The sequence below is a fragment of the Chiloscyllium punctatum genome, chromosome 11, assembly GCF_047496795.1.
Source record: "Chiloscyllium punctatum isolate Juve2018m chromosome 11, sChiPun1.3, whole genome shotgun sequence".
NCBI classification, from domain to species: Eukaryota; Metazoa; Chordata; class Chondrichthyes; order Orectolobiformes; family Hemiscylliidae; genus Chiloscyllium; species Chiloscyllium punctatum.
Window position 1 is genome coordinate 78,085,998 of NC_092749.1, and position 576,716 is coordinate 78,662,713.

General features: G+C 42.8%; 3 protein-coding genes across 6 annotated transcripts; 2 read left to right on the top strand and 1 right to left on the bottom strand.

Moving 5' to 3' along the window:
- Positions 1–64,147: 64,147 nt before the first annotated feature.
- On the top strand, positions 64,148–147,019 carry LOC140482605 (dynein light chain Tctex-type 1-like). Its single transcript, XM_072580124.1, has 5 exons — positions 64,148–64,261; positions 95,578–95,619; positions 95,705–95,828; positions 141,964–142,041; positions 146,696–147,019. The coding sequence occupies exons 1-5, from the start codon at positions 64,235–64,237 to the stop codon at positions 146,764–146,766; spliced, it is 342 nt and encodes a 113-aa protein (XP_072436225.1). The 5' UTR covers positions 64,148–64,234; the 3' UTR covers positions 146,767–147,019.
- Positions 147,020–199,073: 52,054 nt separating this feature from the next.
- tmem181 (transmembrane protein 181) lies at positions 199,074–452,868 on the bottom strand. 4 transcript variants are annotated; one of them, XM_072581087.1, is made up of 17 exons: positions 452,482–452,868; positions 370,950–371,053; positions 332,596–332,657; positions 331,035–331,125; positions 302,697–302,818; positions 288,990–289,112; positions 282,825–282,905; positions 263,871–263,970; positions 262,621–262,751; positions 248,801–248,892; positions 245,268–245,325; positions 227,853–227,955; positions 226,885–226,936; positions 219,881–219,963; positions 218,918–219,007; positions 204,078–204,144; positions 199,074–202,160 (listed from the first exon to the last, which is right to left on the bottom strand). In XM_072581087.1, exons 1-17 carry the CDS (start codon positions 452,607–452,609, stop codon positions 202,082–202,084), a joined length of 1,566 nt encoding a protein of 521 aa, XP_072437188.1. In that variant the 5' UTR covers positions 452,610–452,868; the 3' UTR covers positions 199,074–202,081. The 4 variants fall into 4 exon arrangements, with proteins under 4 accessions (XP_072437188.1, XP_072437187.1, XP_072437190.1 ...); XM_072581086.1 differs by having other exon boundaries at positions 331,035–331,128; positions 452,482–452,864; XM_072581089.1 differs by lacking the exon at positions 452,482–452,868 and adding an exon at positions 410,172–410,305 and having other exon boundaries at positions 331,035–331,128.
- Positions 452,869–478,433: 25,565 nt separating this feature from the next.
- Positions 478,434–536,912, top strand: tcp1 (t-complex 1). The gene is made up of 12 exons (XM_072581090.1): positions 478,434–478,593; positions 480,437–480,522; positions 485,195–485,323; positions 486,145–486,242; positions 489,360–489,470; positions 490,441–490,622; positions 505,436–505,562; positions 519,494–519,669; positions 525,547–525,670; positions 532,769–532,961; positions 533,429–533,592; positions 536,438–536,912. The coding sequence occupies exons 1-12, from the start codon at positions 478,458–478,460 to the stop codon at positions 536,652–536,654; spliced, it is 1,743 nt and encodes a 580-aa protein (XP_072437191.1). The 5' UTR covers positions 478,434–478,457; the 3' UTR covers positions 536,655–536,912.
- The last annotated feature ends 39,804 nt before the right edge of the window (positions 536,913–576,716 follow it).

Genomic DNA, 576,716 nt, shown 5'->3' on the forward strand with positions numbered 1-576,716 from the left:
AAGGGCATTCAATCCATTGAGTCCATTCTAAATATCAGACGGCAATTTAGTTGGTCTCACAATACCAGTTCATTCCCAGTAGCCCTGCAATTTTTCTCTTCCTCTTGGAAGTTATAATTGAATCTGCCAGTCCTCCAAGGCTGACATTCCTGTCACTGCATGCCAGATACTGAACCCTCAGGAACCCCACTCTATACTTTCCTCAAGTTTTAAAGCTTACTATTCACCATTTCTCTTTATTTCTTGTCATTCAAAACAATTTTGTATTTATATTACCACTGTCCCTTTGATCCCATGAGTTCAACTTTGCTGGCAAACTTATTATGATGTACTATCAACATCTTTTGGAGGTCCATATTGCTCGCAACAACAGAAATACCCTTATCAACACTCTTTAATACTTCATCAAAAAGCAAATAAAAATGGTTAAATGTAATTTGGTCTTAATAAATTCAGACTGGCTTTCCTTAATTAGTCTGGACTTGTCCAAATGACCATTAAATTTTTGTGTTAGTTTATTGTTTCTAAAATGTTCCCCACTACCCAAACTGGTGTGTAGTTCCTCAGTGTATCCATACACACTATTTTGTTTTGAGCAAAAATGAAACATTTACAATTTGACAGCCCTCTGACTGCTGCACTAAATGAAGAATGGAAGACCATGCCAATATCTCTGCAATTTCTATATTCCTCTATGAGCACCTCCAGATGGGTTCATCCAGACTTTGTCAACTTTAAATCAGCACTTTAATTTTTCATCATGATATCAAGTTTTACTGCAATCAGTACCTCAGCCATCTCTTCATATTATGTGACAGTAGCAGCAACGTTTTCATTTATAAAAGACAGGCAAAGTATTCTAAGTAGAGCAAACACAACTGGAGAGACAAAACTCAGGCTCGGTAACTGCTTTGCAAAACATTCGTGCTCTGTCTACAAAAATGGCTCTGAACTTCCTGTTGCCGGCCACTTCAACACACCACATGTTCCCTGGCTGACATCTATGTCTCAGGCTTGCTGTAGTGCTGCAGTGGAGCTCACCACGAACTGGAAGAAATGCATCCCATTTCATATTTGGAGACCCAAATTTAGGGCCTAAGCACTTCTCGTATATCCATACCCCAAACCCTCACACACCAAGCCTTGTCATCACATGGTGTGCTACCACATTTATCAGCCACTAATGATCCCCATTAGTAGCTATTGATTCTCCCAGGCTGACCTTTACCCATTCCTTTGTTTACCTAGTTGTTTTCTCTCTCTCTCTCTGTCTCTCTCTGGGCTCCAACCCCATCTGTTGCTTAATCATGCACCCACCCTCATTGCATCTTCAGCATATATATATATTTCCTTACTAAAATCAGATCTGAAAAAGGGTCACTAGACTGAAAACATGCATTTTGCTTTCTCTCCACAGATGTTGCCTGATATGCTGAGTTTTTCCAGCAATTTCTAGGGGGGATTCTGATTTCCAGCAACTGCAGTTCTTTGGTTTCCTTTGTTCAAAATGTCATAGTTTTGCACATTCAATATTTTGCTATACAATTGAGAACTGTAATAAAATCTGCAATAAATATGTAACTTATTTCTAATACCCAGCTTAACATGTGGTAAACTTGGATTACTGTGATAAAAGGCCTCACTGCTCAGATGCAGATGCAATCAAGACCAATCCACAGATTTCTCAGTAACCCCCCAGACACTACTGGCACAGTCTGTTTGATCACTCTTCTTTCCAAGTTCGCCGGACTCCAAAAACTGCACCCCAGTACTAACTTGCTAACATAGCTTTTTATCACTGGCTAAATTCACCGATTCAAAAACTGCCCAGCTTTTCTCTGATCTCTAGTCTTGCTCAATTATATCAAGAAAATACTGTTTGGAACTTTTTACTAGTTACTCACAACAATCTAATTGGGAACGCCACTACTTCCACATAATTGGGTTCACTATTAATGGGTTTTGATAAACTGTGACATCAACTGACAAAGTTTCGGGATAATCGAAATTATTTTGGTCGATGGATTTCCAGGGCCAATCTGACATCTCACTACTTGGGAATGGTGCACCTCAACTTTAGTTCAGCTCCAAAATCACACATCTTAAAATCTTGAGTAGATAGCACTTGGAGCTAATATATGTTTTCGCATCAGGCCATGCATGAAGTGTGTTTTAACAGTTCAGGGCAGCTCCTACCAGACATGGTCCAACAGCACAAAGGTGGGAAAGTATAAGAACACCAGTACCCATCAGCTTGATAAAATCAGGGCATTCCATTGGTTGACGCACGACAATATAATAAACGATGTCTTACAGCTTCTGGCCTCTCCATAAATCATAGAACGGTGACAGCATAGGAGGTGGAGGAGGAGGTGAGGACTGAAGATGCTGGAAATCAGAATCAAAATGTGTAGCGCTGGAAAAGCACAGGATGTCAGGCAGCATTCAAGGAGCAAGGGAATCAATATTTCAGGCATAAACCCTCCATCAGGAATGTGGAGGGGCAAGGGGGCTGACAGACAAATAACAGGGGGTGGTGGGGCTGGGGGGAAGGTAGCTGGGAAGGCAATAGGTAGATGCAGGTGGGGGTGATGGTGATAGGTTAAGAGTGGAGAGTGGAGCAGATAGGTGGAAGGGAAGATGGACAGGTAGGACAGTTCAAAGAGGGTGGTGTCGAGATAGAGGGTTGGATCTGGGAGAGGGGAGATGAGGAAACAGGTGAAATTGATGTTGATGCCATTGGTTGGAGGGTCACAGGCCAATTTGGCCATCAAGTCTGTGCTGACTCTGAAAGACCTATTCACAAAATGAATAATAATCTAATCTTTTTTGAATTACTTGATTCGACTGACTTGCACTATATTTTTAGGCAGTAGACTTCAAACTCTAACATGATGTCTGAGAAAGTTTTTCTTACGTTACCACTGTTTCTTTTGTCAACTACCTTAAAAGGTACCCTCAGAATCTTGATGCTTCCATCAATGGAGCAGTTTCTATCTATTCTACCAGGATTTTGAGCACCCTCATCAATTTGCTCTCAACTTTCCCTTCTCCAAGGTACACAGTGTCAACTATCTGCTCCACTCTCCACTCTTAACCTATCACTATCACCCCCCACCTGCATCTACCTATTGCCTTCCCAGCTACCTTCCCCCCAGCCCCACCACCCCCTGTTATTTATCTGTCAGCCACCTTGCCCCTCCACATTCCTGATAGAGGGTTTATGCCTGAAATGTTGATTCTTTAATCTATTTACATGATTAAAGATCCCCATCTCTGAAATCACTCTTGTGAATCTTTTCTGTACTTTCTACAGTGTCTTCACACTCTTCCAGATCTGGAAGCAATGTTCCATTTATGGCAAAGCAGTATTCCACACATATTTAATACAGCCTCCTTGTTTTTATACTCAATGCCCCAATTGATGAAGCCTTGAGGCCAAATGCTTTATTAACCTTTCTCTCAACCTGCTACCTTTATTCACATATACACCTCTGTCCTCTGCTCCTGCATCCTCTAGAATTGTGCCCTTTATCTGCCTGCATTCTTCCTACCATGAATCACTTCACACGCTTATGGATGCCCAAGGACCAGCCTGCCATCAACATATCAACAACTAGTTGTGTTCGATTGATCAGGGTGATTGAGCCCTGATCGATCTGTTGGTGGACTTTGAAGAGTCTCCCAAAAGGGCGTGACGACTTCTAAGTATAAGCATCGTTGTAACACCACCCTCAGAAGTGGTAACTCGAGAGCAACCACATGAAGGGAAGGTACCCCTGAGACCAGCAGGAGAAAAATGCCAGACGATCACTGCCATGTGGGTCAAAGCCAAGATCTAATGTGTTATATGATCATGCAGAGTTAAGTTAAAGCACAAGACAGTTGATTAGATTTGTAGTATAAAGTGTGAGTTAGTATTGTATTTTATTATTACAATATTAATTGTATTAAATAAATAAATGCCATTTAAGAATTGACTCACAGTTTCTTTGCTAGATATAAGAGTTAATGCACACTGTGTGGCAGGTTCAACACCTTCATTGGTCAGTGCACTGAATATAGGAGTTGGGTGTCATGTTGTGGCTGTACAGGATATGATATAGAGATGCCAATGTTGGACTGGAGTGGAGAAGTCAGAAGTCACACAACATCAGATTATAGTCCAATAGGTTTATTTAAAATCACGAGCATTCAGAGCACAGCTGATGAAGGATCAGCGCTGCAAAAGCTTGTGATTTTAAATAACAAATTTGGACTATAACCTTTGGTGCTGTGTGACTGCTGATTTTGTAGAGGACACTTTCAGAATACTGTGATCAATTCTGGTCTCCCTGCTATAGGAACGATGTGTTAAACTTGAAAAGGTTTGGAAAAGATTTACAAAGATGTTGCCAGGATTGGAGAGCTATAGGGAGAGGCTGAATAGGCTGGGGCTTTTTCCTCCTGGAGCACTAAAGGCTGAGTGGTGGTTTATAGAAGTTTATAAAATCATGAGGGGCATGAATAGGGTCAGTAGCCAAGGTCTTTCTCCCTGTGTAGGGGAGGCCAAAGAGGGCACAATTTTAAAGTGAGAGGGGAAAGATTTAAATTGGACCTGAGGGGCAACTTGTTCATGCAGAGAGTGGTGGAGGCAGGTACAATTATAACAGTTTAAAGACATCTGAATGGGTACATGAAAATGAAGGGCTAGAAGGATGCTGGTAAGTGGGACTGGATCAGTTTAGGATATCTGGTCAGCATGGATCTGGAATTGGAAGGAAGGGTCTGTTTCTGAGCTGTACAACTCAAAGAGACTTAAGGTGCATACTCTATCCCCATTTGCATGTGTCCTATTTTCCAGAAAGTGGAATAATGAAACACAAATGAGACAAATTCAATTGCACATTTAGAGCTGGAGACCACCCAAATTCCCACATAAAACAAGTGCCAAAGCAATTTACATGTTAGATGAGCTAACTGGCATTTCTGAACAAAAGCACATCAAATATTGAAGGTGCCAACAGCTCTAGGAGGTATTTGTTAGTCTTTACTGATCAAAACCTATCAAATATGGGTTATTCATTTCTAGACGTGGTCCTTTTAGATTAGATTAGATTACTTACAGTGTGGAAACAGGCCCTTCGGCCCAACAAGTCCACACCGCCCCGCCGAAGCGTAACCCACCCATACCCCTACATCTACATTTACCCCTTACCTAACACTACGGGCAATTTAGTATGGCCAATTCACCTGACCTGCACATCTTTGGACTGTGGGAGGAAACCGGAGCACCCGGAGGAAACCCACGCAGACACGGGGAGAACGTGCAAACTCCACACAGTCAGTCGCCTGAGGCGGGAATTGAACCCGGGTCTCAGGCGCTGTGAGGCAGCAGTGCTAACCACTGTGCCACCGTGCCGCCCACTCTCGACAATATAAATTAACCGAAACCTTTTCATTATATAAAGTGCACAGCCATACTGCAATCAACATGAATAAACTTCATGAGTCCTGAGAGATTGTTTTGAAGGATATTCATGCTTGGTAAACATTTGCCCAAATCTTTGTTTCCAGAATAGAGAGGTGATGAACCTCAGGAAGTGTGCATCAGCATTGTGCAGAACTCTTGATGCATATTTATACATGAATAATAGCAGAGAAAGTTTAAATATCTAATGGGCTGATTCTCTGCTTCCAAAGCATTTCTGCAAACACCTTGAGAAAGGTGATGCTGAGCTGCCTTCTTAAATGGCTGGAGTTAAGAAATCAGTAAGAATCCCTACAGTGCAGAAAGAGGCCATTGGGCCTATCAAGTCCTTTCCCACCACCCAAAGACGTTCCCAACCAAATCCAAAGCCCCCATCCTATCCCCGCAACCCCACATTTGTCATGGCTAATCCACCTTACCAGGACATCCCTGCACAACGTGGGGCAATTTAACACAGCCAATCCACCGAACCTGCTTATCTTCAAGCTGTGCAAGGAAACCAAAGTACCTGGCAAAAACCCACACAGACAAGCGCAGAATGTGCAAATTCCACATAGTCACCCAAATCTGGAACCAAGGTCCCTGATCCGGAGAGGCAGTCGTGTTATCCATTGAGCCACCACGCTGCCCCTGTCCATGATACCAAATGTTGCCGAAAAAGGAGTTCACAGTTTGACCCAGTAGCAATAAAGGAAGAGCAGTATAGTTCCAAATCAGGATGGCATATGGCTTGCAGGGGAGCTTGAAGGTTGTGTACTTAACTGCATCTGCTGCTTTTGTTTTTCTAGGCAATTCAGATTGTGTGTTCATAAGGGCTGCCAAAAGAGCTTTGATAAGCAGTGCAATTTGTAGGTTCTACACACTGTAGCCACTTTGTGTAAGTGATGAGGAGTAAGTGTTGAAGGTGGAAGATGGGATCTTAATCAGCTGCCTTGACCCGAATGTTGTTGAGATTTTTGACTGCCATTGGAGATGCACCCATCAAAGTGATGGAGAGTACTTGATCACACTCTTGTGACTTGTAGATGAAGGACAGGCTCTGATGAGACAGCTGAATCACTCAACAATGAACATGCTCTCATATGGTCAATAATGGAAGAAAGATCATTGACGAAGGAGCTGAATATGCTGGACCTAGAACACTACCCTGAGAAACTACCCAGACAGAGGGGTAGGGTTTCCTTATTAATAAGAAATGCAATTAAATTAATAGTAAGAAACAAAATAGGAGCAGATGGTATAGAATCCATGTGGGTAGCATTGAGGAACCGCAAACGTAAAAAAGCCGTAGTTAGAGTTATGTACAAGCCTCCAAACAGTAGTCAGGAGCTGGATCAGGAAATAGAAAAGATGGCAATAGGAAAGACAAAGTTACAGTGAGCTTGGGGCATTTCAATATTCATGTGGGCTGGGAAAATCAGTTTGGTAGTGGATTGCAAGAAAAGGAATTTGTGGAATGTCATCGAGCTGCTTTTTGGAGCAGCTAGTGGCAGGGCCCACTAGGGAGCAGGCAGTACTGGATTTAGCGCTGTGTAACAAGGCAGGCTTGATAAGGGAGCTTAAGGTGAAAGCACCCTGACGAGGCAGTAATCATAATATGATTGAATTTACTCTGTAAATTGAGAGGGAGAAGATAGGATCAGAGGTAACTGTATTATAGCAGAACAAACACAACTACAGAGGCATATTAAGGAGCTGGATAGAATTGACTGGGAGAGGAGCTTAGCAGGAAAGACAGTGGGACAGCAATGGCAGGAGTTTCTGGGAGAATTCAGGAAGCTTCATCCTGAGGTAAAAGACACATGGTACAGGGAGGATGAGACAACCATGGCTGACTAGGGAAGTCAAGGTTAGCATGAAAGCAAAACAGAAAGAAGATGATTTGGCAAAGGAGAGTGGAAAATCAGAGGATTAGTAAGCTTCCAAAGACCAACTGAAGGCAACAAAAAAAGAAATAACGATGGAGAAGATTGAATATGAGGGTAAGCTAACCAGTCAAATAAAGGAAGACTGTAAGAGTTCCTTTAGATATATTAAGGGCAAAAGAGAGTCAAATGTGGACATTGTACCACTGGAAAATGATGCTGAAGAGGTAGAGGTGGGGAATAAGGAAATGGCTGAGGAACTGAATAGTTACTTCGTGTCAGTTTCACAGTGAAAAACATGAGTAATATCCTAAAAATTCAAGAGAGTGAGAGCTGAATATGGTGGTCATCATCAAGGAGAAGGTGCTAGAAAAACTGAATGGCCTGAAGGATCATTTGGACTACACCTCAATGTTCTAAGGGCCGAAAACGATATTGGAGATGTTAGTGGTGATCTTTCCAGAAAAACTGGACTCAGGGATGGTCGCAGAGGACTGGAAAATTGCTAACGTGACACCCCTGTTTAAAAGGGAAGTAAAGCAAAAGATGGAAAATTACAGATCGATTCATCTAAAGTTTGTAGTCGGTAAGATCCTAGAATCCATTGTGAAGGATGAGATTTCTGAATACTTGGAAGTGTATGGTAAAATAGGGCAAACCATCATTTGCCATGGTGGTTTCATGAAACGGAGGTGATATTTGACAAATCTGCTAGAATTCTTTGAGAAAGTAATGAGCAGGTTAACCAAGGGGAGCCAATGGATGTTATCTACCTGGACTTTAAGAAGGCCTTTAACAAGGTGGTACAGAGGTGGCTGATGAGTAAGATAAGGACCCATCGTGTCAGAGGCAAGGAGCTAGCATGGATAGAATCTTGGCTGTCTGACAGAAAACATAGAGTGGGGATAAAAGGGTCTTTCTCACGATGGCAGCCGATGACAAGTGGTGTTGCACAAGGCTCTGTGTTGGGACCACAACTTTTCACTTTATACATTAATGATCTAGATGAATGAACTAGCATTCTGGCTAAGTTTGCAGACGATACAAACATAGGTAGAAGGATAGGTAGCATTGAGCTGGCAGGGAGGCTACAGAAAGTTTTTGACAGATTAGGAGAGTGGGCAAAGAAGTGGTGGATAGAGTATAACGTGGGAAAGTGTGAGGAAGAATAGAGGCATGGACTATTTTCTAAATGGGAAGTAAACTCAGAAGTCTCAAGGCAACTTGCAGATTGAGTCAGTCATTAGGAAGGCAAATGCAATGATGTCATTTATTTTGAGAGGACTTGAATATAAAAATAAGGATGTACTTTTGAGGCTCTATAAAGCTCTGATCAGACCACACTTGGAGTATCGTGTGCAGTTTTGGTACACATATCTCAGGAAGGATGTACAGGGTCAGGAGTATGTTCAGAGGAGGTTCACAAGAATGGTCGCAGGAATGGAAAACTTAACATATGAGGAATGTTTGAGGACTCTGGGTCTATATTCAATGGAATTTAGAAGGATGAGAGGGGATCTAATAGAAACTTATAGAATACTGAATGATCTGGACAGAGTGGATGTTGGGAAGTTGTTTCCATTCGTAGGAGAGACAAGGACCCAAGACCGCAGGCCAAAAGTAAAGCAAAGCTCCTTTAGAACAGAGATAAGGAAAATCTTCATTAGCCAGTGAGTGGTGAATTTGTGGAATTCATTGCCACGTAGGACTGTGGAGGCCAGATCATTGAACATATTTAAGACAGTGATAGATAAGTTCTTAATTGCCAAGGAGATCAAAGGTCACGGGGAGAAAGTGGGAAAATGAGGTTGAAAAATCTATCAGTCATGATCAAATGGTGGAGCAGACTCAATGGGCTGAATGCACTAATTTTTCCTTCTATGTCTTATGGTTTTCCACAGTTCAAGTCCCCCTGCTCCAGAGGTGTGTAACAACATCCCTGAACAGGTTGATTAGAAAATATCTACCCGATAAAACTGTTAGAGAAATACCCTGCAAAAGACATGATTTCCCACTACTAATCAAAAACATTTTGTGCTCGACGTGACTTTTCAAGTTGTGGAGAGGTTTCCCCCCTCGTCTGCACTCAGCCCCTTGATACCTCACTCAGTGATATGCTGCCTTGATATCAAGTCTCCCTCACCTCATCTTTTTTCAATTCATTCACGGGATGTGAGCATCGCTGGCTAGACCAGCATTTATTGCCCATCCTTGATTGGCTAGAGGAGGGCAATCAAGTACGTTACCGTACCAGATTCTTTTAATGTCAATTGACAATGGTTACATGGTAGCCATTAGGCCAGGTCTTTATTCCAGAATTGCTTTTTACTGAATTCAAATTTTACCATTTGCCATGGTGGAATTCAAGTCCCGGAACTTAGCCTGGGATTCTGGATTGGCAGTCCACTACATTGCCCCAACTTTGGAATTCAGCTGCTTTGTCTATGATTGGATCAAGGCTGCAATGAGATCAGGAGTTGAGTCAGAACCCAACGACTGCCAATGAGCAGTTTACTGCTAAGTACTTCCATCACTTTCTTTCATCACTTCCCTGATAAGTTGAAAGTCATTCAATGTGGCAATAATTGACTGAATTTAATTTGTGCTGCTTACTTTGCAATCAGAGCAAACCCAGGCAATTTTCCACATTTCCCAATAGATGCTGGTGTTGCAGCTGTATTAACACCAGAACATTACTAGGATCCACTCCCTTTGCAGTTCCAGTATCCAGTTGCTTCAATGTTTCTTAATACCATGTGGAGTGAACCAAGTTGCCCATGACTAGCATCTGTGATGCTAGGGACCTCAGGAGGAAACTTGGGCTCAATAATAATAAGAAATAGGTGGTGTAAACCTTTCATCTCCAATTATTGCCTCAAGCTCGCGACACCTTCAACAAGATCATGGATTATCGTTCAATATTCCCCCGCTAGTGTAAACATCTTCTCAACAGCTAAGAGAATGGGACAACTACAGATGCTGAAGAGTCTGAGTCAAAAAGTGTGGTGCTGGAAAAGCACAGCAGGTCAGGCAGCACTCAAAAGCAGGAGAGTTGATGTTTTGGGCATAAGCCCTTTATTAGAATCTTGCATATTTCAAAACGATCATTCCTCATTGTCCTAAACTGTGATGAATAAAGACCTAACCCTGTTTAGCTGTTCTTGATAAGTCAACCCCAGGAATCAGCCCAGTGAATCTTTTTTGAACCACTTCCAATGTCAATACATCCTTTCTTAAATACAGTGATGCAAAACTATATAAAATATTCCTTACCAACATCCTATGCAGTTGTAACAAGATTCTTCTAGTTTAAAACTCTGATCCCCACGTAATGAAGGTCAAAATTCCATTTACATCCTTAATTACTTGCTGCACCTGCATGCTAATGTTGTGTTTCATGCACAAGAACATCAAGATCCCTCTGAACTGTACTTTTTGGTCTCTCTCTCTCTCTACTTAAATAATAGTCTGCCTTCCTACTAAGGTGCATGACCTTACACTTTCTTTCTTTAAATGCCATCTGCCACGTTTTTGCCCACACATTCAGCTTATCGATATCCACTTGCAGGTTCCTCATGCCCTTATCACAACATGTCCTTTCACCTTTTTCATACAAGTATTTAGCAATTATTTACTCAGTTAATAGATACTAAATACCTGAGTAAATAATTAACTACTGTCTGATAAACTGACAATACCCCCAGTCAGACCAGACTACACCTTAAACAGGTTTTGGACTGGGGACAAATGCGAGCAGTCGGCGGCTTGCAAGCTCAACCAGACAGGTGAAAGCCCCTGCATTGATCTACTGCAGGCCCTTCATAAAAAGACAATAATGTTTAACTACATTTCTTTTTTTTTCCAATCTATTCTATGAATATGATAGATAATGTAGCTTTTATTTCTTTATTCCTATATTTTGTCTAACATTTGTACCTAGATGCTTTGTACTTAAAATGACACGGTATGAGGCAACATTGTAAAGTTTTCTCTTCTGTGCTTGAGTACACATGACAATAAAAGTCACTCCCAGTGATAATAAACCCAATTCTAATTCTATTCTTATAAGGAGATTGTTCAATTTATCAAATATATGTCAGAACATGTAACATTAAACAGTGCAGCAGGGGAACAGGCTATTTGGCCTGGCCCGTCAATACTAACTATGATGCTATTCTAAATCAATCCTATCTGCCTGCACATGGTCTGTATCTCTCTATTCTCTGCCTGTTCATGTGCCTCTTAAACTTTGCTATTGTATCAGTTTCTACCATCGCCCATGGCACATTCCAGGCACCTACTCCCTCTGTGTAAAAAAGCTTTCCTCACACATTTCCTTTAAACATTCCCCTTCTCACCTTAAACCTATGTCCCCTAGTATATGACATTTCCACTCTGGGAAAGAGACCCTGACAATACACCTTATCAATGCATCTTATAGTTTTATAGTCTCCGCGTTTGTCCACCCTCTTCTTACAGCTGAAGCACATCAATCCAGGCAATGTCCTGGTAAATCCCTTCTACACCTTCTACACCTTCTCAAAAGCCTCCACATCCTTTGTGGTGTGGCAACCAGAATAGCGCACAGTACTCCAAATGTAACCTGAACAAAATCTTATACAAGTGCAGTATGACTTGTCAACATTTATACTCAATGATGAAGGGAAGAATGCCATATGCCTTCCTTTACTTGTGTTACCACTTTCAGGAAGCTATGGACTCGAACCTAAAGATCCCTCTATATATCAACGCTCCTAAGAGTCTGGCTATCTACAGTCTATTTGCCTTTTACATCCTCCTCCTCCAACTTCCAAAATGCATCACCTCACACTTGTCCAGATTACACTGTCTGCACAGAAATCTAGTCAGCCCGAATCACCCCTTTTTGTCTCAAAACTCTAAGTGTTTGCTTCAGGAGCCTTCCAGCCGGGGTGCTTAGTCTGACAACTAAAATAAGGAGTGTGGAGCTGGAAAAAGCACAGCAAGTCATGCAGCATCAGAGGAGCAGGGCAGTCGATGCTTCAGGGCAGAACATTTCATCAGGACAGATAAAAAGTTCCAGGCTGAAACATTGACTCCTCTGCTCCTCTGATACTGCTTGACCTGCTGTGTTTTTTCCACCTCCATACTCCATCATGAGTTTCTGCTGCCATGCAGAATAAAAAATTACTGTGTAAATTTAAGAAGCTGTCATTAGACAGAATTTTGTCAGGCGAGCAGGGAATAGTTACAAATTGTGCGCAGTCCTCACTATCTCTAAGTAAAATAGGGATATAACCAACAGCTTCTGTTGCATCTCCATGTCAACAAAGGCCCAATCAATCAGCATTCTCTTCCCTTGCTATGTGTATTAGTGTCCCTTTATCCAAATCTCATCCTTGCATCCTATTGCTGATGAGTGCAACATGAAAAACTTTGACTTGTCTCCCTTCAACAATGTCCAAGTTCTGTACTACCAAGCAACCTTTTAAGTACACATGTTCCATCAACAGTCCAATTTGGAAAGTCTTGCAAATGCTGATGTTGCATAGTTTATAAATACTAAATGTAGATTTAATATGTTTGCTATTTTTGCAGATATGTCTTTAACACAAACATATGGTACTAAGCAGCTGTGCAAAAACAATGTAGCATAAGCAGATGAAGCAATTTGTCAATTAGAATTTCTACCCTGCGAAGTCCAGATTTCAGTCACATTATATTGAGCATGTGTTTTAATTGCATAGTTTATTAATTTTCTGGGTGTAAGTGTGAAAGAGGCAGCAAAAAGAACACTTGTGAGCAATATCCTGTTCAAACTTTCAGAATGCATTGAGCAAACTCTTACTATCTTTAAAATGTTTAGGTGTTGGGACTAATTCCTGACTCCACTATTGTCAGATGGTGTCATTATCTTCTTTAACCAATTGAGGGGTTCCCACAATGTTTCCTATCCAATTAAGAACAGGCAGCCAAATCAAACAGCCCACAGGACTGAAAACCCCATGAACAGAGGTGAGCACTGCTGACACAGGTAGAGGGCCACAAGTACAGCTCAAAACAGAGAGACATTCTGAAGCATGGCATAAGATTCAAAATGAGTAATCCCACAGCTATCAGGGCCTTCACAGCACCTTCAAATGGTTGCCAGTGATTGTGAGGTTCTCATCCAAATAGCTCTGCAACTGACAAAAATGAGAAATCAATAGTCCTTCGATCTGCTCCTAAGAGACTGCCTCCAGGTCTCTAGCAGCAATTACGTAGAGGCCGAGCATATTCTGGAAATGGTCCCAGTCTGACTTAAAGCCTCAATTGCACTAATTGGCTGTTTCCTTCTGTGGAGTAAGCTTACTGAGGCAGGGACATACTGAGAACAGATCTGTGCACAAATTGTAATTATTCCCTGCTCGCCTGACAAAACTCTGTCCAATGGCAGCTTTTTAACTTTACACAATAATTTTTTATTCTACATGGCAGTAGAAATAATGGATGAAATTTTAATTTTATAGCTCCACACACAGTACATGCTTAGTAACAGGCCAAAAGCAGTTTATAATTGGACTGGGTTTTGCCTCGGCTTTCTAACACAAAAGGCTTAAGCATTTCATTTCCATGTTTCCCAAACAATTACAAAAGATGGGTAAATGTTGTGCTGTATCTGTCAAAGGAAGAGTTTACACTGGAAAAGATGCCAGTAGAGGTTAGAATGGCTAAATTTTCAACAACCACAATAATGAAAAGGGGACATGGGATGTTTGTATCCAAGTCTGACTCAGATACTGAAATGAGATGGTATTTCTCACTTACTTTCATACCAAGCAGGTTTGGATGGAAGTGGCTGAGGAAATTAATTGCAGTAGAATGGGGTGCAGGCAGCCTAAATATAGTGCATAGGAGGTTACAGAACTTCAGGACAGTGCAGAGGAATAGCTTAGCACTTTCAGAACAATTCCTCAGATTCTAACTTTCCCAGCATTTTCTGAACAGACCTCCTCTGACAACCTGGAAATTCCAGTCATCCTTCCTCAAGGCACTTCCACAAACCCTCACCTTAGCAATGGTACATCTTCTCACATAGACTGGGCAGATGATGTAAAGTTGACAGCACAGTTGTCTATAGTCAACAGGAACTTGCCCTGGGAATCCTCAATATTGACACTGGATGTCTATGAAGTCTCATGGCATCAGACCAAACATAGACAAAGAACCTCTGCTCATTATCAACTGCTGCTCATCCTCAGCCAAGAAATCAGTATTTCTCCACATTGGGCACCACTCTGGAGAAGCACTTGACAGTCACAATGGCACATGGTATCCTCTGTGTGTGCACCTTCAACATCCATTACCAAGAGTGGCTCCATAACACCATTATTGACTAAGCTGTTACAGTGCTAAAGGACATGGGGGCGGCAATGACTTATTCGAATGTCACTGGGCTAACAACATAGGACACGAGGCCAATGTTCTAGGGATATCGGTTGAACCCAAGATTGACAGATTTAAAAATTTATACTCAGTGAAATCTGGAATAATGAACTGGCCTAATGGCAACCATTATCCATTGTCATAAAAACTCATATAGTTTACTAATATCCTTTAGGGAAGGAAATCTGTCATCCTGACCTGGTCTAATCTACAAGTAATGTTAGACCCAAAGCACTGTGGATGAGTCTTAACTACCCTCTGGGCAATAAATTGCTGGATTTGCCAATGAGACTCAGATCGTACAAATGAGTATTTTTAAAAAATATCTGTTAGACTGGATCTGTAGCAGTTAGTGAGAAAGAGGAGCAATCTGATAGGTCGAAGACTGCAGGAAGGAGGTGCACCAAACAAACCTAGAACTCATGGGTCAATCCAGTGAAGATACAGTACAAGACAACCTCTATGCCAAATAGCAGAACCAGCGATCCAATAAATAGTTAGCAATGCCACAACCATATCCAAGCTCTACAAGTCCTGCCACATCCATAGTGAAAGGTGGCAGACAATCAAATAACTAATAGGAGGATGTTCCATAAATATCCTTATCTGCAATGATAATGGACCCCAGTACATCAGTGCAAAACTCAAGATTTGAGACTTTTGCAATCATCTTCAGCCAGAAGTTGGATAACCCATCTCAACCCATCTGAAGCCCTCATCATTACAGATACCAGTCTTCTGCAATTCAATTAATTCCATGTCACATCAAAATAATAGGTGGAGTTGTTGAATACAACAGAGACTATGGGACCTATCAACATTCAATCAATAGTACTGAAGACTTATGCTCTAAAACTAACCATGCCTCTAACCAAGCTGCTCCAGCTACAATAGATCTACCCAAAGATGTGGATCTCCTGTCCAAAAACTAGAACAAATCTAATGTGGCCGACTGCCATTTAACTGAGTATTCCAACAAGGCAAACTGATGGAAGGGGTTATCAACAGCGCAGTCAAGGGACACTTGCCCAATAGTAACATGTTCACAGCTACTCAATTTGGGTGCTGCAAGGGACACTCATTTCCTGACCTCATTACAGCCCTGACCCAATCATGGGCAAAAGAAACAAACTCCAAAGTTCAGCAAAGAATGGCTATCTTGATATCATGACAGCATTTGACAGAGTATTGCATCAATGATCCTTCTCAAAACTGAAGTCAATGAATCAGGGGGAAGATTCTCCACTGGTTGGAGTCATACTCAGCACAAAAGGAAGATGTCTGTAGTTGCTCAGTCTTAGGACATTAGTGCAGGAGTTTCTTAGGGTAGTGTCCTAGGTCCAACTATTTAGTTGTTTCATCAATAACCTTCCCTCAATCGCAAGATCAGAAATGGGGTTATTCATGAACGTACAACATTCAGCACATTCACCATTCCTAAGATACTCAAGCAACCTGTGTCCGTACACTTAACATATGAGGAACATTTGAGGACTCTGGGATGATACGTGATGGAGTTTAGAAGGATGAGGGAGGATCTGATTGAAACTTACAGAATACTGAACAGTCTGGTCGAAGTGGACATTGGGAAGATGTTTCCATTGGGAGGAGAGACAAGGACCTGAGAGCACAGCCAAGAGAAAAGTGTAGACTCTTTAGAATGGAGATAAGGAAAAATTTCTTTAGCCAGAGAGTGGTGAATCTGTGGAATTCATTGCCATAGAGGGCTGTGGAGGCCAGGTCATTGAGTATATTTAGGAGAAAGATAGATAAGTTCTTGACTGCCAAAGGGATCAAAGATCATGGGGAGAAAGTGAGAAAACAGGTTGATCAAATGGCAGGGCAGACTTGATGGGCTGAATGGCCTAATTTCTGCTCCTATGGTCTTATGCAGCAAGACTTGGACAATAGCTTGGCTTGGGATGTCAAGTGGTAAGGAACATTTGTTCTATACAAGTATCACACATTCACCACCTCCAACAAGAGAGTCTAACCATCTTCCCTTGACATTCAATGGCATCATTAACACTGAATTCTACTTTTTATGCCTATCATTATCATGGGAGTTACCACTGACTGAAACATAATTCAACCAGCTATATAAATACAGTGGCTACAAGAGGAGGTCAGAAAGTAGGAATTCGGCAGCAAGTAGTACATCTCCTGTCTCCCCAGTGCCTGTCCACCATCTAAAAAATCACAAGTCAGGATAGTACTGAAATTGTCTCTATCAGCTTGGATGGGTGAAACTCTAACAATTCTCAAGAAACCTATACCAATCAGGACAAAGCAGTCCAATTGATTTGTAACCCATCCACTTAGTCCTCTCACAACTGAGACATAGTGGCAGTTTGTACCATCCACAAGATGCATTGCAGAAACTTACTCAAGCTTGTTTGACAGCATCTTCTAAATATGTACCCTCTCCCACCTAGAATGACAAGGGTATGGGAATGCATGGGAACAAATGTATAGAAACTTCACAACCTGCAAGTTCCCCTCCAAACTAAATACCCTCCTGCCTTGGAACTGTATTGCTGCTCCTTACCAGGAACATCCCCATCCCATGAAGAAATGAAACAAAAAAATCTGCCAACTCCACTCAGTGTAGTCTTCATGTGATTCCAGTTGAACTCTGAATGCTCTCATAGCAACTATGCAATTAGTCATGAAAATAACTGTTAATATTCACACAGCAAGAATAAATTTTAGACAGCACAACCACAATTGGTTCAAACTTCTGTGTTGGAAAGGATTCAATAATGGCAACACCCTATGTTGATAATGATCACGCCTTATGCAAAACCGAGGGCAAAGGAGAGGGGCGTTCAGAAGGGGAGAGAAAGAAACCATTTTAAATTAATGGTTTTTAAAACTCTCAGACCACGTAATTACAGTATTTAAGGAGGATACATTTCCCTGTTTGTCAGAATATCAAAATATTTATCTGATGATTTGGTAAAATAGGCTAAATGCAATGTTATAATAAAAATTTAGGACATTTAATGCATCCTATGCTTTTTTCCCCATACTCCAAGAGAACAAAAACATTTTCTTTAAAAAGTGAAAAACTTATCAAAATTATCACCAAGCATCAAATAAACCAGTTTATGAGTTACTCTTGAAACAATCCAGTCTCCTACAGACTATTCATCAATTTGGGAATCAAATAGAATTGGCATTTGTTTCCAAACTGAACATATTACTTTTCTCCCATCCTTTTGGATGCTACATAGGTAAAACCAGCTCTTATTTCACAATGGCCTAGAAACCTCTGTAAACAATATGTATGAAGCACTCAGTGTTCTCAGGCTGAAAGTTATTATAGAAACATACAATGGTTACAGAACAGCACTTAAGTTTACCTGTTGCATGATACCTAGTTCTGTTCCAAGATTCCGTTTCACAAGTAATCTTGTTACAACTACATTTTTTTTTTAAAATGGCACAAAACTCAAAAAACTCACAAGAAGAACAAAACAGCTATGTGGTTACCCATCACTTTGAACTGCTCAACTATTTCTTGGCTTCCGTTTGCATTTAGGTACTCACTGAATTTTTATAACCACAGGCCACAGCACCAATATTGTGATGCTAGAAAACTACACTGAAAGCTGCAAGCAAGATAAAAATAAACCATCAACAGCTCTTAAATTCAATATGCAGAAGGCAATTCTTTGAGGGTCACCCCTATGTGAGAATAGTTAATATTCTAACATGCGTGTGAATTGACAACGCCCAATTGTTCAGTTAAAGGCAACACTTCTTTAAAGAGTATGTCTATTAATTAACAAATGCAATTCTATAAAAACATGACTGAAACTGCATGATCTCTGCACTGAAATTATATTATATATTTTCTACATTAAGTCTAATCAAAATATTAAAACTTGCATTTGTGTGACTGGCAGCAGTAACCTGGAGCTTAAGTTTAATTTTAATTTACAATTTGAAATAAAATGGGGGCATCCTCCTGAAGCCTCAAAATTAGTCATCATAAAAACTGATGGCAGAGACCAAGAAGCAGCATTTTTCACATAGAAAAGCAACGTGAAGCTAGGGTTTAGTAAACAGACATTCAAGCCAAGATGCAAAGGAAATTATCAAAAAATGCAATCAAAGAGGATGAGATTAAGTGCTGATCTCTTGGCTGCTTGCAGAAAGGCTTTGTGTTTTCTGTGTGTTTGTGCGAGAGAGAGAGAGAGACTATAATTTAAATTAGATTAGATTACATTACAGTGTGGAAACAGGCCCTTCGGCCCAACAAGTCCACGCCGACACACAACCCACCCATACCCCTAATCAAACACTACGGGCAATTTAGCATAGCCAATTCACCTGACCTGCACATCTTTGGATTGTGGGAGGAAACCGGAGCAAACCCATGCAGACACGGGGAGAACGTGCAAACTCCACTCAGTCGCCTGAGGCAGGAATTGAACCTGGGTCTCTGGCGCTGTGAGGCAGCAGTGCTAACCATTGTGCCACCGTGCCACCCAATTTAACCATCGTAATCATAATTGGTTTGTATACATAATTGTTTGTTGGTGGTTAAATGTTTGTGTTTGTTTCCCCAGAGCTCAAGATCCTGGGGTGTTTTGATTTTATTTTGCCCTGTAAGAATTGAAGATAGTTATTTTTAACAGGTTTTACAAAGAACTGCTAGTGATTAGTGCATTCTGCAGATGCAGTCTTTAGAATGGTTTAGGCAGAACGAATGAGAATAGATTGTTTTTGTTAATTAGTTGAAACTAAGGAAGTTAGGGATTGTTAGATTGGTAAGGGACGATTGCAAGTTGTATAGTTGGGGAATTTTTATTGTAGGTGCTACTAGACTTGTATGGCATTAGGGACTGAATTGTGAGACCAGATATAATAGATTAGCTGGACTGAAATATATGTCAGGATGTATAAGGGGACTGCAGTTGGAATTTTGGTTAAGGAATTTCCAGTAATAAAACATGATTCCTAAAAACTTTCTGAAAAATGGGAAAGAAGAACTAAGGGTTTATTAACTAAGTGGCCGAAAGAGGGTACATTTGATATAAATAGGTGCGGTGAAGTGGAAGGGTTGTTTAAGGATTACAGACCTAAGGATAAATCAAAAAAGAGAATATTGAAGAGGGAATAGGAATTAAAAAAATTATGGCTGTTTGGAATTGTAGGGGAGGATTGAGAAAACTTTTCAGGGGGTTGCCAGAGAGCAGAACAAGCAACTTTTGGAAACAAAGACTTTGGAAGAGAAAATCTCCACGTGCTCGGTACAGAACAAAAAGCCCTCCAGTATGGGGGTCCAGCGGGGGTCTACATCTGTATATCTCAGGTTGGAAGACTTGGGGTAATTGCCCCCCACCCCCACTCCATTTAGATGAAGAGAATGTAACACACTGTCCTGTAATAAGGGGGACAATAGAGATAGAGGGGGAATTAGATTTGGATGAAACTTACCCAGAACAGAATGTGTTAAAAATAAAACAAGAGGCAGGACAGGTGAGGTGGCAAACAGAATTAGAACCTTTACAACTAGAAAAAGAGAGATTGCAAGTGAAATTCAGACATTATGCCTGTTAAGAGAACAGAGAAACTGTGAGGCACATCTAAGTTATTCCAGGAATGTTGTGCAGAGATAGGGAGAGAGTGATGGGGGTGGGGAGCAGAGGAGGCAGTAATACAGGCAGGGTGGTATGAGGAAATACAAGTTGATGAAGGAGTGACGGTTTGAAAGCTAGTGTGCTTCCAATTAAACTTGTTGGACTATAACGTGTGATTTTCAAGTTAGGTTAGAATTGGTATCTGATGAGGAATCACAATGTAGCAATTTTATTAAGGGAAAGAAGCTCCCACAAGGGGCGATGCTGCCATTGTTTATAAAAGGAGGGAGACAGCCAAATACCTTCCTTGGGGAACCCAGGATCTGGAAAGGCTGAGAAATGTGTTGTCCAGTTTACATGATGGGAAAGTGGATTAGAGCCTTTGAAGATGAAACCACAGGACAGTTGTTAGCTGTGGCGGACTTGAAGGCACTGCTAATACAGGTGGTGGGACTCCCAAAATTAAGAGACTGAGCTCAACTGAAGAATGTTGCGGAAAATCTGATGCTTGATGGTACTGGGTTTGATCGAGTAAGACAAAGGGTATGGCAGGCCCTTAGATTGTAACCTGCCTAAGATTGATCCCAAAGCCTTGAGAGGGGATTCTCTGGGAGATACTGAAAACCCAGCAGACTACTTGGAAAACCAGTTAAAAAGGTGGAGGCTTGAAACAAAGCAAGATGTGGAATGTAGTCAACTGTGAACTGCAATGTTCTGGACTGCTACTGTTGAGGCAATGCCCCTCAAGTCAAATCTAAGCTAGAGGAGGTAGTGGGTCTAACGTCCGTGGCCTGCCAGGAATTCAGAGGTCATGTAGTCCATTCAGTCGTAAGATACCAGAAAGACAAAAAGAAGCTGGCTGAACAGCAGGAGAAGGTGGCAAAGACAGTTGACACAAATGCAACTAGGGGAACTTAAAAAGTCAGAGAGAGAGAAATCTGAGCTGCTGTTATCAGAAACTACAGGGTTGATTGGTACTAATGAAATGAAATGCAAGGCATGTTGATCCAGGAAGAACCCTCTCCCGTCACCTGGCAAGGGACGGACAACCCCATGCTGAGGACGGCACGGTGGCTCAGTGGTTAGCACTGTTGCCTCACAGCAGCAGGGGCCTGGGTTCAATTCCAACCTTGGGCAACTGTCTGTGTGGAGTTTGCATATTCTCCCCATGTCTGCGTGGGTTTCCTCCGGGTGCTCTTGGTTTCCTCCCACAGTCCAAAAATGTGCAGGTTAGGTGAATTGGCCACACTAAATTGCCCATAGTGTTCAGGGATGTGTAGGCTAGGGGTAAATATAGGGAAGGGGAATAGGTCTGGGTGGGTTACTCTTCGGAGGGTTGGTGTGGACTTGTTGGGCCGAAGGGCCTGTTTCCACACTCTAGGGAATCTAATCTAATCTAATCTCATAACTGTTTATGGATGAACTTACAATGCCAAGGGCAATGTATAATTAACTAACAGCCTAGACAAAACTGGGGTCTCCAAGGACAGGGAAAAAGAGGTGGGGGATACAGGGTAGGGTGAGAAGTCAGATTCAGAGAGATCAGGAGAAGTGTTTGAGGGTGTAATCGATGAGGCCATTTGAAGAGAGATTGCCTATATTGGCCCCGGCCCTTCTGGCTCCAGGGAAAACCTATGAGTCAGGCATGTCTGGCTGTCCCACCACAACTCCCTACTGGCCCGATGGGGCCTGAAAATCATATAGGGTATGTCAGGGTTGCCCAGAGAACCGAAGTGGGAAGGGGCTATACCCTACGATGACATGGGAGGTTGAACAGCAACCTATTTTAAAGGTTAGCGTAGGAGGTCGGTCGACACCTATGATGATAGATACTGGAGTTACATATGCTTGCGCCCAACCGCAGTATACCTCCCACCTTCCCATGCCCGGTAAATTTATTAAGACTGTAGGGTTCTCGGGTAGACCGTGGTTGACAAGGTTTACAGCTCCAGTAAGTTTACAAATGGATAGTAAAGTAGTCATTTTGCCTTTATTAGTCTCTAAGGGGACACCAATTAATTTGCTAGGTAGGGATGTTTTATTGAAGTTAGAATTAGAATTGGAATGTACTCACAAGTGTAGACAGAGTGAATTCTCAGTTGGTGTTGCAAGGTGCCAGGGAGGCCAATGCATATTGGATAGGCAACATAGATGGTTATATTTGGGAAAAATGGAGGAAAGGTGCCTTAGTTTTACTGCCTTTGGCTGAGCCACCCTAATCTGAGCCACATTGTACAGTGATTTTTGACTAGACTCTGCATGAAGTCTTAGGGAAGTGGTGGCACTGCGAGTTTGTCACCCCACAGCATTTACAGAGTATAGCTATAGCATTAAGGAAGTGAAGGGGCTTCTGGAAGGGCAATGGGGCTCCCATACAACAATATCAGCAGATTGTCGAGTTGACAACCACATTGATGATGCCTGCAGCATTAGCTATTATATACTGTCAGGTGCACAAGATTTGGTGGTCAAGGGTAATCAGGCAGCAGATGAAGTGGCTGGGTTGGCTTCTGGCTGTGCTTCAGCTGTCATTGCGCCCCAGGTGTGTTTAGATCTGGATCCAACCATTGCAATGGTGAGGCGATCTTAGTTAGCAGGTGTTGTGGGAACAAAGGCGGGCCAAGTGTAACCAGGAAGGCCTGTGGAGCACAGAGGAAGGCTTGTGGGTGGCACCTACCCCTTTGTTGACCATCCTTATCTCAGAGGCACATGGGTTGGAACGAGGCGAAGTACTGAGGAAGATAATGAGGGATGGATTTTGGTCACCTTACTTGCAGGATTTGGTGGTTTACATATTATCGCAATGTGATGTTTGTGCTCGACTAATGTCAGAAAGAGGATAGCGACCCCTATAGGGCATATACCTGCACCTGAGGAGCCATTTAGGCATTTGGTGGTCAACTATGTGGATATGATAAGGACGGTGAGAATGCAGTGATATATGTTGGTGGTCATTGACAGGTTTAGTAGATAGGTCGCAAACCCATCAAGAGATTCAGGGGCAAGCTTTGTTATGAAGTTTTTAACAATTCAAGTTATTCCAAGGTTTGGCATACCATCTGAGATCAATTCGGATACTGGGTCAGCCTTTATCCAGAAGGTGGTTAAGTTGGTGCAGCAGACTTTGTGGATTAAGCAGTGGTTTGGCTGTGCATATCATCCCCAGTCACAGGGTATGGTGGAATGGATTAGTCCTTTGGAAGCTGAATTGAATATAATTTATGCAAGTACCTATTGTACCTGGATCAATGTGCTGCCGCTGGCATTAATGGGCTACCATGTGCAGACTAACCACATAACTAACTTGGCACCACATGAAATGCTCCTGCCAGACTCAGACTCCTGCCAGTGCCTGAGTGAAGGGGTCCATTTGACATGCCTAGCTTAGAACGATTGAAACTTGAACTTAGGCAGTACATGCAACAGCTAACTATGATTCATGCCCGAAACGTCGATTTCAAAGCTCCTTGGATGCTGCTTGAACTGCTGTGCTCTTCCAGCACCACTAATCCAGAATCTGGTTTCCAGCATCTGCAGTCATTGTTTTTACAACTATGATTCATTAGTCTATCCACACACAGGAAATACTGAGGGAGCCAGTGTCTGGTGACTGGAAGGCCTACTGAACCTGGGGATCAAGTGTATGTATGGCTTTTCCAGAGGAAGTGGAACAAGCCGAGGGGAGAGGGTCCGTTTACAGTAACCAGGGCATCACCTACTGCTGTTACAATGGTGGGTCGATCTGCGTGATATCATCTTAATCACTGTACAAGGGTGCTCCCACAGGCACAGACTAACTCCGGGATTGAGGTATGTGAAGCCTGAGAAGGGTCGCAATGGTTGAAAGGGCGTGTTGGGGCCCATTACTCCTTTACGTGGCCTTGAGTAGTCGGTGAGTGAGGCTTGTGGGGATGCTGGTGCTTCCGAGGCCATCAGTGATGCATTCGTGGAAGGAGACCTTTCTCCTGCCTGTGTTGCTTGGTCCTCTTCCCCAGTCCTGAACCTTTCTGCTCCTATGCTGACTTGGGGTCCATCGATTTGGCGGACCTGGCGGATCTTGCTTGGTACTGCCAATGCCTTATTACAATCAACTTTGCACGACCCTAAACAGGGGTATGTCCCTGATCCAGCACTACACGTTGTTGGTATAGGTTAGCCAAGGCGTTTCCCCAGTGTGTTCAAGGTCCAATGCGATTGCCGTGGGCTAGGAGTTGCTTATCCCTGCCAATGGTGTTGGCAAGACTGCTGAGTAGATTAGTTATATTTATTACAATCAGCAGGGATTTATTAATTACTCTGATGATCCCCTCGCCGTGTTGGGTGAGCAACTGGATGCAACTGGTCGGACGGCGTGGCAGACTCAGCAGGCCTTGGGCTGGTTGTTGGCTGAGAAAGGTGGGGTTTGTGTGTTGTTTGGGGAGTATCGCTGTACCTTTATTCCCAATAACACTAGCCAAGAGGAATCTTTTACTCAGGGAATAGGTAAGCTACAGACTTGACAAAGGAGCTTGAGAAGAACATAGGATATGGCCATCAGGTTTTTGCCTGGTTGGATGGTGTTTTAGGTAAACTGGGGGCTTGGTTCACTAAGATTGTGATTGTTGCGGGTTTTGCATTGCTTGTTGTTGCCTTTATCATTTGCTGTGCTCTTCCTCTTGTTCAGTCTTTTTTAGTGTGGCTTGCTGTGCAACAATTCCCTGTTGTTTCAGTGGACTCTGGCCCAGCAACATCTTCCACTGCGGGTTGGCCGCTCGGCTTCAATGATCTGATATCTGCTGTGGTGATGAAGCCGTGTTCGAATGGAGATGCCTGACTTGCATGTGTGACATGCGTGTTTGGATTGTGCAGGATCTTTGGATCTTTTTTCCTGTTCCTGTTATTGTGGGATGGGTTTTTGGCCTGTGGCTCCAGGTGCGGAGGGAGAACCCTTTGAGGTTTGGACCCTAGAAATTGTTAAGGCCCCTTATGGGGCTCTGTCGATCGATTTGGCCTTTGTGCGTCCTGCCTTCTTGTATTCTTTCTCTGTATAACACCTGTTGGTCTCAAAGGGGAGCATATATGGAAGTTATTATGGCAGTAATGTAGTTAACTTAATGTTGTAATGTATGCCCAGGATCATGTTACAGGGCTTCAGTAAAAGATAATGGTAATGCATTGTGATAGGTTAGTGAAGTCACTGGGAGATGAGGTAATGCTGAAGATGATGTTTTAATGTGATAGGTTAAGTGTGGTGGAGGGAACCAGTGCGGCAGACAATGATTAGTTTAGGAAGACATAGCAAGCCAGCATGGTTGGCTACGCTAATATTATCCGATAAGCGCGGGACCAACAAATTGTATAAACTGGAGAAGAACAAAGAAATTGTGGGCAGTCAGGGAAGACATTTTTCTGGCTACCACAGCTTTGATTTTGCAAGATTAAAATTTAATTTCATGACGGATTTTCTGTGTCTCCTGGTGATATTTTATAGAACATTGAGTAATTCTTCCACAACAACCTATGCCTCTCAATTTTATACAGCTCAATTACAGCATCCCTACAGTGTGGAAGCAGGCCATTCAGCCCATTGAGTCCACACCGATTCTCACAAAGCACAAAGCATCCCACCTAGATCCACCACTATCCTATCCCTGTAACCCTGCCAAATCCACCTAATGTATAATGTGGAGGTGCCAGTGTTGGACTGGGGCGGACAAAGTAAGAAGTGACATGCAGCGCTCCCAAATGTTATGATTTCAAATAAACCTGTTGGACTATAACCAGGTGTCATGTGACTTATGGCTTTGACAGTCCTCTATGCTTTCTGCTACTCCACCAATCTTTGTGTCATCTGCAAGCTTGCTGATCATACCAACAGTGCCCTCTTCCAGATCATTTATGTATATCACAAACAACAGTGGCCCCAGCACTGATCCCTGTGGAACACCATTGATCACCTTTCTCCCTTCAACTACTACTCTCTGTCTCCTGTTGCTCAACCAGTTCTTTATCCACCTAGCTAGAACACCCTGCCCACCATGTGACTTCACTTTCTCTATCAGTTTACCATGGGGAATCTTATCAAACACCTTACTAAAGTCCATTTTATGATATCTACAGCCCTTCTTTCACCTATCAACTTGGTCACTTCCTCAAAGAACTCTATTAAGTTGGTAAGGCATGATCTCCCCCGTTTAAAACCATGTTGCCTAACACTGTTAAGCCCATTCTTTTCCAAATATAAATAGATTTTATTCCTCAGTACCTTCTCCAGCAACTTTCCCACCACTGACGTCAGGCTCACTGGTCTGGAATTACTGGAATATCCCTACTACCCTTCTTGTACAAGGGGACAACAAGAGCAACACTCCAGTCCTCTGGCACCTCACCTGTGTTTAAGGATGCTACAAAGATATCTGTCAAGGCCCCAGCTATTTCCTCTCTCGCCTCCCTCAGCAACCTGGGATAGATTCCATCTGGTCCTGGTGATTTTCCCACCTTAATAACCTCTAGCCTACCCAATACATCTTCCCTACTTATGTCAACGTGATCCAGAGTAATCAAACTTCTATTTCTAATCTCAACATTCATCATGTCCCTCTCCTCAGTGAACACTGATGCAAAGTAGTCATTCAAAATCTCACCCATTCTCTCAGGTTCAACACACAGCCTTCCTTTAGTGGACCAATCCTTTCCCTAGTTACCCGCTTGCTTCTTATATAAGAATAAAAGGTATTCAGTATGTCAATAGTGACGACGAGGGAAGGGGCCATATTGGACCTGGTGTTGGGGAATGAGTCAGGCCAGGTGGTAGAACTTGTGGTGGGAAATTTCTTTGGGAACAATGACCACAATTCTGTAAGTTTTTAGTTCTAGCACAAACTCCCTTCTCTTAAATTATATGCCTCAGCTAATGAAGGCAAATATCATGTATTTTATCCTATGCATTAACCACTTTATCTACCTGTCTCACTACCTTAAGGGTGGTGGAGGATAATCCTTCCTGCTGTTTAACATAGTGGTCAATTCGGCATTGCACTTCAAAATGGCAACACTCCATCTAATTAGTGTTACACTCCAGTTTACATCATGATTTCACTACCTGTGATGACACTGGTGAACATTAAGCAGATATGTGCAAAACCTTTTCAAAGATGTGGTTCAGAGCACTTCCAACCAGAAGTGGGTACACAGGATACTTCAAAGGTCTCATAGGATTCAAAATCTGGGGCTAAAAAGTCTTACTATACCTCTCAAGGACTTTGAAGGAGAAGAAAGAGGGTGCAAGGAATTAAGAGAGGTGGTGTTCAAAGGTGGAGAAAGTACCAAATGAAGGCATTGGTGAGAAGCAACCGAGGAAGATTCTGGGAGAAGTCACTTCAGTCATGACTGTGAAGTGGATCATGGAAATAAGCTTAGCTGCTAAGGAATCAAGTTTGTACACTGAGTGTGTAATACCTGATACTTTTTTGTAGTTTTATCTGCTAGAAACAGAGAGTGGGATTGAGAGATGTGAGTTTGGTGACTAGGTGTGATCAGTTCCTGGATTGTTGGCTGTAGTTCATAATGTTAATTTAGTTGATCAGGTTCAAAATGGCGGAGAACACAGCCCATGGAGTGGTCCTCATACAATGTGTGGGAAATCAGGGATACTTCCAGTGTCAAGGCTGACTATATATGCAAGAAGTATGTTCATCTGCAACTTCTGATTTGCCACATAGAGTGCCTGGAGCTGTGAATGGACTCAGTATGGTGCATCCACGAAAGCTGAGTGTCATGGATAGCATGTTTAGTGAGCTGGACACACCAATAAGGAAATCAGGAGGGCGAAAAGGGGTCACGAGATAGCTTTGGATTAGAAGGTTAAGGTGAATCCAAAGAGATTTTTAAGTATATTAAAGGGAAATGAACTAGAGAGAGAATAGGACCCCTCAAGGACCAAAGTGGACATGTATGTGTGGAACCGCAGGAGATGGGTGAGGTCCTCAATGAATATTTCTCTATTGTGTTTACCATGGAGAAAACCATGAAGACTTGGGAACTTGGGGAAGTTAGTGGTGATATCTTAGGAACAGTGGTGTTGGATATATTAGAATGTATGAAGGTGGTTAAATCTCCTGGTCCGGAACACATATATCCAAGAACACTGGAAGAGGCTAGAGAAGACTCAATGAGGTCCTGAAATAGCGAAAGGTCACGAATAAGGAGTCGCAAGAAGGGCTGCAAAGAGAAACCTGGGAACTATAGACCAGTAAGCTTAACATCTGTAGTGTTAAGCTTACATGAGAGGATTTTGAGGGATGAGATAAAAATGCATTTGGAAAGACAGGTTTGATTTGGAGTAGTCAGCATGTGTGTGGGAAATCATGCCTCACAAATTTGTTCAAGTTCTTTGATGAATACGTTTAGAGTGAGAGGGGAAAAATTTAAAAGGGATCTAAGGGGCAACATTTTCAAGAGGAGAGTGGTGTGTGTATGGAATGAGCAGCTAAAGGAAGTGGTGGAGGCTGGTACAATTACACTATTTAAAAGGCATTTGGATAGGTATATGAGTAAGAAGGGTTTAGAGGGATATGGGCCAAATGCTGGCAAGTGGGACTAGATTAAAAAGCACACAACACCAGGTTATAGTCCAACAGGTTTAATTGGAAGCACTAGCTTTCAGAGCGCTGCTAAAGCTAGTGCTTCCAATTAAACCTGTTGGACTATAACCTGGTGTCATGTGATTTTTAACTTTGCACACCCCAGTCCAACACTATATCGGGACTAGATTAGTTTAGGATATCTGGTCGGCATGGATGAGTTGGACCAAAGGGTCTGCTTCCATGTTGTACATCTCTATGACTCAAAGTGACCAAGAAGGTTGTTGAGTGTAGGGCGGTAGACATAGATTATATGGATTTCAGTAAGGTCTTTGATAAAGTTCCACATAGTAGCTTGCTCTGGAAGGTCAGAATCCAGGTGGACCTGGTAAATTGGATACACAATTGGCTTGATGGTAGAAGCAGAGGGTAATAGTGGAAGGATGCTTGTCGGACTGGAAGCCTGTGACCAGTGGTGTACCTCAGGAGTCGGCTCTGGGCCCATTGCTGTTTGTTTTCTACATCAATGATTTGGATGAGAGTGTACAAGACATGATTAGTAAGTTTGCAGATGACACTAAACTAGGTGGTATTGTGGTCAGTGAGGAAGATTATCAGAAATTGCAATAGGACCTTGATCAACTGGGGAAGTGGGCCAAGAAATGGCAAATGGTGCTGAATACAGGTAAGTGAGAGGTATTGAGTTTTGGAAAGTCAAACCAAGGTAGGAGTTTCATGGTGAACGTAAGACCTTAAGGAATGTAGTGGAACAGAGGGACCTTGAGGTTTAGGTGCACAGTTCTCTGAAAGTGGAGTTACAGGTAGATAAGGCAGTGAAGAAGGCCTTTGGCACACTGGCCTTTACTTTTTGTGCAACAGGGAATCGACCAGCTCCAATGGAGTAGTGAACAGGATTAAGTGAAATAGGAGCAGAACGTGGTGATTCGGTCCTGAAATTTCTCCACAGAGGTCAGTATCCTGTTACCAAGCCACCCTTTATTTACACATGGAAAATCCTTGTCACTGATCCAGCTTCCTCACAGTCAGCTCTCAGAGTGAACAGAACCTCTGACACTCCTGTTTTTTTTAAACCTCTTGTTTATTTTTATCTTTCCTGTTTTTTTTTCCAACACTGCTGTCTAATTGTGGTAGTGCTTATTTTTCTCCAGCACCCATTTTGTGTGTGTGCAGGTGTGAGATATAGTGAAAGACACAAGGTGCACAAATCTTTATTCAATTTCCACCACCAGGAAGAAAAGAAACACCCAAGTGGCCACACACTGGCCTTTATCAGTCAGGAAGTTATGGTGCATTTGTACAGGATGATGACGAGGCCGCAATTGGAGTGTTGTGTTCAGTTTCGGTCACCTTGCTATAGGAAGGATGTTTTTAAACTGGAAAGAGTGCAGAAGACATTTACAAGAATATTGCCAGGACTCAAGGGGCTGAGTTAAAGAAATAGGTTGGACAAGCAAGGACTTTATTCTTTAGAATGGAATAGATGGAGGGGTTGATTTTATATAAGTATATAAGATCATGAGAAGCATGAAGTGGGTGAATGCGCTCAGTCTTTTTCCCAGGGTTAGAGAATCAAGGACTAGATAGCATCAGCCTAAGGTGAGGGGGAAAGAATAAAAGAGAACCGGACAAGCAATTTTGTTACACAGACAGTGGTACATATATGCAATGAGCTGCAAGTGGAAGTGGGTGAGATGAGTACATTAACAATATTTAAAAGGCATTTCAACAAATACATGAATAGTAAAGGTTTAGAAGGATATGGGCCAAGTGCACAGAAAAGGGTTAGACTCGATCAACATTTTGGTCGGCGTGACTGATTTGGGCAGAAATGCCTATCTCTGTGCTGTGAACATAGGAGGTATAGTTAGTTAATTTGCAGATGACACCAAAATTGGAGGTTTAGTGGACAGCGAGAAGGTTATCTCAGAGTACAATGGGATCTTGATCAGATGGGCCAATGGGCTGAGGAGTGACAAATGGAGGTTAATTTAGATAAAGGCAAGATGCTGCACTTTGGAAAAGCAAATCAGAGCAGGGCTTATACACTTAATGATAAGGTCTTAGAGAGTGTTACTGAACAAACAGACCTTGGAGTGCACATTCATAGTTCCTTGGAAGTAGAATTGCAGGTAGATAGGATAGTGAAAAAGACATTTGGTATGCTTTCCTTTATTGGTCAGAGCATTGAGCATAGGAGTTGGAAGTCATGTTGTAGCAGTACAGGACATTGTGTGCAATTCCGGTCTCCTTTCTATTGGTAGTATGTTCTGAAACTTGAAAGGGTTCAGAAAAGATTTACAAGGATGTTGCCAGGGTTGGAGGAGTGTCAGAGGCTGAAGGAAACTATCCTTGTTGTGGCTGGGGGGAGCAGTTCGACAGCTGTGATGTGGGAAATGGAGGAGATGCAATTGAGGACATTGTGGATAACAGGGGAGGGGAAATTACAGTCCTGGAAGTAGGAGGATATCTGGGATATTCTGAATGGAATCACTTATCCTGGGAGCAGATACAACAGAGGTGGAGGAATTGGGATTAAGGAGTCACTTTTTTTTACAAGGTAGCTGTGGGAGTCGGTGGGTTTGAAGTAGATGTCAATGTTAAGTCAGTCGCCGGAGACGGAGAGGTCCAGGAAGGGAAGGGAGGTGTCAGAGATGGTCCATATGAATTTGAAGTCAGGGGGGATGGTGCTGGTGTAGTAGATGAACTGTTCAAGCTCCTTGTGGGAGCACAAGGCTGCACCAATACAGTCATTCATGTAGTGGAGGAAAAAGTGAGGGATGGTGTTGAGAGATCGAGACGGTTAATGTTGCGACAGCAGTTGGAGAAGAAGAACAGTTGTTGCAAGTGATGAATAAATATGTCCCTCTGAGACAGGCAAGAAGTGGTAAGATAAAGGAACCTTGGATGACGAGAGCGGTGGAGCTTCTCGTCAAAAGGAAAAAGGTAGCTTACATAAGATGGAGGAAGCTAGGGTCAAGGTCAGCTCTACAGGATTACAGGCAAGCGAGGAAGGAGCTTAAAAATGGTCTGAGGAGAGCCAGGAGGGGGCACGAGAAAGGCTTGGCAGAACGGATTAGGAAGAACACAAAGGCATTTTACACTTATGTGGGGAATAAGAGAATGGTCAAAGAAAGAGCAGGGCCGATCAGGGAAAGCATAGGGAATTTGTGTGTGGAGTCTGAGGAGGTAGGGGAAGCCCTAAATGAGTTTTTTGCTTCTGTCTTTACGAAAGAAATTAACTTTGTAGTGAATGAAACCTTTGAAGAGCAGGTGTGCATGCTGAAATGGATAGAGATAGAGGAAGCTGATGTGCTGAAAATTTTGTCAAACATTAAGATTGACAAGTCGCCAGGCCCGGATCAGATTTGTCCTCGGCTGCTTTGGGAAACGAGAATTGCAATTGCTTTGCCACTTGCGAAGATCTTTTCATCCTCGCTCTCCACTGGAGTCGTCCCTGAGGACTGGAGAGAGGCAAATGTAATTCCTCTCTTCAAGAAAGGAAATAGGGAAATCCCCAGTAATTACACACCAGTCAGTCTCACATCTGTCGTCTGCAAGGTGTTAGAAAGGATTCTGAGGGATAGGATTTATGACCATCTGGAAGAGCATGGCTTGATTAAATGCAGTCAACACGGCTTTGAGAGGGGCAGGTCATGCCTCACAAACCTTATCGAGTTCTTTGAGGATGTGACTAGAAACGTTGATGAGGGTCGAGCTGTGGATGTGGTGCATATGGACTTCAGCAAGGCATTTGATAAGGTTCCCCATGGTAGGCTCATTCAGAAGGTCAGGAGGAATGGGATTCAGGGGAACATAGCTGTCTGGATGCAGAATTGGCTGGCCAACAAAAGACAGCGAGTGGTAGTAGAAGGAAAATATTCTGCCTGGAAGTCTGTGGTGAGTGGTGTTCCACAGGGCTCTGTCCTTGGGCCTCTATTGTTTGTAATTTTTATTAATGACTTGGATGAGGGGATTGAAGGATGGGTCAGCAAGTTTGCAAATGACACAAAGGTTGGAGGTATCGTTGACAGTATAGAGGCCTGTTGCAGGCTGCAGCAGGACATTGACAGGATGCAGAGATGGGCTGAGAGGTGGCAGCTGGAGTTCAACCTGGATAAATGTGAGGTGATGCATTTTGGAAGGTCGAATTTGAAAGCTGAGTACAGGATTAGGGATAGGATTCTTGGCAGTGTGGAGGAACAGAGGGATCTTGGGGTGCAGGTACATAGATCCCTTAAAATGGCCATGCAAGTGGACAGGGTTGTTAAAAAAGCATATGGTGTTTTGGCTTTCATTAACAGGGGTATTGAGTTTAAGAGTCATGAGATCTTGTTGCAGCTCTATAAAACTTTGGTTAGACCGCACTTGGAATACTGTGTCCAGTTCTGGGTTGCCCTATTATAAGAAAGATGTGGATGCTTTGGAGAGGGTTCAGAGGAGGTTTACCAGGATGCTGCCTGACTGGAGGGCTTATCTTATGAGGAGAGATTGACTGAGCTCGGACTTTTTTCATTGGAGAAAAGGAGGAGGAGAGGGGACCTAAGTGAGGTATACAAGATAATGAGAGGCATAGATAGAGTCGATAGCCAGAGACTATTTCCCAGGACAGAAATGACTAACATGAGGGGTCATAGTTTTAAGCTGGTTGGAGGAAAGTATAGAGGGGATGTCAGAGGCAGGTCCTTTGTACAGAGTTGAGAGAGCATGGAATGCGTTGCCAGCAGCAGTTGTGGAAGCAGGGTCATTGGGGACATTTAAGAGACTCCTGGACATGCATATGGTCACAGAACTTTGAGGGTGCAGACATGAGGATCAGTGGTCAGCACAATATCATGGGCTGAAGGGCCTGTTCAGTGCTGTACTGTTCTATGTTCTATGTTCTAAGTCAAGGAAAGGTAGGAAGCCAGCATGTGGTGTCCAAGAAGATGGAGTTTGTTGGAGGCGAGAGAAGTGTGGGTGGGAGTCATGAAAGAAAAAGTGGCACGGAGGCGGAGTTGACGGAAAAAGAGTTCAACGTTGCACCGCGGAAAGAATTCATTGACACATAGATACGATGGAATGAAGATGAGTCCTTTGCTGAGGTCTGACCATTTGACCTCATTGAGGGGGAGGTCTGGGGTTATAGTAAACACCCGTCTGGGCTTAAGGCTGAGGCTGAGTAGGGAGCTGGAGTTAGGAGTGGGTTGAAGACTGTCTCTGGAGTGAGAGTATGTGAGAGAGAGGTCATGTGATTAATGGCGATGTCAGCAGTCACACAACAAGCAGCATCCATGGAGGCAAAGTGGTTGACAGCCTCAGTGGAAGTGACATTGGTGGCGTTCGCGGTGACGGAATTGATATGATCGGTGCCACCTGTGGGGGCGGAAGTGATGTTGTTGACTGCGTTTGCAGAAGCAGCAAGGTCGGAGACATTGGCGGCATGTTCAGCTGTGGCTATGGGAGAGGTATGGTTGGCACAGACCGTGGAAGCGTTCCCTCATTAGGTTCACACTTCCCACCAAACCCCCTCTCCACACCTAGAACATTTCTCTGTTGCCGTCTGAAGTGCAAAACCTGCGCCTACACCTCTCCCCTCACCTGTGACCAAGGCCCCCAAGGGTCATTCCAAATCCAGCAGAGATTTACTCGCAAATCCTCAAACCTCATTTACTGTATCTGGTGAACCCGGTGTGGACTCCTCAATATCGGAGAGATTGAGCACAAACTCGTGCAAGGGTTCAGGAAATATCTCTGGTCTGTACACACCAAACAACGCAACCTTCCCGAAGTCATCCATTTCTGGCTGAGAGCAAGAATCCAGCATAGTATACTGTTACCATGGTGCCAAGATCAAGGATATCTGAGTAGGCACAGGATATTTTGAGAAGAGAGGGTGAGAGGCCAGAGGCTGTGATCCATACTGATGCTAATGATATCGGCAGAAAGAGATGAGGTCCTGCAAAGATAGTTCAAGGAATTAGGTAGAAAGTTGAAATGCAGGAGCTCTCAGATTCTAATCTCAGGATTACCTCTTGTGCCACATGCTAATGAGACTCAGAATAGGAAGACAGCAAAGTTTAAATATGTGACTAAATTGCTGGTTTAAGAGGGAGGGCTTCAGGTATGAAGATCATTGGGATGTCTTCTGGGACAAGTGGACTGTAAAAGCTGAATGGGTTGCACCGAAAGAGTAAGATTTGTTAGTGAAACCTTGGAGGGTTTAAATTAGTATTTAGGGGTGGTGTGGGAGGATTGGAGGATTCTAGAGTATTAGGTCAGCAGGTAAAATGACCAAGGAGGAGTCAGAGACTGAGGCCAATAAAGGTAAGAGAAAGAACAGATAGGAATAGATTACTGAACATGGCAGGGCTGGCAATCTTAAGTGTATTTGTTTTAATGCAAGGAAAATGCCAGGTAAGGCAGATAAACATCGAACTTGGATTAATATATACAACTATGATGTTGTAGGTATTACAGAACTTGATTGAGAGAGGGTCAAGATTGGAAGCATAACATTCCAGAGTTTAGATGTTTCAGTCGGGATAGAAAGGGATGTAAAAGATGTGGGATAGTTGCATTACCAATAAGGGAGAATATCACAGCAATCCCCCAAGCAAGAACACCTTGGAGGGTTCATCCAGCGAAGCCTTATAGATCGAGGTCAGGAACAGGAAGGTTGCAAGCACTTTGACGGAATGATATTATAGGCTTCCCAACAGCCAACTGGAGATAGAAGAATAGATATGTGAACAGACTATGGAAAAATCTGAAAATAAGGGGCTTGATGTGGTGGGTGATTTTAACTTGCCCTCTGTTGACTGGAACTCACTTAGTGCCAGGGGCTTGGATTAGGGGGAGTTTATTAGGTTTTGAAATATGTAAATAGTCCAACTACGGAAGAGGCTGAATTAGACCTGGTATTGGTGAATGAGTCTGGCCAGGTGATCAAGTTTCAGTAGGGGAGCATTTTGGAAGCAGTGACCCTAATTCTGTAATTTTCAAGTTACTTATGGAAGGGGAACAGTAGACCTCGGGTGAAAGTATTAAATTGGGGAAGGCTAATTACCACAATATGAGACAGGAACTAGGGAATGTAGATTGGGAGCAGCTGTTTAAGGGTAAATCCAAATCTGTCATGTTGGAATCTTTTAAAGGACAGTTGATTCGGGTTCAGGACCAGCATGTCCCTGTGAAAACGAAAGACAAAGTTGACAAGATTCAGGAACTTTGGACAAGAGAAATTGAGAGTGTAGTCAAAAAGAAAAAGGAGGCATACGTAAGATTTAGAAAAGTTAAGACAGAAACAGACCTCAAAGAATATAAAGATGGCAGGAGAGAACTTAAACAATGAATTAGGAGGGCTCAAAGGGGTCATAAAATGATTTGGCAAAGATAAAGGAAATAGACTCTCGGGAGCAAGAATGTAGATAGTTAAAGGGTACGTCCACTCAAGACAAAGGAGGGAATTTATATGTGGCACTGGAGCAAGGTCCTTAATGAATACTTTGCATCAGTATTCACAAAAGAGAACTGTTGAATGGTGAGTCGTGGAAGCCTTATATTGATATTCTAGGGCTTGTCAATATTAAAAAGCTGGTGGTGTAGGGTGTTTTAAGGTAGACAGTCTCCGGGACCTGATGGGATTTATCCCAGAATGTTGTGTGAGGCAGGTGAGGAAATTGCCTGTGCCTTGTATAAAATCTTTATTTCCTCCTTAGCCACAGGAGATATAGGGGTGGACTGTACCTGGCCAGAAATAGAATGGCCCATGTTTGTTAATACAAAATGGCTGATAAGTGGAAAGCAGAATTAAACAGCAGAATTTAAAACTAAATGGTGGACAGAAACAAAGCAAAACAGTCTGCTCATACACACAGTAAAACATAAGATACCATAGAACAAACCATTCCAAGGACAATAAAAAGGATCCAACCTGTACCTTAAATTGGCAGATATAAAAACAGAACACATTTTTGCCCTAATCTGGAACATACAGTCATACTGACAATAGCTGCACCACATCTTCAGACTTCCAATAAACTTTGCAACAAATTAAAACCTTCGTATCTTCAGTATTTGATCAAACTATGTTCTGCAAACTCTCAGCTTAACATTTCAGATGTCCATGGAATTTTCTACTTCTTTCCACTCAGCAATACACCAACTCATGTAACTCAGATCAATATATGCAGGGGAATTTCACAGGTCAGCTTCACATCCATATTCTGCTCCTGGCCACTATGTCAAAGCATAAAAACTGCTTGCAATCCCTCCCCAGATGCAAAGGACTGCTCTTGACTGAGAAAAACCATACGCAGACACTACAAAGTCAGCAGGTTTGGAGGTAGCACGGTGGTTCAGTGGTTAGCACTGCTACCTTTGAGCGCCCAGCTACCGAGTTTAAATTCACCCTCAGTCTGTGTGGTGTTTGCACATTCACCCCATGTCTGCCTGGGTTTCTTCTGGGTGATCTGGTTTCCTCCGACAGTGCAATAATGTGCAGGTTAGGTGGATTGGCCATGCTAAATTGCCTCATAGTGTCCAGGGATGTGGGTTAGTCTTAGAGAAATGCAGGGTTACAGGGGTGGGTCTGCTCTTTGGAGGGTTGATGTGGACTCAATGCGGTCAAGTGGCCTGCTTCCACTCTGTAGTGATTCAATGGAACAAACAAACAATCTATCTCCTCCTTAAATTTACTCAATGTCTCAGTATACACCACGCACACTCCAGGTAGTGGATTCCATAGATTCATGATGCTTTGACAGAGTAAATGCTAAATTGTCAAATGTAAGAATCAAAGAAAGTAAATGTAAATCAAAGGTAATTTTTTTCACAAGGAACCTACTTTCAAGTTACAAGCTGAATTGTTTAGGGAAGGTTGCGCCTTTTCCACATTAACAATGACTTGAATGAAGGAATAGAAAGCACTATAGTCAATTTTGAATATGACACCAAAACACTGGGAAAGTAAGTTATAATGAAGAAATAAGAAATTTTCAAATGGATATGAATAGATAGAGTGAATGGACCAAAATTTAGCAGGTGAAGTTTAATGTGGACAAGTATGACGTTATACAAACCGATAGACTAAGTGGAGAGAAACTTCAGAGTGCTTCAATGTCCTCATGCATGAATCACAGGACATTAGTATGCAGATACAGCAGGTAAGAAGGAAGGCAGATGGAAATTTGGCATTTATTGCTAAAGGAATAGGGTAATAAAGTAGAGAAGTGTTGCTGCAATTGTGAGAGACATTAGAGAGATTGCACCTGGAGTACTGCCTACAATTTTAGTCCTTAGTTGTATAGAACACAGTTGACGAGATTTATTCCAGAGATGAGGAGTTTTTCTTATGAAGAGAAATTGAGCAGTTCAAGTCTGTATGTTCTAGAAGAGTGAGAGTATATCTAATTGAGGTATATGAGGTGTAAAAGGAATAGAATGAGGTCATTGGGTATAAGGATAAGGTATAAGGTCAATGAGGATAAGGGGTAGCAGATTTAAAATAGTGATAAGGAGAAATTACTTTTCTCAAAGGGAACCTGTGGAATTCACTACCCAGAATGTGTGATAATGCTTGGACGTTGAGTAAATTTAAGGAGGAAATCAACATTTTTAATTAGTTACGAGATGAAGGATTATGGAGAGCAGACAGGAAAAGGGAGCTGAGGCAAAGATGAAATCAACTATGATCGAATTGAATGGCAGAGTAAGTTCTGGGGCTGAATTGCCTACTCCTGCTCCTAGTTCTCATATTCTAAGAATGCTTAAAATGACCAGCTTAAATTGACATGGATAGGTAGGGAAAGGTCACGGTGAAAAATTGGGCGTTTTCTGAGTTCTTGTCCTTAACTGCAAAAAGCAGCATCAGAAAACATTTCATAGAAACTTAGGACAATGAAGTAGAAATAGAATATAGAACATTACAGCACAGTACAGGCTTTTTGGCCCTCTATGTTGTGCCGACTTTAGAACCAATCTAAAGCCCATCTAACCTACACTATTCCATTCTCATCCATACGCCTATCCAAATGGGATGGCACAGTGGCTCAGTGGTTAGCACTGCTGCCTCACAGCATCAGGGTTTGATTCCAGCCTTGGGTGTGTGGAGTTTGCACATTCTCCATGTGTCTGCTTGGGTTTCTTCCAGCTGCTCCGGTTTCCTCCCTTAGTCCAAAAGATGTGCGGGTCAGGTGAATTGGCCATGCTAAATTGCCCATAGTGTTAGGTACATTAGTCAGAGGGAAATGAGTCTGAGTGGGTTACTCTTTGGAGGGTCAGTATGGACTTGTTGGGTTGAAGGGCCTGTTTCCACACTGTAGGGAATCTAATCTAAATGCCCTTGAAATAGGTGAGTCTACTACTGCTGCAGACACTGCGTTCCATGCCCCTACTACTCTCTGAGTAAAGAAACTACCTCTGACATCTGTCCTATATCTATCACGTGATATAAATATTGATATTGGAAAGGTATGGGATTCTTCTGGCAGTCGAGAAGAATGTTAGTACATTTGCATTCATTCTGTAAGATTTTCCCTGAATGTCTGTAAAGTGATCAGGAGAATCCATTTATCTTGTGAATTGTAATTTGTAAAGGTTTTCTTTTGTGGACTGGTTTTAAGCTGCAAACCAATGATGCTGCTATAACCTACAAATAATTCAATCATATCTGAAATCTGTATTTCAAGAAATGAGTCAGTCTTAAATTATCTATTGTACAGTGGAATTGAACGCTACAGGTGATGGTCTTTGTCCATCTGGTAAAATCCACTAAACATGATGGCTAGGATTTTGGGGTCTTTCAACTCCTGCACTTTAATTCTGAAACCAATTATCAAGGGAAATAAAGCACAACACATTCCTGCCATCAATCAACTTTTCCAGGACAGCCTGAGAATTTCCTCACTTAAGCGACCAAGACCCCAAATAGGAAAGATTTTGCTGCCACCTGAGGAATGTGTTCAATGGAGGCGACCCAGGCTGCAAATTGTTGGGTGGGACTGCGTACAGGGAACTGTATATTCTTGGCTAAAATGATCCACTCGGGGGTATTTGCCCATTGCTCCAATTGTCTCTGACCTTCGACTGTTTGATTTTTTTTGTGTACATTTTTCAACATCTTAACGGCACCCTACTTTGACACACCCTTGCATTCTTCAATCTCCAAATAGGGTTGTTGAGTCTTTTTGCCACCATCCCTTTCCTGTGCAGGTTTGGCAGAGAAATTTCGTGCCATTCTTAACTGGATAGTGAACTTGTAGATGGCCAATTGGTTGCCTCTGGGAAACGTATTGTTGCAGCAGTCTTGCGACATTTAACTCAAAGATCTGAACTTCGTGGAAAATTAATCCACATTATTCAGTTTGATATTAATAAATTCTTCAAGCATAATCATTATTTGCTCCTTCAAGTAGATTAGTTTACTGCAGTTTTAAAAACATAATTGGTAATGATGAACAAAATACAGAAAAATAACATAATCTGATACATTTCCTCTCTAAATTTAATAACCTATTAACTTTTGTGGGACTGTTTTAATTTAGATTACGTGGGTTTTCCAAAGATTCTTCTGGATCTGGATGTAGGTTTGCTTGCTGAGCTGGAAGGTTCGTTTTCAGACATTTCATCACCATACTAGGTAACATTTTCAGTGAGCCTCCAAATGAAGCACTGGTAGTATAGCCCCCATGGTTTTCCAACTGGAACTCTATCAACAAACACATTGACTTTGATCTCAATTACCACCCTCTGAGAAAAAGAACAGGAAATGACATCACCATATGAAATGATGTCACCACAGGAAATGACATCATCAACCCTAGGAAACTCAAACATATAAGTAGAACATGGGCCACACCACCAGTGCTTCCTTTGGAGGCTCACTGAAGATGTTACTTATTATGGTGATGAAATGACTGAAAACAAACCTTCCAGCTCAGCGAGCAAACCTACATCAAGAACCTCAATCTGAGCTACAAATCTTCTTAAAATTCTTCTGGATCCTCACCAAACTATGATTTCTATTCTTAAGTGGTTTGATATCATATTTTAACCCAGGAATTGCCACCATTTAAGTAAAGGGTAAAAAAAAATGCTGTCATGCTCATACTTGCTAACAAGTAATGTTATCAGATGGAGAAAAAAAAATCACACTCTCCTAAAGGCCCTTTGTATTTTCCCCAATCAGAGTCGAGGACTGCAGTGCAATGCTTCTGCTTGCCTCTTGGGTCAACCCGTAATGAAATGTATCGCCTGCACCTTCAAATAAATAAATTAGCAAAATAATGACATATTTACAATGGGAAGAAAAGCAATTATGACAGTAAATGGAAATAAGTACATTGGAAATCATTCAATAAATAATTAGCAAAGACCGACAAGGCTTACACTTTACTCACAAAGCCAGATAGCTATAAAATATTCTGCTTTCCTTGGAGAGTATCCTGCTCCTGTATCTACTGACGAACATTAACTCAAGGCTATCATGGCAAAAATACCTATAAAGTTTCAACAAAGTATGTGTCATAAAATGTAAAATTACCCTATTGTTTATCAATGTTCATCTTTGAAAGTGAGGGATAAGACAACTACTCACGAACAGGATGTATATCGGGTTCCTGCGCCATATATTACAGTGTAGAATCACAGCATTGACCCCATACACAAGGGTTACTTTGCTCTGTGTATTCTGGGTAAGAGCCCCCAGCCGCACCATAACTATGCAATTTATTCTACAATGTAGTTTTGGTGTTTATTTTTACAAGTATCTTTAATAAAGAAAATTTTCAATATGATACTCATAAAATTTCTTCTGTCAACTATATTATATTACAATTAAGAAACATCCCTGAAGGCTCCATTTTTTTCTCGGTGTGTATATCACTTGGCATGTTTTTAAGTCCCAACATTTACTTAATTATATTTCAAGAACATTGAATTTAAAATGTTTGACACCTGTTACAATGCATTTAATATTTCATCTAAAAACCACATTTTGCATTTATATAGCAGCTTTAACATAGAAAAACAGCCTGAAGTGACAGAGACATAGTTTACAAAGGAGGCAAACTAAAGGAAAAGTTATTTAAAAGGAATAGCCAAAAGTATGGTCAAAGGGATTTAAACAGGGACTTTAAGAGAGAAATGGATACAGAGGAGTTTAATGAGCTATTTCAGGAGCTCTGCACTGCGGAAGGGATAACTGTGAAGAGAGGAAATCGGCAAAACAGACCAGAGTCAGATCATTCGAGAAATCCGACTGCAAAGGAATGACAATCACAGAAGATGTTCTGCTCTAAAATGTAGGCATAAGACAATTCCAACTTGAGTCGTAGATTTGCCGGTGTTGGACTAGGGTGTACAAAGTTCACCTGATGAAGGAGTGGCGCTCCGAAAGCTAGTGTGCTTCCAATTAAACCTGTTGGACTATAACCTGGTGTTGTGTGATTTTTAACTAGAGTCATAGAGGTTTACAGCATGGACACAAGCCCTTTGGCCCAATTTGTCTACACCACCCAGAATACAGTCCAGTTTTCACAACTAATCTAGTCCCATCTGGCTCCATTTGGTCCATATCCCTCCATACCCATCCCAACCAAGAATCTGAAATGACAACACTCTCTGTGTGAAAAAAATGACCTTCTGGACTCTTTCGTATCTCTCCAGTCTCACCTTAAACCTATTGCGCCTAGTTTTAGACTTTACCTACTATGGAGAAAAGCTGTTTATCTTCTCAATGCCTGTCATGATTATATATACCTCTATGAGGTATATATCAATCTCCTCCACTCCAAGGAAAATAGTCCCAGCCTATCCAGTTTCTCCTTATAACTTCCAGGTCCAGGTCCAGGCACTCTTTCTACTTTAATAATATCCTTTATACATAAGAGTGAACAGAACTGATATTAAGAACAAATATTCTTCTTTATTAAAAGCATTACTTATCCTTTGACAAATGAGATAGGGATAATATTCCGCCAAACACATTCTATTTTTACATTTTTGACAACACTACGGAATATAGTTGAGGATATAATGCCAATCAAATTCAGCGACAAAGGGGAATCCCCCATGTCAATGATATTCCCACAAGTTATGTTTCTGAGAAAACAAGGTAGTAGTTGTGATTGAAAAATGGGAGCGCTGTAGATTTCTGAAATATTGGGATTGTCGGTGGAGAAGGTGGAATATGTACAAGCAGATGGATTGCATTTGAACTGACTAGGATCATCACCCTTGAGGGGCAGTTTACTATTGGGATGGGTTTAAACTAACTTGACTGGAAGATGGAATCCAAAGAGAAGGGTCAGCATGGGGAGATAAATGGCCAGAATTTGAAGACAGAGAAGGGGAATCAAGAAGGCATAGAAATTACAGTTCAATTAAAATATAAGCAAGTTTGGCAAAGTTGGAAGGTATTTGTGACAAATATGATAGATAAAAATGAGATGTTGCATCTTGGAAAGGCAAATCAGCACAGGTCTTAAACACTTAATGGCAAGGTCCTGGGGAGTATTGCTGAACAAAGAGACCTTGAAAGTGGAGTCACAGACAGTGAAGAAGATGTTTGGTATGCTTGCTTTTGTTGATCAGTGTGTTGGGACGTCATGTCTTAGCTTTATAGGATATTGTTAGGCAGTTGGAATACTGTGTACAATTGTGGTCTCCCTGCTACAGAAAGGATGTTGTGAAAGTTGAAAGGATCCAAAAAGATTTACAAGGATGTTGCCAGGCTTGGAGGGTTTGAGCTAGAGGGAAAGGCTGAATACACTGGGGCTATTTTCCCTACAGCATAAGAGGCTGAGGGGTGAAATTATATAGGTTTTTTAAATCATGAGGGGCATGGATAATGTGAATAGGCAAGATCTTCTCCCTAGGGTGGGGGAGTCCAAAACTAGATGACACAGCACGATGGCTCAGTGGTTAGCACTGCTGCCTCATAGGGACCCAGGTTCAATTCCAGCCTCTGGCAACTGTCCGTGTGGAATTTGCATATTCTCCCTGTGACTGTGTGGGTTTCCTCCCACCGTCCAATGATGTGTAGGTTAGGTGGATTTGACATGCAAAATTACCCATAGTGTCCACAGGTGTACAAGCTAGGGGCATTAGTCATGGGAAATGCAGGGATAGGATCAGGGGATGGGTTTAGGAGAGATGCTCCTCAGAGGGTCAATGTGGACTCGCGCTGAATGGCCTGCTTCCACACTGTAGGGATTCTGTGATCTTGAAGGCACTAGTTTAAGGTGAGAGGAGAAGGATTTAAAAGGGACCTAAGGGGCAATGTTTGCACACAAAGGGTGATACTTGTAGGGAATGAGCTGCCAGTGGAAATGGTGGAGGCTGGTACAATTACACCATTTAAAAGGCTTTTGCATGGGTATACGAATAGGACAGGTTAAGAGGGATATGGGCCAAATGCTGGCAATTGGGAATTCATCTTTTTAGGATGTCTGGTCGGCATGGACAAGTTGGACTAAAGGTTCTGTTTCTATGCTGTATATCTCTATGACTCTACGACTACAAGAAAGGAAGCAATTCTGGACTTAACTTTAGATAGCAAAGCTGGAAAAGTGGCTGAACTATCAATGTGGGACAATGTTACAGACAGAGATCATAGCTCCGTTCAAGATTTTCATGGAAAAGGACAAGAATGGATCTAAAATCAAAGTTCTAAACTGAGGGAAGGCTGACTTTAATAAGATCGACTATCACCTGATGAAGGAGCGTCGCTCCGAAAGCTAGTGTGCTTCCAATTAAACCTGTTGGACTATAACCTGGTGTTGTGTGAATTTTAACTCTAATAAAATCAAGTATGATTTGGATTGAGCCAATACCATTAAGTGTATTGTGTCAGAACAGTGAGACACATTCAAGAAAGAAACATGGAGAGTATAAGGCCAACGTGTTCCAATAAAGACAATCACATCCTGTGAACCTTAGATATCAAGGGATGTACAATATTGGATAAAAAGAAAAAGGGAAACCGATGGTAGATGATGGCTCAAAACAGCAGGACACCCTGAGGAGTACAGAACATGCAAGGGGAAACTTAAGAAGAAAATCAGTAAATCAGGAGAACATAATAGGGGCATGAAAGAATAATGATAAGTAAAATAAGGGAAAGATCTAAATACATTAGGGATAAAAGTCCAAAGATGTGCAGGTCAGCTAAATTGGCCATGCTAAATTGTCCATAGTGTTAGGTGCATTAGTCAGAGGGAAATGGGTCTGGGTGGGTTGCGCTTTGGAGGGTCGGTGTGGACTGGTTGGACCAAAGGGCCTGTTACCACCCTGTAGGGAATCTAATCAAAAGCAAAACTAAGAAAAAGTAGGTTCCATTAAGAACAATGGTGGTAATTTGTGCATGGAGCCAGAGGACAAAGGTAAGATTCTAAATGAACAATTGAAAGCAATTCTAAGGGACAGAATTAATCTGCACTTGGATAGCCAGTGATTATTCAAGAACAGTCAGCATCATTTTGTTAACAGGCAGTCACACTTAATGGACTTGATTAAAATTTTTCAGAGGTAAGCAGGTTGGTAAAGATGGCAATGCATTCAATTTGGTCTACTTGGACTTCAGTAAGATTTTGATGAAGTTCTGCATGGAAGACTGATAGCAAAGGTAAGAGCCCATGGGATCCAAGGAAGTTTGGCAAATTGGTTACAGAATTGACTGGGTAGCAGAAAGTAGATGGTGATGCTCGAGAGGTGTTTTGTAACTGGAAGCCTAGCATGCTGCAGGGATAAGTATTGGGGTCCTTGCTGTTTATGGTATATATAAACAATTTAGACTTGAATACATGAGGGTTTGTCAGTACATTTGCGGATGACACCAAAATTGGTGGGCTGGTAAATACTAGCCTTACTACAGGAGGATAAGATGGGCCGGGCAGATGGGCTAATCAGTGGCAAATGAATTCAATTCTGATAAGTGCAAGGTGATGCATGAAAACATTATTTAGGCTACAACTAGAGTACTGCTCTTGAATCTTCCATTATAGGAAGGATGTAATCGCACATGCAGAGAAGATTTACCATGATGTTGCCTGGACTGAAGACGTATGCTGTTCAGATAAGAGAGAATGGCAAAACTGGGGTTGTTTTCCTTATATGAAACTATTCTCCTTGGAAGGTTCAATGATCGGGCCATAGATTTAAGGTAAGGGGCTGGAGGTTTAGAGGGTATGTGAGAAAATACGTTTTCACCCAGAAGGTAGGAATCTGGAACACACTTGACTGATCTTCCTGGGTTATGTTGAGCACATGCCAGGTATTGCTAAGTGTTTTGCTATGTCTCTTTCTGTTCCATGCCATCACTAGCACTATCACTAGTCTATCTTCCCCAACATAGTTTCCCTCCATGGTGTGCATTTCCAAGGTGCATTTTCATTAGATCATGCTGAATGCAGCATAGTGATGCAACCCTTTCTGCTTTTCAACAAATGCCAATGACACCATTTACTGACCCTTGTTCTTCCCACTGTCTTTACTCATCCTCTTTCATATCCTGGTGCAAATCTACTATACTTATTCCCCCTAGCCCAATTGCTACTGCTACAACCTGATGCTCAAGGCCTATTGTAGCTACTTTCTTAGCTGCCTCATCTGTCCATTGATTACCCTATTGAATAGGTTCAGTTTTCTTCTGACGTCCTTTAACCTTTACCACTGCTGCTACTAGTGGTAGTCTAGCAGTTTCTATTAATTCCTTACTTACTATCTCATGTTGTCTATGCCACCCTTTTGAAGCGATGTACCCCCATAGCTCCATGCTACTGTGTAATCACGTACTATCCCAAAGGCAGATCTACTGCCTGTATAAATGTTAGATTAGAGTGGTGCTGGAAAAGCACAGCAGGTCAGGCAGCATCCGAGAAACAGGTAAATTGACGTTTCAGGCAAAAGCCCTTCATCAGGAATGTATAAATGTTAGCCCTTCTCTCTTCTGTGACACATATGGCTTTCTTTAGTGCCACTAGTTCTACTACCTGGGGTTGAAATGTTTCCTATTTTCCATTGCTTTCTACCTTTCTTGTTCACATTTGTTCAACCGCCACTACACGGATTTCTGCTCATGTACACATGGAACCCCATCTATAAAGTCATTTTTAAAAATTAATTTGTGGGACTTGGGCGTCACTGGCTGGCCAACATTGATAGCTCATCTCTATTTGCCTTGGAGGAGTTGGTGGTGACTGCCTTTTTAAATCACTGCAGTTCACTTGTTGTGGATTGACCCACAATGCTGGTACAGCGGGAATTCCAGGATTTTCAACCAACAACTATGAAGGACGGCGAAATATTCCCAAGTCAGGGTTGTGAATGGCTTGGAGTGGAACTTGCAGATGGTGGTGTTCCCAAGTACCTGCTGCCCTTGTTCTTCTCGATGGAAGTGGTCATGGGTTTGGAAGCTGCTGTCTAAGGACCTTTGGTGAATTTCTGTAGTGCATCTTGTAGATAGCACACACTGCTGCTACTGAGCACTGGTGGTGGAGGAGGTATTGAATGTTTGTAGATGTGGTGCCAATCAAACAGATTACTTTGTCCTGGATGGTATCAAGCTTCTTGAGTGTTTTGGAGTTGCAGCAAATCAGGCAAGTGGGGAGTATTCCATCACACTCCTGGCCTGTGCCTTGCAGATGGTGGATAGACTTTGGGGTATCAGGAGGTGAGTTACTTGCCGCAATATCCCTAGCCTCTGACCTGCTCTTGTCACCAGCATGTTTATGTGGTGAGTTCAGTTGAGTTTCTGGTCAATGGTAACCCCAAAGATGTTGACAGTGGGGGATTCAGTGGTGGTAATACCGTTGAATGTCAAGGGCTGGTGGTTAGAGTGCCTCTTATTGGTGATGGTCATTGTCTGGCATTTATGTGGCGCGAATGTTACTTGCCACTAATTGGCCCAAGTCTGGATATTGTCCAGATCTTGTTTCATTTGAACACAGACTGCTTCAGTATCTGAGGAGTCACGAATGGTGTGCTGAAAGCTGTGCAATCATCGGTGAACATTTCCACTTCTGACCTTATGACAGAGGGAAGGTCATTGATGAAGCAGTTGAAGTTTTTTTGGCCTAGGACACTATTCTGATGGACTCCTGCAGAGATGTCCTGCAGCTGAGATGACTGACCCTCCACAACCACAACCATCTTCCTTTGTGCCAGGTATGACTCTAACCAGTGGAGTGTTTGCCCCCTCTCCTACCCATTGATCCCAGTTTTGCCAAGGCTCCTTGATGCCATACTTGGTCAAATGTGGTCTTGACATCAAGGGCTGTCACTCTCCCCTCACCTCTGGAATTTAGCTCTTTTGTCCATGTTTGATCCAAGGCTGCAAGGAGATCAGGAGCTGAGTGACCCTGGTGAAACCCAAACTGGGTGTCACTGAGCAGGTGCTGTTTAGTAGCACTGTTGATAACCACCTCCATCACTTTACTGGTAATGGAGAGTAGACTGATTGGGCGATAATTGGCCAGTTTGAACTTGTCCTGCTTTTTGTGTACAGGACATACCTGTCAATTGAAATGTCTAATAAAGGTCTAATAATGTCTAATAATTCCACATTGTCTAGTAGATGCCAGTGTTGCAACTGTACTGGAAGAGTTTGGCTAGGGGAGCAGCAAGTTCTAGAGCACACGTCTTCAGTACTATTGCCGGAATGTTATCAGGGCCCATTACTTTTGCAATATCAAATGCCTCCAGCTGTTTCTTGATATCACTTGGAGTGAATTGAATTGGCTGGAGACTGGTATCTGTGGCTGGGGGTCACTGGAGAGGCCAAGATGCATCAGCCTTATCTTTTGCACTGATGTGCTGGCTTCCTCCATCATTGAGGATGGGGATATTTGTGGAGCCTCCTCCTTCAATGAGTTGTTTAATTGTCCACCACCATTCACAACTGGATGTGGAAGGACTGCAGAGCTTATCCATTGGCTATGGTATCACTTAGCTCTATCTATCACTTGCTGTTTAGCATGCAAGTAGCCCTTTTGATAGCTTCACCAGGTTGACACCTCATTTTTAGGTATGCCTGATGCTGCTCCTGGCATGCCCTCCTACACTCTCCACTGAACCAGGGTTGATGCCCTCGCTTGATGGTAATGGTCGAGCGGGGGGTATGCCAGCCCATGAGGTTGCAGATTGTGTTGGAGTACAGTTCTGCTGTTGTTGATAGCCCATAGCATCTCATGGATGCCCAGTCTTGAGTTGCCAGATCGGTTCAAAGTCTGGCACTAGCCGCCATATATTGGTAAGAAGGACTTTTCACGGTCAACAGGAATGTTGGTGTTTTTGCCTTTGTCTTTTCAGATTCCAAGATCAATGCCAAGTGGTCCATCCATTTTCATTTCTTTGTTGTGACTTTCTAGCAATTGATACAACTGAGTGGTTCACTAGGCCATTTCATAGGGCAGTTGAGAGTCAACCACATTGCTGTGGCTCTAGAGTCACATGTAGGCCAAACCAGATAAGGATGTCTGATATCCTTCCCTAAAGGATATTAGTGAACTAGATGAGTTTTTTCAACAATTGACAATGGTTTCATGGTCATCAGTCTGCTCCTAGTTCCAGATTTTCTTAATTGAATTCGAATTCCACCATCTGCCATGGCAGGATTCGAACCCAGGTCTCCAAAACATTATGCTGGGTTTCTGGATTAATAGTCGAGTGATAATAGCACTAGAGCATTGCCTCCCCTTGCCTATCCACTTCCTCAATTCATTTTGTTTAATGTTCTTGGAGATTCCCCCTCTAATTCCTGCAACCATGCTAATCCCCCTCTGATAGAATGCCATCTAATAGGTAACCTTATCATCATGGAATATAATATTGATTTGTCCTTTGGTCACAGTGTTGCCTCTCATGTTGTTTTGCTTTGTTGCTCAACACAGCTATTTTATAATAATGACGTAATCACTAAAAACTGTTTCTTTTAAGAGGGTCAAGTATATTTATCTTACCACCCTGTGGCTAATTAAAGTGTACGGTTTTGTTAAATGGACCATTCCGAGAATACTTCTTTCATCCTCTTATACATCTATAACTGGTGAGGGATTATTAACCTTTCACTTTGCTTTGGTCTAAGTTGTTCTCCTATCCTAGACACAGTTATAGTTTTCAACATTGCTGACAAGTCCAAATCTGTAATCAAGACAGATACTCCTGTAACATACTACACTCCTGGCCCCCTAACAGCACATCAACAAACATATGGGTGTCTCCTATCCTGAGTGATCAGAGAGCCAGTCTCTACCAAGTTGCTGGGTCCCATCTGCTCTTAGAAACATCTATTCTGATCAACTATTGGGTGTAAGCTTTTGTCTCTCCTTCTCCTTTCTTTCTCCCACCGTCCAGTGGTCATTATGTCCATGGCCACATTTGTACAGTGGTTCCCTGCCTGTTCATCCATCAAAGTCTGACAATCCTTTGCAAGGTATCCAAAATGATAACATACCTTTCGGAAACTTACAGCTGCCGGACTTAACTTCAAGTTTGCGGATTTCTATATAATTTCCACTTCACAACCAGCCCATTCTGAAATTCTTCTGATAGTCTAGCCTGAACACTTCTTTCATCATTTTGAGGAATATTTCATAATTTCCTGACCTGGAGAATTGGACTTTTTCTTCCCTTTCCTTATAATGGTAAAACATAGATTGTAAAACAGTATCGCACAGGAACCAGCCATTCAACCCATGATATTGTGTCGAAGATGACGCCAAATTAATCCCTTCTGCCTGCCCTTGGTCCATATCCCTCTATTTCTTACATATTCATATGCTTATCTGAAAGTCCTTTAAATGCTGCTATCATATCTGCCTCCACCATCACCTTGAGCAGCGTGTTCCAGACTCCTATCATGCTCTGTGTAAAAAACTTGCCCCTCACATCTCCTGGAACTTTACCCCTATCACCTTAAATGCATGCCCCCTATTATTAGACATTTCACCTCTGGGAGGAGAAAGATCCTGACCATCATCCTTATCTATGCATCTCATAATTTTTTGACTATCAAGTCTCTCCTCAGTCTCCACTACTCCAGAGAAAACAACTTGAGGTTTGCGAACCTCTCCTTATAGCTTATACCCGCTAATCCAGACAGCATCCTGGTAAACCTCTTCTGCCCTCTCTCCAAAGCCTCCACAAACTTGGTGTAATGTGGCAACCAGCTATGAACGCAATACTCTGAATCAAAGACTTATAAAGCTGCCATTATTAGACAAATGAATGGACTATCTAACTTCAAATAATATTGATCTTGTTAATGTTGATCTTGCTTCGCACGCCTTCTGTACCATGTAACCTGTATGCCTCACTCTGTCTAAGCACCTGATGATCTGTACGTCATCGCTTACTATGATCTGCCTGTATTGCTTGCAAACAAATCTCTTCACAGTACTTAGGTATGCATGACTATGATAAATCAAATCAAATATAATGTCACATTAAACATGACATCCCGACTCTTGTACTCAGTTCCTCAATCAATAAAGGCAACTATGCCATACCACCCTATCAACTTGCGCAGCCACTTTCAGGGAGCTATGGATTTGAACCCAAAGATCTCTCTGTATATTAATGCTTTTCAGGGTCCTGTCATTAATTGTATACTTTTCCTTAACATTTAATCTCCCAAAATACAACACCTCCCCTGGATTAAATTCCATCTGCCATTTCTTCGCCCATATCTGCAATTGATCTATATCCCACTGTATCCTTTGATAACCATCTACACTACCTACACATCGACAAGTCTGTGTGTCATCTACAAACTTACTAATTCATCCATCTATATTTTCATTTAAGTCATACATATTCATATATATGCATACAGTCACAACCTCCAGCCAGAAAAACACCCTTCTACCACTACCTTCTATGGGCAAGCCAATTCTGAAACCAAGTGGTCAAATCACTGTAGATCCCATACATCTTAATCTTCTGGATAAGCCTACCATAAAGGACATTATATTAATGACCCGGGGTACTGTGTGACAATTATGTGGCTTTCAAGAGGTTATTTTGTCCTGTTTTATTTTAAGTGAGGTGGTGAGGCAGAGGTGATGAGGTATCTCTAAGAAAGTAAACAACTTGTGATGCCTTAGGGTTTTATTTGAAGTTGGGACACTGGTTGTGGCCAGCTCTTACAGACCAGGCTTTCTAGTTGTCTTTGTTTTTAGTTTTAGATTTAAGCAGAAGTTACTGGGGTCTCAAAAGAAGCTTCAATGAATGTCTCGTGCAGCTACTCTCTCTGAGTTTTCCCTTGATGCTTTTTCCTCCTGGATTAGAGAACTGCATATGAGAATCAGTGTTTGAATTTGCCTTTCTGCCAAGAGGTGTGTTTATGGGATGTTACTAAATTGGAATGGTTAAATAGTAATAGTTGTTGTATCTATTATTCTGTTAAGTTTTCTAATAGTGCTAAGTTATTCTAAATTCCTCTTTCTTTCATTTGTAGTTAAAGTATTGTTTAACTAAGAAACAAAAAGAGAAGTTGCTGGAAAAGCTCAGCAGGTCTGGTAGCATCTGTGAAGAGAATCAAAGTTAATGACCCTTCCTCAGAACTGATGATACCTAGGAATTGCCAGTTTATATTGCAGACGATAGGGTGGGGGAGGGTGTAGGGAATTAACGATAAGTAGGAATAGAGCCCAAAGACAAAGAAGAACAGCTGGACAGACAAAGGAGTTGATAACCATCTGGCTGAGAGGATGAATAGATAATAATCGAGACTGTTAGTGGCTAACAATAGGTAATGTGTGTGAGAAACAAAGCTCACACACTTCAATAATTTCAGTCCGAGACAAGATCTGAATCAGTAGTGTCATTTATTTCACACTTGCAAGTGGGTGTGATGTCCAGTGCCTATAAGGCAGAGGACATACACATCCCAAATTCAATTCATACACAATATTTATATAATTTGGTTTCTTTTGTTTTACGTTGCTCCTCCCCTGTTTACATCTTCCACTTCCCTAAGACCGGCACTTCTGTTTATCTCTTGCCTTATCCAGCCTTGTCTGTGACAAAATGCTTATTTCTGCCCTCACAAGGCCGTTTGACCTCATCCCACTGTAGGTCATTGTTGGGCATATTCTTTCTTCATCATTATCTACCCCCTTCATCTGTGCCTTTCCCGAGGCCGTTCTGATCCCTATGACCCTTTTAATTGGGGTTTGTGCCTCTGTCTCTGTAAAAGTGGGAAACAGATGTTTATACCTACTGTTTGTACAGGCGTATCAAGCTTAACTTCATCCCCTCACAACATCTTATCTATTTGCCCGTAATATCTACCATTGTTTTGTAGTCACGTTTCATTCTGGCATACAATTTTAGCTCATACAAAAACAATTATATATTTCCTCCACATCGCTTCCATTCTTGTTGACTCAGCTCTTGTCCAAAACAATTACACACTGGTGTGAGTTCATTTACTTTGTAAAATGGAATTGCAGAATTGCAGAAGTAACGTTACTTTACCTATATCCCACATGTGTAATGGCTGACTACAGATCATTCTCCTATAACATGTATTTGTCAACATGATTTGGCTGTAACGCGATTGGTGAATTGGGGAACTTTTTTTTATATGTGCAATCCCATTGGCTATTATGCGATTTACTCTCCGGTTACGTTAAGGTCAAGCAAAAGACGTTGGATGACGGGGCAATTTTTTTCTGACCTTGTCGTTGAAGTTTTCGAGAATGGTTTTAGAAATTATTGCAGGAGAAAATATTTGGATTTCAAGATTCTCTTCATTTTGGGCAATGCACCAAGCTTTCTAAAAACAGCAAAGTGCTATTTCTACCTCCAAACACAACTTCTCTCATTCAACCCATGGACTAGCGTGCAATAGCAGCTTTTAAAACTTATTATTTAAGGCACACATTCAGGAAGCAGAGGGGAATAATGAGAACAGCATTCTCCAATTTCGGAAGAGCTTTAACACTAAGAATGCTACTAACCACATTGTGGAGGCCTGAGGTGATGTCACTAAGGACTGCTTGCATGTAGTTTGGCAGAAGCTTCTCCAAGGTTTTCTTCATGATTTTAAAGGTGTAAAAAGGTGTACAATTGGCACATTGGCTCTGTGCTAGCGCTGCTGCCTCACAGCACCAGGGACCTGGGTTCGATTCCAACCTTGGGCGACTGTCTTTGTGGAGTTTGCACATTCTCCCTATGTCTGTGTGGGTTTCCTCCAGGTGCTCCGGTTTCCTCCCACAATCCAAAGATTAGGTGAATTAACCATGCTAAATTGCCTATGGTGTTAAGCGCATTAGGCAGGGGTAAATGTAGGGGAATGGGTCTGGGTAGGTTACTTCTCTGAGGGTCAGTGTGGACTTGTTGGGCTGAAGGGCCTGTTTCCACACTGTAGGGAATCTAACCTAATCTAAAGAATTGTCAGGGGACTTTCCAACTATCAAGAACACTGTCGCTCTTGCAAAGCAAGTTGGACTTGAAGAAATGGAAACTGATCTAAAACAACTTGTTGCTGTGGGGGAAATTGAAGCTCGAGCTGAAGACGATGAAGTCCAGGATGCAGCACCACGAGAACATTCCATTTCTCTTTTGTCTTCTATCCTGAGGGAAGTTCAGAAGCAGTTGCAGCTCTTAGAAGGCAATGACTACAATGCAGAATGCAGCAGGAGAGCAGTTTGTGGCATAAAGTCTTATCTGGCGCCCTATGAACAGCTTCTTCATGAAAGAAGAACGATGGCAAAGCAGCAAAAACTAGATGCCTTTTTTTATGCCAACCCCCAAGAAACAATTTGCAGACAATGAACCACAGCCATACATTCTGGACTAAATATTTTCTTTTGTTGTAAAACTGCACCTTAAAGTAATGACCCTCAGTCCTTGTCGTAATACTGTACTGTAACTCAGCAAATTCAGAAACCCTTTAAAGTGTTAAATTTATTGTATTATTTCAATTAAATATATGATTTCAACATTTACTTAGACTGCGCTATCATTTGTGTTAGGCTAACTGTTATTCCTCTAGCTTATCTCTCCACGCTTCAGGCTCACTGCCTTTATTCCTGATGAAGGGCTTTTGCCCGAAACATCGATTTCGAAGCTATTTGGATGCTGCCTGAACTGCTGTGCTCTTCCAGCACCACTAATCCAGTAACTGTTATTTTTGTTTCAATTTTTACTGATATTTTAGGTGGTTTGCCCCTAACTCTTTTTTCCACAGGCCCCATTGCACAATTTTCTATAACACAAGATCACACAAGAACGCAACTACCGCATTATAGCAGAACAGACCGCATCTTATAGTATGGCCCGGCATGTGTGGTGGGGGTCTGGGACAAGGCAGAGATTAGGTCCAAAAATTATTAAACTCAATATTGAGTCCAGAGGGCTGCAGGATCCCCAAATGGAAATGATGTGTTGTTCTTCCAGTTTATACTGAGCTTCACTAGAGCATTGCAGCAAGCCTGAGGCAGAGATGATGGTGAGGGAACAGAATGGTGTGTTAAAGTCGCAGGCAATTAAAAGCTCAGGGTCATTTTTGCGGGCAGAATTTAGATGTTCTGTGAAGTGGTCACCCAGTCTGCGTAGAGGCGACCACATTATGAACAACGAATGCAATAGACTAGATTGTGAGAAGTGCAGATAAAGTCTGCTTCACCTGGAAAGTATGTTTGGGCTCTTGGATACTGGGGAAGTGGGAGGTAAATGGGCAGGTGCTACACCTTTGGTGGTTGCATTGCAAGGTGCCATGGAGCTGTGGGAGGGAGTTGGAAGTGAAAGAAGAGTGAATCAGCATGTCCTGGAAGGAACAGTCCCTGCAGAAGGCAAACAAGAGAGGGGAGCAGAATTTGTGTCTGGTGGTGGTATCTCGCTGGAGGTGGTGGAAATGGCAGCTGATGATCTTCTGGATGAGGATGCTGATGGGATGGTAGGTAAGGCCAAGGGGAACCCTGTCAGTGTAGCAGGAGGGAAGAGAGGGCATGAGGGCAGAAGCACTGGAGATGGGCCAGATGCAGTTGAGGGCCTTATTGACAATGGTGCTGAAGAATCCTTGATTGAAGAGGTGGTCATTTCGGAGGCTCCCTTGACAAAAGTTGACCTCATCAAAACATTTGTGATGGAGGCGGAGGAACTGGGAGAATGACATGGAGTCTTTAAAAGAAACAGGGTGCAAGGGTGCATAGTCCAGAATTTGCTGTGGGAGACAGTGGGTTTATAGTGAATATTAGTGGTCAGTTTATTCCCAGAAATGGAAACAGAGATGTCAAGGAAGGGAAGGGAGGAGTCGGAGATAGACTAGGTGAAAGTGCGGGTGGGGTGAAAATTGGAAGTGCAACCAATGAACTTTTCCAATTCCAAACAAGAAAGGAAAGTAGCACCAATTATATTATCAATATACTGGAGAAGGAGGTAGCCAGAATAGGACTAGAACAAGGAATGTACCCCATGGAGAGATAGGCATAACTGGAGCCTCGGCAAAAGTGAGGACTGCAGATGCTGAAACCAGAGTTTTGATCAGAGTGTTGCTGGAAAAGCACAGCAGGTCAAGTAGCATCCTAGGAGCAGGAAAATCAATGTTTCGGGTCCTGATGAAGGGCTTTTGCTCGAAAAGTTGATTTTCCTGCTCCTCGGATGCTGCCTGACCTACTGTGCTTTTCCAACACCATTCTGAAATAACATGGGTGCCCATGGCTACCCTTCTGATCTGAAGAGAACAAGTGGAGTTAAACGAGTAGTTGTTGAGGGTAAGAATGAACTTGGCCAAGTGGAACATGGTGGCGGTGGATGGGGACAGTTTAGACCTTTGCTGCAGGAAGAAGTGGAGAGCCCTAAAGGAATAACAGAATAATAGTATAGCTTCCATTCAGGATGGTATGTGACTTTGAGGAGAACTTGCAGGTGGTCTTGTTCCTTCTATGCATTTGCTGTCTTTGTCCTTCTAAGAAGTAGAGGTCATGGGCTTGGAAGGTGCTATTATAATCATCGTTTTCATGCATCTGATTTACTTGCTTACTGGCTAGTACTCATTTTACACTAGTATTGAGACATGGTTTATTTTCATTGAAATACAAGATATATACATTCAATCCTATGAAACCTGTCAGTCCCTCTAACTTCCCAAGTAACCTTACAGTTCTTACTTGACTATGTTCTCACACACATATAAAATCTGCTTTACAAACGTGATATGGTAAAGACATTTTTACTACCTGGTTATAGCTGGCTGAACAGAGGTTGAAGCTGTTCTTCTCACATCCAAGGTTCCTGCGTCTTATGCCGACTATTTGAGTAAGATTTTATGGGTGCCAGCCAATTGTAATTGGGGCAGCACAGTAACTCAATGGTTAGCATTGCTACCAAGGAGTGCCACGAACCTGGATTCAATTCCACCCTCGTGTGACTGCCTGTGTGGAGTTTGCACATTCTCTCCGTGGCTGCATGGGTTTCCTCCGGGTGGTCCGGTTTACTTCCAGTCCACAGATGTGCAACTTAGGTGGATTGGCCATGCAATATTGCCCATAGCGTTCATGGATTAGAACATAGAACAATACAGCACAATACATGTTGTGCTAATCATTTGTCCTACTCTAAGATCTAACTAACCTGCATATCATTTATTTACTATCATCCATGTGCCTACCCAAGAGTCACTTAAATGTCCTTAATGCATCTATCCTTAAGAACCTATCTCTGACATCTCCCCTAAACCTTCCTCCAATCACCTTAAAATTATGCCCTTTCATGACAGCCATTTTCGCCCTGGAAAAAGGTCGCTTGCTATCCACTCTATATTTGCCTCTCATCAGCTTGTACACCTCTATCAAATCATCTCTCACCCTTCTTCGTTCCAATGAGAAAAGCCCGAGCTCCCTCAACCTTTCTTCATAGTCCAGGTAGAATCCTTGTAAATCTCCTCTGCACCTTCTCTAAAGCTTTCACATCCTTCCAGTAGTGACATGGCCAGAAATGAACACATTAATCCAAGTGTAGTCTAACCAGGGCTTTACAGAGCTGCAGCATATCCTCGCAGCTCTTAAACTCAATTCCCCTGCTAAAGAAAGCCAACCCACCATATGCCGTCTCAACTACCTTATCAACTAGGCAGGCAATTTTGAGGGATCTATGGATATGGACCCCAAGATCCTTCTGTTCCTCCACACTGCTAAGAATCCTGCCTTTAACCCTGTAATCTGTATTCAAATTCAACATTCCAAGATGAATCACTTCACACTTTTCCAGTTTGAACTCTATCTGCCAGTTCTCAGCCCAGCATGTGCATCCTATCAATGTCCTGTTGCAACCTATAACAGCCCTCCACACTATGCACAACTCCACCAACCTTTGTGTCATTGGCAAACTTACTAACACACTCCCTCATTCATCCAAGTCACTTATAAAAATCACGAAGAGCAGAGGTCCCAGAACAGATGCCTATGGAACACCACTGGTCACTGAGCTCCAGGCTGAATACTTTCAATGTACTACCACCCTCTGTCTTCCATGGGCTAGCCAATCCGGTATCCAAACAGCAAACTTTCTGTATCCCATGCCTCCTTACGTTCTGAATGGGCTCACAATGGGGAACCTTACCAAAAGCCTTGCTAAAATCCATATACACCGCATCCATTGCTCTACCTTCATCAATATGCTTTATCTCATTCTCAAAGAATTCAATAAGGTTTGTGAGGTCTTAATGGCCCCTTACAAAGCCATGCTGACTATCTCAAATCAATCTATGCTTTTCTAAATATTCATAAATCCTGTCTCTTAGAATCCTCTACAATAATTTGCCCACCACTAACATAGAATGGACTGGTCTGTATTTCCCAGGTTTATGCCTATTCCCTTTCTTGAACAAGTGAACAACATTGCCACCCTCCAACCATCTGGTACTACTCCAATGTGAGGACACAAAGATCATTGTCAAAGGTGCAGCAATCTCTTCTGTTGCTTGTCCTAGTAACCTTGGGTAGATCCTCTCTGGCCCAGGTGACTTACTATCCTCATGTTTTTCAAAATTTCCAGATCATCCTCTTTCTCAACCTGAACGTATCAGCCAGTTTCATACTGTCCTCACAAACAACAAGGTCCCTCTCACTATTGAACAATTAAGCAAACTATTCATTAAGGACCTCCCCTACCTCCTCTGACCCCAGGCACAAGTTCCCTCCACTATTCCTCATTGGCCGAACCCTCACTTTGGCCATTCTCTTGTTGCTGACCTAAAATGCCTTGGGGCTTTCCTTAATCTTATGTGCCAAGGCTTTTTCATGCCCCCTTCTAGCTCTTCTGTGTCCACTCTTCAGTTCCCTCTTGGCTATCTTGTAATTGTCTAAAGGATTGACTGATCCTTGCCTCCTCAATCTTAAGAAAGCTTCCTTCTTCTTCTTGACTAGATTATTAGATTCCCTACAGTGTGGAAACAGGCCCTTTGGCCCAACGAGTCCACACCGATTCCCCCCCCCCCCCCCCCCCCGAAGAGTAACACCCAGACCCATTTCTCTCCAGCTAATGCACCTAACGCTATGAGCAATTTAGCATGGCCAATTCACGTGGCCCGCACATCTTTGGACTGTGGGAGGAAACCGGAACACCCGGAGGAAACCCATGCAGACACGGGGACAATCTGCAAACTCCACACAGATAGTCACCCAAGGCTGGAATTGAACGTGGAACCCTGGTGCTGTGAGGCAGCAGTGCTAACCACTGAGTCATTGTGCCGCCCCATGTTCAATGTCTCTTGACATCCAAGGTTCCTTCACCCTCCTTGCCTCAGTAGGACAAACCTATCCAGCGCTCGCAGCATGTGCTCCCATGTATTGTTATGTCCCTGCACTAGTTTCCGTGCAGTCTCTGAGCATCCGATTCAAAGCCTCCAGTATACCATGGACTATGGCTGGTAAGCAATGTGAAATGTCTGCTTATGTTGAACAGGGTCATCACATTACCTGTGCCATTATATGACTTCCCCAATCTGACTATTGAGAGATAACATCCTCATTCATTTGAACAGAATCTCTGTTATTGTCTTAGTGGTGTTAGATCATATAGAGAATGCTTCCACCCATTCAGTAAATACATTTATTATGGTTAGGATTCTTCTTTAGCAGGTAGAGGGGGTCTGCTATAGTCTATCCCAAGGCTCCTCTCCTGAATAAGTGTGACCTAACTCTCCCTTAATATGCTGTGGTTCAGGATTGTTTTGGGTGCAGTTCAGTTTGCGACATAGTGCTCCACATCCTTTTCCCAGTCTCACTACCACATCCAAGTAATAAACCTTTCCTTAGTTTGTGTTACCTCAGGTGGCCATACAAATCATGACATGCCTGCAACAGAACGTTCCTGTCTTTCCTAACCACCACATCTTTTCCCTGTTTTAGGATCACCCTCTGTTCTATTCGGATCTCATCATTCCACTTTTCCATCCTGGGGCTACTGGCCATCCTTTTTTTCCTTTAATTCAGGATCCTTATTCTGTGATGTCCTTAAATGTTCTGTAGGCTTAGCATTTCAACCTTGGCTATCTCTTCTGTCTGACTGTACCTTGTACCATGTCATCCCAGTACACACTCCTTCCCTAGCCAGTTTATTTTCTGGGTGGCAGTCATATAGTGGGCTTTAACTTTCCCTACAATGTATTCACCACCTATGACTACTTTGAATATGCAGTGTAACAATGGAGTGAAGGAGAGCGATTTACCTTTGGCTGATGTCTTTCCCTGGGCTTCCCAGATTCGAAGGAATTCCTTGAGGCTGCTGCAGGCATCCTGCTGTCTGATCACTGGCTTTTTCCCACAAACCCCTGGTTGTTCTGACTCAAAGGCTATGACTGCCAATTCTGGTCTTTCCGTCACCATATTTGTGGGTAATTTGATTGCCCAGTCTTTCACAGCCCCTTTGAGTTCTGCAAATGAACACCAAACCCTGTACATCATTGGCCCTCTATTACCTATGAAGAACCAACAATAAAAATTTTTGGAACTTCCCCTGCTAACCCCGCCAATATCACTCACCCCTTTCAATTTTCACTTCAAAGGGCTCATTAGGATTCTTGGTACTGAAACTGAATATTCATGAGGCTGACTGTCAAATAGCAGGTTAGCCGCTAACCATGACCTTTGGAAGTAAATGGTAGTGAGTCCATTTCCCTGAAGAGCAGAGTCTAGCAGACAATCCGACTTTATGCAACCATTGAGGAGGAGTCATATGAATGTGTGTTTGGTGAGAAGACACAACAGACTCAAACCCAGTATGTCCTCTAAAGTCCCATGTTTTGAGGTCCCCAGAAGAGCTGATCTGACACTACAGTCACAGGCTAACAATATAAATGTATCTTCCTCTTCATCATCCAGTTCCTGTTCCAGGCAGACCTGAAGCATTTGGTAGAAACATTTTTCTATTGCATCACCCGGTTTAAAAAATGATCGATCATGTCCCTCAATTGACTCACATTAAAAGGCGTGCTGTACCACTGAGATCCGAAGCAATGTTTCCCATTTCCTCTGTTTTGGATCTAATGATAGCTAGTTCATCGGCAAGGTATCAGGGACAGTGCATTTTTTCAGGGGGCATGGACAAGTCATTCGATTCATAAAGTCCAGTGGCTTGCACCCCTATCCGTGACTCATCTCTGGCCAGTTTGTCTCATTTGTTGCCCATCCCTAATTACCCTTGAGAAAATGATAATAAGCAACTTCTTGGACCACCAATCATTCATGTGAACTTGGTATAGTCACAATGTTGCTTGGAAAAGAGTTCCAGATCTTGATCCAGTGATAGTAAAAGAGTGGCAGAATAGTAATATAGCTTCAAATCAGGATTGTGTAGCTTTGAGGGGTTTTATGGGTGGTGGTGTTCCCATACATCTGCTGTCCTTGTCCTTCTAGAAGATGCAAGTCATGAGTTTGGAAGGTGCAACTTTGGTGAATTCCTGCAGAATACCCTCGCAGCTCTTGAACTCAATCTCCCTGCTAATGAAAGCCAACACACCATTCGCCTTTTCAAGAACCCTATCAACTTAAGCGATCTATGGATGCAGACCCCAAGATCCCTCTGTTCCTCCACATTGCCAAGAATCCTGCCTTTAACCCTGTAATCTGCATTTAAGTTCAGCCTTCAAAATGAATCACTAACCCACCTTTCCACTTCCTCATCCAAGTTACTTATAAAAATCACAAAGAGCAGAGGTCCCAGAACAGATCCCTGCAGAACAGTAGTGGTCACCAAGCTCCAGGCTGAATACTTTCCATCTACTACCACCCCCTGTTTTCTACGGGCTGGCCAGTTCTGTATCCAGACAGCCAATTTTCCCTGTCTCCCATGCCTCATTATTTTCTGAATGAGCCTATCATGGGGAACCTTACCAAAAGTGTTGCTTATATCCATAGACACCACATCCACTGCTCTACATTCATCAATATGTTTTGTCTCATCCTCAGAGAATTCAATAAGGCTTGTGAGGCATGATCTACCCCTCACAAAGCCATGCTTACTATCTCTAATCAAGCTATGCTTTTTCAAATAATCATAAATCCTGTCTCTCAGAATCCTCTACAATAATTTGCCAACACCGACTGACTGGTTTGTAATTCCCAGAGTTATTCCTAGTCCCTTTCTTGATGAATCACTGCTTCTCCAAATGCACCTTCATTCTGTCTTTCAGAATTCCTTTCAATAGTTTCTTCACTACTGAGGTCAGACTGATTTGCCTAGAATTTCCTTGTTTATCCCTTGCTGCCTTCTTGAATAACCGTACTGGCAGTCTTCCAGTGCCTCTTGATTAATCACTGTCAGAAAGGAATTGAAACTTTTTGCAAGCACCCTGCTAATTACTACCTTACCTCACTTAACAGATATCTTTCACCTGGCCCCAGAAATGGATCTACTTTTAAACCTGCCAAATCAGTTAGAATCTTCTAGTTAGGCTAATTTTTAAAAATTGTATCACAGACCTTCTCCCCAATTTCTATACCCATATCATTGTGCTCCATACACAAATTACTGCTATTGTCGTAATGAATCCTACCATTTCCCTTGTTATCCTTTAATGCATTTGTAAAGCAATTTAGGATTTTCCTTTATCCAGTATCCCGTCTTCTTTTAACTCTCCTTTTTGAATTCCATTCTGCACATTCAATACACCTTTTGGGCTACTGCTGTTCTGAGCCCTCAGTGTCTGCATAAGCCTCCCTGTATCTCCTAATCCAATGCTGTACATTGCTCAATATGGCCATTGGTCATGGTACACATCAGCATGAACCATATGAAAGGAATGAAGTCCTACAGGTGAGTATAGGGAGTTAGGACAAAAAAAGAGTAGGGCCTCAAAGGTAGTACTCTCAGGGATACCACAGTGTCACATGCTAACGGATCTCGATATGACAGGATACATCAAATTAAAATATGGCTGAAGAAATACTGCAGAGGAAGGGATGCAGATTCCTGGGATCGGTTCTGGTCACATCTGGGTAGGATTGGGGCCAATGCCGTCATGGCATGGTTTGTTTGTGCTAGAATAGGGACCTGATGAGGGAGACAGAGAAAGGGTAAACAAGGATAGAGACGAAAGATAGAAAATCAAGAAGCTAAAGTAGAAGGCAAAAAAAAGGTGAAAAACGAGTGGGGCCTTAATACAAAGTAACAAGGAAAACAGGACAAAAGTATTGAAGCTTAATGCATGGAGCATTCCCAATAAGGTATTAAATCAACAGCACAAATAGATATACATGTTTTTTATATCATTGAAAATAAAGGGACATGTTTGAGGATGACCAATGATGGGGACTGAACACCCAGGGATGTTCAACATATAGGAAGAACAAATAAAAGAAAGGAGATGGGTTAACATCGTTAGTAAAGGACAGAAGCAATGTAATTGTGAGAAATGTCATAGGCTCAGAAAGTCTTGGTGGAGATGAGAAATACCAAGGGGCAGTAAATGTTGATGGGGATTGTCTACAGATTAAGTGGAGATTAGGGGAGGCATGAAACAGGACATTAAAGACATATGCAATCTCACTACAACCTGTTCAGCCACCTTCAATGACATAAACTCAAACACCTTCCAGGTCCCACTGCTCCCACATCCCGTTTGAAATCGTACTCTGTACTTAATAATTTCCTGATTATTTTCCAGTTTGAAACTGCTAAGCATTTGCAGCCTTTTGTCTTTTCCTCCTACAACAGCTATGAACAGAAATTTGCTTTGCATAGTTAAAAATGTGTGACATAATTGCAATCGTGCGATTGATAGAAGTAACAAATGCACCATACAGTGACCTCCAAGGCCACGCACAAACCTACCGCGAGCTCCAACATTACATAACCTCGTGCACGGATATCACGCGCGCGTGCAAAACCGTTAGAAAAATGGACGAATATCAGAGCGGAGAGGAGGTGAGTGACAACTGGAGTTAAAAATAATGTGAGTCATCTGGGCTCGGTATTCAGAAACTGGTAGACGACTTGTCTGGTCACAGGCTATTTACTGTGTAAAGGAAATGAAGGCCGTTCGATATTTGATTGTTTCTGAGCGACGTTAAAAGTCACAACATCAGGAAGGGAAGCGGGGCCAACCAGACAACAGCAGTTAGAGAAAGGTGGTGATGGGGTTCGTGGGATGGGAAGAAGGGAAATATAGAGGTGAAGGTTTGTGGGCATCGTGGGATTGGTGATGGTGGGTTGGAGGTGCGGTTGCAGTTGGAGGGATGGGGGTTGTAGGATTGTAGGTGAATGATTGGGGATTTGTAGTATTGGGAAATAGTGAGGTGGAAGCGATTGAGTTGTGGCATTGATGGGAGGTTTGTGTGAGAAAGGGTTGCAAGATTGAGGAGGACAAGGGGAGGGTTTGAGGGATTGGGAAATGGAGGTGGAATTGCAGAGTTGGTGTGGAAATCAGGTTGTGGGATTGAGGGTGAGAGATGGGGCAGGTTGTAAATTTGCGGAAGGAAGATTCCTGGGGTCTTAGACCTGCAGCATTAAAAAACCTTTGCCCCATTGCTTCCACACCTGTCAAAAATAACCATCTAACTAATGATCCCATTTCTCAGCACAAATCCTCTGTGCCTTGGTATCAGAAGTGCATATCTGGTTGATTGTTTGTTTGCTGAGCTGGTGGGTTTGTTTTCAGACATTTTGTCACCATACGAGATAACATCATCAGTGAGCCTCTGGTGAAGCGTTGGTGTTCTGTCCCACTTGTTGTTTATGTGTTGTGGTGGGGGGTATCATTTCCGGTTCTGTTTCTGATAGATTTGGACCCTATTTACCAACCTATGTGTTTGTTACTGGAGTTCCAGGTTGAATGCCACACCTCGAGGAATTTCTGTGTCTTTGTTTGGCCTATCCCAGGATGGATGTATTGTCCCAGTCGAACTGGTGTCCTTCTTAATCTGTGTGTATGGATACCAGTGACAATTCTGGATATAGGTTTGCTCACTGAGCAGGAAGGTTCATTTTCAGACGTTTTGTCACCATAGAACATAGAACAATACAGCGCAGAACAGGCCCTTCGGCCTTCTGTGAACTATTCTCAGCTCATCCCCCTACACTATCCCAAAATCATCCATGTGCTTATCTAAGGATTGTTTAAATCTCCCTAATGTGGCTGAATTGACTACCTTAGCAGGTAGGGAATTCCACACCCTTACGACTCTCTGCGTAAAGAACTTGCCTCTGACATCTGTTTTAAATCTATCACCCCTCAATTTGTAGTTATGCCCTCTCGTACAAGCTGACATCATCATCCTAGGAAAACGTCTTTCTCTGTCTACCCTGTCTAATCCTCTGATCATCTTGTATGTCTCTATCAAATCCCCCCTTAGCCGTCTTCTTTCCAATGAGAACAGACCCAAGTCTCTCAGTCTTTCCTCATAAGACCTTCCAGACCAGGCAACAATCTGGTAAATCTGCTCTGCACCTTTTCCAATGCTTCCACATCCTTACTGTAATGGGGCAACCAGAACTGTACACAATATTCCAAGTGTGGCTGCAACAGCGTTTTGTATAGTTGCAGCATGATATTGCGGTTCCGGAACTCAATTCCCCTACCTGACACATCATATGCCTTCTTAACAGCACTATCCACCTGGGTGGCAACATTCAGGGATCTGTGCACATAGACTCCAAGATCCCTCTGCACATCCACACTAACAAGAATCTTTCCATTGACATGTTATTCTTCCCAAAGTGCATCACCTCACATTTAGCTGCATTGAACTCCATTTGCCACCACTCAGCCTAATTCTGCAGTTTATCCAAGTCCCCCGCAACTTGTAATGTTCTTCCAAACTGTCCACTATTCCACCAACTTTAGTGTTGTCTGCAAATTTACTAATCCATCCACCTATGCCTGCGTCTAAGTCATTTTTGAAAATGATAAACAGCAGTGATCCCAAAACAGATACTTGTGGCACACCACTAGTAACTGGACTCCAGACTGGATATTTTCCATCAACCACTACTCGCTGCCTTCTTCCAGAAAGCCAGTTTCTAATCCAAACTGCTAAATCACCCTCAAATCCATGCCTCTGTATTTTTTCCATGAGCCTACCATGTGGAACCTTATCAAAGGCTTTACTGAAGTCCAAGTATACCACGTCAACTGCCCCACCCTCATCTACATGCTTGGTCACCTTCTCAAAAAATTTAATGAGGTTTGTGAGACACGACCTGCTCTTGACGAAACCATGTTGACTATCTGAAATCAAATTGTTGCTTGCTAGATGATTATAAATCTTATCTCTCATAATCCTTTCCAAAACCTTTCCTACAACAGAAGTAAGGCTCACTGGTCTATAATTATCTGGGTCATCTCTGCTGCCCTTCTTGAACAAGGGCACAACATTTGCAATCCTCCAGTCCTTAGGTACTTAACCTGTAGACAATGAAGACTCAAATATCAAAGTTAAAGGCTATCTCCTCCCTAGTTTCCCAGAGAATCCTCGGATATAACCCATCCAGCCCAAGGGACTTGTCTACTTTCACTCCTATAATTAACCTCAACCCTTTCTAGTCTAATATCTCGTACCTCATTCTTCTCCTCTACAACATTCTCCTTTTCCTGAGTGAACACCGATGGGAAATGTTCATTTAGCACCTCTCTGATCTCTACAGGGTCCACACTCAACTTCCCACTTCTGTCTTTGACTGGTCCTATTCCTACCCTAAGCATCCTTTTATTCCTCACGTACCTATAGAAAGCTTTAGGGTTCTCTTTCATTCTATTTGCTAAAGACTGCTCATGTCCTCTCTTTGCTCTTCTTAACTCTCTCTTTAAATCCTTCCTAGCTGATCTGTAACTCTCTATTGCCTTATCTGTACCATCTTGCCTCATCAACACATAAGCCTCTTTCTTCTTCTTAATGAGAGATGCAATTACTGTAGTAAACCAGTTTTTAATGAAAGATCTAAACCCTGGAACCTGCAACATTCATTCCTCACCCTGCTCTATTCATGTCTTCGAAATGGCCACAACAGTATCCTTATTTCGGATACTTTTGGCATTATCATTCTAGGTAACATTTTCAGTGAGCCTCCGGTTGAAGCACTGGTGGTATAGCCCGCTTTCTATTAATATGTTTGGGTTTCCTTGGAGCGGTGATGTCATTTCCTGTGGTGATGGGGTTTCCTATACTGATGTCATTTCCTGTTCATTTCCTCAGGGGGTGGTAAATGGGATCCAAGTCAATGTGTTTGTTGATAGAGTTCCGTTTGGAATGCCATGCCTCTAGGAATTCTTGTGTGCGTCTCTGCTTGGCTTGTCCTAGGATGGATGTGTTGTCTCAGTCAAAGTGGTGACCTTCCCCATCCATATATAAGGATGCTAGTGAGAGTGGGTCATGTCTTTTTGTGGCTAGTTGATGTTCATGTATCCTGGTGGCTAATTTTCTGCCTGCTTTTCCAATGTAGTGTTTGTTACAGTTCTTGCAAGGTATTTTGTAGATGACATTAGTTTTGCTTGTTGTCTGTATGGGATCTTACAAGTTTATTAGCTGCTGTTTTAGTGTGTTGGTAAGTTTGTGGGCTACCGTGATGCCAAGGGTTTGAGTAGTCTGGCAGTAATTTTCGAGATGTTTTTGATGTAGGCAAGAGTGGCTAGGGTTTCAGGACATGTTTTGTCTGCTTGTTTGGGTTTGTTGCTGAGAAATTGGCTGACTGTGTTCATTGGGTACCTGTTTTTTTTAATACACTGGATAGGTGATTTGCCTCTGCTGTTTATGATATTTGATCATGTCTTTTGATGTACAAAAAGGTGGTGCTGGAAAGCGCAGCAGGTCAGATAACATCCGAGGAGCAGAAGAGTCAACATTTTGAGCATAAACCCTTCATACCTGAAACATCGACTCTCCTGCTCCTCAGATGCTTTTTCAGCACCACCTTTCTTGACTCTTGACATCTCCAGCATCCGTGGTTCTCACTTTCTCCATGTGTTTTGGTGGCTAGTTGGTGCTCATGTATCTTGGTGGCTAGTTTCCTCCTGGTTTGTTCAGTGTAATGTTTGTTGCAGTTCTTGCAGGGTATTTTGTATATAACATTTGTTCTACTAGCTGTGGGTACGGATCCTTTAAAGACATCAGTATAGAGGAACCTAGACTATCTGGCATTCGATTATCCGAACTTTGGATTATCCGAACAAGATCACAGGGTTAAACTTGGTTAAACTGTTTTCTGGCATTCGATTTTCTGAGCATTCAATTATCCAAACACAATACAGAGGAACCTCGATTATCCAAATACCAATTATCCTAAAATCGGATTATCTGAAGGAGATTGAGGTCCAGATGGAAACGTTACATCAAAGATATGTTTCCAACAGTGATCAAACAGGCACCGTCTCCAAATGACTGTCTGCCCGCCCTCTCTCTCTCCCCACACTGTCCCTGGAGTTCTACACAGAGGTGTACCCTAAACCCACGTAATCTCTCCAACATTGTTCTGTACAGGGTAAAGGTAGAATCTGTCAAAAAGGTGTGTGTGTGTGTGTGTATATGCATATGAAGACTTACCCCACACAGGCAGCAGCAGCAGTCTTGTTGGTATCCAGTCTGGCTGCCCCAGTAATACCAGTAATATCACACTCGCAGGTATTAATCCAAGCCCTAAATTCATCAGTTAGTTCATTTGTGTGTTTGCTTTTCCAATGTACTGTGTTCTGTTCAGGGGCAGGTATGTACAGGGTTGGGTGGCAGGAGGCAATGTTGGACTGGGTTGGGGGTGGGGTACAGTGTTGGATGGGCTTAGGTGGCGGTGTTGGATGGGCTTGGGGGGGGGGGGGATGGTGTTGGGGCAGGGGGCACTGTTGGGGTGGGAGGTGATGTTGCGGGCGGGAGGCAGTGTTGGACTGGGTTGGGGGCGGGAGGCAGTGTTGGACGGGCTTGGGGGGGTGCGGGTGGTGTTGGGGGCGAGGGGCAGTATTGGACAGGGTTGGTGGCGGGGCATCATGCACTGTGCTGCTGCCTTGTCTCCTGAACGGGGAGCAGACCTTAAAAACTCCAAGCCCCAGAGGAAAGGCATTTAATCAATTAACCGAATAATCAATTATCCAAACGAAATAGTGCCCACCCAGCGCGTTTGGCTAATCGAGATTCCCCTGTATTCCCCACGCATATTGTTCGGATAATCGAGGTTCCTCTGTAGTTGTTTTAGTGTGGCAGTAGGCTTGTGGGCTAGCATGATGCCCGGGGCTGGAGTAGTCGGGTGCTCATCCCTGAAATGTCTTTGGTGTGACTAGGGTTTCTGGGCATGTTGTGTCTTCCTGTTTAGCTCAAACAAGCCATCAGCATTTAACAACAGCAGACGAGGACAAAGAAAAGATTGGCCCTTCAAGGAAAACTATCCAAGCTCTCACACAGCTATAATAAGGACAATTCAGAGACTTGGATAAAGAACCTGTCTGACCAAACACTCTCAGACACTGAAAAAGCTGTCCTAGTATAAGGGATGAACTACAACCACAGGGACATGGACAAAAAGGGCTTCCTAGCAGCACTGGAAACCACCCTAAAAGACAATGGATTTACAGAAGAAACCCAGCAAACTATCAGATAGACGGTAGCACCAACACTAAGTAGGAAGAAAGAAGGGAACACCCTCAACACGCCTGAAAGCCCTGGAAGAACTCAGAAAAGACTCAGAAATGTTGTAATCCTACCTGCGGACAAAGCGTGCACGACAGTTATCCTGAACAGAACACAGTACATTGGAAAAGCAAGCACACTAATGAACTAACTGATGAATTTAGGGCTTGGATTAATACCTGCAAGTGTGATATTACTGGTATTATTGAGACTTGGTTGAGGGAAGGGCATGATTGGCAACTAAATGTCCCAGGATATCGATGCATTGACGGTCAAAGAGGATATCACAGCTGTGCTGAAGGAGGGCACTACGGAGGATTCGAGCAGTGAGGCAACATGGTCAGAGCTCAGAAATAGGAAGGGTGCGGTAACAATGTTGGGGCTGTACTATAGGCCTGTAGCAAGCATGAAATAGAGGCATAAATATGTAAACAGATAATGAAAAGATGTAGGAGCAACAGGATGGTGGTGATAGGAGTTTTTAATTTTCCCAACATTGACTAGGATTCACTTAGTGTTGGAGGTCCAGATGGAGAAAAATTTGGAAGGAATATCCAGGAGGATTTCCTAGAGCAGTATACCAACTATACCAAAATTCGGCTGGAGATGTGGAATGTAGATTGGGGGCAGCTGTTTGAAGGTAAGTCCACATTTGATATGTGGGAGGTTTTTAAATACAGGTTGATTAGAATGCAGGAAAGACATGTTCCTGTGAAAATGAAGGATAGAAATGGCAAGATTAGGGAACCATTCAAAATTTGGGAGAAGATTTGTAGCTCGGGTGCTCGTTGTTGTGGTTCTGTTCGCCGAGCTGGGAATTTGTCTTGCAAACGTTTCGTCCCCTGTCTAGGTGACATCCTCAGTGCTTGGGAGCCTCCTGTGAAGCGCTTCTGTGCTGTTTCCTCCGGCATTTATAGTGGCCTGTCTCTGCCGCTTCCGGTTGTCAGTTCGAGCTGTCCGCTGTAGTGGCCGGTATACCAATATATATAAGGAAGCTCCCAAGCACTGAGGATGTCACCTAGACAGGGGACGAAACGTTTGCAAGACAAATTCCCAGCTCTGCGAACAGAACCACAACAATTAGGGAACTATGAATGACAGATGAAATTGTGAGACTAGCTTAGAGGAAAAAAGGAAGCATACAGGCCTAGGTGACTGAAGACAGGTAAAGCCTTGGAAAAAGATCAGGAAATAGGACCAATTTGAAACAAGGAATTAAGAGGGCTAAAAGGGGTCATGAGATCTTTAGTGACCAGGATTAAAGAAAATCCCAAAGCCTTTTATTCATATATAAGGAGCAAGAGGGTAATTAGGGAAAGAGTAAAGTAGGAAAGTTATGCATGGAGTCAGAGGAAAATGGGTGAGATTCTTTACAAGTACTTTGCATCGGTATTCACTGAGGAGAGAGACATGACAGATGTTTGAGGTTCGGGACAGATGTTTGATTACTATAGGTCAAGTTGGCATAAGGAGGGAGGAAGTGTTGGGTATTCTAAAAGGCAATAAGGTGGACAAGTTCCCCAGGTCCAGGTGGGATCTATCCCAGGTTACTGAGGGAAGCAAGAGAGGAAATAGCTGGGGCCTTAATAGATATCTTTGTAGCATCCTTGAACACAGATGAGGTCCCAAGAACTGGAGAATTGTTAATATTGTCCCCTTGTTTGAGAAAGGTAGTAGGGAATAATCCAAGTAATTATAGGCCAGTGAGCCTGACGTCAGTGGTAGGAAGCTGCTGGAGAAGGTACTGATGGATAGGATATATTCCCATTTGGAAGAAAATGGGCTTATCAGTGATAGGCAGCATGGTTTTGTGCAAGGAAGGTCACGTCTTACCAACTTAATAAAATTCTTTGAGAAAGTGACAAAGTTGATTGATGAGGGAAGGACTGTAGATGTCATATACGCGACGTCAATAAGGCATTTGATAAGGTTCCCTATGGTAGGCTGATTGAGAAGGTGAAGTCGCATGGGGTCCAGGGTGTACTAGCTAGATGGATAAAGAACTGGCTGGACAACAGGAGGCAAAGAGTAGTATTGGAAGGGAGTTTCTCAAAATGGAGACCTGTGACCAGTGGTGTTCCAAAGAGATCCGTGCTGGGACCATTGTTGTTTGTGGTATACATAAATGATTTAGAGGAAGGAATAGGTGGTCTGATTAGTAAGTTTGCCGATGACACTATGATTGATGGAGTGAAGGGGATTGCCAGAGAATACAGCAGACTATAGATAGTTTGAAGGGTTGGGCGAAAAAAATGACAGGTGGAGTTCAATCTGGGCAAATGCAAGATGATGCATTTTGGAAGATCCAGTTCAAGAAAGAACTATACAGTAAATGAAAAAGTCCTGGGGAAAATTGATATACAGAGAGATGGGTGTTCAGATCCATTGTTCCCTGAAGGTGGCAACGCAGGTCAATAGAGTGGTCAAGAAGGCGTATGGCATGCTTTCTTTCATTGGATGGAGTATTGAGTACAAGAGTTGGCAGGTCATATTACAATTGTGTAAGACTTTGGTTTGGCCTCATTTGGAATACTGCATACAGTTTTGGTTGCTACGTTATGAAAAGGATGTGGATGCTTTGGAGAGGGTGCAGAGGAGGTTCACCAGGATGTTGCATTGTATGGAGCGTGCTAGCTATGAGGAGAGGTTGAGTAGATTAGGATTGTTTTCATTAGAAAGATGGAAGTTGATGTGGGATCTGATTGAGGTCTGCAAAATCATGAAAGGTGTAGACAGGGTGGATAGCAAGAAACTTTTTCCCAAAGTAGGGGACTCAATTGCTAGGGGTCACAAGTTCAAAGTGAGAGGGGAAAAGTTTAATGGAGATGGCATGAAAAGTTCTTTACACATCGGGTGGTGGGTGCCTGGAATGCATTGCCAGTGGAGGTGGTAGAGGCAGGCACAATAGCGTAATTTAAGAGGTATCTAGACAGATACATGATTGGACAGGGTGCAAAGGGATACAGACCCTTAGAAAATAGGCAACAGGTTTAGATGGAAGATTTGGTTTGGTGCAGGCTTGGAGGGCCGAAGGGCCTGTTCCTGTGTTGTAGTTTTCTTTGTTGTTTGTTCTCTTTGATACCAGCATCTACCAACCAGTGGTAATGGAGCCGACTCCATATCTAGAAAACCACATCACAGCTTCCTTAAGGAAATTACACAAGACCAATCTCCAAAGAATGAAACAAAAAGGGTCTAACCATTCGTATGGATTGCCAAAGGTACACATGCAAGGGATCCCCCTCAGACCCATAGTTACACTTCCAGGCACACCGACATACAGGCTAGCAAAGAAACTTTAATGTAAACCAAACACCTGCTAGAAGACTCAACCCACTCCATCCACTCTACCCAGGAATTCCTTAACATCAATCAAAGACCTCAAGATAGAGGATGACAAGGTCATGGTCTCCTTCGATGTGATGGCCCCATTCACATCAATAAACATTACCCTAACCAAAGAAACATTGGTCTCACTGCTAGACAAGCTAGGGATACAAACACCTGACAATGCCAACTCCAAAAGCAATGACAGCATCCTTAAACTACTAGACCTGTGCCTCACAATCACTTCACCTTCAAACAACAAAATATACATACAACTCAACCGGATGTCAATGGGATTACCAATATCAAGACTTTTCGCAGAAGCAGTTATGCACAAGTTAGAAGGAACAGGCCTTCCCACTTTCTAGCCTAAACTTTGGGTCAGCTATGTTGATGACACCTTCATCATCATGAAATGCAACAAACTAGAAGAAACCTACAAATACATGAACAACACCCTTTCCGGTGTAAAGTTCACCAAAGAGGAAGCGAATGATAGCTGACGCCTCTTCTTGGACGTCACAGTAGAATGAAAAGCCAATGGAGAACTGTAGACCAGCATTTACAGGAAAGCCACACACACTGACCAGATACTCATCTACACAAACAACCATCCCAACACCCCAAATGGAGCTGCTTCAGGACAATACTTAAATGAGCCACAATGGACTGCAGCACCCCAGAACTATGAGAAGCTGAGGAGAAACACCTATACAATGTATTCAGGAGCAATAGTTACCCGATAAGCACAGTCCACTGATTGCTGCACAATAGACCTAAACAGGAAGACATAACATGCCCAGAGACTTAGACACTCTACCAGAAATGAGCATCAGACTACTCCAGCCCCTGGGCATCACGGTAGCCCACAAACATATTACTATACTAAAACAACTGCTGATGAATTTAAAGGACCCCATACCCACAGCCAGCAGAACAAAGATAATATACATAAAATACCCTGCAAGGACTGCAACAAACATTACATTGGACAAACCAGCAGGAAACTAGCCACCAGAATACAGGAGCACCAACTAATCACCAAAAAACATGATCAACTATCACTGGTATCGATACACACAGATGAAAACAGACACCAGTTCGATTAGGCCAACAAATTCTTAGAGGCATGGCATTCAAAGCAGAACTCCATTAACTAACACATAGATTTGGACCCCATTTGCCAACCTCTGAAACAGAACCGGAAATGATACCACCCACCACAACAGACACATAAATAGCAAGCAGGACAGAACACCAATGCTTCACCAGAGGCTTACTGATAATGTTACCTGGCATGATGACAAAACATCTGAAAACAAACCCACCAACTCAATGAGCAAACCGACAACCTGTTCTCCAAAATCTCAATTGCACTTCTCAATTAACTTCACGATGTTCTGGTGGTTTCTGCTATTATCCCTATACATAGTGAATTCTAGGAACCCCCCCCACACTCTGGGTGAAAAAAGTTTTCTTCACATCTCCCCTAAACCTTCTGCTCCGACCTTACATCTATGCCCTCTTCGCATATTGCTCTATCAAAGTTCCTTCCTGTTTACCCTATGTATAGCCTTTATAAATTCATATGTCTCAATCATGCCCTCTTGCAATCTCCTCTGCTGTAAGGAAACCAATCTCAGTCTGTCCTATCTCTGTTCCTACTTGAAACATTCCAGGCAGGCAACATTCTGGTAACTCTCTGAAGAGGAATTTTGTGGATTGCTCGATTTGGGAGATAGGGATGTTGCAAGGTGTGTGAGGGGGCAACAATAGGGTATTTAGGATTGTTGAGGAGATGAGGGTATTGTGTGAATGAGTGGGCACAATTGAGGTTGTGGGCGCAGAGATTGTTGGGGATTACAGAATTGGGGTATAGAGTTGGGGGAAGATTGTGGGATTGGAGGCAGTGGCGGGGATATTGGGAGGGTGATGAATGTTGCAGGATTAGTTGGGGAGATGAGTTGTATTGCAACATTGGGAACAGGAGACGTGGGGAGACAAGGGGATTGCAGGGATGGGGGAGGTTGGGGTTTAACAGGACTGTGGGAAGAATTGAGATTGAGAGATTAGGGTGCAAATGGATGTGGGGATTGGGAAGGAGATATGAAGGAGATTGGGGCGGCACGGTGGTTAGCACTGCTGCCTCACAGCGCCAGAGACCCGGGTTCAATTCCCACCTCAGGCGACTGACTGTGTGGAGTTTGCACATTCTCCCCGTGTCTGCGTGGGTTTCCTCCGGGTGCTCCAGTTTCCTCCCACAGTCCAAAGATGTGCAGGTCTGGTGAACTGGCCATGCTAAATTGCCCGTAGTGTTAGGTAAGGGGTAAATGTATGGGTAGGTTGTGCTTCGGTGGGGCGGTGTGGACTTGTTGGGCTGAAGGGCCTGTTTCCACACTGTAGGTAATCTAATCTAATCATGATTGCAGAATTGGGAGGGTTTACAGGAGTGGGAGAAGGTGATGGGGGACTTGTAAGTAAGTCATTATTTTAATGAATGGTGAAGCAAGCTCGAGGAGCCTATTGACATTAGGAAGGTGTGCCATGGAGGAAAGAGTTTCTAAGGATGAAGGGATTTGTTGGGGAGGAAGGAATCAGGTGATGAGGGTATTTTTGGGGAGAAAGGTGGATTATGAAGGTGAGGGGATTCTGAGGAGTGGGGTAGAGAATTGTTGTGGGAAGGTATTGGGAGATTTATAGATGGAGACTTGGGGAGGTTGGAGCAGGGCATTGGGATGAACAGTTGGGTGAGGGAAAAAGCAGGAGTAGAGGGGCAAGGGAGAGTTATGGGACTAGAATTAAGGATGTGTGTTGGGGGGAAGATGGCAAAGGAGAATTAAGGGAGGGTAAGGGAGCAGAGGGAAGGGAGTTTGGGTTGGATTGGTGTCAGGAGTGGGAGGGAGATTTGGGAGACTGTGCAGGAGGAAAGGATATTTGGGGGAGTTTAGTTGGTGTGTTGAGGAGGGAGTGTAGGGTAGGGAGAGTTGTCTAGGGTAAGGGGAGGGAGATTTGTGTTGAGTGAGATATTAATAAGTTAACTGAGCATGCAAAAGTTCACAAATAGTGTCTAATTTGAGAAAATGTTCATTTAGGAAAGAGTAATGAGGAACACAGTATTAGGTAAATGGAGAAAAACTGCAAAAGGTGTAATACAAAGTTACTTGGGAGTACTTGTGCATTAAATGCAAAAAGGTAGCACATAGGTGAAGCAGATAATCAGGAAGCTAATGGAATGTTGGCCCTTCATTCAAGAGAGTTAGAGTATCGTAGAATCCCTACAGTGTGGAAACAGGCCATTTGGCCCATCAAGTCACACCAACTCTTCAAAAAGCATTTCACCCAGACCCACTCCCCTGTAACCCTGCATTTCCTGGGCTAATCCATCTAGCCTGCACATCCCTGGACAGTATGGGCAATTTAACATGACCAATCTATCTAGACCATGGGAGGAAAACTAGAGGAAACCTGCACAGATGTGGGGAGAATTGTGCAAAAACAGTCAGTCACTCAAGGGTGAAGTGGAACCTGGTCCCTGGTGCTGTGAGACACAGTGCTAACCAGGAAGAGTGGGTAACTCTTTTTGTAACTATATAGGTGCTGGTGAGACTACGTCTGGAGTACTGTGAGCAGTTTTGGTCTCCTTATTTAAGGAAAAATATTCAAAGAAGGTTCACTAGAATGTCACTTGTATTAAGGGATTGTCTATTAAGCAGGTTGGGATTTTACTCAGTGAAGTTTAGAAGAATAAGAGTTGAGCTCTTTGAAACATGTAAAATTCTTAAGAGGCTTAACAGAATAAATACTGAGAGGATGTTTCCCATTGTGGGTGAGTCTCGGACCAGAGACCTCAGAATAAAGAGGCGCCTATTGAAAACTAAGACAAGGAAGCATTTCTTATGAGGTATGAGAATCTTTGGAACTCCTTGCAGAGAGAGCTGGAGGTCAGAGTACTTGTGAGGTTTTAAGGCTGAGGTAAATAGATTCTTAATCAATACAGGAATTAAGGGTTATGATAAAAGTGGGCATGGGGAATACTGGTTCAGTCATGATCTTATTGAATGGTGAAGCAGTCTCAAGGACATACTTCCTTCCTAATTCTTATTATCCTGATTCATTTACTAACTGCTGTGTGCCCTGACTCCACGGTCGAATCTGTTTTTTGGTCCCTTAATGTCCCTATCCTGATTTCTTTTCAACCTTTTTACTAAATTTATGACGGTGGAAGATCTTTCTGATTTCCTGTCTGAACTCTGAATATATTTAGCACAGTTCCCATCTGTGTTATCCACATGACACCTGTCATAAGAATACATTTTCTTCATATTAATGTCTATTTCTTTCCTCATCTGGGAGCTGAGATTTGTGTGTCCTACCTTCCCAAGTGTAAATATTATCTGCACATAAATTCTCTCCTTTTAAAGAATCTATTGCCATATGTCCTGCCAACCTTTTGTACCAATTAACCCCAGTTAATTATTTTCACTCTGGATTGTTATCTATCCTTCCTCATAACCTACCTAAATGTTTACTGTGGCCTGAACATTCTCCTGACACTTGATTCACTTCATCTCCAAGAACCAGGTGCAATATAGCGCTTCCTTTCATATTGGACTGGAAACATACAGCTGTGGAATATTTTCCTAAACGTGTTCTAGGACTTCTTTCCCTTCGCTGTCCTTTACACTAATTATCCAAATGCAAGCTGTTCATCACTATCCTTACTCTATAGCCAAAAGTTTAAGAGCAGTTAACTGTATGAAATATTGGTCAGGCAACAACTAGAGTATTGTGTTGTTATGAAGGGGAAGTCAAACCCCTCTGATAATAAAAACTGAAATGCCCAGAGAAGCTCACCTCACCTCACAATCTATTAAAGGAAATGTGAAACTAACCTGTCTCTCACCCCTAATCTGTTATAAAGGAGTGGTTAAATGAAATAAATCCCTGATACTCATTTTATAAGCCACAAGTAACTACTTATTTATTAACCCTAATAGTTAACAATACTAACAAACTGAATAATTCCCCCTAACCACTAAGTATTCCCTAACTGAACAAAATTCTACTGGGATACTATTCCAATAGACACAAGTCCCACTTATATAAATCCAAGTAATAAGAAAACTAAATTAAACTTAGACTCTTAAGAAAAAAAAAGAACCATCATTATGGTTCCTTTTTTCTCTAAATCTTAACACCACCATCATCTCAAGATACATAGGTCAGTAATCTAAAGTTACACATTTCATATTAATTCTGCATATATATTACCTATAAAATATTGAACCCTTCCAGTTCTATATTATCTACAAATTTTCTTTTAATCCCGTGATTACGCATCTGCAATAACATTTTTATGAAATGCAACATGTACACTTTGTAAATTAAATGCTTCTAACATAAAACTCCAACAAAATAGTCTCATATTCTTGTCCTTAAATCTTTACAAAAAGGTCAGAGGGTTGTGGTCAGTATATACAACCATCTCTAGTATATTGTTCATAACATAAGCCTTAAAATGTTGTAAAACTACTACCAAACACAATAATTCTTTTTCAATGGTAGAATATTTTCTTTGATGGATATTGAGGTTTTTTTTGAAAAATAACCAATTTGACCTTTCAATTCTAAATCACCCTCCTGCATCAACATAGCTCCAACACGATTGCAACTTCAAAGGATTTCAAGAAATGTAGTATAGCTGAAGCTGGTATGGTGGTTAACATGGCTTTTAAATTCTCAAATGCCTCTGGCATTGTTCTATCCACTGAAATTTTGTGTTTTTTTTAGCAAATGCGTCAGCAGTGCCACTGCACTACTAAAGTTTGGAACGAAGTTCTGGTCAAATCTGCTCAGTCTCAAAAATCTTTTTGTTCGAGGATGGCCTTGGAAATTCCTCGATGGCCTTCGTCTTCACATTCCTCAGAGTCATCCTTTCATGTCCAATGTTGTGTCCCAAGAACGCCACTTCTGCCTTCGTAAATTCAGTTTTTGCTAAATTTATAACCACATTTACCTTATGTAATCTTTCAAAGAGCTCTGCCAAATGCACCATGTGATCTTTCCATGAATGGTTAAAGATTATTAAGTCATCCATATAGATGGCACAATCTTGCCACAACTCTGTTCATAAATCTTTCAAATGTGGCTGGTATGTTCTTCATTCCAAAGGGCATTACTTAAATTGATAATAGCCCATTTGGGGTTACAAATGCAGAAACTTTGTTTGCTCTCTCCAACAAAGAGTAACCACAAGATACATCCAACTTTGTGATGTAAGTGGCTTGTCCAACCTTTTCTACACAGTCCTCCAGTCTTGGAATTGGGTATGAGTCGAATTTGGTTACGGCATTGATCTTCTAATAATCAATACAGATTTGTTTGAGTACCATCAGGTTTGGGAATCAACATGATCAGCGAACTCTACTCGCTTTGACCCGGCTCAGTGATATCTTGTAGAGTCATAGAGTCCTACAGCACGGAGGTATGCCCTTCTGCCCAAACTGGTCCATGCCAACCAAAATGCTAACCCCATTTCCTTGTACTTGGCCCATATCCTTCGAAATCTTTCTATTCCATGTATTTTATTTTTAGCACAGCAGAGGCCCTTTGGCCCTTGATGTTGTGCCGATCTTTTATCCTACTCGAAGATCAAACTAACCTACATACTCTACATTTTACTATCATCCATGTGGCTATCCAAGAGCCGCATAAATGTCCCTATGTATCTGACTGTACTACCACTACTGACAGTGCATTCCATGCACCCACCACTCTTTGTGGAAAGAACCTACATCTGACATCTCCCCTAAACCTCGTTCCAATCACCTTAAAACTGTGCCCCTTCATGATAGCCATTTCAGCTTTAGGAAAAAATCTCTGGCTATCCACTCTATGCCTCTCTTCATCTTGTTCACCTCTATTAAGTCATTATTTGTTTAATGCCTTTTAAATGGTGTTAATGTACCCTCCTGAATCACTTCCACTGCATCTCATTCCATATCATCTAGAAAAGAAAAATTATATTAGGGATAGTCAGCACGATTTTGTGAAGGTTAGGTCATGCCTCACAAATTCAGTTTTTGCTAAGTTCTTTGAGAAGGTGACCAAACAGGTAGATGAGAGTAAACCGGTTGATGTAATGTATATGGATTTCAGCAAAGCGTTTGATAAGGTTCCCCACAGTAGGCTATTGTACAAAATGTGGAGGAATGGGATTGTGGGAGATATAGCAGTTTGGATCAGTAATTGGCTTGCTGAAAGAAGACAGAGGGTGGTGGTTGATGGGAAATGTTCATCCTGGAGTCCAGTTACTAGTGGTGTACAGCAAGGGTCGGTGTTGGGTCCACTGCTGTTCGTCATTTTTATAAAGGACCTGGATGAGGGCGTAGAAGGGTGGGTTAGTAAATTCGCAGACGACAGTAAGGTCGGTAGAGTTGTGGATAGTGACGAAGGATGTTGAAGGTTACAGAGAGACATAGATAAACTGCAGAGCTGGGCTGAGAGGTGGCAAATGGAGTTTAATGCGGACAAGTGTGAGGTGATTCACTTTGGCCGGAGTAACCGGAATGCAAAGTACTGGGCTAATGGTAAGATTCTTGGTAGTGTAGATGAGCAGAGAGATCTCGGTGTCCATGTACACAGATCCTTGAAAGTTGCCACCCAGGTTGACAGGGTTGTTAAGAAGGCGTACATTGTTTTAGCTTTTATTAATAGAGGGATCGAGTTCCGGAACCATGAGGTTATGCTACAGCTGTACAAAACTCTGGTGCGGCTGCACTTGGAGTATTGTGTACTATTCTGGTCACCATATTATAAGAACGATGTGGAAGCTTTAGAAAGGGTGCAGAGGAGATTTACTAGGATGTTGCCTGGTATGGAGGGGAGATCTTACGAGGAAAGGCTGAGGCTGTTTTCGTTAGAGAGAAGAAGTTTGAGAGGTGACTTAATAGAGACATATAAGATAACCGGACGGTTAGATAGGGTGGACAGGGAGAGCCTTTTTCCAAGTATGGTGACAGCGAGCACGAGGGGGCATAGCTTTAAATTGAGAGGTGATAGATATAGGATAGATGTCAGAGGTAGTTTCTTTACTCGGAGAGTAGTAAGGGAATGGAATGCTTTGCCTGCAACGGTCGTAGATTCACCAACTTTAAGTGCATTCAAGTCGTTATTGGACAAACATATGGACGTACCTGGAATATTTAAGGTTAGATGGGCTTCAGATTGGTATGATGTATGTCCTCATATTGCTGCAACAAGCCTTTAAATTCATTTCTCTGATCCTGAGACAGAGAACTCACTAACCTATCCCATTTTTGAAGGGCTTCCTCATTATTTAATTTATTATGAGGCGCATTAAAGTCCAAATCATCTGGATTTGATTCCTCACTCTGAGGTGCAGGAACTAATAATACCTGTTTCTCCAGTTCCCTGTCCCTGTCATAGTAAGTTTTCAGTATACTCAAATAATATACCTGATGAATTTTTTTCTGATCTGCATCTTTATCAGATCATCAACCTGACTTAACTTCTTCTCAATCTGATAGGTACCACTAAACTTTGCTTTGAAGGGATCTCCTACCACTGATAACAGCACTGATACTTTATTCCCATGGGTAAACATACAAATTTTAGAATTCTCATATGCTTCTTGTTTTATGAGATAATGTGCCACCTTCAGATATTGTCTAGCTAATTCACCTACTCTATTTAATCTTTCTCTCACCTCATACATAATCCAATTTTGAGATCTCTGATTTCAGACCTATCAACTTTGTTTTAATTAATTTTAAAAGCCCTCTTACTTCACGCCCAAATATCAACTCAAATGGAGTAAACTGAGTCAATTCATTTCAATATGTTTCAGTGGTTAACACTGCTGCCTCACAGAAAATCAGATAGAGTAACTGTCATTGAGAGAGACCTTGAACAATGAAACACTCTTGTTCAAAGGTACCTTTTCATAGGAAACATATTTGCAGTAAAAGAAAGAGGACAACCCAGGGAGAACCTCAGTCAGAAGAAGACAGACACAAAGATGACAGCTGCTGTATGAATTTGAAATTAAGTTGATGTAATTTTACTAAGTGTTTTATTGGAACAGTATATTATTATAGAGCTGGAGGCAGATAATAAGCAGTTAAGAGAAGGGGGGGCTTAGAGTTGTGAATAGTTGTTGTTTAATGTTCACTTTTAGTGTTAAAAAATAAATTAGATTTTATTTTCTTTAAATAGTGGAATTTGGAAGTTCTCTGTCACCCATATTTTAACAGATTACCAGGCGAGGTGAACTTTTCTAGGTGTTTGATTTAATTAGCATTAGTGTTCGCCACTGTGTCATCCCAAGGGGTACCTTTATCTCAATCAGTTGGGTAATTCTGGCAATAAGGCCATAGCGTGGTATCTGGGGTCTGATGCCACTTTTCCAATCCTCCCTGGGATTCAGAATTTGATTTAAAGTGTTGCATGCTTAAACTATCTGTAACCTCCTTAAATAGTTTGTCAGTAAGGTTGGACCCTTGGTCTGACTGAATCTCCTTGGTAGTGCATAATGGGTAAAGAAAGCAAACAATTTATCCACTACCTTTTTTGCATTGTCATTCCGTAATGGAATTGCCCCTGCAAATCTGGTAGATACATTCAATGTGGTTAGAAATTCTGGTTCCCACTTTTGGTTTAGAGAGGGGACCTACACAATCAATCATAATCTGTGTGAAGGATTCTTTAAATGCAGGAATTGGCATCAAAGGTTTTATTATTCCCTGTGGCTTTTTACCATTTGACATGAATGACAATACGACAAAATTCAACTACATCCTTATGTAATCCAGGCCAATAAAAATGCTTTTGTATCTTAGCCTGAGTCTTCCTTACTCCAAGATGATCTACAGGTAGTTCATTTGCTACTCGCAAAACTTTGTCTGTATGTCAACACAATCTGGTGCACATCCGCCCATTTCTCCTCTGTACTAACTTGCCACTTTAGGATTCTGTCCTTACGATAATAACGTTCTGGAATATGTTCTGATTTCTTTTCCGAATAGGTTTTATGATATAAATCTTTTATTGTCTCTTTCTGTTGTAACTCCATTAATCTTTCAGAATTAAACACCTCTGACTGGTCCTTAACCTGTTCAGACTTTTCCTTTACCATTTCATCAAACAGGGTGTCAGCTAACTGGACCTCAACTCCTTCGTCTTTCTGTTTTTTTTTACTTATTGCTTTAAGCTATGACTGTGGGATCTTGTTACCATGTATTCTAGAAAAATTCCAGGGTATTTTTCTTTTAGCTCCTCAGTTCCCCAGTTTGCCTTTGGCTTCTCCACTACAAGGGACATCTCCTTGATCCTGCTAGATTGTTTCCAAGAACAAACTGTATTCCTGGAATAGACACTCTTTCAATCACTCCCATTGTTACTTCCTCAGTCCTAATTTGACTTTCTAGCGTTATCTTACACGGGGAACACTTAATCTCTCCCAATGTATTCCACAAATTAACACTCTCTCAGATAATACTTCAGAAGGAGTGCAAATGCTTTCACCTCTTACTGTTAGAAACTGACCAGCTCTGCTATCTCTCAATATTTTAATTTCTTTACCTTCTCTTGTGTTCTTCTTGAGTAAATCTTGCCCACAGAGCTGAGGGCTTTGTCGAGATTGAACACCATCCTACTATCCAGCCTGTGACTAGGCCATTCAGTTTCCTGCAGTTACTCAACTTCTTATATTGGAAATTCTGGGCAGCATCAAGGTAGATAAGACCCCAGGGCTGGACCAGATATATCCAAGGTTAGTATGAGAAACAGGGAATGAGATTGCTTTGCCTCTGGCAATAATTGTTTCATCTCTCCACGGGGGTCATACCGGATGATTGGAGGGAGGCGAATGTTGTTCCACTGTTCAAGAAAAGGAAGACAAATTTCTGGGAATTACAGACCAGTCAGTCTTGCGTCTGTTGTAAGTAAGGTACTGGAAATGATTCTGAGAGATGAGATTTATGACTATTTGTAAAGGCATAGTTTGATTAAAGATATTCAGCAAGGCTTTGTGAGGGGCAGGTCATGCCTCACAAGCCTTATTGAGGTCTTTGAGGATATGACGAAACAAGTTGATGAAGGTCGAGCAGTGGATGTGGTGTATGTGGATTTCAATAAGGCATTTGTTAATGTTTCCCACGGTAGGCTCATTCAGGATACAGGGAAATTTTGGCAGTCTGGGTGCAGAATTGGCTGTCCAAAAGATGACAGCAAGTGGTAAGGGATGGAAAGTATTCAGCCTAGAGGTGACTGTGGTGTCCTGCAGGGATCTGTTCTTGGGCCTCAGCTCTTTGTAGTTTTTATAAATTACTTGGATGAAGAATTGGAAAGGTGGGATAGTAAGTTTGTCAATGACACGAAGGTTGATGGAGTTGTGGACAATGGAGGGTTGTTGTAGGTTGCAATGGGACATTGACAAGATGCAGAGCTGGGCTGAGAACTGGCAGATAGAGTTCAACCTGGATAAAGGCAAAGTGATACATTTTGGAAGGTCGAATTTGAATGCTGAATACAGGATTAAAGGCAGGATTCTTGGCAGTGTGGAGGAACAGACGGATCTTGGGGTTCACGTGCATAGATCCCTCAAAGTTGCCACCCAAGTTGATAGGGTTGTTAAGAAGGCGTATGGTATTTTAGCTTTCATTAACAAGGCGATTGAGTTTAAGAGCCACGAGATTTTGCTGCAGCTCTATAAAACCATACTTGGAGTATTGTGTCCAGTTCTGGTCACCTCATTATAGGAATGTATACATGCTTTAGAGAGGATGCAGAGATTTACCAGGATGCTGCGTGGAGTGGAGGGAATATCTTATGAAGAGATGTTGAGTGAGCGAGGGCTTTTCACACTGAAGAGAAGAAGGAAGAGAGGTGACTTGATAGAGGTGTACAAAGTAATATAGAATATAGAACAATACAGTGCAGAACAGGCCATTCAGCCCTCGATGTTGCACCGACCTGCGAACTAATCTAATCCCACCCCCCTACACTATCCCACCATTATCCGTATGCTTATCCAAGGACTGTTTAAATGCCCCTAAAGTGGCTGAGTTAGCTACATTGGCAGGCAGGGCATTGCACACCTTTACCACTCTCTCAGTAAAGAACCTGCCTCTGACATCTGTCTTAACCCTTCAATTTGTAGCTATGCCCCCTCATACAAGCAGACATCATCATCCTAGGAAAAAGACTCTCACTGTCCACCTTATCTAATCCTCTGACCATCTTGTATTTCTCTATCAAATCCCCTCTTAGCCCTCTTCTCTCCAATGAGAACATACTCAAGTCCCTCAGCCTTTCCTCATAAGATCTTTCTCCAGACCAGGCAGCATCCTGGTAAACTCCCCTGCACCTTTTCCAATGCTTCCACATCCTTCCTGTAATGGGGTGACCAGAACTTTACACAATATTCCAAGTGTGGCTACACTAGCACTTTGTATAGTTGCAGTCTGACATCACGGCTCCAGAATTCAATCCCTCTACCAATAAAACCTAACACACCGTATGCCTTCTTAACAGCACTATCAACCCGGGTGGCAACTTTCAGGGATCTATGTACAAGATCTCTCTGCACATCCATACTACCAAGAATCTTTCCATTGACCCAGTACTCTGCCTTCCTGTTATTCTTCCCAAAGTGAATCACCTCCCATTTAGCTGCATTGAACTCCATTTGCCACCTTTGAGCCCAATTCTGCAGTTTATCCAAGTCCTCCTGCAACCTGCAAAATTTTTCCACACTGTCCACCACTCCACCAACTTTAGTATCATCTGCAAACTTACTAACCCATCCATCTATGCGTGTGTCCAAGTTGCTTATAAAAATGATAAACAGCAATTGTCCCAAAACATATCCTTGTGGCACACCACTCATAACCTCTATAATAGGCTGAATATTTTCCATTAACCACCACTCGCTGCCTTCTTACAGAAAGCCAGTTTCTAATTCAAACAGCTAAATCACCTTCAATCCCATGCCTCTGCACTTTCTCCAACAGCCTACCATGCCGAACCGTATCAAAGGCTTTACTGAGGTCCATGTACACCACGTCAACTGCCCTATCCTCATCCACACACTTGGTCACCTTCTCAAAAACCTCAATGAGGTTTGTGAGATATGACCTGCCCTTGACAAATCCATGTTGACTATTTCCAATCAAGTTGTTGCTTGCTAGATGATTATAAATCCTATCTCTCACAATCCTTTCCAAAACTTTTCCTACAACAGACATAAGGCTCACGGGTCTATAATTACCTGGGTCATCTCTACTTCCCTTCTTGAACAAGAGCACAAAATTTGCAATCCTCCAGTCCTCTGGTACTAAACCTGTAGACAATGATGACCCAAAGATCAAGGCCAAAAGCTCGCTATCTCCTCCCTAGCTTCCCAGAAAATTCTCAGAAAAATCCCATCCAGCCCAGGGGACATATCTACTTTCATTCCTTCTAGAATTGATAACACCTCCTCCTTACTAACCTCAATCCTTTCAAGTCTAATAGTCCGCATCTCAGTCTTCTCTACAATATTCTCCTTTTCCTGAGTGAAAATAAATGAGAAATATTCATTTAGCACCTCCCCAATCTCCACAGGATCCCCATACAACTTCCTACTTCTGTCTTTGACTGGCCCTATTCCTACGCTAGTCATCCTTTTATTCCTCACATATCTATAGAAAACTTTAGGGTTGTTCTTTATTATACCTGCTAAAAACTGCTCATGTCCCCTCCTTGCTCTTCTTAACTCTCTTTTAATCCTTCCTCGCTAATTTGTAACTCTCCATTGTCTCATCTGAACCATCTTGCCTCAACGTCACATGAGCTTCCCTCTTCCGCTTAACAAGAGATGCAATTTCTTTAGTAAACCACGGTTCCTTACCTTATCACTTCCTCCCTGCCTGACAGGGACATACCTATCAAAGACACGCGATATCTGATCCTTAGACCAATTCTAAATTTTGATTGTCCCTATCCCCTGCATTTTGCTCCCCCATTCTATGTCTCCTAAGTCTTACATAATTGCATTATAATTGCCCTTCCCCCATCTATAACTCTTGCCCTGTGGCATGTACCTATCCCTTTCCATCGCTAAACTAAACAAAACTGAATTATTGTCACTCTCTCCAAAGTGTTCACCTGTCACTAAATCAAACACCTGGCCTGGTCCATTACTAAGCACCAGATCCAGTGTGGCCTCCCCTCTTGTCAGCCCTTCGACATGCTGTGTCAGGAAACCCTCCTGTACACATTCGACAAAAACTGATCAATCTGACGTAGTAGAGTTATAGCATTTTTAGTGAATGTTGGGGAAGATAAAGTCCCCAATAATGACCACCCTGTTTCTTTCACTCCTGCTCCGATTCAATTTTCCAATCCTCTCCTCCACATCCCTGGAACTTTGCAGATGCCTATAAAATATTCCCAGAAGTGTGATCTCTCCTCTCCTGTTTCTAACCTCAGCCCATACCACCTCAGTAAACGAGTCCTTGTCAAAAGTTCTTTCAGCCACTGTTATACTATCCTTGACTAACAAAGCCACACCTCCTCCTCTTTTACCACCTTCCCTGATCTTAATGAAAGATTGAAACCCTGGAGCCTGCAACATCCATTCCTGACCATGTCTCCAAAATGGCCACAACATCGAAGTCCCAGGTACCTATCCATGCTGCAAGCTCACCTACCTTATTCTGGATACTCTTGGCATTGAAGTAGACACACTTCAAACCAGCTTGCTGTTTGCCAGCACACTCCTGTGACTGAATGATCGAATTGTTCTGTCCACCAAAAGTTTGTGTTCTTCTTCAGCAAATCGGTTAACGGTGCCACTGCACTGCTGAAGTTTGGAACAAACTTCCAATAGAACCCATTTAGTCCTAAGAATCGAAGCACCTCATTTTTCAAGGTTGGTTATGGAACTTCATTGATGGCCTTTGTCTTTGCCTTCCATGGGGTCAACCTTCCATGACTGATGTTATATCCCAAGAAAGATTTACAAGGATGTTGCCAGGGTTGGAGGATCTGAGCTACAGGGAGAGGCTGAATAGGCTGGGGCTGTTTTCCCTGGAGCATCGGAGGTTATGAGGGGCATATATAGGATAAATAGACAAAGTCTTTTCCCTAGGGTCAGGGAGTCCAGAACTAGAGGGCATAGGTTTAGGGTGAGAGGGGAAAGATATAAAAGAGATCTAAGGAGCAACCCTTTCACGCAGAGGGTGGTGCATATATGGAATGAGCTGCCAGAGGAAGTGGTGGAGGCTGGTACAATTGCAACATTTAAGAGGCATCTGGATGGGTATATGAATAGGAAGGGTTCGGAGGGATATGGGCCGGGTGCTGGCAGGTGGGACTAGATTGGGTTGGGATATCTGGTCGGCATAGACGGGTTGGACTGAAGGGTCTGTTTCCATGCTGTACATCTCTATGAGAATAGATAGCCAGAGGCTTTTCCTCGGGGCAGAACTGGCTGTCACAAGGGGGCATAATTTTAAAGTGATTAGAGGAAGGTATAGGGGAGGGCCTAAAGGGCCTGTACTGTGCTGTATTGTTCTATGTTCTTTTGGAACTTTCTTTGCTAACTCATCTAATCCCACTGGTTTAGCCTTTTTACCATATCCTTTTTCCCAGTGCCTTTCTTAAACTACCATTACTGTGACTTGTGTGTCATACCTTATTGCAGTGAAAACATCTTTTTTTCACATGGTAAACTGTTACCAATACGATCTATTTTTTACTTCTCTTTGAAGGATCTCCCTTTTAGCCAATTTCTACCTCTCATGGAATCAACTTGCTGTCAGAGCTAAATTTCGATTTATGCAGTAAAGCGTATTCATCCGCCATCTCTGCAGCTATTCTTGATATTTGAATTTTCTGCTATGAGTTCTTATCATCTCTGGAAGTGAGTTTTTGAACACCTCCAGCAGAATAACCTCTGTATAATTCTCATGCCTTCTCTATCTTTAATGCTGTCACCCATTTATCGAAGTTGTTATGTTTGATTCTTTAAAACTCAATAGAAGTCTGACCTGGTTCCTCCTTTATGTTTCTGAACTGTTGTCTGTATGATTCTGATACCAATTCATAAGCACTCAACATAGTTTGTTTGACATCTTCATTATCTCTTGATACTCATTTGACAGCGCTGCAAACGCCTCACTAACCCTACCTACTAACTTGGTCTGAATTAACATTGCCCACATAGTCTGGCCAATTCATCTGCCTGGCCCATTTCTCAAAGGAAACGAAAAAGGCTTCTACATCTTTTTCATCAAATTTTGATAATGATTTGACATATTTCTGTTTATCCCAATCAGGTCTTTGGCTACAGTGGCTCTGCTCATCATCACTCTTCTGCTCACTAAACATATCTTCTACCTTCATTTCCATCCTTTTATGTCGGCTATCCTGTTTAATTTGTAACTTGAAGTTCAAATGCTGTCTTTTTCTTTTAGTCTTTTATCTGCTTACAACTGTAATTCAAAATGTTTCTGTTCCCTTTTTTCCTCTTCTGCCTGGGCCCTTCTTTCCTTTTCCTAACTCCAAATGTCTAATTTTCAATTTAATTTTTTCTAACTCCACTGCACATGACTGTTTCTGTGGTAAAACTAAATGCTTGCTTAACTCAGTTACAATTTCAGCTCTCTTCTTATCCCTAGTTAAACCTAATTCTAACCTATTTGCTATGTCTAAAAGTATATCCTTCCTCTCTTGGCAAATTTGGGAAGCGTCTTCAAACCCCAGAACTTATTTAGCAATGTTAAGAGCCATTTCCCTACTTTTGATTTAACCAATCACAAGTAACCAAAATAAAACACATTTTTCTCACCTAATCTTTACATTACAACCCCAGTTTTCTTAATACTTGGATTTATGTAAGTGGGACTTGTGTTTATTGGAGTAGCACACCAGTAGAATTTTGTTCAGTTAGGAATAGTTAGTGGTTCGAGAAAAATTGTTCAGTTTGTTAGTAGTTCTGTTAATTTGTTCACTGTTAGGGTTAAATAAATTGTTACTTGTTGCTTATAAAGGATGTTGCTTATCAGGATTTCTTTCATTTATAACAGATAGGGGGTGAGAAGCAGGTTATACCAATTTTCATACTTCCTTTAACAGCTTATGAGGTGGCACGATGGCACAGTGGTTAGCACTGCTGCCTCACAATGCCAGAGACCCGGGTTCAATTTCCGCCTCAGGCAACTGTCTGTGTGGAGTTTGCACATTCTCCCCGTGTCTGCGTGGGTTTCCTCTGGGTGCTCCGGTTTCCTCCCACAGTCCAAAGATGTGCAGCTTAGGTGAATTGGCCATACTAAAATTGCCCATAGTTAGATGAAGGGGTTAATGTAGGGGAATGGGTCTGGGAGAGTTGATCTTCGGAGGGTCAGTGTGGACATGTTGGGCTGAAGGGCCTGTTTCCACATTGTAAGTAATCAAATCTTAAAAAACCATCAGATTTAAATTTGATTGGTTTTCAGTTTCTAAGTGCTTGGTTTAAATTAATAGGTTGATTTCAAGGTAGCTGCCAAAACATCAAAACAAGCCTAAAGCTTCCAATCACACAGGCAATTGATATATGTTTCAATTTTAGAACTGTCTGTATATTTTCAGTTCCTTACAGACACATTTTCTATATAAATCTCCAAGCATTGAAATGCTCTCTACCTCTTAAAGGAGCCATACACTCTTCCCCACCCACCCTCCCTGCCCCTCCACCATTTTTACAACCAAGTTCAAGCTTCCTGCCTTCCAGTTCATGAGTACTCTACACGACTTTATAATAGTGTGCAGTTCTGGAATCCACATTATAGAAGGGTTGTAACAGTCCTGGAGAGATTCCAGAGAAGATTTACCAGGATGATGCCTGGGCTAGTGGATTTCACTTCTGAAGAGAGATTGGATAGATTGTAGTTGTTTTCCTCAGAGAATACTAGATTGAGAGGGACATGATTGAGATTTGCAAAATTATGAGGAGCATAGCTAGAGCAGACAGGAAGAAACCTTTCCCTTTGATAGAGGAATCAGTGTCTAGGGGGTATAAATTTAAGGTAAAGGGAAAAAGATTTAAAGGAGATAGCAGAATGACCTGTATGTTCTATGACGTTGATGCGAAATCGCTATAAGGTGATTGACAAATTGGAGATACTGTTCCTAAAGTGTGAACTTTTAAAGCATGTATTGGTTATTATATGTTTCTGGCCTCAACAGTTTGAATGGTGCTACTTATAATACAGGATTGCATGAGAACAGAACTACCATGTTATACCAGAACTGACTGTTGAACAGTACAACATAGGAATGGGCCCTTTGGCCCACGATGTTGTGTCAAACATGATGCCAAAGTAAACTAATTATTTCTGCCTGCCTTTTGTCCATATTCCCCCCATTCCTCGCATATTCATGTACTTATCTAAAAGTCGCTGAAATGCCATCACCATCCCTGACAGCGCATTCCAGACTCCTACCACTCACTGTTAAAGATCCTGCCCCTCATATCTCCTTTGAACATTCCCCTTCTCACCTTAAATGCATATCCTATAGTATTAGACATTTTGACTCTGGGAAAAAAAGTTGACAGTCAGAATCGATCTGTGCATCTCACAATTTTATAGACATCTATCAAGTCACCCCTCAGCCTCTGCTGCTCCAGAGAAAACAACTTGAATTTTTCTCCTTATAGCTCATATCCTCTAATCCAGACAGCAATCTAGTAAACGTCTTCTGCACTCTCTCCAAAGCATGCCCATCTTTCACCTTCAATTCTGCAGTCTCCCCATAATTAACGCTCAATCCTGCAACCTGATTTCGGCATCAATTCTGCAACACCCCCTCCATTTCCCACAGCCTCTATGTCCTCTTCAATCCTGTAACCCATCTCTCCTCACTGATTCCACGAACCCTCCCCATCAATCCCACAACAACTCCATTGCCCCACAATCCCACAAACCCACTAAATCCATTCCAATCCCACAATCACAAGCCCCCATCTTTTACCCCACCTGACATTTTTTTTTCTGGAATGAGAAACTTTGGTTATACAGCTTGGTGAAGTTGTGACATTTTTCCTTGGAGAAGAAAAAGTCAAGAGGAGATTTGATTAACATATTCAATATCCTGAAGGGTCTAAAAAGTAGACAGGAGTAAAACCTTTTGCTCAGATGTAGGAATGATGTGGAGGTGCTGTTGTTGGTCTGTGGTGGACAAAGTTAAAAATCTCACAATACCAGGTTATAGTCCAACAGGTTATTTGGAAGTACAAGTACACAAAACTTTATCCAAAATGCTCAGGACCAGCTAGTTTTTGAAATTCAGAATTTTTCAAATTTCAGAATAGGTGGCATTTTGATGGTGAAATTTAAAAGCGACTTAGCAAACAGCAGACTCACTGTGAGTACTGCGGGCCCTGAGATAGAATTGAGGCCTGCCAGTGCTGGGCCATTGCCACCCCCTGACGTGGTATCTGAGTGACACGCATCGAGTGGGTGTGGAGTTGGGTTAACTGTTTGCATGCCACACAAGCTTGTTAATGAGATAAAAACTTCACAAAATCCTTTGGATTTTGGAACTTTTCAGATTTCGGAATTTCAGATAAAGGGTTGTCTACCTGTACTAGTTTTCAGAGTGCTGCTCCTTCATCGGGTAACTAGTGGGGCATATATTAAAATGATATATTGAGCAAATCTAGATTGCTGTTAAGTCTTTCATCATTTCGAATGGTTTGCAGGTTTTGGTTATACATTTATGAACCAAAACCTGCAACCCATCCTAAAAGATGAAAAATTTAATAGCAATCTAGGTTTGTTCAATATATCATTTGAATTGCATGACATTGTGATTTTACTTTAAATTCTGTGTCTTATGAACCTACCCCACTAGTTATTTGATGGAGGAGCAGCACTGTGACAGCTAGTATTTTTAAATAAACCTATTGGACTATAACCTGGTGTTGTGTGATTTTTAGTAGATGTAGGGATCAAGAGCAAGAGAGCACAGATTTAAGGAAATTGACCAAAAAAAAGATATATGAGGAAAATCTTCTTCTGACGGTAATTACGATGCATTACTTGAGCGTGTGATGAAAGCACACTTAATTGCATCATTCAAGAAAGAATTGGATTATTATCTGAAATTGAAGTATTTGCAGGGTTACAAGGAGGCAGAGAAATGGTACTGGGTGACACTTTTTATGTGTGCAAGCATGATGGTTTAAATTGCCTGCAGTTTTGTTAATAACTATAACATGATTAACCAAAACCAAGCGTTGATGTATAGAGGATCTTGTGATTCCTGTAAGTAGCCATGCAGATAAATAGAGTGGTAAAGAAGACATATGAAATGCTTGCCTTTATTGAGTACAAGAGTCAGGATGTCACATTGCAGCTTTATAAGACTTTGGTTAGGGTACACTTAAGGGTATTGCATGCAATTCAAGTCATCACATTACAGGAAGCGGCTTTGGAGAGGGTGCAGAAGAGTACCAGGATGCTGCCTGGATTAGAGGGTATGAGCTATAAGGAAAGGCTAGAAAAACTCAAGTTGTTTTCTCTGGAGCAGCGGGGACCAAAGGAAGACTTGTTAGAAGTCTCTAAAATTATGAGATACATAGTTGGGATTGACAATCAGAATCTTTTTCCTTGAGAGTTGAAATGTCTGATACCAGGGGGCATTCATTTAAAGTAAGGGAGGAAAGTTCAAAGGAGATGTGAAGGGCAAGTTTTTTACATAGATAGTGGTAGGACTCTGGAATGTGCTGCCAGAGGTGATGATGGAGGCTGATTCCACAAGAGCGTTTAAGGACATTTAGATAAGTGTTTGAATATGCAAGGAATAGAGCGATATGGACCAAGGGCAGGCAGAAGGGATTAGTTTAATTTGGCATCATGTTCAGCACAACAGTCTGTGCCAAAGGACCTGTTCCTATTCTGTGTTCAAAGAATTGTATTTATTTCTGCTGGATAGAGAAGGCTTGGAAATGTTACATAAGATTTTCAAATTAATAATGAACCAGGACAGTGCCCTAACATGTATCTTCAGGTTTTATCGTGTTGTCTGAAAATCCAGAATTACAATCACTATGATGTAACTATTCTATCAGCCCATCAAGTCAGTGCCAAACTCTGTAGGAGCCATTTAGCTGGTACCAGGCCTAGATTTAGCTAGGCCAGTTAGAAATCATTGATTTTTGCAATTACTCTGGAATCAAACGTAGGACATTGTGGTTAAACATGGCAGATTTCCTTTTGCGAGGGCATTTGTGTACTTGGGTGCTTACTACAGTTTGGTCATTAGTCTGCAACCATCTTTTTATTCCAAGATTTTTTTTAAACTGTGTCTAAATTCCCCAGTGGCTGTGGATTTTGGATACTCAGGCCCAGCCGGCTGTGGTTATTAATCAGGGTTGAACAATATGCTCAGAAACTAGAAAATACTATGTCATAGTTTATAATTTTTTTTGCATCATGGATGATTGTCAGTTGCAAGCCTTGACTATACAGTGTTATGAAGTTGAAGGTGTGTACTGTACCTTTAAGAGAGAGTGAATGCTGTTCTGAACTGAGAGCTTACAAACACCTGTGTATGTGACAAGATGACAGTCCCAGATTGTACTGGAAAATTGAAAATATATAACATTTGGCTGTGAAACGGATACCTGAGTTTTGTTGGCTAATGGACAACAGTTTGAATTTAACCAGTCAGTTTAAATTATGCTGCAGGACACTAAATCCCAATCAAGTTTGAATTTATTGTTTTGCCACCATCAAGACAGAAACGCAGGGAGAGCTAACATCTTGCTCTCCAAGAAATTAGGAAGCATTCTATCAAAGGTACCTTTTCATATGAAACATACTCGCAGTAAAAAGAAAGAAGATGGCCCAGGGAGACCCTTAGCCAGAAGAGGGAAGACAGGAGAAGACAGCGGCTATGTGGTTTTGGAATTAAGTTGATGTAATTTTAATAAGTCTTATTGGAACAGCATTTTCTTATAGAATTGGAGGCAGATAATAAGCAATTAAAAGAAAGAGGGGCTTAGAATTGTGAATAGTTATTTAATGTTCACTTATAGAGTTAAATGAAGGAGGTTAATTTCTTTAAATAGTGGAATTTGTGAGTTCTCTGTCATTCATATTTTAACAGATTATGAGGTGAGATAAACTTTTCTGGGTGATTGGTTTAATTAACAGAGGGGTTCATCTCCGTGACATAACAATAGTGAGTAGATTTTTTAAGTAAGAGCATTTTAGAAAGATATTAAGTCTAAAACTAACCTTTTTCTTTCCTCTTGAGACTGCCTTTATTGTCGACGAAATTAGTGGCATTATTAAAGAGGTAAGATGTTATTGAGAATAATTCAGTTCTATCTAAATTTTTAACACTTAGCTGTGCAAACTTATCAGTTTTCTATTACTTGCAGTCAATAGAGGCTGCAATTGGTGGAAATGCATATCAGCCTAGCAGAGTTAGTCAGTGGACAACAAGTGTGGTGGAACTGTGTCTGAGTCAACTCACTAAGCTGGGAAAACCCTTCAAGTATATTGGTAAGTGTTCAGAATAATTGGATGACTCAATGAGACAGAAGTATACTTTGCCATCGTATTTAGTACTTGTGACCCTAGTATAAAGTTGCACTAGCTCTGCAAATGTCTTGCCTTTGTGTTGCTTAATTGCTATGTTATCAATAAGGACTTGTTGACTCTTTGTAGCAGTTTGGGAAGACAGTAAAGAGAGTATGAGAAGACAGTATTAGCTGACATGACATAAATCAGTGAATTGTCTTTCGACATTTAAATAGTGTATGTGGTTAAAAAAAGAGGAAGGCTGATTAGAGAAGGCTGGTTAGTGCCATAAATGTTTAATCAGCAAGCAACCCATATTAGGATTACTTTTGACCAATGGCTTTGGATAATTACTGACGTCATAGTGAAAACACTCCACAGTTTAAACAAGAGAAGTATGTGTCTAAGACTCCTAATTTGAATTTGCATGAGAGCAGAGCTGGTGAAAGTGAACTGTCAATTTTGGTTAAGGGATAGGTCATTAGAGATGAATCAACAACCATTTATGGGGATATTCCAGAACGCACGGAATAGGTGCATTCCACCAATAGTCATAGTCATAGTCATTGAGTGATACATGGAAACAGACCCTTTGGGTCCATATTGACCATAATCCCAAACAAACTAGTCCCTTCTGCCTGCACTTGGTCCACATCCCTCCAAATATTTCTTATTCATGTACTTATCTAAATTTCTTTAAACTTTTTATCTGTATCCACATCCACCACTTCCTCTGGGAGTTCATTCCACACGTGAACCACTCTCTGCGCAAAATAATTGCCCCTCATTATCTTTTGAAATATTTCTCCTCTCCTGTTAAAAATATGTCCCTGGTTTTAAAATCCCCCACCCTAGGCAAAAGACACCTGTCATTCATCTTATCTATGCCCTTCATGACTTTGTAAACATCTATAAGGTCACCTCTCAGTCCAGTGAAAAAAGTCCCAGACTATCCAGCCCCTCCTTATAACTCAAGCCTTCCACTTTTGGCAACATCCTGGTAAATCTTTTCTGAAGCCTCTCCTTCCTATAATGGGCAACCAGAATTAGACACCGAAGAGGCCTCTTCTCAGTATTCCAAATGTTGTCTAAAGCTGCAGGGCAGTTAGCTTGACTTCTGTCATAGGGAAAATTTTAGAAGCTATTATTAGAGACTATTATTTAAAAAAATACAGAGTATTGATAAATTCAAAGCAAACATGTGGATCAACATGGTTTTGTCAAAGGTAAATCATATTTAACTTTAAAAGTAACTTGCGATGAAGATAAAGGGGAACCAGTGATTGTTTTGTACACAAACATAGGTAACAAAGTAAGGTGGACATAAGGAACCTACAAAGGGACATAGGTTAAGTGAGTGGGCAAAGATCTGCCGAGTGGAATGTAATGTGGGAAAATATGAAATTGTCCGTTTTGACAGAAAGAATAAAAAAAAAGCATATCACCTAAGTAGTAAGAGATTACAGAGCTCTGAACTACAGGAGATCTGGGTGTCCCAGTGCAGGTACAGCAAGTAATCAGGTAAGTTATGCTTCACTTAAAGAGACCAGAGCTGAGCAGGAGCAAACCGAGAGCAGCCTGAGAAAGTTAGAAAATATAAAAATTTACCTTGTGGATTTGGGGCCTACACTTCGGGACCAAAGCTGAGTGGGAACAAACGGAGAGCAGTCTGGGAATGTAAGTGTTTCTGATTCGGTAGAAGTTTTGACTGGGGCGAAACTGAAAAGTGACATCATGGGAGGGCTATGATTTGATTGATTAAAAAAAGGGGGTCTGCTAAATTTGAATTTGTATTAAATTGAATCTTGTTAATTTCTTGGTTACAACTTACATAAGCAGAGATACAAAAACGGTTAAAAAATTTTTTAAAATTCAAAACTAATGAAATAAAATAAGGATGGAGGGGTCAGGTGATGTGTTGTTTCTGCATGATGTGGGAGCTGGTCAACCCCATTGTGGTTCGCAGTGACCACTTTTGTCGTAGATGTTGGTTGCTGAAAGAAGTCCGGCTCAGAGTTGATGAGTTAGGGTCTGACCTTCAAACCTCGCAACACATTAGAAAGGGGGAGAGTTATCTGGATGCTGTGTTTCAGGAGACAGTCACACCCCTTAGACTAACTAACTCAAATTCAGCCAGTGGTCAGGGACAGGAGGCTGTGAGTGAGGCAGGGAGAGGGATCCAGGAGGTAGATTTGCAGAAACGTCAGCCCGTGTCCTTGTCCAACAGGTTCAAGAATTTTGTTCCCTGTATGGATGGGAATGGAGACTGCAGGGAGGATGAGCCGACTGACAGTAGCACCATGGTGCAGGGATGGTTCAAGCACCATGGTTCAAGTCGAGAGAGAGCAGAGAAATGTTGTAATTGGGTCAGTATAGTTAGAGGCTGTTCTCTGTGACCAGAATGAAGAGTCCCGAAGGTTGTGTTGCCTGCCTGGTGCTCACGTTCGAGATATCTCACCTGGGCTACAGAGGAACTTGGGGTGGGAGGGTGAAGATTCAGTAGTCGTGATCCATGTAGGTATACCAACGACAGAGATAAAACTAGAGCCGAGGGCAGTATGAACAGCTAAGGGAATATGAGCAGCTAGGCAGAACCAATAAGGTAATACTCTCTGGATTACTACCTGAGCCATGAGCTAATTGGCACAGGGTCAATAAGATTGAACAGGTAAGTGCATGGCTGAAAGATTGGTTTGGGAGAAATAGGTTTGAAATGGGACACTGGCACCGGTGAGGAAGAAGGGACTTCTTCCAATGGGACGGACTTCATCTGAACCATGCTGGGATCAGAGTCCTAGTGAATCGCATAACGAGGGCTGTAGACTGGGCTTTAAATTAAGTATAGAGGGAGGGCTCATTAATTGGGGAAATTAGAAAACCCGAATTGAAGGAGGAAGTAAGAGTGCAGAACTCAGGAGAGGTTATTAAAATCTCCAGCACAGACACAAATATGAAAGAGTGTGCAAACTTCAAGCATATTGGATGAATGAATGACAATGATTAGATTCCCTACAGTGTGGAAACAGGCTCTTTTGGCTCAACAAATCCACCTCCGAAGAATAACCCATCCCCCTCTGACAAATGCATCTAACACTATGGGCAATTTAGCATGGCCAGTTCACCTGACCGCATCTTTGGACTGTGGGAGGAAACTGGAGCACCCAGAGGAAACCTACACAGACATGGGGAGAATGTGCAAACTCAATACAGACAGTCACCCGAGGCTAGAATCGAACCTGGGACCCTGGTGCTGGGAGGCAGCAGTGCTAACCACTGAGCCACTGTGCTGCTGAAGAAGGATAGTTAATACAGGACTGAAGGTATTATATCTGGAAGCAAGCAGTATCAGGAATAAGGTAAGTGAGTTTGTAGGGTAGTTCAAAATTGGCAGCTATGATGTAGGGGGCATCACTGAGATGTGGCTGCAAGGGGATCCAGATTGGGAGCTGAATATAGAACGTGGAACATGGAACATTAAGGTGCAGTACACGCCATTCGGCCCTTGATATTGCGCCAACCTATGAAACAAATCTGAAGCCCATCCAACTACACTATTCCATTATCATTCATATGTTTATCCAATGACCATTTAATGCTATAAAGTTGGGGATTTTTCTGCTACTGTTGCAGGCAAGGCATTCCACGCCTTTGAATACTCAAGGGTATACATCCTATCAAAAAGATAGGCAGGTGGACATAGAAGGTGGAGTTGCCTTATTTAAATTAAATAAATAGTAAGAAACAAAGTAGGGTCAGATGGTGTAGAATCTGTGTGGGTACAATTAAGGAAAAGCCGAGGTAAAAACACCATAGTTGGAGTTATGTGCAGGCCTCCAAAAAGTAGTCAGGAGCTACGGCACCAGAAATGAAGGGGGGAGAATAGGAGAGCATTAGTGATAGGAGATTCAATGGTCATGAATGAGACTTTTGGACGGTATGTTGCCTCTCAGGTGCCAGGGTCAGGGATGTCTCAGACCAAGTCTACAAGATTCTTAAGGGGGTGGGTAAGCGAGCAGCCAGAAGTCGTGGTACATATCGGTACCAGTGACATAAGGGATGAGGACCTCAAAAGTGAATATAGGAAGTTAGTTTGGAAGCTAGAAGGCAGGACGAGCAAAGTAGTAATCTCAGGGTTGCTACTGGTGCCACGGGTTGGTGAGACTATGAACAGAGAGCGAATGCAGCTGAACACATGGCTGCAGAGCTGGTGTAGAAGTTCAAATAAGTAGATCATTAGGATACCTTCTGGGGAAAGTGGGACCTGTACAAGGAGGACAGGTTGCACCTGAACTGGAGTGGTACCAATATCCTGGGCAGGAAGTTTGCTAGAGCTCTTTCGGAATGTTTAAACTAGTTTGGCAGGGGGATGGAAACCATAGCTACGGATCAGAGGATGGGGTAGCTAGTAAACAGACAGATACAATAAGCAGACAGTCTGTGAGGAAGGATAGACAGTCAATAGGGCAAAGTTGCAGTCAGTGTGATGGGTTGAAGTGTGTTTATTTTGACGCAGGAAGTGTCAGGAATAACGGTGATGTACTTGGAGTATCGATCAGTACTTGGAACTACAGTGGTGTGGCCATTATGGAGACTTGGATATTACTAGGGTTGTTGGATGTTCCAAGGCTTACAGGTTTCAAAAGGAATAGGAAGGGAGGTAAAAGAGGCTGCAGAAACGCATGTTGTTAAGAAGGGTTTGTCTGCTGAGTCAGTATAGGTGGAAATTAGAAACAGGGAAGGAGCAGTCACTTTATTGGGAGTTTTCTATAGATGCCTCAGTAGCAAAGTGCCACAGAGGAGCAGATTGGGAGGCAGATTTTGGAAAGGTATAGAAGTAACAGGGTTGTCATAGTGTCATGGTTATCATGGGTGACTTCAACTTCCCTCATACTGATTGGAACCTCCTTAGTGGAAATAGTTTGGATGGAACGGATTTTGTCAGGTGCGTCCAGGAAGGATTCCTGACTCAATATGTACATAGACTGAGTAGAGGGGAGGCCAAAGTGGATTTGGTGCATAGCAACGAACTACGTCAATTGTCAGATCTCTTGGTGAGAGAGCATTTTGGTGATAGTGATCACAATTCCCTGATGGTCACCTGAAGATCTGAGGCCAAATGTCCTTAGCAGTCTGACTCAAGATTGGATATAGACAGACTCTAACCTCACACTTTTAATGCATTGTCCAAGCTGAGATATCGGATTTTTTTGTAAAACCTTAGTTATCTTGAGAATGTGACTTAAAAGAAGTTTAAGTATTAATGAACTCAAATCTGCAATCCATTCTAAAAGATGAAAGACTTAACAGCAATCTAGGTTTGTTCAATATATCATTTCAGTTGCATGACTCTAATCTTTTGCTAAAAATTCTGTGTAATATGATCTTGCTCCACAGCTAAGTGATGAAGGAGCAGCGCTCCGAAAGCTATTGCTTCCAAATAAACCTTTTGGATTATAACCTGGTGTTGTGTGATTTTTAACTAGAAAAGGCAAAGTTACAGTGATCATGGAGGATTTCAATATGTGGGTGGACTGGGAAAATCAGGTTGGTTGTGGATTGCAAGAAAAAAGGAATTTGTGAAATGTCTACAAATGGCTTTTTAAAGCAGCTTGTGGTGGAGCCTACGAGGGATAGGCAATAACTGGATTAGTGTTGTGCAGTGAGGCAGACTTAATAAGGGAGCTTAAGGTGAAGGAACCCTTAGGAGGCAGTGATCATAATATGATTGAATTAACTCTGCAATTTGAGACGGCGAAGATAGAATCAGAGGTAACAGTATTACAGCTGAATAAAGGCAGCTACTGAAACATGAAGCTTAGCAGAAAAGACAGTGGAACAGCAATGGCAGTTTTTCGAAGTAATTCAAGAAACACAGCAAAGATGCACCTCACTGAGAAAGAAGAATGGTACAGGGAGGATGAGGCAACCATGGCTGATTAGGGAAGTCAGGGATAGCGGAAAAGCAAAAGAGAAAGCATAAAATGTGGCAAGGACAGTGGTAAACCAGAGGATTAGGAAGCTTCCAAAGACCAACAGAAAGCAACAGTAATGAAATAAGGAGGGAGAAGATGTAACATGCGGGTAAGCTAGCCAGTAATATAAAGGAAGACTGTAAAAGTTTCTTTAGGTATGTAAAGGGCAAAAGAGAGGCAAAAGTGGACATTGGACCGCTGGAAAATGACGCTGAAGAGGTAGTAGTGGGGAACAAGGAAATGGTTGAGGAACTGAATAATTATTTTGTGTCAGTCTTCACGGTAGAAGATGTGTAATATCCCAAAAGTTGAAGAGAGTGAGAGCTGAGAATGGTGGCTATCATTGAGGAGAAAATGCTAGAAAAACTGAATGGCCTAAAGGTGGATAAATCAGCTGGACCAGATGGACTACACTCCAGAGTTGTCAGAGAGATAGCTGAAAAGATAGTGGAGGTGTTAGTGGTGATCTTTCAGGAATCACTAGAATGAGGTAGAATCCCAGAGGTCTGGAAAATCACTAATGTGACACCTCTGTTTAAAAAGGAAGTGAGCCAAAGAGGGAAAATTACAGACTGATTAGCCTCACCTCAGTCATGGGTAAGATCCTGGAATCCATCGTGGAAGATGAGATTTCTGAATACTTGGAAGTGTATGGTAAAGTAGGGCAAAGTCAGTATAGTTTCATCAAGGGGAGGTGATGCCTGATAAATCTGCTGGAATTCTTTGAGGACGTAACGAGCAGGTTAGACAAAGGAGAGCTAATGGATGTTATCCACTTGGACTTCAAGAATGCCATTGACAAGGTGCCCCTCAGGAGGCTGCTGAGTAAGATAAGGGCCCCTGGTGTCAAAAGCAAGGTGCTAGCAAGGACAGAAGCTTAGCTGTCTGACAGAAAGCAGAGAGTTCGGATAAAAGAGTCCTTCTCAGCTAGGTAGCCGGTGACAAATGGTATTTCACAAAGCTCAGTGTTGGGACCACAACTTTCCACTTTATACATTAATGATCTAGATGAAGTAACTGAGGGTATTCTGGCTAAGTTTGCAGATGATATAAAGATAGATAAAGGGATTGGTAGTATTGAGGAGGTGGGGAAGCTGCAGATGAATTTAGATAGATTAGGAGACTGGGCAAAGAAGTGGCAGATGGAGTACAATATGAGAAAGTGTGAGGTCATGCACTTTGGTGGGAAGCATAGAGGCATGAACTTTTTTTTAAGTAGGGAGAAAATTTAGAAGCTTGAAATGTAAAGAGACTTGGAAGTTCTAGTCCAGGATTCTCTCAAGATAAACTTGCAGGTTGAGTCAGTAGTTAGGAAGGCAAATACAGCAATGGCCTTTATTTTGAGAGGACTTGAATATAAAAGCAGGGATGTACATTTGAGGCCCTATAAAGCTCTGATCAGACCACATTCGGAGTATTGTGCACAGTTTGGGCCCCACATCTCAGGAAGGATGTACTGGCCCTAGAGCATGTTCAGAGGAAGTTCACAAGAATGGTCCCAGGAATGAAAAGATTAACAAATGAGAGATGATTGAGGACTCTCTGTTTATACTTGATGAAGTTTAGAAGCATGAGGTGGAACCTAATTGAAACATACAGAATACTGAATGGCCTGGACAGAGTAGATATTGGGAAGATGTTTCCATTGGTAGGAGAGGCAAGGATACTCTAAGGCTATGGTCTCCAGAGAAGGAAAGACCTTTCAGAATGTATTTAAGGAGGAACATTTCAGCCAGAGTGGTGATTCTATGGAATTCATTGCCACAGGAGACTGTGAAGGCAAGGACATAGAATATATTTAAGATGAAAATAGATAAGTTCTTGAATATCAAGCAGATCAAGGGTTCTGGGGAGAAAGTGGAAGAATGGGTTTGAGAAACTTACGAACCAAGCTTGAATGGCAGAGCAGACTTGATGAGATGAATGGACTAATTTCTGCTATTTCTTATGGTCTTAAGAGTTGAGTAGTTGCACTTCAATTGTACGGTGTGTTGGTAAGATCGTATCTGAAGTACTGTACTCAGTACTGGTTATGGAAGGCTGTTAATGCTTTGGTAGCAGTTCAAAGAAGGCAGTGCAAAACATTGGCTTTGCTTTCTCTCCACAGATACTGCCAGATCGGCTGAGTTTCTCCTGCTGTTTCTGTTTTTGTTTACCAATGGAATATTTGGAATGTGCGGAATGCCTTATTAAGGAATGCTAGATAGGCTAGACCTGTATCCTCTGGAGGTGACTTAATTGAATTGTCTAAAATTCTGGGGAGACTTGAACGGGTGAATGTTAAAAGCATGTTTCCTCTTGTAGGAGAATCAGGAGCTATTTTTAAAATAAGATGTTGCCCATTTAAGTCAAAGATGAGAAACTTTTTTTCTCTGAAGGTTGTTGCAAAACTTCTAAATATTTTTAAAGCAAAATAGATAGAATCTTGATTACAAAGGAGCTGTAAGGTTATTAGGGGTATGCAGCAATGTAGAGTTAAGATAAAATCTTAACTGTGATCTTATTGAATGGTGGAGCAGAATCGAAGGGCCCCTGTGCCATGCTTGTTTCTTGTTCATATTGTAATGATGCTGCTCCTTTAATAAGGTAAGTTGGGGGGATCTAAGATGGCGACGATCTGAGAAGATCACACTGCAGAGCTTCGCATCGACGGTCATTTAATCCACCCAGCCCAGGTCATCAGGATTTCTTGGGGCGTTGGAAAGATTGTGGAGCCCCAAGAAACATTTAAAAATTGACTTACCTGTATTTTCAGCTGTCCAGAAATGCCTAAAAAGGGAGGAGGCACATCTGAAGCCGGGCCTGCAGCTCAGCCTGCAGCAACCTCAGAGCCGATTACTCTCCAGGACCTGGTGAACCAGCTCTCGAAATCTCGCGAGATGTTGGGGAAACAGATTGAAGAGAAGCTGGCTCCAGTCTCTCTCATGCCGCATAAGCATGAGCAGCAGCTGGGAGACCTGGAGAAGAGGACGGATAAGGTGGAGCACAGGGTCACAGTGGTGGAAGCTGATGCCAGTTCATTCAAGGAAGAGATCCAAGCCCTGAAGACGCAGGTTCGTAATTTGCGTAACCAAGTGGATGATCTTGAAAACAGGGGCAGGAGAAAAAACATTCGGATCATCGGCCTGCCTGAGGGTAAGGAAGGTGAGTGGCCTGTGGAATTTGTTGAAGATTGGCTTCCGAAATTCCTTGACTTGGAGACTGGCATGAGAGGATTGAAGATAGGGCTCACCGGGTCGCAGCACGGATGTCGGGTCTGGGTCAAAGCCCTCGTCCTTTCCTGGTGCAGTTCCATCATTACCGGGATAAGGAGAGAGTCATGGAGGCCTCCAGACTCCAGGGGAAGGATCCAAAGGCCCTAATTTACAAGGGGTCTAAGATCATGTTTTTTCAGGACTTTTCAGCGGCGGTGATCCAGAAACGAAAATCATATGATGGTGTCAAGAGAAGATTGAAGGAGCTTGGGATTCAGTACTCCCTGAGATATCTGGCAGTGCTTCAGATCACCTTAGATGGATCCATGCATCTCTTTGACACATCGGAAATGGCAAGAGACTTTGTGGACAAACTAACCTAATTTAAACAATTGTAGTATGTATAAATATTGTTGCTTGGGTATACATTTATCATTCTGTAAAAGAAATGGAGGAAATCCAGTTGGAGCTTTGTTTTTCCCCTTTTTTTCCCTCTATTGATAATAATTTGGTTCAAACTATGGCGGTGGTTAAGATGTACATTTTAAATTTCTAATTTAGTACATACCAAGGGATGGGTGGGGTATTTATTCCCCTTTTTCTTAATAAAAGAATGTTTTTTTATTCATATTGATATTCTATGGGGTGTTTATTCTTTTTAGCTTGTGCTTGCGATGCGGCTCTAGCTAGGAGAAGTGAAGGTGTTGAGATGGTTAGATGCCTATTTATGGGCAGTTCGGGATGGGTAGTTTCCCCCTCCGGGCGGGGGGATGGGAGTCGTATTGGCACTTTATCTGTTGGTTTGTTTTCTGGTTTTTGTTGTTTTTTAATTTTTAATAATGTTTGTTAAATGTAGTGGTTTTAATTTATGTAGTTTTTATATTTGGTGGACCATGCAACACTAAGGCTCAGCAATTTGTGGTTCGGGTTCCTCCTCTCTGGAATTTAAATGGAATTGCAGAAGATTATGGCTAATGATTTGATTAAATGGTGTACATGGAATATCAAGGGAAGTCACTCACCAATTAAGAGGAAGAAGGTACTCTTGAGTCTTAGAAAGGAGAAGATGGATATTGCTTTGTTACAGGAGACGTATTTGGACGACAAGGAGCATCTGAAATTACAGCAGAATGGCTTCGACTGAGTTTTTATTTCATCATTTAATATCAGAAATAGGGGAGTGGCTATATTGGTATGGAAAAATCTCTCATTTAAATTGTTGGAATGTGTTAAAGACACATACGGGAGGTTTGTAATTCTTAAAGCCTTGATAAATGGGGAAGAATATAGCATTTTAAATGTTTATTGTCCCCCAGCTCATCCTCTTAAATTCTTGGTAGATGCTTTTTCTAAACTGATAAGTCTCAAGTCTCGGCACATAGGGGGAGATTTTAGCTACCTCATGGACCCCGCAGTAGACAGGTTGCCTAAAGGTCCCTCGATACGCTCTGCACAGACTAAACAGTTATTGGGTCTGTTTGGGGAATTATGGGTGGTGGACATCTGGAGGTGTCTCCACCGTACAGGTAGAGATTTCACGTTTTTCTCCAATCCACACAGATGTCACACGAGGATTGATTTTTTTCTGACCCCTGCGGTAGTCCTGGATATGGTGGCATCCTGTACGATTGGTAATATTGCCATCTCTGATCATGCTCCAGTGCACCTCATGATTAAAATTAAGGATATTACAGTGGATTCAAGGTACTGGCAAATGGACCCCTTTATTCTCATGGACAGCAAGTTTGTGGAGTATTTCTCTAGGGAATTTTGGGCATTCCTAGACATCAGCATAGGCTCGGTTGATAGCTCATCTGTTCTCTGGGAAATTGCCAAAGCTTATGCCAGAGGGTTAGTTATTTCATATTCCACAAGTAGGAAGCGGTAGAAGGGTGAGCAGCAACGTCTCCTTGAAGCACGGTTGAAGGCAGCCAAGAAAGCCTATTTTGACAGACCCTTGTTGGTCAAACTACAGAGGATTACGGCACTGCGGTCTACACTAAATTCCTTGCTCACTCAGACGGCAAAGAAGGAGTTGGCTTTTGCAAAGCAAAGGTTATACGAGCATGGTGACAAGCCAGGCAAATACTTAGCATGTCTTGCCAGAAAGAGAAGTGCCTCACAAACCCTTACAGTGATTAGGGAAGGGTCTGGGAACCTAACATGTGATTCTAAAAAGATTAATGTGGCGTTCCAGCAATTCTACTCTAAGTTATATCAGTCTGAGAATTGTGAGGAGGGGCAGGTCAAAATGGAATCCTTTTTTAGAGATCTGAAGTTCCCGGGTGTGACTCCCGAACAACAGTCCTTTCTCAATGCCCTGTTATCAGAGCAAGAAGTGCAGGAAGCTGTGAGGCAGCTTCAGAGTGGAAAGGCGCCCGGTCCTGATGGACTTCCCAGTGAATTCTATAAGGAATTTATAAGTATACTGTCAGGCCCGATGCTGAATATGTTTAATGATTCATACAGTCATGTTTGTCTCTCACCATCTCTGAGAGAGGCTAATATTTCACTTATCCTTAAAAGGGGAGGATCCGGAAGACTGTGCTTCATATAGGCCCATCTCGCTCTTAAATGTGGACTGTAAGATCCTCTCTAAGGCTCTTGCGTTAAGGCTGGAGACTGTGTTTGTTATCCTCTATTATTAAAGAGGATCAGACGGGCTTCATAAAGGGTCGCAGATCCTCCAATAACGTTAGGAGGCTGCTAAATGTAATTTAAGTATGCCAATAGCAGGCAATACAGGGATTGGTGATTTCTTTAAATGCAGAGAAGGCATTTGACTGAGTTGAGTGGCTGTACCTTTTCTATACTCTAGACTGGTTTGGTCTGGGAGAGGTTTCCTTAAGATGGATAAAGGTTCTCTACAGTGTACCTCTCACTGCGGTCATTACCAACGGGGTATGATCAAGCAATTTTAATATTTCTTGGGGCAGCCGGCAGGGCTGTCCCCTTTCACCATTACTTTTTATATTGGTGATTGAACCGTTGGCAGAGGCCATTCGTAGGGATCTCAATATATCAGCTCCAGAAGTGGGGTCAAAATTACATAAGATCTCGCTGTATGCAGATGATGTTCTAATTTTCTTGACAAATCCAGCAGTCTCATACAATGCATTCACGCGTTTGGCGCTTTTTCAGGGTATAAGATTAATTTTGCTAAATCAGAGGCTATGCCTATGGGTGGTCTTAAGAAAGAGTTGGCTCTTGAGAGTGACTATATATTCCCATTTAAGTGGTCACAGGGGGGTTTTGTGTATTTGGGCATATTCATTACTCCAGTTCTGGATTGGCTATTCAAAGCCAATTTTACTCAATTATTTGAAAAAATTAAATAAGATCTCCAAAGATGGGAGGCACTTCCAGTCTCATGGTTGGGTCAGATAGCGCTTATTAAGATGAACATTCTCCTTCGTTTGCTATACCCTATACGGATGCTCCCCTGATTTTCAATAAACAAACACTCAGGAGACTGAACAGTTGGTTCAGCTCCTTTATCTGGCACCGTAAATGGCCCCTCATTAAATTAGCCAAACTGCAGTTGCCTCACAGATTGGGGGGAGTAGACCTTCCGGACATTAAAAATGACCAATTAAGCTCACTTTTGACCTAAGTAAGTGATTGGGCTTGTGGGGACGCTCTTTCAATACGGCCAGATATCGAAGTCTCCCAGGCAAGGTGCCCCCTTACCAGTTTGCTGTTTTTGGACAAAGTGAGCACAGTTAGGGAATATTGCCATAACCCAATAGTCATCAATACTGTTAAAGCATGGATGGCAATTCGGCAGAGGGAAGGTAATATTAGCAAAACATCTTTGTTTACACCTTTAGAGGGTATGTCGAGTTTTCAACCAGTTTGATAGATTCAGGATTTAAATGTTGGGCAGCTAGGGAGGATCCAGTATCTTGCATGGGTGATTTATTTGAGGGAGATGTAATGATGTCCTTCGATCAGTTAGTACGGAAGTACAAGTTACCTATTAGAGACCTCTTTTGCTTTTTTCAAGTTAGGGATTTTATTCAAAAAAAGACCCCACTTTTGACTGATCCCTACAAATCTGACATAAAGGGGTACTAAGGGCTAAGAGTACACTCTCTGTCAGTACTCTATATCACCAATTGGGGGGCACCACCTCAGATGAGTCTGATCGACTCTGCAAGACGTGGGAGAGAGAGCCGGGTGCTGAAGTTTCTGCAGAGGCATGGGAGGATATTTGGGAGAATGCAAGGAAGATATCAATTTGTAATAGGACCCATGCTTTACAGTTGAAGATTCTCCACAGGGTCCTCTGAGCCCCAGACCATTTGTCAAAATTTAAACCAGGGGTATCTTCAGCTTGTCCCTAGTGCAAGGTCTCTACGGGTACTCTTACCCATTGTCTTTGGTCTTGTGACAGGCTTCAAACATATTGGAACGCTGTGGTGGGTGCAATGGAGAGGATTTTAGGTGTAGGGGTGGAGAAGGACCCTATTTTGCTCCTTTTGGGCCTACCCATTGTATTCCCTGCAGACTCGCATAAGAAAAAACGTTTCAATATTCTTACATTCTGTGCAAGGAAGAATATCTTGTTAGGTTGGATATCAGAAAACCCCCCAGGCCTGTCGGGTTGGCGGAAGATTGTTATGGAGCATATTCTTCTGGATTTTTTCACAGATATGGTACACCACAAAACTGAGAATTTTTACAAGACTTGGCAACCCTTTTTGAAATACCTGGACACAGATTTATCTGCTACACTAATAAGGGCTTTCATATAGCCGTAACGATTGTGTTTCATGAGTCCAGTATCCAGGGAGGAGGAACTGTGAATATATGAGTGTTTTGTTTGGCTGGGATGAGTTATTACTATTTATTTGTTTGTTGTTAGGTATTTATTTAGTTAGTTAAATAGCTAGTTTAGGTTTTTTTAAAATTCTATACTTCTCTATATATGTTTATACATTCGTATAGGAGGGTTGGTTGGGGAATTTTTTTTATTATTTGAGTTTAGTTTTGTACTATTTTTGTACTGTTTTGAATTGCATTGTTTTGTATTTGTAATATATTTAAAAATCTATTTTTCCTTAATAAAAATATATTAAAAAAAGGTATGTTGTCCTTGGCTTTTTTTTCCCAGAGAGGTCGTAAAAGATACAGACTTCGCAAAGTCTAAGTTTGAAGAGTTTTAGGGCCAGTTTGATTATAGCAAACAGATACTGCCTCGGTAAGAGGCTTTTTTGTTTTAAAAAAAATTAATCCATTGAAAGAGGAGTGGCCAGCTCTTCAAGCTCAGCTTTTCTCTGGTTTGATATGGTTTTGGCAGTCTGGTTACTCACTGAAAGTAGTAGAGTTTGAGGATGCTGGTCCAAGAAACAGTGACCTGGAAGAGGGTGTTTTCTCTCTATCCCTCTCACTCTCCTGTAAGACCCTGTGTTTGACGTTACCTTTTGTGCCAAGAGATGTTTACAGTGATTGTCACAAGTATTTGGAATAGCATCACTAAATTGGTATAATCTGTTGGGTTTTAGAATAAGTTATTCAGTATTCTGATCTCTTTTATTTATGTTTCAGTTGGTAATCTTGTTTATTCAGTTGCATCTCTCCTGGAATACCTACTGTATATCTACTTAAAACAACATACAAAGTTAGGGTTGGGCTACTTTCTTGAAATATTTTGAGGGGGTCTGGCCTGGTCCATGGCAATATATTATGTAAGTAGGCAGAAGGCATGGCTGAATTCGTTAACTTTGCATCTGTTGTTACCAAAGAAAGAAATACTGAAGGAATCATAGGGTTGTAGAGATGTACAACACGGAAACAGACCCTTCAGTCCAACTCGTCCATGTTGACCAGATATCCTAACCCAATCTAGTCCCATCTGCCAGCTCCCGGCCCATATCCCTCCAAAGCCTTCATGTTCATTTACCCATCCAGATGCCTTAAATGTTGCAATTGTATGAGCCTCCGCTGCTTCCTCTGGCAGCCCATTGACTCATGCGCCAACCACTGTTTGAAAAATTTGCCCCTTAGGTCTCTTATTATTTCCTCTCTCATCCTAAACCTACACCCTCTAGCTCCGGATTCCCCCACTCCAGGAAAAAGACCTTGTCTATTTACCCTGTCCATGCCCCTCATGATTTTATAAACCTTTATAAATTCAGCCCTCAGCTTCCGATGACCCAGGGAAAACAGCCTCAGCCTATTCAACCTCTCCCTATAACTAAAACTTCCAACCCTGGCAACATTCTTGTAAATCTTTTCTGAACCCTTTCAAGTTTCAAAACATCCTTCCAGTAGGAAGGAGACCAGAATTGCATGCAATATTCCAAAAGTGGCCTACCCAATGTTCTGTACAGCCACAACATGACCTCCCAACTCCTGTACTCAATAGTCTGACCAATAAAGGAAAGCATACCAAACACCTTCTTCACTATCCTATTTACCTGTGACTCTACTTTCAAAGAGCTATGAACCTGCACTCTGAGGTCTGTTTGTTTAGCAGCACTCCCTAGGATCTTACCAATAAGTGTATAAGTCTTGTTCTGATTTGCTTTCCCAAAATGCAGCACCTTATTATTTATCTAACTTAAACTCTATCTGCCACCCCTTAGCCCATTGGCCCATTTGGTCAAGATCCCATTGTAATCCAAGGTAACCTTCGCTGTCCACTACACCTCCAATTTTGGTGTCATTTGCAAACTTACTAACTGTACATCTTATGCTCATATCCAAATCATTTATATAAATGACAAAAGATAGTGGATCCATCACCGATCTTTGTGGCACTCCACTGGTCACAGGCCTCCAGTCTGAAAAACAACCTTCCACAACCACCCTCTTGTCTTCTATCTTTGAGCCCAGCTCTGTGTCCAGATAGCTAGTTCTCCCTCTATTCCATGAGATCGGTAATGGAGACTTCGGTGGGGTAAAAAAATGAGTGTAAGAAAACAAAAAAATAATTTAAGGCAGGCTAAGCATAAGATTTGCTGTAACTGGTTGAGGTATATCCAAGAGTCAGGACAGAAGTAAAGGTGGAAATTGTTTTGTCACTGGTCAAAATATTCCAATCCTCCTCAGATACAGGAATGCTGCCAGAGTAATGCTGAATTGCAAATTTGAAAAACAGAATGTAAGGTTAAACCTAGCAGTTACATTCTTCTTTATCTTGATGATATGAAGTTTTTAGAATTGATAGCCTTGAACAAATTTAACAGTAACTTGCATAAAGATGAATGAATTTAGGAGAGCCAGGACAGATTTATTAAGTGTAAACCACTTTTAACTAATTTGATTGGAGATTTTTAATGAATGGATGGTGAATGTTGAGAGTAAAGGTTGAGACCTACCTCAGCTTTGCATTTTATGGTCTTAAGATTGGTGTGGACTGCACGAGCATCCAAAAGACCTTTGATAAACTGCCACATAACAAGTTTGCCAGTAAAGTTAAAGCCTATGAAATAAGAGACAAGGCTGCTTGGATGAAAAGCTAGCAAATGACAGGAAACAGAATAATAAAGATAGATTGATAGAGATTCATGGCACAAGAAAGGAGCCTTTAGTCAATCTCTTCTGCACCAGACTAAAACAGCCACCTAACTCTTCCAATTCCAGCACTTGGCCACAGACCTTATGTACACTGGCATCACAAGTGAATATCTAAATATTACTTGGTGTCACAGTGAATAAGGTTGTGTTTTGGATTGGGAGGTGTTGGCTGCTTGAGAAAAATCAGCTTAGTTGGCATTTGTATGGCAGGGGTGTGCTGCGGGTCAGTGTCATGTGAAGCAGACTTGGGGCTTGGCAGCAGGAAATATGTAGCAAGTTGCTGCTGGCCAAGCGGTTTAAATCAGGAAATGTTATTACAGATGAAGAGTCAGTTAGGAAATTCACTTCTAAACTATTTAACATTTTAATTAATTGATTAAAATGGAGAATGCTGGGCAGGTGATGTGTTGCTCCTGTAATTTGTGGAGCTAATGGGTGCCAGTGCAATTCACACTGACTACATCTGCAGAAACGTTTGGCTGCTTGAGGAATGTCTGCTCAGAGTTGTTGAACCTGAGTCCAAGCTGCGAAAAGTCCATTACTTCATGCACTGGGAGAATTACCTGGACTCTGTTTCAGAAGATAGTTACAAACCTTAGGTTAATTGTATGAAATTTGGTCCGTGAACAGGAGTGAGGCTAGTGTTGGGATCCAGAATTTAGATTTGGAGCTACATTGACCAGTGTCCTTGTTCAATAGGTACAAGGCTCATATTCCCAGTGTAGACAAGGGCAGAGACTAAATGTAGTTCGAGTGAACTGATCAAAGCACTATGGTAGTGCCATTGAACTGGATGGAGAAAAGAGAAATATTGTAGTAGTAATAGAGTCAAGGAACATAGAAGTAGAAGTTCGGTCCATCATATCTGTGACCAATCTATTAATGCTCATTCCACTTCCCGGCATTTGGCCCATAGCCTTGAGTGTTATGGCATTTTAAGTGCTCATCCAAGTACTTAGAGTCAATGAGTCATAGCGTTATAAAGCACAGAAACAGACCCTTCAGTCCAACTCATCCATGCCAACCAGACGTCCCAATCTGACCTAGTTCCATTTGCCAGCATTTGGCCTATGTTCCTCTAAACTCTTCGTATTTGTATACCCATCCAGATGCCTTTTAAATGTGGCAATTGTATCCACCTCCACTACTACCTGTGGCAGCTCATTCCACACTTGCACTACCCTGTGCGTTAAAAAGGTACCCCTCAGGTCCTTTTGCAATCTTTCCTCTTTCACCTTAAACTGATGTCCTCTAGTTTTGGACTTCCCAACCTTAGGAAAAAGACCTTGGCTATTCACCCTATCTATGCCCCTGATGATTTTATAAACCTCTATAAGGTCACCCCTCAGCCTCCAAAGTTCCATGGAAAACAGCTCTAGCCTACTCAGCCTCTACCTATAGCTCAAATCGTCCAGTCTTGGCAACATCCTAGTAAATCTTTTCTGCACCCTCTCAAGTTTAACAACATCCTTCCTTTGAAAGGGTGACCAGAATTGTATGCAGTATTCTAAAAGTGGCATCACCAATATCCTGTATAGCCACAACATGACGTCCCAACTCGAATATTCAATGTTATGACCAATATGATCAAGCATGCTAAGCGCCTTCTTTACCACTCTGTGTATTTGCAACTCCAATTTCAAGGAATTATGCACTTGCACCCCTAAGCCTCTGTTTGGCAATACTCCCCAAGACCTACTCTATAAGTACTACCTTGGTTCACCTTACCAAAGGTAACACTTTTGCATTTATCTAAATTCCACTACATCTGCCACTTATTGGCCCATTGGCCCATCTGATCAATGTCCCATTGTACTCTTGAGATAATCTTCACTGATCACTACACCATCTATTTGGTGTCACCAGCAAACTTAGTAACTGTACCTCCTATATTCACATCCAAATCAGTTATATAAAATGATGAAAAGTAGGACACCCAGCACTGATCCTGTGACACACCAGTGGTCACAGGCCTCAAGTCAGAAAAACAACACTTCACCACCACTCTCTGTCTTGTACCTTCAAGCCAAGTTTGAATCTAGTTGACTAGCTCTGCTTGGATTCCATGCTAGGAGAAAGTGAGGACTGCAGATGCCAGAGATCATAGTCAAAAAGTGTGGCACTGGAAAACCCAGCAAGTCAGGCAGCATCCGAGGAACAGAAGAGTCGACATTTCAGACAGAAGCCCTTCATTAGGAATGAGATTCCTGATGAAGGGCTTATGCCCACAACATTGACTCTTCTGCTCCTCGATGCTGCCTGATCTGTTGTGCTTTGCCAGCACCACATTTTTCGTCTCTGGATTCCATACTGACCAGTGTGCCATGCGGAACCTTGTTAAACACTTTGCTGAAGTCCATACAGACACTATGCCTTCATCAATCTTCTTTGTCACCTCTTCAAAAGCTCACTCAAGTTAGTGAGACAAAATTTCCATTGTTACGACACAGAGGTTGAACCCCTCTGGTAATAAGAACCAAACACCCAATCACCTCACCTTGTAATTTGTTAAAAGTGAAAGTGAAAGCGAACTCCTAATTTCCACTATTAAAGAAAAATAATTTATTTTTCTAATTCTAAAAGTGAACACAAAATAACACTGTTAACAAATACTATCTGACCTCAACTGTATAAAAATGCTGCTCTGATAACACAATTACTAAACATTACATTAACTTAATTTCTCAAAGTCCATACAGATGGTCTTCTTTTCTCCCTTCAGCCTGTCTTCCTCTTCTCCCTGACTCTGCTGTCTTCTCCCTGGGTTGCCTTCCTTTTTTCTGCTTTTACAGGAAGAAGTACCTTTTGTCAGATGGTGCCTTCTGAAATTTCTTTGAGAGCAAGATGTTAGATGGGCTGTCAGCTCTCTGGCTGTGCTGTTCAGTGGTAATTGCTTTGACCAATTTTCAAAAATGTCCTGGTTTTATACCCACCAACATCATTCACTGTCATTGGTCCAATAAATTCAAACCCAGTTGGGTTTTAGTATTATCAACATAATTTAAATTCATTGGTTAAATTTTAATTATTATCAAAACAGCAACCAAAACTGTCCAGCATTTTTTATACCTAAAATGCTCAATCTCAGGCAACATCCAGTGAATCTCCTGTGCACCCTTTCCAGTTCAATCACATCCATCTTGTAGTGCGATGATCAGCACTGCACACAGCACTACTGCTGTGTTTTGTGCAGCTTTACCATAAGCTCCATAGTCTTTTAATCTATGCCATTGCTGATATTAGCAAATGTCAATAGATGTAAAGCTGGAAAAGCACAGCTGGTCAAACAGTATCCAAGGAGCAACGTTTCAAGTCGAAACCCTTCCTCGGCGTCCTGATGAACGGTTTAGGCCTCAACCATTGACTTGCCTGCTTTTTGGACCTGCTGTGTTCTTCCAGCTTCATATCTGTTGACTCTGGCTTCCAGCATCTGCAGTCCTTACTGTCTCCAAGTCACCGATACTGGCAAATATTGCACCTGCCATCTCACTATTAACCTGTCCTACTATCTTCAAGGATCTGTGGAGAAGCACATCAAGATTCCTCTGTTCCTCTGAGCTATCCAGTGTCCTGCTATTCATTGACTACTCCCTTGTCTTGTTATTTCTTCATACTTTTCCAAGTTCATAGAATTATGCAGTCGAGAAGAGGTCTATTGAACCATTAAGTCTGTACTGCCAAAAATGCATTACTTCCCACACTATTCCCATATTCACGCAGTGTGCCCGTAGCCTTGAAAGTTCTAACACTTCATCTGTGCATCCGATTACTTTTAGAGATGGTGAGGCATGCAGTGCAATCCTCTACCACCCTCTGGGTGAAAGTTGTTTTTCCTCACATCCCCACTTAGCTTGACTTTCACTTTAAAAATGTGGTGCTGGAAAAGCACAGAAGGTCAGGTAGCATCTGAGGAGCAGGGGAGTCGACATTTTCGGCATAAGCTTCTCATCACATTCCTGATGAAAGGCTTATGCCCAAAACATCAATTCTTCTACTCCTCTGATATTGCCTGACCTGCTGTATTTTTCCAGCGCTCCACTTTTCAACTCTGACTCTGCAGCATCTGCAGTCCTCACTTTCTCCTCTTCAACTAAGGGGAATAGTAGCTTACTATCCACCCTGTTCACGCCTCTCATAATTATACACCTCCACAGGTCTTCTCTCAACTTCTCTGCTCCAAAGAAAAGAACCTGAGCTCATCCAGCCTCTCTTCATAGGTGAACTACTCCAGCCCAGGCAACATCTTGGTGAATCTCCTCTGCACCCCCTCTGATGCAATCATGTCCTTTCTATACTGTGGTGAGGAGAAGCTGAAAATGTGTTGCTGGAAAAGCGCAGCAGGTTTCGGGCATGACATCGATTCTCCTGCTCCTTGGATGCTGCCTGACCTGCTGCACTTTTCCAGCAACACATTTTCAGCTCTGATCTCCAACATCTGCAGTCCTCACTTTCTCCTGTGGTGAGGAGATGACCAGGCAGCATGGTGGCTCAGTAATTAGCACTGCTGCATTACAAGACCAGGGACCTGGGTTCAGTTCCATCTTCAGGCAACCACCTGTGTGGAGTTTGCACATTTTCCCTGTGTCTGCTTGGGTTTCCCCCAAGTGCTCTGGTTTCCTCCCACAGTCCAAAGACGTGCAAATTAGGTGGATTGACCATGCTAAATTGCACATAGTGTTCAGGGATGTGTAGATCATGTGTGTTAACCATAAGAAATGTAGGGTGACAAGGAAAGAGTAGGGGAATGGCTCTGGATGGGTAGGTGTGGACCTGCTGGGCCGAATGAGCTGTTTCCATATTATACGGATTTTATAGAAACGACTCCTACAGTGGCCGAACCAAATTTCTGTATCACTCCATCACAACTCTACTCTTACAATCCATGCCTTGACTGATAAAGACAAATGTCCCATCTGCCTTCTTAGCTTTCTTATTTTTTTCTTCTGCCACTTTCACAGATCTATGGACAACCGTCCCTTGATCTCAGTGCTCCTGTGAGCATCTCAGTCCTCCCATTCATTGAGTACCCTCTTACAGTCATAGAGTCCTACAGTACAGAGACAGGCCCTTCACCCCAAACTGGTTCATGCCAACCCGCTTTGGCGGGTCGGTGTGGACTTGTTGGGCTGAAGGGCCTGTTTCCACACTGTAGGGAATCTAATCTAAAATCTAAAAAAGAGTAAAACTTTATTGTAAAAGAATTGGGGCTTTTTCAGGCAGTATGCTACATAAACAAAATAGTAGAGCATGCCAAGAGATCAAATTTTGTGGGCGGCACGGTGGCACAGTGGTGAGCACTGCTGCCTCACAGCGCCTGAGACCCGGGTTCCATTCCCGCCTCAGGCGACTGACTGTGTGGAGTTTGCACATTCTCCCCGTGTCTGCGTGGGTTTCCTCCGGGTGCTCCGGTTTCCTCCCACAGTCCTAAAGATGTGCAGGCCAGGTGAATTGGCCATGCTAAATTGCCCATAGTGTTAGGTAGGGGTAAATGTAGATGTCGGGGTATGGGTGGGTTACGCTTCGGTGGGGCGGTGTGGACTTGTTGGGCCGAAGTGCCTGTTTCCACACTGTAAGTAATCTAATCTAATCTAATCAAAAAATATCCATCCAAAATAACTCCATTTCCCTGTACTTGGCCTGTATCCTTCTAAACTTTCCACACATTTGTCCAAATGCATTTTAAATGTTGTCAATGTATCCAACTCAACCACTTCCATTGTAGCTCATTCCATATAGGTACCAACCTCTGTGTAAAAAAGGTTGTCCCTCAGGTAATTTATTCTTTCCCCTCTAACCTTAAGTTGATGACCTCCAGTTCTCGATTTCCCAATCCTGATAAAAAAAGACAGTGCATTCACCCTATCCATGCCTCTCATGGTCTGATAAACTTCTCTAAGATCTCCCCCTCAGTCTCCTAAAGAACAGTCCTGGCTTGTCCAACTTCTCAGTTGCTTGAGTCCTGGCAACATCCTTGTAAATTTCTTCTTTTCTCTTATATTTTTACTTCATCACTTATTAATGCCATCTACCAGTGATTCACCCATCTGACCAACACATCTTCCTGTAATCTGAGGCCTTCTTGATCACTATCAAGCACATGGCAAATATTTGAGTATTACTTGTTTATCACCCCTCCACATTTTCATCTATATATATACATAACAGCAATAAAGGACCCAGCACTGAATTCTGTAGTTTACCAGTGGACTCCAAGCTCCAGTCACACAAACAACCTTCTGCTATCACAAAGCCAGTTTTGGATCCAACTTCCTAAGGTACCCTGGAGCCCATGTGCGTTTGCCTTCTTTAGAAGTTTTCCATGAAGGGCCCTGTCAAATGCTTTGCTGTCAAAGGCTTTGCCGAAACCCACATGAACTATATCAACTCACAATGCTGATCTACACACCTGGTCACCTGCTCTCAAAATTCTACCACATTGCTCGGCAAGACCTCCCTCTGACAAAGCCATGCTATCCCTAATCAATCCTTTGCTTCTATAAATGGAGATTAGTTCTCAGAATTATCTCTAATAGTTTCCCTACTATTGAGACTAGTGGTGGAGCATTGTAACAAGGAGGCTGGAGGCCCTCCTTAAGTACCCTCCCTCTTTTCCTTTCCATGCCCCCCACCCCCACTCAGGTTGTCTTCCCGTCTGATTCCTGCCTGGATCTCAGACCCTCCCCCTTCTCTACCAAAAGCTGAAGTGGCATACTGCATGCTTATGCAGGGACAGCAAACAGAGCCACATTAAAAAGTTGAATCACCTAGGTTCATAATTTCAGGATTACTACTGAGCAACATGCAAATTGATGTAGCGTAAATGTGTGGGAGAGATAGCTTCCCAGTCATGGAACCCTGGCATTGGAAAAGGTTTCCTTTGAACCATGCTGGGACAAGTATCCTGGTGAATCTTAGAACAAGGCCTGTGGAGATAACTAGAAATAGGGCTTTAAACTAAATACTGATGGGAAGATTCAATTGAAGTGATGTTTTGAAAAAATCAAAAAGAGATGAGAAAGCAGAGGTGCAGGGCAGTAAAGAGGGAAATGATGATGTGTGGAGAGGAGAAGGCAGAAAATATCTGCAGAAAAGTGCAGCAGAAATCAGAACCCGAACAAGTAATAATGGTAAAAATGCAAGGCTTAAGGCTCTCTATCTGAATGCTCACAAAAGAAATTTGTAACAAGGTAGATGAGTTGACAACACAAGTAGAAAAAAGAGAATAAATAGAATGGGAACTCAATATTCAATGGGATTTGCATTCTGGAATAAATGAGCTAAAAGGAAAACAAGGTGTGGAAGTGTTAATGTCGTGACAAGTAATGATATATGTACAATGGATCATGCTATGGTATCAGTTTGGGTGGAAGTAAAGAAAAGCAAGGGAAAGAAGTCATGGATGGGAGTCAACTATAGACCCAACAAGTTATAGAATCCCTACAGTGCAGAAAGAGACCATTCTGCTCATCAAGTCTGCATCAATTCTCTGAAGAGCATCCCGCTTTATCCCTATATTTACCCTGGCTAAACTACCTAGCCTACACAGGCCTGGGCACTGCATGGCAATTCAGCATGGCCAATCCATTGACCTGCATATCTTGGGACTGGGGAGGAAATTGGAGCATCCAGCAGAAACCTATGCAGACATGAGGACAGCCTGCAAACTCCAGACAGAGTTACCCAAGTCTGTAAACTATCCTTAGCTCTGTGAGGCAGCATTGCTGACCACTGTGCCGCCAGTTGTCTTGCTATAGTTTAACTCAGACAATGAGGGAGGCATGAAAGAAGGGCACTAAAATTGTCTTGAGTGATTTAAATCTGTGTATTGACTGGACATATCAAATGGGCAAGAGTAAAATGGAAGATGAATTTGTGGAGTGATTCAAGGATGGTTTCTTGAGCAGTATATTGATGAACCCACTTGGAAATAGAAACAAAAACAGAAATTGCTGGAGAAATTCAGCAGGTCTGGCAGCATTTGTAGAGTGAAAACAGAGCTCAGACACATCTGTTATTAATATTATATATTAAGAAGGCGAGTAAAGTTTATAATTATAAACATAGTGCAGAAGTTCCATACCTCTAAGCAAGAAGGCCGGAGTTCAAATCCCACCTGCTTCAGTATGTAATAACATCTCTGAGTAGGTTGATTAGGGATAAAAAAAGGAAGCACAGTTTTAAAAAGAACTGGAGTCAAATGGAGCTTTGGTTGACGACAAGGAACTAATTGGTCTGTGGACGAGTAACTAGTTGTTGATTACAAAGATCTGCCTACCAATGATTATGTAGTTGGCTCCCAGATAGCTAAACATCTTTGGGGGAGGGGTGGTTTTGGCAGAAACCATTGAACCTGTGGAGGAGAAGGAGCTGTGTTTTTGCTCTACAGTTAAAACTGTCTCATGCCTGAAGTTTAGTTCCCTCTCGCAGTTGCTATAAGATGTGATTTTTAATTGATAAGTCAAAGTTCTTTTGTAAGCCTGATCCAGCTATCCCATGCCCCCTGAAAAACAGCAAGAGTATCAGGAGGAGCAGATTAAGAAGTAGTGTTCAGGTCAGCATAAACATCATCTCGGCAAATTCTGTGGTCAGGGGTCACTGAACTGTTTTCCTAGTTTTTTTCCTCCACCCATAATACCATGTTTCTTTCCTGTCAGTGTTTGTATGTGTGTGTAGTGGAAGAGTTTATAAAGGGATTTAGAGTTTTAACTGGCAGAGTTTATGTTGCCAATTCATAATTATTTATTTGTAGCTAGAATCTGTTTGTAATAAGTAGTTATTCTTGTTTAGTACATTTTTTCTGACAACCTACATCTGAAAGACTGGTAAATTAGGGAATTCTGCATACTGTTTAAATATTGAACTTTTGTTATGATTCAAGCAGTAACAGGCTTTTATTTCCAAGTAGTTCAGAGTGTGGTGCTGGAACAGCACAGCCAGTCAGGCAGGATCCGAGGAGCAGGAAAATCGACACTTCGGGCATAAGCCCTTTATCAAGAATGAGGCTTATGGGCTGGTGGCCGAAAGATAAATACGAAAGAGTGGGTCTGGGAGGAAGGTAGCTGAGAATGCCATAGGGAGATGAAACTGGGGGGGGGAAGGTGATAAGTCGGAGAGGAGGGTGGAGCAGATAGGTTGGAAAGGCGATGGATAGGTCAAGAGGGTAGTGCTGAGTTTGAGGCTTGGGACTGGGATAATGTGGGGAGAGGGCAACTGAGGAAACTAGTGAAATCCACATTAATCAATGTAGAGGAGATCACATCAGGTACAACGGATGCAGTAGATGACGCTGGTGGAGGTGCAGGTAAATTTCTGTCGGATGTGGAAGGATCCTTTGGGGCCTTGGACAAAGGTGAGGGGGAGGCGTGTGTGCAGATTTTGCACTTCCTGCAGTGGCAGAGGAAGGTACTGGAAGTGGTGTGTGGATCTGATGAGGGAGACGCGGAAAGAATGGTCTCTACGGAGCGCTGATAGAGGTGGGAAGGGAAATCTATCCCTCTGCATCTGCAGTGTTCACTTTCTCCCAGTTTTATTCCCAAGTATCCAAGTGAAATAGAGTACCATAAAAGACAAACTTTTTCCTCCATTTAGGTTAGTTACATATGAACACATGTAATATATGTATGTGCACAGGATTCTTGGAAATTCATGTATTCTTTTATTTCTTGCTCTCCAGGGCTTGGTAGCATCACGTGGCTGTTGATAGTTGAGCTTTTAAATCAGTCTTTTTCAAGTGGTTGGACTGTCCCAAATCTTCCTTAATTTTGCTCTGTTTGCTCCCTTTGCTAAGCATAATGGCGTCTCTCATCTTAAGAAACTCTGTAGGTTGAGCTTATTATCTAATAGATCCTCTAGCTCCATACTAGTACAATGCTTTTGTAATTTTTCTTGAAGTAACAACTTGAAAATCTATAATTTCATAAAATGGCTGCTCATTGTCATTTTTGGTGCATCCTTTTCCCTTCTACCTTTTCTTCAAAGAAAAGTGAAAAATTTACAGTATTTTTGTGTGGGTCTCTGAATGGTTTTACATTATTAAAGTTTGGCTTACTGGCTAATCTAAACTTCAGTCCCCTCTGGAGCTTGTAAATAAAGACAACGGGTCGCCCAACAAATCCTGTGAACACTGGATATCAAGAGAAATACAGAATTGGCTAAAGAGACAGCAGAAAAGATACAGCAGAAGCTCTCAGGAGTACAGATTGTGCAAGGGGAAACTTAAAAAGGAAATTAGGAGAGTAAAAAGGGCGCATGAAAGAATAATGACAAATAAAGAAAATTCTAAAGGAAAAGATTCAGCATTGGAGATCAAGATGTCGAATCAGTCTGGGTAAAAATAAGAAATAGGAAGGGGAACAAGACCCTGGTAGGAATAATCTATAGGTTCCCAAACAATAATCCCACAGTAGGATACAGTAAACTCGGAAATACTGGAGGCCTGTAAGGAAGGTACAGCATAATCATGGATAATTTTAATATGCATGAAGACTGGATTAATCAAATTTGTAAGGGTAGTCTCAAGGGAGAGTTAATTGTGTGTATTAGGGAGCAGTATGTTGGGAACCAACCAAGGAGTACACTGTTTGGTACTTTGTAATGAGCTGAGATTAATTAATGCTCACATAGTAAAGGATCCTCTAGCGAAGAGTTCTTAGCATACTAGAATTTCAAGTTCAGTTTGAGGGTAGAAACTGAAGTAAGACACTCGTGTTCTGGAGGCAAAGGTTAAATTATATAGGCATGAGAATGTTGAAGAAATGTTCAGTCAGACGATAGCATTCTTTTTACACACACACATTATTACTTGCAGTGCAAGGGACTCATCCTTAAAGGGTCAAAGGTTGCCCTTGCCCAGAGTGTCTGCCTTTTGGGGTTGCAATCATATTTTTATACTTAAATTTGCATCAGTCATGTATCGTTTTCTTCTTATTGACAAATTACATATTGATTTTCAAGCCTTAGTAACATAATAGACCAATCACATTTCACTTTGGTAACACCTCACTTAAGATGAGGACATTTGTCTTAGAATCACGCCGCAACAGTTCAATTTGGTTTACAACTTCCTCTTTGCTTAAACTGCAGCAAGTTGTGGTTTGCTACATGTCTACTTGCTCAACACCTATCCTTTACATGGAACAAATTGTGGTCAGTGCTACTCACACATATCTTGTTTTGAACTTGACTGTCTTGTTTGAATTGTCTTTGTTTTATTTTAACCCTTTCCACAAGGTCAGATCTGGCCATAGTAGGTTGGGCAGGAAGACTAAAAGTTGTACAGCTGATTAGCAGTGGCAGATTCTAAGGAGATATTAAATTGTTCCTAACAAAAATATTTTCCAGAAAGAAAGAAAGATTGTAGGAGGGTCCAAAGATATCCATGGAGAAGCAAAGGAAAAAAGATAATTTAAAGACAACAACTAAAGCATAGGATATTTACAAAGTCGAGTAGTAGGCTGAAAGATTAGGAACATTTTAAAGATCAACAAAAGGTTACCGAAAAAGCCATGAAATGATCAAAGGTAAATAATGAGAAAAAACTCGCGCAGATTATAAAAATGGATATCAAAAGCTTCTATAAGTTTATAAAAGGGAAGAGGGTGAGATTGGGGAGTTAACACTGGGGAACACATATGGTGGAGTCACTCAGTCAATACTTTGCTTCAGTTTTCATGGTGAAGGATGCTAGTAAATCCCAACAGCTGATGCAGAGACCAGATAAGGGTAGGAACTTAGAAAAATCTTCATCATTGGAAGCTAAAGTACTGAACAAACAATTTGGATTGAAGGCAGATAAGTCCGATGGCCTACATCCCAGGATCTTCAAGAAAGTGGCAGCAAAGATAGTCATTCTATTGCTTCCAAAATTCCCTGGATGCAGGAAAGATTCCACTGGAGCGGAATATGCAAATATAACGCCTTTTCAAAAAGGAAGGGAGGCAGTAAGTAGGAAACTGTAGACCAGTTTGTTTAATGTTGTTTTGGAAATTTGTTAGAATCCATTATTAATGAAGGCCTCCTGGTTCAGAGAAATTAACACTACCACTGCACCACAGCAATGATCCTGGGGAATACATTTATTTTTACTTTTTCTTTTTTATACTCAGAAGTCACACACTAAGTAACTACCCACCAACAAAATCACCATGAGGTCTTTAATGTATTTTTAAAGCTAGTAACCACCACCAGTAAAAACACCCATATAGCCAATTCTAACATGCAAAGCTTGTTAAGGGCAATATAAACTAACAAACGTGAGGGGGAGGTATGTAGAGAGGGGTAAGACCTAAATCAAAATTAGGTTGGAGGGGGAAATAAAGCATTGTACCCTCACTGTGTCCACCTCTCTCCAGAGACATTGATGGACACAATGTACTCCCTCTCCAAAGACACCCAGACAAAAGTATTACTTTGGAAGGGGCAGCAGACATTTGCAGAGATTACCCCACCACAATCCACTTCCTGGACCTATTTATAGACTGCCTGGCCAGGTTCAGAAACAGATCCACAAGGAAGTCCACCAATCTGCCTTCACACCTCTGCAACAAATGCACATAGGACAGGAGCATAGAAGTCAAAATGCAATGAAAAATACAAAAATGACTAAAAATGATATGCAATTGCCCACAATCGATACCTACATGGTCCACAGGCTCCTCAGTGCAGCAAAATAAACACTTGAACTGCTGCAATCTGCGGTCATAATCAACCTCAGCCTCTGCTGGGAGTCCCTGCTCCCTCTCAGCATGCCAGGGCATGTCCAGGCACCGAATGAAGGAATCAAAGAAGATGATGCGCAACGCACATCCGCACCAAGTAAATTAAACACAGGCATTTCAGATTGTGTGCTGTGGGTTGCTGAGGGATGTTCAGGAATCTGGTGGCAATTGTTACCTGTTCAGATGGGGTTTTTTGTTCTCAAGAAGATGAAAGTCAGCAGAGTTATTCTGTACAGGTAGTTCTCCTGTAGCACACGTTTATTAAACACATTTTGGCTATAACACAATTAGTGAATTGCAGGCTTTTTTTAATAAAGCAAACTCCCATCACTGTTACGCAATTTCATCCCTGGTACTTACCTAACAGCAAAGGGCAGCCTACAGATCCTCTATCTGTGAAATGTAAGTTCAGTGTGTTCAGCTAAAATGGAAATGCAATCAGCTCTGCAAGCCTTGAAACGTAGCTTAAAATTGGGAATTGTAGTCTATATTTAGAAGGAACTTTATTTCAAACCTGGTGGAGAATCTTGAGGACTGGAATTCTGTGTCGGCATCATGTTGTCAGTCAGCTTGCGCGCTTTCTGGTGGAGAGCTTCATGAAAGGTATGGTGCTGTAGTCAGTGATGTTAGTATTAAAATGTTAAATTTACTGTATTATTTCATTAAAATATATGATTTAAAGATTTACTTAGACTGTGCTATCGTTTGAGTTAGGGGCTAACTACTATTTTTGTTTTGATTTTTACTGATATTATTGGCGGTTTGCCCCAACCCTGTTTTTCCCATAGGCCCTATTACTTATATTACGTGATTTTCTATAACACAGTGTCACACTCAGATGCAACTACCGCGTTATAGAAGAACTACATATATTTAGTCCTTCACACTTTCATCTATCAACATACTTATGAATATTACATACTTCTGGAGCAGGTGGGACTTGAACCTGGGCTGCCCTAGCCCACAGGCAGGGAATCTATCACTACATCACAGGAACACCCCAGTCAACCACTTTTATTTTTTCTAATTTATCTTATTTTTCTACTCAAGCTGTTCAGAAATGTTATTACACATCTCTGGAGCAGGTGGGACCTGAACCTGGGTTACCTAGTCCAGAGCTAAGAAGGCCCCTGGGAAAATGATTTATACTTCTTTTCCCCAATCACCCGGGGCAAAACCATTTACTCTTTTATAATCAATTGATAACACCTTGTGGATAACTGCCAATATGGAACCTTAAAAGAAGAGCTCCTAATGGATCTCATTGCTATGCAATTGTTTTTGCTGGTGGTGGTTAATAGTTTTTTAAAAAAATGAAAAAACGCATTTGATTATGGGAAGTTGTGTGTGATAATACTTCTGGGTAGAAGTGGAAAAAAGAGCAAAGAAAGAGTTAGTGATTTTGATGATAAGAAAGTTGCTCAGTTTTGCATGATTCCGCTTCTTAGTGCAAAATATATGGTTTCCCCTGATATGACTGTTATGGCACAGTGGTACTGTTCATTTCATAGAACCCCTACAGTGTGGACACAGGCCATTTGGCTTAACAAGTCCAACCAATTTTCCGAAGATTATCCCACCCAGACCCAATCCCCTATTCTATTACCTACATTTCACTGATGCAGGAGGTCTGAGTTCAAGTCCCAACTACACGATAGGTATGTAATGACATATTTGAACAGGTCAACTAGAAAGTATCCATATCTCTGCTTGTATATGCAAATGTGAGGGATTAGATACAGAACAACTCTGCCAACTCATTTTCTTCAGAATAAAAGAACCCACCTGAACAGGTAACATTGGCCCTACGTTCCTGAATCTTGTCCAGAGCCCGCACCCCATAATCTGAAAAGCGTCACGGGAATGCCATGTTTCCTTCTGTCTGACACTGAAGTGCTTTTTGTGTGGGCTGCACATCATCTGCTTTGACTCCTCGATCAGTCGCCTGGACATAGAATCCCTACTCTACCCATCAAGTCTGCACTGACCCTCTGAAGGGCGTCCCATCCTGTAAACCAGCATAGGGGTTTTTGATCATGGTGGCACAGTGGTTAGCACTGCTGTCTCACAGCACCAGAGACCCGGGTTCAATTCCCGCCTCAGGTAACTGCCTGTGTGGAGTTTGCGCATTCTCCCCGTGTCTGCTTGGGTTTCCTCCAGGTGCTCCTCCCACAGTCTGAAAATGTGCAGGCTAGATGAATTGGCCATGCTAAATTGCCCATAGTGTTAGGTGAAGGGGTAAATGTAGGGTAGGTTGCTCTTCGGAGGGACGGAGTGGACTTGTTGGGCTGAAGGGCCTGTTTCCACACTGTAAGTAATCAAAACTAATCTAACCTCCCCCAACCTGCACACTACAGGCAATTTTTACGTAGAGCATAGAAACGTAGCACAGAACAGGCCCTTCAGCCCATGATATCGTGCCATGGATTATTCCTAATCTAAAGTAAAATAACCTAACCTACTCACCTCTCAATTCACTGCTATTCATGTGCATGTCCAGCAGTCGCTTAAATATCCGTAATGACTCTGCTTCCACCACCACCGCTAGCAACGCATTCCATGCATTCACAACTCTCTGTGTAAAGAACTTATCTCTGATGTCTCCTCAATACCTTCCTTCTAATATCTTAAAACTATGACCCCTCATGCCAGTCAGTCCTGCCCTGGGGAAAAGTCTCTGGCTATTGACTCTATCCATGCCTCTCATTACCTTGAATACCTTGATCAGATCACCTCTCTTCCTTCATCTCTCCAGAGAGAAATGTCTGAGCTTAGTTAACCTTTCTTTGTAAGACAAGCCCTCCAGTCCAGGCAGCATCCTGGTAAACCTTCTTTGCACCCTCTCCAAAGCCTCTATATTTTTCCTATAATAGGGCGACCAGAACTGGACACAATATTCCAAGTGTGGTCTTACCAGGGTCTTGCAGAGCTGCAGCAAAACCTTAATGAGAGCCAAAACACCATATGCTTTCTTAAAATATCCACTTGGGTGGCAACTTTGAGGGATTTGCCATCTGCCATTTCTCAGCCCAGCTCTGCATCCTGTCTCTGTCACACTGCAGCCAGCAATAGCCCTCGATACTATCAATGGCACCTCCAACCTTTGTGTCATTGGCAAATTTACTAATCCACCCCTCAACCTCCTCATCCAAGTCATTTATAAAAACTACAAAGAGCAGAGGCCCAAGAATAGAGCCAAGCGGGAGACCACTCACCACTGACCTCCAGGCAGAATACTTTCCATCACAAGCATCACAACGCCTTCTGTCAGCCAACCAATTCTGAATCCAGACAGCCAAATTTCCCTGTATCCGATATCTCCTGACTTTAAGAATGAGTCTACCATGAGGAGCCTTATCAAATGCCTTCTGACGTCCAGATACACCACATCCACTGCTCGACCTTTATCGACCTGTCTCGTCACTTGCTCAAAGAACTTAATAAGATTTGTGAGGCATGACCTGCCCCTCACAAAGCCATGCTGACTGCCTTTAATCACACTATGCTTTTCCAAATAGTCATAATTCTTTCCAATAATTCAGAATTCCATAATTCAGAATTCTTTCCAAAACCTTGCTGACCACAGAAGTAAGACTGACTGGTCTATAATTGCCAGGGATTTCCCTATTCCCCTTCTTGAAAAGAGGAACAACATCTGACTCCCTCCAATCCTCCAGTATGACTCCCGTGGAGAGTGAGGAAGCAAAGATCTTCGCCAGTGGCTTAGCAACTTCCTTTCTTGTTTCCCAGAGCATTCTAGGATAAATCTGGTCTGGCCCTGGGGACTTAGCTCTCTTAATGTTTTCCAAAATTTCTAGCACGTCAACTTCATCAGTCTTGGTCTGTTCAAGCCTGTTTCCCAGCTCCTCAAAGTTGTCATCCAGAACAAGGTACCTTTCCTTCGTGAAAACTGAAGAAAAAATTCATTTAGAGCTTCCCCTATCTGCTTAGACTCCATGTACAAGTTCCCTATGCTATCCGTGACCAGCCCTACCTTCTCCCTGATCATTCTCTTATTCCTCATGTACGAGTAAAATGCCTTTAGGTTCTCTCTAATCCTTCCTGCCAAGTTTTTTTTCATGCCCCCTCGTGCCTCTCCTCAGTCCATTTCTGAGCTCCTTTCTAGTAAGTCTGTAATCCTCTAAAGCTCTGCTAGACCCTTGCTTCCTCCACCTTACATAAGCTGCCTTCTTCCTTTTGATGAGAAGCTCCTCTGTTCTCATCATCCAAGGTTCCTTAATCATTACCCCTTCTTGCCTGTCTCAGAGGAACAAATTTGTGCATCACTTGCAACAATTGCTTCTTAAACAGTCTTCACATGTCTGTTGTGCCCTTTCTGTGGAACAATTGCTCCCAGTCTGTACTTGCCAACTCCTGTTCTGATAGCATCATAATTTCCTTTTCCCCCAATCAAATATCTTCCTTTGGTAACTGCTCCTTTCCCCCTCCAAGGCTAAGGTAAATGTGAGGAAGTTGTGGTCACTATCACCAAAGTGTTCTCCCACAGCGAGATCTGACATCTGTGCTGGGTCATTGCCAAGCACCAAATCCAAAATGGCTTCTCCCCTCATTGGCCTGTCTACATACTGAGTAAGGAAACGCTTCTGAACACGCCTGACAAAAACGGCTCCATCCAAACCATCTGCACTAAAGAGGTGCCAGTCAATATTGGGAAAGTTAAAAAGTCACCCATAACAACAACCCTGCTACATTTCCATTTTGCCATGGCCATTTAGCCATTTAGCATGACCAATCCACCTAACCTGTGCATCTTTGGACTATATGAAGAAACCAGAGCACCTGTCAGAAACCCAGGCAGACAGACACAGGGAGAATATGCAAGCTCCACACAATCACCCAAGGCTGGAATTGCATCCAAGTCCCTGGTGCTGTGAGGCAGCAGTGTTACCATTTAGCTGCCATGCCACCCTGCCAATGCATTTTGCATCACTGTTAATAGGCTTTGAACATTAATTATTCAGTTGGAAATTTGCTGATTTACTGGTGGTTAATAAATGGGAAAAAATACCATCAGTGATTTAAGTGATGGAGAAGAAAGAAGTTCAGTTGTGAGAGAGCATTTCAGGATACAAAACAGTAAAGAAAAAATGGTTTCCTCTGGTGATGTTCTTGTGGTGCAGTAGACCTTTAGGTCAAGACTATTTCCTGCTCCTCAGAAAAAGAAAATTGTTGGGGCTATCTGAAGGAGGAGTTTGGAAAGTCTACCCAGAGCCTGGGTAGAGCCCAGAGCGGATCCAGGAAAGAAAGGAGCCTAGAACCTAAGGGCTGAAAAGTGGAAATAGGGACCTGTGTTCCTGTTGCATATAACCTTGGCATTCCTATTGGATGTCGGGTTGATTCTACTGCCTTGGCCACAGTTAGAATTACCTGGGGCCTCTGAAGACTTTTGAGTGGGTGCTACCTGGGGTTGCTGTCTTTTCTGGGATATTTTCCTTTTGCTTATTAGGAAGTGGGCATGGCTTTTAGCATAATGGTAACCCTAGCATTACTGCCAGCAATAGGCTCAGTCATACTTTTTAACTGCTTTTGCTTTGGTCCTGTGGTCCTGTCACCCTTCAGGCTCTTCAAGGGTCGAGAGTTGAAGAGCTATAGTCATACAGGAATGAGCATTGTGGTCTGTACCAAGGTAATGCCAGCCTGACAGCGATTGTTACAGACTCAAATGGACAGGAAGGCCATTTATTTCTGAGCGGTTGTTGCGCCTGGCTGTCAAGAAGGAGCTCACTGTGGCAGGACTTATTTGACATAGAAACTTTAGAGATTGACGCATAGTGCTGGTCATTTATGCCCCATTGCTGGTGAGCTGCTCCTGTTCCATTTGTGTTAGGTAGGGAAGATGAGGTCGGGGTAATGCTGATCCTGCTCGGCCAGGAAGAAAATTGTCTGCAGCGTGTAATCTCTTTCTGATGCCAGGTCTTCTTTAGCCTGGCTCATGAGGAGCTGACTGAGGGGCCTTCACTGTGCTCAATGAGTAAGGAAATGGGGTATGTTAGAAAGAATTGTCCCATCTCTAAGGTCGCCAAAGTCACACCCGTGCCAACTCTAACCCCACCCTCTCTGGAAACACTTGAGACCCAGTAAGAAGGGTCTGTGCTGGAGGTTGCTATTGTCTCTAGCAGTTCACTCTTATGTGGTCAGTGAGCTTGTCCCTGAAAGCAACAAAGGTGCAAGATGAAACATTTGGAGGTTTCCCCTCCAAGGATGCATCCCTTCACATCCTGGAGCCTGTTGCATTACCTCCAATGCCTCCTACCCCCAAGCAATAGTGCCCTTGTGGCTGAGTATATGTTGACAAGGCACAGTGATCCTGAACCCAAGTGTGGAGATTCATTGACCAGCCCCCACTCCAGCCTTTCTTCAGCTCGGCACAGGGACCTCAACTGGAGGCTAGAGACTATATTGGCAGTCTTCCCCAGACTTGTCACTCTCCCAGCCATTTGTGTGTTTGCTGAAAAGCACGGGGAGAGGCGCAATGAACCAAAAGAGAATGATGGTGACATGAGACAGAAGGCCTCATTATGATGAGGAAGAGGTGCGACTTGCTGCAAGAGAAGAACTTCATCATTTCACAACCTCCTCCCACCCAATCATAAAGCTCTGGTATTGGAATGTGTCGAATCAAGTGCCTCAGGAGATTGTGGTGAGTTCTCCCACTACTTTATTTTTACCCATCCCTTACTGGATCACTGGGAGGTTGTGGGGACGGTGATGTGGGTCTCAGTCTTGGGGTGGATATTTTCCCCGAGGTGCCAGGTGACTTGATATCAATAGGCCAACAGGACCCTGAGTCCTTGCCACATGATGTCTGAAACCCCTCCCCATTGGAGTCCACCAAAGAAGCCCTTGCCTGCAATTTTGGGGTGGTGACACTGGGGGAGTTAAGCTAGCAGGTGACTTTCAACGACATCTACCCCCTCCCTCATGGTGGGTGAAGGGTCCGTGTTCCTGAGCGACCACCCAGACGAGAATGAGGGCTTGGTTGTGAGTGCTGCGCCTGCTGTAGAGTCCATCTTCAGTGAGGTTATGCATTTCCTTGTGTCCCCCTCCAATCTTCCCCATATCTTACCTCAGTAACTCCAGGAATTTTCACAAAAATGTCTCAGTTGTCAGGATAGTATCCAGCTGGTTTTCAACTGCTGGAAAAGTTTTGAGATGGTCTTCTTTGTTCCATCTGGACAGCTTGGACTGCCCCCAGAATGGCCTGAAACAACCAGCAGTAGCTTGAAACATTCCTCAGTAAGCTCTTAAGAGAGGCACAAACTCTGTGTACCCTTCCTCCTTCTACTCACTGAGGGTGATTGTGAAGTTTGTATAGTGTTGCTGGTAGGAAGACAATCCTAGCCAGTGTCAACATCAACGGCAGCAGGGAACAACAACTTCTCAGTCCTTCGTGAAGTATGTGGTATCTTCCAGAGTGTCCAGATCAGGTCTACATGAGTCAGCTCGCCTCCAATTCTAGCAGGTGGCCATTGGTTAGCCCATTTTGTATGTGGAGGTGGGGGTCATGGATTTTCAATTGCACCTTTGAAGAGCTGAACCATGGTAGTGCCCAGACTGGTCTGGCATTGAGTGGAGGTTAAGGGACTTGGTCAAATCATTCAATCTGGTGGACTTCTGAAATCTCCATACTGCTTTACTTTGTGAGGCCTGGGGTCTGAGCATCGAGAGTCAACAGCCTTACATGGGAGTATGTCTCCTGAACTTCTGCAGCCCTGTGTGCAACAGATTCCATGCACAGATCACCACTTGGCGTGGACACAGCTCACCCCATTCCACATCTGGCTGGGTTCTGCATTTTGGCACTTCAACAGCCAATGGCTGAAGGGTGGCCAGTTCCATGGCAATTCCATCAGTTCTGGGCCAGCTGGAGAAGGAATCTGGGGTGGGAGTTTCCCTCCTTGAGTCTAAGGGCAAGACTCACATCCTCATATCCTACCAGGAATACTCAAGAGGTTAAGAAGCAGGAGTCCAAGGTCAAGGAGTTTGAGAAGGAGGTATTCGAACTGGAGTCATGTCTCGGTCAGCCCGACATGGACCTGTAGAGGGAAGACAAAGACGGGCAAGCTATGGGACATTCCAACTCATCGGGTCCTGAGGTGCATATGTGAGTTCATGAATCTGGTTCCTCGAAGACGTGGTCTGCGGCTGTCCCTTCTCACTGGAAAGAAGGCGGGGAGCCCATCAGCAGCTCTTTCTACTGCTGGTGATGATAGTTCCCTCATCTCCGATCCAGTGGGCATCAAGGATCAAACCTTGGCCTGTTACTTGACTCTGTTTTCTCTGGATCCATCTTTCAATGATGCTGGCAGAGTTCTGTGAAAGGACCTGCTGCAGGATGGCCAAGGGACACCATTTTGCTTGATGCTCCCATCATTGGTGCCCTCACCCGGCTCTTTAGGGCTAGGTCCCCAGGGTGCTGGATTGACTATGAGTTCTCCAGTGTGTTCTGTGATTTCCTGGAGAATGACTACATTGAACTGCTGCCCTTTAGTGAAGTTGGTTGCTGCTGCCCCTTGATCAGGTGGAAGTATTCAATGGGATGGATCCCAAGTAACTACTCTGAATTCTGCGAACATTTGGGTTCAGGTTGGCCACCACTTCTGTCACCACTGAGGAGTGTCTGATTAAAGATTAGATTAGATTACTTACAGTGTGGAAACGGGCCCTTTGGTCCAATAAGTCCACACTGACCCTCCAAAGAGCAACCCACCCAGACCCATTCCCCTACATTTACCCCTTCACCTAACACTACGGGCAATTTAGCATAACTAATTCAACTAACCTGCACATCTTCCTCCCACAGTCCAAAGATGTGCAGGGCAGGTGAATTGGCCATGCTAAATTGCACGTAGTGTTAGGTAAGGGGCAAATGTAGGGGTATGAGTGGGTTGCGCTTCGGCGGGGCGGTGTGGACTTGTTGGGCCGAAGGGCCTGTTTCCACACTGTGAGTAATCTAATCTAATCTAATCTTTGGATTGTGGGAGGGAACCGGAGCACCCGGAGGAAACCCACACAGACACAGGGAGAATGTGCAAACTCCACACAGACAGTTGCCCGAGGCGAGAATTGAACCCAGGTGTCTGGCACTGTGAGGCAGCAGTGCTAACCACTGTGCCACCGTGCCACCCAAAACTTAATGGGTTACTGATGGCATCCCTTTACTTTGCGAGAGGTGTCCATCAGATTTGCCCCTTATCTGGCTAGCTTTTTTGCCTTTGCGCAGAGCCTTGCCTGTACCTCTTGTGGAGAAGGTTGTCAGGATTGATGCTGCATAGAGTGGGAACAGGGTTGATTCTTTCGTCTTAAGCCAACAACGTGTTCCTCCTGTTCACTGACTCTGCTGACCTGGGGAGAATTTACGAGTAGCAGAAAGTGTACTGAGCCACATCTGTCAGGACCCTTCTCCTTGATCTGGGGCTCTGTGTTAGCCTAACTGAGGAATCCAGACCAGTGAATTGGCAGGAACTGGAGGCCAAAGTCTCCATTTACCTAAGTACAGCACAGGACAGGACTACGGTGAGTACTATGTTACAGGGGCTAAGCGCTGGTCATAAACCAGCTTCTGTGTGGTCGTACTGTCTGGCCCTTTGATGCCGCCCCGATTTTGTTATTTCTTCTGGGACAAGATGATGAACTGAGTTGTTACAGAGGTTCTGAGTCTCCATGTTAGGAGAGCATTCAGTTGCTGATATGCCTCTGCACCGAGGTAGCAACTTTTTTTGTCTTCAGACCCTGTAGCAATATGTTTTTGTTGAGCCTACTCCCAGATGGTGAGCCTTGGCGATGTGTTTGTTAAGCCAAGTGCTCAATTATGACAGGCAGCTCCAGTTCATAGACCATGAGGGTCTTTAGGGATACCTTAGATCCCAGTCTTTTACCAGGATCTGTTCGTTGTCTAGTACTTAGTCAACCCATGTCAGTCTTCCCACCATCAGGAATAGTGGTTATCATCAAAGACCGGCTGCACAGGAATCTGCACCTCCATCATTGCAGGTTTGAGTGGTTAGTGGAGTGGAGGGCCATCGTTGTTAGCGATGTGCTGAGTGGCAGAGGTCTGCCTGGATGTTGCCACAAGAATTGGTAAATAGGGTGGTAGTGGATCGAATGGAATCCCTACAGTGTGGGAACAGACCATCTTAGTCCAGCAAATCCACATTGACTTTCCAGAGTATTCCACCTGGATCCATTCCCCTATTACTCTACATTTTCCCTGACTAATGCACCTAGCCTCGCATCCCTGAATACTATGGGCAATTTATCCTGGTCAATTCACCTAACTTGCACATCTTTGGGACTGTGGAAGAAAACCAGAGCACCCGGAGGAAACCCAAGCAGACACTGGGACAATGTGCAAACTCCACATAGACAGTCGCCCAAGGTTGGAATTAGATTAGATTACTTACAGTGTGGAAACAGGCCCTTCGGCCCAATAAGTCCACACTGACCCTCCGAAGAGCAAACCACCCAGACCCATTCCCCTACATTTACCCCTTCACCTAACACTACGGGCAACTTAGCATGGCCAATTCACCTAACCTGCACATTTTTGGACTGTGGGAGGAAACCGGGGCACCTGGAGGAAACCAACGCAGACACTGGGAGAATGTGCAAACTCCACACAGTTGCCTGAGACAGGAATTGAACCCAGGTCTCTGGCGCTGAGACGCAGCAGTGCTAACCACTGTGCCACCATGCAACCCCCAACCACTGAGCCATCATGCCACCCTACCCAGCTCATAGCCAGTGCCATCTGTTGCTTGAAAAAGGTGGTACTCAGACCCAACATTGTATCACAGTTGAAGTATTCTCAGGGAGGTGGTGGGATCTCATCTGCCCCTACCCCTGCTCAGACGGAATTTCACATTGGCCCTGCGTTCCTGCACCTGCCTCAGGGGCTCATGCCTCACAATCTGAAATATTTCATGGGAATGCTGTATGTGTCCTTCCACCTGGCACAGAAGTGTTTTTTGTATGGCTGCTCCTTCATCCGCCACCCAGATGCACCATAGTGTACTTTCTGAAACCTTGAAAATCTGGCTCCCGTTCCAAGTGAATTGAAGTCATGAAGATTTGTCTCCTTATGCACGTAATCTATCAATATTCTTCGAGTAAATGTATACTTAATTCTTCCACCACAGGGCTGAGAGACTTCAGTTACAAGGATAAATTGATAAATCAGGCTGTTGTTCTTCGAGAAAGTTGAGTTATTTACAATCACGGGCAGTGCAGTTTGCATGAGAGAAACATGTTCCCATTGTCAGAATTTTAAACTTCCTATGGACAGTTATCGAATGTCTGGAACCCTCCAATCAAGTTTCCAACTCCTAATTTAGAATTGGAGACTTCAAAGGGTTCCAGTTTATTGACCTGAATTGTTACTTTATAAAGTTTGGAGGGATTAAAACTTGAATCCCTTGCCCCACAGGTCGCCCTTCCTGTAACTCTCCCTCTACTTGAATGAACCTTTCTCCATCCTCTGAACCGAAACCCTCCCCCAATGCCTATTGTCATCCACTTACCTGCTTGCTGGATTCCTCATCCAACTTACATACTTTCTCTTATAGCTTATCAAAGAGGCGTTAGCCCTTTAAATCCAAGAATATGGCTGTTGCTGTTTTTTTTAAAACAAAAGCACGGTTTGGCCTCTAGATTAAATTACTTACAGTGTGGAAACAGGCCCTTTGGCCCAACAAGTCCACACCGACACGCCAAAGTGCAACCCACCCAGACCCATTCCCCTACATTCACCCCTTCACCTAACACTACGGGCAATTTAGCATGGCCAACTCAGCTAACCTGCACATTTTTGGACTGTGGGAGGAAACCGGAGCAAACCCACACAGACACAGGGAGAATGTGCAAACTCCACACAGTCAGTCACCTGAGGCGGGAATTGAACCTGGACTCTGACGCTGTGAGGCAGCAGTGCTAACCACTGTGCCACCGTGCCACCCATCTAGTGCTGATTCTGCATTTTTGAAGCAGCTGGAAAATGAGATTAAGGCCAGAAGCACGTAGCTCAATGCAGTTTAGGTAAAAGAAAAAATATACTGGCGTGACAGACGAATTGCCATTTCTCAGAAGATTCAGCCTGCTGTTCATCCTATCCATACTGCTGCTCCCGCTTCAACTGGATAATCAAATCCACTATTAGAGTCATAGAGATGTATAGCATGGAAGCAGACCATTCGATCCAACCCATCCATGCCGACCAGATATCCCAACCCAATCTAGTTCCACCTGCCAGCACCCGACCCATATCCCTCCAAACCCTTCCTATTCATATACCCATCCAAATGCCTCTTAAGTGTTGCAATTGTACCAGCCTCCACCACGTTCTCTGGCAGCTCATTCCATATGCGTACCACCCTCTACGTGAAAAAATTGCCCCTTAGGTCTCTTTTATATCTTTCCCCTCTTACCCTAAACCTATGCCCTCTAGTTCTAGACTCCCCAACCCCAGGGAAAAGACTTTGTCTATTTACTCTATCTGTGCTCCTCATAATTTTGTAAACCTCTATAAGGTCACCCCTCAGCCTCCGACGCTTCAGAGAAAACAGCTTCAGCTTGTTCAGCCTCTCCCTGTAGCTCAGATCCTCCAACCCTGGCAACATCCTTATAAATCTTTTCTGAACCCTTTCAAGTTTCACAACATCTTTCCGATAGGAAGGAGACCAGAATTGCACACAATATTCCAACAGTGGCCTAATCAAATTCCAGTACAGCCGCAACATGACCTCCCAACTCCTGTACTCAATACTCTGACCAATAAAGGAAAGCATACCAAATGCCTTCTTCACTATCCTATCTATCTGCGACTCCACTTTCAAGGAGCTATGAACCTGCACTCCATGGTCTCTTTGTTCAACAACACACCCTAATACCTTACCATAAAGTGTATAAGTCCTGCTAAGATTTGCTTTCCCAAAATGCAGCACCTCGCATTTATCTGAATTAAACTCCATCTGCCACTTCTCAGCCCATTGGCCCATTTAGTCCTGTTGTAATCTGATGTAACCCTCTTCACTGTCCACCACACCTGCAATTTTGGTGTTATCTGCAAACTTACTAACTGTACCTCTTATGATCGCATCCAAATCATTTATGTAAATTACAAAAAGTAGAGGACCCAGCACCGATCCTTGTGGCACTCCACTGGTCACAGGCCTCCAGTCTGAAAAACAATCCTCCACCACCACCCTCTGTCTTCTACCTTTGAGCCAGTTCTGTATCCAAATGGCTAGTTCTCCCTGTATTCCACGAGATCTAACCTTGCTAACCAGTCTCCCATGGGGACCCTTGTCGAATGCCTTACTGAAGTCCCTATAGATCACATCCACTGCTCTGCCCTCATCAATCTTCTTTGTTACTTCTTCAAAAAACTCAATCAAGTTTGTGAGACATGATTTCCCATGCACAAAGCCATGTTGACTATCCCAAATCAGTCCTTGTCTTTCCAAATACATGTACATCCTGTCCCTCAGGATTTCCTCCAACAACTTGCCCACCACCAAGACCGGTATATAGTTCCCTGATTTGTCTTTACCACCCTTCTTAAACAGTGGCACCACGTTTGCCAACCTGCAGTCTTCCGGCACCTCACCTGTGACTATCAATGATACAAATATCTCAGCAAGAGGCCCAGCAATCACTTCTGTAGCTTCCCATAGAGTTCTCGGGTACACCTGATCAGGTCCTGGGGATTTATCCACCTTTAACCGTTTCAAGACATCCAGCATTTCCTCCTCTGTAATCTGGACATTTTGCAAGATATCACCATCTATTTTCCTACAGTCTATATCTTCCATATCGTTTTCCACGGTAAATACTGATGCAAACTTTTTTTCATTTAGTATCTCCCTCATTTTCTGTGGCTCCACACAAAGGCTGCCTTGCTGATCTTTGAGGGGCCCATCTTCTCTCCCTAGTTACACTTTTGTCCTTAATATATTTGAAAAAACCCTTTGGATTCTCCTTAATTCTATTTGCCAAAGCTAACTCATGTCCCCGTTTTGCCCTCCTGATTTCCCTCTTAAGTATCTTTCTTTATACTCTTCTAAGGATTCACTCAATCTATCTGGTCTGTATCTGACACATGCTTCCTTCTTTTTCTTAACCAAACCCTCAATATCTTTAGTCATCCAGCATTCCCTATACCTACCAGCCTTCCCTCTCACCCTGGAGGAGAAAGTGAGGACTGCAGATGCTGGAGATCAGAGCTGAAAATGTGTTGCTGGAAAAGCGCAGCAGGTCAGGCAGCATCCAAGGAACAGGAGAATCGATGTTTCGGGCATAAGCCCTTCTTCAGGAATGAATCATTCCTGAAGAAGGGCTTATGCCCGAAACTATGATCCTCCTGTTCCTTGGATGCTGCCTGACCTGCTGTGCTTTTCCAGCAACACATTTTCAGCTTCCCTTTCACCCTAACAGGAATATACTTTCTCTGGATTCTCGTTATCTCATTTCTGAAGGCTTCCCATTTTCCAGCTGTCCCTTTACCTGCGAACATCTGCCTCCAATCAGCTTTCAAAAGTTCTGGCCTAATACCGTCAAAATTGGCCTTTCTCCAATTTAGGAATTCAACTTTTAAATCTGGTCTATCCTTTTCCATCACTATTTTAAAACGAATAGAATTATGGCCGCTGGCCCCAAAGTGCTCCCCCACTGACACCTCAGTCACCTGCCCTGCCTTATTTCCCAAGAGTAGGTCAAGTTTTGCACCTTCTCTAGTAGGTACATCCACATACTGAATCAGAAAATTGTCTTGTACATACTAAAGAAATTCCTCTCTATCTAAACCTTAACACTATGGCAATCCCAGTTGTTGTTTTGGAAAGTTAAAATTCCCTACCGTAACTACCGTATTATTCTTACAGATAGCTGAGATCTCCTTACAAGTTTGTTTCTCAATTTTCCTCTGACTATTGGGGGGTCTATAATACAATCCCAATAAGGTGATCATCCCTTTCTTGTTTCTCAGTTCAACCCAAATAACTTCCTTGGATGTATTTCCGGGAATATCCTCCCTCAGCACAGCTGTAATACTATCCCTTATCAAAAATGCCAATCCCCCTCCTCTCTTGCCTCCCTTTCTATCCTTCCTGTAGCATTTGTATCTTGAAACATTAAGCCGCCAGTCCTGCCCATCCCTGAGCCATGTTTCCGTAATTGCTATGATATCACAGTCCCATGTTCCTAACCATGCCCTGAGTTCATCTGCCTTCCCTGTTAGGCCCCTTGCATTGAAATAAATGCAGTTTAATTTGTTAGTCCTACCTTGCCCCTGCCTGCCCTGACTGTTTGATCACTTCTGTTCTCAGCTGTACCCGTCTCAGATCGATCTCTTTCCTCAGTATCTCCCTGGCTCCCATCTCCCTGGCTCCCGACCAGTTCTAGCAAATTTTCCTGCTAGTATATTAGTCCCCTTCCAATTTAGGTGCAATCCGTCCTTCTTGTAAAGGTCACTTCTACCCCAAAAGAGATTCCAATGATCCAAAAATGCGAATCCTTCTCCCATACACCAGCTCCTCAGCCATGCATTCATCTGCTCTATCCTCCTATTCCTGCCTTCACTAGTTCGTAGCACTGGGAGTAATCCAGATATTACTACCCTTGAGGACCTCCTTTTTAAATTTCTGCCTAACTTTCTGTAATCTCCCTTCAGAGTCTCAACCTTTTCCCTTTCAATGTAGTTGGTTCCAATGTGGACAATTATCTCCTGCTGGCCCCTCTCCCCCGTGAGAACATTCTGCACCATCTCTGAGACATCCTTGATCCTGGCACCAGGGAAACAACACACCATTCTGCTTTTTCTGTGCTGGCTACAGAAACGTCTGTCTATACCTCTAACTACAGAATCCCCTAACACAATTGATCTCTTAGAAGCTGACGTTGCATTAGAGCCAGTCTCAATACCAGAAACTTGGCTGTTCGTGCTACATTCCCCTGAGAATCCATCAACCCCTACATTTTCCAAAACAGCATACCTGTTAGAAATGGGTATATCCACAAAAGACTCCTGCCCTAGGTGCTGACCTTTTTCTCCCTTCCTGGAGTTAACCCATCTATGTAACTGTATCTGACTCTTTCCCCCCTTCCTACAACTACCGTCCATCACATACTGTTGCTGTTGCAAATTCCTCATCGCTTCTAACTGTCTCTCCAGCCGATCCACTCGATATGATAAGATTCGCATCCAACAGCATTTTTGGCAGATATAATCTGCAGTAACCCTTAAACTCTCTTTAAACTCCCACATCTGACAAGAAGTACATATCACTGCAAAGATCATTTTTGCTCCTTCACAGTCTACAGACCCAGAAAATAACATCGTCTTATTCCTCTACAAACCCTGCCCCAGGTTAAATTAATAGCTATGGCTTATATTTTAAGTTTAATCAAGAGACTTATCTCCAAAAACATATAATCAAGAAAGAATCCACTATACTCACTACTGCAGCCTTTCTCTTGGACAGACTTAAAACAGCTTCTTTAACAATTTTAATTTGATTGCTTGCAATTATGTTGTTTTGTCATTTTTTTTATCGAACCTGTTGGAAAGATGTTAAATTGCAACCATAAAATAGTGCATTAATTGCTAAATATTGTGGTGTCCGAGATCTTTCCCAAATGTGAACAATGTTTTTAACATTTTGGATGTTAACCCAACTTAATTTGTATTTTCCTTCAGTGACCTCTGTAATAATGCAAAAGAATGGTGCTGGTTTGCACACAGCTAGTTCCTGTTACTGGGATAATAATGCTGACGGTGAGTATTATCTGAGTAAATCTAGATAAATAGAATCTTCTGTTTACCTCGTATACATTTTTGGAACATAATGATTTTGTTATAGTGCTTTGAAGTGTTTCAACACAACATGCTGTGTAAATGAAATTACTGAGTATTTCCACCTTTCTTCTATTCCTTTTCGCATCCAACATTGATTTGTCACAAAGTGAGCGAGTTGAACTGTATTTGAAATTCAGCATCTAGTTCATAGAAATAGAAGGGGAAAACAATTTGGCCCTCAAGCCTGCTCCACCATTCAAGAAAATTTGGCCAGTGCCTGTTTGGAATGGGAGACCATTTATTATAAAACAATGCTAATGGTTGTTTATCCCATGAAGGCAGCTTCCTCTCAGCACCAACCTTGAATCAAGTCCCCTCAGAATCTTCTGTGTTTGAATCATATCACAAATTTTTCTTCTAAACTACAGTTATTATTGACCCGACCTCAACTTTTCCACATAAAACCTTTGTCCCATAAACAGCATTCCAGCTAAACTGTGCATCTCAGTGGTCTTGTGGATGGTGATCGGCATGCTAGAATCATAGAATCCTGACAGTGTGGAAGCAGATTAGGCCCATTGTGTCTACACCAACCCTCTGCAAAGCATCCCAGCTGGACCTCATTCCCTCCTATCCTATCCCCTGTAACATTGCATTTCCATTTAACCTATACATCCCTGGCCAACTATGGGCAATTTAGCATTACCAATCCACCTAACCCTCACAATCTTTGGATTGTGGGAGGAAATCCACGCAGACATGGGGAGAATCTGCAAATTCCACACAGATTATCATTAACCTTTGAGCCACCGTGGCTCAATTTTAAATGCAGAAATTACTGCTACACACAGACCCTTGGATGTCTGCACAGCAGAAAAAAAATTGGGGGGAACATGACCCAGGAATTAACCTAATGAATCTTCTCTAAAATGCAGTTGGAAAACAAATAAAGAGAACAAAACTGTATTCCATGCTTTCAGTGTGGTCTCACTAATAGCAGTCGAGAATGTGGTGCTGAAAAAGCACAGCAGGTCAGGTTGAAGGGCTTTTGCCTGAAACATCGATTCTGATGCTCCTTGGATGCTGCCTGATCTGCTGTGCTTTTCCAGCACCACACTCTTGACTCTGATTTCCAGCATCTGCAGCCCTCACTTTCTCCTCACGAATAGCCATTGCAAGACTACATTACTTTTATATTCCTTGATTGGATTTTTAAAATAAGTAACAAAGAGGATTGATGAGGGTAGAGAGGTAGACGTGATCTATATGGACTTCAGTAAGGCGTTCGACAAGGTTCCCCATGGGAAACTGGTTAACAAGGAATATAGGAATATAGGGAAAACTAACCATTTGGAGACAGAACTGGCTCAAAGGTAGAAGACAAGGTGCTGGTGGAGGGTTGTTTTTCAGACTGGAGGCCTATACCACCAAGGCTCGGTGCTGGGTCCACTAATTTTCATCATTTATATAATTGATTTTAATGTGAGCGTAAGAGGTATAGTTAGTAAGTTTGCAAATGACACTAAAATTGGAGGTGTAGTGGACAGCGAAGAAGGTTATCTCAGATTACAAGAGGATCTTGATCAGATGGGGCCAATAAGCTGAGATGTGGCAGATAGAGTTTGATTTAGATAAATGTGAGGTGCTGCATTTTGGGAAGGCGAATCTTAGCAAGACTTATATACTTAATGGTAAGGTCCTAGGGCGTGTTGCTGAACAAAGAGACCTAGAAGTGCAGGTTCATAGCTCCTTGAAAATAGAGTCGCAGGCAGATAGAATAAAGAAGGCGGCATTTAGTATGCTTTCCTTTATTGGTCAGAGTATTGAATACAGGGGTTGGGAGGTCCTGTTGCAGTTATACAGGATATTATTTAGGCCACTGTTGGAATATTGCATGCAATTCTGGTCTCCCTCCTATCGGAAAGATGTTGTGAAACTTGAAAGGGTTCAGAAAAGATTTGCAAGGATGTTGCCAGGGTTGGAGGGTTTGAGGTATAGGGAGAGGTTGAATAGGCTGAAGCTGTTTTCCCTGGAGCGTCACAGGCTGAGGTTTACAAAATCATGAGAGGCATAGATAGGATAAAATAGACAAAGTCTCTTCCCTCGGGTGGGGGAGTCCAGAACTAGAGGGCATAGGTTTCAGGTGAGAGGGGAAAGATATAAAAGAGACCTAAAGGGCAACGTTTTCTCACAGAGGGTGATACATATATGGAATGAGCTGCCAGAGGAAGTGGTGGAGGCTAGTACAATTGCAACATTTAAGAGGCATTTGGATAGGTATATGAATACGAAGTGTTTGGAGGGATATGGGCCAGGTGCTGGCAGGTGCGACTAGTTTAGGTGGGGATATCTGGTCAACATGGATGGGTTGGATTGAAGGGTCTGTTTCAGTGCTGTATGTGTCTGTGACTCAATAACTCTCCTTTCCCATAAAGGGCAAAATATAATTTGCATTCCTAATTATTCACTATTACAGCATTTTTGTTTATTCAAACGCAAGAACATCCTTCGTCTTGCAGCATTTTGTAGTCTCTCTCCACTGAATTAATATTTTGTTTTTCTGTTCTTTCAGAAGTGGGCAATCTCATTTTCTCAAATACTCCATCTGCCTAGTATTTACCCATTCACTTAACCTAACTATATTCTTTTACAGGTTCTGTGTCCTGCACATAACTTGTACAATCAATAAATTTGTCTTCCATCCACTCTGTTCTATTATCCAAACATCTCCTAGAGACTTTATTACTTTATTTTATCTCTTGGAGAATCCTAACTTCTTTCCATCTCCCTCTGCCCTGAAATCCCATGTTGACCTAAATAGTTCTTGTGCCGATCAGATTGATCTTCCTTCTCCCAATACTTTCACTTGTTTATAGGAGACACTAGTTCATACTTATAAGGATTTATAATTAAAATAACAGCTACAGCAATGAATGAGGGAAAATAAACTGGCTATTTTCAAGCTTGTGATGCTTTTTAATATGGAGCAGAAACATAGCTCTTTCAATTCCAAAGGTCTGATTTACTTTACCAAGATATTCATGATTCCCAAGCTATTCTGCTACCAGGGAATCAATCGGATAATTGTTGGCAGACAGAAGTCCTTTGTCATCAATGATGAAGGGCTTTTGACTGAAACATCGATTTTCCTGCTCCTCGGATGCTGCCTAACCTGTTGTGCTTTTCCAGCACCACTCTAATCTTGACTCTAATCTCCAGCATCTGCAGTACCCACCTCCGCCCTTTGTTATCAGTAACTGGTCACTTACCCATAGATCAATCAGTTACTTGCTGAACAAATCCAGTCCTTTAGTTCCAATTCGTCTGTAACGAAAACAAGCAAACCTCCTACCCCACCTGCAGCTATGTAAGCAACATTTAAATGAGTGTCGGGTAACTTGATTTTCTTCAACAACCTTTGTATTTTGAAATCATTTCAGTCCACGCAATCAAAAACACAGAAAAAATTAAAAGATAACATTTTTACACTAGTGCAACCGCATCTGTTGTCATTTTATTCCCTTTCATTTCTATTTGGCCCATTAATTCATGAGTCTTGTTATGAATATTGCACACATTTAGATAAAGAATTTTGTCTTGTGTTTCTTTTCAGTATAGCATCTAACTCCTCATAGCCCATTAGTAAAATCTGTTTCTTAGTTCTGCCTATGCCCTTGAAACCTATTGTGTACTGTTGCCTCTAAGCAGCGCAGCCACTCTGAGCATCCATGCCAAAGCCATTCTGGTTTCAAAAGTTACGACCACACATGCATCTTAGATGTCTTCGCAGGGGAAAAATAGTTCAGAGAGATCATACCCACGTAGATCATGAATTTTTTTACCTCTCCTGTGCAAGTTCCTGACAATGCTTTACAGATATGTTCAAATCCCTGTAAATACACAGGGAAATGTGTATTTGATAAAATCTAGAATTAAAAAAGCTATTCTAATTGTCGATTGTTGACACATTTGGTTCACTAATCTACTCTAGGGAAGAAAATCCTATGTCCTTAACTGTTTTGGCATTCATGTGCCTTCAGATCCACAGAAACATGACTGACCTTCAACTGCCCTCAGAAATGGCCTGAAGAGTTAATCACTTAAAGGGCAACAAATGCTGGCATTGCCAGCAATCCCCACGCAATGAATAAAAATAGCTAGATTCTCTGTTTATTATGTGTCTGTGAGCATCAGTACACACATACATCTGTTTTGTATGAAAACTACGAAATAGCTTTGGTATATCTAATGTATGATTATATGTTATGCTGTTTATTGATCCTTAACATATTTAATAATTAAAATATGAAATGTAGTTGCAGTAGGTTGGAAGAGTTCACTACTCAAGGTGCTTATAAGATGAGAGTCTGACTTAATGCCAGTTGCTTGAATGTAGAATTGCAATGAAAATGGAGTAAGAGCAAATCTAGGATTACCTTGTGGTTAGATCATTGCACGTGCAAGTGCTAAATCAAGACAGGCTCCTTTCTGCAATTGCTGCATGGTGTATTTAGAGAAAAACAAAAATTCTTGTCAAATTTGTAGTGTATTGACTAGTTCTACTTTAAATTGCTTCTACTTGTATGATCCTTGCAATAAAAGAATTTTCACCTCCTCTCTTACTTGTTTTTAGGAAGCTGCACTGTGAGATGGGAGAATAAGACGATGTTTTGTATAGTCAGCGTCTTTGGGCTAGGCATCTGAAACCTAGAATGCTACCAGACCTCTTCCTCAAACTTGTATATGTGAAACACTACTATGGCACAATATCTTCAGCAAACTGAACTACAGTTAGTATATGTTCCTTTACTGTACAGTGCAGTATCTCAGTTCAATGTTTTGTTTTGGTGCAGTTTGATGTGGCATTGGTTTAAACTATACTGCTAAAAAAACATAAATACAATGTACAACATTGTTTTATTGTTGGAATTTTTAAATAAATGCGAAATGTCCAATTTACACTTGTTTTTCATTATTCAAGATTTGATATACTTGGACTAGAATCACTGAAAGAAAATGACTCTAAATTTGCATCAGTCCAGTTTCCAGCACTTGGCCCATGGGTTATTACATTTCAAGTGCTCGTCCAAGTACTTTTTTAAGATTATGAGGATTCCCGCCTCAATCATCCTCCCAAACAATTCATTCCAGATTTTCACCACCCTCTGAATGAAATTTTCTCAAATCCCCTCTAAACATCCTTTCACCTTTAAAATTGACTCTTCAACTAAGGAGAGAAGCTTCCTATTCACTCTGTCCATGCCTCTTGTAATCTTATACATCTCATCATAGAAAACAGAGTCGAAGAGTGTGGTGCTGGAAAAGCACAGCCAGTCAGGCAGCATCCGAGGAGCAGGAGAGTTGGGCACAAGCCCTTCACCAGGAATGAAGATTCTGGGCCAAAGGGACTGAGATAATAAATGGGAGGAGGCGGGGCTGGTGGCGGGTAGCTGGGAATATGATAGGTAAGTAAAGGTGGGGGTGAAAGTGATAGATCAGAGAGGAGGGTGGAGCAGATAGATGGGAAGGAAGATGGATAGTTAGGACTATTCAAGAGGATGGTGCCGAGTTAGAAGGTTGGGACAGGGATAAGGTTGGGAGAGGGGAATTGGGAACCTGGTGAAATCTACATTGATCCCGTGTGGTTCAAGGTCCCAAGGCAGAAGATGAAGCGTTCTTTCTCCAGATGTCGGGTGGTTAGGATTTGGCGATGGAGGATGTCCAGGACCTCTTGTCCTTGGCGGAGTGGGACGAAGAGTTAAAGTATTTAGCCACAGGGCAGTATGGCTGCTTAGTGCGGGTGCCCCAGAGATTTTCTCTGAAATGATTGGCGTCCTGTCTCCCCAATGTAGAGGAGACCACATCAGGTGCAATGGATGCAGTAGATGATGTGTGTGGAAGAACAGGTAAATTTCTGACATGCTTTGGGCCAAAGAGGCTGAAAAGCTTTGGGGCTTTTTCCCAGCTGCCTTCCCCCCCCAGCCCCACCCCCTCCCATTTATCTCGCAGCCTCCTTGGCCCACAAGTCTCATTCCTGATGAAGGGCTTATGCCCGAAACATCAACTCTCCTGCTCCTCTGATACTGCCTGACTGGCTGTGCTTTTCCAGCACCACACTCTTCGACTCTGATCTCCAGCATCTTCAGTCCTCACTTTCTCTGTAGAAAACAACCTGAGCTTTTCCACTCCCTCTTCATTGCTAAAAATTGCTCCATCCCTGATTACAGATCAGTAAGTTTGCAAGTTGATTAGTGCATTTGCAGATGACACAAAAATTGGTGGAATTGTGGATAGTGAGGAAGGTTATCAAAGGATACTGCACACCTACACCATAGAGTCAAAGAGTCATAGAGATGTACAGCATGGAAACAGACTCTTCGGTCCAACCCGTCCATGCCGACCAGATATCCTAACCCAATCGAGTCCCACCTGCCAGCACCCGGCCCATATCCCTCCAAACCCTTCCTATTCATACACCCATCCAAATGTCTTTTAAATGTTGCAATTGTACTAGTCTCCACCACTTCCTCTGGCAGCTCATTCCATACACACACCACCCTCTGTGTGAAAAAGTTGCCCTTCAGGTCTCTTTTATATCTTTCCCCTCTCACCCTAAATCTATGCCCTCTAGTTCTGGACTCCCCCACCTCAGGGAGAAGACTTTGTCTATTTATTCTATTCATGCCCCTCAGGATTTTATAAACCTCTATAACGTAACCCCTCAGTCTCCAACGCACCATGGAAATCAGCTCCAGCTTGTTCAGCCTCTCCCTTTTGCTCAACTTCTCCAACCCTGGCAACATTCTTGCAAATCTTTTCTGAACCCTTTCAATTTTCACAACATCATTCCAATAGAAAGGAGACCAGAATTGCATGCAATATTCCAACAGTGGCCTAACCAATGTCTTGTACAGCCACAACATGACCTCCCAACTCCTGTACTCAATACTCTGACTAATAAAGGAAAGCATACCAAACGCCTTCTTCATTATCCTATCTACCTATGACTCCACTTTCAAGGAACTATGAACCTGCACTCCAAGGTATCTTTGTTCGGCAACACTCCCTAGGACCTCACCATTAAGTGTATAAGTCTTGTTAAGATTCGCCTTCCCAAAATGCAGCACCTCACATTTATCTAAATTAAACTCTATCTGCCACTTCTCAGCCCATTGGCCAATCTGATCAAGATCCATTTGTAATCTGAAGTAACTTTCTTCTCTGTCCACTGCACCTCTAATATTGGTCCAAAATCTGCAAAATTATACCTCTTATGATCACATCCAACTCAGTTATATAAATGACAAAAAGAAGTGACACAGCACTGATCCTTGTGGCACTCCATTGGTCAGGCCTCCAGTCTGAAAAACAACCCTCCACCACCACCTTCTGTCTTCTACCTTTGAGCCAGTTCTGTATCTTGGACCCTCCCTGCTGTACGACTAAACCAATCATAGTGGTACTGTTCGAGCTGTTGATGTTGCTTTTCCCTGAGCTTGACAACAATGGAAAAATCAGGCCGATTTAAACAAAAACTTGATAAAGGGTATAAGAATGGCAAAGAGTCACACAGCATGGAAACAGACCATTCGGTCCAACCAGTCCATGCCAAGCATAATTCCAAACTAAACTAGTCCCACCTCCTGCTCCTGGCCCATATTCCTCTAAACCTTTCTTGTTCATGAACTTATCCAAACATCTTTTAAACCCACATCCACCACTTCCTCAGGAAGTTCATTCCATATGAGAACCACCCTCTGTGTAAAAAAAAATCCCTCACGTCTTTCTTAAATCTCTCTCTTCAGACCTTAAAAATGTGCCCCCTAATCTTGAAATCCCATCCTAGAGAAAAGACAATGACCATTAACTCTATCTATACTCATTATTTTGTGAACTTCCATAAGGTTGTCTCTTAACCTCCTAAACTCCAGTGGAAAAATGTCCCAGCCTATCCAGCCTCCCTTTACAACTTAAACCTTCCATTCCTGGCAACATCCTGGTAAAGATCTTCTGAACCCTCTCCAGCTTAATAATATCCTTCCTATAACTGGGCAACCAGAACTGGACAAAGTATTCCAGAAGAACTCTCACCAATATCCTGTACAACTTCAACGTGACTTCTCCAGGGTCCTACTATTAATTGTATAAACCCTACCCTTGTTTGTTGTACCAAAATGCAATACCTGACACTTATCCAGATTGCGTTTGTTTTGCCCATTGACCCTTATGATCAAGATCCTTAGTTATCTTAGAAAAACTTCTTCACTGTCTACTATTCCTCCAATTTTGGTGTAATCCACAAACTTACTAAACATGCTTCTATATTCTTATCCAAATCATTTATGCAAATGACAAACAAAAGGGAGAATGAATCCCTACAGAATTCTGCTGGTGACAGGCCTCCAGTTTGAAAAGCAATCCTCCACCACCACTCTCTGTCTCCTGCCATTAAGCCAATAGTGTATCCAATTGGACCCTGAATCCCTTGTGAATGGTGATGAAGACTTAGGAGGGAAGCAGGATGTAAGTGGCAGACTTTTATTCAAGCAATAACTGGATAATGCAGGGAAAGGGCCAAAGGATCTTCCCCGAATCTGGCCTTGATGTGAGAACACAATTATTCCCTTAAATTTTGGCTCAGATTGGAAGAGGGATCAATGACACACTCTGATTTTTACAATGAAATACAGCATTTTTGTATACATTGTGTTACAATAATCACATATAGTGTGGTCACTATGTCCTTCCCTCTTATTCCATACACCCAATCCTGTGAGACACCTAATCAATGATGGACATTCCTATGGACAGTCCCAGGTTCCTATGATCTCATTCTAAACTTACTGGTTATCTTCCTGCTGGTCTGTTCCTTATCTCTAAGGACTGCTTAAATTCTGTTTTTCATGAATTCTCCATTGTCCCAATAAACACAAAAGACAATTGGTTTTAACTAGCTGCTATAAGATGTGAATTTCTGTTATAAAGTTAGAAATGTGCAGCTTGTTTAGGAAGCACTTGCTGTGAGCGCTGGATAGGTTTATCCAGCTGAGATAATAAAGGGGTGGTAGAGTGAAGGAACCTTGGGTGACAAGAGATGTGGAACACCTAGTCAAGAGGAAGAAGGGAGCTTACTTAAGGTTGAGGTAGCAAGGATCAGATAGGGCTTTAGAAGGTTACAAGGTAGCCAGGAAGGAACTAAAGAATGGACTTAGAAGAGCTTTAAGGGAGGTGATAAAGGTTTAGCAGCTAGGATTAAAGAAAACCCCAAGGTGTTCTATACTTATGTGGCCAGAGAATGGCCAGTGTGGGGTGATGGTGGGAGGTGGGGGTGTGGGGGGGGGGGGGCAGCACTGATCAGGGATGGTAGGTGGAACTTGTGCCTAGAGTCAGAGGAGATGAGGGAGGTCCCAAATGAATACTTCAGTATTCACTAATGAGAGGGACTTTGCCATTTGTGAGGACAGCATGAAACAGGTAGATATGCTCAAACAGGTTGATATTAAGGAGGAGGATGTGCTGGAAATTTTGAAAAATATACGTATAGATACATGCCCTGGGCCAGACAGGAAATACCCAAGGTAATTATGGGAAGTGAGGGAAGAGACTGCTGCATCTTTGGCAATGATCTTTGCATCTTCACTGTCCACTAGAGTCATGCCAGCTGATTGGAGGCTGTCAAGAGTTATTCCCTTGTTCAAGAAAGGGAATAGGGATAACCCTGGAAATTACAGACCGGTCAGTCTTATGTTAGTGGTGAGCAAATTATTGTAGAGGATTCTGAGAGATAGGATTTATGATTATTTGGAAAAGCATAGCTTGATTAGAGATAGTCAGCATGGTTTTATGAAGGGCAGGTTATACCTCACAAGCCTTATTAAATTCTTTGAGGATGTGACAAAGCACATTGATGAAGGTAGAGCAGTGGATGTGGTGTATATGGATCTTACTTTGGCTTTTGCTAAGGTTCCCCATGACTGGCTCATTCAGAAAGTAAAAAGGCATGGGATACAGGGAAATTTGACTGTCTGGATATAGAATTGGTTGGCCCATAGGTGGTAGTAGATGGAAAGTATTTAGCCTGGAGCTCGATGACCACTAGTGTTCTGCAGGAATCTGTTATGGGACCTCTGTGATTTTTATAAATGACTTGGATATGGAGGTGAAAGGGTGGGTTAGTAAGTTTGCTGATGGCATGAAGGTCAGTGGATTTGTGGATAGTGTGGAGGGCTGTTGTAGATTGCAATGAGACATTTACAGGATGCAGAGCTGGGCTTAGAAGTGGCAGATGGAGTTCAACCTGGAAAAGTGTGAAGTGTTCCATTTTGGAAGGTCAAATTTGAAAGCAGTTTACAGGGTAAAAGGCAGGATTCTTGGCAGTGTGGAGGAACAGGGCCTATGTCTATAGATCCCTCAAAATTTCCACCCATGTTGATATGGTTGTTAAGAAGACATATGATGTGTTGACTTTCATTAGCTGGGTGGGGGGGGATTGAGTTTAAGAGCCGTGAAGTTATGCTGCAGCTCTACAGAACCCTGGTTAGACCACACTTGGAATATTGTGTTTAATTCTGGTTGCCTCATTGTAGGAAGTATGTGGAAGCTTTAGAGAGGGTGCAGAGGAGAATTACTGGGATGTTGCCTTGACTGGAGGGCATGTCTTATGAAGAAAGGTTTCTCATTGGAGCAAAGAACATTGAGAGGTGACTTGATAGAGGTGTATAAGATCATGAGAGTCAATCATCAAGACACTTTTTTTTCCCCAGAGCAGAAATGGCTATCCCAAAGGGGCAGAATTTTAAGGTGATTGGAGATAGGTTCAGGGGAGATGTCAGAGGTTAATTCTTTACACAGTGTGGTGGGTGCGTGGAATACTCTGCCAGCAGTGGTAGTGGAGTCAGATACGTTAGGAACACATAAGTGACTCTTGGATAGGCACATGGATGATAGTAAATTGAAGGGTATGTACATTAGTTTGAGCAGGATGAAAGGTCAACACAGCATCAAGGGCCAAAGTGCCTGTACTGTTCGATGTTCTATGTTAAACTGCTTTTCACAGAGACTAGTGAATCTATGGAATTCTGTGCCCAAGGAAGCAATAGTGGCAGCTTCATGAAATATATTCAAGACACAATTTGATGGGTTTTTGCATGGTAAGGGTATTAAGGGTGATGGGGATAATGCAAGAAGGACAAGCTGAGATCAGTCATGATCTTAATGAATTGCAGAGTAGATTTGATGGGCCAATTGGTCTACTCTGCTTCTATCACTATAAAGCTATGAAACTATGAAGAATCTATATCCTAATATTGTGAATAACTTCAAAGAAACTACCAATTACTATAAAATACCTTTTGCTGTTGTTTTCACACCTACTTGGTGAATTAGGTTGGCTGGTTCATGGGCTGAGATTTACACCCTTTGTTCTCACTGTTGCTGGTCAGTTATTGAGATAACATCCTCTTATAAATGAGTCTGGAATCAATCATTTGTCTGTCATTAAGCATCTTCTTATAAAACTGTCTTAGATGGTTGCTCACAATGCACCTTGCTGGACTTGGAGTGGTCCTGTTCAAAGGTACCATTATGTTCCACTATTTATCCTGTTTATCTCTCATCGACTGTTTTGTGTTTTAATGCTGGAGCATGCTGACTCAGTTTATCTAAACCTTGGCATCCACTTGTGTCTTTCATTCATGGGCTGAACTTACAGATCCCCCCTGTGGCCCTAGGCCAGATTATGGCTGTAGGGACATTATTCATGAACAGTTCAAATCAGAGTTCATGAGTAGCTTTCTTTTAGCGATGTTGATGATCCTCCTTCCGTCATTTGATGAGCTGGTTATTTTCTTTCATCAATCCACCAATAGTCTGTTGGCTTGGTGGTGCATGGTAGAGAATCCTTCTTTGTTCATAGCCTTTCCGCAGTCATCATCTTCGTTGTTCTGGTGATGAAACACTTGAAGGAGCCATAAAGAAGATAATACAGATAACAATAAAAATTTGCTATTCCTTGGGCAAGGGATGCCCCCAGGGATCCCAGCCATCCCATTGCCCATCTCCACAGAGTCAATAATGGGATTGTTTGAGTTGCATTTATTTTCTGATGCGGTCGGCCAAATCAGTAATTTCCTCCACGTTATTGAGGATGTATTCACAGCACTCCTTTTCGATGAGTGCACTTGTACCGTCCTTCTCAGCTAATATCAATATAGAACATAGAACATTACAGCGCTATACAGGCTCTTTGACCCTCGATGTTGCACCACCTGTGGAACCAATCTGAAGCCCATCTATCCTACACGCTTTCATTTTCATCCATATGCCCACACACAGCCTCCAACCTCATAGTCCAGGAACCCTGCACCACCTGGATCTACTTCCTACCTAAAATTAACAAACCTGAGTGCCCTGGTTGACCCATCATCTCATCCTGCTTCTGTCTCACCGAACTCATCTCTGTATGCCTTGAAACTATCCTGTCCCTCTTGGTCCAGGAACTCCCCACCTATGTCTGCAACACAACCCAAGCTCTCCACCTACTCCAAGACTTCCGTTTCCTGGCACCCAATGCCTCATCTTCACCATGGACATCTGTGGACCATACACATCCATTCGCCATGATGAAGGCCTTCAAGGCCCCTGTTTCATCTTCTCATGACTGGTTCTCACTCAAAAATTTCTCTTTTGTAACCTCCTACATCCTCCAGACCAAAAGGGCACCCACATGGGCCACAGCTATGCCTGCTTCTTTGTCGGGTATGTGGAACAGTCCACCTTCCACAGATGGCAAAAATCTCCACCTTTTCCTCCAATACATTGATGACTCTATCGGCACCACCTTGTGAACCCATGAGCAAGTTGAACAGTTCATCAACTTCACAAACACCTTCCAACTCGAGTTCAAGTTCACCTTTGACATCTCCCTCCCCTTCCTGGACCTCTCTATCTCTATTTCTGGCAATCGACTTAACATGGACATCCACTACAAACCTACCAACTCCTGCAACTACCTGGACTACACCTCCTCCCACCCTGCCACCTATAAAAATGCTATCCCTTTTTCCCAATTCCTCCGCCTCTGTCACATCTGCCCCCAGGAGGAGCAATTTCACTATAGAACATCCCAGATGGCTTCCTTATTCAAAGACTGCAATTTTCCCTCCCACGTGGTCGACAATGTCTTCCAGTATCTCCTCTACTTCCTGCATCTCTGCCTTGAACCCCACCCCTCCAATCGCAACAAGAAGAGAATATCTCTGCAACACATGCACCAAGCAACCCCACTTGGTTGAACACTTTAACTCCCCCTCCCACTCCACCAATGACATGCAAATTCTAGGCCTCCTCTACCGCCAAACCCTAACCACTCAACGTCTGGAGGAAGAACACCTCATCTTCCGCCTTGGGACCCTCCAAGCACAAAGAATCAATGTAGATTTCATTAATTTCCTCATTTCCCCTCCCCCACCTTATCCTAAGTCCAACCTTCCAACATGACACCGCCCTGTTGAACTGTCCTACCTGTCCATCTTCTAGCCCACCTATCCACTCCACCCTCCTCTCCAGCCAATCACCCCCATCTTCATCTACTTATCGCATTCCCAGCTACCTTACCCCCAGCCCCAACCCCTTCCATTTATCTCTCAGTCCCCTTGGGCCTCAAGCCTCAGTCCTGGTGAAAAGCTCATGCTCAAAACATCTACTCTCCTGCTGCTTGGTTGTTGCCTGAGCAGCTGTGCTTTTCCAGCACCACATTCTTCAAAGCTAAACAGTCTGCAGTGTTCATAAGTAAGAAAGAGACAGAGGAAAACTGACTCTCTACAAGTTCACTGAACCTTGTAGAAGGGTTAGCTCTGTGGTCTGGTTTGAATGCACCTTTGTTTGCTGGTTGCTAAATGTCATCTTGTACAATTTGTGTTTTTGTTCCCCAGAGCTCAGGATGGTTTGAAATTAGTTTGCATTATGGTGATTTAAAAAGTGGTGTGTCTGTGTAAACATCTATGGTTAATGTAATGGCTGCTTAACAAAATAAGAGTGGTTATGCAAAGCAGAGATCTGCAACGAAACGTTGATTTAAAACGTTAGTTCATAAAGCTGGTAAAAACTTGCCTGTTAGAATAGGTTCTGTGTTGTGTTTGGGCTTTGGTAAATTTTAATTTCAGAATTCATTTGGAATTTCATTTTCTGGCCAGAATGGATTTTCAAACACTGTTTTTATAGATTTTTTTATTAAACTTTTATTTCTTTACAAAAACCATAAAAAATGGAAGATAAATTACAACACCAGCAAACATTGTTACATTTATATAGAATAATGAGAAAAAAAAGAAAAAACCCACAACAGCAATAACAGTACACCCAAAACACAACTACACCCATGTGCAAAACAGACAAATCAATACAGGTAGTTATTGAACAAAAGAATAAGCAAAACAGCTCAGCACAACAAAACATTAGCTCTCAACCTCCGAGAACACTAAATATTGCACATAAAATATTTGGAATTCTTCCTTCAAGGACATCAAACACACTAAATCAGAAGGCCATGGCTACACGAAAGCCCAAGTTAAAATCACTCTGCATCCAAGTAGTCCAGAAAGGGCTGCCATATCCTATAAAAATTTTCCGTTTTCTGATGCACCATATTTGTGAAAATGTCCAGAGGGATATGTTCCATAATAAGCCTATACCAACCCTGCAGATCCAGGGAGGTTTCAGAAACCCAACACATTAAAATATTTTTCATTGCGTAGAAAATGAGGATATTAAAAGGTATTTTTCCCATGAGCATCCAAACAGGGTATACTGGATAGGCCCAGGAGGACAGCGATAGCGTCCATATTAACCTCAGCCCTCTAGACCCTCACTATAATCCCTGCGATAGAACTCCAATACATATGGAGCCTGTGGCAGGACTATAAACAATGAGTGAGAGTACCGATGTTTATCTTATACTTCGGACAAAAGGTGGATGCTCCCATCTTAAACTTTGAGAGATGGTCTGGGACCAGATGGACCCGATGCAAAATACTCAGTTGTATGGCATGGGTCCTATGACAAATCAATATTTTTCTCACATTCTCGCAAATATTCCGCCATGCATCCATAGAAATATCAACACCTAATTCCCTCTCCCAAACCCCACAAAGCTGCTCAATGTCTTCCCCAGCATATGATAAAGCATTCTAATAGAGAGAGTACTTTTAGTATAAAAGGTTAGACCTACTTTAGAGAAGAGGGTACTTTATACTAAGCCCTTCCTGAAAAAGGGCTTATGCCCGAAACGTCGATTCTCCTGTTCCTCGGATACTGCCTGGCCTACTGTGTTTTTCCAGCACCACATTTTTCAACTCTGGTCTCCAGCATCTGCTGTCCTCACTTTCTCCTACAGAGGTTAGTCAAGAGTGTGGTCCCTTTGTGAATAAAATCTCTGACCTGAAAAAAGCTGAAAATATCTTTTGGTGACTAGACCATACTTACAAATTATTTGGTTAAAGGACATAATGATTTCTCTTTCAAATAAATCACCCTACCAGGAGATTCCCCTGGGAGAAAGTGAGGGCTGCAGATGCTGGAGATCAGAGTCAAGAATGTGGTGCTGGAAAAGCACAGCAGGTCAGATAGCATCTGAGAAACAGGAGAATTGATATTTCAGGCATAAGACCTTTATCAGGAATGAGGATTCTCCTGCTCCTTGGATGCTGCCTGACCTGCTGTGCTTTTCCAGCACCACACTCAGGAGATTCCCCAGGATATTGGAAATGCTTCCCATTGCTGAAAATCTTGCTTAATCCCGTCAAGCAAGTGAGCAAAATTGGCCTTATCAAAGACAGGAGTAATATAGATGCCTAAATAAGAAAAAAACCTGTGACCATTTGAAGGGGAATCATAGTTCACCCTCCACCTCAGATATTCTCCGAAGAACACCCCCCCACCCCCCCCTTATGGAACGCCTCCGATTTTGAGACATTAATCTCATAGCCTAAAAAGGAGCCAAATGAATTGATGCATTGTATAAGATGGGATGCCGAAACCTGTGGATTCGACAGAAAAACCAGAACTTCATCTGCAAATAATGAGATCTTATGCGACTTGGATCCTACTTTCAGGTCAGCTATATTAGGATCCCTACGGATCACCTCTGCCAGCAGCCTCAATCACCAATGTGAAAAGTAATGGCGAAAGGGGACAGCCTTGTTGACTGCCCCTACAAATATCAAAATTACTAGACCTTACACCATTGGTAAGAACTGTCGCCAGGGTATCAGCATAGAGGACCCTCACCCACTTAGTTAAAAACCTCCCCCAATCCAAATTGCCCAAAGACCCAATCAAATGCTTTTTCTGCATATAAGGAGACCATTAATTCCTAAATTGAATGCTGCTAACAAGCTTAAATCATATTCAGCAACCTCCTAACGTTACTAGACGATCTATGGCCTTTTATAAAACCAGTCCCAAACAATGGAAGGCAGCACAGTTTCTAATCTTATCTTCTAATCTTCTAAATTTTAAAATCAGAGTTCAGAAGTGCCTATAAGAGGCACATTCATCTGGTGTCTTCCCCTTCTTAAAATGAGAGAAATATTAGCCTCTTTCAAGGATGGTGGGAGACAATCATGGCTGAATGAGTCATTATACATGTCCAGCATTGGTCCCAACACGATACTCTTAAATTCCTTATAAAACTCACTGGGGAGACTGTCAGGACCAGGTGCCTTCCCACCCTGCATCTGTCTGACACCCTCCTGTATCACCTGTATTGTTAAAGGGCATTAAGAAAAGACACTTGCTCAGGAGTGACACTTGGAACATCCAGGTTCTTAAAGAAAGGCTCCACCTTAGCCCATCCATCCTCAACGCTCAGACTGCTATAGCTCATTGATCTTTTTAGAGTCACAAGTGACCATCCCATTCCCAACCCTGATTGAGGTAATGGACTGGGGGGTATTCTTTCTCATAGCAAGTTACACTAGATATTTGTCTGGCTTGTCACCATGTTCAAACAGTTGTTGTTTCGCAAAGGATAGCCCTTTCCTTGTCATCTGTGTGAGCACGTAGTTCAGGGTGGACTGAAGAGCCATAACTCGCTGCAATTTAACCAATGATGCTTATCAAAATATGCCTTCTCTGCAGTCTTTAACTATGCCTCAAGCAGGCGTTGTTGCTCCCCCTTCTGTTGTTTCTGACTAGCAGAGTAAGAAATGATTATCCCACGGCATAAGCCTTAGCTGGCTCCCAAAATATGGACGGGTTACTAGCTGTGTCCAAATTGATGGATAAAAATACCTTGAATTCACGAAGAAATTTTTAAAGAAATTTCTATCCCTAAGAAAAAAGGGATCCATTTGCCAATGTCGAGAGCTTACCACACTGCCCTTAACCTCAGTCTCTAAATAGACTGCAGCATGATCCGAAATAGTGATATTTCCAATGACACAGGATGTTACCAAATCCAAAGATAATGCAGGGCCTGGGAAGAGATCAATCCTGGTATGACATTTTTGTGCATTAGAAAAGAACATGAAGTCCCTGCCCATGGGATGGGAACACTTGCAAACATCCACCACTCCCAATTCTGCACTTAAGTCCACCAGCTGTTTAGACTGTGGAGAACGTGTTGTAGGGCATCTAGGCATTCTATCCACCGCGGGGTTCATAAGGCAATTAGAGATCCCCCCTATAATAAGCTGCCGTAATGCAAGAGCCATCAGTTTAGAGAATGCGTCTATCAGAAATGTAAGAGGGTGTGCCAGGAACAATACACATTCAGGATACTAAGCTCTTCTCCATGTATTGATACCTTAAGAATGACAAACCGCCCCCATACTCATCTTTAATCTATTCTAGCAACTTAAATGGAAGATTCTTCCTGATGAATATGGCTACTCCCCTGCTCCTAGTATTAAAGGAAGAGAAATATCCCTGATCAAACCCAACCTGCTGCAATTTCAAATGTTTTTTTTATCATTGAGATGAGTCTTTTGCAAAAGGGCGATGTCCACCCTCTCCTTTCAGAGACTGGAAAGCACCTTTCCCTTTTTAATTGGTGAATGGATCCCTCTAACATTCTAGGTACACCATTTGAGGACAGAATTAGCCATGGCCCTCTATAACATAATTCAATCACCAAAAAGGAAGAATCCGACTTACCAGCTGCTGAGCATAGACAAAAGAAAATCCCAAAACCTAAATAAAAACTAAAACTATTACATCTAACATCCTAATAACTACAGCTACAAAAAACCCACCAAGTTAAATCAAATACAAAACACTTAACATTGGGTTCTACCCCCTGCCCACAGGGAGCACTGACATGATCTCAAAAGTACCTTCATGCCTCCTTCCAGCTTGAGTCGTATCCCAGACTCAAGCCAAGAAGAAGAGAAAGAAAATTATCCTAAGATGGAAATTAAAAGTAAACACTCTACCCACCTCCAAATATACATTACAACTTATTAATATAAAAAAAGGGGTTCAGCAACCTCCTAGCAACATGGAAGAGAGGAAAAGTAATAATAAAAAACACTATTGCCCATGTCCTTTCAGTTATCTGATCTATCTTATCATGTCCAAAAAGTTTTTTTTTACTTTTCTGGGCAATCAAAAGAACGTGTAGACACAATTTACATAAAGCAAAGCAAAGTACCTTAGGGAATACTGGGTGCCAAGGTCACTCAGTCTTCTCTTGGCTTCATCAAAGGCCTTCCTTTTCCAAATTACAGCTGTACAGAAGTCCTGGAAGAACATAATCTTTGAACCCTTGCAGATTAAAGCCTGCGGATCTTTTCCTTTTCTTCTGGAGGCTTCCATAACTTTAACTTTATCTCTATAGCTGTGGAGTCACACTAGGACGGCGCGAGAATGCTGTTCTGAGCCGTGCCTGCATATAGCAACTCTATGGGCCCTATCAACTCTTACCCGGTCAGATACAGCCTCCAGGCCCATAAATCAAAGCAGCCAGCTTTCAAAGAAGCTTGCTGGCTGGTCACCTTCTTCTCCCTCTGGCAGTCCCATAAAGCAGACGTTCTTCCTTCTGTGTCTGTTGTCGAGGTCATTGATCTGCTTCAGTAAGGTTTCTCCAGCATTTGAGTATTTTCCTTTGCTGAATCAATCTCAGTTTCCGAAGCCACGGTCCTCCTTACCAATTTTTCTGTTCTCCAACCTTGGCCTTCCGGCTGATCCTCGTGCTTCTGGAGCATCGCCGAGATTGGGTCCAGTCTAGTGAGGAACTCCTCTTTGATTGATGTCTCGATCATCTCTTGCTGCTTTGCAAACACCACAGCCAGGGCCTGGTAGGGAAACGACTCAGAGGGATTAACGAAGGAAGCTACAGCTGCAGCCATGGAGGTGTCCAACTTCACAGGTGAATGTCCCACAGACCTTTAGTCATGCTTTTTTGATAAAACAAACTTTACAAAAAAAATTATGTAGGATATCTAGGTTCAAAAACTCTTTAAAGATCAAATTATCATAGAAATGACTTAAGTGGGAAGGCGAGAGTGCTGCTTTGCCTGAAACGAGATGCAGAGCTCAGCAAAGCAGACTCCTTAGATCACCGCCATCTTGGATCCCCCCCAATACTGTTTTAACACATGAGTGAATCTTTAACTCTGGATGATAAAATTTGCTGATTGCAAAGGTACTTTGATGTGAAATAGTACAAATAATAAGAAATTTGGAATCTTGGAAATGCAATTTTCTTTGAACAAAATTCTGGTGGTAAAATCTGAGAAAGCTGATAGAAGAATTAGGAAAAGCAAAGTTAGCAAAGGTGGTTTTTTTCTTAATGTGTGATATTTATTTTCTTGCAGGAGGAGAAGCAACGGATGATGTAATTATGTGCAAGAGTTTATACCCCATCCCCTTTTTGAATCTGTAATAGATCAATGCTAATTAACCCATTCTGCATTAAATGGGATGGATTTATATTTTCTTTAGAAAGTTTGAGTCCATGTATGATGTTATCTTACTGCTACTGGGTGAAGTAATCTGTGGATAGAGAATTCGAGAACTAAAAAAAAACAAATTAAGAAAGTACTTAATTGGGCTATGAAGGCAGAAAATAACCAAGGGAGTATTTAGAGTATAGCAGCAGTTATTACAGGGGAGTGTGTTTTGTGTGCAATAAAGATAGCATTTCACCAATAATTGTATTGTAACACCATTAAGTTTGGGAACTGAGGAAAAAGAGCACTGTTGCTCCTTCGGAGGAGGCAGGCATGGAGAGGAACCAAGACAGAATCAGGGAAATCCCCATGCAGTTGCAAGTGGCAACAGATAGTAATGCAAGGCAGACAAGCATTCCACCAGAAAGGAAATTTGAAAATAAAATTACTATTAAAGGAGTAAGAGAAGTTTTAGGATCATTTTACAATTGCAGGAACTTTGTAAATGTTACAGCAAACTAGCTGGACCCCCTGCAATACCTGTCCAAACGGCACAGGAGATGGGGGGAGGTTGTCAATGGTTGAGTCAGAGAAGACTGAATGGGAACCTGAGCAGGAGACAGCTTGTGCCAAGATCAGACACACACTGGCCTCTTCATCAGCACTAGGACTCTCCTTCACCTCTTTTGCAGTGAAAGCAATGGTAATCAATCTTCGAGCGTGTTACAGAGACACGGGGCAAGCTCCGGCCTGTGGAATACTAGTCAGGTAAAATGGATCTGGTCATGATGGGACAACAGTCATGTTTTCAAGCCATCCAACATGTGGCCTGGGCGCTAACCTCATCCTCTCCCTTGGCAAAACTAGGGAAGGTGATATTACACTCCACACATAATATACTCCAGCTCTTGGAAGCTGCCAAACTGAGAGGTTTTACTGACAGTCAGCAAGCCAAATGGGAAGCCACACTGTTACCAGGGGATCAGCATAGGGAAGTTGTGCTGGTGGCAGAAAGGAATAGAAGGAGACATAACCGAATTTTGCCAGAGGTGCACTGCATGTGCACAGACAGAACCAGGGAATTAAAAATGAGCCAACAGCCTCACCCACGGAGTCCATGAGAACACATTCAAATTAACTTCATAAGACAACGCCTACAAAGTTAGAATAATAAATTCTGTCTGGTCATGGCGGACCAATTTTCCAGGTGGGTAGAAACTTTCCCCACAGAGGACGGTATCGCAACCTTTGTGGCAAAAGTATTGGCAACTGAAATAATACCCAGGTGAGGGGGTTTCCCTACAACCAGACTCAGACTAGGGCCTGAAGGAAACATGTAAACTCTTGGGAATAACACAAAAGATGTGATGTTATCTTACTGCTACTGGGTGAAGTAATACCTACTGCCCACATGGATTGAGTATGGTAGAGAGAATCAATAGAATGCTGAAAAGGCAGAGTAGAGTTAAATGGACCAGTCATTCTAATAGCCTAGAGGGCCATGCCCTCAAAGGATACTGCACGAACACCCTTTGAGCTCATGACAGCAATGACAACCCCCCAGGACCTAATCATGGGGGGAGCAGAACTAACAGTAAGGGAGTGGTCTAGGATTACTTGGAATCCCTCTGTACACATTTACACATACTTCATGGACAGGCACGCAACCAGCAGCAACAAGGACTGAGTCTGAGGCAAGCCCAGGACAACAAGAACTGCCAGAGCCAGAATTAATGGTCCTGGTGAAAATAGTCCCAAGCAAGAAAGCGTTGTTCCCTAGATGAGATACACTTATTAACAAGTAACAGGTGCGCACTTATTAATGAAAATGGAATTGGTAAATGGCACCATCCTACCTAGCTATGAGTAGATAGGGCTTAATAGTATAACAATCCAGCCTGCTAGTCTGGTATACTGTCTCTCTCTCTCTCTCATTTCTCCCTTTTGCAGGTTTTAAGGGGGCCCCACCTGTGATCACCAACAAGGAGCAGGAATAGAATCCTTGACCCCAGGACAGCAGCTGGAATAGATCAACATTGCATGTAAATATGCGATGTGTTTGCGTAGTGGAGTCTGTGATTAAGAATATTGTGAAAATTAGCATTAATATGAAAACATTAATCCTCTATGGGCTTCTCTTAATTTTGATCCCATCAGAGGCTGATAGGCAAATGGAGAGGAGTGCGAACACGTTTTTATACATGTCATGGCGTTCCATGGCCCTATAACTATCTGAGTAAAGAACGCATTGCTTGCAACAGTAGTAGACTCGCCAATGTTAAGGGCATTAAAATGGTCATTGGATAGGGAGAGCTCCTGAGGTGATGAGGTTGTGGATGGTCTGGGAGATGATGGTTTGGTGATGGGAGGTGAGTAATGGTTGAGGGGGCAGTAGGAGGAGGTGTCCACAGGTTGGCGCCTGTCTTCGGCAGTGTAGAGGTCGTTGCGCTAAACTACCACTGCGAATCCCCCTTGTCTGCCGGTTTGATGGGGAGGTTGGGGTTGGAGTGGAGGGCTGAGCATGGTGAGTGTGAGAGATTGGAGTGGAGGGCTAAGCATGGTGAGTGTGAGAGATTGGAGTGGGGGAGGGGTGTAGACAGGTTGCGGCAGGTGAAAATGAAGAGATCTTGGGCGGGTAATAGACCAACACAGGGTCTCCAGGTGGATGGGGTGTGCTGGAGGCAGGAGAAGGGGTCTGCAGATTGGGAATGGTGGTGGACCGCAGGAGTCCTAATGATAAAAGCAAGCACAGAAGCAGAGGTGGCCCAAGAAAAGTTCAATGTCACAAAGCATATCGAATTCATTGATCCGGGAGCATAGGGGAATGAAGATGAGGCCTTACTGGGATCTGATTGTTCATCCTCAGTGAGGGAGATGTCTGTGGGGATGGTAAAAACTCGACAGAACTGGGAGTTAGGACCTGGTGCAGAGCTAGGAATGGAGGCAAAGACTATCATTGGAATAGGTGTGGTTATGGGATCGTAGATGACATCAGCAATGGAAGTGACCTCATCCGGGGGGAGACAGGGGGGTGGAAGTGGTGCCTTCAGTAACATAACGCGTGGCATAGGCAATGTCATTGGCAGTGTTTCATAAGTGATGTCAGTAGGGGCAGAATTGGCTGAGGCAACAATGGGGATGGACATGACATTTAGCGTGACGTAAATGATGTGTCATTGGCAGTGTTCAGGTGAGTGATGTTGTTGGGGCAGAAGTGGCTGTGGCTGCGACAATTGCGGGGGCGCAAGAGACATGCCAGGTAGGCATCGCTTTGGTTTCAGCAGCAAAGAATCTTGCTGTGATGGCAGTGGATCTTGTGGTGGTCACAGAAGTGGTTGATTTCCCAGCCATCATGGAGGCAGTGGTCTTGGTGCTGATGGCTGCAGTCTGTTGGGCAGCGAGGACAAAAGTGACGTCATTGTTCAGCTTGGTGGTGGTTGCTGTAACAGCTGCATGGCAAATGGCTTCTGAGAGGTTCCAGAGGCTGTGAGAAGGTTCTAGAATGGTGGAGGAATTCCGTGTTTGGAGTTAAGCACATGAAAGTTTGACGTACTTACATTCCTTGATGGCTGACTTTGTGGAGAAAATGTTTTTGCTGAGTGTATGAATTCTTCTAAGGATGAAGAACAGGTCCTAAAGCAGGTCTGGGAGAGTGTGGGCTCTAAGCTAGAGTGGGCCTGACTGTAGGGAGTGTCAGTGGTAGTGCATGGCTGAGAGTGTGGTCTCTCACACTCTGGCAATGACATGCAAGTCCTAGGCCTCCTCCTCCACCAAACCCTAACCTCCCGATGCTTGGAGGAAGAATGCCTCATCTTCTGACTTGAGACGCTCCAACCACACAGGATCAATGTGGATTTCACTCACTTCCTCATTTCCCCTCCCAACACCTTATGTCAGATAGAACATAGAACTTTACAGCGCTGTACAGGCCCTTTGGCCCTCGAGGTTGCGCCAACCTGTGGAACCAATCTGAAGCCCATCTAACCTACACTAGTCCATATGCCTATCTAATGACTATTTAAATGCCCTTATATGTCTCAATGCAGTTGCCTCTCAACCTTCTTCCCTCTAACAAAAATAGCCTCGAGTCCCCCAGCCTTTCCTCACAAGACCTTCCCTCCATACCAGGAACATCCTAGTAATTCTCCTCTGAACCCTTTCCAAAGCTTCTACATCCTTCCTATAATATGGTGACCAGAACTGTATGCAATACTCCAAATGTGGCTGCACCAGAATTTTATTTTACAGCTGCAGCATGACCTCATGGCTCCGAGACTCAATCCCTCTACCAATAACAACACCGTATGCCTTCTTAATCACCATATAAATCTGGGTGGCAACTTCCAGAGATCTATGTAAGTGGACACTGAGATCTCTGCTCATTCACACTACCAAGAATCCTACCATTAGCACAGTATTCTACATTCCTGTTACTCCTTCCAAAGTGAATCACCTCACTTTTCCACAATAAGCTCCATTTGCCACCTCTCAGCCCAACTCCGCAGCTTATCTATGTCTCTCTGTAACCTAAAACATCCTTACAATTCTGCCAACTTTAGTGTCATCCAAAAATTTACTAACCCATCATTCTAGACCCTCGTCCACGTCATTTATATAAATGACAAAAGTGGATCCAAAACAGATCTGTGCAGTACCCCACTAGTAACTGAGCTCCAGGATGAATATTTCCTATCAACCACCATCCCCTCTCTTCTTTCAGCTAGCCAATTTCTGATCCAAACCGCTAAATCACCCTCAATCCCATGCCTCAGTATTTTGTGTAATAGCCTACCTTACCAAATGCCTTACTGAAATCAATGTACACTATATCAACCACTTTACCCTCATTTGGTCACCTTCTCAAAGAACTCAATAAGGTTTGAGAGGCATGACTTGCCCATCACAAAACTGTGTCAACTATCCCAAATCAACTTATTTCTCTCGAGATGATTATAAATTCTATCTCTTATAACCCTTTCCAACACTTTACCCACAACCAAAGTAAGGCTCACTGGTCTATAATTACCAGGGTTGTCTCTACTCCCCTTCTTGAACAAGGGAACAACATTTGCTGTCTTCAGTCTTCTGGCACAATTCCTGTAGACAATGACAACATAAAGATCAAAGCCAAAGGTTTGGTAATCTCCTCCCTGACTTACAACCTTCTAATTCGGCATTGTTTTCTTAAACTATCCTACCTGTCCATCTTCCTTTTCACCTATTTGCTCCAACCTCCTCCCCAGCCTATCACTTTTACCCCCACCTTCATCTACCTATCGCATTCCCAGCAACCTGCTCCCCCCCAGCCCACCTCTTCCCATTTATCTCTCAGCCCCCTCAGGCCACAAGCCTCATTCCTAATGAAGGCCTTATGCTTGAAACATCAATTCTCCTGCTCCTCAGATGCTGCCTGACCGGCTGTGCTTTTCCAGCACCATACTCTTCGACTCTGATCTCCAGCATCTCCAGTCCTCACTTTCTCCTAGCCTGTTTAGCTTGGCCTGTGTCCTTTTCTTAAAGTACTGTCTGCAGAATGGATCATCTGGACTCCAGTGGGTTTTACCGGTCTTTTTCTGCCATTCTCTTGGATTCATTCCCAACTGTGTCTGCTGCTCCTATTTATTGTCATTTTTTCCTTCAAGGATCTTTAACCGCATATTCTCATCTGCCTTTCCTACCGAGGTCCTCTGCTTCGCCCCTTATTTCATGCTGGAGACTCCACTGGTCTCCACTTCTTCATGTGCCTTGAACTCCAATTAAAAAGTTCATTTGTTTCTGGCTTACAGAAATCTACATAAGCGCCGCACTAAGTAAAAGGTGATAATAAACATACTCCCCCAAATCCTGGCCCAAGTTATGCAACTTCAAGCAAAGCACCCTGCTCGCAGCAGGGGGGCAGGCAGGATACAGGCAAGTGGCAGACTTTTACTCAAGCAGAAGCCAGTTAATGCAGGGAGAGGGCCAAAGGATCTGACCAAATCTGGCCTTGACATGAGAACACAATTATTCCATTAATCTTTGGCTCAGATCAGAAGACAGCTCAATGGTACACTCTGACTTTTAAAGTAAAATACAGCATTTTAATACATTTTGTGTTACAATAATCAGTGTAGTCACTATGTCCATCCCTCTTATTCCATACACCCAATCCTGTGAGACACCTAATCAATGATGAACATTCCAATGAACAGCCCCAGATTCCTATGATCTCATGGTATTTAACAGACAGTGTAATAGCCAAGCCTTGGGATCTTTCTACACATCCTGTTAATTAACATTCTAAAGTTACTGGATTATACCCCTTCTGGTCTGTCCTAGACTTGCTAATCTCTAAGGACTGCTTCAATTATATATATAAACAGTTATACAGTTACTTCTACTGTTAGTGCTTTAGAACATAGAACATAGAACATAGAACATAGAACAATACAGCACAGAACAGGCCCTTCGGCCCACGATGTTGTGCCGAATTTCTAACCTAGATTAAGCACCCATCCATGTACCTATCCAAATGCCGCTTAAAGGTCACCAATGATTCTGACTCTACCACTCCCACGGGCAGCGCATTCCATGCCCCCACCACTCTCTGGGTAAAGAACCCACCCCTGACATCTCTCCTATACCTTCCACCCTTCACCTTAAATTTATGTCCCCTTGTAACACTCTGTTGTACCCGGGGGAAAAGTTTCTGACTGTCTACTCTATCTATTCCCCTGATTATCTTATAAACCTCTATCAAGTCACCCCTCATCCTTCGCCGTTCCAACGAGAAAAGGCCGAGAACTCTCAACCTATCCTCATACGACCTACTCTCCATTCCAGGCAACATCCTGGTAAATCTTCTCTGCACCCTCTCCAAAGCTTCCACATCTTTCCTAAAGTGAGGCGACCAGAACTGCACACAGTACTCCAACTGTGGCCTAACCAAAGTCCTGTACAGCTGCAACATCACTTCACGACTCTTGAATTCAATCCCTCTGCTAATGAACGATAATACTCCATAGGCCTTCTTACAAACTCTATCCACCTGAGTGGCAACCTTCAAAGATCTATGTACATAGACCCCAAGATCCCTCTGTTCCTCCACCTGACTAAGAACCCTACCATTAACCCTATATTCCGCATTCTTATTTGTTCTTCCAAAATGGACAACCTCACACTTGGCAGGGTTGAACTCCATCTGCCACTCCTCAGCCCAGCTCTGCATCATATCTAAGTCCCTCTGCAGCCGACAACAGCCCTCCTCACTGTCCACAACTCCACCTATCTTCGTATCATCTGCAAATTTACTGACCCACCCTTCGACTCCCTCATCTAAGTCATTAATAAAAATTACAAACAGCAGAGGACCCAGAACTGATCCCTGCGGAACTCCACTTGTAACTGGGCTCCAGGCTGAATATTTACCATCTACCACCACTCTCTGCCTTCGACCGGTTAGCCAGTTTTCTATCCAATTGGCCAAATTTCCCTCTATCCCATGCCTCCTGACTTTCCGCATAAGCCTACCATGGGGAACCTTATCAAATGCCTTACTAAAATCCATGTACACTACATCTACTGCTCTACCCTCATCCACATGCTTGGTCACCTCCTCGAAGAATTCAATAAGACTTGTAAGGCAAGACCTACCCTTCACAAATCCGTGCTGGCTGTCCCTAATCAAGCACTGTCTTACCAGATACTCGTAAATCCTATCCCTCAGTACCCTTTCCATTACTTTGCCTACCACAGAAGTAAGACTAACTGGCCTGTAATTCCCGGGGTTATCCCTATTCCCTTTTTTGAACAGGGGCACAACATTCGCTACTCTCCAGTCCCCTGGTACCACCCCCGTTGCCAGTGAAGACGAGAAGATCATTGCCAACGGTACTGCAATTTCCTCTCTTGCTTCCCACATAATCCTCGGATATATCCCATCAGGCCCGGGGGAATTGTCTATCCTCAAGTTGTTCAAAATGTCCAACACATCTTCCTTCCTAACAGGTATCTCTTCTAGCTTATCAGTCCGTTTCACACTCTCCTCTTCAACAATATGGTCCCTCTCGTTCGTAAATACTGAAGAGAAGTACTTGTTCAAGACCTCTCCTATCTCTTCCGACTCAATACACAGTCTCCCACTACTGTCTTTGATCGGACCTACCCTCGTTCTCGTCATTCTCAGGCATCTCACATACGCATAGAATGCCTTGGGGTTATCCTTGATCCTATCCGCCAAGGATTTTTCATGCCCTCTCTTAGCTCTCCTAATCCCTTTCTTCAGGTCCCTTCTGGCTATCCTGTATCCCTCCACTGCTCTGTCTGAACCCTGTTTCCTCAACCTTATGTAAGCCTCCTTCTTCCTCTTTACTAGACATTCAACCTCCCTCGTCAACCAAGGCTCCCTCACACGACCATTTCTTTCCTGCCTGATAGGTACATACATATCAAGGACACGTCGTATCTGCTCCTTGAAAAAGTTCCACATTTCCACCACATCCTTCCCTGACAGCCTATGCTCCCAACGTATGCTCCTCAAATCCTGTCTTACCGCATCGTAATTTCCCTTCCCCCAATTGTAAAATCTTCCTTATTGTGCGCACCTATCTCTCTCCATAACCAAGGTGAAAGTCACAGAATTGTGGTCACCATCACCAAAATATTCACCCACTAACAAGCCCACCACTTGTCCCGGTTCATTACCAAGTACCAAATCCAATATGGCCTCCCCTCTGGTTGGACAATCTACATACTGCGTTAGAAAAGCTTCCTGGACACACTGCACAAACACTGCCCCATCCAATCTACTTGATCTAAAGAGCTTCCAATCAATATTTGGGAAGTTGAAGTCGCCCATGACTACGACCCTGTGGCTTCTGCACCTTTCCAAAATCTGTTTCCCAATCTGTTTCTCTGTTTCTTTGTGATTAATCTATTTTGTTCAGGCGTACAGGGCATCTTTTAGAGCTAGGGGAAAGCATTTCCTGAGACTAATTAACTTTCACATCTATGTTTAAATGTTTTTCCCCTAATGCTTCTATTATACTTTAGTCATATGTTTAGATTAGATTACTTATTGGGGAAACAGGCCCTTCAGCCCAACAAGTCCACACTGACCCGCCAAAGTGCAACCCACCCAGACCCATTCCCCTACATTAACCCCTTCATCTAACACTTTGGGCAATTTAGCATGGCCAATTCACCTAACCTGCACATTTTTGGATTGTGGGAGAAAACCGGAGCACCCGGAGGAAACCCACACAGACAGGGGGAAAATGTGCAAACTCCACACAGACAGTCACCTGAGGCAGGAATTGAACCTGGATCTCTGAGGCAGCAGTACTAACCAATGGGCCACCGTGCCGCCCCAAGTATCTATACTTATGTTGAAATCTAGGTCTATGCTTATCTGAAGAATCTTTAACAAGAATCTATTTCTTTATATTGTGATTAACTTCAAAGAAACAACCAATTATTACAAAATAACTTTAGCTGTTGTTTTCACAGCTGTTTGATGAGTTAAGTTGGCTGGTTCATGGGCTGAGATCGATATCCTTTTGTTCACCTAGTAGGACAACATACTCTCATTAATGAGGGTGGAATCAATTACTTTTCTATCCTTAGGTATCTTCTATGTCTCAGATGGTTGCCTGCAAAGCCCCTTGCTGGACTTGGAGTGGTCCTGTTCAAAGGTACCATTATGTTACACCTAAATGTTAGAGCAGACTGTTTATTCTGAGGGACATGGATAGGATAAATAGACATGGTCTTTTCCCTGGGGTGGGTGAGTCCAGAACTAGAGGGCATAGGTTTAGGGTGAGAGGGGAAAGATATAAAAGGGACAAATGTTTCACACAGAGTGGTTTTGTGTTTTGTGTTTTAGTGTTGGAGCAGGCTGTTTCAGTCGATCTAACTGTAAGCCATTCGTGTCTTTCAAACAGGGGCCACCTTACGGAGAAGGGCATGGATGGTGATCAGATTAAGACGGTTATGTTGATATTCTGGGACATGTCAATATAAAGATGAGGGTGGTTTTGGACATTTTGAAAAACATTCAGGTAGGTAAGTCCCCAGAACATGGTGGATCTATCATGGGATCCTGATTAAGGCAAGGGAAGAGATTTTTTTGGGCCATAAGAGAGATCTCTGTATCTTCTTCAGCCACAGGCAAAGGCCCAGAAGACTGGAGAACAGCCAACATTCCTTTGTTTAAGAAGGGAAACAGGGAAATAATCCAGGAAATTGTGGCTAGTGTGCCTAACATCAGTGAGAAGGAAATGGTTGGAGAAGATTTGTAGGGATAGGATTTAACTCACATTTGGATAGGAATGGACTTAACATGGTATTTTGCAGGTCAATCTTATCTCAAAATTGATTCGGTGTTTTGAGGAAGTGATGAAGACGGTTAATGAGGGAAAAACAACAAATGCTGTCCATATGGATTTTACAAAAGCATTTGACAAGGTCCATCATCATAGGTTGGTCCAGAAATTAAGTCATAAGGAATCCACTGAGTTTGTAAGTTGGATGCAAAATTGGCTTGGCCGTGGAGTAGTTGTGGAGGGGTGTTTTTCTGACTGGAGGTTTTTGATCATTGGTAGCTAATTGATCTCTGGCAGCTAATTCCATACATACACCACTCTGAGAAACACTTGTCCCTTGGGTCCCTTTTATATCTTTCCCCTCTCACCCTAAACCTATGCCCTCTAGTTCTGGACTCACCCACCCCAGGGAAAAGACTATGTCTATTTATCCTATCCATGCCACTCATGATTTTATAAACCTCTATAAGGTCATCCCTCAGCCTCTGACGCTCCAGGGAAAACAGTCCCAGCCTATTCAGCTTCTCCCAATAGCTCATATCGTCCAACCTTGACAACATCCTTGTAAATCATTTCTGAACCCTTTCACAACATCCTTCCAATAGGAAGGAGACCAGAATTGGGCATCCGTACCAGGTGCCCGAAGATCAGGAGCGTGGGATTGAAGTGCAACCAAAAGGGGAGGTTTTTGAGAAAAATCAAAAAGGGAGTGCAAACGCCCACACCCGATATACACGTGGTCCACAGACTCCACAGAACAAGCAGTTGGGCTGGGAGTCCGTGAACCACTGCAATATGCGGTTGTAGTTGACCGTTGCGTGCAGCATCCTCTGCCCCAGATCCCCGAGAGAAAGGAGGAGGACTCCCGTATAGAGAGCTCTCCACTGGGGATCTCCACCGCCCGGTGGCAAATGGGCACGCCAAGGCGTGTCCAGGCGGTGGATGAGGGAGAAGAGGTGGACGGTGTGCAGCAGCAGTCTATACAGGGCCCTCCTTTTTACGTCCTTAAAAAAGGGACAAAATGAAAATTCCGGAGGCGGCTCAGGTTGTGGGGCACGGGCTCCCGCAAGAAGTACAGGATCTTGGGGCCAATGTGAAATTCCGTCCGGGCCGGGGTGAGCGCGGACGGGATCCCACTGCACACCTGAGCGTCCTCCAACTGGTGCACTACGTCAGGTGCGAGCACCGCCATTTTAAGGCGTCGGATGGCGGTGGCCACATACCAGATGTCTACCGCTGCCCTGCTCACCATGTCCTACGGCAGCGTCCAGCCCAGGCCCCCGGCACCCAGCACATCCCTGACTCTGGTCGCCCTCGCCGCCACGGCCCTCCCCTCCGACAGCCACTCGAACCCGCGAGTACGGAGGTGCGGATTCCTGAGCAACGGTTCCCTGACGACAGCCGCTACTCCAGCCGGAGGGTAGGCGCGACGCGATTCGACCATGTTCCAGTGATCAGGTCCTGGTAAAAGACCGGCAGCGTCTTGAGGGCGACCTCCAAACCGTCACGGTCAACGAACAAGAGCTGCGTGTCGTAGTTGAGGTTACGTACCTGGCGGAAAAAATACGTCGCCAGGGCGCACCACCTAGGAGGAGGCTCGACGTAAAGGTATCGTCGCAAGGTCTGAAGGCGGAACGTCGCGACCTGGGTGCGGACGCACACCAGCGACTGACCGCCCTCCTCAATAGGGAGACTCAGAACCTGCGCGGCGACCCAGTGCATCTTTTTGTCCCAGAAGAAGTCGACCAACGTTCTCTGGATGTCAGCGACAAAGCCAGGAGGAGGGACCAAAGTGACCAGCCGGTACCACAGCATGGCGGCCACCAGCTGGTTTATGACCAGCACTCGACTCCTGTAAGATAGCACTCGGAGCAGTCCTGTCCAGCGGCCTAGGCGAGCCGAGACTTTGGCCTCCAGATCCTGCCAGTTGGCCGGCCAGGATTCCTCAGCCGGGCTGAGGTAGACCCCCAGGTAGAGGAGATGGGTGGTACTCCAGCTGAACCCCCGTAACTCCTCCGGCAGAGAGTCCACCCGCCACGGACCGACCAGTAGTCCGGAACATTTGACCCAGTTGATCCTGGCGGAAGAAGCTGCCAAGTACACGGCCTGACACACGTGCATCCTCCCCAGGTCAGCCGGGTCGGTGAAAGTGAGGAGCACGTTGTCGGCGTAGGCCGAGAGGACCACCCCCATGCCCGCGCCGCGCAGAACCAGCCCCGACAACCTCCTCCGCAAGAGGTGCAGGAAAGGCTCCACGCAGAGGGAATACAGCTGGCCGGACAGGGGGCAGCCTTGACGCACTCCTCTCCCGAAGCGAAGGGACTCCGTCAGGGACCCGTTAACTTTAACCAGACACTCTGCGGCGGCGTACAAAAGTCGGATCCGGGCGACGAACTGTGTCCTGAACCCGAGTGTGTTCCTGGAGGAGGAGGGAGGTGAGAGGTGGGGCAGGTCGTGGGCTAGTCGTAGGGGAAGGGGATAGGGTGGTCTTCCCATGGGCGGGCCTGGCATGTTGTGTCTTCCTGAGTGCCTTCCGGCCGCTGGACACTCATCACCCCCCCCCCCCCCCCCCCCCCAACCCCGCCAGAGGCTGAGGCATTGGAAGCCTCTGGCTCAGTCCCCGCTACCGGGACTTGTGGTGTTGACTTCGGGGGAGGGGAATGGGTGCAGCAGCACCACCCTCAGCTGTTGGTGTAGGCTGGGCAGCCTTCTAAGTGGGGCAGTTTTTTCTAATGTGCCCCACCTCGCGGCACAGGTGGCACCGCACACCGTCCAGAAGACGCGGTAGGCCGTACCCTCTGAGGAGGGTAAAGGAGCCCTCGGTGACCTCCTCCCAGGCCAGGCAAATAAATACCTGGCATTGGAAGGAGTATACGTGCTGGAGGGCAGGGTCCTTGAGACCGAGCAGAAGCAGTTGGACACCCGACTGGATCTCCCCCAAGGTGTTGAGGTGAGGAAGAAGGAGCTCACTGGCAATGAAGGGCGGGACGTTGGAGATCATGACCCTCTGGGCCGTGACCTCCAAACGGTCGACGGGCAAATGTGTCCCACCCACAGTGAGCCCCCTCTCCACGGCCAGGTGGACCGCCTGCTCGGTCTTCAGGAAAAAGACGGCTTTCCCATACATCCTGGATGCAGCGACGATGGCCAGTGGGCCAACCACACTAGTCATGGCCTTGCTGCAGGCCTCGATGGTCATGTTGGGGTGGGGATAGGCCTTGACCCTCAGGCATTTAGTCAGGGGCCTGAAGGGGGTCGGGGTTGCAGCCGAGGTTGGAGCAGCCGCCCCTAAGGCAGCACCCCGGCGGAGGTGCAGCTGGGCCCTGCAAGTTTGGGACTCACCATACTGTGCTGCTGAATGTCGGTAGGCCCAGGAACCAGCTGTGTTGTTGTGTCCAATTGAGGCCTCAGGCAGTGTCAGCAGCAGGTGGAGGCAGGCCTCAGGTTGCAGGGAGGGGCCCAAGGCGTGTCCCAGGCAGCAGCAGTGGAGGTCCTGGGGAAGGGCCCAAGGCAAGTCCCAGGCAGCACCAAATCAAATCCCAGGCAGCGGTGGTGGAGGCAGACCTCAGGCAACAGCAGCGATGTAGGTAGGCCTCAGGCAAGTCCCAGGCAGGCCCTTGGTCACAGTGTTGGGGAGGGTCACCAAGGCAAGTCCCAGGCAGCCCCAAAATGTAGTCCCAGGCAGCAGCAGTGGAAGTGGGCCTCTTACAGCAGCGGTGGAGGTCTTGGGAGGGGCCCAATGTGAGTCCTAGGCAGCAGCAGTGAGGCAGGCCCCAAGCAGTAGCAACTGAGGCAGGTCAGGGTGGGGTCCCTGAGACCAGCAGTGGGAGTGGGTCCCAGGTCAGCAGCAACACTCCCTTGACCTGGGTGAGGCCCAGGCTGCAGCTCCAAAAGCCCGGCCCAGAACTCAAAGCTCTCCCCTCCTTCTGCCTCTGTCTCCTCCCCCTTCTGCCTCTGCCTCCTCCTCCTTCCTCTTCTCCCTCCTCTTCATCTTCTTCCTTCCTTTCTCTGAGCTCTCTGGATGTGGGGCAGCTGGTCCTGGGACAGTCCCCTTCAAGGAGGAGAGTCCTTGCACACACACTGGTCCAGCTCCCTCAAGAGCCAGCTCTGAGTAACGGGATAACTGACACTCCTGTTTATTTTTTCCCCCTCTTTCCCCTTAACTGCGGTAGTGCTTATTTCTCCTCCAGCATCCACGTTGTGTGTGCAGGTGTGAGACACAGTGAAAGACGCAAGGTGCATGAATCTTTATTCAATTTCCACCCCCAGGAAGAACCTCCTGTTTTTTCTTTTTTCTCTTCTTCTTTTTCTCTTTTTTTTTGTTTTAACCTCCACACCACCGCCTAACTGTGGTAATGCTTATTTCTCCCCCCCCAGCACCCATGGTGTGTGTGTGCGGAGGTGTGAGACACAAGGTGCACGAATCTTTATTCAATTTCCACCCCCAGGAAGAACCTCCTGTTTATTTTTTTTTCCCATGTTGTGTGTGAGCAGTTGTGAGACACAGTGAAAGACACAAAGTGCACGAATCTTTATTCAATTTCCACCACCAGGAAGATATGAAAACACCCAAGTGGCCTCACACAACGCCAGGGTGTCGGTGGACACCGCGTGCTCCTTCTCCAAGGACACCTGGGCTCCCAAGATGGATTATAAATGCATCAGTGTTGTCTTTTGATTTAATGTGCTAGGCTCCTCTGTCATTGCTGGTGAAGGGAATGGATTTGGGATGGGGTCAATTACAACAACCTTTCCTCCTCCTCCTCCTGTTAATTGTTTTTTTTTCTTTTCTCTTCTTTTTTTTTAAATTTAACCCCCATACTACCGCCTAACTGCGGTAATACTTATTTCTCCTCCCCCAGCACCCATGGTGTGTGTGTGCGGAGGTGTGAGACACAAGGTGCACGAATCTTTATTCAATTTCCACCCCCAGGAAGAACCTCCTGTTTATTTTCTTTTTTTCTTCTTTTTTCTCTTTTTCTTTTTTGTGTGCAGATGTGAGACACAGTGAAAGACACAAAGTGCACAAATCTTTATTCAATTTCCACCACCAGGAAGATATGAAAAATACCCGCGTGGCCAGTGACAAGCACTGCCCTTCAAACCACAGGGCAATGCTGTGTGAGCAAAACAGTGAAGGGGAGGGTAGGGACTAAATCAAAATAGAATTGGAGGGAGAAATGATGCACTCCACTCCCTGCGGCGCCCACCGCTCCCTGAACGACTCCAGGGTGTTGGTGGACACCGCGTGCTCCTTCTCCAAGGACACCCGGGCTCTAACGTAACCGCGGAAGAGGGGCAGGCAGTCGGCCCTAACGACCCCCTCCACGGCCCGCTGCCTGGACCTGTTGATGGCCAGTTTGGCCAGGCCCAGGAGCAGACCCACGAGGAGGTCCTCGGACCTGCCCTCCCTCCTCCGTACCGGGTGCCCGAAGATCAGGAGCGTGGGACTGAAGTGCAGCCAGAAACAGAGGAGAAGGTTTTTGAGGAAATCAAAAAGGGAGTGCAAACGCCCACACCCAATATATACACGGTCCACGGACTCCACAGCGCCACAGAACAAGCAGTTGGGCTGGGAGTCCGTGAACCACCGCAATCTGCGGTTGCAGGGGACTGCTGCATGCAGCATCCTCCACCCCAGATCCCCGAGAGAAAGGGGGAGGACTCCCGCGTAGAGAGCCCTCCACTGGGGATCTCCACCGCCCGGTGGCAAATGGGCACGCCAAGGCATGTCTGGATGGTGGATGAGGGAGAAGAGGTGGACGGTGTGCAGCAGCAGTCGATACAGGGCCTTCCTTTTTATATCCCTGAAAGGGACAAAATTAAACTTCCGGAGGCGGCTCAGGTTGTGGGGCACAGGCTCCCGCGGGAAGTACGGGACCTTGGGACCAATGTGAAATTCCGTCCGGGCCGGGGTGAGCGCGACGGGATCCCACCGCACACCTGAGCGTCCTCCAACTGGTGCACTACGTCGGGTCCGAGCACCGCCATTTTAAGGCATCGGATGGCGGCGGCCACGTACCGGACGTCTACCGCTGCCCTGCTCGCTATGTCCTGCGGCAGCATCCAGCCCAGGCCCCCGGCACCCAGCACGTCCCCGACCCTGGTCGCCCTCGCCGCCACGGCCCTCCCCTCCGACAGCCACTCGAACCCGCGAGTACGGAGGTGCGGATTCCTGAGCAACGGCTCCCTGACGACAGCCGCTACTCCAGCCGGAGGGTAGGCGCGACGCGATTCGACCATGTTCCAGACAGTGATCAGGTCCTGGTAAAAGACAGGCAGCACCTTGAGGGAGACCTCCAAACTGTCACGGTCGACGAACAGGAGCTGCGTGTCGTAGTTGAGGTTACGCACCTGGCGGAAAAAATACGTCGCCAGGGCGCACCACCTAGGAGGAGGCTCGACATAAAGGTATCGCCGCAAGGTCTGAAGGCGGAACGTCGCGACCTGGGTGCGGACGCACACCAGCGACTGACCGCCCTCCTCGATAGGGAGACTCAGAACCTGCGCGGCGACCCAGTGCATCTTTTTGTCCCAGAAGAAGTCGACCAACGTTCTCTGGATGTCAGCGACAAAGCCAGGAGGAGGGACCAAAGTGACCAGCCGGTACCACAGCATGGCGGCCACCAGCTGGTTTATGACCAGCACTCGACTCCTGTAAGATAGCACTCGGAGCAGTCCTGTCCAGCGGCCTAGGCGAGCCGAGACTTTGGCCTCCAGATCCTGCCAGTTGGCCGGCCAGGATTCCTCAGCCGGACTGAGGTAGACCCCCAGGCAGAGGAGATGGGTGGTACTCCAGCTGAACCCCCGTAACTCCTCCGGCAGAGAGTCCACCCGCCACGGACCGACCAGTAGTCCGGAACACTTGGCCCAGTTGATCCTGGCGGAAGACGCCGCCGAGTACACGGCCTGGCACTCGCGCATCCTCCCCAGGTCAGCCGGGTCGGTGAAAGTGAGGAGCACGTTGTCGGCGTAGGCCGAGAGGACCACCCCCGTGCCCGCGCCGCGCAGAACCAGCCCCGACAACCTCCTCCGCAAGAGGTGCAGGAAAGGCTCCACGCACAGGGAATACAGCTGGCCGGACAGGGGGCAGCCTTGACGCACTCCTCTCCCGAAGCGAAGGGGCGCCGTCAGGGACCCGTTAACTTTAACCAGACACTCTGCGGCGGCGTACAAAAGTCGGATCCGGGTGACGAACCGCGTCCCGAACCCGAACGCCCGCAGAGTCCCGAGCAGGTACTCGTGATCGACCCTGTCGAACGCCTTCTCCTGGTCGAGAGATACGAAAGTCGGAGGAGTTGTAGACAGTGAGGAAGGATATGGCAGGTTACAGCGGGATATAGAGAAGCTGCAGAGCTGGGCAGAAAGGTGGCAAATGGAGTTCAATGTAGCTAAGTGTGAAGTGATTCACTTTGGTAAGAGTAATAAAAAGATGGATTACTGGGCTAATGGTAGACTACTTGGTAGTGTGGAAGAGCAGAGGGATCTTGGTGTCCATGTACCCAGATCTCTGAAAGTTGCCACCCAGGTAAATAGTGCAGTGAAGAAGGCATATGGCGTACTGGCTTTTATTGGTAGAGGAATTGAGTTCCGGAGTCCTGAGGTCATGCTGCAGTTGTATAAGACTCTGGTGCGGCCGCATCTGGAATATTGTGTGCAGTTTTGGTCGCCATACTATAGGAAGGATGTGGAGGCACTGGAACGGGTGCAGAGGAAGTTTACCAGGATGTTGCCTGGTATGGTAGGAAAATCCTATGAGGAAAGGCTGAGGCACTTGGGGTTGTTTTCTTTGGAGAAAAGAAGGTTTAGGGGTGATTTGATAGAGGTGTACAAGATGATTAGGGGGTTAGATCGGGTTGACAGTGAGAACCTTTTTCCACGTATGGAGTCAGCTATTACAAGGGGGCATAGCTTTAAATTAAGGGGGGGTAGATATAGGACTGATGTTAGGGGTAGGTTCTTCACTCAGCGAGTCGTAAGTTCATGGAATGCCCTGCCAGTAGCAGTAGTGGACTCTCCCTCTTTATGGGTATTTAAGCGGGCATTGGATAGGTATATGGAGGATAGTGGGTTAGTGTAGGTTAGGTGGGCTTTGATCGGCGCAACATCGAGGGCTGAAGGGCCTGTACTGCGCTGTATTCTTCTATGTTCTATGTTCTAAGGCGCTCGGCAGACCAGCCCGTCGACAGAAATGGATCAGGTCCCGGACCAGGTGGACGTTGTCGTGTATCCTCCGGCCCGGGACCGTGTAGGACTGGTCCGGGTGAATCATGTGGGCCAGCACGGAAGCAAGGCAAGAAGACAACACCCTGGCGAAGATTTTGTAATCCGTGCTGAGGAGGGAGACCGGACGCCAGTTCTTCAAAGAACGAAGGTCCCCCTTCTTCGGCAGCAGGACGATGACCGCCCTGCGCCAAGAAAGGGGCAGCTGTCCGGCATTTAGACACTCCCCCAGGACCTGTGCGTAGTCGTTCCCCAGGACGTCCCAGAATGCCCTGAAGAACTCCACAGTCAGCCCGTCCAGCCCCGGGGTTTTGCCCCTCGAGAGCCGGTCGAGGGCGCCGGTCAGCTCCTCTAAAGTGACGGGAGCGTCGAGCCTTCCGGCGTCCTCCGGGCTGAGCTGCGGCAGGTCCTCCCACAGAACTCTGCGAGCGTCCTCGCTGGACGGATCCGGAGAGAACAGAGCCGTGTAATAGTTTCGGACGTGGGCCCTGACGCCCTCCGGATCCGAGACGAGGGACCCGTCGTCGGCCAGCAGCACAAGGAGCTGCTGACGGGTGCCACGCCTTTTTTCCAGCGAGTAGAAGAAGGGGGAGCCGCGGTCCAGGTCCTGCAGGAGCTGGATCCGCGACCTCACGTACGCGCCCCGAGCCCCGACGAGCTGCAGGTCCCGGAGCGCGGCCTTCTTCTCTTCGTACACCCCGCGCAGGGCCGGGTCCGCGTCGGGCTGACCGAGGCGTGACTCCAGGTCGAGCATCTCCCTCTCCAACTCCCCGATCCTGGATTTCCGCCTCTTGGACGACCCCCTCGCGTACTCCTGACAGAAGACGCGGACGTGAGCCTTGCCCACGTCCCACCATAGCCTCAGGGAGGGGAAGCTTCCCCGCTTCCTTCTCCAGCCGGCCCAGAAACGACGAAACGAGTCCCGGAACCGCTCGTCCTCCAGCAGCAGGTTGTTAAAGTGCCAGTACGCGGAGCCGAGCCTGGCGCCGAACGGAAGGAGTTCCGCCCACACCAGGTGATGGTCCGTGCACGACACCTGCCGCGTGGAGGCCTTCGGAAAACAGGAGGCGTACGCCCGCGAAACGTACAGGCGGTCGATTCTGGACGCTCCGACCCCAGGCCTCACGAAGGTGAAGGCGATGGAGTCGGGATGGAGAGTCCGCCAGACGCCCACCAGGTCGAAGGACTTGACCAAGTCCCCCAACCTCTTCCCCGACGCACAGCCAGTGCGGGCACCGCCGTGGTCCCTGCCCTCGAGGACGCAGTTAAAATTTCCCCCGAGGACGACGCACTGGTTCTCGTCGATGGAAGCCAGATGAGCGGACAGTTCTTGAAAGAAGCTCTCGTGCCTAGGCCCGGCCAGGGGAGCGTATACGTTCACCAAGTGAAGCACCGCGCCCCCCAGCCGAACCGTCAGGTGAAGCAAACGGCCTGGCACCGGCTCCCTGACCCCCAAGATCTCCGGCTGAAAATGCGGGGCCAACAGGATAGCCACCCCGCCAGATCTGCGGGTGAGGTGACTCATGTAGACCCCCCCTCGCCACTCCAGGAGCCAGGTGGCTTCGTCTCCCGGGGTAGTGTGGGTTTCTTGCAGGAAGCACACCGCATACCTCCCGTCCCGAAGGACCGAGAGGGTCTGGAATCTGCGCTGTGACTCCCTGCTGCCGTTGATGTTGAGGCTGGCTATAGTCGTCTCCATGTCGGAAGCGTTGTGCTACCACCACCAGTACAGTTAAAAAACAAGTACAATTACTGGGAGGACGAGGGAGGGGCACAGGAGTCCCTCGCCCTCACCAGGAGTGCCCCCAGGAAGTTCCTGACTCGCTTTCGCTCATTGACGTCGAGCCCAGGCGCCTGGCGAGCAGCGTGGGCCGACCAATAAACTTTTTCATAAGAGCTCCAGTGGTCGAGAGCCAGTTGGGCTCTATCCCGGCGACCTCGAGTTTCCTCGACAAATTCCCGGAGTTCCTCGAGGGGGATGAGGGGGAGATCGGCGGGGGGCACCTGGGACTCAAAAACGTCACTGCAGACGGAGTCCACGTCGTCCCCGGTGTCCGCCACCGATCCCGAACCCTCCTCCGGGAGGTCGCCCTCGGTCGCCGACCCCTCCCCCACCGAGAGGATGGGGGCTGGTCCGGCGCCGCCAACCGGCCTTGAACCCCCGGCGACCCCACCCCCAGGGTCACCGGCGGTACCTTCCTCGGCGCACCCCGTCCCGGAACGCCCCGAGTTCGGGTCGTCGGGCGGCGGAGGCTCGGGGCCCTGCTCTCCTCCCGACACCGGGACGCCTGGCTCCTCGGGGAAAAGGTCATCCCCCAGGAAAAGATCGTCCCCCAGGGCCAAGGCCCCCGGAAAAACAGTCTGGGAGGCAGGAGCAGGGATAACACCTACCTCCCCTCCGCCGCTCGGCGACCCGGTAAAGGGTCCTTTGTTGTTGTTGTCGTCGTCGTCGTCGTCGTCGTCGTCGTCCAGGTCAGGCCGCGGTGCGGGATCGTTGGAGGGTCCCGTGGGCCCGTCACCTGGAGAGGGGCAGCGCCGCCGGCGCGCTGCAGGACTGTCTCTCCCCTCCAAGGGCCAGCCCCTCTTCCCCAGAGAGACAGGGGGGGATTTATGGGCCTCTTCCTCCCCGCCCGCCTTGGTGGTCATGGGGCCTGAAGCCCCTCCCCCCAGCCTTTCCCGGAATACGATTGGCTGGGGGAAGGCAGGGGGTGTGGCCAGGGTGGGGAGGGTCAGCCGTGTCACTTCCTGCCCCGCCCCTGGTTTATCAGGTGATGGCTGGCGGGGCAGGGGCCCAGTTCCCTCTCCGGGGCCCGGAGACACGGTGGCTGCGGGAGATTGGGCAGCAGTGGTCCCCCCCAGGTTAGTGCCAGGGTGTGGCTGGGCTGGGCGGGGCGGGGCGGGGCTCGGGCTCGGGCTCGGGCTCCCCCGGGCCAGGTGTTGCAGTGCCCGGGGCGGGCGTCGCAGCCCCAGGGGTTTCTCCATCGGGGCGGGGGGTAGATGTGGGGTCAGGGTCGGGTACGGGTTCGGGGGTTTGGGGGTCAGGGTCCCCGCGCCGGGGCGACGATGGCACGGCCGCAAGGGCATTGTCGTGCCGGGGCGGGGCAGGTCGTGGGCTGGGTGTCGGGGATGGGGATAGGGTGGTCTCCCCATGGGCGGGCCTGACGCGTCGCGCCTTCCTGAGCGCCTTCCGGCCGGCTGGACGCTCACCCCCCTCCCTGCCGGAGGCTGGAGGATCGGAAGCCTCCAGCTCAGGCTCCGGTGCGGGGCCTGTGGTGTTGACTTTGGGGGAGGGGGAGTGGGTGCGGCGGCACCACCGTCAGCCGTTGGTGAGGGCTGAGCGGCCTTCTGGGTGAGGCAGTTTTTTCTAATGTGCCCCACCTCGCGGCACAGGTGGCACCGCACTCCGTCTGCCGTCCAGAAGGCGCGGTAGGCCGCGCCCTCGTGGAGGAGGGTAAAGGAGCCCTCCGTGACCTCCTCCCGGGCCAGGCAAATAAACACCTGGCGACGGAAGGAGTAGATGTGCCGGAGGGCGGGGTCCTTTAGACCGAGCAGGAGCGGTTGGATCCCTGACCGGATCTCCCCCAAGGTGGTGAGATGGGGGAGAAGGAGCTCACTGGTAATGAAGGGCGGGATGTTGGAGATCACGACCCTCTGGGCCGTAACCTCCAGAGGATCGACGGGCAAATGTGTCCCGCCCACAGTGAGCCCCCTCTCCACGGCCAGGTGGACCGCCTGCTCGGTCCTCAGGAAAAATACGGCCTTCCCGTACATCCGGGCCGCAGCGACCATGGCCAGTGGGCCGACCACACTAGCCATGGCCTTGCTGCAGGCCTCGATGCTCATATTGGGGTGGGGATAGGCCTTGACCCCCAGGCGTTTTGTGAGGTGCCTGAAGGGGGTGTGGTTTGCAGTCGGGGCTGGGCCAGCCGAGCCTAAGGCAGCAGCTACCCCGGCGTAGGTGCGGCTGGGCCCCGCGACCTTCGGGCTCGCCATCCTCAGCTGCTGGTGGTGGTGTCGGGCCTCTGGCAGCAGCAGTGGTGGAGGTTGCAGGGAGAGTCCCAGGCAGCGACGGTGGAGACCTGCCTCAGGTGACAACAGCGGTGGAGGCAGGCCTCAGGCGAGTCCCAGGTAGGCCCTCGGTCGCAGCGGTGTGGGGCAGACCTGTTGGGGAGGGTCCCCAAGGCAAGTCCCAGGCAGCCCCAAAATTGAGTCCCAGGCAGCAGATGTAGAGGCAGGCCTCAGGCAACAGCAGTGGTGGAAGGCAGGCCTCCGGCAAGTCCCAGGCAGTTCCTCCAGTCACAGCAGTGAGGGGCAGGCCTGTTGGGGAGGGTCCCCAAGGAAAGTCCCAGGCAGCCCCAAAACCGAGCCCAAGGCAGCAGTGGTGGAGGTGGGCCTCAGGCAACAGCAGCAGCAGTGGTGGTGGTGGAGGTCCTGGGGAGGGGCCCCAAGGCGAGTCCCAGGCAGCGAAGGCGGAGGCAGGCCTCGGGCGGCAGCAGCAGTAGAGGCAGGCCTCTCCTCAGGTAACAGCAGCAACAGCAGTGGTGGAGGTCCTAGGGAGGGGCCCCAAGGCAAGCCCCAGGCAGCAGCAGGGAGGCAGGCCCCAAGCAGCAACAGGAACAGTCCTTGCACATACAGAGTCTCAGTCACAGAAATGGTCCAATCTCTCCAGAAGGGAAGGAAAGGAAAGGAAACACTCAAGTGGCCAGTCACAACTCCAGGGTGTCGGTGGACACCGCATGCTCCTTCTCCAAGGACACCTGGGCTCCCAAGATGGATTATAAATGCATCAGTGTTGTCTTTTGATTTAATGTGCTAGGCTCCTCTGTCATTGCTGGTGAAGGGAATGGATTTGGGATGGGGTCAATTACAACAACCTTTCCTCCTCCTCCTCCTGTTAATTGTTTTTTTTTCTTTTCTCTTCTTTTTTTTAAATTTAACCCCCACACTACCGCCTAACTGCGGTAATACTTATTTCTCCCCCCCCAGCACCCATGGTGTGTGTGTGCGGAGGTGTGAGACACAAGGTGCACGAATCTTTATTCAATTTCCACCCCCAGGAAGAACCTCCTGTTTATTTATTTTTTTTCGTAAATCTCCTGTTAATTTTTTTTTTCTTTTATTTTTTTTTAATATTTAACCCCCACACTACCGCCTAAGTGCGGTAGTGCTTATTTTTATTCCCCAGCACCCATAGTGTGTGTGTGTGCAGGTGTGAGACACAGTGAAAAGACACAAAGTGCACGAATCTTTATTCAATTTCCACCCCCAGGAAGAACCTCCTGTTTATCTCTGATAACCAGGGGTGCCTAATTGGCCAAGGATCTCATAATCAATGAGAGTCACCTGGCCCTTGTTCCAATCGCTACATCCCCTGCAACCCACCCCCATCTCTCCAAGTCCTGGGATGTAGGCCTGTTTTTCTTGTAGCATTTCCTGGGACATTTCCTGGAGGTCTGGTTCCTCCAGATTCAAATTCAGTTGGTGTGTACTAGACCGAAGCCCATCTTTTGCACCTGGAGTCCTCCGGAGAGTTTCCTCCTCTTCAAGTGGTAATGGTATCAAGGCTGCATTCAACTCAGATTCTGAGATTTCTTTGATGCTAGATGGAAGGAGAGAATCCATTTGCAAAGTGGCAGCTTTCATGCAATCCACACGTTTGTTCAAGACCACCTCACCGACCTGAACTTTGTATATCACATGACCTGACCTCACCTTGTACACATGCAGGGCCTTTTCCACGGCTGTGTCAGCACTATACTTAATCCCTTGTTGTAAACAGTCTCTCTTGCTGATGTTCCTGCTGCTGTTTCACCTCCCCCTCCCCTCAGGTGCTGGCATGTCAGGTTCAACATGGTGCTCATTTTCCTCATTCAACAACACTGCTGGACCCATCCCTGTGATTACGTTAAGGGTGGTCCTATAATCAAATAAGAATCAGGATAGTTTGGTTTCAAATTAAGCTGTCGACTGCTTTTTCAGCCTGTTAGACCATTGGATGATGGATGGTATGGAGCTGTGTGAACATGTCAGATACCATTCGACTTTAGAAAATATTTAAAATCCTTGCTGGTACACGTATCTCATTGTCCTGACCAATACTTCTGGGAATTCATGATTCGCAAATGATGCCTGTAGCTTTTCAATCGTCCTCTTTGAGTGTGTCAAATAAACTCTACGCACGTCCAAACACTTTGACTGGATGTTTGCAATGAACAAGAACATAGGTGATGTGTTAATAAGTCCAGGCTTTATCTGATGGCTCAGTGCTGCTGCCTCTGGTTCAATCCCATCCTCTGACAATTGTGTGGAGTTTGTACATTATCTCTGTGTCAGCGTGGATTTCCTCCAGGTGCTCCAGTTTAGATCAAGTGACTTGGCCTGCAAAATTTCTCCATGGTGTCCAGGGATGTGCAGGCGAGGTGGATTAGCCATGGGAATGCAGGGCTATATGACTAGTAGGGGGTTGGGGTGGGGGTGTGGGAGGAGTGGTGGTGGGACTGAATGGGATGTTCTTTGGAGGGCTGGTGTGGACTCAATAAGGCAAATGGCCTGCTTACACACTAGGGCCTCAACACCTGGCTTTGGGAGGGCTATGGGGACAGGTGCTGCTTCTAGCAATTGGTAGCAATTTCTGTCCTTGACACGATGGGCACTGCCCTACTAACACAGCTGTATCAGCATCTAATGCCGGCCATCAGACATAACTTATTGACAATATTTCCATTTTGGAAACTACTGGATGACCTTGGTGGAGATCGGCCAGTATCTGGCAGTGACTTCCACGCAGGACACTCAATCTTGTTCCCAGTAGTAATGTGCCATCCTCTACGGTGATCTGGTCTTGCCTGGTCCAGGAATTTTTCAATTCTGGTTGTAATTATGGCCCTTTTGTTTTCCCCATCACCCCAGGCATTTTAGTTTTGCCTGAACTTTTTTAAAATCTATAATTAGATATTGTCAGCAGTGACCAGTAGTGTCTCCAGAAAGTTTAAAACTAGAATGGACTCTTCTAGGGAGACACCACCGGTAGTGTCTTTGCCAATGGTTGGAACTTAAGACATCCACATTTGCCACTTGGCCTCCTGGACAGTGTTCCAGCCTATGGTTGCATGCACTGAGAATTAGGGCCTGCCACTGAATTTCAATTTGGCACGGCCTTGTCGTCTTTTTTAGTAGGGTTTATGGTCCATTACAGGTAGACAATTCTTTATCCAACATTCTGAAATCCAAAAAGCTCCAAAGTCCGAAGGTTTTTTTTGTGAAGTTTTTTCTCATTAACAAGTTTGTTTGGCGTGCTAACAGTTAACCCAAGTTCACACCCACTCAATGCGTGTCACTCAGATGTGACGTGAGGGAGCGTGGCCCAGCACTGGCAGGCCTCAATTTTCTCTCAAAGCCCATTTTACTGAGGGAGTCTGCTCCTCCAGTAAGAGTTTTAAAAAATTTTACCATCACAAACTGTCACATATTCTGAAATTCAAAAAATTCTGACTTCCAAAACACAGCTGGTCTCAAGCATTTGGGATAAATGATTGCGTACCTATTCTATTAAGAATTTATATCTGTAAAGGTTTTGGTAGAACTTCCTTACACATGACAAACCTTCCTCTTTATCTGTGAGTATTTACGTTTAGCATCAGCCAAAGTCCAGGAAACACACACTATCAGGCATTCCTCCCTGTTGGGCCATTGGTGAGCCAGCACTATCCTGATACCGTACAGGGAGGCATCGCATTTCTTACATGGATCCTAGTGGACCAAAACGTTAGATAATAGCTACTTTTTAACTTCCCTAAAAGCTACTTCTTGGCTATTGACCATTTATAAGGTTACATATGAATTCCCTGTAATAATTCACCAACCCAAGGAAAGACCTAAGCTCCGGTACAGATGTGGAAGCCAAGGCAGCTTTGATTGCCCTCACTTCGTCTTCAGGTGTAACCTGGTCTTGTTAACTCTGTAGCCCAAGTAGGTCATTTGGGGTACCTGGAACATTTTCTCCTTCTAAGGCATATGCCCATCTGGGAGAAATATTTAAGTGCTATGTCCAAGTTCTCCAAGTGTTCTTTATTGTTTCTCCCATTACTAGCACATCATTCAGATAAATGACAACCTGAGGTAGACCTTGTAAAAGGTTCTCCATTATCTGCTGAAAAGGGTGCGGATTGACTATAAGTGAAATGGTAGTCTTGTATATTGGTACATAGCCTTATGAATATTAATTGTGGCATACGTCTGGGACTCCTCATCCAACCGCAATTGCAGGTATGTGTGGCTCATGTCCAGCTTCATGAAGGGTAGCCACCCCACCAGTTTTACATACAAGTTCTGTGTACAAGGGACTGGGTCTTTATTCAGTTGCAAGAAGCAATTCAATCTTTCCTTAAAATTCCCACAAAGGGAAACCTACATGTCAGGTTTCACAATTGGTACGACCTCTGGTGCTGTTCGCAAACTGTACTGGTTTGATCATTACTTCACTTTCCAGCTTCATGATTTCTGCCTCTACTTTTGTACATAAGGCAAATGGCACTGGCAGACCTTGCAGAAGCGCAGAATTACTTCCTAGTCAACACGTAGAGTTAAAGAGATATACAGCATAGAAACAGACCCTTCGGTCCAACCCATCCAGATATCTTAGTTCCATTAATAATCCCAACACGTTCCTGAAAAACATCCATGTATTTAAGATGCCACTGTTTCAGAAGGGTAGTAAGGACAAGCCAAGGAACTTTAGACCAGTGAGCCTGACGCCTGTGGTGGGCAAGTTGTTGGAAGGAAGCCTGAGGGACATGATGTACATGTATTTCGAAAGACAAGGACTGATTAGGGATAGTCAGCATAGCTTTGTGCAAAAGAAATCATGTCTCTCAAACTTGATTGAGTTTTTTGAAGTAACAAATAGAATTGATTAGGGCAGAGCGGTAGATGTGATCTATATGGACTTCAGTAAGGCGTTCGACAAGGTTCCCCATGGGAGACTGGTTAGATCTCACGGAATACAGGGAGAACTAGCCATTTGGATACAGAACTGACTCAAAGGTAGAAGACAGAGGGTGGTTGTGCAGGGTTGTTTTTCAGACTGGAGGCTTATGACCAGTGGAGTGCCACAATGATCGGTGCTGGGTCCACTACTTTTCATCATTTTATAAATGATTTGGATGTGAGCATAAGAGGTATAGTTAGTAAGTTTGCAGATGACACAAACATTGGAGGTGCAGTGGACAGCAAAGAAGGTTACCTCAGGTTACGACGGGATCTTGATCAGATGGGCCAATTGGCTGAGAAGTGGCAGATGGAGTTTCAGATAAGTGCAAGGAAATTTTGGAAAAGCTAATCTTAGCAGGATGTATACACTTAATGGTAAGGTCCTAGGGAGTGTTGCTGGACAAAGAGACCTTGGAGTGCAGGTTCATAGCTCCTTGAAAGTGGAGTCGCAGGTAGTTAGGATAGTGAAGAAGGTGTTTAGTATGCTTTCCTTTATTGGTCAGAGTATTGAGTACAGGAATTGGGAGGTCATGTTGTGGCTGTGCAGGACATTAGTTAGGCCAAGGTTGGAATATTGTGTGCAATTCTGGTCTCCTTCCTATCAGAAGGATGTTGTGAAACTTGAAAGGGTTCAGAAAAGATTTACAAGGATGTTGCCAAGGTTGGAGGATTTGAGCTGTAAGGGAGATGTTGAATAAACTAGGTCTGTTTTCCCTGGAGTGTCGGAGGCTTATAGAAGTTTATAAAATCATGAGGGGTATGGATAGGATAAATAGACAAAGTCTCTTCCCTGGGGTGGGGGTGTCCAGCACTAGAGGGCATAGGTTTAGGGTGAGACGGGAAAGATATAAAAGAGACCTAAGGGGCAACCTTTTCACGCAGAGGGTGGTACATGTATGGAATGAGCTGCTAGAGGAAGTGGTGGAGGCTAGTACGATTGCAACATTTAAAAGGCATCTGGATGGTATATGAATTGAAAGGATTTGGAGGGATATGGGCCGGATACTGGCAGGTGAGACAAGATTGGGTTGGGATATCTGGTTGGCATGGATGAGTTGGACTGAAGGGTCTGTTCCATGTTGTACATCTCTATGACTCTATAATTAGGACTTCACTCAGGCAGCCATTTTCTAATCAAAAAATGTTGAGCCAATCAAGGTGAATCTTTCTCAATCAATGGCACCTAATCCAGCTTGGGCCAGAACCTTTTACCATAATCGGTGGTAACTGCACCAACTGTTTCTCATAGAAGACCAGAACACATCATACCTTTAATTTGTAATGATTCACCAGTATATGTTCTCAGTGTGATCTTATGCAAACTTAAAGGCTGGAGTGAAGAACAAATCTTGTTAAAGACTGCTTCTGCCACCAATGATACAGCTGCGCCAGTACTGACCTCTATTATAACTGGGTGACCATTTAACCAGACATTTATTTCGACTGGTTCTGATTTGGATATTACTAAGCAATTTAACTGTTGCAAGCCGTATGTAAATGGGTTTTCCAGGGTGTGCACTTTCCTATGAGTTCTCGTACTCAAGTCAGGCCTGGTGGGACACCTTTGCTATCTTGAGTCCTCACACCAGCAGCAACTACCATGGCATGCTGGCCCAGATCCTGAAGAACATTTTAGCCATTTGGCCAAGGCTCGGCTTTGTTCTGGGGTTTTGCCGTAGACTGATCTATGGTGTCTCTGCTCAGGAAATGTCCTGCTTGATCCCACACAATTGCCTACACTCAAGTGGTGTTGCCCAAGCTAAGTTGAACATGTGAGGGTGTCCACTTCCATTGGGATATTCTATAATTCATGAGCTCCACTTGCCACATTTTCTCATACCAAATCCAATTGTAGTGCCAAGTTGAAGTCCAGTTGGGCTTCAGTTAGTGCATGGCTTTGTATGGTTACATTACTAATCCCACATACCAAATGGTCTCTCAGCATCTCATTCAGGGTTAATCAAAATCACATGCCCCTGCCGGTCATCTTAAACTCATTCTTCTGATGCTTGAACTGCCAAGTAAAACAGACAGCATTTCAGAATTATAGGAGGCTTGGGGTCATAACATCATAGAATCCCTATAGTGTGGAAACAGGCCCTTCAGCCTAACAAGTCCACACTGACCCTCCAAAAGGTATCCCACCCAAAACCATTCCCCAACCTTATTAGTCTACGGTCACCCCTGACTAATCTACACACCCTGAACACTATGGGCAATTTAGCCTGGCTAATTCACCTAACCTGCACATCTTTGGATTGTGGGAGGAAACTGGAGATTACGGAGGAAAGCCACGCAGACGTGGGGAGAACGTGCAAACTCCACACAGTCGCCTGAGGCTGGAATCGAACCCAGGTTCCAGGCACTGTGAGGCAGCTGTGCTAACCACTGTGCCATCATACTGCCCATTCTTAACGAAATCAGTCAACTCTTGAAAGGTTTAAATATCTGGTGCCTCAAGGAAAGTTTGGCTCCTAATAACCAAAAATGTTATGGGTCCACAAGCAGTCAGAATTACTCATTACTTTTCATTTGCTCCAATGTCATTTGCCAAGAAAAAAAGTTTCCACAAACTGGTCCCAGACTTCGACAGCAGGATCAGATGAGTCAAACTTCCCAAAGAAAGGCATAATGCCAGAAATGCGTATCCCAAGTTGAAAAACGACTATTGAGAGAATTTTCTTCTGGAGTGTACTGTTTTCTCTCGTCACCACTGAAATAACTGCAAGAAAGCAGGTATCTTGTCACCAAGTCATCTTTTATTTATGTGTGCACAGTGCACGGACTCTGACTAGCTTGCTCACAGTTCCTAAAGTGAGGAAAATTTCAGAATCTCCTGTACACATCAGCCAGGAAATTGGAGTTGAATGTGTGGGGCTGGAAAAGGACAGCAGGTCAGGCAGCATCCAAGGAGCAGGAGAATCAATGTTTCAGGCATCAGTCCTTCATCACGGATAAGGCTTGTGGACCTGGGGGCTGAGAGATAAATGAGAGGGTGGGGGGGGGGTCAGGGTGAAGGTAGCTGAGAATGTGTTAGATGAAGGTGGGGGAGGTGATAGGTAGGAGTGGAGAATAGAGCAGATAGATGGGAAAGGTGATGGACAGGTAAGGAGGGTGGTGCCGAGTTGGAGGCTTGGGATTGGGATAAGGTGGTGGGAGGGGAAATGAGGAAACTGATCCTGCATGGTTGCAGGGTCCCAAGGTGGAATATGAGATGTTCTTCCTCCAGGCATCAGGTGGTAAAGGTTTGACGATAGAGGAGGCCCAGAACCTGCAAGTCCTTGGTGGAATGGGAGGGGGTGTTGAAGTGTTCAGCCATAGGGCGGTAAGTTTGATTGGTGTGGGTCTCTCAAATGCTCTCTGAAACAATCCTCAAGTTGACACAGAGGACACCAATTTGGGTGCAACGGATATAGTAGATGACATTGTACAGGTAAATTTCTGTTGATATGGAAGGATCTTTTGGGGCCTTGGACAGAGGTGAGAGGGGAGGTGTGGGTGCAGGTGTTGCACCTCCTGCAGTGGCAGGGGAAAGTGCTGGAACTGGGGTGTGGGCTGGTGGGGGGCCTGGATCTGATGAGGGAGTATACATCTCCCCCGTCATCTCCGTCCAAGACCCCAAAGGATCCTTCCACATCCCTCAAATTTACCTGTACCACCAACAATGCCATCTATTGTATTTGTTGCATCCTACCTACCACCTTCTCAGCTACCTTCCCCCAACCCCATCCCCCTTCCATTCATCTCTCAGCGTCCCCGCTCCACAATCTTAATTTCTGATGAAAGGCTTATGCCCAAAATGTCGATTCTCTTGCTTCTTGGATGCTGCCTGACCTGCTGTGCTTTTCCAGCACCACACTTTCAACTCTGGTTTCCAGCATCTGCAGTCCTCACTTTCTCCTCAGGGTTCCCTAGGTTAACAACCCCAATCAAGGATCCCATAGACAATGAGATCCATCTGATCCTCATTCCAATCACACTCACCTTTTTGGTTCATAACAAAGTGGGTGGCACGGTGGCACAGTGGTTAGCACTGCTGCCTCACAGCGCCAGTAAGACCTGGGTTCAATTCCCACCTCAGGCGACTGACTGTGTGGAGTTTGCACATTCTCCCCGTGTCTGCGTGGGTTTCCTCTGGGTGCTCCGGTTTCCTCCCACAGTCCAAAGATGTGCAGGCCAGGTGAATTGGCCATGCTAAATTGCCCAGAGTGTTAAGTTAGGGGTAGGTGTAGGTGTAGGTGTATGGGTGGGTTGCGCTTCGGCGGGGCGGTGTGGACTTGTTGGGCCGAAGAGCATGTTTCCACACTGTAAGTAATCTAATCTAAAAAGGTCTTTTTACAGAATAAATCGAAGCTCAGGAGTAGAGGTCCAGTACAAAAGACATCATGGGAAAACTATGTTTATTGATCGGTAATTGCTATTAATTTGATTATTATGGTTGCTTTCAGGTTGAAGGTAAATAGGGAAAATATTTCAGATTACAGAAGGAAATTTTTAAAAATCAAGAATAAGTAACTAAAATAGAGTTGCAGGGTCAGACGAGGGAGCTACAACCATTGTAGGTTGTAGTAACCACATCTTGAGGTAAGTGCTGATTGCTTGAGGAACTCTGGCTCAGAGTTAATGAGCTAGAGTCTGAGCTTTCAACACTGAAGCATCAAGAAGGGGGAGTTTGTTTTCTTCATATGCTACTGTACATAGCCAAACTGCTTTTATGGCTGTGTATTTTTTTGCGGATAAACTATGTTTTTTAAATTAAAAAAGTGTTACCTGGATGTTGTGTCACACTCTTTAGGTTAATTACCTCAAATTCAATTAGTAGTCAGAGACAGGAGGATATGAGTACAAGTTAGACAGGTCGAGCCATCCAGGAGGTAGCGCTAAAGCAGTGGCAGCCCTTGAGCTTGTTGAGCAGGTTTGATATTCTTGTCCCCTAAGTGGGAGAGAGCAGGCACTGTAGGAAGGACCATAACACCGTGGTATAGGGAGCCATTTAAGAGGGGGTGAGGGGGTCGTATTGAGGATATTATAATCAGGGGTATAGATTGAGAATCCCGAAGGCTAGGTTGCCCATCTGTTGCCCAAGTTCATAATATCTCATCTGGACACAGAGGATCTTGGAGTGGGAGGAGAAAGATCCAGTTTTTGTGGTCCACATGGGATGACAGTATAGGTAGAAAAAGAAAAGCTCTGCTAAAAGAATATGAACAGCTAGGGGCTAAATTAAAAAGCATAAGTAGAAAGGTAATAAGCTCCGGATTATTACCTGAGCTATGAACTAATTGGCACAAGGGCAACAAGATTAAAGAGATAAACACGTGGATCAAAGCTTGGCGTGGAAGAATGGGTTCAATTTCATGGGACATTGGCACCAGTACTGGTGCCAGACAGAGTTGTTCCATTGAGACGGGGTCCTCATGCTGGGACCTGAGTCCTGGCAAATCACATAATTAGCAATATGGATAGGCCTTCAAACTAAATAGTGGAAATGGGTTCAGCTGCACGGAAAACTATGGAAAAAATTAAAAGGGGTGAAGGACTCAGCAGAGGTTACTAACATTTCCAGAACAAGTAATAGGACAGAGTTTGGAAAAGCTTAGTATTCTAACTTTAGACATAACAGATAAGGGGGCAACTATGCAAATATCAATGCAGGAGTGAACGTATTAAACTTAAATGCACGCAGTATATGAAACAAGGTAAATGAGCTTTTGAACAGTTTGAAATTTGCACGTACAATGTTGTGGGTATCACAGATGTGGCTGCAAGCAAATCATGGCTGGTAACTATCGAAGGATACGTGACCTACTGAAAGGATGGGCAGCGGGGTCAGGATTGCCTTGTTATTAAGAAATAGAATTAAATTGAGAGCAAAAAGTGATATGGAGTCAGAAGGTGTGGCATCCACATGGGTACAGTCGAGGAATTGCAAAGGAGAAAACACCCTAATGGGAGTCATGTAATAGCCTCTGAGCCAATAGTCAGGCTGTGGGGTAGAAAATAATTCAGGAAATAGAAAAGGCATGCAAGACAGACAACATTACAATAATCAGTGGGGACTTCAATATGCAGTTGGACTGGGAAAAATCAGGTTGTTAGCCAATCTCAAGAAAAGAAGTTTGTGGAATGCCTATGGGAATTTTTTTTTAAGCAGCTCATATTATAGCCCACTAGGGAACAGATAATTCTGGATTTGTGATGTGTAGCAAGGCAGGCTTGATTTGAGAGCCAAGTGTGTGAATGAACCCCTAGGGAGTGGTGACCATAATATGATAGAATTCACCCTGCATTTTGAGGGAGAGAAGCTAGAATCAGATGTAACAGTACAAAGGAACCTCTATTATCTGAAGTACACGAGTGGTGAGTATTTTGCTCAGTTAATCGAATTCTGGATAATTCAATGCTGGATAACATAGTTTAGTTGGGACATTGCAATCTTGCCAGATAATCCGATATTCGGATAATTGAGGTTCCTCTAAATTACAGAGGGGAAAGTGAGGACTGCAGATGCTGGAGATCAGAGCTGAAAATGTGTTGCTGGAAAAGCACAGCAGGTCAGGCAGCATCCAAGGAGCAGGAGAATCGACGTTTTGAGCATGAGCCCTTCTTCAGGAGAAGGGCTTATGCCCGAAACGTCGATTCTCCTGCTCCTTTGATGCTGCCTGACCTGCTGCGCTTTTCCAGCAACACATTTTCAGCTCCTCTAAATTACAATTGAGCAAAGGAAACTACAAAGACATGAGTCACGAGCTGGTCAGAGGTGATTAGAAGGGAGCCAGAGAGTAGCAATGACTGAAGTTTCTGGGGGTAATTCTGGGGGTACAGCAGAAATCCATTCCAATGAAGAAACATACTCCAGTGAGAATGAGGAAGGGAGTCAGGGACAGCATAAAAGCTAAAGAAAAAAGAATTACCATGTGGTGAAGATTAGTGAGAAGTCTTTAAAAACCAGCAAATGATAACTAAAAATGCAATAATGGGGAGAAAGAGGAAATACGAGGGTAAGCTGGCTAGGAATAAAGAATAAATTTGCAAGTTTTTTTAAAGATATCAAATGGAAAGAGAAAGGCAAGAGTGGACATTGGACTGTAAGGAAAATGGAACTAGAGAACAAAGAAATGGTGGAGGAACTGAGCGGGTACTTTGCATCAGTTTTCACAGCGGAAGACACCAGTAGCATACTGGGAGACTCCAAGAGAATCAGGGACAGAGCTGAGTATAGTGGCCATCACTAAGAAGGTGCTGAGGAGGCTAAAATGTCTGGAGGTGGATAAATTACCCAGACCAGATGGACTCCACCCTAGAGTTCTGAAGGAGACAACTTAGTAGGTTGTAGAGACATTGGTGATGATCTTTCCAAAAATCACTGGAGGCAGAGTGGGTCTTAGCAGACTGGAAAATGGCTAATGTACCACACTTGTTTAATAAGGGAGGGGAGCAGAAGACATAAAAATATAGGTCAGTTTGCCTGACTTCAGTTGTTGCTAAGATATTAAGAATCCATTATTAAGGATGAGATTATACAGCATCCTCAGCACAGCTTCATCAAGGAGAGGTCATGCCTGACACATGTTGGAATTCTTTGAGGAGATAATGAGCAAGTTAGACAAAGAAGAGTCGATGGGCATCTATTTGGATTTCCAGAAGACCTTTGGCAAGGTGCTGCACAAAAGGTTCTAAATAAGATAACAGTCCATGGTGTTAGGGCAAGTTACTGGCCTGGTTAGAGGAATGACTGACTAGCAGAAGTATAGGGGCCTTTTTCAGGATGGCATCCACATGCGACCACAACTATTCATGTTATACATTAATGATGTGAACAAAGGAATTGAGAGTTTGCAAATTACACAAAGATAGGTAGAAAGGCAGGTAATGTTGAGGAGGTGGGGAAGCTGCAGAAGGACTTGGACAGGTTAGGAGATTGGACAAAGAAGTGGCAAATGGAATACAAGGGGAAAGAAGTGTAAAGTTATTGCACTTTGGTAGAAAGAATAGCGGTGTAAACTATTTTCGAAATGGACACTTTGAAAGAGACTTAAGAGTCCAACTTCAGAATTCTTTTCAGGTTAACATGAAGGTTCAGTATGCAGTTAGGAAGGCAAATGTAATGCCCGCATTAATTTTGAGAGGGCTAGAATACAAGGGTAGAAATGTGGTGCTGAGGCATTTTGAATGTTGTGAGCAGTTTTGGGCCTTGTATCTAAGGAAGGATTCTGCTGGTTTTGGAGATAGTGCAGTGGAGCTAAGAATAATTTTGAGAATAAAGGCTGGTCATATGAGGAACAATTAAGATCTGTGGGTCTGTAGTGGAGTATAGAAGGATATCTCATTCAACAGAACAGAGGCCTTGATAGAGCAGACATGCAAATGATGTTTCCAATAGTAGGAGAGACTGGACCCATAGGAACAACCTCAGTGGGAAGGGACAACTCTTTAGAAATGCAAGGAGGAATTTCTTCAGCCAGAGGGAGTGTGAATCTCTCACTTGGAGGCCAAGTCTTTGAGTTTATTTAAGATAGAGATAGATAGGTCCTTGACTAGTAAGATGATGAATGGTTACAGGGAGAAGGCAACAGAATGGCGCTGAGAAACATATCAGCCATGATAAAATGATGGAGCCTATTCCATGAGCCGTATGGCCCAACTCGTCTCCTACATCTTAAGTCTGTGCTAACACTGATACCATTCTAAACTAATCCCAGCTGCCTGCACATGCTCCTTTTCTCTCTATTCTCCGCATGTTCATGATTCTATCTAAATGCCCCCTTGAACACTGACTAGATTAGACTCCCTACAGTGTGGAAACATTTAGCCCAACACATCAATCCTTTGAAAGCAACCCATCCATTTCCCTCTGACTAATGCACCAAACACTATGGGTAATTTAGCACAGCCAATTAACCTGACCGATATTGGACTGTGGGAAGAAATCAGAGCATCCAGAGGAAACCCACGCAGACACAAGGAGAATGTGCAAACTCTACACAGTCGCCCAAGGCTGGAATCAAACCTTTCTTGACATTTGTTAATGTAATTGGGATGTGTGAGTGATAAAGCTTTCAAAGCCTGGCAATAATTAAAATTGGGCCAGTGTCTCAGTAAAACTGGAGGCAGGCATTTCTGCTTGCCTCAGCTGCAACTTTGAGACTACCTCTGGAGGCACAGAGCCACACTTCATCTCACCTCAATATGAAAATACGGTGGGGGCCTTTTTCAAGATTCAGAGCTGCTGCATTGGGAAGCTTCCCAATTCAACATTTCTGTTTTCTCCATAAAAATACAATCCAACCTTTCAGGTCAATTACTTGCTATGATGTCTAGTTCATGATGAACGGATATTGACTAGAAAAGTTAATGCTGTTTCTGTTCAGATACCGTCAGATCTGCTATTTCCAGCATTTTCGATCACATTTACAGATTTCCCATATTTTAGTTTTGTATTTCTGCTCATTTTTGCTGTTTTAAATGATTTGCTACATTGGCATTAAATCTGTATCTCTAGTTCCAAAGTACTTTATTGATTATGAAATGTTTCTGGATGCCTTAAAGAAAGAAAAGCTACTGTGTAAACAGTTTTGTTTTCCTTAGGATATAGCCAAGAAACATGAAATTTATGCTATTTACATTTTATTTGCCATCATTCTTGTACTTTGTAAACTAAGACCAAACTTTGGAGGTCTCAATTCAACACATTGGAATGCCATGACAATACTATTTTTAAAAATATTATTTCTGCTTGTAAACTGATAAGGAAATACACCAGCAAATTTTTTAATTTCCATCAAAAGCAAATAGTAAATTTAGAATAGATTTAATCAGTAAGGACAAAACAACAATTACATTAAAACAGAGATTGGAGGACAGGAAAACAAATGGGGGAAGAGAATAAAAGTATTCACAATTACATTTTCCATATTTAAATTAGTAATACATTAGTGATAATGGAACTAATATTGCAGTGAAATACTTCTTAAAGTTTGACTAATATCAATTAGTGCATCAAAATGAAAGTGTCAGCCATCCCAGACATTCCAAGACATAGTTCAAAGTTACTAAAATGGTGTAATGGAGGTTCATTTTTACTTGTCACAGTACCTGCTCCAAAACAATAACTCGCTGCAAAGATGTGATCAGAGCAAATGAACTCCTACAATACTTATAAATATCAGCTCTCAAACAACAGCACTGGTAATTCTTATTTAACAGAAGTACAATGTACAACCTTATATTAAAAGCAGCATTAAATAAAAAAAGACCGAAATTCTAAACTTCATTAATATTTTTGAAAAGTAAATCACAGAATTTTTTTTATACTTGAATCTGCTTTTTGTGTTGATGTTAGCAGGGACAGGAACTACAGCCCCTTCCATTGGTCAATTTATTTTCTTAATAACATCTTGAATTTTAAAAATGTAAAAGTAATCTAGCTCACAAAGCAGCATTTTGTTTGTCTCAGAAGCATCCGACCTTAACGATGATTAGATCTGTAAATTTCTCCCTACATACAAACAAGTTAACACCACATTCATGACAAAATACGTGTTCACAAGCTCATTCAAGAAGGGCTGCAAAGAAAAACCTGGAACTGTAGACCAGTAAGCCTAACAATTGTGGTGGGTAAGTTACTTGAGCAGATTCTGAGGGATAAGATGTTTGATTAGGAACAGCCAGCATATCTTTGTGCATGGGAGATCACATCTCACAAATTTATTTGAGTTCTTTGATGAAGTGACAGAAAGGTTGATGAGGGCAAGGCAGTAGACATAGTCTATATGGATTTCAGTAAGGCCTTTGAAAAGGTTCCACATGGTAGGCCGCTCTGAAAGATTAGATTGCATGGAATTCAAGGGAGCTGACCAGTTGGATACACAATTGACTTGATTTTAGGAAGCAGAGGGTAATACTGGAAGGATGCTTGTCAGACTGGAGGCCTGTACTAGTGGAGTGCCTCAGGGGTCGGTGCTGGACCCATTGCTATTTGTCATCTATACCAATGATTTGGATGAGAATGTACAAGACACGATTAGTAAGTTTGCCGATGACACTAAAATAGGTGGTATCATGGACAGTGAGGAAACTTATCAAAAATGGCAGGAGGTCATTGATCAGCTGGAGAAGTGGATTGAGAAATGGAAAATGGATTTTAATATAGATAAGTTTGAAAAGTCAAATCAAGATGGTAGTTTCATGGTGAATGTTAGAAGCCTTAAGGAGTGCAGTGGAACAGATGGACCTTAGAGTTCAGGTGAACAGTTTTCTGAAAGTGGAGTCACAGGTAGACAGGGAAATGAAGAAGGCTTTTAGCACACTGGCCTTTATCAGTCAGGGAATTGAGTATAAAAGTTGGAAAGTTACATTGCAATTGTACAGGACGTTGGTGAGGCCACACTTGGAGTACAATGTTCAATTTTGGTCACCTTGCTAATAGGAAGGATGTTATTAAACTGGAAAGAGCGCAGAAGAAATTTACAATGATGTTGCCAGGACTCAATGTTCTGAGTTATAGGGAAAGGTTGAACAAGCTAGGACTTTATTCTTTACAGCGTAGGAGACTGAGCAGGGAGGATCTTACAGAAGTGAACAAAATCATGAGAGGCATGGGTAGAGTGAATACACTTTTTCTCAGGGTTGGGGAATCGAGGATTAGAGGGCATCAGTTTAAGGTTAGAGATTAAAGAGTGAAAGGAAACCTGAGGAGCGACTCTTTTTTAAACAGAGGGCGGTACGTATATGGAATGAGCTGCCAGTGGAAGTTGTTGAGGCAGGTACTTTAATAACATTTAAAAGGCATTTGGATAAACATATGGATAGCAAAGGTTTAGAGGATATGGGTCAAAAGTGTGGTGCTGGAAAAGCACATCAGGTCAGGCAGTATTCAAGGAGCAGCAGAATCGATGTTTCAGACATAAGCTTTTCATCAGGAATGTGGGGGGCGGTCAACGGGGCTTAGAGATAAATAAGAGGGTGGGGCTGGGGGAAGATAGCTGGAAAGGCGATAGGTGGATGAAGGTGGAGGCTGATAGATTGGACCTCACCTTCATCAACCTATTGCCTTTCTGGCTACCTTCCTCACAGCCCCACCTCCATCCTCCTATTTATCTCTCAGCCCCCTTCCATCTGCTGTGCTTTTCCAGTGCCATACTTTTCGACTCTGATCTCCAACATCTGCAATCCTCACTTTTCCCTCAGAAAGATATAGGCCAAGTGCAGGGAAGTGGGGTGAGAGTAGATGGACATTATGGTTAGCATGGACCAGTTTGGGCCAAAGGGCCTGTCTCCATGCTGTCAGGCTCTATGACCAAGCTCAACAGGTTATTGAAGAAAAAACTATTTATAATTCTTTTCCCTTTGGAAGAAAAAAACCCTAATCATCCACATACATGTCTGCTCCTTTGCTCACATGATATTGAATAAGGATAGACCAGCTAGATGAGGTGCTTGGAGAATGAAAATGTAAGTCTTTACTTGTGAAGTCACAATAAGGTGACTTTAATTGCAAAATTCAGCTAAGTAAGTAGATGGCAGCATGAAAAATTGAAGAAAACTCGAGTCCACCCATTTTCAGGATTCAGTAAGTGTATACATTCTTGCTAACAATTAGTCCTTTGAAGGCATACTTCAGTCACTGTCTGACTCATCCTTGTATTTCGATTTACTGACACGGCCATTTTGTAGAGGCATTTCTTCATAATCACTCCTAACATGGAAAAGTTCAAAATTACTGAAGAAAAACGTCAATTTTCAAAAAAACTGGTTCAAGTGATCAAGATCATGTTAAAAGTGTTTTACTTGCATCATTTACATTTTCTTTTATTCATTCACAGGTGGTATACCCCATTGGGAAGACCAGCATTTTTGCTTATCAGCCCTTGAGAAGATCATGCTGAGCTGCCTCTTAACCACAATTAAAAGCTTGCTAGCCCATTTAATATGCAGTTTATTGTCAATTACAGAGCTGCAGGCTCTGGAGTCACAAACTGTCCAGACCTGATGAGCATGGCACAGTTCTTTCCTCAAAATGATTTTAGTAAACCAGATGATTTTTTTAAAAACAAAGTTCATATTTCCATAGTCACTTGTACAGATGATCTTGTTTTATTCCATATTTATTTAACTTTAAATTTAAAGTTTCCCAACTTTCATGGTAGGATTTAAATTTGTGTTTCCAGATCATTATTCATACCTGAAAAGCCCTGTGAAATATCTATAAAATATGTTGTTACATTATGGCTCAAACATACTGGATAAGAATCTTTTAGCTGCATATCTCACATCATAAACTAATAAGATTTTAACATATCCAAACTAAACTGAAGCAAACAAGAGCTTCAATGTGTGCAACTTAAGACAAGTAAGATCATACAATCTTCCAGTGGAGAGCTATGTATTGATGTGACTAATCAGTGTTCCAGCCAATGTTTTGATTTGATGGTTTGACAAACTGATCTGTGCAGCATGCTCTTCAGTTACTTGCTTTACTATCTCGCCTCCCATATGATGTTGAAAGTGAGAAGTGCTAATTTGTAAACCAATTTCAAGTTTTGTTTCATATATGGGTTTAAAGTGGACGTAGGTTATAGGCAGCAACTCATCCAAAGAACACAACTGGTCTCATGCAGGTTCATACATTAGCAAGCCAGCTTTTGCCCTATTGTGGTGAGATTCCAGTCTTCCTGTTAGCTTGACTAGTTTGTTTAAGCCACCTACTTTGCAAAAGAGACATCTTATGGTTACATCTGCAGATCTATCCCAATAATTGCTTTCCTGATCATAATTATTCTTGATCGATCCAGTTTAATATTAATTTAATATTGGATAAATGATCAAGCTAGCATTGTTGCCTTGCACTTTAGTTTTAAGTTACGTTCTGCTCTTGGGAATTTTAGAATTTTCTGTTTTACAATTCTACAACTGTATTTTTATTTGCAGATGCTTGGCATTTCATGTGAAGAATACCAGTCTGTAATTACAAGTCCAGCACTTGTAATCCTTATTGAACCTGAAATGAATTATCAATCAGCAGAGGCCTGCAATACTGTGGGCCTATCTAGCTAATCTAGATCCTAAGTGTTTTGTAGGGAGCAAACAATACTCCCTTCTGTGGTATGTTCCAAATGTAGGTATATCCCACTTTCCAAAAGCTGCAAAACTGTTACTGAATATAACAAAGTGACTCATGTAGCTTTTACATCAATATGAACCCAAAATTTCTGTCTAAATATGCACCAGACATAGTAGTGATACAAATTAGAAATTGGGCATTTATCCTTTTTATCTTCTAATCAATGCCTTTCGTATTTTTGAGTGATGCGGAGGTACAAAATTATTCTCTAATGTACAGGCTGGCCCTCTGTTTAAGGTCCAAAGACAAGCTGATCAACATCAAATTTGTGCAAACTTTCCCTCACAAGCATTGCATAACTTTCATTTTTATGTTTGGAAAGGTCAAACAAGAAATGAATAATCGTCCGAGCTGTACTCCACACACTTCCACAATTAAAAATTTACATTCCTAAAAGAACCAATTTCCTTTGGAAAACAAACACAAATGAATGATGTGTCAACAGTGGAAAACTGTGAATAAAGAAAGCTATGATTTAAACACTTAACTCACCCATAAATCACATCATCATCAGAATCATTCAGCATGGAAAAGGCTGGGTTATCCTTTAGCTGGGATTCTAAGGAGAGGGAACATTATTAAAATAAGTTCCTTTGCAAAGACAGATCTGAAAAGTATTTCAATGTAGAGATGTTACCATTTACAACATATACTTGGTACATTTTCCTCTGCATTAAGGATATGAAATTTCTTCATAATCTTTTGCCATGTCATTCCAACCAGGGATGAACAGTTTTCTTAATCTATATTTTTGCATTAATTTTTCAAATAGACTCTTGCTGGATTTCAAATGGATCAAATACAGAATAGAAAAGGTGGCTGCTTCTAGAAATTTCTAGGAATTACCAGGTCAACACATAACTCATCACCTCTTTGGAATGTCACATCTCTCACCGTCAGTTCTTCTATAACGTGATAGCTGCATTCTTGTGCGAGCCCGCGTTATACAAAATCATGCTTTTGCAAAAGCGCTTACAGTATTGGTGCTGGAATCGCATTACAGTCACACATTTTAAAAGTTCTTGCTTTAGAAACAGCGTTCCCAATTCATCAATTGTGTTACAGCAAACATGTTATAACGGAACAACCTATACTGCAATAAAACACACACAAAAGAGCAACAAATAATGTGTCTATCCCCAGTCAATTCTGAACAAAGGACACAATTGAAATTATATGGCTCAAATAGTGTTAATACCCCCACAGCTATGTCAAACAACAAACAATAGTTTCGATGAGAGACTTCAAAATCACATTAGGAGAAAGTGGGAACTGCTGATGCTGGAGATCCGAGCTTAAAAATGTGTTGCTGGAAAAGTGCAGCATCAAAGGAACAGGAGAATCGACGTTTCGGGCATAAGCCAATTTCCTGAAGAAGGGCTTATGCCCAAAACGTCGATTCTCTTGTTCCTTTGATGCTGCCTGGCCTGCTGCGCTTTTCCAGCAACACATTTTTCAGATCAAAATCACATTGTCAAGTTCATAGAGTCATAGAGCACAGAGACAAGTCCTTTGGCCCAAACGATCCATGCCAACCAAAATGTCCATTAAAGCTAACCACATTTCCCTGCACTTGGCCCATATCCTTCTAAATCTTTCCTATCCATTTATTTGTCCAAATGCCTTTAAATGTTGTTAATATACCCACCTCAACCACTTCTGCTGGCAGCTGATCCCATATCCCTCAGTGTAAGAAAGTTGCCCCTCAGGTTCCCATCTATTCTCTCCCTTCTAACCTTAAACTGATGCCCTCAAGTCCTCGATTTCCCAAACCTGGGAAGAACCCTCAAAGATCAGCAAGGAGACCTTTGTGTGGAGCCGTAGAAAATGGGGAGATACTAAATGAGTATTTTGCAACAGTTTTTACTGTGGAAAAGGACATGGACAATATAGACTGTAGGAAAATAGATGTTCACATCTTGCAAAATGTCCAGATTACAGAGGAGGAAGTGCTGGATGTCTTGAAACGAGTAAAGGTGGATAAATCCCCAGGACCTGATCAGGTGTATCCGAGAACTCTGTGGGAAGCTACAGAAGTGATTGCTGGGCCTCTTGCTGAGATATTTGTATCATCGATAGTCACAGGTGAGGTGTCAGAAGACTGGAGGTTGGCAAAAGTGGTGCCGCTGTTTAAGAAGGGTGGTAAGGATAAGCCAGGGAACTGCAGACCAGTGAGCCTAACGTGGATGGCGGGCAAGTTGTTGGAGGGAATCCTGAGGGACAGGATGTACATGTATTTGGAGAGGCAAGGACTGATTAGGGATAGTCAACATGGATTTGTGCATGGGAAATCATGTCTCACAAACTTGATTTTTTGAAGAAGTAACAAAGAGGATTGATGAGGGCAGAGCAGTAGATGTGATCTATATGGACTTCAGTAAGGCATTCGACAAGGCTCCCTATAGGAGACTGATTAGCAAGGTCAGATCTCATGGAATACAGGAAGAACTAGCCATTTGGATACAGAACTGGCTCAAAGGTAGAAGACAGAGGGTGGTGGCGGAGAGTTGTTTTTCAGACTGGAGGCCTGTGACCAGTGGAGTGCCACAATGATTGGCGCTGGGTCCTCTACGTTTTGTCATTTACATAAATGATTTGGGTGCGAACATAAGAGGTACAAGTTAGTAAGTTTGCAGATGACACCAAATTTGGAGGTGTGGTGGACAGCGAAGAGGGTTACCGCAGATTACAACAGGATTTGGACCAGATGGGCCAACGGCCTGAGAAGTGGCAGATGGAGTTTAATTCAGATAAATGCGAGGTGCTGCATTTTGGGAAAACAAATCTTAGCAGAACTTATACACTTAATGGTAAGGTCCTAGGAAGTGTTGCTGAACAAAAAGACCTTGGAGTGCAGGTTCATAGGTCCTTGAAAGTGGAGTCGCAGGCAGATAGTGAAGCGGCGTTTGGTATGCTTTCCTTTATTAGTCAGAGTGTTGAGTACAGGAGTTGGGAGGTCATGTTGCAGCTGTATGGGACATTGGTTACGTCACTGTTGGAATATTGCGTGCAATCCTGGTCTCTTTCCTATCGGAAAGATGTTGTGAAACTTGAAAGGGTTCAGAAAAGATTTACAAGGATGTTGCCAGGGTTGGAGGACTTGAGCGATATGGAGAGGCTGAACAGGCTGGGGCTGTTTTCCCTGCAGCGAGGGGCATGGATAGGGTAAATAGGCAAAGTCATTTCCCTGGGGTTGGGGAGTCCAGACATAGGTTTAGGGTGAGAGGGGAAAGATATAAAAGAAACCTAAGGGGCAACTTTTTCACGCAGAGGGTGATACGTGTATGGAATGAGCTGCCAGAGGACGTGGTGGAGGCTAGTACAATTGCAACATTTACAAGGCTACTAGATAGGTATATGAGTAGGAAGGGTTTGGAGGGATATGGGCCAGGTGCTGGTAGGTGGGACTAGATTGGTTTGGGATATCTGGTCGGCATGGACGGGTTGGACCGAAGGCTCTGTTTCCATGCTGTACATCTCTATGACTCTAAAACTGAGTGCATTCACCGTAACCATCTTATACACTTCTATAAGACCCAACCCCACCCCTCAGTCTCCTATGCTGTAAAGAATAAAATCCTAGCTTGTCCAACCTCTCCCTATAACTCAGATTGTTAAGTCCTGGCAATATCCTTGTAAATATCTTCTGCGCTCTTTCCAGTTTAATCCTTCCGATAGCAAGGTGACCAAAACTGAACACAATACCCCAAGTACGACCTCACTAACATCCTGTACAACTGCAATATAAATTTCCCAACTTGTATACTCAATGCCCTGACTGATGAAGGCCAGAGCCTCTTTTACTGCCCTATCCACCTGCAACTCCATTTTCAGAGAACTGTGCACCTGAACTCCTTCTGTCCCACTGCACTCCTTAAGGTCGTACCATTCACCATGAAACTCCTACCTTGGTTTGATTTTCGAAAATGCAAAACCTCACAGTTATTGTTAAATTGTCTCATCCAGGAACCCTGCCATCTGCCTTTGAATAGCTTTAATTATACAACTCTGAACACTTTTTTTTCTTAACTTCAGAGCAGATACAAAGCAGCTCCAGACTCAGCTAAAGTCCATCTCTAGTCTTTCAACTGCATCAAACCTCCTACATAAAGGGAATTCTGCCAAAACATTTAAAGGATCCACATACCTTACTCCCACTCCCGCCAATGTAATTGTAGCTACAGCCTATCATGCTTTTCTCTGCTTTCTTCCATGTGCTTGTATCTGATACAAACATTAATTCCCTGGGTATGAATGTTAAATGAATCATTCTTTTGTTTCAACCCTTAAAGAATGTTTGTTGTGTGTCATTTAACAATGGGATTTCATAGACAAAGGATTTGGGGAATATACAATTTGTTTTGAAATGGAGGATTTTTTTGAAAAATTAGAAATGGTCTGTTATGGATGTAAGGCAACCACAAAATAATTCAATTCACCTCTCCCTCGCAGCCATGTTGCAGCATGAAAATAAGACATTCTCATAATGAACAAAATTTTCCTCCAAATGGGAAAAAAGGTCAGGTCTCTGAAACATAGCCTTGATAATCATACTGTATGCTTTGCAAAATTATTTTCTGTAAAATTAAAACATACTAGATGTCATTTACATCACAGCTTGTAGAATCATAGAGATGTACAGCACAGAAACAGACCCTTCAGTCCAAATCATTTATGCCGATCATTGGCTGGAGGTGGGTATTGAGTTAGTGCTCAATGGAGACTTCACCTCCAGTGGGTAACGTTTACTGAGGAAGAATGGGGGAAAAGGGAAAGATCAGGCTGAAGAGCGAAATCAAGACTGGGGAAGTAACAGTGGGAGTGACTGACAGAGTGCCAGTTCCAGGAATACTGTTTGTTCTTGGGAATAATTAGGCAGGATCCAAGGTGTGAGTGGCACCCCTTGTTGAGAACCAAAGGAAGACCAGGGAACTGAGGAGTTAAAAGAAATATACCTGGAACTTTTCAAGACTGTGCAGTGACAAGATCCCCCTATCATAAGCAATAGCAAGAAGCAAAACTAAAGGAATTGAGGTTCGATGAGTCTGGACAGAGGGTCAAGCAGAAGTGGTTTAGTCATGAAAGGCTAATGAACTTACAACAGAAAGATGATGCAATGAAAGATATATATAGGTGCATACTCAGAAAAGGAAGCAGATGTATTCCTGAGGTTTATTCTCTTAAAGATAGAATTCTAAGACGGAAATGGAGACCACAGCAGGTTAGTGCAGAGGAGAAACTGGGCAGAAATGCACCTGATTTTGTTGCGGGAGCATGCAGACAGCAAATGTTACAGGTAGTTCATGAATTACCTGTAGGAGGTCACCTCAGTGTATGGAAGACTCAGACTAAGGTACAAAAGCATTTCTATTGGCCTGGACAGCACAAGGTTGTGGTTAAATTTTACCGTACATGTCATTTGTGCCAAATGGTAGGTAACCCACAGGCCGTAATAAAACCAGCATTTTTGTTGCCAATTCCCACATTCGAAGAACCTTTCATGCAGGTTATGATTGATTGTGTAGGTCTCCTCCAAAAACTAAAAATGAGAACCAGTGCTTGCTAACTATAATGGATGTGTCTGTCAGATTTCCAGAGGCAATTCCATTATGGAGTATTAAGGCAAAAAAGGTGGTGGAGATCTTAGTAGCTTTCTTCATGCAGTATGGGCTATCCAGAGAGATTCAGCCATACCAAGCGTCTCATTGTACTGCGAGGCTGTTTAAGGAAGTCATGGATAGTTTAGGCATACAGCAATTTAATATCAAGTGTGTACCAGCTGAATCCCAGGGAGCTTTGGAAAGGTGACATTAGGCCCCTGAAGACAACGTTAACAGCGTACCGTCAGGATTACCTGAATGATTGGGATAAAGGCATCTCATTTGTATTATTTGCCATTAAAAATGGCCCGAATGAATCAACTCGGTTTACTCTTTTTGAGTTAATATTCTGACATGAAGTGAGAGGGCCTTTGAAACTAATTAAAGAGAAATTGACAGGACCGAAGTCTGAGATCTCACACTTGGATTATGTATTTGAGGTGAGGGAGAGACTAAATTGGGTAGGTGAGTTAGCTAAACAGCACTAGAAGAGGACACAGCATAGAATAAAGCAGGTGGCAGCTAGAAACTCTTGTGTGGGGATGACATATCAGTGTGGTTACCAGTGGTAGGAGATCAGTTTAAATCCAGGTTTAGTGTATCAAATTGAGAAAAAGTTGAGTCAGCTAAACTATCTGGTAAAGATGCCAGATAGAAAAAAAAAAGAGGTATTGAGTATGTTATGTGAATATGTTAAAACCTTACTATCATAGAGAAAGGGAACCGGACAAACAGGTGTTAGTTACTGCCCTGCAGAGTGAGGAATCAAATCCAGATGTCATGGAGTGACATGTGCCTCAAAATTCATTAAGTAATTAGGAAGTCCTTGAAGAGTAAGATAGGTTAGTGAACTATCTGTCTCAGGAGCAAAGAATCCAGTTGAAAGGTTTGTTGCAGCAGTATGACGACATATGGAGGAATAAGATGGGGAGGACTAATACTATTGTGCGTGAGGTGGAAGTAGGGAATGCTGTTCTGATAAGACAACACCCCGACAGGCATAATTTTGTCAAAGCCACACAGGTCCAGAAAAAAAAAGTGCATGCAATGCTCAGCAAAGATATCAATGAACTGAGTCAGAGTGAAGTGGAGTTTGCCAATCAGGTTAGTTCCCAAACCTGATGAGACTCAAAAGTTTTGTGGGGACTATTGGAAGGTCAACGCCATAACAAAATTGGACATATACCCAATACCAAAATTGGAGGACTGTATAAAGGAAGTTAGACAAGCCAATTATGTCACAAAGTTGGACTTACTGCGGGGTTATTGGCAGGGACCTTTATCAGAGAAAGCAAAAGACATTTCTACATTTGTAACCCCAAATAGCTTATGTCAATTCAAAGTGGTGCCCTTTGGAATGAAGAATGCACCAGCCACATTCCAAAGACTCATGAACAGAGTTGTGGCCGGATTAACAAATTGTGCAATTTATCTGGATGGTATAGTGGCCTTTAGCAACTCACGGAAAGATCACATGGTACAGTTCGCAGAGGTCTTTGAACAATTTTGAGAAGTAAATTTAGTCATGAACTTAAAGAAAACAGAATTTGTGAAGGGAGAGGTGACGTTCTTGAGACATAACATTGGTTATGGAAGGTTGATCCCAAGGAATGCCATGACAAAGGTCATCAAGGAATTTCCATGAACATCCTCAAAGAGGTACTTCAATTTTTAGCACTAAGCAAATTCTACCGGACGTTAATTCCAAACTTCAGCAGTTTTATGGCACTGCTAACAGATTTACTAAGGAAGAACACAAACTCTCAGTGGACAATAAAACTCCAGGAGGCATTTGAGAATTTAAAAGCAGTATTAACTACTGCACCAGTTTCAGCTACACCAAATTTTTGAAAGGCTGGTCTGGCCCAAATGTGACTCTTATCTGCCTCTGGGGGCAATTAGGGATGGACAATAAATGCTAGCCAAGCCAGAGATGCAACAAAAGAGAGTGTTCTGAGGAAGAGTCACTCGACCTGAAATGTTAACTCTGATTTCTCTCCACAGATGCTGCCATACTTGCTGAGCTTTTCCAGCAATTTCTATTTTTGACTTAAAAAGAAGTTAAACCCGCATATAACACTAGTTTGGCCTCAATTGAAATATTGAGCTCAGTTCAAGGCACTCAACTTTAGTAAAGATTCAAAGGTCTTATGGTGCATATAAGATTCATAAAATGATTCCAAGGATGAGAATTTTTAATTATAAAGATAAATTGGAGAATTTGTGACTGTGATTGAGAACCAGAGGGTAGAGAGCATAAGGCAGCAGAACCAATTGCAACATGAGGAAAGAATTTTTCATGTAGTAAGTATGCACTGCCTGAGTGTGTCATGAAGGAAGGTTGAATCTAGGTATTCAAGAGTGAATTGAATTATTATCTGAAGATGAAAAGCTTCAAGAAGTGACAGTGACAAGCAGGGAAGTGGCAGTAGATGAATTGCTCGTTCAGTTGATATATGAAAGCTGAATGGCCTCTGTGCTGAAGCCATTTATGACTCTATGAAGCAGCTACTTTAAGATAAATTAGTGTTTGACCAGTTGGTGACACACAAGGAAAAGGTAGGGCTCAGAAGCTATCTTCCTGTACTAGAAATGTGAGACTCAAATCTAGACTCCTGAATATCAAGGAGCCCACAGGATACAAAAAAGCATGGACAAAATATTAGAAGTAGGCATGTTTATTGATTATCAGGATGATTTGACCATTCCCATGTGTACCATAACACTCAATGACACTAACATTTATGTCACACAAGTGCAAAGCAACGATCAGATACAATAAGGAAGACTTAACCATCTTCCCTTGACATTTGATGGCATTATCATAATAGAATCCTGCATCTTCTACATTCTGAAGATTAGCGTTGACAGGAAACAGAACTGGACAATCCATTTAAAAACTATGACTACATGGATATGTTAGAGACGGGGAATTCTATGGAGTGTACCTGGCCTGTTGACTCCCCAAAACTGGCTACCATTTCTAAGGCATAAGTCAGGAGCATGATGGCTACATTTCAATTGCCCTGATGAATGCAGCTTCAGTAACACTCAACATCACTCAAGGAGCTTAACACTTCCGAGACAAATCATCTTGTTTGATTTGCACCCTATCTTCCACTGGTATATAGAGAACAGTGTGTACAATCTACAAGATGCAGTACTGCAACTTACCTAGGCTTCTTCAACAGTACTTTCCAAATCTGCAAACCATGCCACCCAGAAGAACAAATGTATGGACAAATAGAAACAGCATTACTTGCAAGTTCACTTCCAAATTTTCTCACCTTCCTGACTTGAAATTCATTTCAATCCTCACAACACAGTCAGTAGGTAAAAATCCTGAAGCTTGCAAACAGATGTATCTATACCAATTCAAAAAGTTTGCTCACCACCATCTTCTCATAGGCAACTGGACTTGAGGTAACAAATGTTAGTCTTGCCAGTGATGGTCACATCTTGAACATTTTTTTAAAATCACTGATATGGATTTAAATGTAATGTTATGACACGGTGGTGAACCCTTCTGTTAATTAAACCAAACACCCAGAAAAGCTCACTTTGCTTTGTAATCTGTTAAAATATGAGTGACAGAGAACTCCCAAATTCCACTATTTAAAGAAAATAATATCAATTTATTCTTTAACTAAGCAAGTGAACATTAAACAACAACTATTCACAACGGTAACCTCCCATTTCTCTTAACTGCTTATTACCTGCCTCCAACTCTACATCATAAACAACTTGGATAAACTGCAGAATTGGGCTGAGAGGTGGCAAATAGAATTCAATGCAGCTAAATATGAGGTGATGCACTTTGGGAAGAATAACAGGAAGGCAGAGTACTGGGTCAATGGAAAGATTCTTGGTAGTATGGATGTGTAGAGGGATCTTGGAGTCCATGTACATAGATCCCTGAAAGTTGCCACCCAGGTGGATAGTGCTGTTAAGCTGGCATACGGTGTGTTAGGTTTCATTCGTAGAGGGATCGAGCTCTGGAGCTGCAATATCATGCTGCAACTATACAAAATGCTGGTGTCCTGTTGCTCAGCCAGTTCTTTATCTACCTAGCTAGAACACTCTGCACTTTCTCCATTAGTTTACCATGGGGAACCTTATCAAATGCCTTACTAAGGTCCATGTATATGACATCAACAGCCCTACCTTCATCTATCAACTTGGTCACTTCCTCAAAGAATTCTTTGAGGAAGGTTTAGGGTGAGATGGGAAAGATGTATTTGGATAGGCAAGGACAGATTAGGGATAGCCAGCCTGACTTTGTGCGTGGGAAGTCATATCTCAGGAATTTGATTGAGTTTTTTTGAAAAAGTTACCAAGAGGATTGATGAGGGCAGAGTAGTGGACGTGATCTATATGGACTTCGGTAAAGCATTCGACAAGGGAGTCCAGTACTAGAGGGCATAGGTTTAGGGTGAGAGGGAAAAGATATAAAAGGGACCTAAGGGGCAATAGTTTCATGCAGAGAGTTGTGCATGTATGGAATGAGCTACCAGAAGTAGTGGTGGAGATTGGTACAATTGCAGCATTTAAAAGGCATTTGGATGGGTATATGAATAGGAAGGGTTTAGAGGAATATGGGCCATGTGCTAGCAAATGGGACTAGATTAGGTTAGGATATCTGGTCAGTGTGGACAAGTCGGACTGAAGGGTCTGTTTCCCTGCTGAACAGATCTATGATTCTATGACCCTATTTAAAAGGGACCTTGGGGCAACTTTTTTTCACGCAGAGGGTGATGCATAGAATTAGCTGCCTGAGGAAGTGGTGGAGGCTGGTGCAATTATAACATTTAAAAGGCATCTAGCTGGGTAAATGAATAGGAAGGGTTTAGAAGGATTTGAGCCAAATGCTGGCAAATAGGACTTGATTAATTTAGGATACCTGGTCGGCCTGGCCAAGTTGGACTAAAGGGTCTGTTTCTGTGGTGTAAAATTCAATGATTTTATGAAACGGAATTACTGCACCTGAATTCCATGGATTAATCTAGATGGAAAGATTGCACAATATTGTTTTGTATTCCTCAAAATTTAAAAGGTAAAGGTTTGATATGAGCAAAGACTACGACATTAATAGACGCTGATCAGGTAAGTAGAAATTATTTATGCTGATTGAAGTGTCTAGGATTAGAAAATCAAAGTCAGGAGTAAAAACATACACAGGTTGATTGGAGTTTGCAACTCTTTTTGCAAATGAGTTAATGCTACATCAGTTTACATAAGACTGATAGATTTTTGTATGAAAGGAAATAGGGAGTAAGGTCATAGATCAACAGTGACCTTAAAGAGTGACAGACAGGCTTGAGAAGTTAAAAGATCTACCACAAGGCCATCACCTTCATATGTGAGGACATTAATATTTGGATCCATTTCTGAGCAAACCAGAAACCTATGAGTGGTAACACTTATGGAATAGATGCTGGATGGCAACAATTCTGCTAGCAGTCGAGTGTGGGCTTCATGCAATGTTCTCAATAGATCACTCAGTTCGTACAGGTTGACTGAAGAAGTTGAGTGGGGAAACTGAAAACCAATATTTTCTGGTGCAACTTTAGATCAAAATTAGAGCTCAAGGAAAAACCCAAGTACAGTATTAGCTTGGTACTGCTATTGTCAGTGTAGAGCCAGTGCTATGTTTATGAATGAATCCTGAAGTACAGTTTCAGAGGGCCAGGGGAACTTAGAGGGAGGAAAGGATCCACCAGAATAGGAGTAGTTGTTGACGTAGTTGATGACAGAATGGCTAGAGAGGACTTTTTAAGCCTAAATCAGCAAAAGTGAAAAATGATAAACCCTTGTGAAGTTTAATGGGATTTGATAACCCACTGCAGGGGAATTGCTGAGAAATCTGTGGGATCTGTCTTAATTAAATTTGCAATTTCTTTCCCCATTCTATCACATTAATTCTGGGTGTTAGAATACAAATTGTACATGGTGTTATTGTTCTAACATTGTATACAAAGTTTATTGTCTGTTAAAAACAATGGAATATTGTGGCTTTATTCTCCTCCGATCTTACACTTTGTCTACTTTGAGGAAAAAGGTTACTGGTCTCAAGCCAGTTAATAACAATATAACAGTCAGGTCCAGGATTATTACACATAAAGCTTCCTTCTGTATTTTATGCCCCTTTTTGATAAACTGCAAACTGTCACATGCATTTATTAACTGTTCGAGCAACCTGTCATACATTGATTTATGTACAAATATTCCAATGTCCCTCTGCTTTGGCAGCCCCTAAAGAATTGCATTCTTTATTTTGTAAGATATTTATATATTCTTTTTAACCAAAATGAATTTTACTCTTCTCTGCATTAAATTTCATCTGCTATATATCTGTCCATTCAACCCACCTTTTGAAGATCAACACTATCTGCCTCACAGTTTACAATACTTGTGGTGCCATTTCCGTCCTTCTTTAAGCCATGTTTCTGTAATGGATTGATACCATTCTTAGAAGTGTCTACCTGTGTCTTCACGTCTTCTGCCGCATACACTTCAATATGACAAGTTTAGTGAATGCAATTAATCATCACCAAATGCTTTTGCTGTCTATCTCCTTTGTTTTCAAGATTTACTTATTTTCACTTACAACTTTCCAGCTTTGCCCATCTCTGACTCAATCTATGCTTATTCTCATACCTTTAACAAGCGAGGTCAAAATCTCCCCAACAACAATAGCAAACCTCCATGCAATAATATTGGTTCTCGCCCTCATGACATTCAATCCCTCTGGCTCCTACAGTTACCACTTCTCCAAATGCCTATCCTAATGGCCGAAATGTTAAGCCTCCCTCATGAAAAAATCTTTCCAGCCATTCAATCATACACTATCACCCTAAATCTTTAATTACAAGTATGTGACACCAAGTATTTTGAGGTCCTAAAAATTAATTCCTTTCCAATCACACTGAAGCTGCCGAAAGGGCATCATCCCTCTTTGCACCAATGTAATTCTTAGGACTGGTATAACAATGACCTCTGGCTGCTACCTCCTCAATTGCTCAGTAGTCCTGGCATCAAAGAGACAGCATTCAATTTTGGAATCACATCTGAGAAACATCTGATTGTTCCCTTAATTACTGCATCACCTCTCACTGTTTACTTTGAGAGCTTCCTCCTTAGTCAAGTACACCTGAGTCACCAATGGAATTGGCTCTAGTTGTTCTCCAAAGACAGCCCTTCCCAGAACTGAATATTTATCAGGTGGTCATCCTCTCTGCCTCTACATTCTTAAGCTAAGAGGAGAGGAGTTAGGTGACCACCTCCTGAAATACATGGATAACTCTTAAATGTTCTGCACTGACACCAGCTGCAGCTCAAGCTCCTCTAGCTGATAATACTTCTGATGCACTGGTTTGTCTAGGACACTAAAATAAGCTGGAGCTCTCCCATAGCATATGAGGTGCATTCAACAAAATTGAAATGTTCGGTCATGAGTCTTTTTGGTAGGCTACTATCTAAAATTTTTAAAAAATGAATTGCTGATTTGTTGCTGATCAGAACCGAATGAAATCTCCCCAGCTACTGACCAATCTATTTTCTTCCATTTTCTGATGTAAACTTAGGTGCTTTTTTATTAGAGTAGATTACTTTACAGTGTGGAAACAGGCCCTTCGGCCCAACAAGTCCACACCGCCGAAGCGCAACCCACCCATACCCTCACATTTACCCCTTACCTAATACTATGAACAATTTAGAATGGCCAATTCACCTAACCTGCACATTTTTGGACTGTGGGAGGAAACTGGAGCACCCGGAGGAAACCCACGCAGACACGGGGAGAATGTGCAAACTCCACACTGTCAGTGGCCTGAGGCGGGAATTGAACCCAGGTCTCTGGCACTGTGAGGCAGCAGTGCTAACCACTGTGCTACCATGCCGCCCGATAAATCCCTCTCCCTAACAATGACATACAGATAACTTCAAGGTCACTGATTGAGGCCTATTCTCAATAACTCATTACTTTAATTCTCTGCCACACTGCTGCTCCAACACCAATTTTTCTCAGGACGATACTTTTTTACCCCTTGGCTCTTTGATTCAGATCACCGTCTGTCTGAATCTCTCCTTCGTTAAACTGTATGTACTTATACCATTCACTATTTTAAAAAGGAAGTAAAGAGAAAACAAAATTAAAACTGATTAGCCTGGCATTTGTAATGGGGTACATGCTGGAGACTACAGCAAAGTATTTAATAGCACATCATCTGGAAATCAGTGACAGGATTAAATTTACAAAATGGAAATCATGCTTGACAATTCTATGGAATTTTGATAGGATATAATTAGTAGAGTTGCTGCTCAGTTTACTTGGACTTTCAAAAGGCTTTCAGTAAGATTCCATGTAAGAGATTAAAATAAATGGGATTGGAATAATGTACTGACATGAACAGAAAACTGATTGACAAATAGGAAAGAAAGAGTGGGAACAAATGGTTTTTTTTCTGCGGGTTGGCAGAATACTACATGGATCAGTGTTATGATCCCAGTTACTCATGATATATATATATTATATATATATAAAAAAAATTAAATGAGGGAACAAAATATAATATCTCTAAGTTTGCAGATGACTCAAAGCTGGGTAGGAGAGTATACTATGAGCAAGATGCCGAGATGCTTCAGTGTGATTTGGATAAGTTGAGTGAGATGGCAAATGCATGACAGATAAAGTTATAATGGGGATAAATGTGAAACTATCCAATTTGATAGCAAAAACATTATAATTGAATGGTGATAGATTGGGAAAGGAGGAGGTGCAAGAAGACCTGGATGTTCATGTACAGCAGTTGCTGAAAGTAAGTGTGCAGGTGCAGCATGTGGTAAAGGTGGCAAATGGCATGTTGGCTTTTATCATGAGAGGATTCAAATATAGGAGCAGGGATATATTGCTGCAATTGTACAGGACGAAACCAGATCTGGAGTACTGTGTGCATAGGAAGGATGTTCTTGCTAACTAAGTGTGCAAAGTGTATCAGACTGATTCCCAGGGTAGCAGTACTAATGTAATGAAGCCTGGATTTGTTAGGAATATATTCATTGGCGTTTAGAAGAATGAGGGGAGATCCCATGGAGTCTTATAAAATTCTAATAGACCTAGACAAGATAAACACAGGAAGAATGTTCCCAATGACTGGGGAATCCAGACATTGGGATCAGTTTAAGAATACAAGGTAGGGCATTTGGGACTGAGATGAGGAGAGGTTTCTCCACCCAGAGATTGGTGAGCTGTGGAATTCCCTGCCACAGAAAATGGCCAAAACATTGAATTTTCTCAAGAATGAGATTGATATAGTTCTTAGGACTAAAGGAATCAAAGGGTATGGTGAAAAAGCAGGAATAAGTTATTGAGTTGGATTATCAGCCAGGAGCATATTGAATGGTTGAACAGCCTTAAAGGGCCAAAATGGCCAACTCCTGCTCCTATTTTCTATGTTTCTATTCCTAATAAAAATCTATTTTCAGTCTTAAAAATTTGAAGCACTAACAGTTATTTTTTAAAACAGAAGTTAACCACTCTCAAAAGGTAACCTCAAAAAGGTTTCACAAACATTTTATTCATCTGTTAATTATAACTGAAAGACAACTATTTGTTTTTGTTTTATTTGGACATAACCTATAATTATAGTTTGAAAAGTATCACATCTATCGGAATCCTTATTGAAAGGCTAGCCAAAAAACAAGATAACACAGACTTCATAAAATTTCACGTACCGTACACAGCAGTCTTCGAGGGGGAATAGACGTACGCTAGTGTGTACAGGTAGTAGTTCAGCAGCCCATAGAAAGATAAAAATTCAGCTGGTAGGCTTAGTAAAGGAAATGGACCACAAACACTAAAGAGCTTTTATTAATATTACAGTTCTATGTATCAAACACTCCATGACAGTAAACCATTGCCTTATGTCAAATTTTCTGTATTGAGCCAATTTTAAACAAAATGAAAATTCATACATGCATCAAGAAATGCAACAATGCTGACTTAATTGGCCTTTCTCCAATCCTCCTAAACATGGTGAGAGGGCAGTCGAATTTATGTGCAAATACACCCCAACTATAATTCTATAAAGGTCCATTCACTGAGGTTATCTTATAGATAGTTAACGATTGTCCAAATCTATCAGAATGGCCATCATCACCACCACACTGCTTCTTCCTCAGCTGACTCATTTTTCGGATTACACTGCAAGGATGTTCAATAGGATTTCTTCTTTTTGTCCAATTAATGTCAATTAATTGATTGCTATTTAATCTGGGGACTCCAAAGGTAGGGGTCAGGATTCCATCTGGGTCAGCAAGTTGAAATTTTGGCGCTGCAATCTAATGCAGAATTGGACGCTATGAAGTTCTAGACACTTGGTGTAAATCCTTCCCACCCCACATCTTTCATAGGTCTTTGCTCCCATATATATTCTCTCTCCCATTTTCACAGAGAGTCAAAATAATTTTTAAGCCTCAAAATGGGGTGCAGTGCAATAAAATTTCAAAAACAATGATCTAATCCCATTCTACTTACTCCCTCTAAATGGAATTTCTAATAAATTACATGTTAAAGTAATACGGACTTAGCATCTTATACAGCAAGTACCAGCTAGTGTTACATCACAATCTAAATTTTGCATGCAGCCTAAGCACTAGCCATCATTAGAAATCAAGTTGAAGCACACTAAAGGATATAATTCTGGTAATGAGTTGAAAGCTCAGCAACAAAATTATCTTGCAGGACCTTTGCTCCAAATCTCAGATATAATATTATAATGCTGAAAAAGAATACTTTTAGTAAGTCACAAAGATGACTATCAAGAGGAGAAAATGTTATAATTGCAAATGAAGTATAGCTGCAAAAATCTTAAGCCATTAATAAGACTTGAGATTTTTGCAGTTATATCTCATATTCAAGGTACCACTTAAAACAAACTGGAATTGGAACATTTTCTTTCTTTCATTGGCATAATAGCCACAGCAGCAAAGAACTGAAGGAATACAAGTCATCATCAGAAGGAGCATCGGGAAAGCTCAACCAGTAGGGGAACTGAAGTGATTAATGAGACCATCAGTATAGATACCTAACTATCAGCTTCAATTCAGCAAAAAGACAGAAGGCAGCAAAACAGGGACCCAGCATTTTAGCTTCAATATAGCAGCAAGACAGGAGGCACAGTTTAAGTTACAGCTTCAGGGGAATGATGATTGGAAAAATGAAATCAAACAGTTACATCGCTAGAAGTGGTTTGTTACTAAAAGGGTCTATTTTTTGGGAGAACAGATTAACTGAGAAGCAACAGGAGTAAATGAAAATTAAGGCCAAAAAATAAAGTAATAAAGGTAAGCAAAGCAGGGTTAAGGAAGTAGTTACTTGATATTAGTAAAATAAGTTTAAGGCTAAGTAAGTTTAGGTTTATGCCGTGAAAGCACAGGCAGTCAAGTGGAATGTGTGACTTGTAATATGTGGGATATCGGAGGCCCCTACAGTCCCAGATGAGCATATATATAGCAAGTGTTTTCAGCTGCAGAAACTTGAGTTCTGGGTTTCAGAGTTTGATCAATGACTGGAGACAGTGTGGCACATCTGCAAAGCAGAGTGTTCCATGAATAGCACATTCAGACATGTAATCACACTGCAGTTTAAAACCCTAGGGAAAGTAAGTGACTGTGGAGCAGTTCAACAGAAACAGACAGGTAGTGCAGGAGCCCTGGCCTGGCAACCTGCTCTTAAATTGGTTTTCCATTGTGGAAGCTGATAAGGGCACAAGTTCCTCAGGGTAGAGCAGTCAGAGCCATGTTTGTGGCACCATAACTGGCTTGATTTACAGGAAGAGAGGAAGAAGAAGAAGAAGAAGAAGAAAGGAGGAGCAATAATGATAGGATCATGAAGATTGTGGGGATCAGACATAGATTTCTATTGCCATTATTGTGACTCCAGGATGGCACTTTGCCTCCCTGGTGCCAGGGTCAAGAATGCGACAGAATGGCCACAAGACATTCTTCTGGGAAGGACAAACAACCAGAGGTCATCGCTTTATATTGGTACCAATGACTTTGGGAAGATAGAGGATGTGGTATTGCAATCATAGTTTTGGGAGCTAAGTAGAAAAGTAGCAAGCAGTACCTCGAATGTAGTAATCTCCACATTATTTAGGAATGGCACAGTGGTTCAGTAGCTAGCACTGCTGCCTCGAAGAGCCAGGGACCTGGATTCAATTCCAGCCTCGAATGGCTATCTGTGTGGAGTTTGCACATTTGCCCTGTGTCTGTGTGGGTTTCCTCCAGGTGCTCCAGTTTCCTCCCGTACAAAGGTGTGCAGATTAGGTGGATTAGCCATGCTAAATTGCCCATTGTGTTCAGGGATATAATGGTTATGTGGAATGGCCATGGTGGCTGCAGGAATAGGGTAGGGGGATAGATGTTTCTCAGAGTTGGTGTGGACTTGTCGAGCTGAATGGCCTGTTTCCACAGTGTGGTGGCTCAGTGGTTAGCACTGCTGCCTCACAGCACCAGGGACCCAGGTTCGATTTCAGCCTCGGGCGACTATCTGTGTGGAGTTTGCACATTCTCCCCGTGTCTGTGTGGGCTTCCTCCGGTTGCTCCAGTTTCCTCCCACAGTCCAAAGATGTGCAGGTCAGGTGAATTGGCCATGCTAAATTTCCCATAGTATTAGATGCATCAGTCAGACAGAATGGTTCTGGGTGGGTTACTCTTCGGAGGGTCAGCGTGGACTTGTTGGGCCGAAGGGCCTGTTTCCACACTGTAGGAAATCTAAAAACTCTATTCCCAAGTGAGTACACATATGAGGCAGGCGAGAGAGTACTGCTGAAAGGATGGTTCGGGAGGGAAGAGGGGATGCACCAGGACAGAACCAGTACTGAGTTCCTTGAGAGACATTTTCTTAGTGCTATTAGGAAAGCTTGGCAGGGGGTGAGAACCAAGGGAGAATAGTATAGAGAAAGACCACAGTTCACAAAATACGTAAGAGGTTCTCGTGTAAACTATAGTAAGTTAGTAGATAAAGTCAGAGTGAGGAATCAGGGTTACTGTGCATGCATGTAAATGCATAAGTATAGAAAATAAAACTGGGGAATTTAAGGAATGGATTGCTATGTGGAAATATGATTTTGTGGTGATAGCAGAGACCTGGCTCGAGGGGAAAGGCAAGACAGAATGTTAAATATTCCTGGGTACAACATATTCCAAAAAGATAGATAAGGAAGGAAAGGAAAAGGGGAAACATTATTGGTTATAGAGTGCATTGCAGTGCTGGAGAAAAACAGAATGTCTCAGAGGGTGCTGACATAGAGTTAACTTGGCTGGAAGTAAGGAAAACAAAGGTACAATTGCATTGCTAAGGGTAGTCTATAAACCACCAAATAGTGGAAAGGATATAGAAGACCAGTTCTGCAGGGAAGTAATGGAGAGATGCCAACATTGTAGAGTAGTTATAACGGGAGCTCTCAATTACCAAAATGTAGACTGGGATACTTGTAGTGAATGGCGCAACAAGGGGCAAGAGTTCCTGGATTGCATGAAGAAGAGTGTCCTACATCAGTATGTTTCCATTTCAAGAAAGGATGCACTGTTTTGTGGAAATGAGATAGGCAAAATGGATCAAGTGTCTTGATTAGATTAGATTAGATTAGATTACTTAGTGTGGAAACAGGCCCTTCGGCCCAACAAGTCCACACCGATCCTCTGAAGAGCAACTCACCCAGACCCATTCCCCTACATTTACCACGGGCAATTTAGCATTGCCAATTCACCTAACCTGCACATTTTTGGACTGTGGGAGGAAACCGAAGCACCAGGGTGAAAACCCACGCAGACATGAGGAGAGTGTGCAAACACCACACAGACCGAGGTGGGAATTGAACCCGGGTCTATGGAGCTGTGAGGCAGCAGTACTAAACACTGTGCCCATGTACAACCAGTGACATTATTTGGGTGGAACTCAGAAATAAGAAAGAGACGATCACCTCATTGGGACTGTACTACAGATCCCCCAATATTTAGAAGGAAATTGAGAAGCAAATTTGTAAGGAGATCTCAGTTATCTATAACAACACTAGGGTTATAATGGTAGGGGATTTTAACTTTCCGAACATAAACTAGGACTGGGAGTGTTAAGGCCTTGGATGGAGAGGAATTTGTTAAATGTGTATAAGAAAATTTTCTGATTCAGTATGTGGATGTACCTACTAGAGGAGCGAAATTTGACCTCTTGAGAAATAAGGTAGGGCAAGTGACTGAGGTGTCAGTGGGGGAATGATCATAATTCTACTAGTTTTTTTAAATAGTAATGGAAAAGGATAGACCTGGCCTCCTACTTCAAAGACTGCAATTTCCCCTCTCATATGGTCGAAGATGCTCTCCAACACATTTCCTCCACTTCCCGCATCTCTGCCCTTGAATCCCACCCTTCCAATTAAGGATAGAACCTCTTCTCCCCCCCAACCCACCCAGGTCCTTACCTTCTACCCCACCAACCTCCAGATACATTTGCACCACCTACAAACAGACCCCATCACCAGGGATATATTTTTCTCCCCACCCCTATTTGCATTCTGGAGAGACCATTCCCGTCACGACTTCCTTGTTCAGTCCACACAGCCACCAACCCACCCTCCACTTCTGGCACCTTCCCCTGCCACTACTAGAAGTGCAAACCCTGCGCCCACACCTCCCCTCTCACCTCCGTCCAAGGCCTCAAAGGATCCTTCCACATCCACAGTTTCTTCATTTCCCCTCCACTCACCTTATCTCAGATCCAACCTTCCAACTCGGCACTGCCCTCTTGAACTGCCCTACCTGTCATTCTTCCTTCCCACCTATCCACTCCACCCTTCCTTCCGACCTATCAATTTCAGCCCCACCTTCATCTACCTAACATTTTCCCAGCTACCTTCCCCCAGCCCCTCCCCCTCCCATTTATCTCTCAGCCCCCTTGGGCCACCTGTCATTCCTGATGAAGGGATTATGCTCGAGACATCGACTCTCCTGCTCCTCGGATGCTGCCTGACCAGCTGTTCTTTTCCAGGACCACTCTCTTCGACTCTGATCTCCAGAATCTGCAGTCCTCAATTCTTCTAGAGTGAAAAGCAATGCTGGTAGGTGCAGGGAATGCTGGATGACCAGAGAAATTGAGGTTTTAGTCAAGAATAATGAGGAAGCATATGTCAGATATAGATAACAGGAATCGAGTTTAAGGACAGTACACTTAACAGGGAAATCAGGAGGGCAAAAAGGGGACTTGAGGTACCTTTGGCAAATAGGGTTAAGGAGAATCCAAAGGGATTCTTCAAATACATTAAGGACATCAAGGAAACTCGGCAGAGAATAGGGCCCCTTAAAGATCAGCAAATCTTTATGTACAACCTCAGGATATGGGGGAGACACTAAAGGAGTGACTGAAAAACAAGACTAGTTAGCACAGAGGTGTGTGCTACCTTTCTGTGAACTACCAGGTAGAATGCAATGGGGGAAACAGATCTTGGTCACATCAAGGATGATTGGAAGACCGCTGTTGTAACCCCATTGTTCAAGAAAGGATCAAGACAAAAGATGGAAAATTATAGGTCAATTAGCCTAACCTCGGTTGTTGGTAAAATTGTAGAATCCATCGTTAAGGATGAGGTTTCTAAATTCTTGGAAGAGCAGGGTCGGATTAGAACAAGGCAACATGGATTTAGTAAGGGGAGGTCATGCCTGACAAACCTGTTAGAATTCTTTGAAGAGGTGACAAGTAGGTTAGACCAGGGAAACCCAGTGGATGTGGTCTATCTAGACTTCCAAAAGGCCTTTGATAAGGTGCCACACGGTAGGCTGCTGAGTAAGGTGAGGGCCCATGGTGTTCGAGGTCAGCTACTGGCATGGATTGAGGATTGGCTGTCTGACAGAAGGCAGAGTGTTGGGATAAGAGGTTCTTTTTCAGAATGGCAGCCGGTGACAAGCGGTGTCCCACAGGGTTCAGTGTTGGGGCCACAGCTGTTCACGTTATATACTAATGATCTGGATGAAGGGACTGGGGGCATTCTAGCGAAGTTTGCCGGTGATACAAAGATAGGTGGACAGGCAGGTAGTACTGAGGAAGTGGGGAGGCTGCAGAAGGATCGAGACAGTTTGGGAGAGTGGTCCAAGAAATGGCTGATGGAAGTTCAATATGAGCAAATGCGAGGTCTTGCACTTTGGAAAAAAGAATACAAGCATGGACTACTTTCTAAACGGTGAGAAAATTCATAAAGCCAAAGTACAAAGGGATCTGAGAGTGCTAGTCAAGGATTCTCCAAAGATAAACATGCAGGTTGAATCCGTGATTAAGAAAGCGAATGCAATGTTGTCATTTATCTCAAGAGGGTTGGAATATAAAAGCAGCAATGTGCTACAGAGACTTTATAAAGCTCTGGTTAGGCCCCATTTGGAGTCCTGTGTCCAGTTTTGGGCCCCACATCTCAGGAGGAACATACTGGCACTGGAGCATGTCCAGCAGAGATTCACACGGATGATCCCTGGAATGGTAAGTTTAACATATGAGGAACGGCTAAGGATCCTGGGATTGTACTCAATGTAATTTAGAAGGTTAAGGGGAGATCTAATAGAAATTTACAAGATAATACATGGCTTGGAAAGGGTGGACGCTAAGAAATTGTTTCCGTTAGGCGGGGAGACTAGGACCTGTGGGAACAGCCTTAAAATTAGAGGGGGTCAATTCAGAACAGAAATGCGGAGACATTTCTTCAGCCAGAGAGTGGTGGGCCTGTGGAATTCATTGCCGCGGAGTGCAGTGGAGGCCGGGACGCTAAATGTCTTCAAGGCAGAGATTGATAAATTCTTGATGTCACAAGGAATTAAGGGCTAGGGGGAGAATGCAGGTAAGTGGAGTTGAAATGCCCATCAGCCATGATTAAATGGCGGAGTGGACTCGATAGGCCGAATGGCCTTACTTCCACTCCTATGTCTTATGGTCTTATCAACAAATCCTTTGATGCTAAGTAATCTTTACCCTAGAAATCATACCAATTGGCTGACAATTGAGGAAGTCATTGAAACTGAGAGAAATACCTTTCAATAGTCACTCAACATTACAACTTCGTGAAATGGGTGTCAGTGAGCCCATTGGAAGCTGGGAATGACTGTTGTTGTAATCCTATCCATTTTTTCTATAGCTAACTTCGAACATTTATTTTTCTAAAAAGAAATTATCAGATAAAAGTGGGATTCTGTATAAGATTTATGATTCAATTAGCACCCTCCAACCTACTGAGAAATCAACCTTAGACACTCTTTACAGATCACTAAAACTTCAGCAAGTATAAGAAAACTTCAAAAGCACACTTCTTTAGTTTATGATTCAAGTAGTGGTGTTGTAGTTGCTTCATGCATTTTGGGTATGTTCAGCAGTGCAAGGGTGTAGGTCAGTGCACACAATTTTAAAATGGCACTGGTGGCATGAATTCAGTGTTGCACATTGGTGTCATAACCTGTATCATCCACATGCTGCTGGCAGTTATCAACTGTGCATGCACAAGCCCCTTAAAGATAGCTTCCAATGCATTTGTGGCACATCTCGAACTGTATCGTCAAGTATTTGCAGAACTCCCGAAAACTGGCCATTTCATAAATTATAAATGCTACATTGGATTATTATTTAACTGAAATATCAGCTTATTTCCCAGTAGCCCAGATCTGTTTACCTGATTACCAACACAATAAATGTTAGCCCAGTCAAAAATTTCAGTCGGAGATCTGAAACAAAAAACATACATGCAGAGGTCAGTCATTCATTTTGAAATATAGAGAATTGGGATTTGTGCTTTATTAAAACAAAACCTTATAAAAGAAGATTCAATGAAACAAGCAGTATGAACACAAGTCATAAAGCTTCAAAGAAATTTTTTTTATTATTGTAGTTAACCTAAAACGTATTGAAGCTATGTTTGAAATGATTTCTACAAGCTTATACTAAACACCATGCTTTAAGCCAAGTTTTCATGGGAATGGTCTCAGGGCTCACAAAAGTTGTCTTTAAATTATCCATCTCTCTCAAATTCACCCACCAGTCAACAGGTTCCTTAACTAAAGTATGCTGTGTCCTTATTGTACAAATACTTTTTAATCCCCTTCCCACCAACAAAGCTAAAGTTCAGCCTCCAACGTGACAAACTCCTGATAGTAGAGGATTTCAACACCCAACTCTCACTCCAGTGTAATTTGTGGAAAAAAACGTACAAGAGGAGGATTTTCTGTAGAATTTGGAGTTAATATTCAGCAACAAAGAGTACTGTGGTGAACAAAAACAGTACGAATTACAGTCGCCTGTAGTGGACAAAGTAAAATGAAGGACCTAAATGGTGAAAAGTTTCTTCCATTAAAATGTTAAAAAAAGAACATGAAGACGCTCAACAAATGGAAGGAAACACAAACTAATTTCTGCCTCAGTGTTGTCCAAATAACATTTACTGATTATGTCCCATGCAGGACTAGGATGTTAAATGAGGAACACAATGTAAATTTAGTTTAAAAATAAGTCTATAGGTATATGCAAATTATTTGGAAAATGGATGTGGTGCACCTTTAACAAAGATGCAACAGAACACCCTACACCATTTTAGATGAATACAAGTTACATCTGAAGTTTCATGCCTCAATAAATTCCACTTACCAAAGTATGGCATGTTTTTCAGTTCAGAACAGGCCCTTACAATCAGGAAGACAAGGTATAATATATACACGGAACCCACTATCAGGAAGAAAACTTTCATTCCCTACAAAACAATAGCAAAAATAAATTGAAAAAGAAAGACACTTCATTCACATAACAAGATATATTGATATTGTTTAATTAGAATCCTTGAATCCTAAAAGATCTACCCACACAAACAACTTGCATTCATACATACTTGACCATCACAAAGTTGAAAAGCACTTCATAACCAACTAACTTCTAATTTAGTCATTTTTGTTAATTAATCAACGTCAGCTATTTTACACACACAAAGAACCATAAACTTGAAGGGAACAACTAGTTGAGCTATCTTTGGTGTAACAGGAAAGAGAATACTCGCAATGTAGTTCTCTAGGTTCTGTATGAAATATAAGTCAAGATCAAGTAGGGAACTTAGGTGGAATTTTATACCAATTCAGCCAAGCTGGCAGGAAACAGACAGTGCATGCAAAGCTGTAGATCAGTTTCCAACATGACACAAGAGTTGGTACAGGAGACAGATTTAGATTCCTGGACCATTTATGGGGAAGGTAGAACCTGTACAAGCAGGGCAGTCTGTACGTGAACCAGAAAGGGACCAACATTCTTGCGCATGGGATAGCTAGTACTGTTGGGACAAATTTAAATTAGTTTGACAGTGGGAAGGGGACAAAAAGGAACCAAGGTAGATGGAGTAGGAGACTTAAACAAAGCTAGATGGCCTCTACTTTAATGTAGGAATAGTATAGGCAAGACAGATGAGTCAAGAGCGTAGATTGACACATTAAATTGTGATGTTCTTGGCATTACAAAGAAGTGGTTGAGGCCTGGCAGCTCAGCATTCTGAGATAGAGGGTCATAAAGCAGGACAGGAGGGGTATAAAAGCATTTTTAATCAACTATTTGTTGACAGCAGTAAGGAGGAACAATACAGAGTCATAGAGATGTACAGCATGGAAACAGACCCTTTGGTCCAACCCGTCCATGCCGACCAGATATCCCAACCCAATCTAGTCCCACCTGCCAGCACCCAACCCATATCCCTCCAAACGCTTCCTATTCATATACCAATCCAAATGCCTCTTAAATGTTGCAATTGTACCAGCCTCCACCACTTACTCTGGCAGCTCATTCCATATACGTACCACTCTCTGTGTGAAAAAGTTGCCCCTTAAGACTCTTTTGTATCTTTCCCCTCTCGCCCTAAACCTATGTCCTCTAGTTCAGACTCTCCAACCCCAGGGAAAAGACTTTGTCTATTTACCCTATCCATGCCCCTCATAATTTTGTAAACCTCTGTAAGGTCACCCTTCAGCCTCTGATGCTCGAGGGAAAACAAGCCCCAGCCTCTTCAGCCTCTCCCCATAGCTCAAATCCACCAACCCTGGCAACATCCTTGTAAATCTTTTCTGAACCCTTTCAAGTTTCACAATATCTTTCTGATAGGAAGGAGACCAGAATTGCATATAATATTCCAAAAGTGGCCTAACCAATGTCCTGTACAGACACAACATTACTATCCAACTCCTGTACTCAATACTCTGACCAACAAAAGAAAGCATACCAAACAACTTCACTATCCTATCTACTTGCAACTCCACTTTCAAGGAGCTATGAACCTGCACTCCAAGGTCTCTTTGTTCAGCAATACTCCCTAGGACCTTACCATTAAGTGTATAAGTCCTGCTAAGATTTGCTTTCTCAAAATGCAGCACCTCATATTTATCTGAATTTAAATTCCATCTGCCACTTCTCGGCCCATTTTCCCATCTGATTAAGATCCTGTTATAATCTGAGGTATCCCTCTTCGCTGTCCACGACACCTCCAATTTTGGTGTCATCTGCAAACTTACTAGCTGTACCACTTATGCTCGCATCCAAATCATTTATGTAAATGACAAAAAGTAGAGGACCGACCACTGATCCTTGTGGCACTCCACTGGTCACAGGCCTCTAGTTCTCCCTGTATTCCATGAGATCTAACCTTGCTAACCAGTTTCCCATGGGGAATCTTGTCAAACGCCTTACTGAAGTCCATAAGATCTCATCTACCGCTCTGCCCTCATCAATCATCTTTGTTACTTCTTCAAAAAACTCAAATCAAGTTTGTAAGGCATGATATCCCACACACAAAGCCATGTTGACTATCTCTAATTAGTCCTTGCCTTTCCAAATAAATGCACATCCTGTCCCAAGGGATTCCCTCCACTAACTTGCCCACCACCGTTGTCTGGCTCAACCATCTATAGTTCCCTGGCTTGTCCTTACCACCTTTCTTAAAAAGTGGCACCTCATTAGCCAACCTCCAATCTTCCAGCACCTCACCTGTGACTATCGATGATACAAATATCTCAACAAGAGGCCCAGCAATCACTCCTCTAGCTTCCCACAGTGTTCTAGGGTACACCTGATCAGGTCCTGGTGATTTATCCACCTTTTTGCGTTTCAAAACATCCAGCGCCTCCTCCTCTGTAATCTGGACATTTTGCAAGGTATCATCATCTATTTCCCCACAGTCTATACCTTCCATGTCTTTTCCACAGTAAATACTGATGCAAAATACTCACTTAGTACCTCCCCCATTTTTCTCCGGCTCCACACAAAGGCCTCCTTGCTGAACTTTGAGCGGCCCTATTCTCTCCCTAGTTACCCTTTTGTCCTTAATGTATTTGTAAAAACCCTTTGGATTCTCCTTAATTCTATTTGCCAAAGCTATCTCATGTCCCCTATTTGCCCTCCTGGGTTCCCTCTTAAGTATACTCCTACTGCCTTTATACTCTAAGGATTCACTCAATCTATCCTGTCTATACCTTACATATGCTTCATGCTTATCTTAATCAAGCTCTCAATTTCTTTAGTCATCCAGCCTTCCCTATACCTACCAGCCTTTCCTTTCACCCTACTTTCTCTGGATTCTCGTTATCTCATTTCTGAAGGCTTCCTATTTTCCAACTGTCCAAGCTGCAGATGTTAACGTTAGGTGGGGGAACTGATAGTCTTGAGGCAGCAGGGAGACTACAGAAGCACTTGGACTTGCTTGGAGAAGGTGTTTCACCTGCCATTTGCCCAATGTGGGAAAGTGAGAGGTTATGTACTTTGATTAAAAAATAAGGTGTAGGCTATTTTCTAAATGGGTAAAGGCTTTGGAAATCTGAATCGCAAAGAGACTTAGGAGACCGAATTCAGGATTCTCTTAATGTGAATCTGCAGGTTCAGTTAGCAGTTAGGAAGGCAAATAGATTTTGAGGGGGCTGGAATACAAGATCAGGGACGCACTGCTGAGGATGTGCAAGGCTCTAGTCAGACCGCATTTGGAACACTGTGAGCAGTACTGAGCTCCGTATGTAAGGATGGATATGCTGGTCCTGAACGTACTCCAGAAGAAGCTCACATAAATGATCCCAGGTGTGAAAGGTTTGCCATATGAGGAACGGTTCATGAATCTGGGTCTATTACTCCATGGAGTCTAGAAGGACAAGGAGGGATCTCAATGAAACTTACAGAACACAGAGAGGTCTGGATAGAGTGGACATGGAGTAGATGTTTCCAGGAGTCGGAGAGATGAAGGCCCAAGAGCCTCAGAGTGACGGGATGACTTTTTAGAATGGAGATGAGAAGGAATTTTTTCAGCTAGAGGGTGGGTAATCTGTGGAACTCATTGCCACAGAAGGCTGTGGATGCCAAATCATTAAGTATATTTAAGACAGAGATAGATAGGTTCTTGATGAGTAAGAGTTCTTGATGAGTATGGAGAAAAGGCAGGAAAATGGGGTTGAGAAACATATCAGCCATGAACGACTGGTAAAGCAGACTCAATAGGTCAAAAGAGGAGAAAGTGAGGACTACAGATGCTGGAGATCAGAGGTGAAAATGTGTTGCTGGAAAAGCACAGCAGGTCAGGCAGCATCCAAGGAACAGGAGAATCGACATTTCAGGCACAAGCCCTTCTTCAGGAATGAGGAAAGTGTGTCCAGCAGGCTAAGATAAAAGGTAGGGAGGAGGGACTTGGGGGAGGGGCTTTGGAAATGCGATAGGTGGAAGGAGGTCAAGGTGAGGGTGATAGGCCAGAGTGGGGTGGGGGCGGAGAGGTCAGGAAGAAGATTGCAGGTTAGGAAGGCGGTGCTGAGTTCGAGGGATTTGACTGAGACAAGGTGGGGGAAGGGGAAATGAGGTAACTGGAGAAATCTGAGTTCATCCCTTGTGGTTGGAGGGTTCCTAGGCGGAAGATGAGGCACTCTTCGTCCAACCGTCGTGTTGCTATGGTCTGGCGATGGAGGAGTCCAAGGACCTGCACGTCCTTGGTGGAGTGGGAGGGGGAGTTGAAGTGTTGAGCTACGGGGTGGTTGGGTTGGTTGGTCCGTGTCTTCCAGAGGTGTTCTTGAAACGTTCCGCAAGTAGGCGGCCTGTCTCCCCAATATAGAGGAGGCCACATCGGGTGCAGCGGATGCAATAGATGATGTGTGTGGAGGTGCAGGTGAATTTGTGGCGGATATGGAAGTATCCCTTGGGCCTTGGAGGGAAGTAAGGGGGGAGGTGTGGGCGCAAGTTTTGCATTTCTTGCGGTTGCAGGGGAAGGTGCCGGGAGTGGAGGTTGGGTTGGTGGGGGGTGTGGACCTGACGAGGGAGTCATGGAGGGAGTGGTCTTTTCGGAACGCTGATAGGGGAGGGAAGGGAAATATATCCCTGGTGGTGGGGTCCGTTTGGAGGTGGCGGAAATGACGGCGGATGATACGCTGTCCATGGAGGTTGGTGGGGTGGTAGGTGAGGTGGGGTTCTGTCCTGGTGGCGGTTGGAGGGGCGGTGCTCAAGGGCGGAGGAGCAGGAAGTGGAAGAGATGCGGTGGAGGGCATCGCCGACCACGTCTGGGGGGAAATTGCGGTCCTTGAAGGAGGAGAGGAGATGACCTGGGGTGTGCAGTGAGAGAGGGACTTCCTGGGGTGTGCAGTGAGAGAGGTCAATAGGTCAAAAGGTCTAATTCTGTTCCTGTATCTTATGGTCTAATTCATTGAAGTGTGTAAAACAATAATGTGGTAATTATGTTAGGGATTTCAACTTTCCTAGCATTAACTGGGATTGTCATAGTGTAATAATTGTAGTGCAGTAGTTTAGAGAGGCAGATTTATTGAGATGTATTCAGGAAAGCTTTTTATATCTAACAAGGGATGTTGCGGTGATAGAAGAAAGCAATTAGGAGAGCAAAGAGGGGTCATGAGAAAACACTGCAGGTAAGATTAGGGAGAATATCAAGAGCTTCTCTTAGTACATCACGAGGAAGAGGATAACAAGAGAAAGAAAAAGAGAAGGGACCATCAGGGACTGAAGGGGCAATCTCTGCAAGGTGCCGAGGACATTGGAAGGGTGTTAAATAAGCACTTCACATCTGTCTTCACTTTGGAGGATGACATAGGTCCAGAACTCCAGAAGAGTTTCCTGAAGTAGCTGAGCAGCTACCTCTATGATTTAATTTAAACCACAGATGGAAAGTGAGAAGATAAAATCCAATACCAGGATCCTGTCCTTAAACAAAGGAGATTACAACAGGGTGAGGGAGGAGTTGGCTAAAGTAGACTGAAAGCAAATACTTTATGGTGGGACAGTTGACGAGCAGTAGAGGACTTTCAAAGCAATTTTTCAAAGTGTTCAGCAGAAGTTTATACCAGTGAAAAGAAAGGACTGTAGTAAAAGGGTTAATCAGCCATGTATGTCCAAGGAAATAAAAGACGCTATCAAATTGAAAGACAAAGCATACAAAGTGGCAAAGACTAGTGGTAAACTAGAAGATCGGGAAAACTTTAAAGATCAACAGAAAGCCACAAAAAAAAAGCTACAAAGAAAAGTAGGCTAGATTATAACAGTAAACTAGATCAGAATATAAAGACAGATTGCAAAGGTTTTTACAAATATCAGGGCTCATAGTGGAAGCAATAATGCAGTGAATTGAACAAACTGCCCTCCCATTTATCCAACCCAAATGTTGGGTCTGCTACGTAGATGACACCTTTGTCGTCTCAAAATGGAACAAATTAGAGGAAACATACAACACCATCAGCAATATCCTGACAGGCATATTTATAAAAGAGGAGGAAATGACATCATACTCCCATTCCTAGACGTGACCGTTGAATGTACAGTTAACGGAGAGCTTCAAACCAGTGTCTACAGAAAAACAAGAAACACGGAACAAATACTCAACTTCAAAAGCAATCATCCCAACACCCGACAACAGAACTGCATCAAGACATTATTTCAATGAGCTACATCACACTGTAGCACCCAAAAACTACAAAAAGCAGCAGAAAAATATCCAAACAACATTTTCAAGAGTTACAAACCCAAACAAGAAGACACAATGCAACCAAAGACTATAGCCACATTACCGTACATCAAAGACAGATCAAAAATGACTTCCAGACTACTCAAACCCCTTGACATGATAGCCCACAAACCTACCAACACATAAACAGGGACCAATGAACCTAAAGAATACATTAGATACTACCAGCAAAACTAATGTCATTTACAAGATACCATGCAAGATGAATATTTTGCATCAGTATTTACTGTGGAAAAGGATATGGAAGATAGAGACTGAAGGGAAATAGATGGTGACATCTTGCAAAATGTCCAGATTACAGAGGAGGAAGTGCTGGATGTCTTGAAACAGTTAAAAGTGGATAAATCCCCAGGAACTGATCAGATGTACCCAAGAACTCTGTGGGAAGCTAGAGAAGTGATTGCTGGGCCTCTTGCTGAGATATTTGTATCATCGATAGTCACAGGTGAGATGCCGGAAGACTGGAGGTTGGCAAACGTGGTGACACTGTTTAAGGGCGGTAAAGACAAGCCAAGGAACTATAGACCGGTGAGCCTGACCTCAGTGGTGGGCAGGTTGTTGGAGGGAATCCTGAGGGACATGTACATATATTTGGAAAGGCAAGGACTGAATCAGGATAGTCAACATGGCTTTGTGCATGGGAAATCATGTCTCACAAACTTGTTTGAGTTTTTTGAAGAAGTAACAAAGAAGCAACAGGGCAGAGCAGTGGATGTGATCTATATGGACTTCAGTAAGGCGTTCAACAAGTTTCCCAATGGGAGACTGATTAGCAAGGTTAGATCTCATGGAATACAGGGAGAACTAGCCATTTGGATACAGAACTGGCTCAAAGGTAGAAGACAGAGGGTGGTGGTGGAGGGTTGTTTTTCAGACTGGAGGCCTGTGACCAGTGGTGTGCCACACGGATCGGTGCTGGGTCCTCTACTTTTTGTCATTTACATAAATGATTTGGATGCGAGCATAACAGGTGCAGTTAGTAAGTTTGCAGATGACACCAAAATTGGAGGTGTAGTGGACAGCGAAGAGGGTTACCTCAGATTACTACGGGATCTGGACCAGATGGGCCAATGGGCTGAGAAGTTGCAGATGGAGTTAAATTCAGATAAATGAGAGGTGCTGCATTTTGGGAAAGCAAATCTTAGCAGGACTTATATGCTTAATGGTAAGGTCCTAGGGAGTGTTGCTGAACAAACAGACCTTGGAGTGCAGGTTCATAGCTCCTTGAAAGTGGAGTCGCAGGTAGATAGGATAGTGAAGGCAGCATTCGGTATGCCTTCCTTTATTAGTCAGAGTACTGAGTACAGGAGTTGGGAGGTCATGTTGCAGCTGTACAGGACATTGGTTAGGCCACTGTTGGAATATTGCATTCAATTCTGGTCTCCTTCCTATCGAAAAGATGTTGTGAAACCTGAAAGGGTTCAGAAAAGATTTACAAGGATGTTGCCAGGGTTGGAGGATCTGAGCTACAGGGAGAGGCTGATCAGGCTGGGGCTGTTTTCCTGGAGCGTCGGATACTGAGGGGTGACCTTAGAGAGGTTTACAAAATTATGAGGGGCATGGATAGGATAAATAGACAAAGTCTTTTCCCTGGGGTTGGAGAGTCTGAACTAGAGGACATAGGTTTAGGGCGAGAGGGGAAAGATATAAAAGAGACTTAAGGGGCAACATTTTCACACAGAGAGTGGTACGCATATGGAATGAGCTGCCAGAGGAAGTGGTGGAGGCTGGTACAATTGCAACATTTAAGAGGCATTTGGATTGGTATATGAATAGGAAGCGTTTGGAGGGATATGGGCTGGGTGCTGGCAGGTGGGACTAGATTGGGTTGGGATATCTGGTCGGCATGGACGGGTTGGACCGAAGGGTCTATTTCCATGCTGTACATCTCTATGACTCTATAACAAACTAGCAGGAAGCCTGCCACCAGGATACATGAACGCCAGCTGGCCACCAAAAGACACGATCCACTATCACTAGTTTCTATACGTACAGACAAAGAAGGACACCACTTTGACTGGGACAACACACACAACCTAGGAGAGGCAAAACAAAGACATGCACGAGAATTCTTAGAGGCATGGCATTCTAACCAGAACTCCATCAATAAACACATTGATTTATATCCTATTTACCTTCCCTTGAAAAAAGGTACCATTACCCACCTTAAGAAACCAAGACCTATAAATAGAGGGGTGGTTCACCGGAGACTCTCACTGGTGATTTTACATTGTATGGCAACGAACCATCTGAAAACAAACCTTCAAGCTCAGCGAGCTAACTTACATACTTGGTTTCTACAAACATATGAAATGAAAAAGAGTGGCTAAGGTAAACATTGGTCCTTTAGAGGATGAGAAAGGGGATTTAATAATGGGAGCCAAGGAAATAGATGAAGTACTGAACAGGTATTTTCTGTCAGTCTTCACAGTGGAGGTCATGAATAACATGCCAGTAATTGATAATAAGGAGACTACGGTAGGTGAGGACCTAGAAACGATGATTATCACAAAGAAATTTACAATCACACAACACCAGGTTAGAGTCCTACAGGTTTATTTCGAAGCACTTGCCTTTGAAACACTGTTCCTTCATCAGGTGGTTGAAGGAGATGCACATTGAAAGCTAGTCTTTCCAAATAAACCTGTTGGACTATAACCTGGTATTGTGAGATTTTTAACTTTGTCCACCCCAGTCCAACACCGGTACTTCTAAATCATATCACAATTAAAGGTAGTGTTGGGCAAGCTAATGGAGCTAAAGATAGACAAGTCCACTGGCCCTGATGAAATGCATCCCAGGATACTAAAACAGACGGTGGGAGAAACAGCAAACGCACTCACGGTAATTTTACAAAATTTGCTGGACTCAGGCAGTTCCAACAGTGTGGAAAACAGCAAATGTAACACTAATTTTTAAAAAAAAGGAGAGACAGTTAGCCTAACTTCTATAGTGGGAAATATGCTTGAATCTATCAAGGAAGAAATAGCAAGACATCTAGACAAAAATCAGGAGAAAGTGAGGACTGCAGATGCTGGAGAGTTGAAAAGTGCTGTGGTGGAAAAACACAGCAAGTCAGTCAGCCTATGAAGAGCAGGAGAATTGACTTCTTGGGCTTAAGCCGTCCATCAGCAAACTGGGAGAGGGAGGAAGGGAAGGGGGCTGAGAGATAAATAGGAAGCTGGGGATGGGGCTCGGGGCAAGGTAGCTGGGAAAACAATAAGTAGATGCGAGGGCACGTGATAGTGATAAATCAGAGGGGAGGGTGGAGTAGCTAGGTGGGAATGAAGATGGTCAGGTGGGATAGTTCACGAAGGCAGTGTCGAATTGGAGGGCTGGGATTTGGGATAAGGTGGGGGAGAGAAAATGAGGAAACTGATGAAACTGACATTGATGCCCTGATGTTGGAGGGTCCCAAGGCAGATGATGAGGCGTTCTTCCTCCAAGCATCGGCTAGCTTGGATTTGGCAGTGGAGGTGGCTCAGGACTTGCATGCCCTTGGTTGAGTGGGAGGGTGAGTTGAAGTGGTCAGCCACAGAGCAGTAGGGTTGTTTGGTGCATGTCTCTCAGAGATGTTCCCTGGGATGTTCAGCGAGTTGGCGTCCTGTCTCCCCAATGTAAAGGAGACCACATCGAGAGCAATGGACACTGTAGGTGAGGTGTTTGGAGGTGCAGGAAAATCTCTGCTGGATGTGGAAGGATCCTTTAGGGCCTTGGATGGAGGTGGGAGGGGCGGGGGACAAAGAGTTTGAATGCAGGTTTTAACACCACTTGCAGCAGCAAAGGATGGTGCCAGGAGTGGAGGGTGGTTTGGTGAGGGAGCATGGACCTAAAGAGGGAATCGCGGAGGGAATGGTCTCTGCGGAATGCCGCTAGGAGTGGGGAGGGAAATATATCTCTGGTGATGGGGTCTGATTGGAGCTGGTGGAAATGGCAGAGGATAATGCACTGTATCTGTAGATTGGTGGAGTGAAAGGTGAGAACCAATGGGGTGGGGTGGGGGGTCTATCCTTGTTCTGGTTGGATGGATGGGGTTCAAGAGTGGAGGTGCAAGAAATGGACGAGGTGTGCTGCAGGGCATTGTTGATCACATACAAGGGGCAATTACAGTCCTTGAAATAGGAGGCCATCTGAGATGTCCTGGAGTGGAATTGCTCCTCCTGGGAGCAGATACAGTGGAGCCGGAGGAATTGGGAATAAGGGATAGCATTTTTACAAGAGGGGACGCTGGGAGGAGATATAGTCCAGGTAGCTATGGGAGTTTGAAGTAGATGTCTCTTCTGAGTTGGTTGGTGGAGATGGAGAGGACCAGGAAGGAGAGTGAGAAGTCAGAGATCGTCCAGGTAAACCTGAGGTCAGGGTGGAAGGTATTCGTGAAGTTGATGAACTGTTAAAGCTCCTCATGAGTGTGCAAGGTGGCGCCGATATAGTCATTGATGAGGCAAAGAAAAAGGCGTAAAAATTGCGTCAGTGTAACTGCGGAAGATGGACTGATCCATGTATCTGACAAGAGGCAGACATAGCTGGGGCGCATGCAGGTGCCCATGGCTACCCCTTTGGCCTGGAGGAAGTGGGACAATTCGAAGGAGAAATTGTTGAGGATGAGGACCAGTTAGGTCAGTGGGAGAGGAAGAAACTGAGAGCTTGGAGGCCTTCGCCATGGTAGATGGATGTGTACAGAGACTGGATGTCCATGTTAAAGATGAGGTGTGGGGGTAGTGGTGGTGGGGGTTATGGGTGAAGGGAAACAAAAGTCATGGAGTAGGTGGAGGCCATAAGTCGTGTCTGAATGTATAAGGGGAGTTCCTGAATCGAGAGGAAAAGTACTATGTCAACGTATGAGGTAATAAGGTTTGCTGGAGCAGGAGAGGCAGAGATGATGGTTCAACCAGGGTAGTCAGGTTCGTGAATGTCCCGGATGGCCAACTATTTCAAGGACCGCAATTTCCCTCCCACGTGGTCAACCATACCCTCCAGCGCATCTCTACTTCCTGCATCTCCGCACATGAACCCCATCGCTCCAACCACAATAACCCCACTGGTCCTCACTTTCCACGCTACTCATCTCCAGATACAGTGTATTGTCCTCCACCATTTCTGCCATTTACAATCAGGCCCCACCACCAGAGATATATTTCCCTCCCCACCCCGATCAGAATTCCGCAGATACCATCTCCACCACGACTTCCTTATTAGGTCCATGCTCCCCCACCAACCCACCCTTCACTCCTGCTACCTTCCCCTTCCACCACAACAGGTATAAAACTTGTGCCCACACCTCCCCTCTCACCTCCATCCTAGGGCCCAGAGGATCCTTCCACATCCAGCAGAGATTTTCCTGCACATCCAAAAATCTCATCTATGTGTCCGTTGCTCCCGATGTGGTCTCCTCTTCACTGAGGAGACAGGAAGCCAACTCGTGGGACGTTTTAGAGAACAATCCTAGGTCACGTGCACCAAACAACCTCACTGCCCTGTGGCTGACCACTTCAATTATCCCTCCCACTCAGCCAAGGACATGCAAGTCCCTGGCCTCCTCCACCGCTAAATCCTCACCACCCGACACCTGGAGGAAGAATGCCTCATCTTCTGCCTTGGGACCCTCCAACCATACGGAATCAACATTGATTTCACCAGTTTCCTTATCTCCTCTCCCCACTCCTTATCCCCAACTCGGCATCACCCTCTTGAACTGCCCCACTTGTCCATCTTCCTTCCCATCTATCCACTCCACCCTTTGCTCCGACCTACCACCATCACACCCCCTCACTTGCATTTCCCTATCGCCTTCTAAGCTACCTTCCCTGGGCTCACACCCCCTCCCTGTTTATCTCTCAGATCCCTTACCTCCCCACATCCCTGATGAAGGACATATGCCCAAAACGTCAACTCTCCTGCCCTTTGGGTGTTGCCTGACCTGCTGACATTGGGGAGACTGGACGCCTCCTCGCAGAGCCTTTAGGGAACATCTCTGGGACACCCGCACCAATCAATCACACCGCCCTCCCCCTCCCACTCAGCCGAGGACATGGAGGTCCTGGGCCTCCTTCACCGCCGCTCCCTCACCACTCGACGCCTGAAGGAAGAACGCCTCATCTTCCTTAGAACTTAGAACATTACAGCGCAGTACAGGCCCTTCGGCCCTTGATGTTGCGCCGACCTGTCATACCAATCTGAAACCCACCTAACCTATACTATTCCATGTACGTCCATATGTTTGTCCAATGACGACTTAAATGTACTTAAAATTGGCGAATCTACTACCGTTGTAGGCAAAGTATTCCATACCTTTACTACTCTCTGAGTAAAGAAACTTCCTCTGACATCTGTCCTATATCTATCACTCCTCGTACTCACCGTCACCATACTTGGAAAAAGGCTCTCCCTGTCCACTCTATCTAACCCTCTGATTATCTTGCACGTCTCTATTAAGTCACCTCTCAACCTTCTTCTCTCCAACGAAAACAGCCTCAAGTCCCTCAGCCTTTCCTCGTAAGACCTCCCCTCCATACCAGGCAACAGCCTAGTAAATCTCCTCTGCACCCTTTCTAAAGCTTCCACTTCCTTCTTATAATGCGGTGACCAGAACTGTACACAATACTCCAAGTGCGGCCACACTAGAGTTTTGTACAGCTGTAGCATAATCTCATGGTTCCGGAACTCGATCCCTCTATTAATAAAAGCTAAAACACTGTATTGCCTTCTTAACAACCCTGTCAACCTGGATGGCAACTTTCAAGGATCTGTGTACCTGGACACCGAGATCTCTCTGCTCATCTACACTACCAAGAATCTTACCATTAGCCCAGTACTTTGCATTCCGGTTACTCCGGCCAAAGTGAATCACCTCACACTTGTCCGCATTAAACTCCATTTGCCACCTCCCAGCCCAGCTCTGCAGTTTATCTATGTCTCTCTGTAACCTACAACATCTTTCATCATTATCCACAACTCCACCAACCTTAGTGTCGTCTGCGAATTTACTAACCCACCCTTCTACACCCTCATCAAGGTCGCTTCTAAAAATGACGAGCAGCAGTGGACCCAACACCGACCCTTGCTGTACACCACCAGTAACTGGACTCTAGGATGAACATTTCCCATCAACCACCACTTTCTTATTTCAGCAAGCCAATTACTGATCCAAACTGCTATATCTCCCACAATCCCATTCCTCCGCATTTTGTACGATAAGGGGAACCTTATCGAACACCTTGCTGAAATCCATATACATTACATCAACCGGTTTACTCTCATCTACCTATACGGTCACCTTCTCAAAGAACTCAATAAGGTTTGTGAGGCATGACCTACCCTTCACAAAACCGTGTTGACTATCCCTAATCAAATTCTTTTCTAGACGATTATAAATCCTATCTCTTATAACCTTTTCCATCACTTTACCAACAACTGAAGTAAGGCTCACTGGTCTATAATTACCAGGATTGTCTTGACTCCCCTTCTTGAACAGGAGAACCACATTTGCTATCCTCCAGTCTTCTGGCGCTATTCCTGTAGACAATGACGATTTAAAGATCAATGCCAAAGGCTCAGCAATCTCCTCCCTGGCTTCCCAGAGGATCCTAGGATAAATCCCATCCGGCCCAGGGGACTTATCTATTTTCACAGTCTGCAGGATTTCTAATACCTCTTCCTTGTGAACCTCAATCACACCTAGTCTAGTAGCCTGTATCTCAGTAATCTCCTCGACAACATTCTTGTTTTCTCAAGTGAATACTGTTGAAAAATATTCAACAGTAAAAAAAAAATTAGTGCTTCCCCTATCTCCTCCGACTCCACACACAACTTCCCACTACTATCCTTGATTGGCCCTAATCTTACTCCTGTCATTCTATAGAAAGCCTTAAATACCTATGAACAGTAAAAGAATTAAGGGTTCTGTTGAGAGGGTGGGTAAGTGGAGCTGAGGCCATGAAAATACCAGCCATGATATTATTGAATGGCAGTGTGGGCTCAAAGGGCCAGGTGGCCAACTCTTGCTCCTGGTTCTTCTGTAAGAAGGATTGAGAGGTTCTTGAGAAGTTTGACACAGGGAGTGCGTCACAGGGAGTCACAACAGGTATTGGAGATTTTGGTGGGCTTAAATCCTCTGGGCTGGATGAGTTATATCCCAGGCTGCTGTGCGTGGCCAGGGAGGTAACCAGAGGGGCTCTGACCCAAATTTTTCATTCGCCTCCGGCCACAGGGGAGGTGCCAGAGGTATAGATGACAGCTAACATACTTTCACTTTTCAAGCAGGGTTGTAGAGATAAACCAGGGAGCTACAGGCCAACAAGTCGCACATCAGTGGTAGAGAAACTATCAGAGAAAATTCTGAAGGAAAGAATTTACCTCCATTTGGAGGGGTAAGGTTTGATCAAAGATAGTCAGCATGCTTTGTCAGGGTGAGGTCATGCCTAACAAATGTGATTCAATTCTTTGAGAAGGTGACCAAGTGCGCAAATAAACGTATTACAGTAGATATAGTTTTTATGGACTTCAACAAAACATTTGATAAAGTCCCAATGGGAGATGGATAAAGAAGGTAAAAGCTCATGGGATCCAGGGTAAGATGCCAAATTATTTCCAAAATTTGTTTAGTGGTAAGAGACAGAGAGTAGTAGCAGAAAGCTGTTTGAGAGAATGGAAGCCAGCGGTGTACCACAAAGATCAATGTTGATAAATGATATAGAAGTAAATGTTGGGGAGTTACGCAAGTTTACAGATAATGCGAAGACAGGCCGGGTTGTTAACAATGACAAAGAAGGTCTTGTGTTACAGGAAGATAGACTCAGATTGTTCAGATGGGCAGATCTGTAATAGATGGAATTTAACTCCAATGAGTGTGAGGTAATGCATTATGCAAGTAGTAACAAGACAAGAGGATACTCAATAAATAATAGATCACTAAAAAGTTCAGAGGAAGAGAGGGATCTTGGGTTGCTTGTCCACAGATCGCTCAGGTTAATAGGTAGTTAAGGTGACATATGGGATTCTTTAGCAGTCGTTGCAAAAATTAAAAGAATGGGAACGGTCCGTTGGAGTTGTATAGCACTTTGGTTAGGCCACAAATGGAGTAGTGTGTGCAGTTCTGGTCACTGCACTATAGGAAGGATGTGATTACACTGGAGGGGATGCAGAGGAGATTCTCCAGATGTTGCCTGGGATGGATCAGTTTAGGTATGGAAAGAGATTGATAAGCTGGAGTTGTTTCCTTTGGTGTAGAAAAGGGTAAGAAGGGATCTGAGTAAAGTGCAGAAGATTTGAGGGCACGGAGAGGGTGGATAGAAAACAGCAGTTCCCTTTAGTTGAAGGGTCAATAACAAAGGGCAAAATATTAAGGTGAAAGGCAGAAAGTTTAGAACATAGAACAATACAGCGTAGGACAGGCCCTTCGGCCTTCAATGTTGTGCCAACCTGTGAACTATTCTAAGCTCATCCCCCTACACTATCCCATCATCATCCATGTGCTTATCCAAGGATTGTTTAAATCTTCCTAATGCTGCTGAGTTAACTACATTGGCAGGTAGGGCATTCCACACACTTCCCGTTCTCGGGTCAAGAACCTGCCACTATCATCTATCTTAAAGCTATCACCTCTCAATTTGCAGTTTTGCCCCCTCATGCAAGTTGACGTAATCATCCACGAAAAAAGACTTTTACTGTCAACCCTATCTGATCCTCTGATCATCTTGTAGGTCTCTACCAAATCCCCTCCTAGCCTTTTTATTTCCAATGAGAACAGACCCAAGTCTCTCAGCCTTTCCTCATAAGAGTTTCCAACCAGACCAGGTAACATCCTGGTAAATCTCCTCTGCACCTTTTTCAATGCTTCCTGTAATAGTGCAACCAGAACTGTACACGATACTAAAGGGATTATAAGGGATTTGAGGATCTTTTCCCACCTAGAGGGTGGTGCGAATCTGGAATGAACTTCACTGGAGTGATGTGGGAAACTTCATGACCTTTGAAAAGTACTTGGATGAGCACTTGAAATGTCATAAGGCTATGGGCCAGGTTCTGAAAAGTGGGACTAAAGCAGATTTAGAGTAGGTTTTTTTAATTCGTGATGATTCAATGGGCTTACTACTGTACTGTATGATTCTATGATGCAAAACCGGTCTTCTATTGATAGTTGACAAAAGCAGTTCACTGGCACTAAAAGTTTAGCCCAAACAGCTATGGGCCAGCTTTGTGATATCAATGCCATTCTGCAAAGACTAAAACAGATGTTATACAACATCATATCTACAGAATATAATCACATTCATGTATGAAAGTTTCATCATATGAAATTAGATTAGATTAGATTAGATTACTTACAGTGTGGAAACAGGCCCTTCGGCCCAACAAGTCCACACCGACCCGCCGAAGCGCAACCCACCCATTCCCCTACATTTACCCTTTTACCTAACACTACGGGCAATTTAGCATGGCCAATTCACCTAACCTGCACATCTTTGGACTGTGGGAGGAAACCAACGCAGACACGGGGAGAATGTGCAAACTCCACACAGTCAGTCACCTGAGTCGGGAATTGAACCCAGGTCTCTGGCGCTGTGAGGCAGCAGTGCTAACCACTGTGCCACCGTGCGAGCCCAGGAAATATAGATTGAAAATGAAAATTTGATAAAATTCCAACTTTAGCAGCTTGAAATTAGCCTTTTTTATTCCCAAATAGTGCTCAGACAATTTCTTGTCAACATTTAGAGACTGCAAGTGTGGAGACACTGATCAATGGACATTTCCATTGCATCATTCCCAGATAATTGAAAAATGCGACTGCAGGACCCAAGTTCATCAGTTTGTAAACCGATGTGCCTTTAATTCTGCCCTGGCAAACTCAACCTAAAATTACAAAAGCAATTTTAATACATCTAGTGAACAGGTAGGTTTTAAATTGTATTACTCAATATAAAACTTACTAACATTTATTATTATAAAGTATACTCTGTGATAGTCACAATGTATTATAATTATATTACTATAATGTGATCAGCATTACATTTCTGAGCTTTTAAGAACTGAGAATGTGTCACCTGGAAGTTGCTTGTGTCCACTCTGTACTGATATGATGGGTCGTGTAATTCGTTAACTCTGAAAAAGGAGAATTTAAAATAAGCGAAAAAAGCTGAAAGTAGGAAATGAAAATGAACCAAAAAATCTTTAAGGAGGCCAGCATCTCGAAAGAGAAAAGATGAGTCTAATAACTTGGATATATAAATTCCATCAACATTCTGATGTTGATTATTTCAAAAGAAATAGGGTTAATTATAATTGCTAACATCCTGCACTTGAAGATTGCATTGTACACTGAGGCACTTCTGAAATAAAATTACTTGATTTTTTGTCGTCCATTAATCTTCCATTTTCCAATATAGAGTGTGGATAGGATCCTTTATTATGCAACAAAGGATATGTACCTCAAAGGCCAGCAGTCTTAAAATAAACAAATATTTATATGAATCCATGCTGTAACAATTAATCTCACAACACTATTTTATACCTGTAGGAATAGGATGAAGCATTTTCACATCTGTTGATTTTGCACATGTCTAAGAGGAATAGGATGAATACGAAGACAGGTTAATGTGTGTATGTAAACAGAAGCTTCAGTGATTAAAGTATATGAACATTGAATGATGACATTTAATAGCCATATGGGAACATGATGCAGAAGCAACAATGGAAAAAAGGTTTAAAAATTATGGCAAGTGGGCATTTCATATTCACAGCTACAAACTCTTCAGAACTGATACGAAAAGAAATAGGGAACTAGACAGGCAGTATTGATTACAGAAGGTTTTGCAATGTTGGAAGGAGAGAACATCCTTCGAGAGCAAGGACATGAGCCATTTGTTAGAATCAAGAAGTAAAAATGATTTGATCCTGCTACTAGGGGAGTATTCTACAAGTTTTTAAATAGTGTGAGTAAGCAAAAGAGAAGCAAATTTCTTAATAAATTGGTGAATTGTTTTATGAGGCGAGACTAAGGAATCTGGGCCTGTAGCCTCTAGAGTCACAGAGTCCTATAGCATGGAAACAGGCCCTTTGGTCCATGCCAACCAAAATATCCATTCATGCTAACCCCATTTGGCTCATATCCTTCTAATCCTTTCCTATCCATGTATTTGTCCAAATGCCCTTTAAACGATGTTAATGTATCTGCATCAACCATTTCTGCTGGCAGTTCATTCCATATGTGTATCACCCTCTTTGTAAAAAAAAGGTTGCCCCTCAGGTTCCCTTTTATTCTCTTCCTTCTAATGATGCCCTCTAGTCCTTGATTCCCCAACCCTGGGAAGAAAGACTGAATGCTTTCACCCTATCCATGTCTGCCATGACCTTACACACCTCTATAAGGTTCCCCCCTCAGTCTCCTACACTCCAAAGAAAATAGTCCTAGCTTGTCCAACCTCTCCCTCTAACTCAGCCCATTGAGTCCATGCAACATTTTGTAAATGTCTTCTGCACTCTTTCTAGTTTAATAACCCTTCCTATAGCAAGATGACCAAAACTAAACACAATACTCCGAGTGCAGTCTCACCAACGTCCTGTATAACTGCAACATTATTTCCCAACCTTTATACTCAATGCCCTGACTGATGAAGGCCAATGTGCCAAAGACCTTCTTTACTGCCCTGTCTACCTGTGACTCCACTGTCAGAGAACTGTGAACGTGAACTCCAAGATCCCCAAGTTTCACTCCACTCCCCTACCATTCACCATAAAAATCATACCTTGATTTGACTTTCCAAAATGCAAAACTTCACATTTGTCTATTAACTCCATTTGTCATTTCTCAGCTGACTTCCCCAGTTGATCAAGGTCCTACGCCAATTTCTGATTATCTTCCCTACTGTCCACAGTCTGATTATCTTCCCAACTGTCATCTGCAAACTTACTAATCATGCCTGGTACGTTCTCATCCAAATCATTGATATAGATAATAAACAAAAATGGGCCCAACACCAACCCAAGGCACACCATTAATGTCCAACAGACATCCTTCCAACCATTATCCTCTCCTTCCTACCATCAACCGATTTTGTATCCAATTTCCCAGCTCACCCTGGATTCCATGTGATCTAACCTTCCATAGCAGCTTACCATGTGGCATAATGAGCCTTGAGTAATCTCACTGAAACTTAGAAAATTCTTGACATGTGATGGGTGGAAATAGATAGGATGTTTTTCTCTGCTGATGACTCCAGAACCAGGAGACATAATCTCAAAATAAGACTGTGATGAAGAGCAATGTCTTCACTCAGAGGCTGGTGAAGCTTTGAAATTCCCTACCTCAGAGGCTGTAAGAAGTTCAATCATTGGGATATCTGCATAGAATGTGTATTTACATACCAGAAATGAAAGACGTTTGTTCAGCTTCTGGCACCCAAAATTCAAGACAAGCTTGAGTCAATGTAGAGTAATAGGGTAGGATGAATAGGTTTGGGTGGGATACTCTTCGGAGTGTTGGTGTGGACTTGTTGGACCGAAGGGCCTGTATCCACACTGTAGGCATTCTATTCAAGTATTCATCAGTGTTGCTGTAAGCTGATGATGCTACACTAGCATTCCATGCCTTCAATGATAAATGGAAAGACTTTCATGCCTACCGACTTGCATGCCTATAAAGAGTTTACTTGACCATCAGAATCAGAAAGTAGGAGAAAGTGAAGACTGCAGAGGCTGGAGAGTCAGAGTCGAAAAGTGTGGCACTGGGAAAAGCACAGCAGGTCAGGCAGCAGGAGAGTAAATGTTTTGTGCATAAGCCCATCACCAGGAACGTTGGGGGGGCTGAGAGATAAATAGGGTTTAGGGATAGGGCTAGGGCTGGTAAGGTAACTGAAATTAGGCAGATGCAGGTGGCAGCTGATTGTGATAGGTCGATGGGGAGGGTGGCGTGGACAGGTAGGAAGGAAGACAGAAAGATAGGTCAGGTCAAGAGGGCAGAACTGAGTTGGAGAGTTGGATTTGGGATGAGGCGGTGGGTGGGGAGATTTGTAAACTGAAGTCAATGTTGACGCTGTGTGGTTGTCAGATCCTGAGGTGGAAGATGAGGTTTTGATTTGGTGGTGGAGGGGGGCCAGGATTTGCATATCTGTGGAGGAGTGTGATAAGGAGTTGAAGTGGTTGGCCACAAGGCAGTGGGGTTGTTTGGTGCGTGCGGACTAGAGGTGTTCCCTGAACTGCACCTACCTTTCCGCCTCAGTCCCAGCTACCGTCACCCTAGCCCTAGCCCTAGCCCTAGCCCCAGCCCCAGCCCCAGCCCCAGCCCCAGCCCCAGCCCCTTATTTATCCATCAAAATCAGACAGACAAGTGTCATGGTCTCGGTTATTGCCATATCATATCTATCAGATTGACAATGTGATGCAGGCAGTCATTTTATGGCTTCATATTTCTATGCTCTATAATTATTGGCTATCATTCACTTAATGGTGATAGCACCATAAGCACTGCAGAGTTCAAACTATGTAAGCTGTGTAAAACCAAGATCATGTAACACCCTTAATTTGCCAATTAACTTCAGTTTGTTTCAGGGTCCTAAAGAAAAACGTAGCTGCTACTTACGTCTGCCAAATCCCAAGCGTCACTGCAGCCAACCAAAGGAGACCAACAATAAACAGTTTAGGCAAATAGAAAGTCATGAACTTTCTCTCTCCCTGAAAAAGAAATTAAAGAAGTACACAATTAGACTTTTAGAACATAGAACATAGAACAATACAGCACAGAACAGGCCCTTCGGCCCACGATGTTGTGCCGAACTTCTAACCTAGATTAAGCACCCATCCATGTACCTATCCAAATGCCGCTTAAAGGTCGCCAATGATTCTGACTCTACCACTCCCACCGGCAGCGCATTCCATGCCCCCACTACTCTCTGGGTAAAGAACCCACCCCTGACATCTCCCCTATACCTTCCACCCTTCACCTTAAATTTATGTCCCCTTGTAACACTCTGTTGTACCCGGGGAAAAAGTTTTGACTGTCTACTCTATCTATTCCTCTGATCATCTTATAAACCTCTATCAAGTCACCCCTCATCCTTCGCCGTTCCAACGAGAAAAGGCCGAGAACTCTCAACCTATCCTCGTACGACCTACTCTCCATTCCAGGCAACATCCTGGTAAATCTTCTCTGCACCCTCTCCAAAGCTTCCACATCTTTCCTAAAGTGAGGCGACCAGAACTGCACACAGTACTCCAACTGTGGCCTAACCAAAGTCCTGTACAGCTGCAACATCACTTCACGACTCTTGAATTCAATCCCTCTGCTAATGAACGATAATACTCCATAGGCCTTCTTACAAACTCTATCCACCTGAGTGGCAACCTTCAAAGATCTATGTACATAGACCCCAAGATCCCTCTGTTCCTCCACCTGACTAAGAACCCTACCATTAACCCTGTATTCCGCATTCTTATTTGTTCTTCCAAAATGGACAACCTCACACTTGGCAGGGTTGAACTCCATCTGCCACTCCTCAGCCCAGCTCTGCATCATATCTAAGTCCCTCTGCAGCCGACAACAGCCCTCCTCACTGTCCACAACTCCACCTATCTTCGTATCATCTGCAAATTTACTGACCCACCCTTCGACTCCCTCATCTAAGTCATTAATAAAAATTACAAACAGCAGAGGACCCAGAACTGATCCCTGCGGAACTCCACTTGTAACTGGGCTCCAGGCTGAATATTTACCATCTACCACCACTCTCTGCCTTCGACCGGTTAGCCAGTTTTCTATCCAATTGGCCAAATTTCCCTCTATCCCATGCCTCCATTAACATTAAAAGTGACAATCAGAAAGGTACTCCCTACTGGATATTATGATCCTTCCAACTTCATGACATTTTCTGGTTCTGCAACTGCCTCAACATCTCTTTCTTCTCCTAGACTCTTTTCTACTATCATACTTCCTTCCACGTCTCTACTCTCCAGTACTCTATCATCCCAATTCCCTACCCCTGAATACTTCTGCATTTCTCAACCTGTCTGCGCTTTTGCCATTGTCCTAAGTGTTATTCCGTATTAGGGAAGTCGACAACTTCATTTTGTGCCTATGTTGGCATCCTCTCACAGATTCAGGGGGAACCCAGCACTCTTTTCTTATGAAGAAATGCTCCACGCATCTCTACATTCTGTCTAGTATACCCATTGCAAGCTCATCTTGCCAATCGTCTTCTTAATCAATTCACACTTCCCACTGCTAACCCTGTGAATCACAGAATCCCTACAGAGAGGCAGCAGGCCGTTTGGCGCACAGTCCACTCCAACCCTCCAAAGAGGATCCCACCAAAACCCAGCACCCAACCCTATCCCTGTAACCCTGCATTTCCTAACCTACATATCCGTGGATACTATGGGAAATTTAGCATGGCCAATCCATCCAACCTGCCCATCTTTGGGCTGAGGGAGGAAACGGGAGCACTTAGAGGAAACCCACACAGACATGGGTGACTCCATCATCATGTCCTCTCTCCCCTCCCCTCACCCCAATAAGAATGTCTGCTCTGTCAAGTCTGGCAGGTAGCCACACCATTGTTCTGCCATTCCCACATTCCAATCACTTAATCTGAACTATCAACAGCACCAGCACTCTACACCTTACCATCCCCATACACACCCAAATTATAGCAAAATTGCTGTCCCCTCTAACTTCAGCTCTGATGAAAAGTCATCTAGACTTGAAATGTCAGCTTGCTCTCTCTCCATGGATACTGACCTGCTGCGATCACCAGCATTTGTTGTTTTCAGTACAGATTCCAGCATCTGCAGTAATTTGCTCCAAATTTACATTCTTGGTAACTTCAGCCTTTACCTCACTCTTGCTCTATCTCCCTTGAGTTCTGTGCTCTCATATTGTTCTTTCAATTTGCCTGGATTGTAAACTCCCCAGCTCATATTCATATCACCCCTATGATCATCTCATGTCATAGAATCATAAAGACGTACAGCATGGAGATAGACCCTTCTGTCTAATTTGTCCATGCCGACCTTGTCCTAAATTACTCTATAGTCACATTTGGCCCATATCTCATGTTGCGAAGTTGATGCGTAAAATTGTAAAATGGGGAAAGTGTGTGTGGCCCTTTTAAAAGACAATGTGTTTTTATGCTCCGAGATTTCAAAATGCATGTCTGTGGGCAGCAATTGAAGGTGCTAGAATTGAACATTTGTATAAAAAAGTCAGTTAGCAGGCCCATGCAATATTTTTACCAAGACAACAGTCATACACTCAGCTAATTAACTTGAAAAGGCACTTGGAGATTAAGGACCAATTTAATTTAAATCTGATGGTGTTGACAACCTTACACCATCAAGGGTATAAAAATGACAGGCATTTGAAAATCTGGGAGAGTAAACTGCCATCTGTTAAGAGTTAAAAGCCTCAGCTCCTGAGAGAAATTGGCTTTCACTGACATCTACGTGATAGAAAAAGCACAACCTAAATAATCTAAATAACATCAGTACCAAGTAGGTATTTCAGACAGAGAAAAATGACTGAGGAGGCATTTTAATAGAAGGCGACAGCGGAGAAGAGACAGAAAGGTCTGGAAAATGTGTAACAACTTTGAGAGACACAGTTCTATTGTTTTGATATATAAGTGGGACTTGAATTTTGTTCATTCAGGGAATAGTTAGCAGTGAGAGGGGAGTTATTCAGTTCGTTAGTGATTCTGTTGATTTATTCATTGTTGGAGTTAGATAAATAAATTATTACTTTTTGATTATACAGTGAGTGAAAGGATTTCATTTCATTTAACCACTCATAACAGATTGGGGATGAGAGGTGCACTACATCCCTTATCACACTTTTTAAAAACAGATTATGAGGCAAGGTGTGCCTCTCTAGGTATTTCAGTGTTAATTATCAGAGTGAGGTCGGCCTCCTCTTTATAATAGATTTGGGGCTTGGGTCTAGGATCTGGACAGATCCGGGTCTAAAAGTCCCAGCAGATTTAAACAGACTTGGAGACTACTTTCTAGATCTTTAAACAAAGCTTAGATGAAAAGTGGTAAATTTATTTAATTTCAGTTACTTGTGGGTGGTTGTTTAAATCAGACGTGGGGGAAATGGCTCTTAACATTGCTAAAGTTCTGTGCACTGGATTGGTAAGGTAAGTAGTTTTTTTTACTTTTTACTTTTTATTTTTTAATGGTCTCTGTGGGAATTTAGAATAGTGGGAATGGAGTTAGAGCAATTGAATGTTCCTCCTGCAAAATGTAGGAGGCAAGGGTAACCACGAGTGACCCGGCTGACTTTATCTGCCGGAAGTGCACCCTAACCTGCGTTAGGGAACTGGAGCTGGAGCTGGATGAATTTTGGGTCATTCAGGAGGTGGAGGGGTTTATTGAGAGGAGTTACAGGGAGGTAGTCACACCTCAGGTGCAAGAAAAAGGCAGACGGTTAACAATCAGGGGACGGAAATGAAAATCTGGGATGGGGGGAAACGACTTAGCGGGGGTAAGCCATGGGTCTCTGGCACAGTGTCTGTCCCTGTTGCTCAGAAGGGAAGTGGGGAGAGAAGCAGCGCATTAGTCATTGGGGACAGTTGGGGGGGGAACAGATAGGAGATTCTGTGGGAACAGTTGATGTGTCACCACCAAGCTGCCAGGGTTTGTGATGTCTTGGATTGTGTTTTCAGGATCCTTGAGGGAGAGGGGGAGTAGCCCCAAGTTGTGGTCCACATAGGCACTAAGGGCATAGGTAGGAAAAGGGATGGGGATTTCTGGCAGAAATCCAGGAAGCCAGAGTGGAAGCTTAAAGATAGAACAAACAGAGTTGTTATCTCTGATTTGTTGCCTATGCCACGAACTAGCGAGGCTAGGAATAGGGATAGAAAGCAGTTGAACACGTGGCCGCAGGGATGATACAGGACGGATGGTTTCGGAAACCAAGATAATTGGGGCTTATCCTGGGGTAGGTGGGACCTCTATAAACAGGATGGTCTACACCTGATCCAGAGGGGTACCAACATCCTGGGGGCAAACGTTGATAATGCTCTTCAGGAGGGTTTAAACTAATTCAGCAGGGGGATGGGAATCTAAATCGTAGTTCCAATGTACAGCAGTTTGAGAGCAGTGAGGTCAGAAATAAGATTTCAAGGTCACAAAAGGGCACCAGCAAGCAGGAAGATGGTTTGCAGTTCATCAACTTCAATGCTAGGAGCATTTAGAATAAGTTGGATGAACTTGCAGCATGGATTGGTATCTGGGACTTCAATGTTGTGGCCATTTCAGAGACATGGATAGAGCAGGGACAGGAATGGCTGATGCAGGTTTTGGGACCTAGATGTTTCAGTAACAACAGAGAAAATGGTGTGGCTTGGTTAGTCAAGGACAATTTTACGGTGGCAGAAAGGACGTTTGAGGTACGTCTACTCAGGTAGTATGAGCTGAGGTTAGAAACAGGAAAGGACAGGTTGGGAGTTTTGTATAGGCCTCTGAATAGTTACAGAGATGGTAGTTGTTATGGGGGACTTTAACTTTCCAAACATTGATGGGAATACTGTTTTATAGAGTACTTTAGATGGGTTCATTTTTGTCCAATGTGTGCAGGAGGGTTTCCTAACACAGTATGTAGGCAAGCCAGCAAGGGACAAGGCCACATTGGATTTAGTACTGAGTAATTGGTGTTAGATTTGGAGGTAGATGAGCACTTTGGTGATAGTAACCACAATTCGGTTATGTTTATTTTAGCACTGGAAAGGGATAGGTATACACCGCAAGGCAAGAGTTATTGCTGGTGGAAAGGCAATTATGATGCAATTGGGCAAGATTTAGGATGCACACGAGGGGGAAGGAAATTGCAGGTGATGGGCACAATTGAAATGTGGAGCTTATTCAAGGAACAGCTACTGCATGTCCTTTATTAAGTATGTACCTGTCAGGCAGGAAAGAAGAGGTCGAGCAAAGGAGCCATGGTTTACTAAAGAAGTTGAATTTCTTGTCAAGATGAAGAAGAAAGCTTATGTTAGGATGAGACATGAAGACTCAGTTAGGCAATTGAGAGTTACAAATTAGCCAGGCAAGACCGAAAGAGAAAGCTAAGAAGAGCCATGAGAAGTCCTTGGCAGATAGGATCAAGGAAAACCCTAAAGCTTTCTACAGGTACGTCAGGAATAAAAGAATGACAAGAGTAAGATTAGGGCCAATCAAGTACAGTAGTGGGAAGTTGTGCGTGGAGAACGAGGAGATAGGAGAAAGAAGGCTAAATGAATATTTTTTGTGAGTATTCACACTTGAAAAATACAATGCTGTCGCGGAAAATACTGAGATACAGACTACTAGACTAAACAGGATTGAGGTTCACAAGGAAGAGGTGTTAGCAATTCTGGAAAGTGCGAAAATACATAAGTCCTCTGGGCCAGATGGGAGTTACTCTTGGATTCTCTGGGAAGCCAGGAAGGAGATTGCAGAGCCTTTGGCTTTGATCTTTATGTCATTGCCTACAGGAATAGTGCCAGAAGAATGGAGAACAGCAAGTGTTGCCCCCTTGCTCAAGAAGGGGAGTAGACACAACCGGGATAATTATAGACAAGCGAGCCTTACTTTGGATGTGGGTAAAGTTAGTAAAGGTTATAAGAGATAGGATTTGTAATCATCTAGAGAGGAATAAGTTGATTAGGAATAGTCAATTTGCAGATGACACTAAGGTCAGTGGAGTTGTGGATAGTGCCGAAGGATTTTGCAGGTTACAAAGGGACACAGATAAATTGCAGAGCTGGGCTGAGAGGTGGTAAATAGAGTTTAGAACATAGAACATTATAGTGCAGTACAGGCCCTTCGGCCCTCGGTGTTACACTGACCTGTGGAACCAATCTGAAGCCCAGCTAACCTATGCTATTCCATTTGCATCCAGATGTCATGGTAAGATTCTTGGTAGTATAGATGAGCAGAGAGATCTCGTTATCCAGGTACACAGATCCCTGAAAGTTGCCACTCAGGTTGATAGGCTTGTTAAGAAGGCATATGGTGTGCTAGCTTTACTTGGTAGAGGGATTAAGTTTGAGAGCTGCAAGGTCATGTTATATCTGTACAAAATTCTGGTGCTGCCACACTTGAAGTATTGTGTGCAGTTCTGGTCGCCACATTATAGGAAATACGTGGAAGGTTTGGAAAGGGTTCAGAGGAGATTTACTAGGAAGTTGCCTGGTATGGAGCAAAGGTCTAATGAGAAAAGGCTGAGGGACTTGATGCTGTTTTCGTTAGAGAGAAGATTGAGAGGTGCCTTTATTGAGACATATAAGATAATCGGAGGATTAGATAAGGTGGACCTTCTTCCTCAGATGGTGTTGGCCAGTACGAGGGGACAAAGTTTTAAATTGAGGGGTGATAGATATAGGACAGATGTTAGAGCAGTTTCTTTACTCACGTCACATAGTAGAGGTGTGGCATGCCCCACCTGTAACAGTAGTAGACTCGCCAACTTTAAGGGTATTTAAATGATCATTGAATAAACATGTGGATGAAAATGGAATAGTGTAGGATAGATGGGCTTCAGATTGGTTCCACAGTCGGTGCAACATCAAGGGCCCAAGGGCCTGTACTGCGCTGGAATGTTCTATGTTATAAAGAGGTCCTAAATTTGCCAAGAAAGTTTAGAATAACAGAAGAAGGAGAAAATTCTGGAACTGGCAGACAGTCTAAAATTGGGTTTAACTAGAGATAATAGGAAAGCTAAAATTGTAACAGAATTCACCAAGCAGTTAGGTATATCAGAGAAACAGTCAAGTGCAGTGGAGTAGAGGGAATTAAATTGCAAATGAGATAATTAGAGTCAGACGATTGAGATAGGAAAAGAAGGAAGCAGAGGAAAAAGTTTAAAAAAGAGAAGAAGGGGAGAAAGAATTTGAACTTCAGAAGTTGGCAATTAGATAGGAAAGTCGATGTAACAGGATGGAGGGGAAGGTATAAGGTAGGTTTAGTGAGGAGGATTAAAAACAAAAACTGCAGCTGCTGGAATCCAAAGTACTCAAACAGGAGGTTGGAAGAACATAGAGCAAGCCAGGCAGCATTCGGGGTTGCACAAGTCAATGGTTCAAGTATAACCCTTCTACAGGATGGAATGAAGGGGTAGAGGGAGCTACAGATAAAGAGGCGGGATGGGATGGGATGGGGTGGGGAGGAGCAGAATGGTGCGGCAGTGATAGATGAACACGGGTAGTGAGTACAATCTGGTTAGTCGATGGTATAAGACAAGGCGTAGGTCCATCTCCTTCTGCCTGGGCAGCCTACAGCCCTGAGTACTTAACATTAAGTTCTCGAATTTCAAATAACCTTCCTAACCATCCCCCGGCTCCCTTTCCAGTCCTTTCTCCTCCCTTCCATTCAACCTACTGACCCTTCTTTCCAGCCACTGACCAGATTCATCCCTCCCATCAACCAACCAGGTCATACCAACTACCTGTGTTCACCTATCACTACCTCACCATTCTGTTGCTCTCCCCACCACACCCTGCAACCCCCTTTATTTGAACCACCCCCTATCCCTAGATCTAGTCCTGAAGAAATTGGCTAAACAAATGAATTGGCTAGAGACAGCATGGGTAATGTTAATTCAGACCAAGTTGGTAGGCAGGGCTAGTGAGGCAAGATTAGAGTGGTGCTGGAAAAGCACAGCAGGTCAACAGCATCTGAGGAGCAGGAAAATCAACCTATTGGGCAAAAACCCTTCATCAGGATTCTTGATGAAGGCTTTTGCCTGAAACATCGATTTTCCTACTCTTTGGATGCTGCCTGACCTGCTGTGCTTTTCCAGCACCACTCTAATCTTGACTCTGATCTCCAGCACCTGCAGTACCCACTTCTTCCTAGGGCTAGTGAGGCATTTGCAGTGCTATTAAAGGAGGTTTCAGAAGAATTCGTAAAAAAGACTATTTTGAATGCCTACGATTGGTACCAGAAGCATATAGACAATAGTTCAGAAGTGTAAGTAAGGAACCAGGTCAGACTTAAATTGAGTTGGAAAGAATTAAACAGAGCAAATTCAATAGATGGAAGAGAGTACTAAAGATAAAGAACACATGAGGCTCTTAGAGATATTGTTCTGGAAGAGTTTAAAAACTCACTTCCATAAGTGAGAAGAACTCATGTTGAGGAACAGAAAGTTCAAACAGCGAGAAGAGCCACAGAGATGGCAGATGTATATGCATTAATGCATAAATCAACATCTAGCTTCCAACAGCAATTTCATTGCATGAGGGATAGAAATTGGGAAAGAGGCAGATTCTTCAATGAGAAATAAAATTTAGATCACATTAGGAACAGCTTTTCACAGGTGAAAGACATCAGATGTTTTCACTGCAATAGAGTGGGACACATGAGGTCACAGTGCTGATAGTTTAAGAAAGGCACTGGGGAAAAGGATGTGCTAAAAGAGGCTAAACCAGTGACATTACTGGTGACTCGTAGGAAATCCTAAGAGAAGTCAAGGAGCTGCAGGAGCGTGCACAGCCTGGATAATAAGAGAGTGCCAAATCTTTACAAAGAATTCACATGTGGGGGTAAGGTTTACTCAGGAAGAATGGGAGAGAAGGTTAAGATGTCAAAATATTGAGAGATAAGGGAGCTATTCAGTCTCTAATACAGAGATGAAAGTATTTGCCCACCTGGGACAATCTACAGGATAAATGGAGAGAGGTTTAGCATTTCTTTGTATAAGATAAGGTTACAAAGTCCAATCAAGACTGGGGAAGTGACATTGGGAGCGATTGAAAGAGTGTCTATTCCAGGAATAGTTTGTTCTTGGAAACAATCTAGCAGGATCAAAGTTGGGAGTGATGCCGCTTGTGGTGGAGAAAATGAAAGAAAGCTAGGGAACTAATAAGAGAAAAATATCCTGGAACTTTTCCAAACTGTGTGGTAACAAAATCCCACAGTTATAAGTTAAAGCAAGAAGGAAAAAAATCGAAGAGAAAGACAAAGGATTTGAGGTCCAGTTAGCTGACACCCTGTTTGAGGAAATGGTAAAGGGAAAACCAAAGCAGGTAGAGGATCAGACAGAAGTGTTTAGTTCTGAAAGATTAATGGAGTTACAGCAAAAAGATGAGACAATAAAAGACTTGTATCATAAAGCTGACACAGCAAAGGAATCAGAGCATATTCCCCAGTATTATCATCTCAAGGATAGAATCCGAAATCAAAAATGGAGACCTCGGCAGGTTAGTACAGAGGAAAAATTGGTGGAAGTGCGCCAGGTTGTGTTACTGGTAGCATACAGACAGGAAGTATTATGGGAGTACATAAATTACCTGTAGGAGGTCAACTAGGAAGTGAGGAAAGCTCAGACGAAGATACAAAAGCATTTCTATTGGCCTGAATTACACAAGGTTATGATTGAATTTTGTCATACCTGTCATAAAGGTCAAGTGGTAGGAAAGCCATAGGCAGTAATAACAGGGAACAGGGACAGGGAATAATAGGACAGGGAACAGGAGAAACAGCTACTAGTTATTGCACCTCAGAGTGAGGAATCAAATCCAGAAGATTTGGATTTTGATATGCCTCAGAGTAAACTGACTAATAGGTATGGGAGAGGATAGTAAGCTGTTTGTTTCAGAATCAGAGAACTGATTTGAAAGGCTTGTTGCAATGATGAAGACATGTGTAGTAATAGAATAGGGAGGACTAATACGTTGATGTAGGGAATGCTGTCCTGATAAGACAACAGCCCTACATGCTTAATCGTCCCAAAACAGTACAGGTACAAAAGAGAGTGGAAGCGATGTTCCAAGAAGACATCATCGAACTGGGTCAAAGCGAGTGCAGCTTGCCAACTGTGTTGGTTCCAAAGCCTGACGGTACTCAACGGTTCTCCGTGGATTTTCGGAAGGTCAATGCCATAACTCCATCGGCCTCATACCCAACTGCACGCTGGAAGACTGTATGGAAAAGGTTGAACAAGCCACTTACATCACCAAATTGGACTTACTGCGTGGTTACTGGCAAGTTTCCTTGTTGAAGACAATGAAAGAATTTTCTGCATTTGTAACCCCAAATGGGCTATATCAATTTAAAGTAATGCCCTTTGGAATGAAGAACATACCAGCCACATTTCAAACACTTTTGTACAGAGTTGTGGCAGGATTAACCAATTGTGCCATTTACACAGATAACTTAGGGACTGGGAATAGACATTCGTAGAAAGATCACATGGTTTGTCTGGCAGAAGTCTTTGAAAAACTGTGGGAGGCAAAACTGGTTATAAATTTAGCAAAAACTGAACTCGTAAAGACAGAAGTGACGTCCTTGGGACACAACATCGTTCATGGGAGGATGACCCCGAGGAACACAAAGATGAAGGCCACTGATAAATTTCCAAGATCATCCTCGAACAAACAGGTGCTTCAATTTTTGGGACTGAGCAGATTCCACTGGAGGTTGGTACCACTGATAGATTTGCTAAAAAAGAACATGAACTTTCAGTGGAGAGAACAATGCCAGGAAGCATTTGAAAATTTAAACACCACACCAGTTTTAGCAACACTAAATTTCTTAAAATCCTTTAAAGTCGCAATTGATGCCAGTGATGTAGGGGTTAATTAACAGCTATGTTAATGCAGGACGATGATGGTGGAATTGAAAGGCAATTGGTTATTTCTCAAAGAAACTCAATATCCACCAGAGAAAATACTCCACCATTGAAAAAGAGTTATTGAGTTTGGCACTGGCCTTACAACATTTTAATGTTTAGGTTATGAACAATATATCAGAGAGGTAGTTTCCGTGGACCACAAGCCTCTCAGCTTTTTGGAAAGATTTAAGGCAAAAATATGAGACTACTTCATTTGAGTCTTACATTACAAGCTTTTAATTTACAGATTGTACATGTTGCGGGTCATAAAAATTGTTATTGCAGATGTACTATCGTGGGTTTAAAAGAAAATGTGTAGATAAGATAGAACTGGAATGGTCAAATGTTATATATGTATGCAGAATTAGTATGAAATACGTAATTTTAGATTACTGACCTATACATCCCATGATAATGGTGCTTTAAAACGAAAAAATAAAGCCATCTTTTCATCATGATGGTTCATTTTTTTCTTAAGGCTTTGTGAAGTTGGTGTGTAAAATTGTAAAATGGGAGAAGTGTGTGTTGTCCCTTTAAAAGATTTAAAAAATAAATGTCTGTGGGCAATTGATGCATGTGCTCAAATTGAAATATTTGTATAAAAAAGCCTTTTCATTAGCAGGTCCAAGCAACATTTTTACTAATGAAAGTTTTAAATTAAGGCAATTGATTTAAAAATGCACCTGCAACTAAGGAACAATTCAATTTAAATCTAATGGTGTTGACAACCTCAGACCAATCCACTTGTAAACAACATTGATAGGTCATCAAGGCTATAAAAAAAGAGGGCATTTGAAAATCAGGGAGCGCAAACTGCCATCTGCTAAGGGTCAAGAGCCCTCAGCTCTCAAAAGAAATTAGCGCTCATAGTTATCCATGTATTAGACAAAGCACATTCTAATTAATCTAAATAATATCAGTATCAACATCATAAAGGCATTTCAGACAGAGGAAAGTGACTGAGAAGGCGTTTTGGACAGAGGAAAACAGAGAAGAGTTTTGGAAGATGTGTAACCTTAACTGCAATTTCAAGAGACTAAATTCTATTGTGTTTATAAGTGAACCTTGTATTTTATTGGAACTGCAGACTATTAGAATTGTGTTTATAAGGGAATAGTTAGTAGCTAGAGGGGAATTGTTTAATTGTCAGTCCTTCTGTTAGTTTGATCATTGTTGGAGTTAGATTAATAAATTGTTACTTTTTGATTATAGAGAGTGGGTGAAAGGATTTCACTTCATTAACCACACCTTTATTACAGATAGGTTACATGCCTTATCACACATTTTATTTTTTAAAAAGATTATGAGGCAAGACGAGGTGAGCCATGGTGTTAGTTATCAGAAGGGGTCGACCTCCCCTTCATAAGACCCTTGAAACCCTTCCTATTTGTGTACCCATCCAAATGCCTTTTAAATATTGTAATTGTACCAACCTCCACCACTTCCTCTGGCAGCTCATTCCATACACACACCACCCTGTAAGTTGTCCCTTAGGTTCCTTTCAAAAACCAAACAAGTTAATCTAGCTTTTGGTCCTCCAGTCATCACAAAATTTTCTAGTTACTGATTTACTCATCCAGACCATTGTCACCAACGTTGATGTCATGGTTTCTGATAAAACCACTACTCTCTCTCATACTAGCAGTTCACCCAGTCATCTCCACTCCCACCATTGATATAATTCAAAAACAGTGTTGCCATGTCAATGCTGACATCACCAAGCCCTACATCACCACCACCATCTTTTTTGACTCCTCCACTGTTGGTATATTATCACAACGATTACGAGATATCCAATACTGGACAACCAAAAGTTTCTTTCAATTAAATATTAGGATGAGTGAATTCAGTTTTTAGTTCCCACTCTAAATTACGTTCCCTAACTACCAACATCAACCCTTTCTCTGGCAACAGCCTGAAATGATGTTGGCATCATATTCCATACAACATGGCCTTCCAACCTCATACGCCTACCATTAGTAAGATTGTCTATCTCCACCTTTGTAGCATTGTCTGATTTTGCTCTTTTGCTGTCGAAATCCTCATTCATGTTTTCATTACCTCTAGACTTGACAAGTGTCTAAAACGTCATTACTGAAGAAATTGAAGATGAATGGGCCTTAGAAACTATCGTGCAGTGATGTTCTGCAATTGAGATGACCGATGTCCAGCAACTGCAACCATCCTCCTTGGTGCTAGGTATAACTCCAATCAGCAGAGAGGGTCCCCATCTACTGATTCCCATCAACTTTAGTTTTATTAGGGTTTCCTGGTACCAGTTCTGAAGAAGGGTCACTGGATCTGAAATATTAATTCTGCTTTCTGTCCATAGATGCTACCAGACCTGCTGAGTTTTTCCAGCAACTTCTGTTTTCGACCATGATACCTCACTTGCTCAAATGCAATCACAACATCAAGAGCAGTTAAGCTTACCTAATCTCTAGAACACAGCTCTTTTGTCCATTTTTGAACCAAGGCTATAATAAGATCAGAAGCTGAGTGGCCCTAGCAGAACCCAGTTGAGGGTCAGTGAGCAGGTTACTGCCAATCAAACATGAATTGATAGCATTGTTGGATCTGATGGATTAGTAATTGGCTGGGTTGAACTTGTCCATTAAAATGTTGTTATATAAGTAAGTTGTTTAGAATAATTGAGGCCCATCTTTGGAGCGGAGAAGGGTAGTGAAGAATAGATGTATTGGGACAACTGGAGTCACAGGGAGATGGCAGGATAGCAGGGAAGGGAAGGAAACCACACTGGGAAAGGGGATATTATTGTTAACAAACAATTTTATTTAATGCAATAGTTTTACCTGCACACGAAATCCATGGTAAACACAGAGCCAAAACAGTAGCAATGCACACAGAAAGATTGCTTGGAATAAGTCATCGAGCATTCCTGGAAACCAGCTGTTTACAAGAAATGAAAGCGGGAAGAATGGATCTAAGAAAGAAATGAAAATAGTTAAAATTGATCAGATAGAATCAATGCATATATACTTTTACATGCTTCTCATGTAAATTAGTTGCCTCGTTTATAAATTTCAGATTTGGTGATTCTTCAGACTACAAACATACCAAACAATTCAATGAGCATTATTCAGAAGTCTCACTCTCACTTCAAACAAAATAAATTTACCTAGAGCTACACACATACAACACAATTCAAACAAAAAGAAACAAACTGCAACTTCAGAATGACATTAGATTGCACTTGTTTGAAGGTTTTTAGATTGCTTACAGTGTGGAAACAGGCCCTTCAGCTCAACAAGTCCACACCGACCCTCCAAAGAACAACCCTACATTTACCCCCTTCACCTAACACTACGGGCAATTTATTAAAGATCCTATTTTTTCCAAGAAATTAAGCACTGCTGATAATTCCTCATCTCCTGATGAGTCTGACTGCAAACTATAGGTAGAAATTCTTGATTTCTTGAACTCTATAGGCACAAGCTTCTGATCTCACACTCAATGTATTGCTTTACTATTGTATGTACAGGCATGAGTGCTTTAATCATGATCAAAATGGCATAATGGCTTTTACGCATTTTTGAGGTAAATCATTGATTAAATAATTTGATGAATGCCCGTCTAACCAAAAGAAAGAATGATTTCCCAGGGAACTTTGACAGAAGGGAGAAGTAAATTAATACCTTCTAATTCTGAAACAACCTGTCACTGTTGCATGTCTTGATCAGGTTGAGTTGAACAAGGACTTTGCTAATAGTGCTCAAGAAAAAAAAATGGAAAGTACAGCTTACCTTCAAAGAATGAAAGAAAACAAATTGCCAAAAACAGAAAGGTCAAAATCAGTTAAATGAAAAAATATTGTTTGAGCTCAGAATAACTTTGTAAAAGCCTCAGAACATCATAAGAATTGATTTGAACTTTAATAAAAGGCAAATGAAGGAAAGGAAACTATAAATCATAGCACCATTGATTCATAAGAAATTTGGCAAAATCAGTGAATATAGCTTAGTTAACCGAAGTTGAAAAGATGTGAAGTTAGAGAAACAACTTTAGTCCCATGCCAAGAAGTATAACTATTGTTTGTGCATACCATTATAAAGCAGTAACAAAGGCAATAAAATGGACATCCATTTCTGTTCAATTGACCAATCTTTCATTGAAAACTTCCTCAAAGAGTGAGCAAACAAGCACTATGGAAACAAAACAAGATTTTTCAAGCATAGAACATTTCAATCGATGTCATCACAAATTTAGAAAGTAAACATCACTTTCACAGAAAACTAAGCTTTTCAAAATTTTAACCTGACACCAATTTATACTTTTGTCAATCTCATTCAGCAACAAATCTCCAGTGGTCTTGTTCACAATTAGCAACAGTATGCATGGATAGGAACATGCAAGGTAGCATGGTGGCTCAGTGTTTAGCACTGCTGCCTTTCCATATATTGGATGACTGTTGGTGTCTGCATAGGCATTCACTGGGTGCTCTGCTTACCTCCCACAGACCAAAGGTATGTAGCTTATGTGGATTGGTCATGCTAAATTGCCCTATGGTGTTCGGGGATATGTAGGTTAGGTGGATTAGCCATACTAAATACAAGGTTACAAAGTTAGGGTAGGGCCCCAATCCAGGTGGGATGCTTTTTGGAGGGTTAGTGCAGATTTGATGGGCCTTTCCACACTGTAGGAATTCGATGACAGTGGTAACCTCAGGCAACTACCAGGAACAGTACAGCACAGAAATACCTTCGGCCTCCAAGTCTGAGGTGACACATGACACCTTTCTAAACATATAAACCTTTTGCCTCTATGGGGCCCACAGCCCTCTATTCTCTCCCCATTCATTTGTCTGACAAGATGCCTTTTTAACATTGCTATTGTATCTGCTTCTGCCATCTCCTCTGGTTATGCTCTTGCACAGAGTAAGTGCTGGGAATGCAACTCATCTCTCACATCTCCTTTAAACTTACCCCCATTTATCTTAACCTATGTCCCCTAGAAATTGACATTTGTACCTTGGGAAAAAGACTGCCTTTCCATTCTATCCTTGCCTCGCATAATCTTGTAAACTTCTAGGATGAGGTTGCCCCTCATCCTCTGACATTCAAGTAAAAACAAGTTTGTCAAACCTCCCCTCACAGCCAATACCATCCAACTCAGGCAACATCCTGGTCAATTTTGTCTGTACCCTCCCCAAAGCCTTTAAATTCTTCTGGTAGCGGATGGAAGAGGACGGAAAGGACCGGGGGGGCAACGGGACAGGGAGGCGGGGGGGGGGGGGGGGGGAAGAGGACGAGGGGAGGACGGGGTAAAGAGGATGGGGGAAGCAACAGGAACAATGAAGAGGAGGAATAATGAGTACGGGGGGAAAAAATTCTTGGTCGTGTAGATGAACAGAGAGATCTCAAGGTCCATGTAAATAGATCCCTGAAAGTTACCACCCAGGTTGATAGGGTTGTTAAGAAGGCAAACCATGTGTTAGCTTTTATTAGAAGAAGGATTGAGTTTCAGAGCCATGAGGTCATGCTGCAGCTGTACAAAATTCTGGTGTAGCAGCACCTGGAATATTGCATACCACATTATAGGAAGATGCAGAAGCTTTGGAAAGGGTTCAGAGAAGATTTACTAAGATACTAGTACGGAGGAAAGGTTGAGGGAATTAAGGCTGTTTTTGTTAGAGAGAAGATGGTTGTGAGGTGACTTAATTGAGACATACAAGATAATCAGAGGGAATAGGGTGGACAGCGAGAGTATTTTTCCTCGGATAGTGATGGGCAGCACAAAGGTGGGTGGGCGGGCGGGTGTAGGATGAAGAGGAGGGGTGGGTGGGTGGGAGGAGGGGTGGGTGGGTGGGTGGGTGGGCGGGTGTAGGATGAAGAGGAGGGGTGGGTGGGTGGGTGGGCGGGTGTAGGATGAAGAGGAGGGGTGGGTGGGGGGGTGGGCGGGTGTAGGATGAAGAGGAGGGGTGGGTGGGGGGGTGGGCGGGTGTAGGATGAAGAGGAGGGGTGGGTGGGGGGGTGGGCGGGTGTAGGATGAAGAGGAGGGGTGGGTGGGTGGGTGTAGGATGAAGAGGAGGGGTGGGTGGGTGGGTGTAGGATGAAGAGGAGGGGTGGGTGGGTGGGTGGGCGGGTGTAGGATGAAGAGGAGGGGTGGGTGGGTGGGCGGGTGTAGGATGAAGAGGAGGGGCGGGTGTAGGATGAAGAGGAGGGGCAGGCGGGTAGACATAGGTTGAAGAGGAGGTGCCGGGCAATGGGTAAGACAAGGGAATGGGGGGTGGAAGATGAGGGTATGGACAGGAAGAAGAGGCAAGGGGGGGAAAGACAAGGGGACAGGGTGACAGGCGTGGAAGATGAGGGAACGGTGTTGAAAGACGAGAGAACGGGGAGTTTATGATATGGGGACTGGGAGTATAAGAGGAGGGGATTGGGGGTGGAAGACAGGGGATGGGGGTTTGGAAGACGAGGGGACAGGGTGGTGGAAGAAGAGGGGATGGGAGGGTACGGGGCTGAAAGAGAGGACGGAGAACAAACTAGAGGAGAGGCGGGGGGTCGGGTGAGAGAAGTCGAGGGGACAGGTGGAAGATGTGGGGGTTGGGTTAGAAGACGAGGGGGTGGTTGGAATGCGAGGCGGCAGTGGAAGAAGAAGAAGGGGGATGGGCGGGAAGGGGAAGGACAAGCGTGCATGGGGATTGGAAGACGAGGGGATGGGGAGGACTAGGAGATGGGGCTGAAAGAAGAGAGGATGGGGAGAACTCGAGGGGACAGGTGGAGGGAAGATGAAAGGACAGGTGGAAGCTGTGGGGGTTGGGTGGGGAAGACGAGGGTGTGGGGCAAAGACGAGGGGGTGGGGGAAAGACGATGTGGAAGGGGAAGATGAGGGGCAGGGGAGGCAAAAGAGGGGATAGGCGGGGGGGAGACAAAGGGATGGGCTTGCGGGGGGAAGACAAGGGGATGGGCAGGAAAGCATGGGGATGGGGTTTAGACAACAGGATGGGGTTAGACATTGGGACGGTGGTAGACTACGGGACGGGGACAAGACGGGAGGGTAAGACGAGGGGACAGGGTTCAAGATGAAGGTTCAGGGTAGCAAGATAAGGGGGAAGAGGGATGTAGGCAGAACACTTTGCTTCACAGAACACTCCGATCTGCCCTCAAAAATGACCCAGCTTCCAGCTGCCTGCTACTTCAACACACCACCCTGTTCCCTGTCCAAAGTCTCTATCTCAGGCTTGCTATAATGCTCCAGTGAAGTTTGGTGGAAGTGGAAGAACACCTCAATTCCCACTTGGGGTCCCTGCAGCTTTCTTGACTCAATATCGAGTTCAACAACTTTAGGCTGAACTATCCTGCGTTGTTGTCCCCAACCCCACACACCAGATATTGTTATTACATTGTCTGCTATTACACACAACCCCTCCCCCCACCCTATCTTCTGCATAAAACCCACATTTTCCTAGCTATCATCAGTTCTGAGGAAGGGTCACTGGACCCAAAACATTAACTCTGCTTTCTCTTCACAGATGAGCTTTTTTCAGCAATTTCTGTTTTCGTTTCCAATTGACATTTCAATTTTTAAGACAGTGCAGGAGACCCAGGAACCTGATCACAAAGCAGTTTTCCATTTTGGAAGCCTTTTTTAAAAAAACACTCATACATCAAGGGTCAAGCTCACATGTACAGGATAGAAAACATAAAGGGAATTCATTAAGTAGGGCAACAGACAGTTGTTTCTGTGGCTGTCAACATGACTCCAGAATGGTGTGTTACCTCCCTAGTACCAGAGTCAAGGATGTTAGACTGGCGATAAGACATTCCTCTTGGGGGGAAGTGAACAACCAAAGATCATTGTCCACTCTGGTACCAATGATTTCAAGAAATAAGGGGGATGTGGTCTTCCAATCAGAATTTAGGGAACTAGTTAAAAATTTAGCAAGTTGGACATCTTGATTGCTCCAGTTCCGTGTTGAAATGAGTACCAAAATTGGAGAAGGTTGGAAGTGTTACAGGAGGGAGCACTTTAAATTCCTGGGACATGTAGACTGGAAAGTATTGCACATGCTGGACGGGTTGCACCAGAACAGACCTGGCACTGAGTTTGTTCTGGAGCATTTTGCTTGTGATTTTTAGAGGGTTTTAGAGGACTAACTTAGCATCAGTATCAGAACTGAGAGAGAACAATAGAGGAGAATGGTGGGGTTTGCAAAATATTTGGAGATGCAGCTGCCATGAGCACAGAAAAAAAGTTAATAGATGATGTCATAGTAGCAGAGAAGGAGTTAATGTGCATTGATGGAAATAAATAAGGTTGGGGAATTACAGGCTCAGATTGCCATCTGAAACTATGATGTTGTGATGATAACAGAGACTGGCTCCAGGAAGGTCCTGGGTATAAGTTATTCAGAAAAGATACAAAAAGAAGGAAATAAGGAATAGCAGCAATATCAGTTAAGGAGCACATTGCAGTGCCAGAGAAAGAGGATGCCTCAAAGTTCAAGAACAACTCATGAGTGGAAAGGGCAGAGAGACACAAATGTACAGAAATAGTATGGAGAAAATGCCAGAGTAGTTAAAATTATAGAGTAGTTAGAATGGGAGACTTGAATCACCCAAATGTAGACTAGGATACTTGTAGTGCAAGAGACAATAATAGGAAGCGTTTCTAGATTGTGTTCAGGAGAGTTTCTGACAATAGCATGCACCCAGTCCAACAAAGAATGCCTTATCCGATCCGGTTCTTGGAAATCAGATTTGCCACCTGGATCAAGCAACAACAGGGGAACATTCAGGAGACAAATGATTACTGTATTATAAAAATTCAAAATGGTGATAGGAAACGAGAGAGACTCACGTTTGGTATGTTGCCTCCCAGGTGCAAGGGTACGTGATGTCTCTGATCGTGTTTTCCGGGTCCTTAAGGGGGAGGGGGAGCAGCCTGAAGTCGTGGTCCATATTGGCACCAATGACATAGGTAGGAGGAGTGCTGAGGATGTTAGACAGGCTTTTAGGGAGCTAGGTTGGAAGCTCAGAGTTAGAACGAACAGAGTTGTTGTCTCTGGTTTGTTACCCGTGCCACGTGATAGAGAGTCGAGGAATAGGGAGAGAGAACTGTTAAATGCGTGGCTACAGGGATGGTGCAGGAGGGAGGGATTTCGGTACTTGGATAACTGGGGTTCTTTCTGGGGAAGGTGGGGCCTCTATAAACAGGATGGTCTGCACCTGAACCTGAGGGGCACCAGTATCCTTGGGGGGAGGTTTGCTAGTGCTCTTGGGGGGGGTTTAAACTAACTCTGCAGGGGCATGGGAACCCAGACTGTAGCTTTAGGGTGCAGGACCTGGACTGTAGGGAGGTTAGGAATATGGCATCAATCTTAAAGGAGGGTGCCTGTAAACAGAAGAGTGGCTTGAAGTGTGTATACTTTAATGCCAAAAGTATACGAAATAAGGTAGGTGAACTCGCAGCGTGGGTTGGTACCTGGGACTTCGATGTTGTGGCTATTACGGAGACGTGGCTAGATCAGGGACAGGATTGGCTGTTGCAGGTTCCAGGGTTTAAATGTTTTAGTAGGGTCAGAGGTGGGGGTAAAAGAGGGGGGGGTGTGGCTTTGCTTGTCAAAGATAGTATTACAGCGGTGGAAAGGAAGATGGACGAAGATTTGCCATCTGAGGTAGTTTGGGTTGAGGTTAGGAATAGAAGAGGTGAGGTCACCCTGTTAGGAGTCTTTTACAGGCCTCCTAATAGTCCTAGAATCGTTGAAGAAAGGATTGCGAAGATGATTCAGGAGAAGAGTGACAGTAATAGGGTGATTGTTATGGGAGACTTTAACTTTCCTGATATTGATTGGGAAAGCTATAGCTCAAGTTCGTTAGTTGGGTCAGTGTTTGTGCAATGTGTGCAGGAGAGTTTCCTGACACAATATGTAGATAAGCCAACAAGAGGTGAGGCCATACTGGATTTGGTTCTGGGTAACGAACCAGGCCAGGTATTAGAACTAGAGGTAGGTGAGCACTTTGGGGACAGTGACCACAATTCGGTGATTTTTACTCTCGTGATGGAGAGGGATAAGTGTGTACTACAGGGAAAGAGTAATAGCTGGGGGCAGGGAAATTATGATGCGTTGAGGCATGACTTAGGATGTGTGGATTGGAAAAGTAGATTCCAAGGCAAGAGCGTAATTGATATGTGGAACTTGTTCAAGGAGCAACTATTGAGTGTCCTTGATAAGTACGTACCTATCAGGCAGGGAGGAAAGGGTCGTGTGAGGGAGCCGTGGTTTAATAAGGAGTTGGAATCCCTTGTTAAATGGAAGAGGGCGGCCTTTGTAAAGATGAGGCGTGAAGGTTCAATAGGGGCGATTGAGAGTTATAAGGTAGCCCGGAAGGACCTGAAGAGAGAGCTAAGAGCAGCAAGGAGGGGACATGAAAGGTCCTTAGTTGGTAGGATTAGGGAAAACCCTAAGGCTTTCTATAGGTATGTTAGGAATAAAAGAATGACTAGGGAAGGAATAGGTCCAATCAAGGATAGTAATGGGAAGTTGCGTGTGGAGGCTGAAGAGATTGGGGAGGCACTGAATGAATACTTTTCGTCAGTATTCACTCAGGAACAGGACATTGTTGTCGATATGAATACTGAGGCACGAATAAGTAGAATGGATGGCTTTGAGATATGTAGAGAAGAGGTGTTGGAAATTCTGGCAAGGGTGAAAATAGATAAGTCCTCTGGGCCTGATGGCATTTATCCTAGGATTCTCTGGGAAGCAAGGGAGGAGATTGCAGAGCCATTGGCCTTGATTTTTGTGTCCTCTTTGTCTACAGGAGTAGTGCCAGAGGACTGGAGGCTAGCAAACGTGGTTCCCTTGTTCAAGAAGGGGAGTAGGGATAATCCTAGTAACTATAGGCCAGTGAGTCTCACTTCTGTTGTGGGCAAAGTCTTAGAGAGAATTGTAAGGGATAGGATTTATGCACATCTGGATAAGAATGATGTGATCAAGGATAGTCAGCATGGTTTTGTGAAGGGCAGGTCGTGCCTCACAAACCTTATTGAATTCTTTGAGAAGGTGACTAAGGAGGTAGATGAGGGGAAAGTGGTAGATGTGGTATATATGGATTTTAGTAAGGCGTTTGATAAGGTCCCCCATGGTAGGCTACTGCAGAAAATACAGAGATATGGCATTGAGGGCGAGTTGGAGGTTTGGATTAGGAATTGGCTGGCTGGAAGAAGACAGAGGGTAGTAGTTGATGGCAAAGGTTCATCTTGGAGTGCCGTCACTAGCGGTGTTCCGCAAGGATCTGTTTTGGGATCATTGCTGTTTGTCATTTTTATAAATGACCTGGAGGATGGGTTAGAAGGTTGGGTGAGCAAGTTTGCGGATGATACGAAAGTCAGAGGAGTTGTAGACAGTGAGGAAGAATATGGCAGGTTACAGCGGGATATAGAGAAGCTGCAGAGCTGGGCAGAAAGGTGGCAAATGGAGTTCAATGTAGCTAAGTGTGAGGTGATTCACTTTGGTAAGAGTAACAAAAAGATGGGGTACTGGGCTAATGGTAGACTACTTGGTAGTGTGGAAGAGCAGAGGGATCTTGGTGTCCATGTACACAGATCTCTGAAAGTTGCCACCCAAGTAAATAGTGCAGTGAAGAAGGCATATGGCGTACTGGCTTTTATTGGTAGAGGAATTGAGTTCCGGAGTCCTGAGGTCATGCTGCAGTTGTATAAGACTCTGGTGCAGCCGCATCTGGAATATTGTGTGCAGTTTTGGTCGCCACACTATAGGAAGGATGTGGAGGCACTGGAACGGGTGCAGAGGAAGTTTACCAGGATGTTGCCTGGTATGGTAGGAAGATCCTATGAGGAAAGGCTGAGGCACTTGGGGTTGTTTTCATTGGAGAAAAGAAGGTTTAGGGGTGACTTGATAGAGGTGTACAAGATGATTAGGGGGTTAGATAGGGTTGACAGTGAGAACCTTTTTCCACGTATGGAGTCAGCTATTACAAGGGGGCATAGCTTTAAATTAAGGGGGGGTAGATATAGGACTGATGTTAGGGGTAGGTTCTTCACTCAGCGAGTCGTAAGTTCATGGAATGCCCTGCCAGTAGCAGTAGTGGACTCTCCCTCTTTATGGGTATTTAAGCGGGCATTGGATAGGTATATGGAGGATAGTGGGTTAGTGTAGGTTAGGTGGGCTTTGATCGACGCAACATCGAGGGCCGAAGGGCCTGTACTGCGCTGTATTCTTCTATGTTCTATGTTTTATGAAATGACATGCAACATTATCCAGAAGAAGAAATTCAATTAGCAGAGATTGACTTCAATGGGATTGACTTGAAACAACAGCCTGGCAGGAACAACAGTAACTGAACAATTGGCTACCTTCAAAGGATGCACGGTGTGAGTACAGTTGAGATACATTTCCTCAAAATTTGAAAAGTAGAACAAAGAAATCCAGAGTTCCCTGGATGACAAAAGGCAGAAAATACCATCAGAAAGAAAATAAATTGTGTTTATGAGAGTTTCAAGTCAGAAAATACATCTAAGAGGCAAGAGGAATATCAAGAGGTGCAAAAGCAAGTAAGAGAAGCAAAGGGGAATTGAGAAAAGACCAGCAGCTTATACAAACGGGCTCATAAAAGTCTTCTATTTGCATATAAATAATAGGCCATAGTATAAAAGTAGTAACAATAGTTACATAAATATTAGGTCGTAGTATATCATGGTAGCTAGTAGCAACGCGGACACAAAATTGGCTGAGTGATAGAAAACAGGAAGTAATGGTTAATGGATATTTTCCAGGCTGGAGGAGTAAAGTTCCCTGGTAGGACTCTTGGTTTCTTAAAAAATATTAATCATCTGGATCTGTGTGTGCAGGGGGAAATTTCAAAATTTGCAGGTGAAACTAAATTTGAAAGAATTGTTAACTGTGAGGAAGACAGCATGGAACTCCAAAAGGACACTCTAGTCGGTCTGGTGGGCAGATAAAACTCTGTGCAGAGAAGTGAGGCAATGTTCACTGGCAGGAAGAACATTCAAAGGTAACATAAAATAGGGGATACAATTCTAAAGAGTGCAGGATATATGTGTGTATATATACAGATCATTGATGGTGGCAGAGCAGGTGGAGAGATCAATTAATAAAATGTACAATGTTCTTGGGCTTATTATTAAGTGCAGAGGGATGGTGTTGAACTTGCATAAGACACTCATTAGACCTCATCTGAAGTATTGTGTACAGTTGCAGACACCATACTATTAAAAGATGTGAACACGTGAAAGAGTGTAGAAGCAATTAAGAATAATGGTTGTAGGAACAAAATGAAGTTAAAAGATAGACTGAAGAAGCTGGAACTGTTCTCTTAGAGAGAAGTAGGCTGACAGAAGATTTGATAGAGGTTTTGAAAAACTACAAGCAGTTCAGATGCAGCAGAGAAGAAGAAGCTGGAACCGAAAGAAAGGATCAAGATTGAGAGAGTACAGATTTAAAATGATGTACAAAAGAAACAAGCATGATGTGAGAAAAAAAGTGAGCACTTAGGGTATGGAAATGTGCTACCTGGAAATATAGTGGTAACAGGTTCAATTGAGACATTCAAGAGGGCATTTGATGACTTTACTTGTTTAGGAATTGAATGCAAGGGCATGAGGAAAAAGCAGGAGAATGATAATAAGTTAAGGATTTGAAGAGCCGATACAGGTACAATGGGCTGAATGGTCTCTTTTAATCTTTGTATTTTGCAACTGACCAGTCCTGTCATTCCATGATTCTGTGAACTATAGGGTACTGGATTTCCAAAAAGATATTTGATAAGGTGTCACTTCAAACGTATTGCATCAAAAGAGCATAAGGTATAGGAAAAAGAGAGTGCAGATGCTGGAGATGAGAGCCGAAAGTGTGGTCAGCAGGTCAGACAACATCAGAGAAGCGGGAGAATTGACGTTTTGGGCATCAGGCCTTCATTTAGAGGGGGTCGGGGGGTGGCAGTTGGAAGGGAGCTGCAATATAAATAGGAGGGGGGTGGGGCTGGGTAGCTAGTAAAGTGAAAGGTTGACGCAGTTGGGGGGTTATGGTGATAGATCAGAGCGGAGGGTGAAGCGGATAGGTGGGAAGGAAAATGGACAGGTAGGACAGTTCAAGAGGGCGGTGCCAAGTTGGAGAGTGGGATCTGAGATAAGGTGGGGGGAGAGTAGATGAGGAAACAGGTGAAATCAACATTAATGCCATATGGTTGGAGGGTCCCAAGGTAGAAGATGAAGTATTCTTCCTCTACTCATCGGGTGACTAGGATTTGGTGGAGGCGGCGGCTCAGGACTTGCATGTCCTTTGCGGAGTGGGAGGGGGAATTGAAGTGGTCGGCTACAGGGCACTCAAGCGCATCTCCTCGACTTCACATACCTCCACCCTTGAACACCACCCCTTCAACAACAATAGAACCCTTGGTCCTCACCTTCCACCCAACCAATCTCTGGACAGTGTATTATCCTCTGCCATTTCAGTTACCTACAATCAGACCTCACCACGAGAGATTTATTTCCTTCCCTACCCGTATCAGCATTCCGCAGAGACCATTCCCTTTGTGATTCCCTCATTAGGTCCACACTCCCCCCCCCTCCAGCACCACCATAAACCCACCCTCCACACCAGACTCCTTCCCTTGCTGCCGCAAAAGGTGTAAAACCTGTGCCCACATCTACCCCTCACCTCCGTTCAAGACCCCAGAGGATCCTATCATATCCAGCAGAGATTTTCCTGCACATCCAACCAGCCCGAGGCCCTATAAATTAACTCTGCACTAATAATATGAACTTCCAGAGGAAGTCTGTTATAGGATTTGTGGAGTTGATCATATTCCCATCACTTGCTAATTTCAACAGAATAAAATTGAACAGCAAGCAATGCCAGATTTATAGTGTAAGAGTAAATGATTTGGAAGCTGCATTTATTTACAATGACCCAACTTTACAACTCTGCCATCATGAATCAAAGCAGGAAGTATGACTTTGCAATAGTTTAAATGCTGAAAGTAAGTGAAGGAAAGAAAGGATACATCTGAAAGAAAAGGGAGAAATCTCAAGAACCGGAAAATGTTAACTATTAGAATTTCAATTTTAAAATATCAATTCACCAGGTGCTTATGAAATATAAAATAAATTATTATTTTATTTCTCAATGCTGATTTGTATTGGAATATAATTGCTCAGAGCTAGTGGCTTTCTTCATATGAGCCAATATAGTAACTTGTTGGCAGGCTGTTATATCATGGATGTCAGGCCATCACAGCCAACCAATATCCTGTTGTCATTGAGAGATCATGGATGTGTACTTCCAGCAATGACCTGCTTAATTATGCTAAAAGCAGAACAACTTCAGAAAAACATGTTACTTTAGTGTAATACTGGAGCCCTCAAGGGAACAGGCAACACTGAACAGGCAACCTGCCAAGTGTGAGGTTGTCCATTTTGGAAGAACAAATAAGAATGCGGAATACAGGGTTAATGGTAGGGTTCTTGGTCAGGTGGAGGAACAGAGGGATCTTGGGGTCTATGTACATAGATCTTTGAAGGTTGCCACTCAGGTGGATAGAGTTTGTAAGAAGGCCTATGGAGTATTATCGTTCATTAGCAGAGGGATTGAATTCAAGAGTCGTGAGGTGATGTTGCAGCTGTACAGGACTTTGGTTAGGCCACATTTGGAGTACTGTGTGCAGTTCTGGTCGCCTCACTTTAGGAAAGATGTGGAAGCTTTGGAGAGGGTGCAGAGAAGATTTACCAGGATGTTGCCTGGAATGGAGAGTAGGTCGTACGAGGATAGGTTGAGAGTTCTCGGCCTTTTCTCGTTGGAACGGCGAAGGATGAGGGGTGACTTGATCGAGGTTTATAAGATGATCAGAGGAATAGATAGAGTAGACAGTCAGAAACTTTTTCCCCGGGTACAACAGAGTGTTACAAGGGGACATAAATTTAAGGTGAAGGGTGGAAGGTATAGGGGAGATGTCAGGGGTGGGTTCTTTACCCAGAGAGTGGTGGGGGCATGGAATGCGCTGCCCGAGGGAGTGGTAGAGTCAGATTCATTGGCGACCTTTAAGCGGCATTTGGATAGGTACATGGATGGGTGCTTAATCTAGGATAGAAGTTCGGCACAACATCGTGGGCCGAAGGGCCTGTTCTGTGCTGTATTGTTCTATGTTCTATGTTCTATGTTCTAGTATTGTGCAATGAGGCACAAGGGAGCTTAAGATAAAGGAACTCTTGGGAGGCAGTGACCATAATATGATTGAATTCACTTTACAATACAGAACTTACTCTACATATGATAGAATCCGAGGTTATGGCATTACAGCTGAATAAAGGCAGCTACAGAGGCATGAGGGAGGAACTGGGTAGAATTGACTGGGAGAGGAGTCTTGCAAGAAAGACAGTGGAACAGCAATGGCAGGAGTTTCTGGGAATAATTCAGGAGAGAAAGCAGAGATTCATCCCGAAGAAAAAGCAGCATGGTACAGGGAGGACAAGGCAACTATGGCTGACTAGGGACGTCAGCGATAGCATAAAAGCAAAACAGAAAGCATATAATGTAGTGAAGGGAAGGGGAACCCAGAGGATTGGGAAGCTCACAAGGACCAATAGAGGGCAACAAAAATAAACAGGAGGGAGAAGATTAAATATGACAGTAAATTAGCCTGTAATAGAAAGAAAGACTGTAAGAGTTTATTTAGATATAGAAAGGGCAAAAGAGGTCAAAAGTGGACATTGAGCTGCTGGAAAATGCTGCAGATATAGTTGGGGAACAAAGAAATGGCTGAGGAACTGAATAGTTACTTTGCATCAGTCTTCATGGTGGAAGACACAAGTATCCCAAAACTTCAAGAGAGTGAGGGGCAGATCTGAGTATTGTGGCCATCACTTAGGAGAAGATGCTAGAAAAACTGAATGGCCTGAAGGTGGATAAATCACTTGGGCCAGATTAGATAATGAAGGCGTTAGTGGTGATCTTTCTGAAACTGCTAGAATCAGGGAGGGTACCAGAGCCCAGAGCTCTGCGGGAAGCTAGGGAAGTGATTGTTGGGCCCTTTGCTGACTATTTGTATCATCGATAGTCACAGGTGAGGTGCTGGAAGCCTAGAGGTTGGCAAACGTGGTGCCACCAGTTACTAAAGGTGGTAAGGAAAACCCAGGGAATTGCAGACTGGTGAGCCTGACATCGGATGTGGTAAAAACAATGACTGCAGATGCTGGAAACCAGATTCTGGATTAGTGGTGCTGAAAGAGCACAGCAGTTCGAAGCTACTTGGATGCTGCCTGAACTGCTGTGCTCTTCCAGCACCACTAATCCTGACATCGGATGTGGGCATGTTACTGGAGGGAATCCTGAGGGACAGGATTTACATGTATTTGGAAAGGCAAGGACAGATAGTCAATATCCATGGCTGTGCATGTGAGAAATCATGTCTCACAAAGATTGAGTTTTCCGAAGAAGTAACAAAGAGGATTGATGAGGACAGAGCAGTAGACGTGATCTATATGGACTTCAGTACGGTGCTTAACAAGCTTCCTCATGGGATACTGGTTAACGAGGTTAGATATCATGTGATACTGGGAGAATTAGCTATTTGGAGACAGAACTGGCTCAAAGGTAGAAGACAGAGGAGGGTGGTGGAGGGTTGCTTTTCAGACTGGAGGCCTGTGACCAGTCACAATGCTGGGTCCTCTGCTTTTTGTCATTTACATAAGTGATTTAGATGTGAACGTAGAAGGTATAGTGAGTAAGTTTGCAGATGACACTAAAAGTGGAGGTGTAGTGGACAGCAAAGGTTTCCTCAGATTATAATGGGATCTTGTACAGATGGGCAAATGGGCTGAGGAGTGGCAGATGGAGTTTAATTTAGATGACTGTGAGGTGTTGCATTTTGGAAAAGCAAATCAGAGCAGGACTTAATGGGTGAGATCCTGGGGAGATTTGCTGAACAAAGAGACCTTGGATTGCAGGTTCATCGTTCCTTGAAAGTAGAGTCGCAGGATAGTGAAGACGGCATTTGGTATGCTTTTCTTTACTGGTCAGAGCATTGAGTATTGGAGTTGGGAGGTCATGTTGTGTCTGTGCAGGATATTGGTTAGGCCACTGTTGGAATATTGTATGCAGTTTTGGTCTCCTTCCTACTGGAAGGATGTTGTGAAACTTGAAAAGGTTCAGAAAAGATTTACAAGGATGTTGCCAGGGTTGGAGGATTTGAGGTACAGGGAGAGGCTAAATAGGCTGGGGCTATGTTCCCTGGAGCATCAGAGGCTGACCGGTGACTTTGGAGAGATTTGTAAAATCATAAGGGGCACAGATACGATAAACAGACAAGGTCTTTTCCCTGGAGTGGGGGAGTCCAGTACCAGAGGGCACAGGTTCATGAAGAGAGGGAAAAAATATAGAAGGGACCTAAGGGGCAACGTTTTCACGCAGAGGGTGGTGCGTGTATGGAATGAGCTGCCACAGGAAATGGAGGAGGCTGGTACCATTGAAAGGCATCTGGATGGGTATCCGAATAGAAAGGGTGTTGAGGGATATGGGCCAACTGCTAGCAAATGTGACTAGATCAGGTTAGGATATCTGGTCGGCATGGACGATTTGGACCAAATGGTCTGCTTCCGTGTTGTACATCTCTGACTCTATGACCTCATCTACTATGTCTATTGCTCTTGATGTGGTCTTCTCTACATTGGGGAGACAGGATGCCAACTCGTGGAACGTTTCAAAGAACATCTCTGAGACACAAGCACCAAACAACTCCACTGCTCTGTGGCCAACGTCTTCAACTCTCCCTCCCAGTACCAGCCTGTCAAGGATATGCAAGTCTTGGCCTCCTCCACCGCCAAATTATAGTCACCTGATGCCTGGAGAAGAACCCCTCAGCTTCTGCCTTGGGACCCTCCAACCACACAGCACCAATGTCAATTTCACCAGTTTCCTCATCTTCCCCCCCACCCACCTCATCCCAGATCTAATCCTCCAACTTTGCACCGCCATCTTGAACCGCCCATCCGTCCATCTTCTTTCCTATCTATCCACTCCACCTTCCACTCTGACATATCACCATCACCTCCCACCTGCACCAGCTACCTTCCTGCCACCCCCACACTCCCCAATTTTTATCTCTTAGCCCCCTGCCCCCAACCCCACATTTCTGATGAAGGGCTTATGCCTGAAACATCCATTCTCCTGCTCCTCGGATGCTGCCTGTCCTGCTGTGCTTTTCCAGCACCACACTTTTTGACACATGGTATAGGGGCCAACATTTTACTATTGGTAAAGGATTGGTTAGTTGATGGGAAACAGAGTCGGCATTAAAGGATATCTTTCCTCGTTGGTAATTTGTAACTAGTGGAATGCCAAGGGGTCAGTGCTGGGACCTCAACTATTTCCAATCCATTCTTCCACTGCATTGGATGAACAGAACAGAAGAAGGGTACTAGATCCGAAGTGTTAACTCTGCTTTTTTTCCATAGAATGATGGAAACAGGCCATTTTGGGCCAACAAAACTACATCAACCCTCCGAAGAGCATCCCACCCAGACCCATTCCCCTACCGTTTCCTTGTAACCTTACCTCTCCCATGGTTAACACACCTAACCTACACATCCCTGAATAGTATGAACAACTTAGCATGGCCAATCCACCAAACCTGTATATCTTTGGACTGTGGGAGGAAACCAGAATACCCAGTGGAAATCCACAGAGACACTGGAAGAACACGCAAACTCCACAGAGAAAGTTGCCCCGGGTGGAATTGAAACCAGGTCCCTCGTGCTACAAGGCAACAGTACTAATGACTAAGCTACTGTGCCACCTTTTGTGCAGATGGCGTTTGCCAGATCTGCAGTGTTTCTCCAGCAATTTCTGTTTTTGTTCCAGATTTCCAGCATCTGCGGTTCTTTGTTTTACTTTAGGTTAGAAAGTAAGTTGTCAAGAGGAGCTGGAGATCCTGTCTTCCTTTTGCAATTAACTGAATGGGCTGAAATCTGACAATTAGAGCATAATGTATGGAAATATTGATTTGTCCATTTTGGAATGAAGAATCAAAAAACAATACACAGCAAACTTTGTTTTAATCAGCACTCTTGATAAATTGGCAAAAACTATATATCGCAAATTCCAGAGGTTTACTGTATTATTGCCATCTCCACGACGTCTGAGTAGTCAGTTGAAGGTGAGGCTGAGAAGGCTCTCTACCAGTAAGTTTTATTTAAGGCAAAGTTGCATTATTATTTAAGTGATTTATGCTTTAAATCAAGTGTAACAGTGATACGTATGCCTCCTGCATTATGCTTTATTACATAGTGTGTTTTTATATATTGATTATGTGGACATCTTGATCAACCGAAATCTTTGATCAATCGATACACGCCTGGTGGCAGTTAACAAAAGGTTTGCTGTACTACATAAATTCATCACAAAGACCTTCCTCTACCATATTCCTAGTTTCTATTACATACCTGCACTTAGCAGGAAAAAAATGTGTAAATTAAGACTCTACTAGTATCACTCTAGCCATGTCACACTAGTAGGCTAAACCTCTCAGAACATCATTGCATGTTACCCAGTTTCATGAACGCCGCAGTTCCCTCCTACCTCAATAAACTTTAGAACATAAAGTGTGACTTACTAACATGAAATGGCAGCATGTTTTATGAATGACCATTCATACTGTTAACTATTTGAAAATCTCTTCTAAAGATAATTCTAAATATTATGTATCCTGTCTTGAAATTTAAAACCAGATTCAGGGGTAAAGAAATCTCAGGATAGCTGCCACCACTGTCAATTCCATCAGTACCGTTCACACAAGCAAATTATTTCTCTCAAGCTCAAAACCATCACAGAATTGTACAGTGTGCACTAAAGGCCATTTGACCTATCAAATGTATACTGGTCATCTGAAGAGACAATTTACACCTCTGTTTTTTTCCCCCATATTCATGCAAATGTCTTCTTTTGCCATAATTATTTCATTCCCTTTTGAAACCCTCAGTTGGTCCTTTATCAACCATACTATTCAGAACTACATTCCAGATCCTAACAACTTGCTCTGAGAGTATGTTTTTCATGATATTACCTTTGTTTTTTTTATTTATTGCATTCCCCTTGCATTTAATGAAAACATTCCATTTGTCTTCTTAATCACTTGTATACTAATTCAATATAATGCATACAAATGGCAGGAGGCGGTTGTATAGTGACAATATCACTGAACTAATAATCCAGGACCCCAGGTGATCTTTGATGAGCTCAAATCCCATCATGGCAGATGGTGAAATTTGAATTCAACAAAAACCTGGAACAAAAAAAACTAGCCAGTGGCAACTGCGTGATCATGTTGGTTGTCATTAAAAATATGTTTCACTGAAGTCCATTAAGGAAAGAAATTTGCCATCCTTACCTGCTCTGGCTGACATGTGACTCCAGCAATATGGTTGACTGTTACTGCCCTCTGGACAATTATGGATGGGTATTTAATGCTGGCCTAACCAGTCATGCCCATATTCAGTGAACAAGTTTTAAAAAACATTAAAATGTGCCTGGAGATCTGGATGCTGTTATATCACAGACTTCTGCAATCTCTATTTAAATAGTGCTCTACTTCTCCTGTCTTCCTGCTGAAGAGAACAATTTGACATTTATGTCAAATTTTAGCCTATGCTCTTAAGTCATCTATATTCCTTTGCAGACACTTTGCAACCTCTTGACAACTTATTTTCTGACCTAGCTTGGTGTCAGATTTAGGTACCATTCATTTGGCACCCCTCATCTAAATAATTGATATAAATTATAAATAGTTGAAAATCTAATATCAAAACCCTCCACATTAGAAAACGTTTGCCAGCCCGAAAAAAAAATCCATTTATCCTGAATCTGTTTCTTGTCAGCTAACCAATCCTTTCTTCAAGCTAATATATTATCCCCTACACCATGTGCTTGTTGTGTGCAGTAACCTTTGATGTGGATCCTTAGCAAATGCCATTCTAAAAATCAAGTACATCATATTTATCGGTCCCCCTCAATAACCGTAGATGTCAGCTTGTTAAAAAACACAAAAGATAGTTAAACACAATTTCCCCTTCATAAACCCTGCCTGATTAAATCATAATTTTCCAAGGGTCCAGCTAAAACTTTAATAATGGATTTGAACATCCTCCCTATGATAGATATTAGGCTAACAGACCTGTGGCTTTCTACATTCTGCCTCCTCCTCTTTTTTTGGATCAGTACTGGTCCCAGAGCCCCAGACAAGACCTATTTGTCTCTCATCAATGTCTGAGCCATACATTCATATCTCTAATTTTATTTACCCTATACAAAGTTGGTCATGGTTCAGGTAATAATGTAGAGATTGATTTCTACTTTTTAGTTTAGCCCCTAGCTGCTTATAATCCAGAGACAGAAGTTCGGCCTGAATCCTATCAATGTCACTGGTGCACACGTGGACCACAGAAATCGATATGGCTCCATAGCGTCCTCCCCAGTTCAGAGAAGATGTCCCAAAATCTGGCACTGGAAAGACGACACAGCTTTCTAAACTCATGATCTCAGCTGCAAAGAACTGTGTCTATTCCAATGACAATACTATCCCTTACAATTATGGCACTCCTATTTATTCCCCCAACTTAAATGGCTTCCTGTACCAAGATGCAACGGTAGCTTGCTCATCCACCTTCCAGTTCCTGCTCTCAACCATGCAACTTGGCATTATGAACCTCAAACCTGTTGTACAATTGCAAAGGCTGAGGATGCTCCAACATACCTTCTTGGTCAGTTTACCTGTCTCCCTGGCCTTGAATAAAAATTGGAAAAGAAATGCAGAACGACCCAAAACTGCCGTTATTACACATCAAACTGTCAATTAGTCCTATAATTAATAATACATCCAATATTCATTAATTAAGCTAATGCCATCAAAAAGTGGAACATACAATTTAAACAGTCTGTACTTCGAAATAAAAGACTCTAAGCATCATCAATCCCACCATCACGACAGAATGTGTCAGCACACTAACTACTCATCATCTTACTTACTGTGACCATGAAGGTGAAAACAACAAAGATAAATCGGAACCAGATTTCCACTTGGGAAAATAAGGCATTATACATCTTCAACTGTTGGACAGAAATTTAACATTGGCATTAGTACAAAAAGGCAGCACCAACACAGATTTTAAACCTGAATTGCTTTAAGTGCTTCAGCTAGACATCAGGTACATTTAGTTGGATAAATAAAAAAGTTGATTTTTAATAGCTTAAACATACTGAATATTTAATACAAGCACAAAACTAAAATCCAATGCAAATGTTAATATTGATGCATCGAATCACAGAATCCCCAGTGTGGAAACAGGCCATTCAGCCCAACAAGTCCACACCAACCGTCTGAAAACATCCCATCCAGACCCACCCCCTTATCCTATACCTATGCATTTCCCGTTTCTAATGCACCTAACCTACACAATTCTGAACAGTGTGGGGAACTTAGCATGGCCAATCCACCTAATGTGCACATCTTTGGACAGTGGGAGGAAACCAGAGCATCCAGCGGAGACCCACGCAGACACAGGGAAAACATGCAAACTTAATATCTGGATTAATCCCGATGCCACAAGCTAGTGAGTGCAGGAATAGGAGGGGAGAGCAGATGAATGCATGGCTAAGATGCTGATGTATGGGAGAAGGATTCACATTTTTGGATCATTGGAATCGCTTCTGGAATAGAAGTGATGCGCACAAGGAGGACAGATTGCACCTAAGTTGGAAGGGGACTAATATACTGACAGGGAGATTTACTAGAGCTGCTTAGGAGGATTTAAACTAGTGAGGGGGGGGACCCAGGGAGATAGCAATGATAGAGATCAATCTGAGACTGGTACAGTTGAGAAAAGAAGTGAGCCAAACAGTCAGGGCAGGCAAGGACAAAGCAGAGAACAAGGTAGGACTGATAAATTAAACTGCATTTATTTCAATGCAAGGGGCCTAACAGGGAAGGCAGATGAGAACGCAAACATCTCAGCAAGGGGCCCAGCAATCACTTCCCTAGCTTCCCACAGAGTTCTAGGGTACATCTGATCAGGTCCTGGGGATTTATCCCCAGAGTTAAGGAGAATCCAAAGGGATTTTACAAATACATTAAGGACGAGGGAGAGAATAGGGCCCCTCAAAAATCAGCAAGGTAGCCTTTGTGTGGAGCTGCAGGAGATGGGGGAGACATTATACAAGTATTTTGCATCAGTATTTACTGTGGAAAAGGCCAAGGAACATGGGACTGGGATATCATAGCAATTACAGAAATGTGACTCCGAGATGGACAGGACTAGCAGCTTAATGTTCCAGGATACAAATGCTACAGGAAGGACAGAAAGGGAGGCAAGAGAGGAGGGGGAGTAGCATTTTTGATAAGGGATTGCATTACAGCTGTACTGAAGGAGGATATTCCCAGAAATACATCCAGGGAAGTTATTGGGTGGAACTGAGAAATAAAAAAGGGATTGTATTATAGACCCCCTAACAGTCAAAGGGAAATTGAGAAACAAATTTGTAAGGAGATCTCAGTTATCTGTAAGAATAATAGGGTGGCTATGGTAGAGGATTTTAAATTTCCAAACATGGAATGGGACTGCCATAGTGTTAAGGATTTAGATGGAGAGGAATTTGTTAAGTGCGTACCAGAAACTTTTCTGATTCAATATATGGGTGTACCTACTACAGAAGGTGAAAAACTTGACCTACTCTTGGGAAATAAGGCAGGGCAGGTGACTAAAGTGTCAGTGGGGGAGCACTTTGGGGCCAGCGACCATAATTCTATTAGTTTTAAAATAGTGATGGAAAAGGATAGACCAGATCTAAAAGCTGATGTTCTAAATTGGAGAAAGGCCACTTTTGACAGTATTAGGCAAGAACTTTCAAAAGTTGATTGGAGGCAGATGTTCGCAGGTAAAGGGACGGCTGGAAAATGGGAAGCCTTTAGAAATGAGATAACAAGAATCCAGAGAAAGTATATTCCTGTTAGGGTGAAAGGAAAGGCTGGTAGGTATAGGGAATGCTGTATGACTAAATAAATTGAGGGCTTGGTTAAGAAAAAGAAGGAAGCATATGTCAGGTATAGACAGGATAGATCGAGTGAATCCTTAGAAGAGTATAAAGGCAGTAGATGTATATTTCAGAGGGAAATCAGGAGGGCAAAAAGGGGACATGAGATAGCTTTGGCAAACAGAGTTAAGGAGAATCCAAAGGGGTTTTACAAATTAAGGACGAGGGAGAGAATAGGGCCCCTCAAAGATCAGCAAGGCAGCCTTTGTGTGGAGCTGCAGGAGATGGGGGAGATATTATACAAGAATTTTGCATCAGTATTTACTGTGGAAAAGGCCATGGAAGGTATAGAATGTCGGCAAATAGAAGGTGACATCTTGAAAAATGTCCATATCACAGAGAAGGAAGTGTTGGATGTCTTGAAACACATAAAAGTGGATAAATCCCCAGGACCTGATCAGATGTATCCTGGAATTCTGTGGAAAGCTAGGGAAGTGATTGCTGGGTCCCTTGCTCAGGTGAGGTGCCAGAAGACTGAAGGTTGGCGAACGTAATGCCACTGTTTAAGAAAGGTGGTAAGGACAAGCCAGGGAACTATAGACCAGTGAGCCTGACCTCAGTGGTGAGCAAGTTGTTGGAGAGAATCCTGAGGAACAGGATGTACATGTATTTGGAAAGGCAAGGACTGATTAGGGATAGTCAACTTGGTTTTGTGTGTGGGAAATCATGTCTCACAAACGTAATTGAGTTGTTTGGAAAAGTAACCAAGAGGATTGACGAGGACAGAGCGGTAGGCGTGATCTATATGGAATTCAGTAAGGCGTTCGACAAGGTTCCCCATGGGAGACTGATTAGCAAGGTTACAGGGAGAACTAGCCATTTGGATACAGAACTGACACAAAGAGTCATAGAAGGTCAGCTGAAAGAACAAAGTAGTGATTACACCTTCAGTAAAAGTAAATGTGAATAAGCCCAATTCTGTGGAACTGGTTTCACCATTAAACATGAACTAGTTGACAGTCTCATTCACCCCTTTTGGATAATCAAATGTCTTACGATCCTTTGGTTCATCTTAACCCGAAGACAGTACACTGCAATCAACAATGCATATGCCCAAATCTCAAAACAGTGGATGAGGTCAAAGAGAAATCCAATTCAGTCTTCATCAGCCATTGTATATCCTCCAAAGGAAGACAAACTTATTTCTCTTGGAGCATATGATGCCGGGGTTGAGAGGAACACAAAGTTTTATAATTGGAAAGGAAGGCATTGGGAAGGTAAACACCAAACAAATCTTCCTCCTGATGAAATTAGGGATAATTTGCGCTTTGTGTGTGGGAAATCATGTCTCACAAACTTGATTGAGTTTTTTGAGGAAATAACAAAGAAGATTGATGAGGGCAGAACAGTAGATGTGACCTAAATGGACTTCAGTAAGGCATTCGACAAGGTTCCCCATGGGAGACTGATTAGCAAGGTTAGAGTTCACGGAATACAGGGAAAACTAGCCATTTGGATACAGAACTGGCTCAAAGGTGGTGGTGGCTGGTTGTTTTTCAGACTGGAGGCCTGTGACCAGTGGAGTGCCACAAAGATTGGTGTTGGGTCCACTACTTTTCATCATTTATATAAATGATTTAGATGTGAGTATAAGAAGTACAGTTATTAAGTTTGCCGATGACACCAAAATTGGAGGTGTAGCGGACAGTGAGGAAGGTTACCTCAGATTACAACGGGATCTTGATCAGATGGGCCAAAGGCTGAGGAGTGGCAGATGGAGTTTAATTCAGATAAATGTTAAATGCTGCATTTTGGGAAAGCAAGTCTTAGCAGGACTTATACACTTAATGGTAAGGTCATGGGGAGTGTTGCTGAACAAAGAGATTTTGGTGCACATGTTCATAGCTCCTTGAAAGTAGAGTGGCAAGTAGATAGGATAGTGAAGAAGGCATTTGGTATGCTTTCCTTTATTGGTCAGAATATTGAGTACAGGAGTTGGGAGGTCATGTTGCAGCTGTATAGGACATTGGTTCGGCCACTTTTGGAATATTGCATGCAGTACTGGTCTCCTTCCTATCAGAAAGATGTTGTGAAACTTTAAAGGGTTCAGAAAAGATTTACAAGGATGTTACCAGGTTTGGAGGACTTGATCTATTGGGAGAGGTTGAATAGGCGAGAATTGTTTTCCCTGGAGCATCAGAGGCTGAGGGGTGACCTTATAGAGGTTTATAAAATCATGAGGGGCATGGATAGGATAAATAGACAAAGTCTTTTCCCTGGGGTCGGTAAGTCCAACACTAGAGGGCATAGGTTTAGGGTGAGAGGAGAAAGATATAAAAGAGACCTAAGGGGCAACTTTTTCACGCAGAGGATGATACGTGTATGGAATGAGCTGCTAGAGGAAGTGGTGGAGGCTAGTACAATTGTAACATTTAGAAGGCTTCTAGATGGGTATATGAATACGAAGGGTTTGGAGGGATATGGACCCGATGCTAGCAACTGGGACTAGATCGGGTTGGGATATCTAGTCGGCATGGATGAATTGGACTGAAGGGTCTGTTTCCATGCTGCACATCTCCATGACTCTATGATTCCACACAGACTGTCACCCAAGGGTAGAATTGAACCCAGGTCCCTGTCGCTGTGAGGCAGCAGTGATAACCACTGTATGTAACTTCCCCTAATGTAGTTTATGAATGTATATTAAATAAGGAAAATCAAATGTAGATTATTTCTCAGCAAGTCTGAAATTATATCCCTCATGTTGTAGATCTTCTGTGATCGCACATAATATTTACTGCTAGTGCAGGATTGTTGGCTACTTACTTTCAACATTAAGAAAGCTGTAATTGTTTAAGTCACCAAGAGCACTTATTGAGAGCATTGATTTTTCAGCAGCACAAATGAATAAAAGTCCTTTAGTTATTGCTGTGGCTCTAGAGTCACATATCAGCCAGAGCAGGTGAGAATGGCAGATTTCCTTCCCTGAAGGGCATTACTTTTACATTTCTCTGAAATGTACCCACCCATCTACTCTTCCATGTCTCTGACTGTTTGTGGGCCTGTGGTACATTGTGAGATTATATACTCTGGTCCTTGGCTCTGCCTTGAAGGAAGACATCCATTCAGGATTTACCATCAAGCCCCTTAAGGATTCTGTTTGTTTCAATTGGCTCATCTCTCATTTTTCTAAATTCCAAAGAGTAGAGTCCCAGCAGTTTAACCTTTGCTCCTAAGACAAGATCAGTTAGAGGTTGAGATACATGTTGGTACCAAAGATATAGGCAAAGTGAGGAATGAGATCTTGCATGAAGAATTAAGGTAGCAAGGCACTAGATTAAGAAGCAGGATCTAATAGTTGTTCATACACATAAATGATACAGATAAAAATGTGGGGGAAATGTTAAGGAAATTCACAGATGACACCAAGATTGGCTTTGAATAGTTTGCAAAGAAGATGATTGTAGGTTACAAGAAGATATAGATGGGTTGGTTTGATGGATAGATCAGTGACAGATGGTGTTTAACCCTGATAAGTGCAAGACGATACACTGGAAGAAGAAATAAAATGAGGGAGTATTAATGAATGAACAGAGTGCTCTTGGGGTATTTACTCACAGATCCCATATGGGACACGTGCTTTCAACAGTGATGGCATACAGTACAAGAGGGGATACAGGAGGTTTACCAGGATGCTGACTCAGGTGGAAAAACTGTCCTGTAAGGTGAGACTAGATATGCTTGGATTAATTTCTTTTAGAGCAGAGAACACTAAGGGGGGATATGATTGAGGTGTATAAGATTTGAGGGGTATGGACAGAGTGAATAGCTGCAGCTGCTCCCTTTGGTTGAGGGGTCAATCACAAGAGAGCATAGTTTTAAGCTAAGTGGCAGGAGATTCAGACGGGATTTGGGAAAAACATTTTCACTCAGCTGGTAATGGAAATCTGGAAGACACTGCCTGGGAAGGGAACAGAGGCTACAAACCTTTGAAAAATATTTGGATGAACACTTCAAATATTCAAGGATATGGGACAAGTGCAGGAAATTGGAGCGAGCGCAATTTTAGAGGTAGTTATGTCGGTGTAGACTCGATGGGCCAAAGGACTTTTAAGCACTGTATGAAGCTATGAATCAAGCTTCAGGAAAACAAAGTGTACTTACAGTGAAATTTACATTCTTGATCGAAAACAAAGGATCTTCTAGATCATAGAAGGTGATGGTAATCATGTATTCGGTATAGTTCAGATAACCGAGGTGTAGTACAATTATTTCATCACATAGCCCCTTAAGTAAAATGGAAAAAGTTCACATTAGTTAATTTCCAACAATGAACTGAGACACTTTGGCAATTATGTAACATCATTGTTTAGAGTAGCCAAATCATGCAAGCAAATGATCTAAGTATTTCAAGTTTGGGTAGACACACATCTTTTACTTTGGTGAACTCAAAAGTTAATATTAAAAGGATCCCATATAAATATTTAAAACTCTACAGCATTGAAGCTGTGTCATCTGGTTAGTAGGTAGCACCATAATAAAAGAAAAGCAATGTATATCCAGAAATCTGAAGTTTTAAGAAGTGCTGAAATTACTGATTTGGAGATGCTGGTGTTGGACTGGGGTATACAAAGTTAAAAATCACAACACCAGGTTACATCACTTGAGAATGTAACTTTTTAAAAAAAGGTTTTGCAATTTACATATGAAAGAACTGAAATCAACGTTAAAAATCACACAACACCAGGTTATAGTCCAACAGGTGGTTGGTGAAGGAGCAGCGCTCCGAAAGCTAGTGCTTCCAATTAAACCTGTTGACTATAACCTGGTGTTGTGTTATTTTTAACTTTGTACACCCTAGTCCAACACCGACATCTCCAAATCATGGAAACCAATGTTGTCATTTTAACAGATGAGAGACTTAACAAACAAGCCAGGTCTTTTTCAATATATAATTTCAGTTACATCACACTGTAAACTTTTGCTATAAATCCTGTGTCTTACAATCTTATACTTCACAACCACCTGAAGGAGCAGTGCTCCGAAATCTAGTGCTTCCAATTAAACCTGCTGGACTATAACCTGGTGTTGTGTGATTTTTAACTTTGAAAATATTGAGGTTAGTTGGCATCTGTGGAGTGAAAAATAATGTCAAAGTTTCAGGTTGATGACCTCTCTTAAGAACTCGAAATTGCCTGAGAAACAACACGTTTGAAACATGTACAGAAAGGTTGGCAACAGGAGGAGTAGTCATGGAGTCATTACATTCAGGCAGAGATATTCAGCCAATTCAGTCCATACCAATTCACTGTAGAGCTCATCACATACTTCTATTCATCACATTCTATTCTTGTAACCCTGCAAGTTTATTTCTTTCAAGTATCCATCCAACTTCCTGTTGAAATTATTCATTGCCTCAGTTTCCACTATCTTGGTAGGCAATGAGTTTCCTGGTCATCACTCACTGCTTAATAAATTTCTTTATCATATTCCATTTGTACTTCTTGCCCAAATCTTACAATAAACAATAGGTGCAGGAGTAGGCCATTCTGCCCTTCGAGCCAGCACCACCATTCATTATGATCGCGGCTGATCATCCTCAATCAGTATCCAGCCTTATCCCCATAATCCTTGATTCCACTATCCTTAAGAGCTCTATCCAACTCTTTCTTGAAAGTATCCAGAGACTTGGCCTCCACAGCCTTCTAGGGCAGAGCATTCCATACACCCACCACTCTCTGGGTGAAGAAGTTTAATCTGTTCTTCCTAATCCTTGCAATCAGTGACTAAATGGAACAGCTCTTTAGTCTATCTTCTCAACACCCTATCATAATTTTGCAGACATCTGCAAAATTCATTTTGTTCCAACCAATCAATGCTGATGACACAAAACTAGGTAGGAGTACAGCAGTGAGGAGGATGTGAAGCAGCTTAAAGGTGATCGAGACAAATAAAATGAATGGAGAAATGTATACCAGATGCAAAGTAACATGGATAAGTGTGAAGTTGTCCGTTTCAATAAGAAATTCAAAACCGTATTATTTAAATGTTGATGGATTGAGAAATGCTTTTGTACAAAGGGATTTAAAGATCCATGCACATCAGTCATTGGAAGCAGGAATGCAAGTATGCCAAGCAGTTCGGAAGGCAAGTGGCATGCTACCTTTCATTGCAAGAGCGTTTGAATACAGGAACAAAGAAGTCTTAGTAAAGTAAACAGGGCCTCGGTGAAACCACATCTAGAGTACTGCATGCGGCTTTGGTCACCTTATCCAAGGAAAGATATTTTTTCCAGAAACAGTTTTATTTCCAAGAGATACAGCATGTTTCAATCTTCCTCTCAGTTACAGTATCATCCTCATGAATCTTTCTTATACCCTCAGTCCATGAGATCAAAAACTAGTCATACTACTGCAAGATTCTATGCAAACTTGACACAACTTCTTTACTTTTCTATCCTAACCCTTGTCAACAGCGTGTCTTTTTAAAATGGTAGTCTGAAATGAAAAAGAACTCATTTCAGGACACAAGCAAATTGAATAAAGGAGAACCATAAAACTTTCTATAAGTATGTGAGGAATAAAAGGATGATTAGGGTAGAAAAAGGGCCAGTCAAAGACAGAAGTGGGAAATTGGGTATGGACCCTGTAGAGATTGGAGAGGTGCTAAATGAACATTTCTCATTGGTGTTCACTCAGGAAAAGGAGAATATTGTGGAGGAGAAGAATGAGGTACGAGATATTAGACTAGAAAGGATCGAGGTTAGTTATGCACAGGTGTTATCAATTCTAGAAGGAGTGAAAGTAGACAAGTACCCGGGGCCGATGGAATTTATCCGAGGATTCTCTGGGAAGCTAGGGAGGATATAGCAGAGCAGTTGGCTTTGATATTTGAGTCGTCATTGTCTACAAGTTTAGGACCTGAGGACTGGAGGATTGCAAATGTGCCATTGTTCAAGAAAGGCAGAAGTGACTCAGGTAATTATAGACCAGTGAGCCTTATTTCTATTGTAGGAAAAGATTATAAGAGAGAAGATTTATAATCATCTAGCAAGCAACAATTTGATTTCAGATAGTGAACATGGTTGCGTCAAGGGCAGATCGTGTCTCACAAACCTCATTGAATATTTTGAGAAGGTGACCAAGCATGTAGATGAGGGTAGGGCAGTTGACGTGGTATACATGGACTTCAGTAAAGCCTTTGTTAGGCTGATGGAGAAAATGGATTTGAGGGTGATTTAGCAGTTTGGATTAGAAACTGGCTTTCTGGAAGAAGGCAGCAAGTGGTGGTTGATGCAAAATATTCAATCTGGAGTCCAATTACTAGTGCTGTGCCACAAGGATCTGGTTAGGACCACTGCTGTTTATCATTTTTATAAATGACTTCGATGCAGGTATAGGTGGATGGATTAGTAAATTTGCAGATGACACTAAAGTCAATTTGGAAGAATGTTACAGGTTGCAGGAAGACTTGGATAAACTGCAGAATTGGGTTGAGAGGTGGCAAATGCAGCTAAATGTGAGGTAATGCACTTTGGGAAGAATAAGAGGAAGGCAGAGCACTGGATCAATGGAAAGATTCTTGTTCGTGTGGATGTGCAGAGGGATCTTGGAATCCACGTGCATAGATCCCGGAAAGTTGCCACCCAGATGGATAGTGCTGTGAAGAAGGCATATAGTGTGTTAAGTTTCATTGGTAGAGGGATTGAGTTCCGGAATTGCAATATCATGCTGCAACTGCACAAAATGCTGGTGCGGCCACACTTGGAATATTGTGTACAGTTCTGGTCACCCCATTACAGGAAGGATGTGGAAGCCTTGGAAAGGGTGCAGAGGAGATTTACCAGGATGTTGCCTGGTATGGAGGGGAGGTCTTATGAGGAAAGGCTGAGAGACTTGTGTCTGTTCTCATTGGAAAGAAGAAGGCTAAGGGTGGATTTGATAGAGACATACAAGATGATCAGAGGATTAGATAGGGTAGACAGTGAAATACTTTTTCCTAGGATGACGACGTCAGCTTGTACAAGAGGGCATAACTACAAATTGAGGGGTGATAGATTTAAGACAGATGTCAGAGGAAGTTCTTTACGCAGAGAGTGGTAAGGGCGTGGAATGCCCTACCTACTAATGTAGTCAACTCAGCCACATCAGGGAGATTTAAACCATCCTTAGATAAACACATGGATGATTTTGGGATAGTGTAGAGGGACGAGGGACAGTTCACAGGTCGGCGCAACATCAAGGGCCGAAGGGCCTGTTCTGCACTGTATTGTTCTATGCTCCATGTTCTAACTGCTCAGTGATTTGCAACAATTGTTGCATTATTTCAAATGCAAATAATCTGAATCAGATAAAATAGCAACATTTAAAAATCATCTTGACAAATACATGAAAAACAGAGAGGGATATGTTAACACAGAGGCAAAAAGGTTTTTAGTTTAGAAAGTTGTCATGTGTTGGTGCAGAGTCAGTGGGCCAAACAACCTACTTCCGTGCAATACTGTTCTTTGTTCTCAAAACAAGCATTGCTCAAACAGTTGTTTGAAAAAGTAGAATCATAAAGTCCCTCCAGTGCAGATAGAGGTTATTTCACCCATTAAGTCTGCATCAAACTTTCAAACAGCATCCATCATATCCTAGTAGCTCTGGCATGCTAGAGCTAGTCTGCACACCCCTAGTCATTATGGGGCAATTCAACATGGCTAATTCACCTAATCTACACATATTTTAATTGCAGGAGGAAACCAAAGCACCTGACGGAAATCCACACAGATTCAGGGAGAATGTGCAAATGAGATGACTACGCAAGGCTGGAACAGAACCCAGGACCCTGGCACTGTCAGGCAGCAGTGCTAGCCACTGAACCAAATCATTCCCCTGTACTAATTGGAGTTTAGGTTGTAGGTAGACTGGAGCTGACAGAATACATCCAAATGGAGCTTTGGTTGGCAACAGGAATTTGGTCTGTCAATTAGTGACCCGTTACTGATGACAAAGGCATTTTGCCTGACAACAACTGTGTAATTGGTTCTCAGGCAACTGAACAACTCAGCTATGAACAAAATAGAGAAGTGATAAAATCACCCTGAACTGAGCTTTTTCTGTTCTCTGCAATCCAAACCCACTTTAACCCTGAAGAAAACCTATTCATCTTTCTTTCAGCACCAGCTGTAAGCAGTGACTTCTAACTAATGTCTCTTTTATAAAAATAAAGTAGCCGCCCTGTACCTCTTGCAAGCAGTGGACGCATTCAGAAAAGGATCGACAAGAACCAACTCAACAAATCTCGTCAACAAAAATAATGGAATTGCGATTCTAGCTTCCCCTGCTTCCATGCGTTTTCAAAATCCCTTTCTGCAGAGGCTGTCTCAGTAGCTTGCTGGTGAACACTGGTACCTTATAGCACCAGGGACCCAGGCTCAATTCCAGCCCTGGATCACCTTCCATGTGGAGTTTTCACACTCTACCCTTCTCTGCCTGGATTTCTCCCAGGTGTTCTGATTTCCTTTTACAGTCCAAAAATGTGGGGGTTAGGTGGATTGGCCATGCCCTACAGTGTTCAGGGGTGTGCAGTCTAGGTGGATTAGCGATGATCAAGGTGGAATGCTAGTCAGACAATCAGTGCAGATTCCATAGACCAAATGGCCTCTTTTTAAACTATGGGGATTCTATGTGCACATGTAAGGAGAGGTTTATGAGGTGATTACTCTTAATTTGTAATGTTATACGCCAATTGCTTACCTTTAGCTAGAGTCTAAAAATTATCCCTTGCTTTCAATCAATCTGGGTCTGAAAATCAGATAAATTGTGGAATTTTATGTATGTTTCAACATTCTTAACTTTTGTGACAACTTCAGGCATAGCGATGCTCAATTTCAAGCACACAAAAACAGGATTAAGGAGAATATATAAACTTCATATATAAAAAACAAGAGGGTAGCCAAGGAAAGTGTTGGCCCACTCAAGGACAAAGGAGAGAATCTTTGTGGGGAGCCAGAAAAGGTAGATGAGATCCTAAACACATACTTCATGTCAGTATTCACCACAAGAAAGGAATTGGAAAATGATGAACTCAGGGGTGTGTGGAATTTCTAAGCCAAGCTGCTGTGTGTCTTAAAAAGTATTAAGGTAGGTAAGTCTCCAGGTCCTGGTCGGCCCAGAATATTCAGGGAGGCAAGAGAACAAATTGCTGTAGCATTGACAGACATCTTTGTATCCTATCTGGCCAAAGATGAGGTCCCAGAAGACTGGAGAATAGCCAATACCGTCCCATTATTTGAGAAAGATAGCAGGGATACTCTGGGAAATTACAGGCATGTCAGCCTCACATCATTTGTGGAGAATTTATTAGAAAAGATTCTCAGGGATAAGATTTACATGCATTTATAAACAACTGGACTTATTAGCAACAGACTGCATGGTTTTATGCAGGGAAGTTAAGCCTCAACAATCTGATCGAGTTTTCTGAGGAGGTGATGAAGATAACTGATGAGGGAAAAGCGGCTCATGTTTCTGCATGGACTTTAGTAAAGCCTTTGACAAGGTCCCTCATGGCAGACTGATACAAAAGGTGGAGTCACATGGTATCGGGGTGATCTGGCAACATGGAAACAGAACTGGCTTAGATATAGGAAACAGAGGGCAGCAGTGGACGGACGCTTTTCAGAATGGAGGGCTGTGACTAGTTCCACAGGGATCAGTGCTGGGACCTCTACTGTTCCCGGTCTACATAAATGATTCGGAGAAAAACGTAGCTCGTTGAATCAGTAAGTTTGCAGGTGATACAAAGATTGGAAGAGTTGCAGACAGTAAGCACTATTGTCAGAAGATACAGCAAGATATAGATCTGTTGGCAGCATGGGAAGAAAAATGTTGAAACATACACAAAATACAAATGTGAGGTCATACATTTTGGAAGATCAAGTGTAAGTTATACAGTGAATGGCAGAACCCTTTGGAATATTTACATGCAGAGGGATCGGAGTGTGCAGGTCCATAGATTACTGAAGGCGGCAGTGCAGATAGATAAGTAGTGAAACAGGCATATGACATGCTTGCCTTCATTGGAAGGGGCATTAAGTATGTGGCTAGACAAGTTATGCTGCAGCTTTATAAAACTTTAGTTAGGCCACACTTGGAATATTGCATCCAGTTCTGGTAACCACACTGCCAGAAGGATGTGAATGCTTTGGAGAGGGTACAGAAAAGGTTTACCAGGATTTTGCCTGATACGGGGGATTTTACCTACGAAGAAAGGTTGGATAGACTAGGTTCATTTTCACTGCAACACAGGAGGTTGAGGGGTGAACTGATAGAAGTTTAAAAGATTGCAAATGGCATGGATAAAGTCAAAAGTATGAGGCTTTTTACCAGAGTGGAGGGGTCAATTACTAGGGGACACAGGTTCAAGAGGACACATTTAAAAGAGATATGCGAGGTAAGTTCACACACAAAGGATGATGAGTGCCTGGAATGCACTGCTGGAGAAGGTGATAGAAGCAGATACAATAGCATACAGGATATGAACCATGTAAATGAAGATAGTTTTAGTATATAAGGGCAAAATGTGTCAGTGCAGGCTTGGAGGGCCAAAGGACCTGTTCCTGTGCTTTGTACCCCAGCAAGTCCTGGCACCCTTCAGAAATGAATACCAGGTCATTTTTATCTGAGATATTACAGCACAGTTTAACTGCACTTAGTTTATATTTGTTAATCCAGGGTTCCATACTTAGAGCTGTTTAAAATAAAATCGTGATTTGGAGCACCTGATGAAGGAGCGTCACTCCAAAAGCTAATGTGCTTCCAATTCAACCTATTGGACTATAACCTGGTGTTGTGTGATTTTTAAAAATCAAGGAAAGCATTTATTATTCATCCCTTGTAGTGTTGTCACTATTATGGCTCTTTGGCATATGCAAGTCTGTTCTTATGTCAATTCAATTAATTAAATTATGAGTTGTTGTGGGTTTGGAGTTTATTTAAGGTCAGACAGAATAAGGAAAGCAAAGAACAAAAAATTGCTGGATATTACAGGGCAGCATCTATGAAGAGAAAGCAAGCTAAACTTGACCCTTCATCAGAGCCATCCAAGCAGATTTGCTTTCCTAAAAGATATTAGACAACTTTATTGAACCATTTTTGGATTAGCTTTGTAAAACTGCATTCAAATCAGTCTTTGTCTTTCTACATAAGTTTAAACCATCTCCACTTCACTGTCAACTCTCAAATTTAGGATTGTTTTCCAAGTTCCTACTGTCAAAGTCTGCCATGATTGTGCTGGCGTTGAGTGTACAGATCCTGTCTTTTGAATTTTTGTGCTTTTAAACCATGGACTGAAAGGAGAAATACTATTTTAAAACCAACTTTTTGAATGGATGGTTGCATGGTTTTAAAAGCAAGTAACCAGACACCCATGGAGAGCATGGAAATAGCTATTTGAGCAAGCAGTGACTAAATTGATTGCAGATGAATGGGTGCAATGGGGTTCTGCACATATGCTGCTGGGTGGCAACAAGTAGTTGATTTGTCTCCGGACAAATGATCATTTGTCAATTAAAAAGATGTTTTGCTGGCCAACCCAGCCATGGGATATCCAAGGAAATAACTAGGGAGAAGGTAGGACCACTCAAGGATAAGAGGGAAATTATGGTTGGAGGATATGGGCAAGGTCCGAAATGAGTACTTCGTATCAATATTCACCCAAAAAAAGGATATGAAGGATAGTGAGATTTGTGTGGAGTATGTTAATATGCTACAGCATTTTGAGATCAAGAAAGAAGTGGGTCTCTTGAAGAGCATTAAGTCTCCAGGGTCCCAATGGTATCTACCTCAGGTTTCTGAGAGGCGAGATGAGATTGCTAGGGCCTTGATCAAAAATCTTTGTATTCTCACTAGCCATTGGAGAAGTCCTGCAGGACTGGCAAATAGTTAATGTTGTTCCACTATTCATGTAGGGAAATAGGGATAATCCAGGAAATTATTGACCAGTTACTCTCACATCAGTGGTTGGCAAGCTATAGGAGAGAATTCTTAGGAATAGAATTCAAGTGCATTTGGAAAAGCATGGCCTAATTAGGAACAGCCAGCATGGCTGTGTGGGATAGGTCATGTCTCACTAATATGATTGAATTTTTTTTTGAGGTGGTGACAATGGTGATCAATGAAAGTAGGGCAGTGAATGTTGTCTACATGGATTTTAGAAGGCTTTCAACAAGGTCCCTCATGGTAGGCTCATCCAGAAGATTTAAAATGCATGGGATCCACGGTGACTTACTTGGAGTTAGAATTGGTTTGCCCATAGAAGACAAACAGTAGTGGTGAAAGGGTGGCAGACAGTAAGGACAGCAAACGCTGGAAGTCAGAGACAATAGATGTGAATCTGGAAGAGCACAATGGGTCAAACAGCACCAGAGAAGCAGGAAAGTCAGCATTTCGGGCAGGATCCCTATCAGGACCTCTGCAGTTCAAAATTTATATAAATGACTTGGATGGAAATGTAGATGGGTGGGGAAGTAAGTTTGCAGATGACACAAAGATCTATGGAGTTGTGAATTATGTAGAAGGTTGTCAAAGTAAACAGCAGGGTATGGATCAGTTGCAGATGTGGGCAGAGAAATGGCAGATGGAGTTTAATCTGGTGTGTGTAAACTTCTGAACTTTGGGAAATCAAATATTACAGGAAAATATACATTAATGACAGGACCCTGAACAGCATTGATGCACAGAGGGATCTTGAGGTTCAAGTCCATAACTCCCTGAAAGTGATCGTGCAAGTAAATAGGGTATCAAAGGAGGCATATGGCATGCTTGCCTTTATTGATCTGGGAATTGATGTACAAGAGTCAGCATGTCATGTTGCAGCTTGATAAGACTTTGATTAGGTCACACTTCGAGTATTGTGTTCAATGCGAGTTGCCACATTACAGGAAGGATGTGGAGGATTTGGAGAGGGTGCAAGCTTTACCAGGATAGATTAGATAGGCTACAGTGTGGAAACACACCATTTGGCCCAACAAGTCCACAGTAACCCTCTAAAGATTAGCACACCCCCCTACATTTACTCCTGAATAATGCATCGAACACTATGGACAATTTAGCATGGCCAAGTCACCTGACATGTACATCTTTGGATTATGGGAGGAAACTGGAGCATCCGGAAGAAACCCACGCGGTCACAAGGAGAATGTGTTGAGTTTGCACAGTCACCCGAAACGGGAGCTCAACCTAGGTCCCTGGTGCTATGAGACAGTGCTAACCACTCAGCCACAGTGCCGCCCCAGGTTTACCAGGATACTACCTGGATTAGTGTATGAGCTATACGGAGAACTAGAAAAACTAGGGTTGTTTTCTCTGGAGTTACAGGGGCTGTGGGACACTTAATAGATATCTGTAAAATTATGAACCACATAGGTAGAGTTGACAGTCAGAATCTTTGTACCCCAACAGCTGAAATATCTAATACTAGGGGACATGCACTTAAGGTGAAAGGGGTAAATTCAAAGGAGTTGTGAGGGGCAAGTTTTTTTTTTAAACACACAATGGTAAGAGTCTGGAACATGCTGCCAGGGATGGTGGTGGCAGTAGATAAGATAGTGGCATTGAAGAGGCATTTAGATAAACACAGGAATATGCAAGGAATGGAGGGATGTGGACCAGGACAGACAGAAGGGATCAGTTTAATTGGGTTACATTCGGCACAAAATAGTGAGCCATTCCTGTGCTGTACTGTTCCATATTCTAGAATAGTTTGGGGTTGTGAACAAGGCACAGAAAATGATTTTGATCTCCACCACTCAGGTGCAGTCACTGTTCTCTGCAGCCAAAACCTACATTAAAATTGAAATATCCATTTAAACCTTCCTCCAGCTGTTGATGCAAGGTGTGATATTTAATTGATTAATCAGAAACATTTTTCAAGTATCCCAGGAAATCAGTGGAAGCAAGGAAGAAATGTTAGGATTAGCAAGAACAATAGAACGAACTGTCTTTCCAGGTTTTTTACTCTGCCAAGTTTTTTCCTTCCTCTTTGTATTGGTTTATTTGTCTGTGCGTGCAAGGGAGGCAGATTAGAGCTTTAATCAGTAGTATTGTTTTGCTAACAGTTTATAAATGCTTATCAACAGCTAGAGTCAAATTACTTGTAATAAAGCAACAATTCTTGTTCAGCACAAAAGCAAGCCAGGTCAATTGGGGAATTTTGCTTATTTATTTTAAAATCTTTAACTTTTGAGATGAGTGCAGGAATAGGATTCATTGTTCTTGAGGGCTTGATTTCCAGTGTGCTATTCTACTGAGTTATGACATGAGACTAATGAAAAAGAAAGATACCCAATCAATCACGCATTCAATAATACTATCTTCCTCAAAAACAAATCAGAGAGTTACTTTAAACTTAGAACTCCAAAACGTAGGGCTGTGACACATTAATCGGGGAATGACTGTAGTCAGAAAGGCATGCGGTGGACCACATTAATGGAAGTATTGGCAGGCATGACTCTAGGACTAATGTAATGAAGATGTAGAAGTGTACTGTACCTTCAAGAGAGTGAAGGGCGAAGAGAGGCACACAGAGTGCTGGAGAAGTTACATTGTAACATTTGGTCCAGCAGCTAGAGTCGCTGGTTGCCTGGATACAAAAACAAATTCAAATTTGGCCAATCAGTTTAAATTATATCCCAAAAATACCAAACTCCAATCAAGTTTGAATTTAGTATATTGACAATATTAAAAGCCAATGACACAACCCGATGTTTTAGGGTATAAGACCGGGAAAACCTGAAGAGAGAGAATTGCCAAGCCACCAACATCTACAAACTGCCCAGAAAATTAGCTCTCTTAAAGGTACATTTATCTATTAACCAGTGAAAGAGAAATCCTAAGAAGAAAATCTGCACATGAAGATACAAAGGGAAGATTCGGCAGCTGCCTGGTTTTGAAAGTTGAATTTTGGTAGATCTTAATCAGGGTTTTATCGGATTAGTATTGTAGAGGGGAAGGTAAAAGATAGGTTTAGATAAATGGGTTGTAAATAGTTGTTAGTTAATTATTTTCTGTTCGACTTAAAGAATAAAGTTCTAACATTCTTGTACTTTAGTGATTTTGGGGATAGTTCTTTGCATCTCGAATTTTAACAGATTACAGCACGGATTAAATCATTTCTGTGTTGCAAATTTAAATTAGCAGGAGGGGTTTACCCCATGTCGTCACACACTAAGTACCAAGACTTTGTGAGGCAGTACTTCTGGTTTAGGTACTCTCTGAATCATTATGGGCTGATTTGTGACAGGACCACATCGACTGGCTTGCAATGGCACCTACGGCAGTGAAAGTTACCAATGAATGCAAAGTTACCTCTACTCTATATGGTTCCAACAATGCAAGAATCTAAAAGAAAATATAATGGATCCTGGAAATTTGAAATAAGGACAAAAAATGTGGAAATGCTCAACAGCTATGGCAACATGTGTGGAAAGAGAATCAGAATGTAGTTTGGTCATCTTTCAGTAGACCAGTGACAGGAGAATAGATTACATTACTTACTTAGATTAGATTACTTATAGTGTGGAAACAGGCCCTTCAGCCCAACAAGTCCACACCAAACCTCCAAACAGCAACCCACCCAGACCCATTCCCCGACATTGACCCCTTCACCTAACACTATGGGCAATTTAGCATGGCCAATTCACCTAACCTGCACATTTTTGGACTGTGGGAGGAAACCTACGCAGACACGGGGAGAATGTGCAAACTGCACACAGACAGTTGCCTGAAGCAGGAATTGAACCCAACTCTCTGGTGCTGTGAGGCAGCAGTGCTAACCACTGTGCCACCATGCCACCCACTAATACTCCCTAATAAACAAAGTTTAGGAACTGGATTGAAGCCACTCAAGCTGTTTAAATCGTGTCCTTTGTGATAAACGTGCGCTGATGCACATGGGCAGGACAAACAAGGCAAGAAAATACATAAATGAACTACACGACACTGGGAAGCACCAAGGACCAAAAGGGACCTTGGGTATGCATGTCCACTGGTCCCTTAAGGTAATGGGGCAAGTAGACGAAATGGTTTGGTGGCATATAGATACTTGCATTTATTAGCTGAGGTATAGTGTTCAGCGCAGGGAGCTGCTGCTGGAACAAGGTAAAATGTTAGGCCACTGCTAGAGTATTGTCTGCAGTTCTGGAATCTATATCATTGGAAGGGTATGATTGTGCAGGACTGTACAGAGGAGATTTATCAGTATGTTGCCCGAACTGGAGTGTTTTAGTTAGGAAGAGAGATTGGGTAGATTGGAATTTTCCCTGGAACAGAGATTTAAGGAGGACATGATTGATGTGCATAAAAGTATGAGGAGCAGAGACAGGATGGAGAGAAGAAACTTCCCTTTGGTGGAGGGATCAATAACAGGGAGAGACCGATTTAAGGTTAGGGGCAGAATCCTTACAGGATGTGAGGCAAATGTTCATCACTCAAATGGTGGTGGGAATCTGGAACTCACCGCATGTGAGGGTGGCATAGACAGAAACCCTCATAACATTTAAGTATTATTTAGATGTACACTAGCAGCCAACTGCTAGAAAATGAGATCTGAATAGTTAGATAGTTGATTTTGACCAGTGCAAACTTAATGGGGCAAAGAGTCTTTTAGTATCCTGTCGTCCTCTATGACTGTATGACTTGACTGGCTAGGACTGAATTTAAACCTCAATGCAAAGAAGAAATGGCACTGCGTTAATTGACTACGTGATTCAGGCCTCAACACGACTCTCATTTTTGAAAATATGAAATGTAAATAATTACAATAGTCTTAGCACAGTTTAATGGCAAGTACTATGCATGGCAGTTCCAATTAATAGTTACAACAACGTACATTTGTACAGTGAAGTGACCGGGTATGATTGTGAGCATCGACTCTGATATTTGGCACACTCGTGTCTTGCATGACTCCACTTACTGCAACTGTCAATGGAATATTTTTCCTGAATTCTTCACCTGAAAAACAAATCAAAGTGTAATCATTTTGAAACATTATCACAAAGATTTCAAATTAAATGGAGGTGATACTACCAATCATGAACCTGTCATGTCCCTCACGAATGACTCACAAAGTGCCACTGTGACCATTGAATTGTCTGGATACAACAATTACAAGCATAATCTGTAATATGCATGAATTCAGTTGAATCCATACATGAGTTCAATACCTTACAATCAAATCATCCTGGAATGATTTTTCTTGCACATTTTGAAATTCAAATTGATTAGGTTACCATCCTTTATCATGTGGAAGTACAAGACATGCTTTTGAAATATCAAATCTTGCCCACATTTACTTTGTCTTTTTCTGTTGCACTCCAATTGATTAATAAAGCTTGTTTTACATGTACTACTGAATTGCTCCTGGCCCAGCAGTCTCCGCTGCTCATGTGTAGAGTACAACAGTGAGTTAAAATGGGGCAAAATTCACTGACCTCAATTTTCTATGGGCTCCTGCTTTGGTCAGTTGAGTTTTTTTTGTTTCCAACTGCCTCAGGCAATTTTCTCCCAAACATTTGGGCTCCAAAGGTCATAAGCATTAGCAACTACCTCCCAGTTCTCATGTCAATGCTGCCTTCTTCAAATCTCATTTGCAAATGCTCTTGCACCACAGAAACAGACATCCAGGAGAGCATGACTCAGTATTCAGTTCATTCAACAGAAAGGCTATACGATTCCATCCATCCACTGAATGTGGTGTAGCCAATGCAGCTATTGCTGCCTTAACAATGAGTGTACTGGGACTGGGTTCAATTCCTACCTGCTCTAAAGATGCGTAATAACACCATTGAACAGGTTAATAAATACACAAATGGAAATGGGCTCTGTGGCACAATGGCAATGTCCCTACCTCTGGGCCAAAAGCACAGATACATTCCAGAGATGTGTAATAATATAATGGATAAAGATGGATAAATACCCAGGAATGATTCCTGGGTCCCTTGCTGAGATACTTGTATCATCGATAGCCACACGTGAGGTACCGGAAGACTGGAGGTTGGCCAACATGGTGCAATTATTTCAGAAAGGTCGTAAGTAAAACATGAGGGAACAATAGACGAATGAGCCTGAAATCAGTGGTGGGCAAGTTGTTGGAGGGAATCCTGACGGACAGCATTTACATGTATTTGGAAAGGCAAGGACTGATTAGGAATGGTCAACATGGCTTTGTGCACAGGAACTTGCGTCTCACTAAGTAGATTAGGAGTTTTTGAAGCAACAAAGAGGATTGATGAAGACAGAGCGGTGGACATTGTCTACATTGACTTCAGTAAGGCATTCGACAAGGGTCTGCATTGTAGACTGTTAACAAGGTTAGGTCAGATGGAATGCAGGAGGGCCTTTGGCCAATTTTCTATCTTAACATGTCGCCTATTTTCTAAGGATCTGTATCTTTCTGCTCCCTGCCCATTCATATATCTGTCTAGATAAATCTTAAATGACACTATTGTGTCTGTCTCTACCAACTCCGCTGGCAACGCGTTCCAGGCACCAACCATCCTCTGCATAAAGAAATTTCCACGTCTCTCACCCTTAAACGGTTCCCCTCTCACCTTGAACTCGTGACCCCTAGTAATTGAGTTCCCCGCTCTCAAAAAAAAAGCTTCTTGCTATCCACCCTGTCTATACTTCTCATGATTTTATAGACCTCAATCAGGTTCCCCCTCAACCTCCATCTTTCCAATTAAAATAACCCCAGTCTACTCAACCTCTCCTTATACATAGCACCCTCCATACGGCAACATTCTGTGAACCTCCTCTGCACCCTTTCAAAGCTTCCATATTCTTTTGGTAATATCGTGACCAGAACTACACAGTACTCAAAATGTGGCCAAAACAAAGTCCTATACAACTGTAACATGACCTGCCAACTCTTGTACTCAATACCCCGTCCAATGAAGGAAAGCATGCCATATTGCCTTCTTGACCACTCTACTAACCTGCATCGACACCTACAATGGACCTGAACACCCAGATCTCTCTGTGCATCAGTTTTTCCCAGAGCTTTTCCATTTATTGTATAGTTCACTCTAAAATTGGATTTTCCAAAATGCATCACCTCGCATTTTCACAGATTGAACTCCATCTGCCATTTCTCCACCCAACTCTCCATTCTATCTATATTCTTCTGCATTCTCTGACAGTCCCCTTCACTATCTGCTACTCCACCAATCTTCATGTCATTTGCAAACTTGCTAGTCAGACCACCTATTTCTTCCTCCAGATCATCTCAAACAACAGTCGTTTCAGCACGGATCCCTGTGGAACACCACTGGTCACAGTTCTCCATTTTGAGAAACTTCCTTCCACGACTACTCTGTCTCCTGCTGCCCAGCCAGTTCTCTATTCATCTAGCTAGTACCCCCTGGGCCACACGTGACTTCACATTCTCCATCAGCCTACGACAAGGAACCTTATCAAATGCCTTACTGAAGTCCATTCCTCAGTCAACTTTGTCACTTCCTCAAAGAATTCTATTAAGTTGGTAAAACATGACCTTCGCTACACAAAACCATGCTGCCTATCACCGATAAGCCCACTTTCTTCCAAATGTAAATAGATCTTATCCCTCTATATCTCCTCCAGCAACTTCACTACCACTGATGTCATGCTCACCAATCTATAATTACATGGATTATCCCTGCTACCCTTCTTAGAAAAGGGAGAAAGTGAGGACTGCAGATCCTGGAAATCAGAGTCGAAGAGTGTGGTCTGGAAAAGTACAACCGGTCAGGCAGCTTCTGAGGAGCAGGAGAATCGATGTTTCAAGCATAAACTCTTCATCAGGAATGAGGCTTGTGGCCCAAGGGAGCTGAGGGATAAATGGGAGGGGGTGGGCTGGGGGGGTAAGTAGCTGGGAATACGATAGGTAGATGATGGTGGAGGTGAAGGTTATAAGTTGAAGAGGAGGGTGGTGTAGACAGGTGGGAAGGAAGATGGACAGGTAGGACAGATCAAGAGAGTGGGGCCAAGTTGGAAGGTTGGATCTGGAATAAGGCAGGAGGAGGAGAAATGAGGAAACTGGTGAAATCCACATTGATCCTGTGTGGTTGGAGTGTTGCAAGAAGATGGATGAGGCGTTCTTCCTCCAGGCGCCAGGTGGCTAGAGTTTGCGGGTGGAAGTGGTCCAGGACTTGCATGAACTTGGCGGGGGGGGTTCAGAGTTAAAGTGTTCAGCCACAGGGCAGTGGGGTTGTGGAGTGTGTGCCCCAGAGATGTTCTCTCAAACGTTCCACAAGTTGGTATCCTGTCTCTTAATGTAGAGGAGACCACACTGAGACCAACAGACACAGTAGATGTCGGATATGGAAGGATCCTTTGGGGCCTTGGATGGAGGTGAGGGGGGAGGTATGGGCACAGGTTTTGAGGTGGCAGGGAAAGGTACCAGGAGTGGAAGGTGGGTTGTTGGAGTACATGGACCTAACATGAGAGTCACGGAGGGAATGGTCTCTCCAGAATGCAGATAAGAGGTGGGGAGGGAAATATATCCCTGGTGGTGGGGGTCTGTTTGTATGTGGCAGAAGGAAAAATGTGTCAAGCCACTTACATCACGAAGTTACTGCGTAGTTGTTGGCAGATCACTTTAGGGGAAGTGAAACAAGTTTCTGCATTTTTAACTCCAAAACGACTATATCAGTTCAAAGTGACACCCTTTGGAATGAAGAACACACCAGCCATGTTCTAAATACTCATGAACAGAGTTGTGACTGGATTAACAAATCGTGCAGTTTATCTGGATGATGTCATGATCTTTCCATGTACCATGAAAGATCACATGGTACAGTTGAACAATTAGGAATAGCAAAACTGGTAATAAAGAAAACAGAATTCATGAATTTGTGATGTTCTTAGGACATAACATCAAACATGGAAGGCTGACCCCAAGGAACATGAAGACAAAGGCCAGCAAGGTATTTCCACAACCATCCTTGAAGAGCGAGCTGCTTTAATGTTTAGGACTAATCAGAAGTTTATTCCAAATTTCAGCAGCATGGTGCACCCCTAACAGATTTACGAAAAAAGAACAAAATTTCAGTGGACAGAACAATGTCAAGAGGCATTTGAGAATTTAAAACCGCACTAGTTTTTGCTACACCAAATTTTATGAAACCCTTCAAAGTTGCAATCAATGCTGGCAATATTGGAATTGGAGCTGTACTGCTACAGGATGATGATGATGGAATTGAACAGACAACTGGATACTTTTCAAAGAGACTCAACATTCACAGAGAAAATACTCTACTGTTGTAAAAGAATTATTGCATTTGGCACTGGCCTTACAGCAGTTTAACTGTGTACTCTGACAACAATCCTCTTACATTCTTGGAAAGACTTAACAACACAAATATGAGACTATATCAATGGAGTTTTATGTTACACACTTTTAATTTACAAATTGTAGGACACAGGTAAAAATACAGCTGTGTCTATGACTCAATGGCATTCCTACAGTGTACTAGAAAATTGAAAATATGTAACATTTGAGTTTAACCAATAAGTTTAAGTCATGCTTCAGGATACTAAAATCCAATCGCATTTGAATTTATTACTTTGCCAACATCAAACTAATGAAATGATCCAATGGTTGTCCCAATGGTTGTGTAGCAGCCTGTGTTGTGCCAGGGGTCTGATACTTAAGAGTTGAAGGGGAAGTTGTGGCGAGAGAGGAAGGATCCAGTGGTCATATAGTACTCACTATGTTGTCGAAATTTTAAAAAGATGTTTTTTTTATGCAGTATTAATAGCTAGGGGTCAAATTAAAAAGCAGAAGCTCAGAAGGTAATAATCCCTGCATTATGACCTCAGCCATGAGCAAATTGGCAGAAACAAAATAAGATTAGAAAAATGAATACACAGGCTTAAGATTTAGAATTAAGGAAAGGGTAAATGGATTGAGCAGATATTTTGATTCAGACTTCACAGTCATCGGTACATACAATATCCCAGAAACAAATGCCCCCCTGTAACTGTCTGTATGATGCACAACTGACACTGCTTAGATGCTTGACCATTGACATTCATCTAAAAAATTTTAAGATTTACTGGAAAGCCTACTTTGAAATTCTTCCGTAAGCATGGTCTCCTTCATCAAAAACTCTCTCTCTAACTTCAGTGATCAAAACCGCTGATCCTGTACTATTCCTTGTTCTGTTGCAAATTCTACAAATAAGGATGAGAAAGGAAATTGAAGGGGATGGGCACAAGTGAAATGTGGAGCTTATTCAAGGAAGAGCTACCTGGCAGGCAGGGAGAAAAGTTGTTGAATGCAGGAGCCGTGGTTTACTAAGGAAGTTGAAACTCTTGTCAAGAGAAAGAAGACGACTTATGTTAGGATAAGATATGATGGCTCATTTAGAGTGCTTGAGAGTTACAGGTTAGTCAGGAAAAACCTAAAGAGAAAGCTAAGACCATCCAGGAGGCCTCAGAAGTTGTCATCGGATAGGATCAAGTAAAGGTTTTCTATAGGTACATCAGAAATAAAAGAATGACTAGAGTAAGATTACAGCCAGTCAAGGACAATAGTAGGAAGTTGTGCGTGACATCAGAGGAGATAGGGAAAGCACTAAATGAGTATTTTTCATCAGTATTCACACGAGAAAAAGACAATGTTATCAAGGAGAATACGGAGAAACAGGCTACTAGACTAGATGGGATTAAGGTTCACAAGGAGGTGGTGTTATCAATTCTGGAAAGTGTAAAAATAGATAAATCCCCTGGGATTTATCCTAGGATTCTCTGAGAAGCCAGGGAGGAGATTGCAGAGCCTTTGGCTTTGATCTTTATGTCGTCATTCTTTACAGGAATAATGCCAGAAGACTGAAGACAGCAAATGCTGTTCTCTTGTTCAATAAGGGGAGTAGAGTCAACCCTGGTAATTATAGGCCAGTGAGCCTTACATTGATTGTGGGTAAAGTGTTGGAAAGGGTTGTAAGAGATAGGATTTATAACCATTAAGAAAGGAATAAGTTGATTTAGGGATAGTCAACACAGTTTCGTGAAGGGTAGATTGTGCCTCACAAACCTTTATTGAGTTCTATGAGAAGGTAACCAAACAGGTGAATGAGGGCAAAGCAGTTGATGTCGTGTGTATGGATTTCAGTAAGATGTTTGATAAGGTTCCCCACAGTAGGCTATTGCACAAAATACATGGGATTGAGGGTGAGTTAGCTGTTTGGTTCAGAAATTGGCTAGCTGGAAGACAGAGGCTGGTGGTTGATGGGAAATGTCAATCCTGGAGTTCAGTTACCAGTGGTGTACCACGAGCGTTTTGATTCCACTGCCATTTGTCATTTTTATAAAATGAGGCAACAGAAGAATTGGTTTGTAAATTTGCAGATGACACTAAGGTCAGTAGAGTTGTGGATAGTATCGAAAGATATTCTAGATTAAGGAGGGACATAGATAAGCTGCAGAGCTGGGCTGAGGAGGCAAATGGAATTTAATGTGGACAAGTGTGAGGTGATTCACTTTGGAAGGAGTAACAGGAACACACAGTACTGGGCTAATGATAAGATTCTTGATAGCGTAGGTGAGCAGGGAGATCTCAGTGTCCAGTTACGTAGATCCTTGAAAATTGCCACCCAGGTTGATCAACTAGGAGAAAGTGAGGACTGCAGATGCTGGAGATCAAAGCTGAAAAATGCGTTACTGGAAAAGTGCAGCAGGTCAGGCAGCATCCAAGGAGCAGGAGAATCGACGTTTCGGGCATAAGCCCTTCCTGAAGAAGGGCTAATGCCCGAAACATCGATTCTCCTATTCCTTGGATGCTGCCTGACCTGCTGCGCTTTTCCAGCAACACATTTTTCAACCCAGGTTGATCGGGTTGTTAAGGCAGCATACAGTGTATTAGCTTTTATTGGTAGAGGGATTGAGTTTTGAAACCATGAGGTCATGCTGCAGCTGTACAAAGCTCTGGTGTGGCCACACTCGGAGTATTGCATTCAGTTCCAGTCACTGCATTATAGAAAGGAAATGGAAGTTTTGGAAAGGATTCAGAGGAGATTTACTAGAATGTTGCCTGTATGGAGGGAAGGTCTTACGAGGAAAGGCTGAGGGACTCCAGGCTGTTTTTGTTAGAGAGGAGTTTGAGAGGTGAATTAATTGAGACATTGAAGATAATCAGAGGGTCAGATAGCGAGAGCCTTTTTTTCTCGGATGGCAATGGCTCGCATGAGGGGACATAGCTTTAAATTGAGGGGTGATAGATATAGGACAGGTGTCAGAGGCAGTTTCTTTACTCAGACAGTAGTAGGGCGTGGAACGCACTGCCTGCAACACGAGTAGACTCACCAACTTTAAGGGCATATGGATAAGAATGGAATAATGTAGGTTAGATGGGCTTCAGATTGGTTTCACAGGTTGATGCAACATCGAGGGCTGAAGGGCCTGTACTACACTGTCATGTCCTATGTTCTGTTATGAAGACGTGGATGTACTGTACCTTTAAGAGAGTTAAAAGCTAGCAGAACTACCTGACAGCACCAAGTGTTCTGAATAAGACTTAGCGTAACATGTTGTCCAGCAGCTAAGGTTGCTGGTTGCCTGGACACAAAAATAAATTTGAATTAGACCAATCAGTTTAAACTGTACCCCCAAAAAAGTACCAAACTCCAATCAAGTTTGAATTTAGTATATTGACAATATTAAAAGCCGATGCTTTGGGGGCATATGAGCAGGAAAATTTGAACAGTTGGGAGAGAACTGCCAAAAGACCAACAGATATAGGCTGCTAGTCAGAACTCACTGAGAGGTACCTGTCTAGAGAAGGAGTTTGCACAGAGAAAAACATCAACACAGACCTGGAGAGCAAACCGACAGAGGAAGATATAAAAAGAAGATTTGACCACTGGCTGGTTTTGAAATGTGAATTTTTGGTAAATCTTAATCATGGGTTTTATTCAACTAGTATTATAGAAGGGCAAGTCAAAGATAGGTTAGAGGAAGGAGTTAGAGCAAGGACATAGAACAGTACAGCTCAGAACAGGCTCTTCAGCCCACGATGTTGTGCCAACCACTGACCCTCATGTATGCACCCTCAAATTTCTGTGACCATATGCATGTCGAGGAGTCTCTTATTTGTCCACAATGACCCTGCCTCCACGACTGCTGCTGGCAACGCATTCCATGCTCTCTCAACTCTCGCCTCTGACATCCCCTCTATACTTTCCTCCAACCAGCTTAAAACTATGACCCCTCGTGTTAGTCATTTCTGCCCTGGGAAATAGTCTCTGGCTATCGACTCTATCTATGCCTCTCATTATCAATTAGGTCCCCTCTTCTCCTCCTTTTCTCCAATGAAAAGAGTTCGAGCTCAGTCAACCTCTCCTCATAAGATAAGCCCGCCAATCCATGCAGCATCCTGGTAAACCTCCTCTGAACCCGCTCCAAAGCACCCACATCTTTCCTATAATAGGGCGACCAGAACTGGACGCAGTATTCCAAGTGCGGCCTAACCAAAGTTTTATAGAGCTGCAACAAGATCTCACGACTCTTAAACTCAATACCCCTGTTAATGAAAGCCAAAACACCATATGTTTTCTTAACAACCCTAGCCACTTGGGTGGCCATTTTAAGGGATCTATGTACCTGCACACCAAGATCCCTCTGTTCCTCCATACTGCCAAGAATCCTATCCTTAATCCTGTACTCAGCTTTTAAATTCGACCTTCCAAAATGCATCACCTCGCATTTATCCAGGTTGAACTCCATCTGCCACCTCTCAGCCCATCTCTGCATCCTGTCAATGTCCCACTGCAGCCTACAACAGCCCTCTATACTGTCAACGACACCTCCAACCTCTGTCTTCTGCAAACTTGCTGATCCATCCTTCAATCCCCTCATCCAAGTCATTAATAAAAATTACAAATAGTAGAGGCCCAAGGACAGAGCCCTGTGGAACACCACTCACCACAGACTTCCAGGCAGAATATTTTCCTTCTACTACCACCTGCTGTCTTCTGTTGGCCAGCCAATTCTGTATCCAGACAGCTAAGTTCCCCTGAATCCCATTCCTCCTGACCTTCTGAATGAGCCTACCATGGGGAACCTTATCAAATGCCTTGCTGAAGTCCATATACACCACATCCACAGCTCAACCCTCATCAACCTTTCTAGTCACATCCTCAAAGAACTCGATAAGGATTGTGAGGCATGACCTGCCCCTCACAAAGCCGTGTTGACTGCATTTAATCAAGCCATGCTCTTCCAGACGGTCATAAATTCGATCCCTCAGAATCCTTTCTAACAACTTGCAGACGACAGATGTGAGACTGACTGGTCTGTAATTGCCGGGGATTGCCCTATTTCCTTTCCTGAAGAGAGGAATTACATTTGCCTCTCTCCAGTCCTCAGGGACGACTCCAGTGGAGAGCAAGGATGAAAAGATCTTTGCAAGTGGCGAAGCAATTGCATTTCTCGTTTCCCAAAGCAGCCGAGGACAAATCTGATCCGGGCCTGGCGACTTGTCAATCTTAATGTTTGACAAAATTTTCAGCACATCAGCTTCCTCTATCTCTATCCATTTCAGCATGCACACCTGCTCTTCAAAGGTTTCATTCACTACAAAGTTTGTTGCTTTCGTAAAGACAGAAGCAAAAAACTCCTCAGACTCCACACACCAGTTCCCTATGCTATCACTGATCGGCCCTACTCTTTCTTTGACCATTCTCTTATTCCTCACATAAGTGTAAAATGCCCTTGTGTTCTCCCTAATCCGTTCTGCCATGCCTTTCTCGTGCACCCTCCTGGCTCTCCTCAGACCATTTTTAAGCTCCTTCCTCGCCTGCCTGTAATCCTCTAGAGTTGAGCTTGACTCTAGCTTCCTCCACCTTATGTAAGCTACCTTTTTCCTTTTGACGAGAAGCTCCACCGCTCTCGTCATCCAAGGTTCCTTTATCTTACCCCTTCTAGCCTGTCTCAGAGGGACATATTTATTCACACTTGCAACAACTGTTCCTTAAACAGTCTCCACATGTCTATGGTGCCTTTACCATGGAACAATTGCTCCCAATCCATGCTTCCTAACTCACGTCTAATCACATCATAGTTTCCTCTTCCCCAATTAAATATCCTCCCATTTTGCCTAATCCTCTCCTTCTCCATAGCTATGTAGAATGTGAGGCAGTTGTGGTCACAATCACCAAAATGCTCTCCCACCACAAGATCTGATACCTGCCCCGGCTCGTTTCCGAGCACTAAGTCTAGAATGGCCTCTCCCTTCGTCGGCCTGTCAACGTACTGAGTTAGGAAACCCTCCTGAACATGCCTTACAAAAACAGCTCCATTCAAATCTTCTGCTCGAAGGAGATTCCAATCAATATTGGGAAAGTTAAAGTCACCCATTACAACAACCCTACAGTTATAAATAGTTGTTACTTAATTATTCTCTGTTATACTTTAAGAAATCAAGTTGTTGCTTTTTACTCTAACTAGTTCTTTGCCTCTCAAATCTTCACAGATTACTGCATGGGATAAATCTTTTCTGTGTTGCTGGTTTAGAATTAACGGAGGGGGTTTACCTCATGTCGTAATAGTTCTATGTTCTATAAAGTTAGGTTTCTTAGTATTTAATGGTATTAAAAGAATATTAAATAGCTCTGATTTCAAGATAACAAGAAACTTTTTGTGAACTAATTAGCTGATTAAAGTGAATTCTCTTTACTGTTTCAGTGCCCTTATGTTGTGTGTGTTTTTTTAAATTTGATCACTTTGAATTTTGATTTTAACAGCAGAGTATGAAATATATACAAATATTCAGCCAGAAGGATTGGGGTGGGGGGAGTGCGGTGGATGGTCAGACAGAGAAGAAGAAAGGCTTTTGTCTTTCGTTGCTTGAATCAATACCAACTAGAAAGTGACTGGAGTCTAAAAGTATTTAACTTCTTGCATACAACTAAAAATGTTTCCAACATCAAACAAGGATGCATAAAGTCCTAAATTTCAATTGATTATCTTCAAAGAGTAGCACATATGCATCAATTATTGATTTTAGCAGCTCAAAGTTTGGGAGAAGATTTGTAGCTCGGGTGCTCGTTGTTGTGGTTCTGTTCGCCGAGCTGGGAATTTGTCTTGCAAACGTTTCGTCCCCTGTCTAGGTGACATCCTCAGTGCTTGGGAGCCTCCTGTGAAGCGCTTCTGTGCTGTTTCCTCCGGCATTTATAGTGGCCTGTCTCTGCTGCTTCCGGTTGTCAGTTCGAGCTGTCCGCTGTAATGGCCGGTATATTGGGTCCAGGTCGATGTGTTTGTTGATAGAGTCAGTGGATGAGTGCCATGCCTCTAGGAATTCCCTGGCTGTTCTCTGTTTGGCTTGCCCTATAATGGTAGTGTTGTCCCAGTCGAATTCATGTTGCTTGTCGTCTGTGTGTGTGGCTACGAAGGATAGCTGGTCGTGTCGTTTCGTGGATAGTTGGTGTTTGTGTATACGGATCGTTAGCTGTCTTCCTGTTTGTCGGATGTAGTGTTTTGTGCAGTCCTTGCATGGGATTTTGTACACTACATTAGTTTTGCTCATGTTGGGTATCGGGTCCTTCGTTCTGGTGAGTTGTTGTCTGAGCGTGGCTGTTGGTTTGTGTGCTGTTATGAGTCCTATGAGTACCACTAGGACTCATAACAGCACACAAACCAACAGCCACGCTCAGACAACAACTCACCAGAACGAAGGACCCGATACCCAACATGAGCAAAACTAATGTAGTGTACAAAATCCCATGCAAGGACTGCACAAAACACTACATCCGACAAACAGGAAGACAGCTAACGATCCGTATACACAAACACCAACTATCCACGAAACGACACGACCAGCTATCCTTCGTAGCCACACACACAGACGACAAGCAACATGAATTCGACTGGGACAACACTACCATTATAGGGCAAGCCAAACAGAGAACAGCCAGGGAATTCCTAGAGGCATGGCACTCATCCACAGACTCTATCAACAAACACATCGACCTGGACCCAATATACCGGCCACTACAGCGGACAGCTGGAACTGACAACCGGAAGCGGCAGAGACAGGCCACTATAAATGCCGGAGAAAACAGCACAGAAGCACTTCACAGGAGGCGCCCAAGCACTGAGGATGTCACCTAGACAGGGGACGAAACGTTTGCAAGACAAATTCCCAGCTCGGCGAACAGAAGTACAACATTTTAACAGCTTCATAGTCTACAAATTGCTCATTTGACAAACTCTTCTCACTCTTTCAATTTTCATATTCCCAATTCTGCTTTTAATACTTCTTTTCCATTTCCCTTTTTTCTCCCTTCATTACAAAGACTCTTCACTGGTCTTTCGTTCTCTCTTTCAGTTGTTTTTTTAAAATCTCAATCCTAATTGAATTTTAGCTGATTCTAGCAATGACACAGTAAGTAGAGGTTTCCTCCTTTTAATTCTGAATCTTGGGCAATTACTTTAAGCATATCATATTTACAAAACCCTACTTTTATTTCTGCCTTCAATTCACCTACCATCTCTCAGCTTTGTTTTAGTTCACAAATTTCAAAACATCCTTTGCCCCTGAAAACATTCAAAGCTATTTTCAAACACAAATCAATGTAATAAAATACAAAACTCCTGTTTCATTACCTCTACATACAAGATTCTTTGAGGGAGAGAGAGAGAAAGAGACACAGACAGACACACACACACACAGAGAGAGAGAGAGAGAGAGAGAGAGAGAGAGAGAGAGAGAGACAGATCCTCTTAAACTCTAATCCTGGATGAGCCACCACTTTATGATCCTACCTGATGGTAACTCTGAACAAGTTAGATCCCAGAGTGAAACCGGCCTGGTAGATCATATTTTTTTTAAAGACAGTTTGTTAATATCGTGGTTAGTCACTGAACATATATGCACGGCTACAAATATTCTTTAATAGCAGAACACAAGTTAACTGTACCAAAAAAATTGACAGTTTAGAAAGACATTAACAAAAACAGCAGAACAAAATTTCAACTCATTTCCCAGAAACATGTTACAGATATTCAAGTCCCAAAGAAATAGCACTCCTGCCTCAATTGTGTCATTTTAAAATTTAATTCACTGTTCTTAGTTCCCCTTCTTGGACAGATAAAACAGTTTTATGATATTTCTGAGTCCTCTGACCTAAACAGCTTTCCAATTGTGAAGATGCAAACGTTTTCTCAGTTCAGATAGTTAGAATACTTTGATTCAAACTCACATTCTGGATGTTTCGCAATCTGGTGACTGGTTTCTCTGAACTTTGTACTTCCTAGTCTGAAGTTAAAACAAAACTAATGATTGTGGTCTGTTTTAGCTGCATGCCATCAATTCAGCAATATATTTTTTGTTCTTGAACACCATAGGTGCTTGTCCAGTTGCTTGACTGAAGTCACGTGCATTCTTGGAAATAATGTAGTTTAGTCGAAAAAAATGACCTTTAGATTAGATTAGATTACTTACAGTGTGGAAACAGGCCCTTAGGCCCAACAAGTCCACACTGACCCGCCGAAGCGCAACCCACCCATACCCCTACATTGACCCCTTACCTAACACTACAGGCAATTTAGCATGGCTAATTCACCTGATCTGCACATCTTTGGACTGTGGGAGGAAACCGGAGCACCCAGAGGAAACCCACGCAGACACGGGGAGAACGTGCAAACTCCACACAGTCAGTCGCCTGAGGCAGGAATTGAACCCGGGTCTCTGACGCTGTGAGGCAGCAGTGCTAACCACTGTGCCACCGTGCTGCCCTAACCTTGAACTCATCCAAATGCATCTTCCGCCATTTTAATATCCAAATTCCAAATAATAACATGCTAGATACCTTTTATCACAGTACTGAGAGAATTATTAAAACCAAAAGCTGATAAGTGTTAAAAAAGCAGCTGCTGAGATTGGTTTATTTTCCCAAAATTCCATAGATTCTGCAAAAGGTCCAATCAGATTACAAAATAATGAATGGGACTTCTCAACTGAATAACAAATGAAGTACAGGACAGAAACAGGACCTGCTAGCCACTAAGTATGTGCACAACCATGACACCATTCTAAACTAAAATCTTTTTGCCCGTCTATTCATGTATCTGTCAAGACGCCTGCTGAACATTGCTGTTTTATGTGCTTCTACCACTTCCTCTGGCAGTGCATTCCAGACACTTGCCACATTCAGTGTTTAAAAAAACCTGCCTCTCACATCTCCTATCAGCTTACCCATTCTTACATAGGCAAGCTTGCAATTGACATTTCTATCCTGGAAAAAGACTCTGACTATCCATTCTATCAATGCCTCTCGTCATTTTCAAAACATTATCAGCACATCCCTCATCCTTCGATATTCAAATAAAACTGAAAATGTGTTGCTGGAAAAGCACAGCAGGTCAAGCAGCATCCAAGGAGCAGAAGAATCGACGTTTCTGGCATGAGCCCTTCTTCAGCCCTTCTTCTCCATATTCAAATAAAAACAGACCAAATTTGTCCAAGCTCTCCTCATAGCTAATACCTCCTAAACCAGGCAACATCCTGGCAAACCATTTCTGTATCCTCTCCAGAGCCTCCACATCCTTCTGGCAGTGTGGCAACCAGAACTGTACACAATATTCCAAATACAGCGGCAACGTGACTTGGCAATTGTTATACTCTTTGCTCTGAGCTATACTCCTTCTTGACCACCTTATCTATTTGAGGTGTCACACATCTGTACAACCTAATCTCTCTGTATGACTAATAGTGCTTCTAATGCTTCTACCATTTACTGTTCACTTCCCTCCTGTATCAGACCTCCCAAGATGCATCACCTCACATTTGTCTGGATTAAATTCCATCTACCATTTCTCCAAGTCTCCAGCTCTCTATATCCTACAGTACTCTCTCGCAATTGTCCTTGCCACCTGCAAATCCCCCAATCTGTGTCATCCACAAACTTACTAATCCGACAACCAACATTCTCTTTTAAATCAATTATACATATATATTACAACCAACCTTGGTCCCAACACTGATACTTGTGGAATGCCGCTGGTCACAGATCTCCAGTCAGAAAGAGTTCACTAATGTCCTTCACAGTAGGAAATCTGCCATCCTTATCTGGTCTGTCCTACATGGGACACCAGACACACTGCAAGGTGGTTGAATCTCAAGTGCCCTCTAAATGGCTGAGCAAGCCATTCAGTTGTGTCAATTGCTACAAAGTCTCAAAGAGATGAAACCAGACGGATCACCTGGCATCCACCTAGGCATTAGAAAAGACAATGGCAGCAACAACCCCGTTAACCCTGCAAACTCCTCGTTACTAATATCAGGCAGCTAATGTCGAAATTGGGATAGTTGTCTCACAATCATACTCGTGGAATCATACCTTACAGACAATGTCCCACATACCACCATCACCATCCCTGTCTCACCAGCAGGACAAACTTGGCAGAGGCAGCGGCACAGTGATATACAGTCCAAAGGGAGTCCTCAACATTGACTTCAGCCCCCATGAAGTCTCATGGCTTCAGGTTAAACATGGACAAGGAAACATGGGCAGCACAGTGACTTAATGGTTATCATTGCTGCCTTACAGCATCAGAGACCCGGGTTTGATTCCAGCTTCAGGCTGTTTGGAGTTTGCACATCCTCCCCATGTCTGCTCCGGTTTTCTCCCACATTCCGAGGATGTGCAGGTTAGGTGAACAAGCCATGCTAAATTGCCCACAGTGTTCAGGGGTGTGTAGGCTAAAGTGCATTCGTCAGGAGAAATGGCCAGCAAACAAAAAGGCAGCCTGTCCTAGCATTAAAGTATAAGATGGCAGACTGCACATAAATAAGACAAATAGTCTGTTTTAGCCTTTAATTAAAAGACACACAACATCTTTGAACACAGCTAGATCAGAACCATGAGTATGCCTTTCTAGACAGTTTTGATGTGAGCGTGTCTGCAGAACAGAGAAGTGACTAATCCTAGCCTTCATTAAAGAAAGAATAATTGCCCCAGTGAATGAATAAACACCAGGTGCAGTATAAGTCCGGTCCCTAAGCAGCTATCAGAACAACAGTGAAAGTTATTTTGTTGTAAATGCCTGTTTTGCAAAAATGTTTCACAAATATTAAAATAAAAGGTTCTAGCTAAAGGTTCTTCAGAATCATAAGAGCAGCTTGCAATATAAAAATAGATACATACAACCAACGCTTCGTAAAAGTATTAAAGAGAAAGAATTTAGACCTAGATGTGAAGTTACCTGGCTTTAACAAATGACTCCTCTAATGCCTTGAACAAGATAGATTGTTCACAGCCCACTAATTATAAAGTCCTGACAGTAAGAGTAGCTGTATAATTGTGTAACTATATAGTGGAAGTCCATAATAAAAATCTTATAGCTAGCTAAAACAAACTTTCTTTGGTACTTCTTCATTCCTATTAATTAGGACAATAGAAAATGTGAGCAATTGAATTTTATAAAATGAAACATAATGAAGAACAAAATTCAAATTGTCCCTGGAGATAAACTAGCATGAGAGACACTGGAAAAAGAATGTAGTAATTAACTTTGGAATGCAAATGAATAAGATGCATGGAAAGATTCCAAGGCCCAGAGATTACAGTGCCTGTTAAACACCATGAGATCATGGGAACCTAGGGTTATCCATAGGAAAGCCCATCATTGATTAGGTGCCCCTTTGGATTGGGTATATGAAGAAAGAGAATGGAATACAGTGATCAAGTTGTATGTGATTGTTTTTTATATACTTTCTGTTAACAGAGAGGAGAAAGTGAGGACTGCAGATGCTGGAGATCAGAGCTGAAAAATGTGTTGCTGGAAAAGTGCAGCAGGTCAGGCAGCATCCAACGACGTTTTGGGCATAAGTCCTTCTTCAGGAATCCTGTTTACAGAGAGCATGTCACTGATTTACCTTCCAATCTAAGCTAAAGATTAAGGGAAAAATTGACTTCTCACATCAAGACGAAGACTCTTCGGCCCTGTCCCTGCATTAACTGGTTTCGGCTTGAGTAGAAGTCTTCCACTTGCCTGAATTCAGCCTGCCTTTTCAGTCTTAGCACTCCCTCGAGGCAAAACATTCCTACACTTACCAATCTGCCAATCTAGCATCTGTCCATGACAGTATCGCTAACAGTGACAACCGCACAGTCCTTGCAGAGACAACGAGAATAACCTTCACATTGAGAACAACCACGATCATGTTGTGTGGCGCAATCACCATGTGAACTGGGAGAAATTTCGATCGGACCTAGCAACCGAAGACTAGGTGCTATGAGGTGCTGTCAGCCATCGGCAGCAGCAGAATCATACTCCGGTACAATCTGTAAGCTCATGGCCCAGTATATCCCCCACTCAACCAGTACCATCAAGCCAGGGAATCGACTTTGGTTCAGGAGGTCATGCCAAGAGAAGAACCAGCCATACCTGAAGATGAGGTGTCAACCTTGTAAAATCAATTGAGACTACTTGCATGCCAAACATCATAAGCAGCAAGTAATAGACAGAGCTAAGCAATCCCACAAACATAAGGTCACATTTAAGCTCTGCAGTCTTGCCACATCTAATCATGAATAGGGATGGATTAAACAACTCGCACAAATGTCCTCATCCTGAATGAAGAAAGAGCCCAGCACATCAGGCTTAAGCTTTCGCTGCAATCTTCAGCCAGAAATGCTGAGTGCATGATCCATCTTGACCACCTCCTGTGTTCACAGCATTATAGAAACTAGTCTCCAGTCAATTCAATTCACTCCATGTGATATCAAGAAATGGTTGGAGACACTAGATACTGCAAGGCTACAGGCACTGACAACATTCCAGCAATAGTGTTTGGCTCCAAAACGTGCGGCTCCCCTAGCTAAGCTCTTCCAGTACAGTGAAAATACTGGTATCTACCTGACAACATGGAAAATTGTCCAGGTATGGTGTGTACATAAAAAGCAGGACAAATCCAACTTAGCCAATTAGTGCCGCATCAGTCTACTCTCAATCATCAGTAAAGTAGTGGAAGGTGTCATGAACAGTGCAATTAAGCACTACCTGCTCAGCAATAACTTGCTCAGTGATGCACAGGTTGGGTTCCGCAAGCACCCCTCCGCTCCTTCATTATAGCTAAGAGAGCTAAATTTCAAAGGTGAGGTGAGACGAACAGCCCTGTGGGCGGCATGGTGGCACAATGGTTAGCACTGCTGCCTCACAGCGCCAGAGACCCGGGTTCAATTCCCGCCTCAGGTGACTAACTGTGTGGAGTTTGCACGTTCTCCCCATGTCTGCGTGGGTTTCCTCCGGGTGCTCCGGTTTCCTCCCACAGTCCAAAGATGTGCAGGTCAGGTGAATTGGCCATGCTAAATTGCCCGTAGTGTTAAGTAAGGGGTAAATGTAGGGTAAGGGTGGGTTGCGCTTCGGCGGGGAGGTGTGAACTTGTTGGGCCTGTTTCCACACTGTAAGTAATCTAATCTAATCTAAACATCAAGGCTGCATTCAATTGTGTGTGGCATTTGGGAACTTCAGAAGAAGTGGAATCAATGAATATCAGGGGAAAACTCTCCAGTGGTTAGAGTCAGACCTAACATATAGGAAGATGGTCATGGTTGTTGGAGGTCAATCATCTCAGCTCCAGGACATTTCTGCAGGAGTTTCTCAGGGTAATGTCCAAGGCCCAAACTTCTTCAGCTATTTTGTCAATGATCTTCCCTTCATCATAAGGTCATTCGTGGGGATGCTTGTCGATGATTGCACAATGTTCAGCATCATTCCCAAGTCCCCAGATACTAAAGCAGAACATATTCAAATACAACATGATCTGTACAATATTCAGGCTCAACCTAACAAGCGGCAATTAACATTCATGCCACATATGACGATCACCAATAACAGACAGGCAATCTAACCACCGCCCCTTGACATTCAACAGCATAACCATCACTGTAATCCACTATCATTGACTCGAAACTTAACAGACTCACTAGATCAATACAAGAACTATAAGAGCAGATCATAGTCTAGGAATACTGAGGCGAATAACTCACCTGATTCCACAAAACCTGTCCACCATCTACAAGGCAGAAGTCAGGAGTGTGATGGAATACACCCCACTTGCCTGGATCTGTGCCGACACAAAAACACTTAAGAAGCTTGACACCATTCAGGAAAAAGCAGCTCACTTGACTGGCACTATATCCACAAGCATCCACTCCTTCCACCTCTGAAGCTCAATAGCAGCAGCAATGTGTATTATCTACAAGATGTACTACAGAAATTAACCAAAGATCCTCAGACAGCACCTTCCAAACCGATGACCATTTTCATCTGAAGGACAAAGGCAGCAGATAAAGGTAAATAGGGAGTGGCAATAAATGCTGGCCAGCTGCCATCACCCACATCCCACAAATGAATAGAACTAAACCTATCTGTACCACCTTCTGAAGCACTGAATTCCAAAAGTACAAAATTACTGAAAGAAAAAAGTTCTCACCTATGTTCTGAAAGATGACCGCTTGTTTTAAAGTAGTGCCTTGGATCTGGACTGACTCAGAAGAGGAAACATCATCTCCATATCCACTTTGTCAAAACCATTCAGGGTTTTACACACTTCAAACAAGTTGCCTGTCATTCTTCTAATCTCCAGTGGAAACAAGCTCAGCCTACCTGACCTATCTGCATACGACAGCCGCTTATTCCAGATATCAATCTCATGAACCTCCTCTGAAAAGCCTCCAATGCATTTACATCATTTGTTGAATAAGGGAACCAAAACTACATATAGTAGTCGAGATATGATCTCCACAATGCCCTGTAGAATGGAAATATAACACCCAGACCTTCATGTTCAACTCCAGTCATAATGAAGAATAGCATCTCATTAGCCACCTTGCTTACATGCTGTACCTGCACACTACTTTTCACGATTCCCTAGAGCACCTGACTCTCTCTGCAATTTGGAATTCTACAGTTGTTAACCATTGAAGGGTTGTTTATTTCCATGCTTCCTGCCAATGTAAACAACTCCATATTATACTACTTCTACAAATGTTTTTCACCACTCATTTTTAGATGTTTTTGCAGACTTGCGAGGCAATGGCCTAGTGGTATTATCACTGGACTGTCAGCTTAGAGACCTAGATAATGTCTAGTGACCAGAGTTTGAATCCCGCCATTGTGATGGTGGAATTTACATTCAATAAAAATGTCTGGAATTAGGTGTCTCACGATTACCGTGAATCCATTGTTGATTGTTAGGGAAAACCCTTGAGGGAAAGAAGCTGCCACCTTTACCTGGTCTGGTCTACATTTCACTCCAGACTCTCAACAATGTGGTCGACTTTTAACTGCCTGATGGGCAGTAAATGCTGTTTGGTCAGTGATGCCCTCATCCTACAAATGAATATTAAACAAAACTCCTTTGGTCATCTTTGCATTTTAAATTCCACTGTTTGCATGATCAGCAGATTTAGCCCAGCTGGGTGAATGAAGTTTCAGTGGGGAAGCATTTTTGGAACAGTGGCAATAATTCTGTAAGCTTTAAGTTATTTACGGATAAAAATAAGAGTAGGTCTTGGGTGAAAATACTAAATTGGGGGAAGGCTAACTACACAATATTAGACAAAAACTGGGGAATGTCAATTAGAGATGGCTGGTTAAGGGTGTATTAACATCTGTTATGTGGGAATCTTTTAAAGGCCAATTGGTTAGAGTCAGGACTGGCATGTTTCTGGGAAAGTGAGGGATGAAGGTGGCAAGATTCAATAACCTCAAACAAGAGGAGAAATTATGAGCTTAGTCAGAAATAAAGAGGAAGCATACACAAAGGTTTAGGACACTGAAGACAGACAGAGCCTGCAAGGAATATAAAGAAAGTAAAAAAGAACTCAAACAGGACTCGGGAGTGCTAAAAGGAGCATAAAATTATCTTGGCAAATAGGATTTTTAAAAATCTCGAGGCTTTTTATGTTTATAAGGAACAAGAGGTTAGCAAGGGAAAGGGCTGTTTCGCTCAAGAAGAGAAGAGGGAATTTATGCATGGAACCAGAAAATATGGGTGAGGTTCTTTATGAATTCCAATGCAAAGTATTCATTAACAAGAAGGACACAGAGGATGGTGAGTCTAGGAAGGGGGATTTTAATGTTGTGGGGCATGTTGATATAAAAAAAAGGTGTGTTGGGTGCTTTGTACGTATTAGGGTAGACAAATCCCCAGGACCTGATGGGATCTATTCCAGAATACTAATGGAGGCTGGTGAGGAAACTGCTGGGGCCTTATACAATAGACAATAGACAATAGGTGCAGAACTAGGCCATTCTGCCCTTCAAACCTGCACCACCATTCAATATGATCATGGCTGATCATTCGTAATCAGTATACTGTTCCTGCCTTATCTCCATAACCCTTGATTCCACTATCCTGGAGAGCTCTATCCAACTCTTTCTTAAATGAATCCAGAGACTGGGCCTCCACTGCCCTCTGGGGCAGAGCATTCCACAAAGCCACCACTCTCTGGCTGAAGAAGTTTCTCCTCATCTCTGTCCTAAATGGTCTACCCCGTATTTTTAAGCGGTGTCCTCTGGTTCGGCACTCAGCCATCAGCGGAAACATGATTCCTGCCTCCATAGTGTCCAATCCTTTAATAATCTTATATATCTTAATCAGATCCTCTCTCAGTCTTCTAAACTCAAGGGTATACAAGCCCAGTTGCTCCAGTCTTTCAGCGTAAGGTAGTCCCGCCATTCCAGAAATTGACCTCGTAAACTTACGCTGCACTCCCTCAATAGCCAGAATGTCTTTCCTCAAATTTGGAGACCAGAACTGCACACAGTACTCCAGGTGTGGTCTCACCAGGGCCCTGTACAGCTGCAGAAGAACTTCTTTGCTTCTATACTCAATCCCTCTTGTTATGAAGGCCAGCATGCTATTAGCCTTCTTCACTACCTGCTGTACCTGCATGCTTACCTTCATTGACTGGTGTACAAGAACCCCCAGATCTCTTTGTACTGCCCCTTTACCTAAATTGATTCCATTTAGGTAGTAATCTGCCTTCCTGTTCTTGCCACCAAAGTGGATAACCATACATTTATCCACATTAAACTGCACCTGCCATGCATCTGACCACTCACCTAACCTGTCCAGGTCACCCTGTAATCTCCTAACATCCTCCTCACATTTCACCCTGCCACCCAGCTTAGTATCATCAGCAAATTTGCTAATGTTATTACTAATACCATCTTCTATATCATTAATATATATTGTAAAAAGCTGCAGTCCCAGCACTGATCCCCGCAGTACCCCACTGGTCACTGCCTGCCATTGCGAAATGGAGCCGTTTATCACTACTCTTTGTTTCCTGTCAGCCAACCAACTTTCAATCCAAGTTAGTACTTTGCCCCCAATACCATGCAACCTAATTTTGCTCACTAACCTCCTATGTGGGACTTTATCAAAAGCTTTCTGAAAGTCCAGGTACACTACATCTACTGGATCTCCCTCATCCATCTTCAGAGTTACATCCTCAAAAAATTTCAGAAGATTAGTCAAGCATGATTTCCCCTTCATAAATCCATGCTGACTCTGACCTATCCTGTTACTACTATCCAGATGAGTCTTAATTTCATCCTTCATAGTAGACTCCAGCATCTTTCCCACCACTAAGGTCAGACTAACTGGTCTATAATTTCTTGCTTTCTCTCTCCCACCTTTCTTAAAAAGTAGTGCAACATTAGCCACCCTCCAACCCGCAGGAACTGATCCCGAATCTATCGAACTCCGGAAAATGATCACCAACGCATCCACAATTTCTCCAGCCACCTCCTTCAGTACCCTGGGATGTAGACCATCAGGCCCCAGGGACTTATCAACCTTCAGACCTAACAGTCTCTCCAACCAATTCCTGGCAAATATAAATTCCCTTCAGTTCAGGTCCTTCAGCCACTGTTACCTCAGGGAGATTGCTTGTGTCTTCCCCAGTGAACACAGATCTGAAGTACCAATTCAATTCTTCTGCCATTTCTTTGTTCCCCGTGATATATTCCCCTGTTTCTGTCTTAAAGGGCCCAATTTTAGTCTTAACCATTTTTTTGCCTTTCACATACCTAAAAAAGCTTTTACTATCCTCCTTTATATTTTTGGCCAGTTTACCTTCGTACCTCATTTGTTCTCTGCGTATTTCCTTCTTAGTAATCCTCTGTTGTTCTTTAAAAACTTCCCAGTCCTCAGTTTCCCCACTTATCTTTGCTATCTTATACTTTTTCTCTTTTAACTTTATATGTTTCTTAACTTCCCTAGTCAGCCACGGCCACCCATGCCTCCTCCTAGGATCTTTCTTCCTTTTTGGAATGAACTGATCCTGCATCTTCTGCATTATACACAGAAATATCTGCCATTGTTCCTCCACTATCATCCCTGCTAAGGTATTGCACCATTGAACTTTGGCCAGCTCCTCCCTCATAGCTCCATAGTTCCCTTTATTCAACTGAAATATTGTCACTTCCGATTGTACCATCTCCCTCTCAAATTGCAGATTGAAGCTTATTGTATTATGGTCACTACTTCCCAATGGCTCCTTCACTTCGAGGTCCCTGATCAATTCTGGTTCGTTGCACAATACCAGATCTAGAATTTCCTTCTCTCCTGGTAGGCTCCAGCACCAGCTGTTCTAAGAAATCTTTGTATCTTCTTTAGTCACAGGAGAGGTCCAAGAATAGCCATTGTTGTTCCTTTATTTAAGAAGGGCAACAGAGATAACCCAGGAATTTACAGGTTGGCAAGACTTACAACAGTGGTAGGGAAATTATTGGAGAAGATTCTTACAGACAGGATTTATTCACATTTGGAAGAATATGAACTTATTAGTGTCAGGCAGCATGGCTTTGTTCAAGCGAGGTTGTATCTCACAAACTTGAGTATTTGAGGAAATGATAAAGAGGTAGTAAGACTCAAAAGGTGATCTGAAGTATTAGAGGTTTCAATATAGTGGATGCAGAGAAAATGTTTACTCTTGTGGGGATAAGCATAACTAGAGGCACCAATAAAAATCACAAACCAAAACAGAAGAATAAATTGCTTTTCACAAATAGTATTGAGTGTCTGTAACTTGCTATAAACAGGAATGGATTCAGTGAAAATTAGAAATGTATTTTGGGTTGATGAAACATCTGAAGATAGTTGGGCCTAGGACACCACCCTGAGGAACTCCTGCAGAGTTGCCCTGGAGCTGAAATAATTGACCTCCAAAAATCAGAACCACCTTCCTGTGTGTCTCGTCTGACTATAACCACCAGAGAATTTGTCCTCTGATACCAGTGATTCCAGTTTTGCTAGGGGTCCTTGATGCCACACTTGGTCAAATGCAACCTTGATGTCGAGGGCAGTCACTCGCACCTCACCCCTGGAATTCAGCTCTTTGACCACGTTTGAACCAAGGCTGTAATGAGGTCAGAAGCAGAATGGCCCTGACAAAATGCAAACTGGGCATTAGTGATCAGGTGCTACTCAATTGCATCTTTATCACTTTATTGATGAGAGTAGGCTGTTGTTGCGGTAATTGGCTGGGTTGGATCTGTCCAGGACATAGCTGAGCAATTTTCCACATTGTCAGGTAGATGCCAATGTTGTAACTATACTGAAAGAACTTGGTTGTATGGGAGTGGCAGTTTCTGGAATACAAGTCTTCAGTAATATTGCCAGAATGTTTGCAGTATCGAGTGTCTCCAACCATTTTTTGATATCATCTGAAGTGAATCAAATTAAATGAAGACTGGTATCTGTAACGCAGGGGACCACTGGAGGAGCCAGCTTGGATCATGCACTCGACATTTCTGGCTGAAGATTGCTCAGAAAGCTTCAGACTTATCTTTCACACTGATGTGCTGGGCTCTTCCATCTTGAGGATGGGAATATTTGCAGAGCCTCCTCCTCCAGTCATTTGTTTTAAGTGTCCACCACCATTTGCAACTGGATGTGGCAGGACTGCAGAACTTAGATCTGATCCATTGGTTGCGGGATTGATTAGCTCTATCACTTGTTGCTTATTCTATTTGGCATGCAAGTAGTCCTGTTTGGTGACTTCACCAAGTTGACACTTTGTCTTTAGGAATGCCTTGTGCTGCCCTTGGCATGCCCTCCTGCACTCTCCATCGAACCAGAGTTAATTCCTTGGCTTGACGATACTGAATAAGTGGAGGAAATGCTGCGCCTTGAGGTTAGAGATTGTGCTGGAGTACAGTTCTGCTGCTGCTGATGGCCCACAGCTGATGAAGGTTATTCTCAATGTGAAGACTTCATCTTCACAAGGACTCTGCAGTGATCATTCTTACCAATATTGTCATAGAGTATTTTTAGAACATAGATAGATTGAATCTTATTTGGCAAGGGGAATCCAGAATGATTAGGGGCAGCATTCTTTCTCGCGACTTAGAGCATAGAACGTAATCGCACAGTACAGGCTCTTTGGCCCTTGATGTTGTGCCGACCTGCGAAATTAAGCTGATGCCCATCTAACCTACAATATTCCATTATTATCCATATGTGTGTCCATGTAAATGCCCTTCAAGTTGGCGCGTCTACTACTGTTGCAGGCAGGCCATTCCACACCCCCAATACTCTGAGTGAAGAGTACCTGATACCTGTCCTAAATCTATTACCCCTCATGTTAGCCTTCACAATCAGAGGATTTGATGTCGTCCTCCTCCTCAACTATCTGAAACACTTGCAATATGTGGTCTCTCCACAGAAGATTTCTATTGCATAACATCAGGTAAAGTTTCTGGGATTCATCCTGTCTACTGACTCATGCTCTCTTGAACAGAGCCGCATCACACTTATTGTCAACTTCCCAGTTCCAACAACCATGAAACAAGTCCGTAAGTGGCTGGGCATGGTCAACTTCTACCAACAATGGATTCCAAATGCAGCTCTCCTAATTAAGGTGTTGACCCTATTCACCTCTCATGAAGGGACCTTCAACCTCTCCTTAGAGAGGAAGCAAGCTTTCAATGAACTTAAGCATGCCTTGTTACAAGCTCCAGCTTTGGGAAGACCACTCTGTGACAAACCCTTCCAACTGTACTGCACCATCTTGGATGACTGTGCCACTTCAGTTCTCACTCAACTGCTTGGAGATCGACACCACCCAGTGACCTACTTTTCTACTAAACTTGACCCTGTTGCCTTAAGACATCTCCGCTGCACTCAAACTCTAACAGTTATTTATTTTAGTTTACAATCTGCAGAAAATCTTACACTATGGCAAGACATTGCCATCTACAGCTCTCATGCCGTAATTGCCCTGTTAGGACACCTACAAACTCAACATTTGACTGTCGCTCGCCAAAACCGTTATGAGATTTACCTCCTCAACAATCCTCGACTGACCTTCAAGAATTGTACTACTATTAATCTCGCAGATTCCCTTATACATCCTCCTTCACCCTTATCCGCTCTTGATCAGGATTGTCTTCTTCTCATTAACGAGGATGTTCAAGTTCATCCAGACCTCTCTGACGCCCCTATCTCAGGCCCTGATATCAATATGTTCACTGATGGTAGTTCCTTTACTGACCATACAGGTACTCGCCTTTCAGGCTATGCGATAGTTAATGACCATGCCTGTGTCCTGGAATCTGCTGCCTTTGAGACTCCTTTTTCTGCCCAGCAAGCTGAGCTTAGTCGTGCTTGCATCCTCGACACTCGTCTTCATGCTAACATTTATACTGATTCCCAATATGCTTTTGGGGTTGTGCAGGACTTTGGACAACTCTGGGAGGAACAGAGGATTTTTGACATCAACTGGTACTCCAATTTCCTAGCGCCAGCTTGTCTGAGACCTTTTAACCACCCTCTTATTCCCAAAGCAGGTTTCTGTTATCAAATGTGCTGCCCATACTACTGACCAATCTCCTGTTGACATTGGTAATCGCGCTGCTGATGAGGCTGCAAAACTAGCCTCTCACAAGCGTCTTATGATTGTGCCTAAAATGACAAGCCAGACTGAAATCTCTGACAGGAGTCAGTTGACCGCGGATAAACTAACACCAACCATTCAAGATGTTGTTACCTTACAAGGGGACGCCTCTGATTCTGAAAGGCAGATGTTGTCGAAAGCAGGCTGTTATTGTAATCTTGTTACTAAATTATGGACCACTCCAGCTGGACAGATTTGTATGTCTGATACTCTTACTCTGTGGGTAGTTGATTGTCTTAATAATGCTACACATTGTGGTGCTCGCTCTACATCTGACCTCCTATTGACCACCTGTTGGCACCCTCACCTCCAGCAGGTGGCTCAATGTGTCAGTGATAGAATACAACCCAGGCAAGGGTATACCTTGCCCGGTGGTCAAAATGCCCCTCCCTCAAGGACCTTTCCAAACCCTTCAACTTGACTTCATCGAGTTACAGAGGTGTCAAAACTATAAGTATGTTTTGGTTATTGTTGATGTCTTTTCCAAATGGGTTGAAGCTACTGCCAAAAGTGTTGCTAGTATCCTACTTAAGGAGATTATTCCCCACTTTGGCATTCCCTATTGCCTGTCTTCTGACAATGGTCCTCATTTTGTTGGCGAAATAAATGAGGAATTATGCTTTCACTTCAGTATCCACCGCCAACTCCATTGTGCTTATTGTCCACAGGCAGCAGGACATTGTATCCAGACTCCGAAAACCAAACTTTGGTTTGTCTCTGGCACCACCTTATTTTTAATTTTTTTCTGCCTTAATTAATTGGATTATAGGTCATCCCTTCACTTATTATTCATCTGTTGACACTTTACTCACACCATCTGACACTTTTGATCTTCTGCAGAGACTTATTATTTGACACTCCACTCACAGCATTTGTATGATATTTTCTCTCTGCCCTTGATTTTTAAACATATAAATTCTGTGTTTGTGTGTTTCTCTCTCACTTCACCTGACAAAGGGGCTAGCTCCAAAAGCTGGGATTTCAAATAAACCTGTTTGATGAAAACCTGGTGTCGTGTGACTTCTGACTTTGCCCATCCGAGTCCAACACCGGCACCTCCATATCTTGGCATGTCATAACATTCAAGGCTATGGGCCATGTGTTGGAAAGTGGAATTAATGTAGTTTCAGACTTTATTGTCGTCCGTGCAGACCCTCTTTCTGGACTGTATGATTCTTTGATTCTAAATTTTGAGATCTGGTGTCATCATTAGTTTGTGAACATTCAAGTTATATGGCAAAACAATTTGCCCTTTATTTGGATAATCATACCTGTGGACTTGTTGGGTTCAAAGCGGCACATTAACCATAGTTCTTGATTGTACGTAGACAAGCCAGGTGTTTGCAGCTTAAAAGGGCGAGACTGCTTTTATTGGGAAAATAAAAAGGCAAAAATTAACCTCAAGTAATTTTTTAAAGATATAGTAACTACCAACTATACCACATCACAAAAAAGGCTTCAAATTTCAGAGAAGATTCAGCTTCAGCATTTCAAGTGTTCTGTTCCAGGAAACTAAAATATAGCTTCTAAAACCCTGACTAATGATGAATACCCAAAACTGGTTTGAGTTCTGCTCTAAATGGTCTCTGGGGCAATATTGTGAGAAATTATAAAAGATTGTCTCTTCTGGTGGACGAGGGCAAAGCTGAGACTAAAGAATGTCACAGCAATTGTTACTTCATTCATGCCAGAACATAGCAGATTGAGGCAGAACCGGGTTGGCACTCCTGCTTCTCTTCACTAGAGTTAAAAAGATGCCAGTTTCTGATACTCCTTCAATGCTCTCCAACAATTGCTCAAAGGATAAACGTGGGTTGAACATTTAATTGAATTCAATGTTCATTTCATGCAGTTACCAGTTCCACCTAAAACAAAAAGATGTCTAATATATCTGCCATCCCACTGGTGACACAGATTAGATACGGGAGCTAGTAACAAGACGTTAGTACAAAAATGGCACATGATTTACTCCCCAAACTGGTAAAATGCAACAATGCCCTTTTGCTCAATGTGGCCCATTGCAAATGTCAGGATGCCTGACCATTGCAAACCGATTGATTTGAGTTTGACAATGGGGCAGCACAGTGCTCAGTGGTGAGCACAGCGCCAGGGACCCTGGTTCAATTCCGGCTGCAGGCAACTGTGTGTGTGGAGTTTGCACATTCTCCCAGTGTCTGCATGGGTTTCCTTCAGGTGCTCTGGTTTCCTCCCACAGTCCAAAGGTTAGGTAAATTGGCCATGCTAAATTGCCCATAATGTTAGGTGCATTAGTCAGGGGTAAATGTGAGGGAATGGTTCTGGGTGGGCTGCTCTTTGGAAGGTCGGTGTGGACTTGTTGGGCCGAAGGGCCCGATTCCACACTGTAGGGAATTTAATCGAATAAACACAGTTGCGCATGTTATCCTCTTTTGTACTTTATTTGTGTACAAGGCAATTTTCCATGCATCATTACAGTTTCCTTGTTTAAAAATAATAATGACCAAATAGAATTATAAAATAGATTAGATTAGATTAGATTAGATTAGATTCAAGATATTACGATGTGGCAAAACATCTAGTGAAACGAAAAAGCTCAATGTTAATATTACCGACAATTAAACTGATATCTGTGGAAAGGACTCAGAACTTTCAAAGTAGGATTGTCTGTTATTGTTTTTATGATCACATCATTGACATTGTCCAATGATTTCATGGATTTCCATTCATCTTACGATCAGCAAAACAAGACTCTAGCAACAACAGACAAGCGGGAACAAAGGGCTCAAAAACAATAAAATTAGTTATGTAATTCTACAAAATAAAACAAATGAATGTTTTACAACACTAACTTACCAGATGACCTTTGCTTTTGGTTGAAATTGGTGGCAAGGTTCTGGATGTAATAATTTCTGGACCTGAAAACAGAAAGAATAAATCATGTGAAACAATGCACACATTTTTCATTTGGCATGGTGAATAATGAAGGAGGTGAATGCATTTCTTTCCCCCAATCTACATCAATTTCAGGAGATCCTGAAGCATATTCTCGGATAAGTTCACCTCCCATTTCACATGAGGAAACATATGCATCCTAGCTGTTTCCTCTTCCATTGATCTAAGTTAATAATGGTGATTCAATTAGCAGAGGCATAGGTGGCAATGATGCAGCAGTGATAATGTAGAGCACTAGTAATCTAGAGGTCTAGGCTAATAGTCTGATGGATGAGTTCAAATCCATTCCAGCAGCTAGTGGAATTTAAATTCAGTTGATAAAATCTCGAATTGAAAACTAGTCTCAGAAATACTGACCATGAAATTATTGTTGACTATCTTAAAAACTCAGCTGGCTTACAAATGCGGGGAGAAAATCTGCCATTCGTTACCAGGTTTTTTTTTAAATTCACTAGCTGGCCAGCATTTATTGCCCATCCATAGTTGCCCTTCAGAAGGTGGTGGCCAGCTGCCTTTGTGAACTTCTGCAGTCCACCAGCTGTGGGTTGACCCATAATGCCATCAGGGTGGGAATTTCAGGATTTTTACACAGCGACAGTGAAGGAACGCTGATATATTTGCAAGTCAAGATGGTGAGTGGCTTGGAGTCGAACTTGAAAGTGGTGGTGTTCCCACATATCTGTTACCCATGTTCCTCTAGATGGAAGTGGTCATAGGTTTGGAAGATGCTGTCTGAGGATCTTTAGTGAATATCTGCAGTGCACAATGTAGACAGGACACACTGCTACTACTGAGCATTAGTGGCGGAGTGAGTGGATGCTTATGGATACAGTGCTGATCAAACAGGCTGCTTTGTCCTAGATGGTGTCATAATTAGAGTCTTGTTGGGGCTGCACTCATCCAGGCAAGTGGGGAATATTCCATCATACTCCTGACTTGTAGATGGTGGACATGCATTGGGGAGACGGAAGGTAAGTTATTCACTGCAGTATTCCTGGTCTCTGACCTGCTCTTGTAGCCACTATATTTATGTGGCAAGTCCACTTCAGTTTCTGATCAATGATAACTCTCAGGATGTTGATAGAGTGGGATTCAGTGGGATTGTTGAATGTGGTTGGATTGCCTCTTGGATTGCCTCTAGGTCATAGCCTAGCATTTGTGTAGCACAAATATTACTTGTCACTTGTCAGCCCAAACCTGGATATTGTCCAGATCTTGTAGCAATTAAAGATGGGCTGCTTCAGAGTCGGAGTCATCATGAATGGTGCTAAACATTGTACAATCAATCATTGTGCCTCTCCTGCAACCACTACTCCCAATGTGGTCTTCTCTACATCAGTGAGACAAAAATGTTCGCTTAGGGAACATTTCAACAAACTTCTCAGTCAGTCCTCTAAGGCCAGTCTGACCTCCTGCTCATAATCCATTTTAATTTCCCTTCCCACTTCTACATGTCCATCTTCAGCCTCCTCCATTGCCACAGTAAATCAGACCGCAAGTTAAAGGAACAACACCTCATTTTCTGCCTGGGGAGCCTACAGTCTGGAGGCCTCAATAAAAAGTTCTCTAATTTCAAGTAACTTTCTCACCCACCTCCACACCCACCTATCCAGCCCAACTTCCTCCTTTTGATTCCACCTACTGACCCTTCCTTCCAGCTACCTAGTGGATTCATCCCTCCCATCTACCAATCAGGTCATACCCACCATGTGTGTTCATCCATCACCACTTCTTCATTCTGCCATTCTCCCCACCCAAAACCCTCCCTCCTCCTTTTATCTAAAGCTCCTCCTACCCCCAACTCCATTCCTGAAGAATATATATAAAGAAGTCATAACCGAAACGTCAACTTCTCCATCTCCTGATGCTGTCTGGCTTCCAGCTGTGTTCTTCCAGCCTCCTGCTTTCCTACTTTAGATTACAGCACCTGCAGGGCTTTTTTGCCTCTCATTGTGCAATCATTGGCAAACATTCCCACTTCTGACCTTACGATGGAGAAAAGGTAATTGATGAAGCAGGTGAAAACGATTGGGCATAGGACACCCTGCAGAACTCCTGCAGAGATGCCCTGGAGCAGAGATGTCGAATCTCCAACAACCACAACCATCTTCCTCTGTGTCAGCATTCCAACACAGGTTAAACCCCTCTGCTAATTTAAACCAGCCATACGAAAAAGATTCACATCGTGCTGTAATGAGTTAAAATTTGAGAGGCAAAGACCCTTTAAGTCCAACAGAGAATATTAAAACCAACAACTATTTACAACTCCTTTCTCTTAAACCTATCTCTTACCTCCCACTCTACAACACTAGCCTGATAAAAAAAATCCTGATTAAGATTTACAAAATAAATTTCAAAATCAGTCAGCTGTCGATTCTTCTCTTTTTATCTTCTTCTGCAGGTTTCCTCTGTCACCTTTTTGATGTCCTGCTGCGCAAACGTTTTGTAGTCAGGTACCTTTCCGAGAGCCTTTCTGCTGGCAGTCTGTACTTGTTGGTGGCTTGGCAGTTCTCCCCTAACTGTTCAAAATGTCTGGTTTTATACCCCAAAACATTGGATCATTTCATTGGTTTTAATATTATCAAAATACTAAATTCAAATTTGATTGGATTCTGATATCTCGGGGCATAATTTAAACTGATTGGCCGAATTTGAATTTGTTTTTGTATTCCATAGCAACACTACTCTACTACTGGTTTTGATCAAGTGTTACATTGTTAGCTTGTTCAGAACACTGTATGCTGTGTCAGGCAGTCCTTACTAGCTTTTCAACTCTCTTCAAGGTACAGTACTTCCATACCTTCATAACAGTCAGGTATGAGCGCAACTACTGGAGAGTTCACCCTCTGATACCTGCTGATTCCAGTTTTGCTAAGGCTCCTTGATACCAAACTTAATTGAATGCCGCCTTGATGCCAAGGGTTATCACACTCACCTCACCTCTGAAATTCAGTTCTTTTATCCAGGTTTGGATCAAGGCTGTAATGAGATCAGGAGCTGGGTGGCCCTGATGGAACACAAACTGGGCATCATTGAGCAGGTTATTGCTTAGCAGGTGCTGCTTGACAGTACTGTTGATGACCTCTTCCATCACTTTACTGATGACCGGTAACAGATTGACAGGGTGGTAATTGGCCAGGTTGGATGTATCCAGCTTTTTATGTTGAGGACGTACTTGGGCAGTTTTCCACATTGTCAGATAGATGCCAGTATTGTGACTGTACTGGAACAGCTTGGCTAGGGGAGCAGCAGGTTTTGGAGTACAAGTCCTCAGTACTAATGCCAGAATGTTGTCATGGCTTTTGCAGTATCCAGCCTTTGCAGTATCCAGTGTGTCCAGCTGGTCGTTGATATCATATCGAGTGAATCGAATTGGCTGAAGACTGGTTTCTACAATGCTGTCACCACTGCAGGTGGCCAAGGTGGATCATGCACTCGGCACTTCTGGCTGAAGACTGCAATGAAAGCCTCAGCCTCATCTTTTGCAGTTATGTGCTGGGCTCTTACATCATTGAAGATAGGGATACTTACTTGTGCAGCCTCCTTCTAGTCAGTTGTTTAATCATCAACTACCATTCACAACTGGACATGTCAGGATTGCTGAGCTTATATCTGATCTGGTGCTTGTGGGATTACTTATTCTATCACTTGCTGTTTATGTTGTTTGGTGTGCAAGTCGTCCAGTTTGGTGGCTTCACCAGGCTTGCACCTCATCTTCAGGTATGGTGGGTACTGTTCCAGGCATTCCCTCCTGGACACTCTGTTGAACCAGGGTTGATCCCCTGGCTCGACAGTAATGGTTGAGCAAGGGACACGCTGGGCCACAAGTTTACAGATTGTAGAGTACAATTCTGTTGTTCATGGCACACCTCACCACTCAGATGCCCAGCCTAGAGTTGCTAAACGCCCAGCCTAGAGTTGCTAAACCTGTTTAAAGCTGTCCCATTTAGCACAGTGATAGCGCCCACACAACATGATGGTAGTTATTCTCAACATGAAGGCCAGAATTGGTCTCCACAAGGACTGTGTGGTGGTCATTCTTATTTGGGCACGAACGGATGCATCTGCAGCTAGCAGATTAGCAAGGATGAAGTCAAGTATGTTTTTCCCTCTTGGTGGTTTCCTCATCACCTGCAGCAGACTCAGTCTAGCAGCTATGTCCTTTTAGGACCCAACCAATTCAATCAGTAGTAATGCCGAACCACTCTTGATGGTGGACATTGAAATCCTCCACCCAGAATACATTTTGTGCCCTTGCCAACCTCTGTGCTCTCGCTAAGCATTGTATAACATGGAAAAGTACCGATTCATTAGCAGAGGGAGGATGGTTTGTGGTAATCAGGAGGTTTCCTTGCCTGTGTTTAACCTGAAGCCATGAACTTTGAGTCATAGAGTCATAGAGATGTACAGCATGGAAACAGACCCTGCCCAGGCCGACCAGATATCCCAACCCAATCTAGTCCCACCTGACAGTACAAGGCCCTTATCCTTCCAAACCCTTCCTATTCATATACCCATCCAGATGCCTTTTAAACGTTGCAATATACTAGCCTCCATCATTTCCTCTGATAGCTCATTCCATACATATACCACCCTCTGCGTAAAAGTTGCCCCTTAGGTCCCTTTTATATCTTTCCCCTCTCACCCTAAACCTATGCCCTTCAGTTCTGGACTCCCCCACCCCAGGGAAGAGACTTTGTCTATTTATCCTCTCCATGCCCCTCACGATCTTATAAACCTTCCAATAGGAAGTTCCTTGTAATTTTTTTCTGAACCCTTTCAAGTTTCCCAACATCCTTAGTCAATGTTGAGGACTTCCAGAGCAACTTCCTCCAGACTGTAATATCATTGTGCTACCACCTATGTTAGGTCTATCCTGCCGGTAAAGAGAAAATATTCGCATTGAGAAGGAAGTGCGAATGGTTTGGCAAGTGAATTCTGATTGCTTATTATGAATAACACATGAGTTAGTAACTAATATTTACTGCCAAACTTTGTTTAAATTTTATGATCTTGTAGGTAGATTCTGTTCAGTTCATTTTTTGGGGGCAATGCGTTCACAAGGGATAGAACATCACTACCTAATTCACAGAATTGAAATAGACTCAACGCAGGCATATGACATTTCTCAGTCTACAAAAATACAGGGTCCCATGTAGGAATGAATGTGACTTCCAGTATGCACAACTGCACTGAGATAGTGTGTTATAGGCTCTCTTTATCAACTCACTCACCAGCTCACTATATTCATTAATACCGGATTCCCACTCATTCAATCATTCACAATCCTTTATTTACGATAACAGGGTTTAATCTACTCATTCATAAAACCACAGTTCTGCACTATCCACATTTAAAAACAATCCTTTGAAACCCATGACCGCATTTCCACACCATGTCAGCATACAGAACAATACCATCCCCATCAAGTCTACACTAAACATTATAATATGAATCACAACCCTTACCAACCATCTCCTGGATCAATTAAGTACCAACTAATTACTTTTTAGCTCGGACATTACCCCATTTAAGAAACCAACTGACAAAACCGTGCTTGCATGAAACTGCATGAATGAAAGAAACTCATGCCAGCAAATCTTAAATAAATCTCACCACACAGCTGCAGTAATCAGTTTAATATCCTTTATTATTTTGTTATGATTTCTAACTTATTCACACCACATAGGTCTAGTAGTTTTTACTAATATTTAAAAGACAAAAGAACTGACATCTCTTGATTATGCATGCAAACTGAACATACACCCTTAATCCCACCAGAAGTAACAGCCAGCACTTAGCCACAAGTTTTGACCCATCTCCTGTCTCCCAGGACAGAAGTCCTTCAAACCTTCGTGACTTATAGAGTGGAACTTTAATATATGTAAGAACTGTGTATAAAGCGGCTCATGTAAGAACTGTATTTCAGGATTATTTTGCTGTCTTGAACTTGTGCTGTGATTGTTGAATGAAGAGGCTATTTTCATCACTCACCGATTTTGGTCGTTATTTGAACACGACCCCACTACACCATACTGTGAGCCAAACTTCAAAGCAGACAAGCTTTGACTGTCAGGTGGTGAGTTTCTCACACTCTTAACCACAGTATTTATATAGATAGTCCAACTCAGTATCTGGTAATGAAAAACCTGCAAGATGATGACTTCGTGAACAGGATATGGGCTTCACTGGATAGGGCAGCATTTATTGCCCATCCCTAATGTCTAAAGGGGAGTTAAGAGACAAACATGTTACTGCAATTCAGCAAAGGTTCAACACAAAAGGGAGATTGTTAGATTCTCTCTTGTTAGAGATGGTCATTGCTTGGCAACTGTGGCACAAATATTACTTGCCACTTATCAGCTCAAACCTGAATATTGTTCATATCTTGATGTGTATGGACAGAGATGACTTCATTGTCCATGGACTTCAGATTAGATTCCCTACAGTGTCGAAACAGGCCCTTCAGCCCAACCAGTCCACACCAACCCTCCGAAGAGTAGCCCACCCAGGCCCATTTGCCTCTGACTAATGCACCTAATGCAATTTAGCATGGTCAATTCACCTGACCTGCACATCTTTGGACTGTGGGAGGAAACCAGAGCACCCAGAGCAAATTCCACACAGACAGTTGCCCGAGGCTGGAATTGAACCTGTAACCCTGGTGCTGTAAGGCAGGAGTGCTAACCACTGAGCCACTGAGTTGCAAGTGAACAAGTGACCTCGTGATGGAGGGAAGATTAGTGACAAAAATGGTTAAGCTTATGAAGGTACCCAGCAAAATAGCCTGGGGTTAGAATAATTGCCTTCCAACAATCCTTACCATCTTTATTAATGCTCAGTATGATTTCAGAGATTTCCCTGATTCATATGAATATTCAGCCCGTCAAGCCCGCTCTGCCATTCAGTAAGGTCAGGACTGATCTGTGGCTGAACTCTGTATGTCACCTTGGGTCCGTATCACTTGATAGCCTTACTTAATAAAACAATTGTCTATCTAAAATTTAAATTGAACAATTTAAAATCAGCATCAAACCTCCACTGCTCTTTATGTGTAGAATCCTCAACTAGTGAAAACAGTTTATCTTTGTGGATGGAAGTTTGCTTGTTCAGCTGGAAGATTAGTTTTCAGATGTTTCATCACCATACTAGGTAGCATCATCAGTGAGCCTCCGGTGAAGCGCTGGCAATATGGCCCGCTTTTTATTTGTGTGTTTATGTTTTTTGAGTTGGTGATGTCATTTCCTGTGGTGGTCATTTCCTGTTCTTTTTCTCAGAGGGTGGTAATTGGGATCAAAGTCAATGTGTTTCTTGATAGATATCTGGTTGGAAGGCCATGCTTCTAGGAATTCTCGCACACGTCTCCATTTGGCTTGTCCTAGGATGGATGTGTTGTCCCAGTCGAAGTGGTGTCCTTCCTCATCTGTATGTAAACATACTAATGAGAGTGGGTCATGCCTTTTGGTGGCTAAACAACAATGAACTGCATTCCTACATGTTGCAATAGAACAAACAGTCAATGGTGAACTTCAAACAGCGTCTACAGGAAAAACAACACATACAGGCCAAATACTTAACTACAGAAGCAATCAACCCAACACCCATAAAAAGAGCTGCATTAGAACATTATTTCAATGAGCCACCACACACTGCAGCAGAGAGGAACTACGAAGAGCAGGAAAATCACCTATGCAGCGTATTCAAAAAGATTAGGCACCCAATGAACACAGTTCATCGATTTCTCAGCAACAAACCCAAACAAGCAGACAAAACATGTCCAGAAACCCTAGCCACTCTCCCCAACATCAAAGACACCTTGGAAATGACTGCCAGACTACTCTGACCCTTTGGCATCATGGTAGCCCACAAAGCCACCAACATACTAATACAGCAGCTAATGAACTTGAAAGATGATATACAGACAACAAGCAAAACTAAAGGCATTTACAAAATACCATGCAAGAACTGTAACAAACACTACATTGGACATACAAGCAGAAAACTAGCCACCAGGATACATGAACATCAACTAGCCACAAAAAGACATGACCCACTCTCACTGATATCTTTATATACAGATGAGGAAGGACACCACTTCAACTGGGACAACGCATCCATCCTAGGACAAACAAAGACAGGTGCGGGAATTCCTAGAAGCATGGTATTCCAATTGGAACTTTATCAACAAACACCTTTACCACCTCCTGAGAAAAAGAACAGGAAATGACATCACCAACCAAGGAAACCTAAACATTCAAAGAAAAGGTGGGCCATATCACCAGTGCTTCACCGGAGGCTCACTGAAGATGTTACCTAGTAATGGTGATGAAACGTCAGAAAACAAACCATCTAGCTCAGTAAGCAAACGTACATCCAGAACCACAACCTGGGCTACAAATTCTCTCAAAACTTAATAGTTTATCTTTATCTTTCAATAAAACAACACCCCAACCGGTTGAATCCTCTCAAAGTTACACAGGTCCAGAAGGATGTGAATGGGATGCTCAATGAAGACATCATCGAAACCAGATGGAGTGAGTAGAGTTCATCCAATCGTGTTAGCTCCCAAATCTGATGGAATTCAACAATTTTGGTCAATGCTGTTTAAACTAAACAAATTGGACTCCTATCTAATGCCAAGATTGGAGGAAAGTTGGACTTAGTGTGTGCTTATTGGCAGGTACCTTTATCAGAGAAAGCGAAACTAAGTTTCTACATTTGTAACCCCAACTAAGCTATATTAATTCAAAGTGATTCCCCTTGGAATGAAGAACGCACCAGCTGCATTCCAAAGAACCTCAAACAGAGTTGTGGTTGGATTAACAAATTGTGCAGTTTATCTGAATGATGTAGTGATCATTAGTGAGTCATAGAAAGATCACATAAACTTAGATCACAGTTGGCAAAGCTCTTTGAAGGGTTAGATAGGGTGGACAATGAGCCTTTTTCCTCAGATGGTGATGGCCAGCACAAGGGGACATAACTTTAAACTGAGGGGTGACAGGTATAGGACAGCCAGAGGTGGTTTCTTTACTCAGCGTAGTAGGGGCATGGAACGCCCTGCCTGCAACTCTGGTAGACTCATCAACTTTAAGAGTATTTAAAAGGTAATTTGATAAACATAAGGATGAAAATGGAATAGTGTCTGTTAGAAGTACTTCAGATTGGTTCTACAGGTTGGAGTAACGTCGAGGGCTGAAGGGCCTGTGCTGCACTGGAATGTTCTACATTCTATGTTCTAATTAAGAGAAGCAAAACTGGTAATAAACTTAAAGAAAATAGAATTCGCGGAAAGCATAGGTGATATTCCTCGGACATAACATCAGTGTAGGAAGGTTGACTTCAAGGAACACAAAGATGAAGACCACCAAGGAATTTCCACAACCATCCTCGAAGAAACAGGTGCTTCAATTTTTGCAAATAAGCGGATTCTACTGTAAGATTGTTCCAAACTTCAGCAGCGTGGTGGTGTCACTAACAGATTTACTGAAGAAGAACACAAACATTTGGTGGACATAACCATGCCAGAAGGCATCTGAGAATTTAAAACCAGTATTAATCACCGCACCAAACTTTCTGAAACCCTTCAAAGGTTGGAATCCTTCTAATATAGGAGTTGGAGATGTACTGCTACAGAAAAATGATGATGGAATTAAATGGCCAATTTGATATCTTGCGAAGAAACTCAACACCCACCAGAGAAAATACACTACCAAATATACTTTTGGGACTGGCCTTACAACAACTTAAATGCTTATGTGACAAACAATTGTCTCTGACACATTGTGTACACGGAACACAATCCTTTTACATTCTTGGAAAGATTTAAAGACAAAAATATGAGACTATTTTGATGCAATCTTATGTTACAGACTTTTAATTTACAAATTGTACATGTGCCGGGTTGTAAAAATGTGACAGATGCGTTATCGCGGATTTAAAGGGAAAAATGTAGGAATAGAGAGTGAGTGCAGATGAACACATGGCTGCAGGGCTAGTGTAACAGGGAGAGCTTCAGATATGTGATTGATTGGGATAATTTCTAGGAAAGTAGTACGGGTTGAACCTGAACTAGAGGTGCGCTAATATTCTGGACGGGAGGTTTGCTAGAGCTCTTCAGGAGGGTTTAAACTAGATTGGTAAGGGGTGGGAACCTGATCAGATGATGGAGTAGGTAGTGAATAGTCAGATATAGCATGCAGAGAGTCTATGAGGAAGGACAGGCACTTGATAGGGCAAAGGTGTAGTCAGTGTAATGGACTGAAGTGTATATATTTTAATGCAAGTAGTATCAGGAATAAGAGTGACGAACTCAGAGCATGGATCAGTACTTGGAACTATGATGGTGTGGCCATTACAAAGACTCAGATATCAAAGGGGCAGGAATGGTCATTGGCTGTTCCAAGGTTTAGATGTTTCAAAAGTGGGTGCCGTTAAAGAGGTGGAGGAGTGGCATTGCTAATCAGGGATACTATCACAGCTGTAGAAAGGGAGATCATAGTTTGTCTACAAAGTCAAAATGGGTGGACGTCAGAAACAGGAAAGGAGCAGTCATTTATTGGGAGTTAACTGCAGTTGCCCCAATAGCAGCAGAGACATTGAGAAGCAGATCGGGAGGCAGATTTTGCAAAGGTGCAGAAGTAACAGAGTTGTTGTCATGGGTGACTTTAACTTCCCTAATATTGTTTGCAATCTACTTAGTTCAAATACCTTGAATGGAGCAGTTTTTGTCAGCTGTGTCCAGGAAGGGTTCCTGACACATGTCCATCAGCCGACTAGAGGGGAGGCCATATTGGATTTGGTGCTTGGCAATGAACCAATCTAGGTGTCAGATCTCTCAGTGGGACAACATTTTGGTGATAGTAATCACAACTCCATGACCTTTACTATATCCATGGAGAAGGACAGGAGCAGACTGTATGGGAAAGTATTTAATTGGGGGGAGGGGGAACTACAATGCTATTAGGCAGGAACTGGGGCACCTAAATTGGGAACAGATGTTCTCAGGGAAATGCACAACAGAAATGTAGAGGTTGTTCAGGAAGCACCTGCTGATCGTGCTGGACAGGTTTGTCCCACGGAAGGAAGGAAAGGATGGTAGCTTTAAGGAACCTTGGGTGACAAGGAATGTAGAACATCTAGTCAAGAGGAAGAAGGAAACCTAAGGTTGAGGAGGCAAGGCTTTAGAAGGTTACAAAGGTCACCAGGAAGGAATTGAAGAACGGACTTAGGCGAGCTAGAAGGCGGCATGACAAAGCTTTAGTGGGTAGGATTAAGGAAAACCCCAAGGCTTTCTCCACTTATGTGAGGAACAAGAGGATGGCCAGATTGAGGTGGAGCTAATCAAGGATAATGGAGGGAACTTGTGCCTGGAGTCGGAGGAAGTAGGGGATGTTCTCAATAATACTTTGCTTCAGTATTCACAACCGAGAGGGACTTTAACGTTTCGTGACAGCATGAATTGGTTGATGTTAGGAAGTAGGATGTGCTGAAAATTTTGAAAAACGCAAGGATAGATTAATCCCTTCGGCCAGATGTGGTTTATACTCAGTCACTACAGGGAGTGAAGGAAGAGATTGCTGCACCTTTGACAATGATCTTTGCATTCTCACCATAAACTGGAGTACTGCCAGATGAATAGAGTGTGGCAAATGTTATTCCCTTGTTCAAGAAACGGATTCGGGATAATCCTGGGAATTACAGACCACTCAGTCTTATGTCATTGGTGGACAGAGTGTTGGAGAGGATCCTGACAGACAGGATTTAGGATTATGCAAGAAACCATAGTTTGATTAGAGATAGTCAGCATGACTTTGAGAGGGACAGATCATGCCTCACAAACCTGATTCAATTCTTTGAGGATGTGACGAAACATGTTAATGAAGGTCAAGCATTGGATGTGGTGTATGTGGATTTTAGCTAGGCATTTGATAAGAGTCTCCATGGTAGACTCATTCAAAAAATAAAGAGGCATGGGATATAGGGAAACCTGTCTGCCTGGATACAGAATTGGCTGGCCCATAGAAGACAGAGGGTGATGGTTGATGGAAAGTATTCAGCCTGGAGCTTGGTGACCAGTGCTGTTCCACAGGGATCGGTTCTGGGATCTCTGTGCTTTGTAATTTTTATAAATGACTTGGATGAGGAAGTGGAAGGGTGGGTTAGTAAATGTGATGAGAATACAAAGGTTGATGGAGTGGTGGATAGTGTGGAGGACTGTTGTAAATTGCATTGGGACATTGACAGGATGAAGAACTGGGCTGAGAAGTGGCATATGGTGTTCCACCCAGAAAAGTGTGAAGTCATTCACATTAGAAGGTCGAATTTGAAGTCGGGTTAAAGACAGGATTCTTGGCAGTGTGGAGGAACAGAAGGACCTTGGGGTCCATGTCCATAGATCCCTCAAAGTTGCCATCCAAGCTCATAGAGTTGTTAAGATATATGGTGTGTTGGCTTTCATTAGCAGGGGGAATTGAGCTTAAAAGCTGCAAGGTTATGCTGCAGCTCAGTAAAGCTCTGGTTAAACCACACTTAGTATTCAGTTCTGGTCACCTCATTAACAGAAGGATGTCAACCTAAAGGGTACAGAGGAGATCTACCAGGATACTGTCTGGCGTGGAGGGCATGTCTTGTGAATAACGGTTGAGGGAGCTAGGGCTTTTCTCATTGCAGCAAAGAAGGATGAGAGACCACATGATAGAGGTGTACAAGATGAAGACTGGCATAGATAGAGTGAATAGCCAAAGACTTTTTCCTGTGGCAGAAATATCGATCATAAGGGGGGCACAGTAGCTCAGTGGTTAGCACTGCTGCCTCACAGCACCAGGGACCTGGGTTCAATTCCATCCTTGGGCGCCTGTCTGTCTGGAATTTGCACATTCTCCTTGTGTCTGTATGGGTTTCCCCCAGGTGCTGTGGTTTCCTCCCACAAGCCAAAGATGTGCAAGTTAGGTGAATTGGCTATGCCACATTGCCCATAATGTTCAGGGTTATATGGGTTAGGTGTATTGGTCAGAGGTAAGTGTCGGATAATAGGGGAGGGGAATGAGTCTGGGTGGGTTACTCTTCGGAGAGTTGATGTGGACTTGTTGGGATCGAAGGGCCTATTTCCACACTGTAGGGAGTCTATGATAAAGGGACATACTTTAAAATAACTTGGGAAAGGTTTAGGGGAGGTGTCAGAGGTAGGTTCTTTACAGAGATTGGTGGGTGCATGTAATGCACTGCAGCAGGGATAGTAGAGTCAGATACATTACGGACATTTAAGCAACTCTTGCATAGGCACATGGAAGTTAGTACAATGAAGGGTATGTAGGTTAGTCTGATTTTGGAATAAGGGCCTGTACTGTGCTGTACTGTTCTATGTTCTAGAAGACTTGACAGTGTTATACAGGTGTGCAGAAATTAATATGTAAAATATAAATTAGATTAATGACTTATGTTTTACATTGTAATGGGATTAAGAATTAGAAAACTGAATAAACCCATCTTTTCGTTATGATTGTTTTTTTAAAGGGGCAGATGTTATGAAGTTGAAGGTATGCACTGTACCTTCAAGAGACAGAGAATGCTGTTATGAACTGAGATTACAAGCACATTTGTATATGACTAGATGGCAGTCCCAGAGTGTACTGAAAAATTGAAAATATGAAACATTTGGCCATAAAATGGATAGCTGAGTTCTGGGTGCTGTTTTGACAACAATTCAAATTTGACCAGTTTAAATGATGCCCCAAGATAGTAAAATCCATTGAGTTTGAATTTATTATCTTGCCAACATCGAACCAATGAGATGACCAAAGTATAAAATGTGAACCGTTTTGAAAATGGGTCAAAAGCAACTTCCATCAAGACAGAAATGCACAGTGAGCTAACATCTTGCTCTCCAAGAAATTAGGAAACACTATCTATCAAAGGTTCCTTTTTATAAGAAACATACTTGTAGTAAAAAGAAAGACAATGACCCAGGGAGATCGTTAGCGGAAGAAGGAAGACATAGTAGACATCAGTGGTTGTGTGGTTTTGAAAATAAGTTGATGTAATTTTATTAAGTGTCTTACTGGAACAGCACTGTGCTGTAGAGTTGGAGGCAGATAATAAGCAGTTAAGAGAAAGAGGGAGCTTAGAATTGTGAATAATTGTTTAATGTTCACTTTTAAGAGTTAAAAAAATAAACTGATGTTACTTTCTTTAAATAGCGGACTTTGGAAGTTCTCTGTCACTCATATTTTAACAGATTGAGACGAAGTGAGCTTTTCTAGTTGTTTGGTTTAATTAACAGAAGGGTTCACCTCTGTGTTGTAACATTAAGGTGTGGTGCCCACACCTGCACTCAATAATCTAAAAGAGATCTAACTCGGGTTTTGTATAACAGCAGCATTATATCTACTTCTCAAAACTCCAGTCCTTTAGATGTGAAGATCAACACTCCATTAACCTTATTAACAACATTCTTTACCTGTTCATGGCATCTTACAAGAATTTTATCTGAACTCCCAAGTCTCATTGGACATCCACTGTACTTTCACTTTGTGTCTTCTTAATGTTATGGCCCAGATCAGACTTCAAAGTGTATTATGGAGATAGCCAACACATCTTTTAAAAGGCAAGGATAAGGTGCTATGTTTCAGACATGACTCGATTGGTCGACCACTAAGATTGAATCAAAATAAATTTGATTCTTACAACACAGTTGAAATACAATGATAAGAACTAGCGTAACTCCATTGAAATAACCCAAAAAAAAGAACAACCACTAATCACCAACTGTTCCAATATAGGCAGCATCCCATAAACACCTCCTTGGTAAAGGCAATTCAGCCACATCATTATTAATCTCACGTGCTGTCACTCTCCAGTCCACTCAAAAGTGCCTTATAATTTTTAAGAGGAAGCTCCTCCGTCCAAGACTCCACTCTAGCAGCAGAGAAGTCAAGCTTTCATCAAACCAACAAAACCTTGCTCCACTAACTGAAAGCAAAACAAAAGACTTCTGGGTCTCTGTGATTCTTGATTCATGATTCTTTGGTCCATAAGGAAAACACCCAGCGAGAACTCAAAGCTGTTTGCCAACTGCTTGTCTGAAAGAGACATTACTGTGATAATACCTCTCTGCAAGAATGCATCTCATTAAAATCCATCTGCCAGAGTTTTGCCTATTCACCCAATATACCAATATCCTGTTATAATTTTATGCTGGTGTCATCCTCTTTGCTGCCCAATTTGATATTATCCAAGTTGTGAATAAATACTGAATAGTGAGGCCACAACACAGATTCCTGCAATTTGAGTACTAACCTATTATTCCAAATCTGGTTCCTGCCACTCAACAAATTTCCTATCAATGTCAGTAATTTGCCATCAATTCTGTGGGCATACACCATAACTAACAATGCAACATGCAGGACTTCAAAGATCTTCTGGAAGTCCATTAAAAACAACATTCATCAATTTGCCTCCATCCATCACCACCTCTTCTAAGAGCTCCATGGATGTTTGTCACGCATGATCTACCCTTCATAAAGCCATAGACCCAGCAGAGGCACAGGTCTTTGGACCAAACTGGTCCATGCCGACTTAAATGTCCAACTACACTCATCCCATTTCAATGCACCAGGCCCATATCCATCTAAACCTTTCCTGCCCATGCATTTAGCCAAATGCATTTTAAATGGTGTAAATGTACCCACCTCAACCACTTCCACTGACAGCTTATTCTGAAGGGACAAGATAGTGAGTGAGGTAGGAATTTAAGGAGGAGGTCCTCGAGAGTATAATATCTGGATTACTCCTGGTGCTACTAGCTAGCGAGGGTAGAAATAGGAGGATACAGCAGATGAATGCATGGCTGAGGAGCTGATGTATGGGAGAAGGATTCACATTTTTGGATCATTTTGGATCTTTTGCGGTAGAAGTGACCTATACAAGAAGAACTGATTGCACTTGAATTGGAAGGAGGCTAAGATACTGGCAGGAAGATTTGCTAGAGTTGCTCAGGAGGATTTAAACTAGTAAGCGGTGTGTGTGTGTGTGTGTGTGTGCGTGTGTGCGTGCGTGCGTGCGTGGCAGGGGGGTGCAGCCCAGGTAGACAGTGAGGAAAGACATCAATCTGAAACTGGTACAGTTGCAAAAAGAAGTGAGTCAAACAAACAAACAAAAAGTCAGTGCAGGCAGGGAACAGAGCCAGAGAACAAGGTAGGACTGATAAATTAAACTGCATTTATTTCAATGCAACATGCCTAACATGGAAGGCAGATGAGCTCAGGGCATGGTTAGAAACATGGGACTGTGATATCATAGCAATTACAGAAACATCAGGGATACAGGAAAGACAAAAAGGGAAGCAAGAGAGGAGGGGGAGTGGCATTTTTGATAAGGGATAGCATTACAGCTGTACTTGCATCATCAATAGTCACAGGTGTGCAGCTAGCTCTGGAGTACAACTCGCAGTACTATTGTTGAGTTGTCATCAGGGACCGAAGTCTTTTCTGTGCGTAGTGCATTTAGTCATTTCTTGATAATAAGGTGAAGTTCAAGTTTGATTGTGGGAACCTCAAAATAGACCAAGATGGATCATTCACTCAGCACGTGTAGCTAAAGACATATGCAAATGCTTTAAGATTGTTGTTTGAAATGATACTTGGGACCTCACATCACTAAGGATGTGAACATTTGTGAATTTTCACTCTCCAGTTATTTGTTCAATTGTCCACCATCATATGGCTGGTTGTGGTAGGAATGCAGCAGATCTGAGCTGCTAGATGTGCGATTGTTAAGTTCTATCAATCCCATTTTGTGCTTTTTGGAATGCTCCGGTGTTACGTCTTCAGCTTGGCACCTTATTTTAGGTATGCCTGATATGCTATCCTGCAGCAGTGAAAAATGAAAAATGAATGAGTGAAAGAGAAAGTGAAAAATGTGTGAAATTTTGAGTTTGCAGATTGCAGTTCAACGCAATTCTACTGCTACTACTAACACACAATGCCTCACGGTTTCCAAATTGAGGTGGCAGCTTGTAATGTCTCACATTTAACAGGGTAGAAGTGCCATACAACATAACAGGCTCAGCATGAAACTTGGATTTTACCTCCACAAGAACTGTGTCATGATCATTCATAACAATATTATCCAGGGACTGATACATTTATGACACATAGACTGATTGGAGGCAGGTCAAGTAGGTTCTTGTTGGTTTCCTCACCAACTACTACAGGTTCACTTGGGCAGAGATATCCTCCAGGACTCAGCTAGCTGAGGTGGTGCTACTGAGCCACTCTTGCTGATGGGTATTGAAATGCTCTAACCAGAATGCATTGCACTTTTTCAAAAAAATCATTCATGGCATGTGACACTGCTAGCAAGCACAATATTTAATGCCATTCCTAACTGCTCTCAGGAAAATGACAGCTTCCAACGTTCTTAAGCTGTTGTCGTCCATAATGCGTAGATACTCTGACACTACTCATAGAAAGGAAGTTCCAGTTTGTCAGAAATAAAAAACTCAAAGGATGCTGGAGATCAAAATAAAAAGAAAATGCTGGAAAAGCTCAGCAAGTCACACAGCTGTGGAGGGAAATCAGAGTTAACATTTCAGGTCCAGCGACCCTTCTTCCCATTTCCAGAAATAATTTCACTCCACCCGGAGTATAAAGCCGTGGCCTCCCCTTAAAAGATTAGTTTTGTACAGCAGTCACTGTTTTTCACCTTACTTTTACTTTTGTCCTTGCTCAAAAAGTGTTTCATCTCCTTTTCCCAGTTCTGATGAAGTTCATTAAATTGACAAGTCTTTCTTTCTCTCTGTAGATTCTGTATTTCCTTTTATTTTCAGGATGTTGTTTTCAGATTGGTAGCACCTGCTTTTTGATTGGGAGGTTTTCAACTGCTCAGTTTTGATTCAAAAGGAAGAAAACAGATTAGATCTAAGGAACTTCGAGCCAATGACGATGATGACTGTAAGTAGGCAGATAATGGATTGCGTGGCAAGAAAAGGTGAACTTCTGCTGGAGAGCTGCAAGTAACTTTGGAATTGTTCCTTTCATGATACATATCTACCAGAATCATAGTATTGACTTATGATGCATCTAATGGCAATGCTGGACCAGTCAGATACCAGTGTGAAACCTGGCATGATAGATCAGTTTCATTTTTGCAGGTGGTTACTGTGATGTCAGTCTCTCAACAGACACACAGGGCTGCAAATGTTCTTCAACAAAAGTTGAAAAAAATTTGAAAAATCTCAATATAAACATAAAAAGATTTCAACCAGTTTCCATAACATACTTCCACAGATACTCAATCCTGAAGAAATATCTCCCCCATCTCAACTCTTCAATTTCTTCCTTAACTGGCACTTCGCAGTTCTAGGAGATGTGAGGAAAGTGAGGACTGCAGATGCTGGAAATCAGAGCTGAAAATGTGTTGCTGGAAAAGCGCAGAAGGTCAGGCAGCATCCAAGGAGCAGGAGAATCGACGTTTCGGGCATGAACCCTTCTTCAGGAATGAGGAAAGTGTGCCAAGCAGGCTAAGATAAAAGGTAGGGAGGGGAGATTTGGGGGAGGGGCGTTGGAAATGCAATAGGTGGAAGGAGGTTATGGTAGGCTAAGATAAAAGGTAGGGAGGAGAGACTAGGGGGAGGAGGCTAAGATAAAATTGCGGTAAATTGTGTAACTGGAGCCCAGTTACAAGTGGAGTTCCGCAGGGATCAGTTCTGGGTCCTCTGCTGTTTGTAATTTTTATTAATGACTTAGATGAGGGAGTCGAAGGGTGGGTCAGTAAATTTGCAGATGATACGAAGATAGGTGGAGTTGTGGACAGTGAGGAGGGCTGTTGTCGGCTGCAGAGGGACTTAGATATGATGCAAAGCTGGGCTGAGGAGTGGCAGATGGAGTTCAACCCTGCCAAGTGTGAGGTTGTCCATTTTGGAAGAACAAATAAGAATGCGGAATACAGGGTTAATGGTAGGGTTCTTAGTCAGGTGGAGGAACAGAGGGATCTTGGGGTCTATGTACATAGATCTTTGAAGGTTGCCACTCAGGTGGATAGAGTTTGTAAGAAGGCCTATGGAGTATTATCGTTCATTAGCAGAGGGATTGAATTCAAGAGTCGTGAAGTGATGTTGCAGCTGTACAGGACTTTGGTTAGGCCACAGTTGGAGTACTGTGTGCAGTTCTGGTCGCCTCACTTTAGGAAAGATGTGGAAGCTTTGGAGAGGGTGCAGAGAAGATTTACCAGGATGTTGCCTGGAATGGAGAGTAGGTCGTACGAGGATAGGTTGAGAGTTCTCGGCCTTTTCTCGTTGGAACGGCGAAGGATGAGGGGTGACTTGATAGAGGCTTATAAGATGATCAGAGGAATAGATAGAGTAGACAGTCAGAAACTTTTCCCCCGGGTACAACAGAGTGTTACAAGGGGACATAAATTTAAGGTGAAGGGTGGAAGGTATAGGGGAGATGTCAGGGGTGGGTTCTTTACCCAGAGAGTGGTGGGGGCATGGAATGCGCTGCCCGTGGGAGTGGTAGAGTCAGAATCATTGGCGACCTTTAAGCGGCATTTGGATAGGTACATGGATGGGTGCTTAATCTAGGTTAGAAGTTCGGCACAACATCGTGGGCCGAAGGGCCTGTTCTGTGCTGTATTGTTCTATGTTCTATGTTCTATGTTCTAAAAGGTGGGGGGAGGGATTTCGCAGTTCTATTGATACAGTTTTATGGCTTCTTTCTAAGTTTTTACAGCAATCAACCAGTTTTTAATTCTGATGACCTATAGCTCGTCAGTTCTGAAAACTCCTCGACAAGCAGTCACAGCTTGGAAGCTTCACAAACTAAAACCACTTCTGCTAAGGTTACGTATCCTGAGCTAAAATCTTGATCTTCCTGCACAATTCACAAACTGTTCTTCCTTGTGAATTGAACTCCTGATTCTCCAGAAATGAAATCAAAACCAATCACAATCACCTCTGGTCTGTTTTGTCTTGGTCTGTTCTAAACTCAGCAGGATAAACATTATATCCATTAACACCCTCATCCTGTGAATTAATTCAAAAAAGTACATGTGTCCTACTAAGCATGACTGAATTAATGGCTTCCTGGAAAGTATGTCTTTTGCTCAACTCTTCCAAATTACTTTCTGGTCTCTTGGAAAAAAACTTTTAACTTCAAAGTAGAAGCCACACATCTACCTCTATTTCAAAAATCCAATCCTAAAATGTTACTACATTTATGACAATATTTTTGAACACATCAATTAAAGGTTTTTTTTTAAAAGGCACATTTCAGTTCCCTTAATGTGGAAGTGACTCCTTCAATTAACAAGCAAATTATACATCAAGCAAACATTCATATTCAAAAATATAAATTTCTGGAAAAGAACTCAGCAGTCTGGCAGCATCTTTGGAGAGAAAGCAGAGTTTCGGGTCCAGTGATCTTTCTTCAGAATAATTCACATTAGATGATTTTCACTTTTTTCGTTACAATAAAATTTTTACAAAGTAATTTCTCATTCTTCAGTGCTTTCTATCACTTCTTTTAAAAAGATTATCAGCCTGTATGGAATTGTTTCACTCACTATGATCCTCGGAACAGTACATACTACCAACTGCAGATGATAAAGTGACACAATTTGTTATTCAATTTTGAGATAAGTATTTACAGGGAACTAGTATTTCTGGTTCAGTTTTGTGCCATGTTGTAGCTTCCATGCCTCATTTAAAAAGCTCAAGTTAAAAAAAGCAAAAAGGTTTCTCATTCCACTCTATATCATGACTATTTCATCTTCAGATAACTGCACAATTCTCTTTTGAAAATCATGATTGAATCTGTCTCCATATCACATACCAAGCAGTGTATTTCACCCCTCATTCCTGAGGAAGAGCTTATGCTCAAAACGTTGACTCTCCAGCTCCTCGGATGCTGCCGGACTGGCTGTGCTTTTCCAGCACCCCACTCTTCGAGTATATTTCAAATCCTAATTACTCAATGTATAAAAATATTTATTCTAATGTTTTGTTTTCTTCTTAAAACAGTGTCCACCGATTCATAACTCATCTTCACCCTGTCTATGCTATCCATCTTCATACAAATGATTTTAAGTCAATGATTCTAGTTATTGACCAACCTGCCAGAGGAAATCATGCTCTTCCATCCTACTCTATCAAAACTCTGTCTTGAAAACATTTATTAGGTCACCTCTTACCATTTTCTGTTCTAAGGAGACCAGTCCTAAGTTTCGCAACAAGCTTTGATAATTAAAGCCCTTCATCACAGGTAGCATGCTGGCAAACACCAAATATAATCGTTCCCAGGTTTTTACATCAGGGCTTCCCAAACTATAGGTTGCGAGCACAACTGAAATTTTGGGGTCAAGCTCTAGGGCATCAAAGGCCATTTTGGAGCTCTGACCAACTGATAAAAGCTGGGTGACCCCTTTAGATTGCAGCTTTTTGTTCCCAAATAATTATGGCTAAATCTTAAGATCTGAATGCTGTAGAGAAGTAGGTACATATTTAACTTAAAACCTCTACAAATGAGACAGTCCTCCTAACCCACTGTCACAAGTCTCCAAATACATCACTCTGAAGTCATCACCAACATTCTCTCAATTTTGCTTTTGTCTAAAAGGTCTTTGCAAGACCAAAACTGCCAAAATTAAAAATGTAATCTGCATCTGCACACCAGCTGCTGTGCACTGAAAGTGGGAAGCATGTGCCCCCATGCAGCTTAGAGGAGACATTGGTCACTCTTACTGTCAGGTACCACATTGGGGGAGAGCAATGAGAAGCACTGCTTTACATTTCTCTGAGGTTGATGCCTAAAATTTTCCATTGTATTCAGCTGCAGTCTAACCAGTGATTTCTTAAGCTTTAGTTATTCTCCTTGCTTTTACATTCTAGTCCACCATTGAAAAAGTCATCCACATTCTTTTATCTCCCCCAAATCACCTTACTAACTTGCCATATCATCTTTTACCATTATTCATTATTTAGTCAACTTTTGTATTATCTATAAATTCTACAATGTTGCATTACACACCCATGTTTAGAACATTTGTCATAACTATTAGAAAGTTAAAAAGTCACAACACCAGATTATAGGCCAACAGAATTAATTGAAAATACAAGCTCTTGGAGTGCTGCTCCTTTGTCAGGTAGCTGGCAGGGTAGGATGCATAGCACACACAATTTATAGTAAAAGATCAAATTGTCATACAACTGATGCAATGTATTAGACAAACCTATATTGCTGTTAATTCTTTAATCACTTAGTACGGGGATGCAGGTTTCGATTAATACGTAAATCACAGAATTTCTTTCAACTCACTGCCCCAAGATAACTTAAGGTTTTATCAGTATATAAGAACAGTGACATCTCAGCTCAGACAATGCATTGAAGGTGTGAGGTTAGAGCATGCCCTATACTTCCAATCTTAAATCAGACGGGTTTCATTTTTAAAGTAGGAATTTATAAGATGTCACATTGACTGACTGACTACAGATTGTGTGTTTTTTGAACAAAGCAGAAGGTATGTGCAAATACAAATCTGCAAATTCACCCCACAGATTTGTGTGTGAGAGAGACAGAGAGAGAGAGAGAGAGAGAGAGAGAGAGAGAGAGAGAGAGAGAGAGAGAGAGAGAGAGAGAGAGAGAGAGAGAGAGAGAGAGAGAGAGAGAGAGAGAGAGAAGAAGGAAAGGTATATTAGCTGGGTGAACACCAAGCATTAATAGCTATGTGGGAATTATGATACTGTGTTGATAACAGAGACTGGTTCAAAAATAGGCAAGACTGGGTACTAAATATTTGTGGACACAAAGCATTCATAGAAGCAAAGAAGGAGGAATGTTGGCAGCATTGATCAAGGAGTAAATTATGCTGCTGAAGAGAGTATTACCTGGAACAGCCACAAACATTAATCTATTTGTTTAGGTTGAAGGAACAACTGAGTGCTATTATACGACTGGATGTATTCTATTGATTAACTAGTGGAAAAAATATATATCAGGAAATTTGCTGAAAATGAGAGGAACAAGAACCAGAGGCTCGTGAGAACAGGGAGCTTCTATAATCCCAAAATAAACAGGGATAGCAACACCGAACAGGGCAGAAAGGGAAAAAAGCTTAAAATATGTTTAAGAGAGTTGTCTTGGTCGATACATTCTTGACCAAAGTGGAAGGAGAACTAGGTGTAACTGGTTCTGGGAATCTGCATGATAACAAAGAGGTAAAAACAATGACTGCAGATGTTGGAAACCAGATTCTGGATTAGTGGTGCTGGAAGAGCACAGCAGTTCAGGCAGCATCCAAGGAGCTTCGAAATCGACGTTTTGGGCAATTTATTCAGGAATAAAGGCAGTGAGCCTGAAGCGTGGAGAGAGAAGCTAGAGGAGGGTGGGGTTGGGGAAAAAGTAGCATAGAGTACAATGGGTGAGTGGGGGAGGGGATGAAGGCGATAGGTCAGGGAGGAGAGGGTGGAGTGGATAGGTGGAAAAGGAGATAGGCAGGTAGGACAAGTCCGGACAAGTCATGGGGACAGTAGTGAGCTGGAAGTTTAGAACTAGGGTGAGGTGGGGAAAGGGGAAATGAGGAAACTGTCAAAGTCCACATTGATGCCCTGGCGTTGAAGTGTTCCGAAGCGGAAGATGAGGCGTTCTGTCCTCGGCAGAGTGGGAGGGGGAGTTGAAATGTTGGGCCACGGGGCGGTGTGGTTGATTGGTGCGGGTGTCCAGGAGATGTTCGCTAAAGCGCTCTGCTAGGAGGCGCCCAGTCTCCCCAGTCTAGAGGAGACCACATCGGGAGCAACGGATACAATAAATGATATTAGTGGATGGGCAAGTAAAACTTTGATGGATGTGGAAGGATCCTTTAGGGCCTTGGATAGAGGTGAGAGAGGAGGTGTGGGTGCAGGTTTTACAGTTCCTGCGGTGGCAGGGGAAAGTGCCAGGATGGGAGGGTGGGTTGTAGGGGGGCGTGGACCTGACCAGGTAGTCATGGAGGGAACGGTCTTTGCAGAAGATGGAAAGGGGTGGGGAGGGAAATATATCCCTGGTGATGGGGTCTGTTTGGAGGTGGCGGAAATGTCGGCAGATGATTTGATTTATGGTGGAAGGGGAGCACCAGGGGTGTTCTGTCCTTGTTACGGTTGGAGGGCTGGGGTTTGAGGGCGGAGGTGCGGGATATGGACGAGATGCATTGGAGGGCATCTTTAACAACGTGGGAAGGGAAATTGTGGTCTCTAAAGGAGGAGGCCATCTGATGTGTTCTGTGGTGGAACTGGTCCTCCTGGGAGCAGATCCGGCGGAGGTGGAGGAATTGGGAATACGGGATGGCATTTTTGCAAGAGACACCAGTTTAAAATTGAAATGTAGAAACATTTCTTCCCTCAAAGAATTCAATCTTTGGAACTCCTTGCCACAAAGAGATGTGGTGGCAGAGCCCTTGTGTATATTTAAGACTGAGATAGACAGATTCTTGAAGAGGAGGGGAATCAAGAGTTATGGAGGAAAATACAGGAAACGCGGCCCAAGCAATGTCTGATCAGCCATGATCTAATCGAATGACAGAGCAGGTTTGAGGGGCCAAAAAGTCTACTCCTGTTTCTATTTCTTATGGTCTCAAGTGGATTAAAAGTGTAAGGACAATAACGTTTAGAGACTAGTGATTATAGATTGACTATTGAAAAAGGCAAAGAGCAACTTACAGTAAAGATACTCTACTTGGGAGGGCCAGTTTCAATGAATGCAGTCAGGTATATTGGCATCTGATACAGGCAGGCAAAAATAAAATGGAGTACATGAGGAAGACAGACAAAATGGTCTGAGTGCAATCAACAGACATTTTAAGAAATGGCATCCAGGGCTTGAGCCTCCTAGATGACAAAGATGGAGAGTAAGGTGAAGCATAACAAAAAGGGCTGTATGGCATATGAAAGTACAAGAGAGACCAAGGCTGAATACAGAACAAAGAGCAAATGAACAAGAACATGAGACACAAAAGAGTGCGCACAAACACATCAGAAGTAACAAAGAGAAATGCAAAAAATCTTCGGCAAGCACAAAAATAGTTAAAATTGGTAATTAATAATAACGGTGGAGCTAATTGAAAAGCAAAAGGGTGGTCGATACATGGAGTAAATGAATCTGCCTTCAACAAAGAAAAATATTCTGCCGAAATTACAGTGTTAAGCTGGTAATTGAAATCCTTGCTGGGTTAAAAATAAAAGTTTAAGAGAAAGTACTGGAAAAGCTAACTCTACTTACATTAGGTGTGTCACCAGGGTTAGCTGGGGGCTGAAAGAGATAAAGTGAGGAAACTACAGAGTTAGTGGATGTTCAAATCTCCTTCAGGCATAACATTAAAAGACTGGAGAATTGCTAATGTTAGACTCTTACTCAAGGGAGGAATGAGGATAAACAGGGCAATAGCAAGCTAGTTAATTTAACCTCAGTGGCAGGAAGGTTTTACAACATTAACCTGGGATAATTGGGCAGTCATTTGCACAGTATGTTAAAGGCAAATAATCTTTCACTACATTCATCAAGTTGCTGAATAAGTTAACAGAAAGGCTTGATGAAGATAATGGCAGTGGCCATAACGTAGTGGAAATGCAAAAAGCTTTTAATAAATTGCTATATAATTGGATTGACAGGAGAGTTAAGGCCCACCGAATAAAAGGGGTACTGCTGGTATGGATTTGAAATTTGCTGAGTGTCTTTGAATTGCCCTCGCAGAGAATCACAGTGGATTGGTGTACTGAATGGCCACTTTGTACCTTGTAACCATTCCATGATTCTATTCCACAACAATAAAAAAAAAATCAGATGGATGACCCAGCATTGATCCATAGCAAAAATTAAAAAGACACCCTACCCAATTGCGCATACAAATTCTCCTTGTAAGAAGTGGGAACTTGTTTAAAAATTTGAAGAACTGTCTCACACACAAGACAAGCAGCTTGATAAAGTTGTGCATACCTTACAGCCATGGTGCCAGACACTTCACAATCACGCTCCAAGAGGATGAAACAGTGCCTCTTAAGGCATACATAACCATTTGTTACTCTCTTATGCAGAAAGATACCTATCGTCCTTGGTATGCTATGGTTAATTATCTCCCTGGGTTAAAATCCAACAGGTTAATTTGAAATCACAAGCTTTCAGAACACTACTCCTTCATTAGGTGAAGTACAGGCAGAGAGATAATGACAAGATAATTACAGATAATTAAGAGTGTCAACAAGCTGAACAACAAGTCTTTGCAGGTGAGCAAAAGTGTGAATAAACAACTGTATAGCACATGAAGGGACGACCTATGAACCAATTGATTAAGGCAGAGAGCTAATTACAAAGAATTATGGTTGGCACGGTGGCACAGTGGTTATTACTGTTGCCTTACAGCACCAGGGTCCCAGGTTTGATTCCAGTCTCGGGCAAATGTCTGTGTGGAGTTTGCACATTCTCCCTGTGTCTGGGTGGGTTTCCTCTGGGTGCTCCGGTTTCCTCCCACAATCCAAAGATGTGCAGGTGAGGTGAATTGGCCATGCTAAATTGCCCATAGTGTTAAGTGTATTAGTCAGAGGGAAATGGGTCTGGGTGGGTCCTCTTCGGAGGGTCACTGTGGACCGGTTGGGCTGAAGGGCCTGTTTCCACAGTGTAGGAAATCTAATCTAATCGAAAATAAGAAGGTGCCGGAGCCACACCAACCGGCTGGAATAACATGCTAGCTTTCAGAGTCACATGACGAGGGTCGAACTAAAGTAACAAGTAATCCAAAATTGTACAAACCAATTAAGTAGAGAGATGGTGATTGTGTCAAAACAGAACAGCAAGAAATACTTCGAAAACACAGAACAGTACTGGGGTTACACATAGTGCAACACGAACCCACGTTCTGGATCAGTGGTGCTGGAAGAGCACAGCAGTTCAGGCAGCATCCGAGGAGCAGTAAAATCGACGTTTCGGGCAAAAGCCCTTCATCAGGAATACAGGCAGAGAGCCTGAAGCATAGAGAGATAAATGAGAGGAGGGTGGGGGTGGGGAGAAAGTAGCATAGAGTAAAATAGGTGAGTGGGAGAGGGGACGAAGGTGATAGGTCGGGGGGGGAGAGGGTGGAGTGGATAGTTGGAAAAGGTAGGCAGGTAGGACAAGTCATGGGGACAGTGCTGAGCTGGAAGTTGGGAACTGCGGTGAGGTGGGGGAAGGGGAAATGAGGAAACTGTTGAAGTCCACATTGAAACCGTGGGGTTGAAGTGTTCTGAGGTGAAGATGAGACGTTCTTCCTCCAGGCGTCTGGTGGTGAGAGAGCGGTGGGTGAAGGAGGCCCAGGACCTCCATGTCCTCGGCAGTGGGAGGGGAGAGTTGAAATGTTGGGCAGCTCAGCACTGTCCCCATGACTTGTCCTACCTACTCAAGTCAACCTACAACACAGACTACACTGAGAGGATCTGCCATCGCACCTCTCGCACACTCCTCAACCAACACGTACACTAGATGTGCCAACCTTGAAATCAACATACAGTCCATATTCTCAGTTTGCATTCAGGACACAGTGGACTAACTAAGAGACACTGCCAAGCAGATGAGGTAACTGAACTACACCACTTACACACACACCCCAAGAACAGAAAACTGGTAAGGTCCTAGGGAGAATTGCTGAACAAAGAGACCTTGGAGTGCAGGTTCAAAGCTCCTTGAAAGTGGAGTCACAGGCAGGTAGGATAGTGAAGGCGGCGTTTGGTATGCTTTCCTTTATTGGTTAGAGTATTGAGTACAGGAGTTGGGAGGTCATGTTGCAGCTGTACGGGACATTGGTACGGCCACTGTTGGAATATTGCATGCAATTCTGGTCTCCTTCCTATCGGAAAGATGTTGTGAAACTTGAAAGGGTTCAGAAAAGATTTACAAGGATGTTGCCAGGGCTGGAGGATTTGAGCTACAGGAAGAGGCTGAACAGGCTGGGGCTGTTTTTCCTGGAGCGTCGGATGCTGAGAGGTGACCTTATAGAGGTTTACAAAATTATGAGGGGCATGGATAGGATAAATAGACAAAGTCTTTTCCCTGGGGTGGGGGAGTCCAGAACTAGGGCATAGGTTTACAGTGAGAGGAGAAAGACATAAAAGAGACCTAAGGGGCAACTTTTTCACACAGAGGGTGGTACATGTATGGAATGAGCTGCCAGAGGATGTGGAGGAGGCTGGTACAATTGCAACATTTAAGAGGCATTTGGATGGGTATATGAATAGGAACGGTTTGGAGGGATATGGGCCGGGTGCTGGCAGGTGGGACTAGATTGGGTTGGGATATCTGTTCGGCATGGATAGGTTAGACAGAAGGGTCTGTTTCCATGCTGTACATCTCTATGACTCTATGGAGAAATTTGGCATCACACCAGCAGTCACCAAGCCTACAGGGTAATACCACAGTGAACTCCATTGTCAACTTGTCTCACCAATTTTGTCTGGTTGAAGGGTGTAAAGTTCTCAGCCGAGGGCTCAACTTACTCCCCACAACCAACATGGACCCCATTGGTCTCGGGTAAGACACAAATAAATTCATTAGGCAAATGAGGCTCCAGGAAATCTTCCACAAACCACCACACATCAGCAGCAAGCCCAATGAGATAACCAATGAACTGCAGTACAGCAACCAAAGAAACAACAGTCGAATTGGACCCCTCTGGAAGGCCTGAACAGGATACCCAGTAGACACCACAAATGTGAAACTTTCAACAATAATTCTCTTTCCGGATCCTCCGCTCCACGGTATCAGCCATGCGCCACTATCGACTCTACCTGCAGTTTGTCCTGCCTCAGCTCAGAGCCTCACTTTCCTAGACCCGCAGCAGACCTCTGCATTTCTACATTCTCAGAAGAATTCCTATGCTCAACCAATGGTTTTTCTCCACCACATTGGACATAAAAGAATGCAAGTTAAACAAATTTTCATGTACTTCCCTCAATACAGAGATTTCCTCGAACCTTCTAGAACTTTCTCCTGGCCTCTGGAATCGCCCAGATGCCAATCGCCACGCGGCCACTTCTTCCATGACTGCCAGGGCGATCAATGACGTCACTTCCACCCCCGCTGCCGCTGCATGGACTACGGCCACTGTTGATCACACCACCTCCGCCATCGCCATCCACCCAACCATCTTAGTGACCGCCAGGAAGACTACCGTCTCCTCGACCACTGCAGGATACACCGCCACCGCTACTTTCACCACCCCCAGCACAGACACGATACCTTCTAGGAGAAAGTGAGGACTGCAGATGCTGGAGATCAGAGCTGAAAATGTGTTTCTGGAAAAGTGCAGCAGGTCAGGCAGCATCCAAGAAGCAGGGGAATCGATGTTTCGGGCATGAGCCTGAAGAAGGGCTCATGCCCGAAACGTTGATTCTCCTGCTCCTTGGATGCTGCCTGACCTGCTGCGCTTTTCCAGCAACACAGACACAATACCTACCTTGTACATCACTTCTACCCACGAAATTGCTGCGGCGGCAGCCACTTCCGCCCCGATGGACACCGCTCACCTCGACATGGAAGCCTCAATCGCCGATGTCACTTCCGCCACCAGTGACGTCACCCGTCGAGAACTAAACAGCAATGCCGGCCGCATTGCTCGTGACGTCACTTACGCCCCTGTTGACACAGCTATAAGCCCCTTTGCGACTGTCACTTCCGTTGGTGATGTCACTCCTACTCGATCAACTTTCTCCGCCCCCACCTCTAGTTCCAGTCCCACTTTCAGTCCTAGCTCCCATTCCTGCTGTGTGTTCACCATTCCCCCAGACCTCCCCCTCACTGAGGTCAAATATTTAGTCCTCAGCAAAGGCCTACACTCCCAGATTAATGAGTTCAACACACGCTGTGACCTTGAATGTTTCTTCGGTCGCCTCCGCCTTCAGGCCCGCTTTTTCAACTAGGACACTCGCCCACCCACTGAATACCCGTCCTCCCACCTCCAACACACCCCATCCACCTGGACACCCCGTGCCAGCCTCTTACCCGCCCTTGACATCTTCATTTCCAATTGTCGTCGTGATATCAGCCACCTCAACCTGCCCACCCTCCTCACCCACTCCAACCTCCCGCCCTCACAACGCACAGCCTTCCTCTCCCAGCCCAAACCTCACCAACAAGCCTGAAAACAAGGTGGGGGGGGGGGGGGGGGTGAAGTAGTCAGGCGCCAACTCGCAGATATCTTCTCCTACTGCCCCCTTATCACGACCCCACCTCCTATCACCAAACCATCATCTCCAAGACCATCCACAACCTCATCATCTCTGGGGGTCTCCCACCCACAGCCTCCAACCTCATTGTCCATGAACCCTGCACTGCCCGATTCTACCTCCGACCAAAGATTCACAAACCTGACTACCCCAGTCAACCTATTGTCTCAGCCTGCGCCTGTCCCACTGAACTCATTTCTTCCAACCTTGACACTGTCCAGGTTACTCTCTCTCAGTTCAGGAACTCCCCACCTACGTTTATCTCTTCCAAGATTTACCCAGCCCCAAAACTTCATCTTCACCATGGACATCCAGTCCCTGTACACATCAATCTGCCACGATGAAGGTCTCCAAACCCTCCATTTCTTCCTCTCACGCTGTCAATTCCAGTACCCTTCCATGGACATCCTCATCCACCTGACTGAATAAGTCCTCACCCTCAATAACTTCTCCTTCCAATCCTCCCACTTCCTCCAAACCAAAGGGGTAGCCATATGCCTTGCCTGTTTGTTGGATACGTGGAACAGTCCATCTTCTGCAATTACACCGGCACCACCCCACCTGTTCCTCCACTACATCGACGACTCTTTTGGCGCCACCTCCCACAAGTAGGTTGAACAGTTCACCAACTTCACCAACACCCTGACCTCAAATTCACCTGGACTATCTCTGACACCTCCCTCCCCTTTTTGGACCTCTTCCTCACCATCTCCAATGACCGACTAACCACAGACATCTTCTACAAAGTCCACCGACTCCCACAGCTACCGAGACTACACCTCTGTCCACCCTACCTCCTGTAAAAACGCCATCCCTTATTCCCAATTCCTCCACCTCATCTGTTCCCAGGATGACCAATTCCACCTCAAAGCCCCAGATGGCCTCTTTTTCCATGATCGCAACTTCCCTTCCCATGTGGTTGACGATTCCCTCAGCACATCTCCTCCACTTCACGCACCACCGCCCTTGAACCCACCCCTCCCAACGCAATGAAGACAAACCCCCTGGTCTCACCTTCCAACCCACCAACCTCCATAGACATTGTATCATCCTCTGCCACCTTCAAATGGACCTAACTAAAGTTATATTTCCCTCCCTACACCTATCAGCGTTCTGGAGAGACCATTCCCTCCACATATTCCTTGTCAGGTCCAAACTGCGCCCCCCCCTCCCCCCCACCCCTGACTCTGTCAAGACTTGCCAGTCCTAGGCCTCTCCATCATCAAACCGTTACCAACATATGCCTGGAGGAAGAACGCCTCATATTCTGCCTCAGGACCCTGCAACCACATGTGGATTTCACCAGCTTCCTCATTCCCCTCCCCCCACATTATCCCAGTCCCAAACCTCCAACTCAGCACCGCCCTCTGGACCTGTCCATCACTCCCCCCTCTCACCTATCACTTTCTCTCTCACCTTCATCCACCTATCACTTTCTCAGCTATCCACCACACCTCCCTCCCATTTATCTCTCAGCCCTGGCCTACAAGCCTCATTCTTGATGAAGGGCTTATGCCTGAAACATCGATTCTCCTGCTCCTCAGATGCTGCCTGACCTGCTGTGTTTTTCCAGCAACACACTCTTGACTCTGATCTCCAGCATCTGCAGTCTTCAATTTTTGCCTCTGAAAGGCTGCTGCCCTAAGCCAGACATGTGTGCCCAAGCCGTCAGGAGATGCACCAACGCTAGATTCATCAGCTGCACTCATAAGATAGCCCGGAACCTCACCCAAGCACAATGCAATGCTATCATGCTCTCAAGATCAACCACAACATTGTCATCAAATCAACAGACCAAAAGAGGAGCCACCATTTACAATGTAACTGACTACTGCAAAGAAATGTACTAACAACTGAACAATCAGGAACACTACAAATAATAACCTACAGATCCAACCAAAGAATGTACCATCAGCTTAACAGGCTGATCAAGAACTTTGATCCAGACCTTCGGAATATCCTATGCGCTCTCATTCCAAAGGCTTCTCACACTGGAGACTTCTACTGCCTACTAAAGATGCACAAAGCCAACACATCCGGACATCCCATCGCATCAACAACAGGACCCTGCATGAGAACCTCTCTGGCAATATTATGGCCATCTTGAAGCTCATTTACAAAGAACCCCCAGCTTCTGTAGAGACATTTTTTCAGAAACTCAACACTCACGGACCAGTCGAAACGGGAATATTACTCATCACAATGGATGTTTCGGCACTCTACACCAGCATCCCCCACAACGACTACATCGCTGCAACAGTCTCCGAACACAACACTAACAATTGCCAATTCCCAGACGCCATCATCTGCTTCATATTCAACCACAACGTCTTCACATTCAACAACCAGCTCTTCATCCAGACACATAGAACAGCCATGGAGAACAAATTTGCAGTCTAATCACATAGGTTCAAGCAAGAATTGTACTGTACTCGCTTAGTAAAACAGAGTGTGTGTGTAAAGTGTTAGCTTTATTAACTGCTCTTTCAACCTGTCTCATCTCCTTCAATAACCTGTGCACATATACACTGAGGTTCCTCTGTTCGTGCACCCCTTTTAGAATTTTACACTTCTATTTTATATCATCTTTCAATGGTCTTCCTAAAAAATTGCATAACCTCATTCTTTGCTATATTGAACTATTTTGCCATTTATCTGCCCACCCTACTAACTTGACTTTCTGGAGTTCACACTGTACTTCTCACAGTTTACAACTCTTCCAAATTATGGATTACCTGCAATCTTTGAAATTGTCCCTGAACACCAAGATTTAGGAAAAGCCTGGGTTCCAAGAGATCCCATGGGAGTTTCCATCGCAAACCTTCCTCCAGCCCAAAAAAAATCCATTGACCATTACTGTTTCCTATCACTCATGCAAGTTTGCATTCATATTGCTACTATACTTTTATACCATGACCTATAACTTTATTCACAAGTCTGTTGTGTGTCAATGTATCAATCAACTTCTGGAAATCCATGCATGGCATTACCCTCATTGACCTGTTACCTCATCAAAAATCTCAGCAACTTAGTTAAACACAATTTTTACATTAGGCATCTGTGCTGACACTAATCAACCAACCTTTTTCAATGTGACTCCTCATTTTACTGCAAATAATAGTTTCCAGAGCTTCTCACCACTGAGGTTAAATTGACTGGTGTGTAATTTCTAGGATTATCCTTAACTTTTCTTGAACAAGGTCACAATGTTTGTAATCCTCCAATTGTTTGGCATCTCTCCCAAGTGTAGGGAAGACTTAAAGATTATAGTCAGTGACCTGCAATTTCTACCCGCACTACCTTCAAAAATCCTTGGATGCATCTCATCTTATCAAGTTGAAGTACCAACAGTCTATCCAAAAGTCTTTTGCTATTAATTTAAACCATTCCAGAGTTTCCACTTCTATCATCATGGTCTACACAGCATCCTCCTGTTTTACAAAGTATTGATTTAATATCAAACCCTTGCCTCCTTGCGTAAATCCTCTTCTCCTCCTCCTTTAAGCACTGTTTTACCATAAGCCTATAGAAGACTTTGGAATTACCGTTTATGTTAGCTGCTAGTCTTTTCTCATAATTCGACTTTGCTGCTTTTATTTGCATTTTCACCTCACCTCTAATCTTCAGTATTCCTCTTGGTTCTCAAATATACTGTCTGCCCAACACATGTAATAAACATACTTTTTTTTTTACAAAATATTAATTTCTTCCTCCTTTGTCATCCTGGAAACTCTGGATTTGTTTGTCCTAACTTTCCCATTTGAGGGAATGTACTTCAACTATATCTGAACCATCATTTTTTTTAAAGTAGTCCATTGTTCAGTTACTGTTTTTTCCCCTGCTAACCAAAATGTACAACATATCACTCAGCTAACAATTGAGACAAGTAGAGGAAACTTAATTCAGTGTCAAACCCTTTGCTGTCCTTGCCCTGGGGGTATTTGATTGAGACAATGTAGAATTAGAGCTGAAAATGTGAAGCTGGAAAAGCGCAGCAGGTCAGGCAGCATCCAAGGAGCAGGAGGATCGACGTTTCGGGCATAAGCCCTCCTTCCTGAAAGGCTTATGCCCGAAACGTCGATTCTCCTGTTCCTTGGATGCTGCCTGACGTGCTGCGCTTTTCCAGCAACACATTTTCAGCTCTGATCTCCAGCATCTGCAGTCCTCACTTTCTCCACAATGTAGAATTAGCTTTATTTTCAGTTTAAAAGAATAGACGAAGGGTTACCCAGTATCTATCAGGCTGTCCCTGTCCTGTGGATACAAGAAAAAGAAAATAAGGTCAAGAGGGAAATTGCTGACAAGGTAGGTCACCAGTGATCAGTTGAAATTAGTTTGTTTCTCTGGGTGATCCTCCCAGTTAATGGATAAATGCCTTTGCCACACATGCCCTGGAAAGGTTTGGCCTTGAGGTCTTCACCACATTTGGGATACATCACAGTCCAAAGCCTTGGGTTCAATTCACTTTGTTACCAGCTGCTCCCACTCACTGTCCTTGTGGGTGTTTCACACTTAATTATGTTATTTCTCTCTCTTCACCTTCATTTCCTTTACTTTCTCTCATTGGGTGGCTTTGAGGTTCAAGCTGCTCCAAAGTAAATTGCTTTTCTTTCCTAAATCTTTGATTAGCCAATTTTTTTAAAAACAGAATTATTCCCACACCGCTGCTTTGAATCTTTTTCAACGTAACCATATTAACATGTGAAGAAGTCAAAACTGAGTGCAATTCTTGAGATCTCATCTCACTAGCAATGACAAGAATGACTGGTCCATTGGTGTGCATTAACAGAACTAAATACTGCCAGTTTTAGTTGCAGGTTTTATACTTTAATCATAAATCTCAGTAACCTTTTGAGAATGTGCATATGGTATAAGCAGGTAGGGAAAGAGTTAAGTTCTGAGTTTTGTGGAACAAGAGGTTCAGCTGAGAAATGACTCAGATCATTTAAGAACTTGCAGTTAACAATGGGGTGCTGGAGGCAAGGGTAATGGGTTCTCTCTCCCTCCAGGGCCCGGAATAAAGATGAAGGAGGTAAAACTATACTGTGTCTCTGCAGATTTTGCTTTGACTGGATGGGGGGGTGAATTGGGACGACACTATATACAGTAAGACACAGATTTTTTCCCTAACTCTTTAAGTGGCATCAGGTTTTGTTGATCCTACAAAACACATGACACTAAGTGTTATTTGCCATTTTCACATTCAGCATGTTGTCATGTTTATATGCCTGCAAACATTTTATGTATTTCCTACTTATACATGGGTACATAGCATTTCAACAATGATCATCTGTCATTCTAAGTCATTTTTCAATGATCTTCATGAAAACATTGCAATATTGCAAGCTGCATCTGAGCAGCCTGATACCCCCTTTTCACCAGATCTATCAATCTGTTCAGTTAATTTTTTTTAATTCAAATAACAAGTGAGGTATGCTCAAAGACAAGCAGATATTTCTGAGTGGATCATACAGCAAAAGGAAAAGGGGTTTGTAGCTAGAAATTTTAGTTGGGATGGTGAATTCTCGAGCATGATAAAATTATTAAGGAGGTGGTATTTAATATTTCAGTGAGCATAAAGTTGCGTAAATCCATAGGGTCAGATGGGATATATCCCAGACTGCAATGGAAAATAAGGAAGGAGATTGCTGGAGCCCAGGGGATGATTTTTTAATATTTTGTTGGCCACAGGAGAAGTGTCAGATGACTGGAGGATAGATAGAAAATTTACTCAACAAGGGCAAGGATAGGTCAAGCAATTACAAAGTCAGTGGAAGAAAAATTATTGAAAAAATTTGAGGGACAGAATTAATCAACACTTGGAAAGGCAATTGATCAGGGATAGTCAACACACACAAAGACATGTCTAGTTGATTTAATTGATTTTTTTTTGAAAAGGTGACTAAATATGTTTGAATGTAGTACAGTTGATGTGGTTTACATGGACTTCAGTGAGGCCTCTGACAAGGTTGCACGTGGTAAGCAGATCTATAATGCATGTTGGCAAACTGGATCCAAAATTGGTTTGCAAATACGTGGCAAAGGGTGATGATGGAGGCTGTTCTTGTGATTGCGATGAACATGTACTACAGGGATCGGACCTTTGCTGTTCATTATATAGATTTGTAACTTGGAATGAATGTCAAAGGTATACATTGGTGGTGATGTTATGGATAGTGAGGAGAATGATTACAGTCTGATATTGATCATAAGGCAAATTGTATCGAGCAATAGCAGATGGAATTCACTCCTGATAAGTATGATATGACGCATTTTATGAGGTCTAACAGGGGAAGGACTTCAGAATAAATGGTAAGTTCCTCGGAAGTACTGAAGAACAAAGGGAAGCACTGGCATCTAGACTGTTAAAAATTAATTATTCAAAAGAAAATCACTTCTTTCATGATATAGATTATGGACCCAATTGAAGTAGTTTAGAACTCACATTGCAATGAAAAGGAAAGGCAAAACATAGAATGAATGAGTTAAAAGGTGTACTTTAACAACACAGGAATTAAACGAGGAAATAATAAGCCTATTGGTATTATCTCAGTTGTGTGGACGCTATTGGAGTCTGTTTGTTGGAACTGAGCATTTGGACAAATCTGAGCTCAACAGAGAAATATGGCATGGATTTGCAAAGGATTAGTCCAATCTAAATTAATTTTGATCAATTTTGAGAGGCTTATCAAATGTGGTAGGCTTGTGCGTCTTTAGATATTATTGCATAAAGTATTCAGCAAGTCTCCACCGAAGAGACAGTTAAAAAAATAACAGCACATAAAATTGGAGTTAGCCTGCTGGTTTGAATATTATGAATTGTTTCGAAAATAAGAAACACAGAATAGGAACAATGGATATGTAATTAGATTGGCAGTATGTAACTCATTTTCCACAAGAAAATCAAGTTCTCAGTTTTTCTCTATAGCAAAATGATTTGGCTGACTTGCTATTAAGGCAGCTGCTGTGTGGCTTGCAGCTGCTAATTCTAAAACAAAAGTACACATTAGTTGTTGAGAGCTTGGTGGGCGGCACAGTGGCAGAGTGGTTAGCACTGCTGCCTCACAGCGCCAGAGACCTGGGTTCAATTCCCGCTATCAGGCGAATGTGTGGAGTTTGCACATTCTCCCCGTGTCTGCGTGGGTTTCCTCCGGGTGCTCTGGTTTCCTCCCACAGTCCAAAAATGTGCAGGTTAGGTGAATTGGCCATTCTAAATTGCCCATAATGTTAGGGGCAGGGGTAAATGTAAGGGAATGGGTGGGTTGCGCTTCGGAGGGTCAGTGTGGACTTGTTGGGCCGAAGGGCCTATTTTCACACTAAGTAATCTAAATCTAAGCTTTGGTCGAGTTAACAGTAAATGTTTACTGTTTCCTCTCCAGATGCCAGACCTGTAAGTATTTCACTATTATCTGTTTTTGTGCCATATCAAACCTTGGTTCACAGAAGAGGCTGTTAAATTATAACTTGTAACAAGCATCTGGTTGGGAATGTGAATAGGTTGGATTTAGAGGGATATGGACCAAATGCTGGCAAACAGGACTAGATTAATTTAGGATATCTGGTTAGCATGGATGAGTTGGACTGAACGGTTAGTTTCCACGTTGCTAAAATGCAAACTTGCTTTTGGATAGAGTTCCACGAGAAATATTTTCTTGATTGAACTTAAAATGCACACAAGATATAAACAAATAGAATCTTGCTCTATGGACAATGGTTTGGAACTTACAAACTGGCACCTTACAAAATTGAAACAAAGGCTGCCAAGTTGTTCACAGTCTAGTGAGTCAGGAATGCTCTCCAGGTCATCATGATATCTCTAGCTTTTGTCTCTCTCATTCCAATGGATTCAATTCTCTCAGGGCAATTCAAAGTGATCAAAAAAAGGCCAATGCCACACTTATTCTAAAATCAAATTTCAAAACAAACACACACACACAATCATTAAGTCCAGAAAATGATCAGATCAGAGAATGCAAAATTCCTTTACTCGAGAAGACACCAACTGTTGAGAAAACTTCAAGTTTTGTACTTCTGTACTTACCAGCTATGCCAATAAAAACTATCAGCCCAAAACAGATGAAGAATACGAAAAACACAAGGACAAAGTGCCTCTTTGAGAGCGCATATAATCGCATTGGTGCAATCCTGCAAAGAACAAACCAGGAAATGTCAAAGCAAAAAAAAACAACAAAATATCTGCAGTGATAGATTTGAAGTAATGTTCAGTACAATCTTGTCAGAGCACATAATGATATAGCACAAATCAGATTCCACGTGGCTAACTGGTTTTACCACATTGTGGTCTATTGAAAGGAATGTAATTCCAACTAGAGAGCATTTTGTTTACCAATTATTAAAATTCCATATTCAGAATACAATTCATGACCCCATCTGGAGACACCACTTGCCAATCCAAAAAAGCTCAGCAGGTCTGGCAGCATCTGCAGAGAGAATGCTTCAGGTGAAGTTGTCTAGTTCTAAGAAAGGGTCACTTGACCCTAAATGTTAACTCCAACTTCTCTCCACGGATACTACTAGACTGCTAAGTTTATCCAGCAATTTGTTTTGCTTGTTTGACCTTATAACTCAACATCTCTTAAATATGTTCTAAAGATCCATAAAGATGATATCATTGCTAAGCGAACTATTTTTCTATGTGACCCAAGTTTAATATTCAAAAGATACCATGATTCCAGATGCCAGCAAAACATAACACTAAGTCTGACATCCAACACATTAAAGTTGATATCATGTTTATCTATATGCACGAATTATTTTTTTCCCCTAAAAACACTTTCCTACAAGGTTATCATTTCACATACTGCTGTGGGTTCCAGCAAAGTGCTGCATATTCTGTGGACAGCAAAGACTCTTTAAATTGACTCTCTACCTTCCCTCTACACAGAGATGCCCCTTCCCTATTTTTAATCTAGGTGCCAACACCTGCAGAGTTTCTATCCTGGGGTAAGAAATCTGTATAACAATCAAATTTGAAGTCACCACTTCATTTACCAGCTCATCCTTCGCTGCCCTCTACCGGAATCAAATTGGTACATAAACATCTTAGACCTACTTAAGCAACCACTAACAATAGCTTTTGATGATAATTGGTGCTTAGGACCCACCACCCACCACTTCCTGTTTGGAATAATTAATCCCATGAACAAGGGTTAACCCACTACAGCTACCAAACTGAGCAACCTGCTCTCTGTTCCGGGCCCAGTTCTGGTCTCCCTGATATACGAAGCTAACAATCGTACAACACCAGATTATAGTCCAACAGGTTTATTTGGAAGCACCAGCTTTTAAAGTGCTGATTTTTTTGTCAGGTGGTTGTGGAGCAGAATCATAACACACAGAATTTATATAGCAACAGGATTGCCACGTCATGGAATGTATTATTAAACAAATTTAGCTTAAGTCTTTCATCTTTTAGAATGGTCATGTTAGTTTTGGTTCCTTCATATGTAAATCCCAGAACTGTTTAAAGTTACATTCTCAAGATTGCTTTTAACAATAGGTGTCATCTCAGGTCAAATAATGCATTGAAGTTGAGAGGTTTTGGTTGAGGATGAAGCAGATGAGCTGCAGAATGGGGCCTGAAGATTGGCAGTTGTTAGTACTGAGTACTGAGGCTGTTGTCATGATGCTGTCATTGCGGGGGATGCTGGTGTAGAGTGCTGAAACGTCCATTGTGACGAGGAATGTTCCTGGTTCGACTGGTATGTGGGTCAAGAATGTGGTGCTGGAAAAGTACAGCAGGACAGGCAGCATCCTAGGAGCAGGAGAATCTACGTTTTGGGCATAAGCCCTTCATCAGGACCGTTGGTGCTGAGTTTCTGCCAGAAATCTGTAGTGTTGCAACAGAAGCTGGGGGTCCCGTGTACAATGATGCTTTTGACATAACCAGAGACGTTCTCACATTGGATCCCACTGCTTGATTCAATAGGGCGTCCTGGTATGTTGGCTTTGTGTATCTTTGGAAAGCAGCAGAAATTTGACCTCAGGAGGCTGACACGAGCTGTAACTGATAGGGTATCCTTTGTTGTCCAGTACGTCCCAGGAGCCAAAAAACTACGCCATATTCTTCACAGCCTGCAACACACTATCAATGAGCATGACTTTTCCCACGCCTCCACTTGTTGCCTTTAAACAACTGTTAGGTTCTTGTCCCAAGGTTTCACACTAGAGATGCAATGTGCACACACCAACTTCTGCAAACAGCTAAAGCATGAATAAGCGAGGTGTTCCCCTTTGACCACCTGCCCACACCCCCTCACATGTGTGAGAGGTTGAGTCAAAGTGAGGCTTTGAACAAAGAAAATACATCCCCTTTATACAGGTCAGTTGGCTATGTCTCTGAAGCTCTGGCCACTCCCCCACAGTCACATGGCACTCAAGACAACTCAGTCACTCACAGTCACATGATACCCCAGGTACAATGACAGGATGTGCTCATCCTCTGTGATAATGCAAACACTAATGGAAATTGCTATTCAGACTATTTCCTGACTCAGTGATTCCTCAAGACAATGCGGGTGTGACATACCTCTGGCCAGTAGCATTTCTGAATGGAAGCCATTCAACAATAGTTCCCATTTAATATTTTAACATTACACAATCACTAAACCTCAAACAGATCATTGTTTGCAGCAAACTACCTGGTGTAACAACATGGGGTAAACCCCTCTGCTAATTTAAACCTGACACACAGAGGGGCTCACCTTGCTCAATAATCTGGTAAATTGAGAGGCAAAGAACTATCCCAAAGGTCACTATTTAAAAGTAAAAATTAACAATTTTATTTTTTAAATCCAACAGAGAATAATAAAACCAACAACTATTTACTACTCCTTTCTCTAAATCTATCTTTTACCTCCCACTCGACAATACTGGTCCAATAAAAATCCCGATTTAAGATTTACAAAAAAATTCAAATTTCAAAATCTGCCAGCTGTCGAACCTTCTTTGTATCTTCTTCTGTAGATTTTTCTCTATCATCTTTGTTCAGTATTCTGCTTCACAGGTCTTTCATATGAACAGGTACCTTTCAGACAGCTACTTGGCTATCAGTATATATTTGTTGGTTTCCTTGGTAGTTTCCCCCAGCTGTTGAAAACGTCTGGTTCTATACCCCAAAACATTGGATTATTTCATTAGCTTTAATGTTGCCAAAACACTAAATTCAAATTTGATTGGATTTTGATATCTTGGGACATAATTTAAACTGATTGGTCAAATTTGAATTATTTTTGTATCATGGCAACTCATCTACACTATTGGTTTCAAAGTAAAATTTTAACTTTTTTCAGTATGCTCTGTGCCAACTTCCAGTCTCTCTTAAAGGTACAGATCACGTCTACCCCTTCATAACACGAGGCTTCCGGGCAACACCATACAACCCTGTCCAGGTAGGTGCTACAAGATGTGCCAGAGTGTTGACACTGATAACACCATTACATGTAGGTACACCACACACCATGTATGCAGCAGGTACTCACGTGACACGGCGAATGTAGTCTATCTCACACCCTCTAGACAAGGATGCCCTGAGGCATGGTACATTAGCGAGACCAAGCAGAGGCTATGACATGGGACGATTGGACACCACACAACAACCACCAGGCAGGAGTGTTCACTCCCAGTTGAGGAATACTTGGGGAGGACATTCAACCTCGGACCTTCAAGTGACCCCCTGTAAGACGGACTTCGAGACAAACAACGCAAAGTGGTCAAGCAGAGGCTGATAGCCAAGTTCAGTACCCATGTGGATGGCCTCATCCGGGGCCTTGGGTTCATGTCACATTACAGCTGACCACACTGCACTATACACTCTCTCACACGCGTGCACGCACACACACATACTCCTACAGACCCACATACTCACACAGACCCTCTCTCACACATACACTCAGAAATTGGGCAGAGAGATATGGGAGTGCAGGTCCATTGTACCCTGAAGATTGCTGCACAGGTGTCTAGAGTGGTCAAGAAGGCATATGGTATGCTTGCCTTCATTGGACAAGGTATCGAGTATAAGAGCTGACAAGTCATGTTAAAATTGTACAAGACATTGGTTCGGCTGCATTTAGAATACTGTGTACAGTTCTGGTCGCCACATTATCAAAAGTATGTGGACGCTTTGGAAAGGGTGCAGAGAAGGTTTACAAGGATGTTGCATGGTATGGATGGTGCTAGCTATGAAGAAAGGTTGAGTAAGTTAGGTTTGTTTTCATTAGAAAAAAAGGAGATTGAGGGGGGAACCTGACTGAGGTTTACAAAATCATGAAGGGTATAGACAGGGTGGATAGAGACAAGCTTTTTCCCAGGGTGAAGGATTCAATAATGAGAGGTCATGCTTTCAAGGTGAGAGGTGGAAAGTTTAAGGGGGATACACACGGCAAGTACTTCACACAGAGGGTGGTGGGCATTTGGAACGCTTTGCCAGCAGAGGTGGTAGAGGCAGGCACTGTAGATTCATTTCAGATGCATCTGAACAAATGCATGAGTAGGTGGGGAGCAGAAGGACACAGATGCTTTTGAGGTCAGCATGGACGGGTTGGACCAAAGGGTCTGTTTCCATGCTGTACATCTCTATGACTCTATAACAGGTTTAGACAGTACATTTGGATCGGCTCAGGCTTGGAGGGCCGAAGGGCCTGTACCTGGGCTGTAAATTTTCTTTGTTCTATATACCCCCACACTCATACACACACCCTCTCACAGATTTATACCCCATCACACTTTCACACATTCACACACACTCTCCCCTGCATGTATGCACACACAAGTCTGTGGAGTGAATTTGTACTTGCAGAATTACATTTTATTTTGCTCAAAAACTGCATAAATCCATGCAAGATTCTGTAAATCTCACTTTAGAAATAGAATCAATCTGACCTCATACTGGGACACAGAGACTTCAACCTCACACCTTCAATGCATTATCTGAGCTGAGGTGTTAAAGCTATCTTGAGAATGTAACTTTAAAAAAGTTCTGGGATTTATATCTGAAGGAACCAGAAAGATGAATTAAGCTAAATTTGTTTAATATTACATTCCATGAGACTGCAATTCTGTTGCTATAGATTGTGTCTCATGATTCTGCTCCACAATCACCTGAAGCTAGTGCTTCCAAATAAACCTGTTGGACTATAACCTGGTGTTGTGAGATTTTTAATTTTGCCCACCCCAGTCCAACACCGGCACCTCAAAATCATGATATTAAGACTGTTATTAATCTGGAGAGAGATCAGAAGAGATTTACCAGGACGTTGCCAGGAATGGAGAGATTGAGATTGAGATTAGATTAGATTAGATTCTACAGTGTGGAAACAGGCCCTTCGGCCCAACAAGTCCAAACCGACGCGCAACCCACCCAGACCCATTCCCCTACATTTACCTCTTCACCTAACACTATGGACAATTTAGCATGGCCAATTCACCAAACCTGCACATTTTTGGATTGTGGGAGGAAACCAGAGCACCCGGAGGAAACCCACGCGGACACAGGGAAATTGTGCAAACTCCACACAGACAGTTGCCGAGGCGGGAATTGAACCCGGGTCTCTGCTACTGAGAGACAGCAGTGCTAACCACGGTGCCACCGTGCCGCCTTGAGTTACAGGAGAGGCTGGATAGTTTGGACATTTTTTTTTACTGGAGCATAGGAAGTTAACAGGTGACCTTATAAAGGCTTATAAATAAAATGAATGGCACGTGTCTTTTCCATAGGGTAGAGGATTTCAAGACTGGGGGCATATTTTTAAGATGGGAAGAGAACAGTTTTAAAAAAAAACACATTGGGACATTTCTATTTTGTGTGGAATGAATTTCCAGAGGAAGTGATCGATCTCAGCACCATCACAACATTTAGAAGACATTTAGAAAATAAGAAATGTTCAGAGGGATACGGGCCAAGATAGGCAGGTGGGACGAATTTAGTTTGGGATTATCATCGGCAAAGACTGGTTGGACCATGAGGTCTGTTTCCATGCTGCTGGACTCTATTAGCTTCCACAGTTTGTTACTATTTTTCAGAGGTGGAAGAGCTTGTGACCCCAAATGCCGAGATCCCTCTTAGGAAACCCTGAACTTAGAATGCCTTATCCATGCAACATGGAATTTAATTCCATCATTTCACAAATCCCATATCCTTAACCTCCTTCCTTGCTCAGTATTGACTTTCTATATTCCTTAACTTAATTAATCACCTCTCACTTATTTTGTCTGCCACTTGTCTCTCCATTCTACCAGCTTGTTTAGGTCTTATCAAACTTCATTGTTATCACCCTTACTGTTTGCCACTCATGTAAGTTGGGTACCAAAGAACAAAGAACAGTATAGCACAGAAACAGGACCCTTCAGCCCATCAAAACTACACACCATTCCCTGCCTGTTCATTTATCTCTCAAGATGCATCTTAAACGTTGCTATTGAATCTGCCTCCACAACCTCCTCTGGCAGCTCATTCCAGGCACTTACCACCATCTGTGCAAAATAAAACTTGCCTCTCATGTCTCCTTTAAATTTACCCCCATATACCATAAACATATGTCCCCAAGTAATGGGAAAAAAAGACCCTGACTATCAATTCTATCTATGCTGCTCATAATTTTGTAATCTTCTATCAGGTGGCCATGGATCAATAGATATGGAGTCGGAAAAGCATATCAGATCAGCCAGCATCCGAGGAGCAACAAAGTCAATGTTTCAAGCCAAAACCCTTCATCAGGACTAGCATCTGCAGTCCTTACCCAGTGTCCAAATCAAGTGGCCCTAATCCTTCAACATTTCTGAGACTCAGCATCCACCATGTCCTTCTCCTTTGTGAATACTGATGCTAAGTATTCATTAAAGACCTCACTTACTTCCTCTAGCTCCATGCATAAATCCTCTCCTTTGACCTTGAATGGATCTATCTTTTCCCTAGCTATGTTCTTGCTCCTTATGCATAAAACACTTTGCGTTTTTCCTTAATTCAAACTTATTTCATGGCCCCTTTTAGCACTCCGAATTTCTTGTTTGAATACTTTCAATAAATCAAGTTTGTCCAATCTCTCCTCATAGCTAATATGCTCCAAACTGGTAAACCATTGACCAGTTTTCTCTAACCACTTCTGTACCCTCTCCAAAGTTTCCCCATCCTCTGGTAGCATAGCGACCTGAAGAGCACACAGTTTTCCACAAACATAACCTCAATAAAGCTGAATATAGCTGGTTGCCATGCTACCAATTTTTATACTCTATGGCCTTAAAAATTAAGGCAAGCATACCATTGGTCTTCTTGACCACCTTATACACTTTCAGAGAACTGAGGACATAGATATCTCTGGATGTTAACACGCTTCTAAGGGTTCTACCATTTACTTCACTCCTACAATAGATCTTACAAAGCTTTGGGGAGAGGCTGAACAGGCTGGGGCTGTTTTCCCTGGAGCGTTGGAAGCTGAGGGGTGACCTTATAGAGGTTTACAAAATTATGAGGGGCATGGATAGGGTAAATAGACAAAGTCTTTTCCTTGGGGTCGGGGAGCCCAGGACTAGAGGGCGAGAGGAGAAAGACATAAAAGTGACCTAAGGAACAACGTTTTCACACAGAGGGTGGTACGGGTATGGAATGAGCTGCCAGAGGAAGTGGTGTAGGCTGGTACAATTGCAACATTTAAGAGGCATTTGGATGGGTATATGAATAGGAAGGGTTTGGAGAGATATGGACCGGGTGCTGGCAGGTGGGACTACATTGAGTTGGGATATCTGGTCGGCATGGACCGAAGGGTCTGTTTCCATGCTGTACATCTCTATTTTTAGATTACTTACAGTGTGGAAACAGGCCCTCCGGCCCAACAAGTCCACACCGACCCGCCGAAGCGCAACCCACCCATATCCATTCCCCTACATCTAACACTACGGGCAATTTAGCGTAGCCAATTCACCTAACCTGCACATTTTTGGACTGTGGGAGGAAACCAGAGCACCCGGAGGAAACCCACGCAGACACGGGGAGAATGTGCAAACTCCACACAGTCAGTCGCCCGAGGCGGGAATTGAACCCGGGTCTCTGGCGCTGTGAGGCAGCAGTGCTAACCACTGTGCCACCGTGCTGCCCACTTGTCCAGATGAAACTCCATCTGGCTTTTCTCCATCCAAGTCACCAAGTTATCTATACTTTGGCGTATTATCTTGCAATCCTCCTCACTAAATGCAGCTCTCCCAGTCTTGTGTGTCATCCATAAACTTATTAAATAAAGCCTCAAATGTGCTCCTACAAATCATTTATACGTATTATAAACAACAGGGATACCAGCACTGCTCCCTACAGAACACAACTGGTCACAGATTTCCAATCTGAAAAACATCTTTGCACTACTACTCTGTCTTCCATGACTAAGCCAGTTCTGCATCCATCTTACCAGCTCACTGCGGATACCAAGCAACTTCACCTTTTGTACCGGTCTGCCACGAAGAAGCTATCAAAGACTTTGCTAAAGTCCATATGAACACCTACTGTCCTGCACCCAATCACTTTTGACACTTCCTCAAAAAACTCAAATCAAGTTTGAGAGACAATCTTCCCCACAAAAGCCAGGCTGCCAATAGCTAATAAGTCCATGTTTCCAAATGTGAGTAAATCCTACCTATAAGAAGCTTTGCGAATGATTTCCTTACAACTGACACAGGGCTCACCTGCCTGCAATGTCCTGAATTATCCTGTTACCCTTCTCACATTGATTACTTTCCAGCCCTCTGGCACCTCTCGTGACTAAAGAGGATGCAAAGATTTCATACAAAGCCCCAGCAATTTTCTAACCTGTCTCGATCAGCATTTTGGGACAGATCCCATCAAATCCTGGGATTTGACCTTGTTGCTTTTTAAAACACCCTATAGTCCCTCCTTTTTGATTTTAATATGCTCCAGAATATTAACATATCCCTCCCAAGACTCACCACCCACCGAGCCCTTCTCCTTTGTGAATACCAATGACATGTATTCATTTAGGACTCTACCACTTCCTCCAGCTCCACACAAGTTGCTTTCCCTACCTATATCCTTGCTCCTTATAATACACAAAATGCCTTGATATTTTTCTGAATCCTGTTTGCCAAATACATTTCACAGCACCTTTTAGCCCTCCTAATTCCTTCTTGGAGTACTTTTCTGCTATCTTTCTATTATTTGATGGCTCTCTGTCTTCACTTTCCTGAACACTGCATATGGTTGTATTTTCTTTGAGACTTAGCCCTCAATTTCACTAGTCATCCAAGGTTCCTGAATCTTGCCATCCTTACCTTTCATTTTCAGAGAAACTTGCTGGTGTTGAACTCTAATCAAAAAAAAAAGACATTAAAAGTTTCCCACGTGACAGATGTGGATCCATACTCAAACAGCCTCCTCTAAACTACATTCCCCTGTTCCTGCCTAATACTGTGATTGCTAGCCTTCCCCAAATTTAGTACTTTCACCCAAGGACTACGCTTTATCCTTACCAGAACTTACAAACTTATGGTCACTGAGCCTGAAATGAACTTTGGTCACCTAGCCGGACTCATTTCCCAATACCAGGTCTAGTATGGTCCCTTGCCTAGTTGGAATATTTACATATTGTTTCAAAAAAAAAAATCTTGTATGCACCTAACCAATTCCTCCACTCAAACCGCTGGCACAAAGCGAATCCCAGTCAACATAGAGGGAGTTCAAATCACCCACAACAATCTTGTTATTTTCACATTTTTCCATAAGCATATTCATTCATCTCTCACCTACTGGCTCTGTTGGAAGAACTGAAATGCAATCCCAAAGTAACTACATCCTTCCTATTCCTGAGCTCTACCCACCTAGCCGCGATAGATGAGCCATCCAAGGTGTCCTCCCAATAGAGCTGATATTCTCTCTTAGCAGCAAGACAACTCCCCCACCTGTTTCATGTCCCTTTCTATCTCGCCTGAAATATCTAAATATTGGAATGTTAAGCTGCCAGACCCTCTCTCTCAACCAAATTTCTCTAATGAAGACATCATAGTTTTACATTTTAATCCAGAATAACGACATCATAGTTATACATATTAATCCACTATCAAGTATCAAACTTTGAAACTTTCCCAAGTATTCCAAAATCCAAGGAACAATGAATCATAATCAGAATAAGTCAAATTTAGATTAACATGAAATATCACTTAGGTCAAAGGCGTCAATCATTACTGCATTCAGATAAGCCCCCATAGAACAACGCCCATAATAGCCCAAAATTCTGCACAACTACCCTGCACTGTATGGAAATACAGAAAAAGGATGATGATAAATCGCTAGGCTTGCTGGGCCATTATATTTAGTCAACTTAGAATTAAAGTTTACTTCAGCAACTAATATCAAACAAGCTGTCAGCAGCTGTAACTACATATTGGAATATCCAGCATTCCTAGCTTAAAGTGTAACCACAACGAGGGTGACACCAAACATCGAAATATAGCAAAGGTCCCAATGGAATGATAATCCCCACAAAACAATGTTACCCAAAGACAAATGTTAGTTGGATAATATTGTTTCTCTTATTGACCAGAAGGGAATAACAATATTGAGGAGTCAGTTAAAGGTGGTAAACTCTGCATTATGATGCAAGCCACTTTAATCACACTAAGGAAGAAATATCACACGTGGTCATATGAGTGCTTAAAAATGCTGCTGTAACCGATGACCATTGGAGTTGCTTGCCTAGCCTGTGTCTTGGCACTCTCCCATTATATACAATTAAAATAAAAGCTGAAATCTGATAGTCATGTATCCTGTATGCGTGAGTTAACAGTCAAACTTGGAGTGGAAATTTTGAAAACTACCTAAGCTGGTCATGTAATCATGCTGATTACTCAATGGAGTTGAACACAGGGACATGAATTTATGGAGCATGAGGAAAGCCATCATGAGGACCCTATGAAAAGACATGCAAAACGTGCAAGTATGAGTAAACCTGAGAGAAAGTTAAAAGTCAGAGAACAATGTAAAATCATCACACAAAGTGGAGAACATATTGTGAAGACATGGGACATTTCACCACTAGGTTTGTCCATCATTTTGAAACACAAGCCAAAATCTTGGACCAGTTCAACAAACAAGCATTCTCTCCAGCAAGGAAAATAAAGAGAATGGCACCAATCTCAATACTGCAACAAGTTCTGTTCAACATGTTCCAAGGCAACTTGAGCAAAGAACATTCCAACCTCTAATAAAGGAAAGCACACCAAATGCCTTCGTCACTATTCTATCTACCTGGATTCTACTTTCAAGGAACTATGAACCTGGATTCCAAGGTGTCTTTGTTCAGTAGTACTCCCCAGGACCTCACCATTAAATGTATATGTTATGCCCTGACTTACCTTTCGAAAATGCAGCACCTCGCATTTATCTAAATTAAACTCCATCTGCCACTTCTCAGCCCATTGGCCCATCTGATCAAGATCCCATTGTAATGAGGTAACCTTCTTTGCTATCCACTACACCTTCAGTTTTGGTGTCATCTGCAAACTTACTAACTATACCTCTTATGCTCACATCTAAATCATTTATATAAATGACGAAAAATAGTGGACCCAGCACTGATCCTTGTGGCACACCGCTGGTCAGTCTGAAAAGCAAACTACCACTACCATCTTTGTTGTCTTTTACCTTCGCTACCTTATTCAAGTGGCTAATTCTCCCTGTATTCTATGTCATCTAACCTTGTTAATCAGTTTCCCATGAGGAACCTTGTCTAACGCCTTACTGAAGTCCATATAGACCACATCCACTGCTCTGCCCTCATCAATCCTCTTTGTTACTTCTTCAATAAACTTAATCAAGTACTTGCCTACCACCAACGTCAGACTCACTGGTCTATTGTTCCCTGGCTTTTCCTTACCACCTTTCTTTAATATTAGCACTATGTTAGCCAACCTCCAGTCTTCTGATACCTCACCTGTGGCTATCAATGGTACAAATACCTCAGCAAGGGGCCGAACAATCACTTCCCAAGCTTACTACAGAGTTTCGCTGTATACCTGATTGGGTCTCAGGGATTTATCCACCTTTATCCATTTTAAGATGTCCAGTACCACCACCTCTGCAAAATGGACATCTTTCAACATGTCACTATTTATTTCCCCAAGTTCTGTAATCTCCATGTCCTTCGCCATTGTAAACACTGATGCAAAATACTTGTTTAGGAGCTCCCCCATCTCCTGCGGTTCCATACATTTTTAAAGAGGCCATATTTTAAAGAGGCCGTATTCTCTCCCTAGTTGCTCTTTTGTCCTAAATGTCTTTGTAGAACCCCTTTGGATTCTCCTTGGCCCTATTTGTCAAAGCGACCTCATGTCTCCTTTTTGCCCTCCTGATTTGCCCAAGTGTACTCCCATTGCCTTTAAACTCTAAGGATTCGCTCAATCTCTGCTGTCTATGACACATGCTTTCTTCTTTTTCTTGACCAAAACCTCAATTTCTCTACTCACCCAGCATTTCATCTTTCACCCTTACAGGTACATACTGTTTCTGGACTCTCATTACCTCATTTTTTAAGGCTTCCCATTTTCTAGCCATCCCTTTGTCATCCTGTTTATCACCCATCCCCCCCAACCTTCAGTCAAAGCAAAACGCTCAGAGACACAGTACGGCTTTACTTCCATCTTTATTCCGGGCCCTGGAGGGAGAGAGAATGATCCCCCGTGTGCACAGAGACATGAGTTCTTCGTCTTCTCTCGAAAAAGTTTCTTAATGAACTGTATAGTCATTTTACAGAAAGGAGCATCCACATAAGGCAACATACATATTAATTGGGTGACTGTTATAATCAGCGAGTGTCAATAGCAGAGTAGTAGAGTAGTAGAGATTAAGCCTTCTACTGTTATACAATTAATGCTCTTAACCTTGTCAACTGACCTTACAAACTGAATGTTTCCAATATTGTTAAATGGCTCTACATAATGACTGTTTTTTCACCTTGTTAATCCATTACATCCAACACCCCATTATTAACTGTAAGTTCTTATCTGATCTGAGTCGTGCTCAGCTGAACCTCTTGTTTCACAAAATTCAGGACTTAACTCTTTCCCTACCTGCTCATACCCTGTACACATTCTCACCTTGACCTGTGAAAATCTACTCCCAATCAAATTTTGAAAGTTCTTGCCTAATTCTATCAAAATTGGCTTTCCTCCAATGTAGAACGTGAACGTCTAGATCCAGTCTATCCTTTTCTGTCACTACTTTAAAATTAATACAGTTATGATCACTGGCCCGAGACTGCTCATCTATTGGCACCTCAGTCACCTGCCCTGCTTTATTTCCCAAGGGAAGATCAGTTCTTGGCACCTTCTCCAGGAGGTACATCCACATACTGAATCAGAAAAAACTCTCTTGTACACACTTGAATTCCTCTCCATTGAAACTCACTATGGCCGTCCTACTATGTTTGGAAAGTCAAAATCCCCTATTATAACTACCCTGTTAACGGAGATCTTACAAATTTGTTTCTCAATTTCTTGCTGACTATTGCTGAGTCTATAGTACAATCCCAATGAGATGACCATCCCTTTCTTATTTTTCAGTTTCATATAAATAACACCCCTGGACATATTCCCAGGAATATCTTCAAGTACCGCTGTAATATTATCACAGAATAAAAAACCACTACCCCTCCATTTTCACCACCGTCCCCCACTGTGTTCTATCCTTTCAATGAAACTATACCCTGGAACACTAAGCTGTTAGTCCTAACTGTCCCTGAACCAAGTCTCTGAAGCTGCTATGATATCCAAGTCCCATGTTTCCAACCATGCCCTGCGTTCATTTGCCTTACCTGTTAGGCCTCTTACACTGAAATAAACTTAGTTTGATTTACGAGTCCTACCTTGTTCTCTGCTTTGTTCCTGCCTGCCCTGACTGTTTGACTTGCTCCTTTTCCCAACTGTACCAGTCTCAGACTGATCGCTTTCATCCTTATCTCTCTGGGTTCCACCAACTCCCCAACCTTACACGAGCTTAACCCCTTCCCCGGCGACTTTTTTTTGGAGAAAACGTTTCATTTTCAGACGAGTTTTTTTATAGTATTTTTAATGCTGATTATGGAAATAACTTATCAGACGAGCTTGTACTCTCATCTGATGTATCCAAGCTTCTAACAGAAGGTACATACTCATTGTCATCTTCTGATCTCGACATCTGGGCATAATTTGTAAAAAAAACAGAAAAAAACCGAATGACAATGTGTGCCCAAAAGCGGTGCGTCGACGCTTCTTGCAATGCCTGAGGCAGAAGAGACACAGCTACCAGACATATGAGTCACTGAGTAGACTCGTTTCTAGCTGAGAAGGGCCCAGAAATGCCAAGAATTGACATATAAACTCGTCTGTGGCTGTTTTTGAAATTATATGTTTTGGACGAGTTTACTTGTCACACTCTGAAAAAGACAAATTGGGTGAAGACGAGTTAACTAGTCTTTGCCGGGTAAGGGGTTAAATTCTCCCGAGCAGCTCTAACACATCTCCCCACTAGTATATATTACACCCCCTCCAATTCAGGTGCCATCTGTCCTTCTTTTACAGGTCACTGCTACCCCAGAAGAGATTCCAACGATCCAAAAATGTGAATCCTTCTGCCCTGCACTAGCTCCTCAGCCATGCATTCATCTGCTCTGTCTTCCTATTCCTAACCTCACAAGCTCGTGGCACCTGGAATAAGCCAGATTTTACAATGCTCGAGGATCTCCTTTTGAAATTCTTGCTTAATTTCCTACACCTTCTCATAGCCATAGAGTCAAACCTTCTCCTTTTCCCTTCCTATCTTATTTGTTTCAATGTGCACAATGACCTGTGCTTCCTCTCCCTTTTGAGAATATTGTGCATCCTCTCCGAGATATAGAGTCATAGAGATGTACAGCATGGAAACAGACCCTTCGGTCCAACCTGTCCATGCCGACCAGTTATCCCAACCCAATCTAGTCCCACTTGCCAGCACCCGGCCCATATCCCTCCAAACCCTTCCTATTCATATACCCATCTAAATGCCTCTTAAATGTTGCAATTGTACCAGCCTCCACCACATTCTCTGGCAGCTCATTCCATACACGTACCATCCTCTGTGTGAAAAAGTTGCCCCTCAGGTCTCTTTTATATCTTTCCCCTCTCACCCTAAACTTATGCTCTCTAGTTCTGTACTCCCGATCCCAGGGAAAAGACTTTGTTTATTCATCCTATCCATGCCCCTCCTAATTTTGTAAACCTCTAAGGTCACCCCTCAGCTTCCAACACTCCAGGGAAAACAGCCCCAGCCTGTTCAACCTCTCTCTATAGCTCAAATCCTTCAACCCTGGCAACATCCTTGTAAATCTTTTCTGAACCCTTTCAAGTTTCACAACAGCTTTCCAATAGGAAGGAGACCAGAACTGCATACAGTATTCCAACAGTGGCCTAACCAATGTCCTGTACAGCCACAACATGACCTCCCAACTCCTGTACTCAATACTCTAACCAATAATGGAAAGCATACCAAACGCCTTCTTCACTATCCTACCTGCCTGCGACTCCACTTTCAAGGAGCTATGAACCTGCATTCCAAGGTCTCTTTGTTCAGCAACACTCCCTAGGACCTTACCATTAAGTGTATAAGTCCTGCTAAGATTTGCTTTCTCAAAATGCAGCACCTCGCATTTATCTGAATTAAACTCCATCTGCCACTTCTGCCATTGGCCCATCTAGTCCAGATCCTGTTGTAATCTGAGGTAACTCGCTTCGCTGTCCACTACACCTCCAATTTTGGTGTCATCTGCAAACTTACTAACTGTACTTTTTATGATCGCATCCAAATCATTTATGTAAATGACAAAACGTAGAGAACCCAGCATCGATTCTTATGGCACACCACTGGTCACAGGCCTCCAGTCTGAAAAACAACCCTCCACCACCACCCTCTGTCTTCTACCGTTGAGCCAGTTCTGTATCCAAGTGGCTAGTTCTCCCTGTATTCCATGAGATCTAACCTTGCTAATCAGCCGCCCATGGGGAACCTTGTCAAACACCTTACTGAAGTTCATATAGATCACATCCACTGCTCTGCCCTCATCAATCTTCTTTGTTACTTCTTCAAAACACTCAATCAAGTTTGTGAGACATGATTTCCCACACACAAATCCGTGTTGACTATTCCTAATCAGTCCTTGCCTCTCCAAATACATGTATATCCTGTCCCTCAAGATTACCTCCAACAACTTGCCCACCACTGAGGTCAGGCTCACCGGTCTATAGTTCCTGGCTTGTCTTTACCGCCCTTCTTAAACAGTGGCACCACGCTTGCCAACCTCCAGTCTTCCGGCACCTCACCTGTGACTATCGATGATACAAATATCTGAACAAGATGCCCAGCAATCACTTCACTAGCTTCCCACAGAGTTCTTGGGTACACCTGATCAGGTCCTGGGGAGTTATCCACCTTTAACCGTTTCAAGACATCCAGCACTTCCTCCTCTGTAATCTGGACATTTTGCAAGATGTCACCATCTAATCCCTACAATCTATATCTTCCACAGTAAATACTGATGCAAAATATTCATTTAGTATCTCCCCCATTTTCTGTGGCTCCACACAAAGGCCGCATTGCTGATCTTTGAGGGGCCCTATTATCTCCCTAGTTACCCTTTTTTCCTTAATATATTTGTAAAAACCCTTTGGATTCTCCTTAATTCTATTTGCCAACGCTATCTCATGTCCCCTTTTGCCCTCCTGATTTCCCTCTGATCTTGACACCAAGAAGGCAACACACCATTCTGATTTCTCACTGTCTGCCGCAGAAATGTTTATCTGTGCCTCTGATTACAGAATCCATCACAATTGACTGCTTAGAATCTGACGTACCTGTTACATTGGAGCCAGTCTAGGTACCAGCAACCTGGCTGTCAATGCTACATTCTGAGAGTCCATCACCCCCTACATTTTCTAAAACAGCATACTTGTTGGAAATGGAGATAGACACAGGATAGTCCTGCACGAAATGTCTCCCTCTCCTACCTTTTCTAGAGGTAACCAATGTATCTGACTGTATCTATAGTTTTTCTCTCTCGCAAGAATTTCCATCTGCCACACCCCTCAGCTTCTGTAAATTTCTCATTGCCCCTAACTGCCATTCAACCGATCCAATAGGATTCGCAACCAAACACTGCAGACATAATCATCAGTAACATGGAAACCCACATGTTCCACATCCATGAGGAAGAACACATCACTCTACTAAAGGCCATCTAACATATTGAATAAGGAATAAAAATGAGAAGAGAGACAGTTAATACAGGACAGAAGGTGTTGCATCTAAATGCGCACATATACAAAATAAGATAAATGAGCTTGTAGTGCACATCAAAATTGGCAGGTATGATGTGTTGGGCATCACAGAGATATGGCTGTACAGGGCAGGTGGACAGAGGGGCTGGGTTGCCTTGTTAATAAAAAAAATTAAATAAATAGCAATAAATAAAGTAGGGTCAGATGATGTGGAATCTATGTGGCTAGAATTGAGTACCAACAAAGGTTAAAAAAAATGGGAGTTATCTCCAGGTCTCCAAACAGTAGTCAGGATTTGGGGCATATGATGCACCAAGAGATAGAAAAGGCATGTAAGAAAGGCAAGGTTACCGTGATCATGGGGAATTTCAATATGGAGGTGGACTAGATTGGTAGTGGATTGCAAAACAAGGAATTTGTGGAATGTCTACAAGATGGCTTTTTTGGAGCAGCTTGAGGTGGACCCCACTAGGGAACAGGAAATTCTGGATTTAGAGTTGCGCAATGAGGCAGACTTGACAAGGTTCAAGATTAGAGTGGCGCTGGAAAAGCATTGCAGGTCAGGCAGCATCTGAGATGAAGGAAAACCGATATTTCGGCAAAAGCCCTTGATCAGTACTGCAGATGATCAGCATCTGCACATCATCTGTACATCATCTGACCCTACTTCGTTTGTTGCTCTTGATTTTTTTTTAAGATTAGATTAGATTCCCTACAGTGTGGAAACAGGGCCTTCGGCCCAACCAGTCCACACTGACCCTCCAAAGAGTAACCCACCCAAACCCATTTCCCTCTGACTAATGCACACTATGGGAAACTTAGCATGGCCAATTCACCTAACCTGCACATCTTTGTGACTATGGGAGGAAACTGGAGCACCCGGAGGAAACCCACGCAGACACGGGGAGAATGCGCAAACTCCACACAGACAGTCCCGAGGCTGGAATCAAACCTGGGACCCTGGTGCTGTGAGGCAGCAGTGCTAACCATTGAGCCATATTTTCTTTTTTTCTTACTAACAAGGCAACCCACTCCCTCTATCCACCTGCCAATCCTTTTGGGATGCTTATCTTTGGATATTTCACTTCCAGTCTTGATCCCAGTGCAGCCATGTCTCTGACGCCCACCACATCATACCTGCCAATTGTGATATGCGCTACAAGCTCATTTATCTTATTTTGTGTACAGTCTTACCCACTTCTGCCAGACTTGATAAGGCATCCTTCACCTTAAGCTCTCTTAGGAGGCGGTGACTGTAATATGATAAATTGCAGAGTAAATTCTAGGAGGGAGAAGGTGGAATCAGATGTAATGGTATTACGGTTGAATAAAGGCAACTACACAGGCATGAGTGAGCATCAGGAAAGACAGTGAAATAGCAATGGCTGAAGTTTCTGGGCGTAATTCAAGAGACCCAGCAAAAATTCATTCGGAGGAAAAAGAAACATACTAAAAGGAGAATGAGGCAAACCAGGGAAGTCAGGGACAGCATAAAAGCAAAACAGAAAGGATATACTGTGGTGATGGGCAGTGGGAAGCCAGAGGATTGGGAAGCCTACAAAGACCAACAGAGGACAATGAAGAAAGAAATAAGAGAGAAGATTAAATCGGAGGGTAAGCAAACCAGTAATATTAGGAAAGATTGCAAGAGCTTCTTTGGATATCTAAAAGGTTCAAGAGAGGCATTTGGCCATTTGGAAAATGATGCTGGAGAAATAGTAATGGAAACAAAGAAATCGCTGAGGAACTGAATAAGTATTCTGTGTCAGTCTTCAAGGTGGAAGAAAAAGTAATACAGAGGAACCTTGATTAACCAAACAAGATTTCGGTTGGATAATTGATTATTCCGTTAATTGATTTCCTGTGGGGCTCAGAGTTTTCTGTGAAGTCTGCTCCCAGTTCAGGGGACTAGGCAAAAGCACACACTGCATGCGAGACCCCGACCTCCCTCCCCGTCCCACCACTAACCCCCCCCATCTATCCGCCACCAATCCCATCCACTTCCACTCCCCTGCCCGCACCCAACCACATCCAACATCACCCCTTGCCTGCCCTGAACCCTGCACCACCATCCATCCCTACCCACCATCTGACCCCCACCCACCCCCCCCCGCCTCCCCCGCCTCCCCCAGCCAGGGCAGCCGGACTGTACATCAACAGTAAGACTGCTGCTACCATTGTAGAGTCAGTTTCAAATAGTGCGCAAACACACACCTCTTTGACTGGTTCCACCTCTACCCTGTACAGGACAATACTGGAGACATTATCTGGGGAAGGGGGGGTTTAGGGTTCACCCCCTATGTAGAACTCCAGGCAAGTGTGGGGGCAGAGAGCGAGGGCGGGTGGTCAGTCATTTAAAGGTGGTGCCTGGACTGTCCAGGTCTGTTCTCGGCAGCATTTCAGTGAGCTGAGTTCGTTTTTAATCATTGTACCTGTAAACAAAAGACGCGATCAGGGTTGAAACAGCTCAACGCAATGTTTCTCTCGGCACCTTACGATCCCCTTCTGATAATCCAATATTCGGATAATTGAGGTCCCTCCATGTACCAAATATTCGAGAGAGACATGGGCCAGAGAGGACTACAGTGGCCATCACCAAGGAGAAGGTGATAGAAAAACTGAAAAAGGTCTGAAAGTGGATAAACCACCTGGACCAGATGGGCTACACCCTAGGAGTTCTGAAAGAGATAGTGGAGGCTATTGTAGTGATCCTTCAGGTACACTGGAGTCAGGAAGGGTCCCAAAGGACTGGAAACTCACTAATGTAAGTCCCTTGTTTAAGAAAGGATGAAGGCAAAACACTGGAAATTACAGGCCATAGACCTGAGTTGTTGGTAAGATTATGTAGTCAAAGAGTGTGGTACTGGAAAAGCTGAGCAGGTCAGGCAGCATTCAAGAAGCAGGAGAGTCAAAATTTCGGGCATAAGCCCCGATTCCTGATGAAGGGCTTATCACCAAAATGTTGACTCTCTTGTTCCTTGGATGCCACCTAACTGGCTGTGCTTTTCCAGCACCACATTCTCCAACTCTGTCCTCCGGCATCTGTAGTCCTCACTTTCTGCCGGTAATATTATGGAGTCCATTGTGAAGTATGAGATTTCTGAATGCTTGGAAGTGCATGGTAAAAAATAGGGCAAAGTCAACAGAGCTTCATCAAGGAGAAGTCATGCCTGACAAATCTGCTAGAATTCTTTGAGGTAGTAACGAGCAGGTAACACCATGGAGAGCCAATGGGTGTCATCGATCTGGACTTCCAGGCCTTTGAAAAGGTGCCACATAGGAGGCTGCTGGGTAAGATAAGGGGCCATGGTGTTAGAGGCAAGCTACTAGCATGGATAGAAGATTGGCTGTCTGGCAGAAGGCAGAGAGTGGGGATAAAAGGGTCCTCCTCAGGATGGCAGCCAGTGACTAGTGGTGTTCAACAAGGGTCGGTGTTGGTACCACAACCTTTCACGGTATACATTAATGATCTGGTTGAAGGCACTGAGGGCATTCTGGCTAAATTTGCAGATGATACAAAGATAGGTAAAGGGCAGGTAGCATTTAGGATGTAAGGAGGCTATAGAAAGATTCAGGCAGATTTGGAGAGTAGGCAAAGAAATGGCAGATGAAATACAATGTGCAAAGTGTCGTGCACTTTGGTATGAAGAAGAGGCATGGACTATTTCCTAAGTGGGGAAAAATATTAGAAATCCGAAGTGCAAAGGGACTTGGAAGTCAGAGTCCAGGTTTCTCTTCAGACAAACTTGCAGATTAAGTTAGTAGTTAGGAAGGCAAACACAATGTTGTTATTCATCTTGACAGGACTGGAATATAAAAGCAGGGATGTATTTCTGAGGGTTTAAAAAGGCTCTGATCAGACCACATTTAAAGTACTGTGAGCAATATTGGGTCCCATACCTCAGGAAAGATGTACTGGCCCTGGTGTGTGTGCAGAGGAGGTTGACTAGAATGATCCCAGGAATAAAAGGCTTGACCTATGAGGAACATTTGAGGGCTCTGGGGCTATATTCGATGGAGTTTAGAAGGGTGAGGGAGAATCTTATTGAAAGCTAGAGAATACTGAATGACTTGGACAGATGGATGTTGTAAAGACGTTTCCATTGGCAGCCTGAGAGCAAAGGCACTTCAGAGCAGAGATAAGGAAAAATGTCTTCAGCCAGAGTGGTGAATCTATAAAATTCATTGCCACGGAAGACTATGAAGGCCAGGTCACTGAGTATATTTAAAACAGAGATAGATAAGTATATTGCCAAGGGGACCAAAGGTTATAGAGAGAAAGCAAAAAAAATGGGGTTGAAACACCTCTCAACCATGATCAAATGGCAAAGCAAATTTGACAGGCCGAATAGCCTAATTCTGCTCCTGTGTTTTATGGTCTTGTCTTTGCACCTGAACAATCGCAGATCCAGAAAACAGCATGGTCTTACTGCTCTAAAAAACACTGCTCCAGGCTAACTTGGTACCAATATTTTATATCTTTAAAATATAATGAAGGGACAGATCTCAATAAATCATGTATTCAAAGAAGAACCCACTCTACTCCCTATTATTGATTTTTTTAAAAACAGTAAGATTATACTTAAAGACTGTCCACTTTGCTGCTCGCGTGCTGGGACCTCTCCCACACAGGTTTCTCCAAGGTCAGCTGTGAATTTCACTGTTTGTTAATTTTTCTTTGATGTACTCCAAGGTCCAGAGTTACTTCAACTCAAACATCAAAGGCAGTAGCTGTGCAGATTCACTGCTGTGCCAGACAGCATAGTGTAGGTTTCTTCCTCATTTGACTCACTTCCCACGTGGTCTCTATCTTTGTGCCTCTTTCTCCTTTTTAAAGTGACGTTGTTTTGATCTTTTTTTCCCCCAAAGTTCCAAAACAATGTAACAACTTATAAAACCGTAACCACTGCTCCTGAAATTCAAGGAAATCAGGTCCAACAATTAAAATCTCTTGAAAAAAATCAACAACTCTTACAGCCACAATTTTCCCTGTCCTCCATCTTAGATTACCAATTCAATGCACTCAAATCCTGGCACATATCCCTGCTGCTCATAGGGTCAGCTGATGTGACTACTGGACAGTCAGATCTCAGAATGAAATCTGGCTTGATAAATTGTGCTAAATATGGGGATTATTCACTGAATCATAAGCACACAAAACTGAATCTTTTCTTTAACAAAAAGACACTTATTACACTAAAGGAAAAGAATGAAACAAATGAAGCTGTGTGGAAGACAGTTTTGAAGAACTAAAACACACAGTAAAGCAAAGTCTGAAATATTGCCCATCATTATCACTTTACAGTTAACCAAATCCAGAGAAAATATCGTTCCATACTAAATCTTTATATCTGACTTCACTGCTTCTCCCCAGTCTGTCCTGTGAACCGTGAACTTTTCTAACATGAATACACACTTAACTAAAAGCTTAGACATTCCCAGACTTCCACTAATCGGGAGATTGCTAACCAACAACAGTAGAGTATTCTGAAGGAGGTGAGTAAATAGCCAGAACCAGACTTTGGAAGAAAAATAAATTAGTTTCAGCAAGCAGACTTTAGCCAATTAGGCAGGTAACTGAAAAGCCAGGACTTCAAAAGTTAATAATCTCCAGATTACTCCATCTGCCATGCACAGGCGAGTACAGGAACACAAGGATAAAGCAGATAAAGCAGTGGTTGGAGGGATGGTGGAGGAGAGAGGGTTTTAGATTTCTGAGGTATTTTGACTATTCCTGGGGGAAGTAGGAATTGTACAAGTTGGATGTGTTACATCTGAACAAGAAAGGACCAAAAACATTATTGTTGGGAGGGTTGCTAATGCTAATGGGTGGATTGAAACTTTTTTTTAGGTGGGGTCATCTGCTGTTGAGTAGTTCAGAGAGGAGAGAAGCTGAAATAGAACTAGAAGTTAAAATGTCAGTGAATCTGGAAGACAGAAGAAGCAAAGGCTAGAGAAGAATGAAGTGAGTTTAAAAAGACTAAATTGAATATATATTAATGCAAGGAGATGAGGAATTAGACAGACAACCTGAGGGGATAGTCGCACAGAACTATGATAATCAAAGCTATGAGACAGACGTGGTTGAAAGATTGGCAGCTCAACATTCCTGGCACTATTAAATAATAAAAGAAAAAAGGTGGACAGGGTTGCAATATTGATCAAAGAAAACAAAAACAATCATAGGAGTGAGGAGGGATGCTTTATTAGAAGGATCATTTAACATGGGTAGAAGTAAAAATCATAGAAGGGACAATCATGCTGTTGTGTGTGCCCGAAGACCACCAAGTTGTAAGGGAGGATGAAGTATGTAGCCAAAATTCAGGGAAGTGCAAGAACAAGACAATCAGAGTCAGGGATTTTAACTACTCCAATACTAAGTGGGATAGTTGCAAAGTGCAAGGCAGAGAGGGAGTATGTGTTGGAACCCTCATTGATTTTTCATTTTATTTTAATCAATTTTTAATTATGAGCTGCAAACAGCTTGTAGTAAAAGGAAAAGAATAGACCAAACAAGTTTTGTTTGAGAGACAGGACCTAAGAGCAAATTACAGGCTACACCTTGATTCAAAATGTTGTAAAAGACACAGCAATCCCAGGAAGAGTTTAAACAGATAGCAAAGTTGGCTGTTAATGAGTTCAGCACCTGGGAATTTGGTTCAGGCAAGTCAACAAGAGACACTAGCAAATGGCAATTAATTGAATTGTAATTGAGGCCTCGGGAAGAGTTGATCAGTTTATATGTTGAATGAGAATTATAGTCTTTTTTTTTAAACTAGGTTTTCTAAAAGATGGTTCTGAGCTGCTGCATAAAGACAGCATGAAGGTTTCAAAGATCCCTGCCTAATCTTCAACTCTTTGGGCTTCTGGAAGGCCAAAAAGAGTAGAAAGCAGAAGTAAAAGTACTGCCTTAGCCTGGGTGACCTGAGAAGGTGACCCTAATCAATGTTTCAAAAAAAAATCAAGGAGTCCACATGTTTGCCTGTAAAACAATACACTGAGAAAACCATTCAAGTAATCTCACCAATTTTTAAAAAAATATTTCTTCATTTATTCCCGAACCATGTTTGTGTGGTTGGCTTTTGTTAGGTCTTTTGTTTAAGACAAAAAACTGGTGCCTGGAAATTAATTATTCACAATATCTGAAATTAGCTCTTCAAAAGTCTGGTTTGGAACCACTATTTGGGGGCCTTCAATGGTTTAGTTTTACTGTAGTGCAAATACAGAAATGAAAAAACGGATTTCATTCATCTATTTGTTTCCATGTCGTATAGAGTGCAAAGTCTTAAAATGCATCTAGGAGAACTCTTCTGGCCTGTCCACAGAAAAACCAACAAGCAAGAAGGCAGTTTTGGACCTCAGGTTCGAAAATTAGTGCATGCAAGTCAAAGATGTTATCAGTACAGGAGCATTTTTAAAACAGTGACCATAACACAATTAGATATAGCACAATTATGGAAAAGGATATGGATGGACCAAGAACAAAAGTTCTAAACCGAGGGAAAGCAAATTCTACAAAGAATTTGGACACAAGCCAACTGGGAGCAATTATTTGCAGATAAAAATGTCAGAACAGTGGAAAGCATTCAAGGAGGATATAGCAAGTGTACAGGGCAAATATGTTCCTGTAAAGGCAAAAATGGTAAGATCAAGACTTAAGAAACCTGAAAATCAAGGGATGTAAAAATTATGATTAAGAGCACAAGAAAGCTATGGGAACTAACAAGGGTTCAATACACCAGAGTCCCTAGAGAGGTATAAAGATGCAGGATGCATCAGAAAGCAAAGACTGTGCATGTGAAAGTGTCAACAGGCAGAATTAAATAAAACCCTAAGAGGTTTTATAACAAGCAAGTCAATAACTAGGGAAAGATCAATAGTGTGCATGTAGATTCAGAGGACAATGGGCACAGTCCTCAATGAACATTTTGCATTGGTCCGCACAATGAGAAAGGATGCTGCAGGTGTCAGTACCACTGTGGAGGAAATATTAAAACAAATTAATATAGGGCGATTCTGGTGGTTTTAGTATTCTTAGATGTGGGCACATCTGCAGGCCCAGATGAGATATATCTCAAACGAAAACAGAAATTACTGGAGAAACTTAGCAAGTCTGGCACATCTCTCAAAGAAATAGAGTTAATACTGAATCCACTAATGCCTCGAGGATTTGAATAGCAACTTCGTAGCTTTTATAGTTGAAGACTATAAAGCTTTCCAAAATGACTAAATAATCAAGGGTCAAAAGGAAGAGAGGAAATAAATTGAGTAACTATCAGTAGAGACAAGGTGTAAAGGGAACAAATGGGGATAAAAGACCGGTATGACCCCTGATCTTGATGGGATGCATCCTTGGATATTAAAATAAATAGTTACAGAGATAGTGGGTGTACTTTTGGTAATCTTGCAAGAACCTTAAATTCTGGAAAATTCTCAGAGAATTGGAAAAGTGCCAATATAACACATTTATATAACAAAGGAAAGGAGATAAAAATAAAAATAAAAATACACCGATTAGCTTAATGTCTATTATTAGGAAACAAATAGAGGTTCTACTATAAAGGGTGCAATACACAATACAATCAAGCAGAGTCAGCATGGCTTCAAAAAATCATAAATTAGGCCTGACAAGTTTACTAGAATTCTTTGAAGAAATAACATGTAGAATAGATGAAGGAGAAGCCGCGCATATAACATATTTGGATTTTCAGAAGGAGTTTACAAAAACTACCACACATGAGGCTACTAATAAGACAAGAACCCAAGGTGTTGGATGTAGTACATGAACATGGATACAAAGATTGGCTGACTATTAGAATACAGAGAGTTGGGCTAAGAAAGGCATATCCAGGATAGTGACCTGTAACAAGTGGAGTGCCAAAGGGATTAGTGCCAGGACCACAATTACTTACATTATATATGACTTAGATGGGGTAAGTAAACATACTATAGCCAGGTTTGTGACTTGCACAAAAATAGGTGAGAAGGCAAGTGGTGAAGATGGAATAGGGTCGACAGAGGGATAAAGAGAGATTAAGTGAGAGGGCATAAACAGGACAGATGGAAAAATGCGAGGTTATGTACTTTGATAGGAAGAAAAGAATTGCTGACTATTTAAAATGGAAAAAGACTGCAGAAAGTCATAGACAGAGAGATTGAAGTCCTTGAGCATGGATCACAAAGTTAGCATCCAAGTTTAACTTGTAATAGGGTAAATTGAATGCTGGCCTTTATTTCAAAGAAACATAAAAGTAGGGAGGTTTTGCTAAAGCTATACCAAATACTGAACAGACTGGATAGTGTGGACATTAGGAAGGTGTTTCCAATGGCAGGAGAGATGAGGACACAGGGACATAGCCTTAGAGTAAAGGAAGATCCTTTAGAATTGTGATAAAGAAAAACTTCTTTAGACTAAGTCATGAATCTGTGGAGGCCAAGTCATTGAATATATCTAAAACAGAGATAGATAAGTTCTTGATTGCCAAGAAGAAAGCAAGAAATGGATTTGAAAAACCTATCAGCCAGGATTGATTTGCAGATCAGATTGATTGGCCGAACGGCCAGATTTCTGCTCCTATGTCTTATACAATGCACGAGTCAGAACACAGCTGCAATACTGTCATCCATTTCAGACCTCTTAACTAAGAATGATGATAATGGCACAGGCAACTTCATCAGGGTGATACAGGATATGGAGGCACTGTCTTATGAGGAGAGGTTGAGTACATTCTGCCTGTAATCACTGGAAGTTAGAAGGAGAGGCAACTTTATTGAAATATGGAAGATTTACAGTACTCAACAGGGTACATGTTAGAAGGTTGTTTCGCCTTGTTGGGGAGTCTAGGACCAGAGGGCATAACCTCAGAGTATGGGGTCACCCATTCAAGACAGAAATGTCTCAGAGAATTTTCTTCACCACAAAGGATTGTTGAGTCTAGATCATTAAATATATTCAAGGCTGAGATAGACAATAGACAATAGAGTTTCATTCTGCATGCTTTCGTTCATTTGTTCACTTTCTGATCAGTCTCCTGTTAATATGTCAGTTGATTCAGTATTTAAATTTAAGAGATTGCTATTCGGACTAACCTGCGAGCTTACTGAATCAGACTGGTTCTGCTGAACTCTTTGGTTAAGTTCAGAAATGTGTAATCAATAAGGGAATCCAAGGGTTACAGGAAAAAAGCAAGAAAGTGTAGTTGAGGGTTATCAGATTAGCCACGATCTCACTGAATTGCAGAACAGATAAAATAGGCTGACCAGCCTAATTCTCTATCCACATCTTGTGGTTAAAAGAGCGACCAAGTTATGTTAGAACTGAATAAAATGCTCGTTAAGCCACAACTTCAGTACTGCACACAGCTCTGATCAGCACATTAGTACATTAACCACTGTTATGGACTAAACCAGACCACTCTTCAAACAGGCAGCTCAGACCATAACTTTGCAATTTGTTTTGGAAAGTGTACAGAGAAAATTACCCAGATTAAGTTAGCTAGGTTGACTATTAGATTTTAAAACAGACAAAAATTTATTCACAAAATTACACAATGAAACACAAAGAACTCAGCCTATCCAACTCGACTTAATTATGCTGTTCCGAATATACACAACAGTACCAATAAGCAAACTTGGTTTAAAAACCAGTATAGATGGAACACATGCTTACAAGTTGAAGTTGAAGGGCAGAAGAGTTTACACATGGCTCCCTGTTGAACTTTGCACCAGCTCAGACTGAACTAAAACTGCTCAGCTCAGCTAGAGGGCTAGCCATGCCCCTTTCTTTATAAAGATCACTTCTAAAACATGACCACTTTGGCCTAAAGTCTCATCTGTTTACATATAAACAAAAGGCCTCTCAAAAGCCTTTTCATCCCTGTATCAAACCAGCCTTACTGGAGTCTGGCCCAGTTTATTGCCCCTCTGGAATCAAGGACACAGTCTCCTTGAGCCAAGGAACAGGTTTTAGAAAAAAAGATGCAAGCTTTGTGACAGATGCTAGCTTCTTAGAAAGAGAGTGCAGAACAGATTTACAAGGATGCTGATTTGGCTTAACTGTCTGAACTATCACAGGACAGGTAGTCTGGGGTTGCTTTGCTTGGAGCAGTGAATTTTAAGTGGCAATCTGATAGACATGCATAAGGTTATGTGGGGCATAGATAGCAAGAAAAGGAAGGCACATTTTTCTATATTAGATCAATAGCAAAGTATAAACATCACAGAAAAACATCCATCACTGAACCATGTCTGAATCAACCATGATGCCATTCAAAACAACCAGAAGGAATGGATTTAAGCTAAGAGATGGAAAGCTAAAACAGAGAGCTAAGAAGAAATGTTTTCACTTAACAAAATTGCATGAACACTCCAATGGGTTTGCAGTCACCTGCTCCCTAACACATGGGCATTCTGGCCTTACACATATCTTTGAACCATCACAAATTCCAAATCCCTAGGCTGAGTTTGAAATCCAAACTCTTAAAAAGTATTTTAAAAACATCTCTAAATTTCTATCACAACAGCACTCACCCTACATTTCATATCTGCTTAATATTTACATGCTGATCAAAAAGTGTTTTTGTGTTCCATTTTCTGTTAATTACTATTCTATTCTCCCCTTGACAGTTATGCTTCCTAAATCAATTCTCTCATAATTTATTCTACTTAGTCTGCTTACTGTAGTGATTGTAATGAGGTTAGTCACAGGTCATAGAATCCTTATAGTGCTGAAACTGTGCACACCAACCCACTCCCTTACCCTATATCTGTAAATGCTGCATTTCCCATGGCTAATCTACCTAGCTTGCACACCTTTGGACTGTGGGAGGAAACTTGAGCACCCACTGGAGGCCCATGCAGGCACAAGAGAGCGTGCAAACTCCATAAAGTCGTCTAAGGCTGGAATCGAACCCAGGTCCCTGACACCAAGAAGCAGCAGTGCAAACTACTGAGCCACCATGCCACTATGCCACCATGTGGGCATAGACCTCAGATTAGGAGTTCCCTGATTGGAGTGTTAATCTGGTCCAATCAGGATGCCCCATCTGACATAAGAACAGGAGTATCTGGCTCCACAGGAGCTGAATCAATGTTAAGAACCTCCATGTATAAATAAAGGGTGACTTGGTGGCAGGATACAAACCTCTGTAGAGTTTTTTCAGTGGCAACGAGGGAAAAGCATGCTCCTGAAAAAATTCACTTGCAACAGTAATCTTTCAGTTGGGGTAAGCACTTCTGGCATCATGCATCATTATTTGGGAAGCTTGACTGTTCTATCCAGCCAAAGACTGAGCCCAGTATGTGGAATTAATATACTATTGTTTTCTGGGCAAATGACATTGGGGCAGATGAAAAGCAACGTAAATGAAAAAAATTGGATATTAAAATTTTATTTTGCTTTATTACAATTCAGAAAAGTAGGCAAAGTTAACTTAAAAACTAATAACTGTAATATTATCAATGAAAATAAGGAAATATCAGATGTTACAGTATGTAAAGTAGATGAACAACATAACTCAAGGAAATTGATACTGATTAAGAGACAGGAACTCACCCAGATTGAATGTGTGAAAATTGTGGTACTTAGAAATGATAAAATCCTAGTGAAAGATAATTTACATCTCAGTTTTAAATGAAATAAGTGAGAACATAGAAGACAACGCGAACATAAATGTTACTATAAACTTCTCATAGGAAGGGTTTAGAGGGATATTGGCCAGGTGCTGGCAGGTGGAACTAGATTGGGTTGAGATATCTGGTCGGCTCCTATTTCTACATGAAGCCTGATGCAGCATTCCAGTGAAACCCAGCACAAGGGTTAGGAACAAGCCCTCATTTTTCTATTAGGAACAAATTATTGCGCACTTTGAACTCTACAACATGGATAGGATAAATAGACAAAGTCTTTTCCCTGTGGTTGGGGAGTCCAGAACTAGAGGGCATAGGTTTAGGGTGAGAGGGGAAAGATATAAAAGAGACCTAAGAGGCAACTTTTTCACGCAGAGGGTGGTACGTGTACGAAATGGGCTGCCAGAGGAAGTGGTGGAGGCCGGTACAATTGCAACATTTAAGAGGCATCTGGATGGGTATATGAATAGGAAGGGTTTGGAGGGATATTGGCCGGGTGCTGGCAGGTGAGACTAGATTGGGTTGGGATATCTGTACAGCATGGACAGGTTGGACCGAAGGGTCTGTTTCCATGCTGTACATCTCTATGACTCTATAAATGGGGTTAATAATTGCAGATGTTTGCCAGAGCTGGTTTGCAACCAGAATATTCTTATATTTGTACCCAATATAAAATATGGAAAAAACCCATGCTGAGACATCAAATGAAAGTCCTGACTTTGGATACTTGCTGGAGTCAAACAACCTCAATGGAATATGGAGCAAATGGACGCTGGGTTGTTGATCACTGGTTGTCTCGGCAATAACGAGCAAGCAGCAAAGGCCAGATGAACCCAGATGAAGATATATATGCTGAAATACAGACAAGTGATAGCAAGAACCTAGGACATAGCAACAGAACAAAGAACTCTGAAGACTGATCACCTGTAATATTCTGTATAAGTTGTAAACACTTATTTTATTAGTTACTTATTAATGTTATAATACATGTAATCCTTGGTAAATTAGTCTGTAACACATTAGTTATGCAAGTTAAAAGATAAGAGACAAAGGTTAGCATAACATGAATATGCACTTCACAGCCTTCCAGGCTCAACTTAAGAGTTCAACAACTTCAAGCCATGAACTCTATCCTTCAGAGGGATATTTCTTCCCCTGTCTCTGTCCAGTGTTTTCATGCTTCTATTTTCAATCAGAGTTTTTAAAAAATCACAACATCAGGTTATAGTCTAACAGGTTTATTTGACAGCACTCGCTTTCGGAGCGCTGCTCCTTCATCAGGTAGCTAACCGTTTATAACCTGTTGGCCTATAACTTGGTGTTGTGTGACTTTTAAACTTTGCCCACCCCAGTCCAACACTGGCTCCTCCACATCATTTTCCATCAGCACTGACCTATATTACTATTCTCAGCAGCTGGAGAACAAGATTGTGATTTTTCTTTACAACTATTACCACTCCATAGTCCTTCTATTCTGACACCTTTGATCTCTACCCTCTCATACCATGGAACTTTCCCTGACCATTCAGCCGTTCCCCCTTTTTCCAAACAGCAAATATTCATCACATTCCCACTTCTTATCCCCTCCAACGAATCATACTTGTCTCGATACATGAACTTTCAAATTAGAATTAGATTTTATTGTCACATGTACTCAAGAATAATAACATGCAAGTAAAGTGAAGAGTGGGAGAAAGTGAGGACGGCAGATGCTGGAGATCAAAGTAGAGAGTATGGTGCTGGAAAAGCACAGGTCAAGCAGCATCCCAGGAGCAGCAGAATCGACGTTTCGGGCATAAACCCTTCATCAGGAAGATTGTATAAAGTAGCCATTCTCCAGCGCCATTTTGGTTACAAAACCGGAATGTTAAAAAAAAATTGAAGAGCCAAAAGGTAAGAAAATTTCTAAATTTCTAAGTCTCAAGCTTTGTTTCGATAAAGGTGTTTGGAATGCTCAGCAGGTTCTCGGTCCCGCCCACGGCTTTGAGTCTACGTCAGCCTGCAATTCTCGTGTCGATCGCTGGGAGGAGCTGAATTCTGTTGCCACTGTAGATGTCACCACCACCTTCGATCGCTGGGAGGAGCCATTCCGCTACTGCATCCAACCACTGGGACCACCGGCAAGGGGCCCCCATTATGTCAAAGATGTGCTCTCTCTACCAATGTCATGCTGCCGCTGGCTTCGGTCGCCAAGAGCAGCTCGGGGGAGCTACCTTCGATCCCACCGCCACTCCAATCACTGTGAGGCTGCCACCATTCTGCGCACAAGACACTGTCGCTGCCCCCAAATTGTCACAAAAAGCTTTAAAGAAAAGCAAATGAAAAGAAAACAAAGAGCAAAGTAAAAAGAAAGCAAACAGGAGTAGACAAGCCCCGGGCTCAGCCCTGCGACTTCGCCGACTCGAGAGAAACATTAATCTTCTTAATACATGTTGCCAGACGTGAATTTCTCCAGTTCTGTTTTAATTTATTAACTTACAAATTTCCCTTTATTCACTTCATTAGTCAAGCGTTGAAAGAGACGGAAACGAGGAAATTGTGACACCTGCTGTCAGACAGAACCTGAACATCTTGAAACCAGCTGATCACAGACAACCAGGGTGAATTTGTACGGAAGCAGAAATTGCTGGAGAAACTGCAATTTTGTCTTTGTTTCAGAACCTCCAGCTTTTGTTTTAGATTAGTGATGAATTTATACAGGATAGATCACAGCTGAGGGACCTTATTCATTTTGTTTTAGGGATTTGACTGAAGTAGTGGGAATATCGATGAATGTTATAATTATTCTAGACTGTACGGGATGAAGTCCCCAAAAGAGAATTTTAGCCACAGTGGAAATCTATGGAATTGAGGCTCAGTTTGGAAATTGATTAAACGCCAGGAGACAATCAAATCCAAATCTCACTTGCAGTGTCCGTAGGGATCAACATTGCAGCGTCAACATTTCACCAGTTTTATTAATCATTTGACATGACCTACCTTTCACAAAGTCACATAAGTTTCTCCCTGATCAGCTAGTTTCAAGACGATCAGTCACCTTAATTATAGGTTCAAGTAATCTGAAGATATTAGGCAAACCAAGCAATAAATTCCTGGTAACAAAACAAAAAATTGCAATACTGGAAATCTGAAACAAAAATAGAAATTGCTGGAGAAACTGAACAGGTGTGACTGCATCTGTTGAGAGAAAGCAGAGTTAATGTTTCAAGTCCAGTGACCCTGGACTCCCTAGTTTCTTTTTCTCACTGTTCTTAAGTAATGAGAGTTCTTAAAGAGAGAACTTTGGAAGATTAGCAAATGACACAAACAGCAGCATTATCAGCAGTGCAGGTTGAACAACATTATGAATAAGTGTTCACAGATTAGATGATTGGCCAAAATTGTCACAAATGGATTTCAAAGTAGGCAAACATGAAAGCATCCACTGTAGAACTTGAGGACAGAGATGGTGAAAAGTGAGAAAATGTGGGAGGTGCAAACAAATTCTGGAACATGCCACAAAAATGGGTGAAAAACCTAATGGAATACTAGGCTTTATATGTGGAGGGGCAGACTTGCGTGCCAAATGGTATACACATTACCTGGCACTTATTCCCAAACCTAGGGAGGGATAACATTGCAGCAGCTCATATTGATGCTTTGTTTAGTATCATTCAAAGCAACAAACTACCATTTAAGCAGACAAGTAGCAGCAGGTGAACAAAAACTGCAAGTTCCCCTCCAAACTACCCACCATCCTGACTTGAAGTCACCATTCCTTCACAGTTACTGGATCAAATTCTGAAACTCCTTCCTTAACAGCACCGTGTCTCGACACTCCAAAGACTGTCTGCATTATCACAGATATTTTGAAGTGTGAATTTTCTGTGTTTGTATGATAGAGAGTAAATTCACCAAAAAGTTAAAGATGCCCACTGTAGCCCAAGTTCACTTTTGATGAGAAAAGTATATTAATACTGTTATCCAAAAGCAAAATAATGAGTGTTCAGGAGCAGCATGTTCCTGTTAGTTTGAACACTGGATGACTTATGATATCCAGGCACTGGTCAAGATAAGAAAGGGGGCATATGTCAGGGAGAGGCATCTGGGATCAAGTAAATCCCTTGAGAAGTAAGGGGATGCAGGAGTACAAAACAAGTGACATGCTTTAGCAGTTAAAGTAAAAGAGAATCCAAAAAGATTCTAAAACATATCAAGGGCAAAACACTAACTAGGGAAAGAATTATGGCCCCTTAAAGATCAAGAGGTCATCTATGTGTGAAGTCGCAGAAGGTGGATCAGATCCTAAATAAATATTTCTCATTCAGTATGTAATGTGCAGAAACATGTGGAAACTAGGGGAACCAGGTGTGTGTGTGTGTGTGTGTTAGCGATGTCTTCAGAAGAGTCGCCCAGACAGAACAGAGCTGCTGGAGGTCTTAAAGCATTAAAAAAGTAGATAAATCCCTTGGACCTAAATCAATTGTATCCCAGAAAAGCTAGGGAAGAAATTGCAGGGTCCTGAGAAAGCATATTTCTAACATCAGAACGGAGGTATGGGAAGACTGGAGGGTGGCTAATGTTGTACCATTATTGAACAAAGGCTGCAAAGAAAAGCCAAGAAACTACAGACCAGTGATCCTGATGTCAGTTGTGGACAACTTGTTGGAGGGGATTCTGAGAGACAGGATGCTAGCGAGATTTGAGAAGATTTGTAGCTCAAGTTTAGGTTCTGGATGTAGTTTTGCTCGCTGAGCTGGAAGGCTCATTTTCAGATGTTTCATCACTATGCCGGGCAACATCTTCAGTGAGCCTCCAGACAAAGCACTGCTGGTGTTTCCTGCTTTCCAATTGGAATGCCATGCTTCTAGAAATTCTCGTGCAAGTCTGTGTTTGGCTTGTCCTAGGATGGATGTGTTGTCCCAGTCGAAGTGGTATCCTTCCTTATCTGTAACTAAGGATACTAGTAAGAGTGGGTCATGTCGTTTTGTGGCTAGTTGATGTTCATGTATCCTGGTGACTAGTTTTCAGCCTGTTTGTCTAATGTAGTGTTTATTACAGTTCTTGCATGGTATTTTGTAAATGACATTAGTTTTGCTTGTTGTGTGTAGCCCACAAATGCACATTAAAACAGCAACTAATGAACTTGAAATACTCTGTACAGACAAACAGGCATAAAATTAGCCACCAGGACACATGAACATCAACTAGCCACAAAACAACTAGCCACAACTCTTACTACTATCCTTACATATAGATAAGAAAGGACATCACTTCGACTGGGACAACACATCCATCCTAGGACAAGCCAAAACAGACACATGCATGAGAATTCCTAGAAGCATGGCATTCCAAACAGAACTCGATCAATAAACACATTAACTTGAATCCCATTTGCCGCCCCATGAGAAAAAGAACAGGAAATGGTGTCAATACAGGAAATGACATTGCCAACCCAAGGAAACCCAAACATATAAATAGAAAGCAGGAAAGCAGTGCTTTGTCCAGAGGCTCACTGAAGATGTTACCTAGTATGATGATGAAATGTCTGAAAATGAACCTTCCAGCTCAGCAAGCAAACCTACATCCAGAAGATCGACATGCATTTGGAAAGGCAAGGACTGGTCAGGGATAGTCAGCATGGTTTTGTGGATGGGAAAGCATGCCTCACAAATTTGATTGCATTCTTTGAGGAAGTCACCAATACAGGTGAAGGCGGAATTGTAGACATTGTCTACATGAATTTTAGCAACACTTTCACCAAGTTCCACATGGTAGACTGGTTAGTAAGACTGACGAGGTTAAAAACAATGACTGCAGATGCTGGAAACCAGATTCTGGATTAGTGGTGCTGGAAGAGCACAGCAGTTCAGGCAGCATCCTAGTAGCTTCAAAATCGACGTTTCGGGCAAAAGCCCTTCATCAGGAATACTGGATCACTTGGAATTCAGAGACAGCTAGCCAACTGGATACAAAATTTGGGTGACAGAGATTGGTGGTCGAGGCTTATTGTTCAGTATGGACACCTGTGATCAGCAGGGTGTCACAGGGATCATTGCTGAGTCCACTGTTTGACATTTATATAAATTATGAGATTTTTGAAGGCATGGTTAGTAAATTTGCAGATGACACTAAAATTGGTGTTTGGTGGACAGTGTAGGTTATCTAAGAATAAAAGGGGACCTTGATCAAATAGGCCAGTGGGCCAAGGAATGGCAGATGGATTTTAATTCAGATCAATGCAACAAACCAGAGGAGGGCTTGCACAACTAAGGTTGGGCCCTGGGGAGTGTTGTTGAAAAGAGAGATCTCGGGGTGCAGGTACACAGTTCCTTGAAAGTGGCATCACAGGTAGACAAGGTGGTGAAGGCAGCATTTGGCATGCTTGCCTTCATCAGTCAGAGCACCAAGTACAGGAGTTGAGATGTCATGTTACGGCTGTACAAGATATTGGTAAGGCCATGTTTGGAATACTTTGGATAATTATGGAAGGAACTGGAACAGGTGCAACAAAGATTTACATGGTATTATCAAGACTGGAAGGTTTGAGTTATAAGACGACGCTGAACTGGTGGGAACCCTTTTCTCTGGAGAATAGGAAGCTGAGGTTATAGAGGTTATAAAATCATATGGAGCATCGAGCCAAGCTCTTTTACCCACTGTAGTGGAGTCCAAAACTGGACAGAATAGGTTTAAGGAGAGAGGGGTCATGAGGGGTAACCTTTTCACAAAGAGGTATGTGCGTTTCTGGAGTGAGCTGCCAGAGGAAGTAGTAGAGTTGGGTACAATTACAATAATTAACAGACAATTGGACAGGTACACGGACAGGAAATGTTTAGAGAGGTATGGGCCATACGCAAGGAAATGTGACTAGTTCAGTTTAGGAAACCTGGTCAGCATGGACGAGTTGGGCCAAAAGGCATATTTCCATGCTGTACAACTCTATAACTTATCCTATTTTCCAAATCAACTTTTACAAAGTTTACACTCAGACTATGTCAGGCTTTAATAGAAGATTTTTAAAATATTTTCCCATTGTTTCTCTTCTCATTTCTCCCCCACTATTTCTTTTTCTGGACTTGATACAACATTGAACTCACCTATTTTACCTCTCCTCTTAACCCTTGTGATATTAATTTTTACAATCATTCAACCTGATTGGTTAAAAAGATACAGGAACAGAGCAAAATTTAAGTATTTCTCTTTCCTTCGCTGTACTGTAACTAATTTGCATTTAAAGTAACTAGCCATGTAAAAATTTCTAGAATCAAAATGTCTCTTGCCCAAGGTCTTTCAAGAAACCTACTTTCTGAACTCTCCAAGCCAGAAAATGGTCCAGAACATTCATTATTATGCAAAAACTAACACTTTCCATGAACCTCAGTTCAGAATCATAGCACTCAATTATTACATTTTTCCATTTTTCAAATCATACACTTCTCCACTAGTTACAGAATTTCCAATAGCATAGCTGTAGCATGATTAGTATGGGAATACGGAGGACTCCAAAACAGCCATCAGATGTAAGGAACTACATAGCGACAAAGTGACTTCAAAATAACTGACTTCAAAATAATCAATTGATTTGGACTGAGGGACAAAAAAAAAGCAGTGAAAGCAAAGTTCCCTGAAGCACTTCTGTTTACACTAAAATAATTTAATTTCGCTACAAAGATTCCGCTCATTTGGGGGATCAATAGTATATTAACATGTTTGTACATACAGTTCACCAAAATTAAATTACCGGATGACTGGAAGTATGGAAAATAAAGAACGTGAAAGCATGGGAAGGGTTAAAGCATGAAGACCACTGGCAATCTGTTAAAAGGGGTCTGTGAAATGCTAAACTAATGAAAAGGTCACTGTGGCAGGGTGGGATAAGAGTAATGGAACGCTGCTACACCAATTAGCAGAGTCAGGTTGGGGCTGAAAGGTCACTGTGGTGGGATGAGATAACAACAATTAGTAAAGTCAGCTTTGCCTGCTAAATATCATCATGGCAGGTTGGGACAGGTCGTGACAATAAATATTTAGGATATGACATTAAATTATTTAATTAATAACTGGTAGAGTCAGCCTGCTTGAGACCCTTGTGGCAGAACATGACATTAAATATTTATTCAATGGTTAGCAGGGTCAGGCTGAGACAGGAGACCATTGCGGTAGATGGGGTAGTAAAATATCTAATCATGACATTAGAATAATATTTAGCAAGGACTGAATGGAAGATCATTGTGGCAGAGGTGGTAGTAAAGTATCTAATCATGACATTAGAATGTAGGAAAAACTATAGTGGCAGAAGTCGAGAGATAATATGAACATTATTGGTTTATTATACATCTGCAGTGAGGTAGTTCTGACTAATCGGTAAAAGGGTGAAGGGTGTTAGGTGAGGGGGTAAATGTAGGGGAATGGGTCTGGGTGGGTTGCGCTTCGGTGGGTCGGTGTGGACTTGTTGGGCCAAAGGGCCTGTTTCCACGCTGTAACTAATCTAAATCTTAAAAAAAACAAATGACTGCAGATGCTGGAAACCAGATTCTGGATGAGTGGTGCTGGAAAAGCACAGCAGTTCAGGCAGCATCCGAGGAGCAGTAAAATCGACGTTTCGGGCAAAAGCCCTTCATCAGGTTGGGCATACTGATAAGCTAACAAAAACATAATAACAAAAAGGTATAAAGAGCCACAGACTCTGAGCTTCGGAGACATTCAAGAATTCGCTCTCTCAGTGTCACGGTTTTTTTGTTTGCAAATAAAAGACCTACTTCTTGCGGAACTCTCCGCGTCTCCTGGTGGTTCGCTACATTTTCTCCAGGATAAAAGTAACTTCCGATTCGCCGAAGGACAGTCGGATAACCAAGCTTCTTCTTCACGCAGACACAACCCCAATCACCCAACACACACTTGAAATTTCACAACAGCAACTACGAATACTGATAAGCACTTGTTCCCCAATTCGGAACTCTACTGAATCCTAGAATTTCCTATCCAGTCCAAGTTGAGCAAACCAGAACTTCCGGATGTAAATCCCAAAATTGCTTTCTTTATTAGTTGGCCTCCTGATCTCCTCCAGAAGCGAAATATTCCGTATGTACCTTTACAATACCACTTACTATTTCAGGACCACATCTGCAAGGCCAAAAACTGGAACCTCTCAATATTCAGACTTAATCGAGTCAATGATTTAATTTCTAAAACTTCAGCCCTCAGAGCCATTCACCCACAGGCCCCGGTTCACCAACAATCCGCCCCCCCCCCCCAACAACATCCAAGAGGGCAATACCACGGGACAGGGTCCTACCCTCTGGCTCCACTCACCCCATCCTTCACAACGCGAAAACAAATCTTCTAAACAAACACTTACAAGTCCATGATACCGAAGAAAATATTCTGCTGAAATCTAGTGTTCTCCCTGAGTCCTGGCAGCAACGACCACACGCACAAAGTCCGCGTCACACGTAGAGAACACCTTCCCGGCCAACAACAGGCGCTCCCCCGTCACGTGATGCCGAGGCGCTGAAACTTCGTCTAATGGTATTGTTTGTTAGAAATTGTACAAAATCATATTAATTTTAACTTAACCTAATAAGTGACGTTTTTGCGACTAATAAACAAATAGCAGCGAATCCTAGAAATTTACGTACAGAGGATAGACACTCAGTCCAGGGTTAGAGGAAAGCACTGCCGAGGCTGGAATCCAAGGTAGAGAAGAAAGAGGCTGGAAGAACGTTAGAAACCAGGCAGTATCAGGGAGTGGAGAAGTCAACCTATCGCAGGTGTAACCCAGGCCCACGGTTACACCTGAAACGCTGCCTGCTGATCACACAGCATTGCCCTTTGATGTGAAGGGCAGTGCTTGTCACTGGCCACTCGGGTGTTTTGCCTATCTTGGGAAGTTGGATGTGTGTGTGTAAAAAAAAAAGAAGAAACGCTGCCTGGCTTGCTGTGTTCTTCCAGCCTCCTGCTTGTCTACATTCAGTTCAGGATTGTCTGCACAGCGGCCCAGGGTTGTTTGTCTCAACCCCACCTTGGTCCTTAAACTACCGCAGGCACCTCCCAAATGAGGTAAAAACAATGACTGTAGATGCTGGAAACCACATTCTGGATTAGTGGTGCTGGAAGAGCACAGATAACCCGTTGAGGTTATCTACTTTTCAGGCAGATGTTTTAGCACCCCTCCATCCTTTTAGGCGAAGCATCCCAGCGTATCCTACAAATCTCCTTGATAAAGGAAAAAAACTAATGCCCTTTCCATTTATCCAGACCTTTGATATATTGTTATATTATTCATAAAGAGCTCTAAAGTAACAGTTTCATAAAGGTAGAGATATCACTTGGGATTCTGGATTAGTGGTGCTGGAAGAGCACAGTAGTTCAGGCAGCATCCAAAGAGCTTCGAAATCGACGTTTCGGGCAAAAGTCCTTCATCAGGAATAAAGGCAGTGAGCCTGAAGCGTGGAAAGATAAGCTAGATGAGGGTGGGGGTGGGGAGAAAGTAGCATAGAGTACAATGGGTGAGTGGGTGAGTGGGGGAGGGGATGAAGGTGATAGGTCAGGGAGGAGAAGGTGGAGTGGATAGTTGGAAAAGGAGATAGGCAGGTAGGACAAGTCATGGGGACAGGGCTGAGCTGGAAGTTTAGAGCTAGGGTGCGGTGGGGGAAGGGGAAATGAGGAAACTGTTGAAGTCCACATCAATGCCCTGGGGTTGAAGTGTTCCGAGGCGGAAGATGAGGCATTCTTCCTCCAGGCATGTGGTGGTGAGGGAGCAGCAGTGAAGGAGGCCCAGGACCTCCATGTCCTCGGCAGAGTGGGAGGGGGAGTTGAATGTTGGGCCACAGGGCGGTGTGGTTGATTGGTGCGGGTGTCCTGGAGATGTTCCCTAAAGCGCTCTGCTAGGAGGCGCCCAGTCTCCCCAACGTAGAGGAGACCGCATCGGGAGCAACGGATACAATAAATGATATTAGGGGATGTACAAGTAAAACTTTGATGGATGTGGAAGGCTCCTTTTGGGCCTTGGAAAGAGGTGAGGGAGGAGATGTGGGCGCAGGTTTTACAGTTCCTGCGGTGGCAGGAGAAAGTGCCAGGATGGGACGGTGGGTTGTAGGGGGGCATGGACCTGACCTGGAGGGAACGGTCTTTGCGGAAGGCGGAAAGGGATGGGAAGGGAAATATATCCCTGGTGGTGGGGTCTGTTTGGAGGTGGCGGAAATGTTGGCGAATGATTTGGTTTATGCGAAGGTTGGTAGGGTGGAAGATGAGCACCAGGGGCATTCTGTCCTTGTTACGGTTGGAGGGGTGGGGTCTGAGGGCGGAGGTGCGGGATGTGGACGAGATGCGTTGGAGGGCATCTTTAACCACGTGGGAAGGGAAATTGCGGTCTCTAAAGAAGGAGGCCATCTGGTGTGTTCTGTGGTGGAACTGGTCCTCCTGAGAGCAGATCCGGCGGAGGCCGAGGAATTGGGAATACGGGATGGCATTTTTGCAAGAGGTAGGGTGGGAAGAGGTGTAATCCAGGTAGCTGTGGGAGTCGGTGGGTTTGTAAAAAATGTCAGTGTCAAGTCGGTCGTCATTAATGGAGATGGAGAGGTCCAGGAAGGGGAGGGAGGTGTCAGAGATGGTCCAGGTAAATTTAAGGTCAGGGTGGAATGTGTTAGTGAAGTTGATTAATTGCTCAATCTCCTTGCGGGAGCACGAGGTGGCGCCAATGCAGTCATCAATGTAGCGGAGGAAGAGGTTGGGAGTGGTGCCGGTGTAATTATAGAAGATCAACTGCTCTACGTAGCCAACAAAGAGACAGGCATAGCTGGGGCCCATACGTGTGCCCATGGCTACCCGTTTGGTCTGGAGGAAGTGGGAGGATTCAAAGGAGAAATTGTTAAGGGTGAGGACCAGTTCGGCCAAACGAATGAGAGTGTCGGTGGAAGGGTACTGTTGGGGACGACGGGAGAGGAAGAAACGGAGAGCTTGGAGGCCCTGGTCGTGGCAGATGGAGATTTTGAGGGATTGGCTATCCATGGTGAAGATGAGGCGTTGGGGACCGGGGAAACGAAAGTCTTGGAGGAGGTGGAGGGTGTGGGTGGTGTCTCGAACATATGTGGGGAGTTCCTGGACTAGGGGGGATAGGACAGTGTCGAGGTAGGTAGAGATGAGTGGGGCAGGAGCATGCTGAGACAATGGGTCGGCCAGGGTGGTCAGGCTTGTGGATCTTGGGAAGGAGATAGAACCGGGCAGTGCAGGGTTCCCGGACTATGAGGTTGGAAGCTGTGGGTGGGAGATCTCCTGAGGTGATGAGGTTCTGTATGGTTTGGGAGATGATGGTTTGGTGATGGGGGGTGGGGTCATGGTCGAGGGGGCAGTAGGAAGAGGTGTCCTCGAGTTGACGTTTGGCTTCAGCGGTGTAGAGGTCAGTGTGCCAGACTACCACTGCGCCCCCTTTATCCGCTGGCTTGATGGTGAGGTTGGCATTGGAGCAGAGGGATTGGAGGGCTGCGCGTTGGGAGGGTGAGAGGTTGGAGTGGGGGAGGTAGGTAGACAGGTTGAGGCGGTTAATGTCCTGGCGGCAGTTGGAAATGAAGAGGTCGAGGGCGGGTGTCCAGGTGGATGCAGTGTGTTGGAGGTGGGCGAAGGGGGTCCTCAGAAGGTGGGCGGGAGTCCTGATTGTGAAAGTAAGCTTGGAGGCGGAGGCAACGGAAGAATTGTTCGACGTCACGGCATATATTAAATTCATTGATGCTTGGACGGAGGGGGATGAAGGTGAGTCCTCAGTGAGGGGGAAGTCTGGGGGGATGGTGAAAACTCAGCAGGGCTGGGAGCTGGGATCTGGTGTGGGTGTAGAGCTGGGAGTGGGGGCAGAACCTGTAACTGGAGTGGGTGTGATGGTGGGGGGAATGGGGGTGGAGTCATGACCTGGGGTAGTGATCCCCTCTGGGTTCTGAGGGGTGGGGATAGTGACAGTGGGGTCTGTGGGGGGGCGTGTCAGCAGAATCCAGGTGAGTGGCACTGGTGGGGGCTGAAGTGGTGGTGACCATGGCAGTAGGGGTGGCAGAAGTCACTGAGCGTGTGACATCAACAATGATGTGAGGGGCAGAAGTGATGCATGAGGAATTGTGAGGGGTGGAAGTGGTTGTGGGAGTGGCCATGATGGTGGCGGAAGTGACATAATCAATCAGCGTGGGGGTGCAGCTGCATCAGCCGCATGGCTAATGGCGGAATAGATTCCGAGGCCAGGGGAATCTTCTGGAATGTTTGAGGAGAGCTGGTTATGGAGGTGGGTAGATAAAAGTTTGTTGTACTTACAGTTTTTTATGTTTTGTGAGATGGAATTGAAATACTGTTTGTTGAGAGTATGAATTCTCCTGAGGATGTAGTACAGAGTGGGTCCTTTGCAATTCTGAGAGAGTGTGGCCCTTAGCTGAGGCAGGGCTGACTGTAGAGAGGTAGGTGCTGGCGCATTGCTGTGAGCGTGGAGCGGAGGATCTTGAAGGAGAACTGTTGCTGGTGTTGTTGAATTTGTAGTCTGTACCTTTTGTCCTGTTCGGGTCCGAACTCTGCTGGTTTAAAGGTGGTCGAGAGTCCGTGTGGGATGAGTTGGTTACGGAGGCAGGCACTGAGGAAGCAAATGTGGCTGTGGTAGCGAGTTTGTTTCACGACATGGTTGAAGAGCTTCAGGGCAGAGGAAATGACCCGGGAGTTGCAGTGGGAGAGGGACTCCGTGAGATTCTTATACTGGATTAGTGGTGCTGGAAGAGCACAGCAGTTCAGGCAGCATCCAACGAGCAGCGAAATCAACGTTTCGGGCAAAAGCCCTTCATCAGGAATAAAGGCAGTGAGCCTGAAGCATGGAGAGATAAGCTAGAGGAGGGTGGGGGGGGGGGGGGAAGAGAGTAGCATAGAGTACAATGGGTGAGTGGGGGAGGAGATGAAGGTGATAGGTCAAGGAGGAGAGGGTGGAGTGGATAGGTGGAAAAGAAGATAGGCAGGTCGGACAAGTCAAGGAGACAGTAACTGAGCTGGAAGCTTAAAACTAGGATGAGGTGGGGGAAGGGGAGATGAGGAAGCTGTTGAAGTCCACATTGATGCCCTGGGGTTGAAGTGTTCCGAGGCGGAAGATGAGGCGTTCTTCCTCCAGGCGTCTGGTGGTGAGGGAGCGGCGGTGAAGGAGGCCCAGGACCTCCATGTCCTCGGCAGAGTGGGAGGGGGAGTTGAAATGTTGGGCCACGGGGCGGTTTGGTTGATTGGTGCGGGTGTCTCGGACATGTTCCCTAAAGCGCTCTGCTAGGAGGCGCCCAGTCTCCCCAATGTAGAGGAGACCACATCGGGAGCAACGGATACAATAAATGATATTGGTGGATGTGCAGGTGAAACTTTGATGGATGTGGAAGGCTCCTTTAGGGCCTTGGATAGAGGTGAGGGAGGAGGTGTGGGCACAGGTTTTACAGTTCCTGCGGTGGCAGGGGAAAGTGCCAGAATGGGAGGGTGGGTCGTAGGGGGGTGTGGACCTGACCAGGTAGTCACGGAGGGAACGGTCTTTGCGGAAGGCAGAAAGGGGTGGGGAGGGAAATATATCCCTGGTGGTGGGGTCTTTTTGGAGGTGGCGGAAATGTCGGTGGATGATTTGGTTGATGCGAAGGTTTGTAGGGTGGAAGGTGAGTCCACACCCCCCTACGACCCACCCTCCCATTCTGGCACTTTCCCCTGCCACCGCAGGAACTGTAAAACCTGCGTCCACACCTCCTCCCTCACCTCTATCCAAGGCCCTAAAGGAGCCTTCCACATCCATCAAAGTTTCACCTGCACATCCACCAATATCATTTATTGTATCCGTTGCTCCCGATGTGGTCTCCTCTACATTGGGGGAGACTGGGCGCCTCCTAGCAGAGCGCTTTAGGGAACATGTCCGAGACACCTGCACCAATCAACCAAACCGCCCCGTGGCCCAACATTTCAACTCCCCCTCCCACTCTGCCGAGGACATGGAGGTCCTGGGCCTCCTTCACCGCCGCTCCCTCACCACCAGACGCCTGGAGGAAGAACGCCTCATCTTCCGCCTCGGAACACTTCAACCCCAGGGCATCAACGTGGACTTCAACAGCTTCCTCATCTCCCCTTCCCCCACCTCATCTTAGTTTCAAGCTTCCAGCTCAGTTACTGTCTCCTTGACTTGTCCGACCTGCCTATCTTCTTTTCCACCTATCCACTCCACCCTCTCCTCCTTGACCCTATCACCTTCATCTCCTCCCCCACTCACCCATTGTACTCTATGCTACTCTCTCCCCACCCCCACCCTCCTCTAGCTTATCTCTCCATGCTTCAGGATCACTGCCTTTATTCCTGGTGAAGGGCTTTTGCCCGAAACGTTGATTTCGCTGCTCGTTGGATGCTGCCTGAACTGCTGTGCTCTTCCAGCACCACTAATCCAGTATTTGATTTTCAGCATCTGCAGTCATTGTTTTTACCTCCCTGAGATTCTTGTAGAGAGAGGAGGAAAACTTCTTCAAGGCAGGCATCCTTGCAAGAGGATTCGCAGTAGGGTTAAAAACAATGACTGCAGATGCTGGAAACCAGATTCTGGATTAGTGGTGCTGGAAGAGCACAGCAGTTCAGGCATCACTTGGGACCTGAGCAAGTGTATCCTCAGACGTTGTGGGAAACTCAGGAAGAAATTGCAAAGCCCTTAGCAGACATATTTGTATCATTGACAGCCACTGGTGAGGTGCTGGAAGACAGAAGGATAGCTAATGTTATGCCATTATTTAAGAAAGGTTGCAAAGAAAAGCCAATGAACTACAGATTGGTGACTCTTACTTTGGGTTGGGTACATTGTTGGAGGGGATTCTGAAAGACAGGGCGTACATATATTTGGAAACACAAAAACTGATCAGCAATAGTCATGGCATTGTGAGACATGACTTCCCATGCACAAATTTGATTCTGTTTTTTGAAGATGTGACCAAGAACATGAAATTAAGGCAGAGCAGCAGACATTGTTGACATGGACTTTAGCAAGACCTTCAACGCACGTGGTAGACTGGTTAATAACTCAAATCATATGGGATTCAGGGAGAGTTGGCCAATTGAATACAAAATTGAGGGTGGTGATGGAAGATTGTTCAGTTGGAGGCCTGTGATCAGCAGTGTGTCGCAGAGTGGTGCGAGGTCCAATGTTGTTTGTCATTTATATAAATGATTTGGAATGAGAATATAGTAGGCATGGTTAGTAAGTTTGCCAAAAATGGTGTCATTGAGATATACAGCATGGAAACAGACCCTTCAGCCCAATCCTTCCATGCGGACCAGATATTCCAACCCAATCTAGTCCCACCTGCCAGCACCCGGCCCATATCCCTCCAAACCCTTCCTATTCATATACCCATGCAAATGTCTCTTAAATGTTGCAATTGTACCAGCCTCCACCACATCCTCTAGCAGCTCATTCCATACCCATAGCACTCTCTGCGTGAAAAAGTTGCACCTTAGGTCCCTTTTATATCTTTCCCCTCTCACCCTAAACCATTGCCCTCTATTTCTGGAGTCCCCGGCCCCAGCGAAAAGACCTTGTCTATCTATCCTATCCATGTCCCGCAATTTTGTAAACCTCGAAGGTCACCCCTCAGCCTCCGATGCTCTGGGGAAAACAGCCCCAGCCTCTGCCCATAGCTCAAATACTCCCACCCTGGCAACATCCTTGTAAATCTTTTCTGAACCATTTCAAGTTTCACAACATCTTTCCAATAGGAAGGAGACCAGAATTGCACGCAATATTCCAACAGTGGCCTAACCAATGTGCTGTACAGCCGCAACATGATGTCCCAACTCCTGTACTTAATACTCTGACCAATAAAAGAAAGCATACCAAACGCCTTCTTCACTATCCTATCTACCTGCGACTCCACTTTCAAAGAGCTGTCAAGCTGCACTCCAAGATCTCTTTGTTCAGCAACACTCCATAGGAACTTACCATTAAGTCCTACTCAAATTTGCTTTCTCAAAATGCAGCACCTTGCATTTATCTGAATTAAACTCCATCTGCCACTTCTCAGCCCATTGGCCCATCTGGTCCAGATCCTGTTGTAATTGGAGGTAACCTTCTTTGCTGTCCACTATACCTCCTTGCAGCACCTTGCATTTATCTGAATTAAACTCCATCTGCCACTTCTCAGCCCATTGGCCCATCTGGTCCAGATCCTGTTGTAATTGGAGGTAACCTTCTTTGCTGTCCACTATACCTCCAATTTTGGTGTCATCTGCAAACTTACTAACTATAACTCTAATGCTCGCATCCAAATTATTTATATAAATGTCAAAAGGTAGAGGACCCAGCACAGATCCTTGTGGCACTCCACTGATCACAGGCCTCCAGTCTGAAAAACAACCTTCCACCACCACCCTCTGTCATCTACCTTTGAGCCAGTTCTGTATCCAAATGGCTAGTTCTCCCTTTATTCCATGAGATCTAACCTTGCTAATCAGTCTCCCATGGGGAACCTTGTCGAACACCTTACTGAAGTCCATTTAGATCACATCTACCACTCTGCCCTCATCAATCCTCTTTGTTACTTCTTCAAAACACTCAATCAAGTTTGTGAGACATGATTTCCCACACACAAATCCGTGTTGACTATCCCTAATCAGTCCTTGCTTTTCCAAATACATGTACATCCTGTCCCTCAGGATTCCCTCCAACAACTTGCCCACCACAGACGTCAGGCTTGCTGCTCTATAGTTCCCTGGCTTGTCCTTACTACCCTTCTTATACAGTGGCACCACGTTTGCCAACCTCCAGTCTTCCGGCACCTCACCTGTAACTATCGATGATACAAAAATCACAGCAAGAGGTCCAGCAATCACTTCCCTAGCTTCCCACAGAATCCTCAGGTACACCTGATCAGGTCCCGGGGATCTATCCACCTTTATGCGTTTCAAGACATCCAGCACTTCCTCCTCTGTAATGTGGACATTTTGCAAGGTGTCATCATCTACTTTGTTACTTTCTATATCTTCCATATCCTTTTCTGCAGTAAATACGGATGCAAAATACTCATTTCGTATCTCACCCCCACTTCTGCAGCTCCACACAAAGGCCAACTTGCTGATCTTTGAGGGGCCCTATTCTCTCCCTAGTTACCCTTTTGTCCTTAATGTATTTGTAAATACCCTTTGGATTCTCCTTTACTTTATTTGCCAAAGCTATTTCATGTCCTCTTTTTGCCCTCCTGATGTCCCGCTTAGAGTATAAAGGTAGTAGGAGTATACTTAAGGATTCACTTGATCTACCCTGTCTATACACTTCATTCTTTTTCTTAACCAAACCCTCAATTTCTTTAGTCATCCAGCATTCCCTATACCTACCAGCCTTCCCTTTCACCCGAACAGGAATATACTTTCTCTGGATTCTCGTTATCTCATTTCTGAAGGCTTCCCATTTTCCAGCTGTCCCTTTACCTGCGAACATCTGCTCCAATAAGCTTTTGAAAGTTCTTGCCTAATACTGTCAAAATTGGCCTTTCTCCAATTTAGAACTTCAACGTTTAGATCTGGTCTGTCCTTTTCCATCACTATTTTAAATCTAATGGAATTAGGGTCACTGGCCCCAAAGTGCTCCCCCACTGAGACCTCAGTCACATGCCCTGCCTTATTTCCCAAGAGTAGGTAAAGTTTTGCAACTTTTCTAGTAGGTACACCCACATACTGAATCAGAACATTTTCTTGTACGCACTTAACACTATTGCAGTCCCAGTCTCTGTTTAGAAAGTTAAAATCCCCGACCATAACCACCCTATTATTCTTACAAATATCTGGATTAGTGGTGCTGGCAGAGCACAGCAGTTCAGGCAGCATCCAAGGAGCAGCGAAATCGACGTTTCGGGCAGAAGCCCTTCATCAGGAATAAAGGCAGTGAGCCTGAAGCATGGAGAGATAAGCTAGAGGAGGGGGAGGGTGGGGGTGGGGAGAAAGTAGCATAGAGTACAATGGGTGAGTGGGGGAGGGGATAAAGGTGATAGGTCAGGGAGGAGAGGGTGGAGTGGATAGGTAGAAAAGGAGATATGCAGTTAGGACAAGTCCGGACAAGTCATGGGGACAGGGCTGAGCTGGAAGTTTGGAACTAGGGTGAGGTGGGGGAAGGGGAAATGAGGAAACTGTTGAAGTCCACATTGATGCCCGGGGGTTGTAGTGTTCCGAGGCGGAAGATGAGGCGTTCTTCCTCCAGGCATCTGGTGGTGAGGGAGCGGCGGTGAAGGAGGCCCAGGACCTCCATGTCGTCGGCAGAGTGGGAGGGGGAGTTGAAATGTTGGGCCACGGGGCGGTGTGGTTGATTGGTGCGGGTGTCCCGGAGATGTTCGCTAAAGCGCTCTGCTAGGAGGCGCCCAGTCTCCCCAGTGTAGAGGAGACCGCATCGGGAGCAACGGATACAATAAATGATATTAGTGGATGTGCAAGTAAAACTTTGATGGATGTGGAAGGCTCCTTTAGGGCCTTGGATAGAGGTGAGGGATGAGGTGTGGACGCAGGTTTTACAGTTCCTGCGGTGGCAGGGGAAAGTGCCAGGATTGGAGGGTGGGTTGTAGTCAACGAGGGAACGGTCTTTGCGGAAGGCGGAAAGGGGTGGGGAGGGAAATATATCCCTGGCGGTGGGGTCTTTTTGGAGGTGACAGAAATGTCGGCAGATGATTTGGTTTATGTGAAGGTTGGTCGGGTGGAAGGTGAGCACCAGGGGTGTTCTGTCCTTGTTACGGTTGGAGGGGTGGGGTCTGAGGGCAGAGGTGTGGGATGTGGACGAGATGCGTTGGAGGGCATCTTTAACCAAGGTGCTGAAACTTTGTTTAATGGTATTGTTTGTTAGAAATTGTAGAAAATCATTAATTTTAACTTAACCTAATAAGTGACGTTTTTGCGACTAATAAACAAATAGCAGCAAATCATAGAAATTTACGTACAGAGGATAGACACTCAGTCCAGGGTTAGAGGAAAGCACTGCCGATGCTGGAATCCAAGGTAGAGAAGAAAGAGGCTGGAAGAACGCCGCAAACCAGGCAGTATCAGGGAGTGGAGAAGTCAACCTATCGCAGGTGTAACCCAGGCCCACGGTTACACCTGAAACGCTGCCTGGCTTGCTGTGTTCTTCCAGCCTCCGGCTTGTCTACATTCAGTTCAGGATTGTCCGCACAGTGGTCCAGGGTTGTCTGTCTCAACCCCACCTTGGTCCCTAAACTACTGCAGGCACCTCCCAAATGAGATGAGGTTATCTACTCTTCAGGCAGATGTTTTAGCACCCCTCCATCCTTTTAGGGGAAGCATCCACATACTAAATCAGAAAATTGTCTTGTACACACTTAAGAAATTCCTCTCCATCTAAACTTTCAACACTATGGCAGTCCCAGTCCCAGTCCCAGTCGATGTTTGGAAAGTTTAAATCCCCTACCATAACCACCATATTATTCGTACAGATAGTTGAGATCTCCTTACAAGTTTGTTTCTCAATTTCCCTCTGACTATTGGGGGAGTCTACAATACACTCCCAATAAGGTGATCATCCCTTTCTTATTTCTTAGTTCCACCCAAATAACTTCCCTGGATGTATTTCCGGGAATATCCTCCCTCAGCACAGTTGAAGGTTATCCCTTATGAAAAACACCACACCCCCTCCTCTCTTGCCTCCCTTTCTATCCTTCCCGTAGAATTTGCTTCCTGGAACATTAACTGCCAGTCCTGTCCATCCCTGAGCCATGTCTCTATAATTACTAGGATATCCCAGTCCCATGTTCCTAACCATGCCCTGAGTATTGCATTGAAATAAATGCAGTTTAATTTATTCAGCCTACCTTGTCCCTGCCTGCCCTGACTGTTTGACTCGCTTCTGTTCTCAAAATGTACCAGTCTCGGATTGATCTATTTCCTCTCTATCTCCCTGGGTCCCACCACCACCACCCCCCCCCCCCCCCACCATACTAGTTTAAATCCTCCCAAGCAATTCTAGCAAATCTCCCTGCCAGTATATTAGTCCCCTTCCAATTTAGGTGCAATCCGTCCTTCTTGTACATCTGGTGCCTTTCTCTTGCATCATAGCAGATAAAGCTAAACAGTTATCACTATTTTATTCATTTTAAGTTCTGTGAGAAAGAACAACAGCTGCAAGGTTATGCCAAGATTCTTACATTCATTCTCAAGGTTACTGTGACTGCAGTAGCCATTTTAAACTTAAGACAAATTACTATTGCCAGGTGGAGATTGAAAATGGATGCTTTTAATTGTTGATTCCACTATACTTTATCACATGTCCTGTGCAAATGTATTTTAAATGTTGCAGTTGTACCAGCCTCTGCCACTTTTTCTCTTGCAGCACGTTCCATATAAGCACCACCCTCTGTGTGTAAAGGTTGCGCCTCAGGTCCCTTTTAAATCTTTCCTCTCCCACATTAAACCCATACCTCTAGTTTTGGACTCTCCTACCCTGTGGAAAAGATCTTGGTTATTCACCTTATCTATGCCTCTTGATTTTATAAACCTGTCTCGGGTCACACCTAAGAATCTTACGCTCCAGGGAAAAAGTCCCAACCCATTCAACATCTCCTGATAACTCAAACCTGATGATCCAGTAACATCCTTGTAGAATCATTGAATCCCTACAGCTCGGAAACAGGTCATTCAGCGCATTGAGTCCACAATGACCCTCTGAAGAGGGGACCCACACCATCGCTATAACCCTGCATTTCCCATGACTAATCCATCCTGCCTGCACATTCCTGGACACTATGGATAATTTAGCATGGCCAATCCACAGAGTCCATGCATCTTTGAACTGTGGGAAGAAACCAGACCACCTGTAGGAAACCCACTGTCGACACAGGAAGAATGTGCAAACTCCAGACAGACAGGCTCCCGAGAGGAAATCGAATCCAGATCTCGTGTGCTGTGAGATAGCAGTGCCGACCATAAAAGTAAATCCATTTTGCACCCTTTCCAATTTAATAACATCCTTCCTATAGCAGGGCAACCAGAATATCGCATAGCACTCCAAATGTGACCTTACCAATGTCTCATACATCTAGAACATTCTTATCCGATACTCAATGCTCTGACCAATGAAAGCAAGCATTCCAAACACCACTTCACTACCCTGTCTACCTGTGACGCCACTTTCAAGGAACTATGTACCTGCACCCTTAAGTCTCTCTGTTCAACAACACTCTCCAGGGTCTTACTATTAATTGTGTAAGTCCTTCTCTGGTTTGACTTAACAAATGCAACCTCACTTTATCTGAATTAAACACCATCTGCCATTCCTTGGTCCACTGGCCTAGTTAATCATGATCTCCCTGAATTCTTCGGGAATCTTCTTCACTATCCGTAGGATTCTGGGTAATCCAAGATGGAGGACAGGAAAACTTTCTGGCTGTAACAGCTGCTTCTTATATTGAGGTATTTTAGGTGTTGGAGGTGATTTCCTCGAATTCCAGGAGCAGCAATTGCTGTTGTATTGTTTTGGAACTTGGGGGAAAAAAATCAAAACAACAGCAGTTTTAAAAGGGAGAAGAACAAACAAAGGAAGCACATGGTGAGGTCAGTGCAGGAGAGAAAGAGAAAGAAAGAAAGTGACACAGCAGTGAACCTGCACAGTCACTGCCTTTGTTGTTTGAATTCATGTATCGCTGGGACATTGGACTGCGCCTGGGAAAATTAACAAACAGTGAAATTCACAACTGATCTTGGAGGAACTGTTTGGGTGAAGTTCACAGCACAGAAGCAGATAAGTGTATTATTTTTAAGTGGGACCTATAGAAAGTCTGCAGAAGTGAGTAGAGTGGGTTCTTTCTTGATGACATGTTTTTTGAGATGTGTCTGTTGATTAAACTTAAAATATAAGCCATAACTATTAATTTAACCTGGGGCAGTGTTTTGTAGAGGAATAAGACACTGTTATTTTCTGGGTCTGTAGATTGTGAAGGAGCAAGAATTGCCTTTAGTAGATTCACAATGCGCTTCTTGTCAGATGTGGGCGTTTAAAGAGAGTTTAAGGGTTTCTGTGGATTATATCTGCAATAAATGCTGTTGGTTGTGAATCTTATCAGATCAAATGGATTGGTTGGAGAGACGGTCAGGAGCAATGAGGAATTTGCAACGGCAACAGTATGTGATGGATGGCAGTTATAGGAAGGGGGAAAGTCTCAGATACAGTCACATAGATGGGTTAACTCCAGGAAAGGTAAGAGAGGTAGGCAGCTAGTGCAGGAGCCTTCTGTGGTTATACCCATTTAAAACAAGTATGCTGTTTTGGAAAATGTAAGGGGTGATGGATTTGCAGGGGAACGTAGCACGAACAGCCAAGTTTCTGGTCTGGAGACTGGCTCTAATGCAATGAGGGATACATCAGGTTCCAAGAGATCAATTGTGTTAGGGCACTCTCTAATCAGAGGTACAGACAGACGTTTCTGTGGCCAGCAGTGAAAAATCAGAATGGTGTTGCTTTCCTGGTGCCAGGGCCAAGGATGTCTCAGACAGGGTGCAGAATGTTCTCCAGGGGGAGAGGGGCCAGCAAGAGGTCATTGTCCAAGTTGGAACCAATGACATAAGAGAAAAGGTTGAGATTCTGCAGGGAGATTAGAGTTAGGCAGAAATTTAAAAAGGAGGCCCTTGAGAGTAGTAATATCTGGATTACTCCCAGTGCTAAGAGCTAGTGAGGGTAGCAATAGGAGAATAGAGCAGATAAATGCATGGCTGAGGAGCTGGTGTATGGGAGAAGGATTCACATTTCTGGACCATTGGAATCTCTTTTGGGGTAGAAGTGACATGTACAATGTGGGAAAGGGAACATGCGAGAATGTAATGCAAATAAAGGCTATAAAATATGCTGCCTTCTTGCTAAAAATCAGAAATCTCTCAGTAGTCCATCCAGATACATCTTGATTGATACTCTGGATGATAGAATATCGATCTATTGATTTCTCGGCCAGCTTGATAACAATAAAAGAGTGTTATTTTGCAACCCATGAGTGGTCTGAGAATTTCTAAGTTTACACATGGAGCAGAAAGGTTTAGATTAGATTAGATTCCCTACAATGTGGAAACAGGCCCTTCAGCCCAACCAGCCCACACCGACCCTCTGACCCATTTCCCTCTGACTTATGCATCTAACACTATGAGCAATTTAGCATAGCCAATTCACCTGACCTGCACATATTTGGACTGAGGGAGGAAACCGGAGCACCTGGAGAAAACCCATGCAAACACATTGAGAATGTGCAAACTCCACACATACAGTCACCCCAGGCTGGAATCAAACCTAGGACCCTGGTGATGTGGAGGCAGCAGTGCTAACCACTGAGCCCTTGTGTTTAGAGGGATGAGCCAAATGCAGGCAAGTGGGTTTAGTTCAGTTTAGGAAACCTGGTTGGTATGCCACAAGTTGGACCAAAGGGCTTGTTTTCCTACTATATGAATCTATGACACTTAAATGAGCATACATCCTGGACAACCACATTGATACAATGGACTGGACCTTAATGCAGCAGTCAATCTACTAGCCAAATGGACTGATACAAGAAGTACATTTGTTGAAGTTCCAATATTTTGAGTGAAAAATGTGATTACTTGTGTCTTCAGTTTGACATGTTCCTATGAGTTAGAAGTATAGTGGCAGCAATTGTGGTTTAAAAAAAAATTTAAAGAAACTTAGAAAGAAACAACCCCAATTAGTAACTACATGGCATATGTAGGAAGCTACATAGGTTCTTACCAGAAATTTACAGCAATAACAATGGGTGATTTAAACCTACATATGAATTGGACAACAAAAATAGCCTGGAAGATAGAATGTTTCCCAGACAGTATCTTTGTGCAAATATGCTAATGCTGAAAATGTGTTGCTGGAAAAGCGCAGCAGGTCAGGCAGCATCCCAGGAACAGGAGAATCGACGTTTCGGGCATAAGCCCTTACTGTGCCTATTCTCAAATAGCTTAGGTGACCTACTTTTATGTTCTAGCTCCATTTTTGAATCCTTCCACAGAGTAAACATGGTTTTGTGAATGAGAAACTTGGTTGAGTTCTTTGAGGAATCAACAAACAACATGAAGAAAAGGGAACCTGTATAGAATCATGGAATCTCTCTAGGTGTGGTGTACTTAGATTTTGACAAGGTGCCACATAAAAAGTGATCAATTATAATAACATCCCTTGATGTAAAGGATAACACATTAACATATTGGTTAGCTAACAAGAAACAGGAGAAAGTGAGGACTGCAGATGCTGGGGATCAGAGCTGAAAACCCCAAGGCATTTTAGAAGTACATTAAACAGCATTACAAAGAAAAGAGTGGGGCCTATTGGAGATCACATGGTAATCTGCGTGGATCCAGAAGATGTGGGTGAGGTCTGAAATGAATGTTACTCATCTGCATTCACGAAAGAAATATGTTGTACCTGGTGAGGTTCTAAAGCATGTTAAAGTTAATAAGATTAAGATTATTAATAAAAGGTGGTATTAGATGTTTTAGCGGCATAAAAAGGTGCATAAATTCCCTGGGCCCGATGAAATGTATCCCAGACTGCAATGAAAGGCAAGACAGGAGATTGCTGGGGCCCTGGCAGAGATATTTAATTTTCACTGGTCACAGATGAAGAGACAGGTGACTGGAGGATAGCTAACATAGGACAGCATGGATAGGCCAGGTAATTACAGATCATTTAGTCTGACATCACTGATAAGAAAATTATTGAAAAAAATTCTGAGGGACTGAATACATCAATGCTTGGAAAGACAAAGACAAGGATTAATCACAGATTTGTTAGAAGGAGATCTTGTCTGTCTTATTTAATTGAATTTTTTGAAAAGATGACTAAATGCATTGATGAGGGTAATGCAGTTGATGTGGTTTACATTGTCTTGAGTAAGGCATTTCAAAAAGGTTCGTCCAAAAGATAAGAACCCATGCAACCGATGGCAAGTTGGCAAACTGCAACCAAAATCTTGCAGCAATTTGAAGGGAAATGGTGATTGTGGAGGCGTATGACCATCAGGTGTATCACAGATCAGTGCCAGGAGCCTTGTTGTTTGTTATGTACATTCACATGCAATTTGTTAGTGTGGAAGGTATAATTAGCAAGTCTGCAGATGACACCATAAGACATAGGAGTATAATTAGGGTGTATAATTCAGCCCATCAAGTCTGCCCCTCTATTCAATCATGGCTGATATGTCTCTCAACTCCAAGTCCCCATAACGGCACGGTGGCTCAGTGGTTAGCACTGCTGCCTCACAGCAACAGGGACCCGGGTTCAATTCCTGCCTCGGGCAACTGTCTGTGTGGAGTTTGCACTTTCTCCCCGTGTCTGCGTGGATTTCCTCCGGGTGCTCCAGTTTCCTCCCACAGTCTAAAGATGTGCAGGTTAGGTGAATTGGCCATGCTGAATTTCCCGTAATGGTAGGTGTAGGGGAATGGGTCTGGGTGGGTTGCTCTTCGGAAGGTCGGTGTGGGCTTGGTGGGCCAAAGGGCCTGTTTCCACACTGTATGGAATCTAATCTAATCTAATCATAACCCTTGATCCCCTTACCAATCAAAAAGCTATCTATTCTGTCTTAAATATCTCAATAACTTGGCCTCCACAGCACTCTGCAACGAGTTCCACAGATTAACCATCCTCTGGCTGAAAGAGTTCTTCCTCACCTCAGTTCGAAAGGGTTCAATCCAGTCCTGGTCTCTTCTACATCTTTTCCACGTCCACTCTATCAAGGCCTCTCAGTATTCTGTAAGTTTCAATCAGATTGCCACTTATTTTTCAAAACTCCATCGAGTACATACCCAGAGTTCTCATATGATAAGCCTTTCATCCTGGGATCATTCATATAAACCTCCTCTGTACCCCTCCAAGCACAGCACATCCTTCCTTAGATACAGTGCTCAAAACTGCTCACAATATTCCAAATGTGGTCTGACCAGAGCCTTATACAGCAGTACATTTTTGCTCCTGCATTCTATCCTTCTTGAAATGAATCCTAACATTGTGTTTGCCTTTCTAACTGCCACATGAACCTGCATGTTAACCTTAAAGGAATCCTGAACTCTGACTTCCAAGTCCTTTGTGCTTCAGATTTCTGAAGCCTTTCCCCACTTAGAAAATGATTACGCCTCTACTCTTCTACCAAAATGCACAACCACAGAATTCACCCATTGTATTCCATCTGCCATTTCTTCATCCACTTTCCTAGCCTGTCCAAGACTTCCTACAGCTTCTGGCTTCCTCAACACTACCTTCCCCTCCACTTTCTTTGTGTCAAATGCAAACTGAGTAACAATGCCCTCATTTCCTTCATCCAGATCAATAATGTTTAATATCAATATTTACGGACCCTGCAGAACTCTACTAATCGCCAGCTGCCATCCTGAAAGAGACTTCTTTACCCCTACTCTCTTGCCTTCTGCCAGTCAGCCAATTCTCGACCCATGCCAGTATCTTGTCCCTAACACCATGGTCTCCCACATTATTTCAGATCCTCCTGTGCGGCACCTTGTCAAAAGCCTTTTTGGAAATCTGAATAGATCATATCCACTGGCTCTCATTTGTTTAACATGCTTGTTACCTACTCAAAGAATTCTAACAGATTTTTCAGGTATGAATATCCCCTGACTCAGCCCTGCTTTCCCCATGCACTTGCAAGTACTTGGTAAACTCATCCCAAATGGACTCTTCAAATCGTACCAATGACTGAGGTCAGGCTAACCAGCTGACAGTTTCTGCTTTCTGCCTCAAATGATGAAAGAACTAAGCACATCAGTGCAAAAGATAAGGCTGAAGCTTTCGCAGCAATCTTCAACCAGAAGCACTGAGTGGATGATCCACCTCAGCTTCCTTCAATGGTCCCCAGCATTACAAATTCCAGTCTTCAGCCAATTCAATTCACTCTACATGATGATATTAAGAAATGGTTGGAGACATTGGATAGTGCAAAGGCTACGGGCCCTGACAACATTCTAGAAATAGTATTGAAGACTTGTACTCCAGAAATTGCCACTCCCTGTTTAAAATAAGCAACGTGCCACTTGATGCTCCTTCCACATTCCAGAATATAATGTGGCAGATTCTGGATTCAGTTTCATAGCTAATTTTTTTAGCACAATTAGGATCCCCGCAAGAATGGGGGATGGTTATAAACAGAAAAACAGAAAATGGAAGGTTATTCATACAAGCTGCCATACAGAAGTGTTTGCGAGAAGCAGGCTTCCCCAGAAGCAAGGACAGTGTATGGCAAATGGGATGGATATTGTTAACAGCTTTGTGTTCTATGTGTAGAGAATTAGAAGAGTGCCAGGCCAGAAAGGAAACTTAAGGCCGCAGTGACGGCATTAGAACAGTGTAACATCATTCTAGCAGAAGCAGTAAAGACAGCACAGAAGAGAGCCGAGAAGGTGGAAGAGAAGCACTGACCTAGTATGCTATCTGGTGAAGGTACAACAGAAAAAGAGAGCAAAACAGTGCAATTGGAAAGTTGACCCAGCCAATGTGCACACATTATTAACTCCACAATTAGAATTGTATAGAAATTTTGTCACAGGGACCAAATGCCTGGTATGCCATTATTGATCTAACAAATGTCTTTTTCTCGATACCAATAGGCCCAGAATCACAAGCTCAGTTTGATTTTACATGGGAAGCTTGCCAATATACCTTCTGTTGGCTACCACAAATTACCTACACCCAACCTTGTAGCAAGGGACTTAGATATGTGTCCACTGCACCAGACATTTATGCAGCACATTACATTGATTATATATTGATCCACGGACCAATGGATACTGCTTTGGCAGAAGCTCCAGCCATATTGGTGCACCATATGCAAGACAGAGGTTAGGAAGTGAACCCAAAGAAGATACAGGGACCAGCACAGTGCAGTTTTCAGACATTCAATGGACAAAAGGGGGATAGAGTCATCATTGAAAAAGTAAAGAATAAAAATACAAGAAATGGCTGTTCCAATTAGTAAGGCTGAGACATTGAAAATTATAGGTCTGTTTGGATATTGGTGCAGATATATGCCTCACTTTAACAGGTTAAGAAGATTTTTGTCATTACTTGAAAGAAAGCTCAGTTTGAATGGGGCGATGAACAACAGAAAGCATTGATGGCCGCGAAAGAGGCTGTAGCACTAGCACTTCCCCAGGCACCTCAGATACCTGGCTTACCATGTGAATGTCAAGTATCAGTAGTATAAAATGTAGCAACGTGGTGCTTATGGCAGAGACAGAAGGGGAAAGCAATGCCTTTGGGCTTCCAGTCCAGAAAACTGACTGAGGCAGCTATGCACTACACGTCATTTGAAAAGCAACCTCTGGCTTGCTACTGGGGCCTAGTAGAAACTGAAAAGCAGATGGGTGAGGACAAAGTGTTCCTCAGACCTGAATTATCAGTCCAGACATGTGTTACCTGATGTTGTGAACCACAAGATCGGTACCGCCCAATAAAGCTCCAATGTAAAATGAAAATGGTGTATGGCTGATTGAGCCAAGAAGGGAAAGGAAATGGTTGCCAACTCCATGTACAAATAGCTGAATACCTACCAAGTCAACAAACTCCGAGTTCCAATCTGGCTACACGTGCATCTCCAGTTCAATGGGACATTCTGTTTGAATAACTGTCCAAAGATACTCATCCCTCTGCTTGGTACACTGATGGATCAGCCACCTGGACGAATGGCCAAGGGTGATGTTGAGCAGTTTAATCCCCTCACACATACAATCATCCATAGTAAAGGAGATGGGGGAAATCCAGCCCATGTACCGCATTAGCTGCTGTGGTCCCAGCGCTGGAGAGTCAGTGTCTATATTAAGTATAAAGGGAAACTAGAGAGAGAATAGGGCCCCTCAAAGATTAGCAAGGTAGTCTATTTCAGAGGAGTCGCAGGAGATAAGGAGCTACTAAATGTGTACTTTGCATCAGTGTTTACTGAAGGAGAAGGACATGGAAGAAATAGAATGTGGGGAAATGAATGGTCACATCTCGAAAAATGTCCACATTATAGAAGATGGATGCTGGATGTCTTGAAACGCAAAGAAGTGGATAAATCCTCAGGACCTGATCAGGTGTACCTTAGAACTCTGTGGGAAGAGATTGCTGGGCCCCTTGTATCATTGATAGTCACAGGAGGTTGGCTAATGTGGTGCCACTGTTTAAGAAAGGTGGGAAAGAAAAGCCAGGGAACTATAGCCCAGTGAGCCTGATATCAGTGGTGGGCAAGTTGTTGCAGGGAATCCTGAGGGACAGGATTTACTTGTATTTGGAAAGGCAAGGACTAATTAGGGATAGTCAACATAACTCTGTGCATGGGAAATCACATCTCTCAAACTTGATAGAGTTTTTTGAAGAAGTAACAAAGGATTGATGAGGACATAGCAGTGGACGTGATCTATATGGACTTCAGTAAGGCATTTGACGAGGTTCCTCGTGGAAGACTGGTTAGCAATGTTAGATCTCATGCAAACCAGAGAGGTCTAGCCATTTGGATACAGAACTGGCTTGAAGGTAAAAGATAAAGGATGGTGGTGGAGGGCAGCTTTTCAGACTGGAGCCCTGTGGCCAGTGGTGTGCCACAAGGATTGGTGCTACCACAGGCATTGTATAATCAGAGCAACTACTGCCGAACAGCAGAGCAACTACAATGGAGCCAGAGAACCAACTGTCCATCTAACATCTTGCTGTCAAAAACATAGGAAGGCACTCTCTATCAAAAGGTACCTTTTCCTGTCAAAGCAGTAAAAAGTAAGACAACCCAGGGAGTTCAGCAGATAGAAGACCGAGAATGTGTGGACTTGAGATTAAGTTAATGTAATGCTTAATAATTGTGGATTTTGGGTAATCTGTAGAAGAGTGGTGTGTTGGATCCATCTGCTTTCATTTTTTGGAAGTCTGTCTTCTTTAATTCTCCATATTTCTGAAGATTCTGAAGACGGTGATTCGGTTCTCTAGTTTTGGGTCTATTGTCACCTGTTGGTAAGTGTCAATATCTGCAACTGTGCGTTCGCTTTCTCAATGTAGTCTGTTCATTTTAAAATGACTGTCAAGCATCCTTTGTCTGCAGGTAGGATAGCAATGTTTTTATCTTTTGAGTCCTTCTAGTGCCTTCCTTGCTTGTGTATTGAGTGTGTTTCCTTCCATTTTCCTGCTTAATGTTGGTACAACTGTCTGTATGATGTTTTGCTAGGTTTCTTCTGTGAGTTCATTATCTTTCAGTGTTGTTTCTAATGCTGCTAAGAAATCTTTCTTGTCCACATCCTGGAAGTTGTAATTTAATTGTCTTTTCAGTGTCTGTTAAGTGTTGGACAGATAAGATTTTATTATCCATACTTGGAGATGGTCTACTTTTTTTTTCCTGCAGGTCTAGTTTTTTTGTTTTCTTATTAAAGCAGCTGCTAATGAACTTAAAAGACCCTATATGTAACAAAGTACCTTGCAAGAACTACAACACTATACTGGACAAACAGGCAGAAAACTAACCACCAGGATACATGAACATCAACTAGCCACAAAAAGACATGACCCCTCTCACTAGCATCCTTACATACAGATAAGGAAGGACACCACTTCGAATGGGACAACACATCCATTCTAGGACAAGCCAAACAGAGACATGCACGAGAATTCTTAGAAGCATGGCATTCCAACTGGAACTGTATCAACAAACACATTGACTTGGATCCCATTTGCCACCCCCTGAGAAAAAAAGAACAGGAAGTAACATCAACAACCCAAGGAAACCTAAACACAAATAGAAAGCAGGACATAAAACCAGTGCTTTGTCCAGAGGCTCACTGATGATGTTACCTAGTATGATGATGAAACATCTGAAAATGAACCTTCCACCTCAGCCAGCAAACTCACTTAATAATTATGTTATTGGAGGAGTATTTTTATAGAGTTGGGACCAGATCGTAAGTAGTTCAGAAAAGGGGGCTTGGATTTCTTTTTTTTTGTTTAGAGTTCGCAAATAGAATTCAGAAAATAACTTAATACTTTTTAAAAAATGTATGAGTTCCCTTTCACTCACTCACACTTTTAACAAATTGCAAAGTGAGCTATTCCGGATGTTTGGTTTTAATTAACAGAGGGGTTTGACCTCCACGCTGTAACAATGTGTCTCCTGTCAGACTTGAAAGGACAGTAAGTGGGATGGGGGAGAATATGATAACAAGCTAAAAGAATTGGAAAGAAATGGTTCACAATTTCAAAGGTGTTGAATTCAATATTAAGCCCAGAAGACTGTAAAGTGGCTTGGATTTGTTATTTTTTTTTGTTCAGTATTCGCAATTAGAATTTGGAAAATAAATGTTATTTTTTTAAATATTGAAATTAGGAATTCTCTTAAAGTGCCTAGTCTGAAGATGAAATGTTGTTCCTCCAGTTTGCACTGTTTCACTGGAACACCACAGCATGTGGAGGACAGATACAACATCCTGCTCGCATGCCCATGTATTAAAATGACCGGCTACAGGATGATCAAGGTACTGCTTGCGTACAAACCAGTGATGTTCCGCAAAGCAGTCCCCAGTCTGCATTTGATTTCATCATTCTAGAGTAAGCCACATTGGGTGTCGTGAATACAATACACAAGAATAGAGGAGGTACAGTTGAAATGCTATTAGGAGACAACGAGGTCTGCAGATGCTGGAAATCAGAGTTGAGAGTGTGTTGGTGGCAAAGCACAGCAGGTCAGGCAGCATCCAAGGAGCAGTAAAATCAACATTTCGGGCTGGAAACCTACATCATAAATGAGATGGGAGGATTGGAAGGGGAAATTGTTGTGGGTGAGGACCAGTTCAGCCAAACGAATGAGAGTATCAGTGGAAGGGTACTAGTGGGGATGACCTGAGAGGAGGAAACGGAGGCCTTGAAGGCCCTTTCATGGTGGATGGAGGAGTAGAGGGACTGGATGTCCATGGTGAAGCTGAGGTGTTGGGAACTTTGGAAGTCTTTGAGGAGGTAAAGGGCATGGGTAGTGTCCCAAACTATGTGGGGAGTTGCTGGACCAGTGGGGATAGGATAGTATCAGGTATGTGTAGATGAGTTCTTTGGGGCAGGAGCAGGCTGAGACAATAGGGCAGCCAGGCTTGTGGATCTTGGGTAGGAGATGGAAGGATTGGAAGGAGAAATTGTTGAGGGTTAGGACCAGTTCAGCCAAACAAATAAGTGTCAATAGAAGGGTACTGTTGGGACATCAGGAGAGGAAGAAACAGAGAGCTTCACAAGCCTGACTACCACAGCCGACCTATCGTTTCAGCCTGCTGCTGCCTCATCGAACTCATCTACACCTACCTTGATATTGTCCTTCCTCTCTGGTCCAGGAACCCCTCCCATATACTTTGGGACACCACCCATGCCCTGCACCTCCTCCAAAACTTTCATTTCCCCAGCCCCCAGCGCCTCATCTTCACTATGGCATCCAGTCCCTCTACACCTCTAATTGCCATGACCAGGGCAATAGACAATAGGTGCAGGAGTAGGCCATTCTGCCCCTCGAGCCTGCACTACCATTTAATATGATCATGGCTGATCATCCTTAATCAGTATCCTGTTCCTGCCTTATCTCCATAACCCTTGATTCCACTATCCTTGAGAGCTCTATCCAACTCTTCCTTAAATGAATCCAGAGACTGGGCCTCCACAGCCCTCTGGGGCAGAGCATTCCACACAGCCACCACTCTCTGGATGAAGAAGATTCTCCTCATCTCTGTCCTCCAAGCCCTCTCTTTCTTCCTCTTCCGACATCCCCCCCACATATTCTTATTTGTTTGCCTGAACTGATCCTCATCCTCAACAATTTCTGCTTCCAATCCTCCCACCTCATTCCCAATGAACGGCTCAATCTTTCTACTCCTCGTATGCTGCCTGACCTGCTGTGCTTTTCCAGCAACACACAAGAGTTGAAATGCTGCTTCATCGAGAAAGACTGTTTAGGCCTTTGGATGGTGAGCAGGAAAGAGGTGAAGGGGCAGTTGTTGCACCTTCTGTGGTTATAAGGGAAGGTGCCATGGAGAGGGAATGGGGGTGGTGTTGGTGGTTGTGGAATGGACAAGGGTTTCCCAGAGGGAATGATGAAATACTTACCCATGGACATGATGATACGTATTGGATATTGATAATGGGTCATTAAGTATCAGAGTATATGGACAGAGTGAAGTCAACAAAAAGAGGTAAAAAAAAAGGTTGTTAAAAATTGTACACTGATAAGATATGATTTCTTCACAGAACCATGCAAATTTATTATGGATAGATGCTGCTGTGGATGATTGATCAGTTGGCAACTACTGTAATTAAACTCACTGCGATAATTAATTCGATGTACACTCTATTGTTATTTATACTGATGGTTATTTTTATTGTAGTGTTAATTTTCTGATCTAGGTTACATACTATTATGCAGCTGTCAATGATTGACATCTGCATTTACAATTGTAATATGCGTTGTCAAGCATTATTAAACATTGAATATTATGTGAACATTCCCAAATGTGTCTAAGCCAACACAATCAGTTTGTTTCTTGTTCTGTGTGAAGAGACCTGAAGCTGGAAAACCACAGCAGGTCAGACAGCATCAGAGGAGCAAAAGAGTCAATGTTTCGGTCCAAAACACTTTGTCAGGGTGTCTGCATTTGCTGTTTGTCACATTATATAAGAGAGTTTTGTTTTGGGACTTCACCTCGGACTGGGATCACGACCGATGCCAGAAATGAAAATAAGCCTCCAAACCGGCTGTCAATCGAGGGTCACTAACAGGGAGGACTTGAATCTCATTGCTTTCTTTTCCCTCATTTTCATCTTTTTAAATTACTTAATAGATGTCAGTCCTTTTTCTTTCTGTTCCAATTTTTTATTACTTAATAAATGTTCATATTTAAGCAAATTGCTGTTGTTGAATACATTGTTAAATGTACCTACATTTAATAAAAGCCAAAAGAACCGCTTGAAAGCATCCTGTGATCCAAGACACTCCTCTAGCCAAGCTCTTCCAGTACAGTTACAACACTGGAATCTACTAGACGAGTTGGGGTCATTGTTGCATAGGACATTGGTTAGGTCATTTTGGGAATACTCTGTGCAATTCTGGTCTTCTTCCTATTGGAAGGATTTTGTGAAACTTGAAAGGGTTCAGAAAAGACTTACAAGGATGTTTCCAGGGTTGGAGGATTTGAGCTATAGGGAGAGACTGAATAGATTAAGATTATTTGTGCTGGAGTGTCAGAGGCTGAAGGTGACCTTATATAGGTTTATAAAATCATGAGGGGCATGGATAGGGTAATAGACAAAATCTGTTCCCTGGGTTGGGGGAGTCCAGAACTAGAGGGCATGGGTTTAGGGGAAGAGGAGAAAGATAGAAAAAAGGTTCTCCCATAGGTCCCTTCTACATAAAAGGTGGTACGTGTATGGAATGAGCTGCTAGAGAAAGTGGTGGAGACTGGTACAATTATATTTAAAAAGATATCTGGATGGAGCTGAGGTGTTCACAAAGGCTGTGGTTGTGGTGGCAATCGCAGGGATGGTGGTCCTGGAAGCGATTGCAGATACAGAGATCCTGGTGGCAATCGCGGAGGTGGTGTGATCGGTGGTGGCCACAGTCCATGGGGCATCAGGTCAGGAGTGACATAATTTGAAGCAGTGGTGGTGCCTGTAGAGCTGTGTGCATAATGGCGTGCAACCTGTTCTGAAGGCCAGGGGAAGGGTCTGGAGTGCGGAGAGTGGTGTACTTACATTCCTTTATGTCCGATAAACTGGAGAAAAAGCAGTTGTTGAGTGTGTGGATCCTTCTTAGGATGGAGAAGAGCAGAGGTCTTTTGCAGGTCTGGAAGAGTGTGGCCCTGAGCTGGGGCAGGGCGGCAGTGATGTGTCAGGCAACATTGAAGGAGAATTCAGCAGCAGAGGTAATGGTGGCAATCACGGAGATCGACGGGGGCTGCAGCGGGCGCAGAAGTGACGTCATTCTTTGCAGCAGTAGCAGTACCTGTAATAGCCATGTAGCTGTACATGAGTAGAAAAGGTTTACAGGGATATAGGCCAAGTGCTGACAAACAGGACTAGATTTATTAAGGATAGCTGATAGGACCAAAACATCTGTTTCTGTGCTGTACATCTCTATGACTCTCAGTGACTGTTATCATCATTGAATCACCCACTATCAACGAGCTTTGGGTTGTCATTGACCAGAAATTCAATTGGATTCACCATATAAACAGGGTCTGCAAGAGCAGTAAGAGGCTAGGAATACTATGCGGAGTAACATTTCCTGACTCCCCACAGCCTGTTCACCATTTACAAGCACAAGCGAGGAGTGTAATGGGATACTCCCCACTTGCCAGGATGAGTGAATCCCCAGTGAGGTTCAAGAAGCCTGACACCATCCAGGACAGAGCAGCTCTCTTGATTAGCACTATATTCACAAGCAACCATTCCCCCAACCACTGACATTCAATTGTAACATTGTCTATTATCCACAAAATACACTGCAGAAAATTCACGAAAGATCCTCAAACAAGCACCTTCCAAACTCACGATCACTTTCATCTAGAAGGTCAAGGACAGCAGATATATGGAAACACTGCCACCTTCAGGTTTCCCTCCAAGCCAGTCACCATCCTGACTTGGAAATATATTGCCATTCATTCACTGTTGCTGGGTCACAATTCTGGAATTTTCTCCCTAATGGCGTTGTGGGTCAACCTATAGCAGGTGGACTGCAGCAGTTCAAGAGGACAACTCAGCATCACCTTCTCAAGGGCAATTACGGTTGGGCAATACATGCTAGCCAATACATGCTAGCCAATGCTCACATCCGACAAAAATTATTAAATAATATAATAACCCTATTTTTATTAACCATTTTCCAGTCCTCTGGTACCGTCCCTGACTCAAGTGATTCCTGAAGGATCACCGCCAATGCCTCTACATTCTTCTCTTGTATCTCCTTCAGAATTCTGGGATGTAGTTCATCTGGGCCATATATCCACCTTTAGACCTTTCAGCATCCCCAACACATTCTTTTTCGTGGCCATTACACTCACCTCTGTCTTGAAGTTCTGGTATGTTGCTAATGGTGAAAACTGATAAAAAGTACCTATTCAATTCCCTTGCCATTCCTTTGTTCTCTAATACCAATTCTCCTGCCTCAATTTCTAGTGGTCCAATGTCCACTCTTCCTGCTCCCTTACCTTTTACTTATTAAAAAACTCTTGCAATATTCTTTTACAATACGAGCTAGTTTACATTCATATTTCATCTTCTCCCCATTTATTGATCTTTGAGTTATCCTCGGCTGGCTTTTAAACACTTCCCAATCCTTTGGCTTCCCATGAATCTTCACTACATTGCATTTTTTTTTCTTTTGCTTTTATGCAGTCTTTGACTTTCTTTGACAGCCATGGTTGTCTGCAGAGTATATTTTTTCTTCCTTGGGATGAATTTCTATTGTGCCTCCAGAATTACCCACAGAAACACCTGCCAATGTTGCTCAACATTGTTCCCTGCTTAGCTCCCCATTCCAAACAATTCTGGCCAGTTCATGCCTCATGTCTCTGTAGTTATCTTTATTAAGTTGTAATACCATTATATCTGATTCCAGCTTCTCCCTCTCAAAATGCAGGTTAAATTCTATCATATTATGATTATTGCCCCCATTGGGGTTCCTTCACCTTCATCTCCCTAATCAGGTCTGCCCCATTAGAATCCAGAATTGCCGGTTCCCTAATGGACTATACCGCAACCTGCTCCAAAAATCCATCTTGTAGATGTAGTGATTGTAACAAGGTCAGCAAACTAAACGTCATAGAATAAGAATTCCGTGATTGGGGCTGTTAATCTGGTCCCTCTAGCTTATCTCTCCACACTTCAGGCTCACTGCCTTTATTCCTGATGAAGGGCTTTTGCCCGAAACGTCGATTTTGCTGCTCCTTGGATCTTGCCTGAACTGCTGTGCTCTTCCAGCACCACTAATCCAGAATCTGGTTTCCAGCATCTGCAGTCATTGTTTTTACCTCCAAATCAGGGTAACCTTGCTTACATAAAATAATGAATGTCAGAGATATGGAGTTTGCAAATGCTTGATGCAATGAGAGGTCGCGCTATTATGTAAGTAAAGGATAATTGGTAATAGGATGCCAGACTCTGAAGTGTTATTTCAAATTCCTTTTCCTGAGATCCACTGTCAGATTGATTTTCCCAGTTCACCTGAATATTCATAGAATCTCTACAATATGGAAGCAGCCCAATCAGCCCATTGATTCCTCACTGACCATCTGAACAGCATCCCAGTCTGACTCACCCCACTACCTTATTCCTGTAGACCTGCACTACCCATGGCTGATCCACCCAGCCTGCACATTCCTCGACACTTGGGCATTTAGCATAGCCAATCTGCTTAAGTGCACATCTTTGGACTGTGGGAGGAAACCAGAGCACCAGGAGAAAACCCTCGCAGACACAGAGAGGAATTGTTTTATGTGATCATGATTAAATGTGCCATTAGGTGGAAATGGCTTCTTAGTTTGTGTTCATTTCACCCATTTGTTGACAAATTGTACAGAATCAGGCCCATAATGGAAATACATACATACCAAAGGTGTTCCCTTCTGAGGGTGTGTGCCTTATGAGGGACGTTGGTCCCCATTCTGTTGACAGCTGTCTCACACACACAATCACAAATCATACAATCATTCAAACTAGACATCCTTTAATTCATGTATTACAATTTACCAAGTTGCCCAATTTATACAAAGAATTTACCAAAATGTCCAAATAGTCCCAGATTATTTTCTGGTGGGGTCCCTGAATAATTTACCAAGCTCCCCAATTTCACGTAGGGGATTCTAACCCAATTTTCCCTGTTAAGGAACTATAACTCCCTTACTCTGAGCAAGCAGGTCAGAGTCCACGTACTGTGCACATGTAAATAAATAAAAGGGTGACAGGATGCTTCAGTGTAGTTATTGCAATGGTGACAAGAGACAACAGTACACTCTTGAAGAAAATTTGCTCACAACAGTTGTCGTTGAGTTGGAGTAAGCATTTCTGGCATCATGCCTTTATTTGAAAAGATCGATTTACATGATCGTGCCGTTGAAGACTTGGCCCAGCATGTGGACAGAAACCATTACTTTTTCCTGACAGATGAAAGAAAAACAGGTTTCTCAGAGATTCTCCTCACTCTCGGAACTGTCTCTGACTCAAAGACATGATCTAAGACATTATGTACCCTGGCACCTGGGAGGCAACACACCAACAGTGAGTCTCTTTCATTCCCACAGAACCCCTTATCAGGCATGGCAAGAGTTATTGCTGGGGGAAAGGCAATTATGATGTGATTAGGCAAAATGTAGGATGCATAGGATGGGGAAAGAAATGGCAGGGGATGGGCACAACTGAAATGTTGAGCTTATTCAAGGGAAAGCTACTGAGTGTCCCTGATAAGTATGCATCTGTCAGGCAGACAGGAAATGGTCAAATAAGTGAGCCGTGGTTTACTAAAGAAGTTGAATCGCTTTCAAGAGGAAGAGGACCACCCACGTTAGGATGACATGTGAAGACTCACTCAGGGCACTTGAGTGTTAACTACAAGTTAGCTCTCTCTTTAGGTCTTTCCTGGCTAAGAGGAGCCAGGAGAGGACATGAGAGGTCATTGGTAGATAGGATCAAGTAAAACCTTAAAGTTGTCTATGGGTATATGAGGAATAAATGAATGACTAGAGAAACATTAGGGCTATCCAGGATTGCAGTGGGAAGTTGTGCGTGAAGTCAGAGGAGATAGGAGAGATGCTTAATGAATATTTTTCATCAGTTATTCACACTGGAAAAAGACAATGTTGTTGAGAAGAATACAGAGATACGGGCTACTAGACTAGACTAGACAGGAGGATTGATATAAAAGGAATTCCATTTGTATTCTTTGCAATTAGGGACCTACCTAATGCACAGCTAAATTCAGTCTATTTGAATTAGTTGTTGGATATGAGTTGAGAGAACCACTGAAATTAATTAGGGAGAAATTGGTGAGTCAGCGTTCAGAGACTACATTATTGGACTATGTCTCAAATTTTAGGGAGACATTAAATAGAGTGGGTGACAGCATTTTGAAAGTAGCACAGCATATAATGAAACAAGAAGCAAACAAGGAATCAAAAATTCATAATTTTGCTCAGAGAGATGAGCTCCCAGTGGTAGGTGAGCCTTTAAAAGCAAGGCTTAGTGGGGTTCAAAGCAAAAAAAAAGGAAATTGTGTGAAATGAATTATTTGAGAAGTATGCCACATGGGTGGAAAAGTCAGTGTGCCATGTGGATATGCTCAAATGGTATTTTAAGTGGGAAGGAAAGCAAAAGGAGAATGTGTTACCGATACAAGAGAGTGAAAAACCAAATCCAGATGATTCTGAATTTTACAGTCCTCAAATTAAATTGGACAATGAGGAACTTAATTTCTCCCAATTTCTGATATCTTCCAGTGGAAAATTAAAATGACCTGAAAGATTTCCCCATACTGATGAAGATAGAAGTACAATGATTCTTGGGACTAAGTGGTTTTTAGTAAAAAGTTGTACCAAATTTGAACAGTGTTGTTGCTTCACTGACTTCTGTTGAAGGGCAAAAAAAAATTCAGTGGTCAGGAGTGTCAGAAGACATGATAACCTGAAAGCTGTGTTGACCACAACTCCAGTGTTAGCAACACCTAATTACACAAAGTTGTTTAAGGTGGTTGTTGATGCAAGTAATGTGCTGTATTCTTCCAAGTAGACAGCGAGTATTGGGCATTTCTTCTGAAAATTGAATATTATTCAAACAAATATTCCACCATTGAGAAAGAGACTTTGAGTTTGGTGTTGCTGTTGCAATATTTGAACTTATGTTGCCAGTAATGCATGAGATAACCTCTTAACATTTTTGAAGATAGTTTAGATAGAGTTTATTGTTCCAGTCATTCAATTTGAACATTATACATGGGTCAGGATGAGAGAACAAAACGCCAACACGGGGGTCACGACTTTTTTGACAAGGGAAGATAGAGGTATTCGGTCACAAGAAAATGGACCGAGATAGACTGTAGTATTAGAGAGGGAGAGGGGGAGAGAAGTAATGGCAGGAGTCTTTGAAAATGCAGCCAAATTTTGTATATTCATGGCTCCCTTTTTTGAAGGAGGGAAGTGTGACACCTTTGAGAGGGGTTTGTTCTGGGCTGCTTCTCTTAGAGGTGTTGCAACAGTGATGTAAAAATGTCTGCTTCAGAAGAAGTGGGTAAAAAGCTTTGAACTCAGAGTCCTCAGATCTGCAGGTTAGGTGCTTTGGCCATGGGAATATGCAAGGTTACAGGAATAGTGTAGTGTAGGGAGGGTGGGATGCTCTTTGGAGGGTTGGTGTGGAATAGCCTTTTTCCACACTATGCGGATTCTATAATCTGAATGTTTTTCTAAATTAGACAAAAGAAGTATAAGTGGGTGGAGTCGGGCTCACACAGACCCGAGTTTTAGCTTTGCTTCTAGTTGGGATTTGGACTTGGCTGTGGAAGCTGAGATACAGGCTGTGTAGTTAGCACTGCAGCCTCCCAGCACCAGACACCAGGTTTGATTCAATCCTTGGGTGACTGTCTGTATGGAGTTTGCACATTCTTCCTGATTTGCGTAGGTTTCCTCTGGGTGGTCTTGTGTCCTCCTACAGTCCAACAACGTGCAAATTAGGTGGATTGGCCATGCTAAACTGCCCAATGCGTCCAGGGAGATGTAGGTTAGGTGGGTTAGCCATTAGAAATGCAGGGTTTTGGGGTCTGGTTGGGAGGCTGTGCAGAGGGTTGGTGTTACTTAATAGGCCAAATGGCCTCCTTCCTCACTGTAGGGATTCAATGATGATGATATAGCTTTCTGTTACTGCAAAAGAGTTGAGTTCTCTCTCTGCCACTAGATTGTTTCTTTTAATACACCTTTCTCCTGGTCTGGAAGGGAGATGGCAAGTTAAAAAAAAATCTGTTCTGCTGAATTTACCTTTGCCAAGTGTGTTTATATGGAATGTTGCTTTATTGAAACAGAGGAGTGGTATTGTAGTTAAATAATACATTATTAATTATTTCAGTAGAGTTCAAGTTATGCCAATTCTTCTATGTCTGTATTTTAACTATGTGTATTTTGTTTGAAGTTTCGTAATGGACCAATCAAATCACATCTGGAACACAGTGCTTTATACTTGCCTGTAAATAAAATTTTTTTTAAAAGTTAGGATCTAGGTTAATTCCTTGATATTTTTTAAGAGGGTTGAGTCTGGCCCATAATATTTTGCAAACAATGTCCAGAGAAAGATGCAGTGATTTTTGTCGAGTTTCTTTCTGAGCAGTTCTGTGACGGAGGACTCTGATGTATGGATTGTTCCCCAGGACACACACCAAGACAAACATTGACTGCGCCTGGAGAACCATCAACTCAGTGAAAGATGCTCTTTGATCTGCCCAAAACCTTGGTCTTCGAGTAAAAAGCATTGAGCTTGATCTTGTCATCTTGTAGATTGGCACATTCCTAAGTCCAGGACTATGTGCTGAGGGATGCACTAAAGCCGAGGGCAGGTATTGCCAAAGCACAGTGGGGAAAGACCATTTCTAAGGTCCTTCTGCCAGAGTATAATAAGGATCTCTTTGCCTCAATGTATGTAAAATGTCCTCCACAAGTAAGAAATGCCTTTGGTTTTTTAGAAATGCAGGGGATGACAAATTCTAAATGCTTGTTTTTCTTGATATGCAAAGACTGTAAGAACTGCTTTAGTACCTACAGGTGTAGATAAAGATTTTTTATGAATAAGTATATAATTCCCATTTACCTGATCTTCAGATTCTGAAAAGATTTCTGTACTTAAAACCCACTATTTATTACAAATAATTATGCTGTCATTACAGGTGAACAATTAAGAACCATTAGCATGTAATTCCACTTGTTAATAGTGTTATAAATACTCCCAGTCACGCACAGAGATAAAAGAGGGAAAACTGGGAAAGCAGTTCAATGATCTCTGATACAGGGTATGTTGAGATGGTTCTTGTGCTCATCAGAATACTGCTTCTCGGACTTCTTTCTCCAAGGATATTTTCACTGGTTTGCAGGAGGCACAGCAGCTGGTTCACACATTTATAAAATCTCTCTTACTTGTAAATTAAAATGTCACAGCTGACAGCACTCAGTGCAGCTGCAGAATGTTCTCAACAGGGATGGTGAGCAGCCACAACTCATTGTACATGTTGGCAAAATGATGTAAGTAATAATAAAGATGAGGACTTTATTAGAGTGATTAGATTAGATTAGATTACTTACAGTGTGGAAACAGGCCCTTCGGCCCAACAAGTCCACACCGCCCCACCGAAGCGCAACCCACCCATACCCCTACCCCTTACCTACACTAAGGACAATTTAGGATGGCCAATTCACCTGACCTGCACATCTTTGGATTGTGGGAGGAAACCGGAGCACCCGGAGGAAACCCACGCAGACACGGGGAGAATGTGCAAACTCCACACAGTCAGTCGCCTGAGGCGGGAATTGAACCCGGGTGCCTGGCGCTGTGAGGCAGCAGTGCTAACCACTGTGCCACCGTGCCACCGTGCTTGGAAAAAAAGTTAAAAACTAGTCGGTGATAATCTCTGGATCATTTCCAGTGCCATATACGAATGGGAATAAGAAAAAAAGACATGGCAGATGAATGCATGGCTAAAGAATTAGTGTATAGGCAGGGATTGAGATTTTTAGATCATTGGGATCTTTTCTGAAGCAAAGGTGACCTGTTCAAGATGGACGGGTTGCACCTGAACTGGAGGAGGACCAATATTTTCATGGCCAGATTTGCTAGTGCGACAAGGATTAGATTAGATAAACTAGATTGGCAGGAAGGTGGGAGCGTCAACAGCAGGAAGGAAAGAGAGAGGCTAGAAGGAGATACAGTAATCCGAAATAATAAGTTAAAGAGACAGATCAGGCTGGAACACAACAGGGAGCAAGGAATGTCCATTGGATTAAATTGTATCTATTTCAATACAAGAGGGCTGACAGGTAAAGTCGATGAACTCAGGGTGTTGATAGGTATGTGGAACTGGGAATATTATAGCCAGAAACAGGGCTAAGGGAGGGACAGGATCTGCCAGGTTACAGATGCTTTATGTGGCACAGAGGTGGAGGAAAGAGGGCCGGCAGGGGAATGGCATTTTTGATTAAGGGAAGTATCACAGCAGTAATCCGATTAAAGAATTGAGGAATCATCCAGTGAGGCTTTGTAGGTGGAGCTAAGAAGTAAGCAGGGGATGGTGCCGTTATTGTACTATAGGCCCTGAAATAGTCAACAGGAACAAATATGCAGGAGATGAAGGAGACTTACAAGAGTAATATGGTTGTCACATAGATTGGGACTGCCATAGCATTAAGGGCTTGGATGGGATGGAATTTGTTAAGTTTGTTCAGGAATGTTTTCTCAAGCAGTATATAGAGGTTCCTACTTGGGAAGGGGCAAAACTTGACCTACTCTTGGGAAATAGAACAGGACAGGTGACAGTGGGGGAGCACTTGGGACCAATGACCATCATTCTATTAATTTTAAAATAGTTATGGAGAGGGACAAAACTGGTCCATAGGTTCAAGTTCCAAATTGGGGCAAGGTGAATTTTGATGGAATTAACAGGAGCTTGCAGAGGTTGATTGGAGTAGTTTGTTTGCAGGCAAAGGGGCCTCCGGCATGTGGAAGGCCTTTAAAAAAGTGAGATTGCTAGAGTTCAAGGTCTATATGTTCCTGGGAGGTTGGCAGGAATAGGGAACCTTGCATGACAAGAGATATTGAGGATTTGACCAGAAACAAAAGGAGGCATGGTTCAAGTACAGGTAGCTGAGATCAAGGGAATCCCTGGAGGTATATAGGAGATACAAGAGCTTACTGAAAAAGGAAATCAAGAGCACGAAAAGGGAGCACGAGACAGCTTTGGCTGAGAAGATTTGGGTGAATCTAGAGAGAATCCTTAAGTATATTAAAAGGAAAAACAACAACTAGTGACAGAATAGGACTGCTCAAGGTCCAAAGTGGACATGTTTGTGTGGAACCACAGGAGATGAGTGAGCTCCTCAAAGAATATTTCTCCTCTGTTTACCGTGGAGAAAGACATGGATATTTGGGAACTTTGGGAAGTTAGTGGTGATATCTTGGGGGCAGTCCCTATCACTGCACAGGGGGTGTTAGACGTATTAGAACATAGTAAGCTGCATAAATCTCCTGGTCATGACCAGGTATATCTAAGAACGCTGCAAGAACCAAGAGAAGAAATTGCAGGGGCCTGAATGATGTATTTGCATCATCATTAGCCATGGATGAGGTTCCAGAAGACTGGAGAGTTGCGAAATTTGTGTACCAGTAAGCCTCACATCTGTGGTAGGTAATTTACTTGAAGATTCTGAGAGATAAGATATACATGCATTAAAAGACAAGGTTTGATTAGGAGTAGTCAACATGGCTTTGTGCAAGCCTCACAAATTTGTTAGAGTACTTTGACAAGGTGACCAGGATGGTTGATGAGGGCAGGGTGGTAGATGTAGTCTATATGGATTTTAATAAAGCCTTTGATAAGGTTCCACATGGTAGGCTACTCTGGAAACAAAATTCTAGATTAGTGGTGCTGGAAGAGCACAGCAGTTCAGGCAGCATCCAACGAGCAGCGAAATCGACGTTTAGGGCAAAAGCCCTTCATCAGGAATAAAGGCAGTGAGCCTGAAGCATGGAGAGATAAGCTAGAGGAGGGCGGGGGTGGGGAGAAAGTAGCATAGAGTACAATGGGTGAGTGGGGGAGGAGATGAAGGTGATAGGTCAAGGAGGGGAGGTTAGAGTGGATAGGTGGAAAAGGAGCTAGGCAGGTCGGACAAGTCCGGACAAGTCAAGGGAACAGTGCTGAACTGGAAGTTTAGAACTAGGGTGAGGTGGGGGAAGGGGAAAAGAGGAAGCTGATTGATTGGTGCGGGTGGCTCGGAGATGTTCCCGTCCCGCACCAATCAACCACACCGCCCCGTGGCCCAACATTTCAACTCCCCCTCCCACTCTGCCGAGGACATGGAGGTCCTGGGCCTCCTTCACCGCCGCTCCCTCACCACCAGACGCCTGGAGGAAGAACGCCTCATCTTCCGCCTCGGAACACTTCAACCCCAGGGCATCAATGTGGACTTCAACAGTTTCCTCATTTCCCCTTCCCCCACCTCACCCTAGTTCAAACATCCAGTTCAGCACTGTCCCCTTGACTTGTCCGGACTTGTCCGACCTGCCTAGCTCCTTTTCCATCTATCCACTCTACCCTCCCCTCCCTGACCTATCACCTTCATCTCCTCCCCCACTCACCCATTGTACTCTATGCTACTCTCTCCCCACCCCCACCCTCCTCTAGCTTATCTCTCCACGCTTCAGGCTCACTGCCTTTATTCCTGATGAAGGGCTTTTGCCCTAAAAGTTGATTTCGCTGCTCGTTGGATGCTGCCTGAACTGCTGTGCTCTTCCAGCACCACTAATCCAGAATTTGGTTTCCAGCATCTGCAGTTATTGTTTTTACCTACTCTGGAAAGTGAGACCACATGGAATCCAGGGAGACCTAGCAAATTGGATAGACAATTGGCTTGATGGTAGGAAGCAGAGAGAAATTGTGGAAGATGCTTGTCAAACTAGAGGCTGTGACCAGTAGTATGCCTCAGGAGTCAGTGCTGGGCCCATTGCTGTTTATTAACTCGATCAATGATTTGAATAAGAATGTACAAGGCATGATTATGAACATCTGGATAGGAATAATGTGATCAAGGATAGTCAGCATGGTTTTTTTGAAGGGCAGGTCGTGCCTCACAAACCTTATTGAATTCTTTGAGAAGGTGACTAAGGAGGTGGACGAGGGTAAAGCAGTAGATGTGGTGTATATGGATTTTAGTAAGGCGTTTGATAAGGTTCCCCATGGTAGGCTACTGCAAAAAATACAGAGGTATGGCATTGAGGGCGAGTTGGAGGTTTGGATTAGGAATTGGCTGGCTGGAAGAAGACAGAGGGTAGTAGTTGATGGTAAAGGTTCATCTTGGAGTGCAGTTACAAGCGGTGTTCCACAAGGATCTGTTTTGGGACAAATTGCTGTTTGTCATTTTTATAAATGACCTGGAGGAGGGGCTAGAAGGTTGGGTGAGCAAGTTTGCGGATGATACGAAAGTCGGTGGAGTTGTTGACAGTGAGGAAGGATGTGTCAGGTTACAGCGGGATATAGATAAGCTGCAGAGCTGGGCAGAAAGGTGGCAAATGGAGTTCAATGTGGGTAAGTGTGAGGTGATTCACTTTGGTATGAGTAACACAAAGATGGGGTACTAGGCTAATGGTCAGATACTTGGTAGTGTGGATGAGCAGAGGGATCTTGGTGTCCATGTACACAGATCTCTGAAAGTTGCCACCCAGGTAAATAGTGCAGTGAAGAAGGCATATGGCATACTGGCTTTTATTGGTAGAGGAATTGAGTTCCGGAGTCCTGAGGTCATGTTGCAGTTGTATAAGACTCTGGTGCGGCCACATCTGGAGCACTGTGTGCAGTTTTGGTCACCGTACTATAGGAAGGATGTGGAGACACTGGAACGGGTGCAGAGGAGGTTTACCAGGATGTTGCCTGGTATGGTAGGAAGATCGTATGAGGAAAGGCTGAGGCATTTGGGGCTGTTTTCATTGGAGAAAAGAAGGTTTAGGGGTGACTTGATAGAGGTGTACAAGATGATTAGGAGTTTAGATAGGGTTGACCATGAGAACCTTTATCCACATATGGAGTCAGCTATTACAAGGGGGCATAGCTTTAAATTAAGGGGTGGTAGGTATAGAACAGATGTTAGGGGTAGATTCTTTACTCAGCGAGTCGTGAGTTCGTGGAATGTCCTGCCAGTAGCAGTGGTGAACTCTCCCTCTTTATGGGCATTTAAACGGGCATTGGATAGGCATATGGAGGATAGTGGGCTAGTGTAGGTTAGGTGGGCTTGGATCAGCGCAACATCGAGGGCCAAAGGGCCTGTACTGCGCTGTATTTTTCTATGTTCTATGTTCTATGTTCTGTTAGTAAGTTTGCAGATGACACTAAAATAGGTGGTATCGTGGACAGTGAGGAAAGTTCTGAGAAATTTCAACACGACCATGACTATTTGGGGAACTGGGTCAAGAAATGGAAAATGGATTGTCATATAACAGAGTGTGAATTATTGCAGTTTGGAAAGGTCAAATCAAGGTAGGAGTTTCATAGTGATTGATAGAGCCTTAATGAGTAGTGGAACACAATGGAGTCAGGTGTCCAGTTCTCTGAAAGTGAAGTCACAGGTAGATGGGGCAGTGAAGAAGGCTTTTGATACAGTGGCCTTCAGTCAGGGCACTGAGTATAGAAGTTAGGAAGTTATGTTGCAGTTATATAGGATGTTGGTGAGGCTGCACTTGGAGTATTGTGTTCAGTTTTGGTCACCTTGCTTTCGGAAGGATGTTGTGCTAAAGAAATTTACAAGGATGTTGCCAGGACTCAATTGTCTAAGTTATAGGGAGAGGCTTGACAAGCTGGGACCTTTTTCTTTAGCGTGTTGGAGACGGAGGGGTCCAAGATGATGAGAAGCATGACTAGGTTAAATGCATTTAATCTTTTTCCCAAGGATGGGGAAATCGAGGCATAGAGGACATCAGGTTAAGGATAGATGGGAAAGGAGGCACAGTGGTTCAGTGATTAATACTGCTGCCTCAAAGCACTAGGGACCTGGATCAATTTCAACGTCAGGCTGTCTATGTAGAGTTTGCACATTCTCTCCATGTCTGCATGGATTTCTTCCGGCTGCTCCAGTTTCCTCCCACAATCCAAAGATGTGCAGTTAGGTTTTGGCTGTGCTAAAAAGCCCATAGTGTTCAGGGATATGGAGGTTAGGTGCATTAGTCAGGGGTATATTTAGGATAAAGGGGGAATGGTGGGTTGCTCTTCGGAGGTTGGTGTGGACTTGTTGGCTCAAAGGGCCTGTTTCCCACTGTAGGGATTCCATGGATTCTATGAATCAATAATGGGAACCTGAGGGCAACTTTTCTTTTTACACAGAGGATGGTATGCATAAGGAGGAGTTGTCAGCGAAAGTTTGAGGCAGGTTCATTAACATTTAAAAGCAATTTGAACATAGGAAATGTTTAGAAGGATATGGGCCAAGTTCACGGAAATGCAGTTCATGTGGATGGACATATTTGTCGGCGTGGACCAGTTTGGGCCAAAAGGCCTGTCTCTGTGCCGTCAGACTCTTTATTAAAAAAATTACTGATGGAAAAAAATAACCTAGTTTTCTTCAAGCTTAAAGTGGCTTTTACTGCAGAGAACAAGGAGGGACAGCTCCTGAGGTGGTGAAGACCTGAAAGCTTCCCAATATCCTCTTCACAGCTTCAAGCTGTTCAGCCAACTGAGAACCAATCACATAACTGTTGCCTGGCAGAAAGCCTTTGTCTTCGACAACTGGACTACCGAACAATCAACCACAGGTCATCAACCAAAGCTCCACGTAGGCACAACTCTTGTTCTGGAACTAGTTTGTACTGTACTTCCAGAACTAGCAACTGTGTCAATAGTGTTTACAATGAGTGTCAGATCACTTGCTTTCAAATCATGTCACAATTTAAAATAATTATTTGGTTTTAAAATAATTACTTTCTCAAACATGAACAGACATTATGGAGAAACTGGCAACATCTCTGAGGGAAGTTAAAAATCACAACACCAGGTTATAGTCCAACAGGTTTAAAGCTGGTATGCTTCCAATTAAACCTGTTGGACTATAACCTGGTGTTGTGATTTTTAACTTTGTACACCCCAGTCCAACACCGGCATCTCCAAATCTGAGAGAACATAGAACAATACAGCACAGAACAGGCCCTTCGGCCCACGATGTTGTGCCGAACACAAGTCCTAGCTTAAGCACCTATCCATGTACCTATCCAATTGTCACTTAAAGGTCACCAATGATTCTGACTCTGCCACTCCCACAGGCAGCGCAATCCATGCCCCCACCACTCAGGGGTAGGTAAAGAACCTACCCCTGACATCCCCCCCATACCTTCCACCCTTCACCTTAAACTTATGTCCCCTTGTAACTCTGTTGTACCCGGGGAAAAAGTCTCTGACTGTCTACTCTACCTATTCCCCTGATCATCTTATAAACCTCTATCAAGTCACCCCTCATCCTTCACCGTTCCAATGAGAAAAAGCCTAGCACTCTCAACCTATCCTCCTACAACCTATTCTCCATTCCAGGCAACATCCTGATAAATATCCTCTGCACCCTCTCCAAAGCGTCCACATCTTTCCTAAAATGAGGAGACCAGAACTGCACACAGTACTCCAAATGTGGCCTTACCAAGATCCTATACAGCTGCAACATCACCTCATGACTCTTGAATTCAATCCCTCTGCTAATGAACGCTAATACACCATAGGCCTTCTTACAAGTTCTATCCACCTGAGTGGCAACTTTCAAAAAATCTATGAACATAGGCCCCAAGATCCCTCTGCTCCTCCACCTTACTAAGAACCCTACCATTAATCCTGTATTCCGCATTCTTATTTGTCCTTCCAAAATGGACAACCTCACACTTGACAGGGTTGAACTCCATCTGCCACTCCTCAGCCCAGCTCTGCAGAGAAAGCAGAGTCAACGTTTCTAATCCAGTGACCCTTCTTCAGAACTCAGTTCTTTTCAGTCCACAATGAAAAATAACCACAATGACCTTTACAAAGTGCTGGAGCAACCGATTATATTTTAATAAGACTTAATCTTTACTTTTTCCTTGATCTGTATTTCAGAATGCCAAACTTCATCAGGCGAAAGCGAGTACTGCAGATGCTGGAGATTAGAGTCGAGAGAGTGTGGTGCCGGAAAAGCATAGCAGGTCGGACAGCCTCAGAAAAGCAGGAAAATCGACGTTTCCGGCAAAATCCCTTCATCAGATTCATTCATCACTCTGCAGGAAAATACACTAGAAGTGAATGCCTGACAACATTCCTTAATTGCCAAGACTTTAACAGTTTGGGGGGATGTACACCCGTTTTATGTCTCCGAACCAAGACCGACCCACCATTTCACAATCCCCACCATTTTCCAGCTCCAGTTATACGAACCATGACTCAACCATCACGAAACATATCTTCCAACATCTATCAAAATATTGTGGGAGAGCTGCTCATCACCAACACACAATTTGCGGAGAGAAAGGGGGCTTTTGGTTTTGCGAAGCATAAATGTTGCATTACGTTTTATGCCTGTCTATACAGATTTCCTTGTTTGGAATCCCTGTACTTGATTATGTGCAGCCTCGCAGTTCTCGTCGCTATTGGTTGCAGCAGAAGGCAAGATTTAACTGGTGTAGGTTTACTCGCTGTTAAATTTTCAATTTGCTCTGAACCTACCTCTCAAACAGTGTATCCTACAACAAACAACCCAAAAGCAGCCATTTCATATATGTGATGCAAAGTATTTCTTCACCTATATTGCGTTCACGTCAAATGCAATCCATCGTTATCTATCTTTGAAAGGATTATACACAAAGAGGTAAAATACATCAATTACTGCATTCGAGAAAACTGTTTTGGTTTATCAGAAAAAGACAATAATATATAACGTAAGTGCTCATTAAAAAAACAAACATCACCCACCTATAATATTGATTATCTTTGTACGGAATCAGATCATCTTTTAAATCCATGTAAGCTTCTTTAACCCTTTTGCAGAAATATTTCAGTTCTATATACAGAGGATTTTCAAATGAAGCGTCTGAATCCATGGCTTGCTGGTATTCCCAAATGGCGGCTGACTCCTTTCAAGATTGAATATCTTCGGAAACTGTACGGAATCATCAAAATCCGCCTCTATTTGCCTTTATACTGCGAGCAAATATCGTTTTAAAATGTGTGACGAAATACATCAGCTGCCCCTTCGTTCGGAAGTGATGACGATTAGTCAATAAGATACCCACAGTCTTGTGCCAGGAGGAGACCGGCTGCAAACTTGTAGCACTAAGATCCATTCGGTCACTGGACAAGTTAACCCTCTCGATTCGTGTCCATATCTCAATATCATCCTGTCCAAAAGCTGCCACAATATATCCGTGATGGAGGGGTTGAATGTTTAAGTTGATGGGATGTTGATCAGGTGGACTGCTTTATCTTGGATAAGGGTGAGATTCGAAGTATTGCTGGAGTTGCACTCATCCAGGCAAGTGAAGAATATTTCATCGCATGCCATACGTGAGCGTTTTAGACAGTGGGGTCAAGAGTGGGGTGCTGGAAAAGCACAGCAGGAATCCCAGGAATAGGAGAATCGACGTTTCAGGCATAAACCAAGAGTTGGCTTGCTCGTCACATTCACAGCCTCTTACCTGCTCTTGCAGTGACAGTATTTATAGATTAGATTCCCTCCTGTGTGGAAATAGGCCCTTCGGTCCAACAAGTCCACACCGACCCTCCAAAGACTAACCTGCCTAATGCACCTAGCAACAAGGACAATTTAGCATAGCCAATTCACCTGACCTGCATATCTTTGGAATGTGGGAGGAAACCGGAGTACCTGAAGGAAACCCACGCAGACACGGGAGAATGTGCAAACTCCACATAGACAGTCGCCCAAGGCTAGAATCGAACCTGGGACCCTGTGAGGCAGCAGTGCTAACCACTGAGCCACTGTGCTAGTTAATAGTCTAGTCAATGCTAACTCCCAGTATTGACATGGTGTAAGATTCAGTTACCACTGAATCTCAAGGAGACATGGTTAGATTCTCACTTGTTCGAAAGACAATTGAGTCGCACACCTGTATGAGCGGTGGATGTGGTGTATCTGGACTCCAGCAAGGCATTTGATAAGGTTCCCCATGGTAGGCTCATTCAGAAGGTCAGGAGGAATGGGATACAGGGAAATTTAGCTGTTTGGATACAGAATTAGCTGGTCGACAGAAGACAGTGAGTGGTATTAGAAGGAAAGTATTCTGCCTGGAGGTCACTGGTGAGTGGTGTTCCACAGGGCTCTGTTCTTGGGCCTCTACTCTTTGTAATTTTTATTAATGACTTGGATGAGGAGATTGAAGGATGGGTTAGCAAGTTTGCAGATGACACAAAGGTTGGAGCTGTCGTTAACAGTATAGAGGACTGTTGTAGGCTGCAGTGTGACTGACAGGATGGAGAGATGGGCTGAGAAGTGGCAAATGGAGTTTAACCTGGATAAGTGTGAAGTGTTGCATTTTGGAAGGTCAAACTTGAAAGTTGAGTACAGGATTAAAGACAGGATTCTTGGCAGTGTGGAGGAACAGAGGGATCTTGGTGTGCAGGTACATAGATCCCTTAAAATTGCCAACCAAGTTGTTAAGAATGCATATGGTGTTTTGGCTTTCATTATCAGGGGGATTGAGTTTAAGAGCTGTGAGATCTTGTTGCAGCTCTATAAAACTTTGGTTAGACCACACTTGGAATACTGCGTCCAGTTCTGGTCACCCTATTATAGGAAAGATGTGGATGCTTTGGAAAGGGTTCAGAGGAGGTTTACCAGGATGCTGCCTGGAATGGAGGGCTTATCTTACAAAGAGGTTGACTGAGTTCGGACTTTTTTCATTGGAAAAAAGGAGGAAGAGAGGGAACCTAATTGAGGTGCACAAGATAATGAGAGGCATAGATAGAGTTGATAGCCAGAGACTTTTTCCCAGGGCAGAAATTGTTAACACGAGGGGTCATAGTTTTAAGCTGTTTGGCGGAAAGTGTAGAGGGGATGTCAGAGGTGGGTTCTTTATGCAGAGAGTTGTGAGAGCATGGAATGCGTTGCCAGCAGCAGTTGTGGAAGCAAGGTCATTGGGGACATTTAAGAGACGGCTGGACATGCATATCGTCACAGAGTTTGAGGATTCGTATATTAGGTTTACCTTACATGAGGATCAATGGTAGGCATAACATCGTGGGCTGAAGGGCCTGTTCTGTGCTGTACTGTTCAATATTCTATATTCTATTAGTTTAAGCAAGATTTCCATTTCATCCAATGATGCAAACTTTGTCTAATCCCAGTTCAGTTGGCTGGATCATTGGTTTATAGAATGTGTGATGCCAACAGCGTGGAAGGCAATAGCAATTTGGAAGGCAAATTGTATGTTGGCCTTCACTGCAAGAGATTTGAGTTCGGAAGTAGGATGCCTTGCTGCAGTTATACAGACCATGGCGAGATTATTACGTGCAGCTTTAGTCTCACTACCTAAGAGAGGATATTGAGGGAATGCAGCAAAAGTGCTAAGCTAAGGTTACCATGAAGGACCCTCCTTCTCAACCTCTTCCCTCGCCTGAGGCTTGGTGGCCCTCAGGTTAAATCACCATCAGTTGAGAGAGCATCCCCTATGGTCTGTTAAGACTATGGCAAAACAACAGCTATCACATAGAAGAGGAATTCTTGGAGTGCATAGGAGATGGTTTCTCAACACATTTATCCAGAAAACCAACTAGAGAACAGGTCGTCCCAGGGTTTTGTATAATGAAAAAGCAATAATTGTCAATATGGCTGTGTGAGACACCTTAGGAAAAGTGACCATAATATGATACAATTCTTCATTAAGATAGAGTGTGACGTAATTGATTCCAACACTAGGATCCTGAACTTAAATAGAGGAAGCTGTGATGGTATGAGGCTTGAGCTGCTATGGTAAGTTAGAAAACATTGCTAAAGGAGATGATGATAGATAGGCAATAGCATATATTGAAGAATGTTTGAAAAATAAAATGCCCAAGGCTAACAGGAGAAATTAACGATAGTATGAGATGCAAGGAAGGGGCATACAGAATCCACAGCAAACCAGAGGATTGGTAACAGTTTAGCTTTCAGCAAAGGATGATGTGAAGGTGCCAGTGTTGGATTGGGGTGGTCAAAGTCAGAAGTCACATGACACTAGGTAATAGTCCAACAGGTTTATTTGAAATCACAAGCTTTCGGAGGGCTGCTCCTTTGTCAGGTAAAGGATGACTAAAGGATACAGAGAGGGAAAATAGAGTACAAGAGTGTTTTGTGAAAAGAAAAATACAAGAAAAATGTAGGTCCTTTACAATCAGAAACAAGGGAAGTTATAATAGGAAACAAAGAGATGGTAGACCAATTAATTAAATAAAATAAAGCAAAGAACTGTGAATGCTAGAAATCTGCCACAAAAACAGAAATTTCTGGAGAAATTCAGTTGGTTTAACAGCCTGGCAGAGAATGGCATAGAGAAACAGAGTTAAGATTTTGAATCTGAAATGACTTCTTCAGAATTGAAAGGTTTTGGAAATTTTTAATATATAGTTCCAGTGCGTCGGCAATGATGGAGTTAGAGAAGGAGAGATATAAAAGATGTAAAATAAAGTGCAAACTGCAGAGAATTTATGAAGAGAAAAGTAAACAAGACACAAAAAAGACAAGGCTGTAGGGTGGTGGGGGTGAGCGAGGTGAAGTGGGTGGAGGGGAGAATGTAAAAAGATGGATATTGCGATTAGTTTCTGAACATTATTGAATTCATTGTTGAGATATCAAAGCTGTAAAGTGCCAAAATGGAAAATGAGACCCTATTCCTCAAACTTGTATTGTGCTTTGTTGGGAAGATAGAGTAGGCCCGGCCCAGAATCACTGAATTCCTACAGTGTGGAAAAGGTCCATTCAGCCCACCAAACCCACAACAATTCTCTGAAGAGCATCCCAGCAAAATCCATCCCATCCCATCCCTGTAATCCTGCATTTCCCAGGGCAAATCTATCTAACCTACATATCTTTGGTCTGTAGGAAGAAACCCAGACAGACACGGGGAAAATATGTAAATTCCACACAGACAGTCACCTAGCATTCAGAGTTGAACCCAGGTGACTGGCACTGTGAAGGAGCAGTGCTAACCACAAGCAACCATGCCACTCAAACGTTAGTATGAAAACAAGATGGTTTGTTGAAATAGCAAATAACAGGCAGCCTAGATTAGAGTGGTGCTGGAAAAGCACAGCAGGTCAGGCAGCATCCGAGGAACAGGAAAATCGATGTTTTGGGTAAAAGCCCTTCATCAGGTTATAACTGGGAGGTCATGGTCATTGCAACAAAAAAAAACAGAGGTGCACAGAAAAGTGATCATCCAATCTGCATTTGGTCTTGCTGATGTAAAGCATTCCTTTTTGGAAAATATATATTTTGATCTGGCTTCATAAAGTAGGACACAAATAACTTTCCAAAAACTTTGGAAAACATTGAGTATAGTAAGAGGGAGGAAATCAATACAAGTAGCGAAACAGTATTGGGGCAAATGTTGTGGATGAAGGCCAATAAATTCCCAGGTCCCAAAAGGCATTCATTCTTCCAATAGTGAATGCATTGGCAGTCATTTTTCAAGATTCTATGGATTTTGTAACACTTCCTATAGTTTGGACAGTAGCTAGTGTAACAACACTATTTTAAAAAGCTAGTAAAGTGGAAACAGGGAATAATAGATCAGTTAAGCCTGACATTGTTAGTGGGGAAATGTTAGACTTCATTATAAAAGCTTTAATAGCAGACCTCTTAGAAAACAGTGACAGTACTGGGCAGAGTGAACATGGGTTTACAAAAGAGAAATCTTCTTTGGAATTTTTTGAGGATGCAATTGTTGGAGATAATATGGGGAATCTTTTTGTATGCAGTTTACTGGGACTTTCAGAAGGTTTTTAATAAGGTCCCATGTAAGAAATTAGCATGCAAAATTATAGCACACAAAATTTGAAGTAGAGTGCTGACATGAATAGAAAACTAGGAGAAATTGAGGACTGCAGATCAGTGCTGGAAAAACACAGCCAGTCAGGCAGCATGAGAGTTGACATTTCGAACATGAGCTGCAACATGGCTTACCAATGTTTATACTCAATGCCCCGACTGATCAAGGCAAGGATGCTGGAAACCTTCCTTACCATCTTATTTACTTGTGCTGTCATTTTCAGGGAGCTATGGACTTGCATCCCAAGATTCATCAATATGTCAACGCTCATAAGAGTATTTACTCTGTATACTTTCCTCTTGCATTTGATGTGTCACAGAGTCAGAAAATCCCTACAGTATTAAAAAAGGCATTCAGCCCATCAAGTTTTCACCAATCCTCGAACAACATCCCATCTCTGGAGCCCTGTATTTACCACATCGCCTGCATATCCCTGGTCACTATGAAGCAATTAACTATAGACAATCCACCTAACCTGCACATCTTTGGACTGTGGGAAGAAACCAGAACATCAGGCAGAAACTCACACAGACATGGGGACAAATGCATCACCTTGTATTTGATCAATGGTTGGATCAGTGCCATTCACAATATATATTAATGATTTAGATTACTTACAGTGTGGAAGCAGGCCCTTCGGCCCAACAAGTCCACACCGACCCGCCGGAGCGCACCCACCCAGACCCATTCCCCTACATTTACCGCTGCACCTAACACTACGGGCAATTTAGCATGGCCAATTCACCTAACCTGCACATTTTTGGATTTGTGAGGAAGCCGGAGCACCCGGAGGAAACCCACGCAGACACGGGGAGAATGTGTAAACTCCACAGAGTCAGTGGCCTGAGGCGGGAATTGAACCTGGGTCTCTGGCGCTGTGAGGCAGCAGTGCTAACCACTGTGCCACCGTGCTGCCCACTAGATGACAGGTTTACCAGACTAATTCCTGGGATGGCAGAATTGACGTATAAAGATTGACTGCATCAGTTAGATGACAGAGCTAAATATAATCTAAGTATGCTATTGATGCAAAGCTGAATGAGACGGTCAACTGTGAGGAAGATGCAGAGTTGCTTCAGTGTGATTTGGACAAAGTGAGTGACTATATGACACAAAGATATAACAGGAAAGGTGGCTCAACCATGACTTACAAAAGAAATTAGATACAGAGAGTTGACGTATAAAATTTAGAATTCAGCAGAAGAGGATAAAATATTTCATCAAGTGGGGGAAAATAGGATTTGAAAGTAAACTTACAAGGAAAATAGAACCTGACTAAAATCATTCTTAAAAAATCAAGAGAAAAACATTAGCAAAGATAAATGTAGGTCCTTTGCAGTCAGAAATTGAGTAGCTAGGGTAGCTAGTTGCCTGGAGACAAAAAAAAATACAGATTTAAATTAGGCCAATCAGTTTAAATTATACCCCAAAAAATACCAAACTCCAATCCAGTTTGAATTGAGTGTATTGACAATCTTAAAAGCCGATGCTTTTGGGGTATAAGACCGGGGGAAATTGAACAGTTGGAGGGAGAACTGCCAAGCCAAAGATATCTGCACACGGCCCAGAAAATTAGCTCTCTTAAAGGCATCTTTATCAATCAGTAACCTGTGAAGCAGAATTCCCAAGAAGAAGAAGATAGGAATGCAGAGAAAATTAAAAGCTGCCTGTTTTTGAGATAAGTTTTGTTTTTTAAAATCTTAATCGGGGGGGTTTAATCGGACAAGTATTGTAGAAGAGTAAGGTCAAAGATAGGTTAGAGGAAGGACTTGTAAATAGTTGTTAGTTAATTATTCCCAGTTATACTTTAATACTTGTTCATCTTTACTTGGAATATCGCTTGGCCTCTCAAATTTTCCCAGGTTACTGCACGGGATAAAACTTTTCTGTGTTGCTATTTTATATTAAGCAGGATTGTTTACCCTGTGTCGTAACAGTTTGGGGGCTCGTCTGGGATTTGAACTGTTTTAGACATAGATTTTGGGGTATGAAAAGCTCTCAACAGATTTAAACACTTGCAGGTTAGTGTCCTGGATCTTTAAATAAAACATAGGTGAGGCAATTTGTTCATTTTTGGTGACTTGTTGTTGAATAAATGAAAAGTAAGAGAAATGGCCCTTAAAAATGCTTCGTATTTTTTTTTAAAGATTAGATTAGATTCCCTACAGTGCGGAGGGATTTGAAGATGATTCTCAAATTTGCCAAGAAAGTTTATAAGGGAAGAAAAAGGCCATACTTTTAGAATTAGCAAAGAAGTTAGATTTGGGTTTAACCTGGGTTTAAGCTGAAATTGTTAGGGAGTTACTCAAACACGTAGGTGTGTCAGAGAAACAGACAAGTGCAGTAGAGGTTAAAAAAAACTTTAAATTACAATTGAGGAAACTAGAGTTAGAAGATAAACAGTGTGTGTGTGTGAGAGAGAGAGAGATAAAGGGAGAGAGAAAGAGGAAAAAGATAGAGAGAGGGAGAGAGAAAAAAAGAGAGAAGAGGAGGAGAGAGAGAGAGAGAGAATTTGAACTTGAGAAGTTGTGACTTAGCAAAGTCAAGTTAACAGGATGGAGATTAAAAGACAAGGTATTGATATATATACACACACATATGTCAAAACTCTGCCACATTTTGATGAGAAAGATGTTAAAGCCTTCTTTATTTCATTTGAAAAATTCGCAAGGCAGTTGGAGTGGTCTCAGAATTTATGGCTAATGCTAGTTCAGACTAAACTGGTAGGCAGAGCTGGTGAGGTATTTGCTGCACCATCAGATGAGGTGTCAAGAGATAATGAAGAGTTTAAACAGGCTATTTTAAGTGCTTGTGGATTGGTACCAGAAACAGATAGACAGTGGTCCAGAAACGCAAAGAAGGAACCAGGTCAGACTTATGTTGAGTTTGAAAGAGTTAAATATAGTCATTTTGATCGATGGGTACATGCTTTGAAAATAGGTAAGTCCTTTGAGGCTCTAAGAGAGTCTATTCTGCTGGAGGAATTTAAAAACTCACTTCCAGAGATGGTAAGAATTCGCGTGGAGGAATAGAAAGTTCAGGAAATGAGAAAGGCAGCAGATGAGTACATGTGGTGCATTAGACAAGCTTCTGGCCAGAATTTTGTCCTGTGAAGGATTGAAGTTGGGAAAAGGCGAGATTCCCCACTACTAAACCAAGAATAGAGAGCACTAGTAAGAAGTCACAGTGCTGGTCGTTAAAGAAAGGCACTGTGGGAAAAGAAGCTAAGCCAGTGGCATCAGTAAAAAAAGTAAAGTAGACCCCAAGAAGAGCCGAGGAGCTGCAGGAGAGTGCACAGCATAGGCAGGGGCTGGGTATGGAGTTGGTACCTGATCTCTACAAAGAATCTTCCTTAGTAGGTAAAATTTGCTCAGAAAGAACAAGACAAGGAAAAGGACAAGAAGTTATCATTTTCGAGAGATACAGGATCTAACCAGTCACTGAAAGTAAGAGATGAGTGAATATGCACTCTTTCTGATCTGTCACCTGAGAGTGTGGTAATTTGTGGGATAGATGGACATAAATTTAGCATTCCCCTGCGTAAGATCAGGTTGGAGTGCCAGCTCAAGACTGGGGATGTTACAGTGGTAGTCATTGACAGTGTCAGTTCCAGGAATTCAGTTTGTTCTTGGGAATGATTTAGCAGGATCCAAGGTGGAAGTGACACCCTTGTCTTAGAGAAGTCCAAGAAAGACCAAGAAACTGAGGAGTTAAAACAGAAATATCCTGGTATTTTCCCAGACTAAATCATTGACATGAATTTCTTTCACAAACAGGATAAAAATCCAGACATGCAGCATCAATACATTGAAACTCAGCTTCTTGAATCATCAAGAGCTGAAAAACGTCAAAAACGTAACTGGATCCCACTATTAAGTCACAGCATGAAGTGAAAAGTAAAGAGAAAGATGAAGGAATCGGGGTTTAGATAGCAGATACCCTGTTTGAAGTAATGGTGCAGGAAAAACCTGAACAGGCAAAGGGTCAAGAAAGACAGAAGACTAGGATACTTACAACAGCAAGATGATGAGAAAGAATATATATGTGGATGTGTAATCTGAAAAGGAGGCAGAGAATTATTATCTGAAAGATAAAATCCCAAGGCAGAAATGGAGACCATGACAGGTTAGTGCAAAGGAGAAATAGGTCGAAGTGCACCAGATTATGTTGTCAGTAGTATACAGACAGGAGGTGTTATGGGTAGTATATGAACTACCTCAAGGAGGTCACCGAGGGGTACGAAAGACTCAGGCTAAGGTACAAAAACATTCTTATTGGCCTGGAATGCAGAAGGATGTGGTGAAGTGTCATACATGCCAAATGGTAGGTAAGCCACAGGCAGTATTAAAACCAGTACCTTTGCTGCCAATTCCCACATTTGAAGAGCTTTTCACGTAGATTATAATGGATTATGTAGGACCCCCCTCCAAGAACTAAAAGTGGGAACCAGTACTTGTTAACGATAATGGATGTGTCTACCAGATTTCCTGAGATTTCCATTATGGAGTATCAAAGCAAAAAGGATAGTCGAGGAATTAGTTGCTTTCATCACATGGTATGGGCTACCCAGAGAGATTTAGTTGGACCAAGGGTCAAATTTTAGTGTGAGGCTGCTTAAGGAAGTGATGGATAGCTTAGGTATAAAGCACTTTAAATCAAGTGCGTATCATCCTGAATCCCAGAGTCCTTCAGACAGGTGGCATCAAACCTAGAAGACCATGTTGAGAGCATACTGTCAAGGTTATCTGAATGATTGGGATAAAGGTATTTCACTCATTGTTTGCCATTACAGATGCCCCAAATGAATCTGCTCAGTTCATTCCATTTGAGTTAATATTCGGTTATGAAGTGAGAGGCCCTTTGAAATTAAGAGAAATTGACAGGTCCAAAGTTGGAGATCTCACACTTAGATTATGTATCAGAGTAGGTGAGTTAGCTAAACAAAACCGAAAGAGGGCACAGTGTAGAATGAAGCAGGTGGCAGATAAAAGCACTGAGATTCAGACGCTTTCCCTAGGGGATAACGTGTTAGAAATGTTACTGGTGATAGGAGATCCTTTCAAAGGCAGATTTAGTGATCCCTATCAAATTGAGGAAAAGTTGAGTCAGGTGAACTATCTAGTAAAGATGCCAGATAGGAAAAAAAAAAGAATCGAGTATGTTATGTGAACATGTTGAAACTGTATTACACTAAAGAGAAAGAACTGGACAAACAGGTTTTAGTTACTACAATGCAGAGTGAGGAATCAAATCCAGATGATATGGATTTTGATGTGCCTCAAAATAGATTAAAAACTGAAGAAGTCCTTGAGGACTGGTTAGTAAGCTATCTGTCTCAGGAGCATAGAACACAGTTGAAAGATTTGTTACTGCAGTACAAGGACATATGTAAGAATCAGATGGGGAGGACTAATGCTATTGCACATGAAGTAGACATGGGGAATATTGCTCTGATACAACAACATCCCTATTGGCTTAATCTTTTCAAAGCCAGACAGGTCCAGGTGCTGGTGGAGGCCTTGCTTGACGAGGACATCTTCAAGCCAAGCTAGAGCGAGTGGTATTCGTCGATCATCTTAGTTCCCAAACCAGACAAGACTCAATTATTCTGCGTGGATTATCGGAAGGTCAATGCCATAACAAAATTGGTCTCATATCCAATTCCTAATTGGAGGACTTTATTGAGAAAATCAGACAAGCCAGTTACACCACCAAGTTGGATGTAATGCGTGTTTACTGGCAGGTACCTTTATCAAAGACGGCAAAAGAAATTTCTGTGTTTACAACCCCAAATGGGCTATATCAGTTTAAAGTGATGCCCTTTGGAATGACTCATGAACAGAGTTGTGACTGGGTTAACAAACTATGCAGTCTATTTAGATGATGTAGTGATCTTTAGTAAGTCCTGGAAAGATCCCATGGTACAGTTGGCAGAGCTCTTTGAATGACTATGAGAAGCAAAACTGGTAATAAATTTAAATAAAATGGAATTTGCGAAAGCAGAGGTGACGTTCTTGGGACATAACATCGGTCATGGAAGGTTGACCCTATGGAATGCAAAGACTTCCTCCATCGAGGAAGTTCTATGAGCAACCTCGAAGAAAGAGGTGCTTCAATTCTTAGGACTCAGTGGATTCTATCAGGAGTCTGTTCCAAACTTCAGTAGTGCAGTGACACCGTGAACCAATTTGCTGAAGAAGAACACAAAGTTTCAGTGGACAGAATAATGCCAGGAGGCATTCGACCATTTGAAAGCCGTATTAACCGCCAAACTAGTTTTAGCAACACCAAACTTTTACAAAACCTTTTAAAGTTGCCATCAATGCTAGAAACAAAGGAGTTGGAGCTGTACTCCCACAAAAAGATGATAATGGGATTGAACTGCCAGTTGGTTACTTTTCAAAGACCATCAGCATCCACCAGAGGAAATACTCCACAATCAAAAAGGAACTATTGAGTTTAGTACTGGTCATGAACAATGTATCGGAGACGGTTGTATACATGGATCACAATCAGTTTACATTCTTAGACAACTTTAAAGACAAGATTATGAAACTATTCGGTTGGAGTCCTATGTTACAGGCTTTTAATTTAAAAATCATACATGTTGCAGGTCTTAAGAGTGTAATCGCAGTTGCATTATCACAGATTTAACTGATAGAGTTTAGATGAGATTTGTATTTACTTCATGTTATGTGGATATACAGGTATATGAGAAGAAGGTAAGGTTAACTTATATTAAAGTTATCTGTATGTTAGGTAATGTGTTTCAAAAATATTTTTAAAAATGAAGCCATCTTTTCATTTTTTCTTAAGGGGGGGAGCTGTTATGAAGATGTGGGTGTACTGTACCTTTAAGAGAGTTAAAAGCTAGCAGTGACAGCTCCAAGTTCTCAATAAGATACAATGTAAACATGTGATCCAGCTACGGAGGTAGCTGGGGTAGCTACTTGCCTGGACAAAAAATATAGATTTGAATTAGGCCAATCAATCAATTTAAATAATACCCGGAAAAATACCAAACTCCAATCCAGTTTCAATTTCGTATATTGACAATCTTAAAAGCAATGTTTTGGGGGTATAAGACCGGGGAAAATTGAACAGTTGGAGGGAGAACTGCCAAGTCAATGGCATCTGCATACTGCCCAGAAAAATAACTCTCTTAAAAAGGTAGCTTTATCAATCAGTAACCTGTGAAGCAGAATCCCCAAGAAGGAAAGAAGACAAGAATGCAGAGAAAACTGAAAGCTGCCTGGTTTTTAGATAAGAAGTTTTGTTTTTTAAAATCTTAATCAGGGGTTTTATTGGATGAGTATTGTAGAAGGGTAAGGTCAAAGATAGATTAGAGGAAGGACTTGTAATAATTGTTAGTTAATTATTCTCCGTTATACTTTAAGAAATAACGTTGTTAATTTTTACGTTAAATAGTGCTTGGCCACTCAATTTTTCCCAGGTTACTGCACAGGATAAATCTTTTCTGAATTGCTGTTCCAAATTAAGCAGGATGGTTTACCCAGTATTGTAACACACTCCTCAGCCCATTGGCCCATCAGATCAAGGTCCCGTTGTAATCTGTAATAACCTTCTTCACTGTCCAGTACACCTACAATTTTGATGTCATCTACAAATTTACTAACTATACTTTCTATGTTCACATCCAAATCATTTTTTTAAATGATGAAAATCAGTCCTTGTGGCACACCACTGATCACAGGGCTTCAGTCTGAAAAGCAACTCTCCACCACTACTGTCGATGTTTGAGCCAGTTCTGTATCCAAATGGCTAGTTCTCCCTGTATTCCATGAGATCTAACCTTGCTAACCAGTCTGCCATGAGAGACCTTGTTGAATGCCTTACTGAAGTCCATATAGATCACATCTACCGATCAACCCTCATCAATCCTCTTTCTTACTTCTTCAAAAAATTCAATCAAGTTCGTGAGACATGACTTCCCATGCACAAAGTCATGCTGACTATCCCTAATCGGTCCTTGCCTCTCCAAATACATGTACATCCTGTCCCTCAGGATTCCCTCCAACAACTTGCCCACCACTGACGTCAGGCTCACTGCTCCATAGTACCCTGGCTTTTCCTTACCACCTTTCTGAAATAGTGGCACCATGTTAGCCAACCTCCAGTCTTCTGGCACCTCACCTGTGATTATCGATGATACAAATATCTCAGCAAGGAGTCCAGCAAACACAGAGTTCTAGGGCACGCCTCATAAGGTCCTGGAGATTTATCCACTTTTATGCATTTCAAGACATCCAGCACCTCCTCCTCTATAATATGGACGTTTCTCAAAATGTCACCATCTATTTCCCCAAATTCTCTATCTTCCATGTCCTTCTCCACAGGAAGCACTGATGCAAAATACTCATTTAGTATCTCCCCCATCTCCTGTGGCTCCACACATAGATTAGATTAGATTACTTATAATGTTCAACGTTTGTGAGAAGATTTGTAGCTCGGGTGCTCGTTGTTGTGGTTCTGTTCGCCGAGCTGGGAATTTGTGTTGCGGACGTTTCGTCCCCTATCTAGGTGACATGCTCAGTGCTTCGGAGCCTCCTGTGAAGTGCTTCTGTGATGTTTCCTCCGGCATTTATCATGGTTTGAATCTGCCGTTTTCGGTTGTCAGTTCCAGCTGTCCGTTGCAGTGGTCGGTATATTGGGTCCAGGTCGATGTGCTTATTGATTGAATCTGTGGATGAGTGCCATGCCTAGAATTCCTAGGAATTCCCTGGTTGTTCTCTGTTTGGCTTGTCCTATAATAGTAGTGTTGTCCCAGTTGAATTCATGTTGCTTGTCATCTGCGTGTGTGGCTACTAAGGATAGCTGGTCGTGTTGTTTCGTGGCTAGTTGGTGTTCATGGATGCGGATCGTTAGCTGTCTTCCTGTTTGTCCTATGTAGTGTTTTGTGCAGTCCTTGCATGAGATTTTGTACACTACATTGGTTTTGCTCATGCTGGGTATCGGGTCCTTCATTCTGGTGAGTTGTTGTCTGAGAGTGGCTGTTGGTTTGTGTGCTGTTATGAGTCCTAGTGGTTGCTGTCAGTTTGGAACTGCTCTTGATGTATGGTAGTCCTTTGGATTGCGGCATGTCCTCGTTCCGTCGTCTTTCCCTTGGGCATCTGTTGATGAAATTGCGCGGGTATCCATTTTTGGCAAATACATTGTATAGATGTTCTTCTTCCTCTTTTTGCAGTTCTGGTGTACTGCAGTGTGTTGTGGCCCTTTTGAATAGTGTCTTGATGCAATCTCTTTTGTGTGTGTTGGGGTAGTTGCTTTCACTACAAAACACTACATAGGACAAACAGGAAGACAGCTAACGATCCGCATCCATGAACACCAACTAGCCACGAAACGAAACAACCAGCTATCCTTAGTAGCCACACACGCAGATGACAAAAAACATGAATTCGACTGGGACAACAGAACTATTATAGGATAAGCCAAACAGAGAACAGCCAGGGAATTCCTAGAGGTATGGCACTCATCCACAGATTCAATCCAATAAGCACATCGACCTGGACCCAATATACTGACCACTACAACGGACAGCTGGAACTGACAACCAGAAGCAGCAGATTCAAACCACTATAAATGCTGGAGGAAACATCACAGAAGCGCTTCACAGGAGGCTCCCAAGCACTGAGGATGTCACCTAGACAGGGGACAAAACGTCTGCAACACAAATTCCCAGCTCGGCGAACATTACTTATAGTGTGGAAACAGGCCCTTCGGCCCAACAAGTTCCACACTGACCCTCCAAAGAGCAACTCACCCAGACCCATCTCCCTATATTTACCCCTTCACCTAACACTACAGGCAATTTAGCATGGCCAATTTACTTAACCTGCACATTTTTGGACTGTGGGAGGAAACCGGAGCACCCAGAGGAAACCCACGCAGACACAGGGAGAATGTGCCAACTCCACACAGATAGTTGCTTGAGGCAGGAATTGAACCCAGGTCTCTGGCACTGTGAGGCAACAGTGCTAACCACTGTGCCACCATACAGCCCATAGGCTGCCATGCTGATCTTTGAGGGGCCCTGTTCTATCCCTCGTTACCCTTTTGTCCTTAATGTATTTATAAAATCCCTTTGGATAAAGAAAACAGGGGGGAAAAAAGCATAAAATCCCTTTGGATTCTCCTTAACCCTATTTGCCAAAGCTATCTCATGTCCGCTCTCCTGATTTCCCTTTTCTAAGGATTCCCTCGATCTTTGCTGTTTATACTTGACATATGCTTCCTTCTTTTTCTTAATCAAAACCTCAATTTCTTTAGTCATCCATCATTCCCTGTACCTACCAGCCTTTCCTTTCACCCGAACAGGAATATGCATTCTCTGGGCTCTCGTTACCTCATGTCTGAAGGCTTCCCATTTTCTAGCCGTCCCTTTACCTGCAAATTTCTGCGTCCAATCAACTTTTGAAAGTTCTTGCCTAATACCATCAAAATTAGCTTTCCTACAGTTTAGAGCTTCAACTTTTAGATCCAGTCTACCCTTTTCCATCACTATTTTAAAATTAATAAAATTATGGTCACTGGCCCCAAAGTGCTCCTCCACTGACACCTTGGTCACCTCCCTGCCTTATTTCCCAAGAGTAGGTCAGGTTTTGCATCTTCTCTCATAGGTACAGTCAAATACTGAATCAGAAAATTTTCTTATTAACAAATTTATCTCCATCGAAAACCTAAACACTATGGCAGTCCCAGTCTATGTTTGGAAAGTTAAAAATCCCCTACCGTAACCACTCTATTATTCTTACAGATATCCAAGTTTGTTACTACTGGGGAGTCTAAAATACAATCCCAATATGGTGATCATCCCTTTCCTATTTCTCAGTTCCACCCAAATAACTTCCATGGATGTATTCCCAGGAGTATCCTCCCTAAGTACAGCAGTAGTACTATCCCTTTTCAAAAACGCCACTCCCCCTCTTCTCTTGGCCCCCTTTCTGTCTTTCCTATAGAATTTGTATCCTGGAACAGTAAGCTGCCAGTCCTGTCCATCCCTGAGCCACATTTCTGTAATTGCTATGATATCCCAGTCCCATGTTCCTAAACATGTCCTGAGTTCATCTCTTTCTCTGTTCAGCCTCTTGCATTGAAGTAAGTGCAGATTAATTGATCAGTCCTACTTTGTTCTCTGCTTTTGTGCTGTTAATTCATCTATTTTATTACATATGCCTTTGCACTAATCCTTTTAGCCTTATTTTAGCATTGTTTGCACCATGACCATATTCTTTCCCCCGTTTTTTCTGCTTTTCACTTTTACTTCTTACTTTCTTTCATTTCTATTCTTGTTTCCTTGTTCTCTGTCTCCCTGCTCATGTTCCCATCCCCTGCCATTCTAATTCAAATCTTCTCCAACAGCACCAGCAAACAGATCCCCAGTGACATTGGTCCCCATTCATCCCAGATACAACCTGTCCTGTTTGTACTTGTTCAATTTTTCCCAGAACCAGTCCTAATTTTCGAAAAATCTAAATCGCTCCTTCCTCCCATATTATTTCTTCTGACATATTCTGTTAATTGGATGCTCAGAAGCAGGTGACTCTGGTGTAATGCTGAGATTACGATCTTTGAGATCCGAGGTTTTTATTTATATCTAAACTCCCTCTACTCAGTTTTATGTATGTCATTGGTACTGTACCACAATCACTGGCTGTTCACCCTCCACCTTCAAAAGTGCTCTACAGCCTTTCTGAGTCATCTCTGACCTTGATATGAGGAAAGCAACACATATCCTTAAGTCTCTTCTCTGTAGCTGCACAGACACTTGTCTATTCCCCTTATAAATGAATCCTTTATCTTTATACCTTATCACTCTTATTCCTCCTTTGCTGCCATGAACCTGGCTCCTACTGCAATTCCCTGAGAAGTCACCTCCTCCATCAGTATTCAAACTGGTATATCTGTTAGAGATGGGGGTGGCCACAGTGATCTTCTGCCTTCCTCTACTCTGCCTTGTGGTCACCAATACCCATTTTGCCTGTTCAATCTTTTCCTGTGGTGTGACTATATTACTGAACATTCTATCTTTGATAGTCTCAGCATATGGATAGCTAACAGTGAGTCCACTTGCAGCTCCACCTACACAATCTGGTTGTCCAGCAGCTGCAGCTGAACACACTTCCTGCACGCAGGGTCATCATAGACATTGAAAATGTCTATAATTTCCCAGATTGTGCAGGAAGGGCATATCATGGTGTGACATTGGCTGCCATGTAGTCCCTTTAAATTAAGCTCCTTAGTTACTCACTTTAAAGAATACTAATTTCACCATGGTCCTCTTTCCACTCCAAGTGCTCCCACTGCAGTCCAAAGTCCCTCATTTATTTTGTTTATTCTAATAGACTACGGCAGTTTAATTGTAAACTACTTGGAGTTATTCTGAGTCCATTCAGAAATTACATTTGATTCTTGGTGGGCATTTTAACAGCAGAATTTGACTGTCAATAGTGGGTAGAGACCTTATTTTAGGAATATGGTATTTTCACTACACATGTCAGCTGAACTTGTTGGATCTGGATAGCTGTGCAAACTTTTCAGCTATAGAACTTTAATTAGGTCATATTTGGAATATTGTGAAAAAGGTCTGATCAGCATACTTTCAGGATGTGGAGGTTTTGGAGTAGCTTCAGCAACAGTTACCTAGTTTGGAAGTACTCATAAGGAGAGATTGAATACACATGGTTTGTTTCCACTTTAACTTCGAAGGATGAGGGGCAACCTGATAGAAGTTTACAAAGATATGAGAGGCATGGATAGAATGGGCAGTTGGAATCTTTTTCCCAGAAAGCAAGTTTAAGGGACATGTGAGAGGCATGTTTTTTACATGGAGGGGTAAGTGCATGGAATGTGCTGCCAGAAGAAATGATAGCGGCGCAAAGAACTGCAACTTTTAAGATGCATCTTGACATATTTTTAGGCAGGAAATGGAGGGATATGGACTGCACAGAGGCGAGAGGTTTTTAGCTTAAAAAGGCTGTTGTGTCACCATTGGCTTACCAGACTATAAGGGCTGCTCTCTCATTAGAGAGAAGCAACTGGTGGTGATTTCACCGGAGGGCCACCAGATCTCAGGTGAGAGAAGAGGTTAAGAAGGAGAGTACTTCATGTTAACCTCAAACCAGTGCTGGAAATTGGACCCATGCTGTTGGCATCACACTACTCTGCAAAGCAACAATCCAGCCAACTGAGCTAAAATGTTAAAAAGGTATCATGTGTCAACACAGTCTTGGTCGGCCAAAGGACCTGTTCCTTTGCTGTACTGTTCTTTGTGGAGGCAATAAATGCATGAATGATGATTGCAGCAACTGGTGAACTGAAACATTGGCAAGTCAAGCAAAATTATGGATATGCAAGTATACAATTTTATTGATGATGTAAACATCAGGTCAGAAGTCACAGGATTGACTGTGACATATAAAGTTGCAAAGAGCTTAGATGGTTAGAAGAGGTATGGAGTCAATATGGCATAGTTGGTAATGGACCAAATGCCAGTAAATGGGATTAGTGTAGTTTGATGTTTGCTGGTCAGTATCGGCATGATGGGTCAAAGGCCTGTTTCTATGCTATTTGACTTTATGACTCTCTAATAGTTGGTGAATGCAGTGAGAACTGAAGACTATGGCTCACTCTTCTAATTGTAGAGTCATAGAGTTGTACAGCATGGAAATAGATCCTTTGGTCCAAATTGTCTATGCTGACCAGAAAACCAAAATTAACCTAGTCCCAAATGTCAGCTTTTGGACCATATCCCTCTAAACTCTGATTCATATACCCATCCAGACATTTCTTAATTGTTGTGATTGTACCAGCCTCCACCAATTCCTCTGGCAGCTCATTCTGTACACGTACCACCCTCTGCGTCGAAATGTTGCTCCTTACATCCATTTTAACTTTTTTCCCCCTCTCACCTTAACCTATGCCCTTTTGTTTTAGACTCCCCTATCCTGGGGAAAAGCCATTGGTTATTAACCCCTCCATTGCCACTGATGATATTATAAACTTCTCAGCCTATGACTTTCATGGAAAATAGCCCCAGCCTATTCAGCCTCTCCCTACAGCTCAAACCCCCCAACATGGCAACATCTTTGTAAATGTTTTCTGAACCCTTTCAAGTTCACAACATCCTTCCAATAGCAGGAGGCCAAAATTGAATGCAGTATTCCAAAAGTGGCCTAACCAATGTCCTGTACAGCCACTACATAACTTCCTACCTCCTAAACTTAATGTACTAATCAATAAAAGCAAACATACCAAATGCCTTCTTCACTATCCTATCTATCTGCGACTTCATTTTCAAGGAACTATGAACCTGCATTCCAAGGTCTCTTTGTTCAGCAACACCCCTCAGGACCCTACCATTCAGTGCATCAGTCCTGCCCTGATTTGCTCTAATTAAATACAGCACCTCACATTTGTCTAGAATTTAGAATCCCTACAGTGTGAAAATGGGCCATTTGGCTCAATAAGTCCACGCCAACCCTCCAAAAGGTAACCCACTCAGACCCATTCCCTTACCCTATTATTCTACATTTACCCCTGACTAATGAACCTAACTTACACATCCCAAAACATTGTGGGCAATTTAGCATGGCCAATTCACCCAATCTTTGGATTGTGGGAAGAAACCGGAGCACTCAGAGACAGCTAGATGTAGCACTGGGGGTGAATGGGATTAAAGGAGAGAAAGCAGGATTAGGTCATGATCGTGAAGAATGACAGAGTAGGCTCAAAGGGCTGAATGGCCTCCTCCTGCTCCTATCTTCTATGTTTCTATGTAACTAATTGCCATTGAAACAAGACCTATTGTTGCTTTATTTCAAATAATGCAACAGTATGGACAAGCTTTGAGATGTTGGTTTTCATTGGCTTTGTAGGGCACTTAATTTGGAGCATCAGTTAGGAAACCCTGCAGTAGCCAGGAGACAGGGACACATAATCAGTAATCTTTCAAATCTAGCGCAGTGTGGAAAGGTCTAATCTTTACAGAGCAGTTAGCTTGGAGCAGCAGTAAGAAGGCGGGGACACTGTAATCAATAACCACACTGCTGCACGAACACCAAGAGAATCTCCAGTGCAGCTTCTGCTGACATCATAATTTCAAACAGTGAGAGAGGCTCTGGATTGGTGAGTATTGGGCACCTGACAATTATTGGTTAACCCTTTCTTAGTCAACCATATTTAGCATAGTGAGAACTTCAGTAAAATAACTCTAACAATTCTGGTCAATTCTGAATTACAAACTTAAGATATGTCATTGCATCTTTCATGGCACATGCCCTGTGCGATGTAACTTGTATGCCTCTGTCTAGTATTTTCACCCTATGATCTCTTTGTTCTTGTTTACTGTGATCTGCCTGTATTGCTTGTAATCAAAGCTTTTCATTATACTTATTTACACATAACTATAAATCAATCAAATCAAATTAAATCAAATCAAATCATCAGGCAAGGACAGCCGAGCATAATATGTAGGTTGTCATATATGAGTGTAAGAAATGGGGAAGTGTGTTGTTTTTGAAGAAATAGAAAAGCAAGAGAGTGTAGGTGCAGAAAAGGGGTACAAGAAAAATATCAGCTAGGCAAGCATTAGGGAAATGTATTTTTATCTTTAATGAATAATTGTGGATAATTAAATACTAACTTTAGTGCAGAATTATTAAAGCAAATAATTCTTTTAAATAATAGTGTCAGCAAAATAGCTGAGACAGCTGAAACGCATAAACCAAGCATGAAAAGATACATTGTCAAAACGTATGTTCAAGAATGGAATGTACTTATGAACAATGGAAGATGTTACAAGCAAAGTAAAAGAACATCAAGGTACAAGTTTAGCCTTATGTCAGCACTTACAGAGGGAAAGATTGCCAACTTGGAGAAAAGGGGGCAATAAGGGTGGAGCGCAACTGGGTAATGGTAGAATACAATAAAAAGATTGGGTAATGTAAGTCGGGAGAGGTGACCTCACACAGCTCAAAAGTATAACTGTGTCCTAGTTTGAATGTTCATTGCTCATTTGCTTCTGCATTTGATGCCCTTTCTTGCAAGATCGGAGAATAAATTGTCTTGTTTCCAGTTTTGGTGGTCTCGTCTAAATTTTATTAAACTTGTTTCTAACATGAGGAACCCTGGATGCCAGTGTCCTAGATGACCACAAGTTCTGGAAGTGCCCCAGTTGCAGAAGCTGGAGCTCTGGGATTTGGAGTTGAAGCAGTGTTTGGAGACACTGTGACACATCCACGAGGCTGACAGTTATGTGGATAGCATGATAAGAGAGGTGATCAGACCAAGCTCAAGGGACTAGACAAAAGAAGGGAATGAATGACCACCAGACAGTTCAGAAAGAACAGGCAGGTAGTGAAGGAGTCCCCTGAAGTCCCACTCATGAACTGGTATTCCAGTTTTGGAAGCTGTAGAGGGTGTTGGTTCATCAGAGCAGTTCGATCAGAGCCAAGCTCCTGGCAGCACAATCGGCTTGAGTGTATCGTGGGGGAGGAAGAAGGAAGGAAGAACAATAGTGATGGGTGATTCTTTAGTCAGGGGAGCAGACAGGCAGTTCTGTGGCTGAAGACATGATTCCAAGATAGTGTTTTATCTCCCTGCTGCCAGGGTCATGGATGTCACCGAATGGTTGTAGGGCTTCCTGAAAGGGGAGCATGCTGAATTAGAGCTCACAGCACATGTTGGTACCAACAAAATGGGAAAAGTGAGGATTGAGAGGAGCTCGGCAGTATATTAAAAAGCAAGACTTCAATGTTTGTAATCTCTGGACTACTCCCAGTGCCACATGCTTGTGAGTATAGAAATTGGAGAATAGGATAGATGAATGTGTGGCTCAAGAGATGATGCAAGAGGGAGGGTTTTAGATTCTGGATCACTGGGACCATTTTTGGAGAAGATGGAACATGTATAAATGAGATGGTGTACACTTGAACCATACTGGGACCCACATCCTCGCATACAGGTTTGCTCATGCTATTGGGAGGAATTTAAGCTAGTCTGGCAGGGGAAAGGGATACAGAATGTTGATGAAAGAGAGAGACACATCATGCTACAGAAAAGAAGTAAACACAGTGAGTTAAGCTATGTTGAATGTCAAGAGAATGATGCAAGGCTGGAAGGTCTTCGCTTTAATGCTAGCAATGTTACAGTTGAGACTGATGAGTTAAAGGCATAGCATAGATTGACAAATGGAAGTGTGATGTTGCTGCCATCACAGAAACATGGTTGAAGGAAGGGCTGGACTGGCAACTAATCATTCTGGGATGTAGGACCTTTAGGCGAAGAGGGTGTAAAAAGGGTGATGGTGTAGCATTGTTAATCAATAAGTCAATTACTGCAATAAGAGGAGATGATATCTTGGAAAGATCCTCAAATGAATCTTTGTGGGTGGAACCTAGGAATGTTAAGGGGCAGCCACTTTATTGGGAGGGTATTATAGGGCCCAAATCAGTCAGCAAAAAATAGAGGAGCAAATCTGTAGACAATTCATAGAGGTGTTAATAATTTGGTAATTATACTAAGGGATTTCAACTTTCCGAACATAAACTGGGATAGTCATATTTTTAAGCGTTTCAAGAAGGCAGACTTCTTGAAATGTATCCTGGGGAGTTTTTTGTATCATTAAATGGAAAGCCCAACAAAGGGTAGCGCAGTGCTGGATCTGGTTCGGAGGAAAGCAACTGAACAAATATTTGATGGAATATTTAAGTAAGAGTGAGTACAACACAGTATGGTTCAAATTTATTACAGACAAGGAAAGGCATGGCCTGCAAAAGGTGGCTTTGTATTGGGGAAAAGTAGATTTTATTAAAATAAAACAGGATTTGGCCAAAGTTGACTGGGAACAGCTCCTCGTAGTTACGTGGGTGGCATTCAAAAAGGAACCGGAGATAGTACAAGTCCAAAGCATACCCTTTAAGGGGAAATATAGCAGCAAAAGGTTCAGAGAATCCTGGGATAAGGTGATACACTGACAGGGTGATAGGGTGACATGTATGTCAGGTGGCAGGTTGGTAGGTTGATGAGGTGGCAGACTAGTTGACAGGGACAGTAACATGTTGGTAGTTGGGTAGGATGGCAGGTTGGTGTGGTTACAGGTTGGACCTTTTTGAGGCTCACCTGTTAAAGATAGCATGATTAGAACAAATGTGATGTACAAAGACATTGGGAGAATGGAATGGAATCTTTCCAGGGAGCAAAGTGCAAGGATGTCCAAATAATAGTGAGATTCAGTGTGCTTGTGATTTCAGTGGCCAGCTCATCCCAAATTAAAGCAAATGATAAATGAGATATGAAGATAATACTCAGATAGATTTTACATACCTTTTGAAAGTGAAGAAGTTAGAGGGCTGCGGAGTCAGAGCTGCAGAGTGGAACTGGCTGGGTAGCTCTTTCGGGAGCTGCTACAGACACGATAGATTGAATAGCTTCTTTCTGTACTGTGAAGTTCTATGATTCTATACAGCTAATCAGTTTTGCAAAGAGGCGACATTACTCTAGGTTTAGTACATAGTTAATGGAATCATGAAAGTCGTGAAACTACTTGTGCCAGATTTCTCACCAGCAAGGCGGGGGCGGGTGTGGTGGTGGCAGTGCCTATCTCTGTTCTGCTTTCGGACAATACACAATAGCAATCAGTCTGGTTCTGTAAGATTTCACACCTTATTCAATCTCGGCAGGGCACAGGTTGTCCAGTAACACAGAGGTTAAACATTTCCGTTTTCCTCAGAGAGACTGCGCACATGGCTTAAAACAAAGACATTTTTTGAGAGAAGCGCAGGAGATCATTCCAGAGGACATTAGACAATTACCAAGCAATCAATTTTAATAAAATTACTTTATTGACAGTAACTTAGCCCAATGATATTTCCTGGGAACCCATCTTACAGCACCCCTATCTTGTGAAACTATTCTTTGCACCTGCACTTGCAAGGTCAGTTAGGATACCATTTTGTTATGTTATTTGCATTAATAAGCCATTTTATTGCTGCCTATGTTAATAAAAGCATGTATTGAATGGTTGTTTCTGACTACAGTTAGTTACTTCAGCCTGTATTCAGATTTCAGATCCTCAGAACCACCCAAATCAAAACCAGTACAGTAGTATTTGATCTTGTTTCATACAGTTGCTTTTTCTCTCCAGAAATGGAAGTGTAACCAAGTCTATCTTCATCTGAAGGACTGTCTAAGACACATGGGAACACCACCCACCACGTATACGGCATGTACTCATGTGACTCGGCCAACATTGTCTATCTCATACGCTGCAGGCAACGTTGCCACAAGACATGGTACATTGGTGAGACCAAGCCGACGCTACAACAATGGAGGAATGGACACTGCGCAACATTTGCCGGCTAGGGATGTTCCTTCCCAGTCAGGGAACACTTCAGCGGTCAGAGATATTCAGCCTCAGATCTTTGGGTGACCATCCTCCAAGGCAAACTTTGGGATACGCAACAATGCAGAATGGAGAGTGTGGTGCTGGAAAAGCACAACAGGTCAGGCAGCATCCAAGGAGCAGGAAAATCGACGTTCCGGGCAAACGCCTTTTATCAGGGTTCAGGCAAAAGCCCTTCTGGCTCCTCAGATGCTGCCTGACCTGCTGTCCTTTTCCAGCAACATCTTCTTGACTCTAATCTCCAGCACCTGCAGTCCTCATTTTCACCTAACAACGCCAAGTGGCTGAGAAGAATCTGATAGCCAGGTTCGCTACCCATAAGGATGGCCTCAACCGGGACCTTGGGTTCAGGTTGCATTATAGCTGACCCCCCTACACTATACAATCACACACAAATACACACACTTTTACATAGCCACACACTCACACAGACCCTCTTTCATACTTACTCCCTCCCCCACACTCACATCCTCTCACAGACATACACTCCATCACACTCTCACATACACCCCATCAAGCGTGCACACTCATTCATACACACACACACACTTAACGTTTGCAGAATTGTATTTGTAGATACATTCTATTTTGTTCAAAAAGCACAAACTGTCGGCAATCTGTGTGACATTTTATAAATTCCACTTTGGAAGTAGAACCAGTCTCACTCAAGACTGGAATACAGACTCTAACCTCACACCCTTAATGCATTGTCTGAGCTGAGGTGTCACTTTTTAAAAAATAAAGTCTTAAATTATCTCGAGAATGTGACTTGAAAGAAGTTCTGGGATTCACATATTAATGAATCAAACCCATTCTAAAAGTTGAAAGACTGTTAGCAATCTAGGTTTGTTCAATGTATTGCATCATTTGTATGACATTATGAACTTTTGCTATAAATTCTGTGTTCTATGATCCTGCCCGTTGAGCTACCAAATGAAGGAGCAGCGCTTCGAAAGCTTGTACTTCCAAATAAACCTATTCGACCATAAACTGGTGTTTAGATCAGATTGGTGCTGGAAAATCACGACAGGTCAGGCTACATCCAATGAGCAGAAAAATCGACGTTTCGAGCAAAAGCCCTTCATGTGATTTTTAACATTGTCTAAGAAAACACGCATGTATCCAGTTGCCCAGACAATGCAGAGTAGATGCCCGAAAAAAAATTGACAAAAACCTTATCGTGATTAATTATTTATGTGGGCAAGGGAGGGAATTGGTGAAAAGTCGTTTAATCAACTCCAGAGCAACAGAGACAAAAGCAGAAATTTCTGGAAAAACTAAGCTGATTTGGCAGCATCAATGGAGATAAAGCAAAATTAATGTTTCGGTCCAGTGACTCTCCTGGATCTAAAATGTTAATTGATTCCTTTCCGCAAATGCTGTCTGATCTACTGAGTTTTTCCAGCAACTTTCGTTCTTGGTTCAGATGTCGAACACCCGGAGTTCTTCTGGTTCTCCATAGCAACAATGTGAAGTTACCCACAATGCCACATAATCCCGGCAGACCGCGGGGACTCTCTTTTCCTGTTTGCGAGAAGGAGTTGAACATGGCGGCGATGGAAGGTGCGTTAAATGTACTGGGGCAGAGAACGTCTGGAGATTCGATTCGCACTCAAAATGGTAAGATATAGTGGATGACTTTGTAAGCGAAGAAAGGTGACGCTTCTTAGTTCTTTCCGAGTGGTATTCCCACAGGTAGAGCGATCTGGGATCTTTCGTGGTCCCTCGTGGGATAAAGACACGTGCGTTATCGGTGAATGAGTAGGTAAAACGAGAATCCAAAAACTTATTCATGTCTGCGAGCTCGGCTTCTGGCTCTTGGATTCGGAGGCAAACGGTTGCCCCGAATCGCGGTTCGGCCCCGCCCGTCATCTCCGAATGTTCCAGAAGCTTCCCGTCTGGAGAACCGTCCCACGTTCAACCCTTCCTTTAGTGTTGAGATAAAAGTCTGACATGAAGTATCTCATGCTCCCGAAATACTTCGATAAAGAGGCTCTATTTATCCTGCAAATTGCTTCAATTTATTATAGGGTTCAGTTAAACTGAGACAAGCATGCTACAAAATGCGTGATAAAACCGGATGGGAGATTCAGCTTGTTTTTTCAGTTACAGTATTTCTTGAATGCAACTCCAGAAAAGTATTAGCTAACGTTTATTTTATTATTTTATGCATCCTTCATGGCTGCCCGCCCCACTGTGTTCTTAGATTTCTCGTTTTTATATATTGAAGCTTATGATGTGAATCCTTAGCCTGAGGACTAATTTGCCCATTTGTTTGTAATGGGAGTAATTCGTCCTTGTTATACACGTGCTCATACTATAGAATGGCATTTTTAATTATCCTAATATAGACGATAATAGCTCAAAAGAATTTTCTGGATAATAGCCTTTCATGCCAAATGAGGAAAGATGTATTGTTGGAACTGATACCAGGAAGTCCCTTAGACTCTGGGGAAAAGGCCACAAGTAATCAAAATGAAAGTAGTTCATTGGGAAATCGCTGTTTTTAGCATATTCAGAACAAACGCATCCCAGTAAATTAGAGTAGCAAACTGTCAGGACAGTGGCTGCCTTTAATCAGAGAGCTGTCATGATGCAAAAGCATTATTAGAGCATTTGCTGCCTGCACTAGTTTTCCAACAGGTATTTTTTCCCATACTATCATAAATTGTTTCCATTCAAAGTATCATCTAATGGCACCTTGGGTTACTGAAGAGAAACCAGTTTTGGCTACTGTTGAGGCACTTGCCCACAAGGGGAAATATTGATAAGAGTCTGAAGCAAAATATGTGATAATGTTAGGTTGTGAATACAAGTGAGAATCCGACTAAACTAGAAAAATACAACAGTGGCATGTGAAAGGAATCCAAAAGTTGCTCTTTGAGAAGATAGGAGGGGTTGATTTGGAATCAAAAAAGGTGATAATTGGATGGATGTAGAGGGCATGGCTGAACTACTAAATGAGAACTAGCATAGAATCCCTACAGTGTGGAAACAGGCTTTTCAGCTCAACGAGTCCACACTGGAGAAGGCTGAAGTTGTTTTGCCTGGAGCAGAGCAGTTTAAGGAAAGATTGAGAGAGATGTTATTTGTATTGCTGAAGTGTATGTTCCTAGCCATGCCTCTAGTCAAATTGTTCTAGTACAGCAATGATATTGACAGCAACCTAACAAAGTGAAAATTGTCTTTTCTACAAAAGCAAAATAAATTCAAATACCACCCCATCATCTACTTTGAATTCTAAGCAAAATAACAGTCGGTGTCATTAAGTGTTATGGAATGGCATTTAATCCTCAATTTACTCACTCGCTCAGCTGAATTCAAGTTCATAACATGCCCGAGTGGGATTTAAAGTATCTTCTCTATTACTCCTGTTAAGCCACTGTACTCAATTTCTTGTAATTGGTTTCAAAAGAAAATTCTCATTTGCCTTTTAATGCTAGAATAATGGTTTTCTTTTCAGTGATGGCAGCAGCCTCCATTGCCAACATTGTCAAAAGCTCCTTGGGACCAGTTGGCCTCGATAAAATGTTAGTCGATGATATTGGTGTAAGTAAAATTTACCACTCTTTACATTTTTAGCACCTAGTATATCTTCTGTTGAATGGTCAGTTGCTTTTTCATAAGCACTGGGTGCGCTTGGCCAAATGGCTAAGCTTCTTCATTTGTGCAGTTGAATATAGTAAAGCCCAGTTGTCTCCTCACATCTAAACTTTGCTTTATGGATTTGACTACTTTCAATGCAGTCATCTTCATTTCTGTGGCATTTATCCTGATTCCCCTTCACCTTTTGCTCTGTATCTTGAGTCTCCCTACTTTCAAGTCTCCTCCCTTTGTTGCTCCCTTCCACTTCCCAGTTTACGCTCCAGGAAAGAAATCTCTTGACTTCTGTTCATTGATTACTTTTTGGATGATGTGTTTAAGTGTCAAAAGATGCTTAACTTCATTGATGAAAAAATGCTGATTTTGAATCATAGGGACAGCTGACCCAAGGCTTGTACAATAATAGGTTTTGAGAGAGAAAGAAGAGAGAAAAGTGGAGCAGTTTAAGGAAGAATTCCAGAGTTTGGAACCAATTAAATTGTGGTGTACAAGATGCCAGATTTGGAGAAGCATGGGGATGTCCAAGGCCAGCTGAGATAGAAGAGGTTACGTAGTAGGAAAGGGCATAACAACAGAGTTTTGAAGGCATGAGTGAGGATTTTAAAATTATTGGGCCAGGAGCTACTGCAAGTTAACTAGATTTGGAATAGTGGAACAGGAGTTAAGGTGTGAGTTAGCTTACACAGCAGAGCTTTGATTATTGCTAGTTGATACAGAGTAAAAGATGAGAGGCTGACCAGGACGACATTATAGAAGCCAGATCTAAGGTATAATGTGCATGCTAACAGGTGGCTTGATGTTAGTGATGTTAAAGTACAGATTTGAGACGGCCCAGGGAATCCTTAATGGACTCAGACCTGTAAGCCCCTCTTGGTCCGTCCTGGAGATCGTACTCTTTAGGAGTCTGAAATAAAAAACTTACAGATTAATTTAATTTTAGTCAACCCCTTTATTTACCAATAGCATCACTGTTACAACATAAGCTAAACTAACTAGGTTCTAATAACCTAGGAGAGGAAAGAACCAGCTCTTCAAGTGCCCTTAGCAGGCTACTCTGATATACCGATACAAAGTGGCTTCCTTTATACAAAAGTTTACAAAAACATCACATAACAAAAAAATTCTTAATTAGACAGACAACAGTGAAAGACAATAACTCGTAAGGAAGAAAATGTTATCACTTATCTCAAGAGGGTTGGAATATAAAAGCACCATTGTGCTACTGAGACTTTATAAAGCTCAGGTTAGGCCCCATTTGGAGTACTGTGTCCAGTTTTGGTCCCCACACCTCAGGAAGGACATACTGGCATTGGAACGTGTCCAGCGGAGATTCTCACGGATGATCCCTGGAATGGTAGGTCAAACATATGAGGAACGGCTGAGGATCCTGGGATTGTATTCATTGGAGTTTAGAAGATTAAGGGGAGACTTAATAGAGACGTACAAGATAATACATGGCTTTGAAAGGGTGGACGCTAGGAAATTGTTTCCGTTAGGTGAGGAGACTAGGACCCGTGGACACAGCCTTAGAATTAGAGGGAGTAAATTTAGAACAGAAATGCGGAGACATTTCTTCAGCCAGAGAGTGGTGGGCCTGTGGAATTCATTGCCACAGAGTGCAGTGGAGGCCGGGACGCTAAATGTCTTCAAGGCAGAGATTGATAGATTCTTGCTGTCTCGGGGAATTAAGGGCTATGGGGAGAATGCGGGTAAGTGGAGTTGAAGTGCCCACCAGCCATGATTAAATGGCAGAGTGGACTTGATGGGCCGAATGGCCTTACTTCCACTCCTATGTCTTATGGTCTTAAAAGGTCTGTGTACGCTTGACTAATCACTCCTGCAGGCCCGAAGTCATTCATCAGGTGGGAAAAACCTACCCAGCCGAGTTAGGCATCTGCCAGCAAGATAAACTCCTATCATAAAGAGGTACCAGTCTGAGCTAATTGGAGAGTTCATAAGGTGACATGTCAGATACACTCGTTTTACAAAATGGCTTCTTAGCAAGGAGGGCAAATGTTTGACCATAAAATGGCTCCAGACACATTGAGCCAGAAGCTCTTCAATATCAGATCTAGAATAACTTCCAAGCTCTGAGCAGACTTCTTTTTAAGCACTGAATCATTCTGTACCTGAGGCTGAGATGTTACTGTAAGGTTGCATTTAAACTGATTCATTAGTCTTTGAATTAAACATGCTTTCTTTTCAGGGTTGTGATTCAAATTCAACTAAGACAAGATCTGTTTTAGTTAGAATTGACAGTGGGGCGGTCTGTAGAGTGGTCTGCAAGGTCAGCAAGGATGTCAAAGCTTCATCAATATTACCTTTTACAGAATTTGTATTTAATAACCAGTAATCATACCAGTAACTCAGTATCATCATAAAGTCTCAAAAATGCAATTAAGTTCCATCCATAGCAGGTAAGCACTAAGAGTTAAATTGTCTACTGGCTTCGGGAGCCCGAGCACTATAATGGTTTTTCTCTCTCCTCTCGTGTCGTTTTGAACTCTCAAGTCAGGGTCTTGTAACAGAAAAGATGTTTTTTCCTTCTGTATTTTCTTAGCTTGCAAGAGGTAGTAAGAATCCATTACAATTGACAGGACCTGACCATCAGTTACAAGGCTTTTGATAGTACCGAGTTTCGTTTCAGGGTCAGAATCAAACACTTTCATTAATTTCACAAGGGAACAGCTGTGAATGTTATCACTTGATATCCTGTTTACAAAGATTCACTCGTGTTAAGGCAAGTGTTCTTAATTGCCTTAGAGCATCTTGTTATCACTTGGTGAGCATAGATGCTTTTATGTTCTGCATATTTGGGTTCCCCCTTTTTCTGAGCCTTCCTGCCTGTCAATTTTCTTGTGTGTAGCAAATGTGTTCTATAATTCAGCATTACCTTTTAGTCTAAATGTTTAAAGACAAGCTTTAAGGCTATAGACTTTCTCAGTGATGCTGTGTATTTGTTTCTTGAAACTCAGCATGCAATCAAACATCTTGATGAAGTACTGTCTTGATTCCTTTGCCTGGCAACTTTGCAAAGCTGAATGGAAATTCTTGTCCGGGGAACCATGTTTGAGAAAGGACTCAAGATAATGGACCTCAGACAATGAAGATGAGAGATATATTGGAGGAACCACTAGTTTGAGGCAGACTAATACTTTTAATGGGAGAGGGGCCTCAGTGGTGCTGTCTTGCTGAAAGGGAAGTCCTAAATTTTTGGAAATCTGAAAATGCAATGTTAAGTTACTCGATTTTCAATCAAAAGAGTATGATGAAGGAAGTGGGATTAGCAAGCAAAGATATAGTGTAAGAGCAATTCAAGGGAATGATCGGAACTGGCCTTGTGTAATGGTATGATAGGGGTTGTGAGACTGTTTGAGATAGTCCGGGCAAGTCTGAGGAAAGAATGATCAGTGAACTCGTGAGGAGAATGTGCAAAGAAATAGCAAGAGCACTGCAGAAGAAAAAAAAATACCAAAGGTAAATAAAGCTCAAGTCTAAAATACCAGCCAAAGACCATATAAAACTGATATGAGGAAGATTGGCTACACAGATGTAGTTACATATAAGATCATAAACAAAAAATTAAATAAACAGTTATGCTGAGACAATGCATCAAAAATTGCAACTTAGTTAGAAGTTCAATGATGTGGCTGTAGATTGGGTAGGATTAGAGATGCACTGATGTCCAAGTGCTTGGATGGATGACACCAGAAATGATTAGACAAGCTGTACTTTTAAGCATTTGTGAAGAAGTAGTCACTAACACTAGTCAGTCACCAGGCCTATAAATTGTAAAATATATAGCAGCAAAATTATACTCCAAGTGCAATTTCTCTAACAGTCAAATTGAGGATTAAGTAAACTCAATAGGTTCTGTGGCAGTAATTCCCTAGCTGTGGGTGATAATTAATATGACTAATCAGTCTTCCAACCAATGTTTGTCCAGTCACCATTAAGATAAAGCTTTTGGATGATTTGGCAAGCTGATCTGTCAGGCATGCTCTTCAGTGACTTGCTTTACTGTCTAAACTGCCATTATAATGAAGAGTGATGTTGAAAGTGAGCAGGGCTAGTTTGTGTATCAATGTCAATTTTGTTTCATTGGATAGATTTTAAAACTTATCTAAGTTATAGAAAGCAACTTATTCCAAAAATACATGTGGCCTGATGCAGATTTATATATCAGCAAGCCAGATTTTGCCTTATTGTAAGATTTCAGGCTAGTTTGATTCAGCCTGTGGCTCTGCTGAAGAGACATCCTGTGACCATATCCACAGATCTTCCCCCAGTATTGATTTGCTCCTGATCATTTTCCTTTATCTATCCAGTATAATGTTGATTTAATATTGAAAAAACTCAATGTTCAAGCTGTCATTCTTGCATTTTAGTTTTATGTTCTGTTCTTGAATGTTTCTTGAGAGTTTTAGATTACTGTAGTGTGCTTTCCTTTAGCAATGTCACATCTACTATATTTTGAAGACCTCTAAAGGAAAATTAAGAATTGGTATTGTAAGAATTAGTGCAAAATGCATAAACTTATTGTGGGTGGAATAAATTATTTTAGGGTATCTTTTGGATTTTCATATTTCTTAAATTTTACGTATTTCTGATCTTTTAGGATGTCACCATCACTAATGATGGAGCAACAATTCTCCAGCTGCTTGAAGTAGAACATCCAGCTGCTAAGGTGTTATGTGAATTAGCTGATCTGCAAGACAAGGAAGTAGGGGATGGTACAACATCAGTTGTAAGTCAACTGTGTCAACTGCCCTGCTTCTATTTTGGAAATGTACTAATGAGAAATACCTGTGGATTAACCTGAATTGTTCTAAAATACAATTTAAAAAAAAATTATTTGTGGAGTGTGTATTGCTGGTGGCCAGCATTTAATTGACAGTCTCTCGTTGCTGTTAAAGATGATGGTGAGCTGCTGTCTTTAACTGCTGCAGTTCACATGCTGTAGGTAGATTCACAATGCTGTTCACTTAATTATTCTAACACTTGTTTACTGATTGGAACAAATTACAGCACCATAGACTGAGACCATTATTACTGTTTAGAATTAATTCATGACAGTGGATCAGGAATACAGTTGTCCACATCAAATAGGGAGACAGTATTATTTTGAGATCCAAAAACGTAAAACATGAACCCTCGGGGTATAGAGAAATAATTATTCTGTATCCTGTTGATGTCAAGTTGGTGGCATTATATTATGCTTTGTTGTTCATGAATGCTGTGTTTTACGTAGAAATACTCAATTTTGAGTTTGGAAAATGAATTAATCACTACTTTCAATTTAATAATGAAGTTCAAATTTATCTTCAAAAACTGGATTTTCAGAATTAAAATGTAACTTTCCATAATCTGTAATATTAAAATTTCTTCAAATTGTTCGATGATTTGGTTTGTGTATGAATTTAAAATATTGCCTGTTTTTAGTTGTTTAATTCTTGTTATTTTATGAATGCTAGATTAACAAACCTATCCATCAGCTTTCAAAATGTATTCTGGGTGGGAAGAATAATTAATACTGGACATCTTGTGTTCCTTTCACCTTTAATGCAGGTTATTCTTGCTGCTGAACTACTTAAGGGTGCAGATGAGTTGGTCAAACAGAAAATTCATCCAACCTCCATCATTGGTGGTTATCGCCTTGCCTGCAAGTAAGTTCAGAAAATGTATTCAATAAGTCAAGCATCGGAAGTTTTGCAATTAAATCTATTACAGATGTGTGGCAGATTAAGTTGTACTATGTTCTCTGGCATGATAAATAAATAATTGTTTGCTGTTGAAGTTTTTTTTCAGGTGAATTAAAACTTGTCAAATCTTGAAGTATTGAATTGGTATTTGTAACATTTTATTAAGTAAAAATGTCAATAATGTGGGGTGCAAAGAATAGGCACAGAAGGTACATTGAATAGTTGTTACATGAAGTCAAGTTTGGAGCAAGCAGGTGGGAAGAGTTGGTTTGTGGCAATTATTTTATTTAGTACAAGTGGAAATGTTTCAAATACAAGTCTGTCAACCATTTCTGAATTGAACTAGAACTTGTGAACTTGCTGTTCATGAATATGATGAAAGTTGTCATCAGCAGTGCTATCAAGCAGCACTTACTTATAAGTAAATTGCTCACTGTTCAATTTGAGTTCTGTGACAGCCATTAGGTTCCAAACTCATTACAGCATTGGTTCAATCATGCACACCAGAGGTGAGTGCGAGGTATCCTTGACATCAAGGCTACATTGACGTCAAGAGACTTCAACCAAGCAAAATTAGAGTTAGTGGGAATTGGGCAGAAACTCTCACTGTTTGGAACAATTTCTTGCACAAAGGAAGATAATTGTGGTTATTCGATGTCAGCCATCTCCACTCCAGTGCATTTTGCAGGAGCTCCTTAGAGTAGATATTCTTAATCAACCTGTTCAAGAATGTTATGACAGGTGTTGAAGCAGTTAGGACATGAATCTATGCCTTCTGGCTCAAAAATAATATGCCCTCAGCCCAACCAAGAGAGAATATAGACTTGTCATTAAATCCTAGAATCACTACTGTATGGAAGTGGTCCATTTGGCCTCAAGTCCACGCTGACCTTCCCAAGACCATCTCACCCAAGCCCACTTTTGTTTCTGTTCCTGTTGCCCTGCATTTCCCTTGGCTAATCCATTTAGCCTGCACATCCCTGGACACAATGGACAATATTGTGTGGTCAATTCAACTAACCTGCGCATCTTTGGACTGTGGATGACACCCACACAGATGTGTAGAGCATGTGCAAACTCTGTGCAGACAGTTTCCCGAGGGCAGAATCAAACTCTGTCCTTGGTGCTGCAAGACAGCGGTGCTCACCACAGAGCCACCATGCTGTTCTTTACCATGAATGGCATTACTGTCAGTGAATCCCCAGTACTATCAACATTCTGGGAAGGGTGTCAACATTTACCAGAGCTTGAACTGAAATATCCATATAAGTTGTGTGGCTATAATAGTTGGTCAGAAGCTAAGAATCCTGCAGTGAATAACACACCACCTGATTCCTCAAAGTTGTCTGTTGTCAACAAGACAAATCAAGAATCTGATGGAATGCTCTCCACTTGGATGAATAAATACGATACAACATTTGAAAAGCTTGACTTCATCCAGAAGATGATAACCCTATGATTGTCTCCACATCCACAGGCATTCACTCCCTTTCCCACCAATGTTCATTAACAGCAGTGAGTACTACCTGTAAAATGCTCTTCAAAAATTCTCCAAGATTTGTTAGACAGCATCTCCAAGCCCATGACCACTACCAGTTAGAAGGGCAAGATAACAGATATAAGGGAATACAACCACTTGCAATGTCACAACCAAGCCATTCTGATTTGACAATGTATCTGTTTCTTCAGTATAATAGTTATAATCTTTGAACTCTAGCCCAGCTCCCAGTGATATCTACATCACATGAGTGAATTTTAAAAAAGTATTATTTTTAAGAGAATCTTGGAGTTGAATAAAGCTTTTGCATATGTCTACGAATGGTGAAGTGAGGGTAAGTTTGAAGGAACTAATTTAAGGGTCTCTGCGATCTGCATATTCTTGCAGGTTGTATTTTCCCTTGCCACATGGAAAATGTTAGATATATTCAGCAGTAATAGTTTGAGACTATAGCGATTCACATATCTTAACCAAAATGCCTTACAGTCGTTTTCAGAAATACAGAGTTGACACTTAATTCTTCCATGGTTTAAATACGAACACCATTACTCATTGTGTGTTGCACTAATATTGTACACAGGGTGAACCCAAATAATAAACATGGTTGCTCCAATCAGTGTTAGTTGTGGGACCATTTTGTTTCCCTTATAAACTTCATATTGTAAAAGAATTGTAGAACAGTGGTTGCTACCGCTTCGGTCTTCATTTTCAAGATATACATATGAGTTTTTATTTCATAAAAGAAATTGCTTTGTTGCCTGGGTTTAGATTTGAGAAATGTTTAACTTTTCCATTAACCCGCATTGTTTGGCTAGCTTGACTTTGTTTCTTGGCTTGCTAGTTATTATTTGTGGGGAGAAAAATATAGTCATAACAATGTACTGAATTTGTGTCTGTACAAATAAAATGACTGCACAGATGTATGAATTTTTTTTGCATGTTGCTGTTGATGTATTCTTGCTTTTTGTGACTACGTAAAGTCATTAGAATTGTCTTGCTGAGAACAATAAATCAGATGTGGAAGCACAAATACTCGAACACTGAGCCATCGAGATGAACTTTTTGCCATGTTTATTTGCAGCCATTTGGGTAGTAGGTGAAACAAAAACAGAAACAGAAATAGCTGGAAAAGCTCAGCAGGTCTGGCAGCATTTGTAAGGAGAAATCAAGAGTTAATGTTTCGGGTCGAATGATCCTTCCTCTGAACTGGACCCAAAACATTAACTCTGATTTCTATTTCTGCCAGACCTGCTGAGCTTTTCCAGAAACTTCTGTTTTTGTTTCTGATTTACAGCATCCACAGGTTTTTTTTTTCGGTGTCTATTGTGTATAAGATGAAGCTGCTTTAACCATTCTAATGTCATGAAGTAAGAAATGGCTGGTTTGTGGTAGTCTGATATCAAAGGAAGACCATTCGTAATTTTAATTTTAAAAAAGCAATGTCATGTTTTATCCATAGAGGTAAACATTGATTTTAGTTAAATTTTTGTATTGATACACTATTTTTCTTCTGTAAAAGATCCCAGCATGAATCTTATTAAATAAAGACAATGTCACGTAAACATATTCCTTTTTATTAACAGGGAGGCAGTCCGTTACATCCAGGAGAACTTGACCATTAATATGGATGAACTAGGCAGAGAGTGTCTTGTCAATGCTGCTAAAACCTCCATGTCATCAAAAATAATTGGAGTGTATCTTTTGAACGGAAACATGTGTTTCTGAAATTTTTTGACTTGTAAGAAGGATAAATTCAATGTGATTTTCTTGTCCTTGTACTCTAGTAGGCATTCCTAATAGAATCAATTCGAATGAGATATTTATATATTGGCAAGAAATGTGGCTGGTTTTTTTTAAAAATGTGTAAGTTGTTAGTGTTAAAGTCTGTTATACTTTATTAAGTGCTAGTTGGTATTGACTAACTGCACATGTTCAAGGCTTGCTTTCTTGCCTATGCTTGGTTTTTCTTGATTAGAAACAAGTGTTTGAATGCAACGGAACCTTCTAAAGATAACTTTGAATCTTAATTGAAATAAATCCGGAGTCCTCAAAATTGTTTGATACCAGCAAGTAGTATGAAATGCTGCAAGATGGCATTAGATTTAAATTTTTTCCATTCTTGATTTAAGGCAAATGTCAGGAGATATTCTGGTTAGATGGATTAGCCATGGGAAATGCAGGGTTAAAGGGATAGGGTAGGGGATTGGGTCTGGATGGAATGTTTATCGGCAGGTCATTGTGGATTTGATGGCCTGAATGGCTTGCTTCCACACTGTAGGTATTCTGTTATCATACTTTGGTGGTTAATTCTTCTTCAACTACATTTTGGTACAAAGTGTCTGTTCCGTTTTCATTTGTCTTGAAATAACAATGATTATAGCAACAATTTTTTGTCTTGTCACCTGACAAATTTTGTTTCTGATGTAGATTATTTCAATTGGCCGCCGTATATTTGTGCATTGAATTTTATGAATGAGTGGAAATTATCTACAAACATTTCTAGCTGACTAGTCTTTCAAGTTGACACATGTAAAGCCATAATGCACTCGATATAATGTAGCCTCTTGAGTGTGAGACGGGTGAATTCTTAAACATACCTGAAGTAATTCTTGGACAATTTTTAAATTTCTATGATTCTTATTAACCTTGACTTTAATTGCACAGTGATGCAGATTTCTTTGCCAACATGGTGGTCGATGCTGCTCATGCAGTAAAATTCACAGATGCTAAAGGTCAGCCCCGCTATCCAATCAAGGCGATAAATCTGCTAAAGGCTCATGGACGGAGCCAGAGAGAGAGTCTTTTGGTGAATGGTTATGCACTTAATTGTACTGTTGGTTCACAAGGTAAATGTCAACAGCGTTTAACTTTGCCTCAGCTTCACCATTTACGCCATTTTTAAATGTCAATCATTAATACCACTAGAGTGACTTCAGTGTATCAGCAGGTGAATTGGAGATGGTGCATGACTTGTCAGAAAACTAGTGTTTTGCACATACTCAATGTAGAATCTTTGCAGAACACAGGGACCCAAAGTCTGCTGCTTTGCTTTATAGTGCCGAAGTGCAAGACATAACATGTGCAAGGTTATTACAAACTTCTAGGTAAAAATCAATTCCATTTTATTTACTGCATGGTCTGAGATGGGAATTCACTACTGCCTGCATTGTGGCTTGGAATCGTATCACAAATAATGGGCAATAAGCAGTTGGATTGGAATTCGCTAGTGTTCCTGTGAGCAAGAAGAACATGAGAAAATAACAATGCCACTGAATGAAGGATGGATTTTGGTAATGTCGCTGGTCTAATAATCCGGAACCCCAAGTTAATGTCCTGAGTAATACAGTTCCAGATAATCTGGAATTAAAAGCTAACCTGGTGCAGCCATTTTGTTTGTCATTTAAAAACCCAGCTGATTTACTAATGTACTTCAGGGAAGTGAATCTACCGTCCTTATCTAGTGTGGCCTAGATGTGACTGATCTGTGACCCATTAGTGTCAAGTGAATCAAAAGGAATATTTTTGACTAAGTATTGTAGTAGATAGGTGTGGCAACATAGATAATTTGCTTGGATTTCAGATGTAATGTTCAACACATGATTTTTAGTTAAAATCAGTGAATCTCTTATTTAATTTCATCTGGCTAGGACTTGAATTAGGAGAGAGAGCATGTGAAGTAAGACCCTGGACTCAAGTTGGAAGGAAGTGGTTAGTGATGTCGCACAAAAATATCTGTGGGATGGCCTTCACTGTACACAGAAGATGAGCACAGTATGTAGACATAGTACAAAACTGCAAAGAGTTCTTATAGTTTGAGTGTGCAAGCATTTCAATGTCATTAATTGTAGCATTATCCATTCTGGAAGAATAAAGAATGGATTTGTGTCCAGTGGTTAAATGCTAGGACAGTGAATCTTGAGTATTGTAAGTCTTTGTGTGCATCAATTGTGAAGTATAGCTGGGTGTCCAAAAGGCAAATGGAATGCTGTTAGACTAGAGAGCTCAAGTATCAAAGTGAGGAAATTCTGCTCAAGGTATAAAAAGGTGTACACACAACCCTTGTTATAGATCACACCTGGGGTAGTGTACATACTTCTGAGCACTGCTACAGAAAGGATGTGTTTCCTTTGGAGGAAGAGTTCAGTACAAATTCACATGAATAGCCTACAGGAATTAAAATGAGAAGAGATTGGATGAATTAAGCAATCCAAGCAGAAGGTTACCACAGTTTACCACAAGTTCAGTATGGAGCTGAATTTAGAGATGGATTTCTTGAGGTGATACTATGATTCAAAAAGTGACATAGGTTTGGTTGATCAGGAACCAGGTCTAGAGACAGTGAGTAAGTAGTGTCTGAGAAGAGAAAATACTTATCCAGTTGTAGTTTACTAGGAATATAGCATGAGAGAAAGACACAGAAAACGTTTAGTGACGAGTTGATAAGGATTATTGTCTGCAATTGATGAGATTTGGAATGGCAGGCAGAAGACATAGTAAATCTGCACAGCTACTGCTGTTGCTGTTTGAGTTGAAGTATCTCTGGACATTGTCTAAGAAAAATGAACAATCTGAAATTCACAGCTGATCTTGGAGGAACCTGTGGAGAGCTCACAGCACAGGAGCAGCAAAGTGGATTGTTTTAAGTGTTACCTTATTGTTTTTTCTTTGTAGATCTATCACAGTGAGGTTCTTTTTTGATTCTATGTTTTGAGATCTGTCTCTTAATTAAAATTTAAAAATATAAAACATACAAACTAAGTTAGCCTGGAGCAGTGCTTTAGAGTAGTAAGACTGCTATTTTCTGGCTTGCAGACTAAGGTGCAAAGATAGTCTTTAGTAGAGTAGGCCTTGAGGGTGGTATAGTGGCTCTGCGGTTAGCACTGTTGTCTCACCATGCCAGGGACCCAGGTTTGATTCCAGCCTTGGACGACTGTGTGGAGTTGGCAGATTCTCCCTACATCTGTGGGTTTTCTCTGCGTGCTCCGGTTTCCTTCTACAGTTGAGAGATGTGCAGGTTAGGTGACTTGGCCAAGCTAAATTGATCATAATATTCAAGAGAATGTGGTTAGGGTGCATTAGTCAGGGGAAATGCGGAGTAATATGTTTAGGGGAATAGGTCTGGATGGGTTACTCTTGGAAGAGTCAGTGTAGACGTGTTGGCCAAACATGGCCTGTTTCCACACTGTAGGGAATGCTGAGGATTAGGAAGAGTTTCCATATTACTGATTGTCTGCAGTAACTGTTTGGTTGAGCAAGCTATGAGATCACATCAATCGGTTGGAATGGCAGTTAGAAGCAATTAATCATTTACAGGAGGTAAGAGGTGCTGGATGGCAGTTATAGGAAGGGAGAAAAGCTGTCAGTGGGTTGCCTCCAGGAAAGGTAGGAGAGGGAGGCAGGTAATGCGGGAGTCTCCTGTGGCTGTCCCCACTTCAAACAAGTATGGTGTTTTGGAAAACGTAGGGGGTGATGGGCTGTTGGGAATGTAGTATCAACTGCTAAGCTTTTAGTACAGTAATGTAATGGGGGGATATGTGTTCCAAGCGATCAATTTGTGATAGGGGACTCTCTGGTCGAGCCATAGACAGATGTTTCTGCGGCCAGAGCAAGAAATCAGAATGGTGTATTGCCTCTCTGGGCGGTGCCAGAATCTCACGTTTATCTTGGATAGAGTACTAAATATTTTCAAAGGGGAAAGGGACCAGCAGGAGGTTGTTGTATGCATTGCAACTAACTACATAGAAAGAGAAAAGGCTGAGATTCTGAAAGGAGAATAGAAGATGTTAGGCAGGAATTAAAAACATAGGTCCTTGAGTAGTAATATCTGGATTACTCCCAGTGCCACGAGCTTGTAAGAGTAGGAATATGAGGATAGAGCAGATGAATGCCTGGCTGAGGTGCTGGTGCAGGGGAGAAGGGTTCATATTTTTAAATAATTGGAATTAAATAATCTGGGTTAGAGGTGACCTGTAAAAGAAGGACATTGCACCTGAATTGGAAGGGGACTAATATACTAGCAGGAAGATTTGCTAGAGCTGCTCTGGAGGATTTTACTAGTAAGGTGGGAGGGTGGAACCCAGTGGGATAATGAGGAAAGAGATTGGTCTGAGACTAGTACAGCTATGGAAAGGAGCAAGTCAGACATTCAGGGCAGGCAGGAGCAAGGCAGAGCAGGACATTGGACTGAAATTAAACTGCATTTATTTCAATGCAAGGGGCCTAAAGGGAAGGCAGGTGAACTCAGGGCATGGTTAGGAACTGGGAGATTACATCAGTCACAAAGACATAGATCAGGGATGGTCAGAACTGGCATCTTAATGTACCAGAATACAATTACTACAGTCAGGATAGAAAGGAGGGCAAGAGAGGAAGAAGAGTAGAGTTTTTGATTAGGGTAATATTACGGCTGTACTTGGGGAGGATATTCCTGAGAATACGTCCAGGGAATTTATTTGGGTGGAACTGAGAAATAAAGGGATAATCACATTGGGGGGCCTATACGACAATCTCAATAGTCAACAGAAAGTTGAGAAACAAATTTGTAAGGAGATCTGTTATTAGTGAGAATAATAGGGTGGTTATAGTGGGAATTTTAACTTTGCAAACAGACTGGGACTGCCATAGTGTAAGGGTTTAGATGTAGAGGAATTTGTGTGTCCAAGATAATTTTTTTAGATTAGATTAGCTTACTGTATTACTTTTGACTGTATTACAAAAGATTTGTATTCAAAAATTGATTGAGGGCAGATGTTTGTAGGTAAAGGGATGGCTGGAAAATGGGAAGCCTTCAAAAATGAGACAGGATATTCCTGTTAAGGTGAAAAGCAAGAATGGTAGGTGTAGGGATACTGGATGTCTAGAGAATGAAGTTTTGGTCAAGAAAAGGAAGGAAGCATATGTCAGTATAGACAGCAGAGATCAAGTGAATCCTTAAATGTGTAAAGGAAATAGCAGTATACTTCAGGAAATCAGTAAGGCAAAAAGAGGACATGAGATAGCTTTGGCACATAGGATTAAAGAGAATCCAAATAATATAATAAAGTTAAGTACATGGCTAAAGAGCTGCTGGAGGAGAGGTGGGGTTCAGGTTTGTGGGGCTTTTTAGGATGTCTTCCAGAGATGTGGAACCTGTACAAGAAGGACAGGTTGCATCTGAATTGGAGGGCACCCTATAGTCTTGGCAGGGAGGTTTGTTAATGCCACTTGAGAGGATTTAAATTAGTGTAACGGGGCTGGGAACTAGACCATTAGGTCAAGTAAAATGACCAAGGAGCAGCCGGAGACTAAGAGGAAGATGGCAGGACTGATGGTCTGAGGTGTATTTGCTTTAATACAATGAGTATGACAAGCAAAGCAAATGACTTTAGAGATTGCGTAGAGCACAAGAATAGGTTTGGTACAATTAGTTTGGGATTTTACTGCACCCATCCCAGTAGTCAGTGATAGCGGAATAGACGTGCAGGCAGGTTTTGGAAAATGTGAAAATAAGTGTTAGGTGGGTGATCTGAACTGTCCCTAAATTGACTGGGACTTGTTTAGTCCCAGCGGTTTGGATGGTTGGGGTCAAGAGCGGCTAAGATTAAATGAGATGTTAGAGGCAAGTTGTTTTTCTTTGAGGACAGTAAATGCCTTGAATGCACTGCTAGAGGAGATTGAGGCAGATACAGTTGCAGCATTTAAGGGCAACTTGGCAGGTACATGAATAGACAGGCAGTAGAGGGATAAGGACAGCATAGGCATTCAGAAAGGCATCATTTGTCAGCACTGTTTTAGTGGGCCAAAGGGCCTGTTTCTGTGTTGTGCTTTTCTTAGACGGAAAAAGTTGTATGGTTCAGATTTTGGTGTTTTCAGTTGAAGTTGAATATTTTTGTTCATCAGAGGATCTAGGAAAGGAAAGATGTAGCCTTTAGATAGAAGCTGTAGTCAGGTGAGAAATTAAAAAAATACTTCCCCTCAAAGATATGGATCACCCCAAAGAAAAATGGTAGCTGATTTTTTTTCAAGTGAGGTTGTGAAAAGGCATTTCTAAACAAGCCAAGGCGAGTGGAACAATTTTGTAGTTCAAGTTTAAATTTGCGCCCATGTCTTCGAAATAGCTGGTCACAGGTTTTAATTTCCCATGATACTAAATTTTTTTGGCTTACTGCTTTTCTGAAAGCCTTAATGTAAATGATGCTGAATACATTATATATTCGTTGAACTGTATTTCAAAGTTGGGAACTAAATATTCAGGGTTTTGTCTCTTTGAAAGGAAAGGATGGTGGGGTAACGTTGATATGGCATGGAATAAGTACGATAGGAAAAGATTATCTTAATTTGTACAAACTTAGCCTATATGTATAGCGATAATAGAATCATAGAGATGTGCAGCATGGAAACAGACCCTTCGGTCCAACCCGTCCATGCCAACCAGATATCCCAACCCAATCTAGTCCCACCTGCCAGCACCTGGCCCATATCCCTCCAAACTCATATATAGGAGGAGGAAGAACCCATAAGAAATTTATGGGCCCTTTGGCTATGTGGTGGAACAGAGAATAAGTCAAAAGATAATATGGACATGTAACAAACACAGTACATTAATCACAGGGATAGTCAGATTGGCAGAAGTCATAATATTTAGGACCGTTTCGTAGAGTGAGTTGTGGATCCAACCGGAGACTGGGCTGTTTTGGATCTGAATGTGTAATGAGGCAGGTTTAATAAATGATGTCAGCATGAAAGATCCCCTTTGCAACGTGACAATAAGATAATAGAATCTAGCATTCAGTGTGAGAGAGGGGAACTTGGCTCATACAACTAAGCTTAAATAAGAATAATTACAAAGGAACGAGGGAAGAGCTTACTAAAGTGGACTGGCGAATAGAGTTCAGCAAAGATTGTTGGGGAACAAAGCATTTTAAGAAAATTCATGACTCTTGGCCAAGACATGTTCTAGTGAGGGGTGAGGGTTTGAGAAAAGGAATGAGCGAACTGTGTTCATGATAGTATCAGATTGAAAGAAAAACATTGTGGCAAAGCTTAGTGATGAGAGGATTGGAAAGTTTTTAAAAGTTAACAAAATAATCGATAACATAAACTGAAGATCAACTTGCAAGTAATAGCAAGGTGGATAGTAAGTCTCTTTTAAACTTTTTAAGAAAAAAGAGCAAAGCCAAAGTGAATGTGAAGCCCCTTGAAAATGAGGACTGCAGATGCTGGGGATCAGAGCCAAAAGGTACGGCAATATCCGAGGAGCAGGAGAGTCAATGTTTTGGGCATGAGCCTGAATCAGGAATGTGGGGTCAGTGGGGGCTGAGAGATAAATAGGAGGGGATGGGGCTAGCGTGACAGTAGCTGGGAATGTGATCGGTGGATAACAGGTGGGGGGTGATGGTGATAGATTGGAGTGGATAGGTAAGAAGAAAGATGGTCAGCTAGGACAGTTGAAGAGGGTGGTTGGATCTGGAATGAGGTTGGGGGAGAGGGGAGATGAGGGAACTGGTGAAATTGATATTGGTACCGTGTGGTTGGAGAGTCCCAAAGCGATAGATGAGGCCGTCTTTCTCCAGGTGTTGGGTGGCTAGGATGTGGTGGTGGAGGTGACCCAGGACTTGCATGTCGTCAGTGGAGTGTGAAAGGGTGTTGAAGTGGTCAGTCACAGCGATGGAGTAGTTTAGTGCATGTGTCTCTGAAATGTTCAATGAGTTGGCATCCTGTCTCCCCAATGTAGTGGAGAACACATCAAGAGCAACAGGCACAGTAAATTAGGTGTTTGGATTGCAGGAAAACCTCTGACTGATGTGAAAGGATCCTTTGTGGCCTTGAATGGAGGTGAGGGGAGAAGTGTGGGTGCAGAATGTTGCCTGACCTGTGCTTTTCCAGCACCATGCTTTTTTTTTACTTAATATATTTTTATTAAGAAAACATAGATTTTTAAATATTACAACAAATACAAAACAAATGCAATTCAAAACCGGACAAAAATAGTACAAAACTAAACCCAAATAATAAATAAAAATCCCCAACCCACCCTCTTCTATGAATGTGTAAACATATATAGAGAAGTATAAAATTTAACTAAACTAGCTATTTAACTAACTAAATAAATACCTAACAACAAACAAATAAATAGTAATAACTCAGCCCAGCCAAACAAAACACTCATACATTCACAGTTCCTCCTCCCTGGATATTGGACTCATGAAACACAATTGTTACGGCTATATAAAAGCGTAGCAGATAAATCTGTGTCCAGGTATTTCAAAAAGGGTTGCCATGTCTTGTAAAAATTCTCAGTTTTGTGGTGTACCATATCTGTGAGAAAATCCAGGGAAATATGCTCCATAACAATGTTCCGCCAACGCGACAGGCCTGGGGGTTTTCTGATATCCAATCTAGCAAGATATTCTTCTTGCACAGAATGTAAGAATATTGAAAAGGAAATACAATGGGTAGGCCCAAAAGGAGAGAAATAGGGTCCTTCTCCACCCCTACACCTAAAATCCTCTCCATTACACCCACCACAGCGCTCCAACATGTTTGAAGCCAAAACCAAAGACAATGGATAAGAGTACCCGTACAGACCTTGCACTTGGGACATGCTGAAGATACCCCTGGTTTAAATTTTGACAAACTGCCTGGGGCTGAGTGGACCCTGTGGAGAATCTTTAACTGAAAAGCATGGGTCCTGTTGCAAATTGATATCTTCCTTGCATTCTCCCAAATATCCTCCCATGCCTCTGAAGAAACTTCAGCACCCAGCTCTCTCTCCCACATCTTGCAGTCGATCAGACTCATCTGAGGTGGTGCCCCCCCAATTGGTGATTTAGAGTACTGACAGAGAGTGTACTCTTAGCCCTTAGTACCCCTCTTTCGATGTCAGATTTCTAGGGATCAATCAAAAGTGCGGTTTTTTAAAATAAAATCCCTAACTTGAAAAAAACGAAAGAGGTCTCTATTAGGTAACTCGTACTTCCGTACTAACTGATCAAAGGACATCATTACATTTCCCTCAAATAAATCACCCATGCAAGATATACCCCTAGCTGCCAACATTTAAATCCTGAATCTATCATACCTGGTTGAAAATTCGGCATCCCCACTAAAGGTATAAACAAAGATGTTTTGCCAATATTACCTTCCCTCTGCCGAATTGCCATCCATGCTTTAACAGTATTGATGACTATTGGGTTATGGCACTATTCCCTAACTGTCCTCACCTTGTCCAAAAACAGCAAACTGGTAAGGGGACACCTTGCCTGGGAGACTTTGATATCCAGCCATATTTAAAGAGGGTCCCCACAAACCCAATCACTTAGGTAGGTCAATAGCGAGCTTAATTGGTCATTTTTAATGTCTGGAAGGTCCCCCCAATCTGTGAGGCAACTGCAGTTTGGCTAATTTAATGAGGGGCTGTTTACAGTGCCAGATAATGGAACTGAACCAACAGTTCAGTCTCTGGATTAGTGGTGCTGGAAGAGCACAGCAGTTCAGGCAGCATCCAAGTAGCTTCAAAATCCAGTCTCCTGAGTGTTTGTTTATTGAAAATCAGTGGGAGCATCCGTATAGGGTATAGCAAACGAAGGAGAATGTTCATCTTAATAAGCGCTATCTGACCCAACCATAACACTGGAAGTGCCTCCCATCTTTGGAGATCTTATTTAATTTTTTCAAATAATTGAGTAAAATTGGCTTTGAATAGCCAATCCAGAACTGGAGTAATGAATATGCCCAAATATACACAACCCCCCTGTGACCACCTAAATGGGAATCTATAGTCACTCTCAAGAGCCAACTGTTTCGTAAGACCACCCATAGGGATAGCTTCTGATTTAGCAAAATTAATCTTATACCCTGAAAAAGCGCCAAATGCGTGAATGCATTGTATCAGGCATTGAATGAGACTACTGGATTTGTCAAGAAAATTAGAACATAATCTGCATACAACGAGATCTTATGTAATTTTGACCCCCACTTCTGGAGCTGATATATTGAGATCCCCACGAATGACCTCTGCCAACGGTTCAATCACCAATGTAAAAAGTAATGGTGAAAGGGGACAGTCCTGCCGGCTGTCCCTAGAAATATTAAAATTGCTTGATCGTACCCCGTTGGTAATGATCACAGTGAAAGGTACACTGTAGAGAACCTTTATCCATCTTATGAAAACTTCACCCAGACCAAAACCGGTCTAGAGTATAGAAAAGGTACGGCAACTCAACTTGGTCAAATGCCTTCTCTGCAGCTAAAGAAATCACCAATCCCTGTATTGTCTGCTGTTGGCATACTTAAATTACATTTAGCAGCCTCCTAACGTTATTGGAGGATCTGCGACCCTTTATGAAGCCCATCTTTAATAATAGAGGATGACAAAGCCTTAACACAAGAGCCTTGGGGAAGATCTTACAGTCCACATTTAAGAGCAAGATGGGCCTGTATGAAGCACAGTCTTCCGGATCCTTCCCCTTTAAGGATAAGTGAAATATTGGCCTCTCTGAGATGGTGGGAGACAAACATGACTGTATGAATCATTAAACATATTCAGCATCGGGCCTGACAGTATACTTAAATTCCTTCTAGAATTCACTGGGAAGTCCATCAGGACCGGGTGCCTTTCCACTCTGAAGCTTCCTGCACTTCTTGCTCTGATAATGGGGCATTGAGAAAGGACTGTTGTTTGGGAGTCACACCCGGGAACTGCAGATCTCTTTTTTTTAAAAAAAGGAGTCCATTTTGGCCTGCCCCTCCTCAATTCTCAGACTGATATAACTTCGAGTAGAATCGCTGGAACGATTAATCTTTTTAGAATCACATGTTAGGTTCTCAGACCCTTCCCTAATCACTGTAATGGTTTGTGGGGCACTTCTCTTTCTGGCAAGGTATGCTAAGTATTTGCCTGGCTTGTCACCATGCTCGTATAACCATTTGCTTTGCAAAAGCCAGCTCCTTCTTTGCTGTCCGCGTGAGCACGGAATTTAGTGTAGACCGCAATGCCGTAATCCTCTGTAGTTTGACCAACGAGGGTCTGTGAAAATAGGCCTTCTCGGCTGCCTTGAAACGTGTTTCAAGAAGACATTGCTGCTGACCCTTCTACCGCTTCCTACTTATGGAATATGAAATAACTAACCCTCTGGCATAAGCTTTGGCAGTTTCCCAGAGAACAGATGAGCTATCAACTGAGCCTATGTTGATGTCTAGGAATGCCCGAAATTCCCTAGAGAAATACTCCACAACCTTGCTGTCCATGAGAATAAGGGGTCCATCCGCCAGTACCTGAATCCACTGTAACATCCTTAATTTTAACCATGAGGTACACTGGAGCATGATCAGAGATGGCAATATTACCAATTGTACAGGATGCCACCAGATCCAGGGTTAACGCAGAGGTCACCAAAAAAAATCAATCTTCCTGTGACATCTGTGCGGATTGGAGAAAAATGTGAAATCCCTACCTGTCGGGTGGAGACACCTCCAGACGTCCACCAACCCTAATTCCCCACACAGACCCAATAACTGTTTAGTTTGTGCAGAGGGTATCGAGGGACCTTTAGGCAACCTGTCTACTGTGGGGTCCATGAGGCAGTTAAAATCTCCCTCTAAATGTGCCAAGACTTGAGACTCATCAGTTTAGAGAAAGCATCTACCAAGAATTTAAGAGGATGAGCTGGGGGACAATAACCATCTAAAATGCCATATTCTTCCCCATTTATCAAGGCTTTAAGAATTACAAACCTCCCGCATGTGTCTTTAACACATTCCAACAATTTAAATCAGAGATTTTTCCTTACCAATATAGCCACTCCCCTACTTCTGGTATTAATGATGAAAAATAAACTCGGTCAAAAGCATTCACCTGTAATTTCAGATGCTCCTTGTTGTCCAAGTGTGTGTCCTGTAGCAAAGCAATATCCACCTTCTCCTTTCTAAGACTCGAGTACCTTCTTCCTCTTAATTGGTGAGTGACTTCCCTTGATATTCCATGTACACCATTTAATCAAATCACTAGCCATATTCAAATGTAATTGCAAAGATTTCCAGAGAGGAGGAACCCAAACCACAAATTGCTGAGCCTTAATGTTGCATGGTCCACCAAATATAAAAACTACATAAACTAAAACCACTACATTTAACAAACATACAAAATTATTAAAAATAAAAAACAACAAAAACCAGAAAACAAACCAACATATAGAGTGCCAATAGCGCTGAGTAGGGGACCCCCCCACCCCGAGGGGGCAACTGCCCATCTTGAAGTGCCCATAAATAGGCATCTAACCATCTCAACCACCTTCACTTCTCCCAGCTAGAGCCGCATCGCAAGCACAAGCTAAAAAGAATAAACACCCCATAGAATATCAACATGAATTTTTTAAAATTCTTTTATTTTCTTAAAAAAGGGAATAAGTACCCCACCCATCCCTTAGTATGTCCTAACAAAATTTAAAATGTACATCTTAACCACCGCCAGACATAGTTTGAACCAAATTATTATCAATAGAGGGGAAAAAGCTCCAACCGGATTTCCTCCATTTCTTTTACAGAATGACAAATGTATACCCATACTACAATTATTTGAATTAGGTTAGTTTGTCCACAAAGTCTTTGCCATCTCCAATGTGTCAAAAGAGATGCATGGATCCATCTAAGGTGATCCGAAGCACTGCCGGATATCTCGGAGTACTGAATCCCAAGCTCCTTCAATCTTCTCTTGACTCCATCATACAATTTTCGTTTCTGGATCACCGCCGCTGAAAAATCCTGAAAAAACATGATCTTAGACCCCTCGTAAATTAGGGCCTTTGGATCCTTCCCCTGGAGTCTGGAAGCCTCCATGACACACTCCTTATCCAGGTAATGATGGAACCGCACCAGGAAAGGACGAGGGCGTTGACCCAGACCCGACCTCCGTGCTACGATCCGGTGAGCCCTCTCTATCTTCAATCCTCTCATGCCAATCTCCAAGTCAAGGAATTTCAGAAGCCAATCTTCAACACATTCCGCAGGCCGCTCACCTTTCTTACCCTTAGGCATGGTCCGAATGTTTTTTCTCCTGCCCCTGTTTTTAAGGTCATCCACTTGGTTATGCAAATTACAAACCTGCATCTTCAGGGCTTGGATCTCTTCTTTGAATGAACTGGCATCAGCTTCCGCCACTGTGACCTGTGCTCCACCTCATCCATCCTCTTCTCCAGGTCTCCCAGCTGCTGCTCATGCTTCTGCAGCATGAGAGAGACTGGAGCCAGCTTCTCTTCAATCTCTTTCCTCCACATTTTGTGAGATTTCAAAAGCTGGCTCACCAGGTCCTGGAGAGTAATCGGCTCCGAGGCTGCTGCAGGCTTAGCCTCAGATGCTCCTCCTCCCTTTTTAGGCATTTCTGGACAGCTGCAAGTGCAGGTAAGTCAATTTTTAAATGTTTCTTGGGGCTCCACAATCTCTCCAACGCCCCAAGAAATCCTGATGACGTGGGTTGGGTTGGGTGCTCCTACTGCGATGCGAAGCTCTGCAGTATGATCTTCAGATCACCGCCATCTTAGATTCCCCCCCCACCACCACCCTTTTTGACTATTTGGAAAATGACATGGAGAAAGAATACTGGGGAACCAGGAAATGGCAGATGTATTGAGTAAATACTTTCCTCTGCTGTGAAGACTGCACAAGAATCTGTGGGCGGCACGGTGGCACAGTGGTTAGCACTGCTGCCTCACAGCGCCGGAGACCCGGGTTCAATTCCCGCCTCAGGCGACTGACTGTGTGGAGTTTGCACGTTCTCCCCGTGTCTGCGTGGGTTTCCTCCGGGTGCTCCGGTTTCCTCCCACAGTCCAAAGATGTGCAGGTCAGGTGAATTGGCCATGCTAAATTGCCCGTAGTGTTAGGTAAGGGGTCGATGTAGATGTAGGGGTATGGGTGGGTATGCTTCGGTGGGGCGGTGTGGACTTGTTGGGCCGAAGGGCCTGTTTCCACACTGTAAGTAATCTAATCTAATCTAATCTAATCAGCAAATTAGCCAACATTTCTTCCATGCTGTGCAAGTATGCAGCCACTGCAAGGTTCCACACATCATGGCATTGCCTTCCAGTTCCCGAAGTCACTGCTGCATACGGGCCTCTGAGGCCTGCACAGCTGCTAAGAAAATTAGAGGAAATGCTGCTAATAATAGCATTTCAAAAGTTACTAACTATTTGAGCCATAAAAGGAGGAAGAAGGCTAAAGACCAGTAAGTTCTGTCTTCGATAGGTTGCTAGGTTTAAATGAAGTAACTGCAGAGGGATCCTTCTCTTCTGGAACAGATTGAGTCTATAGAGCAATTGTAGATGACCTAATTGAGTGGGCAGAAGCTTGGAAATGGCACATAATGTAGGGAAATGTCAGGTTATGTGCTTTGGCAGAAGGAATGGAGGAGCTGAATATTTGGAGAAGGATTGCAGATGGATATATAATAGAGGGATTTGGGAGCCCTCTTCCATGAATTATAAAATATGAGCGTCAGAGTTTATCAGGTAATAGTGATGACAAAGGGAATGTTGAACTTTTAGTTTAAACAGATGGATTTTAAAGGTGGAGAGGTTTTGCTAAAACTGTATAAGACACTTGTCAACCACACCTGGAATACTGTGAACAGTTTTTGGGCTCTTATCTCAGGAAAAATATACTGGCATAATAGGCAATCAAGGGAAACTTGTCTCTGCATGAGATACTGTCTTGAGAGGACTATCACCTGATGAAGGAGCGACACTCTGAAAGCTAGTGTGCTTCCATTTAAACCTGTTGGACTACAACCTGGTGTTGTGTGATTTCTAACTTAGTCTTATGAGGAGGTTGTGTATGTTGGGCCCGTAACCATTGGAATTTAGAAGAACGAGAGGTGACCTGATAGGTAAATACAAGATTCTTGAAGAACTTGACAGAATAGGTAAAGAAAGGTTGATTCCTCCCGTGGAACAGTCTAGGATCAGAGGGTATAATCTCAGAATAAGGGATTGAAAATTTAAGACTGATATAAGAAATTTCTACAGAGAGGTGTTGAGGTGATGTAGTGAAGGTTATGGGGCAAAGACAGGAAGGTAGAGTTGGGTATCAGATCAGCAATGCAGAGCAGATAGGTAAATGGAATGGTTTACATCTGCTCCGACATGTGCATCTCTAAAGCACATTTCTGCCCCAGAATTATAAATGTAAGTGAATTGAAACAACATTGTCTCCTTGTTTATAGAATAATCCTGACTTGTAGTCTGAAGGTAACTGGTGATTTGGTTGCACAAATACAAGCAGCCCAAATATCCCAACATTGCTTTGCGTGTTCAGTCTGTGGGCATTGCCGGCCTAAGTTAACTGCAGACTCATGGATATCATTGCCAAGCTCTGAACTCTTAACCAGTGGTTGGCCCACTGCCATAGCAAAAACTGTGTAACAGTAATCATCATTGAATCCTGATCTGATGTCTCAGAAGACCTACATGGCACTCTTAAGACTAGAGGAAGTTTATCCATATTCTGCATTTTAACTGTAAATGTAAAGTCTTGAAGTTATGTTGTGGTTTACTTTTGAACCTCTTTAAACTTAAGATCTGATGTTTCCAATTATTGTTTTGGCAGAGTTAACTACATTTTGTATTAACAAACATAATTTAGCTTGATTTTTGAGTCAATTACATTGCGTTTGAAATCTTTTGGGCCTTAGGAATGACTAAAAGAATAATTAATGCGAAGATTGCATGTTTGGACTTCAGCCTGCAGAAGACAAAAATGAAGTTGGGTGTTCAAGTTGTCATCTCAGACCCAGAAAAATTGGACCAGATTAGACAAAGGTACTGTTGATTTGAAGCTGGAGACGGGGTGAACCATTTTTTACTATAATTTTGTTATTCAAGTGAGTACTGAGATGCTTGACTTTTAAATTGAATTTTTAAAATCATCTTGAGATTGTAACTGGGAGTTTTCAGACATTTCTTTTGTAATTGAAGTTGAGGGATTATTTGTCTTCTCCCCTCAGCCTCTTTTTCTATTTGTCTGAGACTGGACACCTGTGACCATTTATTTAAAAATTGCTGAATACTAACAAAAGGAAAATTGGGTGGTTACTTCCCTTCGCATGCTTCTCTGCTGCCCTGTCAAATCTGCCAAAGAGACATACTTGGACTCTTCTGTCCTTGCAGACACCATTGTTCTTTTCTGTCAAGTTTTTAGAATGTCTCCACAATCTCTCTCCATTTCTCTTGGAATTCTGTTTTGAACCTCCTCCATTTCTGCCTGCTGTCCAAGCATCATAGCAGCCCAGATCAAAGACACTTTCGTCCTTTGTGACTTTGTTTGTTTAATGAAATTACCCCTGTTTATTCTGGTGGAGCTGTTGTTCACGCTGATATGCTGGCTATACCATTCTGGAATGCCTCTCCTCCTTTGGCCAGCTGAGTGGTCTTGCTCCTCTGTAAGTGGTTATAGCCAGCAAGACTCTGGCATGACTTCTCTTCCTGCTCCTGATTTTTTTTAGGCCCCAAGTTCAATCTGTTTCACATTTACATGGTGCCCCTTAGAAAATTCAGGAAGAGCAGTCTGGTCATAAGTATGCCTGTGATCTTGAGCTTTACCGTGCCATCACCATCTCCACTGTCTCTAGTTTGTTGTGTCAACATCCAATATTAGATGGAAAGAAGTTTGCTCTAGAAGAGAAATAAAATCATTCTTAGCCGTGCCACAAACTTTGTTCCTTTGCCACTGACTCCATCCCAGTCTCTTGTATAGGGACTTGAAGATTTGCAACGTAGGCATTTTTGGATTACAACTTGTGATTCTGAACTGATTTTCTGGCCCATATCCTCCTCCTTGCCAGAAGTGCAGCTATCCTCTGTCATTTCCTTTCTCTGCCCATAGTGGCAGACATTTTACGAAGTTCAGAGTACAGAAAGATGCACTCCAATGAGAGAGAGAAGTATCAACCATCCATGGTTAACTAAAAAAGTTCAAAATAGTATCAAAATTGATTATTAAGAAAAGCATCTAATATAAAAACCAACAAAGATTAATAAAGGAAAGAAAGCTAGCTGGAAAAATAAAAATGCAATAGAATGTAATGAATTGATTTTCTATGTATATTTAGAAAGGAAGAGTGTTATCAAAGTGGATATTAATATTTCAGAAAATGAGTTTAGGGAATTAATATCAGATGAATAGGTATTTTGCATTGCTCTTCATTAGCAGATAGAAATAATATCCCAGAAGTAGCTGTAAATCAACAAATGGAAGTCAGTGCCACAATGTGTGGAACCTTGCAGCTGCTGCATGCTTGCATCACATGGCAGAGGAAATGTTGGCTAATTAGTTGATTACTGTGCGTCAGTCGTTGCAACAGAGGAGAGTATTTCACTCATGTCATGATAAATCTAACCTCACTGTTATGACGTGGAGGTCGTACGCCTCAATTAAAACCAAACACCCCCCCCCCCTTACTCAGTTAAATTGTGAGTGACAGAAATCTGTCGTCTCTGCTGTCTTCAAGCTTCTGTCTGTTGATCTCCCTGAGTCATTATGGTTTTTTTTTGCTGAGAGTATGTTTTACAGGAAAAGGTATCTTTAAGAGTGTCTTCTAATTTCTTTTGAGAGCAAGCTGTTAGATGGGCGGTTAGCTCTCCAGCTCTAAGGCAGTTGCTCAGCTGATCAGTGGCAATTGTTTTGACCAACTTTAAAAATGCCCTGGTGTTACCCAACCCCTGCCCCCGCCCCCAGCATAGTTCTGTGTCATTGGTCTGATGTCAAAACAATAAATTCAAGCTTATTTGGGTTTTAGTATCCTGAGCATAATTTGAAGTTATTGGTTAAATTTGAATTGTTGTCAAAGCAAAAATCAAACCTCAGGTATCCATTTAATAACATGTATCAATTTTGCAATTGTCTGTCTCCCAGCTATTCCATTCGATTCAGGCAGCTGAACCTGCACTTCACTTTCATTTCTTCTAACTTCAGAAAACGCACATTATTTTAAAGTGATCCAATATTCATTCGACTTCAAAACACCTCTCCCACTCAAGAAAAAAATGAACCATCATAATGAAAGGATGATTTCATTTTTTTTCTCTAGTTCTTAATATCATTGTGAAATATATATGTCATTAATCTAAGTTATATCTTTTTAATTCTGCGCGCATATATAATTTTGGAATCAAAAGGTCCAATCTTGCCTATGCTTCTTTTAAATCATAATAACATATCTGCAGTCATATTCTTACAACCCACAAAGCATACAGTTTGTAAATTAAAAGTCTTTGACATGAGACTTGAACAAAATAGTCGCATATTCTTGTCTTCAAATTTTTCCAAAAGCATGAGAAGGCTGTGGTCAGTCTACATAACCGTCTCTAATGCATTGTTGTCACAAACATTAAAATGTTGTACAGCCAGTACCAAACTCAATAACACTTTTGTTTTGATAGCATATGTTCTCTGGGGGATATTGAGTTTCTTTGCAAAGTAGTCAATTGGATGTTCAATTCCACCATTATAACCCTGCATTAATACAGCTCTAACCCCTATATCGCTTGCATTGATTGCAAGTTTGAAGGGCTTCAAAAATATTGGTTTAGCTAAAACTGGTGTGGTGGTTAATACGGCTTTTAAATTCTCAAACGCTTCCTGGCATTGTTCTATCCACTGAAATTGTGTAATTTTTGTAAATCCATCAGCAGTGTCACCACGTTGCTGAAATTTGATTAAGAACTGGTGGTAGAAACTGTTCAGTCCCAAAAATCAAGCACTTCGAGGATGGTAGTCAAAATTCCTCGATGTCTTTTGTCTTGGGTCCTTGGAGTCCTCCTGTCCTAAGAATGTCACCTCTGTCTTCACAAAATGTTTTTTTCAAATTTATTACCAGTTTTTCTTTTCATAATCATTCAAAGAGCTCTGCTAGATGTCCCATATGATCTTTTTATGGATGGCTAAAGATCACATCATCATATGGTTGAATTTGTTAATCCTGCCACAATTCAGTTTGAGTGTCTTTGGAATGTGACTGGTGTGTTCTTCAGTCTAAAAGGCATCACTTTGAATTGATGTAACCCATTGCAAATGCAAAAACGTCTTTTGCTTTGTCTGATAAAGGTACCTGCTAATAACCACACAGTAAGTCCAACTTCGTGATATAAGTGGTTTGTCCAACTTTTTCTGTACGGTTCTCCGACCTTGATTTTGGATAGGAGTCTGATTTAGTTACTGCGTTGGTCTTCCAGTAGTCCACACAATCGTTGAGTCCCATCAGGTTTAGGCACTAACACAAAATCAGCAAACTCCATTCACTCTGGCTCAGTTCGATGATGTCTTCGTTGAGCATCGCAATCACTTCCTTCTGGACCTGTGCACCTTCGAGAGGATTAAGTGTTGTTTTATAGGAACAGCATTTCCTGCCGCCACCCAATGCTATTCATGCTGCAACATACCTTTCAACTGAGTTCTTTTCTCCCTTTTCTATCCCATTCTTCAAGGACTTCGTTATTTTGAGGTACATTAAAATCCATGCCATGTCAATTTGATTCCTCACCCACCAGAGCAGTATTGCTCCAGTTCCCTGTGTCCATTAAAGTAAGGTTTCAGTATATTCTCATGACTTATCCAATATAGTTTTTTTTTGCTATCCAGCATCTTTACCACTTTAACTGACTAACCTTTTCTCAATTTGATAGGGACTACTAAACCTGGCTTTGAAGGGATCTTCTACCACTGGTAACAATACGAATACGTCATTCCCATGGGAAAATGTCTGAATTTGAGTTTTTAATCTGCCACCTGCTTCATTCCATACTGTGCCCTCTTCAGGTGTTTAGCTAATTCACCTACCAGGCATAATCTCTCCCTCATTTCCGATACATAATCGAAGTGTGAGATTTCTGACTTTGGTCCTATCAGTTTTTCTTTAATTAGTTTTGAAGGTCCTCTCACTTCATGTCTAAATATTAACTCAAAGGGACTAAACTGGATATATTCATTTGGGGCATCTCTAATGGTAAAAAGTATGACTAGGATACCTTTATCCCAGTCATTCGGGTAATCCTGACAGTACGCTTTTGACATGGATTTCAGGGTCTGGTGCCACATTTCCAAGGCTCCCTGGGATTCAGAATGGTATGCACTTCAGTTAAAGTGCTGTATGCCTAAACTATCCATGACTTCCTTAAATAGTCTAGAAGTAAAATTAGACATTTGGTCTGACTGAATCTGCCTGGATAGCCCATATCAGGTGAAGAAAGCTACCAACACCTTCTCTTCCCTTTTTTTTTGCCTCAACACTCCATAATGGAATTGCCTCCAGAAATCCGGGAGATACATCCCATTATGGTTAGCAAATACTGGTTCCCCCTTTTAGATTTAGGGAAGGGACCTACAAAATCAATCATAACCTGCTTGTGAAAGGTTCTTTGAATGCAGGAATTGACAACAAAGGTGCTGGGTTTTATTGCCTGTGTCTTACCTACCATTTGGCATGTATGATGTGTACAGCAAAATTTAACCACATCCTTATGCAGTCCAAGCCAATAGAAGTTTATTTGTACCTTAGCTTGAGACTTCCACACACATCGAATTACCAGACCTGCTGTTAATTCATGTGCTACCCATAATGCTTCCTGTCTATGCTACTGACAGTACAATCTGGTGCATTTATACCCATTCATCCTATGCACTAACTTGCTGTGGTCTCAATTTTCATCTTGGGATTCTATCCTTAAGATAAGCCTTCAGAATACATTGATTCCTTTTGAGTATGGATCATAATGTATATCTTTTATTGTCTCACCTTTCTGTTGTAAGTCCATTAGCTTTTCAGGACTCAACACCTCTGCCTGACTCTACCTGTTCAGGTTTTTCCTGTACTATTTAATCAAACCAGGTGTCAGATAACTGAACCTCCACTCCTTCGTCTTTCTCAAGTTATAGCAAGAAGGAAAAACTAATGACAAGGGGATCTTGTTATTAGAGTCTGGGAAAAAATCCAGGGTTTTTTCTTTTAACTCCTCAGTTCCCTGGTTTTTCTTTTGGCTTTTCCAGCATAAGAGGCATCACTCCCGCCTTGGTTCCTGCTCAGTCATTTCCAAGAGCAAGCTATATTCCTGGAACTATTCAATCACTCCCACTGTTAGTTTACCGGTCTTGATTTGGCTCTGCAACATGATCTTACACAGGTGAAAGCTAAATTTCTGTCCATCTGTTCCACAAGTATCACTCTGTGGTAACATGTCAGAAAAGAGTGCAAATAATTTCATTTTAGTATTAGAGACTGACCAGATCCCATAGCTCTCAAAATTATCACTTCTTTCCCTTTCTGTCCTATTCTTCCTGAGTAAAATTAATCCATAGAGGTGAAGTCTTTATAGAGATTAGCCACTAACTCAGTACCCAGCCCCTGCCTAGGTTGTGTATCTCCTGCAGCTCCTCGACTTTTCTTTTGGGTTTCCTTTACTATTTCATTGATCCTATTGGCTTAGCCTGATTCACTACATTCTCCCACAGTGACTTCTTTCAATGACCAGCATTGTGCTTTTACATGTCTCACCTTATCATAATGGAAACATCTGTGACCTTTCACCTCCTGTTCTCTCTCCACACCCCCACCCCCCCACCTTGGGCTTCTTCCAGTTTCTGTCCCTCAAAGGATGAAATTCCTGTCAAAAGCTAAATTTCACCAAATTCCTGTCAAAAGCTAGATTTCACCTTATGCACCAATGCATAATTATCTGCCATCTCTGCAGCTTTTCCCACTACTTGCGCTTTCTGTTTATCCCCAAGTTGTTGTTACCTCTGGAAGTGAGTTTTTAAACTCATCCTGCAGAATAATGTCTCTTAGAGCCGCATATGTCTTGTGTATTTTTAAAGTCTGCACCCATCTATCAAAATTACCATGTTTAATTATTTTGAACTCCACATAAGTCTCACCTGGTTCATCCTTTGTTTCTGAACTGCTGTCTATATGCTTATGGTACAAATTCATAGGTACTCAGAATAATTCCTTTGACCCCTCATCTGATAGTGCTGCAAAGACCTCACTCTCCCTACCTACCAGCTTATTCTGAGCTAGTATTACCCACAAGTTTTCTGGCCACTGCATCTGCCTAGCCAATTTTTCACGTGAAATAAAGGCTTCAACATCTTTTTCATCAAAATGTTTTAACATGTTTGTGTTAATCCTTACCTTCTCCCTTCACTTCACTCCTGTTTACTTTGACTAATTTACGACCTTTGAGTTCGAATTCTCTGTTTTTGCTCAGCTAAAAGTGTTCTCTCCCTTTTTTCTTCTTTGTTTCTACTCTCTCTGCTGCCTGTTTTTGCTCAGTTAAGAACCTTCTTTCCCCTTCTTCATCTTATAACTTTGGTTATATCATTTGCAACTTTTCTAACTCCACTGCGCATATTTGTTTGATACGTCTGAGTGCTTGACCATCGCCATTACAATTTCGGCTTTCCTTTTGTCACTGGTTGAACCCAATTCTAACGTGTTTGCTAATTATTGAAGTATATCCTTCCTCTGTCTAGCCAAACTTTCTTGGCAAATTTTAACAAACATCTTCAAACCCCAGAACCCATCTAGCTATGTTAAGAGCCTTTTCCCTCATTTGAAATTTAACCAACAACAATTAACCGATACTAAACAGATTTTCTCACCTAAATTTTATTTAAAGATCTAGGACACTAATTGCAATGTGTTTTAAGTCTGCTGGGACCTTTCATACCTCTAATCTGTTCAAGTTTGTCCAAACTTGTCAAAATCTCAGACGACAAGCTGCGAAACTGTTACGAAACAGAGGTCAAACCCCCTTAATTAAAACTAAACACCCAAAAAAAGCTTGCCTCACTTCATTGAATTGTAGAATCCTACAGTACAGAGACTGGTCCATGCCGACCAAAATGACCATCCATACTAACCCCACTTCCTTGCAGTTGGCCCATATCCTTCTCATCCTTTTCCTATCCATCTATTTGTCTAAATGCCTTTTAAATGTCGTTAATGTAACCACCTCAACCACTTCTGCTGGCATCTCATTCCATATTCCATGTGCATACCACCCTCTGTGTTTAAAACAAGCTGCTTCTCATGCTCTCTATACTTTCCTCAACTTTAAACTGGGGAAACTTCAATTCCCCAACCCGAGGAAAAAAACTGCATTTACCCTATCCATGCCTCCCATGATCTATACACTTCTGTCTCTCCACCCCACTCCTCAGTCTCATATGCGTAAATCCAGCTTGTCCAACCTCTTCCTATAACACTCCATTGAGTCCTGGCAATATCCTTGTAAATTTTGTCTTCACTCTTCCCAGTTCAATGACATCCTTCCTATAGCAGGCGACCAAAACTGAACACTATGGTCCACGTGGGACCTCACCGATGTTTCTGTGTAAATGCAATATAACTTCCCAACTCAGCGCCCTGACTGATGAAGGCCAGTGTGCCAAGAGCCTCTTTTACTGCCCTGTGCTCCTGTGACTCCATTTTCCGAGAACTGTGAACCTGAACTCCAAGATCCCTCTGTTCCGGTACACTCCTGAAGACCCTACCATTCACTGTGAAACTCCTGTTAAAATGTGAGTGACAGAACTCCTAATTTCCACTATTTAAAGGAAATTACCAATTTATTTTCATAATTGTTTCAATAGTGAACACTAAACAAAAACTATTCACAAGTCCAAGCCCCCTTTTCATAACTACTTATTATCTGACCCCAACTCTAAAAATGCTGCTCCAATAACACAATTGTCAAACATTAACTTAATCTCAAGTCCACACAGTTCGGTCTTCTGCAATGTCTTCCGTCTGCTCATCTCCCTGGGTCATCTTTTTTTTCGCTACAAGTGTGTTTTGCAGGAAAAGGTACCTTTGATGATGAATGTCTTCTAATTTCCTTGAGAGCAAGCTGTTAGATGGGCAGCTAGCTTTATGGCTCTACAGCAGTTGGTCTGTTGTTCAGTGGCAATTGCTCTGACCAATTTTTAAAGTGCCCTGATTTTATACCTCCCAGCATCATTCCATGTCATTGGTCTGATGTTGTCAAGACAATAAATTCAAACTCCATTGGGTTTCCTTTTCCTGAGCATAATTTAAAGTAATTGGTGAAATTTGCTTGATGTCAAAACAGCAAACAAAACTTGGGCATCCATTTAACAGTTATTTTGGAACAGTCCTTCTAGCAGTTCCATTCGGACAGCTGAGCCTGCACTTTAAGTTCACATCAAAATTCAGAAAACTATTTATTTTAAAGTGAACACACTCATTTAACTTCATAACACCACCATTCTATTATATATTTGTAAAGTCTTCCTTTATTGTCCAGTTTTGACACCATAACCTTATGACCTGTTATGATCTCTCTACCTTGATTGTATGGCTTTACTTTTAATTTTTTGTAATTATCTCTGCCTCAGTTAATCAGATCATAGGTCATCCCTTCACTTGCTATTCAGCTGCTGATACTTTACTCACACCCATCTGACTCTTGATCACCTGCAAATACTTGTTATTCAGCTTGTTGCCATTGCACTCCTACCATTTGTACAGTCTTCAGATTTCTCTGCCTATAAGTTGTGTGCCTGTGTGCTGCTTGTCACTTCACCTGACAAAGAAGCAGCTCTCTGAAAGCTTGTCACTTCAAATAATCCTTTTGGACGTAACTGGTGTCATGTAACTTCTGACCTTGTCCAGTCCAGCATCAACACCTCCACATCGTTTTCACTACTCGAGACAGCAAGAAAGGGAACTGCAGCTAACGTGAATAAGGTGATCTGTCCAGCTACCCCTCTCAGCCCGTACAGTGGGATTCCTGCATTTGTGTTACTGCTATCAAATACTTTGAAAACTTCATCTGTTTTTTTATTTCCAATTCTTGATTTATTTGCTTTGGTCACTGCAGTCCAACATTATCTGAAACTTGCCATCACTTATCACTTGTTCAGTGGATCCCTTCACCAGTCTTTCACGATCTTGTGATTTCGGCAATCAATCAGGTCTGCAGAATCTAGACTGCTCCAATTCTGACTTAAGCCTTTTGACCTTATTTTTATGTATAAATATCTTTGAGTCTACTTTTCACTTTTGCTTTCTTTGTCATTTTTTCATCGATGATATTAGCAGTTATTAGGTGATAACAACAGCTGGCTTCGTCAAACCAATCTGGCAACCGTCTTGAGAGTGAATTGAGAACTAATAAATCACTTTGTCCTGATGGACTTAGTCATACAGCACAGTTCAACCAATCCATGCCGAACATAATCCCAAGCTAAACTCGTCCCGTATGCCTGCTTCTGACCCATATCCCTCCACACCATTCTCATTCATATATGTATCCAAATGTCTTTTAAACATTGTAATTGTACTTATATCCAACTACTTCCTTAGGAAGTTCATTCACAATTGAACCACCCTCTGTGTAAAAGGTTTACCTCCATCTTTTTTAAATCTCTGTCGTCTCACTTTTTAAAAAAACAATATGCCCGCAGTCTTGAAATTCCCCAACTTGGGGAAAAGACAGCTACCACCAACTCCATCTATACCCTCATTATTTTATAAACTTTACATCCTTGTGTGCTCCAATGAAAAAAGTCCCAGCCTATCCAACCTTTCTATATAACTCAAACCTTATGTACCGGCTAACATTCTGGTAAATTTCTTCTGAACCCTCTCCAGATTGATAATTTCCTATAGCTGGCGACCAGAACTGAACACTATTCTAGAAGTGGCTTTACCAATGTCCTGTTCAACCTCAACATAACGTCCCAATTCGCTTACTCAAAGGTTTGAGCAATGAAGGCATGCATGCCAGATGCCTTTTTAACCCTACACTCTGTGTGTGACGCAAAATTCAAAGAATTATGTACCTGCACCCCTGGGTCCCTCTACTCTGCAATACTACCCATTAATTAAATAAGTCTTAGAATTGTTTGTTCTGTTATAACGCATATTTTATCGATGCAAATTTGCTGTAATATGATTGACAAATTGGGGATGCTGTTTCTCAGCGAATTTTTAAAACCTGTTTTGGTTGTAACATAATTAAAGCATTGTCACTTTAAAGTGTGATTTTTCTATAATGTGAGGTTGCACAAGAACACAACAATCATGTTATCAAAGAACTGACTACCAAAATGCTATCCAGATTGAATTCCATCCTCCATTTTTCAGCCTATTGACCCATTTGAACAAGATCCTTTTGTAATCTCACAAAACTTTCATTATCTACTCGCCACCAATTTTGGTATAATCCACAAACCATGCCACTTATATTCTCAGCCAAGTCATTTATCTGAATGACAAATAAGAGGACCCAGAACCGATATCTGTGGGACACTTAATCCTAATCTTAATAATTTGACTATTGAAAGAGTTGATGCGTTGGTTTCAATTTCTTCCGGTAACACGTTCCAGGCCCTCCTTTTAAAAAAACAACAAAAACTGCCTCATCTCCTTTTAAACTTAAACCCTTTTACCTTAAACCTATGTCCTTGAGTATTTGACATTTATGCCCTAGGAAAAAGACTGACTATCCTTTCTATTTATGCCATTCATAATTTTGTAAGCTTCTATTCTCCTTCAACCACCTTACAAACAAACAGTTTGTCCAATCTCTACTCATGGATGTAGGTTTGTTTGCTGAGTTGGAAGGTTCGTTTTCAGACATTTCGTCACCATACGAGGTAACGTCTTCAGGGGTCACCAAACAAAACTCTGATGGTGTAACCCACTTTATATTTACATGTTTGAGTTTCTGGGGGTTGGTGGTACCATTTCCTGTAGTGACATCATTTCCTAAGATGATGTCATTTCCTGTTCTTTTTCTCAGGTTGGAAAATAGGATCCAAGTCAATCCAATTGGAATGCTCTGCTTCTAGGAATTCTTATGCGTGTCTGTTTGGCTTGTTCTGGGATGGTTGTGTTGTCCCAGTCGAAGTAGTGTCCTTCCTTATCTATATGTAAGGATACTAGTGAGAGAGGGTTATGTCTTTTTGTGGCTAGTTGATGTACATGTATCCTGGTGGCTAGTTTTCTGCCTGTTTGTCCAATGTAGTGTTTTTTACAGTTCTTGCACGGTATTTTGTAAGTGACATCAGTTTTGGTTGTTGTCTGTATAGAGTCTTTCAAGTTCGTTAGCTGCAACAACAAACTGCCATTCCTAGATGTCACAGTAGAGCAAGCAGCCAATGTGGAACTTCAAACCAGTGTCTACAGAAAAACAGCACATACAGACCATATATTGAACTACAGAAGCAATCATCCCAGCATCCAGAAATGAAGCTACATTAGAACATTACGTCAACGAGCCACCACACACTGCAGCACAGAGCAACTACACAGAGTAGAGGAAAATCACCTATATGGTGTATTCAAAAAGAACGGGTCCGCAATGAACTGATTTCTGAGCAATAAATCCAAACAAGCAGACAAAACACATCCAGAAACCCTAGCCACTCTCCCTTACATCAAAGACTTCTCAGAAATTACTGCCAGACTACTCAGACCTCGTGGCATCATGGTAGCCCACAGACCCACCAACACAGGTAATGAGCAAACACTGTATTGGCAGAAAACTAGTGACCAGGATACATGAACATCAACTAGCCACAAAATGACATGACCCAGTTTCACTAGTATCCCTATACATGAATGAGGAAGCACACCACTTCGACTGGGACAACACATCCGCCCTAGGATAAGGCAAACAGACGTGCACGATAATTCCTAGAAGCATAGAGTTCCAATTGGAATGCCATCAACAAGCACATTGACTTGGATCCCATTTACCACCCCCTGAGAAAAAGAACAGGAAATAAAATTACCACAGGAAATGACATCACCAGCCCTCGGAAACTCAAACATATAAAGAGCTGTATCACCAGTGCTTCATTCAGAGGCTCACTGAAGATGTTACCTTGTATGGTGACTTAACGTCAGAAAACTAATCTTCCAGCTCAGCGAACAAACCTACGTTCAGACCCTCAACCTGAGCTTCAAAACTTGCTATCTCTACTCATGTCATAATACCCTCTAAACCAGGCAACACGCTGGTAAACCATTTCTGTACCTTCTCCAAAGTCTCCACACCCTTCCAGGTAGTGTGGCAACCAGAACTGTACAAATATTCAAAATATGACTTCATTAAACTTCTCCACAGCTGCAACATGACTTGCCGGTTTTTATACTCTATGCCCTGACCAATGAAGCTAAATATACCATATGCCGCCTTGTCCACTTGTTGCTGCTTTGAACTGTGAACGTGTACACCTAGATCTATTTGTATCTTGATGCCTCTGTGGGTTCTTCCATTTACTGTACAGCAAACATAATTTCAAGTAACGTGTTCAGATAGTTACACTATAGCTACAGTTCCAGAAACCTTTAAGATGCACATAAAAGACTATAATAGAAAATGAAAGCTTATGCTGCAGATGTTAACATATTGGACATGAATGGAAGTTTGCATAGCTGATGACAATCAGACATCATAAGCAGGCTTAGAATGCTGGGGCCTCAAGTTATAAGTTTACAATTATGTAGAATATTGGATGAAGGAGCTGATGGTATGATTGCTAGATTGGCTGATGGCGTAGCTTGGAATGTAGAATGTTAAATAATTTAGGGAAGCAACAAATAAATATAGTTTAAGAAAGTGGGCAAAGATGTTGTAAATAAGTATACGGTGGCAAAATGTGGAATTGTCCGTTGGGCAGGAAGAGGTAAAAAGAAGTCTTCTACCTAAGTAGAGAGTGCAGAGCTCTGAGTTGGAGTGATGGTGTGCTAATGCCTAAATTGCAAAAGTTAATATGCAGGTACAGCAAGTATTTAGTAGGGCTAATAAAATATTTTTGTTCGTTGCGAGGGGAACCTTTTGCTGAAATAGTTATGCTTGAGTTACATAGGGCATCAGAGGGGATCATATCTGGAGTATTGTTCAATGTAGGTCTCTTTCATCAAGAAGGGATGTAAATCAGTTGAAAGCAGATCAGAGGAGGTTTTCAAGGCTACCTGATTGAACTATCCAAGGTATTTCTCTTTGGTAGAATGTGGAACTAGGGTTTCTGTTTGAGGTAGAGAAGTAGTATCTTAAATGTCTTTGGAGCAGTCATCCTCAAAAGTGAAAGTAGATTTTAGCCGCAGAGGTAGGCAGGTTGATGAGCAGCATTTTCTGGCTAGATGGAAATATGGAGCAATCAGATTAACTGTGATCTCACCAAATGGTTCAGCAGGTTTAAAGGGTGTTAATGACCTACATCTATTCATAATTGGTATGATCTCTTGACTCGTTTTCTAACTTGGACCTTTTCAATGCACCTGAGCTGTCCCCAAATCCTACTCCTCACCCATGATTGTTCATTTGTCACCCATGCTTGCTGCCTGATATTGTTTCTTTGCAGTCCTTAGTCCCTTATTTTCAAACTCCTCTTTTCCCTTCCGTACATTGATACATGCAAGACCTTTAAATAGTTTGTGTAGAGTTCAGGCAGTTGAACAGTTAGATTTTATAAACTTAATTTTTTCTGTAAATACCCATATGTATTGTGTGTAGGTGCATTTCACATTTTTTCCATAACAGTAGTTAAAAGTAATAGCTTCAGCCTTTTGTGGTCAGGGTTATGATGATTCCTTCCTAAGTCAGTTTTAGCAACTAAACGACATCAGCTAATACGTCAGAAGCCTTCTGGATAGCTTAATGAAATTGCTGCATTTCTATATACTGTTTTGGTAATTGTTTTGCTTTTTGGATATTGATTTCAGAGAATCTGATATTACCAAAGAGCGAATTCATAAGATCTTGGCTACAGGAGCAAATGTCATCCTGACCACTGGTGGCATTGATGACATGTGTCTAAAGTATTTTGTGGATGCTGGCGCCATGGCAGTCCGCCGTTGTCTGAAAAAGGACTTGAAGCGAATTGCAAAAGCAAGTGGAGGTAAGTTGAAAGTCTGACTTGGCAACTTTTTTTTTCACTTTTTGTTTCATCTTGTTTATTTTGCACCATTCAATTTTGAATGGGCATTTTTTCACTCTTCCTACCAAAAAGAGCATCATTTCAATTTTGTCAAATATTTTTTACATCAGCCTGTCAGGAAGTGTTGTTACACATCTCTGGAGCTGATGGCACTTGAACCTGTACCAAAAGACCGCTATGCTTTTTAAAAATCATCAAAAATGCAGTGACAAAATCTTGGGAGGAGGTGAGAAGGTCTGCTAGTCATGAATTGCTCTTCAGTGATTGCTGCTGACTGTGAAGCTAATACCCGGTTTCTATCCTTGAGCCAATAAATCCGGTCTATGGACAAGTCATTGACACTGAGAATTATTTGGAAGGACCTGTGTATTGCAAGTGTGCTCACCGGAGGTTTAAATTCCTTGGACAATAACTGTATTTACACGGGAGCCAGGACTTCTAAAGCATCCCATGTACAGCAAATGTTTTCCACTTGACACCAGATCAGGAAATTTGATTCAAATGTGTTAGAGCTTTTGAAATGAAAGCAGAGAATCATTTTGAGCTAGGAACAAAAGTCCTAATTGGTCTCCTCCGTGGTTCATTGAGATGACTGACCTAAGAATTTTGAACTCCACTTTCCTTCCTTGTCCCTAAAATCCTTGATTCATTTATTGATGAAAAATCTTTTAATCTCATCCCTGAATATACTTAATGACCCAGACATAACTTTCCTTTTGCATCAATTCACTACCATCAAAAGGAATTCCTTATCTGTCTCAAGGTGAGATCCCTCCTTGAGAGTATGCACTGTGGCCCTAGAGTCTCCCCCACTGGGAAACGAGCACTTTGCATACAGTATAGAAACAGATCCTTTGGTCCAACCAGTCCATTGCCACAATGTTTCCAATCTACACTAGTCTCACCTTTGTACGTTTTGGTCCATATGCCTCCAAATGTTTGTTATTCATTGGACTTATGCAAACGTTTTTTTAAATATAAACTGTACCTGCGTCGTCCACTGTTTGAAACAAAAAGTTGGTCTTGTTAAGTTCTCCTCTCTCCTTGCAGATATACCTCCAATTTTTGAGCTACACCCCACCCCCCCGACCCTCAGGACAGGACCATTGTCATTCTCTTACCTGTGCCCCTCATGTTTTGTAAGTCTTCAAAGAATCTTTTATCTTTAAATAAAATAACCTGTTGTTCGTAATTCCTACCTTCTCAACCTGTCCTCTCAGGATAGTCCCTGATGTCTACCTAGAGAACCTTCTCTGGACTGTCCCATGCCAGTTTTATGTTACATTAGATAAGAGGCTCAAAACAGTGTCCCAGCTGTGGCCTGACTAATGCCTGGCATCATTTTCGCAAAACTTGTGTTTCATTCCCTTTGAAAGGCCAACGTTCCTTTTGTTTTCCCTATTACCTGCTGAACTTTACCATTTACACAAGGTAAATCAGTAGATTGGGGAATGGTGTAGAAGGAAGGGATCTGGATTTTTAGGACATTCTGATTGCTTTTAGGAATGGAGAAAGCTGTCTTCACCTGAGCGGAAATCTACTGGCTGAGAGAGTGTTGTGTAGTCAATTCAGCATTGTGCTGGATTGACTCATGGGACTAGTGTTTGGAAGTACCAGTGAAAGGAAAGAGAGAAGATGGGACTGTGGGGACTAAGTGAGGCAGAGCTTGAGGAGTGTTGATGGTGAACTACAAAATGGTTGCCTTTCAGGTGAGCAAGGAAAGAGATAAGTGCGGGGTTAAATTGCACAGAGTATAGTGAACAAAATTGGACAATTGCTGAAGCAGAAATTGCTGGAGGGGGATATGGCATTGTAAACATTGATCGAAATGTGACTCAAACCAGAACTGGACTAGATACTTAATATCCTGGGTTATATGGCTTATAATAGAAACAGAGCTTTAAAATGTGTTGCTGGAAAAGCGCAGCAGGTCAGGCTGCATCAAAGGAACAGGAGAATCAATGTTTCGGGCAGAAGCCCTTCTTCAGGAATGGCAGAGGAGATGACCTGGGGGGTGCAGTGAGATCCTTGTAGAGGGAGGAGGAGAGCTTCTTCAAGGAAGGCATCCTTGCAAGAGGATTCGCAGTAGGTTAAAATCAACTAGGAGAAAGTGAGGACTGCAGATGCTGGAGATCAGAGCTTAAAAATATGTTGCTGGAAAATCACAGCAGGTCAGGAAGCATCAAAGGAACAGGAGAATCGACGTTTCGGGCATTAGCCCTTCTTCAGGAAGGGCTTTTAATAGAAACAGGTGAGTAAAAAGGGAGGGAGTGAGCAGTCTTGATTGCCAGTGAATGAGATGAAGTTCCTGAATTAGAATCCATATCTGGAAGTGACTAACAAGAAGGGAGTTGTGTCCTTGTTGAATTTTCTTTCTGTACCTAAAATAGTGGGGAGAAAATAGAAGAGCAAATATGGTATGATCGTTGGTAATTTCAATTATCCTAGATTAAACTAGGAAAAACGTACGGTGGGGCAGGATAGGGGCGAAGTTCTTCAAATATGTGCAGGAGAACTTTCTGGAAAAGTAAATTTCCAGTACGTACTAGTGAGTAAGCTGTGCTGGATCTGGTCGTAGGAAATGAGGCAGATCAAGTAGACAAAGTCTGAGTGGAGGAGCTGTTGGGGAAATAAGGATCTTAATACAGTGTTCAATATTAAGTTGGAAAAGGATTAAAAATCAGTCTGTGATTAAGATTCTGCCCTGAAAAAGCAGATTTTTTCAGGTCTAAAAGTTGAACTGGAACAGGTTGATTGGAAACAACTTTCGATGGATGGAAACGAAGAATTTCAAGAGTATTAAATTGGGTGCAAGCTAAGTACATATTCATGAAAAATAAATAGAGAACCCTGGGTGACTAAGTATATTGAGAGAAAATAAGGAAGAAAAGGAGGCATGTGATAGATATCAGATTAGTAATAACAATAGAAATTTGGAACTCTTTTAAATGCTGAAGTACAAGCTTTCTGAGCACTGTTCCTTCGTCAGGTGGCTGATGGAGGAGCACCACTCTGAAAGCTTGTACTTGCAGATAAACTTGTTGGACTATAACTTGGTGTTGAGTTTTACCTTTGTCCACCCCAGTCCAACACTGGCACCTCCACATCATCTCTTGAATGTTGGAGAGGTGCTAAGACTGGAATAAGGAAGGCTAAAAGGGAGCATGAGGAAAGGCTGGCAGGCTGCTCTAAAACAAGTAGTGAAATGTTATTCATATTATTAGTAAAAAGATTAGTTAAGAATAGAATAGGACCCATAAGGAATAAGGTGCGTCAGCTGTTCACTGTCTTTACTACATTAGAAAATGGTGGCTGAAGCAGTAAACATGTGGGTGTTGAACAACTGAGTAGTACAGTGGTAGATGAAGAGTTTCTCAAAGGCCTGGCAGCCCCCCCCACCCCAGATAGAAAAGCCATCAGGTGCATCCTAGATTGCTGAAAGTGGTAAGGGAGCAAGTTCAAGAGCTGTCAATGGAAATTTTCCAAGTCCCTCCTGGGGACTGGAGAACTGTAAATGTGACCTAAGGAAGAGGCAAAGCAAAGCCCAGGCCTATTTGCTTGACGTCAATAGTGGAAAAATTAATGGAGGCCATGAAATGGAATAAGCTAAATATACATTTAGTGAACTGTATGGATGACGCTGAGCAACTTCAGAGGAACATGGGGAAGTAGGCCAAATGGGCAGATACCTGCCAGGTGAATTTCAATGCTGAGAAATGTGAGGTAATGTATTTTGATGGAAGAAACAAAAAGACCGTGCAGGCTCAATGGTACAGTTTTGAGGGGAGTACAGAGGAAAAGGACTTTTGGGTTTATGTGCACTATTCTCTGGAGGTGGCCAGACAGGTTGAAACAGTTAAGGCTTATCTGATCCTTGTTTGTTATAGATAGAGTATAAAAGCAAGGAGGTGATGCTATACCTGTACAAATGATTGATTGTGCCGCATTTAGAATATTGTTTGGTTCTGGACATCTTACTTAAGGAAGGATTTTAAGGCCTGGCGAAAGTTGTGATGATGATGTGACTTTGAGGTTATTTTGTCCTGTTTTTTTTGAGATTGAATGAATGGTACTGAGCAGTCTGTAAGAAAGTAAACTGTTTGAGATTTTTATGTGGACCAGTACAAGCGGCCTGAATGGGTGTAGTAGAGTTCCCACAGATCAGAGTTTTTGCTTAGTTTTTACCAGTCGCTGTTTGGGTCTTGAAGTGGAAATTTTTTTTTAAACCCCCTCTTGGGTACAACCAAAAGCTGGGTCAACCAAAGCTGGGGTTTCTCTGCCTGCTGTGACAGTGCATATGAGTCTGATTATTTTCTAAAATTGTACTTTGCCAAAGGTGTTTTCTATGGGATGTAACTATATTGGAACAGTTAAACATACTGTATCTGTTATTCTGTTAAATTTTCCATTAGTTAAGTTTTTCAAATTCCTCCCTCCTTTTTGTTTTAATTTGCTTTAAAGTGTTTTGCTTTAAATTCAGTAGTTTGTCCAATCAAATTGCATCTGGAATGCATTATGTTTTACCTGTTTGAAAATAAGAAAAAGTTTGGTTCAAGACTTTCTTAATATTTTGAGGGTGTTTGGCTTACTCCATAACACAATGCAAAGGAGATTTACTAGAATGATAGCAGGAATGAGGGATTTTAGATGTAAGGAAAGATTAGAGAAATTAGCCTTATTCTCCTTGGAGCAGAAAAGATTAACGGGTGACCTTATTGAAATTTGCAAAGTTATGAACAGTTTTAACAGGGAGGATATTCGGTCTCCACGGGTTAATATGTCACTGACTAGGGTTCCCAATTTCACAAGATTGTCAGCATTCTCTTGCTTAACGTGTCTTTATCCCTCTATGCTTTGTCATCCTCACTACCTGCCTGACCATCTGCAAACTTTGGCTGCTGTGAACTCACTTTGCTCATCCCAGTCATTTTTGTATTGTAAATGTCACCCCAACACTGATCCCTGTGGTATATCAGTACTAGAGTCTGCCATTCTGAAAATGCCCCCTTCTCCCAACTCCATCATCTATTGAGTTCTGACCCAAAATGTTAACTCTGATTTCTTGCCATGGAAGTTGCCACATCTGAGCATGTAATGTGGTGTAGGGCAGTGGGAAACCAGAAGATTTGGGAAGCTTATAAAGACCAGAGGGCACCAAAAAAAGAGAAAAGATTAAATGACAGTAAGCTAACCAGTAACATAAAGGAAGATAGCAAGGGTTTCTTCAGATATATAAAGGGCAAAAGAGAGGCAAAAGTGGACATTGGACTGCTGGAATATGACACAGGAGAGACCATCTTCACAGTGGAAAGCACTAGTAATGCCCCAAATATTTTGAGAGCAAGGGGGCCAAGTTGAGTATGGTAGCCATTACTAAGAAGGCGCTAAAAAACGGAATGACTTGAAGGTTGATAAATCACCTTGACCAGGTGGACTACAACCCAGAGTTCTAAAGCAGATAGCTGAAGAGGTAGTGTTTCTGTCTTCTATTGCTTAACTAATCCTCTATCCATGCTAACATACTATCTTCAATATCATGGACTCTTGCCTTATCAAATTGCCTAATGTTAATTCTGTTTTATTTCTCCACAAATGCTATCAGAGCTGTTGAGTTTCTCCAGCACTTGCCATTTTAATTGCAGATTTCCAGCATCTGTTTTCATTTGAGAGTTTTTGAAAATTTATTCTAGCAGTATTCACATGCATTCTATAGCTTTCAATTTGATTCAGAGTGTTTTGTTTGTTTTGATGGTACTTTTATATTGAGAAATTAGTAAAAGGCAAAAAAGAATTCAGGAGTACTTATTTGACAGATTTTTCCCTTTGTTTTCTTCATAGCAACTGTGTGTTCAACTTTGGCAAACTTGGAGGGCGAAGAGACTTTTGAAGTCTCCATGTTGGGCCAGGCTGAGGAAGTGATTCAAGAAAGGATATGCGATGATGAACTGATACTGATTAAAAAGTAAGTAGGGGATCACAGTTAAAATGTGATCTTTTGCAATAAATACTGATTTCGAAAGTTTTGTTTAAATAGCCTTTCAATATTATGTCTTTGTTTCGCTTTTGGACAATTTTTTATTTTTGAACATTTAACCTGTTCACCCTCAGCTGGCTCACTGAGTTTTGTACAGTACTGAGTTTCACGTTTTAAGAAGAATGGGACACATTGGGTAGAGTGCAGAAGAGGTTTGTAGGAATGCTTCTACGGATGAGAAACTTCAGTTATGAAGATAAATGGGAGAAGATGGGACTGTTGCATCAAAGAAGAGATTTGATTCATGTTTCGTATTTAGAGATTCTGAATTAGAGGGCACACATTGCGAAGAGATTTGCAAAGCAAGCACATTGTGCGATAAGACTTTTCCACAGAGTGGTTTGGGCCTGGAATGCACTGTTTGGAAGTGTGGTCGAAGAAAGTTGAGTTATTCAATGATTTACGTAGAGATGTAAAAAATAAGGAGTGGGTCATACAGCCCTTTTAGGCTACATTGCCATTCAATTTAATGAAAATTAAAGCAAGCAAATTATCCAACTCCATACCCTGTTCCTTTTTCTCCTTTTTGGTACCTTTGCCCCAAAGAACTATATCTAACTCCTTGAAAACAATGTTTTAGTCGCAGAGAATTCCACGAGCTCACTGGATGACCCCTGCTTCTGGACTCCCTTTTGTACATTCCTCCTGTGTTTACCCTGTCCGTTCCTGTTAGATTTGTATTGGTTTCAATTATATTTCTTCTCCCTTACCCTAACCTTCATATTTCTGAATTCCAGTGAATATAGTCTTAACCAATTCAGTCTTTTTTCATATTTGTCATCTCGGGAGTTAGTCTGGGAAACCTCCTTTTCACTCCCTTCATTGGCAGAGCATCCTCAGATAAGGAAATGAGAATTTTACACAATATTCCAGATGTAGTCTCATCAAGGCCTTGTATATTTACAGTCAAGTGTGTTGCTGGGAAGGTACAGCAGGTCAGGCAGTATTTGAGAAGCAGGAGAATCGACATTTCGGGCATGCGCCCTTCTTCAGAAATTAAGCCTGTTGGCTGGGGGCTGAGAGATAAATGGGAGGGAGGTGGGGTTGGGGAGAAGGTAGCTGAAAAAGTGATAGGTGGATGAAGGTGAGGGAGAAGGTGATAGGTCGGGGGGTGGGGGGGGGGAGTGAAGGACAGGACATGAGGGCCATGCTGAGTTGGAGGTTTGGGACTGGGATAATGTGAGGGGAAGGAAATTGTGGAAACTGTTGAAATCCACATTTATCCCGTGTGGTTGTCTGGTCCCAAGGTGGAATGTGAGATGTACTTCCTCCAGGTGTCAGTGGTAATGGTTTGGCAGTGGAGGAGGCCCAGGATCTGCATGTCCTTGAAGGAGGGAGAGTAGAAGTGTTCAGCCATGGGGTGCTGGGGTTGGTGGGTGCAGATGTCCCCAAGATGTTCTCTGAAACAATCTGCAAGAAGGCGTCCTATGTCCTTGATGTAGAGGAGACCATACCGGGTACAATAGATGCAGTAGAGGTACAGATAAATTTCTGACAGATGTGGAAGGATCCCTTGGGATGTTGGATGGAGGTGAGGGGAGTGGTGTGGGCACAGGTTCTGTACTTCCTGCAGTGGCAGAGAAAGGAGCCAGGAGTGGGGTGTAGGCTGGTGGGGGGCATGGATCTATTGAGGTAATCACAGAGGGAATGGTCTCTCTGGAAAGCTGATAGGGGTGGGGAGGGGAATATACCTTTGGTGGGGTCCGTTTGGAGGTGGCAGAGGATGATGTGATGTTTGTGGAGGTTGGTGGGGTGGAAGGACAGAGGGGGTTCTGTCCTTGTTGCGTTGGGAGGGGTGGGGTTCAAGGGCAGCGGTGCGTGAAGTGGGCACTGGAGAGCATCATCATGATTCCCTTTTTCCTATGCCTCCTTTTTTAAATAGTTAATTATGCCCAAATCCATAAGCGCTGTTCCACAGTCTGTAGGATCTTGAAAGATGATACCAAGGCATCCACTATTTTTAGGATCACTTAAGCTCTCTGGGGTATAGAGTATCAGGCTCTAGGGAATTTTATCACCCTTGGTCCCATCAAATTCTTCAATACCATCTTCCCTATTAATACTGATATCTGACAGTGTCTCTCTCTTTCTCTCAACCCTGTTTTCCTCAACATTTTTGGGATTATATTTATGAAGAGACTACCAAAGTGTATATGTAATTGATCTGCCATCTCTTTGACCTATTTGTATGCCCCTTCTTTGGTTCTGATACTGTAACTTATTTCCCTTGTTAGCAATGGTATGGCTATGTTTTCTGTTTTATTTTTGTGCGAGAAAGGAATGAATAATCCATGTGCTTTTTAAATGTTTACCATGTCTCAAACCAACTTGTATCTCATAACATAGTAGTTTCCTTTATTTGGATTTAGGCCCTTGTCTCAGAAATAATCTTCTGCATAAGACGTAGCAGAAATTAGACCACTCAGCCCATTGAGTCTGCTGTGCTATTCAATCATGGCTGATAAGTTTCTCAAACCCATTCTCCTAGTTTCTCCACATAACACTTGATCTCCTTGATACTCAAGGACCTATCTATCTCTGTCTTAAATATACTCAATCACCTGACCTCCACAGCCTTCTGTGGCAATTAATTTTATGGAATCACCACTCTCTGGCTGAAGGTTCTCCTCATCTCCATTCTAAAAGGTCTTCCCTTTACTCTAAGGCTATGCCCTCCTGTCCTAGTTTCTGCTACCAATGGAAATCTCTTCGCAATGTCCAGTATACAGGCTGTTCACTTTTCTGTATGTTTCAGTTAGATCCCCTCCTTATCCTTCTAAAGTATAGAATCGGAGTCCTCAAATGTTCTTATGTTAAACTTTTTTGTTCCTGGGACCAGTCTAGTGAACCACCTCTGAACCACCTCCAGGGCCAGTACATCCTTCCTGAGATATGGGCCCCAAAACTGCAAGCAATACTCCGGACCACACCACCTCCCACCCTGTCCCCTGTAAAAACGCCATCCCATATTCCCAATTCCTTCGTCTCCACCGCATCTGCTCCCAGGAGGACCAGTTCCAATACTGTACAACCCAGATGGCCTCCTTCTTCAAAGACCGCAATTCTCCCCCAGACGTGATCGACGATGCCCTCCAACGCATCTCCTCCACTTCCCGCTCCTCCGCCATTGAGCTTCGCCCCTCCAATTGCCACCAGGACAGAACCCCATCGGTCCTCACCTATTACCCCACCAACCTCCATATACATCGTATCATCCATTGTCATTTCCACCACTTCCAAATGGACCCCACCACCAGGGATATATTTCCTTCCCCTCCCCTATCGGCATTCCGAAAAGACCACTCCCTCCGTGACTCCCTCATCGGTCCACATCCCCCACCAACCCAACCTCCACTCCCGGCACCTTCCCCTGCAACTGCAAGAAATGTAAAACTTGCACCCACACCTCCCCCCTTACTTCCCTCCAAGGCCCCAAGGGATCATTCCATATCCGCCACAAATTCACCTGCACCTCCACACACATCATTTACTGCATCCGCTGCACCCGATGTGGCCTCCTCTATATTGGGAAGACAGGTCGCCTACTTGCGGAACGTTTCAGAGAACACCTCTGGGACACCCAACCCAACCAACCCAAGTGGCTCAACACTTCAATTCCCCCTCCCACTCCACCAAGGGCATGCAGGTCCTTGAACTCCTCCATCGCCAGACCATAGCAACACGACGGTTGGAGGAGGAGTGCCTCATCTTCCGCCTAGAAACCCTCCAACCACGGGATGAACTCAGATTTCTCCAGTTTCCTAATTTCCCCTCCACCCACCTTGTCTCAGTCAAATCCCTCGAACTCAGCACCTAAACTGCAATCTTCTTCCTGACCTCTGCCCCCCACCCCCACTCCGGCCTATCACCCTCACCTTGACCTCCTTCCAACTATCGCATTTCCAACGCCCCCTCCCCCAGGTCCCTCCTCCCTACCTTTTTATCTTAGCCTGCTGGACACACTTTCCTCATTCTTGAAGAAGGGCTCCTGCCCGAAACATTGATTCTCCTGCTCCTTGGATGCTGCCTGACCTGCGCTTTTCCAGCAACACATTTTCAGCTCTGATCTCCAGCATCTGCAGTCCTCACTTTCTCCTCCTGATATGGTCTCAAGAGCCTCAAAAATACATTTCTACTTCTATATTTCTGTCCTTTCAAAATAAATTGCATTTGCCACCTTAACTACTGACTTAACCTTCAAGACTCTTGAGAGAATCCTGGACTAGAACTCAGACTTCTGAATTTACTCAACATTTAGAAAATAGTCCATGCCTCTATCCTTCCTACCCTTTATCCCCACTCTGCTTTCTGCCAGACAGCCAAACTTCTATCCATGCTAGCACCACGCCTGTGACACTTAACTCATAGCCTCCTGTGTGGCACCTTGTCAAAGGCGGGCATGAGGTCCAAGTAGATAGCATCCATTAGCTCTTCTTGGTCTAACCTGCTTGTTACTTTCTCAGAGTTCTAGCAGATTTGTCAGGCATGATGTCTCCTGTTTTGCTGTACACTTCCAAGTATTCAGAATTCTCATCCTTCACAATGGATTCCAGGATCTTGCTTGCAACTGAGACTAGGTTAATTGATCTGTAATTTTCCCTCTCTTGTCTTGCCTTCCATTTTAAACAGGGGTGTCACATTAGCGATTTTTCCAATCCTCTGGGACCCTTCTTGATTCTAGCAGTTCCGGAAAGATCACCACTAATGGCTTCACTATCTCTACAACTACTTGCTTTAGAAGTCTGGGGTGTAGTCCACCTGGACCAGGTGATTTATCAATCTTCAAGTCATTCTGTTTTTTTTTAGCACCTTCTTAGTAATGGCTACCACTTCTGCTGTGCCCCCTCACTGTCTTGAAATTTTTCGGACATTACTAGTGTCTTCCACTGTGAAGACTGATGCAAAAAAATTATTCAGTTCCTCAACCATTTCTTTATTCCCCACACTGTCTGTCCTGCGTCGTATTCCAGCAGCTCAATATCCACTTTTGCCTCTTTTGCCCTTTATATATCTAAATGAACTTTTACTATCTTCCTTTGTTACTGGCTAGCTTAGTGGCATTTAATTTTTTTTGTCCCTCACTTTTTTCTGTGTTGCCCTCTAGCCTTTGTAAGCTTCCCAACCTCTGGTTTCTCACTGCCCTTCGCCACATTATATGCCTTCTCATTTGCTTTTAGGCCATCCCTGACTTTCCTTGTCAGCCATGGTTGCCTCATCCTCTCTCTTTTTTTCTCGGGATGAATCTCTGCCATGTCTCCTGAATTACTCCCAGACAGCCCTGCAGTTGCTGTTCCACTGTCCTTCACCTACACACCTGAGAATCAGCACACCATCCTGGAATCTCCTAAGGCCACAGGAACGTACGTCTATTTGTTATCCTTAGAATTGAATCCACTATTACTCCAGCTTTCCCACACTTATTCTTCCTCAACCATGCAGCAGAGCTAACTGCGATACAACAATTTGGCTATTGTTCCATTTCTCAGAGAGGCTTTCTCTCCAACTGTCTCCAAAGCAGTGTATCTCTTTAGTAGTGTACTGGCTTGATAAGTCATCTTTAATCTGCATAGTGGTTGTCCACTCCCTTCCTGCCTGTGATGTCTTAGCCTGCAGACTCTACCTCTCTGTCTTTCTTTGACATTCTGTCAGCCTCGTGATGCTGCATATTATTTCCAGGCAAAGCTCTAGCTCCAAAACCCAGATTTCCAGGAGCTGCAGCTGGACACTTCCACTGCATGTTGTGGTCCTGGGTGCTGTAACTGCCTGATTTCCCACATAGAGCACTTCATGAGTTTGAGCTGTCCTTCCATGCTTTGCTTTTCCTATTTACTTATTCCCTTAGATTGCCCACGAAATCAAATGTTAGCTACAATTGGATGCTTCTCGGGGCCTCTGAACTCCAACTAAAGACCACTTAAAAGCCACTAGGGGAGTCCTTCTCGCTTTGTCTTTCCAGCTAATAATGAACAATCATATTGTTTGTGTTAGGTTTATCATTACCCTGAACTTCATGCTTTTGAATATTTGATTTATAATTGAGTTGATTTAAGTTGTGAATAATCTGAAGGTTTGATGCTGAGGTTCCCATTTATTTGCTGCTATACTTCTATCAATAGTATGGCAGTTATACGCGTGGGATAAAGCATGTTCAGTCATATGTATCTGAAAGACACTGCTGTTGTCTTTGACAGAACTAGAAATGGCTGTACAAAAATCCTATTATTTCACTTTTATCCACTATCCAATTTGTCGCTTCAACTTCTATTACAATTTTACATCAAAAAGTTTGATGCAGCCGATTTGATAAAAGCACATTTGAATGTCTTGAGTCAGGTTTGATTGTGACTTACTCCTTGGAATCATAAATTGCATACTGCAAAAAAAAGAGGCTAATTGGATTGCCAGGTTCTCTTTCTGCAGTCTCTCCTGCACACCGTGGGCAGCACAGTGGCACTGCTGCCTCACAGTGCCAGAGACCCAGGTTCAATTCCCGCCTCAGGCGACTGACTGTGTGGAGTTTGCACATGTCTGCGTGGGTTTCCTCCGGGTACTCCGGTTGCTGCCCACAGTCCAAAAATGTGCAAGTTAGGCGAATTGGCCATGCTAAATTGCCCGTAGTGTTAGGTGAAGCGGTAAATGTAGGGGAATGGGTCTGGGTGGGTCGGTGTGGACTTGTTGGGTAGAAGGGCCTGTTTCCACGCTGCAAGTAATCTAAGAAACCATTCACTTGGAGGCTCCTGTTCCCTGACTTAGGGGTTGGGGGCCACTGTCTCTCCCCTAGGTGCCAATGGCACCTGTGCCCCTTGTGCCCTGGACCATGCAGCTCTCCACATTCTCTCCCTGCAACACATGTGCCACCCTAACCCACGTTCCTTTCTCTCTCTGTCGTGTCCCCCCCTCTCTGGAATTGTGTGTGCATGTCAGTACATCTGAATGCTGCAGGTTATACGTGAGGTGTATGTAATTTTTGTGCATCAACATATTCTGCCATTTTAACTTTTTTTTTGTTCTTGTCTTTTTCTTTAGCACAAAGGCCCGTACGTCTGCTTCCATCATCCTGCGTGGAGCAAATGATTTCATGTGTGATGAGATGGAGCGCTCTGTCCATGATGCACTTAGTGTGGTCAAGAGAGTTTTGGAATCCAAGTCATTAGTGCCAGGTGGTGGTGCCGTAGAAGCAGCACTCTCCATCTACTTGGAGAACTATGCTACCAGTTTGGTATGAATCTAGTTTGGATGTTTCTTCAAAAAAATTCTGGATTTGTTTACTCCTTTCTGATTATTCAAATTATTTTGGTGTCATTGGTCCAAATTGAAGATTCAGAGTTGTAACTTTATTTTGACCAAACGTTAGTAACTATGGTAGTATAAAATACAACATCTAATTGTCCAAACAAAATATCTTGACTGTCAAATATGCTGCAAAAGAAAGCTGATTTTAGTTGAAGGTGTTGGGGGTACATGGGGAGACATGAAATTGTAGACTGAGGTTTGAGTGGAACAGCAAGATAACATATTATTTTTTTTTAAATTTCTGTACTGGAGAACATTTCATCTAATCTGAATTCCTTTAAAGGAGTCTGACTTATGCAGTAAAGTAGCTGTCACTGATTTGTTGTGCCTGTTTAGAATTGGGAGGAAATTGTCATGAAATTTAGAGTGTAATTGAGGAATTTTATCATTTAGGGATCACGTGAGCAGCTTGCAATTGCTGAATTTGCCCGGGCTTTGTTAGTTATTCCAAAGACTCTGGCAGTAAATGCAGCTCAGGATTCTACAGACCTGGTTGCTAAGCTGCGTGCATTCCACAATGAAGCCCAGGTAAACCCAGAACGTAAAAACTTGAAATGGTAAGTATGTTTTGTTTTCCTTTTTGCGTGTGAAGTGTATTTTGTGCTAATATCCATAACTTTTGTTGAGTGGTTTCTTGGTTTGCAATATGAGGACACACATCGATTTGTACATAAACTGAATGTTTTAGGGTTAGGGTTGAACACTCTTAATACAATTTTTGAGTTCCATTTTGATTGCGTGGCTTCATAAGACATGACTGGTTCGTTTTCATCTCTTGTTTTCCCAGTATTGAGTTTCTATAGGTGAAGCATTACATAAGCATCCAAACTTGGAGCAAGAGTAATCATTCAGCCCTCAAAAGTCTGTATCATTGGATATGATTATGGCTGATCTGATTTGGAGCCATAAATCAGCCTATCTACCCTCTACACTGTTGAGCTCTTTGATATTGAAAAAAATCTCTATCTTTGCCCTAAAATATTCAAAGATCCTGCTTCTGCGCTCTGGGGAACAGAATTTCACACGTGCTCATTCTCAGAATGTTTTTAAACAAAGTTGTACATGGGATACTGGTGTTGCTGGCCTGGCCAGGCCAGAATGTATTCCTCATCCCTAATTGTCTTGAAGATGTTGATGGTAAGCTACCTTGTTGAATCTCTACAACCTTTGGTCTGTAGATTCACTAACAAAGCTGTTGGGAAAGGAGTTCCAAGTTTTGGACATGGTGACAATGCAGGAGCAATATACTTTCAGGTCAAAGTAGTATCTGGCTTGGAAGGGAACTTTTCAGGTTGTGTGCTTCCATGCATTTGCTGTCTACCAACCACCTTCTAGGTTGGTAGACATTGTAATGTTTGAAAGAAACCTTGGTCTACTGCAGTGCATCTAGATGCAGATCTTTGCAGGAACTTTTTTTTGTCTCATTTTTAAACTCTCCTAATTCTAAGCACCTCCCATAGAAGAAAGTATCATTTCAAAATTAATTTTGTTAAATCTCCTGAGGAACCTTTGTTTTGATAAGATCACATCAGTCGTTTTAACCTGGGAATGACCTTTCGCCAGCAAATCCCTTCACTGCAGGAATCAATAGCATTAAATATACTCTACTTTTTTCTCATGCAATTGTGCCCTTTTCTGAATAAGACAGTCAAAACTGTACACCATACTCTAGATGTGGTCTCCAGTGTCCTCTATAACTGTAGCAAAAGGTTTTTTACGTTCCATTCCTCTTGCCTTCCTAATCAGTTTCTGTACTCCAGGTTTTTTTTTTATCACTGCCAGATCCATCTACGAATTCTGATTTAATTAAGATATTGCCCTTCATTTCTTTATGCCAAAATGGGCAAGTTTGTTTCCCATATTATGTATGAATCACAAAAAGGTAGCATCCAAGGAAAGCAAATGGAATGTTGGCCTTCATTCAAAAGAAGTGCAGTATTAAAGTAGAGAATTTTTGCTAAAACTATACACTGCATTAGTCAGCTGAAATACTGTAAACAGTTTTGGGACCCTATCTCTGGAAAGATATACTAGCATTGGAGGTAGTCCAGAAAAGATTCAACAGGTTGATAGTGACTCTGAAGAGGTTGAGTAGATTGGGCCTCTTTTGGAATGCTTTTTGGAATGTAGAAGCATGAGACAGCCTTATTGAAACATCCCTTCTTGGGAGATGTAACAAGATAGATGCAAGGTAGTAGGAAGGTCAAGGGCCAGAGAACATATTTTCAGATGAAGGGGTACAGCATTACAGGTGGCACAGTGGTTAGCACTGCTGCCTCACAGTGCCAGAGACCCGGGTTCAATTCCCGCCTCAGGTGACTGTGTGGAGTTTGCACATTCTCCCTGTGTCTGCGTGGGTTTCCTCTGGGTGCTCCGGTTTCCTCCCACAATCCAAAAATGTGCAGGTTAGGTGAATTGACCACGCTAAATTGCCAGTAGTGTTAGGTGAAGGGGTAAATGTAGGGGTATTGGTGGGTTGCGCTTCGGCGGGTCGGTGTGGACTTGTTGGGCCGAAAGGCCTGTTTCCACACTCTAATCTAATCTAATCTAAACTGGTGATCTCTGTACAGACCAAGCAATGCAAATATCTCCTCTTTGTTTATGCTCAGTCTGGGTGTGTTACCAGTGTAAATCAACGGTAAACTATCAAACATCATAGCCAAGCTCATAACTTCTGCCAATTCAATTGGATCTCAACCACTGCCATGGCTATGACAGTTAATTGAATCCAATTTCATCTCTTGGCTTGGATTGGCACTCCTAGCCTAGAGGAAACTTGTCCATATTTTGCTTTAATTGTAATTGAACAGTAATTTTAAAGTTATGGTTCATGTTTGAAACAGTTAAAACCTGAGATTCTGTTTTTTGATCCACTAAATTTGGTTGGATACTGATGCTTTAGATTTAATGTAATTTATATTTTGTAATTTAGCTTTAGTCAATTATATTGAGTTTAATTTTAATCTTTGGACCTTTTGTAATGACTAAAGAATAGTAATGAAGATTGTGTTTGGATTTCAGGTATGATTTAATATCTTTTATGGGTTGTGTGTGTCATTGGAAATTGACCTTTGAAGGTCAGTGGCCCTGGTTGCCCTTAATGGCACTCTGGGCCATTTTAGGGGGCATTCAAAAGCCATAAATATTTGTCTTGCATCAAATATACCCCTTGGGTATCCAGTATTCTCCAATGTCTTGTCACCCACCTTTTTTTAATAATCTGAATGTTGTACATCCTTGAATATTAAACATTCCATTCTCATTATGTTTAAGGCACATCTAACTAAAGACTAATTACTTTACCTCATCCTTAAGTTAATATGGGTGTCTTTTAATGGTTGTCGGTTATTCTCTGAGAATTGGTTTCCTATTTGAACCAAGCACTTTTTTTTTCTTGCACAGGATTGGTCTTGATTTAGTGAATGGAAAACCAAGGGACAATAAGCAAGCTGGTGTTTTTGAGCCAACTATGGTCAAAACAAAGAGTCTGAAATTTTCAACAGAAGCTGCAATTACCATTCTTCGTATTGATGACCTCATTAAACTTTATCCAGAAGATAAACAAGAGAAAGGAAAAAGCTACCATGATGCAGTTCAAAGTGGAGAACTTGATGGTTGAAGAACTGAAGTTTTAAATGTTGTTTGTTGGATTATTATTAGTATTTTTGCGGATAGCGAAATACTAAATTTTCCCATTTTCTGCTTTTGCTTATTGTTTTTGTGGCTACTGAATATTTAATTGTTTCTAGTACCTGCATATTCCACTCATTAAGGAAAAATATCACTTTCTTTGGAACTTGGAAATTGCCTGCATTAGTACCTTTTTGTTTACATGTACTGGATGATATTCATGTCTTCAATAAAGTCTGACAAACTACTTTTTTGTCACAATTTCTGGTTTTGCATCCATCATAATGTTTTCAGATGATTGCACACTATTCAGTATGATTCATGACAACATGATTCTAACTGTCTTCCAGTCTTTTCTTCAGATATCTGTTGAAGTTTGGCAGTCAGTTTTTTAATGTTTTCAGCAAGCTTACATGTTCTAATTTCCCTTTCCGAATCAAACCTTTGCCTTTCTCTGAATTTTAAATTTCTCCCAGTCTTCGGGACTGCTGCTTTTTCTGGCCAATCTGTATTCCTCCTCTTTGCTGTTAACACTAGCCCTGATTTTCCTTGTTAGCCATGGTTGAGCCACGTTCCCTGTTATACACTGGATAGGGGGTTGCAATTGTTGAAGTTCATTGCCTATTCACAGTCAACTTCTTTAGTATCCTTGGTCAGCTTCTCCTAGCCAATGCATGCATCATACCATCAAAAGTTAGCTTTCTTTAAGTTCAGGACCCTAGTTTTAGATTTAATTGTGTCCTTCCCTGTCTTAATGAAGGACTGTATGATGATATGGTCATCCCCTCCACCCAAAAGTAAAATCTCACAACGCAATGTTGCTAATTAATCCCCTCTCATTCAATTACCAAGTGTAGGATGGCCTGCTCTCTGGTTGGTTCCTGGAAACATTAGTGGGTGGCACAGTGGTTAGCACTGCTGTCTCACAGCGCCAGAGACCCAGGTTCATTTCCCGCATCAGGCGACTGTGTGGAGTTTGCACATTCTCCCCGTGTCTGCGTGGGTTTCCTCCGGGTGCTCCGGTTTCCTCCCACAGTCTAAAGATGTGCAGGTCAGGTGAATTGGCCATGCTAAATTGCCCGTAGTGTTAGGTATGGGGTAAATGTAAGGGTATGGGTGAGTTACGCTTCGGTGGGTCTGTGTGGACTTGTTGGGCCGAAGGGCCTGTTTCCACACTGTAATGTAACATTGGTCAAGGAAACCATATCTCATGCATTCCAGGAAATCCTACTCCATCACATTGCTACCAGTTTGGTTAGTGCACTCAATATGTATATTGAAGTCACCCATAATAACTGGTGTACCCTTACTGCATGCACCTCTGATTACCTATTTGATGTTGTCCCCAACATCACAGCTGCCACTAATGCCTTTTTTTAACCCTTTGGTGTTCCACAGCACCACCCATACTGATCTAATGTTCTCCTTACTATTGTTCATCTCCTCCTTAACCAGCAAAGGTACTCCATGTCTCTTTCCATATGCCTTTCCTGAAAATTGAGAACCCTAAAGCCAGGTCCCTGTGATCCCAATTATGTCATATCCATTACTAACTGCAGTTAATTCATCCTAATTACAAATGCTCCTCGCATTGAGACACAGCCTTCAGGCTTTTTAAAAAAATATTTATTGCTCTTTTAGTATTACTGTGGCCGCCTTTCATTTTTATCTTTCTTTTCTCTGCCTTTTATTTTCACTTTTTCCTCTTACAGTACTTTGTTTCTGGATAAAATAGCATGATCAATTGACATTACATTTATTAATACAATACATTCCCATCCTCCATTGCGATGTGTATCATTTACAAAATGCACTGCAGAGACTCAGGATTCTTGGAAAGCACCATCTAAGCCTATGACCATTGAATCAATAAGGGATATGTCACAGATACATTGGAACATCACCTGCAAGTACCCCTCAAAACCAACTCAACATCTTGAAAATATGTCACTGTTCACTGAGCCAAAGACCTGGAATGACCTGCAACAGGTAGACCAGTGTTTCAAGAATACAGCTCATCACCACCCCAATGGACAACAATTCAGCCAGTGAAGCCAACATTTCCAAATTATTTTTTTAAAAAGCGGATTAGTTGGTTCTAAATCTGGAAAGTTGGAGTACTAAAGAATGGCTTAGGTGTTAACTTGTCTTTTACCTGCAGAGCAAGAATGTTTAAAATGCTGAACCAGCACTCTTGCTATGTACACCAGAGTATCAGTCCAGTAACACACATTAATGTCACAGTCTGTTTTTTAAAGCCTTTTTTGTATATTCATGGAGAGTAATACAGACATGTTGCAAAGAAGTATCTTTCTGCTGAGAGGGAAGGGTAGTTGGATCTTGTTATATCAGTCTTGTTGACTCTCTTCCTGTTTGAAGTTTCCCTGTCACTACAGGTGTGATACAGGGTTTGCAAAGCATTAGCAGGGTTTTTTTTCCTGCAGCTGGAATTAAAAAGTTAAAAAAATCAATACTTTGAGGCCACACTAGTTACAGCCTGTCGAGCTGAAACAGCCCTATTTATTTATGTTTATGCCTCACTCTTGGTACAAGCACAGACTTGTTTGTTATTGTATTAAGGCACTAGGAGATTTACATTGCTTCTAACCTTGTCGAAATAGCATGCCTTGGTTGGGTTGTCCAAATTAAATCCCTTCATGTTCTGAACTCTCAAAAAAAAATGTCATGATGTATTAGGAAGTAACAATGTTATCGTAAACCAGCGGGAAAACCTTACATTTCTACCCAAACCTGACTTCATTCAGACCGAAACACACCTTGTATTATTTTGACCTCTTTATACCACTGCTTTGATAATTTGCAATCCTTCAAACAGCTTGCCTGTCCAGAGAGAATTGTAGAGCCATGAGCCATGTTGACCAGTCCTGGACCATCTTTATGACTGCAGACCCCTCTGGGACGAGATTTACTATTATTTAGCTGGAACATCTACAATTACCAACATGAGAGATCCATCTGGCACTGATTATAGGCCTGAGTCACTTGACCTGGTCCTGACCCATTTTCCATGTAGAAAAAATGCTTCAATTTCATCCCTTTTATTACAAGTCATGTCAAGCACACCACAATCACATCAAACATTTTGCTGTAGATCAGGATGTCTGGCAACTAGAGTCATAGAGAATCAGTAAAATCCTACAGCATATGGAGATAGGCTCTTTGGCCCAAACTGATCCATGCCAACCAAAATGTCCTTCTATGCTAACCCCATTTCCCTGCAAATGGCCCATATCCTAATTCTCTCCTATCCATCTATTTGTCTAAATGTTGTTAATGTACCCACCTCAACCACTTGCACTGGCAATTCATTCCTTATGTGTCCCACTCTCTGTGTAAAAATGTTGCCTGTCAGGTTCCATTTTATTCTTTCACCTCTAACCTCAAACTGATGCCCTCCAATCTTCAATTCCTCAACCCTGGAAGAAGACTGAGTCCATTCTCCCCATCCATATCTCAATCTTATACACCTCTATAAAGTCACCCCTAAGTCTCCTAGGCTGTAAAAACAAAAGGTCCAGGCTTGTTCAATCCCTCCCTATAACTCAGACCATTAAGTGCAGGCAACACCGTTGTAAATTTCTTCTGTACTCTTTCCAGTTTAATGACATCCTTCATGTAACAAGGTGACCAAAACTGAACACAAGCGTAGCCTCATTAACGTCCCGCAACATAACTTCCCAACCTCTATACTCAATGCCCTGACTGATGAAGGCCAGCATGCCAAAAGCCTTCTTCACTGCCCTGTTTACCTGTGACTCCACTTTCAGAGAACCGTGCAACTGAACTCCAAGATCCCTCTGTTCAACTACACTCCTTAAGGTCCTACCATTCACCATGAAACTCCTACCTTGGTTTGACTTTCCAAAATGCAAGACTACCTATATTAAATTCCATTTGCCATTTCTCGGCCCTCTTCCCCAGTTAATCAAGGTCCTGCTGTTATTTCTGATAACTTTCCTCACTGTCTATGATACTGCCTATTTTAGTATCATCAGCAAACTGACTAATCATGCCTTGTATATTCTCATCCAAGACATTAATATCAGTAACAAACAGTAGTGGGCTCAGCACTGACCCCTGAGGCACTCCATGACTATTACCTTTATCTTCCGACCATCAAGCCAATTTTGTATCCAATTTGCCAGCTTGCCCTGGTTTCCATGCGTCCCCGACCCAACCAGATTTGCTTCTGAAATGCTTGCCTTCCTGTCCTGTTCACTGTCTTGCTTTAGTGCTTGATGCTCCAAATGGTGCACTGCTTGCTGGGGAGCAGGGTAGGTGTTGGGAAACTGGGAATTATAATGCAGAAGAATTGCTGGGGATCAGAGGTGTGGAGGCTTGCTAGACATCTAGATCAGAATGTGAGGAATTTCTATGAAGATTGGCTTAGGTAGACTTTCTAGGGATTGGCAGAGGAGGAGCCTCTTTGGAGGGGGGAGAGAGTCACAATGATCAAGGGATGGTCTCTATGCAGATCGTTGACTCCCACCTTACTGTATTCTAAGTACTCCTGACTGAGTTTTGGCATTATATTCCAGGTGTACCACTGCCAGCTGTGAGGCCTTCAGTGGAGTTGACTATGAGCAAGAACCGGCTGTGAGGTACTGCCTACATTGTTCACACTAGCCATGTTCTGTATCCAGAATGTTTCTGATTCTATGCCAGGAGATACCAGGTTAACCTGGAAAAATGAGAAAAAATGGTGAAGCTGTATGCTAGGGACGAGCAGTTGAAGGCTGCATTCAATGACATTGTGACTCTCAGTAACATCCAAAATCAGAAGAGTCAAAGGGGCAGCACACTGGTGCAGTGGTTAGCACTGCTGCCTCACAGCACCAGGATCCAAGGTTCAATTCCAGCCTCAGGCAACTGTCTGTGGAGTCTGCACATTCTCCCTATACTGTTAGGTGCATTAGTAAGAGGGGGCAGGTTGGTGTGAACTTGTTGGCCTGTTTCCACACTGTAGGGAATCTAATTTTTTTTTAAAAGAAACTTTAGGCAGGGGTCAGATTCATGCTGTGATACATTGTGGAGGATTCAGCAGGACAGGAATGTATTCAGCTGGAGGGAAACAGCATCCATTGCATTCATAATGCTGGATCTATGAAGGCCTCTCTGGAGACATCCCCTCAGTTACTGGTCATGAATGCGACTTACAAAATCAACAAGTGTGGCTTCCTTCTGTATTGGCTGATGGTGCAGAATAATGCTAGCAGGACTAGGGCAGTATTAGAAGAAGTCAGATATAGTTCTTAGGAGAAATGGGAATCCTGAGCTGGATGATCAGTCATGATCATATTAAATGGTAGAGTCAGCTTGAAGGGCTAACTGGCCTATTTTCTATGTTTCTATATTTATGTGGAATGAGGTGACTGATATGCTGGATGAGATTATAGTTTTTCATGGATTTTGTGGGCTCCTGCACCACATCAAGTCATCACTCCAGGCATAGACATCAATAAGGCAACTGCTGTCAGGAGGAGCCTGAGCAGAGAAACAAGCACAAGTTTGTTTGTGGCCTGTCAGGGGAAATAAAAGCACGAATGGAAGAAATTGGGTGGCTACACAGGCCCATGGAGTATCTGTGTAAAAGCTGATATTGAAAGATGGAAATGTAGAAATGCTATTATCAGGCATTTGACTTTCATGTGTCAAATCTGGGAATGAGAAGATAAAAGAACTGTTTGGTCCAGCTCACTGATGAAAAAATGTATTCTTAAGTGGTTTCCCATTGATGTTTAGGTGGATTATGGCCCTACTTTTCACTCCTGTAGGGATTCTCTTTAGAGCATGTTGCTGATCTGCAGGCACTATATTCAGGGTTCATAAGCAACACTTGAGTTGATAGGTGCAGTATAAAATAAACTACAGACAGTAATTATCTAGCAGCAGGATGCTCTACCGCTAGGTGTCGCATGGTCCAGCCACGATAACCAAGCTATCTGTTGCTGTAGTTTTTCCATGCAAACCTCATCATCCTGCATTGATATGTAGAGGCTGTTCTGCTTCTCTTTGGAATGACTTGCTCCCAATAGCACTGACACAGAACTTTGCCAACCATACATGCTTACTGCTACCAGAGTGATTAGAGAGGCCCAGTTAAGGCCCCTCAGTGACAGTGAGAAGCACCTTGTATTTTGAGGAAAGTTCAAGCGATGTTGCATGTTATCTTTCTGAAGATGTGGACTGACCTGAGAGTCAGATTCAATGCTAGCTGCAAAAGTCATGGGACAGTGTGGAAGCCCTCAATGAAGTACTGGTTTGAGCATTGTCACATGTGATTGCCAAGAGGCTACTTTGCAGGGATTTAGTACTGAGGTTGCAGCTGATGATAGTCTTCCTGTAAGAGTAGACAAATTTCAGTAGAGCTTCAGAGATAAAGAGATCCCTTTATCCAGCCTGCTGATCTGGTAGAGATTGTAAAGTTTAGCCTGTACTTGAGCAGACCTTTACTTGGTACCTCATTATATGGGCAGACCATCTCACTGGTCCAACATAACCATCTGCTGCCTCATGAAATCCGTATGCAGAGCATTCATACCTGTCAGCTATGTATCATATGGTGAGGGAGGCCAAAGGGAATTATGCACCTAGTCACCATTCAGCATGGCGAGGCAGCATGCAATGTGAAGAAGATGGGCTTTGGCCAGTTACATCATGAACAGGAATGCTTTAGCTGATTCCACCATTGGTTTAGTGGAAGTTTATCCATACTTTCCTACTGTTTTGGATCCTGTCTCTGCATTTCCCTATGATTCTCTTTTGAAGTACTTTATGCCTATGATGCTCAGCTTCCTGTTACACAGAACTGCATTGCTGACAGGAAGTATGCCAGGTCCACCACCAGAGAAGACGGTGATCATCGAAGGAGCATCAAAGATTAGGGAGACATAGAGCCGGCTGTGATAATGAGACAGATGTAGAAGGAGTAGTGATAATAAGTCTCACAAACTTTAAAGTTAATTATGCTATCGTTACAAAGCAGTCATTATTAGCAAACTACCTGATACAAGTGGAGCATCAGATCCAATCATAAGATGAGTACAGAGATTTGGGCTTGCTATGCAGTTGCCACTTGGATCCATGCTGTTGTATTACTGGACTAGTGACTCCCAGATACAGTTGAAGACATTTACCCTGAAGCTATTAACTGGGGCAGAGCTTCCAGATGTAAGCCATACCAACTGCAGTACTAGGCTGTCTCCCACAAACTGTGCCAATGCAGCACACATGCGCATCTTGTTCTGGAGAGTACCAAATCGGTCTTCCTCAGTGCCGTTACTCCCACCAAGACAACATTCCAGCAGCATCTGAAATCATTAAGGTCTCGCTGAAATTCTCCCATGGTTTAATTCTTCTTTGTGTTTACAGGCAACATAAATTTCCACTATCTAACCCTGGGAGCATGAATTGTAAGAAGACTAATGAAATAACTCTTCAGAGGCTGGCGTTCCATCATCAATCATTCTCTATTCACAAATGTAAAGCCTTTGACAGGAACATTGCCTCTCACTGAATCAGGCATTCAGAGGCCAATATCCTTAACATTCATTTTTTTTTTCAAATGTGACATTCATTCTTTTATGTCTGCCAGTTCTCTCTGATTGGACTAGATTAACAGCCACAATCAAGGAACTCATATTCTATGACTTTGTGACAATCGCTATAGTTAATATGCAGGTGCAGCAAGTAATTAAGAAATCTAATAGAATGTCACCATTACCAGAGGGTCTTGTGGGAGTTGAGTTGTGTAATCAGTATTTTTCATTGTTGCATGCTGTTTCGGCTATCTTGTGTTTTGTGGATTGTGTTCTCTTGTGGCTGGGTGTGGGTAATATGCAAAGTGTTTGAAATTACATATTGTGGGCTTTTGCCTAATGTAAACTTTGCTGTTAGGGGCTGAAATGGACTCTTTTATGGACTTCTGACATTATGATACCTTTTTAAATGACAGTGACCTGTGTGAAAACTACAGTACAGCATATGTTTTATGTAGTGTTGTTTCGCAAGATTTCAGGCACTTTATGGTTGTGTCCCAGTTCTGTTATGTATTGTTACTGTTGTCTTGTATTTTGTATAACTATGAACAAAAAAACAGAATGTCACTGTTTATTGCAGTAGCCTGCTTCTGCTTCTAATTCCTATGTGCTGCCTGAGATGAAGTGGAATTACAAGCCTGAAGATTTTGCAGGGTTGCAGGCATGATAATTAGATGAGAAGGTGCCAGTTTTGGACTGGGATGGACAAAATTAAAAATCACACAACACCATGTTATAGTCCAAAAGCTTTATTTAAAAGTACTAGCTTTCAGAGCACTGCTCCTTCATCAGATAGCTAATGGGGCAGGATCGTAAGACACAGAATTCATAGCAAAATATCATAGTGTCACGCAACTGATACGATATATTGAACAAACCTAGATTGCTGTTAAGTCTTTCATCTTTTAGAATGGGTTGCAGATTTCGATTCATTAATATATAAATCCCAGAACTTCTTTCAAGTCACATTTCCAAGATAACATAAGGTTTTTCTTTTAAAAAGTTGACATTTCAGCTCAGACAATGCATTAAAAGTTTGTCTGATTTCCAATCTTGAATTAGACTGGTTCTATGGTTCATGTCCTGAGCCTGATCAATCCGTTGTGAACAGTAAGGACCCTACCAAAAAGGCGCAAAGACTTTCAGGTTTATACCTGAATTGCTGCAACACCACGCTAGGGGTGGTAACTTGAGACCAACTACCGAGAAGAGAAGACACCTCGGGACCATAAGGGGAAGATCAGTTGACCATTACCATATGGATCAAGGCTAAGCTCTAGTGTGGTGGTATATGATCATCCAGAGTTAAGTTAAAGCACAAGATTGTTGATTAGATTTGTAGTGCAAGTTGTTAGTTTATAATGTATTTTGCTATTATAATTTAAATCGTGTTAAATAAGTTGTGTTAAATTGTTTATTATCATTGAGAGTTTACATGTAGTTTCTTTCCTGGATATGAGACTTAAAACACACTGTGTGGCAGGTGCAAAATGTTGGTAACCCAGCTGATACCTCAAATAAGCGGTGACTGTTGCTGTGAGATCAGCCCGTGGAACTTAATATTCCTTGAGATTTCGCCTGAGCAAGTTTTTAAGCAGACAGCTAACCCACACAAAGGCCAGGAATTCAAGTAAATCAAAGGGACTAGAAAGGTCTAAACTGAACTGTTCTTTAAAAAATAAAGCCAACAGTTGTTTACTCCTGATCAAGCAAATGACTGTTTCTTTTGTGTGTGTGTGGGATTCTTGGGATTAGGACTGGAACACGGCGAAAGCCATACCTTCAGTCTGATTCACCTCCTATATCCCGCAATTTATTTGAAAACTGGTGTAGAGGATCGTGTCGTATGGGAAATGAAACTGAGGCTATATATTAGTAAGAAAAAGTGGCTCATATGGGCATAAATTTGTTGGAACAATGAAATGAGACCAGAATCCCTAGGGCAGAAATATTGGGATGATTTTAGGAGAACTCAGTGGAAGAGGGCTTCCAAATTTGAGCAGGTCACCGCAATAATGTGCTGTCTAGGACAAGTATTAAGGACACAGCAAACCATCCGCGAGGAACTACAGGATGCCAAAAAGGAAATCATGTTGTTAAAGCTGAAAAATGCAGCTCAAGAGCAGAGAAATCAGGCAGATGGGGCAATTCCAAACCCAGTGTGAAAGAGCATTCCAAGATACCCAGCTAAAGAGGTTTTTGAGAATGAAGTAAGGCAATTGAAAAATAGATGTGCAGATTTGAAAGCAGCAATCAAAGTAATACACCAGGCTGATAGGGAGAAAAACAGGTAGCCGCAGACTTCACTAAGTGCCTGCCAGAGATCGAGAAATTAAAAGCCCTAGTGTTAGTGTTAGGTAAGGGGTAAATGTAGGGGTATGGGTGGGTTACGCTTCGGCGGGGCGGTGTGGACTTGTTGGGCCGAAGGGCCTGTTTCCACACTGTAAGTAATCTAATCTAATCTAATCTAATCTAAAACTCTCAGCCTACAATTAAATAATATGCACATATGGAGAAGTTAGAGAGGAACAAGACAACAGATAGACTGAGATGAACTCAGGGAAGACACGGTATGTCATGTGCACAGCAGATTGGGGTTCACCCCCACCCTTCCCAGAGGAGTCATCTACTTCATCTACACAGAGTGTTACAAGGGGACATAAATTTAAGGTGAAGGGTGGAAGGTATAGGGGAGATGTCAGGGGTGGGTTCTTTACCCAGAGAGTGGTGGGGGCATGGAATGCGCTGCCCGTGGGAGTGGTAGAGTCAGAATCATTGGCGACCTTTAAGCGGCATTTGGATAGGTACATGGATGGGTGCTTAATCTAGGATAGAAGTTCGGCACAACATCGTGGGCCGAAGGGCCTGTTCTGTGCTGTATTGTTCTATGTACTATGTTCTATGTTCAGCACCCCTGGGGACATCCCCTGTTGCAATGAACCCGATTACCACTGAAAGACGGGTCAAGGAGGCCAAGGCTCCTGTAATCACATACACCACCCCATTTATGGTGGCACAGTTTGCAAAAATCTTGGAAAAGATTCCTGATTTTGAATCATTGGCTGATCCATTTACATTCTTTGAAAGGGTCAGGCAGCAGAAGGGTTTACGTAGGTCAGATGAGAGAGAGGAAGTAACATTCATCGTAATGCGTCTGAGCCAGTCAGTGCAGTCTGCAGTCACGGCCCTACTAAATGTAAGGCTTGGAACCCTCATCAATACGAAAAAGGCGATCCTAACAGCAATTGGTTAGAACAAGACAGATCCATGGACGGGTTAAACAAGTTCAGACAAAAGAAGGGGGAGCACCTGACTGCCTTTGCCAGTCGTTTATGGGTGTATTTTACAGGACTCTACGAAAGCTTAGACAGGGGTCTGTTATCTGAGGCTGACTCAGCTAAGTGGGCTAGAACTTTAGTTTCCCATGCCATCAAGGAGAGCAGGAAGACACGTATGAATTTCGATCCTGCTGAGCCAAGCCACAAGGTTGAAGCCCCGCAAGTGAAGTACTTCACAATACTTGATGTTGGTAATAGTTTCTGGTCCATACCCTTAAATTGGTCCTGCCAGTAAAAATGCATATTTACCTTCAAGGAACAACAGTATACCTGAACTTGTCCACCACAAGGATTTCATAACTCACCCTTGATTTTTCACAGATGGTTGGCAAGGGACTGGAAAGGTTATTTTGCCCAATACAATATGTAGGTGACTTACTCCTACAAACAGAAACAAAGGTGGAGCACATTCAGCTCCTAGATAAATTACTCGATCTGTTACACAGGCTAGGATGTAAAATACATCCAAAGAAGATGCAAATTCTACAGCCCAGGGTTACAAACTTGGCAACAATAGTCACCCATGGGAAAAAGGAAATCGACCAAAAGTGAGTAGAGACAATACTCCCACTCCCCCAAGATGTTAGTGTGCTCCAATCTTTCCAAAGTCTAGTGGAATACTGCCGGAACCACAGTAATGGGTTCACTAGCAAAGCAGCCCAACTCTCATAGTTGCTGAAAAAGAATGCTGCCTGGAATTGGACAGCCCAACATACAAAGCAGAAAAATGCTTTAAAACACGACTTCGCAACAGCACCAGCCTTACTGGTTCCCAACCCTGACTTACCATATGCCCTAGAAGTTGTAGCCACAGACCAGACGATAGCTGCTGTTATACAACAAGAGCAGCATGGTAAGTAAGGCCAGTGGCCTATGCCTTCAGGGTTCTACAGCCCGTGGAACAAAGGTTTTCCATGTGCGAACAACACTTCCTCACAGTCTTTTGAATAGTCCGGTACTTCAACTTTATCACTAGTTTAAACCTTACTGACCATACTAATTGAACACACTGCAATACAGCTTCTGTTGGATGGTCAAATCAAAGATGGCTCAGTAAACCAGATTTGAGCTGCACGATAGACTCTACTACTTCAAGGATGGGACATCACAGTCAAATGCACCAAGGTGGCCACCTTCCTAGCCGATCACCTAAATTGTGGAGGAAACCCATATGACTGGCCCTAAACAGCAAGAAAAATGGTTAAGACTGAGTCAAAAAGATAACCATAGCCGGCAGAATTTATGTAGATGGATTCTCTACTGTGGAGAATGGCAGTCAGATCACCGGCTGTGGGATATACATGACCAAGACTCAAGGACAGCCACTAGCTGAACTAGTTTTAAGGTTATCAGCCATTTAAGTGCCCAGACGGCTCAACTAGCAGCCATAGTCTGTAGTCAGCCACTCTGATGTGTTCCTTCCATCCGCAGATATATATTCTGATAGCGTGTATGTGTACAACAGCCTCACCGAATTCTTACAATTATGGGAAGCCAGAGGTTTTATTTCTGCTGATGGAAAACACTACCATCAGTTCCCTTATTAAAGTACATCCTCAGGCTGCCAGTGGAATAATTATATGGCAGACTTAAAGTTAGAAGCCACCACAAAATGGCCCAACAAGTCCACACCAACCCTCTGAAGAGTATCCCACCCAGACTCATTCCCCTACACTTCCCCTGAGTAATGCAGCTAGCCACCTGAACACTACAGGCAATTTAGCATGGCCAATTCACCTAACCTATACATCTGTGGACTGTGGAAGGAAACTGGAGCAGCCGGATGGAATCCACACAGACACGGGGGAGAATGTGCAAACTTCACACAAACAGTTGCCCGTCACTGGAATAAAACCCAGGTCCCTGATGCTGTGAAGCAGCAGAGCTAACCACTGAGCCACTGTGCTGTCTTTCACTGTGTGGGAATGGATTTACCTGCATTCTAATCATCAGAGACACCTTCACAAACTGGGTCAAGGCTTTTCTTGTTAGGACAAGGACAGCCAAAACAACCACGCAAATCATAATGCAACAAGTATTCAAGATAGGGTCTACCCCATAGTATCGAGTCAGATCAGGGAACCCAGTTCATCAGCCTAGTCATGCAGAATGTGATTAGGTTAGATTCCCTACAGTGTGGAAACAGGACATTTGGCCCAACAAGTCCACACAGACCCTCCTAAGAGTAACCCACCCAGACCCATTACCCTACCCTTTATTTACCCTCAACTAATGCACCCAATAGTATGAGCAGTTTAGCATGACCAATTCACTTGACCTGCACATTGTGGGAGCACCCAGAGGGAACCCACGCAGACACGGGGAGAATGTGCAAACTCCACACAGACAGTCACCTGACGGTGGAATTGAACCCGGGTTCCTGGTGCTGTGAGGCAGCAGTGTTAACCTCTTGAGCCACCATGCCACCCCAATGATGACTAAGCTTAGTATCAAGCAGAAATTCCCAATCTAGTGGGATCGTGGAAAGGATGAAATATCCCTTAAAGGGATAATTAGGAAGAAGGTACAGCAGAAAAATAAAACATAGGACACAGCACTTCCGTTCGTCCTCATGATGGTCCGCAACACTGTCTCCCGATCCACAGGGTATACACCCCCATATTCTGATGACAGACTGACCTATGAAAGGAGTCAACTACCTGTTCTGTCTTGACCTCACAAAACCTGTCCTTACTGCCCTCACCCATGAAAAAGCGATGCAGCAGCTCCTTGAGAATATCAAGGCCACTCAGTTAGTGGCAGCTGTCAGGTTAGGGACTAAAAAGAAATTAAGCAAGGTTTACTTCGACAGCAAAATTAACCTTGTAGCAGGTGATGCTATAGATATACATCCCTTATTCCTTCCTTTCCCCTAAATATTCAGGTCCACACACTGTGGTGGGTGCAATATTGCCAATCCCCCAGAGACTGAGGATTCACAATACACTGATGAGTCTCTGTTGAGTGCCTATTTGATGAATGCACTTACTCAGTATTCCAAGTGATGAAACAGCTCCTGACAGACACCCGAGGCAAGATGCAACTGTTTCTGATGGTCCAAACTCACCTGCATTTCACACGTCTTCAACTCTTATTCCTGTACACACTGATGAGATTAACCAGGTCACAATTTTCTGCTCATTGGATGATTTTCACTTACATTTAAATTATTGCTCATGATGACAGCCTCATTTCTGTCTTTTCTGACCAGTCCATAGTCAGGTCATTTAAAACCATCCTGGTCCCTACCACCAGAAATCGACGTTGGACTCTATTATGCCTTTAAATCCAACTGAACATTTTTTCCTTCATTTTCATTTTCGCTTACATTTAAATCATTAGTCATGATGACAGCCTTGTTTCTATCTCTTGTGACCACTCCATGGTCAGGACATTTAAAACCACCCTAATCCCTATCACAAGAAACTGAGATTGGAGTCTAGCAGACCTCTAACCCCAACTTAACATTCCACATAGGGTTCACATTCCTATTATCTTTTATTTGTACTTTTAAAAAGAAAGTGGCTGAGTGTTTGGGCATATGCATTACATTAGTTCAAAACTATTCAGATATTAAACAGAGATAACAATAGAAACAACCTTGGTCTCTCCCCACTGTTACAACATGGCGGGGTTAATTAAACCAAGCACCCAGAAAAGCTCGCCTCACCTTGCAATCTGTTAAAAGATGAGTAACAGAGAATTCCCAACTTCCACTATTAAAATAAAGTTATATCAATTTATATTTTTAATTCTAAAAGTGAATAATAAATAATTATTCACAACTCTAAGCCCCCTTTGTCTTAACTGCTTATTATCTGCCTCCAACTCTATAACAAAATGCTGTTCCAAGAAGACACTTATTAAAATTACATCAGTTTCATTTCAAAACCACACATTTCAAAAGTATAATGTCATCTTCTGTGACTTCACTCTTACGGCTGCTGAATTCCCTGGGTGATCTTCTCTCTTTTTACTGCAAGTATGTTTCATCTGAAAATGTACCTTTGATAGAGTTTTTCTCTATTTCTTGGAGAGAAGATGTTAGATCCCCATGTGTTTCTGTCTTGATGCAGTTGCTCTCTCTCTCATTTTCAAAATGTCTGCATTTTTATATCCCTAACATTGGCTCATCTCATTGGTTTGATATTGGGCAAAACAATAAATTCAAACTTGATTGGGTTTTAGTATCCTGGGGCATAATTTAAACTGATTGGTTACATTCGAGTTGTTGTCAAAACAGCAACCTAAACTCAGGTATCCATTTCACATTTTCAATTTTCTAGTATACTCTGGGACTGCCATCCAGTCATATACACAGGTGCTTGTAATTTCTTAGTTCAGAACAGCATTCACTCTCTCTTAAAGGTACAGTACAAACCTTCAGCTTCATAACACCAGGACAACCATGACAATGCGAAACACAATCAAGATATTCCTCGTCAGGATTGTCTTCATCATTGGAAACAACAAACTTGAAGCAACAAACAGACTTGGGTATATGTACCCAGGCTTACCAGATGCAGGTGAATGTGAGGATGGTGTGTTATTGGCACACCCCAATAAAAATATAATGTTCAGATGCAACAATCAGTGGGCAGCATATAAGAAAAAATCAAATAGGAACTCAGATGATTGTTACCTGAACATAGAAATCATGGGTAATTAGTAGGGATTCTAAAACAATGGATGCCCAAGGTAGGATGCTTAGCAGATGGCCTAGAAAAGGGATTGGAATCCAGTAGCAAAGCCTTGGGAAATTCCTAGAGGGGAAGTTTATTCTGTATGAAATTAGGAACAGCCTAAAGCCAACTGCAGATGCACCCGAACCTGCAACTGACCCGCCCACAAAACGCTGTAATTTTTAAACTTATTGGAAAAATCTTGTGTGATAACATCCACCATGAATTGGTACCTGTGGTTGTGAATTTAGCAGGAATCCAACTGCCAGAGTGGTGCTCTCCCCAACTTGAAAGACTATACCTCCACTTGACCCATAGATTATTGGAACGAGACATGGGGACAAATGATGGGAAGATAAAACACAGAACAGAAAAGCAACACTGAATGACTTAGTGACAGCATATGGAGCAGGGGTGTCAACCATTAATGCCCTTGCTTTGGCTGACCTGGACAATAAACTCAGAGTCCTAAACCGACAAGTAAACCAGACTTTGGACACAATTAATGAAAATAGTCGGGAGAATGCTGAAGGGGAACTAATCGGAAATAAATTGGTAGTCTTGGTAGCTGTGCGAGAAGGACATGTCAAAACAATAAAACAGATAATAAAAGGGAAATTGGAAGATGACACCAGGCAACAGAACCAGATCCTGTGTAGCATTTATGTACAGTGGATGATAAAGCAGTTGAGAGAAACTCTTGACTAGGTTAGATAGGGACAGGTTCCATCCTGGATCAGCAACAAACAGATTGAGCTTTTATTCAGGGGAAAGAAACACCCCAAATGATCAGACTGCCAATGAAGGCAACTGACCAAAGTCTGGTTCAATGCCGACTATAAAGGATATTCTGGGAAACTTTTAGGGATGATATTAGGACTTTCAATAATCAAGACGACAGAATTGGATTAAGGGTATTCGAAGTAGAAAAGATAGGCACTATTAACGTCTATGGCTAAGATATGATGGCACCTTACTACATGCAGTAGAGAAGGAAGGGAGGCTCATAGGCACCACATTAGATGAATGTCAACATGCTAACACAGTAATAATATGGCTTTATCCTATTTATTTCAGTGAACATGCACTGTGTGGATTCAAGATAAACATCAGTCTGAATTGCTCCATTGAGACTCACAATCTGAACAGCGACATAACCTGGGTAATCCTGCAGGGCAGAAGGAGAATACTGCTTCAAAAATCTCACTTAGCACATATTAGTATGGGACAGCCAATGTAATGTCACCAACACTACCTTCTGTTTTAGGCCACACATACCTGCCAGGGTAGGCCTAACTCAGCTGATAAATATACACAAAAGGGAAAGGGTGGAATTCAATGTGAGTGAGGAACTCAGACAAACTCCAGGGGAATATCTGGAGAAGTACAATACTGGTCTCCAACCCCTGCCAGAGGGGTTACATTGGATTCAGAGCTGGTTGGCCACAGCCCATAGGACCTTTACCAAGGTAATACAGCAGGCCAACGATGCCAAAGACCGAATAAAGGAAATTAAAGTGGGAGGATTTCTGGGACTTGGGCTCCAACATACTAATCCATCTCTGGATCTGTCTTCTGGCTGTGTTGCTAATTCTGGTTACCTTTGTATACCTCACCATCTTCACTGTCAGATTTGCCTGGTGGAAGAACAAACAGTCATGCAAACTAAATCTGGAGGCCTCAATAGTCTCCCCGAGCTTATTGAACACCATAGCAACATTGTAAATGTTTGGTTAAGCTGATTGAATATTAATCATCAAGTTGTTTTTTGGAAAATGTCCTATCCCATTGTTTGTGTTAAATATTCTCCTGTATTATGATATTTGATTTTCGTTATGAATTTTATGATGTTGGGTTTTAATTTTGAATTTTTTTTGGTATTGGTTCATTTCTCTAATGTATTATTTATTTTAACTTACTACATTATCTGTAGGAACTAATTGCTTAGTATACATTGTCTTTTGCTTGAGCCTGGATGAATGTTTAGACACCGCACAGAGTTTAGTCTTTGATTATATGATCCTTCATGCTTCATGTTCAGGATCAAGAGAGGGACTCTGGCCAAATGGGCTAAGTGTTGGATATATGATAGATGTAACATGAATGGACAATCACTGCGGCATGCTGGGAGATTGAGGCAAGCCTTGACCAAAGTGACTGTGCTAGTACACATGTTGCAGAATCCAGACAGGCTGCAGTTACCAACAGACAATATGTAATCAACCTGGGAGCTGCAGACAATACAATACACATCCAAGTTTGGGTTTGAATAGAGTCGACTGGTATGCACTGCTCAGGGCAATCAGACACAGCACGGTGCGTACCAGACATGGTTGCACTTCACACCTTTATTTGGAGAGGGCTACGTGCATCCAGCGTCTCCAGGAATGGATGTCTAAAAACCACCCTACCATCGAAATGCCAACATTAAGTCTAATCGATCAGGGTGATCGAGCCTAATCAATCTATTGGTGAACAGTAAGGACCCTCCCAAAAAGGTGCAAAGACTTTCATATATAAGAATTGCTGCAACACCACACGTGGGGAGGTAACTCGAGACCAACCACCGAGAAGGGAAGATACATCTGGATGATCACCAGAGAAGGCCAGACGACCATCACCATGTGGCCAAGATCTAGGGGGGTTGGTATATGATCATCCAGAGATAAGTTAAAGCACAAGGCAGTTGATTAGGTTTATAGTGCAAATTGTTAATTTATTGTGTATTTCATTATTATAGTATTAATTGCGCTAAATAAATAAATACTATCATTTATTATTATTGAACTGGATATAAAAGTTTAAAAAAACACTGTATGGCAGGTGCAACAGCTTTGACATCTTTCTTATCAAAATGTGGCAGTATTTTAACATATTTGCATGCATCCCTACCTTCTCCCTTCATCTCCATCCTATTAACTTGACTTTGCTGACTAATTCACAACTTCTGAAGTTCAAACTCTCTCGTTCTCTCTCTCTTTACTTCATTTTGCTCTGCTTAGAATCTTCTTTCCCTTTCTTTCTCCTCTGTTTTAGCCATTTCCAAAGATTCTAATGGCCTTTCCAACACATTTAAATGTTGAGCCATTTTGGTAATAACCATCTTTATTCAGAGACACAGGTAACCCAACTCCAGCTTGTCTGCCAGTTGCAGCAGCTTTTTCTTGCTCTCCTTTTGTAAAACTCCCAAAGTCATTTCTTCTACCCCATAGAAAACATTTAGGAACTGAAAGTGCCATTTCTCTCACTTTTAATCAAACCAACTATAATTAACCAACAAAATTAAATAGATTTTCTCAACTAATTTTTAATTTAAAAAAAACCAGGACATTAACCCCTCAAGTCTGTTTGAATCTGTTCAAATCTGTTCAGTTCCATTTAGATCCCGTAGACAGCACTCAAACTCAAACACCTAACCTGTTCCAATTTCAGACTTGAGTCCTCAATCTGTTCAAATCCCAGATGATAGCCCCCAGTCTGTTATGATGCAGAGGTTGAATCCTTCTGATAACTAAAACTAAAACACCCAAAGAAGCTCTCCTTGCCTCGTAATCTGTTAAAAACGTGAGTGATTGAAAGGAAACTCCTGATTTCCACTGTTTAAAGAAAAAAATAACAATTTATTTTCCGAACTCTTAACAGTGAATCCTAACCCCCCTTTTTCTTAACTAATCACTATCTGACTCCAGCTCTATTAAAATACTGTAATTCTTATAGCCAAATTGGTTTCAGGCTGTCAACATCAGAGTTTAAATTGAAATTGCTTTAAAAAGCTGAGTGTTTGGTTTAAATCAATTGGTCAGATTTGAATTGTTGTTAGAACAACAACCAAAACTCAGTATTCACTTAACAGCCAATTGCTACATGTGTCAATTTTGGAACAGCATGTCTCCTGGCTGCTCTGCATACTGGTAGCGTTTGCTGTATCTTAAGCTCGGAAAAATACTTTCTGTCTTAAAGAGACGATGCATTCTTTTTGAGCCACTATTATTCTACCCAACTTCATAACAATCACAATCCTTCTCTCTGATTTCTGTAGCCACATTAACCGTCCCAATAGTGATCACTGCCAAATATTCATTTAGAACTCGACCTATATCTTTCAGCTCAAATATGAATTACCATTGTGATTCTTAATGGGCCCTACGGTTTCTCTTGTTATCCTTTTATCCTTAATGTACTTGTAAAATACAGGGTGGGGTGGTGGCTCAGTACTACTTCTCAGCAATGTCCTGCAGCTATTCAGTAACGTCCCCGGACCCTGACACCACGAGGCAACATATGTTGTGGAGAAAATATAGAGAATCACCAGGAGACGCGGAGAGTTCTTCAAGAAGTAGGTCTTTTATTTGCAAACAAAGAACTGTGACACTGAGAAAGCAAATTCCTGAATGCTCCCGAACTTCAGGGTCCTTGGTTCTTTATACCTTTTTGTTATCATGGTTTTGTTAGCTAATTAGCATGCCCAACTATGTTAGTCAGAATTACCTCACTCCAGATATACAATAAACCAATGATGTTAGTTCCCATTATCTCTCTACTTTTGCCACTGTGGTTTTTCCTACATTCTACTTGATATTATTCTAATGTCATGATTAGATATTTTACTACCCCATCTACCACAATGGTCTCCTGTCCCAGGCTGACTCTACTAACTATTAATTAAATATTTAATGTCATATCCTAAATATTTATTATCACAACCTGTCCCAACCTGCCATGATGATACTTAGCAGGTGAGGCTGACTTTACTAATTGTTGTTATCTCACCTCGCCATTGTGACCTTTCAGCCCCAACCTGACTCTGCTAATTGGTGTAGCAGCATATTCCACGATTCTTATCCCATCCTTCCACAGATCCCTTGTAATAGATTGCTTTAACCCTTCCCATGCTTTCATGCTCTTTATTTTCCATACATTTTGTGGCTGCAGAAAGGCCTGTCTGTTAAAACTGAATCCCTTATGGACTCCTGCACTACTTCCCATTCTCTGCTTGGCGGTCACCCATGCCCTTTCTGCCTGTTCAGTGTTTACCTGCAGCATCCACCTCACTGAACATGCTATTCATGACATGCTCAACATTGCAAATGCCTCACAGTGAATTCAACTACAGTTAAAGCTCCAAAGTGCAAACTGAAGAATCATGGAATCATTCAGAACAATAAAGGCCCTTGGAGAACTTTGAGTCTGTACTGCCAAAAATTAAATCAACACTAGCTCGACTTTCTAGCATCAGGCCCATAGCCATTATGACATTTCAAGTGCACATCCAAGTAGTTTTTGAAGATTGTCAAATTACCTGCTTTTACTACTCTCTCAGGTAGTAGATTAGATTACTTACAGTGTGGAAACAGGCCCTTCGGCCCAACAAGTCCACACCGACCCGCCAAAGCGCAACCCACCCATACCCCTACATCTACCCCTTACCTAACACTACGGGCAATTTAGCATGGCCAATTCACCTGACCTGCACATCTTTGGACTGTGGGAGGAAACCGGAGCACCCGGAGGAAACCCACGCAGACACGGGGAGAACGTGCAAACTCCACACAGTCAGTCGCCTGAGGCGGGAATTGAACCCGGGTCTCTGGCGCTGTGAGGCAGCAGTGCTAACCACTGTACCACCGTGCCGCCTCTGGTTGAAAAACCATTTCTTCAACTACCCTCTAAACCTTCTTCATTTCATTTTAAAATTTTGCCCTTTTCTAATTGACCTTTTGAAGAGGATTGCTTAAAGTTTTGATTTCCTGTTGCAAAGTTGCTTTTCTAACTAGGTTAGAATTCTCACTGATATTTCATTATTTTTGCTTTTATTCTTTTATCAATTTTGGTTTGGAATTGGAACCTGTGGGCTGAAGATAACTCTTCAGATTTTAGGGAACAATTTGCAATGAAAGGAAAAGAACAAACCAAGTTAAATGAGTTCGCACGTACTGACCTGGGAAGTTCTGCTATCTGTTTAAATGCAATGCTGTTCCTGGGTCGTTGTGTCTACAGGAACCCTTTTTCTTGTTTGTGAGGCCAGGCCTGGAGGTTAAATTCAAGCTGATTCATGATTAAAAGGTTTCCTGTAGATATAACGAGCTTAGGAACAGCATTGTTTTAAACAGATAGCAGACCTTCCATGTCAGTACCTGGGAATTAGTTCTGGCAAATCTGGGAGACCCTGTATTTAAGCAGATCGCAGATGATGAATTGAAGCCTCGAGAATATGCTAAAAAAAGTGCAGAAAGAGAGACTTTTTTAACATCACTAAAGATATTTAACTTAGAGAGGAGAGATTTCCTTAAACAGTTTTTGGGGAGGCCTATATATGGACAGCTCTGGAGTGAGTTTTATTTTAATCAGATTGAAAGCTTTCTGTGTTGTGGAGAAAATATAGAGAACCACCAGGAGACGCAGAGAGTTCTTCAGGAAGTAGGTCTTTTATTTGCAAACAAAAAACCATGACACTGAAAAAGCAGATTCTCGAATGCCCACGAACCTCAGGTTCCGTGGATTCTTATATTTTTTTTATCATGTTTCTGTTAGCTTATTAGCATGACCAACTATATTAGTCAAAGTACCTCACTCTAGTTACACAATAAACCATTGATGTTACTTCCCATTATCTCTTCAGTTGTACATTCTACTTAATGTTATTGTAATGTCACGGTTAGATATTTATTGCTAACTTTGCTACAGTGATCTTCCATTGCAGACTAACCTATCATGATAGATATTTAGCTATTCCATCTATTACAATAGTCTCTTGTCTCAAGCTGACTCGACTAACTTTTAATTAGATATTTTAATGTCATGTCCCAAATATTTATTGTCCCAATCCTGTCACAATAACACTTAACAGAGAAACTTGCTTTATTACTTGTGTTATCTCATCTCGCCATAGTGACCTTTCAGCCTTAATCTTACTTTGCTAATTGGTGTAAGAATGTTCCACTATGGTTATCCCATCCTGCCTTCCACAGAACACAGATTGCCAGTGGTCTTCATGCTTTAACCCTTCCCATGCTTTCATGCTTTTTATTTTCCACAGTCCCCCCTTTAAGACTGTGAGAAACACTTCAATAATTTCAGTCCAAGACAAGATCTGAATCAGTAGTGTCATTTATTTTACACTTGCAAGTGGGTGTGATGTCCAGTGTCTATAAGGCAGAGGACATACACACCAAATTCAATTCATACATAACATTTATATAATTTGATTTATTTTGTTTTACACTGCTCCTCCTCTGTTTACATCTTCCATTTCCCTAAGACCGGCCCCCATTACCCCTGTTTATCTCTTGCCTTATCTGCCTTGTCTGTGACAAAATGCTTATTTCTGGCCTCACAAGGCTGTTTGACCTCATCCTGCTGTAGGTCATTGTTGGGCATATTCTTTCTTCATCATTATCTACCCCCTTCATCTGTGCCTTTCCCGAGGCCGTTCTGATCCCTATGACCCTTTTAATTGGGGTTTGTTCCTCTGTCTCTGTAAAAGTGGGAAACAGATGTTTATACCTACTGTTTGTACAGGCGTATCAAGCTTAACTTCATCCCCTCACAACATCTTATCTACTTGCCCGTAATGTCTACCATTGTTTTGCAGTCACATTTCATTCTGACATACAGTTTTAGCTAATACAAAAACTTTGTAAAATGGAATTGCAGAATTGCAGAAGTAACATTAATTTACCTATATCCCACAATTTCCCCCTTTTCTTTAATTACCATTTGTTATCTTCTGCATTTTTCTTTTAGGGGCACCTGTTTCATCAAGGCTGTCTCAATCAGTCTTTGGGTGAGCCCTCATATACAGTGTATGATACAACAGCCAATGGCCACCAATACCCCGACTACTACTATCAGGGAAGTAAGGACAGAAACCACCACCCCCTTCCATTTTCCAAACCAGGACTCAAGCCATCCCGTGAGAGATGTGTCTACTCCTGGATTCTCAGCCAGTTCCTCTGCTAAGGTAGTCCATCCCCTTAAGGCCCGAGTAATTGAACCATCAGGTGCAGTGTTATTAGGAATAAAGGTACAACAGCTTCCTCCTAACATCACACACACACCCTTTTTCTGCTAAAATCATATCAAGGGCCATTCTATTTTCCCATGCTATCCTACTTGTCACATCAAGCTGTTCTGATATTCCTTTAACCGCATCTCTTGTATAATTTATAAATCGCTGTTGATTATAGAAAATGTAATTTATCCAATCTACATTTTTATTAATTGTTACCCACCAGAAGAGAGCTGACTCAAAGCCTGCTGCAATCTGGTTATGAGCCTTGAACTCATCAGGTACCCCCCCCAGGGACTCCTACAGAATCGAGATAAATCCTGTCATCGAAAGAAGTATCTAACAGTAATCTCTTACCCCTTCCCTTTTTCACTACTATCTTTTCCTTCTCAAATGCCAGGGTAAATGGAATTGCCAATTGTACAATTGTACATATCCCTTTCCAATCTGGAGGTAGCGTGGGTTTCAATATTTTGCCTCCACAGTACCACCACAGATCCGCTCGGGGAACCTTTAATGCTGAGTAGTTCCCTCCCTTCTCCGTTTCGGTGACATTCTTAATCTCTGTACATAATTTCAGCTCCCCCAAATCTTTCGACCGACTTGTACCTCGTCTACCCACACATGATGTATGATTTCCAACTGTGGCGGAAAATAGGGGGGGAACTTTTGCATCTTTCTTCTCCAAGGGAGGGAACATCAGAGATAGGGAGGTACAATTCCAATCATTCCATGCAGTCTCATCCTGATACAAGGCTATCATACATTTCATGCCCTTCCTGTCTCGCTTCCACCCGAGCGGAAAGGGAACCACCTGGGCCACTGGCCGACCGGAGGCACATGCATAGCAATTGCTTTTGTTCAGACTTTTCACAGTATACTTTACCCATTCAACCCAGGCATTTGCATCCCCGTACCCAGTTTCTATTTCAATGGTCTGTTTCAAGTCCTTTACCTCTATAAATTTTACTTTAGGATCAGCGGGAAGGGTGAAAGATTGTATCTTATTACCCAGTAGTTCTACCCGTTTTCCCCGTCCTACGCTAATTCGAAAACAATAGCCCAAGAAATCCTTCCCATTTGCTTTCATTTCTATCCCAAACGTTTCATTTCATTGTATCTCATAGGTGCCCCCCCCCCCCCCCCAGGATTGTTTTGTGCCATGTGGTTTTCCTTATTGTTAGGTATATTGGGTTACACTTTTTATCGGGACAATCGCGAGCTGATCAGAAGGGGCCCCGGTGTATTGTGACAAGACCATTATACTAAGTACCATCCCCAAGGCCATCCCCATAGGACTTAAGAGGTATCTCAGAGCTGCGGTACTGTCTCTGATTATCTACATCCCCACAATTTACTAAGCTGCATACATCAGCATCTATTACTTGTGGATTATCAGATTCAGGAACCGTTAATAATACATATGAAAATGATATTTGACAAAATCCCAATACTAAAAGGGATCATAATTCTAGCAGCATTCCCAGTATTCTAAACATCATGCTGAAGCACAAAAAGACTTAATATACAATCTTACAGAAATAATCCCGCGCTCACATCACCACTGTATAATTAGTTACTCAAAGTCTCTTTAGCCTGAGTTTCAGTGGGTCTTGCGTTGATTCGGCTGTCCAGACTTCTTCCTCCACGGGAGGGTCCACTGACCCTTTGATCCGAGTGTAGTGAGTCCAGCCTTTCCCCACCGTCCTTATCGCTGTTTCAGGGGTCAAAAGAGCCTGGTACGGCCCTTCCCAGTCCGGCTGCGATTTAGTCTCTGTCAATGATTTTACTAAGATTCAATCGCCCGGCCGGATGGGATGAACGGTGCATTCAAGGGGTGGAGTTTGTGCCAATAAACCCTGTTTCCTGAGGAAAGACAAAGAGGAGGACAAGCCCAGTATATACTTCTTTAAAAACAAATCTTTAGTTTCGGGAATTGGCAATTCTCCATTCGTTCCCAAGTAAGGTAATCCAAATAAGATTTCATAGGAGGATAGTCCCAAGTCTTTCCTTGGGGCTGTTCACACTCGCAAGAGAGCTATAGGTAAACATTTGGTCCAAGGGAGTCTGGTTTCTATTATCAATTTAGAGAGCTGTCATTTGAGTGTTTGGTTCATTCTCTCAACCCTTCCCGATGATGGCGGGTGCCACGGAGTATGGAACTCCCAGGAAATTCCCAACCCTTTCATTACCCCCTGTAACACTTTAGAGGTAAAGTGAGTTTCTTGGTCGGAATCTATACGATTCAGTAGCCCATATCAGGGAATTATGTGCTCCAATATTGTTTTAGACACTCCACTCGCAGTGGCAGTAGCTAGGGGGTATGCCTCAACCCAACCAGATAAATGATCTACTATGACTAGCATATATTTTAGTCTCCCTACCCTGGGGAGTTCAGTATAATCTACTTGTATACTCTGGAAAGGTCTCAATCCTGGGTCTCTTCCTCCCGGGGTCTGTTTTCTCAAGACTTTCTTATTTACCTTTCTGCACATCCCTCACATATTTGTTTAGCAATTGTATATATTCCTTTACATCCATATTCCCTAAGAACTAAATCACACATTGCTTTACTCCCCAGTGGCTGCCTTGGTGTAATCTCTCGCATCATCATTTTGTTTAACATTCTCCTTCCATCAGGTAACCTCCAATGCCCGTCTGCTGTTTTTACAGCCCCTAAATCTCTCAATTCTTTTTCTTCGCTTTCAGTAAATATAGGAGCTTCCCGAGGACCTGGGACAGGAGGTATTAGGGAATGAATCACCACTTCTTGTGGGCTCAGAGCAGCTTCCTTCGCCACTTCATTGGCTATCTATTTCCCCTAACCTCTGGTTCATTTCCTTTCTGATGACCATTTACATGCACAACTGCTATTTCTCGAGGGAGTAATAGGGATTCCAAGACCCGTTTAATCAATTCTTCATGTACTGATTCCTTCCCCCACCTCTGGGTTAATACTCCCAAAACCGCTCCCTTATCCACGGTAGCAAAGAGGTGGAAAGGTTTATCTAGAGAAGGTAAGGCTAACACGGGGGCATGGATCAGATCTCTTTTGCCTCATCGTCCCAACTTAGACATTTTGGTTCCCCCTCTAATAGTTTGAGATATAATTTCTTAGTCTTCTGTGCATAAGAATCAATCCACAATCTGCAATAACCCGTGAGACCCAAACATTTGTGTAACTCCCGTTTAGTGCTGGGCAGCGGCATTCCCACTATTCCCTCTATCCGTTCCGGGCTTATCTTTCGCTTTCCCTCACTAACTAAATGTCCCAAGTATTTCACTTCTTGCTCCACATATTGTAGTTTGTTTTTAGATACCCTCAGTCCCTGCTGACCCAGGAAATTCAATAATTTATTAGTAGCTTCTACTACTCTTTCTCTTCTTTTTCCTGTTACTAAGAGGTCGTCTACATACTGCAACAGGGTAGTCCCCTTGGGGCTGCTAAATTTCTCCAATATTTGTTCTAACATCTGTTCAAATAAATTCGGAGAGAATGTAAACCCCTGGGGGAGCACAGTCCACTGGTATTGCTGTTTCTGTCCTGTGTTAGGGTCTTCCCACTCAAAGGCAAACAAATTCCTATCTTTCTCTGCCAAGGGACAAGCCCAAAAGGCATCCTTTAAATCTATCACACTAAACCATTTGTGGTCATGAGGGATCTTACTTAATAACGTATAGGGGTTTGGCACCACTGGGTGCCTGATCTGTACTATTCGATTTAATGTTCTCAAATCCTGCACCAATCGATAAGTTCCATCAGATTTCCGCACTGGTAGTATTGGGGTATTGTAAGGAGACATACATGGCTCCAACAGTCCATCTCTAATCAATCCTTCAATTACTGGCTGCAGTCCTCGTTTACCTTCTATGGAAATGGGATATTGTCGCTCACAGACAACGTCCCCTTTCCTTTTTTTAAATTTAATTCAAGGGGAGGGATCTGTAGTTTTCCACAATTCCCTTCCCTAGCCCATACAATAGGGTCTATCTCTCTCTCCACATCCTCTGTCAACATTGCCTTTGTACAACTAATTCTTTTTCCTGAATGCCAATCCCCAGTCCTAAGAGGATAATTAAATCTCTCCCTAATAAGTTACTTCCTATATCAGGGATATACAGCAGTTCCCCTGTGACCCTATCCTTAGGATCTTCTATCATCATAGGTTCAAATACTGGAACAGTAAAGCCTTCCCCTTTTACCCCCGATACAGTAATTGAGCGTGTTGAAATTCCTACTTTCTTTGGTTTAAAATTCAGCGATGACCGTGCTGCCCCCTTCCCTACAGGGTCCCACCTTCAGGTTTATCAAGGGTTCCTGGTGGGCCCCCGAGGGCAGGAACCCCTGACACCCCTATTCTTCATCAAAATTCATAAGCGGAATTGCCCTCTCTTCCCTTTTCAGAGCAGGATACTCCCACTTAAAGTGCCCTATCTTTCCACAATAATAGCATCCTGCCTGTGGAGACCTCCAACTCTGCCCTGTCGTTCGAACCCTCTATCAAACCCCCTTGTCCTCTCTGTCCACTCCGGTTGCTCAATATTGGTTCCATTCTTTTTTTAACTACCTCATCAACCGTAGCTACCATCATTTTCACCTTCTGTTGCTGTCTCTCATCCTCTCTCTTTACAAACACTTTCTGTGCATGTCTTAACAATTCATCTAATGGCTTTTCACTCCACCCTTCTATCTTCTGTATCTTTCTCTGTATGTCTGGCCATGCTTTTGTCACAAAAATGTACTTTCAAAAGACCCTGTGCCACTGGGTCCTCAGGGTTCATTCCAGAATATTTCCACATTGAGTCTCTTAATCTCTGCAAAGAAAGCTGAAGGGGTCTCATCTTTCTCCTGTCTAACTTCAAAGACTTTAGTCAAATTCTGTGACTTCGGAACTGCCTCTCTTATTCCTTTTAGAATCAGGTCTTTCAATTCCCTCATTCCTTCTTAATACTCTGGGTTTTGATCTTCCCACTGGGGGTCTCTGAGGGGAAACTTCACCTCTCCCTGTCCAGCATCCCCATCTCCAATCGGATGTTCCCTGTCCCATATTTTAATGGTTGCTCCCCGTATAAGTCCCCTTTCTTCCCCAGTAAATAGTATATTCAAAATAGACATTAACTCAGCCCAGGTATACAGACCGGGCCCCAAAAATTGATCAATTTGTTCAGACAACCCTACCGGATCCTCAACCAGGACCTTCATTTCTTTTTTAAATGTTCTGGCCTCCCCACTGCTGAGGGGGACACTTACAAACCCAATCTCTTTGTCCCCTATTGGTACCTCCCGAAGGGGATAAGTCATTACGTTCTTCCCCTTTTTCTTTTTTAAAGAAATATTGCAATATTTCTAGATCCCCATAACTTCAAACACCAATCCATCAATTCATGCTTGACTAACTTTAAAGCCTGTTCCAAGCTTGTAAATATATTTATATATTTACATTCATTTATTCAGTATTTAATATTTAAAATGTAAAATGCATACAGTTCTCAATTTTGAAATCCACTGTAATCACCCAGTTTTAGTCCCTTAATTCAAATCCAAAATTAGTTTTCTTAAGTAGTGCTGACCAATCATTGCTCAATTACAATACTATAGGTCGTGAAATAATCAGAGCTGCCTTAAAAGAATTTATCTATTCAAGTTAAAAAAAAACTTCTCATGCATGAACAATGGCCGAATCCAAGGTCACAGATATTAACCATAGAATTTTGTTTTTACTACAATCTAATGTTGAACTGAAACTTCAACTGTCCTCCATAAATCGCTTTTATGTAAAGATAAAAGAGATTAGTTAGAAACTGATAGTAAGGCAGTCATGACCTGTAAGAAGAACAGGAGGTATCATTCTTTTTTTTTTCATAATCTCTCTAGAATCCTTAATCTTAAAAGAAATCATGTTAAGTTTCCATAATAAAAATCAGATTCAAAACAGTCCCGGAACTCAAGCTCCAGGGAATAAAACGCAAACATTCAATCACCAACAAACAAATGTGCATTCAAACCAAATCACAAAGGGTTAAACTTTCTACCAGCTGTACAGCTCTTTTCATTCTCTCTCTCTCTCTCTCTCTCACTCATTGACAAATAAATTCAGATATTTACAAACCCAGTCTTTGTCCGACCTGTACTTTGGCCAAAAGACAGCGGGACGAAGAATGGATTCCTTAGTCCATACGAAGCAACAATATTTAATCATCATTTTCCCTTGTACAAGTATTATTTTGCCAATTCCACAACATCCTGCCCAAAGGACTTTCTGGAGGTATGTTGTAAGGGACCCTGCCTCCATTTCCATTGCCTTTTCCTTCTTTTGTTTTCCCGGAGGCTTTTTCCTTACCCACGGCACAACCCATATTGAGTTCCTTTGTTAGTCCCTTATTAACTACTAAAACTCAATCCCGGCCACCAAGGCAATACTTAAAAGTCAATTTTCTTACCTTGGTCTGTGCACAGAGTTGCCTGGCCCCTTTGTGCTGTATTGTCTATCGAGCTCCTATCACTGTCTGATTCAGATGTCTCTCTTGTGGGATTCGTACCAGTCGCCCAAGGGAGCGGACCAAACCCAAGAGACCTCTCCTCAATGGGGAACAGGACGCGTCTTCCCAGTGACCAAGGCCAGCCATTCCCCCCGGCGATGGAAGAATATCCCGGACGAGCCCCCAATTGTGAGAAACAAAGCCCACTCACTTCAATAATTTCAGTCCGAGACAAGATCTGAATCAGTAGTGTCATTTATTTTACACTTGCAAGTGGGTGTGATGTCCAGTGTCTATAAGGCAGAGGACATACACACCAAATTCAATTCATACACAACATTTATATAATTTGATTTCTTTTGTTTTACACTGCTCCTCCCCTGTTTACATCTTCCACTTCCCTAAGACCAGCCCCCATTACCCCTGTTTATCTCTTGCCTTATCTGGCCTTGTCTGTGACAAAATGCTTATTTCTGGCCTCACAAGGCTGTTTGACCTCATCCTGCTGTAGGTCATTGTTAGGCATATTCTTTCTTCATCATTATCTACCCCCTTCATCTGTGCCTTTCCTGAGGCCGTTCTGATCCCTATGACCCTTTTAATTGGGGTTTGTTCCTCTGTCTCTGTAAAAGTGGGAAACAGATGTTTATACCTACTGTTTGTACAGGCATATCTAGCTTAACTTCATCCCCTCACAACATCTTATCTACTTGCCTGTAATGTCTACCATTGTTTTGCAGTCACATTTCATTCTGACATACAGTTTTAGCTAATACAAAAACAATTATATATTTCCTCCACATCGTTTCCATTCTTGTTGACTCAGCTCGTGGCTAAAACAATTACACACTGGTGTGAGTTCATTTTACTTTGTAAAATGGAATTGCAGAATTGCAGAAGTAACATTAATTTACCTATATCCCACAAGACCTACTGGTCTCACCCAGAGAAAGAAGACAATAAGCTCAGCCTTTCTTGTGCCCAATACAAGAAATATAGGTCCCAATACGGATTAAATAATTTTCGGAGTCTGAGACTTAAAGGGTTCTTCCTCCATTCCTTGGGTCCCTTGGGCCAAAAACCTGCCTTCCAATAACCAGAACAGGAAAAAAGACCCAAGATCCCTCACAATCTAGGACCCGCGCATTCTTCAGAAGTATCATAAACATCCCCACGTGGACATATTCCTTGCACCCTGGCAGTTGTTAGATCATAATAATAGAGCGGTGGGGTTCCATCAGAGGAGTAAGTACTTCCTGGGATAGTTGAAATGACCACAAGTTGTCGTGTAGTGACGTGAACTAAAAAGGACTTAATAAAAGGTAAAGCAAAACAAAAGGCGAAGGCAATAACAAGCACAACAGCAACTACAATAAGACCAATCTTGACAAACCATCCTCCTCAAGACCCTAATATATTATTCAGCCAAACAAAAGCCTGATGACCAAACCCGGCATTGTCTTTTAGCTCCTGTCTTAGATTCTTTAGTTTTTCCATTGCTTTAGTAAAAGATCCCCCAGGGCTAGTGTTGTTAGGTATAAAGGTACAGCCATGTTCCCCAAACATCACACAAACCCTGCCTTTTTCTGCCAGTATCCAATCTAAGGCCTGTCTGTTTTGCCATGTCATTTCAGTAGTAACATCCAGTTGTTCTCCCAAGGCCACAAGGGCATCGTCAATACAATTGATAAATCTCTGCTGATTGTAATCCATTTAGCATTCTTGCTAACCCCTATCACTGGGATGAGAGCTTCCCAGCCCGCTGCAATCTCATTGCAGAGCTTAAACTCATTAGGAATACCTCTTGGCTGTCCTATGCTATCAATCCGAATTGTTGGAACAGGGACATACCGTCGCTTACTTCGGCGCAAAGCTGACTGTGACATCGCATCAAACTGCACGTGTGCCAATATAACTACCTCGTGTAGCATTACACGGGCACAGCTGCCACTCCAGTCAGCGGCCAGCATCGGACGCAACCCTCCTTTCTTACCACACAGCCACCAAATATCTGCCAATGGGATGCGTTGAGAATTTAAAACAGCCCCAAATGTGCTGTCCACCTCGAGTTCAATCGTATTCCTGCAAAGACCCTTAAAATAGCCTACTGGTGTAGAGCCATTTCGCTTAAAGCATTCAAATCTCAACCCTTCCCGTATTCTAAAAGCAACTATGGTGAACGTGCAATTAGTCTTACTGGTAGTCACACCATCGTTGGAGTTTAGCCAGCCCACATCATCCTACTGATAGAATGTAGAGGCCTGAAGTAGGAGGCATCAAAAGGGGCAATGGGATTGCCTGTACGTTGATGAATCATCTGAGTTAAGAGGTCGGCTAGAGTGCTGCAAACGCCATTGAGTACAGGTGGTCGAGTTATAGGGCATAGGGACAACATAGTATGAGGGGGTTGCCTTAGTACACAAGAAACAGTCCTGTCTAGCCATCATTACAGCCGTATAGTTTGCCCATTGATACCAGTGATTGTCACTGTTAAGGCAGCAAGGTCTGCACTTCTAATACGTCTTTGCCTCCTAGCCTGAATGACCCTGGCATTACCAGTCCAGGTCTGCCAAGCTAATGGTTTCCAAGTCTGAGTATGCAGGCCTGGCATCAGAGAGGGGGGTTTCATGGGCATCCCCCATGTCTGCCCCATCCACGCTGCCAGGAGAACTATGCTGCACATCTCTATCACAATCATATCAGTATCCCCAAGAACTTCACCTGTACCTTGTTCGGAACCCTGCTGAGGGGTGCTAGCCTCCTGTGTGCCCTGCCCATGTCCAAGTTCCTCGGCTCAATTTGTGCTGGTGAGAGTGCTTTAGTACAATGATTAAGGTGGTACCGCATGTGTCGTCCTTCAACTTGAATGGCGGTAGGTGATGCCTTAATCACTACGAAAGGTCCCCCTTTTCTCAGCTCATTCCAGCATCTTTGAAAAACCCACACGTATACCCAATCCCTGGGTTTAATAGGTCCTTCCTCGTTGACAGATATCGGTTCCCTTTGTGTTTCCTGCAGGTGGATAGACTCATGTATCATAGTTAGCTGCTGTATATATTACTTAAGCTCCAAGCTTAACCACTCCAAGCTAGGCCCTTTGTATGGGCCTCTCCACCTGGGCACTGGCATAGGTCTACCTGTGAGCATCTCATGCAGTGTTAGGTTGGTCATGCGATTAGTCTGCATTCGATAACTCATTAGCTGCCATTAAGGTTGGTCCTTGCGCAGATCTTGTTTAATTTGGCTTCCAATGTCCCATTAATCCTTTCCACCATACCCTGTAACTGGGGATGATACACACATCCAAACTCCTGTTTGATTCTCAAAGACTGTAGCACCAACTTAATTACTTTCTGAATGAATTGTTTGAACTAAGTTCCGATGGTATACCAAACTTCATTCGTCAGAAATTTCACTACTGTCCCAACTCCTGGTTTCAACCTTATTTCCACTGGGCTAACTGATTTCATTCTCCCCACATCTGTATCATGCTATGACCACAAAGTAGCTGCTCATTGCCATATTGATCACCTTCCTCCACTGTCACTGGCATGCTCCGCTGGGATGTTACCTTGACTTCCTTCGGATTCCCTGTCAAGCTAGGATTTTAATATAGCTGCCATCCTCAGATTCCCAAAACCCTGTCCATAGGTCCTAAATCTTTAGATTGATATCCCTTATTTACCAGTAAGGTTAGATGTGGTACAGCACCTCATACACTATGCCACTTTTCCAGGACCGCATTTCTCTCTATTTGCAGGATCACTCCCTGCTCCCCTAATACTATTGCTTCACTTCTCAAATATTGCGGAGCAGTGACTTCCTGCTGCCACTGCTTCTCTAACACCTCATCCTGACACTCATCAAATCTCACTGTACAGTGCAGCTCAGACTTAGGTGGTCTTGCTTTAGTCAACATCGTCAACACTTCTGCTTCCCACATCCCCCAAATGTCTTGAATATCACTTGCTATATCCCCTATCCAATAAACATTAACATTTTAACTTCTTGCATCACTAATTGGTCTTTTCTATGGCCAAGCCCTGCTGTTTGCACTCCAATCTTATCTCTAACTGTAGTAAAGCATCCATACCTAACAAGTTAATTGGCCTCTCTTTAGACACTAATATTGGCAGAACTATCTCCCTACCTTCCATTTCTAATCTTACTGGAGCTGTAAATTGGATTAACTGTGATTTCCCTGAGAACCCTACAGTCTTAACTAATTTACTTGACATGGGAAGGTGAGAGGCATACCGCAGCAGTACACAAGTGTATGTAGCTCCAGTGTCTATCATCACCGGTGTCTGCCGCCTTCTATATTAACTTGTATTACAGGTTCTTGGTCAGCCTCCCATTCTATTACAGGGTAGTATCCCTTCCCACCCAGGTTCTCAGGGCATCCCTAACACATCCCATATGGGTTAATAGGTCCTTCTGGGCTGATAGGTGTCTGGGAAGTGGTCACTGGGGATTCCCGCCATCCAGGCCCACTGTAGGGCAGAGGGAGCCCTGGTCCAATAAGGGCAATTCCTCCTAAAATGGCCTGGTTGATGGCATCACCAGCACATCATTTCTGTCCCCCTTGAGCCTGATTATTTATCATATACCTTAGTTCCCCATTCCTATGTCCATGTCCTTGGGGACTCCAGTTCTGTTTTGGTTGTTGTTTAAATCTGCCCTGCCCTGAATACATCACTTGCGGGAAAGCTTCTTGATAAACCTCCATTGCTGGCATGACACTTTCTGGCCCCCGTCTGGCTACCTGATAGGACCTCCCCTTGCGCTGGCACTTGGTTCACGCCAGTGTTGATTACTGTGTTGGTTCTTACTGGCAACACCTTTTCAGCGTTGTCTTTTACTTTCTTTTTAAGCTCTTCGAGCTGCATTTGCGCCAGCTTCCTTTGCACTTCCTCCTGCTATTCAATTTCTCTTTGTCTTTTCGAAATCTTTCAATTGCAAGAGCTACATGATCTCTAAATTCCTGGTGGTTCATTGATGATGTCAGACCCACCACTTCCACCTGACTTGGGAGGGAACTGCCTCAATGATGGAATTTCGGAACATTGTGGTCAGCAATTGTTCTCAGGGGAACGTAGCACGAACAGCCAAGTTTCTGGTATTGAGACTAGCTCAAGTGCAACGAGGGGTACGTCAGCTTCCAAGAGATCAGTTGTGTTAGGGGATTCTGTAGTCAGAGGTACAAACAGACGTTTCTGTGACCGGCAGAGAAAAAGCAGGATGGTGTGTTGTTTCCCTGGTGCCAGGATCAAGGATGTCTCAGAGAGGGTGCAGAATGCTGTCATGGGGGAAAGGGGCCAGCAGGAGGTCATTGCCCACATTGGAACCAACGACATTGGAAGGGAAAAGGTTGAGACTCTGAAAGGAGATTACAGAGAGTTAGGCAGAAATTTAAAAAGGAGGTCCTCAAGAGTAGCAATATCTGGATTACTCCCAGTGCTACGGGCTAGTGAGGGCAGGAATAGGAGGATAGAGCAGATGAATGTATGGCTGAGGAGCTGGTGTACGGGAGAAGGATTCACATTTTTGGATCATTGGGATCTCTTTTGGGGTAGAAGTGACCTGTACAAGAAGGACAGATTCCGCCTAAATTGGAAGGGGACTAATATACTGGCAGAGAAATTTGCTAGAACTGCTTGGGAGGATTTAAACTAGTAAGGTGGGGGGGGGGGTGGGGGGTGGGGGGACCCAGGGAGATAGTGAGGAAAGAGATCGATCTGAGATGGGTACAGCTGAGAACAGAGGTGAGTCAAACAGACAGGGCTGGCAGGGACAAGGAAGGATGAATAAATTAAAAAGGCAGATGAACTCAGGGCATGGTTAGGAACATGGGACTGGGATATCATAGCAATTACAGAAACATGGCTCAGGGATGGGCAGGACTGGCAGCTTAATGTTCCAGGATACAAATGCTACAGGAAGGATAGAAAGGGAGGTAAGAGAGGAGCGGGAGTGGCGTTTTTGATAAGGGACAGCATTACAGCTGTGCTGAGGGAGGATATTCCCGGAAATACATCCAGGGAAGTTATTTGGGTGGAACTGAGAAATAAGGAAGGGATGATCACCTTATTGGGATTGTATTACAGACACCCCAATAGTCAGAGAGAAATTGAGAAACAAACTAGTAAGGCGATCTCAGCGATCTGTAAGATTAATACGGGATTTTAACTTTCCAAATATCGACTGGGACTGCCGTAGTGTTAAAGGTTTAGTTGGAAAGGAATTTCTTAAGTGTGTACAAGACAATTTTTTGATTCAGTACGTGGATGTACCGACTAGAGAAGGTGCAAAACTTGACCTACTCTTGAGAATTAAGGCAGGGCAGGTGACTGAGGTGTCAGTGGGGGAGCACTTTGGGGCCAGCGACCATAATTCTATTCATTTTAAAATAGTGATGGAAAAAGATAGACCAGATCTAAAAGTTGAAGTTCTAAATTGGAGAAAGGCCAATTTTGACGGTATTAGGCAAGAACTTTCAAAAGCTGATTGGAGGCAGATGTTCGCAGTTAAAGGGACGGCTGGAAAATGGGAAGCCTTCAGAAATTAGATTAGATTACTTACAGTGTGGAAACAGGCCCTTCGGCCCAAAAAGTCCACACAGACCCGCCGAAGCGCAACCCACCCATTCCCCTACATTTACCCCTACATCTAACACTACGGGCAATTTAGCATGGCCTATTCACCAGACCTGCACATCTTTGGACTGTGGGAGGAAACCGGAGCATCCGGAGGAAACCCACGCAGACACGGGGAAAATGTGCAAACTCCACACAGTCAGTCGCCTGAGGCAGGAATTGAACCCAGGTCTCTGGTGCTGTGAGGCAGCAGTGCTAACCACTGTGCCACCGTGCCGCCCAAAAGTAACCCACCCAGACCCAGTTCCCTCTGACTAATGCACCTAACACTGGGCAATTTAGCATGGCCAATTCACCTGACCATCTTTGTGACTGTGGGAGGAAACCAACACAGACAGTCAAATGAGATAACAAGAATCCAGAGAAAGTATATTCCTGTCAGGGTGAAAGGAAAGGCTGGTAGGTATAGGGAATGCTGTATGACTAAAGAAATTGAGGGTTTGGTTAAGAAAAAGAAGGAAGCATATGTCTGGTATAGACAGGATAGATCAAGTGAATCCTTAGAAGAGTCGGAGTATACTTAAGAGGGAAATCAGGAGGGCAAAACAGGGACATGAGTTAGCTTTGGCAAATAGAATTAAGGAGAATCCAAAGGGTTTTTACAAATATATTAAGGGCAAAAGGGTAACTAGGGAGAGAATAGGGCCCCTCAAAGGTCAGCAAGGTGGCCTTTGTGTGGAGCCACAGAAAATCGGGGAGATACTAAATGAATATTTTGCATCAGTATTTACTGTGGGAAAGGATATGAAAGATATAGACTGTAGGGAACTAGATGGTGACATCTTGCAAAATGTCCAGATTACAGAGGAGGAAATGCTAGATGTCTTGAAACGGTTAAAAGTGGATAAACCCCCAGGACCTGATCAGGTGTACCCGAGAGCTCTGTGGGAAGCTGGAGAAGTGATTGCTGGGCCTCTTGCTGAGATATTTGTATCATTGATAGTCACAGGTGAGGTGCCGGTAGACTGGAGGTTGGCAAACGTGGTGCCGCTGTTTAAGAAGGGTGGTAAAGACAAGCCAGGGAACTATAGACCGGTGAGCCTGACCTCAGTGGTGGTGGCAAGTTGTTGGAGGGAATCCTGAGGGACAGGATGTACATGTATTTGGAAAGGCAAGGACTGATTAGGGATAGTCAACATGGCTTTGTGCATGGGAAATCATGTCTCACAAACTTGATTGAGCTTTTTGAAGAAGTAACAAAGAAGATTGATGAGGCAGAGCAGTAGATGTGATCTATGTGGACTTCAGTAAGGCGTTCGACAAGGTTCCCCATAGGAGACTGATTGGCAAGGTTAGATCTCATGGAATACAGGGAGAACTAGCCATTTGGATACAGAACTGGCTCAAAGGTAGAAGACAGAGGGTGGTGGTGGAGGGTTGTTTCTCAGACTGGAGGCCTGTGACCAGTGGAGTGCCACAAGGATCGGTGCTGGAACCTCTACTTTTTGTCATTTACATAAATGATTTGGATGCGAGCATAAGAGGTACAGTCAGTACGTTTGCAGATGACACCAAAATTGGAGGTGTAGTGGACAGCGAAGAGGATTCCCTCAGATTACAACAGGATCTGGACCAGGTGGGTCAATGGGCTGAGAAGTGGCAGATGGAATTTAATTCAGATAAATGCGAGGTGCTGCATTTTGGGAAAGCAAACCTTAGCAGGACTTATACGCTTAATGGAGTGTTGCTGAACAAAGAGACCTTGGAGTGCAGGTTCATACTCCTTGAAAGTGGAGTTGCAGGTAGATAGGATAGTGAAGAAGGCGTTTGGTATGCTTTCCTTTATTGGTCAGAGTGTTGAGTACAGGAGTTGGGAGGTCATGTTGCGGCTGTACAGGACATTGGTTAGGCCACTGTTGGAATATTGCGTGCAATTCTGGTCTCCTTCCTAGATTAAATTAGATTAGATTAGATTCCCTACAGTGTGGAAACAGGCCCTTCGGCCCAACAAGTCCACACCGACCCTCCGAAGAGCAACCCACCCAGACCCGTTCCCCTACATTTACCCTGACTAATGCACCTAACACTATAGGCAATTTAGCATCGCCAATTCACCTAACCTACACATCTTTGGACTGTGGGAGGAAACCAGAGCACCCGGAGGAAACCCACGCAGACACAGGGAGAATGTGCAAACTCCACACAGACAGTTTCCCAAGGTGGAGAATTGAACCCGGGTCCCTGGCGCTGTGAGGCAGCAGTGCTAACCACTGAGCCACTGTGCCGCCACTCCTATCGAAAAAATGTTGTGAATCTCAAAAGGGTTCAGAAAAGATTTACTAGGATGTTCCCAGGGTTGGAGGATCTGAGCTACCGGGAGAGGCTGAACAGGCTGGGGCTGTTTTCCCTGGAACGTCGGAGACTGAGAGGTGACCTTATAGAGGTTTACAAAATTATGAGGGGCATGGATAGGATAAATAGACAAAGCCTTTGCCCTGGGGTCGGGGAGTCCAGAGCTAGAGGGCATATGTTTAGGGTGAGAGGGGAAAGATATAAAAGAGACCTAAGGGGCAACTTTTTCATGCAGAGGGTGGTACGTGTATGGAATGAGCTGCCAGAGGATGTGGCGGAGGCTGGTACAATTGCAACATTTAAGAGGCATTTGGATGGGTATATCACTAGGAAGGATTTGGAGGGATATGGGCCAGGTGCTGGCAGGTGGGACTAGATTGGGTTGGGATATCGGGTCGGCATGGACGGGTTAGACTGAAGGGTCTGCTTCCATGCTGTAGATCTCTATGACTCTATGACTCTACAACTGATTAGTTTCTATGTCTTGCCCTGTTTCCAGTCTCCATTTCTTTAACTGTTTCTCCAAGTAGGCAACTTTCCTGAGTTCCCCAAGGAATGTATTGTGGGTTTCTCCTCTCTTTTATAAGGAGCGGTAGCATCCTTCCCTGTTGGCCCTTTTTCCCTTTATTAACACTACTTCTCAATAAATCACCCTTAGGCTCCGAGTATGATGTTATTTCTAATTCCTCCCATTCTTTAGGTACTGGGGCCTTTTTCTTTCCTTGTCTCTCATCATCCCTTTCTGCTTGTTTTGCGTCACTTTCACAGCTTTTCTCTTCAGCTCTCCTTTCATATCGCAATGAGTATTCCTCAAATGCTTTTTGCTCCCTTAGCCCATGCAGCACACTAATCTTATTTTTCAGCTTTTCTTGCTCTCATTGTATAGCTTCTATTGGTCCTGCCTGTCTCTTTTCTCTCTTCCTCTTCTTTCCCTCAGTTCATTTTTGTCTTTCACACTCCTATCCAATTCTAACTGTCCCTCTATTTCTACTGTTCCCTTTATTACTGGAAACTGCTTCAATGCCTCTTCATTCAA

Coding starts and splice junctions, on each gene's coding strand:
- LOC140482605 (XM_072580124.1), top strand. CDS start 64,235: ATGGACGAATATCAGAGCGGAGAGGAG. Junction 95,829..141,963: donor AAAACCCTTCAAGTATATTG/GTAAGTGTTCAG, acceptor ATTTTCCTTCAG/TGACCTCTGTAATAATGCAA. Junction 142,042..146,695: donor CTGGGATAATAATGCTGACG/GTGAGTATTATC, acceptor ACTTGTTTTTAG/GAAGCTGCACTGTGAGATGG.
- tmem181 (XM_072581086.1), bottom strand. CDS start 452,609: ATGGATTCAGACGCTTCATTTGAAAATCCTCTGTATATAGAACTGAAA. Junction 332,658..370,949: donor AGTTTTTATTGGCATAGCTG/GTAAGTACAGAA, acceptor TTCTGTTTTCAG/GTCCAGAAATTATTACATCC. Junction 331,129..332,595: donor CCAAAAGCAAAGGTCATCTG/GTAAGTTAGTGT, acceptor TCCCAATAAAAG/CAGTCTCGCCCTTTTAAGCT.
- tcp1 (XM_072581090.1), top strand. CDS start 478,458: ATGCCACATAATCCCGGCAGACCGCGGGGACTCTCTTTTCCTGTTTGC. Junction 519,670..525,546: donor AATTGCAAAAGCAAGTGGAG/GTAAGTTGAAAG, acceptor TTTTCTTCATAG/CAACTGTGTGTTCAACTTTG. Junction 532,962..533,428: donor AGAACTATGCTACCAGTTTG/GTATGAATCTAG, acceptor TTTATCATTTAG/GGATCACGTGAGCAGCTTGC.